The sequence below is a fragment of the Heterodontus francisci genome, chromosome 10 (assembly GCF_036365525.1).
Source record: "Heterodontus francisci isolate sHetFra1 chromosome 10, sHetFra1.hap1, whole genome shotgun sequence".
Taxonomy (NCBI): domain Eukaryota; kingdom Metazoa; phylum Chordata; class Chondrichthyes; order Heterodontiformes; family Heterodontidae; genus Heterodontus; species Heterodontus francisci.
In genome coordinates this window covers 76172531-76660117 of record NC_090380.1, presented here as the reverse complement: position 1 = coordinate 76660117, position 487587 = coordinate 76172531, and the positions used below count along the sequence as shown (strand labels likewise).

The window sequence follows — 487587 nt, the reverse complement described above, 5'->3', positions numbered from 1 at the left end:
TGGCAGGACTGATTTGACAGTGTGTTGCTCGCACCGCAATCAGAATCGTATATTTTGATTGGGGGCTTTGTGTTGAGCGGTCAGTCGTAACCTTCATTCGAAAACAGAGCAACAGGGCATCAAACCATAAAATAAGCAAGTGAAGGAACTTTTACACTTAGATGATTGTTATCAAATGGAATAAATTAGCTTTCTATAGGCAGTTCCACTCCCGGCAAGGGAGATCTGCTGCCAAGAAACTATGGAACTCAGTGATTACTTGGTTCTGCCTCAATGGAAAGTTCACCATCCTGAAAGGTGTCATTATGTTCTATAGTATAAATATGGGAAACAATGAAAATTATGAACAAAAGCTTGGAAGCTACTAAAAGGGCCATTGTTAGTGTGCTATGTGTTGAGTGCTCTGTGATGAGCATTCCTATGTCAGACTAATAACGTTATGGAGGTATCAGATTATAATTTGCTGTAGCAGGTCATTTAACAACATCTGCTGTTAGTTAGACTTGCTCTTCTACATTTAGATTTCAAAACCTTTCTCATGGCCAGCTGCTGAAAGTGCAAGCTGATAATGTTGCAGCAAAGAAAAACGAATATCTGAGACATGAATGAACAGGGCAAGCAAAAGTGTCTCTCCTTAACCAATCAGATTGAAGGCTTGTGAAAATAACAGCGTGCAAATGAGAAGGAAGTATAAATTACAGTAGGTGAAGCAATCCCAAATCAGGTACAGAAATAAAAATAAAGAGTGGGAAGGAAAGATTGAATTGAGAGAGGAAAAAAGAGATAAAAAGAAAAAGGAAAAAATAAATTTAAACTGTTATATTTTTAAAATCTCCAACAACAATTAATACCTGAAGGAATGAGGCCGAACACTTGTAATAATACATTTTCAGTGCCAGAGAGGTTGTTTGGAAGTAATAACACTATCACATTTTTTAAAAAAGGTACTTAGACTGAAAGAGAAAAGACTTAACTTTCTATGGTGAGTTTAGTTTGCTTCGCTGCACCAGAATAGCAACTTCACACGTTCAATGCATGTCAATGGTGAGACAGATAGCAAGATGCTGTTTCTGTGACGGTGGAGCAGCACAACTTGGATAGAAACTTATCGATATTTAAGTTAATAATGCATCTGCCCCTTTGGCCTTTAGCCTCACCATTACTTTGACAGCAAATTATGATCTACTAGCTTCTAGTTCTAATCATTAAATCTTCTATCCAAAATTCAGTCAAGATTTATAGACTAAAATCTGAATTAAAGCTAATTTAATGGTTTAACTTCAAAGGTTTCACTGAATCAGTATAATATTTTGCATTTTCATCATACAGTAAAATAACTAGATAGCTATGGTTGATGATAGAATCCAAATAACAGTACTACTCATCTTCCATGAGAGTGCTGATGTGCTTCAATTCTTTTGAATGAAATGATTAACTTGTCTGATGAGATGCTTATACAGACTCTTCACTTTCTAGTACACCATACATTAGGCATCTGGCAATTTAGTGTCGACCAGATTTTATGACAAGCATCATTCTAACAATCGTGTAATAAAGAATAAAACCTTGAAAAACCTGGGTCATTAGGACATTCGCTAAGATCGACACAGCCTGGTATATAATCCAATGCCAATAATTATTTCCCTAGTTTATATGTCAAATTAATATAGCAGAGATATAAATTATGCTAAAAAATTAAATTTCAAAAAACATCAATAAATCAATTACTTCTGAAATCACAGAATTCACTTCTGAGTTAGAAACAAACAACTACAATCCAATAGTCCATACATCGTCATGTAACATGTTATTTAGAAACTCCAAACAAGAAACATAGTTGCTGCAATTCCCCATTGGGCAAAAACACTTCTGCCATGAATCATCCCACACAGTCAACTCCAGAATTTAATAAACTATTTTACTGAAAATATTAATGGCAGGTGGGCATTGCCATTTTTGAACTTTCTTCCACCTACATGGATTCAGTATATACCCAGAGCCTCTTGTCACTTAGAATGGTACATATTATTTACTTTGAGTGGAAGTGGATGAAATATATCTTGATTTGCCCATTTAGTTAATTAAGAGCTAGTTCACAATGGAATCTTGCAAAATCAAGTTATCTTTTAATATTCTCTAGCAAAACTATGCTTTGCCATATTGAAATATCTGGCCATTGATCATGTCATGTTTAAAGTGCACTTTATTTGCTCATAGTTATTCATGGTGACTGCTTTGTACATTGTGCAATTATGCCATTCTAATTATTGATGGAGGCCTGTTGTCTTTGAGCTTCAATGTCCACTTCCTCTGTTCTGTGGAGGCTGCTTTACATTTTTCCATTAATGTATCGAGTTTGAATGTGCACTTATTCTCTACATTTTTACTCATGGAAATAACAGTCATACAGGGAAGAGTGCACTTCAGAGCCACGTGGGCGTGGTCGATAGGCCTCTAAGGAAGCCAGCGAGACTGTAGCATTAAATGACTCTCTCTCTCTGCTTTGCCATAGTTGATGAATTCAGATGCCCTTCAGAAAAAGGCACCTGTCACTTGGTGAATACAGACACTTACAGGTTGCTGGCTACTTTATATAGATTACATAGAAATGCTGCACCACATGGCTGTTTAAAAAGAACTGGAGATATAAAAATTTAGGACTGTTGTGCCCTCCATTTGTACAGATAACGTAGTGTGGGCAGTTGACTGTGCCTTGGGGACGTCTTCCAAAATGTCTTACAGGCAGCCCATGGCTTTCTTGGAGAAACAACTTCTTCTAACATAAAGTTCCTCAGAAATGTCATAGTACGATCTGTGATCCATGTATGCTGTCTAGGAGGTTTTGGGGTGGGGTGGGGTCGGGGGGGGTCAAAGGCAAACCCACCCCAGTCAACCCTACAAAATCCTCCTCACTAACATCCGGTGATTTGTGCCAAAATTGGGAGAACTGTCCCACGGGGTAGTCAAGCATACTCACAGAATCATACTTTTCGGCCAATGTCCCAGACTCCTCCATCACCGTCCCCGAGTATGTCCTGTGTCACTGGCAGGACAGATCCACCTGCAGTGGTGGCACAGTGGTATACGGGTGGGAGGGAGTGGCCTCAACATTGATCCCATATCCCGTGATGTCTCACAACATCAGGTTAAACATGGGCGACGAAACCTCCTGCTGATCACTACCTACCACCTCCCCTCAGCTGATGAATCAATACGCTTCCATATTGAACACCACTTGGAAGAAATACTGAAGGTAGCAAGGGCACAGAATGTACTCTGGGTGGGGGACTTCAATGTCCATCATCAAGAATGGCTCGGCAGCACCACTACTGACTAGCTGGTCAAGTCCTGAAAGACATAGCTGCCAGACTGGGCCTGCAGCAAGTGGTGAGAGAACCAGCCCAAAGGAAAAAACCTACTTGATCTCATCCTCACCAGTCTACCTGTTGCAGATGCATTTGTCCATGACAGTATTGGTAAGAGTGGACAATCCTTATGGAAACTGATTCCTGTATTCACACGGAGGACACCCTCCATTGTGTTGTATAGCACTACCACTATGCTAAATGGATAGATTCAGAACAGATCTAGCAACTCAAAACTGGGCATCCATGAAACACTGTGGGCCATCAGGAGCAGCAGCAGAATTGTATACCTCCACAATCTGTAACCTCATGGCTCTGCATATCCCACACTCTACCATTACCATCAAGACAGGGCATCAATCCTGCTTCAATGAGAAGTGTAGAAGAGCATGCCAAGAGCAGCACCAGGCATACCTAAAAATGAAGTGCCTAGCAGCATGCTATAGAGCTAAGCGATGCCACAAACAATGGAACAGATCAAAGCCCTGCAATACTGACACACCCTGTTGTGAATGATAGTGGACAACTACACAACTAACAGGAGAAGGGTTTCATGAAATCCCCATCCTCAATAATGATAGGACCCAGCCCGAGTGCAATAGACATGGCATTTGCAACAACCTTCAGCCAGAGGTACCGAGTGGATGATTCATCTAGGCATCCTCCTGAAGTCCCCACCATCACAGAAGCCAATCTTCAGCCAATTTGATTTATTCCAAATGATATCAAGAAATGGCTGAGGGCACTGGATACAGCGAAGGCTATGGGCCCTGATAACATCCCAGCTGTAGTGCTGAAGGATTGTGCTCCAGCACTAGGTGTGCCTCTAGTCAAACTGTTCCAGTACAGCTACAACACTGGCAACTACCGACCAATGTGCGAAATTGCCCAGGTATAAACTGTCCACAAAAAGCAGGCAAATCCAATCCACTAACATTGCAACAGTGATTACACTTCAAAAGTACTGCATTAGCTGTAAAGTGCTTTGTGACGTCCTGAGGTCATGAAAACTGCAATATAAATGCATGTCTTTTTATTTTCATCAGTCTACTCTCCATTATCAGCAAAGTGATGGAAGGGGTCATTGACAGTGCTATCAAGTGACACTTACTCACCAAATACCCTGCTCACTGATGCTCTGTTTGGGTTCTGCCAGGACCACTTGGCTCCAAACCTCCTTAAAGCCTTGGCACAAACATGGTCAAAAGAGCTGAATTCCAGAACACAAACTTCTTTCATCTCTAATTCTTAATTCTCCTGTTTCTTCTTCCAACTTATGGTTACCATCTCACTTTATTTCTACTGTTTCCAGCTAGTTTAATTCAAATGCATTCAGTATTCCACTATCCTTACATGCACATTGTACCAGTCCTTATCAAGATGCTCTTGGCTACCTAAGCATTTACCTCTATCAGATGGCTTGTAGTCCCAAAAATACTGGTGCTTAGGGTTAGTAAAGCATATTATTATCGCTAGTTATAGATTACGTAGTCTCAAGGCATCCTGAAACACAGACAGAGTTAGGCCTAAATGTAAATATGTGTAGCCTGACCTAGAAAAGCACAATGCTTCTGACCTCGCTACAGACATGCACTGTCAACTACGTTTGCAGGCTTTTAATTTTAGGCTTTTAACTAGAAAGCTTTAACAGTATAAAATTGTTTTGTTTAATAGCTCTTGATCTTGATCTGTAACATTGCCTCTGCTTCTCTGCTTCCTCCTTCTATACAATAAAGCACAGAGGGGTGTCCATTGGGTAGCCAATATCTGCAGCTCATTCACTCATATGTGGAGCTGATGGGTCAGGATTACAAAAAATCTCCGGTGCAGTGAGACTGAGCTCTTAATAGACTGCTGGTCTTATTCAGAAAAAGTAAAACAAAATTGCTAGGCAAGTTGCAAACAAATTGCAAAAATTGAGCAAAATAATTTCCAGTTGCAATAGATTGTCTAATAAGAGGCAGCCAGGGACCAGTTTGAACCTCCACTTCCAAGGTTCTTCAGTGATCAATCTCCTCAGCTGCATCAAAATCAGGTGATGAGACTATGCTGCGTCTTCTCTATCTGGGGGTAAATCTATGTTACTGCATTGTGAGGGTAGCCCCACTGAGCTGGACAATGGAGGAAAGGCATTGGAGGAGAATGGTAGGCAGCTGTACCAAGTGCTGCAGAGAGGTCGAAGGCGAGGACAGATAGTACACCATCCTCACAGAGGATTTAATTTGTGACTTTGATTAAAGCTATTTCTGTGCAGATTGGAGAGATTCGGCAAGTTGAAGGGAAGATGATCATGTTTTGTGACAAAATCAAGGAGCTTGTTGAGGATGGTATAGTAGAACACAAAGAAAGTTGGGTTTAGGGTGGGTTTTTGAGAAGAGTGAGGATGACAATTCTGAAGGGATGAGGGGAAGACAGCACCTGAGAAAAGGGAATGATTTAGAATGTCATCTTACAATGGGGGTCAGGAAGGGAAGTTGGGTGGTTAGCATTCTAATGGTCAAGGAAGCACAAGGTTAACCTCATGGACTAGATGAGCTTGGAGTGGTCATGAGGAGATGTATGAGAGAAACATGAGAAAGACTGGTTGAGGGCTAGGGAACTGGTGGCCTTGGGGAGGTTTGGTAGGATGAAAGGAGGGATGCAGCAGAGGCAGCTAAACAGATGGTCGCAATCTTGGCGACAAATCTAGCCTTGAGCTCCTCATACTTGTTGGAGGTGAGGATGGAGAGCACATTGGAGATGGGTTGAAGGAAGCAGTTTCAGAGTGGAGAAAATATTGGGGTTATTTTGTTCTCCAGAATGATCCTAGAGTAGTGGGTGTTTTTGGCAGAAGACAGTGAGGTCCAATGCTGTTGAAACGTAGTCCAGCCAGATTTGATAATAGACTTGGGGCGGCACAGTGGCGCAGTGGTTAGCACTGCAGCCTCACAGCTCCAGGGACCCGGGTTCGATTCTGGGTACTGCCTGTGTGGAGTTTGCAAGTTCTCCCTGTGTCTGCGTGGGTTTTCTCCGGGTGCTCCGGTTTCCTCCCACAAGCCAAAAGACTTGCAGGTTGATAGGTAAATTGGCCATTATAAATTGTCACTAGTATAGGTAAGTGGTAGGGAAATATAGGGACAGGTGGGGATGTTTGGTAGGAATATGGGATTAGTGTAGGATTAGTATAAATGGGTGGTTGATGGTCGGCACAGACTCGGTGGGCCGAAGGGCCTGTTTCAGTGCTGTATCTCTAATCTAAAAAACACTTAAGGGACGGAAGATGGAAACCATACCAGGGAACAAACAGAGTGGGAAACAGTAAAGGTTTTACTGTGGACAAGGGTATCAAAGATGGAGGAGAGACACAGGTTGAGCAGATTGACAGCCGTATAAGTACCATGGTGATTGGAGGTTGAAAGTTAGGGAGTTGGGATTTTGACAGCGCAGTTGCAAGTGACTTGGGACGAGTTTTTTCCAGAGCAGATACAGAAGAAAGTTGGGTAGGAAAGGAGTGGGGAAATGCAAGTGGTGAGGGATACATGGAAATAGTCAGAAATGGCCATGTCTGTGACCGTGGAAGGAGAAAGCAGGGCAGGTGAGTTGAGATAGAGATTGAAATTGCTGAGGGTTAGGAGATGCTCAGTGAAGAGGCTGAGGGAAGAAAGGAGGGAAGATAACCCGGGTAGTAACAATAGGTTAGAAGACATATCCTGACCATATGAGAGTCCAAAGTTAAATTTCAAGGTTCGATGGTGGGATGAAGTTGATATGTAAATAGGATGGGGTCTGCTTGGATCATCAACAAATCTAGGTCCAGATTTGGAGATCATTATGGAGAGGGAGTAAATAAAGGGCAGTTAGAGGAGCAGGTGATGCAGTGCTGGAGGTTCTTCAGTAGAAAACTGAGGGGGGTTTGCAGAGGAGTGGGAAGTCAACTACGAGCCAGCAGAGATTAATACAGGACTTCAGTAGAGGAGCCTTCTGTGCACCAGCAGACCCAGTATACCAGCAGAAGAGAGTGAGGAACAGTGAACGTAAAATCAAAGGACTGAGAGATGCGAAACCCAGGTTGCTAGGAGACCCCAAAAGGTAAATTCATGGGAGTAGTGCAGATAAGGTAGTTGATCTAAGGAACCGCTGTAAGGAAGTGAGGAACACACGTGATTGGGAGCAGCAGTAGGCATGGTCCAACTTAGTCTAATAAGGGGTGACTGAGTTCTGAAGGATGAATGTACTCATCGGAAGCAAACGGAAAGCATCAAGAGAGTACGGCCAGAGCTAGCTCGGTGTAGATTGAAAAATTAGCAGTGACGGGCAGAAAACTGAGGCCACAGAAGCCAACAAGGCACATGAATAAATGCAGTCCAGTGGAGTATATAGTCTCAGTAGCTAGTGGCAGCACAGGTGGAAGTCACAGTAAAGTGCAGAAGCCAGCACAGGAATGGACTTTAGCACAGGTACAAATGAATTTCTGTCACAGACCCAACATAGCAGCAAAGTAATGCAGTGAAGCCAGCAGTGTACTGAGGTACAGTACCGTGTACTGAAGCAGAATGGCTATCGTAGGCTGGAACACATTACTTTAAAATTTGAAGCAGCTATGTGGCAAAACAAGTCACAAAAGTCAAGTCTTAGCGTAGCCCAGTGGAGCAGTGCAGACATGATGGCAGGAGTTCAGGAAATCAAATGTGAGCACGGTTTCAGCCATTGAAGAGCAGAGTAAAAACTCAGAACAGGAAGTGGATGACTATGAATGAAAGAGCTCAGTAAAGAGCTGCCAACCCAAGAGCCATCTTTCTTAAACTCTAATTCAAAATTAGACAAACACCTCATTTCTATCACACCACTTTGATGTCCATTTCCCTATTTTCATCTACTTCCCTTAATTGGCACTAATTTTTCATGCCTTTTTTCTTAGTTGTCATTCATTTCCTTCTTCAGTCAGCTGCTTTTATCTGAATACCATTGCTAATCAAGGTTCTCAGTTACTATATCATGTAAACTGGAATTCCTGAGCTCCCAAGAATTTGCAGAGGCACTATTAGCAGGTGGTCCCAGGCATTTGTGACACTGAGCAGGAGGACCCTGGTGGGCTGGACTACTGGTCTACGTTGATGAGTCAGCAAATGTCAACAAGGTCCCAAAATGCAGTAAAAGCATGACGTGCTGCTGCTTGGCATGTACGTTTCCTTAAGTAACTGTTCAATACTTTATTGATTTAGTTTTGATCATCTCTTGTGGCAAAGCCTCTTGTAGTCTCCCGTATTTTCCTGACAGTTTAATAATTCTCCTGATATAGTATCATCAGAAAACATTGGCACTCACCCCTTTCTGTCCAAGTCTACATTAATTATATACATGAAGAACAAAAGTAGGCTCAGTTCCAGCAACACCTGCCAGTATAATACATCCATTTACTGCAACCCTTTACAGTTTGTCTTTTAACTGTCACTCTATCCATCCAGTCACTTTACCTTTCATGCCTTGGACCCTAATTTTCTCAATCAATTTCTTATGGACCATTATCGAATGTTTATACTTTGTTATTCTTTCAAAAATGATCAGTTTAGTCACCAATCCTTGACAAATCCACATGAACCACCTCTGATCAGCCCATGCCCTTCTATGTATTCATTTGTTTTAACTTCAATTATAGTTTCTAGCAATTGTTACAACTGACATAAGGCCAACCAATTGATAGTTGCTTTGCTTACTCTATTCCCCCTATCTGAAGAGGTTTAATGTGCCGTCCTTCAATCTTTTGGCATAGCTCCTATCTCGAATGTATTTGAAAAATCATGACTAGTCTCTCTGCTACTTCCTTACTAACCTCCTTCCGTTCTTGAGCTGCACATCATTTGGTCCTCATATCAATTTTCCACCCCTTATTAGTTTCCTTGTTAATGCATTTATTAGTTGACCTCCTACTTCCTCATCCACAAGCCTCTGAAGATTTCTTCTTCTCTTCACTGTTAATATTGAGTCAAAGTAGTATTAAAACAACTCTGTTACCTCCTTATCTCCAATATTAATCTCACTATTCATTTTAAGAGGTCCACTCCCTTTTTAAATGATTCTTTTACCTAACCTGTTTCTACAAACATTTACTAATTCCCGTTGCTTTGGTTGTAAGGTCTTTTTTCCCCTGCTATGCCCTCCAAACCTCTATTTCTATTTGTACATGATTATGGAATTGCCGAACTCTCTTCTGTGTTACTTGGTAACTGTTAAAATTCAGCAAAGCAAGACAGGTGAAATGAGGTTATATCCAAAATAATTAGCGACACAATTAACTTAACTGCAAAGCTTTTATTTCCAAATATAAGCAAATAAAATTGATTGAATAAAAAGCACTATAAGTAAAAGACACTGGTTGTGGTTTTGTTTCTAAAAGAATATTCTTTTCAAAGAGCACAATTTTAATTCTAATTGTGGATAATTTACCACTTTTGTGAAAGCTTATTGTTAAGCTGAACAAAGTTTGAATTTATTAATGTTTTTGGACACAAGTGAAGTTAGGATGTAATCTCTTTATCCAGATCATTTTCAAATAAGTTCCTTACTTTATTTCCTGCTTGAGAACTTGTAAACTAAAGCACAATCATTTTAGAGTACATATATCCTCTCCCCCATAACTTAGTACAGTTGCAATGTTTTTGTATATAGAAGAATCATATCAGAACAAATCTTGTGGGCTATGCTCAAAGAGGAAATCAAGATATCTGAAAGTCCAAGTCATTTTTTGCACTGTTGGATGTAAGTATCTATGATGGTAAATCATGCTTATGCATATGAGATTAAGGACAACTGAAATTGATTCACCTTCTCTCTGTAATGATGTACTTGAGAAAAATAGTGAAGGCATATTTAAAAGAGTGATGAAACGTCAGTAAGTTGAAAAGTTAACTCTGTTTCTCTCTCCGCAGATGCTACCTGACCAGCTGAGTATTTCCAACATTTTCAAGTTTTTATTTGAGAGAGTGAGAATGTTTGTTCCTTGGTGTGGGCTGAATGTTATAGAAATTGTACTTTTGCAATTTATCAGCAAGGAAGAAGTGAGAAACCTTCCCTCACCACCTTAAAACCAGCTGGTTATATTTTATTCATTTGGTAGTACTGTACAAAATAAATTGCTATAATTGGTCATTGTACACTGCATGCAACAGATTAGGGCCAATTTTTATTGCAATGAAATCAAGTTATTCATTTTGGTTGCATAAGAAAAGTGAAAATATCTTTCAATTGGTCATTTGTGATGTATAGTTAACTCGTGCAAAATCCATTATTGCAGTACAGTATAGGAATGAGCAGTAATATACATCATTGCAGTACTTGTTTTTACCACTGAATGCTGCTAGTAAGTTATCTAAATACTCCAGTAGACTCAAATGGGGAAATTAATTGCCACACATTGTAGTACAACAAACATTTTCCAGTGGCCCAACAGACTTTATAGATTTCTGCCTGGTCAAAAATATCGATTGGAGACATCCATCAGTGAATTGAGCAATCTTCTTAATCTGCAGTTTTTAATAAAATTAAATGGAGTGTTTATTCCCTTTGGGCATTAAGGATGATTTTCCTGTCCACGGTATGACAATAAAATAGTGCCAATGGACTCTAGTACTTTTCTCTGGTACTTTTTCCACACTAGCGAAAGAACATTAGAAAAATGATCTTGGAAGTGATTTATTCCATGGGTGTCTGCAGCGGAAATCTAATCCTAACAAGTCATTTTCATGCTAAAGAATGAATAATTCAGTAATATTGAATTAAATATACATAACTGACACAACAAAGTGGTTATTTAGTGCTAGAGGAATTGAATCGTTAAGATAATTTGACTTAAGCAACTGTTGAATTAAGAAGAGTCGACTGAATATTGCCCTCCAGATCTGATATTTAACAGTATGGAAATGGAAAAAAAACATCTATCTGCAATTCACTGTAACTGTAAGACACCCGTGGAATAAATAGTGCATGACTAACAGTACAATACAGTGGCTCCTTCATGCATGGAAAGAGCAATATATAGTTCATTACACAGGTGTGATCTTTTATAAGATCAGAACAGAGCATTTCCTTGCAACAACCACAGAGTTTCTTAAACTTGTTGCAATGACATCAATGCCCTTTTATGACCATCATGTATTATGAGCTACAGAACACGACGTAATGTCACATAGCAATTAAACTGTTAAAATGATAAAAAAGATAGACACCAGGGAGTGAATTTGAAGGCTTATTTCCAAGATTCAGGTTACATTGCTACTCCAGGATTACTCTCAGTCTAGTTGTAACCTGCACCTTCTGAATTAGATTACAGCATTGTGTTCATAGGGCAGATAAACAATATAATAAAAATATACTTCATGAGACAATACTCTTTATGATGCACCAACTCCTCTGCTGTTAGAAAAGCTTTAACCATTTTCAAGCTTAATGAAATAGTTCTGACTTGGCAAACTCATCCTCTAGTTTTCTATTGTGTATATTTCCTTCATCCTGTGTTTCACTCAAACCTCTGTATAACATTGTACAACTGGAAAGGTTAAGAGTTGATGAGACATTCCTTTCACTTTTAATAGGCTGCAACATGTTAATTTGACCCCATAACCAAATTGTAGTCACCCGTTATCTGTCTTTTATTCAAAAAGATTACACAGTAGGATCGTGGAAGTGGCTATGGGTTATAATGAGTTATGAAAGGACTTAATGTTACATTCAGCCTGATATAGGTGAAAGCATGAGGGAATACACACAAACGAAGGTGAAGCTGTAGATGTTCCTTCTTGTCACAGATTGATTAGAATAGCTCAAACAAAAGTAAAATACTGCAGCTGTTGGAAATCTGAAATAAACATAGCAAAAACTGGAAACACTCAAATCAGTCAGACATCAGCAGAGACAGAAACAGAGCTAATGTTTTAGAACTGATGAAAGGTCATTAACTTGAAACGTTGACTGTTTCTCTCTCCACAGCCGCTACCTGACCTGCTGAGTGTTTCCAGCATTTTCTGTTTAGATTAGAATAGAGTACGGCATTGAAACCTGACCATGTTAAAACTATTAAAAATAATTAACTTCACATTAATATTCTGCTGCATGGATACTAAGAACAATAAAACTTGACTGAACCATTTCAAAACCTCAGCTGTTGTTTTACAGATGGAGCTTAAGGTGCCAAATCACATATGAAGACCACTCACACACACAGTCTGTATATTTAAGCTTTGCGTCTGATGTTTATAACAGAGTCACTATGGTTTGGCACTTGTCCAGCTCATTTTAAAACTGCACTGCTTTATAATGATTACATTTAAAGTATTTTCATTTCAGATAAAAGCTATTTATTTTGTTTAAATTTAAATAAAATCATGTGATCAATTCTTTTCTGTGAAATTCTCCCCCCTCCCTTCCTGAAGGTATTGACTCCCCACTGAGGTACAATTGCAGGGTAGCAGTCATCTACTGGTACCTCATGCAAGCATCCACACCTCGACACTGAACACTAGCAACTGTCTGACCAGAGGACATTACAACTGATCCTAATCTTCACCTGTTGTCTAGACATATGCACTTTCAGTAGGAACATCTGACTAGCGACCAGAAGCAGGAATCCTAGCTGAATTTAATTTAACTAAGCTGGGGCTCTGCAGCTAATTAAGCATCATAGCTACTGTTCCAGCTAAGATCAGCTAAGTCAACACAGACCAATTCAACCTGGAACATTTCAGATCTGTATGGCTGAGAGGTGGGGAATTGTACTGCTGAACCATGGGAGCAATTGAATTAATCAATTTTTAAGAAATATTTTAATGAGCACAATCAGTACATGGTTTGCCCTACAAAAGTCAGGATAAATGGACATATTAGTGAAACAACAAACTGACTGTTCCCCTACAGCATCACTGCTCATCCAGTTTTTACAACCCTTGCTCTCAGTCATGCTTATTCCAAATGCTAAAACAAACCACTTTTCTCTAAAAAGAACCAGACACAAATGTTGTACCAACAGACAAATATTCTGTGCTGGATAGCCTGGTAGTTCAAATGAATAAGCAACTGATTCCTAACCAGCAGGTTTCGAGCTTGAATCACATGGCTGCTCATCACTTAAAATTTGCTTGTTGGCACAGATGGGCATGTTTTATCAGTGACTATTTACACAGCTTGATGGAGCACAAAAGGGAAATGTCTCCACCTGGCAGGAGCCATCCACTATCCAGCAAAACGTTTCTTAATGGCTAAAGAAGTATAATTGCCTCATTCAATTATCTTAGCTCAAAGGGTTTCATGAATTTAAGTGTCACCTAGAGGAAAGAAATACATAATAAAAACAAGAATACCTCTGAAATACATAGTTTTAAAGTTAAAGGGCACTGCAGCTTTTTTGCCTCTTAAAAATAATACTTTTGTCTTGAAATACTTTTAAAATCCAGCCTGTAACTTTGTTGAGAAAGGAATGCTGTCTCTTAACATTTTGGCAGACACAATTAAAATTGTGGAAACACTGACTAATAAAACTATAGGAAATATATAATCAGGACTTTAAAAACATTCTTGTGTTGTGGCAATAGTCAGTCATACATCTCCCGGAACATTCTTTGTCCCATGTCAATATATGCTTCCTTCTCTTCAGCTGTCATCTGTGCCACTAGCTCTAAACACTGGCTGACCTGGTTATATGAATATGGCTGTCCTGCTACCAACACAGTTGGCTCATCCTCCACCTCTTCAAACTCTTCATCCTCTTCTGCTGCTGCCACTGGGAATGATGCTGCAGGTGCCTGTGGTCGAGGTGATTCATCCTCTGATTCACTAGTATCACTCTCTGAATCACTAGCATTTGAAGTTGGGATTGCAGCAGCAGCAGCAGCCACAGTCGCAGATGTACTTTTCTTTTCATGGATGAGCAATGTTTGCATGACTTCTTCATTTGCTTCCACTGGATTTCCTTTTCCCTCACGATCATGGTATGAGTCAACATCCATATCACCTATAATGTGCACAGCAGAGGGGAAATGGTAAAAAAAAATTGGATTTAAAAAAAAACTTCCACACATTTAATGTATTCCTATAGCAACAGACTGAATACAAACAGAATGATTAAGGTTAATGATAAACTTTAAAGATCAGCACAAGGCAAATATGCTGTGATTTCACCACCCCGCCTCCTGACAGTTCTGGATTAGCCTTTCCCGGCTGGTTCAGAGTGCTGCTCTATTAAAGTCAATGAGCCGCTCCAGGCTAATCAATATGCTCTCTTATCACAGCAGTGAGATAATGGAGACGAGACCAGCCATGTTAGTCTCAACGTTAAAATTAAAATTGACAAAAATTAATAGAAGATACTCCAGTCTACCCAAGCGTTGCATTCTCCTCTGCAATCTTAACGACTGCAACCTGCTTCCAGGCCTCCAGCTATTTTTAATTCTTAGCTAACCCACCAAGATAATTCTTCGCTAACCTATCAAGATAATTCTTCTTTGTCACTACATGTTTGCTTTAGGGCACTATAAAGTGTGCACGGTATAGGGCACAACAATGGATGCAGATGCCATTGATTGAAAGGGTGAGTGGGGGACCAATTAGTTTTGGCCTATCTGAATAATTCTTGTGAGCTGCAGACACCTGTTGGGCCTCGAGGCAGCTCTCTGATGTCCTCTGGACAAATGTGGGCCATCTGCGATGCTGGTGGAATCTCTCAGGTAGATCTGGGGGTTGGGGGGGGGGGGGGGGTGGGGGTGGCGGCGGAGGCAAACAGGAGGGGGAAAGCATAAGCCAACAGTAGCCCACTGTAAGGGTATTGAACCAGAAGGACAACTCCTCCTCTTCCTGGCTGCAAATTAAAAATATTTGCCATAATGTTGGCAGCTTTCAGTGGTCCCTTTCAATTTAAACTCCAGAAGGAACCGAAAAACCTGCACAGCACAACCAGCGCATGCTCCGCTCATTTTCTGACCAATTTTGGAGAGGGGTCTTTAAACTGGCATTCGACCCCACAACAGCACATGCAAGATGTGTACTGCCTGCTTAAGACATCCTCAGGGGTGTTTAGATATCATGTAAGCCAATATGGCAATTGACCTATTTCAAATGCCCTTAGAGTGCAGGACAGATCCCTACAGAATTGAAAAATTACCTCAATTTTGCACCCAAGGAAAAGGCTGAAACTAGGTCTAACTTCACTCTCGAACGCTTATTTTAGCTGAGACTTTTTATGTGGCTTACATTACTAATGCTATCCACTAAATAAAGGAGCAAAGAAGTGTAACATAGAATGTGCCTGAAATACAGCAGCTGAGAGCATCTATAACTTTGGGCAAGAGATCAAGTTCAGCAAAGGGAAAAGATTTGAAATTTCAAATCTTATGATGCAAGCTAATATTGATCTACTTAATTCGTTCATTGGTGCAGATGGGGTAAGCCATTAACTGCACCAGCTCTGAAGTCCCTAATTGATCATTATACTTGTGCTGTATTCAAGTTACTTTTTCAGGAAAGTTTGGAGTACATTCGCAACAGGAAAATTGAAAGGAAAGCTTGCATTTATTCAATGCCTTTCATAACCTCAATGTGAGCCATGGCTCAGTTGTCAGCAGTCTTGCCTCTGAGTCAGAAGGTTGTGGGTTCAAGTCCTGCTCCAAAGACTCAAGCACAAAAATCAGGTCGACACTCCAGTGCAGTACTGAAGGAGTGCCGCACTATCAGAGATCCGTCTCTCAGATGAGATGTTAGTCAGAGGCCCCGTTTGCTCTCGTAGGTGGATTCAAAGGGCAGGGGAGTTATTCTCAGTGTCCTGCCCAATATTTATCCCTCAATTGATATAACTAGAACAGTTCATCTGGTCATTATCACATTGCTGTTTGTGGGAGCTTGCTGTGTGCAAACTGGCTACTACATTTCCTACATTACTACAGTGACTGCACTTCAAATGTACTTCATTGGCTGTAAAGCATTTGGGGACATCCCGAGGTTGTGAATGGCACTATATAAATGCAAGTTTTTCTTTTTTGCATGATGCTCCAAATGCACTAAAAGTGTAATCATTGTTGTAATGTACAGCCATTTAGTGCAAAGTGCACTCCCATAAACAGCAGTGTGATAATGACCAGATAATTTTTGTATGATGTTGGTTGAGAGATAAATATTGACCAGGACACCAGGAAAACTCTCCTGCTGTTTACAATAGTGCCACAAGATCTTTTACACCCACGGAGAGGGCAAATGGGACCTCAGTTTAATGTTTTACCTGAAAGACAACACCTCTGATAGGGCAGTTCACTCTCAGTACTGCACTGGAGTGTCAGCCTAGATTATGTGCTCAGGTCCTAGAGTGGGACTTGAACTCTCAACCTCTGACTCAGAGGTAAGAGGGCTATACCACTGAGCCATGGCTGACATTGGGGCACAAAACACTATAATTAATGGCATACATCATTTTCTGGGTCATTATGCTTTATCATTCTAATGGTTATAATTATAAGCAAAGCAGCTGGATTCTTGTTTTTCATCCACTCTTTTGTCACACAGCACTGAAGACCCTTAGCTTCAAGTAATTTGTATTCCTTTTTGAAAAGCACCTCTAAAAACCAGCACAGAAACTTAAAAGAATTAGGTAACAGAGATTATAGTCTTTACACAGAATAGGTGAAATGAACAAGCTGAATTCTATATGTCAGTACAGTCAGTATTTAGTTTGACGAACTTGGAAATAAATAAGAAACAGACAAAAGCAAGCTGATATCTCACCTTCCTGGACTTCTTCCAAGTCTGTAAAGCCTCCTTGGACAGTGCTCTCCCTCATCCAGATTGGTCTCTCCTTAGTTGGCTTCCCATCAGATACAACTTTGTGCTGAGCATCATGGTCTTCCATATTGATAATGACATTTTGAGTGTAGAGATCTTCATATGTAGGCCCTTTGTTAGCCCACGATTCTTTTTGAAGATGCATATTTCCACTGCCAGCGCCAAGTGCCCGGTGACTGTCAAAAATATCAGTAAATATCACCATGAGTCATAAATACAACAAACGGGTCCAAGATCATGGATTTTGTTTAGTATCATAAACTGGAGATGAAAAAACTGGTTGAAAAAAATTTATTGCTGTGTCATAGTCTGTGTCTACATTCATTATCGTGTCACATTCATTACTGGGCCATATTGAAGAAATTGAAAACCTCCCATTCCAGATTGCCTCACCAGAGGAAACATCCTCTCTACGTCTACTTTGTCAATCCCCTTAATCATCTTATATACCTCAAATAGATCTCCTCTCATTCTGCCAAACTCCAGAGAGTAAAGGCCGAAACTGTTCAATCTCTCTTCAGAAGACAAACCCCTCATCTCTGGAATCAATCTAGTGAACCTCCTTTGAACTGCCTCCAATGCAACCACATCCTTCCTCAAGTAAGGGGACCAAAACTGTACGCAATACTCCAGCTGCGGTCTCACTAATGCCTTGTACAGTTGCAGCAACACTTCCCTACTTTTATACTCTGTTCCTTTAGCAATAAATGCCAAAATTCCATTTGCCTTCCTTATTACCAGCTGTACCTGCATACTAGTTTTCTGTGATTCATGCACGAGGAAACTCGGATCCCTCTGCACTGAAGCATTCTGAAGTTTCTCTCCATTTAGATAATAATTTGCCTTTCTATTCTTCCGACCAAAATGGATAACCTCACACTTATCCACGTTAAACTCCATCTGCCAAATGTTGGCCCATTAATCCAACCTATCCATATCCATTTGTAAATTTATTTATTTATGGCAACTTACAATTCCACCTATTTTAATGTCATCAGCAAGTTTGGCTACAGTACCTTCTATCCCTGCATCCAAGTCATTAATATAGATTGTAAGTAGTTAGGGCTCAAGGACTGAACCCTGTGGCACCCCACTAGTTACATCTTGGCAACCAGAAAAAGACCCATTTATCCCGACTCTCTGTTTTCTGTTGGTTAGCCAATCCACTATCCAAGCTAATAAATTGCCCTTAATCCCATGTGATCTTACCTTGTGCATTAAACTTTTGTGCGGCACCTTAGCAAATGCCTTCTGGAAGTCCAGATATACTACATCGACAGGATTCCCATTATCCACTTTGCTTGTTACATCTTTGAAGAACTCTAGCAAATTAGTCAAACACCATTTACCCTTCATAAAACCATGCTGACTCTGATGGATTGCGTTTTGACTTTCTAAATGTCTTGTTATTACTTCCTTAATAATTGATTCTAACAATTTCCCAAGGACAGATGTTAAACTAACTGGTCTATAGTTTCCTACTTTCTGCCTCTCTCCCTTTTTGAATAACGCCGTCATATTAGCATTTTTCCAATCCACTGGAACCTTTCCCGCATCCAGGGAATTTTGGAATATTATAACCAATGGATCCACTATCTCCACTGCCACTTCCTTTAAGACCCTAGGATGTAGGCCATCAGGCCCTGGGGACTTGTCTGCCCTCAATCCCAATAGTTTGATCAGTACTTTTTCCCTTGTGATGATGATTGTTCTAAGTTCCTCCCTTTCTATCAACTCTGCATTACCTGTTACTATTGGGATGGTACTAATGTCCTCTACCGTGAAAACTGAGGCAAAATACTGATTTAGTGCCTCTGCCATTTCTGTGTTCCCCTCTAATAACTCCCCAATCTCATCCTCCATGGGACCAACATTCACTTTAGCAACTCTCTTCCCTTTTATATACTAATAGAAGCTTTTGCTATCCGTTTTTATATTTTGCGCTAGTTTTCTTTCATCATTTACCTTTGCTCTTTTTATTACTTTTTAGTAACCCTTTGCTGATCTTTAAAAGTTTCCCAATCTTCCAGCCTGCCACTGGCAACATGCACACAACTTTTCCAACCCAGATACTAAAAATCTGATGAAACCTGGAGAAAAAAAAATTTGGCCCGCTTTTCCACTTGGTTAAGATGTTGCCATGGATTCTTACATTTATCTGAACAACTTGGGAGAAAAGTTCCCACAGTACTTTATAGAAGGGTAAAAAGTGTCATTCTAGATTACATGTTCAAACCTTGGAATGAAATATGAACCTTCAGCTTTATGACTCAGAGTTAAGAGTGCTACCAACTGACCAAACTGACACTTGAGAGGCATACAGAAGAGAAATGGGGGAAACTTATAGAAGCAAGGAAACGTCAGTGAGATGCAAAGTTGATGAAGGGAGAAAGCATGTCAGAAGCTTACAGAGCAGAAGATAATGAGAAGGACATACAAAGTATTGGGGATGAAGAATTGTGCAGAGATAGAGTTTGAGCATTCTGAAAATCTAAAACAGCCATTCTGAAAAGGTAAAAGCGGATGCTGGCAATCTGAAATAAAAACAGAAAGTGCTGGAAAAACTCAGCAGGTCTGGCAGCATCTGTGGAGAGAGAAGCAGAGTAAACGTTTCAGGTCAGTGACCCTTCTTCAGAACTTCTGAAAAGGTCTTGGACAAAATTTAGTGGCTGACTGTATAACCAAGATTAAATTGGACTTAACTTTATTAGACTCTTAATTAGAAAATTAGACTCTTACCTACCCTGTAACGTTCCAAATTCTATGAAATCCATAGCAGAGGGAAGGGAAAGTGTGAGAAGAAAAACACAGCCATGTTTTTCTATGGATCTTGCTCATAAGCCAGAGGGGAGAGAGAACCAAAGGAGTTGGAATTAACTCAAAGATCACTGCTACCATTTAGTAACTGGGCACTTAAGAAAATGGCATTTAACATTGAGAAATGCAACGTAATACACAGACCTACACTAAAATTAGAAAACAGAGTTACAAACTGAAGGCATATCAAGATACATCATATCATACACTCGGAAAATATGTGGCTTTACTGGTTTACAAATTAAACAGAATTTACGATGTATGAGCAGATCATCAGAATGCAAGATTGTACAGAATTCCCATAAAGCTTTGGTGAGATCACACTTGGAGAACAAGACACCTTCTTACAGTGAGAAGGAGATGCTGGAAAGGTTAAAGAAATCAAACAAGACTTTTTTTCCCCCAAATCTTAAGTCAAAAAACTATAAAGGAAGCCAATGCAGTGATTGATGAAAACAGACAAACAGAAAGATGATTAAATGTTTTAAAACATGAAGGAAATCAGTGAGCTAAATGTTCTTTGTGCTCAACCAGGAGGAATAAAATGTGACTGCTAGCAAAAGAAATATCAAGCAAAATAGAACTCAAAGAAAACATTTTTCATATTTAGCTGTTAAATTATAAAATTGAGTACTGTAATACTTCAAGCTTCTCCAGATGCTTTTTCTCATGTCCAACACAAAAGCCTACTCTGATAGGCATGTCTGCATAACCTGTGAACTGAAGTAAAATTCTGTATGCGAAGTATGCAATGTCCAGCATGGACTCGATGGGCCGAATGGCCTCCTTCTGTGCCATAATGACGCAATGTAATGACTCCAATCGGAGACAGTGCACTCTGGGTGAATAGTGAATCATTCTCTCTGGGTTAACATGTAGGATTTCCATTACCTACACCCAAGTCACTTTAGAAGGCAACTAATGTTAGTCATGATTGGCAGCATTTATTTGCAAAATCATTAATAGCAGCAAGCAAGTCGGCCTAAATACAACAGTTTGAACCAGTTTGAAAGGATTAAGCATATAAACCCTTCAGTTCTACCTATGGAGCCATATGTGGTCTCCAAGTCTGCTGCAGGTAGGTAAAATTATAATTGGTACATCAATTCCTGTTAGAGTATTGTCTTTGGGACAGAAGTAAATTTTTCAAACAGAGGAAGGACCTTAATCTCCTTCATACTATTACACAAGAATGCCACTGGTCATGTGTGGTATTTGACAAATGCTGTTGATTTTAGCACTCTCTTAACTAGACTATGTCATCAGTTAATAGCACAGTTATACAGGTTAAGTGTTTATAGTACTTGGCCAAACTGCTTCTCCTCTCACTTGCTAATAAAACTTCGATTTCACACAATGCCCATATTTCTTCATTTATAATGGGTGACAGAGAAGAACAAGAACTCAAAGACACCAATTTACATAACTATGTGCCATGGAATGGGTTGACACAACTAGCCAGCCTGTACTCAATCAGAAAAGTAACCAGATTAAAGTGATTAGACACAAGCTCCCATAAAAAAAAATAAAGATTTTAGGAAATAAAAAAAATTCTACCTAGTACTATGAACATACTGAAACATTCAAATAAGAAATAAATAAATTACTTATTCAAAAAGGAATACCAAAGCAGGAAGATGATGATAATGGTCAAAGTAAGTCTTTAATACAAAACTATTTAAGCTGAAATTTTTTCTCCCCATTTCTATCTTACGGTTTCCATGTGCTGTACTAAGAGTAGGATTAAGGCTTATAGTGGAGATTCTGGTTATACAGTAAGTTCTCAATTGGAAATATAAGCTCAAAGTACATCCTTCCTAAGCAAAGAAAAAGCTGCCTGAAGTTCACCTTTTATAAGCTTACAAGACCAATGACACAGCCAAGTTTTGCAGGTCTTTTCTACTTGGTAGGATAAAAATATAAACAAAAAAATTTAGATCAAAAGCTAACCTTGCCCTAAGCGATGGAATTTCTGTTGGTTCTGGCTCCAGGATTTCATAGGCCAGATTAACATCTTCAGTTTCTCGTAATAGAGCATAGATTGGTTCAATCTGTTCATTGAATCTTGCCAACAGTGTTCTGGCATCTTTCTTTGGTAACGCAGATTCATCCTCTTCCACCTCAGTGTGACAGAAGGTGCATCGGAATGTTCCTGTAAGGTTAAAAAAGCATTTTCTATTAGCATTTACCACAGTATGAACGCCATTTTAAAGAGTTCTTTCAAGGGATGTGAGTGTCGCTGGCAACGCCAGCATTTATTGCCCATCCCTAACTGCCCTTGAGAACTGAGTGTCTTGCTAGACCATTTCACATGGCAGTTAAGAGTCACATGCAGGCCAGACCAGGTAAGGACAGCAAATTTCCTTCCCTAAAAGGACATTAGTGAACCAGATGTATTTTTGCACCATTATGCATCATTACTGAGACTAGCTTTCAATTCCAGATTTTTATTAATTAACTGAATTTTATAAATGATAAATTCTCTCTCTTTGGCCTGCTGGCCTCAAGAGACAATGGGTAAGCGCCTAGAGGTGGTCAGTAGTTTGTGGAGCAGCGCCTGGAGTGGCTATAAAGGCTAATTCTAGAGTGACAGACTCTTCCACAGGCGCTGCAGATAAAATTGGTTGTCGGGGCTGTTACACAGTTGGCTCGCTCCTTGCACTTCTGTCTTTTTTCCTGCCAACTGCTAAGTCTCTTCGACTCGCCACTCTTTACCCCCGCCTTTATGGCTGTCCGTCAGCTCTGGCAGTCACTGGCAACTGACTCCCACGAAATGTGGTCAATGTCACAGGACTTCATGTCGCGTTTGCAGACGTCGTTAAAGCGGAGACATGGTCTGATACCAGTGACGAGCTCGCTGTACAATGCGTCCTTGGAGATCCTGCCATCTTTCAGGCGGCTCACATGGCCAAGCCATCTCAAGCCCCGCTGGCTCAGTAGGGTGTATATGCTGGGGATGTTGGCCGCCTCGATGACTTCTGCGTTGGAGATATGGTCCTGCCACCTGATGCCAAGTATTCTCCAGAGGCAGCGAAGATGGAATGAGTTGAGACGTCGCTCTTGGCTGACATACGTTGTCCAGACCTCGCTGCCGTACAGCAAGATACTGAGGACACAGGCTTGAAACACTTTTGTGTTTCATGTCAGTGTGCCATTTTCCCCACACCCTCTAAATTAATTGTATTTAAATTCCACCAGCTGTCACAGTGGAATGTGAACCCATATCCCCGGGGCATTAGTGTAGGCCTCTGGATTACTAGTTCACAAATTTTACCCCAGGATTTCTGTACCAGCTTATTTTTCCCTTGTGATAGACTAAAGTTCATCAATGGAAAACAGAGGATCTTAGTGGCACTGCTCACAGATCAAAATGATTGTGAGAACATGAGAATGTAAGTAAATGGGGAGAGGCAGGACCCAGATCAGAACACCAAGACAGCCGCCTGGGGAGGGGCCAAGTGAGGGGTTATGGGGAGCTGCATGAGTGGCTCTTTTTGAAATCAACATGGTACAGATAGCTCTTTATTCAAAAAAATTTCCTGTGCTTTCCTTGTCTTTTATACCACTTTTATTCCTTACTTTCCCCTTGCTTAATTTTCTGCTTCTGTTGGTCTGCAGCTCTTAAGTTTTTAATTTGGTTTTCTTTATTTTCATAATTCCATTATTTTCATAACATTCTGAATGATAATTTCAAAATATCAGGATAAATAGTATCGAGCAAAATTGAAGTCCTTGCACCTGACACAGTATAGGCCTCTGCCTCTCATCACCAAGCCAATTTTGTATCCAATTTGCTAGCTCACCCTGGATCCCATGTGTTTGAACTTTCTGGACCAGCCTACCATGTGGGACCTTGTCAAAGGCCTTGCCAAAGTCCATGTAGACAACGTCCATCGCCCTGCCCTCGTCAATCCCCTTGGTCACCTCCTCGAAAAACTCAAATCAAATTTGAGAGACATGATTTCTCAAGCACAAAGCCATGCTGACGATCCCTAATCAGATCATGCCTTTCCAGATGTATATAAATCCTGTCTCTCAGAATCCCTTCCAATAACTTTCCCACCACTGATGTAAGATTCACCGGCCTGTAGTTCCCTGGCTTATCCCTGCTGCCCTTCTTAAATAAAGGCACAACATTAGCTATCCTCCAGTCTTCCGGTACCTCACCCGTGGCTAACGATGATATAAAAATCTCTGCCAGGGCCCCAGCAATCTCCTCCCTTGCTTCCCATAGCATCCTAGGATACACCTGGTCAGGTCCTGGGGATTTATCCACCTTAATGCGCTTGAAAACCTCCAACACCTCCTCCTTTGTAATGTTGATATGCTCCAGGATATCGGTGTTCCCTCCCTTGAACTCACTAACTTCCATGACCTTCTCCATGGTAAATACGGATGAGAAATATTCATTTAAGACCTCGCCCATTTCCCGTGGCTCCACACATAGATTGCCACACTGATCCTTAAGGGGACCTACTCTCTCCCTAGCTATCCTTTTACTCTTAATATACTTATAGAAACTCTTAGGATTCTCCTTTATCTTATCTGCCAGGGAAATCTCATGGCCCCTTTTCGCCCTCCTAATTTCCTTCTTAAGTGTAGTCCTACATCCCCTATACTCCTCGAGGGACTCGCTTGATCCCAGCTGCCTATACCTGACAAATGCTTCCTTCTTTGTCCTGACCAGACCCTCATTATCCCTCGTCAACCAAGGTTCCCTAAACTTGCCAGCCTTGCCCTTCCATCTAACAGGAACATGCCAGCCCTGAACTCTTCCTATCTCACTTTTAAAAGCCTCCCACTTGCCAGACGTCCCTTTACATGTAAACAGCCTCTCCCATTCAACTTTTGAGAGTTCCTGTCTGATGCCATCGCAATTAGCCTTCCCCCAATTTAGGACTTCAACCTGAGGACCAGTCCTATTCTTTTCCATAACTATCTTGAAGCTAAGAGAGTTATGGTCACTGGTCCCACTGACACATCAACCACCTGCCCAGCCTCATTTCCTAAGAGGAGGTCAAGTGTAGCCCCTTCTCTCGTAGGGCCATCCACATACTGCTTCAGAAAACTATCCTGGACACACAAATTCTTCCCCATCTGATCCCTTAGCACTAAGGCAGTCCCAGTCAATATTAGGGAAGTTAAAATCACCTACTATTACAACCCTATAATCCCTACACCTATCTGTGATTTCCCTACATATATGCTCCTCCACTTCTGACTATTGGGGGGCCTATAGTATAATCCAATCAAAGTGATCACCCCTTTCTTATTTCTAAGTTCTACCCATATGGCCTCGCTGGACATTCCCCCCGGGATATCCTCTCTAAGTACTGCCATGATGTCCTCCCTAATCAATAGTGCAACTCCCCCTCCTCTCTTACCTCCACTTCTGTCACACCGGAAGGATCGGTACCCCGGAACATTGAGTTGCCAGTCCTGCCCATCCCTCAACTATGTTTCCGTAATAGCTATAATATCACAATCCCATGTACCGATCCATGCTCTGAGTTCATGTGCCTTATCTGTCAGGCTTCTTGCATTAAAGTAAATGCAGTTTAGCCTACCAGTCCTTCCACGCTCCCTGTCCTGCCCCTGCCCGGCCTGCCTACTGGACTTGCTTGCTTTAACCTTTACATTTGCCTCAACTATCTCATCTGAGAGACTACTACTTTGGGTCCCACCCCTCTGCAAGATTAGTTTAAACCCTCCCAAGTAGTACTAGCAAACCTCCCCGCAAGGATATTGGTCTCCCTCCAGTTTAGATGCAACCCGTCCTTCTTGTACAGGTCACCTCTGCACCAGAAGAGATCCCAATGATCCAAGTAGCTGAAGCCCTCCCGCCTACACCAGCTCTTCAGCCACGCATTCATTTTCCTAATCCTCCTATTCCTACCCTCACTAGCACGTGGCACAGGGAGTAATCCTGAGATTACAACCCTAGAGGTCCTGCTTTTTAACCTTCTGCCTAACTCCCTATATTCACTTTGCAGGACCTCATCTCTCTTCCTATGTCATTAGTACCAGTATGGACCACGACCTCTGGCTGCTCACCCTCCCCTTTCAGAATGTCCTGCAGCCGCTCAGAGACATCCTTGGCCCTAGCACTAGGGAGGCAACATACCATCCTGGAGTCTCGTTTGTGGCCACAGAAACGCCTATCTGCACCCCTTATGATAGAATCCCCTATCACCATAGCTCTTCCAACCCTTTTCCTCCCCTGCTGTGCAGCAGAGCCCTCCGTGGTGCCACGAACTTGGCTGCTGCTGCATTCCCCTGGGAGGTCATTCCCCCCCAACAGTATCCAAAGCGGTATATCTGTTTGAGAGGGGGATGGCCACAGGGGACTCCTGCACTACCTGCCTGCACCTACTACTCCGTCTGGTGGTCACCCATCTCTTTTCTGCCTGTGCAGCCATTACCTGCAGTATGACCACCTCATTAAACGTGCTATCCACGACGTCCTCAGCATCGCGGATGCTCCACAGTGAATCCACCCGCAGCTCCAGCTCCATAATGCGGGTAGCCAGTAGCTGCAGCTGGATACACTTCCTGCACACATGGTCATCAGGGACACTAGGAGCGTCCCTGATTTCCCACATAGCGCATGAGGAGCATATTACAGGGCTGAGCTCGCCTGTCATGACTTACCCTTAAGTTAATTAGTTACTCCCTTAATTAAAAAATACTAATTATACTAGGGGCCTTGTTCTACCCACTTCAATCCAAAGTCCTTAAAAACAAAACACTTTAGTAGTACTCACCTTATCACCAGAGATTTTTTTTCCAACAAAAAATCAACTTTCCCCTTATTTTTTTTAAGGTATTCTAACAGCTGCTACTCACCAACCAATCACCTTGCAGCTCTCCTCTGATGTCACTGTTTGCCTTTTTTGCCAAAACTCCGGTGCGCTGGAAGAGCTCCTCTCCGCTCCTGGAAGGTAAGAGACTGGGCCTCGATCCTCGGGGTCGATTTTTAGGCTCCGCTCCCAGCATTCTCCCCACATGGGCGGCACAGTGGCGCAGTGGTTAGCACCGCAGCCTCACAGCTCCAGCGAGCCGGGTTCAATTCTGGGTACTGCCTGTGTGGAGTTTGCAAGTTCTCCCTGTGTCTGCGTGGGTTTCCTCCGGGTGCTCCGGTTTCCTCCCACATGCCAAAGACTTGCAGGTTGATAGGTTAATTGGCCATTAGAAATTGCCCCTAGTATAGGTAGGTGGTAGGGAAATATAGGGACAGGTAGGAATGTGGGATTAGTGTAGGATTAGTATAAATGGGTGGTTGATGGTCGGCACAGACTCGGTGGGCTGAAGGGCCTGTTTCAGTGCTGTATCACTAAACTAAACTAAGGTCCGCTCCACTCCCCTCTCCTCATTGGACAACACTCTCATCCCAGGAATCAACCTAGTGAACCTTTGTTGCACCCCCTCCGAGACAAGTATATTGTTCAGAAGTAAGAAGAACAAAACTGCACACAGTATTCCAGGTATGGTCCAGTTGCCTTGAAATAAAGGGTAACATACCATCTGCCTTCCTAATTGCCTGCTGTGCCTCCATATTAACTTTCTGTGCTTCATGTAAAGGACACCCAAATCCCTCTGAATACCAATATTCACTCTCACCTTCTTTGGAAAAAAATCTGCTTTTCTATTCTTCCTACCCAAATGGATAATATTGCATTTCCCACATTATACTCCATCTTCTTGTCCACTCACTTAACCTGTCTAGATTCCTTTTTGTGTCCTCCACACAGGTTACTTTCCCACCTAGCTTTGTATTATCAGCAAACTTAGATACGTTACACTCGGTCCTCTCAGATAAGTCACTTATTGATTGTAAATAGCTGAGGACCAAGCACTGATGCTTGCAGCACACCACTACTTACAATCTTCCAACTTGTTTATTCCTATTCTCTGTTTTATGTCCATTAACCAATCCAATGAGCCCTAATCTTATGTAACAACCTGTGTGTGGCACATTATCGAATGCCCTTTGAAAATCCAAATTATAACACCCTTGTCCTCGTTAAACAATGTATCCTCTAACTTATTGGGTTGAATTTTATGTAGCTGTCTGGTAGGCCCGACGCCGGGCCTAAAAGGCGAGGGGAACCCCAGCTTGGCCCCTTGGAGACTCACCGTTCTGGCTCTATTCAACGGGCAATTAACTGCCTGGTGCTGTGGTCTCCATCCCTTTAAGGACAGGGATCCTGTCTCCCAGAGCTGCTGGCTAATCAGTTGTATCGACAGTACCACTGGGAACGGTGGCCACTCTCGGTACTAGATTTAGATTTTATTTAGATTTAGATTTAGAGATACAGCACTGAAACAGGCCCTTCGGCCCACCGAGTCTGTGCCGACCATTAACCACCCATTTATACTAATCCTACACTAATCCCATATTCCTACCACATCCTCACCTGTCCCTATATTCCCCTACCACCTACCTATACTAGGGGCAATTTATAATGGCCAATTTACCTATCAACCTGCAAGTCTTTTGGCTGTGGAAACTGGAGCACCCGGAGGAAACCCACGCAGACACAGGGAGAACTTGCAAACTCCACACAGGCAGTACCCAGAATTGAACCCGGGTCACTGGAGCTGTGTGGCTGCGGTGCTAACCACTGCGCCACAGTGCCGCCCCAGTGACCTGGGACCAGGCTCATCGTTGGGAGCCCCCGACCCCAGGTAAGCGTGGCGCGGTCGCCGGGGCCAGTCCAGCAGGACCTGGTGAGATTGGGGGTGGGGGGGGGGGGGGTGTGGGGAGGGTGGTGGCAGGTGTTCATGGAGGTGCAGCCTTTTCTACTGGGGGCCCTCCATGGGTCACAGATTGCCCAAGGAGGGGGGCCCTCCCCCAGAGAGGCCTCCTTGTTTTACTAGGTGATTCCCCACATGGCAGAGACCTCTCCCCACCACCACCACCGAGCGGTGGCTGAAAGTGGCTAATAATTGCCCACTTAAGGGCCATAATTGGCCTCTGGATGGGAAGGCCGTCCGGCCTTTCCCGCCTCCGACAAAATCGCATGGCAAAAGGCACTCCGCCCCAGCCTTCCGTAGCTATTTTCTGGGCTCCCCCATCTCCCAGGGGCCCATAAAATTCCAGCCATTGAGTGCAACACTATGGTATGTCTCTGTGTAATGTCCTTGAGGAAGGTGGCACTGTTAGGAGGTTCTCCACAGCATAACCCATCTCAGGCCAACTAACATGAGGGCTGCCATTCAATGGTTCCTCACCCCCCCCCATTACATTTTGTCACCTTCCTTACTGCCCAAATTTGAACCCCAAATTTTTGAGATGGGCTTACTGTTACGTGTTGCTACTCCCTGACCTGACTCCTACCACCCTGTAATGCACCTGAACAGGGGAAACAACTTATATTTATAGGGCACCTTTAATGTAATAAAACATTCCAAGGCACTTCACAGGAGCATTATCAAGCAAAATTAGGCACCAAACCACAAAAGACAATATTAGGGCAGAAGGCCAAAAGCTTGATCAAAGAGGTAGATTTTAAGGAAAGTCTTAAAGGAAGAGAGAGAGGTAGAGAGTAGGAGAGGTTTAGGGAGGGATTCCAGAGTTAAGGGCCTACACAGTTGAAGCCATGGTCATCAATGGTGGAGCAATTAAAACTAGAGATGCCCAGGTGGTCAGAATTAGCTGAATGCAGATATCTCGGTGGGTTGTGGAGCTGGAGATTACAGAGGTAGGGAGAGGTGAGGCCGCGGACAGATTTGAAAACAAAGATGATAATTTTAAAATCAAGACATTTCTTGACCAGAAGCCAATGTAGGTCAGCGAGCATGGCGATGAGAGGGTGAACGGTGTGAGTAAGGCACGGGCAGCAGAGTTTCGCATGGCCTCAAGTTTATGGGAGGGTAGAATGTGGGAGGCCAGCCAGGAGTGTGTGGAATAGTCAAATCTAGAGATAACAAGGGTATGAATAAGGGTTTTAACAGCAGATGAGCAAAGGCAGGGGTGAAGTTGGGCGATGTTACGCAAGTGGAAATAGGTGGTCGTAGTGATGGCATGGAAATGTGGTCCGAAGCTCATTTCAAGGTCAAATATGACACCGTGGTTGCAAACAGTCTGGTTTAGGCTCAGACTGTTGCCAGGGAGAGGGGTGGAGTCGGTAGCAAGGGAACGGAGTTTGAAGCAGGGACCAAAGATAATGGCTTCAGTTTTCCCAATATTTAATTGAAGGAAATTTCTGCTCACCCAGTACTGGATGTCGAATTAACAATCTGATAATTTAGCAAGAGAGGAGTCGTCGAGGACGAGGAACAAACTTCAAGTTCTTCATAGAACTTCAGCACTTTTAATATTCTAAAAGCACAGAAAATGCTTAAGCAATCTTAAAGCCAATTCCTGGTTAGGGGTGAGTTGAGATTATCAAACTCCTTTTTACTGAATCCCTTCTTTTGGAGATTCATATCCCATGTGTGTCCTCTCTTTCTACCTGCCAAGTGCACCTCAAACCAGCAATTTTGGAGTGTGTGGACGACTTTGGGTGGGCAAGACAAGAAATTGGTCCCCATTGTGCTAATTTTTTTGAGCATGAAATTCCCATAAAGGGAACCAATTTCTTAGCGAGGTCATCCCCACTTAGGGTTGTCAGCTCAGGTTTGATGTATTGCTGGAGATTTGATCATGTGACATTTGTTCTCATGACATTCAATAATGTGGCATTGGTCACGTGATGATTAATCACATGACATTTGATCACATAACAATTGTCGCTGTATGCAAATATTACTGAATTTAACTTAGTCGAGTGTCTAGGTATCATCAAGCCCCAAATAAAATATTTGACTTTTTGTTGAATAGTGAGACGAAAAACAGTTTACAAATCAGAGTGTGAACACAAAAGAATAGAAAGACTTAAGGATAAGTAACGTTTAAATAAAAACTACTTCTGCGACGTTTCCACAGTATCAAACACAATGAGAAGTAAATTCCATTGACTCAAAAAAATCAGTATTAGTAACTTTTAGCTAAAGTTTTCATACAATGTTATGATTTTTATAACACACAGCAAATTATAATAATACATGAAATCAAAATTAAAACATTGCAGGGGCAGCAAACATTGGTAGGCGTTGTTTATAGGCCACCAAACAGTAGTGATAGTGGGGGGCATGGCATTAATCAGGAGATTAGAGAAGCATGTAGCATGGGTAATACAGTAATCATGGGTGACCTCAATCTGCATATAGAGTGGGTAAACTTAATGAGCACAAATGCTGTGGAGGATGAGTTTCTGGAGCGTGTCAGGGATGGTTTTCCAGAGCAGTATGTTGAGGAACGACTAGAAAACAGGCTATTTTAGATCTAATATTATGTAATGAGAAAGGACTAATTAATAATCTTGCTGTAAAAGAACCTTTAGGGATGAGTGCCCGTAATATGATAGAATTTTACATTATGTTTGAAAGTGAGTAGTTCAATTTGAAGCCAGGGTGTTAAATTTGAACAAAGGAAATTATGAAGTTATGAAGGGCAAATTGGCTGCGGTGGATTGGGAAAATACATTAAAAGGTATGACAGTACATAGGCAATGGATAGTCTTTAAAGAAACTATACATTCCTTCAAGGCACAAAAACCCCAAACGTAAAGGCAGTCAACTGTGGATAACAAAGGAAGTTAAGGATTGTATAAGATTAAAAGAAAAGGCCTATAAAGTTGCCAGAAATAGTAATAAACCGGAGTACTGGGAGGATTTCAGAATACAGCAAAGGAGGACGAAGAAACTGATAAAGGAAGAATAGAATATGAATGTAAGCTAGCAAAAAATATTAAAACAGACTGTAAAAGCTTCTATCGGTACGTAAAAAGGAAACGTTTGGCTAAGACAAATGTGGGTCCATTATAGGCAGAGTCGGGAGAATTTATAAAGGGGAATTGAGAAATGGCAGAGAAACTAAATGATTACTTTGTATCTGTCTTCACTGAGGAAGATACAATAAATCTCCCAGAATTAGAGATCCCAGGAATTAGGGGGAAATGAGGAATTGAAGGAAATTAGTATTAGTAAGAAGGTTGTATTGGAAAAATTAATGGGGCTGAAGGTTGATAAGTCCCCTGGACCTGATATTCTACATCCAAGAGTGTTGAAAGAGGTAGCTATGGAGATAGTGGATGCATTGGTGATCATCTTCCAAAATTCTATAGAGTCTGGAGCGGTTCCTGCAGATTGTAAGGTGGCAAATGTCACCCCACTATTTAAGGGAGGGGGGGGAGGGAGAAAACATGGAATTACCAAGCTGTTAGCCTAACATCAGTCGTTGGGAAAATGCTAGAATCTATTCTAAAGGATGTGATAAATGGATACTTGGATAATAATGATCTGATTGGGCATAGTCAATATGGATTTATGAATGGGAAATCATGTTTGACGAACCTGTTGGGAGTTTTGTTTGAGGATGCTACTAACAGAATTGATAAAGGGGAGTCGGTGGACATGGTATACTTGGATTTTCAAAAGGCCTTTATTAAAGTTCCTCACAGGAGGTTGGTGAGCAAAATTAAAGTGCATGGGATAGGTGGTAATATACTGGCATGGATTAAGGATTGGTTAACAGGCAGAAAACAGAGTAGGAATAAACTGCTCATTCTTGCGTTGGCAGGCTGTGACTAGTGGGGTACCGCAGCAATCAGGGCTTGGGCCCCAGCTGTTCACAATATGTATCAATGATTTGGATGTGGGGACCAAATGCAGTATTTCCAAATTTGCAGATGACACAAAACTAGGTGGGAATGTCTGCTGTGAGGAAGATGCAAAGCAGCTTCAAGAGGATTTGGAAAGACTTAGTGAGTGGGCAAGAACGTGGCAGATGGAATATTTATTTTATTTATTTATTTATTTTTATTTAAAACCTCACATTTTTCCACCTTATATTCTTATTTATTTATTTAATTTTATTTAAAATAAATCAAATAAATAAATAAGAATATAAGGTGGAAAAATGTGAGGAATAGATGTGCAGAGTATTTCTTAAATGGTAAGAGATTAGAAAGTGTAGATGTACAAAGGGACCTGGGTGTCCTTGTCAATGAGTCACTGAAAGCTAACATGCAGGTGCAGCAAGCAATTAAGAAGGCTAATGGTATGTTAGCCTTTATTGCAAGAGGATTTGAGCACAGGAGTAGTGAAGTCTTGCTTCAGTTGTATAGAACCTTGGTTAGACCGCACCTGGAATACTTGTGTGCAGTTTTGGTCCCTTTACCTTAAGGAGGATATTATTGCCATAGAGGGAGTGCAACAAAGGTTCACCAGACTTGTTCTAGGGATGGAGGGACTGTCCTATGTAGAGCGATTGGGGAAACTGGGCCTGTATTCTCTCGAGTTTCAAAGAATGAGAGGTGATCTCATTGAAACCTACAAAATATTTAAAGGGATAGACAGGGTAGATGCAGCTAAGATGTTTCCCCTGGTTGGGGAGTCTAGAACCAGGGGATACAATTTCAAAACAAGGGGGAAGCCACTTAGGAAAGAGATGAGGAGAAATTTCTTTACTCAGACGGTTGTTAATCTTTGGAATTCTCTGCCCCAGAGGGCTGTGGAAGCCCAGTCATTGAATATGTTTAAAGCAGAGATTGACAGATTTCTAAATACAAATGACATAAGGGAATATGAGGATAGCGTGGGAAAAAGGGCATTGAAGTGAATGATCAGCCATGATTGTATTGAATGGCAGAGCAGGCTCAATGGGCTGAATAGCCTATTCCTGCTCCTATGTTCCTAAAGCGAATTCCATTCACTGACTCCCCCACCCAACCACTAAAGCACAGCTTCAAGGAGATGAGGCTCAGTGCTGAGGAAGCAGCACCAAAGCTGCCTGATCCTGGAATAACACATTATACAACAGCGCACATCATAGGTTAGCATGGACATTCCCTCGCTCCAGCTTCTTTTGCTTTCACTCTCTTTTTCTCCTCTCCCTCTCGCAACTGTTTCTTACTCCCCCTAGTTTCTCTCCCTGCCCATTTTGTGTTGGTTAACTCTCTCCCTCCCTCCCTTCCCAGTTGCTCTCTCAGGACTCAGTGGTTTCAGATCATTTTCGTTGGTGCCGATACCATAATGTTCACAACCAGCAATGGAAAAGTGTGTTCAGAATAACAGGGAGAGCAGCAGGGCTCAGACAATGCAGTATGTTTGCAAGCCACAACAGCCAAGGTACTGTGCATATGCAGTAAAATCTGGGCAGACCATGGTCATTCTCCCCACAGTTTTTCAGGGTCTACTGTGGCCTAACCAGTGGTCTTAAAAGGGACTGCTGGAGGCCACAGAAGGATGGGTAGGTTTGTGCTTTTGCACTTCCATAATCTGGAGTAATACTGTGGTCCACTGTTGAACCATTTGCCCTCGTCCCATTCTTTCACAATTTATTTGGAGTGCCTACAGTTATCAAGAAACAATGCATTTACTTAAACATATTGAGTTGTGGCTCCTGGGCTATAAGCTCCCTAGGAAGCTCCCTTGCTGTGCAACTCTATCCATAGCCATCTGCTCCCATTCTTAGAGCTTTCTCCCCCAATCTACCCTCTTAAACTGTTTAAATTCCCCTGGCTCTTTAAGCAGTTCATTTTAGCCCTAACTACAAGCTAACAGCTAGTTTATGTTACCTGGGTCCACTGCCCTCCCCCAGCCATACCTGCTCTTTGTTTTCCTCATTGAGCACTAAATGGAATTGAATGTAATCCGGATGAAATTGCAAAGTACAGCTGGTGATACTTTGATCTTCGATCCTACTGTCTACACCGCCCAGAGTGTCCGCGGCCACTGCGTGCGGTAAGTCCATTGAAGAGAAGAAGGGGCAGCGGGACTCTAGGAAAATAAGACTATCACAGAGGGGAAGCCTTGAGAAAAAGGTGCCCCGAACACGTAAAAAGCCACGAACGGCTCCTCGGCCACAACTTCGAAGCGCCCGCGGGAGATGGCTCGGAGAGCATCTGCAGCGCAATGTCGGCGAATTCTTGCTGGTACCGGTGCCCGAGGCTGTCTCTCACCTCCTGGAGGACGCGGTTGAGCTTTCCCGGTGTCGATGGTGGGAACTGATGAAATGGTTTATTATCTGCACCCCCTTTCCCCCCGCCCTTCCCCTTCCCAGCTCCACTCTCCCAGCTCACCACCCCCCCGCATCCCCCTCGCAACTCCTTCCCAGCTCCCACCTCGCTCCATCTTCCTCCTGCACCCCCTTCCCCTGCAACCCCCCCTACCCCCTTACGGCCCCCTTCCCAGCTCCCCCTCGCACCCCCTTCCCTCCACCCCTCCCCCTCGCACCCCCTCCTCCCACCAGCATCCTCCTACCCCTGTGTAGGGGTCCTAACAACACCACTGCCTTGTGGACGTCTCGGGAGAGACCAAGACTAAGGGAGTAAACCCTAACAGAAAATCTGGAGCGGAACCCCGTAGGCGGTCAGGTGTCACCTTTGGCATGTTTCCGGCAGTTCCTGCAGCCATACCGGTGCCAAACGTCGTGCTCTGCACTCGTTTGGACCCCACCAGAAAGACCAAGAGGGGGGTTTTGACGCTTGGGCAACTCGCAACCTCCATACATTCGCCCAGGCATGCGCCATGGAGAAGTCACTCCACAGTCGCCTCACAGCGACCGAAACAACACGGAAGGCAGCAGTTACGGGTTATAAGTCCAGCTCAACTGGCGTAGAGATTGTGCGCCACGGGTTGCCTTTGTCGGTGGGAGAGGTCATCGCACCTCACTGGACAGCTACCGCCCACCTCAAACCGGGCAGCCCCCGGTCAATAAGGTTCTGTCCCGCCACAGTCCACCTGCTTCAAAGGGTACTTGGAGCTCAGGGTCATTGCCCGCAAAGTGGACTGCAACACCACACCAAACAGCACGAAAAAAGGAAAGGTGCCAGCCCTTCGTTTTGCAAGCTGGAACGTCAGAACTATGTGTCCTGGCCTGTCGGAAGACCTTACACAAATCAACGATTCTCGGAAGACCGCCATCATTAACAACGAGCTCAGTAGACTCAATGAAGACATTGCAACACTTCAGACGACACGCCTCCCTGCGAGTGGATCTCTAACAGAGCAAGACGACACCTTCTTCTGGCAGGGTAGGGATCCTGAAGAACCAAGACAGCATGGAGTGGGCTTCGCCATCAGAAACTCCTTGCTCAGCATGATAGAGCCTCCCTCAAATGGCTCGGAACGCATACGGTCCATCCGACTGCTCACCGCCTCTGGTCCAGTACAGCTACTCAGCATCTATGCTCCAACACTCTGCTCCCCACTTGAAGCTAAAGACCAGTTCTGCAAGGAACTCCATAATATTAGTAGCATCCCCAACACCAAACACCTGTTCCTGCTGGGGGACTTTAATGCCAGGGTTGGGGCTGACCATGACTCATAGCCCTCCTGCCTTGGACGCTATGGCGTTGGAAGGATGAATGAGAATGGACACAGAATGCTTGAGTTGTGTACCTATCACAACCTCTGTATCACCAACTCGTTCTTTCACACTAAACCCTGTCACCAGGTTTCATGGAGGCACCCAAGATCACGTCGTTGGCACCAGCTGGACCTCATCGTCACAAGGCGAACCTCCTTAAACAGTGTTCAAATCACACGCAGCTTCCACAGTGCGGACTGCGACACCGACCACTCCCTGGTGTGCAGCAAGGTTAGACTCAAACCAAAGAAGCTGCATCACTCCAAGCAGAAGGGCCACCCGCGCATCAACACGAGCAGAATTTCTCATCCACAGCTGTTACAAAAATTTCTAAATTCACTTGTAAAAGCCCTTCAAAACACTCCCACAGGGGATGCTGAGACCAAGTGGGCCCACATCAGAGACGCCATCTATGGGTCAGCTTTGACTACCTATGGCAAACGTGCGAAGAGGAATGCAGACTGGTTTCAATCTCATTTTGAAGAGCTGGAACCTGTCATAGCCGCTAAGCGCATTGCATTGTTGAACTACAAGAAAGCCCCCAGCGAGTTAACATCCGTAGCACTTAAAGCAGCCAGAAGCACTGCACAAAGAACAGCCAGGCGCTGCGCAAATGACTACTGGCAACACCTATGCAGTCATATTCAGCTGGCCTCAGACACCGGAAACATCAGGGGAATGTATGATGGCATTAAGAGAGCTTTTGGGCCAACCATCAAGAAGATCGCCCCCCTCAAATCTAAATCAGGGTACACAATCACTGACCAACGCAAGCAAATGGACTGCTGGGTTGAGCACTACCTAGAACTGTACTCCAGGGAGAATGTTGTCATTGAGACTGCGCTCAATGCAGCCCAGCCTCTACCAGTCATGGATGAGCTGGACGTACAGCCAACAAAATCGGAACTCAGTGATGCCATTGATTCTCTAGCCAGCGGAAAAGCCCCTGGGAAGGACAGCATTACCCCTGAAATAATCAAGAGTGCCAAGCCTGCTGTACTCTCAGCACTACATGAACTGTTTTGCCTGTGTTGGGACGAGGGAGCAGTACCTCAGGACATGCGCGATGCCAATATCATCACCCTCTATAAAAACAAAGGTGACCGCGGTGACTGCAACAACTACCGTGGAATCTCCCTGCTCAGCATAGTGGGTAAAGTCTTTGCTCGAGTTGCTTTAAACAGGCTCCAGAAGCTGGCCGAGCGCGTCTACCCTGAGGCACAGTGTGGCTTTCGTGCAGAGAGATCGACCATTGACATGCTGTTCTCCCTTCGTCAGATACAGGAGAAATGCCGCGAACAACAGATGCCCCTCTATATTGCTTTCATTGATCTCACCAAAGCCTTTGACCTCGTCAGCATACGTGGTCTCTTCAGACTACTAGAAAAGATCGGATGTCCACCAAAGCTACTAAGTATCATCACCTCATTCCATAACAATATGAAAGGCACAATTCAGCATAGCGGCACCTCATCAGACCCCTTTCCTATCCTGAGTGGCGTGAAACAGGGCTGTGTTCTTGCAACCACCATGTTTGGGATTTTCTTCTCCCTGCTGCTCTCACATGCGTTCAAGTCTTCAGAAGAAGGAATTTTCCTCCACACAAGATCAGGGGGCAGGTTGTTCAACCTTGCCCGTCTAAGAGCGAAGACCAAAGTACGGAAAGTCCTCATCAGGGAACTCCTCTTTGCTGACGATACTGCTTTAACATCTCACACTGAAGAGTGTCTGCAGAGTCTCATTGACAAGTTTGCGGCTGCCTGCAACGAATTTGGCCTAACCATCAGCCTCAAGAAAACGAACATCATGGGACAGGACGTCAGAAATGCATCCATCCATCAATATCGGCGACCACGCTCTGGAAGTGATTCAAGAGTTCACCTATCTAGGCTCAACTATCACCAGTAACCTGTCTCTAGATGCAGAAATCACCAAGCGCATGGGAAAGGCTTCCACTGCTATGTCCAGACTGGCCAAGAGAGTGTGGGAAAATGGCGCCCTGACACGGAACACAAAAGTCCGAGTGTATCAAGCCTGTGTCCTCAGTACCTTGCTCTATGGCAGCGAGGCCTGGACAACGTATGTCAGCCAAGAGCGACATCTCAATTCATTCCATCTTCGCTGCCTCCGGAGAATACTTGGCATCAGGTGGCAGGACCGTATCTCCAACACAGAAGTCCTCGAGGCGGCCAACATCCCCAGCTTATACACACTACTGAGTCAGCAGCGCTTGAGATGGCTTGGCCATGTGAGCCGCATGTAAGATGGCAGGATCCCCAAGGACACATTGTACAGTGAACTCGCCACTGGTATCAGACCCACTGGCCGTCCATGTCTCCGCTTTAAAGACGTCTGCAAACGCGACATGAAGTCCTGTGACATTGATCACAAGTTGTGGGAGTCAGTTGCCAGCGATCGCCAGAGCTGGCGGGCAGCCATAAAGGCGGGGCTAAAGTGTGGTGAGTCGAAGAGACTTAGCAGTTGGCAGGAAAAAAGACAGAAGCGCAAGGGGAGAGCCAACTGTGTAACAGCTCTGACAAACAAATTTTTCTGCAGCACCTGTGGAAGAGTCTGTCACTCTAGAATTGGCCTTTATAGCCACTCCAGGCGCTGCTCCACAAACCACTGACCACCTCCAGGCGCTTACCCATTGTCTCTCGAGACAAGGAGGCCAAAGAAAAAAAAAGAAAAAATTGAGTTGTCATTATTATACTGCTTGGTTGTTGGCAATAAATACAAGTTTTTGAGTCATGTTGATCTGATCAGCATTTGAAGTAAACAATTTTAGCACACTCTAAATTTATTAGCAAATTATTGGAGAACCTAAAAATATATAAAGTAAAAAACAGAACAGAACAAAACACTAGCTTCTTGTACAATGACACAAAGTGGAGTGAAATTGGACAGAAACAATAAATACACTGTGAAAGCTTAAAATGGCTTTTCGTTAAGTGGGTAAAATAGAATATTTTTCTCCATCAACCTTTCAAAGCTCTTAGGATACATAACACCATGCCTACTTAAGACCAGCAGTTAACAGGTCACGTTATTCCGTCAGGATATGAATTATACACTTTGCCATCTGTCTTTAGTTTATTTTTGGACAGAGCCAGGATTTGTCAAACGAAGACACTGCACGTACTAGAGCTCCCCTTGATGCTGCTCTCCGCAGGAATGAAAGCATCGGTCCCTCTCATGTGCATAACAAAGTGAGAGGGACGGAAAACAGATGGTACCAACCCCAAGACATGCAACCCAGACTGCTGAGGATCCTGCATCTTTCCCATCTGGACAGTCTCAGCAGAAAGAATAAAGCTGTGTTAAGCTGTAAATTTAACAGTATTTCTGTCCACAATGGGAATCTGTGCAAGATGATAGATATTTCACAATGAAACACTATTATACACTCATGATTTATCCAATAATTTGGTGCAATCAGTACAACACTAAATCACCAGTAATTTTGATTTAGGAACATACAGGACTTGGATTTCACAATACCCAATAACAGTATTTTTAGTGTATTTATTTAGCAGCACTCAAAGGGTTACTGCCACAGTGCCCTACATCGGTCTATAATCTCACATGTACAAATTGAATTTTATAAAGTGTTCTAGTTCTACAAATATTATATATAAAAACAAAATTAATTTCAGAGAAGAATGACTGAACTCCAATATTCCATGCCAATTAATGTGGGTAAAGTGCCTTAAAAATGGCCACCTATGCACTTAAGTAAAGTTTCCAGCATTCCCAAACTCTGGAAAAATGGAAAGAGTAATACTATAAACCATGGATACTTCAAGATATCCCTGCCCATTGTGTTGAAAAGAATCTCAGTTTGCTGCTTCCAATTATTGACTGGAATTAAAAACACCCAGCCTAGTTAAGGGTGAATGAAGGATTAGAGCGAATATCCACTATTTTGTCCTGTCTCTCCTGTTGTGATTTTTTGGCCAAAGTGAAAGAAGCTCATGCATTGAATAGCTCTGAAAACCTATGGCAAGAAATTCAGCACCATAGCGCCACTGGAGCCAGCGCTACAGAAACCAGAGGACCTCTGAGTGGGGCGCGCAGTGCTTCCAAATTGGCGCCCCGTGCTGGGAAGTGCACTCATGTGAGTGTGCAGTGCATGCGATGGAAGGTTCCAAGTGGCCAGACAGTCATTCTGGCTGATCTGACACACAAATTCAAAACTTGGACCGCACAGATCCACAGAATGCATTCGCTTGCCACTCACCAAAGAACACATGTTCAGTTGCAAGAAGGAATCCTGTCTCGTGTTAATTAAAGGGCTAGGCACCCAACTTGCCGGTAAGGTGATTTAGAGTAACTTCAGCGATTGGAAAGTTTGTGGAAGTACTGTGGAGTGTTTTTACGGGAGTTGTGGTGAGCTCCTGGATTTGGCAGGGAGTGTTGGCTGCATCCATACATTTCATGACCAACCCACACAAAGGCTGCAACAAGTATTGGGGCTGCAGTTGCAATGCCTCTGGGTCTGCAACATGAGAAGGAGATGGAGCAGAGGCTGCAGAAAGGAGAATCTTTCTGCAATGCCGTCTGCCAAGTTGGAGCTGGAGTCCTGCATGCTCCTCGAGAATAAGAGGAGGTTGTCTGGCAGGCCTGACAATGCACGCAGCATCTCTGTGTACATCCTCATCAGCGTTCTCCTGTATGCTGCCCTATCGAAGTCCTCATCCGAGTTCCCATAGCAGAAATTGCATGCGACCTCACTATCAAGTGAGCTAATACACAAACCATCCCTTCCCCCTGGTCTGGTTGCAATCCATTCATGCCCAGTCACTCACCATGTGCAGACCCTGACTCTATACTAGCTTCTAAGTTATGTGTCGTGCCAGTATCTGAGCTAATGTGTCAGATCAAGCAACATGGCCTCTTCATCAGTGCTGTGCTGCTGCTGCTCTCTCTCTCTTCCTCCTGGGGTTGCTTGTGGCTGGGCAGGAAGCAATTCTTGGGTGTCTGAATTTTTGCTTTCAGAAAGGAGAAGGTTGGGGTGAGGGAAGAGGGTGGGTTGGAAAGCAAAAGGTCATGGTCACACAATTAGCAGCCTGCTCATTATGCCAAATAGCAGAATGAGGTGAGCTGGGAGTTGAGAAGAGGCATAAGGCATCCTCAATGTTATGAACGACACAGGATCCCATGGACTCTGTTGTAACCGGCCCCATGATGCGAAGCACCCTCTCCTCTGTAGGGCGCCCTTGTCTCCCACTGCTTTGCTCTCAGCAGTTCTGGCACACCTTGTCCTGCCAGAGAGAGGGAAAAATGCCACTGATTGTGTAGCACTGTGATTGGGTGGTGTGCCTAACACAGCTAAATAGCTGGAGGTATGTAGATACAACGGGAGCTTGTTGAGAGGCTGGCACCATTGGAATCTGTGTGGGGGTGAGGTAGAGTATCTGGATGTTAGGCCTGAATCCTGAGTGGTAGTGATGTTGATAGGTGAGTGATGGGGCTGTTGTCCATTGAGCAGTCTGAGAGGTTTGTGGTGCGGTGGGTAGCTGTCCTTTGAAGATGCATTCACTGACCTTGACCACCTGTGTGAGGTCAGGGAAATTCTCAGAGCACTGTTGCCAGATCCTCATGGTTAGAGTCCAGGCACTGAACTCCCTGGCCAACTGCTCCCATTCCCTTCTCAGGCGCGCCTTCAGGGCCTCCTGCACCCGCACCCTCTCACCCCCACCCCCACCAACTTACTTTGCTGAATGATAATTTTGTTTAATCCACTGATTGGAGATCTGAATTTATATTTTATGTAGAAATTTTAAAAAAAGAACAGTAAAAAAATAATGACTTTGCTGGCAGCTTAGGATGGCCACCTAATTTGCAACACTGTATCCCACAATGCAAGGCCTGTCAGCAGAGAGACAAAATATCTGTTTATTCGCCAGCAAGAACCAAGACCCAGAAAGCTTAAGGGAACTGTTTGTTCTTTTTCTTTAAGCAAGAAGAAATATTGCTAACTACAATGCTTGAATGACTGAGTGACTGTCATGTGACAAGTCCCTCCCCATCTGTGATTTTAAGTGGGTGTTGTCTCTGCAGCAGCAAGAAGTTGTTTCTGGACTCTGACACATGCAGACCCAAGTGGGGGTCCTCTCTCCTTCTCTCCATTTCAGCTTACAAGCTATTAACTCTGCCTGTTGCCTGATACCTTTGCATACTTCAGCTACAATCAGAAACCCCGTTGGAGGAAATCATCTGCATTGCTGTCTCCAAGAGACCCACTGAACCAGTCATGTACCTCTTCAAACTAAAAGCATCAGGTCCACCAAATTTAGCTAGAAGCCAGCCGAATCACCAAATGCCACAGACTGTATAGCCCTTTTTTCTATGGACTCTATCCACTCTACCTTTCCACACTCTGTACCTATTTGTGCGTGTGTAAACCTCTAGCGTGTGTGGCCTAACCATCAGCCTCAAGAAAACGAACATCATGGGACAGGACGTCAGAAATGCATCCATCCATCAATATCGGCGACCACGCTCTGGAAGTGGTTCAAGAATTCACCTATCTAGGCTCAACCATCACCAGTAACCTGTCTCTCGATGCAGAAATCAACAAGCGCGTGGGAAAGGCTTCCACTGCTATGTCCAGACTGGCCAAGAGAGTGTGGGAAAATGGCGCACTGTCATGGAACACAAAAGTCAGAGTGTATCAAGCCTGTGTCCTCAGTACCTTGCTCTATGGCAGCGAGGCCTGGACAACGTATGTCAGCCAAGAGCGACATCTCAATTCATTCCATCTTCGCTGCCTCCGGAGAATACTTGGCATCAGGTGGCAGGACCGTATCTCCAACACAGAAGTCCTCGAGGCGGCCAACATCCCCAGCTTATACACACTACTGAGTCAGCGGCACTTGAGATGGCTTGGCCATGTGAGCCGCATGGAAGATGGCAGGATCCCCAAGGACACATTGTACAGCGAGCTCGCCACTGGTATCAGACCCACTGGCCGTCCATGTCTCCGCTTTAAAGACGTCTGCAAACGCGACATGAAGTCCTGTGACATTGATCACAAGTCGTAGGGGTCAGTTGCCAGCGATCGCCAGAGCTGGCGGGCAGCCATAAAGGCGGGGCTAAAGTGTGGTGAGTCGAAGAGACTTAGCAGTTGGCAGGAAAAAAGACAGAAGCGCAAGGGGAGAGCCAACTGTGTAACAGCCCTGACAAACAAATTTTTCTGCAGCACCTGTGGAAGAGTCTGTCACTCTAGAATTGGCCTTTATAGCCACTCCAGGCGCTGCTCCACAAACCACTGACCACCTCCAGGCGCTTACCCATTGTCTCTCGAGACAAGGAGGCCAAAGAAGAGAAGAAACCTCGAGTGTGCATGTGTAAACTTCTAGTATGTGTGTGAGTGAAAGTCGACACATAGTTTCATTACTTTCGGTTTAGATACAATAAAGTTAACCTCTTTCTTTGTTAAACTCAAGAAAACCTGTCCGATTGGTTCTTGATATGATCATAGCATAAGTAATCAAACACCTACTGAATTGGCCAGTACATCCACTTTAAGGAAGAATTAAACCGGTTGTGGTCAACAAGGAGAGGGAAAAGAGGGGAGCACTTCAACCCCTCCTCACTTGACTGTAATACTCTAATTTACTATCTACCTTGTCTAATTACAGGTATTTACAGCCCAGCAAAATAAATAGTGCTTGACATGTGCCAATTCTGAGTATAATCGCCAAATAAGGGAATATAACAAGTGCATCACAGAGATTGGCTGAAATGGTACTAAAAGAAAAGATCACAACACTTGGGTAGAAAGACAAGATCGGGAAAGAGGAGTGAGAGGCAGAAGTAGTAACAAAAAGATGTAGAGGTTACAGAAGTTTAGAGAAGTTTAAGAACTCCATCAGTCAAGAAGCATGCAGCTACTTGACAGTTTGTTCCAACTAAGTAGATTAGGGAGGTCCAGGGTCACAATTAGCGGCATAGTGGCGCAGTGGTTAGCACCGCAGCCTCATAGCTCCAGCGACCCGGGTTCGGTTCTGGGTACTGCCTGTGCAGAGTTTGCAAGTTCTCCCTGTGACCGCGTGGGTTTCTGCTGGGTGCTCCGGTTTCCTCCCACAGCCAAAGACTTGCAGGTTGATAGGTAAATTGGCCATTGTAAATTGCCCCTAGTGTAGGTTGGTGGTAGGAGAATGGTGGAGATGTAGTAGGGAATAATAGGATTAATATAGGATTAGTATTAATGGGTGGTTGTTGGTCGGCACAGACTCGGTGGGCCGAAAGGCCTGTTTCAGTGCTGTATCTCTAAATAAATAAATTTTAAATTGTATAGGTGCATCACTTGTCTATAAGAGTTATCAGGAACTAAGTTAGATATAGTGATAGCAGGTAGACACTGGATGGAGGCAAAACTATAAATACAAATTGAGATTCATTGTCCCTACATACCAGCAAAAAGTCTAACATCCCAGATGAACACTGCTGTGTCGTGTGAAGGGCAAGCTCATAAAAGTTCTTGAATACTTTGCTAAAGCTGTAAGCTAAACTTTTAATATATTCAATAGACAGAGTTTTCAAAGCTGTTAGCTTGTAACTGTACACAAGAGTCTAATGTGTACTAACCTTGCTGGCTTTGCATCAATCCTGGACATTGGGTACAATATCAAATTATACTAAGTAGATCCAGTTGATGCTGAGTTCTACTGATACATCTGTACTGTCCTGAAGTAGTCAACATGATGGTGGATGAGGTGGCCCAGAAGACATTGTCTACTTAACTTCCAAAAAGCTTTTGATTAAGGTACCGCACAAGAGCCTTCTCTACAAGATTAAAGCCTCTGCTATTAGTGGTAATATATTAAGTTGGACTGAGAACTGGCTGGAAGGACAAAGGCAAAAAGCACTTATAGATGGATTTGGATCTGTTTGAAGACCGGGCGCCAGTCAGGTCCCACAGGAATCGGTTTGGGACCATTGCTCTTCTTAATGATCTAGATGTAGATGATGGGGGCATGATCTGCAAGAGTGTTGGGACTGTACACGATGCTAGACAGCTTCAGATTGATCTTGATGTGTTGGGAGATTGGGGTCATAACTGGCAAATGATGCTTAATCTGGAAAAGTGCAGCATCATGCATCTAGGCAGGATGAATGCTGAACATACATAGATCCTTCAGGGAAAGGCATTAAAGAAGGTGGACGTTGTCTCCATGGATTTTATGAAAGCGTTTGATAAAGTACCACATAAAAGGCTGGCTAAAAAAATTGAGGCTCATAGAATAGGAAGGTCAGTGTCCAACTGGATAAAAAATTGGCTTACGGGCAGAAAACAGCAAGTTGTGATAAATGGTTATTTTTCAGACTGCAAGATGGTAGACAATGTGTTCCCCAAGGGTCAGTGCTAGGACCACTGCTTATTTGCTATATATAATGACTTGGGATCTTGGGTACAGAGTAGAATTTCAAAATTTGCTAATGATACCAAACTTGGAGGAGTGGCAGGATAATAGAAACACCTGCAACAGGCTTGCAGAATGGGCAGACAAGTGGCACATGGAATTTAATAGACAAGTGCGAGGTGATGCATTTTGGCAGAAAGGATAGGGTGAAGCAATATAGATTTAATGGCGCAATTCTAAGGAGTGTGCAGGAACAGAGGAACCTGGGGGTGCACGTGCATTGATATTTGAAGGTGGCAGGACATGTTGAGGGAGTGGTTAGCAAAGCATATGGGATCTTGTATTTCATAAAGAGAAGCATAGAGTACAAAAGCAGGGAAGTTAAGCAGAACCTTTATAAAGGTCTGGTTAGGCCCCAAATAGAGTACTGCGTCCAGTTCTGGTCACCACACTTTAGGAAGAATGTGAGGGTCCTTCAGAGGGTGCAGATGAGATTTACCAGAATGGTCCCAGGGATGGGGGATTTTAGTTACAAAGTTAATTTGGAAAGTTGGGATTGTTCTCTCTGGAGCAAAGGAGATTGAGGAGAGTTTTGATAGATGTACAAGATTATGACTGGTTTAGGTAAGTTGGACAAGGAAAAACTATTCCCATTAACTGACGGTACAAGGACTAGGGGACGCAGATTGAAGGTTTTGGGCAAGAGATGTGGGGGGGGAATTGTGAAGAAAAACTTCTTTACGCAGCAAATGGTATTGACCTGGAACTCGCTACCCAAGAGGGTGGTGGAAGTGGAGACAATTAATGATTTCAAAAGGAAATTGGATGGGCACTTGAAGGAAATAAACATGCAGGGCTTCGGGGATCAAGCGGGGGAGTGGAACGGACTGCTCTGCGGAGAGCAGGCATGGACTCAGGCTGTAAATGGCCTCCTTCTATGCTGTAAAATGAAAGTAAAAGATCTGGGCATTCTAATGCATACATCTCTAAAGGTACATGATCAATGCTGTGAAGCGCTAGCGAAAGTGAATAAGGTTGCATTCATAGGTCAACCAATTATAAGACAAGGACATTTTGTCCTTGAACAGTCAAGCCTCACTTGGAGTACGATGTCCAGTTTTGGTCTCTTTAGATGCTGGGTGATATTAAGGCTCTGGAAAGGGTGCAGAGGAGGACCAGGATACTCATTTCCAATGTAAAGCATCTCGGGGAGGCAGTGGCATAGTGGTATTGTCACTGGACTAGTAACCCAGAGACCCAGGGTATTGCTCTGGCGACAAGGGTACAAATCCCACCATGGCAGAACGTGGAATCTGAATTCAATTAAAAAATCTGTGATTAAAAGCTAGTCTAATGATGGCCATGAAACCATTGTCAATTGTCGTAAAAATCCATCTAGTTCACAAATGTCCTTTAGGGAAGGAAATCCGCTGTTCTTACCTGGTCTGACGTACATGTGACTCCAGACCCAGAGCAATGTGGTTGACTTTTAAATGCCCTCTGAAATGGCCTAGAAAGCCACAGCTGTATCAAACCGCTACAAAGTCGATAAGGAATGAAAATCGGACGGACCACTCATCATCAACTTGAGCACCGGAAACGACAACGGCGAACTCAGCCCTGTCGACCCTGCAAAGTCCTCCTTACTAACATCTGGGGGCTTGTGCCAAAGTTGGGAGAGCTGTCCCACAGACTAGTCAAGCAGCAGCCTGACATAGTCATACTCACCGAATCAAACCTTACAGACAATGTCCCAGACACCGCCATCACCATCCCTGGGTATGTCCTGTCCCATCGGCAGGACAGACCCAGCAGAGGTGGCGGCACAGTGGTATACAGTTGGGAGGGAGTAGCCCTGGGAGCCCTTAACATTGACTCCGGTCCCCATGAAGTCTCATGGCACCAGGTCAAACATGGGCACAGGAACATAGGAAGACAGGAACAGGAGTAGGCCATTCAGCCCCTCGAGCCTGTCCTGCCATTCAATGAGATCATGGCTGATCCGCGACCTAACTCCATATACCTTTGGCCCATATCCCTTAACATCTTTGCTTAACAAAAATCTATCTATCTCAGATTTAAAATTAACAACTGTTCTAGCTTCAACTGCTGTTTGTGGGAGAGAGTTCCAAACCTCTACCACCCTTTGCATGAAGAAGTGCTTCCTAACATCTCTCCTGAACAGTCTGGTCCTAATTTTTAGACTATGCCCCCTAGTTTTAGAATCTCCAACCAGTGGAAATAGTTTATCTTTATCTAGCCTGTCTTTTCCTGTTAATATCTTGAAGACTTCAATCAGATCACCCCTTAACCTTCTAAATTCTAGCAAAAACAGACCTAATTTGTGTAATCTCTCCTCGTAACTTAACCCCTGTAGTCCAGGTATCATTCTTGTAAACCTACATTGCACTCCCTCCAAGGCCAATATACCCTTCCTAAGGTGTGGTGCCCAGAACTGCTCACAGTACTCTCAAGTGGGGTCTAATCAGGGTTTTCTACAGGGTTTTGTAGCATAACCTCTGTGTCTTTATACTCCAATCCTCTAGATATAAAGGCTAGCATTCCATTAGCCTTTTTGATTATTTTCTGCACTTGCTCGTGGCATTTTAAAGATCTATGCACCTGATGTCCAAGTCTCTTTGGATATCCACTGTACTTAACCTCTTCCCATTTAGAAAGTACCCTGCTCTATCCTTTTTTGGTCCAAAATGGATAACCTCACACTTGCCCGCATTGAAATCCATCTGCCACAGTTTTGCCCACTCACCTAGTCTGTCAATATCTCTTTGCAATTTTATGCTACCATCTAGACTGTCTACAGTCTCTTATGTGGGACTTTATCAAATACCTTCTGGAAGTCCATATTAATTCAATGAGATTTGTCAAGCATGACCTTCCAGTCATGAATCCATGCTGGCTGTCCCTGATTAACTGAAAATTTTCGAGGTGTTCAGTCACCCTATCTTTGATTATAGACTCCAGCAACTTGCCCATCACAGATGTCAGGCTAACTGGTCTGTAATTTCCTTGGTTCCCCCTTTCACCCTTCTTAAAAAGTGGAGTGACATGTGCAACTTTCCAATCCAGAGGGACGACTCCTGAATCTAGGGAACTCAGAAAGACTATAGTTAAGGCATCTACAATGTGCTCCCCTACTTCCTTTAACACCCTCGGATAGAAACTGTGGTCAGGTCCTGGGGATTTCTCACTCTCTAGTTCCATTAATTTCCTTGTACTGATGATTTACTTACGTTAATTGTATTAAGTCCCTGTCCCCTATCGGCTATTAATTTTTTAGGGACTTCCGGCAAGTTATCCTCCTTTTCAACTGTAAATACTGAGGCAAAGTAATTGTTCAACATGTCTGCCAATTCCCCATTATCAATGACAATATCTCCAGTTTCAGCTTTTAGTGGGCCTAAATTGCTCTTGACCACCCGTTTTCCCTTTATGTAACTATAAAATTTCTTATTGATTTTGATGTCCCTTGCAAGTTTCCTTTCATAATCTCTTTTAGTAGCTCTTATAAGCTGCTTTGTGACCCTTTGCTGGTCTTTGTATTGATCCCGTTCGGCTGGATCTGTGCTGCGTTTTGCATTTTTGTAAGCCATTTTTTTTTGTTTTATGCTATCCCTAATCTCTTTAGTTGCCCATGGCTGTTTTTTTTGTGAAGTGGAGCTTTTTCCTCTCAGGGGTAAATACTCGCTCTGTATTTTGTTAAATGTTTCTTTAAATATTCTCTCTCCACTGTTCTTCAGTTGTTTGACCCATTAACAGAACTACCCAGTTTAACGTGGACAGTCTCTGTCTCATCCCGGTAAAGTCAGCCTTACCCAAGTAGTTGATTCATGCTTTTCACTTTCAAATGCTACCTTGAATTCGATCATGTTGTGACCACTATTTGATAAATGTTCACGCACAGTTAGGCTACTAATTAAGTTTGGCTCATTACTCATAACTAAATCTAATATTGCCTGTCCCCTTGTTACATCTAGGACATATTGTTGTAGGAAACTATCCCCGACACATTCCAGAAATTCACTACGTTTCTGGCAGGTGCTAGTCTGCTTCTCCCAATCTGTGTGCAAGTTAAAATCCCCCATTAATACTACTCTGCCTTTGTTACACACTTGCCTAATTTGTGCATTTATACAATCTAACACCTCAGAACTGCTACTGGGGGGGGTCTATACACAACACCCATTACAGTTTTAGATCCTTTTCTGTTCCTCAATTCCACCCATAAGATCTCCACTGGATGCTTTCCCCTCATTATATCCTTCCTCACTAATGAGGTGATATTATTTCTAATCAGGCAAGGAAACCTCCTGCTGATTACCACCTACTGCGCCCCCTCAGCTGATGAATCAGTACTCCTCCATGTTGAACACCACTTGGAGGAAGCACTGAGGGTGGCAAGGGCGCAAAATGTACTCTAGGTGGGGGGCTTCAATGTCCATCATAAAGAGTAGCTCTGTAGCACCATTACTGACAGAGCTGGCCAAGTCCTCAAGAACATAAACACTAAACTGGGTCTGTGGCAAGTGGTGAGGGAACCAACAAGAGGGAAAAACATACTTGACTTCATCCTCACCAATCTGCCTGTCGCAGATGCATCTGTCCACGACAGGATTGGTGGGAGTGACCACCGCTAGCGGAGATGAAGGCCCGTCTTCATATTGAGGACACCCTCCATCGTGTTTTGTGGCACTACCACTGTGTTAAATGGGACAGATTTCGATCACATCTAGCAACACAAAATTGGGTATCCATGAGGCACTGTGAGCCATTAACAACAACAGAATTGTACTCAACCACAATCTGTAACCTCATGGCCTGACATATCCCCCAGTCTACCATGACCATCAAGCCAGGTGATCAGTCCTGGTTCAATGAAGAGTGCAGGAGGGCATGCCAGGAGCAGCACCAGGCATACCTCAAAGTGAGGTGTCAATCTGGTGAAGCTACAACCCAGGACTACTTGCGCGCCAAACAGCGTAAGCAGCATGCAATAGACAGAGATAAGGAATCCCACAAACAACAGATCCGATCTAACCTCTGCAGTCCTGCCACATCCAGTCGTGAATGGTGATGGACAATTAAACAAATGACTGGAAGAGGTGGCTCCACAAATATCCCTATCCTCAATGATGCGAGAGCCCAGCACATCAGTGCAAAAGATAAGGCTGAAGCATTTGCAACAATCTTCAGCCAGAAATGCCGAGTTGATGATCCATTTCGGCCTCCTCCTGAAGTCCTCAGCATCACAGATGCCAGTCTTCAGCCAATTCGATTCAAATGATACCAAGAAACGACTGAAGGCACTGGATACTGCAAAGACTATGGGCCCAGCCAAAATTCCGGCAATAGTACTGAAGACCTGTGCTCCAGAACTTGACGCACCCCTAGCCAAGCGGTTCTAGTACTGCTACAACACTGACATCGACCCAGCAATGTGGAAAATTGCCCAGGTATGTCCACGTCCTGCAAATAAAAGTCCAACCCAGCCAATTTCCACCCCATCAGTCTACTCTCGATCATCAGTAAAGTGATGGAAGGTGTCGTCGACAGTGCTATCAAGCGGCACTTGCTTAGCAATAACCTGCTCAGTGACGCTCAGTTTAGGTTCCGCCATGGCCACTCAGCTCCTGACCTCATTACAGCCTTGGTTTAAACATGGACAAAAGAGCTGAACTCAAGAGGGGAGGTGAGAGTGACTGCCCTTGACATCAAGTTAGCATTTGACTGAGTATGGCATCAAGGAGCCCTAGCAAAACTGGAGTCAATGGGAAACAGCTGGAAAACTCTCTGCTGTTTGGAGTATACCTAGCGCAAAGGAAGATGGTTGTGGTTGCTGGAGGTCAATCATCTCAGCTCCAGGATATCACTGCAGGAGTTCCTCAACATAGCATCCTAGACCCAACCATCTTCAGCTGCTTCATCAATGACCTGCCTTCAATCATAAGGTCAGAAAGTGGGAATGTTTGTTGATAATTGCACAATGTTAAGCACCATTCGCAACTACTCAGCTGCTGAAGCAGTCCGTGTAGAAATGCAGCAAGACCTGGACAATATCCAGACTTGGGCTGATAAGTGGTTAGCAACATTCGCACCACACAAGTGCCAGGCAATGACCATCTCCAACAAGAGAGAATCTAACCATCTCCCCTTGACATTCAACGGCATTACAATTGCTGAATCCCCCACTATCAACATCCTGGGGACTGCCATTGACCAGAAACTGAACTGGAGTAGCCATATAAACAATGAGGCTACAAGAGCAGGTCAGAAGCTGGGGATTCTGCAGCAAGTAACTCACCTCCTGACTCCCCAAGCCTGTCCACCATCTACAAGGCACAAGTCAGGCGTGTGATGGAATACTCTCCATTTGCCTGGCTGGGTGCAGTTCCAACAACACTCAAGAAGCTCGACGCCACCCAGGACAAAGCAGCCCGCTTGATTGGCACCCTAGTCACAAACATTCACTCCCTCCACCACCGACGCACAGTGGCAGCAGTGTGTACCATCTACAAGACGCACTGCAGCAACGCACCAAGGCTCCTTCGAAAGCATCTTCCAAACCTGCGACCTCTACCATCTAGAAGGACAAGGGCAGCAGATGCATGGCAATGTCACCACCTGCAAGTTCCTGTCCAAGCCACACACCATCCTGACATGGAACTATATCACCATTCCTTCACTGTCGCTGGGTCAAAATCCTGGAACTCCCTTCCTGTCAGCACTGTGGGTGTACCTACCCCACATGGACTGCAGTGGTTCAAGAAGGTGGCTCACCACCACCTTTTCAAAGGCAGTTAGGATGGGCAATAAATGCTGTCTTAGCCAATGATGTCCAATTCCCAATTAGAGACACAGACTGATTATTTTATGAACCTTAATCAGATCAATCAAGATTGTGTTCTAGTTGACAGTTTGCTCAAATTCAGATTAGCGAGGACCAGGCATCACAGTTTTAAATTGTATAAGGCCAGACCTAGAATAGATGTCAGGAGGTGGTTCTTTTCCCGGAGAATAGAGGACCTCTAAAACAGGTTGCCGTCTCTAGTTTTGATCACCTAGATGGGCCAGCAAGTAATTTCCAGATGTTCCCCCAAATTTGTCTGGTTTTTAATCTAGTTTTTGCCTTCCCCAAGAGATCACATAGTTTTGGGTTGGGTGGAGAGTCCATATATTGTGATACATATGGTATCACAATGGTACGAGACAAGCTGGATGGACCAGAGGGTTGTTACCTGTCTGCCTTTATATCTAATCTCAGAAATTAATTCATTCAGTTACTAATAACTACTTGAGTACCTTTTGTACTCCTGCTGTTTAGCATTAAGAAGCTGCTGACTGTACTATCCTCAGGGTGTAAATAAAAGAAATGTTAGTTCATGATTTCATGATCTGATTTCCTCTTTGGTACTTTGACAAGAGGGGGTTGACTCATTCAATCAGTAGATTAAGCATATTCTAATAGGGAATTGATAGTATTAGCCTGTGAAAATGCTAACCTAACCTGAACCGATTAATGGAAACTGACTGCACCAATTTACATTTTAATAGTGTCTCTAATATAGAGAAACATTCCAAAGTATTCACAGAAATGTAATCAGACAAAAATGAATGACAAGACAAGACAGAGATATCCTGAGACATTGAGAAGAGGTTTCTACTTGTGAGGGAGTCTAAAACTAGAGGCTTTTAGTTCAAGATAGTCACTAATAAATCCAACAAGTAATTCACGAGTAAGTTCTTTACTCAAAGTGAGATGAAATAAATAGTGGGGGGGGGGGGGGGGGGGGGGGGGAGGGGGGGGAGGGGGGGGAGGGGGGAGTCAGGAGAGGCTTGTGTGGAGCATAAACACAGGCATAGAGCAGTTGAGTTAATGGCCTGTTTCTGTACCATTAAGTTCTATATAATTTTATGCAATGTTGCAACGGAGCCGTACAGGCTGATTTCTGTTAACAGAGTGCCCTATCAACAACAACTACTTGCATTTATGCAGCACCTTTAATATAGTCAATCATCCCAAGTTGCTTCACAGTAGCATTATCAGCTAGCATTTGACATTTTCGCATACAGAGATATTAGGGCAGGTGACCAAAAGCTTGGTCAAAGAGGTTGATTTTAAGTACTATCTTAAAGGAGGAGAGAGGTGTAGAGAAACAGAGAGGCTTCGGAAGGGAATTCCAGTGTGTGGAGCCTTGATAGCTGAAGGTGGGGTGAGGAAATCAGGAATGCACAAAAGGCCAGAATTAGAGGAATGCAGATTTCTCGGTGGGTTGTAGGGCTTTAGGAGGTTACAGACACAGGGTCATGGCACCAGAGGGATTTGAATACAAGGATGAAAATATTAAATTTTCTGGACCAAGAGCCAATGTAGGTCAGCAAGCACTGGAGTATGGGAGAACAGAACTTGGTACGAGTTAGGATATGGGCAGCACAATTTGAATGAACTCAGGTTTACCAAGGCAGGAAAATGGCAGGCCAGCCAGGGCAGCATTGGAATAGTCGAGTCCAGAAGTAACAAAAGCGTGGATAAGGGTTCAGCAGCAGATGGACTAAAGCACGGGCGGAGGCAGGCAACATTACGGAAGTGAATGTAGGATCTTGGTGATGGAAAGGATATATGGTCAGCACAGCTCAGGGTCAAATACAATGTCAAGGCTGTGAACATCTGATTCAATCAGAAGTACTACCACTGATATCTATCCTTTATTTTCTATGATATAGCTGACATATTATTGAATTTACAATACCCTCCATTATCCCAAGTGCCATGTGCCAACTCATTCCTTAATGGCTCAATAATTTTCAAGAGCAAACAGTAGAGCTCCACACAGGCAAATCCAATACAGCTTTACCATCAAATCTGGTCTCCAAACATGCTCAATGCATCTGAAATTCTCTATCAGGTTGCATCACAACAGCAGCAGCAACAATTTGTATTTATATAGTGCTTTTAACATAGCAAACTGCTCCAAGGCATTATCAAACCAAATTTGATGCTGCGTTGGATAAGGTGCTATTGGTCAAAGAAGTAGCTTTTAAGGAGCATCTTAAACTAGGGAAAAGAGGAAGAGAGGTGGAAAGGTTCAAGGAGGGAATTCCAGGGTGAGTGATCAAAATTGGGTATCCTCAAGAGGCCAGAATTAGAGGAACACAGAGGGTTGTAGGGCTGGAGGTAGGGAGGGACAAGGTCCCAGACAGACTTGCAAACAAAGATGTGAATTTTAAAATCCAGACACAGTTTAACTGAGGTCAGTGAGCACAGGGGCAATAGGTGAATGGGACCTGGTGCAAGTAAGGACACGGGCAGCAGAATTTTGGATGACCTCAAGTTTACAGACATTGGAACATGGGAGACCGGCCAGGAGAGTGCTGGAAAAGTCAAGATGCAACAATGGCATGGATGAGGGCTTCAGAAGCAGATAAGCTGAGGCGGGACAGAGTCGGGCCAAGTTATGGAAGTGGAAATTTGTCTTAGTGATGGTCAGATGCTCGTCTCAGGGTAAAATATCACATCAAGGATGCAAATAATCTGTTTCAGCCTTAGACAGTTGCCAGGGAGAGGGATGGAGTCAGTGGCTAGGCACCAAAAAACAATGGTTTCTCCTTTGTGGATAGTTTCCTAGAGTGATCTAAAAGGTGTGTCCATACTTCCAGGAACATGTTAAGGTCCAAATGGAGAGAATATATAATCCTGTCCACATGGATATATTCTGAAAGTTTTTTATTTTAGCAGATGATGATAATGAAGCTACAGCTGACATACAAGTAGTTTCATTACTGTGATATTCAGGTTTGTCTGAGCACCACACAGTAAGAAATAAAAAAGCCAGCCCACTGAGCCTGCAATTTCTTGGAACTGCCAGTGTAACGGGTTACTAGCTAAACATCTTATTTCATGATCCTAGCTTCTTGTTTGGCTTGCTTAAAACCGTTCCTCATCATGATTTCAGCTCTACTAAAATGAAAGGAGAAAGCCTTTGGATGGAGGAAATTTGCTATTGCTAGGATTTCTTTGCAATGGAATAGTCTGTATACCTCAATTAATAATTAACTTCCTTGTGAGCAATCTGAATGAAACAGAAGACTCAAAAAAATCTATTTAAAAACTCACGGCTCTAAAGATTTAAATCCATGCTTTCTTGTTTGAGGTGAACTGCAGCACAGCAAGATGTAAATGTAATTTGATATAGCATAGCATATGTGCCAATTCAGTGATAAAATAAAGTGCAAACATTACAGAAACTGAATTTAGACTAGTTCTATCTAACCTGAATGGAGCTCCAGTATGACTAAATAACGTACAGATAATTGTCATTTTTTTTGTGTGCAACAATGTATTCACCATTTGGCAAAGGGGGGGGGGGCGAGGAAACAAAACAAAAAATATTCAATGCTTGTATGTTATGTTTTAGATGGGCTGTCATGTTTAATTACAAATAGGGATTTTTTGGCACAAGCAATTTAAGGACTGCTCCACAACATTTAATGCAACATAATGGAAAATTTTAATGAACAATAATTAAACAAAATGATTCAAATATACTGTACAACAAAGCAAAATAACACGATTCCTTCAATAAATTCTAGATTTCATGCTTATTTACACAGGGGTGTCCATCCTTACGTATTTCAGCTTAGCTCTGCTGTGTTTTCAAAGACTTGTGAATGGTAAGAAAATTTTACTGCAATCAATGACATCAGCTCACAGAGAATTAGATTTTACTGGCCTGTTGTTACTGCGGAGCAAGAGCAAAAAAGCAATTTCTAAGTGCAGAATGTCACATCTGCAACAGGGGAATAATGTTTTATCACCTGCTAAATTTATTTACTCTATAGCAAAGACAGAGTAAGTAACAAATTATCTAATATTGGCCTATCATATGTCTCTGGATAGAAAGAGAAACCCTAATTTTTCAGTGCAGCTTTAAAAAATGTGATTATTTGGCAGCTTGTTGGCACCCAGAGTCAAGCAGCTGCCGACCAATTAGAAGCAAGGGTTCAATTCTGAGGCTGTCATTTGTTTCCATCTGCAACCATAGAGAATGATATTTGTCTATTTTCAGCATGACTAATAGAATAAATTCCATGGTGATTTTACAATGGCGGGAGAGAAGCAAACAATTAACTCTTTCTTGCACTAAGCATGCCTTTTAGCATTTTTTTTTTGTGAATAGAAGGTCAAGAGGAAAATTGAAAGATTACTCAGTGTTAAATGCATCCCCTGATGGCAGCATAGACGGGCTGTGATAAGCCTCTTCGCAGAATGAGTGATGACCAGCTTCTACTGAGGGGTTTTAGGAAGGAAAGATAAACCTACCACAATTTTAGTTATATTTAACAGTAGGAGAATGAAATCAAATTTATGTTACAGTTTTACTGCTGTCACCATTAAGTTTACTCATCTAAGAGATCTGAACTACAGATCTTTGAGGACAGGAACAAATCTCTGCTGTTTGCATACTATATATGCTTCAAGTTGATATTGGATTCAAAGTTCTGTAATTGCAATATACAATCTGGTTTCTCCAGTAACCTTTAGCAACATTTACATTAAACTCACTGCAGCTAATTTTTCACTTCTGTACAGTAGAATCTAAGACATATAACACAATATCACTTATGCAAATTGATGTTATTTATTATAAAGGTGTGGTGCACCTCAAAATATATGTCTCGAAATTTGCAATCAAGTGTATAGTGTTACCTAATATATCCACTAATCTATGCAATACTACACTTGCATATCACTGGAGGGTGGGACAGAGTGTCTTAGTAGGCAGAGTTGATTCAATGTTGTTTTATATTAATCCTTTGTGGTCGAAAATGAAAAGAGTTTATCAGTCTAATTGTACAGTACTAGTTTGCTACTGCTGATTGTAAGTTATTTTATTAGCTTGAGACTGCACAATGCATTAAAACAATATTGGGGACAAAATCCAATTCATTTTAGTTAGGCAGTAATTTCTAAAGCTGGGATTGTTTTCCTTAGAGAAAGTTAAAGGGAGATTTAATACAGGGTTTTGGTAGGATTTTGATAGTTTCATCTTTGATAGTTTCCACTGGCTGAAGGGCAACAATCAGAGGACACAGATTTAAGGCAAAAACTAGAGGTGAGAGGAGAAATTTTGTTAGTGTGAGTTATTATGATCTAGAATGCATTGCCTGAAAGGGTAGTGGAAGCAAATTCAATAGTAACATTCAAAAGGGAACTGGATACTTAAATGGGGAGAAAATTGCTGGGCTATGGAAAAATAGGGGAATGAAACTAGTTCAATAGCTCTTTTAAAAAGAGTTGGTACAGGCACAATGGGTCGCGTTGTCTCTTTCTGTGCTGCAAAATTCTATAAGGTTGGCATATTTACCTGGATATCTTAGCCACACTCAGCTAAGACTCTATTTTAATACCCTTCAGTATGGCAAGAGTTGGCTTTTAGAATAATGCGCACAATCACAATGATCAAAATAACTCACCCTGCTGTACAGATGCAGAAGACATCTTGTATCAACATGGAGGATTAATAAATATATATTCAAGTGGTTCTTTTTTTTTTTTTGCGATAGTTTATTACTCAGTACACATTTTTCCAACATGGTTGTGCCTGCACATAATAGCATTTTTGCAACTGGCACTGGGTAGGGCATTCTCCATATGGATAACAAACTGTCAGGATTTCCAGGACAAGAATTGAACTGAACATTCCAGACACAGTTAACTGTTTTATGCAATGGGGAAAATAGCCATGAAGCAGGTGGTTAGCACCGCAGCCTCACAGCTCCAGCGACCCGGGTTCAGCTCTGGGTACTGCCTGTGTGGAGTTTGCAAGTTCTCCCTGTGACTGCATGGGTTTCTGCCAGGTGCTCCGGTTTCCTCCCACAGCTGAAGACTTGCAGGTTGATAGGTAAATTGGCCATTATAAATTGCCCCTAGTGTATGTAGGTGGTAGGAGAATTGTGGGGATGTGATAGGGAATATGGGATTAATGTAGGATTAGTATAAATGGGTGGTTGATGGTCAGCACAGACTCGGTGGGCCGAAAGGGCCTTTTTCAGTGCTGTATCTCTCTATGACTCTATTCTCTTGTACACAAACTAGATTTGAAAGTCTTGCCTGAAGTAGGCAAAGACACAGGCAAAAATTAGATGAATGCTTGTAGAAAAGCAATACACACGTAACTGTGGTCAATCTCTGTACAAAGAGGCAGGCTGTTCAACTGAATGAATATCTACATAATTACATTTACTTCAATTCCAACTGTGCCATAAGTAATTTCTATTCAAAAATATTCTTTTGGGCCTCCTTATCTCGAGAGACAATGGATACGCGCCTGGAGGTGGTCAAAAATATTGTAAAAGATTAATAGTGTTACTCAAAGATTAGTATCACTATGTGGAACAGATCAATTTAATCAAAGAGTTAACTATGACGTCCCTCTTTTCAGATTTACAGGACTAGTTTCTGGTCTTTCTGTTTATGAATTGCTACAAAGGAGGTGAAGATTATTTACAGCCACAGGTGAAGCAGATGTTGGCCCCACTCTGCAAATCTTTTCAGATATCTCTAAAGGGCTCAGCAGGGCTATATCCCAGGCCAATGTGAAAGGAGTTGCTCAGAGCCCAAATGTGTCCTGCCCAACTGCATAATGTTGTGCATGGCCAAATGCATATGATTACTGTCAAATCATACACTGCCAAAGACATAAATCAATGGCCTGCTTCAGCAGGTGTATAATATTTTCCGGGAAAAATCCCCTGAAGGTTTCAGGCAGACACAATGGAGATTCTGGAAACAGATGGATCCTCCAACTATTTGGCAGCAAAGTATGCACTTTGCTCCTTTAGTGGACAACTTTTCCATGGCTGTAAATAAGAGTGCCTCTTTGCAAATGGAATCTAGCTCCCAGTGCCCCTTCAGTGCCCTCAGAAACAGAAATAGCTTTTGTAGCAGAGTGCAGATGGAAGATGACAAATTTGAGTAGGCAAAAAAAAATAGCTTAATACAAATGCACATTGGAACTGAAAACAGACAGCTGAAGAGTCATTTTGAAAAAAGATTTACAAAAGCAGGTGTAGTGGATCATTATACACAGAACTATCTGCATATCACATACAAAAATCTTCAAATGCAAATTCTGGCATTCCACATACTTTAAATTTAAAAACGATGCTTTTCATTCTACCTTTACTGTATAGTGTACTCCTATTAATTTCAAGTGTTTTTTCTGTGCTAACAAATTCAAATTATCCAGAATTAAACAATTAAAATAACAGCACTGAAGACTTCTTTCATGCAAAAAAGATCATATTCAAGTAATTTTGACTTGAGAAGTAGACTGTATTGGGAAATTGCAGGCTGGAAGGACAGTAATATGAATTTACCAGAGATATGGGATTAGGAGATATTTTGACCTTAGGTAGAGTGCTTAATTTTCAAAACTGTTCTCCCAGTGAACATCCTTCAACTGCCTGGAATTCCCTCCCTCTTCATGGAAAGGGGTGGGGGGGGCTGGGGAAGAGACGGAGAAGTGGGGGCGAGAGGGAAACAGATGGAAAAGTGGGGGAATAGAGGTAGAAAAGTAAAGAAAGAATTGCATTTATATGGCCTTTCATGACCTCAGTACGTTCCAAATGCTCTACAGCCAATCAAGTACTTTTGAAGTCTAGTCACTGTTGTAAAGTAGGAAACATGGCAGCCAATTTGCACACAGCAAGCTCTCACAAATAGCAATGTGATAATGACTAGATAATCTGTTTTTGTGATACTGATTGAGGCACAAATATTGGCCAGGACATGAGGGATGTTTTACGATCACCTGAGGGGGCAGAGCAGGCCTCAGTTTAATGTTTCATCAAAAAGACGGTACCTTCAACAAATCCTGAAATGGAGCTTGAACCCACAACCTTCTGACTCAGAGCAGAGAGTGCTACCAACTGAGCTGGAAAGTGGGGGGGGGGGGGGGAAAGAGAGAAGGAAAGGGGGGGGGGAAAGAGAGAAGGAAAGGGGGGGGGGAAAGAGAGAAGGAAAGGGGGGGGGGGAAAGAGAGAAGGAAAGGGGGGGGGGAAAGAGAGAAGGAAAGGGGGGGGGGAAAGAGAGAAGGAAAGGGGGGGGGGAAAGAGAGAAGGAAAGGGGGGGGGGAAAGAGAGAAGGAAAGGGGGGGGGGAAAGAGAGAAGGAAAGGGGGGGGGGAAAGAGAGAAGGAAAGGGGGGGGGGAAAGAGAGAAGGAAAGGGGGGGGGAAAGAGAGAAGGAAAGGGGGGGGGAAAGAGAGAAGGAAAGGGGGGGGGAAAGAGAGAAGGAAAGGGGGGGAAGAGAGAAGGAAAGGGGGGGAAGAGAGAAGGAAAGGGGGGGAAGAGAGAAGGAAAGGGGGGGAAGAGAGAAGGAAAGGGGGGGAAGAGAGAAGGAAAGGGGGGGAAGAGAGAAGGAAAGGGGGGGAAGAGAGAAGGAAAGGGGGGGAAGAGAGAAGGAAAGGGGGGGAAGAGAGAAGGAAAGGGGGGGAAGAGAGAAGGAAAGGGGGGGAAGAGAGAAGGAAAGGGGGGGAAGAGAGAAGGAAAGGGGGGGAAGAGAGAAGGAAAGGGGGGGAAGAGAGAAGGAAAGGGGGGAAGAGAGAAGGAAAGGGGGGGAAGAGAGAAGGAAAGGGGGGGAAGAGAGAAGGAAAGGGGGGGAAGAGAGAAGGAAAGGGGGGGAAGAGAGAAGGAAAGGGGGGGAAGAGAGAAGGAAAGGGGGGGGAAGAGAGAAGGAAAGGGGGGGAAGAGAGAAGGAAAGGGGGGGAAGAGAGAAGGAAAGGGGGGGGAAGAGAGAAGGAAAGGGGGGGGAAGAGAGAAGGAAAGGGGGGGAAGAGAGAAGGAAAGGGGGGGGAGAGAAGGAAAGGGGGGGAAGAGAGAAGGAAAGGGGGGGAAGAGAGAAGGAAAGGGGGGAAGAGAGAAGGAAAGGGGGGAAGAGAGAAGGAAAGGGGGGAAGAGAGAAGGAAAGGGGGGGAAGAGAGAAGGAAAGGGGGGGAAGAGAGAAGGAAAGGGGGGGAAGAGAGAAGGAAAGGGGGGGAAGAGAGAAGGAAAGGGGGGGAAGAGAGAAGGAAAGGGGGGAAGAGAGAAGGAATGGGGGGGGAAGAGAGAAGGAAAGGGGGGGAAAGAGAGAAGGAAAGGGGGGGAAAGAGAGAAGGAAAGGGGGAAAGAGAGAAGGAAAGGGGGGGAAAGAGAGAAGGAAAGGGGGGGAAAGAGAGAAGGAAAGGGGGGGAAAGAGAGAAGGAAAGGGGGGGAAAGAGAGAAGGAAAGGGGGGGAAAGAGAGAAGGAAAGGGGGGGAAAGAGAGAAGGAAAGGGGGGGAAAGAGAGAAGGAAAGGGGGGGAAAGAGAGAAGGAAAGGGGGAAGAGAGAAGGGGGAAAAAGGAGGAGGAAAAGGGGGAAGTGGAGGAAATGGGGACAGAGGAAAATTAGCTCTTCTCAAATGGGACACGAATAGGGAAGTTACAATTCGACAAAGTGCAACAATAATTTGTATTTATACCTTTAACGTAGTAATACATCACAAAGTGCTTAAGAAAGAGGGTTACAAATTTATCACCGAGCCACGTAAGGAGATATTAGGACCAATGACCAAAAACTTGGCCTCAGAGGTAGGTTTTAAGGAACATCTTAAAGGAGGAAAGAAAAGTAAAGAGGTGGAGAAGATCAAGGAGGAAATTCCATAGCTTAGGGCCGAGACAGCTGAAAGCATGCTTGAAGTGGCTAGAATTGGAGGAGTGCGGTTATCTTGGAGGGCTGGAAGAGATTATTGAGGTAGGGAGGACAAGGCCATGTAGCGATTGGAAAATATGGATGAGTATTTTAAAATCAAGGAACTGCTTTACCGGGAACCACTGTAGGTCAGCCAGCAGACTGCAGACTTGGTGCAAATTCGGGCATGGGACAGCAGAGTTTTGGATGACCTAAAGTTTACAGAGGGTAGAAAAATGGGAGGCAGGCCAGGAACATGTCAGAAGAGTCAAGTCAGAGGTAATAAAGGCATGGATGTGGGTTTCAGTGGCAGGTAAGCTGAGGCATTTGTACAGTCAGGAAAAGTTATGGAAGTGGAAACATATGGTCTTAATATGCTAGGTTAAGGAGTGAAAAGAAAACAAATCTACCAAGATTCCTGCTTCTGACCTCTTCTGCAAGTGTAAGTAGATGGGCATCAGGTAGGAAGCCAACAAAGTTACTTTTGATGGGCTTGCAGTCAAATTACCCTGCAGTATTCACCATTAAGGCTGACACATGAATAATGGCTATCATGCAAAAGTTCCCCACCAGTTAATGTTTTCAAGAAAGAAAGAATGAAACAAATGGCAGAGAAAATTCTGAAAAGAAAGGAAAATTAAAAATGCAGTTATTGCTTATCTCTTAAAATCTGATTAAACCAAAAGTCACTGAGGTACAGATGCTTGAAGGAACCTGTCAGAACTAATTCTACTGCTCTGTCTCTGTGCCATCATATATGGTTTCTCCCAACTCATGTGGCAGATGGATATGACTTTTAAATTTACCATGCAGGAGTGTAAACTTGTAGTGTTTTAAGCTAATTCCTGTTTAGTTAAAATGTGCTAAGTGGCAGCTAATTATATAAAAATGTTAAGATTACCTACTGTGTTTTCATCTTCCTTATTCTTTTGAAATTTAGTTCAAAGAAAGATACAGATGGTTATCATCCAAATAAGGTGGCAGGGGGAAACTATTAGGACACTTATTTTAAGAGGTTGCCAATATATGGGATCGTCTCAGGTCAACAATCACAATCCTGTGCAAAGGTCCAGCTCTGGAACCATATCTCAATTTTTAAAGAAAATCACAGAACAGGGTTAAGTAAATAAGTTTAAAAAAAAGAAAAACTTACATTTACATATTTCAGAAATGACTTAAAATACTTTATATACAAAAATTGAATTTTGTAACAATGTCAAAGTCAGCCCATAATACACCAGTGCCAAAGTTTCTGCCATCTTTTGCTGGCAGCTAACAATAGAAATATTTAGCAAAACATGAACTTGCAAATACTATAAAGAGAAACACTTGGCACTTTTCCCCTTGATATAGTTACGTCACAATTAGAATGAGATCTAACCTTTTCTTGTGGTTCCTGGCCAGCTAAGGATTAACAAAGTACAAATGGGAATATGGGAAAGCGTCAATGGGAATCAGGAGGAAAACTCTCCGCTGTTGGAGCCATACCTCGCACAAAGGAAGATGGTTGTGGTTGTTGGAGGTCAATCATCTCAGCTCCAGGTGTTCCTCAAGGTAGTGTCCTAGTACCAACCACCTTCAGCTACTTCATCAATGACCTTCCTTCAATCAAAGGGTCAGAAGTGGGGATGTTCGATGATGATTGCACAATGTTCAGCACCATTCATGACTCCTCAGATACTGAAGCAGTCCATGTATATATAGATAGATTGGAGAGTTGGGCAGAGAAATGGCAGATGGAGTTCAATCAGGGCAAATGCGAGGTGATGCATTTTGGAAGATCCAATTCAAGAGTGAACTATACAGTAAATGGAAAAGTCCTGGGGAAAATTGATGTCCAGAGAGATTTGGGTGTTCAGGTCCACTGTTCCCTGAAGGTGGCAACGCAGGTAAATAGAGTGGTCAAGAAGGCATACGGCATGCTTTCCTTCATCAGACGGGGCATTGAGTACAAGAGTTGGCAGGTCATGTTACAGTTGTATAGGACTTTGGTTCGGCCACATTTGGAATACTGCGTACAGTTCTGGTCGCCACATTATCAAAAGGATGTGGATGCTTTGGAGAGGGTGCAGAGGAGGTTCACCAGGATGTTGCCTGGTATGGAGGGCGCTAGCTATGAAGAGAGGTTGAGCAGATGAGGATTATTTTCATTAGAAAGACGGAGGTTGAGGGGGGACCTGATTGAGGTGTACAAAATCATGAGAGGTATAGACAGGGTGGATAGCAAGAGGCTTTTTCCCAGAGTGGGGGTTTCAATTACTAGAGGACACGAGTTCAAAGTGAAAGGGGAAAAGTTTAGGGGGGATATGCGTGGAAAGTTCTTTACGCAGAGGGTGGTGGGCACCTGGAACGCATTGCCAGCGGAGGTGGTAGATGCGGGCACGATGGAGTCTTTTAAGATGTATCTAGACAGATACATGAATGGGCAGGAAGAAAAGAGATACAGAACCTTAGAAAATAGGCGATATGTTTAGATAGAGGATCTGGATCGGCGCAGGCTTGGAGGGCCGAAGGGCCTGTTCCTGTGCTGTAATTATCTTTGTTCTTTCTTTGTATGTAGAAATGCAGCAAGACCTGGACAATATCCAGGCTTGGGCTGATAAGTGGCAAGTAACATTCGCGCAACACAAGTGCCAGGCAATGACCATCTCCAACAAGAGAAGCTAACCATCTCCCCTTGACATTCAATGGCATTACCATCACTGAAACCCCCACTAACAACATCCTGGGGATTACCATTGACCAGAAACTGAACTGGAGCAGCCATAGCTACAAGAGCAGGTCAGAGGCTAGGAATCCTGTGGCGAGTAACTCATATCCTGACTCCCCAATGACTGTCCACCATCTACAAGGCACAAGTCAGGAGTATGATGGAATGCTCTCCACTTGCCTAGATGGGTGCAGCTCCAACACTCAAGAAGCTCCACACCACCCAGGACAAAGCAGCCCGCTTGACTGGCACCCCCTCCACCAACATTCACTCCCTCCACCATCAACGCACAGTGGCAGCAGTGTGTACCATCTACAAGATGCACTGCAGCATCGCACCAAGGCTCCTTAGACAGTACCTTCCAAACCTGCGACCTCTACCATCTAGAAGGACAAGAGCAGCAGATGCATGGCAACACCACCATCTCCAAGCCACACACCATCCTGACTTGGAACTATAATCGCCGTTCCATCACTGTTTCTGGGTCAAAATCCGGGAATTCCCTTTCTAACAACACTGTAGGTGTAGCTACCCCACATGGACTGCAGCGATTCAAGAAGGGAGCTCACCACTACCTTCTCAAGGACAATTATAGATGGGCAATAAATGTTGTCCTAGCTAGTAATGCCCACATCCCTGGAACGAATAAAAAAAAAAATACGTTGTACAGACCATTCATCTAAACACGATTAAGTAATGATTTCCCAAGATTTTATTCCTGAGTAAAACTACCTAGCTAGTTAACTGTCAAATGTCCTCGGTTTTAGCTTTGTAAAATACAATGACCCCAATATTGACTGGGGCGAGTTCCTTGAGCAGGGAGAAGTTTGTTTGGGAAACCCAGAGCTCCAAGTTTCTCCACATGCTGTGAAACTTCACAGTGTGACTTTTTTTGTTCCAGCAGATGCCTCACCTGGAAGCTAATCTGATTGACAGATTTGTCTACCTGTTGGCTGGGGAGCACTCTAGAAAAGGACACAGCCCTAGGAGCAGGTAGAGAGCCTGTAGCTGCATTCGTGGGAGCGTGGGGGTTTAGGACACAGGGTGGAAGGTCCAATCATCGATTCCAGGGGATCCGATCGTTTGGGGGGTGAGGGGGGGTGGGGCGGAGTCCCATGGTAGGCAGGGAAGGCAAGCTTGATGAACTGGGAGGAGGCACTCCTGCTACACAGCAGTACTGTAAAGACACTTACCTTTCCCAGAAAGCAGTTCTCACCTTTGTTTACCTGCTGGGAAACCCACGTGGCCAGGAAGACAGGTTAAATGAAACACGCAGCTTCATATAATATTAACTGGCTAATCCACTACCTGGGAACAGGTAGGTTGCCCGCCTCCCCTAATCCCCTATGTCTCTAGATTCTCCTCCATTGCAACTGGAAGCGGACAAGTTGATAGAGATGTAGAGGCACTGGACAAAGTACAAAAAAGATTTACAAGTGTGACACCAGAACTGAGAGGTTATATCTATTAGGAAAGATTGAACAGGCCAGAGGTAACCTGATAAAAGTCCTTAAATTTATGAAAAGGATAAGGTAGTGAAGATGTTTTCACTTGTTGGGGAGACCAAAACTAGGGGCCTGGGATGAAGGGGTTGTCTTATGAGGAAAGGTTGAGCAGGTTGTGCCCATACTGATTGGAGTTTAGAAGAACGAGAGGTGATCTTATTGAAATATGTACGATTCTGAGGGGGCTTGACATGGTGGATGCTGAGGGGAGGAATTTCTTCTCTGAGAGTTGTTAATCTTTAGAATTCTCTTCCCCAGAGAGCAGTGGAAGCTGGGTCATTGAATATATTCAAGGCTGAGTTAGACAGATTTTTGATCTACAAGGGAGTCAAGGGTTATGGGGGGCAGGCAGGAAAGTGGAGTTAAGGCCACAATCAGGTCAGCCATGATCTTATTGAAAAGTGGAGCAGGCTCAAGGGCCAAATGGCCTACTCCTGCTCCTATTTATTATGTAAGATAGTCACTAACAAATGTAATAGGAAATTCAGGAGAAATTTCTTTACCCAAAAAGTGGTTAGGATACAAAACTCACTACCACAAGGAATAGTTGAGGTGATTAGCATAAATGCATTTAAGGGGAGGCCAGATAAATACTTGAGGGAGAAAATAGAAGGATAATATGAAGAGGTTGGGAGGAGGCTCTTGGGGAACAGCAGGGGTCAACTTCTGTGCTGTACGTTCGACGTAGTTGCATGTAGGTTGCACAGTTTGATCCACATAGAGTTTATGCAATCCTGATATAAAGAAATTACGGAAACTGCTGCGAAATCTGCACTTTGTAGAAATGGCCCAATACACTGGAAAACCTCTGGGTAAAAAGAAAAAATCCTCCCACCTTGTTCCCAACTCACTCTTCACAGCTTCTACCTGATACCACTGAAATGGGAAAGACTTGCCCCATGAACTGGGCTAGGGATGGAGAAGGAGTAGAACAGCACCATGTGATATTCCACAGAAGGAGAAAAAGAAGTGTGCCAGAATGAAGTGGGGGAGAAACATTGCCACTGTAAACTGGCGTAGAGTATGGAAGAGGCGGACAACTTGAATTAGGAGGGAGGAAATAGTGTCAGAGTGAACTGGGAAGAGAAGAAGGGTACCAGCATGAACAGGAGAAAGGGGAAGTGTAGCTCCATGAACTGAAAGGAAGGGGATTAAGAAACAATTTAACTATCAGATAACCACAATAGCCCACAGTCCCTCCACAAAAAAAATGAAAAAAATAATTCCTGCAACTTTTGCCACAACCTTATGTAATTTTCCAGTAGCCCAGGTAATTGCTCATGTTCTGTCATACACATTCGTATCTGTCTTATTTATTATTTAGACAATAATTTGGAACTAAACAATAGTGATTACCTCATTGCTTTGATTACATCATAGCACAATTAATCATAACATAAGCATGCATTCTGGAATTACTTTTCTAATGAGCTTAAGCTGAACTGTCAATATAGATAATCCGTGCAACAACCTGCATTGATATAACACGCTGACAAAAGCAAAGCATTTTGTCCAGATTCTATTACAAGGTATCGGCTTCTTTATGCCAGTACTGCCAGATCCCATGCTCCCTTAATTATTGCTCCCATGCTAATAAATGAGTGTTCCTGATAATAAGACTTGGCATAACATCATTGTGAACATCTTCACAGAAGTCTGTCAGTACACAGAATCATACAGCACAGAAGAAAACCATTTGGCCAATTGCGTCTGTGTTGGCTCTTTGAAAGAGCTATCCAATTAGTCCCATTGCCCTGTTCTTTGCCCATAGCCCTGCAAATTCTCCTTTTCAAGTTAAATTGCAAGAACATAGATGAGTGATTCAATGAGTTAAATGTTATATATATTTAGCTGAGTAGCTGCGTAATATAACACAGCAATGTCATTATATTAATGTAGATTCTGACAATGGATTTCAGATTTCTTTCTAACCATTGGTGTTTTATTGCCCTCTATTGACAAATCAATGTAACAATGATATTTCTGGACTAATAAAGGACTTCTGTAGAAACAGGAAAGTTCTTGAGGGAATAGGAGGATAAGAAGATAAATTGTATAGCAAAACAAAAGTCTCACACAGGATAACAAATGTACAATATGGTGGTTTTGAAATCTGTTTGGTGGGAGGGGGCAGGGACAAAGAATAATGGAAATTATTTTACACTTGTAACACCTAAATTGCACTTCAGAACTACATCATTCTAAGAGGTTTCCAGTGTGAACCAGAAAAAAACAAAGTTACACCATTCCAAAAAACCTCCTAGCAGTTAGATTGGAGCAATGTGGCACACGGAGACTCGAAAAACAGTGGGAAAGGAAACTCAAAAGAAAATCAAACCATAAAAGAAAAATGCACCACAGTGGGGAGTGACTGAAAGGTGTGGAAATTTCAGTCAGTCTTAATTCCCCATTTCAGTTTTCTTTTTAGGCTTATTTCTCTTTAATTCTCTGCTCACATTCTGACCTCCATTTAGATTAATTTTTAATTTGAGGCTTTTTATTTAATCAAATTTTTCTCTTTTTTTGCCACTATTTCCAATCAATTTCCTTCATAAATGATAGCTGATGACAAAGCCAAATAATTACCTATTTGAGGCAGCTTAAAAATATGCTGGAGTGCACTTAGATCTATAGTTGTCAAGGATACAAAATAATGTGAATCAGTATCCATTACTCAATACAAACTGCATCATTTCAACTGTAGTTTGCAGCAAAGATTATTAGATTATAAATTGAGAAGTCAATAAACAAATAAATAGACACTGGACTAAGTACAATGCTTCTGGGCAACTGTAAGCTACCTAACCCAGTGGCAACAAAATTTTGAACATTAATTTTTTTCCCTGCGATGAGAATATATATGTATACTAAATAAGTCATGAACAAATCTGAGGAGGGAACCATACAATGTTTTAGGTGAGGTTTTTTGTATTCCTGGATTTAGCACAGTTCTTTATTTTCTATATAACCTCAAAAGGGAAGGCTGGAGTTTCCTCACACAGTTGTTTCTAATATACTGTATTGAAAACCACATTTTCTTTGAAAATGCTGTTTCAAAGAACTCTCAGCATTTAAAGAATGGTCACTAATAGCAGCTATATTGCTACAATTGCTGAAAGTCATGCATAATCAGGAGTCTAATGATACCAATGCACAATGCTTGTGATACATCTGATAGTTATTCTCAGTCATCTCCTGCAGATATTAAATACAAATCATAAACAATGTCTTTTGTAACCACAGTATGCATATACTGCATGGATAAAATGTCATTAGTCAGTCGATTTGGTTTAGAACAATACAAAAATATTGTTATCGACACAAATAGGTATTGAATCAATATGTTGCTACAGTGTAGTACTAAGAAGGTGCTGCATTGTTGAACATGCAGACAAAGGAGTTAATAAAGTGAGGGAAATCCTAAAAAGGTATCAATCACCTCTCAATTACAAAGAGGACGAGTGATTTAACAAAAATTGGGATTTGATTTGAAACATTTTAAGGCATATCCTTTCACATGCATCAGATAGGATTGGGATATACTATTTCCCATTTTCAATGAGATGAACAAATGAAAATTCTATCATCTCCAACAGGATTGTGCTACACGGGTTTACAGAAATGTGAAGGCAGCGATAATGTAGTAAATCAAACTACATTTGCTGGTTCACGTGGATGCAATAGATCAGTGACACTAACTGAAGAGGGAGTTTTCACAAAGCTCTAGCCATATTTATTCCTCAACTGACATCACCAAAGCAGATTAACTGATAAATTACTTGATTGTTGTTTGTGGGACCTTGCTATGCACATATTGGTTGCCAGATTTGTCTACAAAACTGTAATTACACTTCAAATTAATTCACTGTTGTGAAGTGCTTTGGAACATCCTGAGCATATTGAAAGTGCTACTTAAATGCAAGTTTGTTCTTTCTTTATAATCTGTTTTGCCCAAAATGTCTTCAAATTACTACCAGTTACATGGTGTTGCGCACTAGATATTAATCCTTAGTTACAAGTTGATAAAACATTCAATATTGGTTACTGAATAATAATGTTAATTCTGTAAAAAGGTGTGCAATTTGTAATGGTCCAGACTGAGAATATTGGAACTTTATTGCACTTTCCATACACAAGAAAGCGAGAGTGGTCCTAAAGGAAGAGTGCTAAATTGGGGGAAGGCCAACTATACCAAAATTCGGCAGGAGCTGGGGAATGTAGATTGGGAGCAGCTGTTTGAAGGTAAATCCACATTTGATATGTGGGAGGCTTTTAAAGAGAGGTTGATTAGCGTGCAGGAGAGACATGTTCCTGTGAAAATGAGGGATAGAAATGGCAAGATTAGGGAACCATGGATGACAGGTGAAATTGTGAAACTAGCTAAGAGGAAAAAGGAAGCATACATAAGGTCTAGGAGGCTGAAGAAAGACGAAGCTTTGAAAGAATATCGGGAATGTAGGACCAATCTGAAACGAAGAATTAAGAGGGCTAAAAGGGGTCATGAAATATCTTTAGCAAACAGGGTTAAGGAAAATCCCAAAGCCTTTTATTCATATATAAGGAGCAAGAGGGTAACTAGAGAAAGGATTGGCCCACTCAAGGACAAAGGAGGAAAGTTATGCGTGGAGTCAGAGAAAATGGGTGAGATTCTAAACGAGTACTTTGCATCGGTATTCACCGAGGAGAGGGACATGACGGATGTTGAGGTTAGGGACAGATGTTTGATTACTCTACGTCAAGTCGGCATAAGGAGGGAGGAAGTGTTGGGTATTCTAAAAGGCATTAAGGTGGACAAGTCCCCAGGTCCGGATAGGATCTATCCCAGGTTACTGAGGGAAGCGAGAGAGGAAATAGCTGGGGCCATAACAGATATCTTTGCAGCATCCTTAAACACGGGTGAGGTCCCGGAGGACTGGAGAATTGCTAATGTTGTCCCCTTGTTTAAGAAGGGTAGCAGGGATAATCCAGGTAATTATAGACCGGTGAGCCTGACGTCAGTGGTAGGGAAGCTGCTGGAGAAGATAACTGAGGGATAGGATCTATTCCTATTTGGAAGAAAATGGGCTTATCAGTGATAGGCAACATGGTTTTGTGCAGGGAAGGTCATGTCTTACCAACTTAATAGAATTCTTTGAGGAAGTGACAAAGTTGATTGATGAGGGAAAGGCTGTAGATGTCATATACATGGACTTCAGTAAGGCGTTTGATAAGGTTCCCCATGGTAGGCTGATGGAGAAAGTGAAGTCGCATGGGGTCCAGGGTGTACTAGCTAGATGGATAAAGAACTGGCTGGGCAACTGGAGACAGAGAGTAGCAGTGGAAGGGAGTTTCTCAAAATGGAGACGTGTGACCAGTGGTGTTCCACAGGGATCCGTGCTGGGACCACTGTTGTTTGTGATATACATAAATGATTTGGAGGAAAGTATAGGTGGTCTGATTAGCAAGTTTGCAGACGACACTAAGATTGGTGGAGTAGCAGATAGTGAAGGGGACTGTCAGAGAATACAGCAGAATATAGATAGATTGGAGAGTTGGGCAGAGAAATGGCAGATGGAGTTCAATCAGGGCAAATGCGAGGTGATGCATTTTGGAAGATCCAATTCAAGAGTGAACTATACAGTAAATGGAAAAGTCCTGGGGAAAATTGATGTACAGAGAGATTTGGGTGTTCAGGTCCAATGTTTCCTGAAGGTGGCAACGCAGGTCAATAGAGTGGTCAAGAAGGCATACGGCAGGCTTTCCTTCATCGGACGGGGTATTGAGTACAAGGGTTGGCAGGTCATGTTACAGTTGTATAAGACTTTGGTTCGGCCACATTTGGAATACTGCGTGCAGTTCTGGTCGCCACATTACCAAAAGGATGTAGATGCTTTGGAGAGGGTGCAGAGGAGGTTCACCAGGATGTTGCCTGGTATGGAGGGCGCTAGCTATGAAGAGAGGTTGAGTAGATTAGGATTATTTTCATTAGAAAGACAGAGGTTGAGGGAGGACCTGATTGAGGTGTACAAAATCATGAGAGGTATAGACAGGGTGGATAGCAAGAAGCTTTTTCCCCCAGAGTGGGGGATTCAATTACTAGGGATCACGAGTTCAAAGTGAGAGGGGAAAAGTTTAGGGGGGATATGCGTGGAAAGTTCTTTACGCAGAGGGTGGTGGGTGCCTGGAACGCGTTGCCAGCGGAGGTGGTAGACGCGGGCACGATAGCGTCTTTTAAGATGTATCTAGACAGATACATGAATGGGCAGGAAGCAAAGAGATACAGACCCTTAGAAAATAGGCGACATGTTTAGATAGAGGATCTGGATCGGCGCAGGCTTGGAGGGCCGAAGGGCCTGTTCCTGTGCTGTAATTTTCTTTGGTCTTCGTTCATTAACTCTGATGTTTTGTAGGTTGTATTGAAATTACAAATTCCATTCACAATTTAAAATACATATGATTTATACATAGCTACTTAATAGATTTAGAACCACAAAGGTATATTTTCATGCACTGCCAATTATGCATGATGTACTTGCCAGGTGTGGGTTATGTGCAACTGTTAGTGTACTGTAGGAAGGACTGTAAATTGCACTTCTATTGGTGTGGCAATATGCCATGTAGTTGGTTAGTTAAAAGAAGAAGAATTTTCCATTCTCCATCTTGCACTTAAGGGAGTACAAAATTTACATTGGTAAAATATAGCTGAGAGTTAGAATCAACCTAGTTTGCTTTCAGTTCGCTTATTTTCGGCAGATTTCTCAGCACTTTAACTGTTATAAGCATTACTTGGAACCATTTAATATTGGGCATCGGTATAAATTCAAAATGCCACTAAGCATATACCAAATACCACTTGCTAATGAGAATACAACTGAGACCAAGGATATAATAAATCTGCTATTCTTGGTAGAATTGCACTGGTTCCTGCAGTAATAATTTTATGTTACTACATATTTCTGGTACTTCAGGATAGCTCGCCTGAGCAAAGTTGCCAATTCAGTGTCTATTCTGTCATGATATGCTGGAATATGATGCTTTAGTCATGGTTACTATCAATTTGTGTTCAGAATAGACAGATCACTATTTTCACACCGTTCACTTAGTGGCTCCCAAATCAACATTTCTGACAGTAGCTGATAGTGGCTCCAGAATACAGCGATTTGCCTGTTCACCGCATTAGGCAGAAGGTGGTCAGCAAGGTATTATACGGCCAACTCCACCAGTCCCAAAATCAGCTGATTTCATCAACTGGACTGGAGACTGGTTGGAATTGTAAACATTTTTCATTGGAATGTTATGAAAATGAGTGATGGGAAATCAAAAAAAGGCCCTAAGACAGAACTAGGGAACTCCATTAGTATCAAGACGCTGCCAGGAAGGGGTTAAGTTAAAATACTGTGGCCTGGATATTAAAAAGGGGCAGGTTAATAACTTCAGACTTGGTCTGATAAGTGGCAAGTAATATTCACATCACGCAAGTGCCAGGCAATAACAATCTCCAACATGAGAGAATCTCACCATCTCCCCTTAACATTCAATGGCATTACCATCACTGAATCCCCCACTATCAACATCCTGGTGGTTACCATTAACCAGAAAGTGAACTAGAGCAGCCACATAAATACTGTGGCTACAAGAGCAGATCAGAAGCTGGGAATTCTACAGTGAGTAACCCACCTTCTGACTCCCCAAAGCCTATGCACCATCTACAAGGCACAAGTCAGGAGGGTGATGGAATACTCTCCACTTGCCTGGATGAGTGCAGCTCCAACACCACTCAGAAGGCTCGACACCATCCAGGACAAAGCAGCCCACTTGACTGCCGCCCCATCCACCACCTTAAACATTCAATCCCTCCACCACCGCACACAGTGGTAGCAGTGTGTACCATATACAGGATGCACTGCAGCAACTCACCTCACCCCCTTCGACGGCACCTTCCAAACCCACGACCTCATCTAACTAGAAGGACAAGGACAGCAGACACACGGAAACACCACCATCTGCAAGTTCCCCTCCAAGGCACATACCATCCTGTCTTGGAAATATATTGCTGTTCCTTCACTGTCACTAGATCAAAATCCTGGAACTCCCTCCTTAACAGCACTGAGAGGGTATCCATGCCAGATGGACTGCAGCATTTCAAGAAGGCAGCTCACCACCATCTTCTCTAGGGCAATTAGGGATTGGCAACAAATGCTGGTTTTGCGGGTGATGCCCACATCCCATGAAACAAATAAAGAAAATGTAGGCAAGTGGGAGAGAATGGTGTTTTGGACATGAAACCAGAAGTGCAAGTTTCCCTGCATGCTGCAGAGTTTTTTTTTATTTTAGAGATACAGCACTGAAACAGGCCCTTCGGCCCACCGAGTCTGTGCTGACCATCAACCACCCATTTATACTAATCCTACATTAATCCCATATTCCTACCACATCCCCACCTTCCCACAATGTCCCTACCACCTACCTACACTAGGGGCAATTTACAATGGCCAATTTACCTATCAACCTTCAAGTCTTTGGCTGTGGGAGGAAACCGGAGCACCTGGTGAAAACCCACGCGGTCACAGGGAGAACTTTGTGACAGGTTCCAACTGGGAGGTCAGCCTGATTGATAGGCTTGACTTCCAGTGGAGCGTGGAGCAGTGCAGGTCATAGGAGCAGGTAGGTCTGATCTCCAACCAGTGAAGGTGGGGAGGTTGGTGGGGGGAAGAAGGGCATCCTGGTATAGGGAGGGCTTTGTATGACAGGTGAGGCATGGGAAAGGCCAGGGGAACCACTCTTGCTTCTCCTGGCTCACAAGCAGTGCTGTGAAGACACTTACCTTCCCCCACACTCGCCCCCACCCGAAGCCATCCACGCCTCACTTCAGTTGCTGAGTTTCCCACCCACTGTAAAACCTGAAAAGCAGGTTAAATCAGAGGCTGCAAACCTCACTAAAACATTTAAATTGGAAATCCACTCCCTGGGAATGGGTTGGCTGACCACCCCATGATCTGCCTCCGTAACTCAGCAACTCACCAAGGCTCCTTCAACAGCACCTTCCAAACTCTGCCATCTAGGAGGACAAGGGCAGCAGATGCAAGGAACACAACCATCTGTAAGTTCCCCTCCAAGCCACACACCATCCTGACTTGGAACTATATCGCCATTCCTTTGCTGTCGCTAGATCAAAACGCTGGAACTCCCTACACCACATGGACTGCAGCAATTCAAGAAGGTGGCTCACCATCAACTTCTCAAGGGCAAATAGGGATTGACAATAAATGCTGGTCTAGCCAGTCATGCCCACATCCTGTGAAAGAATTACAAAAAACAGAAGTGGTGGGTTGGAAGTGAGGTTCAGATTTTTAAAATTTTCACCCCTGCTCCCAACTGACCTGTTTTTGTGTGCTAAGATTCCACCACTCATCCCCACCCAAGTGTCAGAATTATTAAAATGAAGGAAAGACTACTGTGATTCCTTTAAACACAAGAGAGGGAATAGGGAACAATTCTTGCAAAAGATAATCTGTCTGAATAGGCCAAAGCAACACTGGTTAGGTATTTACTGCCCAGGGCAAGTTTATGGAAATTATTTCAGGGAAATTTTCTTCATTCATCTGTCTGCCTACAGTATCCCAATCCATCCATACATCCGCCCACCACTAGGTAATTTGAAACCACCAGTTTATAACTATTGACAAGGTCAAAGGATACCGACAAGGAAGACTATTCAGGCCATACTAGTTTATCCCTCCCTTATCCAACAGTTTCTTAAATGATTCCAGTTTTTTGCATCTACTAACCTATCCAGAAAGCCACTCCATATCATTCTAAATTTGCTTTTCAGCAGTTTGGCTCAGTGTTCTCTTTTTGCATGTACTGTGTCAGTTTAACTGCAAACAACAATTTGGATTTAGAGTAGGAAAAAGTCAGTTAAAACCAGAAGATTTGAGGTACCCAAAGGTATATCCAGAATAGGGACAAGTCCCAGATATCTTGGGCGCTAAAGAGCCTCTGAAGTAGCCAAGTTGGAGTCTTAAGCTGAAATACCAGTTTAGCCTGCTCTTAGCTCATGACACCATCTTAGTAAAGGCATTAAAGCTTGGATTCGGAGGATCATTAAGGGGCTGATTGTCACTTAAATTGCCTGTTAGCATTCATTAAGGAGGCTGCACAGCATTTTGGTGGCTAACACTTGAACTATTGCCTTTTCTGAACAGTGACCAGCTGATGGGGAGTAAACAAGTCATTGCAGAGGATTAAGTGCTAAAGGTGATAAAAGGTATATCATCTTTTACCACTCCCTTGCTGAAGGTTTGAAGAGGACTTCTGAAATGCAACAGGAGACTTTCTGGGATATATTGTTAAGACTTCACTAACACTCTCAAGATTTATTCCTGAAGGACTTCACCCAAGAGCAAATGCTGTGCTACTATACCTTATAGGAGTCACCAGGAAAAAGGGAGTGCTTGGTCATGAGCATCTTGCTAGGGGTCTCCCTCTGTAGGAGGAATAAGAGGAGGACATGAGGCCAGGCAGAGGAGCACCAGCTGCTTCAGGAGATGGGGACAGGAGTGCAAGGTGGACTGCTTCCATCAGGATCTCCAGGCCAAGTCAGAGAACCTGTGTGCCCTCTCACTCGGTCCCTGAACCATCCTGAAACATGTCAGAACATTCCACACCTTCAGTGGAAGTGGGTGCATGGAGCCCACATACTGCTCCATGAAAATTGCACCTAATGCTTGAGTGCTAAACCTGCACATGTTTGCTTTAACACCTCCAGGCAAGTTAAAATTAGGGCAATCAGCAATTAGGTTCAAAATTGAGTGCTAAAGCCAGACTTCCAAACAAACATGTCTCATTACCACAGCACCCATTTAGTGCTTGTTTTCAACCTTCTACTAAAGTAACACCCAGGATGTCCCAATAACACTCACTTCCACTTCATCCAGATTCGAGTTCTAAAATATAACTAACAATGTTGTTTCTGTATTGAAAAGACGTGTGCTTTCAGCTTGTGTTTGTGCTGGATTTTTACATAATGTCATAGCTTTCTTAAAATGCACTGTACATATCAGCATAATTGCAAATATACTTCAGATCACAGCATAGAGCAAACCCTGTTTCTAGTAGCTTTTGGGGTCCACACAAGTGCTGTAGACACATCACAACTATCAGCATTTCTACAATGACGTTTAAGTGTTAGCGTTATTACATCCAGCGCTTTAGGCTAAGAATCGTCCCAGAATGCCCCTAAAAGTGTTTAGGTGCAATCGTGGGGTTTCACTGATAGCAAAAATGAGAGTGCATGGAGGTGGCCTTTTCTCTTGGGTTGGAAATTGGTTGGGAGATAGTAGTGAGAGGGGTTAAAGAGTGGGTACACTGGTAGGATGTGACAAGTGGTGTTCCCCAGGGATCTATTCTGGGGCCTAAAATTTCCACCCATATGTGTTAATGGCTTGGATGAAGGAATAGTGAGTTGTATATTCAAGTTTGAAAATGACAAGTTAAGAGAGACAGCAAGTATTGCAGATGGGACCAGCAAATTGCAAGGAACATAGATTAAGTGAGTCAGCAAGACTATGGCAAATGGAATGCAATATGAGCAAATGTGAGGTCATCCACTTTTGACCCAAGAAAAACAATTCAGAGTTTTTTCTAAACGGTGAAAAACCAGGAAATAGAATCATAGAATGGTTACAGCACAAAAGTATGCTATTTGTACAGGTGAGTTCGTTCTAGCTCTCTGCAAGAGCAACTTAGCTTTTTTTTAAAAATTTGTTCATGGGATGTAAGCGCCAGTGGCAAGGCCAGCATTTGTTGCCCACCCTTAATTGCGTTGGAGAAGGCGGTGGTGAGCCACATTCTTGAACCGCTGCAGTACATGTAATGTAGGTACACCTACAGCACTGTTAGGGAGGGAGTTCCATGATTTTGACCCAGTGACAATGAAGGAGCAGCGATATAGTTCCAAGTCAGGATGGTGTGTGACTTGGAGGGGAACTTGCTGGTGGTGGTGTTCCTTACGTCTGCCGACTTGTCCTTCTTGGTGGTAGAGGTGGCGGGTTTGGAAGGTGCTGACTGAGGGGCCTTGGTGCGTTGCTGCAGTGCATCTTGTAGATGGTACACACTGCTGCCACTGTGCATCGGTGGTGGAGGGAGTGCCAATCAAGCAGGCTGCTTTGTCCTGGATGGTGTGGAGCTTCTTGTGTGTTGTTGGAACTGCACCCATCCAGACAAGTAGAGAGTATTCCATCACACTCCTGACTTGTGTCTTGTCGGTCATGGACAGGCTTTGGGGAGTCAGAAGGTGTGTTACTCGTCGCAGGATTCGTAGCCTCTGACCTGCTCTTGTAGCCATGGTATTTGTATGGCTACTCCAGTTCAGTTTCTGGTCAATGATAACACCCAAGAAGTTGATAGTGGGGGATTCAGCGATGGTAATGCCATTGAATATCAAGGGGAGATGGTTAGATTCTCTCTTGTTGGAGATGGTCATTGCCTGGCACTTGTGTGGCGTGAATGTTACTGTAGGGTATGATTCGGTGAGTATGTCAGGCTGATGCTTAACTAGTCTGTGGGACAGTTCTCCCATTTTTGGCACGTCTCCAAATGTTAGTGAGGATGACACTGCAGGGTTGACTTGGCAGGGTTTACTCCTGAGTTTCCTGTGCCTAGGTCAATGCCAGGTGGTCTGTCCGGCTTTGCTCTTATTCGACTTTTCTGTACTGGTTTTGATACAACTGAGTGGCTTGCTAGTCCATTTCATAGGGCAGTTGAGAGTCAACCACATTGCTGTGGGTCTGGAGTCACATATAGGCCAGGTAAAGGACAGCAGATTTCCTTCCCTCAAGGACGTGAGTGAACCAGATAGGTTTTTACGACAATCGGATCATAATGGTTTCATGGTCACCATTAGTGAGACCAGTTTTTTATTCCAGATTTATTGATTAACTGAATTTAAATTCCACCAGCTGCTGTGTGGGATTTGAACGTGTATCTCCAAAGCATTAGTCCTGACCTCTGGACTACTAGTCCTGTAACATTACCACTATGCTACCATCCCCATAGCTACTCCCTGCTCTTTCCCAGAAGCCCTTCAAATTTTTTCCTTTCAGCTGCTTCTCCAATTGCTTTTCGAAAGCCACAATTGAATCTGTCTCCACCACACACTCAGACAGTGCATTCCAGATTGTAACCACTCACTGCGCAAAAAAGGTTTTCCTCACATCACCTTTGTTTTTTTTAAGCAATCACCTTAAACTGGTGTCCTCTGGTTCTCGACCCTTCTGCCAATGGGAACAGTTTCTATCTGCTCTGTCTAGACCCCTCATAACTTTGAACAGCTACATCAAATCTCCTCTCATTCTTCTCTTCCCTAAGGAGAACAACCCCAGCATCTCCAATCTATCAACATAACTGAAGTCCCTCATCCCTGGCACCATTCTCGAAAGTCTTTTCTGCACCCTCTCTAAAGCCTTCACATCCTTCCTAAAGTGCAGTGCCTAGAATTGAACACAATACTCCAGTTGAAGCTAAACCAGCGTTTTATACAGGTTCATCATAACTTTCTTGCTTTCGTAGTCTATGCCTCTACTTATAAAGCCCAGGATCCCATATGCCTTATTAAAACGCTCTCTCAACCTGCCCTGCCACCTTCAACGATTTGCGCACATATACCCTCACGTCTCTCTGCTCCTGCAACCCCTTTAGAATTGCACCCTTTAGGCTGTATTGCCTCTCCTCGTTCATGCAACCAAACTGTATCATTTCACACTTCTCTGCATTAAATTTAATTTGCCACATTTCTGCCCATTCCACCAGCCTATATTCTCTTGAAATCTATCATTATTCTCCACACAGTTCACAATATTTCCAAGTTTTGTGTCATCTGCAAATTTTGAAATTGTGCCCTGTACACCCAAGTCATTAATATAGATCAAGAAAAGCAGTGGTCCTAGTACTGACCCCTGGGGAACCCCACTATATACTTTCCTCCAGTCCAAAAAAACCTTTCACCACTACGTTGTTTCTTTTTACTCAGCCAACTTCATATCAATGCTGCCTCAGTGCCTTTTATTCCATGCGCTTCAACTATGCTGAGAAGCTTATTATGTAGCACTTTATCAAATGCCTTTTGGAAGTTCACACACAACATATCAACTGCATAATCCTCATCAACCCTCTTTATTACCTCATCAAAAAAATGTAAAGGAACAAAGAGATTTGAGAGTCCAACTGCAAAAATCAATAAATTCCTATAAAAAGTAGTCGATATGTACAAAAAGCAATCAAAAAGTGTAATGGAATGCTGCCCTTTATCTCAAGTGGGCAGGACTACAATGGGGAGGAAATTATACTTTGGTTGTATACAACCTCGGTCACACTCCATGTGGAGTACTGCATTTAGCTCTGGACACTACACCTCAGCTCGGATATAGTGGCCTCGGAAGGGATGCAGTGCAGGTTCTCCAAAATAATACCAAGGTTTAGGGGATTAAATTATGAGGACAGGTTGCATAAATGTGGCATTTATTCCCTTGAGTTTAGAAGATTGTGGTGATTTAATCTAGGTATATAAAATGATTAGAGAATTCAATAATATATATACAAAGAAGCTACTTCCTCAGGTGGAGAGTCGTGAACAAAAAGACATAATTTTCAAATTAGAATTACGCCATTTAGGAATGAAATCTGGAAGCTCTTTTTGAGAGCGATAGATTTTTGTTAGGTGTGCGAAATAAGGGAGATGGACAAAAGGGGAATAAATGGAGTTGAGGTGCAGACCAGCTCTGGTCTAACTGAATGGGGGAATAGGCTTGAGGAGCTCAAAAGCCTACTCCTGCTACTAAATGGGCTTATTAAAATAAAATAAAATCAAGATTGGCAACTCATCAAAAGAATAGAAACATTCATTTGAAGTCCAAATATCTTCTGGTCTAATAACTAAATTTTCAAAATTTAAGGCAACAACAAAATCAATAGCAAATACATTTTATCAGGATTGATCTCTTTCCTTCCTTCATTTCTCACCATTTTTCCCCTTCCTCCTTTCCAAAAGGTTTATTGGGCCCTTCCACAAGTGACCATTCTTCATGCATGAGTTGCGATGATGTGCTCTTTGGTTTTAAAGAATTTCAAAGCCCAACCTAATCCTGTCCACAGATGTATATTTCCACCAGAGGTTCCTGGAGTCCCAGTAGATTTTCCCTCCACAACCCAAGATATTCATGCCAATTGTAGTACCCTGACCACTAACTTGACCGAGTTCAGCTAACTCAACGTAGAATGGGAATTAAGATTGGAACAGTGGCACAGTGGTTAGCACCGCAGCCTCACAGCTCCAGCGACCCGGGTTCAATTCTGGGTACTGCCTGTGTGGAGTTTGCAAGTTCTCCCTGTGTCTGCGTGGGTTTCCTCCGGGTGCTCCGGTTTCCTCCCACATGCCAAAGACTTGCAGGTTGATAGGTAAATTGGCCATTATAAATTGCCCCTAGTATAGGTAGGTGGTAGGGAAATACAGGGACAGGTGGGGATGTGGTAGGAATATGGAATTAGTGTAGGATTAGTATAAATGGGTGGTTGATGGTCGGCACAGACTCGGTGGGCCGAAGGGCCTGTTTCAGTGCTGTATCTCTAAATCTAAATTCCTTGTTCGCATAAGTCAGATATTTATTAACGTGGCAACTGGATAAACTACTTAGTTAAAAAATGATGGAATACTGAACAATTAGTACAAAACACTTTCTGTACCTGTCATTGGGTCAAAAAGTTGGTTTGCTTCCAGGTCTGTGAATGTGTTGAAACAGGTGGGACATTTAAAAGAGGCTCTGTTGGTGGAATCACGTTCATCTGTCTCAATCCTTCGCCTCATGTGGTCAAGTTTGTACTTCACCACATTCACCAGAAGGCGGTAGTTTATGAAGTAATAATTGTGCCTTGTAGTTTTACCATCTGGAGCAGTTTCAACTCGCATTCTACTTTTAATAAATTTGTCATTTTTCAGTGTATTCAAGACTGCTCGCAGTTGTTTGCGGTCAAATTTCAGTAGCTCCAACATGTCCTCCTCTTTGACACAAGGGTTTCTAATGAGAATATCCAAGGCCAGTGCATGTTCCAGCCCATAAAATCCTCTCACAACATATTTGGCAAGACGTTTCAAAGCTGCAGGCACCTCAGTCACAACATCTGGATCAGTCATCTTTAACCTTTGGGTTTACAAAAAGAAAATTTATTCAGAATTAGGAACTTACACATGGGAATTACAGACACAAACATACTCTCTGGTAGCCTTGTCTGACCAAGCTATACTGTCAGATAATTAATTTTAAAAATTCAATTTGGTTTTGTTGACAGTAAGTGTACTGACAACTACAAGACTGTAAGTGGTTCCTGTGAAGAAGGGTGTGCACCATTAATAGCAGAAACAAGTAACTAAGGAAATGTATTATCCTATAAAAAAAATTGGATATCACTGCTAATTTTCAATGTTGGTTTGGTCTCCAACTGATGGTACAAATTTTATAGAGATCTGTCTTGGGATGCCTCAACCATGTTTCAGTTGAGACCATCACAACTGTTAGGAGATTCAATCCAAATTTCAATGTGCTAACCAATACTCGAGGTTGACAAACTGTTTACCTCCCTCCCAAACTAGCTCTTTTCTCTTCCTCTCCTAAAGGTGGTGACTCATGCTGGGCACTGTTCAAAGTGTGGCAACGCAACCCATCAGTACCTCTCCCAAGTGACCAGTTTCACAAATGTTGAACAGGGTATGTATTTTTTTTACTGAGGCTGAAATAGAATGGGTCATCTGATTTTGAGTAAAGAAGAAATCAAAGGATAACAGATAAGGACTACTTCCTGTTCCAATCCATATGGCGCATAGTTGGCTGATCTTGCTTCAGATTCTCAAGTAATGGTCTTTATAACCTTCTTTACAATTAGCGAATTTTATGTAGTCGAATACTTCACAGATATGGCATACACATTTTTAATGTGAACCTACACCACAGTTTTAAACATATTGTATAATGCTAGTCCCCTTAAAAACAATGCCATGGGCAGACATGAAATGCAACACATCTGTGCTAGCTAGACCGATCAAATACATAAGTTTACTGAGTGGTGATGAATATTTATGAAGCATCAGTGCTTTCATTTTACAGTACTTCTGGTAATGAATTTAAGTGTGGTCCCTGCCACTTACACCATCCACGCATATCACACGCAATCACCTATACCAGGCAAAGATGCCACTGAAGTCAATCACAAAAGCACTGCCTACAATCCATTAAGTGCAGCAACTATTTTGGAGAATTCAATAAGCTCTTTGCACCTCATTAACATTTGTATTTAAATCACTCCATAGGTCATTCTATGTCTGTTTTAGTTTTATTCTGGTCTCAGCCGGTTTTAAATTATTTCCTACATTACAATAATGACGGCACTTTAAACATACTTCATTGGTTGTAAAGCACTTTGGGACATCCTTAGGTCATGAAAACAACTACATAAATGCAATCATTTTTCTTTTAGATTTGGTGGTTGTCAGTGTTGTAGAGTTCACATCAGCCAGTAAATGTAGGGGTCGGTATTTTGCCTGATGTTAGAGATGAAAAAAGTCATTGGTTCAGGAAGGATATAGTCAAACACAGGCACCACATGCTCATTTTGGAGAATACGAAGAACTGCGTGTGGTGAAACACAGGTGTGAAGCATATTCTCCTCATTGGAGTTACTATGAGCAGAGTTTAAACTTGGCAGTATCGACTAAAATGGTGTTTGGCTGCAAGAGCGAGCGTGCACCCTCAATCTTCCATGGATGGTTAAAAATCACATTAGGGGAACAATAGTTTAGCGGTAATTTTACTGGACTAGTAATCCAGAGCCCAGACTAAAGCTCTGGAGACATGAGTTCAGATCCCACCATAGCAGCTGGGGAAATTTAAATTCAATTAATTAAATATATCTGGAATAATAAGCTAGTCTCAATAGTGGTGGCCATGAAACAACCAGATTGTTGTAAAAACCCATCTGGTTCACCACTGCCCTTTAAGGAAGGAAATCTGCCAACCTTACCCGGTCAGAGACATTAATGGCACAGAAGGAGGCCATTTGGCCCATCGAGTCTATGTCGGCTTTCCACAGAGCTATTCAGTCATTCCCACTCTCCCGTTCGATTCCCATAGCCCTACAAGTATATTTCCTTCAAGTGGCCATCCAATTTTCTCTTGAAGTCATTGCTTGTCTCTGCTTCCACCACCCTGTGGGCAGCAAGTTCCAGGTCACTATCATGTGCTGCATATTCCCCCTGCATCTCTTGCCCAAAATCTTCAATCTGGGTCCCCTTGTCCTTGTACCATTAGTTACTGGGAACAGTTTTTCCTTGTCTAACTTATCTAAGCCTGTCATAATCTTTTACATTTTTATTAAATCTCCCCTCAATCTCCTTTGTTCCAAAGAGAACAGTTTTTCCCAAAAGTTTTTCCAACCTAAATCTGTAACTAAAATCCCCATGCCTGGAACTAATCTGGTAAATCTCCTCTGCACAGGTCTGGTCTACATGTGACTTCAGACCCATAGCAGTGTGGTTGACTCTAACTGACCTCTGAAATGGTCTAGCAAGCAACTGAGTATCAAACTGTGACAGAAAGATTAAAGAATAAAACAGGGCAGACCACCCGACATTGACCTAGGCATCAGATATGACAAAGGCACACCCAACCTAGTTATCCCTGCAAAGTCCTTCTCACCAACATCTGAAGACTTGTGCCAATACTGGGAGAGCTGTCCCACGAGCTAGTCAATCAACAGCCTAACATAGTCATACTCACAGAATCATACCTTTCAGCCGATGTCCCAGATTCTTCCAGGACCAGCCCAGGGTTTGTCCTGTTTCACCGGCAGGACAGACCCACCAGAGATGATGGCACAGTGATATACAGTCGGTAGGGAGTAGTCCTGGGAGTCCTGGACATTGACTTTGGACCTGATGAAGTCTCATGGCATCAAGTCAAAATGGTCAAGGAAACCTTCTGCTGACTACCACCTACTCCTCCCCCCCACCCCACCCTTGGCTGATGGAGCACTGCTTCTCCATGTTGAACACCACTTGGAAGAGGCACTCAGGGTAGCAAGGGCACAGAATGGACTCTGGGTGGGGGAACTTCAATGTCTATCACCAAGAGTGGCTTGGTAGCACCACTAATCACTGAGCTGGTTGAGTATTGAAAGACATATCTGCCAGACTGGGCCTGCAGCAGGTGGTGAGAGAACCAACGTGAGGAAAAAACCTACTTGACCACGTCCTTACCAATCTGCCTGTCGCAGATGCATCTGTCCATGACGGTATTGGTAGGAGCGAACACCACATAGTCCTCAGAGATTAAGTCTCAACTTCACAGTGAGGACTCCATCGTGTTGTGTGGCACTACCATTATGCTAAATAGGATTGATTTTGAACAGATGTAGCAGTTCAAAACTGAGCATCCATCAGGTGCTGTGGGCCACCAACAATAGAACGGTTCTCCACCACAATCTGTAACCTCATGGCGTAGCATGTCCTTCACTCTACCATTACCATCAAGCCAAAGGACCAACCCTGGTTCAATGAGGAGTGTAGAAGAGGAACAGCAGTAATCATAACTAAAATGAGGTATCAACCTAGTGAAGCTACAACACAGGACTACAAACATGCTAAACAGCAGATGCAGCATGCTATAGACGGAACTAAGTGATCCCACAACCAGATCAAAGCTCTGCAGTCCTGCCACATTCAGTCATGAGCGGTGGTGGACAATTAAATAAATAACAGGATTAGGAGGCTCCACAAACATCCCCATCCTCAATGATGGCAGAGCCCAGCACATCAGTGCAAAAGATAAGGCTGAAACATTTACAACTATCAGCCAGACGTGCCATGGATGTTTCTTCGAGGGCTCCTCCTGTCACTGTTCTCCTGATTACCTGAATACACCCTTCTTGTCCTCTTCCTGAGGTCCCCAGCATCACAGATGCCAGTTTTCAGCCAATTCAATTCACTCCACGTGATAGATAAACAGCTAAGCACACTGGCTACAGCAAAGGCTATCGGCACTAGTAATATCTCGGCTGTAGCACTAAAGACTTGTGCTAATGAACTTGCTGTGCACCTAGCCAAGCCATAGCAGTACAGCTGCAACACTGGCATTTAACCAACGACCTGGAAAACTGCCCAGGTATGTCCTATCCACAAAAAGCAGGACAAGTCCAATCTGACCAATTACCATCCCATCAGTCTACTCTCGATCATCAGCAAAGTGACAGAAGGTGTCACTGACAGTGCTGTCAAGCAGCACTTACTCAGCGATAACCTGCTCACCAATGCTTACTTTGGGTTCCGCCAGGATCAATTGGCTCCAGACTTCATTACAGCCTTGGCCCAAACATAGACAAAGGAGCTGAATTCCAAAGTGAGGCGAGAGTGACTGCCCTTGATATCAAGGCAGCATTTAACGGAGGGTGGCATCAATGTGCCCTAATATCAGCAGAGCACTCTCCACTGCTTGGAGTCATACCTAGCACAAAGGAGGATGACTGCGGCTGTTGGAGGTCAATCATCCTCAGCCCAGGATATTGCTGAAGTTCATCAAGGCAATGTCCTTGGCCCAACCATCTACAACTACTTCATCAATAACCTTCCCTCCCTCATCAGGTCAGAAATTAGGACGTTTACTTATGATTGCAGTGTTCAGTCCAATTCATAACTCCACAGTTAATGAAGCAGTCCATGCTTGCATGCAGCAAGACCTGGACAACATTCAGACTTGGGCAAGTAACATTCATGCCACGGAAGTGCCAGACAATGGTCATCTTCACAAGAGAGAATGTAACCATCGCCCTTGCACTGTCAATGGCATTACCATTGCTGAATCCCCAATTATCAACATCGTGGGGGGTTACTGTTGACCAGAAACTTAACTACAGCAACCACATAAATTCTGTGGCTACAAAAGCAGGTCATAGGCTAGAAATTCTATGGCAAGTAATTCACCTCCTGATGCCCCAAAGCCTGTCCACTATCTACAAGGCACAAGTCAGGAGCATGATAGAATACTCCCCACTTGCCTGGATGAGTGCAGCTCCAACAATGCTCAAAAAGCTTGAAACCATCCATGGCAAAGCTGCCCACTTGATTGGCACTCATCCATCACCTTAAACATTCACTCCCTCCACCATTAGCGCACAGTATCAGCAATGTGTACCATCTACAAGATGCACAGCAGAAACTCACCAGATTCCTTCAACAGACCTTCCAAAGCTGCGACCTCTACCATCTAGAAGAACAAGGGCAACAGGCACATGGGAATACCACCACCTGAAATGTCCCCTCCAAGTCACACAATATTCTGGCTTGGAAATATGTTGTCGTTCCTTCACTGTCACCGGATCAAAATCCTGGAACTCCCTACCTTACAGTACGGTGGTGTACCTACACTGCAAGGACAGCAGCAGTTCAAGAAAGCAGCTTACCACCACCCTATCAAGAGCAATTAGGGATGGGCAATAAATGCTGTCCTTGCCAGCGATGCCCACATCTCATGAACAAATAAAAAAAATTCAACACACGACAGCAATGATGACTCTGTCCATAATGACAGTCATTTCAATCCCAGCATCGAACATTTCCTGTTTTTGTTCTCTAAAAGACAATACACCATCCAACACTTATAGTGGACTCATTCCATCAACACCAGCTGTAAAGGTGGAGACTGTATTTTTGTAAACCAAGAAAATCAGTTGTTTTGTGATGTCATATGAGATCACAGTCTCCTTCTGATAAATCAAGTTGTTTTTGCATTAATTATCCAATAATTCAAATTAAACTGTGATTAACACAGTAACATGCTCTGTATTCAAAAAAATTAATTAGCAGGTAATTCATATTATGCAATTTCAAATTAAGAGTGGCATTCATATTGAATGGAATTTTCCTGGACCAGACTAATAAACTCTATGACCCACTATTTATTGAAGGTCTATATGCTGCACATAGAAGTGTCAGCTGTAGAATTAAATTTGGGACAAGCCATTGAAACCTTAATAGTTGTTTGAATCTTGAGGTTCTATTAGCTGAAGCAAATCTAGTTTACTGTGTTGTATGGAGAAGAGGGCAACATCCAGTTATCAGTTGAGACAGCAAAACTTGTTTAAAAGCGCTAACAGTCTCTGCCATTTTCAGGTACTCCTGCAGCTGTCTGTGCTATACCTTCCCTAGTGCTGAAGCTGGGTGCCTGAAATGGAGAGACTATTCCCCAACAGAAATCATAATCCATTGTTTTTGTGTAGATTGATTTAAACATGGAGCCAGTGGCTTCAGGGCCACAGAATTGATACTTCCAAGCAGGATTGGCCTATGCAAATTGCTTTAAAATGAAATAAGAAATTTTATTTTTAAAATAGAAAAATGAAAACTAACTAAATCAGGATGATGACATCATTAGGAAAAAAAAACCAAAATTTTTATTTAGTGTCTTGAAGGCTAACACAAAAGAACATGCAGCCACCGTTTGGGCACTCAGCTACTTTGAGCATGAAAATAATTAAGATAAAAATGCCTTACTTCTCACTAATCCTCTCTCCAACTACATTATATAGCATAGTTATCAAAAATATTATTTTCAGGAAAGCCATGCGGCAAATGCCAGTCCAGGAATTAAAGTTAGGAAAGTCAGGTAGCAAATAGGGTTGTAAACATTTTATGCAGATCCATTCAAGCCACAAATTTTTTAAATGATATAGTCCACCAGTACTTTCGCCACACTCAAACTATAGCTTCTTACCAAAAGAATTAAGCTAAACTATGAAAGCAAATTTTAGCATGTGGCAAAATTAATATAAAATTACTTTGTATACCATATAGATGGATTAAGATGTATTATGCAGCCCAAAAAGTTCTTCTACAAGTCTATGGTGTATTATAAGCAACAAACTTTCACTACATCATATCTAAATGGACATACATAAAAATTGCAAATGGTACAAAGTCAAGCAGTCCGCCAGAGTCCACATGAAGGTGAACGGCAATATATTGAAGGGCTGGTATGTGTACCATGTGGTTGGTTACTGCAGATGCTATCGGCTTGTGCAGCGCATCTCAGAGAAGATTCTCTGAAGGTTTCAGCAACAGATGAAGGGTCTTCTCATTATTCAACATCAGCACATAAGACTTGGGGTGAAAGAAGATTTCCTGTTTCCTATTTGTAGCAAACAGATAATTTTGTATTTAATGAATGCTACAAATGACAAAAAGAAATTTCCCTTCAACCCAGCCCAGTTTCTGGGTTGTGCCACTTCCAGAAGCAGATTTAAATCTTCAGGCACAGGATTGAATCAGGGATGGATCCAGCAGACCAACATGATGATAAATCACCTATGGAGATGAGGAAAACATTGTTTCTTTAAATACTTTAAAAAGCAAAGTACTAGAAATGTTGAAATAATGCTGCAGATGTAGAAGCACAAAATGCATCATTAAAGAGTTGCAAATTACCATGGACGCAAGACCACCTTAATTGGATTTTAAGGCTTTAGAATCCAATATTATGTAGTATATTAAGGAAGGTGTTTTGAAGTTCTTTCAAACTACTAGACAGGACAATTGAAAAAAAAGCGACACTTACCAGACTGATCAGATTTCGAGAAGATACCATCTCTCTTTCTCAAGTAAAAAAAACATTTGCCAGTATTGCACTAGAATCAGTTACCTTTATTTTTGTGGGGCTTTTGAGATTATTTTTATTGCAAAGTAGACTACCATTTATGAATAGCTATGATCTGATAGGAGATGCAATCTGTGGACTTCTGAAGTGCTGTAGTACATCTATTCTTGCAAACGTCTGTGCTTTTTGTGCTAAAAATTTGAATTTGAGAAGCTTGAGTGAAGTCACATTAATTTGCATAGGTCAAGTTACTTATCAAGTTTACGACCCACCTCAGTGAAGTAAGAACATTTTGTAATAGTTTTCCTTTTCCTGTAATCTTGTGTTAAAAATACAAAAATATCCTCTTCCTTTGCCAGGGACCCTTCCCAATCATTATAATGGGGCTCTTTCTTACTTTCACATTTGCCCTTTCCTGCCATTTATTAGAGGCTCTCCATTCTTTTTAAGTGTTCAGCTCTCCTGCTCGTTTTAAATGTCTCTTTCAACTGTTTGAAACTTATATAAGCAACTGGTCTTCTCATCATTCAACGTCACTTTGAAATGATTGAAATAAAAAAATGAAATTGTACAATTGTAAAAAGACTTTAACCTTTCAGAAACAAATTGTAACTTGTACATAAAAGTTGTTGAAAATGCAGTGTGGATTCACTCGGATGTTAGTAGGAATGAAAGGTTATAGTTGAGACTTCAGTGGAGAAGATTAGGGGCAACCATGGAGAGATTATGAATTATGCAAGTCATTAACCAGGATGGATAAATTTAAGATAAATCATAAAAAGAAAGCCAAGGTTAGAATTTTTAAAAGTTCCATTAAAAGAGAATTAGATAATTGCTTTGAAAAGAGGAATTTTGAAGGCTACAAGGAGTAAGCAGAAGAATGTGGTTAGGCTGTTGGTGGAAATAATGTCTAAACTTGATGGACCAAATAGCTTACTTTCATGCTGTAACATCCTATCATTCAAATCGAACCCTGCAATTCATTACATTCAAACCAGTAGTAATGGACAATTAGAGCTTGTGGAAATATTATTGCTTTTGGATTCTTTTGGTCAAACGACAGATACCAAGACTAACAAAAATGGAAGGCTTCGACAATCTGAAGTGCATCATGTAATTTCGACAAAAGAGGCAAGAAAACATTGATAAAAGTCTTAAAGGATCAGGAGCAAGTGAGTAATCCACTTTATATTAAGCCTCAAGTTTAAAAGCCTGAAGAATATTGCTGACAGTGACAGTCTTCACCGAGGTTATAAACAACCTGATCAAGGTAGAACAACTACATTTAATTCTGGACTATCTCACAAATTTACATATGCTTACAGTCTAACATCTGTAGAATAGCCATTTTTCTTTTTAATTCATTTTCATCCTGCAAAGATTATGGCCAGTATTTATTGCTCATTTCTAGTTGTCCATGAGGTAGTGATGGGCCTTTGTGAACTGCTGCATTCCATATGATAATGATGCTCCCATAATGCTGTTAGATAGAGTTACAGGATTTTGGCACAGCAAAAATGTACATTCAATGCTTTGCTTAACCTAAACCAAGCAGCTTGCATTAGCATCTTTGACCTCAGATGATAGATGCTTAAATTGCTTGGAACTTTCTGATAAAGACTGAGACAAGCAGGGAGTGTAGAAAGGTCATGAAATGCAAGTGAAGTAATATAGATAGAAATATAAGGGGCAAAACTGTAACACAAAGTTGGAAGAGGAAACAGAAGGAAGCGATCAAACATTAAGTTTAATTACTATAATGTTCAAACTTCTATAACAAAACATCACCAGGTGTAAATGTTTAACTCCTACATCTCATTTCTGGTTCATAGAAAAGGATTACAGCCATCTATTCTTACGAGGAAAAAAACCATTCACAATTTCTAAAGCATTACATGTGTCAGATCACAGTTTCACTTCACTGAGCTAGTTCCCAATACAGCAAAGACAAATAAGGGTACAGTTCTACTACCCCTTTCACATTGATGCAAAACAACATTTTTGTCATCAGGTACCATATTAATTTAACTACTAAGTACAATAAAACAAATTGTGCAAGATATTCTCACACCAGACTCAATAAGACTCCAGCCCAGCATAAAGCCACATTTTAAAAACTATGTTTGATTGTTAATAGCAAGGAAACACGCCAACCAATTCTTTCCCAGCATTAAAGGTTTGACACATTCAGAACATATTGTTGTATGTGCATGGAGGCCCACAAACATTGGTTCACAAATACTGGTTACTACAGTAGGGGCATTAGAGTTTACTTCAGGTTACAGGAGAATAGCACTCAAGGTTCATTCAAATACTGTGTAATCAACTGGGAATTTGCTCTGATTGTTTAGGAGATCATCCAACCCCCCCGAGTGTTTTAACCTTTAAATAATTTACTCCCCATATAATTAAACCACAGCTATCTCATACAACAATCTTACAAATTACACCTCACTCGAAACTACTCAATGTGAATACCGAAACTTAAATACTATTTCATATTACAGAATCAAACAACATACTCTAACGTGAGGTATTTAAAAATATAAATCAATAAATGCAAAATAACTCAACAAATCCTGAATGACCTAAACTGCAGGTCCATACTAAAGACACAACAATACTAATTAATACTAAGGGCCACCCAATAGCACAAGTAAAGCGAGACGATTTTAAAGAGACGCAATAAACATTAAATAGGTTATTTATAGTAACTAGTAGAATTATTTCAACATTTAAATAAATACTCACCACCGGCTATAACTACAACCTCTCAAGGGGCATAACACGCACCAACATCATGTTACCCGGCTGACACTGCGCGATGGTTTACGTCGCTGCGGAGGGAGGAGGCAGGAAGTGTACGTCACCGCGCAGTGCGATGGGTGGAGGTCTACGTCACCGTGCTGGCGGCTGCCCGTGACTTGCCTGCTGATTGAGCAGGGCTGAACCGTTGTGGTAACGGACAGGTTGTCAGCCACTCATACAGCGAGGTTTGATCGATTCTGGTCTCTGTGCTCGAGAACTATACAATCAGACGTTTGTTTAAAATCTCACACGGCAGCCCAGCGGTTGGGTTGGGGAGAAGGTGAATGTATTCGTGACATGGCGTCTTTGGAGCGAGTGAAGGTGTTGGTGTTGGGGGATTCAGGTAAAGAGCAGTTTACCTTTGAACAGAGGCCTGTGTATGCTTGCAGAGTGCCCATGACATTTGCTTGGAAAGAGCACTAAATGTGTGAAGTTCCAGATTACTATGAACTAATTACTCAGTGATGTTTTCAGTATATTGAAAATAAAGTTTTTATCCATTTTTAAGCCCTTGGTGCTATTGCTGGAATGTTGATATTAGTGAGTGATATCCCATTTACAAGTCTTTCAAATTTCACACATCAAGAGCCAAGCTCATTCGTTTTGTTTTAGAAATGTAACCGATTCTGCTTGATAAATTCAACTTCGTATACTTAAATGGATTTCTAACCCTGCCCGGCTGTTTGTGATCCTTAACCTGGTTGGTAATATTTTTCCTACGTTGGCAACTTTCTACATTAGATTCACCAGTAATTTAGGCTTCGTTTTGACACTGGATCAATTAACTGCAGTCTTGTTTAGGATATGGAAATGTGATGCAGTGTTAGGTACTCATACTGCGTTGTCAGTTGTGAATTATTGATGGAATCATCCAAGTTGGTTAAATGCAATGGAAACTGATCTTTACTGAGCTAATTTAATCAGAACCAAAGAAAATGACAGTTTTATTTATATAGTGCTTTTCATGACCACAAGACATCCCAAAAGCTTTTCAGCCAAAGTTGTAATGTAGAGGACATGTTAGCCAGTTTGTGCACAGCAAGCTCCCAAAACCAGCAATGTATGAATGACTAGATAATCTGTTATCAAAAAATTGAATGATTTGTAAGGTCTTCCTAATGAATAGCATAAATCCAACTATGCATCTCTTACTTAACACTAATATTCTGTGGACTTAAATTCTCTCCCTTTTTTAACAAAAGCAAAATGACTGCACCAAATGTCAGTTTGACCTAGTCCTGGCATTTTCATCTGTGAGTCAGAAGGTCAAGGGTTCAAGTCCCACTTCAGAGACTTGAATATAAAATCAGAGTTGAAGGAGTGGTGGTGGAACCAGAGTTTTTCGGATGAGATGTTAGGCCCTGTCTGCCCCTGCAGGTGAATGTAAAAGATCCCATGGGACTCTTCAGAGAAGAGTTGGGAACTTATCTTGGTGTCCTGGTCAAAATTTATCATTCAATCAACACCACCAAAAACATTATTTGGTCAATATTGTATTGCTGTTTGTAGGACCTTGCTTTCTGCAAATTGACTGGTGTTTCCCCTCAAATACAACAATGACTTTATTTTAAATGTGCTCAAATTGCCTGTGAAGTTCCTTTGGATATCCTGAGGCATGAAAGGTTCTATATAAATGCAAGTTTTTCTATTTTTTTTCCTCTTCACAACATTGGTGTTCTGAATATTGATATTTGAATTTCCCTATTTTTAAAAAAACCCTGTATTCAGTTACTTTTGATACAAACCGTGTCTGTTCTACAGCTGGTTGCTAGTTAATCCTTTAATATCACTAGAATGCTGCATATGCGAGTGAAATTTTTGCATCTATATAATTTTATTTATTGGTGTGTCTATATATAAAAACATTGCTGTTAAGATAGTGCTGACAATCATAGATTAAATCATTTTATTCCACTTCTGTTTTCAGTCTTAATTCTGTTTATTTTCCAGGAGTTGGGAAATCATCTCTTGTCCACTTGTTATGCCACAACCAGGTGTTGGGAAATCCATCATGGACTGTTGGATGCTCTGTTGATGTCAGGGTAAGTGCAAGAGGGGACAAAATTTGTTTGTAAATATGAAAGTTGCTAATTTTTTTTTCCAAGTCTCCTCTGTCGTCTTTGTTTTTGTATAACATGATTTTTGCGCTGCACATGTTCTGTGGAATGGATCCTGTCCTTTCTGTGGGCCAGTATATGCTACCATGACGCTAAGTAGCCACAGCAGCTTGACAACAGGTGCCAATAACACCGATAACTGCCACATTTGTGGCAAAACCTATTTCTCTTGGATTGGTCTCTTCGGCAATCAGCAAAAGTGCACCATGTGAAACTATCCCATCGCCAATGCATTTGCTTCACATCCATCATCTCATGTAGATGGAAGGCTGCTCTTGATGAGAATATTTGGTTCACTGGGTGCAGTGCCTTGCTTTAAGAGGAAAAACAGTCTTGATTCACATGTCCTAAATGTAACTCTACATTCTTACTGTCACTGAGTCATTGGAAACAGCTAGTAATAGGAGTGTTTATGGCTTTAACTAGTTTGCCATCGTGGCGTTAAGGAGTGGATGAATGCTGGAAATTTTTCCTAACACTATTAATTCTCAATTTGCATTCAGAAATTGGTTTAGAGGTCACAATGAAAAATGATAGCAGAAGGGGGAGCATTTTTTTCCTTCAACATGACCCAATAATCAATTTCTGATTTTATTTTTCTTACCCTAATAAAACTGCTTGCATTTGGTTTTCTAGAAAGCAATGGGTGAAATGCTAAATTTCAGTTACAGAACTTTATTTTAAAAAAAAAAAAGATGAATAAGCAGATTGTTTAAAAATGGTGAAAGCAATTAAATGTGTTTGGGCAGTGCACAGGATGAATGCATTTGTACTAATTGTTAACAAGTTGTTAACATGCCAGCAGCAGTTTGCTGCACTTGAAACTGGCTTAGTGCATCTCACAGTCCATTGGCTGGGGAGAATGTTTAAGGCTAGAACTGATGTATGGTTGAGCTGTAACAAGCAGGGAATAACTAGGAGAACACCACTGAAAGAAGAAAGTGAGATAGAAAATGTAGGAATAGGAGCCTTCTAGAGCTAAAACAAGATTGACTTATTTCCCAATGTGGGATGATAGGGAGTTCATTGAGGATGAATCTGTGAAAGTTGTTTCTAAAGGAAGTAAGACTTGCTATGCTCACTTCTCCCCTGGATAATACCAGCCCCGTGGAGCATAGAAGGACATGAGTGTTGTGGGTATGACTTGAAGTCCAGGATGGCATATTGTCTCAATGTGAAGACAGGTTTTTGGCAGTGTTGGGTGAGCAGCCAGTGATTTAGTCCATGTGCAATCTAACAAGGGTAGATTTGAGGACAGGTTATTATGTAAGGGATATGAGAAATGAAGGAAATTAAAAAGCAAAACATCAAAGCCAATATGTTCATGAATACTACCTGTGGCAACTGCTAAACCAGACAAGTAGGAAATGATTAGGCAGCTGAATCTGTAGTTTAAAGAAGTTTGTGGGGACTTGGGTCCAGTTTTAGAATTTCCTGTATGGGATGAATAACTTCACCTAAACAAAACTGGCACCAAATAAATAGAACTGAGTTTAAAATGAATAACCGCTTCAGTGGAATGGAGACCTGCAATAGGGCTTATTGGGGAGGAGTTAATAAGTATGATTTAAAGAGTATAAAATAGAAGGCTGGATGTGGAGAGAAAGATAGCGATGGAGTAAGAGGGAAAGGGATACAGAGAAGTAAAGTCAGTCAAGGTTGCAATGTTTATAGCAATTTTGTAAATTATCAATTAAGTCTTGAACTAGTGGTACGAATTAGATTAGAAGGATGTGATGTTGATTGACACCAGGTTTCGGATGAAGTGAGACGAGAACTAAATATTTCCAAATTAAAATGTTTTGAAATGAAGTGGAGGGATGAGTTTTTAAATTATAGTTACGATCTGTTATCATCTTGGAAGTACACCACAGACTGCTGAATAGTGGAAAAGGGATCCAGAATGAGAGACATAGGTAATTTAGTAAGGTTTGCAATAATTACAGTTGTAATTATTATAACAAACTTTTGTCTTATTAGTCTTAAGTTAGTTAGTGGTCAACAAGGGGTTCTTAGAATTCTTTCAATGCTGTTCTCCCTTGTCAGTATGTTGCACCTTTAAATAAAGAATGATGCACTGCTAGTCTGATTCTGGCAAGACAAGTAAACCATCTGAAGGTAAAATACCTGAGCAATTAAATTCATAATATATTTAAAATAGTCAAAGTTAAAGGTGTTGGACTGGAAATTGGGTAATATCAATGGTGGGAATGAGGACATAGCACAGACTAATTGGTTTGAAAAAATAGCAGATGAAACTATGGATCAGCAATAAGAAATATTTAAATTTGAGATGGATAAAGTAAAGTAGGTGTGTCAGACTGGGATGCGTGGATAAATAGAAGTTGTAGTATCTGAGAACAGATAAAGAGGATAATGCTGAAGAAATACAGGAAGGAAACTCAATATGAAATTAGTTCAGTGGTCAGCATAAAGGAAAGTGACTCCAGTTTTCATGTGCCTATAAGAGGATAATTACATAAGGGATGATACTATTTGGAGATGATGGGGAAAACTTGCATTGAGTTGGATTGGTAGAGTTGTTTAACAAATATTTTACCTTTTTTTTTTATACATAGGAAGGTGAACATGGGACTTCAGGAATACCTAAAGTGGATGTGAGAGTGACACTATAGGAGATGAATATTAAAAAGGAAACATTTTATTAATTAGAAATGAATCAGCCTAAAAGTAGAAAACTCAAAACTTTCAGCCTCTCCAAGTAAATAGCAAAATATTGTTTACAGTGGCTGACAAATTGGTAAAGGGGTTCAGATTTGAGCTGATCACTAGAAGCCATTGGAAACCGAGTAAATAAAGAGAAACTATCTAAATCCTTCATAATTTTAAACATCTCTAAATCTCCTCTTACTTAGCCCTCTTTGCTCTAAAGAGAACAACCCCAACTTTTCCAATCTATCCACATAACTGTAATCCCTCATCCCTGAAACCATTCTTGTAAATCTCTTCTGTACCCTTTTCAAAGCCTTCACATCCTTCTTAAAGTTTTGTGCCCAGAATTGAACACTACATGCCAGCTGGGCTGAACTAGTGTTTTATACAGGTTTAGCATAACTTCCTGACTTTTTTTGTATTCTATGCCTCCATTTATAAAGCCCACATTTCTATATGCTTTATTAACTCCCTTGTTAACCTTTCCTGCACCTTCAAAGATGTGTGCACAAACATCCCAAGTCTCTCTCCTTTTTATCCCTTTAAAATTGTACCATTTAGCATGTACTGCCTCTCCTTATTCTTCCTACCAAATGTATCGCCTCACACTTTTGTGTTGAATTTCATCTGCCATGTATGCTCCCATTCCATCAGCCTGTGTGCTCCCTTTGAAGTCCTTCATTATTTACTATTGTTACGACCGAGGCGGGAGGAGTGCACTGTCTTTTCTAGTTGCACTTTCCACAGGTCACCGCATCTGTTAAAACGTTTACCCGGTTACCGATGCAGCCAGTCATATCCTCACTTTTTTTTTAATTGCAGAATAAAATACACCAACCAGGTTTCTTTAATAAACAACAAAGTTATCAGTTTAATATAAAAAACAGGAATGAAGCAAAGCATTAACACACTGATTAGAATATGAAAGTTCCTTTTTTTAAAAATTCCCCAATTATACACACTAAGGAAAAAATCCAGAAATTCACTCTGCAGCAGTCTGTTACAAAAATAAAAGACAGAAAAAAAAAAACTACTTTAGCCAAATACTTGCTAATTCTTGACTAAAAAAGAAAGATGATATGGAAGGAAGTCAGTTGTCCCTTTTTTGGTCTGGCATCTGGGTATACGGGTTCGTTTCAGAAGCAGTCCATTCTGGAGATGTCTAGTATTATTCTAGTAGGCTTTCTGGGAGAAATGTGGCGTAAAGGTTTTTCTGCCAGCGCACACTTGAATGGCAGGATTTCTTTTCAGTTCTTCAGGAGCTATATGGCACCAGGGATTTTTTTTGTTCATCCACACGGAACCTTGGCAGGATTTCTTCAAAAAGGTAGAGAAGGAGGTGAGCTGGGTGATTTCTTTTTCCTTGTCAGGAAAATTCCAGCTGTCTTCAAACAGCAGAACCCTCAACACAACTAGCTGAAAACAATGTCCAAACCCCAAACAGAGTTGACCTCCTGACTTCCATAAACTTTGACGTGTGGCTTCTCTGTAACCATTTTTCCCCAAGTCACCAAGGGTTCTGCTATTTTCTGAGCCCAAATCACAGGTGGCCTGCAGCGCAGATGGCTTTCAAACAACATCTTGTCCTGTTGGTGAACTTGGTTTTAAAAAAAAACATCCATGGAATCTTTTCATTTAACACAAGTCCTCAAAAAATAAATAAATAAAATAAAAATAATGGAAATGATAACACTGCAACCAAGTCTTGTCATCTGTACCATCCATGGACTTCAGTTTTGCTAACCAGCCTAATAAGTGGTACGTTATCGAACGTCTTTTGAATGTCCATGTACACTATCTACTGCACTGCCCTCATCCACACTTTGTGACCTCATCAAAGATCTTAATGAAGTTAATCAAACATGCCCTTAACAAATCTGTGCTGGATCACCTTAGTCCATGCTTCTCCAAGTAGCATTAATTTTCTCTCGGATTACTGTTTTTAAAAGCTTCCCTGCCACTGAGGTTAAACTGACAGGCCAGTAATTACCAGGTTTATCCTTCCCTTTTTTTGAACAAGCGTAACATTTGCAATCTCCAGTCCTTTGGCACCACTCCTGTATCTAAGGAGGATTGAAAGATTGTGACCAACACCAGTGTGATTTATGATGCCCTTATTTCTGTCAGCAACCTAGGATACATCCCATCCAGACTGGGTAACTTATCCACTTTAAGAACTTTTCTAGTACCTGTTTATCAATTTTTACCTTATCAAGTATCCCAGCAACCTCCTCATTCAACATAGTTTGGGCAGAGTTTTCCTTGGTAAACACCAATGCAACGTACTCATTTAGTACCTCAGCCATGCCTTCTGTCTCCATCAATAGATCTCCATTTTGATCCCTTATCCGCTCTGACAGCTTTCTTCTATGCTGTAATTTCTATGATACTAAGAAGATTTCATAGACAAGATTCTTGTAACCAATAAATTTGGGGGGAGGGAACTTGCTCCGTTGAAAATATTAAAATGCTTAATTTGAGAATTAAACTGAAGCCATGGTTAATAAAAATGGTGCTTGAAGTACTCAGCATGTCAGGCAGCATCTATGGAGAGAGAAAGTCATCGACCTGAAGTGCTAACTGTTTCTTTCTCCACAGATGCCACCTGAGCTGCTGAGTACTTCCAGCACTTTGTTTTTTATTTCTGATTTCCAGCATCTGCAGTATTTTGCTTTTATTTACCTGAAGCCATGGTTCTTGCATTATGGTTTAAAAGTAAATATGTATTACTGTATAATCTATAAGACTAGTAAATAACTAATTCTGCAGTGTGCAGTACCTAATGAGCTCAAAATACTTCATTCCAACCGACAGCACACTGAAGTGTGCTCTTTCTGTTTCAGTTAGTTCTATCAGATGAGGAGCCTCCAACAATGGGACAATAACACTCATCTTTTAGTCACAGAAAACGTCACTTAGCCTTTTCAAAAACATCAATCTCTGCCACTTTATATAGGAAGAAAAATAGTATGGGGTACCATAATGATGGTTGCATAATGGACGTAACTCTTAAAATGCTTTTTAATGGTGGGTGGGGGAAGAAAGTATGTAAAAAGACAGAAGGTTTGTTAAGGTACCACAAAAGGCTGGTTAACAAAAGTGAAACTCAAGGAATAGGAGGGTCCAGTTGCATTAATTAAAAATTGGCTCAAGGACCGAAAACAGCAAGTCATGGTAAACAGTTGTTTTTCAGATTAGAGGATGGTAGATGGTATTCCCCAAAGGTCAGTGCGAGGACCACTGCTTTTTTTTTTCTATACATAAATTACTTGGATCTTGGAAAACAGAATAGAATTTCAAAATTTGCTGATACCAAACTTGGAGTGGCAATCAGTGAGGATGATACAAACTGCCTGCAACAGGGGATATAGACTAGCAGAATGGGCAAACAAGTAGCAAATGGATTTAATACAACCAAGTACAAGGTGATGCATTTTGGCAGAAGGGATAGGGAGAGGAAATATAGATTTAATAATGCAATTCTAAAGAGTGTGCAGGAACAGATCTTTGAAGGTGGCAGGACATAGTGAGAGATTGGTTAGCAAAGCGTATGGGCTTCATAAATAGGGGCATAGAGTATAAAAGTAGGAAAGTTATGCTGAACCTTTTATAAAGCTCTAGTTAGTCCCCAACTAGAGTATTGGGTCCAGTTCTGGTCACCACCCTTTAGGAAGGATGTGAGGGTCCTTGAGAGGGTGCAGACAAGATTTACCAGAATGGTTCCAGTGCTGGGGGATTTTAGTTACAAGGTTAGGTTTGAAAAGCTGCAATTGGAGCAAAAATTTGATAAAGGTGTACAAGATTATGACAGACTTCGATAAATTAGACCAGGAAAAACTGCCAATTAACTTGTGGTACAAGGACTAGAAGACAGATTGACAGTTTTGGGCAAGTGATGCAGGGGGACTGTGAGGAAGAACCTTTTTACGCAGTGAGTGGTAATGACCTGGAACTTGCTGCCCATGAGGGTGGTGGAAGCAGAGACAATCAATGATTTCAAAAGGAAATTGGATGGGTGCTTAAAGGAAGTAAACTTGCAGGGCTACTGGGATCGAGCAGGGTAGTGGGACTGACTGGATTGCTCTGTGGAGAGCTGGCATCAACTCGATGGGCTGAATGGCCTCCTTTGCCATAAATGACTGAGATTGCTACTATATCAAATTATAAGTAAGCTGTTGTGCTTTGGATTGCGTAAAGACCGATTTGAACTTTTATATATATTTTCATTCTGATATCTTGCTAGACAATTAAAGATTTAGAAGTTAAAGCCTGGCAATTTTCATCCCTACATAAGGACTGTATTTAGTTTTTGAAAACAATTTCCAAATGGAGTACAGCTGTAGCAGTAATTTATAATTGAGTGACTTAGTGATACATTTTGTAATGCTATTAGTACAAAGAAACAATGTGATTCACAGTGGGAGTCAGTTGCCAGCGTTTGCCAGAGCTGGCGGGCAGCCATAAAGACGGGGCTAAAATGTGGCGAGTCGAAGAGACTTAGTAGTTGGCAGGAAAAAAGACAGGCGCAAGGGGAGAGCCAACTGCAACAGCCCCGACAAACAAATTTCTCTGCAGCACCTGTGGAAGAACCTGTCACTCTAGAATTGGCCTTTATAGCCACTCCAGGCGCTGCTTCACAAACCACTGACCACCTCCAGGCGCGTATCCATTGTCTCGATCAGGAGGCCCAAAAGAAGAAAGATAGTGAGTGGGGAGGAGAAGCGTAGAGGATTAGGAAGGGGCAAATGCACAGTCAAAGAAAAGATCCTTGAGGTTTTTGAAAGTAAGGAGGTAGATGACAAGCAGTGATACTAAGGAAAGGAGTTTCAGTGAATGGGAATAAAGTGGCTAAAGCAACAGCTGTTAGAGTGGAAAATAAACAAGCCAGTGCTGAAGGATTGGAAAGCACATAAAGGAACATTGGGCTGGAGATGATTAGAAATAAAGAAGGGCAAAGCTATGGAGTGATTTGAAGGTGAACAAAAATTTCAAAGTAAATGCTCTGGACCATAGAAAGCCAGTGGAATTTGACAAAGACAAGTGATGTGGTTATGAACTTGGGGCAGTTGAGGATATTAATTGCAACATTATGGATGACTTGTAATTTATTGATGGTGGAAAAGGGAAGCAGTTTTTTTTTGAGCAGGGGATTGATGATCCCAAGTTTAAAAGCTGTACAGAGAGCTGGATGTTGGGGACAGATTCATGCCAGTAAGAAGGGGGAGCTGGGATAGAAAAGAGTCAGGAGCAAGTAGTGGCTTTATTGATTAGATATGTTTAGAGATGGCAAGGGGAAATGGATGGGTGATTATGGATTAAGGAATTTGGGAGTTGAGCGGGAGAATTGGAGAAGGTTGAAGCAGCAAAGTGAATGCCCTTGGGATGTCTGAAATAAGATTGGAGCGTGTGATGTAAGGAAACCGTTTCTTGTGGAGAAGTAGTTTTTGGAATTGTTCTGATCGCCAGAATGATCTCTCTCTCAATAAACAAAAGTCATGCACAGTCAATACTGGAACAAATTCCAGCTTTTCCAAATTATATTTTCGCTCAACAATAACTGTACCAACACTTTAAACTGAAACAAATATGGTGTTTGTGTGTGTGTATCATATATAGGCTGTCTCCCTGCTTCTCCGCTTGCACGCTCTCCTGCATTATGCGATGATGTCATCCACGCATGTGCCAACTGGTCCTGGCAATGCGGAACGCAGCGCATGTGCAGAGAGCAGGAGCCCATTTGCGAAGGTTGACACAGTTGGATGACTTCTTTGCTGGCTGCGTTATCAAGAATCACTTTGTTAAATAAAAAATAAAATTAATTTTTTATGATTAAGGCTGATCCATAAAGCTGGGGCTGCATTTTAAGAGCCTGCCGCCGAAGTAGGCGGTGGACGTAAAGAAAATGTGCCCTGCCCACACGCACTGCATCACAGAGCGGCCGCAATTTCAAACATGACGGCTCATTTGTATGGCCGCACTGCCCTCCCCTTGCAATAACGAGGGGGTGGGAGAACTGTCGGATGGCAACTGTGTCCAGTGCCAATGTGCGGGCACCATTTTTAAAGGGATTACTGCCCTAAAAGTGAAAGGGCCAGGTAAGTTACATTGCAACAGAACAAAATTACATGATCTTTGTATGTGTTTTCACCCCCCAACTCCCATGGCATTTTGGGCCATTCGTGCATGACCCCCCCCCCCGGACTGAGAATTTGCCCTTTTTTCCCCTCCAGAGTTCAGCAACTTTGCCCTTTACCCCTTTTCCATCACACCCCCAACCAATCTGCATCGTTTTAACCTTTATCCCCACCTGCTGCGCAGAGAAAAAATACTCCTACCCCATCCCCACAGGTGTCACGCGCCATGTTTCCCCGAACGGGGATTTGAAGGTGCGGCATTGTCAGATGCCCAACTGAAGATCGTTGCAGAAATTTAGGAGGCGACGGGACCCTCTAAGTCAGGTATATAAGTTCGTTTACATATTTAAATGGGGGTCCCTTCGCCGAGCGGTGGTGCCGCTGCCAAGATCGGCACAGGGCCTGTTGCCGTCAGGGTCGGTAGCGGGCCTCCACCACACCGAGCTTCATTGCCCTACCCCGCCACCGTTCCCGATGGTGAAGGGGATTTAAAATCCAGCCCATGGTGTCCAAGGTCTGATCTATGAAAAAATATTGAATAGACCTGGGGCTTTCATCCTGGAAAGGAGGTGCCATAAAGGTAAACCCATAGGGGTATATAAAGTAGTGCGAGGAATGGAAAAGGTAAATCCAGATTTAAAGTGAGAGTAGGAAAAGGAGACACGGATTCAAACTAGTAAAAGATAAATATTGGACTGATGTCAGAAACTACTTTTCGACAGTGTCGACAACACTTGAAATGGATCTCTGGAGAGATTAGAGGTAAAACTCCTGGAATCACTTGTGGAACAATTGGACCCAGCAATGGGGAGACTTTCGTGTTCTTGATGAATAAACTATGATGGATGGAATGACCTCCTCTGTAAAATATTTTGTGCTGTAAAATTAATCAAGATTATATGATCTAAGGTGATATACTGAACATGCTCGGTCGTGTAATTTACAATATTGAAGCTGTGACTTTTTAGTTTTATGAAAAATGCGAAGTGGAACAAAATCAGTTTCAGTAAAATACAAAAAATTGGTTAAATAATTTACCAACATTTTCTAAATCCACCAAATTTTTGCATAATTATTTTACTGAAGTTAACTATAAATTGTTTGCTAAAGAAATGTCTAATGGTTACATGCTACTAAATATTGTACCTGTTTTTCATAGAATTTTCATTAAAAAAAATTATTTTGTGGTTATGATGATGCTGGTCATACTGGCTGATTTTAGTGAATTGTTGTCTGTAACTGCAGAAATTGGTGGCTTTTGTAGAACTTTTGTATGCATTTTGTTTCTCACTTTTAACTCAGGTTCATGACTATAAAGAAGGCACACCAGCTGAGAAAACCTACTATATTGAACTGTGGGATGTTGGTGGATCTGTGGGCAATGCCAGCAGTATTAAAAGCACTAGAGCTGTATTTTACAACTCTGTGAATGGTATGGAAGCTACTTTTGTTGTTCAATTGTGTAAACCTAGTCCTTTTTTTAAAATCTGCATTATCTGTCATAAACGGTTTTAAGTCTTAAAATCATAGAATGGTACAGCAAGGAAACAGGTAATACAGCCCGTCAAGTCTGTGCTAGGGATTTTCTAAAGTGAGGGCGCTCTGCTTCTTGAAACAAGAATCTATATCCCTTTTTAAATAACCTTTGGACTCCGCTTCACCAACCTGTAACTTCTACAGGCGTCAGCTTGGCCGAAAGTTGCCTTCAATACCAAACAGAAAATACTATTTGTTTACATTTCAGTACTTTTTTTCAAATCATATAGGTGATGCAACTATTATTTTAGAATTGATTATACTATGTATTTTGGATTTTTATCTGTTTTTCACATGTTAGTTCAAGTCAAAATAGTTTCCTTTGTCCTATTGTGCATTATGGACCATTCACTCACTTATGTAAATATTTTGAGATGCCTTCATCGCACTCAAGTCTCAAACTTTGTTTGGCATAAAAATTTCCATATGAATCTTTATTTTATTTTTATTTAGAGATACAACACTGAAACAGGCCCTTCAGCCCACCGAGTCTCTGCCAACCATCAACCACCCATTTATACTAATCCCATATTCCTACCACATCCCCACCTGTCCCTATATTCCCTTAGCACCTACCTATACTAAGGTAAATTGGCCATTGTAAATTGCCCCATCAACCTGCAATTCTTTGGTGGGAGGAAACCGGAGTACCCGGCGAAAACCCACGCAGACACTGAGAACTTGCAAACTCCACACAGGCAGTACCCAGAATTGAACCCCGGGTCACTGGAGCTGTGAGGCTGCGGTGCTAATCACTGCGCCACTGTGCTGTCTTTAGAAGAAATTTAAAGAGAAAGAATGCAAGCAATTTCCTGCTGGTTTCTTCTAAACCTTAATTGATTTAAGGATTTCTTTAAGTAAAGAAAGACCATTTATATTTATTTAACACATTATCATGTCCTTGGGGTGTCAAATGTTCGCATCCATAAGTTACTTTTGATATGCCGTGACTGTAATTAGCCTCCAGTTTACTTTGGAACAGGATAGTAATTAAACCCAGTGTTAAAAGGACACACCAGTTTGCACATGTTGCACTTGAACAACAGAACAATGTATTGTGCATTTCCTGGCATGCCTTTTACGAAACATTGTATCCTCCAACTGAATGTGATCAATTCCACACGAGTTCTACTTGTTTAAGTATTTTCTACAGGTTTGTTCATATTTGGATTTTTTTTTTTTAATGCACATCTTCACCCCCCCACCCCCCCCCCCCCCCCCCCGGGTTATCAGTTGATATTCTTTCACCAAAAAAAAGCTTGATTGGATTTGTGTAAACAATCTCTAATAGACCACTTATTGTTATAATTTACTCAGTTTGAGTATATTAGAGCACTATATATAGACAAAAGTATGTATGAAGTTTGTAATACAACATATATTTAGAGATGTAGATATGCAGCTGGGAGTTGGTGGTTTTGACATTTTGGCTTTGAAAGCACTGGCAATTTAGTTCAATTAGTAGCACTCTCTTATTTCTAAATCAGCAGGTTGCGAGTTCAAGCCCCACTCCAGAATCAGAGAGTGCAATCTAGGCTGACACTGAGCATTTTATTCTTGGAGATGCAGTACTTTAAGTGAGATATTAAACTTGCCCTGATCTATTGAAACAAAATATCAATGCAAAGACGTAGAAGACAAGGCCAGACTGGTAATTTCCAGAGTTCCTATTGTAAAGTCCCATCCATCGAAATGTTTTAGTTCAAAAATAGTATTATAACTATGGCAGCACCAGTCAAAGATTTTATTTTTATAAATATGAAATTGTTCTCTTCTGTTTATCTTTTGTTTGCTTGTTTTCAAAGGTATAATATTAGTGCATGACTGTACTAACAAAAAGTCATCCCAGAATCTCTATCGGTGGTCATTAGAAGCTTTAAATAAGGACTCCTCTCCTACTGGAGTCATAGTGACGAATGGGTAAGTTGAGCTTCCAAAATAATTTCTTACATTCTGCGAGCAGTAGCAGTACTCCTACTGGAATACTCCTTTTGAAAAGTTGAGTTTATGTATGAGCTGTGCTACATTGAACTGAAATTTGATAATGAATACACAGGCAAAAGCTGTTAATAACTACATGGGTAGTCATGATTAAATTGAATTTTTCAGCTCCGTAGAGTTCGAGAGGAAATTGGAGCCTGTCTGAGAAGGGAGGGGGAGGCAGATAGAGTGGGAATGAAGTGGAATTGGGGGAGTGGGGACAAGGTGGTGGGGGGAAGTAGAAGGAAGGATAGAGGCAGAGGTAGGCAAGAGTGAAGAGCGGGACACTGTAGAGGGTGATGTTCAGTGGACTGTATCCTGGGAAATCCTCTCATTGCAAGGGGCTGGGGTTGGCAATGATAAGAAAATTCAGACAGCGAGGTGAATGATAACAAAAGTGAATTCTGATTATCCGGTGTATGGGGATTGAGGCATGGAAGCCATTCATTTTGGGGAGGAGAATACTAGTGAGTGGAGAGGAGGGAAGAGTTGGGGGTGGGTGGTTACTGTTGTAAAGGGAAATGATGCAGGTTATGAGGCCTTTGAGGAGCTCCCTGGTGAAAGGTCACTGACCTGAAATGTTAACTTTGCTTCTCTCTCCACAAATTCTGCCTGACCTGCTGAGTAGTTTCCAGCGCTTTTTGTTTTTATTTCAGATTTCCAGCATACGCTGTACTTTGCTTTTGTTATTGTACCAGTGGGGGATGTGGGAAGGGTTGAGTGCAATCCATGACTTGTTTCACAATTCCTACTCTGCCTCAAATCAGCATTTGATTTTTTTGTAATTGCAAGTGTACATGGGCCATGTAGAAGTCAAAAGTCAACCTTTTTTTTCCCAAAGGGACTATGATCGTGAGCAGTTTGCAGATAACCAGATACCATTGTTGGTCATTGGTACTAAGTTGGACCAAATTCATGAAACTAAAAGAAATGAGGTTTTGACGAGGACTGCATTCTTGGCAGAGGATTTCAATGCTGAAGAAATTAATCTGGTACGTGCTTTTTGTACCTCTGATTCAAATTTATAAAAGCAAAATTTACTTCTACTGGAGCAGAACGTCTTATAGGAGTGCAGATAGATTAGAAAATTATTCTAGTATATCAAGTTTACATTCAATAATTCTATGTTTAATCAAATCAGTGCAATTAATATACCATAATGGATGGACTGGGCCAGATTAGATCTCTAGCATTCTGTCCAAGAAGACAGTAATGGTTTGGTTTGGTTTGATCTCCAGTTAAGAAATTGGAATGGATAGTGAAGATCGGGGTTAATTTTGGTTTCTTAATAACTGCTTCCATTACATGAAAAAAAGTCTTAAGTTTAAATTTTAAACTTATCACAAAGAAAGATGGTTATGGTTTTTGGAGGTCAATCATCTCGGTCCCAGGACATCACTGAAGGAGTTCCTCAAGGTAGCGTCCTAGGCCCAACCATCTTCAGCTGCTTCATCAATGACCTTCCTTCCATTATAAGGTCAGAAGTAGGGATGTTTTGCTGATTGCACAATGTTCAGTATATTTGCGGCTCCGCAGATACTGAAGCAGTCCATGTCCATATGCAGCAAGACCTGGACAACATCCAGGCTTGGACTGATAAGTGACAAATTACATTTGTGCCAGACAATGACCATCTTCCCTTGACATTCAATGGCATTACTATTACTGAATCTCCCTCTAATCCTTCTACCAATCACTTTAAGTCTATTCCCCCCAGTCATTGACTCCTCTGCTAAGGTAAATAGGCCCTTTACATCAACTCTATCCAGACCCCTCACAATTTTGTCCATCTCAATCAAATCGCCCTTCAGCCTTCTCTGTTCCAAGGAGAACAACCCCAGCCTATTCAATCTTTCCTCATAGCTGCAACATCCTCGTAAAACTCCTCTGTACCCTCTCTAGTGCAATTACATCCTTTGTGTAATGAGGTGACCTGAACTGCACACAGAACTCAAGTTGTGGCCTAACCAATGATTTATACAGTTCCAGCATAATCTCCCTGCTCTTCCACACCTCGGCTAATGAAGGAAAGGATTCCATATGCCGCCTTAACCACCTTTATCAACCTGTCCTACCTTCGTGGATCTGTGGACGTTTACTCCAAGGTCCCTCACTTCCTCTACACTTAGTATTTTCCCATTAATCTTGTATTCCTTTGCCTTGTTTGACCTCCTCAAATGCATCACCTCACTTCTCCAGGTTGAATTCCATTTGCCACTTTTCTGCCCATCTAACCAGACCATCAATATCTTACTGCAGCCTACAGCTATCCTCCTCGCTATCTACCACACGGCTAATCTTTGTGTTGTCTGCAAACTTCTTGATCATGCCCCCCACATTTACGTCAAATCGTTAATACATACCACAAAAAGCAGGGGACCCAGTACTGAGCCCTGCGGAATGCCACTGGAAACAGCCCTCCAGTCGCTAAAACAGCTGTCAACAATTACCATTCGTTTCCTGCCAATTTTGTATCCACCTTGCTGCGTTTCCCTGGATCTCCTGGGCTTTTATTTTTTTTTAACCAGTTTGCCTTGCTAAAATCCATGTAGACCACATCAACTGCACTACCATCATCTATCATTCCTCCTTCAAAAAAATATGATCAAGTTGGTCAGACAAGGTCTTCTCTTAACAAATCCATGCTGACTATCCTTGATTAAGCTGTGCCTTTCTAAGTGACAGCTTATCATGTCTCTCAGAATAGATTCCAATAATTTACCCACCACTGAGGTTAGACTGGCTGTAATTTTTCGGTCTATCCCTCGCTCCCTTTTTAAACAGAGGTACAACGTTAGCAGCCCTCCAGTCCTCTGGCACCACACCTGTATCCAGTGAGGACTGGAAAATGATGGTCACACCTTCCGCTATTTCCTCTCTCGCTGCTTTTAACAGCCTGGCGTACATTTCATCCGGCCTTGGTTATTTATCTACTTTCAAAGACATTAATCCCATTAATACTTCCTCTCCCTATGTTTTTCACATCCAATACTTCACACCCCTCTTCCTTAACTACAATACCTGCATTGCCCCCTCCTTTGTGAAAACAGATGCAAAGTATTCATTAAGAACAATACCAACATCTTCTGCCCTACACATAGGTTACCTTTTTGGTCTTTTATGGGCCCCACTCTTTCCTTGGTTATCTATCCTCTTACTCTTAACGTGATAAAACATCTTTGAGTGCACCTTGATTTTGGTTGCCAATATTCTGTCATGCTCTCTTAGATTGGGGGCGGCTGTTTGAGGGTAAATCAACATCTGACATGTGGGAGTCTTTCAAACGTCAGCTGATTAGAATCCAGGACCAGTATGTTCCTGTGAGGAAGAAAGTCAAGTTTGGCAAGTTTCGGGAAGCTTGGATAACACGGGGATATTGTGAGCCTAGTCAAAAAGAAAAAGGAAGCAAATGTAAGGGCTGGAAGGCTAGGAACAGATGAAGCACTTGAATATAAAAACAGTAGGAAGGAACTTGAGCAAGGAGTTAGGAGGGCTAAAAGGGGTCATGAAAAGTCATTGGCAAACAGGATTAAGGAAAATCCCAAGGCTTTTTATACGTATATAAAGAGCAAGAGGGTAACCAGGGAAAGGGTTGGCCCACTCGAGGACAGAGATGGGAATCTGTGCGTGGAGCCAGAAGAAATGGGTGAAGTGCTAAATGAGTACTTTGCATCAGTATTCACCAAGGAGAAGGACTTGGTGGATGATGAGCCTAGGGAAGGGAGTGCAGATAGTCTCCGTCATCTCATTATCAAAAAGGAGGAGGTGTTGGGTGTCTTGCAAAGCATTAAGGTAGATAAGTCCCCAGGGCCTGATGGTATCTACCCTAGAATACTGAGGGAGGCAAGGGAAGAAATTGCTGGGGCCTTGACAGAAATCTTTGCATCCTCATTGGCTACAGGTGAGGTCCCAGAGGACTGGAGAATAGCCAATGTTGTTCCTTTGTTTAAGAAGGGTGGTAAGGATAATGCAGGAAATAATAGGCCGGTGAGCCTTGCGTCAGTGGTAGGGAAACTATTAGAGAGGATTCTTCGGGACAGGATTTACTCCCATTTGGAAACAAACGAACTTATTAGCAAGAGACAGCATGGTTTTGTGAAGGGGAGGTCGTGTCTTACTAATTTGATTGAGTTTTTTGAGGAAGTGACGAAGATGATTGATGAGGGAAAGGTGGTGGATGTTGTCTATATGGACTTTAGTAAAGCCTTTGACAAGGTCCCGCATGGCAGACTGGTGCAAAAGGTGAAGTCACACGGGATCAGAGGTGAGCTGGCAAGATGGATACAGAACTGGCTCAGTCACAGAAGACAGAGGGTAGCAGTGCATGGGTGTTTTTCTGAAAGGAGGGATGTGACTAGTGGTGTTCCACTGGGATCAGTGCTGGGACCTTTGCTGTTTTGTAGTATATATAAATGATTTGGAGGAAAATGTAGCTGGTCTGATTAGTAAGTTTGCGGATGACACAAAGGTTGATGGAGTTGCGGACAGTGATGAGGATTGTCAGAGGATACAGCAGGATATAGATCGGTTGGAGACTTGGGCGGAGAAATGGCCGATGGAGTTTAATCCGGGCAAATGTGAGGTAATGCATTTTGGAAGGTCTAATGTAGGTGGGAGGTATACAGTAAATGGCAGAACCCTTGGGAATATTGACAGGCAGAGAGATCTGGGCGTACAGGTCCACAGGTCACTGAAAGTGGCAACGCAGGTGGATAAGGTAGTCAAGAAGGCATACGGCATGCTTGCCTTCATCGGTCGGGGCATACAGTATAAAAATTGGCAAGTCATGTTGCAGCTGTACAGAACCTTAGTTAGGCCACACTTAGAATATTGCGTGCAATTCTGGTCGCCACACCACCAGAAGGACGTGGAGGATTTGGAGAGGGTACAGAGGAGGTTTACCAGGATGTTGCCTGGTCTGGAGGGCATTAGTTATGAGGAGAGGTTGGAAAAACTCAGATTGTTTTCACTGCAACGACGGAGGTGGAGGGGCGACATGATAGAGGTTTACAAAGTTATGAGCGGCATGGACAGAGTGGATAGTCAGAAGCTTTTTCCCAGGGTGGAAGAGTCAGTTACTAGGGGACATAGGTTTAAGGTGCGAGGGGCAAAGTTTAGAGGGGATGTGCGAGGCAAGTTCTTTACACAGAGGGTGGTGAGTGCCTGGAACTTGCTGCCAGGGGAGGTGGTGGAAGCAGATACGATAGTGACGTTTAAGAGACATCTCGACAAATATATGAATAGGAAGGGAATAGAGGGATATGGGGCCCCGGAAGTGCAGAAGGTTTTAGGTTAGGCAGGCATCAAGATCGGCGCAGGCTTGGAGGGCCGAATGGCCTGTTCCTGTGCTGTACTGTTCTTTGTTCTTTCCTAATTTCCTTTTTGATTTCACCCCTCCACTTTCTATACTCGTCTCTGCTTTCAGTAGGTGTTGAGTTCTCTGTGTCGGGCATAAGCTTTTCTTTTCTGCCTTGTCATACTCTGTTGGCTCCTTGACCGCCATGGGGCTCTAGATTTGGCCGTCCCACCCTTTTTCTTCGTGGGAATGTGTTTACTCTGAAGTCTTGAATCTCCCCTTTGAATGCCTCCCACTGCTCTGACATTGATTTACCTTCAAGTAGCTGTTTCCAGTCCACTTTCGCTAAATCACACCACCGCTGAGTAAAATTGGTTCAAGACGTGGCTCACCACCACCTTCTCAAGGGCAATTAGGCATGGGCAATAAATGCTGGCCTAGCCAGCGATGCCCACATCCCATGAAAGAATAATTTTTAAAAAATTAAAAAGCATTCCAATGTTTTTATTCATATTTTTCACTCAGCCAAGACCAGTCGTGTCCATATCTGCATATTTCCCAGCAGGGTGGTCACTGGATACTATTTTGGACTAGGGACTCTTTGATTTTTAGCCTTTCACAGCTCTAGGACACGGAAGGCCAACCTCAGCCTCCCCTGCTGTCAGAGTTGAGATCGGCTAAATCACCCAGACCATGAGGTGGTCATTCATGATCTGCATAAGTCGGTACTACATCATTAGGTGCATCAGGACAGCCGGAACTGCCAGCAGTTTTGTAGAAAGATGGATTTGTACATCTGTTGTATTAATAGATATATTAGAAATGCAGTTATATCCTTTTTTGAAGTATGTCTCAAATAGCAAAGAACTATAACTAGTCCTCTAGGTGATCCCAAAGAAATTCAATGTTAGCAAATTGAGAAGGGTCAATGCTGGGATCACTGCTTTTTTTTTGCTCTATATAAATGACTTTGATCTTGGAATACAGAGTAGAATCTCAAAATTTGCTGATGACACCAAACTTGGAGGTGCGGCAAACAGTGAGGATGATATGAACTACCTGCAACAGGACATAGGCTGCGGGAGTGGGCAGGCAGGTAGTAGATGTAATTTGATACTAACAAGTGTGAGGTGATGCATTTTGACAGAAGAAATAGAGAGAGGCAATACAGACTTAATGGCACCGTTCTAAAGAGTGTGCAGGAACAGAGGGACCTGGGGGTGCATGTGCATAGATCTTTGAAGGTGGCAGGAGATATTGAGAGAGTGGTTAGTAAAACATATGGGATCTTGGGCTTCATAAATAGAGGCATTGAGTACAAAAGCTGGAAAGTTATGCTGAACTTTTTATAAAGCTCTGGTTAGGCCCCAGCAGGAGTATTTCATCCAGTTCTGGTCACCACACTTCAGGAAAGATGCGAGAGTCCCCGAGAGGGTGCAGAGGAGATTTACCAGAATGGCTCCAGGGATGAAGTATTGTTGGGTTGGAAAAGCTGGTTTTGTTCTCCTTAGAATGAAGGAGATTGATGGGAGATTTAATAGAAATGTACAAGATTATGACCGGTTTAGATAAGTTAGACAAGAAAAAACTGTTCCCATTAACAAATTGCACAAGGACTAGGGCACACAGACACAGTTTTGGGCAAAAGATGCAGGGGAATATGAAGAAACACCATTTTACACAGCGGGTGGTAATGATCTGGAACTCACTGCCCACAAGGCTAGTAGAAGCGGAGACAATCAGTGACTTCAAGAGGAAGTTGGTTGGCCACCTGAGAGAAATAGACTTGCAGGGCTGCGGGGATTGAGCCAGGGAGTGGGACAGACCGCATAGCTCCATGGCGAACTGGCATGGGCTCGATGGGCCGAATGGCCTCATTCTGTGCTGTAAATGACTCTGATTCTAATTGGAAAAATGATGTAAACCAAGTTACATAAAGTTAAATAATTACTGGCAGTATCTGTGGAGAGAGAATAGAGTTGACGTTTCACGTCAATGGCCTTTCATGAGAACCTTGAAGGGTCACTGACCTGAAACACTCACCCTGTTTCACGCTCCACAGATGCTGCCTGACCTGCTGAGTAAATTCCAGCATTTTCTGTTTCTATTTCAGATTTCCAGCATCTGCAGTATTTTGCTTTTTGTTTAAATAATTACTGTTGGATTGCTCTTTATTGATCCATTTTTCTTCTACTTGTCCTAGGATTGTACCAATCCACGTTACTTGGCTGCAGGATCTTCCAATGCTGTGAAACTGAGCCGTTTTTTTGATAAAGTAGGTTTTTTAAAGTTTTTGTGCTGCACCTAATTTTGTAACACCTCTGTACTACATGAATAACCAGTGAATTGGAATTCTCAATGAGCAGTTATCATTTGCAATATGTCCCCAAAAAAATTTACATACCTCCTTGAAGTTTCAATCTTGAATCTCATTTATTCAAATAACATGATGGGTAATTAATATTTTTACCATTTTTTTTTTAATGGTGATGTATGGACTATGTTACAACTACAGAAAATATCAGGAAGATTGAAGCCATTGTCTTCAGTCCCTGCTACAAACTTTGTTCCTTAACCTAACTCCATCCCTCTCTCTGGCAACAGTCTGAGGTTGGCGAGGGCTTCTCTGGATCTACTCTGCTGGTACTGTTTTAAAAAAAACAATATTAGAAAATCTGTGCACACTCTGTTATAGTGATGACAAAGATCCAGTTGTCATTAACAAGTGCCATCTAGTGACCGCTCTTGCTTCTTTCCCTTTTAACAGTACTTGGAGGATTTTACTAATGTTTTGAGGTTTGTTGAGGACAAGGCTACAAAAATTAAGAATTCCAAAGCCTGTTATAAATGGAGTTGGCAAGGTTGCCACTTATCCATCACTGAAAGCCTTTTTTGAACTTGATTTGTTTTGGAATTGGGGGTGAGTGTGAAAACCCAAGGGCTAGTCCTGTATCTGTACTTGTTCATATTGAAATGTAAAACTGTACAGTGGGTCTGGGTATTTAGATTGAGTCAAGTTTTGATTGGATCTGTAGCAAGGAAATAATATCCATGGCCGGAAAAGATGGCGGGGTGCACATGTGGGATTCGCTCCACAGAACTGCCGCGATATTTAGCGCGGCAGCTCATTTACATGGAGGGGGCAGAACGCTCCACGTTATCTTGGAAGGCGCTGCACCCCGGCAACAGCGTCCGGCGTCACCATGCAGGCACAGCGCCACTTTTAAAGAGCTTCCAGCCCTTCAGTTTGATTTTACATTTTTAAAGTTGTCGGACATGAAAAATTAAATTAACAACTTTATTAACAGTTTCAATCCCCTCTCTTTTCGCTCTCGCTCTCGCTCTCGCTCTCGCTCTCGCTCTCGCTCTCTTCCCCCCCCCCCCCCCCCCCAATGAGTAAAAACTTTATTAGACGCCCTCTTCCATGGCCCCCCCCCCCCACACACACAAAAACTGACGTTTCGATCCTGACCTTCCGCCACCCCCCCCCCCCAAACTTTAGTCACTTTCACCTTTTAACCCCTTCCCACCATCCCCTCCACCAATTGCAAGAGTTTTCCCCACTTTGCCACCCTCTCCCCACCAGTGTTCCGCTTCAGTTCTCTGAACGGAAATCCGAAGGCACGGGAGTTCCGGCAACCAGCTGGAATATCGGAGCGGGGTGGCCATCACAACGAGATAAGTATTCATTTATTTTCATTTTTAAATGGGGTTCCCGTCGCCAAGTGGCAGGAGGGCCAACAGGAGGCCCCACCGCTGATAATATGGGGCCTCTCCAGAGGTATTTTCTGAGCCCCCCCCGCCATGACTCCTGACGTTAGGGGGCTTGTAAAATCCAGCCCCATGTTATTGTCAGAGAATATTAAGAGTCTAATTGAGTTCTTACAAAAAGTGTGAATAAAATGTGATCTTTATTTTAAACTTTACACATTTTTAGAATGTTGTGGTGGATTCACTCTGTACTGGTAGAATGCAGCTTGCTCTTATTTGCAAAGCTGCCGTACCTCCAATCCTAATTTCTATATTGGCCTGGATTTTGCAGTCAGCAGCAAAGAAAGGGCGTTTGCCACTGACCTCAAAGAAAGTTGCGAACCAAGATCTGGCGAACTCTGATGTAGTTTTCTCCTTTCCTGATGGCATTTTAAGGTGGATGTCTTGGTGTGCAGCAACTGTGTCAGCAATCCTTTAAGGAGCCAATCACATTGCAGTATTCACAAGCCAGGAAGTTAAAAGCATTTTATTAGTTATTAGTTAAAAGCATTTGATGGCCTTCATTTTTAAATTTACAAACAGTGAAAGAAATGATTTTGATTGGATTAAGATAGAAGCTAAAATAAAAGTAAACTTTTTTTAAAAAGTTGTTTTTTAAAAGTGTGTGGAATTTTTTCATTATGGACAAATTTGATATTCCACAAATATAAAAATGCTCCATTTTGTATTAATATACTAGGTTTTGATCATTACGGCAAGTGATTTTGATCTTGTCTGCTCAGAAGCTAGCACTTTTCACTGCTTTTGTGACTGACCGTTAAAATGCAATTGTAAACATTTGTGGGATTAACATACCATAATTTTGCTGTAATGTTAAATATTTTCTGCCTGGGAGAGACAGTATGATGAGGATGAGTGTTTGTACGAGTAGTGAATAACTAACTTAATTACACATTACAATCATCTGAAACTCTTGCATGATGCTGCATCTTTTTTTCTCTCCAGTGGTTGCAGCACATTATTTGCTCCTTTCCGTATCTCTCTGTCTCCGAGATGATGCGTGTATTAATAATTGTTCTTCTTTGTATTTTCAGGTAATAGAAAAGAGGTATTTTTCACGTGATGGTAATCAGGTTTGTACAGATTAACTTTTTTCCCCAAACCATTTGTTTTGTTTGTCCCCAGTTTACTGGTTCAGATAAGTGAATAATTCAAGCAATTGGGCGGCACAGTGGTTAGCACTGCAGCCTCACAGCTCCAGCGACCTGGGTTCAGTTCTGGGTACTGCCTGTGCGGAGTTTGCAAGTTCTCTGTGAACGCGTGGGTTTCCGATGGGTTCTCCGGTTTCCTCCCACAGCCAAAGACTTTCAGGTTGATAGGTAAATTGGCCATTGTAATTTGCCCCTAGTGCAGGTAGGTGGTAGGAGAATTGAGGGAAGGTGGGGATGTGGTAGGGAATATGGGATTAAATGTAGGATTCATATAAATGGGTGGTTGTTGGTCAGCACAGACTCGGTGGGCCGAAGGGCCTGTTTCAGTGCTGTATCTCTGACTCTAATTGAAATACGTGAATTTGAAAATCAATGAGCACCAACCTCTGGATCAAACCAATCTCTGCTCAGACACAGCATGGTTTTTTTTCAAAGCACAGCTCCAGCCATGTACCTCCTCTTCAGAATAACATCCCCTGCTAGGTCACATTCCCTGCTTTGGCTCACTTGGCAGCACATTTGCCTATGTATCAGAAGGTTGTGAGCTGAAGGCACACTCCAGAACTTGAGCACATAGGATTTTTTTGCTTTTCAAGTGGCAGGGTGCACACTCAGGATTTGCCCCGCTGAGATGCTGTGATATTTAGTGAGGGGGCAGAGCTACTGCCCCTGATGACTTGAAGGGGGTGGGTGCTCTGTCCCTGACCATGGCATCCGGCACCATTTTTAAAGGTCTTCAAGCCCTTCAGGTCAATTTAAATGTTTAATGGTACAGGTCGGAATAAAAAATTAAAACTTTTTTTTTTATGGTCCGTTTCAATCCCCTCTCCCACCACCCAATGAGCAATCAATCTATAAATAGCCCTCTTTTTTTTTTCACCCCCCCCCGCCCAAAAAAATTAAAATCTCGATCCCAACCTCCCCCCACCCCCGCCCGCCGCACCCCCCTGAACTTCCTCCACTTTAACCGTGAACCCCTTCCCACTATCTCCTCTACCAATCACATTAGTTCTCTTTCTCTCTTTTCCCCCCCCCCCCCTCCCCACTGCCCTGAAAACTTTAGTCCTCCCCCCTCCTCATCAGTGTTCCAGTGTTCCACCTCGGATCTCTGAATGGAGATCAGAAGGTGCAGGACTTCCGGCAATTGGCCAGAATATCGGAGCAGAACAGCCAGTGGGACCAAATCAGTGACTAATTCCTTTATTATATTTTAATTAGGTCCCCATCACCACATGGCAGGGAGGCCGAACCGCTGCTGGTAATATGGGGCGGGGCCTTGGCATCAAGGACTGTGGCGGGCCTCTCCCAGAGGTATTTTCCGGGCCTCCCCACAACGATCCCAACATCAGGGAGCTGGTAAAATTCAACCCATAATCTTGGCTTACTCGTCAGTGCAGTATTCAGAGTTGTATTATTGGAGGTACCTTCCTTCAGATGAAGCATGAATCCAAATCTGCCTGTTCAGGTGAATTTAAAGATCCTGTGGCAGTCTTCAAAGAAAATCAATTCTTCACATACACTGGCCATTTTTTTTTTACCCAGCACCAAAATACATTAACTGGTTATTCTTCTCATTTGTTGCTTGTGAGATCTTATGTGCAGATTGTCAGCTGTCTTTGCCTCCATAAAAATACTTGTAACGTAATTCTTAGGATGTCCGACAAATGCATCACATCTAAACTAAGATAAGATGCTAAACAAATGCAAGTTCCATCTATCCTTCCCAGTGAGATTTTTCCATTTTCTTCACCAGCTCTTCTGTAACTTAATTGATTTGAGATGACCAATAGTTTTGCCTGTTCCCACTGGAAACTGGATTGATATCCAATTTATTTCACTTGGGGCCCTTGCAAATACATATTTTCAGTCTGGCTGGATATGAATTAAGGTCCCAAAGGTCAAGGACCAGAATGCAGTACATTGTGCAATATACTTTACATGCAAATAAAAACAGTCCACTTTAGTTGCTGATTCTTGTTTTAAAGACTACTATAGAGTACCATTCTTTCCCTATCATTCTTTTTCCTTTCTGTTCCTACTTTTCATCCATTACAAAAATGCTTTGTGGAACAACAATTTCTAAAATATATAATTCAAATTGGGGTGCTCATTAAACTACAAAATGTCAGTGCTAGGGACCTGCACACAGTGCCAACATCAGGCACTCCCAGGTCAGATGCAATGGAGACCAGAGGAACGGTAAAGTTCCTGGAACTGTGCCCCAACAGTATCCCTACTTACACTAGTGATTTTTTTTTTTCCACTTTACACAGTAGCTTTCTTAATTGTAGTGAAACTTGTCGCTAGATTATGAACATTGAGATGTTTACATTGAAAGTTCACTTACTGAGACTAGTAATCTCTCAATATAAAATTAAGCAATACCACAGGAAATCCACTAGTGCTAATTCTTCAGTGAATAGTGTTCCTGCTACCTCACCAGCATCACCAATATGTTACCTAAGTAGATGTTTGGTGATGCTGGTGCTTTAAAAATTCCCAACCTTTTAACATTGCTGCTTTTAATTTTTATTCTTCTACTTTCTAAGGCTCGCTTGCTTTCTGTATCTTGGCCTCTTTCATTCAACAAGGAAGGGGGCCTGTTCACTTATTTTATTGTATATGATTTTGTTGATATCCTACTTGGAAGGACAAATAATATGATGTAGGGCATCCTGTCCTTGCTTGCAAGGTGCCCAGCATGCCCAAATACAAGTGGCCACAGCTGAGGGTACTGGGAACTTGCATAGAAGCTAGAGGCAAGACTCACCAGGCCTCAGGAAAGTACTTAAATTGAGTGCTTCCTTATGTGATTCGTAAAACATATTTTCCTTGGGTTTTGTAACATTGACCACTCCTGTGAATCGAAGTAGATTCCCTATGAACCAGGATGTGCCTTCACCTGCCCAATAGCTAGTTAACGGTAGCAAGCTCTAGGGGTTGATCAGAAAACCCTTGACCTGTTGCTCTGTCTTACTGAATACAGTACTGGCTACAGAAGAATTTAGAAACCTTTATCAGATGAAAGCTCAAGCTTTAAACTACATAAGGAAAGTTTGAACATAAATCAAGTGAAAGAGCAATGCTACATACTTCATTTACTGTAATTTCTGTATTTCCTGATAATGAACTGAAACAGCTGAGCTCAAGGAAAAACCCTATTTCCTTTTCTAGTGCTATAGTGATGGTCTTCCTTAAGAGCACAGGAGTTCTGTCTGGTGTTCTGGCCATTATATATAACATCATTTTTTTTTTTTAAATTATCGGCGCATCATATTGCTGTTTGAGTGCTTGCTGTGCACAAATTGACTGCCATGTCTCCTACATTACAACATTGACTATATTTCACTGTAAAGTGCAATGCGACATCCTGAGATTGTAAAAGGTGCTATATAAATATAAGTCTTTATTTTCTTCCCTCTCCTGTTCTGCTCTTTTCCACCTTCCTACCCCTTCCCCAGGAGGCAAAACTGCCATCGCTCAACAGTAAGCCTTTCCTGGTATTTCAATACCCATCCCACTGGTGTATCCAGTTTGTCCTGAGCAATGTGCCTGAACAGTGAAAATGCTACACACCAGGGCTGAATTATTGGCCCGAAAGTTAATTTTAAAAAAGGAAAATCTTTCTTTGCCAAAATATGTGATTGTATGAAGCAGAAGCTTTTGCATCACAATGTTTCCATTTACAACCCCAACACATCTTCATGATCATGTCAGAGTAAGCCATGTTTTGATGATTGGGACTAGGAACTGAGTTTGAAGTGCACAGATACAGGGAGAATGCTGCAACTGTAATTTGTTATGTTTAAAAATGTATATTTTTGCAGATTCCTGGTTTTGCTGACCGAAAGCGATTTGGAGCAGCAGGCACATTGAAGATTCTTCATTGTGATTAACAGAATTGTCAATGGTTTGTGCAGTGTTGCAGTAAAAGGCTTCTGCTCAGCTCCCAACATCACACACTGAAAAGTTAAATATTTTGAGAGAATTTCTTTTAAGGAACCGTTTACTACTTTTTGCTTTCTATAAAAGAAAGTAAAAATTGAGCAGTATGAGGATATTTGAAACCTTTTATCTTTAAAGATAAATGACCTATCTTGCATTATCAGAATTCTTGGTTACATTGCTCAAAAGATACATGTTTTAAATACCCTTCAATCTGTAAATTTACACTTCATGAAACAATGTATATTTTCTGTAATGGTGAGAACTTTTCAACAACCAAATGAACAGCAGTATGAAATAATCAGTTTAGAACTTGTATTCAAATTTGTCAAATAAGATTGAGCTGGAAAGCTTTTATGTAGTTATGCAAATCTGAAGATGCACACAAATTAAACTTTTCTTCAGTAATTGTTCTAATCCCTTTCATGAGTAACTGTTTCCAAACATTAATGTGCATCTAAAGTATCTGCCTGAGCCTGTTGCTGTATTTATCCAGAATTCCCCAGAGATCTCTTCAGTCATGATTCCCAGGGACCAGTGACACTCAAAATATATGTACCTCAGGTGTTTGTAGGCTGAAAAAGTGGATAAACATTTATTAGAGATGTCTAATAAGCAGCCAAAGCTTTTTAGAGTGCTGGATTCAACACTATTTGAAGCATGCTGTATGTAAACATGTGCATAAATATAGTTTTAAATCTTGCCTTGGGCAATAGACAATCACTCAATCAGCTAACTACTCTTTTGGAAACAGAGCACAGCATCATCTGAAGTAATTGCTCTTCCTGAGAAGCAGAGGCGCTTCAAAATTATGTTTGCCACGTGCCAATGTTTTAAAAGGCCAGTTGGTTAGCACCTGTTGGGCATCATTTTGTATTTTAAGTTTCAGCAGCAAAAGGCAAAACCACAAATCTAATGGGTTTATTTTACCCTTGAGTTTCTTGTATTTTCAACTATTGTACCCAATCACCATTCTTCCATTCTTGCCTGAAGGTATTTGGATTATGGGTACTGTCAAAGCTATATTGAGTATGGTACTATTGAAGAGCAAGACTGGTCCTTACAATATTTTTTTTTTTTGTTTCTTTCCCAATACCACCTCCAGCTGTTAAGCACTCCATCTATCCCTGTGACTAAAACTCATGGAAAGATAGATTTGACCATAGAATGATTGTAGCACAGACGGAGACCATTTGGCCTGTCATGACCATGTCTCTCTTTCTTTGGTGTTTTATGTTAATCATTGGATAATTAAAGTTACTGGAACTCCGTAACAGCTTGTAATGGTTCCTTGAGTATAGGAGTAATATTTAGGCACTCATGCTTTGAAGCCTTCTACCAGTAATTCAAATTGTGCATTTAATGGAGAGCCTCTGTCTGCCATAGTTACATAAACTGCATCATGCAGTTTTGATTGTTGACTTCATACAATTTCTAAATTTTCTCCTAATAGGTTTTTCTTGTAAAACCAGGCAGAAATGTATATCATAAATCTGTTTGTAATACCTGTAGAAATTGCTTTGAATGCGCAGGGTGAAGAAGTGAGACCTATTCCATTTCAAAAGCTGGAGTATGATTTTTGGATTCGTGATTTACAAAAAAGGAAATTAAAACTGGATGCTTCTTTTGGTAACCGTTCATTGTAAGAAAATTGTTTAAATATTTGGCAATGCACATTTTTGTAGTTCTATATTTAAACTTACTGAAAGTTCTAGATACTGACTTGAAATTCAATATTTTGAATGTTGCAAAAGATATTCAGTTGAAGCAAAGTAAGTTTATTGGAAGAATGAATAGCTAAACAACGTAGAATTATTTTTTGTGTGTGTGTGTGTATATACACACTGGGGAATGGAACATTTTCCATTTCAGATACCCAGTATTAGTGTCAAACTTTCCTAGGTCAGGCACAGGACATAAAGATGCAGCCCCGTTCAGCTTTGACTGCTCCTCTGTAGAAATGTAAAAAAAAATCTGATACCCCCATGTTTCTCCTCCACTGTTGCACTTCCCCCAACCACACAGCCTTTTTAGTGACCACCTGGGATGATGTTTAATCATGTCCACATTAATGGTTGAAAGAGCATTGTTAACAGAAGCATGAAATGACTGCTTTGTTCTTACAGCATCATATTTTTGTTGAACTTGGTATTCTCAGAGGAATTAGAACAAAACAGCTGCAAAACACTGGTTCCTCTGTTTCTGAAACATCATGAAAGTCAAATTTATGAAACCAGTCTATTAACCACATAGTAAAATTCAAGTGACTATCTCTAATGCACTAGATGCAAATCATTATTGAGAAATTGGTCAGGCACTTTTCTGAAATCAGTTTTGGCAGAAATTAATTGAAAACCATATATGAAGTCTACTGGAGATTGATTTGGGCTATAAAATTAGTCTGAATAAGTCCTAGGAAATTAGATCTTGCTAGAATCAGGTAGCTCTATGATTCCCAAGCCACTGTATAAGTAGATCATAATTACAACTGCAAAGAGGCCAAGAACGTTTGAGGTAACTTTAGAATTATCTAAAGGATGATGATTGTTGAGATTTCATTTGGGAGTAACTATCTGCACCTATTTAAGGAAGAGAGCTATCTTCACCTCTGGGGGAAATGAAGTAAATAAATAATTTGGGTGGCGCAGTGGTTAGCACTGCAGCCTCACAGCTCCAGGGACCCGGGTTCGATTCTGGGTACTGCCTGTGTGGAGTTTGCAAGTTCTCCCTGTGTCTGCGTGGGTTTTCTCCGGGTGCTCCGGTTTCCTCCCACAAGCCAAAAGACTTGCAGGTTGATAGGTAAATTGGCCATTATAAATTGTCACTAGTATAGGTAGGTGGTAGGGAAATATAGGGACAGGTGGGGATGTTTGGTAGGAATATGGGATTAGTGTAGGATTAGTATAAATGGGTGGTTGATGGTCGTCACAGACTCGGTGGGCTGAAGGGCCTGTTTCAGTGCTGTATCTCTAATCTAATCTAATCTAAAACTATTTAAAAGTCAGTAATGCAAAATAATGTATGGGAATGGGCTTGAAACAAACCAAATAAAATGAATACATACAATCTCCATAAAATGTGCTAGGAAACTATCCATTCAGCCCTTCCTAAAGATCACCAAGCCTAGGTTTCTCCCCTCTCCTACCTATGAATGCACATCTTTCTATGATTTTTTTTTTTCCCCCCATCTCCCCTTATGCCCTCTTTGATCTCATCTTGTCCATGAGATGCATTTCCTGCTCTCACCCCTATTACCACTAAGCTGCTGACCATTCAAATTCCATTCCTGGTGCTGCTGGTACCTTTATTGTAAACAGTTCCCTCTCCTCTGTCTGCCTCTTTTTTAATTTTGCTATCATCACCCACCCTTGACTCCTCTATCCTAAAGTTTCATCTCCAACCTCCCTTTTTGTCCTTTGTTGCTTCTCAAATACAATGTCATCTTCTGTGCTACAACACTGGCATCTACCCTGCAATGTGGAAAATTGCCCAGATATGTCCTGTACACAAAAATTAGGATAAGTCCAACCCGGCCAATTACCGCCCCATCAGCCTACTCTCAATCAGCAGTAGATGGAAGGCGTCATCAACAGTGGCATCAAGTGCCACTTGCTTAGCAATAACCTGCTCAGTGATGCTCGGTTTGGGTTTCGCCAGGGCCACTCAGCTCCTGACCTCATTACAGCCTTGGTTCAAACATGGACAAAAGAGCTGAACGTGAGAGGTGAGGTGAGGGTGACTGCCCTTGACTTCAAGGCAGCATTTGACTGAGTATGGTATCAAGGAGCCCTAGCAAAACTGGAATCAATGGGAATCGGGGAGAAAACTCTCCACTGGTTAGAGTCATACCTAGCGCAAAGGAAGATGGTTGTGGTTGTTGGAGGTCAATCATCTGAGTTCCAAGACATCACTGCAGGAGTTCCTCAGGGTAGGGTCCTAGGCCCAACCATCTTCAGCTGCTTCATCAATGACCTTCCTTCAATCATAAGGTCAGAAATGGGGATGTTCGATGATGATTGCACAATGTTCAGCACCATGCGTGACTCCTCAGATACTGAGGCAGTCCATGTAGAAGTGCAGCAACAACTGGACAATATCCAGGCTTGGACTGATAAGTGGCAAGTAACATTCGCGCCACACAAGTGCCAGGCAATGATCATCTCCAACAAGAGAGAATCTAACCATCTCCCCTTGACATTCAATGGCATTACGATTGCTGAATCCCCCACTATCAACATCCTTGGGGCTACCATTGACCAGAAACTGAACTGGAGTAGCCATATAAATACCGTGGCTACTAGAGCAGGTCAGAGGCTAGGAATCCTGAGGCGAGCAGCAAATGCATAGAAACACCGCCACCTACAAGTTCCCCTCCAAGTCACACACCATCCTGACTTGGAACTATATTGTCATTCCTTCACTGTCGCTGGGTCAAAATCCTGGAACTATCCCACATGGACTGCAGCGGTTCAAGAAGGCAGCTCACCATCACCTTCTCAAGGGCAATTAGGGATGGGCAATAAATGTTAGCCTGGCCAGCAATGCCCACATCCCATGAATGAATTTTTAAAAACTGTGACCCTGGTGCACTTTTGCCCCTCCTCCTCAACTTGTCTTCAACCTTTGATGCAGTTGACCACACCATTATTGAACACCTACTCCCTTATCTAGCTGACTGAGACTGTTGTCACCTGGTGAACTATCCAGTCATAGCCAAAGAAGCTCCTGCAATGGGTTCTTTTCCTGCCCCCACACTATTGCCTCTGGAGTCCCCCAAGGATCTATGCCTGGCCTCTCCTATTGTTTATTTACATGCTGCCTGTTGTCATCATCATCCAAAGACCACCCTTTTAGTCACCGACCTAATATCTTAATTTTTTTGGCTTGCTGTCAATCCCACTGATGAAATTGCAGAAGAAACTATCTTGAAGATTATGGGAAATTTTGATTTTTCTTAACTTTGTAAGTTCCAATATGCTTTTAAGATGCCAACGTATGAAGACTAAGCTAGCCTAAACAACATGTGCTCATTTTATGTGGCCATGCTACACTGTGCGTGGGGGAAAGGTTTGTTAAAATTGGTAAAATTTGACATGGGAGCAGCCTGAATAAAATTAGTCCCCACAAGTCAGCAGTCTGACCTCCAATAGATGTAAACATATATTTGCCACAAAATGTAGCATGCTGCTAGTCAGATGCACTGACATCAGCAACTAATTTTGCAATAGGCATTTCCAGTCACAAAGGATCAATGCTGCAAGCCTCACAAAACTTACCTCTTGTGTTTCAATGACCCCAAATGGCATAGAGGGAAATGGAATTCCAATTTAATAGGATTTCAATATCCTGCTAATAGAGAATTATTATTAAGTTTTTCTTCTAATGCAAAAGAAATCATGGATTTATTTTCACATTCTACTCTGAGGGGTAGAGCGCTGGGACCAGCTGTGAGAGTAAGCTAACCAAGGTCAGGATCAAGGAGAGCTGAGACCAATCACAGGAGAGCAACTGTGGAAGAATGGAAAGTGTCCAAAGCAGCAACAAGAATGAAAGTGCTACAGGGAAATCTGCTGCTGTTGCAGTGAAGAACACAGTTTACAGAGATACTGAAATATTATGTTATCCCCTCAGAATAACAGCATCCAGGAACATTTAAAAAATTTTCCCTGTCTACTGTAAATATTGGGCTGGATTTTACTGATCCCCTGATGTCTGGTTGGTTGGGGGGGGTGTGCAGAAAATGCCTCCAGGAGAGGGCCGCCAGGCACCCTGACAGTGGGAGGGCCCGGACTAATATTACTGGCGGCAGCAAGGCAACGGGACTGCAATTTGAATATTTAAATAAATTAAAATGATTGCTTTAATTAAGCCTATGTCACCGCCCGATGTCCCGCTGCGATCTTTGGCCTGGCGACTGGCACTCCCGCACCTTCGGAGTCCCGTCCATGGAAATGAGGCGCATCATTGGTGGGATGGGGGAAACAGGGTCAAATTGACATCTTGAGTGTAGGTTGGAAAGGTCGTAGTTGAAAGTTTGTGGCGGGGGGAGGTCAGATGGTAATAGGTAAGTGTTTTGGGGGGGAAAGGGCAAATAATTAATTCAATTGTTATTGGGGGGTGGGACGGTGCAAAAGAGATGTATTTATTTTAATTCAATTTACCTTTAAAAATTTAAATTAGCCAGTAGGGCTGACAGCCCTTTAAAAATAGCGTCAGCGCTTGCACACAGGCAGCTGATGCATTACTGGTGACAGACAGCCCACCCCCTCCACGTGATCAGGGGGTGGGAGCGACCTGCCCCGGGGATGCAAATGAGATGCCGCATGGAAGTTTGCAGTGGGCCGCTGCGGCGAGATTATAAAATCCAGCCCATTAAGTTTGGGCAATAGCAATAGGTCTGTATTTGATTTTCTGATATTCCAGGAGACAGGTTTGTACAGTATCTACAATTAGCACAAAGCAATTTTTGCTTTCCAATAACAACTGTTATCTATATAGTACCTCTAATGTATAAAAAAAATCCCAAAATGCTTCACTGAGGTGTAATTCAAAAAATGGATGCGGAGCGTAAGAGGAGATATTGTGACCAAAAGCTTCATCAAAGTAGAAGATTTTAAGGAGGGTCTTAAAGGAAGTGGAGGTGAAAGAATTTGGAGAGGGAATTCCAGAGTGTGGAGCCTAGACAGTTGAAGGCACATGGGATAATGGTGTGCAAGGTGAGGAGATGCACAAGAGCCCACAGCCAGAGGAACACAGAGTTTGATAAGAGGGGTTGTAGTGAAGAGACTACAGATTTAAAACGAGGATGAGAATTTACAATTTGAGAATTGGAGAACCTGGAACCAATGTTTTTTTGATTCATTCATGGGATGTGGGTTTCACTGGCTAGGCCAGCATTTATCACCCATCCCTAATTGCCCTTGAGAAGGTAGGCCAGTGAGCGCAAGGGTAATATGTGGGATAGGCCCCCAGGTTGAGGAATTTCTGCCAAATGGTGGATTTCTGACAGGGTTTTGGAAAGCTGCCGTTGGCTTCTTCCGGCCTGCCAAAGCTTTCAAACTGGTCCTGTCTGTGACTGAAAGCAAGCTGCTGGGTGTGTTGAGAATTGACTGGCAGTGCAAGCACGCTAGGATCAGCCACCCCTGCAGTTTTCAGGTGGTTCGGCAGTAAGCGGGAATGGTTGCTGCAGAGGGAGAGGCAGAGGTCAAGGGGACAGGAAGGAGCAGGCTAGCACACAGCCAGAGGCGCGGGCAGAGCGGTGCTGAGGGAGTACACAGAGAGAGTTAGGCAGTCCTTTAAACCAGCATCGGCCTGGGGAGCAGAGGGGGGGCACAGAAAGGGAGAGAATTAAGAGGGGGACAGAGAAGCACAGAGAGAGGGTGAGAGAGAGACCGAAACAGAGAGGGGAGAGAGAGCGATCAAGATCACTCCTGACAAATGGACATCTATCCAGAATAGTCTGCATCACTACATCAAATGCGTGGGCAGACATCGACTACTTGTGCAAGCAAAAACAATACCAGGTATTTCACTAAATCAGTGCTCAACATTGTGATGAGAAAGCAACTTAATAAATTAGTCTTCTTATTTAAAGCATGTTCACAAAAATGCACATTTTTTGTTTTGATTACATTTCTAATGCCTTTATCTTTTTGAAATTTGCTCACCGAACCCCTATGTAGGACAAAAATTGTAATGTGGACCCTCACGCGAAAAGGTTGGACACCCCTGCAGTTTCGGGCCTTCAGACCCATAAGACTGGCTTTTTAAAAAATCGGAACTGTCAGTTTGACTGACAGCTGCCGCGAGTAGGTACTGCTGCTTTCGACCTTCGGGGCAGCTTTGTGGTTTTCCGGGAAGCTTTTAAAAAAAGATTGGAACTGACAGTTCTGGTGTTAAAATTTGCTTCATCCTTCATAATTACATGATGTACTAACTATTGAATGCTGCAATGTTGGAATGTTGAGGTCACTTTGGTGATTTTATACAAATGCATTGGTCCACTATCTTGGTAATCAAAAGTAAACAAAGGAAAAACTAATGTTTCTACACATTTGAAGTGGCCTGGAAGCATTTGCATGTATTACAGATCATTAACAGTGTTATAATTACATGATACCTTGTCAAAAAAAAATTCAGACTTTTTTGTCTTCAGCCACTAATTTTCAGACCCTTTTGGTCTTTAACCACTCAACAAACTTCAGCTCATCCACATTATATACAGCAGAGGTTTGGATGAGCTGAAGTTTGCTGGGAGTGACGGATGGAAGTCCAGCCTATACAGCAATGAAATAGTCATGTCTGGATGTGACAAAGGCATGGATAAAGATCTCAGCAGCAGATGGACGGAAGTAGGATCGGACGTGCATGATTTACAGAGGTTGAAGTAGGCAGTCTTTGTAATGGACAACATATGGATCAGAAGCTCAGTGTGGGTTCAAGCAGAATACTGAAGTAGTGAACAGTCTGGTTTAGTCTGAAACTGTGGCCAGGGAGAGGGATGATATTAGTGCTAAGGATATGGAGTGTGGATGGATGCTGAAGACGATAGTTTTGGTATTCCCGAAGTGTCACTGGAAGAAATTGCTGCACATCCAAAACTGAGTGTCAGACATGCAGTCTGACAACACCAAGAAAGTAGAGTGTGAAAACAGTACTGCTGAGAGTGTCATCTGTGTGAAAGTAGAAGCTGTTTCTGTGTCTGTGGATGATGTTCCCAAGGGGTTGCATGTAGATAGGAAGGGAGGCATCCAAAGATAGATTGTTTGGGACTCTGGAAGTAAAACTTTGTGAGATGGAAAGGCGGGAAGGGAAGAGAGCTGTGGCTATCATAGATAGATAAGAGTAGAACAAAGTGAGAGAAATCCCCAGAGGAGAGTTATTGGAGGAGAATGGTGTGGCTAACCATTTCAAAGACTAATGAGATTAAGGATGACAAGGAGGGACAGTGCACAATAGTTAGAATCAACTGTGACTTTAGTTAGGGCGATTTTAGTGCTGTGCCAGGGGCAGAAACCTGAAAAAGAGATTCAGAGATGGAGTTATAGGAAAAATTGCCACGGATTTGGAAAGTAACAATACATTTGTAGAGGAAATGGAGGTTGGAGATGAGGTGGTAATTTGCAAGGACAGAGGGGCCAAGGGTGAATTTTATGAGGAGCAGTAGATAACGGTAGGTTTGAAAGGGAAGGTGACAGTATCTGAGGGGAGGGAACCATTGATCATGTCAACTAGCAAGGAGGTCAAAAAAGAATGTTGAGTGGCCAACTGCTTAGTTAGAATGGAGTCAAGGTAACAGTGAAATAAAGTCAGGAGTTATCTTGGTTATGCAGCAATATTCCCGAGTAGTCTTGGCAGAGGAGAACAAAGTCCAATATTGCTTGCTATGGTTTGGAATAGTCTCTGAACCTGAGGCTAATACTAAAACTGCAATAGGTTAATAGAAGGATGGCTATTTAATAATTAAACTCTCTCTCTCAAGTCTAGTTTCTTTCTCTTTCTCCACTACTTTTCCTTTTTGAATTATTTTTCACACTTAATTTTTCTTAGTTATTTGATGTTTTCACTTTTTATTCTCATTTTCCTTTTCTCTCTCCACTTCTCATTCTGTGACGTTGCTTATTTTTTTTATCAAATGTGTTGCATCAGTTCTGGAGCATGCCTAATGCAATCACTGCTGTATAAAGTTCCCTGCCCTGGTGCTGCAAGTTTCTCTCTCTGGGAGCTACCTTTAGTTCAATCACTTCTGTCCAGTTATAATTTGGACTTTCTGTGCATTTTTTGAACAAAAGAAGTAGCATCAAAATGGCATCACTCAAGGTAAGAACTAAGAATTTATCAATTTTAGACCTGCATATGTTTTATTTATCATAGGAATCAAATTTCATAAACATTATGTGGCGCAGTGGCTAGCACTGCAGCCTCACAGCTCCAGTGACCCAGGTTCAGTTCTGGGTACTGCCTGTGTGGTGTTTGCAAGTTCTCCCTGTGACGGTGTGGGTTTCCTCTGGGCGCTTTGGTTTCCTCCCATATGCCAAAGACTTGCAGGTTGATAGGTAAATTGGCCATTGTAAAAAAAATTGCCCCTAGTGTGGGTAAGTGGTAGGAGAATTATGGGGATGTGAGAGGGAAAATTGGATTAATGTAGGATTAGTATAAATGGATGGTTGATGGTCAGTGTGGACTCGGTGGGCCGAAGGGCCTGTTTCAGTGCTGTATCCATCTATTATCATTTTTCGTTCACTAATGTTGCTATGATCCCTTATATTTATAGACATAATCCTTGGTTTCAAAACCTAATTCAAAATATATTCCATTTTCTATTCTCTCCCAATTAATTTTATGTGCATTTATAACTTACCTTGACTGTTTATTTTGCTGTGAAAGTACTTTCTTTCCAACCAATGTTCACATATTATGGATTTATTTAGTGTAGTAGTGCCCAAGGACCAATCCTCTGCTCATTTCCCCAGGTCTCACGGTCCTGCGCTTTCCTACTCAGTTGCTAATATGAGCCTCCCACTCTTTAACTTCCATGAGAAATGAGCAATATGACTAGGGAAAAAGTACATGGGGTGATTTCCTGTTGCCTTCCTCATGTGTGCTTTAAAGGAAACACAAGTCCTCTTCCCAAAGGATCCTCCGTTATCCCTCGAAGTTCTAGTTCTTCTGCTATCACCACTGAAAATTCGCTAGTTCTGCCATTGGCCATGGCTCGAAACCCTGAGCATGGAACCTTTACCTGGGCCTGAGACGGCTCACAAAAAAGCAGGACAACCACCCCAAGGTCTCAAACGACCCTGCTACCCTACTATTTAGTGTACCCGATGTAAGTTATCATCACTTGTTAGTTTTATTGTTGAAATTCTACTGCTATTGTTTTCTTTTAAATACACAGTTTTCTCCAATATCTCCGTCAGAGAACTTATTGTTTTCAGCAGCTGAAAGTTGGTCATTTTGGGGCAAAATATATTGTGTGTTTTTGATTAAAGTTCAGTAAAACGTTGTCTGTGACTGTACACTGTCCAGCTTTCAGACTTTGATCACAAACATGTATTTCGAAACTTAGCCATCCCATTAGCAACAGCCAATAAGCAGGAGGCTGAGGTATCTGCCTACAGACAGGAGGTCACAGTTATAGTTGGAACCTGTGTCTCCTCATTATTATGGGGTACAATTGTAAGCATGTTAAGTAATATTGCTGCCTCTTTCAAATTTCATGATTTTAAACATATCCTATGTGATTACACAACTGCTTTTGTGATAATTCAGTCTTAATTTCCCTATAAATATTTGGGAGAGGAGGAAAATTCACCAAAAGAATTGAGGAGGTGAATAGATGACTGCAGCATGGCATAAGCACAATCTTCCTATATTCATAAATAACTGGGAATCGTTCCAGAAAAAAATACAGGCACAGGAGAGGTGTGCTGTACCTAATGATGTAATTAACCAAAAGACTTGTAAGGAACATCAAGGCAGCAGTAGCAAATCATTTAAACTAGACACATGGGGGAGTGGGGTGTAAAGGCAGGGAGGAAACAGATCCCAGATTAAATAGATTATAGGACAGAAGGTAGTTATCTACTCACATGAACTGAATACCAGGAATAGGTAGATGCTGTGGGTTGTGGGAAGAGGGAGAACTATAAGAGGTATATAAATGAATGCTAGAAGCATTAGAAATGCTGGAACTGGTGGCTGTTGTAGAAATATCAAAAAAATGATTAATGAGGATAGAAATGATTATAACATTCAAGAGCGTAGCGTGTTAGAGAAACCAAAGCGGATTAAAAAAAATTAGCCCCGTATGTCAGGACACCTGGGAGTTAAAAATAATTTGGTCCTGTGGGAAGTAGAAAGCTATAGAATGAATTACTCTGGTTAGTCATCAGTACGGTAGCAGAGTGTTATGTTACTAGACTGATAATCCTGAGGCTTGGACTAATAATTAAGACAACACACTTTCAAATACCACCAAGGCAGTTTCAGAATTTGAATTCAGTTTTTTTTTAAATCTGGAATTAAAAAACTTGTATCAGTAAAAATGACCATGAAGTTGTCAGATTGTCATAAAAACCCAATTGGTTCCTAATGTCCTTACCCAGTCTGGACTACAATCCCACACCAACATGGTTGACTCTTAACTGCCCTCTGAAGTGGACCAGTAAACCACTCAGTTGTAACAAATCACCACAAAGAAACAGTGCAGTGATTCTAGAAGAAGGCCACCACTACCTTCTCAGGGCAACTAAGGATGGATAATAAATGATGCCCACATCCAAGAATAAATAAAATAAGATGCCAAATGATACAAGCTAAAACTAGGGATAACCTAAAGACCACAGGGTCAGCATAAGAAGGCGAACAGCTGCTCTATGAAGGAATCAAAAGGCTATATAAGAACAGAAAAGATATTTTAATGGGAGACTTCAGTTATCTTTAAATAAATTGAAAAAAATCAAGTGATGCAAAGGTAGATGTAGTGCACAACTGCTTCTTGACTGAATGCAGCAAGGAAGCCACGAGATCTGGTATCTGTTAATGACCCTGTAAATGTAGAATAAATAGTACTCACAACATCCCTGAGGAAACAGTGAACTGAACATATAACTTTAAAAAGGCTAAATAAAAACAGAAAATGCTGGAAATACTCAGCAGGTCTGGCAGCTTCTAAATCATAAATTATTGAATGGTATAGCACAGAAGGAGGCCAATCGGCCCATCGAATATGTGCCAGTTCTTTCAAAGACGATGCAGTTAGCCTCACTCCCACTCTCTTTCCCCATATCCCTGCAACATTTTCTCCAAGTATTTATTCAATTCCCTTTTGAATCTGTATCCACCACCCTATCAGGTAGTGCATTCCAAATCCTAACCATTTATTGCATAAAAAAGCTTTTCCTCATGTGGCCTCCGATTCTTGTGCCAATCACCTTAAATCTATGCCCTTTAGTTATCAACCTTACAGCCATTGAAAGCAGTTTCTCTACTAACTCTATCTAAACATGATTTTAAATACCTCTATCAAATCTCCCCTTATCATTCTCTGCTCTTAACAGAATACCAGCTTCTCCAGTCTATCATTGTAGCTGTAATCCTTTATTCCTGGAACCATTCTAACATATCTCTTTTGTACCGTCTCCAGAGCCATCATTATTTTCCTGAAGTGCTCAGAATTGGATCCAATACTCCAGCTAAATCGCTAAACCTATTTTAAATATGCTGGCTTTTTTGGACATAAGGCACCTCAGTCTGTTAGCTTACCTCACTTAACAGTACTTTTAACTTTCACTCACAAGGTCCTGGGTTTGAGTCCAACACCAGGATTTCAGTACATGATCCAGACGTGCAACTGCATGGCAAACTGGATCATTGGAGAAATTATCCCAGCATGCCAGGCGGAAAGAAATGAAACCCACCCACAGCGGTTAGAATATGGACTTGCTGCCAGAAGGAGTAGCTCAGGTGATAGCATAGATGCATTTAAGGGGAAGCTAGATAAACACTAAGGGGGGAGGGGGAGGTGGCGGTCACTGCTGAGGCAACACTCCAGGGGCTCTGGATTGCCCCCAAAGAAGGGAATGCCCTGACCCTGGATCTTCCCATGGAGGTGGGCCCCTCTGCCTTCAATTAAATTGAGGTAGCGGCAGGAAGAGGCCCTTAAGTCATCATCTTCTGGAGGTAATTTCTGCTATTTCCCTCATTCTTCCATTTAGCTCACTGCCGACCATTTCCACATTTTTAATCTTTGTGTTCAGCAACCTTTGATCACACGTTTCAGTGTTTTATTGCTACTGACATTTTTGTTGTTTTAAGAATCACAACGTTGTCTCAAAATGTTACTTTGCAAGAAAACAAAATTCAACACGGGGACCAAGCTGAACAAAAGGCCATCTTTTATCTATCAGTCGGTTTTAGTTCTTATTTTCCCAAAGTTCAGCTCTTATTATTTATAGATATATATATTTTTTAATCCTGCTTTCAAGCTTGTTCTTTTATATAGGCCTCCACTGATGAATCACTGGTTAAATGCACTAACCCAATGTGAGACAAACATAGAATGTCCTGGTTGGATCCCTGGGCTGTGCTCAGTTAGCCATCCTAAGTTAAACAGTAATAATAGTGCCTCCAACGTCTGTTGGAAGTGTAAAATAAAGTCAGCCAGGATTCCCACGCCTGATTGCCATCCAGTGACCCCGTGCTGTAAAGCACATTTGTGCGGACATCATGTGAAGTTGGATCATTTTGGCACTGGTGCAACTGAATACAGCACTGCTTCTCCTGCAGCACGGGAGGTGTTGGTCTCATTTAGTACAACCTACTTATGCAAAGCTGGATTTTCAGTAACTACATCAAAGAGAACAAAATGCTGAGCCAGGGTGAACATTGACTATATGTGCGTGTGCTTGTCAAAGATACCTCCATGACTTGACAGAATTGTTGCTCAACACCAGGAACAAGTTTCACATTAAGTAAAACAAAAATAATAATATATGTGTTTATATGGCCCAGACCAATGCCCTGGGACATACCATGGCAGCTGGTGGAATTTAAATTCAATTAATTATTAAGTTCAATTAATTAATTTTTAAAAATCTGGAATTGATAGCTAATCTCAGTAATGGTGCCATGAAACTATCATCGATTGTTGTAAAAACCCATCTAGTTCACTAATGTCCTTTAGGGAAGGAAATCTTTACCTGGTCTGGCCTGCATGTGACTCCAGACCCACAGCAATGTGGTTGACTCTTAACTGCCCTCTGAAATGGCCGAGCAAACCATTCAGTTGTCAATGGAAATTAGGGATGGGCAACAAATGCTGGCCTTGCCAGAGATGCCCATATCCTGTGAAAGAATTTTTAAAAATTATATAACTAATTTTTATACAGAAAAATAGACTTGCGCTACAATGGATGTGTGGAATTTTTATAGCACGGGAGGAGGGGGCTCAGAGAGCAGGAGGTCTTATGGACAAGAAGAGCTCAGAGAGTGTATCAAGGGAGATAAGAGAAATAGAATGATGCGAATTCAGAGCAAGGGCATGGGGAATCTTTAGAGCAAATTTGGCCCAGTGGGCTTGGGTAAGGGAGGAAGTAGCAGAGGCAGCTGATTAATGGCCTTAATCTTAGTGGCAAAGAGGGTCCATGAGCTCTTCACAGATGTTGTTGGAGGTGAGGGCGGAGGGGACAGGGAAGAGGGGTTTAAGAAGACAGTTTGCAATACAGAAAAGAAGCCAAGGGTTACTTTTGCATTCCAGGGTGATCCTGGAATAGTGAACAGTTTTATCAAACGAAAGCAGTGGACCCAATAATATAAAAGCAAAATGCTGCAGATGCTGGAAATCTGAAATAAAAACAAGAAATGCTGGAAATACTCAGCAGGTCTCGGATCCCATAGTTCTTTATGTGGTCCAATCAGATCTGGTGGTGAATGGCTAAATCAGTTGTCCGCCATATCCTTTCAAATCTGCATCCCTTAGACTTAAGGAAGCAGAGATGAGAGCTGTACCAGGAGGAACAGCCACAGTGAGAGAGAATAATCATTTTCGTGGGGACTAGGGCATCAAGGGTGGAGATGAGAGTGCAGTTAAGCAAATCAGTAGCTGCAGAAATAATGTGGTAAGCGGAGGGCCAAAGGCTAGACAGTGGGGATTTTGAAAGGGCAGTTGTAAGTGAATTGCGGGATAGTTTTTTCCAGAGGAGGACACAGAAGGAAGTTGGGTTGGTGAATGGGGAGGTAGGTGGAGAATGGCACAAGGAAGTGATCAGAGATGACATTATCTGTAATTGATATGATGGAAGTAGCAAGACCACATGAGTTGGCAAGGTCAAGGGGGTGGTCGTAAATATAGTTAGAGAAGTTTAAATGGAGGGAGAGATTAAGGGAGGACAAAAGAGCAGTGAGTTCAGGAAAGAGTGCATGATAAGCTGAAATGGAGATTGAGATCACTGGGATGAGAAGTCACTCGGTGCAGTGGCTGAAGGAGGAAAGCAGTGAAGATATCTTGCTGAGAAAATTTTTATGGTAGTTGGGTGGGCAGTAGAGAACAAGGATTTTAAATGAGAGGTGAGGGGGTGGAACAAGGTGAGATGTTCAAAGGAGGAGAAAGTGTCAGAGTAGTAGGGAGACAGACTAAGCTGTGATTTGGTGAAAAGAGCCACCCCGCACCACAACAGTCTGGACAGGGAAAGTAGTGGAAGGACTAGCCAAGGGGGGAGACTTCATTTGGGGGAAGGTGTCATCATCCCTCAGCCAAGTTTCCGTCAAGGCCATGATGTTGATGCTATCACCCACAATGAGGTCATGGATGGCAAGGGCCTTGTACAGAAGTGAACAGGCATTCTGGAAGGAGATGCATAGAGGGGTGGCAAGATCTGATCCACTGAGTGCACAGGGTCAGCAGTGGGGGCGGTGGTGGAATGGTAAATTGGATGAAAAGGAGATTGGCAAGATTAGCACTGGGCAGGAAGTTTGGTGAAAGTGTAGTATGGGACAGTTGGGCTTGCTGCTGCTGATGAGGCAGCATTGAGTGCCTTGATGGGCCCTTTGGAGGATGCCAAGAGAGGCACTGAGTGAAGCTGTAGGCTTATCTAAGGGGAAGTCAAGCCTGGCATGCCAGTAGGAAAGCAGGAAGGACGAGGAGTACTGATGGGTTGGGGAGGGATTTGGGAGGGAAGAGTACCTGAGCAGGGATAAATGAATTGGAGGCATGATGTTTGGAGAGAGGGATCTAGGAGGGATAGAAAGAAAATAAGTAAAACAAGAGCGTAAGCGAGAAACTTGGCATTTCTAAGTGCAGCTGCTTTATTGATACGGAGGTCATCAGCGATACCAACAGGATTACATGAGGTAATTAACACCAGAAGAGTAGATCGCTTCTCAATAGAATCAATAGAACTGAAGAAGTTTCTAAGAAAATTGAGGATATTCAAGATTGTGTTTTTGAACTAAAATTCACTTTTCAGTTTTCAATCCCTGTCTTTATCTTAGTTTAGTTCTAGTTCTATTGCTAGTTCTAATAACAGTCTTGATAGTACTCTTATGTCGTTCCTAGTTATTCATGAGAATGAGAAAAGACCTTCAAGCAGCCCAACTCTGATACACAGAATTACCTAACATAGAGTCTACAGCACAGAAACAGGTCTTCAGCCCAACTGGTCCAAGCTGGTATTCATGCTCCACATGAGCCTCCTCCTACCTGACTTCACCTAACACCATCAGCATAACCTATTCTTTTCACCCTTATGTGTTTATTGAGTTTCGCCTTCAATGCATTTATGCTACTCCACATTCTAAACATTCTCTGGGGAAGAAGTTTCTTCTGAATGCCTTATTGGATTTATTAGTGACTATCATATTTATGGCTTCTAGTTTTGGATTCCCCCACAAGTGAAAACAGCTTCTCTACATCTACCCTATAAAACCCTGTCCATAATTTTAAAGACCTCTGTTAGATTACTCCTGAATCTTTTTTTTAGAGAATAGATTTCCAGCCTGTTCAAACTTTCTTAATTGTTATAACCTCTCAATTCTGGTATAATCATTGTACATTTTTTTAACGGATAGAAAAGATGAGATACATATGTTGAGACAAGCCTGATGAAACTGACCTTACTCAAGTAGGACAATAAGTAGAACCTGTTGAAAAATAAATTTTAAATTACTATAATAGTAAGCCTGTTGAGGAAGTTCTGGAAATGACTGGAGAAAAGAGGAAATTAGTGTATAACATCAAAGAGAGAAAGATATATTTCAGTCACATCATTAGAGCAGAAGGGAGACAGAGACAATTATTGGAAGGAAAGATCGACAGAAGCAGAGGAGAAAATGGATGACATGTAATGGGCTGGATGCAGTTGTGGAATGTGTAAGAGCAGCACAGGACAGACAGATGGAGATCCATGGCAATCAACCTTCTGGGAAGATGATGCCAACGAATGAATGAAGTAAGCTGGTATTTATGGATACATAAACACATCTCGTATATATATTTTTGTTGGAATATTTAAGGCATTATTCTGAAATTTAAAAAAAATATTTGAAGTTATTGAGCTGTTGAATCAGATGTTTGTATAGACACCATTCCAAGAAGAAAACCAAGACATCTTTTACTCTGTCGCAGTATTATTTGGTGCAAATCAGCCATTTTCTTGTTTTACAAGAATACCAAAATGACACATTACTGACTGTTTACTGTCTATCCTTTTCCAGTACATGTCAGGATTTGGCAATGAATTTTCTTCAGAAGATCCATGCTGTCCTGGGTCCTTACCAAAGGGTCAGGTACTGTACAATTCTCCCACCTGTTTGTCGCCTGCAGTAAGCTTAGAGTCATAGAGTCATAGAGTTTTACAGCACAGAAACAGGCCCTTCGGCCTGACATGCCTGCACCGACCATCAAGCACCCGTCCTAACTAATCCCATTTCCCCGGACTTGGCCCGTAGCCTTGTATGTTATGGCGTTTCAAGTGCTCATCTAGATATTTCTTGAATGTCATGAGTATTCCTGCCTCTACCACCCCTTCAGGCAGTGCGTTCAAGATTCCAACCACCCTCTCGATGAAACAATTCCTCAACTCCCCTCTAAACCTCCTGCCCCTTACCTTAAATCTATGCCCACTAGTTATTGACCTCTCCACTAAAGGGAAAAGTTTCTTCCAAGCTATCCTATCAATGCCCTTTATAATTTTGTATACCTCAATCAGGTCCTCCCTCAGTCTTCTCCACTCCAAGGAAAACAACCCCAGCCTATCTAGTCTGTCTTCATAACTGAAATGCTCCATCCCAGGCAACATCCTGGTGAATCTCCTCTGCATCCTCTCCATTGTAATCACATCCTTCCTGTAGTGTGGTGACCAGAACTGTACACAGTACTCCAACTGTGGCCCAACCAGCGTTTTATACAGCTCCACCATAACCTCCCTGATTTTATATTCTATGCCTCGGCTAATAAGGGCAAGTATCGCATATGCCTTCCTAACCACCTTATCTACCTGTGCTGCTGCCTTCAGTGATCTATGGACAAGCACCCCAAGGTCCCTCTGACCCTCTGTACTCCCTAGAGTCCTACCATCCATTGTATATTCCATTGCCTTGTTAGACCTCCCAAAATGCATCACCTCACACTTATCAGGATTAAATTCCATTTGCCACTGCTCTGCCCATCTATATCGTCCTGTAATCTAAGGCTTTCCTCCTCGCTATTTACGATACCACCAATTTTCGTGTCATCTGCGACCTTACTGATCATACCTCCTATATTCATGTCTAAATCATTAATGTACACTACAAACAGTAAGGGTCCCAGCACCGATCTCTGTGGTACGCCACTGGTCACAGGCTTCCACTCGCAAAAACAACCCTCGACCATCACCCTCTGCCTCCTTCCACTAAGCCAATTTTGAATCCAATTTGCCAAATTACCCTGGTTTCCATGGGCCTTTACTTTCTTAACCAATCTCCCATGCGGGACCTTATCAAAAGCCTTACTGAAGTCCATGTAGACTACATCAACTACTTTACCCTCATCTACACATCTATTCACCTCCTCGAAAAATTCAGTCAAATTTGTTAGACACGATCTCCCCTTGACAAAGCCATGCTGACTATCCCTGATTAATCCCTGCCTTTCCAAGTGGAGATTAATCCTGTCTCTCAGAATTTTTCCAATAATTTCCCTACCACTGATGTTAGACTCACCAGCCTGTAATTACCTGGTTTATCCCTGCTACCCTTCTTAAATAATGGTACCACATTTGCTGTCCTCCAATCCTCTGGTACCTGTCCTGTGGCCAGAGAGGATCTGAAAATTTGTGTCAGAGCCCCTGCAATCTCCTCCCTTGCCTCACATAGCAGCCTGGGATACATCTCATCTGGGTCTGGGGATTTATCCGCCTTCAAGTCCGCTAATACAGCGAATACTTCCTCCTTTTCAATGCTAATTTGATCAAGTATATCACAATCCCCTTCCCTGATCCCTACACCTACATCGTCCCTCTCCATAGTGAACACAAATGAAAAATAATCGTTCAAAACCTCACCTATGTCCTCCGGCTCCACACACAGATTGCCTCTTTGATCCCTAATGGGCCCCACTTTTTCCCTGGTTATCCTCTTGCCCCTAACATACTTATAAAACACCTTGGGATTTTCCTTTATCTTTTCTACCAGTAATTTTTCATGCCCTCTCTTCGCTCTCCTAATTAGTTTTTTAAGTACTCCCCTACACTTTCTATATTCCTCTAGGGCGTTCGCTGTTTTCAGCACTCTGAATCTGTCATACGCCTCCTTTTTTTTCCTTATCCAATCCTCTATATCCCTTGACATCCAGGGTCCTTTGAGTTGTTAGTCCTACTTCACTTTTACAAGAACATGCTGCACCTGAACCCTCATAATTTCCCTTCTAAATGACTCCCACTGGTCTGATGTAGACTTTCCTATAAGAAGCTGTTCCCAGTTCACTTTGGCCAGATCCTGTTTTATCATATTGAAATCTGTCTTCCCCCAATTCAGTACTCTTATTTCCGGACCCTCTAAGTCCTTTTCCGTAACAATCTTAAATCTTACAGCGTTATGGTCACTATCCCCAAAATGCTCCCCCACTGCCACTTCTACCACTTGTCTGGCTTCATTCCCGAGGATTAAGTCTAGTACCGCTCCTCCTCTTGTAGGACTCTCTACGTGCTGGTTCAAAAAGCTCTCCTGAATGCACTTGAAGAATTCCGCCCCTTTTAAGCTTTTTGCACTAATACTATCCCCTCTAATATAGGAGAAGTTGAAATCCCCTACTATTATTACCCTATTATTTTTGCACCTTTCTGAGATTTGCTTACATATCTGCTCCTCTATCTCTCCCTGACTGTTTGAAGGCCTGTAGTACACTCCCAGCCAAGTGATAGCCCCCTTTTTGTTTTTAAATTCTATCCATATGGACTCATTAGAGGAACCTTCTAAGATATCATCCCTCCCTACTGAAGTAATTGACTCTTTAATCAACAGTGCAATGCCACCTCCTCTTTTACCCCCCTCCCCTATCACGTCTGAAGATTCTATACCCTGGGATATTAAGCTGCCAGTCCTGCCTTTCCCTCAACCATGTCTCAGTAATAGCAATAATATCATTCCCATGTGTTAATCAATGCCCTCAATTCATCTGCCTTACTAATCAGACTCCTTGCATTAAAATCCAGCCTTGCATTATTTGCCTGAGCCTTAGCAGATCTACATTTATTCTGTCCTCTGGACTGACTTAGCTTCACATTTATATTTGATTGTACATCACCCCCTACTGTGCTTCCGCTCTGTATCCCATCCCCCTGCCAAATTAGTTTAAACCCCCCCCCCCCCCCCCCAACCCCACAACATCAGTAGCAAACCTCCCAGCAAGGATGCTGGTCCCGTTCTGGTTCAGGTACAACCTGTCCATCTTATACAGATCCCATCTTCACCAGAAACAGGCCCAGTGATCCAAGAATCTAAAGCCCTCCCTCCTGCACCATCTCCCCAACCATGCATTCATCTGCTCTAACCTCCTATTCATATACTCACTAGCCCGTGGCACTGGAAGAAACCCAGAGATTACAACCTTTGAGGTCCTACTTTTTAATCTACTGCCTAGCTCCCTAAATTCTTTTTGCAGGACCTATGTCATTGGTACCAACGTGGACCACGACCTTCGGCTGTGCACCCTCACCCTCCAGAATACTTTGTAGCCGCTCAGTGATATCCAAGACCCTTACACCAGGAAGGCAACATACCATCCTGGAATCATGTCTGCGACCACAGAAACGCCATCTGTTCCTCTAACCATAGAATCCCCTACCACTATTGCCCTTTTGTCCCTTTTTCTCCATCCCAGCACAGCTGAGTCAGCCATGACATTCCGGTCATGACACTCGATGCATTCACCAGAGGAACCCTCTCCCCCATTGGTACTCAGAACTGAATACCAGTTAGAAAGTGGGTTATCCTCTGGGGACTCCTGCACTACCTGCCCTGACTTCTTCGCCCACCCGGCATCCACCAAGTCACCCCCCGACTGTGCTCGCCTAGGCACCGGCTTGACTACCTCCTGAAACATGCCATCCACGTAGTCCTCCACCTCACGGATGCGCCATAGTGACTTCAGCCGCGGCTCGAGCTCCAAAACCCGAAGCTCAAGCTTCTGCAACCGGAGACACTTTCTGCAGACATGTTCACCAAGGTCCCATGGCACTTCCATGACTTCCCACATTGCACAGGAGGTACATTCCGTTTGGCCAAGATGCCCCGCCATTACTTACTGTTACAATGAGAAAAAAAACTTGTTAGTGTAATAATTTACCAGCTATTTACAATCAACTTTTATCCCCTGTACCTTTGAGGCTGAGAAAGAAAAAGAGCAAAGAGCACCTACCACCGCCCCCAGCCAACAAAAATACCCACACTTAACTTACAGCCTCACTCCATGCAAACATGCAAACTAGTATTTTTCATTTGGTTCTGATGGTTACCTGCTGAAATCTACACAGCCAGTTTGATGACTCAAGCCCTACCTGTAGGCTTGATCATTAAAAATGAACACTGAGACATCAATCTTTATGTCAGTGCAAGAAATTATCTCCACGGTGCTACAAGTATGCATGCATGAAACGTGTCTTTTCGCTTTAAGATGCTCACTGATCTGTTGTGTATTTCAAACATTTTCTGCTTTTATTTTAGGGGCTGATTTTTTGGGTCCCCCAAGGGGTGTGAAAGGAGGCTGGAAGGGGTCAAAAATATCGGAGCTGGCTAGCATGCCAGTTTCCCAACGCTGTTCCCAGCGCCAGCCATTTTCATCAGGACTGGGGAAAGGCAGCCCTGTAAACATGGAAACATAGAAAATAGGAGCAGGAGTATACCATTTGGCCCTTCGAGCCTGCTCTGCCATTCATTATGATCACGGCTGATCATCCAACTCAGTAACCGCTTTCGCCCCATACCCTTTGATCCCTTTAGACCCAAGAGCTATATCTAACTCCTTTTTGAAAACATTCAATGTTTTGGACTCAACTGCTTTCTGTGGTAGCGAATTCCACAGGCTCACTACTCTCTGGGTGAAGAAATTTCTCCTCATCTCAGTCCTGAGAGGTTTACCCCGTATCCTTAGACTATGACCCCCAACATCGGGAACATCCTTCCTGCATCTACCCTGTCAAGTCCTGTTCGAATTTTATAGGTTTCTATGAGATTCCCCCCCTCACTCTTCTGAACTCCAGCGAATATAATCCTAACCGACTCAATCTGTCCTCATATGACAGTCCTGCCATCCCAGGAATTAGTCTGGTAAACCTTCGCTGCACTCCCTCTATAGCAAGAACATCTTTCCTCATATAACTTTCCTCATATAACTAAAACTCACACAATATTCCAGGTGTGGCCTCACCAAGGCCCTGTATAATTGCAGCAAGACATCCCTGCTTCTGTACTGGAACCCTCTCGCTATGAAGGCCAACATACTATTTGCCTTTTTTACCGCCTGTTGCACCTGCATGCTTACCTTCAGCGACTGGTGTACGAGAACACCCAGGTCTCGCTGCATATTCCCCTCTCTCAGTTTGTAGCCATTCAGATAATAATCTGTCTTCCTGTTTTTGCTACCAAAGTGGATAACCTCACATTTATCCACATTATACTGCATCTGCCATGTATTTGCCCACTCACTCAACTTGTCCAAATCACCCTGAAGCCTCTCTGCATCCTCCTCACAACTCACCCTCCCACCCAGTTTTGTGTCATCTGCAAATTTGGAGATATTACATTTAGTTCCTTCATCTAAATCATTAATGTATATTGTGAATAGCTGGGGTCCTAGCACTGATCCCTGCGGTACCCCACTAGTCACTGCCTGCCATTCGGAAAAAGACCCATTTATCCCTACTCTTTGTTCCCTGTCCGCCAACCAATTTTCTATCCATCGCAATACACTACCCCCAATCCCATGCGCTTTAATTTTACACGCTAATCTTTTATGTGGGACTTTGTCGAAGGCCTTCTGAAAGTCCAAATAAACCACATCCACTGGCTCCCCCTCATCAACTCTACTAGTTACATCCTCGAAGAATTCTAGTAGATTTGTCAAGCATGATTTCACTTTTGTAAACTCATTCTGACTCTGTCTGATTCTACCACCGTTCTCCAAGTGCTCTGCTATAAAATCTTTGATAATGGACTATAGAATGTTCCCCACTACCGACGCCAGGCTGACTGGTCTTTAATTCCCTGCTTTCTCTCTACCTCCCTTTTTGATCCTGCCCACTCCATGATTAAGGCCAATTAAGCTGGTTGAGCTTGTTGTGATTTTCATTGGGTGGACGGGCTGCACACACTGTCTGGGGCAGATCAGCTGAATGAATGCAGACACACATTGGGTAGCCAGTCATGACCACCCCAGTGAATTAGTTGGGCCCCATAAAAGGTGAATGGTGCAGAGGGGGACTCGCCCATTTGGAGATAAGTGACATTGAGTCAGTACTGGTGGTCAATTGAATAAGCAGTAAGAGCTCCAGCGCAAGGAGAGAGCCAACTGCGTAACAGCCCTGTCACCCAATTTTATCTGCAGCACCTGTGGAAAAGTCTGCCACTCTAGAATTGGCCTTTATAGCCACTCCAGGCGCTGCTTCACAAACCACTGACCACCTCCAGGCGCTTACCCATTGTCTCGAGACAAGGAGGCCAAAGAAAGAAAGAAAGAGCTCCAGCAGTGCAGGAGGTCATCATCCTCCTGACATCGTGGGGGCATAAGAGCAGGGACAAGGCTTCCAAGCACAATTGGAGGCCCACCTGAGCACAAGGAAGGCTGCAGCTGTCAATGGGGGTATGACTTACTGATTTTGGGCCCAGTGGCAATGAGGAGCATATCTTGTCACTGCATAACCTAGCCTTTTGAATCATGTGTTAGCCAAACCAGAAGTGGGGCAGTAATGCAAAAGTAAAATACTGCGAATGCTGGAAATCTGAAAAAAAACAGAAAATGCTGGCAATACTCAGCCCTGCAGTCCTGCCACATCCAGTCGTGAATGGTGGTGGACAATTAAACAACTAACTGGAGGTGGTGGCTCCACAAATATCCCCACCCTCAATGATGGGGGAGCCCAGCAAATCGATGCAAAATTAAGGCTGAAGCATTTGCAACAATCTTCAGCCAGAAGTGCCGGGTTGATGATCCATCTCGACCTCGTCCTGATGTCCCCAGCGTCACAGATGCCAGTCTTCAGCCAATCCGATTCAATCCACGTGATATCAAGAAATGACTGAAGGCACTGGATACTGCAAAGGCTTTGGGCCCTGACAACATTCCGGCAATAGTACTGAAGACCTGTGCTCCAGAACTGGCCGGGCCCCTAGCCAAGCTGTTACAGTACAGTTACAACACTGGCATCTACCTGGCAATGTGGAAAATTGCCCAGGTATGACCTGTACACAAAAAGCAGGACAAGTCCAACTCGACCATTACCGCCCATCAGTCTACTCTCAATCATCAGCAAAGTGATGCAAGGTGTCGTCGACATTGCTATCTAGCGGCGCTTGCTTAGCAATAACCTACTCACTGACGCTCAGTTTGGGTTTCGCCAGGGCCACTCAGTTCCTGACCTCATTACAGCCTTTGTTCAAACATGGGCAAAAGAGCTGAACTCAAGGGGTGAGGTGAAAGTGACTGTCCTTGACATCAAGGCAGCACTTGACCGAAAATGGCATCAAGGAGCCCTAGCAAAACTGGAGTCAGTGGGAATCAGGGGGAAAACTCTCCACTGGTTGGAGTCATACCTAGCACAAAGGAGAATGGTTGTGGTTGTTGGAGGTCAATCATCTCAGCTCCAGGACATCACTGCAGGAGTTCCTCAGGGTAGTGTCCTAGGCCCAACCATCTTCAGCTGTTTCATCAATGACCTGCCTTGAACCATAAGGTCAGAAGTGGGGATGTTCGCTGATGATTGCACAATGTTCAGTACCATTCGCGACTCCTCAGATACTGAAGCATTTTGTGTCCAAATGCAGCAAGACCTGGACAGTATTCAGGCTTGGACTGATAAGTGGCAAGTAACATTCACGCCACACAAATGCCAGGCAATGACCATCTCCAACAAGAGAGAATCTGACCATCTCCCCTTGACGTTCAATGGCATTACCATCGTTGAATCTCCCACTATCAACATCCTGGGGGTTATCATTGACCAGAAACTGAACTGGAGTAGCCATATAAATACTGTGTCTACAAGGGCAGGTTAGAGGCTAGGAATCCCACGGCAAGTAACTCACCTCCTGACTACCCAAAGCCTGTCCACCATCTACAAGGCACAAGTCAGGAGTGTGATGGAATACTCTCCACTTGCCTGGACGGGTGCAGCTCCAACAACACTCAAGAAGCTCGACACCATCCAGGACAAACAGCCCGCTTGATTGGCACCCCATCTACAAACATTCACTCCCTCCACCACTGACGCACAGTGGCAGCAGTTTGTACCATCTACTGCAGCAATGCACCAAGGCTCCTTAAACAGCACCTTCCAAACCTGTGACCTCTACCACCTAGAAGAACAAGGGCAGCCGATGTATGGGAACACCACCACCTGCAAGTTCCCCTCCAAGCCACACATCATCCTGACTTGGAACTATAACACTGTTCTTCCACTGTCGCTGGGTCAAAATCCTGGAACTCCCTTCCTAACAGCACTGGACTTGGACTGGACATGGACCCCACATGGACTGCAGCGGTTCAAGGAGGCAGCTCACCACCACCTTCTCAAGGGCAATTAGGGATAAGCAATAAATGCTGGCCTACCCAGCATCTGTGGAGAGAGAAACCGAGTTAAGGGGTTGAATTTTCCCAGGCTCACAGAGGTGGCTTTGGAGGTGGGGGCATAAGAAAATTTGAAAAGATGCGCATCAGATGGCTCCCTGATGTGTTCCGCCAATGTGCGCTTTTCCCAGAGATGGATGAATGGGTTTAAGAGCAACCCACCCGTCAGCAGCAGGAATCCATTTGAAGATGGTAACAAGTCATATATGTTCAATTTTGAAGGCTGCAAGAGATCTTCCCGATGGTGCACCCAAAAATGGATCAGAGGCAGCTTCGCAGCGGGAGCTCTGGGCTGCGATACATTTGAGGGTTTTAATTTATTTGCCAGCAGTAATTCACAAAAGAGATCTATCCCCAGGCAGCAGGAATGCCTTTACAGCCACTTCATGGAGACTGATGTCTGCGCTAATGCTTGCCCTAATGCAATGTCAACTACTTCCTTCCCATTGAAGGAGTCTCTATAGCATTGCTGATGCTCCTGCTGATGGCCAGGCATCACCCACACTGCAAGGACGGCTGGCAGCCCTATCCACAGGCTCTGCTGATTGGACCTTCTAAAGCTGAAACTCAGCCACTATCCTTAATTGGACAAGGCTCCTGGAGGCAGCCAGTTAAGAATCTGCCTCTGGGAGATTGTGTACACCTCCCTCCACGGCCTCTTCCAGCTCCAGATCATTGCTTCTCCGAAGCATATGAGAAAACGAGTCTTTCACTAAACACTTGGAAGACGAAGGCTCTGTTCCAAACAGCTTCCACAGCACAACATCGCCCCCTGTCAATCAAAATCAATGGCGAGATCCTGGAAAATATGGACCATTTTCCATATCTTGGGAGTCACCTCTCGGTGAAGGCCGGCATAGACAATGAGGTTCATCATAACCTCTAATGTGCCGCTCAGCCTTCGGTTGACTGAGGAAGGGAGTATTTGAGGATCAGGATCTCAAACCTGAGATTAAGATCATGATTTACCAGGCAGAAGTGATCCCTCTGCTTCTATATGCTTCGGAGATTTGGACAACCTACAGCAGGCACCTCAAAGCACTGGAGAGGTACCACCAGAGGTGCCTCCGCAAGATCCTCCAAATCCAGTGGCAAGAAAGGCAGTCCAACAGCAGCGTCCTCTCCAACCTGCCCAACATCAGAGTGCTAATCACCTAAAACCAGCTCCACTGGGCAGAACATGCCATTCAAATGCCTGACACCAGACTCATGAAACACCTGTTCTACTCAGAACTTGGCCATGGCTGGAGGCTCCCAGGAGGACAGCAGAAATGCTTTAGAGATGTCCTCAAAGCATTCCTGAAGAGATCAAACATCCCTATCAACTCATGGGAGTCCCTGGTTCGTGACTGCCCTAAATGGAGAAAGCTCATTCAGGAAGGCATCGTACACCTCGAGAGACTTCATCAGGAACATGCGGATGCGGAGGCAAAGTCGAGGCATCGGAGGGAGCGCACAAAACCTCCAAACTACTCATCTACCTGACCCTTCAAGCACCACCTGCCCCTCATGTGGCAGAGTCTGCAGATCACGCATTAGACTTATCAGCCTTCTCAGAACTCATCGAACCGGAGTGGAAGCCAGTCATCCTCAATCCTGAAGGTCTGCCTAAGAAGAAGGCTTTCCAGCTTCCTGACCTGGATTCATCCCGATATCGAGATTGAGACCCACCTGGGAAATTTCAGTCCAATGTTTCAGGTCTGTGACTTTTCATCAGAACTTCTGATGAAGAATTCTGAAGTTTTCTCTCCACAGTTGCTACCAGACCTGTTGAGTATTTCCAGCATTTTCTGTTTTATTTCAGAAGTGGGGCAGTATGGGTCTAGTGCCCTCCCAACACCAATGGTGCACTGACCTCATGCCTATTTCCATGGTCATCCTCATTTTAATATTGTGTATGATCTCCAGCCACGTTAACTGCTTATGATTTCAAGCTCACACTTTGGTGTGCAGAAAACCATATGGAGGATTTACAATCCAGCTGCAGATCAAAGGAAATTCCATAGATATCAAGGTGACATTATTGGAACACCATTTGAATATTCAAATGAAGCTCCAACATGTTTTATGCAACCAATAATTGCCCCACTGGAAATGTGCGTGATGTGTAAAATGAGTGGAGATAGATCTGTGCTAATTTTCTAGTTGGTAATGTCCACTCTACCCTTATTTTTCAAACGACTGTAATAAGTATTGGCCTCTAAATAACATTTTCATTTGCTAAACATTTACTAAAACACAACTACACTGTTCGATCAAACTCAAATGCTTCATCATTTAACAGAAACAAACAAAATTAATATATATTTTTTAAAATTCAGAATAATCTGGAGTGTGCTGGGGAGGAGACGGATGAAATAGGGAGTTACAGGTCCATATCAGTGGTTTGACAATGAGTTGTTGTATATGAAAGGGCTACTCTTGATTGGTCAAGAATGATGCAATGATTTCCAATTGTTAATAGCAGCGGCAAAGGGAAGAATCCTGTCAAGGAAACAATGAAATAATAATATTTCAGCATTTTTTATATTTCAGAATAATCCACAGGTTTGTCCGTATGGGTTGTATGCTGAACAGCTCTCTGGTTCAGCCTTCACTTGCCCAAGAAACAACAATAAGAGGAGGTAACATTGATTTTATAGTAAAATTAAGAATGTTACTTACTCCATGTATTGTGACATGTAACCAATTAGGATCTATTAATTTTCTTAGGTAATCATTATGAAACTATGATAATTATAAAAACTTCTTAATGGCTACATCCCAATATCCTGATTATTCAAATGGTGAAAACACCATTGGTCATGAAATAATACATCAATTTAATGAGGCTTCCAAAGCAATGCTAGATGCTTACAAGAGGTCTTTAAGAATTGAATGAAATATTTATGAATGAATAATTCTGAGCCACAGTAATTACAACATTGTACTTGTGCAGTGTTAGGTTTGGAACACTTCAGTCACATCCTCGCTGCTGAGCTAATGGATGGGAATATAGTAGTCGGCTCAGGAGGCACAGCCAAAATAATGTGGAAAAATGTTTTTTAAAAATGTTTTCTAACTTAATATTTAATTCGTTAAAACATGTTGCTGAATTTTATCCAGAAGGAATTAATCATGTAAAGGAATAAAATAGAGTTTTGACAAAGGGCTGATGGTTGGCCTGGAGTAAAACTCTTTGATGTGTTAATGCTTCTGTTAAAATAACAGATTTTCTACATTTTGAAAAGAGGAGAAACACTGGGGCGATGGCTCTTGCAAGAGCAGAATTAACCTCTGTGTCGATGACTGATGACCCCACTGAAAAACCTCTTAATAGCAGAGAAAAGCTTCAGGCTTAGGCCTGAACAGCTGTGATATTCCATGTCCACCACCTCCAGTAGATGAAAAGTATACTATCCAGTTTAAGCACAATGAAAGATCTCTGTTGATCTGTATATGATACTTGCAACGGTACCTCATAAAAGGTGCAGGAGCTTTCAACTTAGGTTTGTGTCAAGCTTGATGAGTTTGACAAGAAATGTGTGTAATGGGGGGCAGCACATTTAATTTCACCTGCTTCTTCATACCAGCAAATATCTTACTTATTTGAAGTCATGTGTAAGGAGCCCTGATCACTGCATTGACTCAGACACAGGTACGTGATACAGTACCACACAACAGACTTGTGAGCAAACTTGTAGTTCATGGAATAAAAGGGATGGTAGCAACATGGATACGAATTGGCTGAGTGACAGGAAACAAAGAGTAGTGGTTAATGGACGTTTTTTGGGCTGGAGGAGGGTTTGTAGTGGAGTTCCCCAGGGATTAGTGTTGGTACCCTTGCTTTTCCTGATATATATTAAAATGACCTAGACCTTGGTGTACAGGGCACAATTTCAAAGTTTGCAGATGATACAAACTTGGAAGCATTGTCAACTGTGGGGAGGATAGTGTTGAACTTCAAAAGGACATAGACAAGTTGGTGGAATGGGCAGACAGGTGGCAGATGAAGTTCAATGCAGAGAAATGTGAAGTGATTCATTTTGGTAGGAAAAACATGGATAGACAATATAAAATAAAGGGTACAATTCTAAAGGGGGTGCAGGAGCAGAGGGACCTAGGTGTATATGTGCATAAGTCATTGAAGGTGGCAGGATAGCTTGAGAGAGCGATTAATAAAGTATACAGTATCCTGGGCTTTATTAATAGGGGCATCGAGTACAAGAGCAAGGAGGTTATGTTGAACTTGCATAAGACACTAGTTTGGCCTCAGCTGGAGCATTGTGTCCAATTCTGGGTGCCGCACTTGAGGAAAGACGTGAGGGCATTGGAGAGAGTGCAGAAAAAATTCACGAGAATGGTTCCGAAGATGAGGAATTTCAGTTATGAAGATAGATTGGAGAAGTTAGAACTGTTTTCCTTGGAGAAGAGAAGGCTGAGAGGTGGTTTGATAGAGATATTCAAAATCATGTGGGGTCTGGACAGAGTAGATAGAGAGAAACTGATCCCACTCATGAAAGGATCGAGAACGGGAGGGCACAGATTTAAAGTATTTGGTAAGAGAAGCAAAAGTGACATGAGGAAAAACTTTTTCACGTAGCGAGTAGTTAAGGTCTAGAATGCGCTGCCTGAAAATGTGGTGGAGGCAGGTTCAATTGAAGCATTGAAAAGGGAATTAGACAGTTATATGAAAAGGAAGAATGTTCAGGGATACGGGGAGAAGGCAGGGGAATGGAGGGAGTTTCTCTTTCAGGGAGCCACCGGTGCAGACGTGATGGGCCAAATGGCCTCCTTCTGCGCTGTAACAATTCTGTGATTCTGTGACCTCCCTCCCTTCAGCTTGCAATTGTGTTTTTACTGGAGCCAAGCTTTCAGCCCCAAATAGGGCTGCACTCCTTTGGTATACTGCCTGTGGTAGGACCTCCAATTTTTCAGCATGAAATTGCCCGCACATTAAGGGCAATTAATCTGTGTTTCTTCCACCAGCACATCTTGCTCTTTAATGGGTCGGACAGCCCTCTAAAGACTGCTACCTCATTGGAGTTTAGATTCTCCTGTGTAGTGTGCGAGAGGTCAAGCTTTCTCAACATGCTTTCATGTGCTATTCATCTATTCAAAATGGAGGGATTGAGTCCCTTTGCAGAATTTGGCATGATCCACTCCCTAAGCTGCCAGTACAGGTCAGCTTATCCATAGGCCTGACCAACTACATATTTACCATTCTTGCAATTTGGGGCCTCATATGTCTATGCATTTTACTTCAATTTTAATGAGTTTCTTCCTACCCTTTTCTTTCCAGTTGGCTTTATCGTATTTTGCCTTCAGTTCTTCACAAGCCCTTCACTTCCATTCCCCAGGGAAACCTGTCCTACAATTGGGATGAAATCAGCCCTGATCCCAACCAGGTAACAAAATGTCTTCAAAGAGTTGCAATGATCTACTTCTAAAAATATGTGGGCTACATTTTTAAAAGATTTCTACTCTTTCAACATAAGGCACAATCTAACTTATAAAACAAAAAGTCTTGCATGTTGTACACTGTGCCAAAATGTTATCAATGATGTATGTTCAGTCTTTTTGACATAGATTAAAATCAGATTTGCTAGAATAAATCACCCAGTCTAGGAGCTGAACGTTTCATTATGCCAATGTATCAATGCAGAGTGACAAATTAGCTGGGGAAAGACTAATGGTTTTTGTATGTTAACAATGGATAATTGCAATGTCGTTTGGGTTAATATCACCAGAACTAGTTGCTGTTGCAGCTTGCTTTGTTCTTTGAATGGTTCAATAAGACAACAGGAGGTGATATATAGATTCGATAGATGGAAGCCGCTGACACTTCCTGAACTCTAGAGGTTTCTTGTACCCTTAGAATTGGAAAAAAATTTTGATTTTGAAAAACACATTTTTGATTCTTTTGTTCTTGGCAGAACATCAAAGTGTTCCAAGAGTATGTCTCAAAGAGCATGCTCCCAGTTCACCATGGTCTGCTAAGGCCAACAAGGAAAAGCTCAGAGGCCCCATGGAGAATAGAAAAGGAACCTCAAGTAAAGCTATTATAAAGGATGCTATCTCAGCTCTGTACTACTAGGAGAATTAGTGAAGGGTCACATGATTTTTTTATTTTGGAGGACCAAGGAGGACTAAATATGTCCCGTGAATTATTATAACCTATTGCATTGTATATCGTGACCATTTATCTGTTATTTTTTAACAAACCTGTTCCATAGTTAATAGTCTAAGCTACAGTCTAATAAAATGTTGACTCTACCACTTTACAAAATCTAGGATGTCCCAAGAGGATGTCTGATATATTCAATAAGTTAAATACACTACAAAGACTTCTTATTAACCCTGGGCTTACTACCTTTTTGGATATTGGACATTTTAAAGGTGCATTTTGTGTCACAGGGAGCAGGGTCTGCCTTACGTGAGTGGTCTTTGGTATTCAGCCTGTCAGTTGTAGAACCTGCCCAATTTTCATTTTTGTCGATGGTATGAAAATCCATGTGGATTCTACAATGGGCAGATGAATCATTCCACTAGATAATCGCCCAGGTGATGAGGGTGAAAATTACCCTTGGAGGCAAGACCATGTAGTCTTCAAGTGAAGCTGGGTTAGAGGGCATGAGATAATTGGGCAAGATATAATTCAGACCCCATTTTTAATGTCATATATTCTGTTGACAGGAAGTTCTCGCAGATATATGTTTTCTTAATATATTCTATAGATATATTACTGCAAAATAATGTACATAAGTTTCACATTCATGCAGGTCTTTATAACTTCCAAATATGGAGTTTCAATTCATTGCCCAAAAGACAGTGCAAGTCTTGACAAGTCAGTTGTAATGCATGAATGGTTCAATAAGACAATAGGAGGTGATATATAGATTGGACAGATGGAAGCTGCTGACACTTCCTGTACTCTAGAGGTTTCTTGTATCCTTAATTAGACTAAGAATTGGAAAATCTTTTTGATTTTGAAAAACATATTTTTGATTCTTTTGTTCTTGTCTCATACAAATTATTTTATTTTGCTTCTAGCTCAGATGGCTGCCATTTAAAATTCACAAAATATCAGAGAAGATGGTTGACTTTGTAACAGTAAGCTCGAGTTTATTTTACTTTTGTCTGCCTTTCCATCTGCAAATTTGCATAATGTCGTACCAATGAAGTTTAGGATAGAAATATACTTAATGAGGTAGAAACTGGATAACACTGGTCTGCCGACATGAACTGGGTGCAGTGAACAATCCTTGCACTGGAACAGGTAGGCCTGAATGCCGGTTGGTATTGGACCTTGGCCTCATTTAATCTAGACTAGCAAGCTGCAAATGCCTGACATGCAACCTCAGACGGATTGCCAACAAGACGAACATCATTTTGGACTGCTGCAACAACAGCGGCTGTCAGATAGGTGCTTGAGAGTGGGCCAAGCAGATATAAGATTTTTAATATATTATGTAAATTGTTACAACCAAGTGTGAAAGTTGTCTAGGGGTCCCTCTCAGCCTTTGCCTGGTCTTACCGTAACAGGGTTTAATTTTAAAGGCTGCGTTTACTGACAGTGCTACCACTAGGTGGTGCAGTACGTGCACATGCGCAAATGCAGGCTCTTCAACTGGAATGTCAACATCTGCGACGTTCAGGCGGTTGCCAGGATTAAAGATGGCGCTGCTCAATTTATCACAGGAAATGCTTATGGCTAGATTGTTCTAGCAAACTTACCCTTACATTAAGTTGGATGGAAGCCCAGTAATATGCTACAATGTAGTTATAGGATACTAACTGTAATCCTCAGATCCATGTAATATTCCACTAATCCTATGAAATACAAAAGGAATTTTATGATTGAACTTCCATTGGAAGATAGTGAATTGGTACCCTGATCGATGGAAAAGAAAATTGGGCAGAGTATAAAATGGGCTGCCAATTCTTTATCCTGACTGACCAGGACTGATTTCACCCGAACACAGCTACTGGCTCCCGCCCCACTGGCCGATTTCCCCCCTTGGTAACTCTCTTTCTCCCCCTCCTCCCCACCGACTGCTTCCCCCCCTCAGCCACTCGCTCCAGACCTCGCTGCTCCCCCCTCACTTCCCTGGCCGATTGTTCCCGGTTCACGCCACTCCACTCTTCGGCCGTTCGCTCCCCCTTTCTCTGCATCCCCCTCCAGCCGCTAGCACTAGGCCATGCCGCTTTCCACCTCTCGGCCTAAGAAGCAAGGCGGGCCGCAAGGGGCGACATAGGAGAGAGTGGCTGAGAGGAGGGAAGCGGCGCGGCCTAGACCTAGCAGCTGGGGGAGGGGGGATGCGGGGAAGCGGGGTGGCGCACGGATTTGCGATGATGTAATCCCATGCATGTGCCACTTAGTCCTGGCAAGATTTAGCTGTGCATGCGCACAGCTTGGCGCACTCTGATGATGTCAGCGTGTCACTGCATTGTCAGCAATCACTTTGAATTTTAAACACACCGTGTTTTTAGCTCCCCCATGCTGAATCCTTGTTCACCACTTTCCAATTATAAGGGAAAGAAACCTGCACAAACAGGCTTTCTTAGGTTTAAAGAAGAAAAGTTGAAATTTATTGGACTTAAACTCTAATTCGGTTAACGCCTATGGATACACGACGCACCCACGCTAGCAAGCATACATGATATACACTTGCAAATAGAGACAGAAAAGAGCAGAAGAAAAATAAAGTTGGAAGGTTTGAAGCAATATCTGGAGAGTTTTTGTTATGGTTCCTCGATTTCACTGTAGAGTGCTTGATTGTAGGTAGATCTTGCTTTTCATGGGGGCCCAGTTTTCTTCTTAAACCTTGTTCGCTGTACGTGACTTTTCTCTCTTGGGGTTCATGTGTCTTCACTGGATTCAGAAGCTTGTGAGAAAGAGATGGGAGCAGACAGGAGAGATCTTCTCAGTCCAGGAGCAAACAGACTCTCTCAGTTCAAACTGTGTGTGCAATTCAGAAAAACCCAGGATGCCAAGCAGGTTAGTCATGTGATTACCTGGTCTGCCCATGTCTTGGATTGTATCACCTTAGCAGTCTCTGGAATACTCCTCTTACACACAATACCTGGTGACCAAGCTCCATTGTGGGTTGAATGTGTCAGGGAATGGTCCTTTGTCCTTCCAATCACTGTCTGTTAATATGCAAATGTATTTTCCAGCCACAGCTGTTCTGTTTAACAAGTCCTTTTTTCACTCCAGTAACAGTTTAAAATCAATGTTCATGACAAAATTAATGTGCCTCATTCTTGGCAGGTGTGGGCCTAACATGACAAAATAGATGAATGCAAAATATTGTACATTCATGCATTCCTTCTCTCTCACTTTATTAAAGACAATGCACTTTATTTCCAGGAATTATGTGATCATAGTTCTTGATTTTATTTTTTTGAAGTAGAATGAAGTATAAGTATAATGGGAAACTATCAGTTGTTGAGTTTATTTCAGCATAAGACCTCCACAATGTACTTATCATTTAGTCAGTTATGGGTCTTCCTTACCATCTGCAATAAACTGCCAATCCCAGCATAATTACCTTCAGGAGCGGAGAGCAGTCGGACCTGTGTGGAAACAACCAGAACCGAGAGCGGATAAATCCAGCACGGGGCTCGGGGCCTTCACTTACCTTCAGGAGCAGAGAGCAGTTGGACCTGTGTGGAAACAACCAGAACCGGGAGCGGATAAATCCAGCACAGGGCTCGGGGCCTTCACTTACCTTAAGGAGCGGAGAGCAGTTGGACCTGTGTGGAAACAACCAGAACCGGGAGCAGATAAATCCAGCACGGGGCTCGGGGCCTTCACTTACCTTCAGGAGTAGAGAGCAGTCGGACCACTTCCAGTGACGTCACAGGAAAGCTGCAAGGTGATTGGTTGGTGAGTCACTGCTGTTAGGGAATAGCTCTAAATAGTTGGGTAAGTATCTAAGGTAAGAAAGGTTTACAGTTTATTTTCATATATAGTAAGTAGTGTTTTTTAGGGAGTTCTGTAGTAACGAGGACCAGGGAAGAAGGGCCCTAGAGTAATTGATATTATTTGATATTAAGCATCTTCCAAAAGGTTTAATTTAAAGGGTGAAGTCATGGCAAAAGAGCTCAAAGCCGTGGTGTGCTCCTCGTGCTCTATGTGGGAAGCCGGGAACAATTCCAATGCCCGGGACCAGCATGTGGGCAGGAAGTGTCTCCAGCTGCAGCTCCTGGAAGCCTGGGTTTCAGAGCTGGAGCGGCAGCTGGGGACACTGTGGAGCATCCACGAGGCGGAGAGCATCGTGGATAGCACGTAAAGAGAGGTGGTCACACCGCAGGCTCAGACCCCACAGGCAGGAACGGAATGGGTGACCACCAGGCAGAGCAAGAGGACTAGGCAGGCAGTGCAGGAATCTCCTGTGGCTATTCCCCTGCAAAACAGATATACTGCGTTGGATACTGTTGGGGGAATGGCCTCTCAGGGGAAAGCAGCCCAATTCGTTGCACCACGGTTGGCTCTGCTGAACAGGGGAGGAGTAAAAAGTGTGGGAATGCAATAGTTATAGGGGTTTCAATTGTAAGGGGAACAGATAAGCGTTTCAGTGGCTGCAAAAGAGACTCCAGGATGGTATGTTGCCTCCCTGGTGCTAGGGTCAAGGATGTCTCACACATTCTGAAGGGGGAGGGTGAACAGCCAGTGGTCGTGGTACACATTGGTACAAATGACATAGGTAAAAAAAAAGGATGGGGTCCTAAAAGCAGAATATAGGGAGTTAGGAAGTAAGTTGAAAAGTAGGACGTCAAGGGTAGTGATCTCAGGATTACTACCAGTGCCACATGCTAGTCAGAGTAGAAATAGCAGGATATATCAGATGAATATGTTGCTGAAGAGATGGTGTGAGGGGGAGGGTTTTAGATTCCTGGAACATTGGGACCGGTTCTGGGGGAGGTGGGACCAGTACAAACTGGACGGGTTACACCTCTGCAGGACCGGGACTGATGTCCTAGGGGGAGTATTTGCTAGAGTGGTTGGAGAAGGTTTAAACTAAAATGGCAGGGGGATGGGAACCTTTGCAAGGAGTCAGAGGAGGGGGGATCAAAGACAAGAACAAAAGACAGTAAGGGGAATAAGAAAAGTGAGAGGCAGAGAAATCAAGGGCCAGAATCAAACAGGGCCACAGTGAAAAATAGTGGGAAGGGGCCAAGTAATGTTAAAAAGACAAGACTTGAGGCTCTGTGCCTTAACGCATGGAGCATTCGCAATAAAGTGGATGAATTAATCGCGCAAATAGATGTAAACGTGTATGATATAGTTGGGATTACGGAGACATGGCTGCAAGGTGACCAGGGATGGGAAATGAACATCCAGGGGTATTCAGTATTTAGGAAGGACAGACAAAAAGCAAAAGGTGGTGGAGTTGCATTGCTGGTTAAAGAGGAAATTAACGCAATACTGAGGAAAGATATTAGCTCTGACGATGTGGAATTTGTATGGGTAGAGCTGAGAAACACTAAGGGGCAAAAAACATTAGTGGGGGTTGTATATAGACCCCCAAACTGTAGTGGTGATGTTGGGAATGGCATTAAACAGGAAATTAGAGACGCATGCGATAAAGGAACATCTGTAATTATGGATGACGTTAGTCTGCATATAGATTGGGCAAATCAAATTAGTCACAATACCATAGAGGAGGAATTCTTGGAGTGTATACGGGATGGTTTTCTGGATTAATACGTTGAGGAACCGACTAGAGAACAGGCCATCCTAGACTAGGTATTGTGTAATGAGAGAGGAATAATTGACAATCTAGTTGTGCAAGACCCCTTGGGGATGAGCGACCATAATATGATAGAATTCTTCATCAAGCTGGAGAGTGACACAGTTGATTCTGAGAGTAGGGTCCTGAATTTTAGTAAAGGAAACTATGAAGATATGAGGTGCGAGTTGGCTATGATGGATTGGGAAACGTTACTTAAAGGGACGACAGTGGAAAGGCAATGGCAAACATTCAAAGAGCACATGGACGAACTGCAACAATTGTTTATTCCTGTCTGGCACAAAAGTAAAACGGGAAAGGTAGCCAAACCATGGCTTACAAGGAAAACTAGAGATGGCATTAGATCCGAGGAAGAGGCATATAAATTTGCCAGGAAAAACAACAGACCTGAGGATTGGGAGCAGGTTAGAATTCAGCAAAGGAGGACCAAGGGATTGATTAAGAAGGGGAAAATAGAGTATGAGAGCAAGCTCGCGGGGAACATAAAAACTGACAGTAAAAGTGAAGAGAAAAAGATTAGTGAAGACAAATGTAGGTCCCTTACAGTCAGAAACAGGGCAATTTATTTTGGGGGACAAAGAAATGGCTGACCAACTAAATGCATACTTTGGTTCTGTCTTCACAAAGGAGGACACAAATATCATACCAGAAATGTTGGGGAACACAGGGTTTAGTGAGAGAGATGAACTGAAGGAAATCAGTATTAGTAGAGAAATGGTGTTGGGGAAATTGATGGGATTAAAGGCCGATAAATCCCCAGGGCCTGGTGGTCTGCATCTCAGAGTACTTAAGGAAGTGGCCCTAGAAATAGTGGATGCATTGGTGTTCATCTTCGAAGATTCTATAGACTCTGGAACAGTTCCGACAGATTGGAGGGTAGCTAATGTAACCCCATTATTTAAAAAGGGAGGTAGAGAGAAAGCAGGGAATTATGGACCAGTCAGCCTGACGCGGTAGTGGGGAAAATTCTAGTGTCCATTATCAAAGATTTTATAGCAGAGTACTTGAAGAACAGTGGTAGAATTGGACAGAGTCAACATGGATTTACGAAAGGGAAATCAAGCTTGACAAATCTACTAGAATTCTTCGAGGCTGTAACTAGTAGAGTTGATGAGGGGGAGCCAGTGGATGTGGTTTATTTGGACTTTCAGAAGACTTTTGACAAAATCCCACATAAGAGATTGGCGTGTAAAATTAAAGCGCATGGGATTAGGGGTAGTGTATTGCAATGGATAGAAAATTGGTTGGCAGACAGGAAACAAAGAGTAGGGATAAATGGGTCTTTTTCCAAATGGCAGGCAGTTGACTCATGGGGTACCGCGGGGATCGGTGCTAGGACCCCAGCTATTCACAATATATATGAATGATTTAGATGAGGGAACTAAATGTAATATCTCCAAATTTGCAGATGACACAAAACTGGGTGGGAGGGTGAGTTGTGAGGAGGCTGCAGAGAGGCTTCAGGGTGATTTGGACAAGTTGAGTGAGTGGGCAAATGCATGGCAGATGCAGTATAATGTGGATAAATGTGAGGTTATCCACTTTGATAGCAAAAACAGGAAGGCAGATTATTATCTGAACGGCTATAAACTGAGAGAGGGGAATATGCAACGAGACCTGGGTGTTCCCGTACACCAGTCGCTGAAGGTAAGCATATAGGTCCAACAGGCGGTAAAAAAGGCAAATGGTATGTTGGCCTTCATAGCGAGAGGATTCGAGTACAGGAGCAGGGATGTCTTGCTGCAATTATACAGGGCCTTGATAAGGCCACACCTGGAATATTGTGTGCAGTTTTGGTCTCCTTATCTGAGGAAGGATGTTCTTGCTATAGAAGGAGTGCAGCGAAGGTTTGCCAGACTGATTCCTGGGATGGTGGACTGATGTATAAGGGGAGATTGAGTCAGTTAGGATTATATTCGCTGGAGTTCAGAAGAATGAGGGGGATCTCTAAAATTCTAACAGTACTTGACAGGGTAGATGCAGGAAGGATGTTCCCGATGTTGGGGGAGTCCAGAACCAGGGGTCATAGTCTAAGGATACGGGGTAAACTATTCAGGACTGAGATGAGGAGAAATTTCTTCACCCAGAGAGTGGTGAACCTGTGGAATTGCTACCACAGAAAGCAATTGAGGCCAAAACATTGTATGTTTTCAAGAAGGAGTTAGATATAGCTCTTGGGTTTAAAGGGATCAAAGGATATGGGGCGAAAGCGGGAACAGGTTACTGAGTTGGATGATCAGCCATGATCATAATGAATGGCGGAGCAGGCTCGAAGGGCCGAATGGCCAACTCCTGCTCCTATTTTCTATGTTTCTATGTTTCTATACCTTCTATTTTCTTTGGCAGCACAGCTATTGAATGCTACTCTTTTCCAACAGGGTTTACACACATTATGTGGAGCTGGAGACATCAGGTCCCGAAGTGGCTTGGCTATTCACATCTATGCCTGCAACACCTCAATGGAGAATAAGTATGTGACAACCTTTAAGAACATTTTCTGTTGTATACTGTTTTCCATTTCTACCTTTTTCTGACAATAGCCCTCGTTTTTGTTATTTTACTTTTTGATTTTTTTTGCTATTCATACTATCTTTGTTGCATTGAAGACCAAGGCCCCAGCCTTGGCATAAGTACAGAGATGTACCTGCACACAGCTGCCACTGTTGACCTTAGCAAAGTTTGCAGAGTCAGAGCTACAAAAAGTATGATTTGGGCACATCCCCTAGCCTGAAGATTACAGCATCGGTGGGCAGCCAAGGCGAGGGTTCCAAACTCATATTAAAATGAGGGAGCCTGGGATAGCCAGGTTACTTTTTGACAGTTCTGACAATCTCCTGCCAATTTATGGGCAAAGGCTCACAGAATTCCAAGGAATTTCAGCCCCTGAATGTTTGAGTGCTTATCATCTCTGGGCCATGGGTTCCAATCTAGGTCAGAAAGGATAAGGGTAATAGGAATTGAGTAGCAGAGTGGTTCCAATGCAAGATCTGGATCAGATGCATTTCAAACAATAATCCTCAAGTACCTGCGCAAGCCGTGCACAGGTCGGCTCCTTAGCAGTGCAAAAAATTTTAAAGGGGCCATGCACTCCAAGAAAATATTAAAGGGAACATTGCTCACAGCTGTAAAGATTTACATTAAATTAGTCTCAGCAAACCCAACCAGGTCAGTGGGTTTGAGTCAACAGCACAAATATACCCTATAAGCAACACAGATTGGTATCGGAAAAAAGTATCAACAATATAATTATTTTAAAGTGCATTTGACATCACCATTAATCTTATGTTATCTGGCACTAGTGTGTGTTACATATGAACATACGATTTAGGAGCAGTAGCTCACTCAGCCCCTCGAGCCAGCTCCACCATTCAACAAGATCATGGCTGATCTGATTGTAACCTCAACTCCACATTCCCGCCTACCCCTAATAACCTTTCACCCCCTTGCTTATCAAGAATCTATCTACCTCTGCCTTAAAAATATTCAAAAACTCTGCTTCCACTGCCTTTTGAGGAAGAGAGTTCCAAAGACTCATGACCCTCAAAGAGAAAAATAATTCTCCTCATCTGTCTTAAATGGGTGACCCCTTATTTTTAAATGATGATCCTCTAGTTCTGGATTCTCCCACAAGAGGAAACATCCTTTCCACATTCACCCTGTCAAGACCCCTCAGGATCTTATATGTTTCAATCAAGTCGCCTCTTACTCTTCTAAACTCCAGCAGATACAAGCCTAGCCTGTTCAATCTTTCCTCATAAGACAACCTGCCTATTCCAGGTATTAGTCTAGTAAACCTTCTCTGAACTGCTTCCAACACATTTACATCCTTCCTTAAATAAGGAGATCAGTACTGTACACAGTACTCCAGATGTGGTCTCACCAATGCCCTGTATAAGAACATAAGAGCATAATAAATAGGAGCAGAAGTCGGCCATTCGGCCACTCAAGCCTGCCCCACCATTCAATAAGATCATGGCTGATTTGCCCCAAACTTCAACTCCTCTTTCATGCCAGCTCCTCAAAGCCCTCAACTCCCCGATATTTCACAAATCTATCTACCTCCTGTTTAAATATTTTCAGTGATCTAGCCTCCAAACTCTCTGGGGTAGAGAATTCCAGACATTCACTACCCTCTGAGAGATTTTTAAATGAGTGTCCCCTTATTCTGTAACTATGGCCCCTAGTTCAAGATTCCCCCACTATTGGAAACATCTTCTCAACATCTACCCTGTCAAGCCCCCTCAGAATCTTGTATGTTTCAATAAGATCACCCCTCATTCTTCTAAACTCTAATGAATAAAGGCCTAACTTGTTTAGCCGTTCTTGATAAGTCAACCCCTTCATCCCAGGGATCAGTCTAGTGAATCTCTTTTGAACTGCCTCCAATGCCAGTATATCCTTTCTTAAATATGGGGACCAAAACTGTACACAGTACTCCAGGTGCGGCCTTACCAACACCCTGTAGTACCAAGACTTCCCTATTTTTAAACTCCAATCCCCTAGCAATAATCGCCAAAATTCCATTTGCCTTCTTAATTGCTTGCTGCACCTGCATGCTAACTTTTTGTGTTTCATGCACAAGAACACCCAGATCCCTCTGTTCTGCACTTTTTTCGAGTCTCTTTCCATTTAAATAATAGTCTGCCTTTTGATTCTTCCTACCAAAGTGCATGACCTCACACTTTCCTACATTAAACTCCATCTGCCAAGATTTTGCCCACCCACTCAACCTATCTATATCGCCTTGCAGATTCCTTATTGTCCTCATCACAACATGCCCTCCCACCTATTTTTGTATCGTCAGCAAATTTCAATATATTACATTCTGCCCCCTCCTCCATTAATATAGATAGTAAATAATTGAGGCTCTAGGACTGATCCTTGTGGCACTCCACTAGTTACATCTTTCCAACCTGATAAAGACCCATTAATCCCGACTCTCTGTCGTCTGTGAGTTAACCAATCCTCAATCCATGCTAATACGTTACCCCCAATACTGTGAGCTCCTATCTTGTGTAATGATCTTTTATATGGCACCTTATCGAATACATTCTGGAAATCCAAAGACACTACATCTACCGGTTCCCCTTTATCAACTCTGCTGAGTTATAACCTCCTTACTTTTGTATTCAATTCCCTTCGCATTAAACAATAACATTCTATTAGCTAGCCTAATTATTTGTTGAACCTGCATACTAACCTTTTATGATTCATACACCAGGACACACAGCTCTCTCTGCATCTCAGACCCAGGGTTTACCACCAAAATACCAGTTTAAAGAACATTGTTTCATTGGTCCAGCCGCTAATACAATTCTTTTATCCTAACCTCATTTTAAATGATCATGGACCAATAATTAATAATAACCAATAGGGAAAAAGTACTGAGCAAACTATTGGGGTTGAAGGCAGACAAGTCCCCAGGGCCTGATGGCCTACATCCTAGGGTCTTAAAGGAAGTGGCAGTGAAGATAGTGGATCCATTGGTTATAATATTCCAAAATTCTCTGGATACGGGAAAGGTTCCAGTGGATTGGAAAAAAGCTAATATAACGTCCTTATTCAAAAAGGAGGAAGGCAGAAAGTAGGAAACTACAGACCAGTTAGTTTAACATCAGTCATTGGGAAATTGTTAGAATACATTATTAAGGAAGTAATAACAGGACATTTAGAAAGACAAAACGCAATCCATCAGAGTCAGCATGGTTTTATGAAGGGTAAATCGTGTTTGACTAATGTTCTAGAGTTCTTCGAAGCTGTAACAATCAAATTCCATAAGGCATTTGATTAGGTGCCGCACAAAAGGTTAATACACAAAGTAAGTTCACATGGGGTTGGGGACAATTTATTAGCTTAGATAGAGGATTGGCTAACCAACAGAAAACAGAGTCGGGATAAACGGGTCTTTTTCTGGTTGGCAAGATGTAACTAGTGGGGTGCCACAGGGTTCGGTCCTCGGGCCCCAACTATTTACAATCTATATTAATGACTTGGATGCAGGGATAGAAGGTACTATAACCAAATTTGCAGATGACACTAAAATAGGTGGGACAGTTAGTTGCAATAAAGAAATAAAAAATCTACAAATGGATACGGATAGATTAGATAAATGGGCCAAAATTTGGCAGATGGAGTTTAACGTGGATAAGTGTGAGGTTATCCATTTTGGTTGGAAGAATAGAAAGGTAAATTATTATCTAAATGGAGAGAAACTTCAGAGTGCTTTGGTGCAGAGGGATCTGGGTGTCCTCGTGCATGAATCGTAGAAAACTAGTTTGCAGGTACAGCAGGTGATAAGGAAGGCAAATTGAATTTTGGCATTTATTGCTAAAGGAATAGAGTATAAAAGTAGGGAAGTGTTGCTGCAACTGTACAAGGCATTAGTGAGACCGCAGCTGGAGTATTGCGTACAGTTTTGGTCCCCTTACATGAGAAAGGATGTAGTTGCAATGGAGGCAGTTCAGAGGAGGTTCACTAGATTGATTCCAGAGATGGGGGGTTTGTCTTATGAAAAGAGATTGAGCAGTTTAGGCCTTTACTCTCTGGAGTTTAGAAGAATGAGAGGAGATCTAATTGAGGTATATAAGATGATTAAGGGGATTGACAAAGTAGACAGAGAGAGGATGTTTCCTCTGGTGAGACAATCTAGAATGAGAGGTCATAGTTTTAAGATAAGGGGTAGCAGATTTGAAACAGAGATGAGGAGAAATTACTTCTCTCAAAGGGTCGTGAGTCTGTGGAATTCACTACCCCAGAGTGCGGTGGATGCCGGGACATTGAGTAAATTTAAGGAGGAGATAGACAGATTTTTAATTAGAAATGGGTTGAAGGGTTATGGAGAATGGCAGGTAAGTGGAGTTGAGGCCGAGATGAGATCAGCCATGATCGTATTGAATGGTGGAGCAGGCTCGAGGGGCTGAATTGCTTTCTCCTGCTCCTAGTTCTTAAATTCTTATGTTCTAATTGAATATAACTTTCTACTTATAATAATAAAATCCAAGGATACTAAAATACTTTTGTATTTCAGGAGTTTTTATAATTCAGATGGGGATTTCCTTATAGGTAAGTAAAACCCTTTGAAAAGTTAGTTCGCACAGTCTACCAGATTATCATAATTTGAATGACATGTGTCACCCATGTAATTCAGTAACTAAATTGACAAAATCATAGAATCATAGAATGCTTACAGCACAGAAGAAGACCATTTGGCCTGTCGTGTCTGTGCTGGCTCTCTGCAAGAGGAACTTACCTCGTCCCACTCCCCATAGCCCTGCAATTTTTTCTCTTCAGATAATTATCCAGTTCTCTTTTGAAGGCCTTGATTGAATCTGCTTCCACCTCACTCTCAGACAGTGCATTCCAGATCCTAACCACTCGCTGCATAAAAAATGTTTTCCTCATGTTGCTGTTGCTTTTGCCAATCACTTTAAATCAGTGTCCTCTGGTTCTAGATCCTTCGGCCAATAACAAGTTTCTCCCTATCTACTCTGTTCAGACCCCTCATGATTTTGAACACCTCTATCAAATTTCCTCTTAATCTTCTCTTCTCCAAGGAGAACTCCATGAAGAGCTGACATGGACTCGATGGGCTAAACTGCAATGAGAAACTTAGATATGTTGTCTGATGCGACATAAAATGAGATGCGTGGAGTCCAGTTTGTTGAAGATCTCATACAGCTTTATTAAACAGCTAACAACTATATACAGTACAGAGCTAACTATTTACAGACTTTCCTCTTGGTGTAACAGTAGCAGAGTGAGACTGGCACATAGTCACATGACTACATACTGGTACTTGACTCATTAGCATACTAAGATCTTAAAGGTACATTTCTCTTAAAGGCAATCACACAACACAAATGGTTTTCTTCTATGCTGTATATGACACTATGACTCTATAACAGCCCCAGCTTCTCCAACCTATCTATGTAACTGAAGATCCTCATCCCTGGAACCATTCTTGTGAATCTTTACTGCACTCTCTCCAATGCCTTACTGTTCTTTCAAAAGTGTAACACCCAGAACTGGACACAATACTCTAATGAGGCCAAACCAGTGTTTTATACAAGTTTGTCATAACTTCCTTGTTTTTGTTCTATATGTTCCTATTGATAAAGCCTAGGATCCCATACGCTTTATTAACTACTTTCTCAACTTGCCCTGCAACTTTCAATGATTTGTGCACATATGCCCCCAGGTCCCTCTGCTCTAGCACCCTCTTTAGAATTCTACCCTTTAATTTATATTGCCTCTCCTCATTCTTCCTGCCAAAATGAATCACTTCACACTTCTCTGCATTAAATTTCATGTGCCACTTGTTTGCCCATTCCACCAGCCTGTCAATGCTCGCTTGAATTTTATCACTATTCTCCTCACAGTTCACAATACTTCCAAATTTTGTGCCATCTGCAAATTTTGAAATTGTGCCCTGTGCACCCAAGTCTATATATCAAGAAAAGCAGGGGTCTCAACACCAACCCCTGGGGAACCCCACTATATACCTTCCTCCAGTCCAAAAAACAACCGTTCACAACTAACAAAGAACAAAGAACAGTACAGCACAGGAACAGGCCATTCGGCCCTCCAAGCCTGCGCCGATCTTGATGCCTGCCTAAACTAAAACCTTCTGCACTTCCGGGGACCGTATTCCTCTATTCCCATCCTATTTATGTATTTGTCAAGATGCCTCTTAAACGTCGCTATCGTACCTGCTTCCACCACCTCCTCCGGCAACAAGTTACAGGCACTCACCACCCTCTGTGTAAAGAACTTGCCTCTCACATCCCCAACTACTCTCTGGGCTGAATTTTATAAGCCCACCGCTACTATTCCAAGCGTGGCGGCTCACTTAAATAGCTGGGGCAGGCCCCGCCCCCCCGATCATGTGGAGGGGGTGCGCTGTCCATCCCTGGCAATGGTGCAGGCGCTGATGCCATTTTTAAAGGGCTGACAGCCCGACCAGGAAATTTAAATATTTAAAGTTGAATGGAATTATAACAAATAAACACATCTCTTCTGCCCCTCTCCCACCCCTCAATAGCAATTAAATTCATTATTTTCCCTTCCCCCCAAAACACTTACCTTTGCCAGCTGGCCTACCCCTCCCAAACTGCACAAACATTCACCTACAACCCTTCCCACCATCTTCTATGCCCATGATGCAAATTTGACTCCGTTTCCCCCCCTCGCTCTGATAAACTTACTTCCCCGCCCCCCTACAAGTGTTCTGCCTCGATTCCCCAGATGGGGATTTGAAGGCACGATAGTGCTGGCCGCCGGGATGAAGATTGCGGCAGGCCATCAGAAGGCAACGTGAAATTAATTACTTCAGGTATTTTAATTTATTTAAATATTTAAATAGCGGTCCCATTGCCAAATGGCAGGGAGGCCGTCACAAGGCCTCGTCGCCGCTGGTAATATCGGGCCAGTCCCTGCCGGCGTTGGAGTCCGTGGTGGGCCATCTTCGGGCCCTCCCCGCCATGGATCCGAACATCAAGGGCTCCTTAAAATCCAGCGCTCTGTTTCCTGTCACTTAGCCAATTTTGTATCCATGCTGCTACTGTCCTATTTATTCCATGGGCTCTAACTTTGCTGACAAGCCTGTTATGTGGCACTTTATCAAATGCCTTTTAGAGTTCACATATATTACATCAACTGCATTACCCTCATCAAAAAACTCAAGCAAGTTAGTTAAACATTTAGCAAATCTGTGCTGGCTTTCCTTAATTTGTCCACGTGACTATTAATTTTGTTCCGAATTATAATTTCCAAAAGCTTTCCCACCACCGAGGTTAAACTGACTGGCCTCTAGTTGCTGGGCTTGTCCTTACACCCTTTTTTGAACAAAGGTGTAACATTTGCAGTTCTCCAGTCTTCTAGCATCACACATGTATCTGAGGAGGATTGGAAGATTAAGGCTAGTGCCTCTGCAATTTCTACCCTTACTTCCCTATCTTCCTAGGAACTTAATATTAAAGCAACTGGACAGAAAATAGTGCCAGTCCTGCATTCCATGAATTTAAACCTTCTGCAGGTGGAACTATGGAACGACATCAAAGTTAGAAGACAGTGTTGCTCCTGACTGCAGGAAATGGAGTGAAATGGCTGTTTTCCAGTTTATATGTAGCAGAACATGAATCTAAGAAATAAGCCAGACAAGGCATGCATATCCCATTTCATTAAGAACTGTGTAACTAAATGCAGACTCCAAGATCAATCCTTGATTCTCTGCGGGCACTCCTTGGAACTGCCCTTTCACCATTAGGACTGGATTCATGTTTAGCCAACAAGGGAAAGGCAAACAAAAACAAGAAATGCTGGAATCACTCAGCAGGTCTGGCAGCATCTGTGGAAAGAGAAGCAGAGTTAACGTTTCGGGTCAGTGACCCTTCTTCGGAACTGACAAATATTAGAAAAGTCACAGATTATAAGCAAGTGAGGTGGGGGTGGGGCAAGAGATAACAAAGGAGAAGGTGCAGATTGGACCAGGCCACATAGCTGACCAAAAGGTCACGGAGCAAAGGCAAACAATATGTTAATGGTGTGTTGAAAGACAAAGCATTAGTACAGATTAGGTGTGAATACACTGAATATTGAACAGCAGCAAGTGCAAAGCTGAAAAAAAACCTGAAAAAAACAGTGGGTAAGCAAACTGAACAAACTAAGATGAAATGAAATAAATGCAAAAAAAGATTGTAAAAGATGTAAAAAAGAATGTAAAAAAAGGAAGAAAAAATAACTAAAAATGAGAGTAAAATGGGGGGCTGTCATGCTCTGAAGTTATTGAACTCAATGTTCAGTCCGGCAGGCTGTAGTGTGCCTAATCGGTAGATGAGATGCTGTTCCTCGAGCTTGCGTTGATGTTCACTGGAACACTGCAGCAATCCCAGGACAGAGATGTGAGCATGAGAGCAGGGGGGAGTGTTGAAATGGCAAGCAACCGGAAGCTCAGGGTCCTGCTTGCGGACTGAGCGGAGATGTTCCGCAAAGCGGTCACCCAGTCTGCGCTTGGTCTCCCCAATGTAGAGGAGACCACACTGTGAGCAGCGAATACAGTACACTACATTGAAAGAAGTACAAGTAAATCGCTCTTCACCTGAAAGGAGTGTTTGGGGCCTGGGATAGTGAGGAGAGAGGAGGTAAATGGGCAGGTATTACACCTCCTGCGATTGCAGGGGAAGGTGCCCTGGGACGGGGACGAGGTGGTGGGGGTAATGGAGGAGTGGACCAGGGTGTCGCGGAGGGAACGATCCCTTCGGAATGCTGACAGGGGAAGGGAGGGGAAGATGCGACTGGTAGTGGCATCACGCTGGAGGTGGCGAAAATGGCGGAGGATGATCCTTTGGATATGGAGGCTGGTGGGATGAAAAGTGAGGACAAGGGGAACCCTGTCACGGTTCTGGGAGGGAGGGGAAGGGGTGAGGGTAGAGGTGCGGGGAATGGGTCGGACACGGTTGAGGGCCCTGTCAACCACAGTGGGGGGAAATCCTCGGTTGAGGAAAAAGGTCATATCAGAAGCACTGTCATGGAAGGTAGCATCATCAGAGCAGATGCGTCGGAGACGGAGAAACTGGGGGAATGGAATGGAGTCCTTACAGGAGGTAGGGTGTGAAGAAGTGTAGTCGAGGTAGCTGTGGGAGTCGGTGGGCTTATAATGGATATTGGTAGACAACCTATCCCCAGAGATGGAGACAGAGAAGTCGAAGAAGGGAAGGGAAGTGTCAGAGATGGACCATGTAAAGGTGAGAGAAGGGTGGAAATTGGAAGCAAAGTTGATAAAGTTTTCTAGTTCGGGGCGGGAGCAGGAAACGGCACCGATACAGTCATCAATGTACCGGAAAAAGAGTTGGGGGAGGGGGCCTGAGTAGGACTGGAACAAAGAATGCTCGACATATCCCACAAAAAGACAGGCATAACTAGGACCCATGTGGGTACCCATAGCGACACCTTTTACTTGAAGGAAGTGCATGGAGTTGAAGGAGAAGTTGTTCAATGTGAGAACAAGTTCAGCCAGGCGGAGGAGGGTGGTGGTGGATGGGGACTGGTTGGGCCTCTGTTCCAGGAAGAAGCGGAGAGCCCTCAAACCATCCTGGTGGGGGATGGAGGTGTAGAGCGATTGGACGTCCATAGTGAAGAGGAGGCGGTTGGGACCAGGAAACTGGAAAAACTGGAAAAGGGAAAGGCAAATCCTTAGTGACGATAAAAGAGGGTGGAACGTTTCAGAACATTCTCCCTTCAATTTTGAAATCTGATCTTAAATCTAATCTGTTGGATCGATTAAAATCTTTGCTGTGCCAGAGAATAAGAATGAGAATACTTTACCAAACAAAATGGAGCAGAAAACAATATAAAAGGATAATATAAGGTGACCACTGCTCACATTCTTTTGAACTGCATCACCTGAATAGAACCTTACAAACATATCTAGGAGTATTTACCCCCAAAATGTAATTACTGTCAATGCATTATTTTGGTTTAGATAAAGGCATGACATGAATGTCAATTATGGGGTAATATGCAGGCCTGACCATTCCATCTTTCTGATTTAAGGGAAAGTGTTGTGGTGAAAATGGGAAAAAATGGGGAGGAGGTAAAATGAAAGTTCTCCAAAACTGACGTACACATTTTTAAAAGTTTTTTTTATTGTATACCTGTTTGATTGCAGTGCCCCAAAAAGGGAACCTGTTGATTACAACAGAATTTGGCAAGATGCTGGTCGAACCCAATGAGATTTGTGTCATTCAGGTAAGCTGAAGGAAAGGCATGTTTTTGAAATATCATTAATTGCTAATTCTGTTTGTTAACATCCAGATTCATATTAATGGATACATTTTCCCTCTTCACTTTGCTTAGAGGTTTGCCAGTTTAACAACACAATATAATGAAAACGTCTTAGATTGTTTTGCAAGGCAGAGAAGAGTAGTAAAGATTAACAGAAAAACTATGTTTGCAAAGTTATCTTTTTCAGAAAGTTTTGAAGGCAGTGAAAGAGGTTGCAAGGCAAAGTGGTTTAGGAAGAGTACCAAAGAGTAGAGATATGGGCTAGACTTTGTGGTCAGCGTGAAGCAACTGCACCAAATATCTAATGATCTCTGTGGTGTGGTTTCCCCTTTCCTGGTGGCAGTTCAAATCTGGCACTAAGTCACGGGGATCTCCTAGCGTGCAGCAGCAGTGATGTCAGCAAGCAGGTTAAGCAGCCAATCATATTGAATTATTCCCACAGACAACTAACTAGGAATTTAAAAGCACTTTACGCTTCACTTTTCATTTCATTTAAAATTTTCAGCTAGCAAAATAAATGATTGTGATTGGATTTATAATAGATAGAAGCTAAGAAATAAATATAAATAAACTTTAAAAAGGAATTATTTTTAAAATATGTGGAATTTCTTTATTATAACAGAGAAATTTAACATTCCATAAATATGAAATTAGCTTTTCAGGTCTAGTCAAGGTGTTCACCATTAAAAATCCAGTTACACCACATTCAACAAGATGTAACTTTTTCAAGCATTTTTACAGCAAGGCTAACAGAGTAAAAGTGGAAGTTTTCATCAGTCCATTGATTGCTTAGGGATTACATTCTGGGGGACCTTAATAGGGCACCCTATGTAGAACCACTGGCAGCAACTTCTGGATTTCCACTTAATTTTGCATATGTATGAACGCCCAAAGTTGCTGTCAGTTTGAGAGTGAACCTGGCAGTTTTCCAATCATTGCCCCTGCAAGATCTGAGTTATTGTGAAGGATGTTGTGATTGAGGATTCAGCTCTAATGCTATAGCAGAGGGAATGGAGAACAAGAAGAAAACTATAGTGTGAGGAGTAGAGTTTGATCCCAAAGAGGATCCATCATATAAAAAGGGGAAAAACTATGGAAGGATTTGAAAATGAGAATGGTGATCTTAAACTCAATGCAATAAGGAGACGGGCGGCACAGTGGCGCAGTGGTTAGCACCGCAGCCTCACAGCTCCAGCGACCCGGGTTCAGTTCTGGGTACTGCCTGTGTGGAGTTTGCAAGTTCTCCCTGTGTCTGCGTGGGTTTTCGCCAGGTACTCCGGTTTCCTCCCACCACCAAAAGACTTGCAGGTTGATAGGTAAATTGGCCATTATAAATTGCCCCTAGTATAGGTAGGTGGTAGGAGAATATGGGATTAGTGTAGGATTAGTATAAATGGGTGGTTGATGGTCGGCACAGACCCGGTGGGCCGAAGGGGTGGTTTCAGTGCTGTATCTCTAAAAAAAAAATGTACAAAACAATCTCCTTTTGTAGCCTTTCTCTTTTCACAAGAGTTACTTATGAACTAAAAAAAATTCGAACTAGCTGTTTATCTGCATGAAATTCATATCTCAGCTTGTTGTACCCAATTAACTCCTTCTTGAAAATATAACTAATGAAACCTAGAATATATAGTAATATCATCTTGATTTTCCTTTCAGCAAGGGATGCATTTCAATGTGCAGGTTTTTGAAGAAACCAGAGGTTACATCCTGGAGGTCTTTGGAGGCCATTTTGAGTTGCCTGATCTTGGACCCATTGGTAAAGATTTTACATTACGATATATTTAGTCCTAGGCTTTAACAAAACCCGTTTTCAGCAACATTGTGGCACATATATATGGGGCTGGAGAGGATTTCTTTTAACAAACAAGCACAGCAAGGTTTTAGAAAGAACTTGGAAATGCTGGAAATACTCAGCAGGTGGGCACCTGAAATGTTAACTCTGTTTCTCTCTCCAAAGATGTTGGCAGATCTGTTGAGTATTTCCAACATTTTCTGATTTTATTTCAGATTTCCAGCATCCCGTTTTGCTTTTGGTTAGATAGAACTGATTTGTTTCAGTGACTGATTTTAAAATTCTTTAAAAATTGATTTTTACAGATTTCTGCTGATATAATCCTGGTTTTTTCTATGTTGGTGGATTGGTTAAAATCAATTTCTGACTATTTCGTATCTTCCCGCTGCCAGATTTTTCCCTGCCCTTAGTGAATCCTGAGATATACAAATGTTGCACTAATGACATCATCACCATCACAACAAAATCAACATTTCTGAATTTAATCTGCTAGAAGTACATCCTTCACCAATTACAGTGGGAGCTCACAGTGCACGTGCCCCCGTTCATTTGTTTAGCTGAAGTAAACAAAATGTGAAATAAATATTTGAGGAAATAGAATTTTTTTTTAAAGTCGAAGATAATTAGCACTCCATTTCAAATAAGTATTTTCTCCTATATTCTCAAAGATCTATGATGTTAACCCTAGAATCTTATTTGATTTGCTTCACTAGGAGCCAATGGCCTTGCCAATCCCAGGGATTTCAAGGTTCCAGTTGCATGGTATGAGAACCGACCAGTTCCAGCTGGGTTCACTGTCATCAGCAAGTTCCAGGGCAAGCTATTTGCTGCTCAGCAAGTAAATCGATATCTTATTCTCAGTGTCAAATACTAAATGTGTCATGAGGGTACAAAGATATAGATCAAACTAAACTTTTAGTGCGGAGGTTCATTAATAAGTTGCTCTGAAAGTGCTCTACCAAGTGTAATGCTGAACCATATGGACCAGGAAAAGCCTATGTTCAATCCCTGATCTATGCTGAATGAACCCATCTCTGCTGGGACAGCAATAAGAAGTGCTTCAATTAGCCAAAGCACCCCTGAACTAGGGAGAGGAAAATTCAGCCAAGGTTCCTGTTTCTGATCACTATCCAGTGACTTGAGCTGAAGAGCTAGACCTGGTGTAATGCCCCACTCCACTTCCCATAGTCTGCAGACACTTGTCATCAAGGTTTATATATGGCAGTTTGGGAAAGGTGCTGGAGGTTTGAAGGCGTCTATGGAAAACCACGTCAGCAAGAGTCAACACGTTCAGGGTGGAAGGGAGAAAACTGGGTAAAGTCAGTTTCTGCTGGGCTTCAACATAACATTTCCCTCAGCTTGTACTAAAAACTTGAGCAAAATTTCTTACCCACCCTGATATGTCATTTTGAATTTAGTAGGTCCCTTGACAAACTCGCAACCTCCGTCCTCCAGGACTCCCTGTCGATGCCACTCACTCCATAAGAGACTGCAGGTTTCTGAAACCCTCTTGCATGCCTGCACAGATGATGGAGCTGATCTTATGCAAAGTTTCTATCATAATGCAGGGAGTCCTCAAGATTCTCAAAGGATTGCATGAGGTGCTTTTGAACAGTTCCTCTCTGTTTAAGTTCCCCTCTGTATGCAGCCTGCGAGGTACTGATCCAGGGACCCTGTAGCAGAGAAAAATCTATCTTAAGCCCCACCCTTAACTTTTGGCTATTTCTCTGCTGCCCCTCCATGTGCTCCCCCTCTAGAGTTGGGCACGTCACCAGGTACTTCCTCCAGCCTTTCTCAATTTGATGCAGCTTAGGTGGATATTTTTGTATTGGTACCTGTGCACCGAGTAGTGCTTTGTGTGATGGGCCTGCTAGTCCCTAATGCAAGCTATAACATCTTGGAATGCACCTACACAAAGAGAAAGGTAACATGTTTTAGCATGGGAATGTGTCATTGTACTGTTCACATAACAGAAAGGCAAATAGAGTGTCATACTGCTGGTGGGCACATGGACCTGCATGCTACTAAATGAGTTTAAAGGACCAGCAGGAAGATAAAGTTGAAGAGAACACTTGCCTTGTTGGGCTGCCACTGTTACCAAACTGTCCCACACCCCCTATGACTTGAAATCTCGTGATATCTAGAGCTCCCTCTTCATGGTAGGTTGGCAGGCCACCACCAGTGGGCAGTTTTCAGTTTTGAAACCAGACAAAACGTACACATTTGGGTGTGCATGAGATGCATCCCAATGGCCAACTTACTTGTTTGGTGGCACAACATGCAACAGTTATGCATGGTTCTTTAGCAACACAAAATATGAAATAAAGCATTATATACTCAAAGGTTGCGTGTGAAGGGTTATGCCATACTCTCCATGCTCCATTGCAACCACTGCACATGTTGGCAACACAATGCTTGTATACTATGGCATAGATTTAAGTTCAGTTCGCAAGCAATAGGCAATCTTACCTGGTACCCTTCCTAATCTCTTATGATTTTAAACACCTCAATTAGATCACCCCTCAACCTTATAAATTCAAAAGACCATGAGTCAAGTTTATGCCTCTTCTCATAATTTAAGGGCTGGTATCATTCTGGTGAATCTGTGCTATACCCACTCCAAAGTTAATATATCTTTTCTGAAACTCAGTAGCCAAGGTTGAACGCAGTACTCCCGATAGGATCTGACCAAGGCTCTGTGCAACTGAAGCATCACTTTTTCACTTTTATATTCTCAGCCCTTTGAGGTAAAGACAAACGTACTTTAATTATTTTGTATTACTTTACACTTATAGAGCAGCCAATCCTGGGGCCAATTTGCCCAGAATTTCAAATATTCTGATACTGAAACAGATTAAGTAATTCAATTTGATTCTTTTCAGGACCTCTCTCCATTTAATGTTGTGGCCTGGCATGGAAACTATACACCCTACAAGTACAATCTGGAGGATTTCATGGTCATTAATTCTGTTTCATTTGATCATGCAGTAAGTATTTTTCTTCATGTGTCTCTGTTTTAGAGTCATAGAGTTATACAGCACAAAAACAGGCCCTTCAGCCCATCATGTCCATGCCGGCCATCAAGCACCTATCTATTCTAATCCCATTTTCCAGCACTTGGCCCATAGTCTTGTATGCTATGGCGTTTCAAGTGGTCATCTAGATACTTCTTAAATGTTGTGAGGGTTCCTGCCTCTACCACCCCTTCAGGCAGTGTGTTCCAGATTCCAACCACCCTCTAGGTGAAAACTAGTTTCCTCAAATCCCCTCTAAACCTCCTGCCCCTTACCTTAAATCTATGCCTCCTGGTTATTGAACCTTCCACTAAGGGAAAAAGTTTCTTCCTATCTACCCTATCTACCCCCCTCATAATTTTGTATACCTCAATCAGGTCCCCCCTCAGCCTTCTCTGCTCTAAGGAAAACAACCCTAGCCTATCCAGTCTCTCTTCATAGCTGAAATCCTCCAGCCCAGGCAACGGTGCAGACTCGGCTGAAGGGCCTCTTCTGCACTGTATTTTTCTGTGATTCTGTGAACACCCTGGTGAATCTCCTCTGCACCCTCTCCAGTGCAATCACATCCTTCCTATAATGTGGCAATCAGAACTGTACACAGTACTCCAGCTGTGGCCTAACTAGCGTTTTATACAGCTCCATCATAACCTCCCTGTTCTTATATTCTATGCTTTGGCTAATAAAGGCAGATATCCCGTATGCCTTCCTAACCACCTTATCTACCTGTGCTGCTGCCTTCAGTGATCTATGGACAAGTACACCAAGGTCCCTCTGACGCTCTATACTTCCTAGGGTCCTATCATCCATTGTATAATCCCTTGCCTTGTTAGTCCTCCCAAAATGCATTACCTCACACTTCTCAGGATTAAATCCCATTTCCCACTGCTCCGCCCATCTTACGAGCCCATCTATATCATCCTGTAATCAAAGCTTTCCTCCTCACTATTTATGACACCACCAATTTTCGTGTCATCTGCGAACTTACTGATCATACCTCCTATATTCACATCTAAATCATTAATGCACACTACAAACAGCAAGGGTCCCAGCACCGATGGCTGTGGTACATCACTGGTCACAAGCTTCCACTTGCAAAAACAACCCTCGACCATCACCCTCTGCCTCCTGCCACTAAGCCAATTTTGCCAAATTGCCCAGGATCCCATGGGCTCTTACCTTCTTAACCAATCTCCCATGCGGGACCTTATCAAAAGCCTTACTGAAGTCCATGTAGTCTACATCAACTGCTTTACCCTCATACACATCTATTCACCTCCTCGAAAAACTCAATTATATTTGTTAGACATGATCTCCCCCTGACAAAGCCATGCTGACTATCCTTGATTAATCCCTACCTCTCCGAGTGGAGACTAATGCTGTCCCTCAGAATTTTTTCCAATAGTTTCCCTACCACTGATGTTAGACTCACTGGCCTGTAATTACCTGGTTTATCCCTGCTACCCTTCTTGAATAATGGTAGCACATTTGCTGTCCTCCAGTCCTCTGGCACCTCTTGTGTAGCCAGAGAGGAATTGAAAACTTGTGTCAGAGCCCCTGTTATCTCCCCCCTTGTCTCACATAACAGCCTGGGATACATCTCATCTGGGCCTGGGGATTTATTCACTTTTAAGCCTGCTAAAACCGTTAATACCTCCTCCCTTTCAATGCTAATTTGTTTGAGTATATCACAATCCCCCTCCCTGATCTCTACAACAGCATTGTCCTTCTCCATAGTGAACACAGATGAAAAGTAATCATTTAAAACCTCACCTACGTCCTCTGGCTCCACACACAGATTTCCACTTTGGCCCCTAATGGGCCCTACTCTTTCCCTGGTTACCCTCTTGCCCTTAATATACTTATAAAAGGCCTTGGGATTTTCCATGATCTTGCCCGCCAGTGTTTTTTCATGCCCCCTCTTTGCTCTCCTAATTACTTTTTTAAGTACCCCCTACACTTTCTATACTCCTCTCGGGCCTCCGCTGTTTTCAGCGCTCTGAATCTGTCATAAGCCTCCTTTTTTTTCCTTATCCAATCCTCTATATCCCTTGACATCCAGCGTTCTCTGGACTTGTTGGTCCTACCCTTCACCTTTACGGGAACATGTTGGCCCTGAACGCTCACTAGTTCATTTTTGAATGACTCCCACTGGTCTGATGTAGACTTTCCTACAAGTAGCTGCTCCCAGTCAACTTTGGCCAGCTGCTGTTTTATCATATTGACAACTTTTGTTGGTACTGTCATGCCAACGTGTATTGTTGAATGATAATTTTCTTTAATCCACTGACTGGAGATCTGAATTTATATTTTTTAAAGACATTTAAAAAGGAACAGATAAAAGATTACTTTGCTAGCTGCTTAAGATTGCCACTCTAATTTGCAACACTGTATCCTCCATTGCAAGGCCTGTGAGGTGGAGATGAAATGACAGCTCATTCCAGCAAGAACCAAGACCCAGGAAGTTTAAGGGAACTGCCTGTTCTTTTTAGCAAGAAGGAATACACTGTAAACTACCATGCTTGAATCACTGGGTGACTGTCATGAGACCACCCCCCTCCCCGCCATGGTTTTAAGCTGGTGTTTCTCTGCAGCAGCATCTGGACTCTAACAGGCACAGAACCAAGTGGGAGTCCAAATGCTGCTGCAGAGAAACACCAGCCTGCCTGCTGACTGACCACCTCTGCATACTCCAGTTACAATCAGAAACCCCTTTGGAGGAAATCATCCACATCGCTGTCTCCAAGAGACCCACTGAATCAGTCATCTACCTATTCAAACTAAAAGCCTCAAGACCACCATATTCAGCTAGAAGCCAGCCGAATCACCAAACTCAAAAGACTGTATACCCTTATTTTCTATGGACTCTAACTCGACCAATCTACCCTTCTTCACTCTGTCACCTATTTGTGTGTGTGTGAGCCTCTAGGGATGGATTTTACCAGCCCCTCAACACCGTGGGCCACGGCAGGGAGGCCCGTAAAATGCTAGTGGGAGTGGCCCGCCACGACCCACGATGCCGAAAAGGCCCTGCCGATATTAGTGGCAGCAGCGAGGCCTTGGTGCAGCATTCCTCACCTGCTGCTTGGCAGCGGGGCCTTCATTAAAATATTCATATGAGGGTAATTAAAATGCAAATGAACCTACCTGCCACCGCCCGATGTCCCACGCCGATTTTATGGCCAACTGGTTGAAACTCATGCGCCTTTGGAACTTCATACAGAGTTACGGGTGAGACGCTGGTGGGGGTGGGGGAAGGAATAAAATTATCAGGGTGGGGTGGGGGAAGAAGCATGGGTGGCGCAGTGGTTAGCACCGCAGCCTCACAGTTCCAGGGAACCGGGTCCAATTCTGGGTACTGCCTGTGCCTGCTTTCTCCCTGTGACCACGTGGGTTTTCGCCGGGTGCTCCAGTTTCCTCCCACCACCAAAGGTTTTCAGGTGATAGGTAAATTGGCCATTGTAAATAGCTCCTAGTGTAGGTAGGTGGTAGGGAATATGGGATGACTGTAGGGTTAGTATAAATGGGTGGTTCTTGGTCGGCACAGATTCGGTGGGCCAAAGGGCTTGTTTCAGTGCTGTATCTAAATAAAACCCTTTTTCTTTGCCTGTGGGGATGTTGGGAAGGGGTTTAGGGTCAAAGGCAATAAAGTTCAGGGGGGAAAGGTTGGAGTGAGAACTCATTTTTTTGGGGGGGATATAGAAAAAAACTGACTGCTTATTCATTGGGAGGGGGGTAGGAGAGGAAATTGTAGGTGTCAACAGACCTTTATTTGAAAGCATTAACAAACTGGTCCCTTTAAACACTGAAATTTCATCTAAGGGCTTGAAGCCTTTAAAAACTGGCGCTGGCGTCTGCGTGGTGGTGCCCAATGACGTAGAGGGGTGGCTGCTCAGCCCCCTCCATTGGCACATAGTGTATTATTTTAATTAGTTTGGTTTAAGCACAATAAAGTTAACCTCTTTCTTTGTTAAACTCAAGAAAGCCTACCTGATTGGTTCTTGTTATGATCATAGCAAGTAAGTAATCAAACACCTACTGAATTGGCCAGTACATCCACTTTAAAAAAGAATTAAACCTGTTGTGGTCAAAGAAGGAGAGGAAAAAGAGGGAAGCCCTTTGACCCCTCCTCACCTGAATCTAACAGTACATAAAGCACAGGCACTATTTGGGAAGTCAGATATGTTGCAATGACATGGTGCTAAGCTGGAAGTCTTTCTGTTTTATTCCAAAGAATTGAAGGCACTTTGATTTGGAACCAAACTAAAATCAGTTTCAGAAGTGGGAGCTTCTGCTGAAAGGCATGTTTTGCCATCTGATGTTTTGTCTCAAGGAGAGAGTCAGGGAGGAACAACCGACAGAGGTTCCCTTAGTGTATCAATCAATTGATGGTATCTATGGAGATGTCCACAGCTGAAAGATAAGAAGACTATAAAAGGGGAGAAAACATTCCAAAGAACAGAGAAAATATTACAAAATTACAGATTCACATGAGCTTGACTACAACAAAACTACAGGAGCCATTTGTGGAACTCTAAGCATTTTCACATTCTGCTTTTTGACATAGGTGGACTGAACCACACTAAAGCCTTGGGAGAAGCAATCATGAAAAAAATGACTCCTCTTCAGGGGACAGGCATTTCACCTTGTATTTTGGTCTAATTTTAAATATATAAATAAGGAAAAAAGGTATTATATGAGCACTAAAGTATCAAGGCATTGGAGATGTATTTTAAGAATCCTGCTTTTCCACTCTCTGTTTTCTTTAAATATCCAAACTGCCCAGTTAAACTTTAAAGCTGTCATACAATAGATTCCTGTGCAAGGGGGAAACAGACTACAGGAAATCAAATACAGATAACATAGATATGCATAGTATTAACACTTTTGAGATATAGGACACCACCCTAACAATAACCATATGTGTTTACAGGATCCTTCGATTTTTACAGTGCTAACTGCTAAATCGACCCGTCCAGGTGTGGCTATCGCAGACTTTGTGATCTTTCCACCACGCTGGGGAGTGGCTGACCACACATTCAGACCCCCTTACTACCATCGTAAGACATGACAAATCCATTGCGTCTTTCATTAACAATACAGTAATAGAAACTGATATTATATACAAGAGGGCAAGTAAGCCAGTGCAGTGAATTATGTCTAGTCTTTAGAAATGATTTTAAAAGAACTTAGACAGGTGGTCTAAGACAGATTCAAAGTTGAATGTATAATAAATCTTCAGCTGAAATCTGGGCGGTATACTTTAACGTTACATGATTATTTTTGAATTGGACCAAGTATTTAAATTTCATCTTATTTCTGTAGTGCAGAACATGGGAGTATTTAGGTCATTGCTCATGTATGAACATGCAATTGCATGACCTCCAACAATATTATAGCCACTTGTAGTAAAACATTCCATGACCTAATAATCCTCTGTGTGAAAACACTATTTTAGCACTAACCCTCAATCTATGCTTCTTGTTACCAATTCAACAACCAGAAGAAACAAATATCCTTTACCCTCTTAAAACCTTTCACAATTTTAAAAGCCTTTCTTTGTAATTATAACTATAACCTTCAACTCCCAACATCATACAAATAAATCTCTGGGCCAGAATTTTACCAGCCCTCTGGAGATGGGCTTTGAGGCAAGACGGCTGGTATAATGACCGCAGAAGATGTTGGGAGGGAAGGCCAATGTTTTCCCGCTGCCAAGGGATACTCCCAGAAGCGGAAATGGCAGTAGAACCATAGAAAAATTACAGCACAGAAGGAGGCCATTCAGACCATCATCTCTGTGCCAGCTGAAAAAATACTAGCCGCCCAATCTAATTCCACCTTCCAGCACCTTGTCCATAGCTTTGCAGGTTACAGCACTTCGGGTACATATCCAGGTATCTTCTGAAACAATTGTGGGTTTCTGCCTCCAACACCATTCCTGACGATGAATTCCAGACACCCACCACCCTCAGGGTGAAAAAGTTTCTCCTCATGTCCCCTCTAATCCATCTATCAATCACTTAAACCTGTGCACCCTGGTAATTGACCTCTCCGCTAGGGGAAACAGGTCCTTCCTGTCTACTCTATCTAGGCCCCTCATAATTTTGTACACCTCAATTAAGTCACCCCTCAGCCTCCTCTGTTCTAAGGAAAACAACCCTAGCCTATCCAATCTTTCTTCATAGCTGCAACTTTCAAGCCCTGGCAACATTTTTGTAAATCTCCTCTGCACTCTGTCCAGAGCAACTATGTCTTTCCTATAATGTGGCGACCAGAACTGTATGCAATACTCCAACTGTGGCCGAACCAGGTGGCGCAGCTGCCTACTGACCGGAAGTGGGCGGCCAATTATATCGACTAAATGGCCAATTACCGGCCACTTTCTGCCCCCACCAGCATCAGGACGGGCCTCCTCCACGTGGGAAGACCACCAGGCAAATCATGGCAGCCTCCCAGCGGGTTCCTGGGAAAGGGCCTTCCTTTCTGGATGCTCCATTGCCCACAGGGACAATGATCTCCCCCGTGGCACTGACACCTGCCTGCCTGGCCCGACACAAGAAGAAAGATCTTTACCTGCCCTTCGAGGGTGACTCAATATTGAGGTGGCCTAACCTTCTTCCCTACAGCCTCAGCAGTAGCCACCTCCATCAGTGGCGCTGCCGAGCTGCCAGCCCTCTGATGGAGTCACAGCTCTGAGAGACATTCCTCCATCCTTAATTGGACGGCGATACCAGTGGCAGCCTCTTAATTGGCAGCCACCGGTAAAATTGCTGCTGGGGTCCCGCTGACAACCCACTTTTGGTCTGGCAGCAGGACTTCCTAACTTCTGGTAAAATCCAGCCCCTGGTGTGCCCTCCCATTATTCTAAAATCCAATCTAATATCACATTTTATTGCTATTATTAAGTAATCTGTATACACTTGAAGAGATGGAACCAGTCATAGCCGCCAAGCGCATTGCACTGCTGAGCTACAAGAAAGCTACCAGTGAGTTAACATCCTTCGCACTTAAAGCCACCAGAAGCACCGCGCAAAGAACAGCCAGGCACTGTGTAAATGACTACTGACAACACCTATGCAGTCGTATTTAGCTGGCCTCCGACTTTGGAAACATCAGAGGAATGTATGACGGCATTAAGAGGGCTTTTGGGCCAATCAAGAAGATCGGCCCCCTCAAGTCTAAATCAGGGGAAACGATCACTGACCAACGCAAGCAAATGGACTGCTGTGTGGAGCAATACCTAGAACAGGGAGTCCAGGGAAAATGATGTCACCGATACCGCCCTCAATGCAGCCCAGTCTATGCCAGTCATGGATGAGCTGGACGAACAGCCAACCTAATCGGAACTCAGTAATGCCATCGATTCTCTAGCCAGTGGAAAAGCCCCTGGAAAGGACGGCATTACCCCTGAAAGAGTGCCAAGCCTGCTATACTCTCAGCACTCCATGAACTGCTTTGCCTGTGTTGGGATGAGGGAGCAGTACCACAGGACATGCGCGATGCCCATATCATCACCCTCCATAAGAACAAGGGTGTCCGCGGTGACTGCAACAACTACTGTGGAATCTCCCTGCTCAGCATAGTGGGGAAAGCCTTCGCTCTCGTTTTAATCAGACTCCAGAAGCTGGCTGAGCATGTCTACCCTGAGGCACAGTGCGGCTTTCGAGCAGAGAGACCCACATTTGACTGCTGTTCTCCCTTCACCAGCTACAGGAGAAATGCCACAAACAACAGATGCCCCTTTATGTTGCCTTCATAGACCTCACAAAAGCCTTTGACCTCGTCAGCAGACGTGGTCTCTTCAGACTACTAGCAAAGATCGGATGTCCACCAAAGCTACTAAGTATCATCACCTCATTCCATGACAATATGAAAGGCACAATTCAGCATAGCGGTGCCTCATCAGACCCCTTTCCTATCCTGAGTGGCATGAAACAGGGTTGTGTTCTTGCACCTGCACTATTTGGGATCTTCTTCTCACTGCTGTTCTCACATGCGTTTAAGTCTTCAGAAGGAATTTTCCTCCACACAAGATCAGGGGGCAGGTTATTCAACCTTGCCCATCTTTCAGCGAAGACCAAAGTACGGAAAGTCCTCATCAAGGAACTCCTCTTTGCTGACGATGCTGCATTAACATCTCACACAGAAGAGTGTCTGCAGAGACTCTGACAGAATTGCAGCTGCCTGCAACGAATTTGGCCTAACCATCAGCCTCAAGAAAACGAACATCATGAGACAGGACGTCAGAAATGCTCCAACCATCAATATCGGCAACCACGCTCTGGAAGTGGCTCAAGAGTTCACCTATCTAGGCTCAACTATCACCAGTAACCTGTCTCTCGATGCAGAAATCAACAAACGCGTGGGAAAGGCGTCTGCTGCTATGTCCAAACTGGCCAGGAGAGTGTGGGAAAATGGCGCACTGACACAGAACACAAAAGTCCAAGTGTATCAGGCCTGTGTCCTCAGTACCTTGCTCTACGTCAGCGAGGCCTGGACAACGTATGTCAGCCAAGAGCGACGTCTCAACACATTCCAACTTTGCTGTCTCCGGAGAATCCTTGGCATCAGGTGGCAGGACCGTATCTCCAACACAGAAGTCCTCGAGGTGGCCAACATCCCCAGCATATATGCCCTATTGAGCCAGCGGCACTTGAGATGGCTTGGCCATGTGAGCCGCATGGAAGATGGCAGGATCCCCAAGGGCGCATTGTACAGCGAGCTCATCACTGGTATCAGACCCACCGACCGTCCATTTCTCCGCTTTAAAGATGTCTGCACATGCGATATGAAGTCCTGCAACATTGACCACAAGTCGTAGGAGTCAGTTGCCAGCGATTGCCAGAGCTGGCGGACAGCTATAAAGGCGGGGCTAAAGAGAGGCGAGTCGAAGAGACTTAGCAGTTGGCAGGAAAAGAGACAGAAGCGCAAGGGGAGAGCCAACTGTGTAACAGCCCCGACAACCAATTTTATCTGCAGTGCCTGTGGAAGTGTCTGTCACTCTAGAATTGACCTTACAGCTGCTCCATTCACTGCTCCACAAACTATTGACCACCTCTAGGCACTAACCCATTGTCTCTCGAGACAAGGAGGCCAAAGAAAGTAATCTGTATACAGCTGAAGGCCAAAACTTTGTGGCCTGTCTGACTGGTGGGAATAGAGTGGACTCAGAATTCCCACAGGTTTCCGCGGAGTCCCAAAGAAGGGGGTCAGACAGCATATGGGTGGGGAAAGGGACTTCTGGGTTCGGTGTTTCCTGAACCTAGCCTGACGAATCAACAGCAGGCTGGAAGAGAGTGAGAAAAGATGTACCAACCTACCCACTGAAATATATTAATTCCACTTGAGGGCCCAGGCCCATAATCTTTAACACAGTTTTCATTCCACCATAGGAGTAAATATGCATTTCCCAAGTTTTCAACCATTTTACCAAAAGGAAGGTGAATAATAAACTGTTATGAAAGGAGACTTAATTATACTTTTTTAAGAACTGAGCATTATTGTTTTAAAATCCCAGCATGGCTCCACTTAAAAGGTTAAATAGTAAACAGAAAATCGAAAGGTTGTAGAAAATAGCATCAGTAGTTTGTAAATGAAAGGGTTTTAATGCTTTGCTTCTTTCCTCACCAGGCAACTGTATGAGTGAATTTATGGGGCTGATTAAAGGTCATTATGAGGCAAAAGAGGAGGGTTTTCAGCCTGGTGGAGGTAGTCTGCATAGTATTATGACTCCACATGGGCCAGATGCAGAATGCTTTGAGAAAGCAAGCAAGGCACAACTGGAACCAGAACGAGTAGCTGACAGAACTATGGTAAGTGACAGAGGAACTCAAAGACTGTGAGCTGTACTTTCTATACAATAGAAAAAGTGTTCTCAATCATCAGCTACCCATCTTAAGTAACCCCTTATTCCCAAAAGCAGTTTCCCATTGAAATTGGAATAATTTGTTAATAAGGTGATAGAAAAATGACAAACAGAATAGTAATCAGAAAGTGGAATCTGGGTTATGCAGGCATTCATCATCAGTCTTGATCACACCCTATACTTCATTAGTGTTGCAGCCGTAAACTGCCTCATTCATACTCCCTGTTGGCAGGGAGAAAAATACGGCCACTGCCAGCTCCTTCCTATGCTAAAATAGTACGATAACTAATTCTGGCAAATGAAGAGCTTAAGAAAATGCTACTGCATTTTGTATATTAATATTTTGTCCTGCTTCTTTTTTGAATTCCACTACAATGTGAATATGGTCCATTAAAATTATATTAGGTGCAGCTGGAATAGCAACCAGTAGGTGGAAGACGGGAGTCCCGGTCACAGTCTTGTTAACTGAAAGAATTGTGTTTATATAGCATTTTCGACAACCTCAGGACATTGCACAGTGCTTTACAGCCTCTGAAGTACTTTTAAAGTGTAGTCACTGTTGTAATACAGAGAAATGTGGAAATCAATTTCGACACAGAAAAGTCCCAGAAATGAGGGAATGGTCAGATAATCTGTTTTTTAGTAATCTTAGTCGAGGGATAAATAAGAGCTCACCTGGACGTCATTGAGTAGTGGCGTGGGATTTTTTGCATCCACCTGAGAGGTAGTCAGGGCCTCAGTTTAATGTCTCATCCAAAAGACGGCACCTCGGATAATGCAGCACTCCGTCAGTACTGTAATGGAGTGACAGCATCGACTATGTGCTCAAGTCTTTGAAGTGAGGCTTGAACCCACAACCTTCTGACTCAGAGGTGAGAGTGCAACTACTAAGCCAAGGTTGACACATAATTCACCAACATCTCCAACTCTTAAAATTCAGAATAAATCACGCCTACCAAGAAGTTGTATAAGTCACACTGTGCAAAACATTTTCTCCCCTGGTAAGTTTGGGGTAGTGACTTATACATCTGACATCATCATTTCATACGAATATATGAACTACCAGCAGGAGTAGGCTATTCAGCCCCTTGAGCCTGCTCCGCCATGCTATAAGATCATGGCTGATCTGTCTGTGGACACAATCCACTTTCCTGCCTACCCCCGATACCCTTTGACTCCCTTATTTGTCAAGAATCTGTCTCCCTCTGACTTAAAAACATTCAATGACCCTGCCTCCACCGCTCTCTGGGGAAGCGAGTTCCATAGACTCAGGACTCTAGAGAGAAAAAATTTCTCCTCATCTCTGTCCTAAATGGGAGACCCCTTATTTTTAAACTGTGCTGCCCAGTTTTAGTCTCTCCCACAAGAAGAAACATCCTTTCCACATCCACCCTGTCAAGTCCCCTCAAGATCTTATGTTTCAATAACATCACCTCTCATCCTTCTAAACTCCAACGACTACAGACCCAACCTGTCCAAACTTTCCTCATAAGATAACTCTCTCATCCCAGGAATCAGTCGAGTGAACCTTCTCTGAACTGCTTCCAATGCAATTATAATCTTTTTTAAGTAAGGAGTCCAAACTCCGCCCATAAAATTACATTAGGATCTTGCTCCTGGGCTGGAAGCTCCCTTGCTGTTCAACTCTATCCATGGCCATCTGCTTCCATCCCTAACGTTTTCTCCCCCAATCTGCCCTCTTAAACTGTTTAAATTCCCCTGGCTCTTTAAATCAGTTCATTTTAGCCCTATCTAAAAGTTAACAGTTAGTTTAGTGTATGTTACCTGGGCCCACTGCCCTCCCTCAGCCACACCTGCTCTTTGTTTTCTCAATGAAATTGATCCGGATGAAACTGACGAGAACAGCTGCCGATACTTTAATCTCCGATCCTGCTGTCTTCACAGTCCAGAGTGTCTGCAGCCACGGCATGCGGTAAGTCCATTGAGGTGAAGAAGGAGCTGCGGGACCCGAGAGAAGTCCTGTGAAAAGGTGCCCCGAACACCCAAAACATCCACGAACGGCCCCCCCGGCCGCAACTTCGAAGCGCCCGCGGGAGATGGCTCGGAGAGCATCTGCAGCGCACTGTCGGCAATGCTGCATGCCTTTATTTAAACCACTGCAAAAAAAAACCCTTAGCAAATGTAATCACCTCTAAGTCTGCCAAATGATGCTTCACCTCCCGAAGGACGTGGATGAGCTTTCCGGACGTCGATGGTGGGCACTGAGGAAATGGCTTATTACCTGCACCAGATTCCACCCCCCCTCCCCCCCCCTTTACCCCCCTTCCACCCCCCCCCACCCCCGTCCCCTTCCCTGCTCCACCCTCTCAGCTCACCCCCTCACAACCCCGTCCCAGCCCACCCCCCCCTCGCACCATCTTCACCCCGCACCCCCTTCCCCTGCACCCCCCCCCACCCCCTCCCTCTACCCCTCCCCCTTGCATCCCCTCCTCCCACCGGCACCATCCTACACCTGTGTAGGGGCCCCAACAACCCCACTGCCTTGTGGGCGTCTCGGGAGAGACCAAGGCTAAGGGAGTAAACCCTAACAGAAAATCCGGAGCGGAACCCCGTAGGCGGTCATGTGTCACCTTTGGCATGTTTCCGGCAGTTCCTGCAGCCATACTGGTGCCAAACGTCGTGTCCTGCACTCCTTTGGACCCCACCAGAAAGGCCGAGAGGGGGGTTTTGACGACTGGGCAACTCTCAACCTCCATAAATTTGCCCAGGCATGCGCCATGGAGAGGTCACTCCATAGTTGCCTCACAGCGACTGAAACAACACGGAAGGCAGCAGTTACGGGTTATAAGTCCAGATAAATTGGCGTAGAAACTGGGCGCCACGGGTTGCCTTTGTCGGTGGGAGAGGTCATTGCACCTCACTGGACAGCTACCGCCCGCCTCAAACCGGGCAGCCCCCGGTCAATAAGGTTCTGTCCCGCCACAGTCTGCCTGCTTCAATGGGTGCTTGGAGCTCAGGGTCATTGCCCGAAAGGTGGACTGACACACCGCACCAAACAACATGAAAAAAGGAAAGAAGGTACCAGCCCTTCGCTTTGCAAGCTGGAACGTCAGAACTATGTGTCCTGGCCTGTCGGAAGACCTTACACAAATCAACGATTCTCGGAAGACCGCCATCATTAACAACGAGCTCAGTAGACTCAATGTGGACATTGCAGCACTTCAGGAGACTCGCCTCCCCGCGAGTGGCTCTCTAGCAGAGCAAGACTACACCTTCTTCTGGCAGGGCAGGGATCCTGAAGAACCAAGACAGCATGGAGTGGGCTTCGCCATCAGAAACTCCTTGCTCAGCATGATAGAGCCTCCCTCAAATGGCTCGGAACGCATACTGTCCATCCGACTGCTCACCACCTCTGGTCCAGTACACCTACTCAGCATCTATGCTCCAACACTCTGTTCCGCACCTGAAGCTAAAGACCAGTTCTATGAACAACTCCATAACATCATTAGCAGCATCCCCAACACCGAACACCTATTCCTGCTGGGGGACTTTAATGCCAGGGTTGGGGCCGACCATGACTCATGGCCCTCCTGCCTTGGGCGCTATGGCGTTGGAAGGATGAATGAGAACGGGCAGAGACTGCTTGAGTTGTGTACCTATCATAACCTCTGCATCACCAACTCGTTCTTTCACACTAAACCCTGTCACCAGGTTTCATGGAGGCACCCAAGATCACGTCGTTGGCACCAGCTAGACCTCATTGTCACAAGGCGAGCCGCCTTAAACAGTGTTCAAATCACACGCAGCTTCCACAGTGCGGACTGCGACACCGACCACTCCCTGGTGTGCAGCAAGGTTAGACTCAGACCAAAGAAGTTGCATCATTCCAAGCAGAAGGGCCACCCGCGCATCAACACGAGCAGAATTTCTCACCCACAGCTGTTACAAAAATTTCTAAATTCACTTGTAACAGCCCTTCAAAACACTCCCACAGGGGATGCTGAGACCAAGTGGGCCCACATCAGAGACGCCATCTATGAGTCAGCTTTGACCACCTACGGCAAAAGTGCGAAGAGAAATGCAGACTGGTTTCAATCTCATAATGAAGAGCTGGAACCTGTCATAGCCGCTAAGCGCATTGCACTTTTGAACTACAAGAAAGCCCCCAGCGATTTAACATCCGCAGCACTTAAAGCAGCCAGAAGTACTGCACAAAGAACAGCTAGGCGTTGCGCAAACGACTACTGGCAACACCTATGCAGTCATATTCAGCTGGCCTCAGACACCGGAAACATCAGAGGAATGTATGATGGCATGAAGAGAGCTCTTGGGCCAACCATCAAGAAGATCACCCCCCTCAAATCTAAATCGGGGGACATAATCACTGACCAACGCAAACAGATGGACCGCTGGGTTGAGCACTACCTAGAACTGTACTCCAGGGAGAATGCTGTCACTGAGACTGCCCTCAATGCAGCCCAGCCTCTACCAGTCATGGATGAGCTGGACATACAGCCAACCAAATCGGAACTCAGTGATGCCATTGATTCCCTAGCCAGCGGAAAAGCCCCTGGGAAGGACAGCATTACCCCTGAAATAATCAAGAGTGCCAAGCCTGCTATACTCTCAGCACTACATGAACTGCTATGCCTGTGCTGGGACGAGGGAGCAGTACCCCAGGACATGCGTGATGCCAACATCATCACCCTCTATAAAAACAAAGGTGACCGCGGTGACTGCAACAACTACCGTGGAATCTCCCTGCTCAGCATAGTGGGGAAAGTCTTTGCTCGAGTCGCTCTGAACAGGCTCCAGAAGCTGGCCGAGCGCGTCTACCCTGAGGCACAGTGTGGCTTTCGTGCAGAGAGATCGACTATTGACATGCTGTTCTCCCTTCGTCAGATACAGGAGAAATGCCGTGAACAACAGATGCCCCTCTACATTGCTTTCATTGATCTCACCAAAGCCTTTGACCTCGTCAGCAGACGTGGTCTCTTCAGACTACTAGAAAAGATCGGATGTCCACCAAAGCTACTAAGTATCATCACCTCATTCCATGACAATATGAAAGGCACAATTCAACATGGTGGCTCCTCATCAGAGCCCTTTCCTATCCTGAGTGGTGTGAAACAGGGCTGTGTTCTCGCACCCACACTTTTTGGGATTTTCTTCTCCCTGCTGCTTTCACATGCGTTCAAATCCTCTGAAGAAGGAATTTTCCTCCACACAAGATCAGGGGGCAGGTTGTTCAACCTTGCCCGTCTAAGAGCGAAGTCCAAAGTACGGAAAGTCCTCATCAGAGAACTCCTCTTTGCTGACGATGCTGCTTTAACATCTCACACTGAAGAATGCCTGCAGAGTCTCATCGACAGGTTTGCGTCTGCCTGCAATGAATTTGGCCTAACCATCAGCCTCAAGAAAACGAACATCATGGGGCAGGATGTCAGAAATGCTCCATCCATCAATATTGGCGACCACGCTCTGGAAGTGGTTCAAGAGTTCACCTACCTAGGCTCAACTATCACCAGTAACCTGTCTCTAGATGCAGAAATCAACAAGCGCATGGGTAAGGCTTCCACTGCTATGTCCAGACTGGCCAAGAGAGTGTGGGAAAATGGCGCACTGACACGGAACACAAAAGTCCGAGTGTATCAGGCCTGTGTCCTCAGTACCTTGCTCTACGGCAGCGAGGCCTGGACAACGTATGCCAGCCAAGAGCGACGTCTCAATTCATTCCATCTTCGCTGCCTTCGGAGAATACTTGGCATCAGGTGGCAGGACTATATCTCCAACACAGAAGTCCTTGAAGCGGCCAACATCCCCAGCTTATACACACTACTGAGTCAGCGGCGCTTGAGATGGCTTGGCCATGTGAGCCGCATGGAAGATGGCAGGATCCCCAAAGACACATTGTACAGCGAGCTCGCCACTGGTATCAGACCCACCGGCCGTCCATGTCTCCGTTATAAAGACGTCTGCAAACGCGACATGAAATCCTGTGACATTGATCACAAGTCGTGGGAGTCAGTTGCCAGCATTCGCCAGAGCTGGCGGGCAGCCATAAAGACAGGGCTAAATTGTGGCGAGTCGAAGAGACTTAGTAGTTGGCAGGAAAAAAGACAGAGGCGCAAGGGGAGAGCCAACTGTGCAACAGCCCCAACAAACAAATTCCTCTGCAGCACCTGTGGAAGAGCCTGTCACTCCAGAATTGGCCTTTATAGCCACTCCAGGCGCTGCTTCACAAACCACTGACCACCTCCAGGCGCGTATCCATTGTCTCTCGAGATAAGGAGGCCCAAAAGAAAGTCCAAAACTGTATGCTATACTCTAGATATGGTCTCACCAATGCCCTGTACAACTGTAGCAAAACATCTCTACTTTTATATTCCATTCCCCTTGCAATAAATGACAACATTGCATTTGCCTTCTTAATCATTTGCTGTACCTGCATACTAAGTTTTTGTGTTTCGTGTACGAGGACACCCAGATCCCTCTGCATCTCAGAGCTCTGCAGTCTCTCCATTTAGATAATATGCTGCTTTGCTATTTTTCCAGCCAAAGTGGACAACTTCACACTTTCCCACTCACTTAACCTATCTATATCCCTTTGCAGACTCCTTATGGCCTCTTCACAACTTACTCTCCTACTTGTCTTTGTGTCATCAGCAAATTTCGCAACCATACATTCTGTCCCTTCATCCAAGTCATTGATATAGATTGTAAATAGTTGAGGCCCCAGCACTAATCCCTGTGGCACTCCACAAGTTACAGCTTGCCAACCTGAAAACGACCCATTTATGCCTACTCTCTGTTTCCTGTTAGCTAACCAATCCTCTATCCATGCTAATATGTTACCCGCTATACCATGAGCTCTTATTTTGTTTAATCACCTTTGATGTGGCACCTTGTCAAATACCTTCTGGAAATCCAAGTACACCACATCCATAGGTTCCCCTTTATCCACGTTGCTTGTTACTCCCTCAAAGAACTCTAATAAATGAGGCAAACACAAACAAAACCATGTTGACTCTGCCTGATTACCCTGAGATTTTCTAAATGACCTGCTATAACCTCCTTAATAATACATTCCAGCATTTTCCCTAAGACAGGTGTTAAGCTAACTGACCTGTAGTTTCCTGGTTTCTTTCTTCTTCCTTTCTTGAATAGTGGAGTTGCATTTGCTATTTTCCAATCTGATGGGACCTTTCCAGAGTCTAAGGCGGGCTTTTTTTTTTATTCATTCATGGGATGTGGGCGACGCTGGCTAGGCCAGCATTTATTGCCCATCCCTAATTTCCCTTGAGAAGGTGGTGGTGAGCTGCTTTCTTGAACCGCTGCAGTCCATTTGGAGTAGGTATACCCACAGTGCTGTTAGGAAGGGAGTTCCAGGATTTTGACCCAGCGACAGTGAAGGAACGGCGATATAGTTCCAAGTCAGGATGGTGTGTGACTTGGAGGGGAACTTTCAGGTGGTGGTGTTCCCATGTATTTGCTGCCCTTGTCCTTCTAGTTGGTACAGTTTGCAGGTTTGGAAGGTGCTGTCTAAGGTGCCTTGGTGCATTGCTGCAGTGCATCTTGTAGATGGTACACACTGCTGTCACTGTGCGTCAGTGGTGGAGGGAGTCTGTAAGGTATGATTCCGTGAGTATGACTATGTCAGGCTGTTGCTTGACTAGTCTGTGGGACAGCTCTCCCAATTTTGGCACAAGCCCCCAGATGTTAATAAGGAGGACTTTGCAGGGTCGACAGGGCTGGGTTTGCTGTTGTCGTTTCCGGTGCCGAGGTCGATGCCGGGTGGTCCGTCCGGTTTCATTCCTTTTTCCTAACTTCGTAGCAGTTAGGTACAACTGAGTGGCTTGCTAGGCCATTTCAGAGGGCATGTAAGAGTTAACCACATTGCTGTGGGTCTGGAGTCACATGTAGGCCAGACCAGGTAGGGACAGCAGATTTTCTTCCCTAAAGGACATTAGTGAACCAGATGGGTTTTTACAACAATCGACAATGGTGACATGGCCATCATTAGACTAGCTTTTAATTCCAGATTTATTAATTAAATTCAAATTCCACCTTCTGCTGTGGTGGGATTCAAACCCATGTCCCCAGAGAAATACCCTGGGTCTCTGGGTTACTAGTCCAGTGATAATACCACTACGCCACCGCCTACCCCAAAAAAGTCGGAACCTGCCGGAAAACCCCGAAACTATCTAAAGTTGGGAAACTGCTGTTCACACTCTCAGCACCTGTCAGCTGTGAAACTGACAGTGATTTTTTTTAAAGACTGTCTGCAAAAAAAGCCAGTGGAAAATTTCTTATTTCTAGTCACGGCGAGGATGAGGAACGACCCTGGTACAGTTTACAGCCGTGGGCTGGATGGAAACCTTTGGTGGGTCGGATCCTGGCCCACAGGCCATATGTTGGACAACCCTACTGTACAGACCTTTTTTTTTATTCATTCATGGGATGTGGGCGTCGCTGGCCAGGCCAGCATTTATTGCTCATCCCTAATTGCCCTAACTGAGTGGCTTGCTAGGCCATTTCAGAGGGCATGTAAGAGTTAAATCACATTGCTGTGGGTCTGGAGTCACATGTAGGCCAGACCAGGTAAGGACAGCAGATTTCCTTCCCTAAAGGACATTAGTGAACCAGATGGGTTTTTATAACAATCGACAATGGTTTCATGGCCATCATTAGACTAGCTTTTTAATTCCAGATTTATTAATTGAATTCAAATTCCACCTTCTGCTGTGGTGGGATTTGAACCCATGTCCCCAGAGCAATACCCTAGGTCTCTGGGTTACTAGTCCAGTGACAATACCACTACGCCACCACCTCTTACTATCCGTTTTTATATTTCTAGCTAGCTTTCTCTTGTACTTTAATTTCTCTGTCCTTATTATTCTTTTAGTAATTCTTTGCTGTTTTTTATATTCTGTCCCATCTTCTGACCTGCCACTTCTTTTTGCTGAATTGTATGCTTTTTCTTTTAATTTGAGACTATCTTTAACTTCCTTCATTAGCCACAGATGGTGCATCCATCCCCTGGAGTGTTTCTTTCTCACTGGAATGTATCTTTGCTGAGTGTTATGAAATATCTCCTTAAATGTCTGCCATTGTATCTCGACTGACCTATTCCTTGACCTAATTTCCCAGTTTACTTTAGCCATCTCTGTCCTCAAACCCTCATAATTACTCTTATTTAAGTTTAAAATACTAATCTTAGATCCAGTCTTCTCGCCCTCAAACTGAATGTGAAATTCAAGCATGTTGTGATCACTATTACCTAGGGGCACCTTTACTATGAGACTATTAATTAATCCTGTCTTGTTACACATTACCAGATCTAGAGTAGCCTGCTCTCTGGTTGACACGAGAACAGGTTGCTCTAAGAAACTGTCCCTAAGACACACCGGGAATTCATCTTCCAGGCTACCTTTGCCAATTTGATTTGTTCAATCTATCTGTAGATTAAAATCACCCATGATTATCGCTGTACCTTTCTCACAAGACCCCCTTATTTCTTCCTGTATACCATGTCCTACAGTGTGGTTACTTCAGTTTAATTCATATGAATCCAGTAATTGTACCTTATCTGAATTGAACAGATCTTTCTCAAAATGTTGTAAAGTTGCCTTGCATGAAGAAACTGTTAGGGGGCCTATAAACTACTCCCACAAGTGACTTCCTACCTTTAATATTTCTTATCTCTACCCAAACTGATTCTACATCTTTATTTTTAGAACTAAGGTCACCTCCCTCTGTTGTACTAAAGTCATCCTTAATTAACAGAGCTACTCCTCCACCTTTTCCAAGTTTCCTGTCCTTCCAAAATATCATGTACCCTTGAATATTCATGTCCCAGCCTTTTCATCTTGCAGCCATGTCTCTATAATGGCTATCAGATCATACATATTTATTTCTATTTGAGCTATCAATTCATTTGTTTTGTTAGGAATGCTACGCACATTCAAATACTGAGCATTTAGTTTTTACTATATACTATTTATGCAATCTCTAGCCTTAGCTGCTTATACACTCCTAATTTTGTACATTCTGTCCGTTCCTGCCACGCTTTGATTATTATTTCCCTTATTGCTACTTTGATGTCTTGCCTTGCCCTCTCTCTTTAATTTATCATATCTTCTCTCACTTGATCCCTCGCCCCTACTATTTAGTTTCATTTGGCTAGTTCAGCATGATCAGTTCAATTAATTTCAATCCAGTAATTGTACCTTATTTGAACTGAACAGACCTTTCTCAAAATGTTGTAAAGTTGCCTTGCATGAAGAAACAAAATAAAACATTGAAAAATACTAGAGCAGAACTAAGCTAACGAAAAGAGCATTTCTCATTAAAAGGATCAAAGGTTACCAAGTGGGAAGGGTAAGTAAAGTGGAGACAGTCCTGCTTAAAATAAAAAAAAAACAAGCAGTGTTCTCATGCACCAATTATAAGTGACCACAACTAAAGAGAATCCTGCTGATGTACAGGAAGAATGAGCGTGAAGCCAAACCTGAACAAGTCTTATACATTCACATTCATATTGAGTTGATAAACACATTAAGTAGATAAGTGCTGTGACCAACAATAAGTGAAAGTACTAAATTACAAAGGACATTAAGGGACTAATCATGTAATGGTTAAGCATCTGCCATGTATCATTAGGCATGGAGGCCTGAGATCTACTATCCACTTGATGTGCTCATCGAATCCCAGTGCAAGCTGTTCTGCTTGTACTGGAAGGCTGACTAAGGTCACACATTTTAAGTAAATTAGGGGGCCTATCAGTAACGTGCATGCAGTATCAGAGTGGAACTCGGGACACTAAGCACCCACCTGGGAGAGTACTCCAAGAACAGCCCGTAAGTGGAATGAATGTTGCTATTGGATGTCTCCCTCCCTATTATAGAGCTGCCTTTCCTTGCCACTATTATTGTTTTCACTCTTCAGCAGCCGAATTGTACAACAGGACAAAGCCTCAGCGGCAGACCAATACAAAAAAAGGTAGCACTGGATGAGTAGCCTCCAGGCTTTCACTGGCTCCTAGCCCACCACATTCTGGTCCCCAACTCCTGTGGTGCTCCCAATGCAATGTGCTGTAAGCCATTATGGGATTAGGTTCACTCTCTCAGGCAGAGGCATAGCCAATCCTCAGAAATAGATATGATGGCAAAGCAGCCAAGATCAGATTACCAACCCCTTATTTTTTCTGTATTGTGACAATTGTGCACACAATTTTCTAAAGATTCTAAACATCCTATTAGCTTGTCAAGTTAACAAATAGTTTTCCACTTGATAAACATTTGCAGAAAAAAAATTACAAATCATTGATAGGTATTTTTTGTATGGGTGATCAGAGGAGTGAGTATTAAAGAGTTGATAATTCAAAGTCTTATGTGAGATCAGTGCATCAATGCCAGAGACTGTTCCTGTTTCTGGAAGGTCTAAAAAATCTTTTGCATAATTTTATTCAGTAGAAACACTATATTAAGACTACTGGAAATCAAACATCTCCCAAACATAAAGTTCCTCAACCACCAATAACAGACTAAATTAAAATGGGTGAAAATAATAACTTTTCAAAATTTGATTGAGAATTTGGGATTGCCATGTAGGTATATGCAGCAATACTTCAAATTTGTTACTGATACGTGAGCAGTCTGCATCACAAACAGGAACTTCAACATTGTAGATTGCTTTCTAAGACATGTTTGCTCATGGCGCAGGATGCTGCTGGAGAACATGCATCATCTGATTGAATAGCATTGCCAAGTTTGTACAGACTGGGAAATGTGCCATTCCTAGAGGAGCAAATACTCATTTTACATTAAGTATCCCAGTTTGATTCAATGTTCATTGGTCCCTGTCCAAGACTGCATAATACTCTATTCATTGTTAAGCTGAACCACACATTGTTTCATTTTCTATTTCATTTGACAGGCATTTATGTTCGAGTCCTCATTTAACATGACTGTCACCAAATGGGGCCTAGAGACCTGCAACTGCCTGGACAAAAACTACTCAAACTGTTGGCAGCCACTGAAAAGTCATTTCAATCCCAACTGGAAGCCAAATGACAAATGAACCTGGGATACAAGATGCCTGTCACTACAGGGTGAGATAGTCCAGTAAACCCAATCAATTGAGGTGTTAAAAGGGAAATAGATACCTGGAAAGTAAGGGTATTAAAGGGATATGAAAAGATGCAGGAAACTGGGATTAAAGGCATAAGAGCTACAACTGAACCAACAGTTTAAACGGCCCCCCGCTCCTGTTTCTTTGATTGTCCTTTTTATTACGCAATAAAATTGGTGTCTTCACCATGCATTTCCTTGGTCACCCCAGTACACATATAGGTAAACCAAACAGTACAGAAATACTTGCACCGGGGCAGGGAGATAAAGACAAGCTAAGGTCTGAACAATGTTTGCATTAGAACTTCCTCAGCCTCCAGAGATGTAGGTTTTTTATAGTGGCAGACCCCTGGAGTCAGCCGAAACATTTCATTAAGGATTCACACTAGCATGAAATTGCTGCTGTAAATAGAGAACGTGCTCAGACTCATTAATTGGGCAAAGGTGTTAAGAGGGCTTTCATGAACTAATGTGGAACTTTAAAGATCATTAATTGATAATTTCTTAGACCAGTGAATTGTGAGCTCAAGCATCACTTAAACCTTGAGTTTATAGCCAATACTGACCATCCCTATGGAATGTGAAGAGACTTTTACACAATAGAAACACAGCTCACAACGGATATATTGTTTCCACTCCATCAGTGCATTCTTAAATGTGAGCCAGCTGCGAGTCTGAGAACCGATTACATTGTAGATCGATACCTGCCACCATCCTCCCCAAGGGTCAGCCATCAAATAGTGGAATTCCTGATCACCTAAGTTTGGTGGATGCCAAGATGTACCCAAATGGTGTAGGTGTCTGCCCATGGCACGGAAATGGAGACCTATCCCAGACCCCATGGACTTTGGCAGGCTCAGTGACAGACATCCCAGGCAGATGCAATCTGAGCACATTTATCAGCATTATACATTTTCAGGCCAATGACTCAAATCTAATGTTAAAAGTTGTGACTTTTTCACTTTCTATACCAGAAATCCTTATGACATCTGAATGGATTACTAATTCTGAATTAGGAATAGTTTAATTCATGGTAAAAGTCATTATGTCTGATTTTGTAAGTCCAGTCATAGATGCAGGTCAAAAAATCAAATTATGAAGCTCTGCTGCTATCACATGTTTACTGCATTCACAATTATTTTTCGATACTCCTTCCAGAGTCATATTTAGATTTATATTTCCAATTGATGTGTTTTTAGTTGACTTATATTTACTTTTTGTAATTTCAGATCAGACCGTGTCCACTGGAAAGACATCGTAACAATTTTTCCATTTTATTTTCCATATATACCAGATGGACGGATCAGCAGGTCACCAGTGAAATGTAATGTTCACTTCCACTGAAGTAGGATTAATGGCAGTAATTTTTTAAAAGTGTGTAACGTTTTCATTTACCTAAATGATTACATTTAACCATGAGTTTAGTCAAGTAACAGGAAGTTAAATGATTGATATTTAGACTCACGGTCCTGTTTATCTGAAACAATAAAGAACATGAAGGTTCACAAAGTGGTCATCAAAACTGTATTTATACGCAGTTGCTAACCCTTGTACATTCTGTCCTATTTGGAAGGCTAAATCCAGATTTATGTAACTAATCTAGCGAAATTCTTTGTAAACAAAATATCCTCAGTTATCCATCACTCAAGAGTCTTGGGTATTTTGGTTTACTGAACACCATTTTGTCAGTCTCTGAAGGGAAGGTATATCCAAGAAGCAAACATTATTAAAGACAACGTGAGAACAAGAATAAATTATTGGTCCTGAATTTGCTAGGTAAATAATGGAAAGTTTAAAGCATTCGCCACTATTAGTGTGTAAATAACCCAACAAATTATGCCAAGGAATAGATAGTCCATGAGTTGCAAATTGCCATAAATTGTTGGACAATTTGACCCACTCCAACGTTAGCCTTGCAAAAACACATGCCGCCCCATGAGTTTCAAGGTATTGCTGCATTTGCAGTGATAAAACAAATTAGACTTACTGCAAAAATTTAGGGCTGTTATTTAACAATGCATGGACCCTTTAAATGAGATTAGCATTCCTGCAATGCCACTCAACAACCTTGAAGGCCCAGAAAGGGAACAATTGAAACTGTGGTATCTAATTCCTGCAGATAGTAAATTGTTCTGAGAGACTTATAAAATTTAAAATTTTTAAAAATTCTTACTTTTCATTTGTTATCATTTTTCTCTCAACCAATCTCTCTTTCGCTCTATTTTATTCTGTATTTAATTTGATTCTCATTTCCCCTATTTCCTTCTTCATCATTCCTGTTTCTTTCTCGATCCTTAAATCTCATTGATTAAGGAGATCAACTGTTAGTCCCATTGTTCATCAAGGTCCCAGAAATCCCATTGACTGTTACCAACTTGCACTTCCAGCTATTTGCAGCACAAACATTTATCAAGCTGAAGTGTGAGGAAGAGTCCAACTGACAGGGCATACCATGAGATGTCCCACTCTGGCAAATTCTGGCCCATTCTTCTAACCTAGCTATGTGGACCCTGCAGTTTTGATCTAAAAGATTCAGAAATAGAAGTTCCAAAATATTATAATGTGATGTGTATTGTTACGACCAGGTGAGAAGGGATATAGGCGTTCCCTCTGAGCCTTTGCCTGATTTAACTGTAACAGGGTTTAATTTTAAAACACCGTGTTTTTAGTTCCCCCTCAATTAATCCTTGTTCACTGCTTTCCAATTGTAAGGCAAAGAAATCAAATCGGACAGGTTTTCTTAGATTTAAACAAGAAAGAAGAAAGTTTATTAGTCTTAAACTCTAATCCGGTTAACAACTACAAATATGCATCGCAACCACACGAGCATCCATACGCGATAAACACACACGCAGATAAAGACAGATAAAGTAGAAGGAATAAAGGGGAAATGTTTGAGGCAATATCTGGTAGTTACAGTCCTTTGAGGTCAATATGGAGTCCTCGGTTGCCAGTAAGCCTTGCAATTCGTCGAGGCCCAGTTCACGTTTCAACTTGTTCCGACGTATGAGTCTTTTCTCTCGAGGTTTGCGTGTCTTCCGTGGGTCCAGTGGCTTGGGGAGAAAGCAAGAGAAAGAGAGAGGCTTCCTTGTTCCAGCTTCAGTTTCAACTGCCTTCTGCCTTTCTCTGTGGCACAATTCAAAAATCCCCAGGTTGCCCAGCAAGTTAGTCATGTGACTAGCTGGTTTGACCACTTCTGATTGTGGATTCTGCTTTCTTAGCAGTCATCCTGGAATATGAACTTCCTCATCTTCAATGTCTGGTGATCACAGTCCATTTTGGGTGAAGTGGACCAGGGAATAGTCCTTTGTCTCTCCAAACACTGTCTGTTAGTATGCAAATATTTTCCCAGCCAAGGGTCTGGTGATGTTTTTAACAAGTCCTTTCTTCACTCCAGCATCAGTTTAAAATCAATGTTCATATGACAAAATTAATATGCCTCATTCTTGGCAGGTGGGAGTCTACATGACATGATTATCATAGCTTTCTTCAATCATGCCAACATAAGTCTGGAACACCCAAAAAAAAATTTTGGAAATCAGAAACAATGTAGTACACAATTGCTTTTTGGCACAATGCATGAACAATCCAACTAGAGATAACTTGCATGTAGTTCTAGGAAGCAATTATTAAAATAGTTTTATTTTAGAGTTATTGCAACTATTGGGAATTACTACAGGTGCACATCTCAATTCAGGAAAAAAGGAATACACCTTAAATCAATGTCAAACATACAAGATAATCAAATGCCTTAGAGAAATAAATGTAAGCCAAAGAAAGAAATGCCCAAAATGAATGATTAAAGCCATTAAAATGCAAATGCTGTTGGATCAGTATGGAAATTACCTTCTAAAAAAGAATGAATAAGTTTAGAATCACATACTAGATAAAGTTCCTTGGTCCGGATGGCTTGCATCCCATGTTGCTAAAGGAAGTGAGAGTGGAGATAGCAAAAGGGCTTGCCATAATCTTCCAATCTTCTCTAGATACGAGGGAGGTGCCAGAGGATTGGAGAGTGGCAAATGTGACACCCTTATTCAAAAAGGATGTAAGGACAGTTCTAGCAACCACAGGCCTGTTAGTTTAACATCAGTGGTGGATAAGGTTTTAGAAACAATAATCAGAGAAAAAAATCAACAAGCACTTGGAGAGGTTTGAGTTAATTAAGGATAGCCAGCATGGATTGACTAATCTAATTGAACTTTTTGATGAAGTATCAGAGAAGGTTGATGAAGGAATTTGGTGGATGGTGTCGATATGGATGTTAAAAAAGCATTTGATAAAGTGCTACATAAAAGGCTCATTAACAAAACTGAGCTCATGTAATAGGAGGGTCAGTGTCCAATTGGATAAAATTTGGCTTAAGGACAGAAAACAGTGAGTTGGGTTAAATGGTTGTTTTGTCAGACTGGAGGATGGTAGACAGTTGTGTTCCCCAAGGTCAGTGCTAGGACCCCTGCTTTGTTGGTTATATTTAAATGACTTGGATCTTGGAAAACAGAGTAGAATTTCAAAATTTGTTGATGATACCAAACTTGGAGGAGTGGCAAACAGTAAGGATGATACAAACCACCTGCAACAGGATGCTCAGTTTGGGTTCCGCCAGGGCCACTCAACTTCTGACCTCATTACAGCCTTGGTTCAAACATGGACAAAAGAGCTGAACTCAAAAGGTGAGGTGAGAGTGACTGCCCTTGACATCAAGGCAGCATTTGATCGAGTATGGCATCAAGGAGCCCTAGCAAAACTGAGGTCAATGGGAATCAGGGGGAAAACCCTCCGCTGGCTGGAGTCATACCTAGCACAAAGGAAGCTGGTTGTGGTTGTTGGAGGACAATCTTCTGAGCTCCAGGACATCACTGCAGGAGTTCCTCAGGGTGGTGTCCTAGGCCCAACCATCTTCAGCTGCTTCATCAATGACCTTCCTTCAATCATAAGGTCAGAAGTGGGGATGTTCGCTGATGATTGCACAATGTTCAGCACTATTCGTGACACCTCAGATACTGAAGCAGTCCGTGTAGAAATGCAGCAAGACCTGGACAATATCCAGGCTTGGGCTGATAAGTGGCAAATAACATTCCCACCACACAAGTGCCAGGCAATGACCATCTCCAACAAGAGAGAATCTAACCATCTCCCCTTGATATTCAGCGGCATTACCATCGCTGAATCCCCCGCTATCAACATCCTAGGGGCTACCATTGACCAGAAACTGAACTGGAGTAGCCATATAAATACCGTGGCTACAAGAGCAGGTCAGAGGCTAGGAATCCTGAGGCGAGTAACTCACCTCCTGACTCCCCAAAGCCTGTCCACCATCTACAAGGCACAAGTCAGGAGTGTGATGGAATACTCTCCACTTGCCTGGATGGGTGCAGCTCCAACAACACTCAAGAAGCTCGATATCATCCAGCACAAAGCAGCCCGCTTGATTGGCACCCCATCTACAAACATTCACTCCCTCCACCACCGACGCACACTGGCAGCAGTGTGTACCATCTACAAGATGCACTGCAGCAATGCACCAAGGCTCCTTAGACAGCACCTTCCAAACCCGCGACCTTTACCAACTAGAAGGACAGGGGAAGCAAATACATGGGAACACCACCACCTGAAAGTTCCCCTCCAAGTCACACACCATCCTGACTTGGAACTATATCACTGTTCCTTCACTGTCGCTGGGTCAAAATCCTGGAACTCCCTTCCTAACAGCACTGTGGGTATACCTACCCCAAATGGACTGCAGCGGTTCAAGAAGGCAGCTCACCACCACCTCCTCAAGGGCAATTAGGGATGGGCAATAAATGCTGGTCTGGCCAGTGACACCTACATCCCATGAATGAATTTTTAAAAAAATGGACAGACAAGTGTCAGATTTAAGTTAATACAGACAAGTATGAGGTGATGCACTTTGACAGAAAGGATAGGGTAAGACAATATAGACTTAATGGTGCAGTTCTAAAGAGTGTGCAGGAACAGAAGGACCTGGGGGGTGCAGGGGAGGCAGTGGCATAGTGGTAAAGTCATAAGACTAGTAATCCAGAGGCCCAGGCTAATGCTCTGGGGACATGGGTTCAAATCCCACCACAACAGATGATGAAATTTGGAATTAAAAACTAGTCCAATGGTGACCATGAAGACATTGGCGATTGTTGTAAAAAAAACCCAACTGGTTCACTAATGTTCTTTCCTGGTCTGACCTACATGGGAGTCCAGACCCACAGCAATGTAGGCTCTCTAAAATGGCCGAGCAAGCCACTCAGTTGTATCAAACCTCTACAAAGTGTAAGAAAAGGATTGAAACTGGACAGACCACCCAGCATCCACCGAGGCACTGGAAACGACAACGGCAAACCCGGCCCTATCAACCCTGCAAAGTCCTCCTTTACCAACAGCGGGGGTGGGGGGGGGGGGGGGGGGTGGTGGTAGGGGGCTTGTACCAAAATTGGGAGAGCTATCCCACAGCCTGACAGTCATACTCACGGAATCATACCTTACAGACAATGTCCCAGACACTGCCATCACCATCCCTCTGTATGTTCTGTCCCACGGGCAGGACAGACCCAGCAGAAGTGGTGGGACAGTGGTGTAGTCGGGAGGGAGTTGCCCTGTGAGTCCTCAACATTGACACCAGAACCCATGAAGTGTCATGGCATTGGGTCAAATAATGGCAAGGAAACTTCCTGCTGATTACCACCTACCGCCCCCTCCCCCCACAGCTGATGAATCAGTTCTCCTGCATGTTGAACACCAATTAGAAGAAGCACTGAGCCAGCAAGGGCACAGAATGTACTCTGGGTGGGGGACTTCAATGTCCAGCATCAAGAGGGGCTCAGTAGCACCAATACTGACCAAGCTGCCTGAGTCCTAAAGGACAAAGCTGCTAGATTGGGTCTGTGGCAGGTGGTGAGGGAACCAAGGGGGAAATGCCTACTTGACCTCATCCTCACCAAAACACCTGTCACAGATGCATCTGTCATGACAATATTGGTAGGAGTGATTACCACACAGTCCTTGTGGAGCTATCAACATCCTAGGGGCTACCATTGACCAGAAACTGAACTGGAGTAGCCATATAAATACCGTGGCTACAAGAGCAGGTCAGAGGCTAGGAATCCTGAGGCGAGTAACTCACCTCCTGACTCCCCAAAGCCTGTCCACCATCTACAAGGCACAAGTCAGGAGTGTGATGGAATACTCTCCACTTGCCTGGATGGGTGCAGCTCCAACAACACTCAAGAAGCTCGATATCATCCAGCACAAAGCAGCCCGCTTGATTGGCACCCCATCTACAAACATTCACTCCCTCCACCACCGACGCACACTGGCAGCAGTGTGTACCATCCGTCTTCACACTGAAGATACCGACCATCGTGTTGTGTGGCACAGCCACTGTGCTAAATGGGGTAGATTTGGAACAGATCGAGTAACTCAAAACTGGGCATCTATGAGGCGCTGTGGGCCATCAGCAGCAGAATTGTATTCATCCACAATCTGTAACCTCATGGCCTGGCATCTACCGCACCCTACCATTACCATCAAGCTGGGGGACCGACCCTGGTTCAATGAAGAGTGCAGGATGGCATGCCAGGAGCAGCACCAGACATACCTAAAATGAGGTGAAGCTACAACACAGGACGACTTGCATGCCAAACAGCGGAAGCAGTATGCGATAGCCAGAGCTCAGCTCTGCAGTCTTGCCACATCCAGTCGTGAATGGTGGTGGACAATTAAACAACTAATAGGATAAGGAGGCTCCACAAATATCCCCATCCTCAACGATGGATGAGACCAGCACATCAGTGCAAAAGACAAGGCTGAAGCATTTGCAACAGTTTTCAGCCAGAAGTGTCAAGTGGATGATCCATCTCGGCCTCCACCTGAGGTCCCCAGCATCACAGATGCCAGTCTTCAGTCAATCCGATTCACTCCATGGGATATCAAGAAATGGCTGAAGCCACTGGATACTGCAAAGGCTATGAACCCTGACGACAGTCTGGCAATAGTACTGAAGACTTGTGCTCCAGAACTAGCTGCACCCTAGCAAAGCTGTTCCTAAACAGCTACAATACTGACATCTACCTGGCAATGTGGAAAATTGCCCAAGTATGTCCTGTACACAAAAAGCAGGACAAATCCAACCTGGCCAGTTACCGCCCCATCATTCTACTCTTGATCATCAGCAAAGTGATGGAAGGTGTCGTCGACAGTGCTATCAAGTGACACTTGCTTAGCAATAACCTGCTCACTGATGCTCTGTTTGGGTTCCGTCAGGGCCACTCAGCTCCTGGCCTCATTACAGCCTTGGTCCAAACATGACCAAAAGAGCTGAACTCCAGAGGTGAGGTGAGAGTGACTGTCTTTGTTATCAAGGCAGCATTGGACTGAGTATGGCATCCAGGAGCCCTACTAAAACTGAAGTCAATGGGAATCGGGGGAAAACTCTCCACTGGCTGCAGTCATACTTGGCACAAAGGAAGATGGTTGTGGCTGTTGGAGGTCAATCATCTCAATCCTAGGACATCACTGCAGGAGTTCCTCAGGGTATGTCCTAGGCCCAACCATCTTCAGCTGTTTCATCAATGACCTCCCTTCCATCACACGGTCAGAAGTGGGCATGTTCACTGATGACTGCACAATGTTCAGTACCATTCGCGACTCCTCAAGATACTGAAGCAGCCCATGTCCAGATGCAGCAAGACCTGGAAAACATTCAGGCTTGGACTAATAAGTGGCAAGTAACATTCGTGCCGCACAAGTGCCAGGCAATGACCATCTCAACCAAGAGAGAATCTAACCAGCTCCCCTTGATGTTCAATGGCATTACCATTTCTGAATCCCCCACTCAACATCCTGGGGGTTACCATTGACCAGAACCTGGACTGGACCAGCCACATAAATACTGCGGCTACAAGCGCTGGTCAGAAGGCTGGGAATTCTGTGGAAAGTAACTCACCTCCTGACTCCCCAAAGCCTGTCCACCATCTACAAGGCACAAGTCAGGAGTATGATGGAATACTCTTCACTTGCCTGGATGAGTGCAGCTCCAACAACACTCAAGAAGCTCGACACCATCCAGGACAAAGCAGCACGCTTGATTGGCATCCCATCCACCACCTTCAACATTCACTCCCTCCACCACAAACGCACAGTGGCAGCAGCGTATACCATCTACAAGATGCACTGCAAGAACTCACCAAGGCTCCTTCGACAGCACCTTCCAAACCCACAACCTCTACCATCTAGAAGGACAAAGGCAGTAAGTGCATGGGAACACCACCTGCAAGTTCCCCGCCAAGCCACACACCATCCTGACTTGAAACTAAACAAAGTCACAACATTCTCTGATCATGGTATTTTATTTCCGCTGCCCGTCTTCTCTGTAGGCATTTATTGGACTTCTTTCTTGTTCTAATTCAGTTCATTACTTTAAACAGACATCAGTTGTAACAACTGTTGAATCAGGTCTTTAATGAGACATCACACTACACGAGCCAATATTTATACGAGTGTTTATTGAGCTCACAATTCACTGAGAACAGAGGCATATCACACTCCACAATTCAGTATGACAACATATTACCAATATATTACATCAAAAGACACACAAAAGTGACCTAAAAAAATAACAATATTGAGCCAAGAAGATGCATTGAGCATACCTCAATCTCTGATCATTCTGTTACCATGGTGTTATGGTCCATTTAAGCTCTTCCAATCACTTTATCATCATAAACACAGTGAATAGACCAACACTGCCCAGACCATGTCTGAATGACCTTCATATATTTCTTCAATTCCTCATCCTTGCCTAAAGCCTGCTTCACAATGCATCCCTGTTCAGCAGAAAGCTGTTTAACACATTATGTGCTGATTCCACAAACAGCCCAGGACATTAAATGATGCAGTGTGTGTGAACCCACATTCCCACAGGATTGACCTGGTTAATCACACCATCCTCATTCAACACCTGCTCTGTTGTCACTTTATTAGGCTTCCTCCTGTACATTCTTCCCCTTGGCAACATCATCTGCAGACACATAATGCTGATGATACCCAGTTTTATCTATTTACCTGCTCTTGACTCCTGTACTGCTTCTGCAGTCAGACTGCTTGTCTGGCATTCAGTCTTGGATGAACCGGTTTTGTAGGTCTACAATGTCATCAGCAACCAAAACCCAAGCTCATTTACATTTAATAATGCCATTCATTGATGGAGCAAGAACTATGTCTGTTGCAAGCTACACTCCTAGGGTAGAATTTAATAGGCCCCCGAGAGATGGACTAGTAGGCAAGGGGCCCATAGAATTGTGACAGAAAGTGGGAGGACACATCGTCTTCCCATCACACTACAATTAAGTCAGGGGCGGGGAAGGCCAAAGACGGCCTTCCCGCCCAGAAGCCAATTGAGGCCCTTACATGGCCAGTCGCCACTTAAGGGCCTCCCCGCCGCCTCTAAAATTAGAGGTGGGGCCTCTGCCACACGGAGAGGTCGCCCGGTGAAACAAGGCGGCCTCCTTGTGAGCTTTGTGGGGGGGGGGGGGGGCCTCCTCCATGGACAATGTGGCCGTTGGAGTACACCCATTGGCAAAGGGCACACCCCCCACTGCCCTCAACACCCCCCGCCCTCCACCCCACCACACACACCTCCCCTCACCAGAGCCTGCTAGACTGGCCCCAGTGACCCTGCCTCACTTACATTTGGTCCAGGCTCCATCGCTGGACTCCACCAAGCCTGGTGTAGTACCAGCAGTGGCCAGGGCTCCCAGTGGCACTGCCAACCCTCTGATTGGTTGGCAACTCTAAGAGGCAGGATCCCCATCCTTAAAGGGATAGGGACCATGGTACCGGCTGTCCATTGCACCCGCAAACTGCTGAATTGCACTGGGGGGGCGGGGGGGGGGGGGGTGCAAAGGGCCAAGGCAGGGTTCCCTTCGCCTTTTCAGCCTAGCGTCGGGACCCCTTGTGGCTCAACTAAATTCAGCCCCAATTATGTGAGTGTCGTAACATTTCACTTGGATGTTTAGTATTGGCTATTAATTTCAGTTTAAGTGGCGCTTGAACTCACAATGCCCTGGTCTAGATATATTAATTGATAATATTAGAGCAGTGCACGTCAGCTCTTTTCCACAGTTAATTAAGTCTAAACACTGCTGGCAATGCACTGAAATGGTTCTAACCAACTTTCTCTGGGTGATCAGTGTACACTGTTCCTCCTTGTTTTTGCAGCCTTTGACCTGATTGATTTCACCCTCTTACTCCAACACCTTTTCTGTTATCAGCTTGTTGGATGTGATGTGTAGATTCTCCCTGACTAATTTAGCTGAATTTTTCTGAGGTCACTAACATGGTGGATTACAAGTGCATTGAATTGGAGGCAACCTTGTGACATGGGTTGGGAGGTAGTGGAGTCAGCATAAAGGCAACATTTGCTGATTGGTGGGACGTGGCAAGGGAATGTATAGTGAATTCATAGTTTAACCGACTTTTGCTACATTCAATTATACGCGTTGAACCAGAAACACTTTAGACCCAATACTCTGGTCACGTGAGGAAATTTAACAGCATTATTTGCCAAGATGCTTGGACAAACAGCAATGCCAGTTTTTAAATCCCAAAATAAATCCATTCCTAGTCTTATGTATAGTGCTTTATACCCCTTTCTACTCTTAGCGACCCACTTCCTTCTGTGCCTGCCCCTGGAGAAAAATTCTCTTCCAGGTTAATTGCAACTGCACTTTCAATATCCCAACGGTCTAGCCTTTGGCCTTCCATTCACATTTCTGCAGCTAGTGATCTGCTCAATTATCTCACACCCTCAACTCCACCTTTGACTCCCGCGTCCCCATTAAAACCATTACTCTCTCACTGGGCCGTTCCCCCAGAATGGCTCTCATCTCAGTTTGCTCAAGTCCAAGGGATGCAGACTTGAAAGGATATGGCAGACAAATGGTTTAGCCATTCACTGCTATATCTGGCTGGACCATATAAAGCACTATCATATCCAGCTCTTTGCCAAAACTTCTCACTATCCCAGGATCATCTTGGAGTGCAAAGATAACCCAGTTTCTTTTCTCTACTGCAAACCGTCTTGTTAAACCCCTCTCCTGTCTCAGATACACCTCCAGCAAGTGCGAGATCAGGGACTTGTTTGTCATAAAGACTAAGACCATCTGATCATCTGTGTCTGCTACTTTCATCCCTTCCCTGAGCTCATTTCCTTGAACTTTTCCTCTGCCCTAGCCTTCAACTTGCATCTTTCTCCAGTTTTTCTCCTTTCTCACCTCATGCTCTCTCTGAGCACAACTTGTAAAAGCGACACACCTGCTGCCTCATCCCTATTCCCACTAAACTGCTAACCACCCAAATTCCTTTCCTGACTCCCACATTAGCTGATATTGTTAACAGTTCTCTCCCCACAGGTACTGTTCCAGTCTCCTTCAAATCACCGTCTTCACGCCACTACTCAAAAAACACCCTTGACCCCTTACATCCTTACAAACTACTGCTCCATCTTCTACCTCCCTTTCCTCTCCAAAGTCTTTGAACGTGTTGTCACCTCCCAAATCCATGCCCATCTTTCTCAGAACTCCGTGTCCGAATCACTCTAATCAGGTTTCTGCACTGCCATAGTACCAAAACAGCTCTTATCAAAGTCTCAAATGAAAGTGACAAAGGCAAACTATCCCTCCTCTTCCTTCTTGACCTGCTTGCAGCTTTTGACACAGGTGATCACACCATTCTCCTTCAATGTCTGTCGTCCAGCTGGGTGAGACTGCACTCACCTGGTTCCATTCTCATCTAACTAATCATAGCCAGAGAATCACCTGCAATGGCTTCTCTTCCTACTCCCTCACCATTACTTCTGGTCTCAATGATCTATCCTCGACCTCCTATTTCTCACCTACATGCTGCCCATCGATATCATCTGAAAACACAGCATTACTTTCCACATGTACGCCAAGGCCGCCCAGCTGTACCGCACCACCATCTGTGGGACTGACTGCATAACTCCGTGGAGTGCAGTCATGGACTCGGGTCAAATAGCCTCCTTCTGTGCTGTAAATGACTCCTTTCTCAACCCCTCCACTATCTCAATTGTTAAGCTGCTTGTCTGACATCCGGTAATGGATGAACAAATTCTTCCTCCAACTAAATATGGGAAAACCAAAGCCATTGTCTTTGCTCCCACGACAAACTCTGTCCCTCTCCCGGGCAACTGTCTGAGGCTGTATCAGACTGTTCGCAACCTCGATGCCATATTTGACCGAGATGAACTTCCACCCACATATCTGTGCCATCACAAAGACCACCTATTTCCACTTCCATAATATTGCCCGACTCAGCTCAACTGCTGCTGAAACCCTCATCGATGCCTTTGCTACTTTTATACTTGACTATTCCAATGCACTCTTGGCTGGCCTCCCACATTCTACCCTCCATAAACTTGAGGTCATCCAAAACTCTGCTGCCTGCATTCTAACTCGCACCCATCTGCCATGTTCACTCACCTATATTGTTTCCAGTTAAGTAATGCCTCATTTTTAAAATTTTCATCCTAGTTTTCAGATCCCTTCATGCCCTCGCCCTTTCCTATGTTGATAATCTCCTCTAGCCCACAACCCTCTGCGATCCTCTAATTCTGATTTCGTGAGCATCCGATTTTAAATTGATTCAATATTGGTGGCCGTGGGCTGTCTTTCCCCATTTAAGATACTCTTTAAAATCTACCTCTGACTAAGCTTTCGGTCATTTGGCCTATATCACAAATAGATGCAAACCCCCTGTAAATTGTTCTGTGCATGAGTATTCATGTCAACCGCCATTTTATACAGCATGTTTCAAGTTTTACCTTTATGTTCTGATTGTCAAAATGGAGATGATCATGTGGTACAGCTTGTCCATCAGCCACACAGCCGCACTACCCAACCTGCCTGAATTTGAAACGGTCACAGGTGAAGGTACAGCTTGTTCATTTACACAGTTGCCATGTGCTGCCTGGACACACTTCTCCCCAAGACCTCCCTGCAAGAAGCAGAACTGCCTTGGGCTGCCTGAAGCCACACTTTGACAAATCCAACAAGAAAAAAAATCAAAAAGACAAGCTGCAAAAACAGCAGGAAAATCTGATTTCTACCAGTTTCCCCTCCATCTAAAAGAAGGTGACCCTAGCAATTTAAGCTGCCTCCACTTATATCCGAGAGTGCCAGAAGAAGAAATTTGTAAGAGAAGAGATATTTCCAGCAGCAACTCCCAATTTGGCATTTCCAATTGGTGATCTCCAATTTTTGGACTCTTTTTGATAATTTAAATAGACACTAGTTTTAACTGAAATCTATATTAGCTAGTAGTTAAGAGAATTTTCTATTTAGTAAATGTCCTTGCCTTTTTTACGCCTTTAAGCTTTCCCTGAATGTTTGTAAGCAACTGTGGCGAAGTTAAACCCCTTCCCAAGTTTGAGTGTGTTAATAAACCCTACTTCTTTGTTTTAACTTTAAAAACAGAGTTGTTGATGTCGTCATTTATTAGGGTTTAAGGGAGGGAAAGAAACTCAATCACAAATCTATTTACAGACAGGTGGCTGGAAAAACTGGGAAATTGATTCAGAGAAAAAAAAAAATTACCTGTTCATAACACCTTCTATCTCCTTAAAAGGCTCAGTGTCAGTTTTTTTTTCGATAACGCTCATCAAGCACCTTGGGATGTTTCATTACATTAAAGCCACAATATAAATCCAAGTTGTTGAGATATTCAGCATCCTTCTACAAAATATTTGAGAACACAAGACACACGAAATAGGAACAGAAGTAGACATATGACCCATCGAGCCTGCTCCGCCATTCAGTATGATCATGGTTGATCTTGAACAGAGTAAAACCAAAAGCACCCATGAATTGCTACAAGTTGAGAAAAAAAAAAATAGCTGCTCTACCCACTTCCCTTTTTAATTTACATAATGGGATTTTGCAAAGACCAAGGAAACTGGAATAAGTTAATCAACATTTATTAAAGCATAAAGACATTTAATAATTTCTACACAATATACTGTACAATTACTAGTCATGACTGTCGTCTCTGCTTCAAGCATTCATGATGATAGACTAAATGGTCGCTCCATTCCCTCCTTGATAAGTTTTTCGTTACGATCCTTGAAAGAAAACAGAAGCCACATTTAGATTATATTTCAAATATACTCAACTGTATCACAAAATGATTATTTACACAGCTTAAAAAGAATTACATTGAGTGTAAAGCACAGAAAAGGTAATTTGGCCCAACTTGTGTATGCTCCACACAAGCCTCTTCCCATCCCTATTCATTTAGCCCTAGCAGCGTATCCTTCTATTTCTTTCTCCTTCAAATGCTTATTTAGCCTCCCCTTTAGCATCTTGTGACAGCGCACTCCACATTCTTACCACTCTTTGGGTAGATGTTTCTACTGAATTTCCTATTGGATTTTTTTTCCTAAAGAGTCATAACGTCACAGAAAGAGGCCATTCAGACCATACAGTATATGCTGCCTCTCTGTGGAGCAATGCAGTCAGTCCCATTCTCTCACTGTATCTCAGTCACCCTGCAAGTTTTTTTTTTCTTCCATGAGATGTGAGAGTCGCTGGCAAGGCCAACATTTGTTGCCCATCCCCAATTCCTCGAGAAGGCTGCATTCCATCTAGTGTAGGTACACCCACAATGCGGTAGGAAGGGAGTTCCAGGTTTTTGACCCAGTGACAGTGAGGCAACGGCGATACAGACCCAAGTCAGGTTGATGTGTGACTTGGAGGGGAACTTGCATGTGGTGGTGTTCCAATGCATGTTGCACTTGTCCTTCTAGGTGGCAGAGGTTGCAGGTTTGGAAGGTGCTGTTGAAGGAGGCTTGACAAGTTGCTGCAGTGCATCTTGTATATGGTACACACTGCTGCCACTGTGCACCAGTGGTGGATGGAGTGAATGCTTAAGGTGGTGGATGGGATACCGATCAAGCGGGCTCCTTTGTCCTGGATGGTGTTGAACTTCAAGCATTATTGGAGCTGCATTCATCCAGGGAAGTGGAGAATATTCCATCACATGGCTGACTTGTGCATTGTAGATGGTGGACAGGCTTTGGGAAGTCAGGAAGTGAGTTACTCACTGCAGAATTCCCAGCCTCTGACCTGCTCTTGTGGCCAAACTATTTATATAGCTGCTCCAGTTAAGTTTATGGTCAATGTTAACCCCCAAGATGTTGATGGTGGAGGAATTCAGCGTTGGTAATGCCATTGAATGTCAAGGGGAGATGGTTAGATTTTCTTTTGTTTGAGATGTTCTTTGCCTGGCACTTGTGTGCTGCAAATGTTATTTCCTTCAAGTGCCTATCCAATTTCCTTTTGAAATCATTCATCGTCTCCGCTTCCACCGCTCTCCTAGCGGCGAGTTCCAGGTCATTATTGTATGCTGCGTAAAAAAGTTCTTCCTCTCATGCCCCCAGCATCTCTTGCCCAAAACCTTAAATCTGCACCCCAAGTCCCATCAACTAATGGGAACAGCTTTTCTCTTGTCTACCTTATCTAAAATATTGCACACCTCTATCAGATCTCTCCTCAATCTCCTGTACTTCAAGGAGAACAACTGCAGCTTCTCCAACCTAACCTTGTAGCTAAAATCCCTCATCCCTGGAACCATTCTGGTAAATCTCCTCTGCACCCTCTCAAGGACCCTCACATCATTCTTAAAGTGTAGTGATCAGAATTGGACATAATACTCCAGTTGTGACCTAACCAGAGCTTTATCCCTGATTTCGTACTCAATATTTTTCTATTTCTAAAGCCAAGATCCCACATGCTTTGCTAATTACTCTCTAAATATGTGCTACCATCTTCAAAAAGTTATGTACATTAAACCCCAGATACTTCTGTCCCTGCACACCCTTTAGAACTGTGCCATTAAGTTTATATTGCCTCTCCCTATCCCTTCTGCCAAAATCCATTACCTCACACTTCCCTGTATCAAATTCCACCTGCCACCTGTCTGCCCATTCTGCTAGCCTATGTCCTGTTGCAGTCAATTTATTAGTGACCAACATATTTACACCCTCTAGTTTTGAACACAAGTGGAAACATCTCTATGTCTATCCTATCAAACCCTTTCATTATCTTAAAGGCCGTCAGATCACCCTTAAGTCTTCTCTTTTCTAAAAGAGCTCCATGCCTGTTGTAGCCATTCTGATGAAGTATATCCTCAGTTCTGGTATCAACCTTGTGAATCTTTTTTTTGCAGCTTCTCCAATGCCTTTTATAATATGGAGACCAGGACTGTGCAGAGTACCCCAGGTGTAGTCTAACCAAGGTTTCATACAAGTTGAACACAACTTCTCTGCTCTTCAATTCTATCTTTTTAGAAATTAACTCAAGTGCTTTGTTCACTTTATGGCCTTCCTAGTCTGTGTCTCTACTTTGTGATTTGTGAAACTGTGCCCCTAGATCCCTTTCTTTCTCTTGTCATGAAGGCCCCCACCTGCCAAGAATGAGGCATATTAATTTTGTCATATAAACATCTTAAATTGTTATTGGAGTGAAGAAATGACTTGTTTTACAAGAGATCACCAGACACTTGGCTGGAGGACATTTGCATACGAAGAGACAGTGCTTGGAGAAGACAAAAAAATTGCTCACTGATTCAATTAAGAGAGAGATTGGGCTGCGCAATGGTGATCCACATCTTGTCGTGGTGGGAGACAGCACTACAACGCCCCCCCACCCCACCCGAGAGCTTTGGAATCCACAAAAAATGCAGGAGGGTTTGTTGAAAAAAAACTTAGTCGCATGACTAACCTGCTGGCCAACTTGGAGGTTTGAATTGTGCTCACAGGTCAGTTTGAATTCAGAATGCAGTTTGCAACTAAACCTGGAACAAGACAGTCTCTCTCCTGGCTGGCTCTCTCTCGCTTTCTCGCAAGCCTCTGGACCCACTGAAGTCACATAATCCTCAATAGAGAAAAGACTCCTACACTGAAACAAGTTAAAGCGTGCACTGGGCCCCAACGAACAACAAGACTTACCGGCAACCAAAGACTTCACCATCAAACTCAAAGGACTGTAACTACCAGATATTGCCTCAAACTTTTCCCCTTTATTCCTTCTACTTTTTCTGTCACTATCTGCGTGTGTGTTTATCGCGTATGCATGTTAGCATGGCCGCGTTGCGTACTCTTAGTCATTAACCAAATTAGAGTTTAATAGATTTAAACAAGAAAGGTGGAAGTTTAAGAAAACCTGTCTGATTTCTTTGCCTTACAATTGGAAAGTGGTGAACAAGGATTCACTGGGGGGGGGGGGGGGGGGGGGGGAAGCTAAAGCAGTGTTTTTAAAATTAAACCCTGTTACGGTTATACCAGGCAAAGGCTGAGAGGGAACCCCTAGACCCGTCTCACCTGGTTCTAACACTTCATTTAGACTCATACCATCCAAGCAGTATGCGGCCTACTTATTCTTCCTGCCAAAACCACGCTTATCTACACTGAAATTCATTTGCCAATTACATGCCCATTCTGCAAGTTTATTAATGCCTTCCTGTGTTTTTCTGCATTCTTGTATTAACTATACCTCCCAATTTAGTGGCCCACTAACATTTTTGAAATTGTAATTCTTATTCCAGACTCCAAATTATTAATGTAAATTTTGAAGTGGTCCCAGCACCGATCACAATGGAACACCAATTCCCACCTTTTGCCAGTCTGAGTAGCCGCCTGACCCCACATACTCTGACCTTAGCCACGAGTTGACTATCTGGTACTTAATCGAAGGCCTTTTGAAAATCCAAATATATTACATTCACTGCATTACCATGGTCTACTCAGTTATTTCTTCGACAAATTCAATAAAATTCAATGACTTTATTGTCCATGTACTTAGTGTATTCCTTTTTCCTTAGTTTCAATTTTACCCATATCTCTCCCCATTCATGGTATTTCATGATTGGCTAGTTTCTTCTGTCTTTTTTTTTTACTGGAATATTTTCCTCTGAACTCTAATGACCGCAATTCTAAATAATTCCCACTGCTGTTCTATCTTTTGTCTATCAATTTTTTTTCCAGTTTATCTTTAGATTCATTCTCATTTCTTCAAAATTAACTTTTTCCCCAATTTATTAACTTGGTCTTTTTCTTATTTGTGTCTTTGTCAAACATTATTTCAAACCTTATGTTATGATCGCTACTGCCTAGATGTTCCCCTACACTGGGTAGCTTTTACTACAATTAGCTAATAGCACCCCCCCCCCCACCTCCCCACGAACTGCCAAAGAGAAAACGCTATTCAATTTAAAGGCATCTAACAAAGAACCAGCAAAATGAAATAATACTAATTATGAAGACCTCATTCTTAATTTAAATACAAAATTTCAAGTTCAGTCACTTCCAATACACAGGACGTCTGATCCCAACAGAATATGGTCAATTACTCAGCAGTCTGAAGCCTTGTTTTCATCTGTTTAGCTGCCAGTTTGTGTGTGCACCTAGACCAGGCAATGGAGTAAAATCAGACATTAATGTCCAATGCCAAATTTCTATTCCAAAATAGACCTGAAAGATTTTACTCTGCCCCAATCACTACCAGCAGGTCTGAATACCTGGTGCAGTCAGAGTCATAACGGCACAGGAGGCGGACATTCGGCCAATTGAGTTTGTCCTGGCTCTCTGTGGAGCAATCCAATTTGTGTGGACTGCTTGTAGTGTCACAGGTGCTCACTGTTAAAGGACACAGGGAAAATTTTCAGAAAAGTCTACCAACTTTTTAAAAAAAAAGTTTTTGACCAATTTTTGTCAACTCCCTAAATTTTGATAGATTTTTCAAAAGTTCCTTTAGGTGTATTTAAAGCATTTTACATTAAATATTTTTAAAAGTTTACTCTTGCACCTCTGACATTACAAGCAGGCCACACAAATTGGATTGCTCTACACAGAGCCAGCACAAACTCTATGGGCCGAATGTCCGCCTCCTGTGCTGTTATGACTCTGACTGCACCAGGTATTCGCACCTGCTGATAGTGATTGGGGCAGAGTTAAATCTTTCAGGTCTATTTTGGAATAGAAATTTGGCATTGGGCATTAATGTCTGATTTTACTCCATTGCCTGGTCCAGGTGCACACACTTGCATGTTCTCCATACCTCTGCTTTGAATATCAGAAAGACTACCACAGAGATACCAGACTGAACAAGCACTGTAGGAAGCCTTTGGCCCCTACCTGATGGTAACTACATTGTGACATTTATAGGAAATAGGAGCAGGAGTAGGCCATGCGGCCCCTTGAGCTTGCTCCATCATTCAACAAGATTACGGCTGACCTTCTACCTCAACGCCATTTTCCTGCAATATTCCCATATCCCTCTTTAATATCATGAAATCTATCGATTTCTGTCTTGAACTCAATGACTGAGCCTCCAAAGCCTTCTGGGGTACAGAATTCCAAAGATTCACGATCCTCAGTGAAGAAGTTACTCATCTCAGTCCTAAATGGCCAACCTCTTATTCTGAGACTGTGTCCCTTGGTTCTAGTGCCCCCAGTCAGAGGAAACATCTTTTCTGCACCCACCCTGGCGAGCCCTGTAAGAATTTTGTATGCTTCAACGAGATCACCCCTCATTCCTCTAACCTCTAGAGAATATAGACCCAGTCTCCTCAATCTCTCCTCACAGGACAATCCCACCATCCCAAGGCTCAGTCTGGTGACTCTTCATTGTACTCCCTCTGTGGCAAGTATATCCTTCCTTAGGTAAGGAGACCAAAACTGTACATAATACTCCAGGTGCAGTCTCACCAAGGCTCTATACAATTGCAGCAAGACATCTTTACTCTTGTACTCAAATCCTTTTGCAATAAAAGCCAACATACCATTTGTCTTCCTAATTCTTGCTGTAGCTGCACGTTAGCTTTCAGTGACTCGTGAACAAGGACACCCAGGTCCCTTTGGATATCAATACTTCCAATCGCTCATCATTTGTTGCGGTTGTTTTCCTTGGAGTGGAGAAGACTGAGGGGGTATCTGATTGAGGTGTACAAAATTATGAGGGGCATTGATAGGATAGATAGGAAGAAACTTTTTCCCTTAGCGGCGGGGTCAATAACCAGGGGGCATAAATTTAAGGTAAGGAGCAGGAGGTTTAGAGGCAAAAATTTTTCACCCAGAGGGTGGTTGGAATCTGGAACTTACTGCCTGAAGGGGTGGTAGAGGCAGGAACCCTCAATATTTAAGAAGTATTTTGATGAGCACTTGAAACGCCACAGCATACAAGAATACAGGGCCAAGTGCGGGAAAATGGGATTAGATTGGATCGGTGCTTGTTGGTCGGCGCAGACGCGCTGGACCGAAGGGCCTGCTTCTGTGCTGTATAACTCTATGACTCTATTTAAGAAATACTCTGCATTTCCACATTATATTCTATCTGCCATGTTCTTGCCCTCTTGCTTAGCCTGTCTAAATCCCCTTGAAGCTTCTTTGCAACCTCTTCACAATTCACACTCCCACCGAGTTTTGTGTCATCAGCAAACTTGGAAATATTACATTTGATCCCCACATCCAAATAATTTATATAGATTGTGAATAGCGGGGGCCCAAGCACTGATCCTTGCAGTACCCGACGAGTCACAGCCTGCCAACCTGAGAACGATCCATTTATTCTTACTGTTTTCTGTCTGTTAACCAATTTTCAATCCATGCCAGTACATTACTCCCAATCCCACCCGCTCTAAATTTTACTTACTAACCTCTTATGTAGGACCTTATCGAATGCCTTCTGAAAATCCAAATACACCACATCCACTGGGTCCCTCATATCCATTCTGCTAGTTACATCCTCAAAAAACTCCAACAGGTTTGTCAAACATGATTTCCCTTTCATAAATCCATGCTGACTTTGCCCAATTCTACCAATTATTTTCTAAGTGGCCAGTTATCACATTCTTTATAATAGATTCTACTATATTCCCAATTACTGATGTCAGGCGAGCAGGCCTGTAGTACCCAGTTTTCTCTCTCCCTCCTTTCTTAAATAGTGGGGTTACATTTGCTACCTTCCAATCTGCAGAAACCGTCCCAGAATGTATAGATTTTTGGAAGATGACCACCAACGCATCCACTATCTCTACAGCCACCTCTTTCAAAACTCTGGGATGTAGATCATCAGGTCCAGGGGATGTATCAACTTTCAGTCCCTTTAATTTCTCCACTACTACTTTTTTTTTTTAAACTGATACTAATTTCTTTCAGTTCCTCCACAAGTCCCTTGGTTCTCTAGTATTCCTGGGAGGTTTTTTGTATCATCCTCCATAAGACAGACACAAAGTGCTTGTTAAGTTTCTCTGCCATTTCCTTATTCCCCATCATAAATTCTCCTGTCTGTGTCTGTAGTGGACCCACATTTGTCTTTGCTAATCTTTCCCTTTTTACATACCCACAGAAGCCTTTAAAGTCCACTAGTTTACTTTCATATTCTATTTTCTCTTCATCAGTTTCTCGGTCCTCCTTTGCTGAATTCTAAAATCCTCCCAATCCTCGGACTTACTACTTTATAAGCCACTTCCTTTGATTTAATACAATCTTTAACTTCTCTTGTTAACCATGGTTGGATCACCTTTCCGGTTGGGTTTTTGTGCCTCAAAAGGAATGTAAATTGATTGTAAACCATGTATTAATTATTTTTAAGTGCTAGCCATTGCCATCTATCGTCATACTTTTTAATGTAGTTTCTCAATCCAACATAGCCAATTTGTCCCTCAGTTTCGTTTGTTTAGATTTAGGACACGAGTTTCGAATTGAGCTACATCACGTTCAAACTTAATGTAAAATTCTATCATATTCTGGTCACTCTTCCCTAGAGGTTCCTTTACAATATTATTAATTAGCCCTTTCTCATTGCACAACACTAGATCTAAAATAACCCATTCTCGAGTTGATTCATCAGCAATACTGTTCTGGAAAACCATCCTGTATACATACATTTGAGGAATTCATCCTCCACAGCCTTAGTGTTAATTAGGTTTACCCAGTCTATATGTAAATTGAAATCACCCATGTTTACTGCATTACCCTTGTTACATAGGCCTCTAATTTCTTGATTTATACCAAGTCCTACATTACCACTACTGTTTGGTGGCCTACAAACAATTCTTACCAATGTTTGCTACCCCTTGCTGTTTCTTAGCTCCACCCAAACTGATTCTACATCTTGATCTTCCAATCGAAGATCCTCTCTCACTATACTGATCTCATCTTTTATTAACAGCGCTACCCCACCTCCTTTTCCTTTTTGCCTATCCTTCCTAAATGTTGAATACCCTTGGACATTCAGTTCCCAGCCTTGGTCTCCATGCAGTCACATCTCCGTAATGGCAATTAGATCATACCTGTTTACTTACATCTGTGCCGTCAATTCATCTACCTTGTTGCAAATGTTGTGTGCATTCAGATAGAGTGCCATTAATTGTGTCATATTTTTGCAACCTCTAGCCTTATCTGTTGGCACACTCTTAAGTTTGTACGCTCTGTCCCTTCCTGCCACCCTCCGATTATCATTACCCTTATTGCTATCTTGCCTTCTCCTCTCTCTTTAACTTATCACATCTTCCCTCACCCCCACTATTGAGTTTAAAGCCCTCTCTACTGCTTTAGTTATACAACTCACCAAAAAACTGGTTCCAGCCCAGCTCAGGTGAAGACTGTCCCAATGGTATACCTCCCACTTTCCCCAGTACTGGTGCAATGCCCCATGAATCAAAACCCCTTTCTCCCACGCCAATGTTTAAGCCATGCACTTAACTCTGTCGGGCAAGCCCCCCACCTGCCAAGAATAAGGAAAATTAATTTTGACATATGAACATTGATTTTAAACTATTGTTGAAGAAAGGACTTATTTAAAGAACAATTGGAGCCCCTGACTGGAAAGACATTTGCATAGTAACAGACAGTGTTAGAACAAGGGGCCCAGTCCTTGCTTCCCCAATACACAGAAGTAGTGGTCAGACCAGTTTGGTCACATGAATAACTGACTGCTGGAGTTTTTTGAATTTGAATTCCAACAAGGAATTTAAAATCAGAAAACTGTTTTCTCCTGGACTGAAAACATCTCTCTCCTGTCTGCTCTCATCTCTCTCTCACCAGCTTCGGAAACCATTGAAGACAAGTGAACCCCAAGAGAGAAAAGTCTCCTACAGTGAACAAGGTTTAAGAATACTGGGCCAACTAAAAGCAAAACTACTTACAAAAAGGACTACAGTGAGCTCGAAGCACAGTAAACAAGTAACTCTTCAGATATTGGCTCAAACCTCTCCATTTTATTTTTCTTCCCTTTTCTGTCTCGATTTGCATGTGTGTATCGCGTGTGCATGCTAGCGTGTCATATATCCGTAGGCATTAACCATATTGCAGTTTAAGTTTAAGGTTTAATAAATTTCACGTTTCTTCTTTAAACCTAAGAAAGCCTGTTTGTGCTCATTTCTGCCTTATAATTAGAAAGTGGTGAACAAGGATTCACAAAGGGGGAGCTCAAAACAGTGTGTTTAAAAAAAACCCTGTTACAATAAGATCTGGTGAAGACAGTAAAAGACCCATAAACACCTTTCTCACCTGATCATAACAACTCTCTAATCTTATTTACCCTACTGCAATTTGCTCGTGGCTCAGGTAACAACCCAGAGATTATTACTTTTGAGATTCTGCTTTTTAATTTAGCCCCTTGCTGCTCATACTCTCTCAGCAGAACACGTTTCCTAGTCCTATCTGTTGTTGGTACCCACATGGAACCGAACCCTGGCACCAGACAGGCAACACAGTTCTCTTGGCTGCAGAGAACGGTGTCTATCTCCCTGACTATACTATCTCCTGCTACCACCACATTCCTATTTACTCCCCTCACTTGAATGGTTTCCTGTACCACTGTGCCATGGTCAGTTTGCTCATCCACCCAGCAGCCCTTGCTCTCATCCATACAAGCTGAAAGAACCACAAACCTGTGGACAATTGCAAGGGCTGAGGCTCCTCCACTTCTGCCTTCTCAATCCACCTCCCAACCCCCACCCCCCCGTCACTGACCAAATAAGACGCCATCCTATGGGGTGTGACTGCCTTCTGAAACAAAAAGTGTCCAGGTAGCTTTCCCTCTCCCTGATGCATCACAGTGTCTGTAGCTGGGCCTCCAACTCAACTACTCTGCGCCGAAACTCCTCGAGCTGCAGATACTTACTGCAGATATGGTTGCCATGGATCACATTGGTGTCCACAAGTTCCCACATACTGCAGCTCCTTATTGTGTTTTAACTGATTTTCTTAACTGATTTTTTAAATTAATGCTGGCCCTCACCAGCACTTACTGTACTAATTTAAATCTCAGTAATGCAATAAACTTTACCGCTTAAAAATAAAGACCAGCTTACTTCCCTTCTGCTTGCGTATCTTAATTATAAGGTAGTTACTCAAAATTTGTTTTAATTTTATGTTTTTCTAATTTCCAGTTATTAACACATGCACCCTAACAGCAGTGTACTAACCTAGCTATATACAAATACTCTCTAGCAGCAGTTACTCACCAACTAATCACCTTACAGCTTTTCTATGATGTCACTGTCGGATTCTTTTTTCAAACTCAGTCAGCGCTCGCCGACTCCGGAAGCTCCCTTGCAGATCCGGGTCCTCTCTGCTTCCTGAAGGTAGGTGAATGCCCCGAGCCTTGCACTGTATTCATCCTCTCCTGATGTTAGGTGCTCCCACACAGGTCCTGTTCCTCTCTGTTCCCTGAAGGTAGGTGAAGCTACTGCACCATCTCTACTTAGAATTGCTTTAGATGGCTTCACAAAGCAGTAACTTACAGACAGCTGCATGCTGGCTAAGATTCAAGCCCATTGCCAAACAAGTGCTACCATCAGTCCCCTTTTGGCAACAAACAATTTAGTCACCTCCCAACATGTATCCCTCCTCACAACTCCCAAGGTTCCTACTTGAAGATCATTCCGCTACCCCTTTACACAGACATTGCTCTGTCGTGGACCAAATCATTGCGCAGATATCCCATCAGCGACAAAAACACTGCACTGAAAACAAATCTGACAACCTTCCTACTATCTGAAGTCACCATGGCGCCTAGTGCACTTTTCAATTGTAGCCACCTAATTCTCCTACATTAGCAGGAGCTTGAGCATGCTGCTGAAATTTCAGCAACAGCTTTTGGGATTGAAGTGATACTTACTTGTCTTTAGTTATGGGCCACATCCTCTTCAAAAAGAAAGTAAAAAGGATAAAAGCATTTTGCATGCCATCATATGGAACTTAATGTCTCAGAAAGCATTTCTTAATGAGGGTGAGGTGCCACTCCTTCCTTAGGCCCAGATCATGCCCTTCACGGGCTCCTTTTCCATAATACAGACCTCAACAGGAGAATCATTAAATCCGTGAGCTCGGTCCACTGAAGATACACCAGCCTCACTGAGCCACATTGTTACATCACTGTAACTGCTGACACAAATTGGAAGTTTTATTTGCGCATGTGTACAGTTTGCGCATGCGCAAAGATAATGATATCAAAACAGCATCAGCTACATAGTGTAAAGTAGGTAGAAGAGTTAAAAATATTACAACTAGCGTTTGATCTATTATCCATCCCTATTATTTCCAAATTTCACCCATCTAACAGAATAGGCTGCATTTGCTGACATCGCAACCACTAGGTGGTGCAGTACTGGCAAATGCACAAATGCAACTTCATTGATTGAAGCACAAGTCTGTGCCGTTTCAGGCAGCTGCTAGTAATAAAGATGGCACTGCACAATTTGACACAGAAAAGCGAATTGAAACCAAACCCTCACCTCTCGATGGCTGCAATCGTCACCTCCATCCCCCTCAACAGTGCCCTGCTCCCTCCCACGATCGCCGCCTCAACCGCTGCATTGTTTCCTGCTCCCTCCCGCGATCGCAGCTTTTCTTTGTCGCTCCCTCCCAGGCTAGTCTGCTCGCTGCACCATCCCACCGTTCTCTCCCATGTCCATCTGCTTTCCGTTTCCACCCCCCACCCCCCCCTTGCTATTGCTCCCCGCCTGGAGGAGTAGCGAGGTGGGGAGTGAGCGGCGAGGGGGGAAAAGGCGAGGCAGGGTGTGAGCAGCAAGCAGTAAGTAGCGGTGAGCATACGGGCATGGGAGAGAATGGCAGGATGGAATGGGGTGGAAGCAGCAATCGCAGCCATCGAGGGGTGAGGAAAAGCTCTGTCGTCATTACATGGCGATGTCAGCACATGCATGCCTGGATTCATACTGGAAAGCTGGCAAATATTCCTACACACTGATGACGTCGGCGATCAGTCTGTGTATGCTCTGCATTGTCAGGAGACACTCTGAATATAATAGGAACAATTACTGTGTTGTCTGATCTCTGAACTTCACTGTACCAGAGTGGGAACATTTACTGGCCGTAAACGAGAACTGCAACAGAGCAGCAGAAATTCACATTTATTGTCAGTGTTACAGAAATAGGGCAGTGTGTAATGTGAGGAAATAGTTCCTGTCTGTAAATTCTGCTCTCACATTGTTTCACATTTTTATGGTGAAAAAATAAAAAAATCAAGTTACAATAAAGGCTTCTCTTTACTCATTGGATAGCTGCAAATTTTCCAGGTTAACTTTTACTAGACTTTAAGCAGCATCTCTGTCTGATTTTTCACAACACTATTTATGTCAGTCTCTGTGATGATCGGCTCTGTCTTTGGTGAAGGCAGGAGATCACTGATACTGCATCTGCACATATGTGGGAAGTACTTCCCCCTAGTGCTGCAGGGTCAATAGATGTAGCCTTGTTACATACACAAAACTACTGCCTTGGCCCTTTCAGCTGCTACTGCAACATTGGATATTCTTTTCCCCCTCTCCTCACCAAGGCGCGCTACCTATAGAGCTCCAACACTGCCTGAAGCCCACCACAAAACATATAATGAAGGTACACATAGGAACATTGGGCCAGGTCTCTGCAGTATAACACTGGCAGGTGGAAGCACAGTTCTAATGCATTTCTGGTGACAAGTTTGTCAATTAGGAAATCCAGCCCTGAATAGCATCACGTTCCCCACTTTTTCCACCAACTTTCATCTAATTATTGCCCAATTCTGCTTCATTTCTCATTATTCTTACCCGATCAGTTTTGAAGACATAGTACCAGAAAAATAGAGGCACTACGCCACAGACAAATCCCATAAGTGACGTCTTAGGACTTGGACGAAAGTTGGGATAGATGTGGTTCAGATTGCGAGCATATACCCAACGAGTAAGGGCTGGGTCTTCCTGTAAAATGCAAAGAAATTGCAGCAAATTATTTGTTGAACAGGACTATAAGTATTAAAAATTACAGCAAGTCAAAATATGAAAGAGATTATGGTGATTTTTAAGCAATCAATTGGCACAGACGTACGCAGGTTTCACAGTGACGCGCATTCAACACCATTAGTTTCCATGTTACCCTGAAGAAGCATGGCAGTTTGGGTTCCGCCAGGGCCACTCAGCTCCTGACCTCATTACAGCCTTGGTTCAAACATGGACAAGAGAGCTGAACTCAAGAGGTGAGGGGAGAGTGACAGCCCTTGACATCAAGGTAGCATTTGACCAAGTATGGCATCGAGGCACCCTAGAAAAACTGGAGTCAATAGGAATCGGGGGAAAACTCTCCACTGGTTGGAGTCGTACCTAGCGCAAAGGAAGATGGTTATGGTTGTGGGAGGTAAATCATCTGAGCTCCAGGACATCACTGTAGGAGTTCCTCAGGGCAGTGTCCTAGGCCCAAACATCTTCAACTGCTTTATCAAAGACCTTCCTTCAATCATAAGATCAGAAGTGGGGATATTCGTTGATGATTGCACAATGTTTAGCACCATTCGCGACTCCTCAAAATACTGAGGCCATCCATGTAGAAATGCAGCAAGACCTGGACAATATCCAGGCTTGGGATGACATTCATGCCACACAAGTGTCGGGCAATGACCATCTCAAACGAGAGAGAAATTTAACCATCTCACCTTGACATTCAATGGCATCACCATTGGTGAATCCCCCACTATCAAGATCCTGGGGGTTACCATTGATCAGAAACTGAACTGGAGTAGCCATATATGTACTGCGGCTACACAGCAGGTCAGCGACTAGGCATCCTGCGGCAAGTAAGTCACCTCCGGACACCCCAAAGCCTGTCCACCATCTACAAGGCACATCAGGAGTGTGATGGAATACTCTCCACTTGCCTGGATGGTGCAGCTCCAACAACACTCAAGAAGCTCGACACCATCCAGGACAAAGCAGCCCGCTTGATTGGCACCCCATCGACAAACATTCACTCCCTCCACCACCGATGCACAGTGGCAGCAGTGTGTACCATCTACAAGATGCACTGCAGCAACGCGCCAAGGCTCCTTCAACAGTACTTTTCAAACCTGCGACGTCTACCATCTAGAAGGAAAAGGGCAGCAGTTGCATGGGAACACCACCACCTGCAAGTTCCACTACAAGCCACACACCATCCCGACTTGGAACAATTTCACCATTCCTTCACTGTTGCTGGGACAAAATCCTGGAACTCCCTTCCTAACAGCACTGTGGGTGTATCTACCCAACATGGACTGCAGCAGTTCAAGAAGGCAGCTCACCACCACCTTCTCATTGGGCAATTAGGGATGGGCAATAAATGCTGGCCTTGTCAGCGACGTCCATATCCCATGAATGAATTTTAAAAAAAGTTCCGTGTTCAAACTTTCATGCCTGCCCTTCAGCTTTGTTTGTAATAGTCTAGAAAAAGATAATATAATATGGTGGCAGTGAGTCGACAGTATTGATGAGCAGCTGAGAATGACAACTCAAATCACAAGCCCTACCTGAAGCACTGCGACTGGATCACAGCTCTTACACCGGGAAAGCAATGGTGTTAGTGGAGATTTGAAGGCGATCTGAGCGCTCTCTGTTTTGCCCCTAGCCAGCAAGACAAAACTTTACTGTAGTTTCAGCCATAGAGATCAGTTCAGAGTAGTGTTTTGACGCTGATCCCTTCCAGACGTCGCTGTACTTGCACACCATTAGCCCACCCCAATGCCGTGGTCCTCCTGTCTACAAGCTCGCAAGTCCAGGCTGCAGCTCCTACTCAGCTCTACAGGCATCTCAGCTTGCTGCAACTTTTAAAGCAAGGTTTGCTCCTCGGGGGAGAAAAGAGTAGAAGGCTTAGGTAATGGCAGCCAGATTTCCAAAAATGGACTGAAAAGCATCGGATGTCTCAGGCAAATTCAAACTGTTTAAGCAGAGGATTGATCTTTGCTTCCTAGCCCACAGAGGTTGTGGATGCGAAGAAGCAGGCTATAAAAATCTGGATTGCCATAGGAAATGAAGGTCTGCACAGAAACAACACTTCTGATTTATCTGATGTTGCAGCATGCAGGCTTAGAGGGTACTGGGCCAAACTTTGCAGAAGGTCCAGCAGCAGGAACACAGGGAGAAGCCAGAGCAGGCTGCGCTCAAACTGCAGAAGTACACCACCCAGAGGCCAAGGGAGGCGAGACACTTCTCGGCATCACCAAAAGCAAAGACCCATCCACGAAATGGGGGTATGCCTGACCAAAGCTATCGGCAACATTAGAAAGTCAACTCAGGATAATAGTTAATTTCAGAGTACACCACCTGAAACTCACACGGCATAGACAGAAAGCCAACGACAGCCTGGATGAATTTGTTAACCAATGCAGACAGAAACCAAAAGAATGTGACTTTTCTGATGCTGAACTCCCTGAACAAAATTATGGAGTTGGATTATCACCTCCACTCCTACTGAGACATTCCAGAAAGGGTCCATAACGCCTGTCAGTACAATATCCAATGCACCCAGGCAGAACAAGGTATGCAGTAACTGCAGGCTTTCACATCAATTGCGTAGATACCCAGCATACACAGACATATGCAAGGCATGCGGACTTAGAGGGCACTAGGCCAAACTTTGCAGAAGGTCCAGCGGCAGGAACGTAGAGAGAAGCCAGAGAGGCAGCGCTCACGCTGCAGAAGTACACTACCCAGAGGTTAAGGGAGAAGAGACACTTCTAGGCATCACCAAAAGCATAGACCCATCCATGAAATGGAGGAACGCCTGACCAAAACGGATGAGGTGGATCGAGAGGAAGGCAGGACAGGTGAACAGCTATTTCACATGACCACCTTAGCAGAACAGGTCCACTGCATTAACAAAACAGAGGCTTCCGCAACACTCCAGATTGTCTGCCCCAATAAGGCTGGACAGCACTGATTGAGAGTGAAGACTTATACAGATGCAAGTGCCAACATTCTACCTTTCCACATTCTCAAGGACACGTCTCACGAGGCACGGAAATCTGTACCAACACTAGAAGAGTTAAACCCAATGTTTTCTGGAGTGAAATACTTTTCCAAATTAGACTAAAAAAATGGATATTATTCCGTACACTTGTCAAGAGGGTTGCAAGAACTAAATGTTCAAAACTCCCTTTGGCAGGTTTCCTCTGTTTACCATTTGGGCTGTTGGTCAGCCAGGAACAGCACATGGACCGGATAACAGAAGTCATCCCTGGTTGTGTGTGTATTGTGGATGATTTCACTGTAGTAGGACATACGGAAGAACAACATGACAGAAACCTACACTTTATTAATGGAGACCATCAGACATTAAGGTTTCAATGGCAAAAAGTGCTCGATTAAGGCTGATCACAAATTTCTTCAGCGCCATTTACTCAAGTTCAGGTATCCACTCGGATTCTGGGAAGATTGAAGACATCCAGTCAATGTCAACACAGCAGAACGAGGGAGGACCTCCAAAGATGTCTAGGTCTATTCAACTTCCTTGCCGCATACCGAGCTTCTCAGAGAAGGCACCTCCACAAAGAGAATTGCTGAATAAAGACAAACCATTCCTATGGCGTGTCTATCACCAACATGGATTCAGTGCATTGAAACAAGCATTGTCAGTGCAGTCATGTCTTCAATACTATGTCCCTCAGAAGGCAACATTAGAAGTGGTCGCATCGCAGAAAAGTCTCTGTGCATACCATCAAGATGGCAAGCCTATCGCATTTGCTTCAAAAGGTCTGTCACCAGCTCAAGCAAATTACTCTAATATTGAACGAGAAACTCGTCTTCAGGATCACCAGGTTCCACACATACTTATTTTGGAAGAGAGTTCAGTCGAGACTGATCATAAGCCACTGGAGATAATAGGGAGAAAACTGCTCACATGTGCATCATCTCAACTCCAGGAGGTTATTCATCAAGATTCAGATACATCCCCAGTAGTCAGATGATTCTATCGGACAACCTAAGTAGACCGCCCCACCCTGGGAAAGTGCGAGAAATGTCATTCAACCTTCAGGTGGACAAAGTCTGTGCAAGCTTGGAGGATGTCTACAATGTAGATCTCATGTGTTACAGTCAAAACAAGAGAGAGGGGAACTCCAAACAGAGACTTCTCAAGATCCCAAACTCTATGGCAAATCGTTACATAAAGGATTGGCCTGAGACCATTCAGGAAATCCCTATGGATCTAAGAACATATTAGCCATATACAGATGAAATCGGTATATCCAATGGAGTACTATTTAAAGGACGCCAAAGTACTCATCACAGTGACACTTCAGTCCGACATCTTGGACAGCTCCACCAAGGATACATGGGAATAGAAAGGACGAGAAGACTTGCCCACGAGTCAGTGTTGTGGCCCGGCATCAGCAAGGACATTGAACAGATGGTGAGATCTTGTGATGAGTGTCAGGAACACTAAGCTAGTAACCATAAGACATACCATCATCATCATGGATCGAGATAGGCACCAATCTGTGCTCTGTGGGCAGAGAAGACTATGTGCTAGTGACTGACCACCACTGCAAATTTCTTATTGTGCAGAATCTTCGAGATATGTGAAGCACAGCAGTGCTAACACTGTTAGTGCCATCTTTAGTCTTTCTGGTGCCCCAGTAGAAGTGATGTCCAACAACGGCCCACAATACATGGGAAAACCGTTCCAGGATGTGTGTGAATGATGGTCCATAAACTATGTCACATCATTGCCCAGATATCCTTGTTTGAATGGGATGGCTGAACGTATGGTCAGGACAGTCAAATCACTGATCAAAGTGTTCAGAAACCGGGCAAGATATCAAAGTTGCGTTTCTGCATCTTCGTGCAACACCATTAGACTCCGGGTTGCCTTCACCTGCTGAGATTACATTTGGTTGACTGGTGAGAACCACATTACCAAGTTATTACCTCACCAAGTTGTCCTTGATCACTGACTGGTTACATCAGAAACAAGACAAGATGAAAGACGCACATGATGTGCATGAGGGTGCAGAATTACCGCCAGTACACGTTGACCAGAAGGAGAGGATCCTTCACCCTCAAGAACAGATATGGATCCCAGAAGTGTCCAAAGTGTGCGAAGAACCACATTCATATGAGGTGACACATGTTCCAATACTGCGAAGGAACTGATCTCACCTCAGAGGTTTCTCTCTGCTAGCTGTGTACAATGCGACCAACCAGCATTGCCTATGCGTACCCGCGTAGGTTTTGAAGACAAAGAGACAACAAGCCAACACAATGACAACTGAAAACAATCCTTCCAAACACAATCTTCCGGAGAGGCCTGACAGATAGAGAACACACCCATGCCATTGTCACAAGGTCTGGTCGAGTCAGCCAACAAACAGCACAGTTCCAAACGTAGATAAGAAGTTGAAGAGGAGTATTCCAAATGTTCTTGCTTCTGTTGAATGTAAATAGTGTTACAGTTGCCAAATTTCTTAAATCTTGTTCACATACATGAGGCGGTACAGTGGTTAGCACCGCAGCCTCACAGCTCCAGCAACCTGGGTTCGGTTCTCGGTACTGCCTGTGTGGAGTTTGCAAGTTCTCCCTGTGACCGCGTGGGTTTCCGCCGGGTGCTCCAGTTTCCTCCCACAGCCAAAGACTTGCAGGTTGATAGGTAAATTGGCTATCGGAAATTGCCCCCACTGTAGGTAGGTGGTAGGAGAATGGTGGGGATGCGGTAGGGAATATGAGATTAATGTAGGATTAGTATAAATGGGTGGTTGTTGGTTGGCACAGACTCGGTGGGCCGACGGGCCTGTTTCAGTGCTATATGACTCTATGACATATTAATGTTATACTATATCGGGTCGTCATCTAAGGGAAGGGGAATATTGTGATTGTCTGCTAAATATAATAAATTAAATATATGTTTATGCTAATATGTATACCACAGGAAGTGTGAATCACACAATTCAGTCCTCCTACACAGTTAGCATGTGTAAGCTGAAGAAACAAGTCTCCATTAAAGCTCTGCATTCAAACCTTTATGCCAGCCCTTCACCTTTGTTTGTATTTGGGTAGAGAGATAATACAACACTGTCCTCCCCCAACTCCCTCACCCTCCCCTCACTCCCTCTCATAAAATAAGCAGTCTCCCTTTTAAATTGGAGATGAGGAGGAATTGATTCTCTGAGGGTCGTTATTCTTTGGAATTATCTTCCCCAGAGAGCAGTGGAGGCTGGGTCATTGGGAGTCAAGGGTTATTTGGGGGCAGGGGGCAGTCAGAGAAGTGGAGTTAAGGCCACAATCAGATCAGCCATTATTTTATTGAATGGTGGTGCAAGCTCGAGGGACCGAATAGCCTACTCCTGCTATTGCTTATGTTTTCTCACACATGCCTTTCTCCCCTCCCTCCTCACACAACCCCTCTCGCCCTATTCCCACACCCAACCCCCTCCCCCACGACCTCTCGCCCTATTCCCCCACGCAACCCCCTCCCCCATACCCCACCTCCATAACCCCCACCCCATCGCCCCCACACTCCCAAACCCCTTATCGTCCCCCCACACTCCCCACCCCCCCCATCGTCCCCCCACACTCCCCACCCTACATCGCCCCCCATACTCCCCACCCCCCATCGATGCCCCCATTCTCCCCACCCCCCATCGACCCCCACACTCTCACCCTCCATACTCTCACCCCCATCGACCCCCCCATACTCCCCACCCTCCATCGCTCCCAACCCCCCATCGCTCCCCCATACTCCCAACCCCCCATCGCCCCCCATACTCCCAACCCTCCATCGCCCCCCATACTCCCCACCCTCCATCGCCCCCCATACTCCCCACCCTCCATCGCCCTCCCATACTCCCCACCCTCCATCGCCCTCCCATACTCCCCACCCTCCATCGCCCTCCCATACTCCCCACCCTCCATCGCCCTCCCATACTCCCCACCCCATATCGACCCCCACACTCTCACCCCCATCGACCCCTCCATCGCTCCCCCATACTCCCAACCCCCCATCGACCCCCACACTCTCACCCTCCATCGCCCCCCCATACTCCCAGCCCCCCATCGCCCCCCCATACTCCCAGCCCCCCATACTCCCACTCTTCTTCGCCCCCCCATACTCCCCACCCTCCATCGGCCCCATATACTCCCACCCTCAATCGCTCTCCCATATTTTCGCCCCCCATCCTCCATCTCCCCCCATATTCCCAATCCCCCATCGCCCCCCCATACTCCCCACGCTCCATCGCCCTCCCAGACTCCCCACCCTCCCAACCCCCCATCGACCCCCATACCCCCCCCATACTCCCAACCCCCCATGACCCCCCCATACTCCCAACCCCCCATGACCCCCCCATACTCCCAACCCCCCATACTCCCAACCCCCCATGACCCCCCCATACTCCCAACCCCCCATGACACCCCCCCATACTCCCAACCCCCCATACTCCCAACCCCCCATGACCCCCCCATACTCCCAACCCCCCATGACCCCCCCCCCATACTCCCAACCCCCCATACTCCCAACCCCCCATGACCCCCCCACACTCCCAACCCTCCATCGCCCCCCCCCCACACTCCCAACCCCCCATGACCCCCCCCCCCATACTCCCAACCCCCCACACTCCCAACCCTCCATCGCCCCCCCCCCCACACTCCCCACCCTCCATCGCCCCCCCCCCCACACTCCCCACCCTCCATCGCCCCACACTCCCCACCCTCCATCGCCCCCCCCCCACACTCCCCACCCTCCATCGCCCCCCCCCCCACCCTCCATCGCCCCCCCCCCCACACTCCCCACCCTCCATCGCCCCCCCCCCCACACTCCCCACCCTCCATCGCCCCCCCCCCCACACTCCCCACCCTCCATCGCCCCCCCCCCCACACTCCCCACCCTCCATCGCCCCCCCCCCACACTCCCCACCCTCCATCGCCCCCCCCCCCACACTCCCCACCCTCCATCGCCCCCCCCCCACACTCCCCACCCTCCATCGCCCCCCCCCCCACACTCCCCACCCTCCATCGCCCCCCCCCCACACTCCCCACCCTCCATCGCCCCCCCCCCACACTCCACACCCTCCATCGCCCCCCCCCCCACACTCCCCACCCTCCATCGCCCCCCCCCACACTCCCCACCCTCCATCGCCCCCCCCCACACTCCCCACCCTCCATCGCCCCCCCCCCCACACTCCCCACCCTCCATCGCCCCCCCCCCCACACTCCCCACCCTCCATCGCCCCCCCCCCCACACTCCCCACCCTCCATCGCCCCCCCCCCCACACTCCCCACCCTCCATCGCCCCCCCCCCCACACTCCCCACCCTCCATCGCCCCCCCCCCCACACTCCCCACCCTCCATCGCCCCCCCCCCCACACTCCCCACCCTCCATCGCCCCCCCCCCCACACTCCCCACCCTCCATCGCCCCCCCCCCCACACTCCCCACCCTCCATCGCCCCCCCCCCCACACTCCCCACCCTCCATCGCCCCCCCCCCCACACTCCCCACCCTCCATCGCCCCCCCCCACACTCCCCACCCTCCATCGCCCCCCCCCACACTCCCCACCCTCCATCGCCCCCCCCCCCACACTCCCCACCCTCCATCGCCCCCCCCCCCACACTCCCCACCCTCCATCGCCCCCCCCCCACCCTCCCCACCCTCCATCGCCCCCCCCCCACCCTCCATCGCCCCCCCCCACACTCCCCACCCTCCATCGCCCCCCCCCCACCCTCCATCGCCCCCCCCACACTCCCCACCCTCCATCGCCCCCCCCCACCCTCCATCGCCCCCCCCCACACTCCCCACCCTCCATCGCCCCCCCCCCACCCTCCATCGCCCCCCCCCCACACTCCCCACCCTCCATCGCCCCCCCCCCCACACTCCCCACCCTCCATCGCCCCCCCCCCACACTCCCCACCCTCCATCCCCCCCCCCCACCCTCCCCACCCTCCCCCTCCCCACCCTCCATCCCCCCCCCCCCACCCTCCCCACCCTCCCCCTCCCCACCCTCCATCCCCCCCCCCCCACCCTCCCCACCCTCCCCCTCCCCACCCTCCATCGCCCCCCCCCCCACACTCCCCACCCTCCATCGCCCCCCCCCCACCCTCCCCACCCTCCATCGCCCCCCCCCCACCCTCCCCACCCTCCATCGCCCCCCCCCACCCTCCATCGCCCCCCCCCACACTCCCCACCCTCCATCGCCCCCCCCCCACCCTCCATCGCCCCCCCCACACTCCCCACCCTCCATCGCCCCCCCCCACACTCCCCACCCTCCATCGCCCCCCCCCCACCCTCCATCGCCCCCCCCCCACACTCCCCACCCTCCATCGCCCCCCCCCCCACACTCCCCACCCTCCATCGCCCCCCCCCCCACACTCCCCACCCTCCATCCCCCCCCCCCACCCTCCCCACCCTCCCCCTCCCCACCCTCCATCCCCCCCCCCCCACCCTCCCCACCCTCCCCCTCCCCACCCTCCCCCTCCCCACCCTCCCCACCCTCCCCCTCCCCACCCTCCCCCTCCCCACCCTCCATCGCCCCCCCCACCCTCCCCACCCTCCATCGCCCCCCCCCCACACTCCCCACCCTCCATCGCCCCCCCCCCACACTCCCCACCCTCCATCGCCCCCCCCCCACACTCCCCACCCTCCATCGCCCCCCCCCACACTCCCCACCCTCCATCGCCCCCCCCCACACTCCCCACCCTCCATCGCCACCCCCCCCACACTCCCCACCCTCCATCGCCCCCCCCCCCCACACTCCCCACCATCCATCGCCCCCCCCCCCCACACTCCCCACCATCCATCGCCCCCCCCCCCCACACTCCCCACCATCCATCGCCCACCCCCCCACACTCCCCACCCTCCATCGCCCACCCCCCCACACTCCCCACCCTCCATCGCCCCCCCCCCCACACTCCCCACCCTCCATCGCCCACCCCCCCACACTCCCCACCCTCCATCGCCCCCCCCCCCACACTCCCCACCCTCCATCGCCCCCCCCCCCACACTCCCCACCCTCCATCGCCCCCCCCCCACCCTCCATCGCCCCCCCCCACACTCCCCACCCTCCATCGCCCCCCCCCCACCCTCCATCGCCCCCCCCCACACTCCCCACCCTCCATCGCCCCCCCCCCCACCCTCCATCGCCCCCCCCCCACACTCCCCACCCTCCATCGCCCCCCCCCCCCACACTCCCCACCCTCCATCGCCCCCCCCCCCACACTCCCCACCCTCCATCGCCCCCCCCCCCACACTCCCCACCCTCCATCGCCCCCCCCCCACACTCCCCACCCTCCATCCCCCCCCCCACCCTCCCCACCCTCCCCCTCCCCACCCTCCATCCCCCCCCCCACCCTCCCCACCCTCCCCCTCCCCACCCTCCCCACCCTCCATCGCCCCCCCCCACCCTCCCCACCCTCCCCCTCACTCCCCACACTCCATCACCCTCCCCCACACTCCATCACCCTCCCCCACACTCCATCACCCTCCCCCACACTCCATCACCCTCCCCCACACTCCATCACCCTCCCCCACACTCCATCACCCTCCCCCACACTCCATCACCCTCCCCCACACTCCATCACCCTCCCCCACACTCCATCACCCTCCCCCACACTCCATCACCCTCCCCCACACTCCATCACCCTCCATCGCCCCCCCCACCCTCCATCGCCCCCCCCACCCTCCATCACCCTCCATCGCCCCCCCCACACTCCCCACCCTCCATCGCCCCCCCCCCACACTCCCCACCCTCCATCGCCCCCCCCCCACACTCCCCACCCTCCATCGCCCCCCCCCCACACTCCCCACCCTCCATCGCCCCCCCCCCACACTCCCCACCCTCCATCGCCCCCCCCCCACACTCCCCACCCTCCATCGCCCCCCCCCCACACTCCCCACCCTCCATCGCCCCCCCCCACACTCCCCACCCTCCATCGCCCCCCCCCACACTCCCCACCCTCCATCGCCCCCCCCCCACACTCCCCACCCTCCATCGCCCCCCCCCCACACTCCCCACCCTCCATCGCCCCCCCCCACACTCCATCGCCCCCCCCCACACTCCCCACCCTCCATCGCCCCCCCCCCACACTCCCCACCCTCCATCGCCCCCCCCCACACTCCATCGCCCCCCCCCACACTCCCCACCCTCCATCGCCCCCCCCCACACTCCCCACCCTCCCCACCCTCCCCCGCCCCCCCCACCCTCCCCCTCACTCCCCACCCTCCCCCGCCCCCCCCACCCTCCCCCTCACTCCCCACCCTCCATCGCCCCCCCCACACTCCCCCACCCTCCATCGCCCTCCCCCACCCTCCATCGCCCCCCCCACCCTCCCCCGCCCTCCATCGCCCTCCCCCGCCCTCCCCCACCCTCCATCGCCCTCCCCCACCCTCCATCGCCCTCCCCCACCCTCCCCACCCTCCATCGCCCTCCCCCACCCTCCCCACCCTCCATCGCCCCCCCCCACCCTCCCCACCCTCCCCCTCACTCCCCACCCTCCATCGCCCCCCCCACACTCCCCGCCCTCCCCCACACTCCATCACCCTCCCCCACACTCCATCGCACCCCCCCCACCCTCCCCACCCTCCCCCTCACTCCCCACCCTCCATCGCCCTCCCCCACACTCCATCGCCCTCCCCCACACTCCATCGCCCTCCCCCACACTCCATCGCCCTCCCCCACACTCCATCGCCCTCCCCCACACTCCATCGCCCTCCCCCACACTCCATCGCCCTCCCCCACACTCCATCGCCCTCCCCCACACTCCATCGCCCTCCCCCACACTCCATCGCCCTCCCCACCCTCCATCGCACCCCCCCACACTCCATCACCCTCCCCCACACTCCATCACCCTCCATCGCCCCCCCCACCCTCCATCGCCCCCCCCCCACACTCCCCACCCTCCATCGCCCCGCCCCCACACTCCCCACCCTCCATCGCCCCCCCCCACACTCCCCACCCTCCATCGCCCCCCCCCCACACTCCATCGCCCCCCCCCACACTCCCCACCCTCCATCGCCCCCCCCCCACACTCCATCGCCCCCCCCCCCACACTCCCCACCCTCCATCGCCCCCCCCCACACTCCATCGCCCCCCCCCCCACACTCCCCACACTCCATCGCCCCCCCCCACACTCCCCACCCTCCATCGCCCCCCCCCACACTCCCCACCCTCCATCGCCCCCCCCCCCACACACCCCACCCTCCATCGCCCCCCCCCCACACACTCCCCACCCTCCATCGCCCCCCCCACACACTCCCCACCCTCCATCGCCCCCCCCACACACTCCCCACCCTCCATCGCCCCCCCCCCCACACACTCCCCACCCTCCATCGCCCCCCCCCCCCACACACTCCCCACCCTCCATCGCCCCCCCCCCCACACACTCCCCACCCTCCATCGCCCCCCCCCCCCACACACTCCCCACCCTCCATCGCCCCCCCCCCACACTCCCCACCCTCCATCGCCCCCCCCCCACACTCCCCACCCTCCATCGCCCCCCCCCACACTCCCCACCCTCCATCGCCCCCCCCCCACACTCCCCACCCTCCATCGCCCCCCCCCCACACTCCCCACCCTCCATCGCCCCCCCCACCCTCCCCACCCTCCCCCGCCCCTCCCCACCCTCCCCCTCACTCCCCACCCTCCCCCTCACTCCCCACCCTCCATCGCCCCCCCCACACTCCCCGCCCTCCCCCACACTCCATCACCCTCCCCCACACTCCATCACCCTCCCCCACACTCCATCACCCTCCCCCACACTCCATCACCCTCCCCCACACTCCATCACCCTCCCCCACACTCCATCACCCCCCCCCCACCCTCCCCACCCTCCCCCTCACTCCCCACCCTCCATCGCCCCCCCCACACTCCCCGCCCTCCCCCACACTCCATCACCCTCCCCCACACTCCATCACCCTCCCCCACACTCCATCACCCTCCATCACCCTCCCCCACACTCCATCACCCTCCCCCACACTCCATCACCCTCCCCCACACTCCATCACCCTCCCCCACACTCCATCACCCTCCCCCACACTCCATCACCCTCCCCCACACTCCATCACCCTCCCCCACACTCCATCACCCTCCCCACCCTCCATCGCACCCCCCCACACTCCATCACCCTCCATCGCCCCCCCCACCCTCCATCGCCCCCCCACACTCCCCACCCTCCATCGCCCCCCCCCCCACACTCCCCACCCTCCATCGCCCCCCCCCCACACTCCCCACCCTCCATCGCCCCCCCCACCCTCCATCGCCCCCCCCCCACACTCCCCACCCTCCATCGCCCCCCCCACCCTCCATCGCCCCCCCCCACACTCCCCACCCTCCATCGCCCCCCCCCACACTCCCCCCCCCCCACACTCCCCCCCCCCACACTCCCCACCCTCCATCGCCCCCCCCCACACTCCCCCCCCCCCACCCTCCCCCCCCCCACACTCCCCCCCCCCCACCCTCCCACCCCCCCCCACACTCCCCCCCCCCCACCCTCCCACCCCCCCCCACACTCCCCACCCCCCACCCTCCCACCCCCCCCCACACTCCCCACCCTCCAACCCCCCCCCACACTCCCCACCCTCCATCGCCCCCCCCCACACTCCCCCCCCCCACCCCCCACACTCCCCCCCCCCACACTCCCCCCCCCCACCCTCCCACCCCCCCCCCACACTCCCCCCCCCCACACTCCCCACCCTCCCACACACTCCCCCCCCCCCCACACTCCCCACCCTCCCACCCTCCCGCCCCCCCCCCACACTCCCCCCCCCCCACACTCCCCACCCTCCATCGCCCCCCCCCCACACTCCCCACCCTCCATCGCCCCCCCCCCACACTCCCCACCCTCCATCGCCCCCCCCCCACACTCCCCACCCTCCATCGCCCCCCCCCCACACTCCCCACCCTCCATCGCCCCCCCCCCACACTCCCCACCCTCCATCGCCCCCCCCCACACTCCCCACCCTCCATCGCCCCCCCCCCACACTCCCCACCCTCCATCGCCCCCCCCCCACACTCCCCACCCTCCATCGCCCCCCCCCACACTCCCCACCCTCCATCGCCCCCCCCCACACTCCCCACCCTCCATCGCCCCCCCCCACACTCCCCACCCTCCATCGCCCCCCCCCCACACTCCCCACCCTCCATCGCCCCCCCCCCACACTCCCCACCCTCCATCGCCCCCCCCCACACTCCCCACCCTCCATCGCCCCCCCCCACACTCCCCACCCTCCATCGCCCCCCCCCACACTCCCCACCCTCCATCGCCCCCCCCCCCACACTCCCCACCCTCCATCGCCCCCCCCCCACACTCCCCACCCTCCATCGCCCCCCCCCCACACTCCCCACCCTCCATCGCCCCCCCCCCACACTCCCCACCCTCCATCGCCCCCCCCCACACTCCCCACCCTCCATCGCCCCCCCCCCACACTCCCCACCCTCCATCGCCCCCCCCCACACTCCCCACCCTCCATCGCCCCCCCCCACACTCCCCACCCTCCATCGCCCCCCCCCCACACTCCCCACCCTCCATCGCCCCCCCCCCCACACTCCCCACCCTCCATCGCCCCCCCCCCCACCCTCCATCGCCCCCCCCCACACTCCCCACCCTCCATCGCCCCCCCCCCCACACTCCCCACCCTCCATCGCCCCCCCCCACACTCCCCACCCTCCATCGCCCCCCCCCACACTCCCCACCCTCCATCGCCCCCCCCCCACACTCCCCACCCTCCATCGCCCCCCCCCACACTCCCCACCCTCCATCGCCCCCCCCACACTCTCACCCTCCATCGCCCCAATACTTCCACTTTCCATACTCGCAACTCCCCGCCCCATCTCCCCATCGCCGCCATACTTCCCACCCGCCATCCTCCCCACCCCTCCACTCCCTCCAATACCCCGGCACTCACAATCAGCTCGGTCCGCTTGGGGTTGTTGAGCTGGTTGAGATACTGCAATTTGAGGCGGGCACGGATGGCGAGTCTCTCCTCTTGGGCCCGGCGCTCCTCCGGGCTCTGCTCCAGGTACTCACGGGGATCGAGGGTCCCAGGCCGTGAGGCAAGCGGCGCCTCGCGGTAATCCGCCATAGCCTCAATAAATACCTTACCCACACTCGCCAAACGGACAAAGCGTCCTTCAAACACAACTTTCAAACACAACTTTATTGACAGGCGGTGTCGCCAGCATCCCGCTGAGCATGCGCACTCGTCCTTGCGCCCTCTGCCCAGAGCGCCCCCAGCGGCAGGTTGTGAAACGGGAAAAGGAAGTTCGCAACATCGTCAGAGAAACGCAACAACTGAAAGAAAACTGCTTGTAATCCTTCACAAACTGACATAAAATATCAGACTTGCAAAAGCCTGCTTGGCTTGTCACGCCCGAGTAAGATCAAAACCACTGCTCCCATTTTTCAGACCGCAGGTCCTGGTAAGAAATAAAAACAATAAAGACAGTGCTGGAAAAATCAGCAGTTCTGGCAGCATCTGTGGAGAGAGACGGCGGGTTTGGAGGCGGGCAGAGCATAAAATCGGGTGTGGGATGGTGGCAGAGCAGCAGGGGGGTGGGGTTGCCACCACCATACCGCCTCTGCTGAAATTTAGTCCAGGGCGGGAAGGTCTGTAAACAGCCTTCCCGCCTCGCTGCCAATTGAGGCCTTTAACTGGGTAATTAACCCTCAATTAAGAGCCACTTCCTGCAGCAGCCGCAATTACCCATGCGGCGGGCAGCGCTGTCGCCGTACCGGAAGCACGGCACGAAAAACCATGCGGCCTGCTTCCTGACTCCTGGGGGAGCGGGCGGTCCCTTGTTCAAATGCACTTCGTACCTGAACAAGGGATCCAGCATCAGGAGGAGGAGGAGGAGGAGGAGGAGGAGGAGGGGGTCCCACAGAGGGACACCCCCCCCCATCCTGCTGTTGACCCCCCTCCCCTCTGCAGCACCCACCCCATGAGACCCCTCCCTCCCTGATCTACCCGAGGCCTCCACTATGGTCACCTTCAGCAGCAGCCACCTCCGCAGTGGCACTGCACCTGCCGGCCTCCGATTGGCTGGCAGCTGTCCAAGGGCAGGACTTCCAGTGATGGGGTCCTAAATCTGCTGTCCACTTAAGTGCCTGATTGGCACTAAATTTTCAGAAGGCCTTCCAGAGAAGAGGTGACGTGGGGATCTTGGTGTCAGTTTCCCCTAACGTCAAGACCCCCGCCACCAGCATAAAGTTCTCCCCAGCATTAACGTTTTTGGTCAATGACCTTTCACTGTCATTTACACCTCCTCTAGACCCATCTTTCATTTCTCTATTTGTCATTACTACCATTACTTTGTCTTGCACTATCAATCCTTTTGTCATTTAATCACTCCTGCTTTCCACCCTATCACAGGTCTTCCCTTTGTTCTTTCCGTCATTTCACTAGGGGCACAGATCAACCACGTTCTCATTACATGACAGTGTGTGGGGTTGAATGGCCTACTTCTCCTATGATCCTGTCCCCCTACCAAGCTCACCTTTCCCAACCTCTGTACTTGCTTCAAAACTGTTATATCCTTAACCTTTTCCACTTCTGACAAGAGGTCATCAACCTGAAACGTTAAATTCAAAGCAAAATACTGCGGAGGCTGGAAATTTGAAATAAAAACAAGAAATGGTGGAAACACTCAGCAGGTCTGGCAGCATCTGTGGATAGAGAAGCAGAGTTAACGTTTCAGGTCAGTGACCTTTCATCAGAACAGAATAGAATAGTTGGCCCTTCCCCAACCGCCCCCAATGGTCATTTCATTGCCTGAGATAACCAAAACTTGCCTTTTTCCCTACCTGAATTTTACCGCGCAACCTTCAAACTTTTGCCCTTCAACCCCTTCCCACCATCCCCACATCCAATCAAAATTGTTTTCTCTGCTCCCCCACCCCTCCCACCCTGAAAACTTTATTCCTCCCCCTCCACACCAGGTTCCTGCCTTGGTATGACATTCCAAAGGCACGCGAGGGACAATTGGCGGCCGTAAAATCAGTGTTGGACAGCCGCCGCCAGCAGGTAAGCGAATTTGCATCTAATTTAGTATAATTTGAATATGTATATGAAGGCCGCTTGGTGGGAACGGGGCTGCACTGAGGTCCCCCCGCCGCCGGTAATATGCGGCGGGCCCTTCTTGACGCGTGAATGAGGTGGGCCCCCTCCACCGCAACCCATGGCGTCGAGGGGCTCGTAAAATTCAGCCCAGTGTTTTAATCCCTGAGTGTTTAAGGGTCAAACAAACATACAACAGGTTTTCTTGTAGGTTTAAAAAGATAACTATTTATTACAATACCCAAAAATGTTCTCAACCTCACCCACTCACACACTGAGTGTCAGTGGGGCCGCTATGAGGCCTCGCTGCCGCCGGTAATATCAGGCCGGGCCCTGCTGGCATCAAGGTCAATGATGGGCTTCACCCGGGGCTGTCTGCAGGACCCCCTGCCCATGGATCCCAACGTTGAGGGCTCCTTAAAATCCAGCCCACTGATTCAGTCCTTATTCAACCCATAACAAGTCCTGAGAAGCGTCAATGGGACAGCGACCATCTACAAGGAGTCTCCACTCTTTTCCCCTCTGCATTGCGCCCTGGAAATAGGCATGCAGAGGAAAATGAGCCCACTAGAGACTGGTGAAATTGGTGTACAATTTGAAAGGCATGAATTTATCAAGGACTGTCAGCATAGCGTTGTAAAGGGCAGATTCTACTCAAGTTATTTCACTGATTTTTTGCAAAAATTACAAGCAGTATAATGAATGTTGATTATATGTATTTTCGGAAGAAATTTTATATGGTGCACATAAAATATTTATTATGGAAATTAAAGCACATGGTATTAAAAGTAATTATAGGCACATTGATAGAGGGATGGTTGGGGGAAAAAATTAAAGAGTAGAAATCAGAAAGGATTCGTGGGACGTAGGCAGTGATATGTTCCAGAGCTCTCTCCATTTTCTATGTGTATGAAAGATTTGGACACAGACACAAGAGAAATGACCATGTTTACTGGTGATAGATACAAAATTACGAACACAGTTAATTGACGTCATAGCTTCCAGCTCCATTCCAGGACTTGGGCACTTAATCTATGCTATCAGCTCAGTGAAGAACAGAGGGAGCCTTACGTTGTTGGAGGTACTGCTTTTCAGGTGGCACTGAGACCCTGTTTTGTCCAATGGAACTTTTTTTAAATAAAAAGGGCAAGGGGTTTTGTTAGTTTCCAGGTTAACATTCATCCCTCCCCTCCCCAAACAAATTCATCTCACTGCTGCCTGTGGAACCACACCATGTGGTAACTGGCTGTCACATTTGCCTACAAAGCAGTGACAACATTTCAAAAATAATGCATTGCCTGTGACATGCTTTAGGACATCCCAAGGTCATGAAACACATGGAGGGTAAAATTCAACTTCAATAGAGTTTCCCCTGAAGTCAACAGAAAAGACAATTGCGTGAAGTGTCTAACGGGCAGGTGACCTGCTATCACCAAATCTGTGGCTTTAGCAAAGTTGAATTTCACCCTAGGTGTCTAAATGCAAATTCACGCTTTATCATAAAGAGTAAGATGCTTAAGAGATTGGAGGAAGAGAAACCTTGGAGTGAAAATACAATGGTCGTTAAGAAAGAGAAAGTGCTAGTTGAAGAGGCCATAAAATTATTTTATACATAGAAATATCAAATAGAAAAGCAAGGAAATTATACTGAATTTGTACCAGACACAGTTGGTATATGGACCACAGCCAAATCCAAAATGCCACCTCTTTTACCTTAACAATGATCAATTGTGAAGTATAATAAATGTTCAATTATTAATATACAAATTTAAATTCATCCCAGGATGTGTGTACAGATCCTCCTAGAAATATACTACCTGTGGATCATGCTTTAGGGATGGGTGGGTGGGAAGAGACAGGGTAGAATTTAATGTATACAATTCTAACAGGATGCTTAGTAAAAGTTGACAAGTGCTTACTATAATGTTGTAAATGCTTTTCCTCAATAGAGACACATATCTACAGCTCAAAAAAACATAGATCAGCTTTGCAATTTTGGTAGACATTAATAAGGTACCAATATAGTTGCACAGTAATTTAGTGAAACCCTGTCATGATCATTGTGGTTAAACTGTATGCTTTTATTTTACTTCTCAATCAAATGCTAATCATATAATGCTTTAAAAAAACAAAATGTATAGATGTTTTATAAACAGTTTTGCCAAAAAGCTTCAGTTCTGATAGTGAAAAGGTCTTTTATTTAAATGAAAATATTTCAGTTACAGATGCTGAACATATACCTGAAAAGCTGATAGGGCGCCATCACACTCATCTGAAATACTCAATTAGATGGTTTATTCAGTCGAACAGATTCATGTGAGCAGCACAGTTAAATGGTTGGTCAGTCATGCCACAACAGTATAACAGCAATAGTTAAAAACACAAAACATCAACAAGTGTTACAGGTGCAATATAGAATTTTCTATTTAATCAAAGATGTTATAACATTGTTCTTATCTAAATTGTTGAATAACATTCACTGGAGCATTCAATTTCAGCTTGAGTGTAGAATAATCGATATCTGATTGATCACCCGTTGGATACCCCGCCTGATTTTCCTTTTTATTGAAGTTAACGAAAGGGAAAATTGGGGATCAGTCTGAAATGCCCCTTCTACACCCCTGCCAAACCTGAAAGTTTGTAGCAATGTTCCTCAAATCATCTTAGCAATTCAAATGAAAGAATGAGTTATACAACCACAATTTAAGGAAAACATGAACAGTTTCTATTCATAATGTTTTATCAATTATGCTGAAATGGTGATTCATAGCTTGCCAGAAAGCTTTGATGTTGGGAGCAGAATTCAATTCAAGTTGAAGTGTCTGTAATGCTTATTCAAGTCATTACGAGCATAAAACTCCAGAGACAGAACTCCTTTGGGGATGGGACACCCTGATGGTCTCTCCCCACTGGCAAACAGCAGTCAAACTCTGTGGCTTAGTAGCATCAGGCTAACAAAATTATTAGACAAGTTAGTGTGTTTCAACAATTAGCAGCCAGGTTACTTAAGATTAATACGTAATGCAAACAACAAATGTCTTTACAGTCTCTCTACAAGATGGCAATTAGCTAAATTACATTTGTTTTTGACAAAGTAATAAGAATTTACAACAAATTACAAAACTGATTTTTGTTTACAGTCCTAAAAACTCCATGTCATTTCTAAGCTATCTTCATCTGGTAGCAAAGTTAAGTTTCATGTTTAAGTTGCAGACCCTCCTGCAGCCAAAACTTAAACTTGTGTGTTTTCTCAGATGCTGACTGGCCTGCTGTGTGTTTGTAGCATTTTGTGTTTTTGTTTCAAATTTTCAGCATTTTGTTTTTTATATTAAGTTTCATCTTTGGGATAATCATAACTTAAGACAGTACAATTTATCCATCATCAGGATCTAGATTATGGATTTCAATGTGTTTCATATTCTAATACATACGAAAAGAATTACCAGGCAAGGCTTCAAGAATGAATACAGTTGCTTAACATGATGTTACAAGCCACAGGTATTTCTGTGTGACTCCCAGATTTAATGATTAAATTGCTCAACGACTAGCATCAAAAATGGCATTAGCAGGCACAGAAGTTCACTATGTTGGCCTTCAATTAGAATCAGAGAGGGGTTTTGATAAGTGCCTTCTCATTTAGAATTAGACTCATACTTAAAATCATTTATTTAAACTGCACTTACTGTCAGTTCCTATAAAATGATACTACACTCCATGATTTGTATGAGAACATTTATTGTATGTATGTAAATAACCATCTTAATCTTACATCCTTCTCAATAGCAGCCTACAGGTAATCTGTAAAAGGAAAGGGAAATAAAAGGAAAGTCGTGTCTGCAACCAACCAATTTGGCCCCCCAGCAGGAGAGCTGACAAGCAGTATGACAAAGAAAATGTACAGGGATGAATAAGCAGTAGGGCAGCCCAGAATCACTTAATAAATTCTTTGAAAAAAGAGGCAGCTTCAAATTTCAAGTTATTATACACAAAAGTTGAATGCTTCCTCTAAATACACGAGCAATAGGAATATTGGCTTCAGTTTGTAAAACCACAAGAAGTCACCTTGTGAGGGCCTGAATGTTTCATTGCAGAAGATCATAATAAATCTGAGGTTTCTTTGTTTCAGCACGGAACTGTTCCACCTTTATTCCAACTCGGAACAGAATTGCTTCATCCCACCATTTACCCATAATCTGGGAGGAAGAATCAGAATTATTAATGTAACTGCTTTTTTTAATACAAGGGCAGACAATGTGATTTCAATGCAATGGTATTACAGAAGGCCAGCTGACTTCAGTGCTCCCAGAACTTAACGGACAAGAGCCGAGGAAAACAAAGATGCAGAGCTGTGCATTCTATTCTGATCCAGCTACTGGTAACAATTAAATGGGTGCAACCACATGGGGAGATAAACAAACAACCCTACAGTAGAAAGAAGCCAATTGTTTGATTTTCGCATTGTTTTAGGTAGTTTATGATTTGGCATATGCAAATCTATCCCAACTCAAGCTGACTGATCTCCAATACACCATATTCATCTAGATGCCTGAATCTTTCCTGTATGCTGCATTTCACATTTTCTCATATGGAGTCTTCCACAAAATAAAAATGACTAGCTTTTCCTCAACCACAGACAATGTAATAATTTACCATAAGCACCTGAAAATGAAAAGGCAAAGTATTGAAAGGGTTAATGAATACTCTGGCAGGATTATATTTTGCTTTTTGTTCTAATGGGAGCTACCTGCTCAGTATGGCACAGCTACTACCTAGTTCAACTAGCTAAGTCATTAGGAGAGCCTCAGGATTACATTTAATTCATTAGTATATGCTTGCTGTTCAACCTCATCAAGCATCACAGGAAAACTGAATTCTGTCCCTACCCAAAATCCACACATGTGCATTTCCAATATAGATTACTGAACAGCAATAAGGAGCAAAAGCCTGACTGATTTTTCACTCCCTTACCCAAGGGCATTTAAAGCAATTGTAGAGCTCCTACAGCCACATCAGAAAACAAATGGGGTTTGCACTTGGGACCTTTATCTGCTCATTGCCTTAAATCAGATCTAAAGAAGAATTTTTGCATCGTTTGCTCATAATGACTTTTGCATTGAGTATTGAGAGAACGTGACCTTACCTGAAGGTTTATGGGTAGACCGGAGGAGCTATACCCAACAGGAACCACGAGAGAGGGAATTCCTGTCAAATTCGCAAGCTGCATATATCTGAGATGATAAAATATATTAGCCAGTAAAATTAAGAATTTCCACAGCTAACTAATGCTAATTTTATTATGGACTTTTTTTGTATTATCTATTCATGGTGTGTACGGTGTACTCTTAATTATTTTTCTTCTTATTTGTTCAATTACAAATTCAAGGCCTGGTATAGGTGCAATGCAAGCTATAGCTCACTGTACACTATCAGAATACTGTATATTGCTGACTTCAGTTAATGTCTGATTTGCACTCATATCATTCTGACTAAATGTCACTGCAAGCTGACCAGGGATAAGTAAAAGAAGGAAGTTAAACATTTATAACCAATTATCCACAGGGTACTTGGACCAGCTGAGATACATCCAATTTTCAATGGTCACACTCTGGTTAATATTTGCGTGTACCCAAGGGTTGCCTTTTTCCATTCATCATCCCTTTTAATGTCATCATAAAGTGAGTAACAATCTGCCCTATCCTATTCTTCCTGCCCAAAGTGCTGACTGGGGGCTGATATTGCTAATCTCCTCCCTCTCCAACTCACCCTTCCCAATGCTGATCCCTTGGACTCTGCCAGTGGTCCAGCTATCAATGCCTCTCTCCCCATCTCCCTCCATAATGTCCGTTCACTCGCAAACAAAGCCCTTGCAATCCATGAGCTTCTTGTGAGTGATTGTATCAACATCATGGTATTGATGGAAACCTGGCTGGGGGTGATGACACCTTCCTCCTAACTGAAGGTTCCCCACCTATACCTTTTACCATTTGCTTCGCCCAGACTGTCATGATGGTGGTGGTGTGGTTACTGTAACTAAATATCACCTTAATCTGTCCCCCTATTCCTCTGGCACTTTTTAATCCTTTCAGCATCTCACCTTGTTCCAACCCCTCAACTCCAATTTAACATCCTGGATCTCTACTGACCACCCGAGTCAACAATCTTCTCAACAAGCCATCTTCACTGCTTTCCTCCCTCAGCCTGTGCACTGAGTGTCTTCTCATCCTCGGTGATTTTAACCTCCATCTCCTTAGTGCAAATAGTTTGGATGGAGCAGTTTTTGTCAGGTGTGTCCAGGAAGGTTTCCTGACTCAATATGTAGATAGGCCGACTAGAGGGGAGGCTATGTTGGATTTGGTGCTTGGCAACGAACCAGGCCAGGTGGCAGATCTCTTGGTGGGCGAGCATTTCGATGATAGTGATCACAACTCCCTGACCTTTACTATAGTCATGGAGAGGGACAGGAGCAGACGAGATGGGAAAATATTTAATTAGGGGAGGGGAAATTACAATGCTATTAGGCAGGAACTGGGGAGCATAAATTGGGAACAGATGTTCTCAGGGAAATGCACGACAGAAATGTGGAGGTTGTTTAGGGAGCACTTGCTGCGACTGCTGGATAGGTTTGTCCCGATGAGGCAAGGAAGGGATGGTAGGGTGAAGGAACCTTGGATGACAAGAGATGTGGAACAGCTAGTCAAGAGGAAGAAGGAAGCTTACTTAAGGTTGAGGAAGCAAGGATCAGACAGGGCTCTAGAGGGTTACAAGGTAGTCAGGAAGGAACTGAAGAATGGACTTAGGAGAGCTAGAAGGGGATATGAAAAAGTCTTGGCAGGTAGGATTAAGGAAAATCCCAAGGCGTTCCACACTTATGTGAGGAACAAGAGGATGGCCAGAGTGAGGGTAGGGCCGATCAGGGATAGTGGAGGGAACTTGTGCCTGGAGTCGGAGGAGGTAGGGGAGGTCCTAAATTAATACTTTGCTTCAGTATTCACTAGTGAGAGGGACCTGGTCGTTTGTGAGGACAGCGTGAAACAGGCTGATATGCTCGAACAGGTTGATGTTAAGAGGGAGGATGTGCTGGAAATTTTGAAAGACATGAGGACAGATAAGTCCCCGGGGCCAGACGGGATATACCCAAGGATATTATGGGAAGCGAGGGAAGAGATTGCCGCGCCTTTGGCGATGATCTTTGCGTCCTCACTGTCCACTGGAGTTGTACCAGATGATTGGAGGGTGGCAAATGTTATTCCCTTGTTCAAGAAAGGGAATAGGGATAACCCTGGGAATTATAGACCAGTCAGTCTTATGTTGGTAGTGGGCAAATTATTGGAGAGGATTCTGAGAGACAGGATTTATGATTATTTGGAAAAGCATAGTTTGATTAGAGACAGTCAGCATGGCTTTGTGAGGGGCAGGTCATGCCACACAAGCCTTATTGAATTCTTTGAAGATGTGACAAAACACGTTGATGAAGGAAGAGCAGTGGATGTGGTGTATATGGATTTTAGCAAGGCGTTTGATAAGGTTCCCCATGTTAGACTGATTCAGAAAGTAAGGAGGCATGGGATACAGGGAAAATTGGCTGTCTGGATACAGAATTGGCTGGCCCATAGAAGACAGAGGGTGGTAGTAGATGGAAAGTATTCAGCCTGGAGCTCGGTGACCAGTGGTGTTCCGCAGGGATCTGTTCTGGGACCTCTGCTCTTTGTGATTTTTATAAATGACTTGGATGAGGAAGTGGAAGGCTGGGTTAGCAAGTTTGCCGATGACATGAAGGTTGCTGGAGTTGTGGATAGTGTGGAAGGCTGTTGTAGGTTGCAACGGGACATTGACAGGATGCAGAGCTGGGCTGAGAAGTGGCAGATGGAGTTCAACCTGGAAAAATGTGAAATGATTCATTTTGGAAAGTCGAATTTGAATGCAGAATACAGGCTTAAAGACAGGATTCTTGGTAGTGTGGAGGAACAGAGGGATCTTGGGGTCCACGTTCATAGATTGCTCAAAGTTGCCACCCAAGTTGATAGGGTTGTTAAGAAAGTGTATGGTGTGTTGGCTTTCATTAACAGGGGGATTGAGTTTAAGAGCCGCGAGGTTATGCTGCAGCTCTATAAAGTCCTGGTTAGACCACACTTGGAATATTGTGTTCAGTTCTGGTCGCCTCATTATAGGAAGGATGTGGAAGCTTTAGAGAGGGTGCAGAGGAGATTTACCAGGATGCTGCCTGGACTGGAGGGCATGTCTTATGAAGAAAGGTTGAGGGAGCTAGGGCTATTCTCATTGGAGAGAGGTGACTTGATAGAGGGGTACAAGATGATGAGAGGCATAGAGTGGATAGCCAGAGACTTTTTCCCAGGGCGGAAAGGGCTATCACCAGGGGGCATAATTTTAAGGTGATTGGAGGAAGGTTTCGGGGAGATGTCAGAGGTAGGTTCTTTACACAGAGAGTGGTGGGTGCGTGGAATGCACTGCCAGCGGTGGTAGTAGAAGCAGATACATTAGGGACATTTAAGCGACTCTTGGATAGGTACATGGATGATAGTAGTATGAAGGGTATGTAGGTAGTTTGATCCTGAGTAGGTTAAAGGTTCGGCACAACATCGTGGGCCGAAGGGCCTGTACTATGCTGTACTATTCTATGTTCTATCTCAATTTAGCATGTTGTCTCTCCTTTGAGTTCACAGGCCTCCCATCATCCCTTAATCTCACCCTCCATGTAACCTCCTCAATTCACTTTCATGACCACCCGCTTGACCTTGCCATCTCATGTGGCCTCACCACCCCCATAGTATCAATCACATATAAGGCCATCTCTGATCACCTCTGTGAATCACTCTCCACCCACATCCCGCTTCCCCCTCCAAACCCTACTTCCTTCTGTAGCCACCCCTGGAAAAAAACTCTCCCCCAATTCATTTAGAACCGCACTCTCAAGTTCCCAACTGTCAACTTTTGGCCCTCCATTCACCACGACATTTCTGCAGCTACCAATCTGCTCAACCGCACTCTCACCACCATAGTCCCTATTAAAAGCATCACTCTCTCGCAACCTGACTATTCTCCCGGTACGGCCTTCATCTTCACTCCCTTAAGTCTAAAGGACATAGTTTGAATGAATATGGCGGACAACTCATTTAGCCATCCACCGCTAGATCTGACTGTACCACTACTGGGTCCTGTTCTTGTCTGCTATAACTGCTTACTATTCTAGAATCAACCTGGGAATGCCAAGGTAACCCCAGCTTCTTTTCTCGACTGCAAACCATCTTCTTAAACTCCTTTCTCCTGTCTCCTTCACCCTCACCTCTAATGACAAGTGCGAAGAGTTCATGGATTTCTCTGTCTCCAAGGTTGAGACCAGCTGATCAGCAACCTCTGCCACTTCTCTCCCTACCCCTAGCCCCCGGGCCCAATTTTCTCTAAGGTTCACCCCTGCCCTAGCCCTGAACTTATCTTCTCCTCTAGTTCCTCTCCATATGTCCGTTTTGAGCTCATCTTGTCCACGAGACCTACCTCCTCTCTCTCGACTCTAATCCCACTAAACTACTGACCACTCAACTTCCCTTTCTGGCTCCCATGTTAGCTGACATTGTTGGCTCTCCTCAGGTTCTGTCCCTCACTCTTTCAAATCCACCTCACTAAAAAAAAAAACAACCCTTGCCCCCACTATCCTGCAAACTACCACCCCATCTCCAACGTCCTTTCCTCTCCAAAGTCCTTGAACGTGTTGTCACCTCCCAAATCCATAACCATCCTTCCCGGAATTCCACCTTTGAATCCCTACAATCAGATTTCTGGCCTTGCCACAGTACTGAAATGGCTCTTATCAAAGTCACAGATGACATCCTATGTGACTGTGACGAAGGAAAACTATCCTCGTCCTTCTCAACCTGTTGCAGCCTTTGACACAGTTGACCACACCATTCTCCTCCAATGCCTCTCCACTGTCATCCAGCTGGATGGGACTGCACACGTCTGTCTTATCCATTCTTATCTATTTAATCATAGCCAGAGAATCACCATCTATGGCTTTTCTTCCCATTCCCACACAGTTACCTCTGGTGTCCCCCAAGGATTCATCGTTGGCCTCCTCCTATTTCTCATTCACATGCTGCCTCTCAGTGATATCATCCAAAAACACATGGGTTTCCACAGGTATGCTGACGACAAACAGCTTTATCTCACCATCCGGTTTCCTCCCACAAGCCAAAAGACTTGCAGGTTGGTAGGTAAATTGGCCATTATAAATTGCCACTAGTATAGGTAGGTGGTAGGGAAATATAGGGACAGGTGGGGATGTTTGGTAGGAATATGGGATTAGTGTAGGATTAGTATAAATGGGTGGTTGATGGTCGGCACAGACTCGGTGGGCCGAAGGGCCTGTTTCAGTGCTGTATCTCTAAACTAAACTAAACCACCTCTTGACTGCTCCACTGTCTCTAAATTGTCAGACCTCTCATCTGACACCCAGTACTGGATCAGCAGGAATTTCTTCCAATTAAATATTGAGAAGACAGAAGCCATTGTCTTCGGTCCCAGCCACAAACTCTGCTCCCTTGCCACCGATTCCATCGCTCTCCTTCGCAACTGCCTGGGGCTGAACCAGAATGTTCACAACCTTGGTGTCATATTTGGCCCCAAGATGAGTTTTCAACCAAATATCTACACCTTCACTAAGACTGCCTATTTCCACCTCCGTAACATCCCACCCATCTGTGCCCCTGTTTCAGTTCATCTGCTGCTGAAACCCTCATTCACGCCTTTGTTATCTCCAGATGACCAATCTGTCATGATCATGTTTTTTTTTGGGAAATATGCGGTGTGCCTTTAAGGCTGTAAAAAGATCAGTACTGCTTTAAGGCAACAAGCTCCAGGGACTGACAGCCAAAGTGCATTCTGTTTACCGGGAACAACTATTCAGAGACAGAAAACAGGATATACAATGTTGCCGTTCAACTTTGAAACTAGCTGGAAAAAAAAACTGGCTTTGCAGAGACACACAGGGGGCTGGATTTTACCTTAGGCAGATGGGAATTCGCCACCAACGTAAAAGTCAGCGGTGAACCTGCTTCCGCCTAGCCCGGGGATCCATCCTGCATTTTACGGTCCCGAGGTGGTACTTCCACCCTCTTGAGGGAGGAGATCCCGCCTCAGTGAGCTGCCGGCCAATCAGCGGGCCGCTACTAGGAGCAGTGGCCACTGCTGGGACTGCAGCCCAGCTGACGACATGGAACCAGGAGGTAAGGTAAGTTGGGCATGCCTCACCAGGGAGATTGGTCTTGCCCTGGTGAGGCTAGGGTGGTCTTTTGGGAGGGGGGGGGTGGCGTCCCACAATCAGGCACAGCCATGGCACCCCCCCCCCCCCCCGCGCGTGGAAAGACCGGCAGCTATCGCTGAGCGGCCTTTCACGTCACCAGCACACCCGCTTGCCATGGGTAAAATACCCGTGGAGGCGGGCGAGGGCTTTTACGTGGCCATTAAGTAGCCACTTAAGGGCTTTGATTTGCCTTGTGATGGCGGACGTTTCCCTGCCCGACTGCTATAAAGTAGACTGGAGGCGGGAGCGGGGTGTGTAGGCTTCCCGGAGCCTCCCGTTCAATTTTACGCTGCCCCCACGCCACCATCCTACCCACTGGGGTGGCGTAAAATTCTGCCCATAGTTAACAGACTGTTCTGTCACGTGAAGGAAATAGGAGAGCTCTCTCCTCAGTCTATTTAAACCCTATTTGTTATTCTCTCTCAGAATTCTGAAAAGTCAAGCCAGATTAATTCTTTTTCATAAATAGCTATTTGTCAATTTACTGTGTTCATCGCTAGAGAAGAGCAACACTTTAACTGCTGAACTAGACTACTGTTGAAGAACCTTTTTTTCCCCATCTGACAACTGCGAAGACTTCAAGCAACATTGGACTGTTGCACATTGGAAGATTTCACTTCAGCAGGAACGTAAATCAACAAAGACTTTATTGTTATTTCTATGTTTCGGGCAGCTAATTAAACACCAAAAGAGCGCTAGTTTGGGTATATGTATGTTAATACAGGGGTTAGATTCTTTAAATAAGTCATAAGGTCTTTAGATATTGGTTTATCTTAGTAGTGCTTAAGATTTATTTTTAGTTTTTCTAGTAAACATTTAATTTGTTAATATCTAAAGATACCTAGTTTGGTTCACCTCATTCGGGGGTTACTAGATTATTCAGCTCAGCTGCGGCTTTCTTTGAGTTGGGAAAGCTTAAAGTGATATGTGACCTGTGGAGTGACGGGACTGAATTGACAGTGTGTTGCTCCCACTGCAATCAGAATCATATATTTTGATTGGGGTCTTTGTCTTGAGCGGTCGTGCCATAACAATTCTAACACATACCTGCCCAGCTTCCCATATTCTACCCTCCATAAAATTGAGGTCATCCAAAACATTGCTGCCTATGTCCTAACTCACACCAAATTCTGTTCACCCATCGCGCCTGTGCTTGCTGACGTACATTGGCTCCCAGTTAAACAATGCCTCGATTTTAAAATTATCATCCTCGTTTTCAAATCCCTCCATGGCCTGGCCCCTCCCTATGGGCTGGATTTTACCAAGCTCATGACGTCGGGCTCCATGGCAGTGGGGGGCCGGAAGATGGTTGCGGCAGAGGCCTGCCACAGAGCTTCACGCTGTGAGGGCCCAGCCCGATCTTCCCAGCGCAGCCAGGCTCCATGGCAGCCCTCTCCCTGCTGGACGACGGGACCTGCAGCTACATATTTAAATCAATTAAATGAATAAGTTCAAATGAACTTACCCGCAATCTTCCAGGCCCGCTGCGATCTTCAGTGCAGCGGCCGGCACGCCCGTGCCTTCAATTCCCCGTCTGGGGAAAGCCGGCATGATAAAGCCTAGCTCCAGTGTAAAATTAAAACCCGACCTGAGCCTGAGCCTTATCATTATATTTTTCTCGCCCGACCCAACCCGACACGAATCTCCTTCATCTGTTCCGGTAGCAGGCTATTCCTGCAGATGGAATTGTGGGGAATCATGGGTAAGCCTGATTCCATGACTTCCCGGAAGCAGCACTGTCTAGCCCGACCCGACCCGAGCCTGAATGCTGGACTTGGAATATAGACCCAACCCGACCCGAACCCGACACATGTAGTCGGGTCTAGTCAGGTTTGTGTCAGGTAGCCAAGCTTTACGGCATGACACTGGTGAGGAGGGGGGAGGAGTTAGGATTTCCAGTGCAGTGTGGGGGTGGGGGCGGGGGGGGGGGAAACAGGGTCAAATAAATGTAATGAGTGTAGGAGATGGTGGGAAGCAATGAATTTTAAACTTTGTGCAGTCTGGGGGAGGGGACGAAGGTCAGATTTAAAAGGTAAGTGTTTTGGGGGGGGGGGGGGAAGGGAAAATACTTAATGTAATGGTTATTGTGGGGTGGGAAAGGGGCTTTAGAATTTTATTAGATAAATTTTGGCGGGGGTGTATCTTTAAAAATTTAAATTAACCGGTAAGGCTGCTGCCCTTTAAAAAATGGCGCCAGCGCCTGCGCATAGGCAGCTGACGCCATTGCTGGTGTCAGACAGCCCTCTCCCTCCACATGTTTGGGGGGAGGGGGTGATGGCGGGCTGCCCTGGCTAATTAAATGAGCTGCTGCGCAGGAGATCACAGTGGCTCTTTGGGACTGCCATTTTTTTTTAGCTCTCCAGCTCTTTATCTTCCTTTGAGACACTCCTTAAAACCAACCTCTTGGACCAAGCTTTTAGTCACCTGACCTAATATCTGCTTATATGGCTCAGTGTCATATTTTGTTTTGTACTACCTCTGTGAAGTGCCTTGGGATTTTTTATTACTTTAAAAGCACTATAGAAATAGGAGTTGTTGTTGTGAGAGACAATGAAGGTTCTGCTGTGAATAAGGGCTTCAAAGGTGGGGGAATTATTGAAGATCAATATTGAAGAGGTACCACAGTGAATGGAGCTCCAAAGGCTAGGAAGTAGGAGCTTGAAAATGCAGTGGTTGATGATTTGTAGGAAGAATTTTTTCCCCCCAGGAGGCAGGTGCAGAAGGGAGTGCAGTTGAAAAAGGATAGAAGCATGTGGGTAATGCGAAATAAAGGAAATCAGGGATTGCTGGGTTGTAGTGGGTGGTGGGGGGGGGGGGCTGGTGGGGGGTAATGCGGTATAGGAGTGGTTTGTTATGGTAGGAGAGTTCATATGGAGGGTGAGGTTTAGGGGAGGGCAATACATTCAGAGAACAGAGTACAAGGGGAATGGATTTGGAGATTGAGGTTACTGGATGAGGAGTTACTCAGTGCACAGGCTGAGGGAGCAAATCTTAGGGAGAAATTCAGAGCGAGGTGGTAGACAATAAGGATTTTATAAAGAGAGAGGCTGGAACAAGGTGAAGTGCAGAAAAGAGGAATCTGTCAGGGGAGTAGGGAAGAGATAATGCATGATTACATACCACTTAATTCAGTAAGGAAAACTCCATATTTTCCGTTTTTATTTAGGTATAGCCAGCACTCTACTTAATTGCAGAATTGGTTGAATTATTGACAGATCAGTTGATGTTATTATCAGTTATTGTTTGCTATTCTTGATCCAAAAATCCCTTATGTTTACCTTATTGTGCTGAACAAGGCACGAAAATCACTACAACCTGTGCTGAAGTCAGAGGGTTCAGAAGGTAGAGCTGTGCAGGGTATAGCTAGGAACATAAATAAAAACAATATAAATATAAAACATAATTAACAAATCTGCCTATAGGTTAACCAAATGAAGACCTGATGCTGTAATATCAGTGGCAAATTTGCTAATACCGCTTAATTAGCACTATTTTTAACAAACCCCCAGCTGTGACAGATTTATGTGTCCTAAATTGCATGTAATGTTATTTTATGGTGGCATCAACTCACCTAAATAGATTAACTACTTACCTGAGAGTGGCATTACCAGCAATTCACAACACTGTCTAAATGAAATCCCATACCTTAGATGTAATGCTGAAGTTCAGCCACCATTTTACACCTAAACAACCCCAACAGTAAACATTAAATATTACAGTTGCAATTGATGCTTGTGATGTCTTTCTCATCAGACACAACACCCCCTCATTTCCTTAAATAAGAATCACTAAAGATGTTGAGATCAGTCTCAAGTTACAGCATTCTTGCAAACTTTGAGGTTGCAAAAATTGTAGCCTTCACTCTACAGAACACAATGACAGTTCCTGAAATATTAAAGGAAGTTTATTTGAAATACAAGGGCAATTTTGAGTTTGGCAGATTGCTTTGCGTGGACAGAATTTGGGTGAGAGGGGACTAATAAGTTGGCCAACACTTCTGTTTTTTTTTTAAGCCCTTTTATTCATTCTTGCTCCAAATTATTTCAACTCTCTGTTTACATCAGTTTCATGGCCAAGTCCCAGTGCTCCATTACTAGGAAAGGGTCTATCCCAAACTTAAAATCTTGGTTATTTTGCACATATTTCTGCAATCTTCTGAACAGCCAAATCCTGCCTGGCATTTTTAAGTTTCTTGTATTAATATTATGCCTTTGAACTATCTCACTCCAGTCATTGAAAGTGGCAAGATATCACGTCAAACCTCATTTTAGATTAAAATATTACTTGAATTTATGAAACAATGAAAATTAACAGTTAATTAACAGGCATATATTTGCAGTAGAATTCCTTTCACCTAGAGAAAAATAATAAAAGGATTGCAACTCTAAGTAATAATCTAAGCCTTTATAAATAACTTGGAATATCTTTCTTTTCTTATTTGTCTTACGACAGTGAATGTCTTCCCTAACCTAAGCCATCTCTTGGAAGCTTCAAACCAATTTCCTCCCAGGAGTTTCAAATTGAATGGTTCCTTTTCACAAGCTGTCTCCTGAAGCCAGTAATATAACATTTGCCTCTTTCTCATCATTATAGATGGAACAGTTGCCTTCCAGACATTTTCAAATTGACTTGAGTTCAAGAAGAATAGTTTCTTAAATATCTCAGGCAAGGTTACTATAGAAAAATCTAGATCCAGCATCTATAAATTCTGCCTACTGACATTTTCTGAATTCAGTGGAAAACGTGGCAAATACGTGAGAATCGTCCCAAACATTTCAGACTCATTTCAGTCTCTTTTTTAAAAAAAATCAGGATAGAAATCCTCCAATTTGCTCTTTATATCTATTGCAATGCACAATGTGCATTAGCAATGCAAATTAGCACTTATAAATTCCCATGATAGGTCAAAGTATTTTCAGGGAACCATAGCATGTCAGACCCTAGACTAAGAGACATAGGTGATAAAATGCTTACCAATGTGATATAGTATTGGTTATTACAGGTTCTGTCCAATTAATAACTGGTGAACATTTTTAAATATATTAAATAAAATATTTTCATGCTGTCTGATTGGAAAGGACAGCTCTTAATGCTGTTAGCTCATTGGTTCATAAATCCAAAGTCAGAACACCAAGATCTGTTAGTATCCACACCTTTAGGCATATGTAAATTAACAGGAACATTGATTTAAACTTTACTTGTGGTCCCTGCAGCTTCAATGCTAGGTTTCTAAGTGGCCCATGAAGACAAAAAGCTTGGACGATCTTGGATAAGGGAATCTATATTAAAATGATCTGAGCATACCTTATTTAATCTATTATTTAGTTTGACACTACATTAGACAAAAGTACAGCCTTACCTGGTGTGATGATGCATTGCACATCATTGAAGATTTCTTTCATGAACTGCATAGTCCGTGATCGCTGCCGATTAGCCTGTGAGGAAGTGCAAGATACAAGAAGAAACTGGCAGTTTAAGAGCCTGTCTTTTACTAAAGGTGAAGATGCACATTTGAGATCAGAATGCTTCAGAGCAAAACAAATAGAATAGGTGTAGAGTGATATAAACAGACAGCACTCCTAGTTATCCTTGCCCCAAATCTCAAATCCATCCTGAAAAGCAGTACTTACTTCCATTTATACTATTCTCTAGTGTTATAGCCACTGTGAGAGATTTCCAAATGGATGCCAGGTTGTGAGCATTATTAAATATGAAGTTACATCACCCAGGATCAGGACAGAGATTGGTTAAGTGCTTTTTATTTAATAGCCAGAAAGAGAAAAATGTACCTTCTTTGCTGCAAATGTACCAAACAACTGGCACTAACAGCAAAAATGAGACAGTGTACATTTACAACTACCTAGGTAATGGAAACTGCTCCGAGAAGAAATATTGTGGTGGGGGTGGGGAGGGGGCACGAGGGTGGATGGGAGGTGGTGGAAAACAAGAGGCAGAATTATGGATTGAAAGATAAAGCACTCTTTTTGTATGTGAAATTTATAACTATAAATAGTTACATACCTGTATGTAATCAAGTACTGTGAACTTAGAAGCAAGAGCTAAAGTTGTTCGAGTATCTAGATTCTGTAAAAGAAAATATAAATGGTATAGTTTAAGAAAAAACATTCTTTGCTTTGCAGCGAGCTCCAAAGTAAGGTGAAATGGGTACTGGAGCTACGACAGCCACATGTGGGTAAGCAATGAAGAAGGAGCTGTAATGCCTTCCAAGTGTTAACAACAGAGCCAGATGGGCCAAGACAATTGTGACAATGTCTAATATGTAATGCCAAGCACCAAAGCGACCAGGAGGAAACAGAAAAATACTCGCAGGCAGAGAATAAAGTTTAAAAAAATAAAGTTATCATTTGTCATTTAAACTGTTAGTTATCCTACTTTGAACAGTTTTATCTCCTTTAGTTTTGTAACCAATAGAAACATCGTTAAAGGCAACCAGATCTTTGTAACCTCACATTGACAACACATACAAGGACGTTTCTGCCATGCTTTAGGACCAAGACGTGTCAGGCAATTAATTCTGATATAAAACAAACTATCAAGAGGTACTATAAAAGTCCTCAGACTAGCTATCTGTTTTTAAAGTAACCACATTTGTTCATTTTTTAAGAGAAACATTAAAGATCGAATATATTGGCCTGGACTTTGTGGTCAGTGGCAAGAGAGCTACCCACAAAGATCTAGCAATCTCTGTAGCATGGACTTCCCCTTTCCCAGTGGCAGTTTACATCTGATACCAAGTCAAAGGAATCTCCAGGCATCCCGCAGCAGTGATGTCAGCAAGCAGGGTAAGCAGCCAATTGCAATGAAGTATTCTTATAGACAACAAACCAGGAAGTCAAAAGCATTGATTCCCTTTACTCTTAATCTAGAATTTCAGATAGTGAAATAAGTGATTTTGATTGGGATTAAGATAGAAACTAAAATAAAGATAAACAAACTTTAAAAAATATTAAAAGTGGATTTTAAAAAATCATAATGGAGTAATTTGACATTCTGCAATACAAAAGTAGCTTTTCAAGGCCAGTGAAGGTGCTTATTAGTAATAATTATTAGTAATGATGTACTTGGGCAAAATATAGGAAAACAATCCCAGTTGAAATACAATACAGACAAGTGTAAGGTACTGCACATAGGAAGGGAAAATGGGCAGTTTACATATTCCATGAACGATGCTGGACTAACCAAGGTGAAGTTAAAAAGCAAGAAGGAATCTTGGTAGACTCGATGCTCAACATGTCCAGTCATTACAGAGCAGCAACAAAGGCAACAGAATGCTGAACCACAGAACCAAAACAGTAGATTAAAGCTTAGAGAAGTCATAATCAAACTGTACCATGCTCTGATCAGAACAAAACCTTGAGTACTGTATCCAGTTCTGTTCACTGAGACTCAGGGATTCATTTAAACATTGGAGGCAATTCAAAGAATCATAAAATTGTTCCATAATTTTACATCTCTAAACCTCACAAAAAGACTGGAGACACTCGGGCTTTGCACCCTCGACAGCAGGTGCCACGGAGCTGATCAAATAGATGTATAAGATTGTAAGTAGTATGGAAAAGGTAACTAGAAAATTATTTTAAATTGTGAGTAGGGACTACAGGTTCGAACGTATAATCTAGGAGCAGGAGTAGGCCATTCGGCCCCTTGAGCCTGCACCACTATTCCATAACATCATGGCTGATCTGTTTGTGGACTCAATTCCACTTTCCTGTCTACCCCCGTTACCCTTTGACTCCCTGTTTTGTCAAGAATCTGCCTTAAAACATTCAATGACTCTGCCTCCACTGCTCCCTGTGGAAGAGAGTTCCACAGACTCACAACCCTCAGAAAAAAAATTCTCCTCATCTCTGTCCTAAATAAGAAACCCCTTATTTTTAAACTGTGCTCCTAATTTTAGTCTCTCCCACAAGGGGAAACATCCTTTCCACATCCACACTGTCAAGTTCTTTCAGGATCTTGTATGTCTCAGTCAGATCACCTCTCATCCTTCTAAGATCCAATGAATACAGACACAACCTGTCCAACCTTTCCGCATAAGATAACCCTCTCATCCCAGGAATCAGTCAAGTGAACCTTCTCTGAACTACTTCCAATGCAATTATATCCATTCTTAAGTAGGGAGACCGAAACTGCACACAATGCACTCGATGTGGTCTCACCAATGTCCTGTACAACTGTAGCAAAACATCTCTACTTTTACATTCCATTTCCACTTGGAATAAACGACAATATTGCGTTTTCCTTCTTAATCATTTGTTGTATCTACATACTGAGTTTTTTGTGTTTCGTGCAGTAGGACACCCAGATCTCATCTCATCTCCGAGTTCTGCAATCTCTCTCCATTTAATATATTGCTTTTCTATTCTTCTGGCCCAAGTGGACAAGATCACACTTTCCCACATTATACTCCATCTGCCAAATCTTTGCCCACTCACTTAACCAATCTATATCCCTTTGCAGACTCCTTATGTCCTTTTCACAACTTTTCTTGGTGTCATCAGAAAATTTAACAACCATATATTCTGTCCCTTTATCCAAGTCATCGATATAGATTGTAAATAATTCAGGCCCCAGCACTGATCCCTGTGGCACTCCATTAGTTACAGCTTGCCAATGCAAAAAAGATCCATTTATGCTTACTCTGTTTCCTGTTAGCTAACCAATCCTACTTCCATGCTAATATGTTATCCCCTATACCATGGGCTCTTATTTTGTTTAGTAGCCTTTGATGTGACACCTTGTCAAATGCCTTCTAGAAATCCAAGTACATCACATCCATAGGTTCCCCTTTATCCACGTTGCTTGTTACTTCCTCAAAGAACTCTAATAAATTAGTCAAACACGATTTCCCTTTCACAAACCCATAATGACTCTGCCTGATTGCATTCAGATTTTCCAAATGACCTACTTAATAATAGATTCCATCAATTTCCCGAAGACAGACGTTAAGCTAGCTGGCCTGCAGTTTCCTGCTTTCTGTCTTCCTCCTTTCTTGAATAGTGGAGTTACATTCACTATTTTCCAAATTGATGGGACTTTTCTAGAATCTAGGGAATTTTGGAAAGTTAAAACCAATGCATCCACTATCCCAGCAGCCACTTCTTTTAAGACCCCTGGATGAAGTCCATCAGGACCTGGGGATCTGTCAGCTTTTAGTTCTAATAATTTTTTCAGTTCCTTTTCCCTGGTAATGGTAACTGTTTTAAGTTCCTCCCTCCCTTTCAACTCTTGAATCACCATTATTTCTGGGATGTTATTTGTATCCTCTACAGGGAGGACAGATACAAACTAGAAATTATAAATTTAGGGCTGTAATTAGGACATTTTTCTACATGCAAAAAAAAATTAATGGAATGAACTACTGGATAGAGCAATGGAGACAACAACACTGGTAGCACTAAAATAAAACTATTTAATGCTGTAATGGAGGATGTAGGAACTAAAATGTGCCAAATAGGCTTCATCATCTGTAATTGAGATCTTCAAATGTCGATTTACTAAGCTACATACTCTCATAATATTTCATTTTAATTGCAAGCATCATCCCTTCTCTGGAAAGCAATTAATGGATGATACTGGATAAATGAAAAATATCAACTTTTATCATGTAAATGAAATTATTAAAAATATTAAAATCAGCAGAGCAATTACTCCTAGTTGGGAATGATAAAACAAATTCTGATAAAATGTTTACAATCTTACTTCATTAAGTAAGCATTGCAGGAAGTTTTTTTTAAACCCTGAAGGGGCCAATATTACAATCCTACAAATATAGCAAAACTAAAGAGTTATAAACTGGCACTAGTAATCAATGACGACTTATTGATAAAGGAGAATGGTAGACTCCAAACAAATATTTACGTTAAAAAGCTTTATAAAAGAAACATACAAAAATGTCTTGCCAAAGTTCAAGATGGACATCAAAACACAGGAAGTCTCCCTTTTGTGTTAAAGCATCAAATCATGATTAAATCAAGTGAATTAATCAGTAGCATCTAGCTTGGTGTTTCAACTGAATCCAATTATTTTCTTACCATCTGGTTGTATTGATTATTAAAATCCATGTGTAAGGACTGCCATATCTCACTCAGAATGCAGACAAGATGAGAAATTTGTGCCTCCTCCAGCTCTGGGATATGCAGGTCTACCAGTGTGGCGCCAAAACTTGTTAGGTACTGCACCGCTACACACAAGAGTAATAAAATTAACAATACTGATTCTGAAAGCACTGAAATAATTAAATTTGCATTTTCTGCTTTTGCTCCCTTTTTAAAACATCAGTTTTAATTTCTGTGCAAGACAATTGCATGGTGTGAGACCTCTTATACGAAACATGAAAGTTAAGGGGCAATGGTACAGTCATAAAAAGAAGGCAATGCCAGTGTTTACATCCCCCTTCCCCCGTACATGGATGCAGCATTGCTGGAAAGTAGCAACAGCAGCCCAGCTGACATGTCAAAAAAGATCACAACTTAGGCTAGGGTTACTGGGATTATTTATAAAAATATTACTATATTGTTACTTGGTGTAATAAACTATTTATTCAAACAGGCAATTTTTACTGCTCTCATAATTTAGATTAGATTAGAGATACAGCACTGAAACAGGCCCTTCGGCCCACCGAGTCTGTGCCGACCATCAACCACCCATTTATACTAATCCTACATTAATCCCATATTCCTACCAAACATCCCCACCTGTCCCTGTATTTCCCTACCACCTACCTATACTAGTGACAATTTATAATGGCCAATTTACCTACCAACCTGCAAGTCTTTTGGCTTGTGGGAGGAAACCGGAGCACCCGGAGAAAACCCACGCAGACACAGGGAGAACTTGCAAACTCCACACAGGCAGTACCCAGAATTGAACCCGGGTCCCTGGAGCTGTGAGGCTGTGGTGCTAACCACTGTGCCGCCCTAATTCTTCCTCTTCAATTTATTTTCTTTTCTCACAAGTTTCCAGAAGACCCGACATCAATCTCTGCCAAGAGAATCTGAGCAAGCTGTTAAGTGGTATACTGGAGGAATGCTGTTCCTTTCCTCCCTCTAGCTGGGGCATGAATGGCTGAGACTGAAAATTTACCAAGTAGGAAGACATTGGTGCATGACTGTAATACCAACACACTGATATTGGACTTCGGTTTATATTTACACAGCTATCAAACTCAGTTGGGGTTATCTTACAGTTAACTAAGATCAGACTCTGAAGTGGCTCCTATATTAGCAGGTAAATTCTCCACTGCTCTGCTCCTCGCATTCAGTCTTGCTTTTCAGGAAATCTCAGATAGAGGTTGTAATTTTCTTTCCATTAAACTGAATTAATAAAAGCTGTGGGCTGTGCCTAGAATTCCCAGTTATCCACTCCCAGGAAGTGAGGTTCTGTGCTGGGAGCACGAACAGAAAATTTATCCTCAGATCTAGCTTTTCTCCTGCTGAGTTTCAGATCCTCAGTTTACTTTTGCCCAGATTTGTGCCACACTTCAACTGAAGATTCATAATCCAAGCTCAGTTGCCTAAATCTACCTCCTTACCAGCTCTACTTGCTACTGTTTCTAACTTTATATAGTTTCCCCATTTTACCTCAGGTTAAAAAAGTGTCCTAGATCACAAAAACAGATCAATCTAAAAATTGTGTGGAGAGCATCTCCCTTGAAGGGTCAGAATGTGTCTGCTTAAGGCTGATCCAGCTGAAGTTTGCAGGGTTGGGTAATGAGAAGGGAGCCTTTGGTGGATTAGGGACATTTCTACAGTGACCCATGCCAAAGAGGCCAGAAATGACAGCTGAAGTTTGCCAGCTTTTGTGTGGGTGGGTTGGTGTGTGTTGGGTGGGGGTGGGAGGGAGCTGGATGCAGTGCTAACTTCTCTTCTTCCCCTCCCCATCTCACCTTGTGTTATAACCTCAAATTCTTCCAATGTATGGTGGGGGAGGGGGAGGGGGGTTCCTGGATGGCCTGATAGATAAAGTAGAGGCTCTGCTGCGGATTTTCAGTCCCACCGTACAGAATAATAAATTTAGAAAGGAAATTTTCAGGTATCCATGTATCCGTACCTTTGTGACAAATATCCAAAATTTCAGTATCACAATCCTGTTAAAATTCAAGACAAAGAGGAAATTTAGAACAGAATAGAATTTAAAGATGCAAAACCACTAACAATAATCATAGGAAAACAGGAATCTGGATACAGCGATGCTGCAAACATTAAAGCCCCAAGAATTGCAGCTTGATTCTGGCCAGCGTGGCAGAGCTGCACATTGTGGCAGAATCCTGACGCGCTAGATTTGTGCCTTGTGTGCCTTTCCTTTGATATCGATTTTCGAGGGAGAAGGGAGACACTTCATCTGAGTAGACGTGTCTGGGACACTCCTGGGAACTCTGCTCAGATGACTATCCCATAGGCCTAGCAATACCTAAACTAGCTGAAAGTAGGCATAGGTTCCAGTCTGTGCCTTCAAGACACAAAAAATGTAGCAATGAAAGCTGAATGATCAAGAATTGAAAACCATTAAATGACTACATGCCTACCCTTCCCCCACCCCATTTCACAATTGTAAAAATTGCAAGGACCTTTTCCCACAATTACTTAAAGGGAACTGCTCTGATCTCCACCACTTTTATCAGGTTGAGTGTATCTGCTGCACACGGGCCGGGAAAACATTCACAGGTATTAATACGGCCACATCCGCCAAATTTGGGAGGGGGATGACCTGCAGGCTAAAGGTGTAGGCCACACTACCGCGGCACCCATGCTTGTACATAAGTATACATTTCCATACAACTTAATTCCTCCACAGCCGAATAGGCTGGACTTTACCATGAAGAACTTCCAATCTATTCCAATTTTTATGTTCTTCAGATCAGGATTTCCAATATTGTCAAAGTTCAATGGAGGTTGATGCAGACCTGAAAGAAGAGCAAAATAACATCAACCTAAATTAGACATGCTCTGAGGGGGCTTGGCCATGAAGCGGACTAATAAACTGTTATTACTCATTTGAAAGTTGCATTTACATCCAGAGCAGGCAGGTGAAGAATTATGAGAGTTATGAAGCATTATAAGAACACAGGACCTTATTTTTAAAATTGTTACTTCCTTTCAAATAGAATTAGGCAACTTTTATAAGTTGCAAGTGTGTAATTATTTTGGGAAACTTAACAATGTCACTGTCACTTTTACATGTGGGAAATCATCTACAAGACTTTTCCCACAGATCATTCCCAAAGATCTGAGCATTCTTTTGCACTGCCAGTGATTTTCAAAACATTAAACTTCCACATCTTGTAAAATAGTAGTACCATTATTTATAATGTTTTTAAAGCTAAATTCACATGCTGGATAAAAAGCAATAAAATCTAAAACAAACATTCAGTAAAAAGGAAAATATATTCAGGCACAAAGGTGGCTCCACTCAAGACAGAGTGTTGATTGAGACCGGGAAAGGAAGGTGGAGGACATAGATTTCATTTATAATTTTCTTGCAGGTTTGAGTTCCTTTATTTTTGAGGGAGGAGGGAGATAACTCATCCATGATGCGCCACCTAGGCCAAGGAGGATGCCTTGTAAAACAAACCCTGCGAGTTTGGTGGGGTCCGTCATCGGTGGGGAATTTGTGGCCCATGGAGGACCCCCACTGGGAACAGCTTCACCCCCCAGGACCCTCCTCCCCCTGGACTGAATGACCATCCTCCCACACCCCTCACCAGGGCCTTCTGGACTGGCCCCAGTGACCCCACCTCACCTACCTGTGTTCAAGAGTTCCACCGCTGGGCCTGGGTCCGAGGCCTCTGTAGTATCAGCAGTGGCCACCGTTCCCAGTAGCGCTGCTGATTTTGCTGAGCTGTTGGCCCTGTGATTGGCCGGCAGCTCTTGGAGGCGGGATCCCTGTCGCTTTAAAGTCTTTAAAAGGACGGGGATCCCACCTCCTAAAACCTTGACACAAAAAGACCAGAGGATCACTCTGGGGGAGGGGGAAAAATGCAGAGATGGGGTTCCCCCCGCCTTTTTGGCCTGGCGGCAGAAGCCCCACCTCCAGCACAAAATTCAGTCCTACGTGTGCCAGCAATTCATTCCAGAGGTTGGCAACCTTTTAACATCTAATCTAGTTTTTACATCCCCAAGTTATACCTGTGTTCCCTGGGTCCTCCCTAGTTTGCTTAGCTTGAATAGCCACCCAGACAATCATTTCATTAGTTTAAAAACTTAAATTTCTGCAAAGCTGAAGTATAAAACATCAAGTCTCTAAGCCTATCATGTTAACAAAGGGCTTTTTAAACGACAGATCAATCAGCAGGGCTTCCTGTGGATCTTTTCCAGGGCTTTTATCAGCCACCAAACTTGGGGTGGTGGTGTCAGCGCAGGTTGGGACGCTACTCAAATGACCTCCAATATACAGGCACAAATCCAGGCAGATATAATGATCAACTCTTCTATAACAGGTCGGATATCTACACAATACAGAGAAAAACAACGCTGTGATGTTTCCCACTGAGAAATTGTGGGTGCTTTTCCTCATTATGATGGCATCAGCTACATTTTTCACTTAGTTAGAAAACAATTTCATTTTCTGTTAATCTAATAATAATTATTGGCATTGAGAATTATTCAGCACCTAAATATACATAAAATGTTTTCAGTAAATTACAAAAAACTTACCATATGGGTAATAGGGGTCTGGGCCAGCCAGAATTGCATAGGATATAGCTGCATCTTTTACAGAGGTACAAATTGGACCTGTAAATGCAAACAAATTATTCAGAGTTTTCAGCCTTGCCCAACAAAACAGATAATTAGACACCTCTTTTCTTAACGCTTTGGAGACAAAGGAATAATTTTGATTAAGGAGAGAATGGAGAATGCAGCTACTTTGTGATTTCTTTTATTGCATCATAATAATACATCCAGGAGCAGAAAAGATCACCACATTCCTTTTGGAAAACAAAGTTAAATAAACTGAAAAACAATTCAATTAAATATTGTAGTTCTACACGGTAGTTCTTCTGATCTTCAGAGTATTGTATTAGAGCAATATGTCGTAGGCAAGATACAGCCGTAATATCACTTTTGCATTGTATTGGAATGGGAATTTGGATTAATTCATCCAGTATAAATGCATGAAGATGCACAAGGCCACTTAGTTTTCTTTAAAAGATTTTGAATTGAAATAGCATTTAAAATATTAAAACTCGGCAAGCTATAATCAGTCTTTGTAAAACGTTTTGAAATATTTTAATAAATTCAGCCTGTTACACACAGCATGTATATTCCTTGCAGATTCATAAAATTGGACAAAACATTATGTATGTAATTTAACGGAGTGCAGCAAAGTCCTGTCTTACCCAAACTGACAGTAGAGTAGGAAAGAGGATAGGACCCAATGGTGCTGATTCGACCAAAAGTAACTAAAAGAAACAAAAATAAAAATGTTAACAGACTTCTTGTTAGCAATAATTTTACCAACAAATATTCACACCACATGTCAGCAGATGTTCCAGAGACATAAAGTCCAAATATTTCAAGATGTCACAGAAGAAGTGTAAACTTAGCTACATAAACAGAATATCTTGGAACTCATTTTAATATTTTGTCTTCCTACAGAGAAATGTATTTTGTCAGTTTAAAAGATAGCCTTAGTAATCACAGACAGAAGTGCACCAGATGTTCTGGGGGGAATTTTATGCTCTCCCTTGCGGTGGGTTTCAAGGCAGGGAGAGCATAAAACTGGTTGGTGGGGGTGGGCTCCTGTCACCAACCCAACTCTGCCAAAATTTAGTCCGGGGCAGAAAGGCATGTGAACAGCCTTCCTGCCCCGCCAATTGAGGGCCTTAACTGGACAATTAACCTCCAATTAAGGACCTCTCCCGCCGCAGCTACAATTAACCATGTAGCGGAGCGGCCCCGTCACTGTATGAGTAGCGCAGCATGGAAAACCTTGCAGGCTGCTTTCTGGGTTCATGGAGGGGGGGGCTCCCTTATTAAAAGGCACTTACTGTCTGAACGAGGGACCCGGCATCAGGAAAGGGGGTGGCCTGCTGATGGTCACCCTCCTGCCCTGCTACCGACCCACACCTGCCCTCCCCTGCTACCCCGACCCCGTGAGACCACCCTGCTCTGGACTACAACAGGCCTGGTTCCAGTGACTTTCCTTGGCCTCCGGTAGGTGCAGCAGCAGCCACTGCCTCCGCGGTGGCGCTGCAGCTGCTGGCCTCTGATTTGCTGACAGCTCTGCAAGGCAGGACTTCCGGCGAACGGGTACTGGATCCATGGAAGGCCTGCCGTTGTCAACCTAAGTGCCTGATTGGTGTAGTATAAGGGTCTGAAGGGGTTCATCTTGAGTGTGTAAAGAATACCTCCTACCATGATGATGTAAGAGATCACACGTGAGAGAGACTTGAAGTTAGATACAGTGTGGCTTTTGGTAGAGTCACACAGACTAGTGTGAAGATGTATATAGTTCTAACATAAATATCAGTGTCCTAACTAACCCTGACTGAAGTATTTCAATCAGCTAGACTAAGGAAGGTGGCAGCATACCAAACCAACATACAAAAATTGCACTAAATTCGGCGGGCCTTCCATAGACATGGCAACACAGGGATCTCGGTGTTGGGTTCTCTGGACGTCAAGACCCCTGCCGCTAGAATAAAATTCCCCCCTCTATTTCTAGCCAGATTACTTTTAAGATAAAGGCCCAGTGTCTGATAAGCACTTACCTCTAAAATAAAATTTTGTAATGATAACAGGTTGCAAAGGTTTTTAAGAAATAGAAACATAGAAAAATTGGAGCAGGAGTAGGACATTCGGCCCTTCGAGCCTGCTCCTCCATTCAATACGATCATGGCTGATCATCCAAACTCAGTAACCTGTTCCCACTTTCTCCCCATATCCCTTGATCCCTTTAGCCCTAAGAACTATATCTAACTCTTTCTTGAATATATTTAATGATTTGGCCTCAACTGCTTTCCGTGGTAGAGAATACCACAGGTTCACCACTCTCTGGGTGAAGTAATCTCTCCTCATCTCAGTCCTAAATGGCTTAACCCTTATCCTTAGACTGTGACCCCACCATCGTTCCTGCATCAAGTCTGTCCAGTCCTGTTAGAATTTTGTCGGTTTCTATGAGATCCCCTCTCATTCTTCTAAACCCTAGTGAATACAAGCCTAATCGACCCAATCTCTCGTCATACGTCAGTCTTGCCATCCCAGGAATCAGTCTGGTGAACCTTCGCTGCACTCCCTCCATAGCAAGAACATCCTTCCTCAGATAAGGAGACCAAACTGCACACAATACTCCAGATGTTGTCTCACCAAGGCCTTGTATAATTGCAGCAAGACATCCTTACTCCTATACTCGAATCCTCTCGCTATGAAGGCCAACATACTATTTTCCTTCTTAACTGCCTGCTGCACCTGCATGCTTATTTTCAGCGACTGGTGCACAAGGACACCCAGGTCTCACAGCACCTCCCCTTTCCCAATCTATCACCGTTCAGATAATAATCTGCCTTTCTGTTTTTGCCAACAAAGTGGATAACCTCACATTTATGTTTCTCTACACCTGCCATCTGTTCACTCAGATGCTTCATTCTCCAGCTGAAATAGTCCATTTTGTAGAATTTTGTGCGGTTACCTTCAATGTCATTTTGTAAATTGCAGATTCCCAGCAGATTTTTTGACAATGCGTTTTTTGTCCCCAAGCTGTGTTTTTAATTTTCTTTTTCTATGTTTTTATTTTACTCATGCACTGTTTGTGCAGCCTGGTGGTACAGAAATGCCAGTTCATTTACACTAAATACATTTATTTCTGTTGGTACTCTATCCCATGGGCTGGATAAGTACTCATGAAAATCATCTAATTTAGGTAATTAGGTAAAATGTGGTAATTTCCAGATTCCACCCTCCCAGCAGGAAGTCTCACCCACAGCAGTGCATAATAGAAATACTGGTGAACGTGATTTTCTGACCAATAATATATGCAGCACATGCCCAAATTAACATTATGCAAGGGTCCTCATGATGAGGGCAACATCAGAAAAGTATCTCTTTGGAGTCCATTAATACAGCTGTAAAGTTAATGGCCTGGATTTTAGCCTGGAGGCGAGTTCTATGCGGTGGGGGAGGGGGGTTGGCGGGTGGGGGCTGTTGAGAGGTTAAGAAACCCAGAAGAACAGGCTTCCTAAATGTCCTGAAGAATTTAACTGCAGGACTACTTTAAATGGGTTCCCGTCCACAGCAAGCCTGATTGACAGGCTGGAGGCTTGTCAGGCAGGAAGCCTGCTTCACAGGGCTGACGACTATGAGACCAGGTAAGTGGGGAGTGACTGAGATAGCGGAGGGTTGTCAGGGGACAAGAAGCAGACAGATCTCTAGGGGAGGGGAGTTCCGGGTAGCTTGTTGGGACTGGAGAAAGCGCTCCTGCTCCTCCTGACTCAAAGGCGCTTAGCTCATGGATTCAGCCCCTCTCATCCTTTAAGCTGCTGCATTTATCGAAACCCAGCTGCCTGTGGTTAAAAACAGAACGATGGTTAAAACGAAGGCACAGACTCATCATAATGCTTCAATGACCAACCTGCTTCCCGCAAGTCACCCGCTCCTCATCACACCTCAATTTATACCAGAAGTGGGCTTGGTTTGAGGTGGGTTGGTTCCTGTACCAGATAGTTTGCATTTTAACCTCTCACATGACTCCAACCCACTTGTTTTTGGGAGTTAAGATTCAGCCCAATGTGAAGTGGCTTCACCTGACCTGATTCTAGTGCAAAGTAGACAGAATTTCCCGATGCATCAATGCCAAACTTGCAGGGTGACTGCAGTCTTACCGACATACAGCAAGTGGACCCTAATTTGCAATGTGGAAGTCAATTATCTGAGTCACCACAGTAAAGGATTTGCAATTTAAGTTGGCAAGCAAATGCACAAAGACCTACAAATAGACAGATGTTAGACTAGACACAAATTCCCAAATATTAAACAGCTGCTCTTTGCAAGTGCATTTTACAATCACATTGAAACAAAAATACCTTTCAATCCCACCACACCGCAAAACGATGCTGGAATTCTTACCGAACCTCCTCCATCACTCCCAATAGACAATGCGCAAAGGCCTTTAAAGAAAATGTTACAAGTTAAATCTACAGCGAGAGACGGCAACTTCTAGGCTTATTTGTCACTGCTGTTGTTCTGTTGTAACTTCATGTTTTCAAAATAAAATGCAGATTTAACATAATCTCTTTCTTTCGGTAATATATTTTAATTAAGGATATTGTGTCAGTTTCTTCTGATGGGTCAGCAAATTTATATGATCAGTAGCTAAGCCACACAGATCAGAAAAGTTTCAGGTTTTCCTGTCAGTGGTGAATTAGTTGCTCTAGATGGTGATGGAACTGTACAATTGATTGTAGTACTTGTTAATTAGAGAGGTGAAAATTCAGCCTCGGTTCCTGCTCCTAATTACCAGCAAACAACAAATGCTAGAAGCGTACCCAGGTTATTAGTTGAGTGCGGGTCTGGGCTTGCTCTGCCACCTACTAGTTCCATCAAGTTCAAACACAAATTGTAGCCACTTGGAGCAATTAGCATCTCTGGAAACGTGTTCTAGTCGTACTCAAAAACTACATGAAGCCAGGCAAGAAGGAACAAAAGACATTTTACTTTCAAGTATGGAAGGGCCAAATGGCCTACTCCTGCTCCTATTTTCTATGTTTCTATGTTAAGTAGTCAGAAAATTAGTTTCTTTACTAATGAGAGTGCCTATGCAGTATCAGGATTTACTCATCTTCTTGAAACTGTGAAATAGCATCCTTATTATGAGTCTGAGTCTTTCTGATCTTGGCACTAGCCAGGATTGCTAAAGCAATCCACAAAAGTTCCGGGAGTTACACATTTGTTATAGACAGACAATCACTTTGGCCTGGATTTTGCAATCACTGGTAAAGCAAGGGTGCTTACCACTGATCTTGAAGAAAGTTGCGCTGAGAGATCTAGCAATCTCTGTAGTGAACTTTAACTCTCTCGATGTGGAATCAATTGTAGTGTAGTTTCATCGGGATTCCTAGTGTGGAGCTGCAGTGATGTCATCAAGCTGTCTAAGCAGCCAATCACATTAAAGAATTCTCACAGACAGCCCACCAGGAAATGAAAAGCACTATTAATCAAATCATTTTTCAATTTTTCTTTTAAAACAGAGAGCAAAATAAATATTGGGACATACATATGGGGTTAAGAAGCTGAAATATCTTGAATAAACTATTTGTAAAATTATTGAAAAAGTCTAGTTTAAAAATAACCTTGTAATTAATCATAATGGAGACATTTAACAACGTTCCACAAATATAGAACTATCTTTTCAGGGCCGGACAGGTTGTTCAGCAGTAGTTATTACTCAGATCCCCATTAAAGACACAGTTACTCCTCAGTGAACAAGGCTCAACATTTTAAAAGGAGTTTCTAACAGCGATACGAGATCAGAAAAGGGGAGAGTTCTCACCAGATCAATTGATTTCGCTGATTGGTGGCTCAGGGTTGGCAAGGGGAGTTGTCCAAAGCACAACCTGTGGTGGAACAGTGAGTGACAGACCGCAACTTCAGGATATCTGCGTTAATGTGTGCTTGCGCTAAATCCTGAAGTTGCGATCAGTCTCAGAAGGGGAATGACAGTAAACGCTGACAGTTCACCAAAAAGCCCACAAATTCCGAGCCACTGTATCAAATGAGTTCCCTTCAGATGCAGATTTAATCAGCTCCTTATGTAAGCTACTAGATATGCAAGGTCTGCCTTCAAGATGCACAACAGATGTCGCTACCAGAAAACCTGAATACATTATTTCTACATTCTTCACTAAAACAGATGGTTTAAAAGAAAAATCATTTTAAAAATAGATGCCAGACACTGCCACATTCTTCAAGGATTTCTTACCTGCTGCAACGGCTGCCCCTGAGCCGCTGGAGCTCCCTCCAGTAAAATGATGAGGGCTGTAAGGGTTTCTGGGAACACCATGATACCTGAAGTGACAGGAGAGTTTGTAAAGTATGCTTCACAGCAGCAGACATTTTCAAATGTACATTTCCACTGCCTCGAGAATACACACTTCTTCCTCTTTGTTAGGTCTCTTGCTGTGTTCTTCCACTATACCTCTTCCAACCTCATCTATGCCAATCTGCAGGTACAGATTTACTGGAGAGTGTGTGGGGGGAATCGGGGAGTGGGGTGGGGGGGGGGTTGCTGGGTGGCTGGTGTGGTGGGTTGAGGGCAAGGGGTGGAATCAGTTATAGCAGCCCTAAACACCCAAGACCTGTCAAAAGACAGACTTGCCAGGTCACCCTTCAGAAACGATGAAAGCCCATTTCAATTCATAAACATGAACAATTTTGATGTACCTCACTTAGTAAATATAGCTCTATAGCCTTTCATAGCTATAGGAAGAACCATGTTGGTGTCAGTAAATTAGCCCGCAGCAATGGCATACCGCTGGAGTGAACTGTAGGCACTGAAGATGGTAGCTAGGTAGCAGATTAAAAAGCAGGACCTCAAAGGTTGTAATCTCTGGATTACTCCCGGTGCCATGTGCTAGTGAGTATAGGAATAGGAGGATACAGCAGATGAATGCATGGCTGAAGAGATGGTGCAGGAGGGAGGGCTTTAGTTTCCAGATCACTGGGTCTGTTTCTGGCAAAGGTGGGACCTGTACAAGTCCGACAGGTTGCACCTAAACTGGAACGGGACCAACATCCTTGCTGGAAGAGTTTGCTAGTGCTGTTTTGGGTGGCGGGGGGGGGGGGGCGATTTAAACTAATTTGGCAGGGGGATGGATACAGACTGGAGGTACAGTAGCAGGTGATGCACACAGTCAAATATAGAAGAGAAACTAAGTCAGTCTGGAAGGCAGAGCAAATATAGACCTGTTAAGGCACAAGCGAATAATGCAAGGCTAGATTGCATCTATTTTAACGCAAGGTGTCTTACTAGTAAAGGCAGATGAATTGAGTAATAATAGTAGGGGATTTCAACTTCCCCAATATCAGCTGGGATAGTCTTAGTGCAAAAGGCTTAAAGGGGACGGAATTCTTAAAGTGCATACAGGAGAGCTTTTTGAGCCAGCATGTAGAAAGTCCGACAAGAGAAGGGGCGGTACTGGACCTAATCCTAGGGAATGAAGCCACGCAAGTGGTATAAGTGTCAATGGGGTAGCATTTCGGGGATAGTGAAAATAACTTTAAGAGTTAAGGTAGTTATGGAAAACGACAAATAGGGACCAGATACTGAATTGGGGGAAGGCCGATTTCAATATGATAAAACATGATCTGGCCAAAGTGGACTGGGAGCAGATACTTGTAGGAAAGTCTACTTCAGACCAGTGGGAGTCATTCAAAAAGGAAATAGTGAGAGTTCAGGGCAAACATGTTCCTGTAAAGGTGAAGGTAGGACCAACAAGTCCAGGGAACCCTGGATGTCAAGGGATATACAGAATTAGATAAGGAAGAAAAAGGAGGCTTATGGCAGATTCAGAGCGCTGAAAACAGCGAAGGCAATAGAGGAGTATAGAAAGTGTGGCCGGGGGGGGGGGTGGGGGGGTACTTAAAAAAGTAATTAGGAGAGCAAAGAGGGGGCATTAAAAAACACTGGCGGGCAAGATAAAGGAAAATCCCAAGGCATTTTATAAGTATATTAAGGGCAAGAGGATAACCAGGGAAAGAGTAGGGCCCATTAGGGACCAAAATAGCAATGTGTGTGTGGAGCCAGAGGACATAGGCGAGGTTTTAAATGATTACTTTTCATCTTGTTCACTATGAAGAAGAACGATGAAGGTGTAGAGATCAGGGAGGAGGGTTGTGATATACTTGAACATATTAGCATTGAAAGGGAAGTAGTATTAGCAATTTTAGTGGGCTTAAAAGTGGATAAATCCCCAAGCCCAGATGAGATGTATCCCAGGCTGTTATGTGAGGCAAGGGAGGAGATAGCAGGGGCTCTGACACAAATTTGCAAATCCTCTCTGTCCACAGGAGAGGTGCCAGAGGACTGGAGGACAGCGAATGTGCTACCATTATTCAAGAAGGGTAGCAGGGATAAACCAGGTAATTACAAGCAAGTGAGACTAACATCAGTGGTAGGGAAACTATTGGAAAAAATTCTGAGGGACAGGATTAATCTCCACTTGGAGAGGCAGGGATAGTCAGCATGGCTTTGTCAGGGGGAGAATGTGTCAAATAAACTTGTTTGAATTTTTCGAGGTGGTGACTAGATGTGTAGATGAGAGTAAAGCAGTTGATGTAGTCTTCTTGGACTTCAGTAAGGCTTTTGAAAAGGTCCCGCATGCGAGATTGGTTAAGAAGGTAAGAGCCCATGGGATCCAGGGCAATTTGGCAAACTGGATCCAAAATTGGCTTAGCGGCAGGAGGCAGAGGGTGATGGTCGAGGGTTTTTTTTAACAAGTGGAAGACTGTGACCAGTAGTGTACCGCAGGGATCGGTGCTGGGACCCTTGCAGTTTGTAGTGTACATTAATGATTTAGATGCGAATATAGGAGGTATGATCAGTAAGTTCGCAGATGACACGAAAATTGGTGGTGTCGTAAATAGTGAGGAGGAAAGCCTTAGATTACAGGGAGGTATAGATGGGCTGGTAAGATGGGCAGAGCAGTAGGAAATGGAACTTAATCTTGAGAACTGTGAGGTGATGCATTTTGGGAGGACTAACAAGGCAAGGGAATATACAATGGATGGTAGAACCCTAGGAAGTACAGAGGGTCAGAGGGACCTTGCTGTACTTGTCCATAGATCACTGAAGGCAGCAGCACAGGTAGATAAGGTGGTTAGGAAGGCATATGGGATACTTTATTAGCCGAGGAATAGAATATAAGAGCAGAGAGGTTATGATGGAGCTGTATAAAACACTATTTAGGTCGCAGCTGGAGTACTGTGTACAGTTCTGGTCGCCACACTATAGGAAGGATGTGGTTGCACTGGAGAGGGTGCAGAGGAGATTCACCAGGATGTTGCTTGGGCTGGAGCATTTCAGCTATGAAGAGAGACTGGATAGGCTAGGGTTGTTTTCCTTAGAGCAGAGAAGGCTGAGGGGGAACCTGATTGAGGTATACAAAATTATGAGGGGCATTGATAGGGTAGATAGGAAGAAACCTTTTTCCCTTAGCAGAGGGGTCAATAACCAGGGGACATAGATTTAAGGTAAGGGGTAGGAGATTTAGAGGGGATTTGAGGAAAAACTTTTTCACCCAGAGGGTGGTTGGAATCTGGAACACACTGCCTGAAGGGGTGGTAGAGGCAGGAACCCTCACAACATTTAAGAAGTATTTAGATGAGCACTTGAAATGCCATAGCATACAAGGCTATGGGCCAAGTGCTGGAAAATGGGATTAGATTGGAGGTGCTTGATGGCCGGCACGGACACAATAGGTCGAAGGGCCTGTTTCTGTGCAGTATAACTCTATGGGTACCCTTTAACATACCTAGGTAGGAATAGTGCACTCTGCAATTATGGGAAGCAAGCATACTGCCTGAAGTATCACTGGATCTGGAGATGCTGTGTCTTCTAGAATTGTTCCTCTCAATTTACAAAGCACTATGGCAACACCCAAAGTGTTTTTCATCCTCCTTAGTTTTTTGTTTCTGCAACAGCAGTTATTACCTAAATAGCAAGGAAATCTGGCTTTGCCAAATGTAGCCTTCCAGAAATACTGTAGAAGGAAAACGATCTGTGCAGAATACACAAGTATGGATATGTTCATAGTTGAGAAACCAGACTTCAAGTCTCCAAATAACAGCAACTTCCTCAGCTCAGTGTCAAATTTTGTTTCATTATGCTCCTGTGAAGCACCTTGGGACATTTTATTACCTATAGGCATTATATGAATACAAGTTGCCATTGTAGAAACAGATGAGCACATTAAGGACAGCAAACAAGCAACTTATATTAGATAAATTTGACAGAATTTTTGAAGGAAATAAAGGTGTTTATTGATAAAGGACTACTGTTAATATTGTGTATATGGGTTTTCAAAAAGGCATTTGATAACATGCCATGTAGAGGTTTGTTGTTCAAATAAAAGCACTGCATATTGGAAAGGAATTTGGCAGAATGGATAGGAAGTTGTCTAAAGGACAGAGAGCAGTGTTTGAAGAGGTTTTTTTGGACTGGAGGGATGAACACTGTATTACCACCAGGGGCCAGATTGGGACCATTTAGTTGGAGCTGAACCTTGCCCACCTGATTTGCATTGCATTGAATTCTGCATGAAGTGATTTTGGGATTAGCAAAATTGTGCTGTGCTCAACATTCAACTAAATCTAAAACCAAAAGAATGAAGGGAAAGATTACAAGAATTTATTCATGCAGAGGGTTGTTAAGACAGAAACAGTGGTGGAAATATAATCCAGAATAGCTTTTAAATATGAAGTGGATAAATATTTGATAATAAAGAAAAATTCAAAAGGCTATATGGACAGGACAGGGAAATGCCACTAACTCAAATTAGATAGGATTGGAAGAGAAGCAGAAGGATCAGGTGATGAGGCATCAGCACAATATTAATCTACAGCACAGCAAGACCGCACCTGGAGCACCTCAAGAATGCTGTAACCTCTACTAAGATAGTCCAAATATTATACTTTATGTACAGAATTCTCATTAATGGATCATGTACTAATGTAATTCAAATAAGCCACATCACTTACAACAATGTTATTTTCTATCAAGAATGTAGAATCATTTCCAAAAGGCATTCGATAAGGTGCCGCACAAAAGGTTAATTGGCAAGAAAAGGGCTCATGGAGTTGGGGGTAATATATTAGCATGGGTAGAGGATTTGTTAACGGATAGGAAGCAAAGAGTGGGCAGAAACAGGGCATTTTCAAGTTGGCAGGCAGTGAATAGTGGAGTGCCGCAAGGAGCAGTGCTGGGGCCTCAGCTATTTAAAATCTATATTAATGACTTGGATGAAGAAAGAGAGAGTAATGTAGCTAATTTTGTTGATGATACAAAGGTAGGTGTGGGAAGGACACAGAGAGGCTACAAAGAGATATAGACAGGTTTAAGTGAGTGGGCAACAAGACAGCAGATGGGAGTATAATGTATGGAAGTGTGAAGTTATTCTTTGGTTGTAAGAATAGAAAAGCAGATTTTTTTAAAAGGTGTGAAACTTGCAAGTGTTGATGTTCAAAGAGACTTGGATGTGCTTGTACAAGGAAAACAGAAAGTAAGCATGCAGGTACAGCAAGCAATTAGGAAGGCAAATGGCATGTTGGCCTTTATTGCAAGGGGACTGGAGTACAGGAATAAGGAAAACATGCTGCAATTGTGCACGGTTTTGGTGAGACCACATCTGGAGTACTGTGTGCAACTTTGGTCTCCACATTTAAGAAAAGGATATACTTACATTGAAGGTTCACTAGATTGGTCCATGGGATGAGAGGGTTGCCCTATGATGAGATGCTGAGTAAACTGGGACTATATTCTCTGGAGTTTAGAAGAATGAGAGGTAATCTCATTGAAACATACAAGATTCTGAAGGGGCTGGATAGGATAGACGCTAAGAGATTGTTTCCACTGATCGAGGAACCTAAAACACAAATCTCACAAACCTAAATCTCCGGATAAGGGGCTTATCATTTAGGACTGAGATGAGGAGAAACTCCTTCACTCATAGGGTTATGAATCTTTGGAATTCTCTACCCCAGAGGGTTGTGGATGCTCCATTGTTAAATATATTTAAGGCTGGGATAGACAGATTTTTTGGTCTCTCAGGGAATCAAGGGATATGGCGAGCAGGCAAAAAAGTGGAGTTGAAGCCTAAGATCAGCCAGGATCGTATTGAATGGTGGAGCAGGTTCGATAGGCCATATGGTCTATTTCTTGTGTTCTTGTGAAATTCAGTAGCCACCATTTTAGAATACTGGCACACAACACATCCTTTTACTGTAGCCAGTACATGAAATTGTTAAGGCTGTCTCAGTAATGTAAAAACTAGAAAAAATTATGCATTATACTTTCTGGCTACATATATTACAGAATAAAACATGAGTGAATGAATTACTCATTGATCATTGGTGGCTGTGATTGCCTCCCTCTCTGCTTCTTTACCTCTTTAAGATGCGCCTTAAAACCTATCTTTTGGTCATCTGTCCTAATATCTCCTTATATGGTTCAGTGACAAATTTTGTTTGATAATATTTCTGTAAAGCACCTTGGGACATTTTAGTAAGTTAAATATATATATATATATATATATATATATATATATATATGCGCAAGTGGTTGTTGTTTTGTTGATTCCACAGATATTATAATACTTGCTCCATGAGAAACAGAATTATAGAATAATCTGGCTTTTGGTTGTGGAGTTGAAACAGCAAAAGCCCAAGTTACAAGTTAGGGAAAATCGCGGCCTCACCTGTTAACGTTGCAGCCAGTTATGCCTAACCCAAGCTCATGCATGTTGGATACACCAATGATAACTGCTCCAGCCTCTCGTAATTTTCTTGTGATTGTTGCATCTTCAGTTTCATGCTCCTCGCCAAGATAAACAGTTCCCACCCGATGATAATATGGAACCTATACAAATGTAAACAATCTTAGCAAAGAAATCTCTTAAGCAGTAAGTGCAACTTACGTTATCCAACTGTGGCAGATACATTAATGCAATGATTATACTGGGGCTTTGAGTATGATAGTCGACTTGTCGGGATGAGCATCTGAAATCTCACTTGAAATTTATGAGCAAAATTATGATCTTAACTTCAATAATTCTCAACTGGTTTCATTTTTCAAAAAGGTGAAACATTTGCATTTCATCACTTGAACCAAATCTGTAATCAAAGTCTTGAAGCTCCACCTACTATCAATTATGGTTTACTCACAAACCTTTGATTGTACATCAATTGAACTGATTACCAAGCAAAAAATACCCATTGCACAATTGGGTTTTGTTTAAAAACTATATTCCGGTATAACATTTTGATCATTCAATAGGGCCCTCATAGGGCAGTCAGCCCACATGCAACAAGACTTAAGCTTAGTATTTTGGCCTGCCAACTCTGATTTATAATAAATTAAAATAACCTTGGATCATCACTGAATGGGTAGAGTCAGAATAATAACAATAACTTGCATTTCTATAGAACCTTTAACATAGAAAAATGACCCAAGAAGCAAAATCTGACAAAAATGGACACTGACCCAAAGAAGATGGTGTGAGGAGGGGTGACTAAAAGCTTGGTCAAAGAGGTAAGTTTTAAGCAATTTCTTAAAGAAGGAGGAAGATGAAAAGATGGACAGGTTTAGAGAAGGAGAGGGAACACCAAAGTTCAGGGCTTAGATGGTGGAGCAAAGAGAACAGGGGACACGAAAGAGGCCAGAGTTGGAGGAAGGTAGATTTATCAGATGGCTTAGGTCTGGAGGTGGTTATGGCGCAGATTTGGGGTGGGTTAGGACATGAGCAGAAGAGTTTAGGAACATAGGAAGATAGGAGTAGGCCATTCAGCCAATCGAGCCTGCCCCACCATTCAATATGATCATGGCTGATCATCCACTTTAATGTCTTTTTCCCACACTATCCTCATATCCCCTTATGTCATTTGTATTTGCACATCGGTCAATCTCTGCTTTAAACAGACTCAATGACTGAGTTTCCACAGCCCTCTGGGGTAGAGAATTCCAAAGGTTCACAACCCTCTGAGTAAAGAAATTTCTCCTCATCTCTGTCCTAAGTGGCTTCCCCCTTATTTTGAAATTGGGTCCCTTGGTTCTAGACACCCCAACCAGCGGAAACGGCTTAGCTATATCTACCCTGTCTATCCCTTTAAGTATTTTGTAGGTTTTAATGAGATTACCTCTCATTCTTTGAAACTCTAGAGAATACAGGCCCAGTTTCCCCACTCTCTCTTCACAGGACAGTCCCACCATCCCAGGAACAAGACTTGTGAACCTTCGTTGCAATCCCTCTATGGCAATAATATCCCTCCTAAGGTAAGGGGACCAAAATGGCACACAGTACTCCAAGTGCAGTCCAACCAAGGTTCTATACAACTGAAGCAAGACTTCACTACTCCTGTACTCAAATCCTCTTGCGATAAAGGCGAACATACCATCAGTCTTCCTAATTGCTTGCTGCACCTGCATGTTGGCTTTCAGTGACTTATTGACAAGAACACCCAGGTCCCCTCGTACATCTACACTTTCTAATCTATCATTTAAGAAATACTCTGCCCATCTATTCCTCCTACCAAAGTGGATAACCTCACATTTTTCCACATTATATTCGATCTGCCACGTTCTTGCCCACTCATTAAGTCTCTCCAAATCCCCTTGAAGCCGCTTTGCATCTTCTTCACAGCACACATACCCACCTAGTTTTGTGTCATCCGCGAACTTGGAAATAGTACATTTGGTCCAAGCACTGGGGCCTAAGCACTGATCCTTGCGGTACCCCACTAGTCACAGCCTGCCAACACGAGAATGACCTGTTTATTCTTACTCTCTGCTTTCTGCCTGTTAACTAGTCCTTAATCCATGCCAGTATATTACCTCGTATCCCATGTGCTTTAATTTTGCTAACCAACCTCATGTGGGGGACTTTATCAAAAGCCTTCTGAAAATCCAAGTATACCACGTCCACCGACGCCCTTTTATCAATTCTGTTCGTAACATCCTCAAAAAACTCCAACAGGTTCATCAAACATGATTTCCCATTCATAAATCCATGTTGACTATGCCCAATTAAATCATTATTATCCAAGTGTCCATTTATCACATCCTTTAGAATAGATTCTAACATTTTCCCAACGATTGATGTAAAGCTAACAGGTCTGTAATACCCGGTTTTATCTCTCCCTCTCTTCTGAAATAGTTGGGTGACATTTGCTACCTCCAATCAGCAGGAACCATTCCAGAATCTATAGAATTTTGGAAGATGATCACCAATGCATCCACTATCTCCAAAGCTACCTCTTTCAACAAACACTCTGGGATGTAGAATATCAGGTCCCAATATCAACCTTCAGTCCCAATAATTTCTCCAACACAACCTTCTTACTAATACTAATTTCCTACAATTCCTCATTCTCCCTAATCCCTTAGATCACTAATTCTGGGACATTTCTTGTATCTTCCTCAGTGAAGACAGACACAAATTAATTATTTAGCTTCTCTGCCATTTCTCTATTTGCCATTATACATTCTCCTGACTCTGCCTGTAATGAACCCACATTTGTCGTAACCAAACGTTTCCTTTTTACGTATCTGTAGAAGCTTTTACATTCTGTTTCTATATTTTTTGCTAGCTTGCATTCATATTCTATTCTTCCTTTCTTTATCAATTTCTTCGTACTCCTTTGCTGTATTCTAAATCCTCAGGTTTACTACTATTTCTGGCAACTTTATAGGACTTTTCTTTTAATCTTATACATTCCTTAACTTCCTTTGTTATCCACAGTTTACTGCCTTTACCTTTGGGCTTTTTGTGCCTTGAAGGAATGTATCATTGCTGTAAACTATGTAATATTTATTTAAAGACTATCCATTGCCTATGCACTGTCATACCTTTTAATGTATTTTCCCAATCCACCTCAGCCAATTTGCCCTTCATACCTTCAAAATTTCCTTTGTTCAAACATAACACCCTGGCTTCAGATTGAACTAACTCCCTGTCAAACATAATGTAAAATTCTATCATATAATGGTCACTCATCCCTAAAGGTTCTTTTACAGCAAGATTATTAATTAGCCGTTTCTCATTAATAGAGTTAATAGAAAATAGAAAATTTACAGCACAGAAAGAGGCCACTTGGCCCATCGTGTCTGTGCTGGCCGAGAAACGAGCCACCCAGCCTAATCCCACCTTCCAGCATTTGGTGTAGCCCTGCAGGTTACAGCACTTGAGGTGCATATCCAAACACCTTTTCAATGAGTTGAGGGTTTCTGCCTCAACTACCATCGTGGACAGTGAGTTCCAGACCCCCACCACCCTCTGGGTGAAAAAATATTTCCTCATCTCCCTTCTAATCTTTCTACCAATCACTTTAAATCTATGCCCCTAGTCACTGACCTCTCTGCTAAGGTAAATATGCCCTTCACATCCACTCTATCCAGACCCCTCACAATTTCATACAAGTCAATCAAATCTCCCCTCAGCCTTCTCTATTCCAAGGAGAACAACCCCAGCCTATCCAATCTTTCCTCATAGCTGCATTTCTCCAGTGCCAACAACATCCTCGTAAATCTCCTCTGTACCCTCGCTAATGCAATTACACCCTTTCTGTATTGAGGTGACCAGAACTGCACACAGTACTCAAGTTGTGGCCTAACCAATGATTTATACAGTTCCAGCATAACCTCCCTGCTCTTATATTCTATATCCCGGCTAATAAAGGAAAGGATTCCCATATGCCTTCTTAACCACCTGTCCTGCTACCTTCAAAGATCTGTGGATATTCACGCCAAGGTTCCTCACTTCCTCTACACCTCCTAGTATTTTCCCATTAATCTTGTGTTCCTTTGCCTTGTTGACCTCCCCAAATGCATCACCTCACACTTCTCCAGGTTGAATTCCATTTGCCACTTTTCTGCCCACCTGACCAGTCCATCTTCCTGCAGCCTACAGCTATCCTCCTCGCTATCGACCACACGGCTAATCTTTGTGTCGTCTGCAAGCTTCTTGATCATGCCCTCTACATTTACGTCCAAATCGTTAATATATACCACAAAAAGGAGAGGACCCAGTACTGAGCCCTGTGGAACGTCATTGAAAGCAGCCCTCCAGTCGCAAAAACACCCGTCAACAATTACCCTCTGTCTCCTGCCACTGAGGCAATTTTGTAACAACCTTGCTACATCTCCCTGGATCCCATGGGCTTTTATTTTTTTAACCAGTCCGCCATGTGGAATCTTGTCAAAAGCCTTGCTGAAATCCATGTAGACCACATCAACTACACTACCCACATCAATCTTCCTTGTTCCTTCTTCAAAAAATTCGATCAAGTTAGGCAGACAAGATCTTCCCTTAACAAATCCATGCTGACTATCCTTGATTAATCTGTGCCCTTCTAAGTGACAGTTTATCCTGTCTCTCAGAATTGATTCCAATAATTTGCCCACTATGAAGGTGAGACTGACTGGCCTGTAATTATTTGGTCTATACCGCACTCCTTTTTTAAAGAAGTACAACGTTAGCAGTCTTCCAATTCTTCGGCACCACAACTGTATCCAATGAGGACTGGAAAATGATGGACAGACCTTTTGCTATTTCCTCTCTGGCTTCTTTTAACAGCCTGAGGTACATTTCATCCAGCCCTGGTGATTTATCAACTTTCAAGGATGCTAATCCCATTAATACTTCCTCTCTCCCTATGTTTATCACATCAAATACTTCACATCCCTCTTCCTTAACTGCAATATGATATCGTTGCTATAACGGAAACTTGGCTTAAAGAGGGGCAAGAATGGCAGCTCAATATCCCTGGATATAGAGTTTTCAGGCAGGATAGAGAGGGGGACAAAAAAGGTGGCAGTGTGGCATTATTGGTTAAGGAATCAATAACAACTGTGAGGAGGGATGATATGCTAAATGAATCATCAAATGAGGCCATATGGGTGGAGCGCAGAAATAAAAAAAGGGGCAGCCACACTACTAGGAGTGTACTATAGACGCCCAAATAGAGAGAGGGAGATAGAAGAATATCTGAGTGCAAAAACTATAGGGCACTAATTGTTGGGAATTTCAACTACCCAAATATCAACTGGATACAAACAGTGTGAAGAGCACAGAGGGCACAAAATTCTTGAACTGCATTCAAGAGAACATTTTTAGCCAGCACATAACAAGCCCAATGACAGGGGGTGCAATTCTAGGTTTAGTCTTTGGTAATGAAGCTGGACAAGTGGATGAACTAGTAATGGGTGACCACTTTGGAGATAGTGACCATAATACAGATAGTTTTAGCAGAATCATGGAAAAGGACAAAGATAAAACAGGAGTAAAAGTTCTAAATTGGGGGAAGGTAAATTTTACGAAACTGAGAGGTGATCTGGCGAAAGTAGACTGGATACAGTTACTTGAAGGAAAATCAGTGACAAACCAGTAGGAGGCATTCAAAAGTGAGATTCTACAGGCACAGTGAAGGCATGTCGCCAGAAAGATAAAGGGTGGTACAGCCAAATCTAGAGCCCCCTGGTTATCCAGAAGCTTACATGGTAAGTTAAAGCAGAAGAAAGCAAGCTTATGATGATCACAAAAACTTAATACTTTAGAAAGCCTAGAGGAGTATAGAAAGTGCAGGTGTGAACTAAAAAAGGAAATTAGATAAGCAAAGAGAGGGCATGAAAAGTTATTGGCAGATAAAAGCAAGGAAAACCCAAAGATGTTTTATCAGTACATTAAGAGAAAGAGGATAACTAAGGAAAGGGTAGAGCCTATCAGAGATGTACAAGGGAACTTACGCATGGACGCAGAAGATATGGGCAGGGTTCTGAATGAGTTTTATGTCTCTGTCTTCACAAAGCAGAGGGATCTTGCAGACATTGTAGTAAAAGAGGAGCATACGATCAACATAATGAGAGAGAAAGTACTAGAGGGTCTGATATCCTTGAAAGTGGATAAATTGCCAGGGCCGGATGGATTGCATCCCAGGTTGTTAAAAGGAAGCCAGGGAGGAAATAGCGGATGCGCTGAGGATCATCTTCAAATCCTCACTGGATACAGGAGAGGTGCCATATGATTGGAGGTCTGCGAATGTTATACCATTGTTTAAAAAGGGTGCGAGGGACAGGTCAAATAATTACAGGCCGGTCAGTCTGACCTCGGTGGTGGGTAAATTATTAGAATCAATTCTGAGGGACAGGATAAATTGCCACTTAGAAAGGCACGGATTAATTAGGGATAGTCAGCATGGATTTGTTAAGGGAAAGGTCATGTCTTACTAATTTGAGTTTTTTGAGGAAGTAACAAGGAGGATTGATGAGGGTAGTGCAGTTGATGTGGTCTACATGGATTTTAGTAAGGCATTTGACAAGGCCCCGCATGGTAGACTGGTCAGTAAGATGAAAGGCCATGGGATACAGGGGAATGTGTTGGGTTGGATCCAAAATTGGCTCAGTGACGGGAAACAAATGGTAGTAGTCGACGGATGTTTTTGCGAATGGAAAGGGGTTTCCAGTGGTGTTCCACAGTGTTGGGTCACTTGCTGTTTGTGGTATATATTAATGATTTGAACTTAAATGTGGGAGGTATGATTGGAAAACTTGCTGATGACACAAAAATTGGCTGTGTAGTTGATAATGAAGAAGATGGCTGTAGACTCCAGAATGATATCAATGGTTTGGCTGAGTGGGTGGAAAAGTGGCAAATGGAATTCAATCCGGAGAAGTGTGAGGTAATGCATTTGGGGAGGACAAACAAAGCAAGGGAATACACAATAAGAAGGAGGATATCGAGAGGTGTAGAAGAAGAAGTGAGGGACCTTGGAGTGCACGTCCACAAGTCCCTAAAGGTGGCAGGACAGGTAGATAGAGTGAAGAAAGCATATGGATTGCTTTCCTTTATTGGCCGAGGTATAAAATACAAAAGCAGGGATGTGATACTGGAACTGTATAAAATGCTGCTTAGACCACAGCTGGAATATTGCATACAGTTCCGGTCACCACATTACAGGAAGGACATAATTGCTCTGGAGAAAGTACAGAGGAGATTTACAAGAATGTTGCCAGGGCTTAAAAGTTACAGCTATGAGGAAAGATTGGATAGGCTGGGGTTATTTTCCTTAGAACAGAGGAGGCTGAGGGGTGACTTAATTGAGGTGTACAAAATTATGAGGGGCCTAGATAGAATAGACAGGAAGTACCAGTTTCCCCGAGCGGAGAGGTCAATTACCAGGGTGCACAGTTTTAAGGTGATTGGTAGAAGGATTAGAGGGAACATGAGGAAAAGCTTTTTCACACAGAGGGCAGTGGGTGTATGGAATTCACTGCCTGGATTGGTGGTGGAGGAAGAAACCCTCAACTCATTTAAAAGGTACCTGGACATGTATCTGAAGTGCTGTAACCCACAAGGCTACGGACCAGGTGCTGGAAGATGGGATAGATTTGGGCGGCTAGATTTTACGGCCAGCGCAGACACGATGAGCTGAATGGCCTCCTTCTGTGCTATAATTTTTCTATGGTTCTATTTTTCTCTCTGCATTGTCACCTTCTTCTGTGAAGACAGATGCAAAATATTAATCAAGAACAATACCAACATCTTCTTCCCCTACACATCCGTTAGCTTTTTGGTCTCTTATGGCCCTACTCTTTCCTTTGTTATCCTCTTAATGTTTTGATAAAACATCTTTGGTTCACCTTGATTTTGCTTGCCAATATTGTTTTATGCCCTCTCTTTGCTTTCCTAATTTCATTTTTGATTTCACCCCTCCACTTTTTATACTCCTCTTGGCTTTCTGTAGTATTGAGTTCTCCGTGTTGGACATAAGCTTTCCTTCTCCGCCTTATCTTACCGTGTAAGTTCCTGAACATCCATGGGGCTATAGATTTGGCCGTCTCACCCTTTTTCTTTGTGGAAACATGTTTACTCTGAACCCCTTGAATCTCCCCTTTGAATGCCTCCCACTGCTCTGACACGGATTTACCTTCAAGTAGCTGTTTCCAGTCCACTTTCGCTAAATCACTCCTCAGTTTAGTAAAATTGGCCTTACCCCAATTGAGAACTCTACCTCCTGTTCTATCCTTGTCCTTTTCCATAATTATGTTAAAACTGATTGAATTATATTCTGGATGATGGAGAGTAAGAGAATGGGAGGCTGGCATGGAGGGCGTTGGAAGTGACTAAGCACAGACGCAGGCTTGAGTAGCAGATGGACTGGAGAATTGCAAACGTTACACCCTTGTTCAAAAAAGGGTGTAAAGATAAGCCCAGCAACTACGGGCCAGTCAGTTTAACTTCGATGGTGGGAAAATTTCCAAAAAAAATAATTAGGGACAAAATCACTAGTCACATGGACAAATGCGAGTTATTTATGGAAAGCCAGCATGGATTTCTTAAGGGAAAATTATGTTTAACTAACTTGCTGGAGTTTTTTGAGGAGGTAACAGAGAGGATTGATGAGGGCAATGCGTTGATGTGGTGTACATGGACTTTCAAAAGGCATTTGACACAGTGCCACACAACAGACTTGTGAGCAAACTTGTAGCTCCTGGAATAAAAGGAACGGTAGCAACATGGATACGAAATTGGCTGAGTGACAGGAAACAAAGAGCAGTGGCTAATGGATGTTTTTCAGGCTGGAGCAAGGTTTATAGTTGAATTCCCCAGGGTCAGTGCTGGGACCCTTGCTTTTCCTGATATATATTAATGACCTAGACCCCAGTGTACAGGGCACAATTTCAAAGTTTGCAGATGATACGAAACTTGGAAGCATTGTCAACTGTGAGAAGAATAGTGTAGAACTTCAAAAGGATATGGACAAGTTGGTGGAATGGGCAGACAGGTGGCAGATGAGGTTCAATGCAGAGAAATGTGAAGTGATTCATTTTGGTAGGAAGAACATGGAGAGACAATATAGAATAAAAGGTACAGTTCTAAAGCAGGTGCAGGAGCAGAGGGACCTAGATGTATATGTGCACAAGTCATTGAAGGTGGCAGGACAGGTTGAGAGAGTGGTTAATAAAGCATACAGTATCCTGGGCATTATTATCGGGGCATCGAATACAAGAGCAAGGAACTTATGTTGAACTGGTATAAGACACTACTTCAGCCTCAGCTGGAGTATTGCGTCCAGTACTGGGTGCCACACTTGAGGAAAGACGTGAGGGCATTGGAGAGAGTACAGAAAAGATTCACAAGAATGGTTCCAGGAATGAGGAATTTCAGTTACGAAGATAGATTGGAGAAGTTAGGACTGTTTTCCTTGAAGAGAAGGCTGAAAGGTGATTTGATGGAGGCATTCAAAATCATGAGGGGTCTGGACAGAGTAGGTAGAGAAACTGTTCCCACTCATGAAAGGATTAAGAATGAGAGGACACAGATTTAAAGTATTTGGTAACAGAAACAAAAGTGACATGAGGAAAAACGTTTCATGTAGCGAGTGGTCTGGATTGCGCTGCCTGAGAATGTAGTGGAAGCAGGTCCATTGGAGTATTCAAAAGAGAATTAGACAGTTATATGAAAAGGAAGAATGTGCAGTGTTATTGCGAGAAGGCAGGGGAATGGAACTGAGGGAATCGCTCTTTCAGAGAGTCAGTGCGGACACAATGGGCTGAATGGCCTCCTTCTGCACTGTAACAATTTTGTGATTATTTAGTTTGCACCACAATATACTTTCAGTCCTTTTGTTGATTTACAGTTTAATATTCCTGTAAAGAGCAATTTTGTTAGCAGGGAAAAGGCAAGGATCACCATCCCTCCAAATTGCACACAATATGGTGCTTTTTGTAGTGTAAGGGTCTGAAAGGGTTAATGTTTGAGACAGTGAGAGTAACCCCTCCCACTATAGCGATGATGATGCAATAGTTACATGGGTATTAGGCTTAGAAGAAGCTAGAAGCATCATGAGAGGTGCTCGCTGGACATGCTTAATGAGAGTGTAAATAGTTATGTATACAAAATGAACGAGTTACTATTTAGCTTTACTAAGACTTCAAGACATCTGTAAAACAATGCTTGAACCACACTAACAACAATATACAACACTTTTTGCCTGCCAAAATATCTTCTTCAATCTGATACATAGCCTCTAATCTTCACATTCCCTCCAATAAAAATCGGCTAAAATTCTGAATTAAAAAAGGAAAAAAATCCAAATTTTTGGACCTATCAAGATGACTATCTCTAAATGTGAACCATTTAAATAGGAACCTGTTTGGTATCTGGGAATCTCTGGTTCCCATGTCAAAAGCTTTTGATGGCAACATCACTTTAAGACAGGAATGTAGCCTGATACAGTTGTCACGTGAGACAGTTGACATTCCAGTTATTTAAATTTTTTTTTAAAGATAAGAGGTACAAATGCAAACACTGACAGAAGAGGAATTATTTACTATTGACTTGAAGTTTTGCAATAACACGTGAAGTTCCTGCTGTTTCATAAGCTCTCAAAGTCGACCTCAGAGACCTCAACATTTCTGCATTAAAGCAGCCATCTAACGTACTTTTGGTTGCAAGATGTGAAATACGTTTTGGAAGACAGTGTTGCCAGGAGCAATTCCACCCCTCCCCACCATCCACACTCCCCCTCCTCTTAAACAGCAGGATGTATTTTCCCACGGGTCATCTCACTCATGTGGAGCAAGATATTAACATTTCCATCAAACATAAATTGACTTCTAGATACCCAGTTCTTTGAAAAAACCCCTCCACCCCAACATCAATTGAAGATGTTATAGTTCTGCTTTTTTTCCCTCCCTGCCCACCTGAACGCTGCCAATTTTCTTGTGGATTGGGAAGATTGAGCTATGAAAATCTACAAGTTTCTTATATTCGTTCAGGTAATGTGGGCGTCACTGGCTAGGCCAGCATTTATTGCCCATCTCTAATTGCTCGAGAAGGTGGTGGTGAGCTGCCTTCTTGAACCGCTGCACAGCTTGGGGTGTAGGTACACCAACAGTGCTATTAGGGAGTTCCAGGATTTTGACCCAAGGACAGTGAAGGAACGGTGATATAGTTCCAAGTCAGGTTGGTGTGTGGCTTGGAGGGGAACTTGCAGGTGGTGGTGTTCCTATGTATCTACTGCCCTTGTCCTTCTAGGTGGTAGAGGTTGCGGGTTTGGAAGGTGCTGTCAAAGAGGCCTTGGTGCGTTGCTGCAGTGCATCTTGTAGATGGTACACACTGCTGCCAATGTACGTCTGTGGTAAAGTGGGTGAATGTTGAAGGTGGTGGATGGGGTGCCAACCAAACAGGCTGCTTTGTCCTGGATGGTGTCGAGCTTCTTGCATGTTGTTGGAGCTGCACCCATCCAGGCAAGTGGAGAGTATTCCATCACACTCCTGACTTGTGCCTTGTGGATGGAGTGCAGGCTTTGGGGAGACAGGAAATTAGTTACTCGTCGCAGAATTCCTAGCCTGTAGCCTGCTGTTGTAGCCATAGCATTTATGTGGTTGGTCCAGTTCAGTTTCTGGTCAATGGTGACCTCCAGGATGTTGATAGTGGGGGATTCAGCGATGGTAATGCCACTGAACATCAAGGGGAGACGTTTAGATTCTCTTTTGTTTGAGATGGTCATTGCCTGGCAGTTGTGTGGTGTGAATGTTACTTGCCACTTATTAACCCTAGCCTGGATGTTGTCCACATCTTGCTGTATATGGAAATGGACTGCTTCAGTATCTGAGGAGTCACGAATGGTGCTGAACACTGTGCAATCATCAGTGAACATCCCCACTTCTGACCTTATGATGGAGGTAAGGTCATTGATGAAGCAGCTGAAGATGGTTGGGCCTAGGACACTATCCTGAGGAACTCCTGCAGAGATGTCCTGGGACTGAGATGATTGACCATCAACAACCACAACCATCTTCCTTTGTGCTAGATATGACTCCAACCAGCAGTTTTCCCCCCGATTCCCATTGACTAAAGTTTTGCTAGGGCTCCTTAAACCCTACTCGGTCAAATGCTGCCTTGATGTGAAGGGCAGTCACTCTCACCTCACCTCTGGAGTTCAGCTCTTTAGTCCATGTTTGGACCAAGGCGGTCAGGAGGTCAGGAGCTGAGTAGTCCTTGCGGAACCCAAACTGAGCATCACTGAGCAGATTATTGCTGAGCAAGTGCTGATTGATAGCACTGTTGACAACCCCTTCCATCACTTTGCTGATGATTAGTAGACTGATGGGGCGGTAATTGGCTGGGTTGGATTTGTCCTGCTTTTTGTGCACAGGACATACCTGGGCAATTTTCCACATTGCCGGGTAGATGTCAGTGTTGGAACTGTACTGGAACAGCTTTGCTAGGGTGTGGCTAGTTCTGGAGCACAAGTCTTCAGTACTATTGCCGGAATGTTATCAGGGCCCATAAGCCTTTGCAGTATCCAGTGCTTTCAGCCGTTTCTTGATATCACATGGAGTGAATTGGATTGGGTGAAGTCTGGCATCTGTAATGCTATGGACCTCAGGAGGAGGCCGAGATGAATTATCCACTCAGCACTTCTGGCTGAAGATGGATGCAAATGCTTCAGCCTTGTCTTTTGCACTGATGTGTTGGCCACCCCCATCATAGAGGATGGGGATAAAAACAAGAAATGCTGGAATCACTCAGCAGGTCTGGCAGCATCTGTGGAAAGAGAAGCAGAGTTAACGTTTCAGGTCAGTGACCCTTCTTCGGAACTAGCAAATATTAGAAATGTCAAAGGTTACAAGCAAGTGAGGATGGGGATGTTTTGCGGAGCCACCTCCTCCTGTTAGTTGTTTGGTTGTCCACCACCATTCATGACTGGATGTGACAGGACTGCAGAGCTTAGATCTGATCCGTTGGTTGTGGGTTCATTTAGCCCTGTCTATCACATGCTGCTTCTGCTGTTTGGCACGCAAGGAGTCCTGCGTTGAAGATTAACCAGGCTGACACCTCATTTTTAGGTATGCCTGGCACTGTTCCTGGCATGCCCTCCTGCACTCTTCATTGATCCAGGTTTGGTCACTCTGCTTGATGGTAATGGTGGAGTACCATGGAAGCAGCATCAGCACAATGACCATTGACGCTTAAGGAGAAGGCCTGTCACCATCATTTTACAGCAATTAGAGATGGGCAATTAATGCGGTATTAACAGCATCTCCCACATCCCAGGAACAAATAATAAAAACAAATCCTGAACTTTTAAAAATTGGCAGAAGAACAACACATTGCCAAAATAAGTAACTCAGGCCTTCACTAAAAAAAAAATTAGCACAATTTAAAGTTTTCTAAACAATAAAAAAAGAATCAATCAATGGATTGACTAAGAATACAAATACTTAATTTTTTGATATTTTTTGACTTATAGAACAATTTTAAGTAAAAAATTGTCTCAAAATTGTCTATGAAGGTGACAATTCTGAACTGGAAGCCCCAAGACAGAGTTAATATGTACTTAGACTTGAGACGTCAAAATCAGCTGGCAGAGACTGATGAGAACCAAACAGAGGGCAGTGGGCTCAGTGTTTGGGACATGTCTAGTTTAAGCTAAGCAATAACATTTCAAAACCGCTCCCTGGGATCAGACATAATAAAGCAGAGTTTTCATAGAATGACAGAAATTAAAGCACAGAAGGAGGCCATTCAGCACCCAGTGCCTGTGCTGGTGTTGACGCTCTGTCCTGTGACCTCATTCCCAAGATCCATTTATATTCCTCCTTTTCAAATACTTACCCCAGAGAGAAAAAAAGAGAGAGAAGGAGGAGGAGGAGGAGGAGGAGAAGGGTGGAGGAGGAGGAGGAGGAGAAGGGTGGAGGAGGAGGAGGAGGAGAAGGGTGGAGGAGGAGGAGGGTGGAGAAGGAGGAGGAGGAGGAGGGTGGAGAAGGAGGAAGGAGGAGGAGGGTGGAGAAGGAGGAAGGAGGAGGGTGGAGAAGGAGGAAGGAGGAGGGTGGAGAAGGAGGAAGGAGGAGGGTGGAGAAGGAGGAAGGAGGAGGGTGGAGAAGGAGGAAGGAGGAGGGTGGAGAAGGAGGAAGGAGGAGGGTGGAGAAGGAGGAAGGAGGAGGGTGGAGAAGGAGGAAGGAGGAGGGTGGAGAAGGAGGAAGGAGGAGGGTGGAGAAGGAGGAAGGAGGAGGGTGGAGAAGGAGGAAGGAGGAGGGTGGAGAAGGAGGAAGGAGGAGGGTGGAGAAGGAGGAAGGAGGAGGGTGGAGAAGGAGGAAGGAGGAGGGTGGAGAAGGAGGAAGGAGGAGGGTGGAGAAGGAGGAAGGAGGAGGGTGGAGAAGGAGGAAGGAGGAGGGTGGAGAAGGAGGAAGGAGGAGGGTGGAGAAGGAGGAAGGAGGAGGGTGGAGAAGGAGGAAGGAGGAGGGTGGAGAAGGAGGAAGGAGGAGGGTGGAGAAGGAGGAAGGAGGAGGGTGGAGAAGGAGGAAGGAGGAGGGTGGAGAAGGAGGAAGGAGGAGGGTGGAGAAGGAGGAAGGAGGAGGGTGGAGAAGGAGGAAGGAGGAGGGTGGAGAAGGAGGAAGGAGGAGGGTGGAGGAGGAGGAGGAGGGTGGAGGAGGAGGAGGGTGGAGGAGGAGGAGGGTGGAGGAGGGTGGAGAAGGAGGACAAGGAGGCCGAGGAGGGTGGAGAAGGAGGCCGAGGAGGGTGGAGAAGGAGGCAGAGGAGGGTGGAGGAGGAGGGGGGTGGAGGAGGAGGAGGGTGGTGGGGGAGGAGGAGGGTGGTGGGGGAGGAGGAGGGTGGTGGGGGAGGAGGAGGGTGGAGGACCAAGAGCAGGGGGTGGAGGAAGAGCGGGGGTGGGGGGAGGAAGAGCGGGGGTGGGGGGAGGAAGAGCGGGGGTGGGGGGAGGAAGAGCGGGGGTGGGGGGAGGAAGAGCGGGGGTGGGGGGAGGAAGAGCGGGGGGGAGGAAGAGCGGGGGGGAGGAAGAGGAGGAGTAAGGGGAGGAGGAGCAAAGGGGAGGTGGAAGAGGTACAGCCGGGAAGTTCTCCCCAATGTCCTGGCCAATATTGATCCCTCAATCAAAATATGGTAACCTGTTTATCTGGCCATTATCACACTGCTGTGTGTGGGAGAACCACATTTCTTATCTTACAACAGTGACTTCACTTCAAAAGTACTTAATTGGTTGTAAAGCACTTTAAGGCATTCTATCGTCGTGAAAGGCGCTGTATAAATGCAAGTCCTTCTCGTTCGTCACAACTTAAGCATGTGGGTCAGTTATTGGTATTTATCACAATCAGCACTTTATTCCCAAATTTTGTCGAAATCTGGACACCACACTTTAGGAAGGATGTGAAGGCATTAGAGAGGGAGCAGAAAAGATTTACCAAACTGGTTACAGGGATGAGGGAATTCAGTTACATTCGATTGGAGAAGCTGGAGCTGTTCTCCTTAGAGAAGAGAAGGTTGAGAGGAAATTTGATAGAGGTGTTCAAAATCGTGAGGGGTCTGGACAGACTAGATACAGAGAAACTGTTCCCATTGGTTGAAGGGTTGAAAACTAGAGGACACCGATTTAAGGTGAATGGCAAAAGAACCAAAGGCAACATGAGATGAAACATTTTTATGCGGCGAGTGGTTAGGATCTGGAATGCACTGCCTGAGAGTGTGGTGGAGGCAGATTCAATCATGGCTTTCAAAAGGGAATTGGAAAATTAGCTGAGAACAAATGTGCAGGACTACAGTTAAAGGATGGAGAAGTGGGACTGGATGAGTTGCTTTTGCAGAGAACCAGCAAAGACATGAAGGGCCAAATGGTCTCCTTCTGTGTTGTAACTATTCTATGATTCTATTCAAAAACAGTATACTTACAACTTTTATTTCTTCCTTCACACAGACAGGAATTCCATCCAGTGGGGAAAGAGGTGCATTGGCTTGATATCGAGCAGTGGAGGCTTCTGCCATCTATACATAAGAAGAGAATGTCACAGTGTTGAAAAGGAACAGAATAATAGTGCTGACACATAATTTTATCTAATTCTGTTTTGAAGATTTTTTCTGCAGCTGCCAGGCATTTCCATCATGTATCAGTACAAAAGATTGCTGAAAAACATCAGTGTAGACATTAATAACTTTATCGTCTATATATGTCTTTACAATTTTCTACAGCAAAAATATACTCACTGAGGCACACAGATAAACAGTAACATGGAAGACATGAAGGACAGAGTGGAAATTCAATGGGACGGGACACAGATAGAGAAGAATGCTGCACAAAGTTGGATAAGTACAGAGCCAGCAGATTACAGGAAGTGTACAGGGCGGCACAGTGGCGCAGTGGTTAGCACTACAGCCTCACAGCTCCAGCGACCCGGGTTCAATTCTGGGTACTGCCTGTGCGGAGTTTGAAAGCTCTCCCTGTGACCGCGTGGGTTTTCACCGGGTGCTCTGGTTTCCTCCCACAGCCGAAGATTCCAACATGCAGTTAACTCCTTCCCAAAATCCACATACGGGACTGTCCTGGCGGACCCATTGTATCAGCCTGCTCCTGCCCCACTGAACTTATTTCTTCCTATCTAGACTCTATCTTTTCTCCGCTGGTCCAGTCTCTTCCCACCTACATCCATGACTCTTCTGACGCCCTACGTCATTTTGACAATTTCCAGTTTCCTGGTCCCAACCGCCTCCTCTTCACAATGGACGTCCAATCGCTCTACACCTCCATCACCCACCAGGATGGTTTGAGGGCTCTCCGCTTCTTCCTGGAACAGAAACCCAACCAGTCCCAATCCACCACCACCCTCCTCCGCCTGGCTGAACTTGTTCTCACATTGAACAACTTCTCCTTCAACTCCACACACTTCCTTCAAGTAAAAGGTGTTGCTATGGGTACCCACATGGGTCCTAGTTATGCCTGTCTTTTTGTGGGATATGTCGAGCATTCTTTGTTCCAGTCCTACTCAGGCCCCCTCCCCCAACTCTTTTTCCAGTACATTGATGACTGTATTGGTGCCGTTTCCTGCTCCCGCCCCGAACTGGAAAACTTTATCAACGTTGCTTCCAATTTCCACCCTTCTCTCACCTTTACATGGTCCATCTCTGACACTTCCCTTCCCTTCCTCGACTTCTCTGTCTCCATCTCTGGGGATAGGCTGTCTACTAATATCCATTATAAGCCCACCAACTCCCACAGCTACCTCGACTACACTTCTTCACACCCTACCTCCTGCAAGGACTCCATTCCATTCTCCCAGTTTCTCCATCTCCGACGCATCTGCTCTGATGATGCTACCTTCCATAACGGTGCTTCTGATATGACCTCCTTTTTCCTCAACCGAGGATTTCCCCCACTGTGGTTGACAGGGCCCTCAACGTGTCCGGCCCAATCCCCGCACCTCTACCCTCACCCCTTCCCCTCCCTCCCAGAACCGTGACAGGGTTCCCCTTGTCCTCACTTTTCACCCCACCAGCCTCCATATCCAAAGGATCATCCTCCGCCATTTCCGCCACCTCCAGCGTGATGCCACTACCAGTCGCATCTTCCCCTCCCTTCCCCTGTCAGCATTCCAAAGGGATCGTTCCCTCCGCGACACCCTGGTCCATTCCTCCATTACCCCCACCACCTCATCCCCGTCCCATGGCACCTTCCCCTGCAATCGCAGGAGGTGTAATACCTGCCCATTTACCTCCTCTCTCCTCACTATCCCAGGCCCCAAACACTCCTTTCAGGTGAAGAGCGATTTACTTGTACTTCTTTCAATGTAGTATACTGTATTCGCTGTTCACAGTGTGGACTCCTCTACATTGGGGAGACCAAGCGCAGATTGGGTGACCGCTTTGCGGAACATCTCCGCTCAGTCCGCAAGCAGGACCCTGAGCTTCCGGTTGCTTGCCATTTCAACACTCCCCCCTGCTCTCATGCTCACATCTCTGTCCTGGGATTGCTGCAATGTTCCAGTGAACATCAACGCAAGCTCGAGGAACAGCATCTCATCTATCGATTAGGCACACTACAGCCTGCCGGACTGAACATTGAGTTCAATAATTTCAGAGCATGACAGCCCCCCATTTTACTTTCATTTTTAGTTATTTTTTTCTTCCTTTTTTTAACATTCTTTTTTACATTTTTTACAATCTTTTTTTTGCATTTATTTCATTTCATCTTAGTTTGTTCAGTTTACTTACCCACTGTTTTTTTCAGGTTTGCACTTGCTGCTGTTCAATATTCAGTGTATTAACATCTAATGTGTACTAATGCTTTGTCTTTCAACACACCATTAACATATTGTTCGCCTTTGCTCCGTGACCTTTTGGTCAGCTATGTGGCCTGGTCCAATCTACACCTCCTTTGTTATCTCTTGCCCCACCCCCACCTCACTTGCTTATAACCTGTGACTTTTCTAATATTTGTCAGTTCCGATGAAGGGTCACTGACCCGAAACATTAACTCTGCTTCTCTTTCCACAGATGCTGCCAGACGTGCTGAGTGGTTCCAGCATTTCTTGTTTTTATTTAACTGCATGTGGTTGGTTTATAAGTTTCTTCACTTTGACTGCTCAATTGGCTTCTGATATTTATACTAACATCCATTTGCTGAATATGTAGTACTTCAGCAGAGGAGAGGAAATTGACCTGCAGTACATTTTGAATCGGCTTTTAATTAACATCTCAGGCAATTATTGCTTTCAATACTGCCACTTGAAAGTACTGCAGGTATTCATTCTCAGGAATGTGAACTAGAACAAAGTATTTATCCTTGCAGAGAAGTTTGGATTTTCTTTACAGTACGTGAGAAGAGTTAGCACTCTCCTGGATCTTGAATGGGACATCACTTCACAATGGCTTTTGGCTGGTTTACAAATATCATGTTGGAAGAAAGGTCCATAGTATTAAGCAAATTCCTGGCAACATGCTGATAAATTAGAATTGCTATCAAATTTGTTACTAATCTTGTTCCTTTCATAGTCAGTAAACAGATGGAACTCTTCTGCCTGCCTGACCTATCACTAATCATAGGGTTCCAAAGTAACTGTTTGTGAAGGTCACGTTAAATGAACATTGTACATGTTCATTCCCCACTCCCCCACCCAGCTTGTTCTGCCAAGTATACAACGTGTACACTTTAGTTTTGCAGTCCACAAAATCAAATTCAGATCTAAAGTGCAGATCTTTGCTTTTCCCACCACTTCCAAAATACAAAATGTTAATCTGTAAACAATGACAATTCCGTAACTCAGTGGGGAATGACATCTGCAGCAAGCACACAATCGTAAACATTGGGCATGCAGCCCATGATTATCCAACCGTTCATTTTAATGAGTGGAAAAACAAAAGATTTGCACCTGTAATTTCCTGAACTACGTTCCCTGTTTGGGGCACCAGATCACAGAATTACCCCCACTCACCCCTCTCTTTTGCCCTTCCTCTTCTAAAAACACTAGGAAAATAAAACCAAGATATTTAATAAAGTGTATAGTAAAAGAATAAAGCAGCAGGAAAGTGGGTGTATGTGGAGGGGAGGAGGGCTGATTAATTAATGTACAGCTTCTCCAATGGCCTAGTTGCTTAAAGCAAAACATAATGGAAGTACCAGGTTGAATCCCTAATCTGTGTTATATTAGTGGATCTGCTACAATCAGCACCCCTGTGTTAGGCAAAGTAAAATCAAATATGATTCCTAATCCAGATAACTATCATGCTGGAAAGAGCAGTTGTGTAGACATGATCAGGCTTGGCTGTGTCATTTCACCAGTGTCAATCAATTATCTTTCCATCAACCAATGTTTGGGGCCATGAGAAAAACTTAAAATGAGGAATTGCAAGCTTCTCAGCACCTATGAAAACTTTCCCAGCTGGAACCACGTAAAAGGGGTGAAAACTATAGAGATATGGGGAGAGAAGTTTTGAACACAGAGAAAAAACATGAGAATAAAGAGAAATCCAGATGTGCAGTGATAGGGCTGGATTTTACGATCTCACGCGCGGCGGCTCATTTAAATAGCCGGGCCGGCCCTCACCGCCCCCACTGCATCATGTAGAGGGGGTAGGCTGTCTGTCCCCAACAATGGCATCAGCTGCCTGTGCGCAGGCACCATTTTTAAAGGGCAGCCAGCCCTGCCGGCACATTTGAATATTTAAAGATACACTCTCCAAAATGTATTAAATAAATTTCTAACAACCCTTTCCCATCCCTCAATTATAATTACATTAACTATTTGCCCTTCACCCCCACCAAAACACTTACCTTTCAAATCTGACTATTCCCCCCCAAGACTGCACAAAATTTAAAGTTCACCCCTTCTCACCATCCCTACACCCATCATGTTTATTTGACCCTGTCCCCTCCCCCGCACTGAAAATCTTAGCTCCCTCCCCTCTCCCCACCAGTGTCATGCCAGCTTTCCCCGGACAGGGAATTGAGGGCGCGGGACTGCAGGCCACCACGCCGAAGATCGCAGCGGGCCTGGAAGATTGAAGGCAAGTCTATTTAAATTTATGCATGTAACTAATTTAAATATGGAAGTCCAGGTCCCGTCGCCCAGTGGCCGGGATCCGCCACAGCGTCTTGCCGCTGCCGGGAGGTTTGGGCTCCGCGGCCCCAACCGCCATGGAGCCTGACGTCGAGGGCTTGGTAAAATCCAGCCCACTGTGTAAGAATATCACAGACACACAGGGACAGAGATTCATTTTGATCCTTTATTTGTGGCGACTGAGCCGCCTACAAAGGCATGCTTAAGAAAACATGAAAAGAAAATCATTTTGCAACATATTTTCAGGATTTTGCTTCAACAACATTGGTTGTGCGATCTGTGATACAATCATTGGAGTGGATTCTATGGGCCATCCCCCCCCCACAAAGCCTGAGGCAGGGTTGTAGGCGAGGGTGCCCAAGAGAATCACGATGGGAGCCGGAGGGCAGAGGGCCCATCGTCACCCCACCGCCAATCAATTTTGCCAGGGGTGGGATAGACCAACTATGGCCTTCACGCCCAGAAGCCAATTGAGGCCCTTAAGTGGCCTCTTCCCACCACTGCTGGGATCTAACCAGCGGCGGGAGGTGCATCCACCATGTGGGGAGGGTGCCTTGTAAAATGAGATACCATCCCTGCAGGCTTCTGATGGGGAGAGGGGGGGGGGGGGGTGGTGTGGTGGCTCTTTTCCTGGGCAATTTGTGGCCCATGAAGGACCCTAGCCAGCAAAACCTACAACGCCATGGCCCCACTGTCCCCCGGACGTTACGTCAACCCTCCCACTCCCCCTCACTGGGGCCTTCCTGACTGGCCCCAGGTGACCCCGCCTCACCCGAGGTCTAAGGTTCTAGTGCTGGGCCTGGGTCCAAGACCTCTGCAGTACCGACAGTGGCCACCGCTGGCGGTGGTGCAGCCGATACTGCTGAGCTGCTGGCCTTGTGATTGGCCTGCCGATCTTGGAGGCAGGATCCCTGTCTTTAAAGGGACGGGGATCCTGGCGCGGGAGACTTAGGCAGCAAAACAACGGAGGATCGCTCCAGGGAGCTGGGAAGTTGCGGGGCACGAAAAGGTTGAGGTGGGGATCCGCCTGCCTTTTCAGCCCAGTGCCAGGAGTCCCACCTCCTCAACAAAATCCAGCCCACTAAGTATAATGTTAAGCCAATATACTGCCTTGTCACCCCACTGGATTGAACAAAATTTCATCACACATTTTAGCCATCAAAATCTCCCTATTGAACCTTATAGGTGTCACAGTCCAAGAAGGATTACTATCATTTTTGAGAAATCAAAATGATTACCAACCTTCATTACCAGATCACCCTCATATTGCACAATAGCACGCAATGGTGCAACTGCTTGATCAGCATCTTCTAGAGCATTGATCACATTCTTAGCAACCTGGGTTGGAGTGATCTTCCCTGACCTGTACAAGTATAAAATTAGACGGGTTAGAACGATTCTTGCTTTGATTTCTTTTAATATATTGGTAATGATTAGACCAATTGATTAACCAAGAAGAATATATTAAACATTAGGGACTCTTTGTCCACTTCTTCCACCGATATGTTTACCTAGAAAAAACATCCAGATGTAGATTTTAACCTGTTGTTAATGGAGAGTAAATTTGGGTGGGGTGTAAAACAGAGATCTATTTTATTTAAAAAATGCATTTCAGCATGACAGGACAAGGTTTTTAGGAATCTAAACAAAAGTGTAGAACTGGGAGAGGGGGAATATATTTTCATCTTCCCTGCATAGATGGCAATGGAATGAAAGCTAGGCTATCTATTCTGCTAGTTTACTGTCCACGTGAAGGTGAAAATGTACCAGAGTGTTGTTTGTGGTTTATTCATTTTGCTGAACTAGAAATGATACATCCAAATATCCAGATTAGCCATAACATGCAAGTCTCATTTTCAGATTATAATAAAATACAGAGCATGAAAAGGTTGCACAGCCCATTGAGCCTATTTCATGCAATGTTCTCCCACACCATTTGTTAATCCTATACTTTCCCCAGAAAGGAAAACTAAAGATTAAATATTGCTTAACGCTCAATCCTGCTTCTCAGCAGATATCAATGGAATTTCTTTTCAAACTGACCCTGAATCAACTCCCTTTTCTAAGAATTGTTCCGGAAATCTACGAGCCTGTGGGAGCAAAGAAATTATATTTCTGAACCATAACCTCGTTCCAGACTTGTAAATCTTTTCCATTATTGCCTAATATAACAAATTTCAATCAACATCAGAAACTTATGCAGCTTCTGCTCAGGATATTTGAATATAGTAGCTGGCAGTCTTAAACCACTTTTGTCAATAGCTGACAGCATTTCATAATAACTTCATTGTTATTTATATATAACTAAATTCCACCAGCACCTGCATGGATCACTCTGCAATGTAAACGGCAAATGAAAAGTCTCATTTATCCCCTGTTGGTACTTATTCCAACCAAAAATTTAGGTCTGAGCATTCAAACTGCACAACTATTTATTCATGAAACTATTCCATTCACTGCATGAATAGTTTCACAAATAAAGAGACAAAAACCATTGCCTCAGTGGCCAAAGGTACCCTGGACTCCCTCAACGTCATGGTTTTTCTCAGCAATCATTGCTCCTTATTATATCAAAAAAAACACTGCTGAAAAATGAGATGGCCATCATAGGATGACAGGTGCTTGGGTGGCGGCAAACATGGTAACCTTTTAACCAATGGAGCCTCACAGCATTTAATGTCAGAAAGTCACAATTATTACATTTGCTTTCATTTGGTACCTTCGTCAACTATATTGTCATTAATTTGCGATATCTACATCTGCAAATAGAAACCAAAGTATATTTTTATTCCTCAGAATTTGTTCCCAAGGTACTGGACACACTACTCTTATCAGTGTGGTTGTCAAATCCTTTCTGAAGTAAGGCATTACGTTTAGACTGCTCTATGATGGGTTAGCATCTATAGCTTCCATTATTGATCATAAATAATATTTTATGGCAAACACAGAATATTCTTTTCTTTCAACACTTTCAACAGCTTTTAATTACATAAGAGTAGAAATTTGGATCGGGGGAGGGGCGCGAGGAAGTCAAAATGGCGCGTGGAGAGCATTCTAAGCTATCACTGATCTTTTCAGAACCATTGAACTGCTCGACATTTCAAAAAAGTCTTGGCAGGGGCAGAGAAAGGAGTATTAAAGAAATAATTAACTGACATTTTACATTTACATACATACTTGTATCCTTCCAGGAAATCAGAGATGCTTTTGAAGTTAAACCCAGGCCTCTCTTCAGTAACACTGCAAATTATATATAAAATTATGTCACTCTTAGAAATTAGAACCATTTATACCAAGATGAAAACGCAGCCCAAAAGTTAAACATGTCAATGTGTCATTTCTTAAGTGGAAGATTGAACACCATAAATATCCATAAAAAAAGATTTCTCTTTGTAGTTTTTCCATACTGTCATACCACCGGCCATTTTCTTCTCAAAAGGTGTTATCAGTGTTCCCTTAATGAATGCAGGGTCCATAAAGGAGTATAAAAGGTCACAAATTAATTATCGATGAGGAAGGCAATCAACCCATCTAAACTTGTCCATCCAAAAAAATCTTCCATTTTCTCCACTGCAGCATTCAACTGTTGCTTAAATGCTTCAGGATTTTCACATCTACTACTCTACCTGGCAGTTTATTCCATATATTGAACAATACATTAAAGAATTTCTTAATTTCTAAATTTACCTTTTAGTCGCTTGAACCAGTGTGTCCTTGGTCTATTCTTGCAACTTCATTTTAAGTAATATGTGAGTGAGGTTATTCAACTTTGGTAGTAGTAATAGAAAAGCAGAATTTTTTTTAAAAAGGCATGAAATTTGTAAATGTCGATGTTCAGAGAGACTTGGGTGCACTCGTACAAAGAACACAGAAGGTTAGCATGCAGCTACAGCAAGTAATTAGGAAGGCAAATAGCATGTTGGCCTTTATTGCAAGGGGATTGGAGTCCTTGAATAAGGAAATCTTGCTACAATTGTACAGGCATTTGGTGAGACCACCTGGAATACTGTGTACAGTTTTGGTCTCCATTTCTAAGGAAGGATCTACTTGCATTGGAGGCGATACAGTGAAGGTTCACTAGATTGGTTCCTGGGATGAGAGCATTGTCCTATGATGAGAGGGCTGAATAAATTGGGCCTATACTCTCTGACGTTTAGAGGAATGAGAGGTGATCTCATTGAAACATACAAGATTCTGAAGGGGCTAGATAGGGTAGACACTCAGAGGTTATTTCCCCTGGCTGGAGAATCTAGAACATGGAAGCACATTCTCAAGATAAGGGGTCAATCATTTAGCACTGAGATGAGCAGAAATATCTTCATTCTAAGGGCTGTGAATCTTTAGAATTCTCTACCCCGGAGGGTTGTGGACGCTCCATCATTGTGTATATTTAAGGCTGAGATAGAGACAGATTTTTGGTCTCTCAGGGAATCAAGGAATTTGGGGAACGGGCAGGAAAGTGGAGCTCAGAGAGAAAATCAGCCATGATCAGGTTAATGGCACAGCAGGCTTGAAGGGCTGTATGATCTACTCCTGCTCCTATTTCTTAAGTTCTGTTCTTAATATTCCAAATTTACTTCTTCCATTTCCTTAACTATGTTTTTCCATGCCTTTAACCAGGTTATATATCTCTACAAGGTCACCTCATAAATACCTAATTTCCAAGCTGCAAAGCTCAAGTCCCAAGTATTTACCATGATATTGAAGGCTAGGGATCAGCCTTGTGGGTCTTCTCTGCACTGCCTCCAGTGCTTGAATGGTGTTTTTATATCTCAGGGACGAGAAAAGATTGTAGTATTAAAGGCATGTTATATATTAGGAACATCGGAGCAGGAGTAGGCCATTTAGCCCATCAAGCCTGCTCTGCCATTCAATACGATCATGGCTGATCACCCACTTCAATGCCTTTTTCCCACACTATCCTCATATCCCCTTATGTCATTGGTAATTGGTATTTAGAAATCTGTCAATCTCTTAATTCTTTAGACATACTCAATGTTTGAGCTTCCACAGCCCTCTGGGGTAGAGAATTCCAAAGATTCACAACCCTCTGAGTAAAGAAATTTCTCCTCATCTCAGTCCTAAGTGGCTTTCCCCTTATTTTGAAATGGTGTCCCCTGGTTCTAGACTCCCCAACCAGGGGAAACATCTTAGCTGCATATACCCTGTCTATTCCTTTAAGTATTTTGTAGGTTTCAATGAGATCACCTCTCATTCTTTGAAACTCTAGAGAATACAGGCCTAGTTTCTCCAATCTCTCTTTATTGGACTGTCCCGCCATCCCTGGAACAAGTCTGGTGAACCTTCATTGCACTCCCTTTATGGCAATAATATCCTTCCTAAGGCAAGGGGACCAAAACTGCACACAGTACTCCAGATGCGGTCTAACTAAGCTTCTATACAACTGAAGCAAGACTTCACTACTCCTGTACTCAAATCCTCCTGCAGTAAAGGTGAACATACCATTAGCCTTCTTAATTGCTTGCTGCACCTGCATTTAGCTTTCAGTGACTTTTTGATAACTACACCCAGATCCCTTTGTACATCTACACTTTCTAATCTCTTACCATAAGAAATACTCTGGACATCTATTACTCCTACCAAAGTGGATAACCTCACATTTTTCCACATTATATTCCATCTGCCATGTTCTTGCCCACTCACTGTCTGTCCAAATTTCCCTAAAGCCGCTTTGCATCTTCCTCACAATACATATTCCCACTTAGTTTTGTGTCATTCGCGAACTTGGATATTTAAAAAAAGAAAATTGGTCTCAGAATTTGGAGTCACTGGCAACGCAAGTATTTACTTCCGATTCTTGATAAGATGGATGTGGGTCTGACTAGAGTGCTGTACAGTTTTAGTACAATTTCCTCTGAATCATACTCTACTGTTCTGGCTATGTAGTTCAACATACTGTCGGATCGGCTAATTGCTGTGTTGCATTGGTTGGACATGTATAAAGGCAACAAAATGTTAGCTTCAGAGATCTACAGAAACTCTCTGAACAAATTGATGGATGACAGCAATCAAATGGATATAGTTTGGTTGGAATTTCATAAAGATTTGAGTGTTTTATCCACAAGTCTTTCAGAAAAGATTAATGTTCATGAAATTAAGACAAAATTAGCTACGTTGTTTGAGAGCTGTTTGGCAATGCAGGGCAGAAAGCGATGAGCAGAAAGAGAAATAAAAAAGGTTACATCTGCATGAAGAAGGAATCTGTTCTCTGCTCCCTGCTGTTTACACTAGACATATTACAGATGCTGAAAGTTGCACTTACATGACTTGCAAAGGGGAAATCAACAGCATTTAAAGGAAGATAAACAAAATAAGCCAATGACTGCAAAAAAGAATAAATGTTAAGGTAGTCTACTTGGGAATATAAAACATGGGTACACAATGAATGGGTTCTATTTGCATAAATGGGAAGGAACAGAGATGTTGCCTTAGACATATATTCAATCTGTTTCGGACACAGTTGTAATCCCTGTTGAACAGCAAAAGACTGCCCGAGACGGATACTGTAACAGTGTGGCAAGCAATCTCCTGCTGTCTTCTTATATCCCAAGATGCTGAATGCACCCTACCAGAATTTGAATCAAGAACCTTTTACCAACTAGCTGTGGTACCCAACATTAATTTCTGCAAGAAGAAAGCTTGTGAGTTTTTGATATGGAGTGGATTATTTTAGTAATAACTTTTACTTCATCCAGTGGGGGCTAAAATTAAGCAATTTGCAAAAAGAACTAAAAGGAGAGGCTTGGATATTCTTAACTTTGAAAATCAAACTTTTTAATTTTTACCAGGTTTATGAACCAAGCATTAAAGGGTTACCTTCTTAGCAGTATATTGTATGATTATATAACTTCTTTATTTTATCTAATTAACTTACTATTAAACAAGTTACATTTAGAAGAAATTTCATTTTAAAGCATGCAGCAGATTGTACAATGCTCATGCTAGTACCTTCCTGATAAGTTTCCTACCAGGATTATTCACTTAATAAGCAATTTGCAATTCACGTCATTAGAATTGACTGGTCTGGCAATGCTTCAGAATCAAAGCAAGCGATCAACGTTAATGATACCTCCACTGGTTTTAGGTTTGTACATATATTCCTAACTTCTGGAAACAAAAGCATCTATTGAAAAAATCTCTGATAAAACCTTATCCAACACTTATTGCCCACCTCAGCTGTAGGACTTCATTCAGAATGCTGTCAATGGTCCTATCTCTTGGTGGTTCAATGCTGCTCTCAGGGACGACAACAGGTATGAATATTGGGTCTTCTGGAATAACTAGATGTCGCAGCAAGGTAAGGTTGGTAATCCTAGAAACAGGAGCACATTTATTCTTAAATTGAGGACAACGCTGTTCAATTATTATTATTAATTTTCTCTCTTTTTCTCTGCTATCCAACAAGGGCCATTACCAACCAAGATGTTGAGCAGGGGCTGTCAAGACACGACTACTCATTCTGTCCAGTACATTATCATTTTCAACTTTCTTCCTCAGATTTAGTTGTTCCTCCTAGTTTTGTATTATCTAAAAATATGGCCAATTTGCATCATGTTTCTGAATCTATGTTGCAAATGTAAATTAGGTTGTTTTCACCCTCCACAAGTTTAATGTTGGTGCAAAGTCTAAATTGAGCACCAGGGCCTAAATGGATTGCCAACTCCAGGGAGTTTCACTCAACTTCTTTATGTCAGGTCAAGCTAAGGTGCTGGAATCAGGCTGTTTCTACATTATGACTACAGCATCAATGTGAAATCCAAACTACTTCACACCAAAGTGAGTGTGAATGCACTATTAAAAACAGTGGGGGAAGGGGATTCCAATACAGATCCCACGGACACCACATTCAAGGCAGCTGAACAGACATTCAGTCTCAATCTTAATGTCATAGTATGCTATAAGGTCCTTGCACTTCTAGTTGTAAGCATGGGTGAAGGTGGCAGGAAAGGAAGTGCATGCAGTACTTACCAGGCTAGCATAGGTAAGATTGCTTATTGGTCTGGATTTTGTGATCAGCAGCAAAGCGATGGTGCTCGTCATTGACCTTGAGGAAAGCTGCCCGCAAAGATCTAGCAATCTCTGTGGCACGGATTTCACCTTTCCCAACATTAATTTTATTCTGGCGCCTGCTATAGGGATATCTAGCACCCAGCAACAGTGATGTCATCAAGCAGGTAAAACAGCCAATCCCATTGAAGAATTCTCACAGACAAGAAACCAGGAAGTAAAAAGCACTGATTATCCTTCACTTTTTAATCATTCTACAGAGAGTGAAATGAAGGTTGAGATATGCACATGGGATTAAGGTAGAAGCTGACCTATCATAAACTTAAAAAAAAATTAGAAAAATCTATAGAATTATCACAATGGGGAAATTTGACATTCCACAAAGATAAAATTAGTTTTCAGGGCTAGAGAGGTCTTTCAGCAGTAATTATAACTTAGTACACCGTTAAGAACCCAGTTACTCCTCATTCAACAAGGTGTAACTTTTTCAACAGTTATTACAACAAAGCTAATAGCATAAAAACTAGAGGTTCATGTTAAATCAAGTGATTTCTAAGATTTCCATGTGTGGGGACTTTAACAGCGCACCATGTTGCAAAGAATAGAATCACTGACAGCAGCTTCTGGATTTCCATGTTATTCTGTGCATGAATGGATGCCAGACGTCGCTGTTAGTTTCACGATGACCGCTGACAGTTGAGCAGCCATTACAACTACAAAATCTGGGCTGTTATCTCACTTGTGCTAGCCACATTACACCGTCTGCTGCTGATCACTGCCATACTTGAATCACCTCAGCTTCACTTTGAATGGGTTGCTGTGGAGGTGGGCTAAATAAAGTTAATCTCCCCATTATGATTTTCATAGCACATTTAGGGGAGAATATGCTTAGACGATGATGATCTCATAATAACTGAACATTTTATGCAGCTAAATAGCTATTGCTTTTCAGGACAAACAGAATAGAAGGAACCAATGAACATACTGGGTGGAGATCTAGGATAACCATACAGATCATACAGGTGACCTGAATAGAAATAGGAAAAGAAATTTGAATTAGAGTTACTAGACACAAATATTGAGAAGAGATTGAGGAGACTGGGCCTATGTTCTCTAGAGTTTAGACGAATGAGAGGTGATCTCATTGAAGCATACAAAATTCTTACAGAGCTTGACAGGGTGGATGCAGGAAGGATGTTTCCCCTGGCTGGGGGGGGGGATCTAGAACCAAGGGACACAGTCTCAGAATAAGAGGTAGGCCATTTAGGACTGAGAAAAGGAAGAATTTCTTCACTCAAAGGGTGGTAAATATTTGGAATTCTCTACCCCAGAGGGCTGTGGAGGCTCAGTCACTGAGGATATTCAAGACAGAGATCAATAGGCTTCTAGATATTAAAGATATCAAGGGATATGGGGATAGTGCGTGAAAATGGCGTTGAGGTAGAAGGTCAGGCAGAATCCAGCTGAATGGCGGAACAGGCTCGAGAGGCCGAATGGCCTACTCCTGCTCCTATTTCCTATGTTCCTATTGGATGGTCACCGAGAATAACTGGTCAAGATCCCTAAATTTGAAGACACTATACTTGAGGGTGGGGGGGAATTCAAACAATAGGGAAAAGCAAACCAAGTAATCCAAGGCAGCTGATGAATCACAAAAGCCATTTAGTATGAACAAATGCAGATAGCATGAAAAATGTTTGAGGACAAGTGGATACATATTTAGGAGATGATTGAAAGAGATTACATTTTGTGACCAGCTAAATGGTCTGCATTGTTTTTCTGGTCCTCGAGTCTCCTATGTTTCAGTCACAATTTTAGAGAGAAATTGGAAAAAACTGAATGAGCAACTTCTAACAGAGAGCTATTTGATTTCATCCCCATTAGAAATCACCTCCTTTACAATTTGTTTTGAAGGGCAGAATGCTCAATAGGCTGCAGGAATGTTTCGGCAGAGGGTGGGATATGGGGAGTTGGCATCTCAGCAGAATAATCATTCTGCTCAGGTTTACATAGAATTACATATATACTCCACACAAGCTTCCTCCCACCAGACACTATCAGTACAACCCTCTATTACTTTTGCCTTTATGTTCTTATCCAACTTCACCTTAAATGCATCTATGCTATTCCACATTCTAACCATTCTCTGGGTAAATAAGTTTCTCCTGAATTCCTTATTAGATTTATTAGTGACTATCTTATGTTTATGGCCTCTAGTTTTAGACTCCCCCAGAAGGGGAAACATCATCTCTACAGTTACCCTATCAAACCCCCTCCAAAATTTTAAAGACTTTATTAGGTCACCCCTCAGCCTTCTCTTTTTTACAGAAAAAAAAGTCCCAGTCTGTTCAATCTTTCCTGATAGATATTGTTACAACTAGCTGAGAAAGAGGTCTAAGGTTCCCTCTAAGCCTTCACCTGGTCTTAATGTAACAGGGTTTAATTTTAAACACACCATGATTTTAGCTCCTCCTTGTTCACCACTTTCCAATTATAAGGCAAAGAAACCAGCACAAACAGGTTTAAAGAAGAAAAGTTGAAATTTATTAAACTTAAACTCGAATTCCGTTAACGCCTATGGATACACGACGCACCCACACTAGCATGCATATGCGATACACACATGCAAATAGAGACAGAAAAGAGAAGAAAAAATAAAGTGGAAAAGTTTGAGGCAGCATCTGAAGAGTTTTTGTTACGGTCTTCGAGCTCACTGTAGAGCCCCTGATTGTAGGTAGATCTTGCTTTTCCTTGGGGCCCAGTATTCTTCTTAAACCTTGTTCATTGTAGGAGACTTTTCTCTCTTGGGGTTCATGTATCTTCAGTGGATTCAGAGGCTTGTGAGAAAGAAATGGGAGCAGACAGGAGAGATCTTCTCAGTCCAGGAGCAAACAGTCTTTCTGACTTCAAACTCTCCGTGGCTAGTTCAAAAAACCCTGGAACAGCCAGTTAGTCATGTGACCAGCGTGTCCAACCAAGCCTGACTCCTGTGGATTGCATCACCCCAGCAGGCCCTGGAATTCACTTGCCCACCCCCTCACTGTCCGGTGATTAACATCCATTGTGGGTTGAATGTGTCAGGGAACGATCCTTTGTCTGCACAAGCACTGTCTGTTTTATGTAAATATTTTTTCCAGCCACGGCTGATCTGACATCAAATCATTTCCTCACTCCAGCAACGGTTCAAAATTAATGTTCATACGACAAAAGCAATGTGTCTCATTCGTGGCAGGTGGGGGCCTGCATGACAGATATAAACTCTCAGTTCTGGTATCATCATTATCAGTGAAAAGATTTACAGAGGAGTTCCATATTTTAATAGTAGCCTGATGAAACTTCTGGCCCAGCGAGTAAAATAAGTAGAATCCACTGCAAAATAGATTTGAATGACCATGGGGCAGGGGTGGGTGGGGGGGGGGGGGGGGGGGTGGGAGGTGGTAAATCTGCATTAATGGCTACATATACACTTCTTCCAGTATACTCACTTATGGTCAGAATATTTAAAGAATCATTATAAAATGTAAACAAAACTTTTAAGTTATTGATCTGTTGAATCAGATGTTTGTATAGAATGCACTCCAAGAACAAAAACAAATTCCTAATTTAGGTCATAATTACCTGTAGGCATAAAAAGTCTGTAATTATAGACCAGTAAGAAGAAATAACTGAGGATTGTGATAAATCAAAGATCGGTTCACCCTGGCAGTGATTTAACATTAACATTTATACTTTACATAAAAATTCTTCTTTTGGGCCTCCTTATCTCGAGAGACAATGGATATGCGCCTGGAGGTGGTCAGTGGTTTGTGAAGCAGCGCCTGGAGTGGCTATAAAGGCCAATTCTGGAGTGACAGGCTCTTCCACAGGTGCTGCAGAGAAATTTGTTTGTTGGGGCTGTTGCACAGTTGGCTCTCCCCTTGCGCCTCTGTCTTTTTTCCTGCCAACTACTAAGTCTCTTCGACTCGCCACAATTTAGCCCTGTCTTTATGGCTGCCCGCCAGCTCTGGCGAATGCTGGCAACTGACTCCCACGACTTGTGATCAATGTCACACGATTTCATGTCGCGTTTGCAGACGTCTTTATAGCGGAGACATGGACAGCCGGTGGGTCTGATACCAGTGGCGAGCTCGCTGTACAATGTGTCTTTGGGGATCCCGCCATCTTCCATGCGGCTCACATGGCCAAGCCACATAAAAATAGTTATCCATAATACATAAAGCAGACAACAGAATGAAAAGTTACAGTAAGCAAGTTGATTGAGCCCCATTAACTAATCAGGTAAATTGAAATATCTCATTCCTGTTGCAGAATAAACAGTTCATATCAGAGAGATCCTATAGCATCATTATGCTTTCTTTTAAACTGTGCTATGTTTCAGCAATGTTGATGCAGTTTCAGTGTTATGAGTTTTCCTTATCATGTATGAAAAGTTTTATGAATAAAATGTTTAGAGACATTCCACTGAAGTCCCTTTTTGATGTAGTTGATGGGACATTTTATTGTCTCCCATGCCTGGAAATCTGAAATAAAAACAGAAAGTGCTGGAAATATTCAACCGGTCTGGCAGCATCTGTGCAGTGAGAAATAGAGTTAACGTTTCAGGTCAATGACCTCTCATCAGAACTGGTAGTTCTGATCAAAGGTTATGGGCCTGATTTTACTGTCCAAATAACGATGAGACAAATAAAGCTCAGTTATTCAAGTTAATCAGCATTGCATCTGGTCAATAATATAGCAGAAGTTGTCATTCCATCTTATTAAACATGGAGTTGAAGATCTGCTAATTTGTTTTCTCAGGAACTTCAGTTAAGGGTAGATGCCTAGTTAAGTGCAAAAATGAAAAAGTTGTTATCTGTGATGTGTCACTCCACCATTTGCTTCCCAAAACAACATCTCACTGTCTGACTCACTATTCAAATACATTGAAAGGCATGAAGTTCCCGCACTTGCAGGGTAGAACCAAATTAAACTCGCACAGAAAGTTAGGGCTTATCCAGTTCAGTTTAAGTACTCTTTTGAATGGCATAAGAAGTCTTAATTACTGCAAACAAATTCTCTGGTATTGAAAAGTAACTTTTACAAACGTGGAGTCACACTCCTTCAGCTTTTAATTATTATGGAAGATTCTAAAAAAAAAATCTTTCAGAAGAGAGGCTTTTACTTCCTATGCTTTTCTTTCTCTCTCTCAATCTTTTTTTTATTCTTTCATGGGACGTGGGCGTCACTGGCAAGGCCAGCATTTGTTGCCCCTTCCCCAATTGCCCTGGATACCTGAGTGGCTTGCTAGGCCATTTCAGAGGGCAGTTAAGAGTCAGCCACATTGCTGTGGGCCTGAAGTCACATGCAGGCCAGACCAGGTAAGGACAGCAGATTTCCTTCCCTCCAAGGCATTTAGTGAACCAGATGGGTTTTTACAGCAATCAATGATGGTTTCATGGCACTATTACAGGCACTAGCTTTCAATTCCAGATTTTTATAAATGAATTGAATTTATTAATTAAACTGAAATTCCATCAGCTGACCCTGTCCCCGGGGCATTTGTCTGGACCTCTGGATTACTAGTTCAGTGACATACCACTACGCCACTGTCTCCCCTAATCTTGCTTTCCCTCTGTCTATTTCACTTTCTGTTCCTGATTTGACACTTCCTGTTCAGTCTCTGCATTGTTCATTTAACAATTCTCCACTCCAATTTGCTGAGGAGACACAGTTGCTTACGCTGTTCACACAGGTCCTAAATGCCCTGTAGAGTACACAGCACTACTTGGCTCTCTCACTTACAGCAACTTGACAGTGAAAATATCAATTAAATAGGAAATTAAATGGGCAGGGGTAAGTCTAGTGAATGGCAAGTACCATTTGTTTGCTGGGTACAATTAATTTTGGCCCATTGTCATAATGACCTGCGTGGCCACACAGTCCGTACAATTGACATATGATGTCATCCAAACTGAAGGATTACAACATGTGCAAATACTGTACCTCATGATCAGTGGAATTAAAATCAGCTGTCCAAAGATCTGAAAAATAACCACAATGACATAAAAAATTATAAAACTGATACAGAGAATCATTAACAAAAGACTGAAAATTTTTAAGATACCTAACATAAAACAAGCACTCTTAGGTGAGGCACCCCATGAATAAGATGCAATGCAGACACTACAGATTTGCGCTATAACGCACTGTGACAATCACTACATACAGTTTGTGGGGACACGATTACAGTGCTGCCTGAATGAAGCTACTATTTTTTAAGGAACAGTAGCAAACTGAATCCCAACAAATCTTCACCTGAAAGTCATTTCACATTTGGCAAATGTGGAAAAAAAATGTTTATTACCTTGTAGTGCCCCCACGGCTATGCTAATACTTAGAAATAGTTGCCTGATGCAAAACAGGACATGGTTGAAGAAAAATCTATTACCAGACATCTACTAACAATAGAAACAAGCTTTCTTTTTTTTTTTAAAAAGTTGTTTTAAAAGTTTAAAATTTTATTAAATAGAAAATGAGAAAAATCACACTGCAGATTTCCTAGGTTGCCAGTAAGAAAAACTGTAACTGATATGCTGTTATTGCAGTACTCAACAGATTTGCCCTAAAGATAGACTGGAAAGAACAGGAATAGATTTAACCAGCTGACGATCTGGGGGCAGTTACAGCAGGATAATAGAAACCTATCTAATGACCCATGTCTCTCAAATAGGTTAGTTAAATACAAGAGCTGAAGATATATTGCAAAAAGCACAGTCAAAACCAAAGCTGATAATCCACCGAAATGTATATGGCTGGAATCATTTCTATTGTATGTGAGACGGTAGAATTCAATTGTGGCATTTAATAGCTTTCCTGTTGTCAGAGCAGGAGCAGATGTCAAGGATCTAGAAGATGGGCCTGTTTCCTTTCTCTAGGCCATCCAGTGGGAATGACAAATACAAAAATATATTAATTTGAAGAAAAAATTGTGTTTGGGTTTGGAACAGCTGCTTGTTCTGTCTAATTAAAAGTGGAAATTGCTCTTTGAGAAAGACTCAGGTCATAAAAGTAAAGGCAATAGGGAGAAAATTTGTTTTTTTTAAAGAAGAAAACAGACCTTTTAACTCTAAATCTGGCTTCAAATGTACTCCAGACAGGAGAGATGAAGGCAATTTCTTTTCAGTTGAGCTCATACATCAAAGTGCCCACAGTCCAAAATCTGTCCTTAAACAGAGGCATTAATTCAATGATTATGTGCTATACAGCTGTTACGGTCAAGTGAGGAGAGGTTGAAGGGCGTCACTCTTTTCCCTCTCCGTGTTAGACAAAGGTTTCATTCTTTCTTAAAGTGGATGTACTGGCCAATTCAGTAGGTGTTTGATTACTTACTTGCTATGATCATAAAAACGAATCTGACAGGTTTTCTTGAGTTAACAAAGAAAGAGATTAACTTTATTGTACCTAAACTGAACTAATAATAAGCAATACGCCAACTTTCACTCTCACACACACTCTGGAGGTTTACACACACACACACAAATAGGTTACAGAGTGGGGAAAGGTAGATTGGTTGAGTTAGAGTCCATAAAAAAGGTATACAGTCTGTGAAGTTTGGTAATTCGGCTGACTTCTAGCTGAATTCAGTGGTCCTGAGGCTTTTAGATTGAAGAGTTAGGCAACTGGTTTGGTGAGTCTCTTGGAGATAGCGATGTGGATGATTTCCTCTGGCGGGTTTCTGATTGCAGCCGCAGTATGGAAACGTGGTCTGTCAACAAACCGGACTTGAAAGCTTTCAAGCTGGAATGGAGAGACAGAGATAGAGAGAGACCTTCACTTAGGGTCTGCTCATTTCAGAGTCTGGTTGCTTCTCCTTTGCTACACAGAAAAGCAGCAGCTTAAAACCACAGATGGGGAGAGGCTTGCCACATGACAGTCACTCAGTGATTCAAACATAGCAGTTAGCAGTATTTCTCTGCTTGCTGAGAGAACGAGAGAACAGGTAGTTGGGTCTTGGTTCTTCCTGGGGACTGAGCAGACATTTCGTCTCCCTCCTCAGTCCTTTGCAATGTAGGATACAGTGTAGCAAACTAGGTGATCATCTTAAGTTGGCAGCAGTCATCCTGTTTTAAATGTCTTTTTAAAAATGTCTTTAAAAATATATATAAGTTCAGATCTCCAGTCAGTGGATTAAAGAAAATTATCATTCAACAAAACACACTGGCGTAACAACAACCTGTAAAGGATTCATACAAGGAAAACTTGAGCTCCCCATTGCATTTAGGGACACACGATTTTCTTATGGGATACAAGGTGGGAAACATTCTCCCATTTAGTCCAAACTACCCCCCCCCCCCCCCACCCCTCTTCAAAACAGCAAAAGAGGGGTAATTTTATTACTTCACAATCCAGCAGGGAACCTCAGCCACCAAGAGCAGACATCAGACATTCAAGCACATACTGCACATTATTTGCCAATCATTAATTTAAACAAAGTTTCAATGTGCACTTCCAGTGGATATGGCTCCCTTCCAGGAGTATAGTCAGAATGGAAAGTTACCCCTAATTACAGTTCACAAAACTCCATCTGTTAAGTAAATTTAAGCTTTTTTAGATTTGAGAGATACAGTCTACATTTACAGATTTGTCAAGATACTGTAGTATTTTATATCAAGGAGTTTCTCACCTGTTCACTCCATGCTGCATATACGTGCATGGAAAACAATTTATATTCCCTTACAGTAGTAAATTATAAAGGTAGAGGAATAAAGTCTTGCATTTATACAGCTCTTTTCATGACCACAGGACATCCCAAAAGGGTCAATCAGGAAGATGTAGTCTACATGGATTTTTGCAAGGCTTTTGACAAGGCCCCACATGGCAGACTAGTCAGAAAAGTAAAAGCCCATTGTGATCCAAGGAAAAGTGGAAAATTGGACCCAAAATTGGTTTAGGGGCAAAAGGCAAAGGACAATGGCCAATGGATGTTTTTATGACTGGGAGGATGTTTCCAGTCAGGTTCCACAGGGCTTAGTACTCGATCCCTTATCTTGTGTGGAACAGATCAATGATTTAGACTTAAATGTAGAGGGAATGATTAAGGGAAGATGTCAATAGACTGGTGAAGTGGACAGAAAAGTGGCAAATGGAATTGAATCTGAAGAAGTGTGAGGTAATGCATTTGGGAAGCGTAAACAAGGCAAGGGAATACACAATAAATGGTAGGATACTGAGAAGTGCAGAGGAACAGAGACTATATATTCACAGATTACTGAAAGTAGCAGGACAGGTAGATAATGGGTTAAGAAGATATATGGGATACTTTCCTTCATTAGCTGAGGCATAGAATGTAACAGCAGACAGATGATGCCAGAACTGTATAAACACTAGTTAGGCCACAGCTAGAGTACTGCATTCAGTTCTGTCACCACATTACAGAAAGGGTGTGATTGCACTGGAGTTGGTATAGAGGAAATTTACAAAGATGTTGTCAGGAATGGAGAATTTTAGCTCTGAGGAAAGATTAGATAGCTTGGGATTTTTTCTTTGGAACACAGGAAGCTGAAGGGAGGGCTAATTGAACTGTATAAAAATATGAGGTGCCTAGGTAGAGCACATAGGAAGGACCTATTTCCCTTAGTAGACAGGTAATAACCAGGGGGAATCAATATAAATTAATAGGATTAGAGGGGAGCTGGGCAAAAAATTTTCTCATCCAGAGGGTGGTGTGGGTTTGGAATTCACTGCCTGAAAGGCAGGTAGAGGTAGAAGTCCTCATCGCATTTAAAAAGTACTTGGATATGCATTTGAAGTGCTGTAACAGACCAGGCTACAGGCCAAGAATGGGAAAGTAGAATTAGGCTGGATAGTTCTTTTTCAACTGATGCAGACATGAGGGACTGAACAGCCTCCTTCTGTGCCGTAAATATCTATGATTCAAAGCACTTACAGCTAATGAAGCACTTTTTGAAATATAGTCACTGTTGTAATGTAGGAAACAGAGATAACAACTGTGAAAACACTAATTAAAAATGAGAGAGAGGTCAGGAAGGTCCTTAATTTATATAGTAGCTTTTATATAACAAAATGCTCCAAAGTGCTTTATGGAAAGTTTTAAACTCTAGGCAGAAAGTTGGGTAAAAACTTGAGTGATGAACAAAAGCATGGACAAAGAGTGGACTTCTGAAGGCACACAGCGAGTTATCAGGCAAAAAGGATTCCACTTTCTGAAGTAAAGTGGGAGTTTTATTAGAGCCATCTCATCAGCAATTTTTTGCCACTACAGCTGGTAGGTTTTGAAGCCTACGCCGATAAATTTTCATATTCATCAGAAACAGGAATGCTAATGAAGTAGATCAATTTTCTACTTCTGCCACTCATCGTCATCATCAAGCATTTGAGGTCAAGTATAGTCCAGTCAGATGCAGAGTAAAGCTGCCTCTATTTATAACCTAACAATATGCCTTACCACCTCAGAAGACCACCGTCTATTAATGATTTCCTTTTGCAACACAAGCTTCTTGTGACCTCTCAAATTGAGACTACCATTTTATCAGCAGCTTTGTGCTGTGAGCATAGCCCTTTAAGAAATGCAAACATCATAATGTGAAAAGCAAAAATAGTACAGGTTCTGGTGAACGGAAGAGATACAAAGAACAGCAAAAAGTGACAAAACAGATAGTAATAGCTACAAAAAAGGGAGTATGAAAAGAAGCTTGCAAGAAATATCCAAAGCAAGGTAAAAAAAAATTCACAATTACATGTTAAAAAAAAAAGGGTGGTCGGAGTAACATGGGCCCCTTGAAACTGATTAACGGCAATACTGTCAATGAAAATGGCGGACATGCTAAATAATTACTTCGATTAATATTTACTGTAGAGAAAGAGGTCAGCATGCCAGACATCCCAAGGAAACTAATACTGAATCAGGGATGGGACTCATCAAAATTAACACAAGTAAAACAACAGTAATTAAGAAAATAATGGCACTAAAAAGTGACAAAACTGCAGGACCTGATGATTTCTATCGGAGAGATTTAAAGGAAGTAGGTGAGAACATTGCAGATGTCCTATCTGTAATCTTCCAAAGTTCTCTCGATTCAGGAATCATTCCCTTACATTGGAAAATTGTGCATGCTACATCGCTATTTAAGAAAGGCAAGAGGGAATGATAGAAAAGTTAGCCTAACATCTGTTGTCGGTAAATTACTAGCATCTACAATTAACAATACAATGACTGAACGCATCGAAAATTTTCAGCTAATCAGAGGCAGCCAACATAGATTTATAAAGTAGCTTCTATTTATAACCTAACAATGCATCTTACTACAACCTCAGAAGACCACCTCCTATTAATGATTTCCTTTTGCAACACAACCTTCTTGTGACCTCTCAAACTGAGATTACCATTTTGTCAGCAGCTTTGTGCTGTGAGTTTATCTTTTTAAGAACTGCAAATATCATAATGCAAAATATAAAAAAACACAGATCCTGGTGAATGGAGAGATACAAAGAGCAGTAAAGGATAACAAAACAGATAACTATAAAAAGCCTGACAAGCATGACTGAATTATTTGAAAAGGTGACTAAAGTAGTGGACAGGGGAATGTCTATAGATGTTGTTTATATGAACTTGCAGAGGCATTTGATAAAGACCCTCATAAGAGAATGTTGAGTAAGCTGAATCTCATATGAAGGCAAATTATTGACCTGGTTAGGAAGTTCGCTACGCAGCAGTAGACAGAGAGTAGGGACAATACTCTAATTGGCTGGATGCAATTAGTGATATCCCGCAAGGAACTGCAATGGGGCTTCAACGAGTCGCGATATTTATTAACTTAAGATAATGGGATAAAAAGCCACATATTCAAATTCGACAATGACACAAAGATAAGTAGTTTTGTAAGTCGTGTAGATGGAAACATCAAAATGACAAAGAGATATTGATAGATTAAGTGAATGGGCACAATTGTAACAAATGAATTTCAATGTAGGCAAATGTGAGGTCATCCAATTTGGATCTAAAAAATGGACAGAACAAGAGTACTTTCTAAATGCTGAAAAGCTAGAAACAGTGGAGATCCAAGGAGACGTGGGAGTCCAAGTTACATAGCTTGTTAAAATGCCATGAACAGATACAGAAAATAATCAAAAAGGCTAAAGGAATGCTGGCCTTTATATCCAGAGGACTGGAATACAAGGGGGTCGAAGTCATGCTTCAGCTATACAAAACGCTGGTTCGACCACACCTGGCATACTGTGGGCAGTTCTGGGCACCACACCTTAGGAGGGATACCCTGGCCTTGGAGGGAGTGTAGCATAGATTTATGAGAATTATAACTGTACTCCAAAGGTTAAATTATAAGGAGAGATTGTACAAACTTGGGTTATATTCCCTGGAATGTCAAAGGTTAAGGGATGATTTGATCAAAGCTTTCAAGATATTATGTGGGAACAGATAGGTTAGAAAGAGAGAAATTAGTTCAGCTGGTTGGGGAGTCTAGGACTAGGGCGCATAGTCTAAAATTAGAACCAGACCTTTGTCAAGTGAAATTAGGAAACACTTCTCCACATGAAGGGTGTTAGGAATTTGGAACTCTCTTCCACAAATGGCAATTGATGCTAGATCAATTGTAATTTTAAATCTGAGATTGATAACCAAAGGTATTAAGTGATATGGGGAAAAGGCAGGTATATGGAGTTAGGTCACAGATCAGCCGTGATCTCATTAAATGGCAGAACAGGCTCAAGGGGCTAAATGGCCTACTCCTGCTCCTATGTTATGGGATAAGGCTGCCCAAACACATTATAAACTGAAGACAAGAGACTTCAACTCATTTGTTTGGGTTGGTAGCAAACCTATATTTATAAATGGTAGGGGTAATGGGCTGTACCATTCAGGCCCAAACCAAGATATACATTAACATTTCATAAGCCCCACAGACCAGGCCACATTTGAGCCATTTTAACTCTTCAATGGACATACTAAATGTATTTGGATCTTTCTTTTTTAAAAAGGACACCTGATACAATTGGGCAGTTTAGAGTTGGAGTGCTTCTTTTGTTAGTGTTTGATAAAGAAAAATTTAGAATCGTATTTTTTTTACACCATCTCTGCAGCATCATTTGTCCAGAATATTTGATGATACATTCACAAGACCTGTATGGGCAGAGAGAGGCTTAAACAAATGCCTTCCATACGATGTTTTTATTTAAACAACCGCTTTTGGAGGCAAACTTTTACAAGCTTCAATTTGTGACAATTTCCATCAATATCTTCATGTTTTAAGTTTAACTGCATCACGCCATCCCCTGATGCAAAGGGTTTAGAAGTGCTCTGTTAAAACACTTCTATAAACAAGCTGTAGGAAGTAGGCATAGGCATTGCAGAGTGTTTTCCTACATGTTTCATTAGGGAACTGCATCACTGCTGTGGTTAATAGCAAGAATTCTCTGGGTGACAATGGGAAGACTGCTCTGTGACAAGGTGCATCAGCACAACGTGCAACTAAAACTATTGTAGTCTCACGCCCTAGGTCCTCATTGACAGTTATCCACAGCTGGACCATGCAAGCTTGTCTGTTGCTGTATTGCACTATAAATTCAAGGAAACAAGAACATTTTAATTTCTCCTAAACAAAAGAAAAGATAAACTTTTTTTTAAAATCAATAATTCTTTCAACAGCAAATACTATTTGTTCCATAATGATCACAATACCAGAAAAATAAAGCTACAAGATTCATCTTGAATAATCACTTCTTTCAGGTCAACTTCAATATATTCACTTACTGTGTTTGATAGATGTGTGGCTATTTTCAATGCAAGGCCAGACAGACGTATTGCTGGCTGAAACAAAGTACAAAAAATGACCAGTTAAGAGTTTTATAATATTGTTTTCTTCCATTTAATTATCAAGATATGATCAAGTAGCCAAGACAGTAATAATCCAATGAGTGACGGTTGTATCACAACCAGTATTTAGGAAAAATCAAATTCCAATCAATTATATCTATGAGCAAATTTGTTTCCTGTATCTGGGATTTGTATCTGGGATTTTGAGTTAGCCTGTTGGATTTGTATTAGAGTGAATATTGCCTCTAACAGAACTGTTTGATCACTCATTTTTGTTCTGTTTTCGTCCGTCTGGCACATATCCACTTGGCAATCAGTTGGGACAAGTTTGTTTCCATCACAGAATTAACCATATAGCTTGTCAACTTGCAAGCAACTTGTTTTGGACCTCGTCTGCCTTTCCTGTTCCATCTAATTCTATATAACGTGGCTACAGGGTGACCAAGACTGGGAATTGAATATTCAAGGATATTCGACAATTAGGAAGGACAGGCAAAAAAGAAAAGGAGGTGGTGTTGCGCTGATAATATGGGATGGGATCAGTACATTAGTCAGGGAGGATCTCAGATCGGAAGAACAAAATGTGGAATCTGTTGGGTGGAGCTAAGAAACAGCAAGGGGCAGAAAACATTGGTAGGAGTTGTTTATAGGCCAAACAGTAGTGGTAGTGTGGGGCATAGTATTAATCAGTAGATTACAGAAGCATGAAGCATGGCTAATACAGTAATAATGGGTGATTTCATTCTGCATATAGACTGGGTAAACCTGAGCACTAATGCTGTGGAGGATGAGTTTCTGGAGTGTTTTAGGGATAGTTTCCTAGAGCAGTATGTTGAGAAACCAACTAGAGGACAGGCTATTTTAGATCTAGTATTATGTAATGAGAAAAGGCTAATTAATAATCTCGTTGTAAAAGAACCTTTAGAGATGAGTGACCATAATATGATAGAATTTTACATGATGTTTGAAAGTGAGGTAGTAAAATCTGAAGCCAGGGTGTTAAAACTGAACCAAGGAAACTATGAGAATTGCTGAAAATAGAGACCTGTTGTCAAAGCTTTTCATCTTGCACTCATCAGGACAACATGTAAGAATAACCAATTTAAGGGAAAACAACAACTTATACTGCATGGAAAGAGACTGCTGATTGGTTGGTAAGTGAACTCTGATTGGTAGAGGCGTTGCCATGGAGAATGCACCAGTTTATGGTGACTGAATGTCAAATATCCTTGACTCTCCCTTTGCAGACACTTTGTATCCTCCTCACAACTTGCTTTGCTATCTATCTTCATACCAACAGCAAATATGGCTACAATATGGTCGGTCCCTTCATCCAAGTCATTAATATAGATTGTAAGTTGTTGGGGCCACATTACTAATCCCTGTGGCACTCCATTAATTACAGTTTTCCATCCTGAAAATGATCCATGTATCCCAACTCTCTGTTTCCTGTTAGTTAGCCAGTCCTCTATCCATATTAATATATCAATGCATCCACTATCTCTGCAGCCACTTCTTTTAAGACCCTAGGATGCAGGCCGTCAGGTCCAAGGGACTTGTCAACCTTTAGTCCCATTACTTTTTCTGTAGTGATAGTGATTGTTTTAAGTTCCTCCCTCCCTTTTTCCTCCTGATGTTCTACCATTCTTGGGATTGTTTTTGTCTTCTACTGTGAAGACAGATAGAAAGTACTTGTTCAAAGCCACTGCCATTTCCTTATTTCCCATTATTATTTCCCCAGTCTCACCCTCTTAGGGACCTATGCTCACTTTTGCTACTCTCTTACTTTATATATGTTTGTAAAAGCTTTTACTGTCTGTTTTTATATTTCTTGATAGTTTTCTCTCATACTCCAATTTCTCCCGCTTGATTTTTAAAAGTCATCTTCTGCTGGTTTCTAAAATTCTCGCAATCTTCTGGTCTACCACTAATCTTCACAGCAATGTACACCTTTTCTTTCAATTTGATACCACTCTTAACTTCCTTAGTTAGCCTCGGATGGTGCATCCTTCTGGTCGAGTCTTTCTTCCTCAATTGAGAGTTATGAAATATCACCTTAAATGTCTGCCGCCCCTTCTCTACTGTCTTATTTTTTAAACTTATTTTCCCAGTCCACTTTAATCAACTCTGTCTTCATACCCTTGTAATTGCCTTTATTCAAGTTTAAGTCACTAGTTATGGACCCTGTCATGGTCCTGTAGTTTTTTTTTCGGAATATGCAGTTTGCCTTTAAGGCTTGCAAAGGATCAGTATTGCTTTAAGAACCAGCAAGCCTCAGGAGTTATAGGAAGGTGCATTTTCGTTGCCTTAGAAACAGCCATTTGGAGACTGTGATTCCAGGATTCAAAGGGTGCACGCTCGATACCATGGAAACAGCCACTGGGGGTGAGTTTCATGCGATACTTTTGTTACAATTCAGTTTTGAACTGGTTGTTAGTGGAAGACAGTTTGTTCTAACAGACACACAGACGCCGTGATGTGCACACCTGAAAATGAGCTCTCAACCATTTAAACTGAAGGAAGAGGATTTCAGTCTGTTTATTATCTCTCAAAATTCTTTTAAAAAAAAGTCAAGCCAAAACAGGGATCTCTGGTAATTTAAATTGAAGAAAGGGAAGTTAGACTGTGACGATCTTTTATCCCTCAAAAACTCTAAAGTCAGATTGATTCTATTGAAAGTGCAAGTTGTTAATTGTTGAAATTCGCTGGAGAAGGAAAGCAACATCCTGAGAGGGCTTCGAGCAACATCGGACAGTAAATTTTCAAGGACTCTGATTTTTTCTATTTTAAATGTTGTTGATATCTTCATAGTGGTTAAGAATTTAGTTTGTCTAATTAAAGAGTTAATTTGTTGATTTAAAGACACCTGGTATGGTTAGCCTCATTTGGGGGTTGATAGTACAATTTGGCTGGGTCTTTCTTTAATTTGGAAAGTTTTAAATGATATGTTAGGCGATCTGTGGTGCAATTGGATCAGTGTGTCTCTCCGACCCCAATAAAAATCATATATTTTGATTGGTGGCTTTGACAGGAGTGGTTGGTCGTAACATATTTATTGGGGGCTCGTCTGGGATTTGAATAACTTATTAACTGGGGGCTCACTCATGATTTGAATCACATATTAATTGGGATCCTGGATTTGAATCATATCTTAATTGGGGGCTCGCTCGCAGTTGGGATCAGAATCAGACAAATCTGGAGGGCTCACATTTGGAATCATAGGTTATCCCAGAGACGAGTAATTACTATTTAAATTAGGGTCTTGTGTTTGGCATCAGATTAATTGCACTCAAGTCTGGGATCTTATCAATTGGAAACTTTATTGTTGGGATCTAAATCTGACACCAATTACAAAGAAATTAAAAGAACCAGGTCTCCTGTATAATAAGGAACAGTCTATACCATTATTATGGCGTTGGTGGTTGTAGCAGAGTTTTTGGGAAAGCAGAATGTTTCCCTGAGTGACTTGATAACTTTAACTAAGAACAAATTAAAAGAATTGCAACGAAATTGGGGTTGGAATTGACATCAGGTGCCAAAAAAGCAGGGATAATTGGATTAATAGTTGAACATCTGGAATTAGTAGAAGATGATGATGATGAGGGTAATACAGATGAAGGGCAATACAAGGAACATGAAAGATATGAAGGCAGTAGGTCCGAGAGTGATACAGTGGTATTGGCTAGGATTCAGTTAGAAACAAAAAAATTTGAGGTAGAAAAAGAATTAAGAAAACTTGAATTGCAGGAAAGGGAGAAAGAGAGAGCAGTTCAGACAGAAAGTGAAAGAGAAGGAATGTAGGTTAAAAGAGATGTAACTAAGACAAAGGGGTAATCTTAAATCCAGGGAAAATTTGGGTCAGGAAGAATCTGAATTTAGATCAGAACCCAGCGAGAAGTTGTTTAAATTTATACAGGCTCTTCCTAAGTTCGAGGAAAGGGACGTAGAGCCATTTTTCGTATCTTTTGAAAAAATGGCCAAACAGATGAAATGGCCGAAAGCTGGACATTGCTCATGCAGGGTAGGCTGGTAAGCAGAGGTCATAAAGCTTATGCCATGCTTTCTGAGGAGGCTTCTGCAGATTATGAGATGGCAAAAAAGGCTATTTTCACTGCTTATGAGTTAGTCCCTGAAGTTTACCGTCAGAAGCTTAGGAACTTACAGAGATTGACTGGGCAGACATATTTAGAATTTGAGAGGGTGAAGCGAATGACTTTTCACCATTGGATACAGGCATTAAAGATAGAAACCACGTATGAGAACCTTCGAGAATTAATTCTCTTAGAAGAGTTTAGAAACTTCATTCCTTCAGTAGTGAGAACATATTTAGACAACCTGAAAGTTTTGAAAGCTAGGCAAGCAGCAGAGATTGCTGATGATTTTGAGTTTGTGAATAAGCCAACCTATTTTGTCCATCACCCCCATAAACGCGAGAAGGGTAGAAAGTGGGAGATTGAAAGGAAGGCAAGTAGCCAGGGACAAGAAGGAACAGCTGGGAATGCCCCAGGATCACCTCCTCAGGTCAGAAAGGAAGGTGCTGAGGGTAGAAATGAGGTTTGCAAGCCAAAGTGTTATCATTGCAACAAAACAGGTCATCTTCGTTCAGAGTGCTGGAAATTGCGAGGTAAACCCATAGGACTTGTTGGGGTACGCAAAGCTAGTGCAGAGGAAAAGACTCTGACTAAGAGTATAGCAGACCAGGCTATAGCTTTAACGTCAGCTGTGAATGTGAAACCAGATACTAAAACTAAGAGGAGTGTAGAGGTTAAGAATAAAATACCTGAGTGTTATAATGACTTTTTGTCAAAGGGGAGAGTAACTCCGTATCCTGTAAGTGAGGCAGGAAAACCTATCATTATACTCAGAGCAACCCAAACACCCTTGCTGGGGAAAGATATGAGGTTTACACCAGAGATCACCTTGAACGCTAAAGTTTTAGTAAATGGAATTGGCGGGGTGTGTATACCCGTACCTTTGTATAAAGTATGCCTAGAGAGTGCCTTAATAACTGGGGTAGTAACTGTAGGTGTTGTCCACAGTTTACCAGTAAAGGGAATTGATCTATTCCTAGGGAATGATTTGACTGGATCAAAAATATCAGTTTCTCCTATGGTTACAGAGGAACAAGTGAAATTAAGGAAATGGAGAAACTACAGGAGCAAGTTCCGAGAATATTTCCTGCATGTGTAGTTACCCGAGCAATGGCTAAACAGAATCCATTGTCGGAGGTAAAAGGAGCACCCCAAGTAGATAATCAGGCATCTGAAACCTTATTTGGGGATTTAGATAATCCAAATGAGATGTTTAACAGATCGTCTATCATTGTAGCACAGCAAGCTGATCCAGAGATCTACCAAATAGCACAGACGGCTCTGTCAGAAGCTGAGGTGAAAGGAGTTCCGGAAGGCTATTATATGGCAAACGGGGTTTTGAGGAGGAAATGGAGACCGCCTCATAGACCTGCCAATGAGGACTGGACTGTTGTGGAACAGATTGTGGTACAACCTAAATATCGACAGGGATTATTAAGGTCAGCACACGACATTCCTTTTTTAGAACATAGGGGAATTCGGAAGACCAAATCACGCATAAACAAACATTATTACTGGCTAGGTCTTACAAAGGATGTGAGACAATTGTGTAGGGCATGTCACACCTGTCAAATGGTGGGAAAACCACCACCTACTATAAAACCAGGGGATGAAGTATTAGTGTTGTTACCATCACAGGGAGAACCACTGAAAGCACAGTTCAGTGGCCCATATAGAGTAATCAAAAGAGTGGGTAAGGTAGATTACTTGATTGACACCCCTGATCGACGGATGAAGAACCAGTTATGTCACGTTAATTTGCTCAAACCATATTACCGCAGGGAGGAGGATAGGCCAGTACGGGTACGTCAGGTAATCGGGACTGTGGAGAAGGAAAAGGATAGTGAGGATAAGGCCTAGGAAATTCCCAGATTGAACCTCCAACTATCCAATCAACGAATGCAGAATGGCTAGGAAAATTAAACAATAGGCTTTTACACTTAGAGGCAAAACAGTGTGAAGTCCTAACCAGGGTTTTCACAATGTTTCAAAAAGTTTGTAGGGATAAGCCGGGATGTACAACCTTAGCCACAGATGATGTGGATATAGGGGGAACCATTCCTTTAAAACGACATCCTTGTTGCTTAGGTCCAGACAGACAGGCCCAAGTGGGAGCAGAGGTACAATACATGCAAAAAAGCAGCTTAGATGAACCTAGTCAGGACAGCTGGAATTCGCAGATGGTCTTGGTGACTAAACCTGGTGGGACAGCTCAAAATTGCATAGACTCTAGAAAAGTCACTGTGGTAAAGAAGGCAGACTCCTACTCAAATTCTCATTTAAAGGACTGTATGGACAGAGTGGGCAACACAATATGTCTCAAAGAGACAGATATGTTGGAAGGCTACTGTCAAATTCCTTTGACACCCCAGGGTAAGAAAAAATCAGCTTCTGTTACCCTGGATAGGGTTTTCCAGTGTCAACTGATGCCACATAGGTTCAGGGGTACTCGAGAAACTTCTCAAAGAAAAGTGAACCCAGTAGTGGTCAGTGTTCGTAGCTGTGCAACTCACCTGGCTGAGGTGATGGACAATAGGGTCACTTGGAAGGAAAACACGAAAAAATTGGAAGACTATGCTTGTAAATTTGAAATGGGTTAATTGGAACAACCTTTTGAAAATTTAAAGCCGAAATGTTCTGTTGAAACTTGTTGCTGTAGTCTAAACATTTTTTTTTAAAAAGGTGTATATCTGTAAATGCGTGAAAAAAAGAGTTCGCGTTTTTTCAGTTTGAATTTTTTTTTTACCCATTGTAATGAAACGCAATTCAGGAATGACGTTTCATTCCGCTAGGGGCGGAGGTGTCATGGTCCTGTAGTTTTTTTCGGAATATGCAGTTTGCCTTTAAGGCTTGCAAGGGATCAGTATTGCCTTAAGAACCAGCAAGCCTTAGGAGTTATAGAAAGGTGCATTTTCATTGCCTTACAAACAGCCATTTGGAGACTGTGATTCAAAGGGTGCATTCTTGATACCATGGAAATAGCCACTGGGGGTGAGTTTCATGCGATACATTTGTTACAATTCAGTTTTGAACTGGCTCTTAGTGGAAGACAGTTTGTTCTAACAGACACAGACAGCTGTGATCAGCACACCTAAAAATGAGCTCTCAACCATTTAAACTGAAGGAAGAGAATTTTAGTCTGTTTATTATTATCTCTCAAAATTCTTAAAAAAAAAGTCAAGCCAAAACAGAGATCTCTGGTAATTTAAATTGAAGAAAGGGAAGTTAGACTCTGACAATCTTTTATCCCTCAAAAACTCTAAAGTCAGATTGATTCCACTGAAAGTATTTGCAAGTCGGTAATTGTTCAAATTCGCTGCAGAACGAAAGCAACATCCTGTGAGGACTTCGAGCAATATCCTGTGAGGACTTCGAGCAACACTGGACTGTAATTTTCAAGGACTCTAATTTTTTCTATTTTAAATATTGTTTATATCTTCATAGTGTTTAAGAATTTAGTTTTTCTAATTAAACAGCTAATTTGTTGATCTAAAGACACCTGGTTTGGATAGCCTCATTCGGGGGTTAACAGATGGTACAATTTGGCTGGGTCTTTCTTTAATTTGGAAAGTTTTGAACAATATGTTAGGCGATCTGTGGAGCGACGGGATTGAATTATCAGTGCGTCTCTTCCACCCCAATCAGAATTGTATATTTTGATTGGGGGCTTTGACAGGAGTGGGCGGTCGTAATAACCCACATTTCTCTCCTTCAAACTGAATGTGATATTCTATCTTGTTATGATCACTCTTGCCTGGAGGATCCTTTATTATGGAAGTCTTTAATTAATCCTGTCTCATTGCATATTACCAGGTCCAAAATGGCCTGGTCCCTGCTAGGTTCTAGAATAGTATTCTAAGGAATAGTCCAGAATACATTCAATGAACTCATCCTTCAGGCTACCTTTGCCAGTCTGATTAGTCTAATCTATACTTTATTTACCTTTTTATTTTTATTTTTTTTTAATTTACAGATACAGCACTGAAACAGGCCCTTCGGCCCACCGAGTCTGTGCCAACCAACAACCACCCATTTATACTAACCCTACAGTAATCCCATATTCCCTACCACCTACCTCCACTAGGGGCAATTTACAACAGCCAATTTACCTATCACCTGCAAGTCTTTGGCTGTGGGAGGAAACCGGAGCACCTGGCGAAAACCCTGGAGAACTTGCAAACTCCGCAGAGGCAGTACCCAGAATTGAACCCGGGTCCCTAGAGCTGTGAGGCTGCGGTGCTAACCACTGCGCCACTGTGCCGCCCATTAAAATTGCCCACGATTATTGCAGTAATTTCCTACAAGCCCCCATTATTTCTTGATTTATATTCTGTACTACAGTGTAACTACTCTTAGGGGGCCTATAAACTACTCCACCCAAACTGATCTCTATCTTGATCTTCCGAGCCAAGATCATTTCTCACTACTGCACTGATCTCATCCTTTATTAACAGAGCTACCCCACATTTTCCTTTCTTCCTATACTTCTGAAATGTTAAATACACTTGAATATTTAATTCCCAGCCTTGGTCACCTTGCAACCAGATCTCTGTAATGGCTATTGAGTCATACCTATTTATTTCTATTTGTGCTATTAATTCAGCTGTCTCGTTACAAATGCTGCGAGCATTCAGATAACTTTAATTCTGTCTTCTGCCTTATGTTGCCTTCTCTGACCTCATTTGCTGCTGCACTCTTATATTTGTACGCTCGGTCCCTTCTTGTCACACTCTGGTTCTCATTACCTGTATCATTACCCTGCACTATTTCCTTGTCCTTTCTCTTTGACTTTCCAAATCTCCCACCTACTATTTAGTTTAAAGTCCTCTCTACTGCCCTAGATATGCAATTCACCAGGACACTGGTCCCAGCCTGGTTCAGGTAAAGGCCGTCCCAACAGCACAGCTCCCTCTTTCCCCAGTACTGGTGCCAGCGCCCCATGAATCAAAACCCATTTCTCCCACAGCCACACATTCAACTCTCTGATCTTATTTACCCTATGCCAATTTGCTCATGGCTCAGGTAGTAATCCAAAGATCCAAACCTTTGTGGTTCTGCTTTTTTACTTTATCCCTAGGTGCTCATACTCCCTCAGCAGAACCTCATAGTCCTATCTATGTCACTGTTAATCATGTGGACCATGACAACTGGATCTTTCCCCTCCTACTCCAAGTTCCTCTCCAGCTCCCAGGAGATATCCTTAACCCTGGCACCGGGCATGCAACACTGCTCTCGGCTGCAGAGGAGGGCAACAGAATTAAAGATAGACATAATTAATGAAATTATTGAAATGATGAAAGGCAAAGTAGGAAAAGCTAAACGGAGAAAAATGCAAACATACAAAAAGTTAAAAGGAGCTGAAAGAAGAGAGTGCCCAATCTCACTTGCTTGTGGCTCTTATCCCGGCCCTGGCTCACTTACCTTGTCCTTCAAGCCATAACGAAGCGAGCCATCCGCTTTCCCCTTCTCCCGGAGCACCGGTTTTGTCCAAGCCCCGGTAGAGCGGTAAAAGAAGCAAAAATAAAAGGCTATCGCCAGGAGCACCAAGCAAATCAACTCCATGACTGCACAAGAGAAACAAAAGAAAGCAGGTCGTCAACGCTGTCCGTGCCGTGCCGAGCCGAACCGAACCGGGAAGTTCAAGTTCTGATGGGTTCGCAGCCCAAAAGAGAACGAACGCTCAGCTCCAGCGACACAGCTAATCCGCTCCAGGTTTTTTCCGCTTCGGCACAGTTCCGGCAACTGCAGTGACAAGTGCCATTAAAGGGGAGGGTCACACATACATATATAGCCATCTAAAAATCAATACATGAAAAGCAAGCGAGACAGTGAGAAATGTATACAGGGAAGGTGCAATATAAGTTTCCTTTTTAACATTTGTGTTTTACATAAGAACATAAGAAATAGGAGTAGGCTATTCAGCCCCTCGAGACTGTTCCACCATTCAATAAGGTAATGACTGATCAGATTGTGGCCTTAACTTTCCTGCCTGCCCCCTGCCCTCCTCTCATAACCCTTGACTCCCTTGTATAAAAAATCTGTCTAACTCAGCTTTGAATATATTCAATGACCCAGCTTCCATTGCTCTTTGGAAAAGAGAATTCCAAAGATTAACTACTCTCTGAGAGAAGAAATTCCTTCTCATTTTGTCTTAAACAGGATACCCCTAATTCTGAAACTGGGTCCCCTAGTTCTAGATTCCCTCCCGAGGGAAAACATCCTATAAGCATCTAGCTTGTCAAGCCCCCTTAGAATCTTATTTGTTTCAAAAAGATCATCTCTCATTCTTATAAACACCAATGGTTATAGGCTCAACCTGCTTAAACTTTCCTCATAAAATAACCCCTTCATCCTAGGAATCAACCTAGTGAACCTTCTCTGAACTGCCTCCAATGCAAGTATATCCCTCCTGGTCTCACCAGTGCCTTGTACAGTTGTAGCACGACTTCCCTACTTTTAATCACTGGGTTATTACCTGAGCAATGAGCAAATTGGTGTAGGGCAAATAAGATTAGAGAGTTAAATGTGTGGCTGATAGATCAGTGTGGGAGAAATGGGTTCCGATTCATGGGGCACTGGCACCAGTACTGGGGAAAGTGGGAGCTATACCGTTGGGACGGTTTTCAACTGAACCGTGCTGGGACCAGTGTTCTGCTGAGTCATATAACTAGGGCGGTAGAGAGGGGTTTAAACTAAATAGTGGGAGTGAGGGAAGATGTGATCATTTAAAGAGAGAGGAGAAGGCAAGATAGCAATAAGGGTAATGATAATCAGAGTGCGGCAGGAAGGGACAGAGCGTACAAACTCAAGGGCGCTCCAGCAGTTAAGACTAGAGGTTGTGGACTAACAGAATGGGGGCAGGGGTCGGGAGAAGGGAGATTTAGAAATCCAAAGAGAAAGGCCAAGGCATTGGAACATTATTGCATTGTGAGTAAAGACAAGCGGAATGGGACAGGAAAGGACAAGGTTTATGAAAAATTGTACATGAGCGAATAAAGTCATTGAAGGGAATAGAAGCAAAAAAATGAAATTAAAGGTTCTTTATCTGAATGCCCGATGCATCTGCAATAAGATAGATGAACTAGTGGCTCAAATAGAGGCACATGATTTAGATTTAATCACCATTACAAAGACATGGTTACATGGTGATCAAGGTTGGGAAATAAATATTCCATGGTACACAATATTTCAGAAAGACAGACAGAATAGCAAAGGAGGAGGGGTAGCCCTGAAGGTAAAGGATGACATAATGGCATTGTGGAAAGATCTGGCCTCAGAAGATCATGAAGTAGAATCTGTATGGTGGAAATTAGGAATAGCAAAAATCAGAAAACACTGGTGCGAGTAGTTTATAGTAGTTATACTGTTGAACTGAACATTAAACAATAAATTATTGGAGCTTATAACAAAGGCAATGTAATAATTGTGGGGGACCTTAATCTTCATATAGACTGGGACAATGAAATTGGCAAGAGTGGTCTAGAAGATGAGTTTGTAGAGTGTTTTCGGGACAGTGTCTTGGAGCAATACATTGTCGAACTGACTAGGGATGAATCTCTCTTAGATCTAGTATTGTGTAATGAAGCAGGGTTAATTAATGATGTCATAGTAAAAGATCCACTGGGAAATAGTGATCATAATACCATTGAATTCCATATTAAGTTTGAAAGTGACATACTCCAATCGCAAACAAGAATCTTAAGCTTAAACAAAGACAATTACATAAGTATGAGTAGAGAACTTGCTAAGGTTAATTGGGTAAATAGACTAAAAGATATGGTGGTAAATGAACAGTGGGAAACCTTTAAAGAAGCAATTCAAAATGTTCAACAAAAATACATTCCATTGAAAAACAAAAACTCAGCAAGTAAGACCCATCTGTGGCTCACTCAGGAAGTTAAGGATGGTATTAGATTAAAAGAAGCTTACAATGTTGTAAAACAAAAGAGTAGCAAGTCTCAGGATTGGGAGTGTTTTAGAAACCAGCAAAGGGCCACCAAAAAGTTGATAAAATAGAATGAGAGCAAACTAGCCAGTAATATAAAAACAGATTATAAGAGCTTTTATAGGTAGATATAAAAGAAGATAATAGCCAAAGTAAATGTTGGTCCCTTAGAAGTAGAGACAGGAGAAATTATCATGGGGAATGAGGAAATGGCAGAGGCATTGAACAAATATTTTGTCTGTCTTCGGAGTAGAAGGCACAAGTTTCGTACCGGAAATAGACAGTAACCCAGGGACTAAAAAGAGTGAAGAAATTAAGGAAAGTAATATTAGCAGAGAAAAGTATTGGAGAGACTTAAGGGACTAAAATCCAACAATCCAATCCAGGACCTAATGGCCTGTACCCTAGGGTTCTAAAAGAGATAGCTGCAGAGATAGTGGATGTGCTGGCTATGATTTTCCAAAATTCCTTAGATTCGGGAGCAGTATAGGAACTAAAGGGTTAACCTCTGCCATGTTTTATCTGTTGGATGAATCTATGTATGTTATGGTCTGATATAACTCACATGAGATTCCATGTTTTAGATTAGAATGATTTTAAGTGGTGTTGCAGTTATACTCGGGAATGGTTATACTTTGTATATATATCAATGTATTAGATTAGAACTAAGTTATGGACTTTGTGTTTGGAATCATGTTGTTAAATGTGAAATGTATATTTGTATACTGTAGTGGGGAGATGGTGGGAGATGGTGTTTACTGTAACAACAATAGCAGAAAGAGCTTTGCTGTGAGACCAGATGTCTTGATAACTGCCCATTCTGCATTTCAGTTGAGACAAACTCTAGAGTCACAATAAGGGATAGATTTGTCGGCCCCATGAGATGGTAATGCAAATAAAGATATTCAGAGACCATTCATGACTGGAATATTGATGGGGACAGCAAATATTCCCCATTGTATGACAATGACTGAGGCCATCAAGCTGTCTGCAGAGACAATGTACAATGAGAAAATGAGGGTGGGGTCATATCTGCTGTAATCTGATTATTATAAACTAATCAAGAAGAGACAATGTACAGAAGGTGAGGTCACACCTGACCAATCAAAGGATTAAGGTGTACTGCAACCTAATATGAAAGGAAGGAACCCTGGGAGGGGGGCATAAATGGCAGGTGCTGGGACAACTCAGGGCGTATCATTCAAGAAGAAACCAACCTACAGTCAACAGAACACCTCAAGAAAGAAGAAGAAACCACAGCAGCTCGGAAGGCAAGAATCGAGGACATCCTATATCCTGCTGTATAACTACTGCTGTTGATTAAGTATTACTTGTATATTCTTGCTGTACTTAATAAACTCTCTATCTTGAATAAGGAGCCAGAGTTTGCACCTTGTGGGTCAAAAGCTAGTCAACATCTCAGCTAAACACATGAAAATCTTACAACAGTCCCATCAAATTGGAAGTTGCCAAATGTTACACCACTTTTCAAGAAAAGAGGGAGAGAGAAAACAAGGAACTACAGGCCAATTCGCCTAATATCAGTTGTTGGGAAAATGCTCGAATCTATTATAAAGGAATCTTGATAATGCACTTAGAAAAGCACAGAATGATTAAAACAAATCAACATAGTTTTACTGCAGGGAATTCCTATTTGACAGATTTATTAGAGTTTTTCGAAGGTGTAACTGGTAGGGTAGATGTAGTATATCTGGATTTCCAAAAGGCATTCAATAAGGTGCTGCACAAAAGGCAAATAGGCCAGATAAGGGCACATGGAGCTGGGGGTAATATATTATCATGGATAGATGATTTAGTTAACGGATAGGAAGCAAAGAGTGGCCGTAAACAGGGCATTTTCAAATTGGTAGGCAGTAAATCGTGGAGTGCCACAAGGATCAGTGCTGGGGCCTCAGCTATTTACAATCTATATTAATGACTTAGATGAAGAGACAGAGAGTAATGTATCTAAGTTTGCTGATGGTACAAAGGTAAGTGGAACAGTATGCTGTGAGGAGGACACAGAGGGGCTTCAAAGACATATAGACAGGTTAAATGAGTGGGTAGCAAGATGGTGGATGGAGTATAATGTGGGGAAGTGTGAAGTTATTCACTTTGGTCATAAGAATAGAAGAGCAAAATATTTTTTAGAAGGTGTGAAACTTGTAAGTATTGATGTTCAAAGAGATTAGGGTGTGCTTGTACAAAGAACACAGAAGGTTAGCATGCAGGTACAGCAATCAATTAGGAAGGCAAATGGCATGTTGGCCTTTATTGCAAGGAGATTGGAGCACAGAAGTAAAGAAATCTTGCTACTGTTGTACAGGGTTTTGGTGAGACCACATCTGGAGTACTATGTACAGTTTTGGTCTCCACATTTAAGAAAGGATATACTTGCATTAGAGGCAGTACAGCAAAGGTTCACTAAATTGGTCCCTGGGATGAGGGGGTTGCCCTATGATGAGAGGCTGAGTAAATTGGTACTATATTCTCTGGAGTTTAACGAATGAGAGGTGATTGCATTGAAACATATAAGATTCTGAAGGGGCTAGATATGGTAGACACAGATTTTTTCTGTTGGTTGAGGAATCTAAAACACGGCGGCACAATCTAAGGATAGGGAGCCGATCATTTAAGACTGAAATGAGGAGAAATTACTTCACTCAAAAGGTTGTGAATCTTTGGAATTCTCTACCCCAGAGGGTTGTGGATGTCCCATTGTTGAATGCATTTAAGGCTGGGATAGTGAGATTTTTGGTCTCTCAGGGAATGAAGGGATAATGGCGAGCGGTGGGAAAGTGGAGTTGAAGCCTAAGATCAGCCATGATCGTATTGAATGGCAGAGCAGGCTCGATGGGCCATATGGTCTACTCGTGCTCCCATTTCTTGGGTTCTTGTACACCCTAACCTCCTTTCAAAAAAAGCCAAGGTTCCAGTTGCCTTCTTAATTATGTGCTCTACCTGCATGCTAACTTTTTGTGATTCATGTACGAGGATACCCTTTGTACCATAGTATTCTGTAGTCTCCATTGAAATAATACTTTGCTTTTCAATTCTTCCTACCAAACTGGATAACCTCACATTTGCCCACATTATACTCCAACTGACAAATTTTTGCCCACTCACTTAACCTATCTATATCTCTTTGCAGACTGTCTGGCCAGGATTTCACATTTAGCAGATGGGAGCCAGCCGCCAACTGAAAAGTCGGTGGCGAACCCACATCCGCCTCGCCTGGGGATCCAACCCACATTTTACGGGTCCCCAGGCTTTAACTGTTCCGAGGCGGGACTTCCACCCGCTTGAGGGAGGAAGTCCCGCCTTATTGAGCTGCTGGCCAATCAGCAGGCTGGCAGCTCTTAGTCCCAGCAGCGCCACCGGGAGTGGTGGCCACTGCTAGGACTGCAGCCCAGCTGACTGCAGAGGAAGACATGGAGCCGGGAGTCCAGGTAAGTTTTGATTGCCTTGTCGGGGGTAATCGATCGGGCCCCGGTGGGCAAGGGTGGTTGTTTGGGGGGAAGGGGGGCGTGTTAGGTCTTGGGGGTGGTTGGGGTAGCTTTTCCTGACTCCAGGACGCCCGCTTGCCACACATAAAATCTGCATGGAGGCGGACAAAGGCCCTTAAGTGGCCATTTAAGGGCCTTGATTGGCCAGGGCGGGTGGGCCATTTTTTGCCCTCCCCACCGTATGTAAAGGGGGGGGCGGAGGCGGAAACAGATCGGGAAAGCCTCCTGGAACCTCCTGCTCCATTTTATGCCACTCTCCACCACGATCCGGCTAGTTGGGGTGGAGTAAAATTCCAGCCCTGTGTCTTCCTCACAACTTGTTTTCCCATCTATCTTTATATTGTCAGCAAATTTAGCTACAATACTCTTTGCCCCTTCATCCAAATCATTAATATAGATTGTAAATTGTTGGAGCCCAGTACTGATCCCTGTGGCATTCCACTAGTTACAGTTTGCCATGCTGAAAATTACCCATTTATCACGACTCTCTGTTTCCTGTTAGTTAACCAGTCCTCTATCCATTGTTAATATATTACCCCCTACAACATGAGCTCTTATCTCCTGTAGTAACCTTTTGCGTGGCACCTTATCAAATGTCTTTTGGAAATCCAAATACACTATGTCTACTTTATCCACCTTGCTCGTTACATCTTCAAAGAACTCTAATAAACTTTTCCCTTTCACTGAACCATGTTGACTCTGTTTGATTGTATTACGATTTTCTAAATGTCCCTAATGATGGATTCCAGCATTTTTCCAATGTCAGATGTTGGCTAACTGGCCTATAGTTTCCTGCTTTCTGTCTCCTTCCTTTCTTGAATAGAGGTGTTACATTTACAGTTTTCTAATCCGCTGGGACCTTTCCAAAATCTAGGGAATTTTGGACAAATAGAACCAATGCATCCACTATCTCTGCAACCACTTCTTTTAAGACCCTAGAATACAGACCATCAGGTCCTGGGGACTTGTCAACCTTTAGTCCATTAGTTTTCCTAGTACTTTTTCTCCAGTGATGCTGATTGTTTTAAGTTCCTCCCTTCCTTTATCCCTCTGATTTTCTACTATTCTTGGGATGCTTTTAATTTCTTCTACTGTGAAGGCAGACACAAAATATTTGTTCAAAGTCTCTGCCATTCCTTGTTTCCCATTATTAATTCCCCAGTCTCATTCTTTAAGGGACCAATGTTTACTTTAGCTACTCTCTTTTTTATATATTTGTAGAAGCATTACTGTCTGTTTTTACATTTCTTGCTAGTTAACGCTCATATTCAATTTTCTCCCTCTTTTTAGTCATCCTTTGCTGGTTTCTAAAGTTTTACCAGATCTTCTGCCTACCAATCTTCACAGAATTGTACACCTTTTCTTTCAATTTGATACCATCCTTCTGATGCTGTAAAAAGTGGGCACTTTGGTTAGGTTGCTTGGTTGATGACATTGGGGCATCCCAGTGTCTCCTTAAGGGTTTCAACGAAAAGTGTAGAAGGCCCAACCAGACTATGTTGGAATTTACAAAACAGCAAATTGTCCTAATCACATTTACCCACCTCGTTCTTATATTTGATAGCATGGCCTTGATCCACCCCCATTACATCCTAGCTCCCAACTCCTCCTCTGATTCCCCTTGCACCCTGCCCTGCACACCCCCCCACCCCCCCCCCCCCCCCCCCCACCCAATCGGCCTCCAATCCTCCTCCCCCCAGCATTATATCTCCCCTCTCTCTGGCCTCCTATCTTCCAACCTGACCCTCTGATTCTTCCAAATCCAGCCTCCTACATCCCCCTGGCCTCCTAATTCCCCCCACCAACCCCACTCCCCCACCCCCAACCCTCCTATTTCCTTACTTCAGTCTCCAATCTTCCCAATCCTGGCCACTTATCTCCTTCTGGCTTCCTAGAGTTCAACCCAATTGCCAGCTTCACTTACCTAAGGGCTGCTGCAATGCTAATAATGGCCCAACTTTGGTACCCTCATCACCAGCTGGCTGTTCACGCCATACATGCTCCATTGAAAAGAGGCCCAAGGCCAATATCAGGGCATACTTTGACCCTCACCATTCAAGCATGGAGAATGTATCCTATGCCTCCTGCACACACAAAGAACCTGGATTTCTACCCTATAGATTGCCCACAACATCGGGGAGTTCTCCCCTGTTCTTCAAGTCATACCAGGAGATCTTTTATGTCACCTGAATAGAACAGCGAGGGCCTCGGTTTAATGTCTCATCCGAAAGAAGGAACCACCTGCAGCACAGCACTTAGTAGTGCACTGAAGTGTCAGTGTAGATTACGTGCTCAACTCTCTGGAGTGGGGCTCAAATGTTCAACCTTTGGATACAGAGGTAAGAGAGTGTTGTGGAACAAAAGCACAAGGAGTCTGGAGTAAGCTGAAGTCAGAAAGTCTTTATTACAAGCATCATGCAGGAAAGAGCCTTCAATGAACAGAAGTCTCTTGAAATTTTTCAGTTACAGCAGATTAATTTATACAGCAGTTTCAGGAGGCAGTGCCCCCTTGTTTGATCACATTTTATGTTTTTTTCCTATAATCACATTTGTGTCCCGTTACTTGATCAGATTTGTGTCTTTTTCCTATAATCATGTTTGTGTCCCTTGTATAATCACATTTGTGCTGTACACACAGATAACCCATCCAGAGAGAGAAAAACAATTTTAACACTGAAATCTGGTAACCCTTTACTTCCCACAACAGTTCCTCCTGTTGGCCCCTGGACAGATTGTATCTGATCCAGGTGGGCACAACCTACTAGTAGAATTCTCAGCTGCAGGATCATCCAGGGATCCTACTGGATCCTTAATAATTTGCAATTCTCTTACAGCTTTGGTGGTCATCCTAGTGATGTCTGGCTAGCCTCAGAATATGGTGAAACAAATTATATACTATAAATGTCGTCTTGGTTCCCCTTCTTTGGAGGTAGTTTCGGGAAGGCTGATACAGGGTATATCCCCGACTGGACATTATTACCATCTGCACAGCTTGGGAAATCATTAATTTTTGATAACAACTTACTGATGATCAGAAAAAGTACCAAAGTGGCAGTGGCAGCCATTCTGCCTATTTCCCACCAAGGTATTGCAATGTATGGCTGGCTGCGGCACTCATGCTGGCCGGGTTCCCCAATACCTTTGGTTAAGTTCACCTGCACCCTTCCCTGTGTGATGGCCTGCCGACTCCGATCAACATGATCTATGACTGTAGCCAAAGCCCTTTTGACTGCTTCTCGAGCCACCTTTCCAGGTACATTATCTACATTCAGCTTATCATTCCACCAAGGGCTGAGGACCATACCTGTGGGGGTCCTTCCTATCAGGTGAAAGCCTCCCAAGTCTGCAACTTGGAGACAGAATGTATGATTATTTGCACAATACAATTGTTCACAAAGGTAACGCTTCTCGTCGGTCAGGTGATATCAGTAGGTTGGGGACACCTGAACCGCCTTGAGATCTCCCTGTATGGGCTCAACCGTAACCACTACCGCAGAAGGTCTTAAAGTGTTACACGTGCATACTAGGTAATGTTGTGATTCGGTACAGCACTTATCTGTGTTCATGAACAAGGTGCCATCAGTTCCATTCACCACATATCCATGTGATCCTACTCTATATACCCATTCATCTTGGACCATCCCCAGAGATTCAGCTTTATACCCTCCCGAATATGTGTCATTCTTAGTGCCTTGTGGCATTATCAATAAAATTTGAGTGTAACATTCTCCCCACTGCTAGTTGGCTGAGTCACCAATAGTTCCCTCCTTCCTGGTTCCAGACTAATCAAACTCAGGCCACTAACCTTCCTGTGTGTATGTCTGCGCACGGTTCCGAATCAAATATTCTCACTATCCAGTTCTATGTTGTCAATTAGGTCTTGAGCCAGTACATAGAATTAACCCTTTTACTAGCCCCGCTCCTTGAAAATCTATGGTTGTGAGTGCACATTCTGTCCCTTGGGCTACAAATTGCAAGTCCTTAGCGTTTTCTCGCACCACCCATGTAGCAAAACCGTTTATACTCAAGATTTGCCATGAATTTAGGACCAAATTAGTGCGACAGAAACATACTCTGTTTCTTTCTGTTCTTAGGGCTCCTTACTCCAGGAGCTATAAAACTCCTATAGTCACCAATTAGCTGAAGCAATTCGTAGTCTGCCCAGCCAGTTGACTCAGGATAGTTACTGCAGTTGACCTTTAACTATTTAAATTATAGGTCACTCCTAATGTATTCATGGTAACATATTTGGGTTCCCTATGCTGTCTTCAGTAGGCAACACTGCAGTGAGGCACTGTGACCGCTTCCAATAACCACAGATTGTTAGATTAAAGCACCTTATATCAGTACACCCTAACCAGTTAATAATATCAATACACAATTCTTGACAGTATTGTCCTTCAAATCCCAGTTCCCAAACAAATGGAGGTAAATTGGTCCATCCTGGTGCAATCCTAACCATTCCTACAACATCCCTCATACCACTTGCGGCCTTTAGCAGTTGTCTCCTTTCCCTCCTTTGGGCAGTTGTAAGTATTGCCCAGGATGCAGACAGGTGCTCTTGCTGCTTTGCATGGAGGGCATCTCTCATGCTGCCGCAGTTACCAGGAAGGTGATCACCTTTACTGCTACCCACCAGGTGGCCAATGCTCTAGTGATTTATCTGAAACAAAATAATTAAGCGATTTGCTGCTGGCCCTCCTGTTGGCAGAAACAGAATGTGAGTCATGTAGTTTGACCTGAGACCATTGGGAGTGGTGTCACCCCGTGCGGCATTCCTGGAAAATAAAGTACCAATCCCACCACTTTAAGATTTTTCCTTTTACGATCTATCTGTACAGGATATACCTGTACCAAACCTCTGAGGTGACACACAGTGATGTTGTTTTCATATTTAGTCCAATATTTACTGTTTCCAAACAGAAACCACCGAGACTGTGTGTAGTTTTACTGTTTTCCTAGAATCTCTTAACTTCAATCCATTGTAGATATCTGATCAAATTCTTGAAGCTGTCAGCAATCTTGTTGCACTTGCAATTAACTATAAATAAAAAGCACAAAGATCCATTCTGCTCGAGGCACAATGGGTTACTGTGTCCAGAGATATGACAATTCACAAACCCAAAAGTTCTTATAATGCCCAATATAAATGCACTTTTAAAGTTGTATGATCAGCTTAAACTGCTAACAGAAAGGGTTAATTTTCTGCTAGCCTGAAAGGGGGTGGGCGAACGTTCTCAGACCTCTTGCTACGAAAACAGAACAAAGCATGTGCTATGGAGTAGTCTAAACAGGTACTTTTCAAGCAAATGAGAAACTTGTATTTCAGAATGCTTTCCCCTGACTATGTTTCAAAATTCCAAGCTTTTTTTTTAGATCCTTTTGTCAAATTCTCTTCCTTTTAACAATTTGAACTTAAAACACATTGATTGGAGGGAGAAGGAAAGGATGGTCGAGTTTTTCACCCACAGGAACAATCGAATTGACAATGACAAGAGTCATTACTCATCGTCCTCCTTAAAGGAACCCTTCTTTGTTTTCCCTTGCCTAAGCAAAGCAAGTACTTTTTTTTAATACTTTCAATGGGATGTGGGCGTCGCAGGCCAGGCCAGCATTTGTTGCCCATCCCTAATTGCCCTTGAACTGAGTGGCTTGCTAGGCCATTTCAAGGGCATGTAAGAGTTAACCACATTGCTGTGGATCTGGAGTCACATGTAGGCCAGACCAGGTAAGGACAGCAGATTTCCTTCCCTAAAGGACATTTTAACATAAAAAAAAAACAGGAAATGCTGGAAATACTCAGCAGGTCTGGCAGCATCTGTGGAGAGAGAAGCAGAGTTAACGTTTCAGGTCAGTGACCCTTCTTCAGAACTGGCAAATATTAGAAATGTGAAAAATCATAAGCAAGTAAAGCGGGGGTGAGGCAAGAGATAACAAAGGAGAAAGTCTAGATAGGACAAGGTCACAGAATAGCTGACCAGAAGATTTATCAAACACCAGGAGGGAAATAGAAAGCAATGAAGGTGAACAAGGTAAAAGAGACAAACGAAAGTCCTGTTGGAGAGAAGAGCAGAACTTCTTCAAGGTAGGTATTCCTGGAAGAGAAGTGGCAGTGAATTAAACACTAAAATAAAAGCAAAATACTGCAGATGCTGGAAATCTGAAATAAAAACAAGAAATGCTGGAAATGCTCAGCAGGTCTGGCAGCATCTGTGGCGAGAGAAGCAGAGTTCACTGACCTGAAACATTAACTCTTGTTTTTATTTCAGATTTCCAGCATCCACAGTATTTTGCTTTTATTCAAGTACTGTAACAGCTTCTCATCCATTTTATACAGCTAACAAAGCTTTAAAACATCATGCAGGACCAGGCCACTGAGGGTTAATAAATCTTTAGCTCAGTGACACAGACAGAACTAACATAGACAGACAAGGATATCACAGGACACTAATATAATACATAAACAGAAACTTATGCACACACAATCTTTCCTCCTTTTTAAAAATCTTTTCCAACAGCATCTTAATTTACTGTGGTGCTTCCAACTTAATTCCTCCTAATCCTTCTCTGACTCCTGGCTACGTCTGTTCAGTACAGTTCCCTAAAGTGGTAAAACAACCCCAAATTATTTGATGACATTGGCACAAGATAATTATTCCCTTTTCCTCCTTTCCTTTCGTCTATCTTTCCTACCATTCTTTATACTTGTCCAGGGTCCGCAAAGGATCCCATCCTTCCTTAGTCATTTTACTTAAATCCTCCTGTTTTTATTCACTAGAAATTTGGTAAGCGACCCCTTGGGTCCCCACTCTGAATCCTGTCTGCCATGGCTAGTATTTTAGTCTGACTCTCGTCACTTTCCTGTGGAAAACGAACCTCTCCCATTTTACCCTATGATCGTTCTTATTCCCTGTGGGAAATGGACTTCCCCTGTTTCCCCTACGATCGTTCTTTCCCTGTGGGAAACAGGCCTCTCTCGTTTTACCCTACAATCGTTCTTATTCCCTGTGGGAAACAGACCTCTCCCATTTTACCCTACAATCGTTCTTATTCCCCTTGGGAAATGGACCTCTCCCGTTTTACTCAATGATTGTTCTTAGTCTGACACTCATCACTTTCCTGTGGGAAACGGACCTCTCTCATTTTATCCTACGATCTTATTCCCTGTGGAAACGGACATCTCCTGTTATGTCCTTTGATCATTCTTTAATTCTCTCAGTCAAGTCCACCTGACCCTGACTATTTGGACATCCTTCTTCTCCCTACTGTATGCTCAGTGGTCCTTACGTATTTACCCAAGGAACAGCACCCACCTCCGTTTACCACAGGAACACCCATTTCTTTCCTCCTTCTGTCAGTCCAACTCTGTGCTCCCTGATCCCTGAGGGTCCGAGGAGGCTCTAGTGGTCAGTCGGACCTAACTAAATGTGGAGTGGGTATAAAACAAAATGTACTCACCCTCTGGTATCCGTTGTCTGCAGGGTCTCTCCTTCAGCCGGGACCGTCAGTGGATCCTGCCGACTATGCCAAGATGTTGTGGGACAAAAGCACAAGGAGTCTGGAGTAAGCTGAAGTCAGAAAGTCTTTATTACAAGCGTCATGCAGGAAAGAGCCTTCAATGAACAGAAGTCTCTTGAAATTTTTCAGTTACAGCAGATTAATTTATACAGCAGTTTCAGGAGGCAGTTCCCCCTTGTTTGATCACATTGGTGACTTTTTCCTACAATCACATTTGTGTTCCTTGTATAATCATATTTGTGCCATACACACAGATAACCCATCTAGAAAGAGAAAAACAACTTTAACACTATGAACTCTGGTAACTCTTTACTTCCCACATCAAGAGCTAACATGGAGTCAAGGCTTCCTAGTTCAGTCAACTATTAGAATCATAGAGTAATTTACGGCCCATCAAGTCCATGCTGGCTCTCCACAGAGCAATCCAGTCAGTCCCACTCCCCTGCTCGGTCCCAGTAGCCCTGCAAGTTTATTTCCTTCAAGCGCCCTCCAATTTCCTTTTGAAATCATTGATTGTTTCAACTTCCACCATACTTGTGGGCAGCGTGTTCCAGGTCATTACCACTCGCTGTGTAAAAAGGTTCTTCCTCACATTCCCTCTGCATTTCTTGCCCAAAACCTTCAATCTGTCTCCCCTAGTCCTTGTACCATCAGTTAATGGGAACAGTTTTTCCTTGTCTAACTTATCTAAACCTGTCATAATCTTGTACACCTCTATTAAATCTCCCCTCAGTCTCCTTTCCTCCAAGGAAAACAACCCCAGCTTTTCCAACCTAACCTTATAATTAAAATGCCTTATCCCTGGAACCACTCTGGGAAATCTCCTCTACATCCTCTCAAGGATTTCCTTTATCAAGATTTTTAAAAATTATTCTCCGAATGTGGGTAAAGTTGGCAAGGAAGCATTTATTGTCCATTTGTGGTTGTCCTGAGGTAAATAGCACATTCACTCTACTACACTGTTAATTTTGATTTTTAAAAAATATATATTTGCTTCATGTTATATATAAAATCATTAAAAAATAGTATTATACAGTAATAAGACTCTGGGCAGTCATTTCTCATAAATAAACTGCTTGAGGAAGGATTCTATCTGAAACATTAACTTATATTTTCTCTCCACAGATGTCAGAGTGAGACCAGTGGTGTAGCAGCTGTGAGTTTCCTGTTTATGAATTGCTAATGCACTCTGGGCAACTCAGTGTGATTTATGAGGTGCAGCAGCGAGGGTCAGCTGATACAGGAGGAAGTGAGGGGTTTCTGTTGCAAAAGGATCTGAAGATTTTGTGTACAGATTTCTGAAGATGCTTTTAAAGGAATGACTTTTTTTTGCAGTTCTACCTTCATGCTGTTGTAGTTGCTTCTAACTGCTTCTGATAAGGTCAAGCCACTGGCAGGTTTTCAGACCCCCTCCCCTTTCCACCCCCTTATCAGTAGTTAGGCCTTCTCAGGAGTCGCAATGGCATTCCCAATAGGCATATTCCAGGGAGCCATTACCATGGAGGAGTAGGAGCACCACAAGTTGGAGCAAAGGAGACTCAGGCAGCATTTGATATCACTGAAGTCTGTGGAACAAAGTCTACCTTTGAGACTAACCTCTTTCTCTCCCACTTTTAAATAAAGGGATGCTCCCTCAAACCACAATCTGTCCAACTCTATGCCAGTATTCAGCACCTGAGTGAATAAGTCAGCACCAAATCAGTGCTCCCTTTCCTGTATGACTGTAAGCTTCATGAATAAAAAAGTGACATTTTAGTGCACAGTTTAATGTAATATTTGCAATGTGCAAGCAATTAGCCCATTCTTCTCTAACTTACCCTGGGTGCCTACACATGCCTTTCTATCATCTATTCTAGTATACCTTCTAAGTTTTACTTGAACACCAGAAGCATGGGAAGTGATTGTACGGAAGTGTCATGGCACTGAACATTTCATGGCACTTTTCATGTCATTTTTCTTTAGGCAGCTTGGTGTTGTCTTCAAGTCCACTGCATTATTTCTCTTGGGTTGTGGTGTGGGTGGGTGGGGGGTGGCGGGGGAGGTGGCAGTGCGCAGGGCCAAGGCCTGGTATGTGCTGCTATTTTGAGAGACAGCAGTATTATGCAGCTGTGACACCATGTATGTCTTTTGTTCTTCATCAACCTTTTACTCCTCCTGTGCCGCCCTTTGCTGTGGTGGATCTGCAGGACAGGAGGGCTGAAACTAGGCATGGTGAGTATTACTGCTTGGGATTAAGGACGACAGAAGCAGGTAGAAGGTTATGTCTGTGTGGAGCTTCACAGCGATGCTGCGACAACAGTAAAGGTGCTCAATCAGTAACCTGACTCTGGCAAGATGCCATTGACCTTCCCATCTCCCAGGACAAGAGCAGAGTTCCTTTCCATGAGCCTTATGGCCTTTGCCTTGAACGGCAAGATACTTAAGGTCGGGAAGGGCCCCTCTGGTTCTCTGCTTGATGGAAGAATTTTGTGTAAATTTACCATGCAAGAAAATAGAGTAAATGAAGATAAGTTTCGCAGTTGTGGAGTGTGTGCCAATTGACAGGGGAATGTTGAAGTAAGAGATGTTGGGATATAAGACTGCTAAAGTGGAGGAAGGGGTTTCAGGGTCATAAATGTATGTACTGGATGCCTATAAATTCAAGATGCTGAATTAGATTCATCAGAGAGAATTGTGAAGGGTTGCTTGTGGAAATGTTGCTTTAAGAGGGTAAGGAACTCAGGGTGGGCAAGGAAGAAAAGTTGGTTTGCTAAGGCAGAAATTGTAATGTTGGTTTTAAAAGCAGGAGCAACTAATTTGTTTCTCTACTCCAGTGTCCTTTGTATGTCCTCCAACATTTGCTTGTCTGATGTCCACTCGTGGTGAGATTATGCTGCATGTCATCTATGACCTAAACTTGTGCTCCTTTTAAATGATAATTCAGTAGGAGGAGTAAGAAAAGCAGCAACTTCTGCTTAACTATGGGGACTGGACATGGGTGTGGCTATAGTACTCTCACAATGAATAAAAGAAAGAAAGGAAGACTTGCATTTGTTCAGCACTTTTCATGACCATCGGCGTCTCAAGGCACATTGCAGCCAATGAAATATTTTTGAAGTGTAATCATTGTTTTAATCTAGGAAATGCGGCAGACAATTTGCGCACAGCAAACTTCCACAAACAGCAACGTTATAATGCCCAGATAATCTGTTTTGTGAAGTTGATTGAGGGATAAATATTGGCCAGAACACCGTGTTCTTTGAAATAGTGCAATGGGATCTTTTACAATAAGCACCCGAGCAGGCAGATGCGGCCTCAGTTTAACGTCTCATCTGAAAGAATGCAAAGTCCATGTTAATTGGAGAACTAAAAAGTGAAATGACTTACACAGATCATATTTAGGTTTAATTTCTGGTCTTAGGAAATACCAGAGACTACAATGGAACTCACAAATATAATTTTGGCTTGTTTTACTTAAAAACCTCCTTTAAATAAGAGAGAATTAGAGGCAGGTTCATGTACACACAGACAGATAAGCGCATTGCAATAGAGATTCCAAAATGAATATCATTTATGCTTGAGTCTACAAAACACCTGATCAAAGAATACACAGGTGAACAGTGTACAAAAAAATTCTCCAAGCACAACAAGATGTTTTGATTCTTAAGAACAACTATTTATCAAGAAATATGTATTTAATATATAGATAATTACCAATTTTACACATCTGATGTTTAAAATACAATTTGCATTTAACATAATGTTAACATTTTTTTGTTACAAAGCCATTACATGTTCTTATTACATGTCCTTGAAGTCGCAGTTTCAAAAATAAATGCGAGGAAACAGTTTCATCATCTCAGCTGTCAATCTTGGTTACAGCTTCATGTGGCTCTAAATTCTCAATTTTATTTGCTTTTCCCTAGCTAACTTGATAGCATAAAAACCACAATTTCACTATCTGATTGCATATTTCAAATGCATGACATCCAATCAGATAGGATAAATGAAATTCAGTTCTGGCTGTATATTTTATATTCCAACTCAGCTCACCTAATTGTGGTATCCATTTTGTCATTTACTCTGTTACACAGTACAGATCAGAAAATGTCAATCTTAAGAAACATTTAAAAAAATTGAACAGACATTGCATGCAATATAAATGCTAACTGATAAGTGATGGAATAATTTTAATTTGATTGTATTTTCTACTACCGCCTCACCAACCTTACAAAAGTCACACTATTCCATTAACATTGTCTCACTGATGTTATACCCTTCCAATACTAATGCTTCATTTATGTTAAACTGCTCTATTGCCGTTGTCTCATCGATCTCACATTATACCATTATCATTGTTCAAAAGAGGTATACCATTATCATTGTCACACTAATGTCACTCTGCTTCATTATCGGACTCGCATTGAAGCAATACCACTATTATCTCTGTAATGTTATGCCACTCAATCACCACTGTCATTAACTGCTGTTCTGTTTCACCTTCTGTTTTGTCTAGTTCCATTCTCACTGAATCACCTTTGTTATCACCACTGCTTCACCAATAATACATTAGACTGCTACCAAGCTATGATTTATTATTGTCTCATCAGTCATATATTTCTATTGCACATAAGTCACCCGTGTCATGATATTTCATTTCTAGGTTCTCTTTATGGTTTATTCTTTTTCATTTTCTCTCCTCCTTTCCTGAAGTCACTGGCTGTTGATTATAGATTTATTAATGTGAAGCTATTCTATTTTATCATCAGTATTAAATTGCAGCATTACCATTTTCTTACAAATTCTATACCTTTCTATTATCAATGTTCCATCAATTTGTGACATAATGCCCTATTTCCACTGTTATCCTTTGATACCACTATCCATATAATCATATCATCAAATGCCTACCAGAGTATCACATTACTGTCTTAGCACCAGTAAGTTTAAAGACAGTAATGGTCTTAATATTGGATAATTTGCTACATGTAGCAGTATAGCTTTCATCTTACCAAACTACAGTAATAATGCACTACACTTAGATGAAGCAAATGACCATCAACTCCAGGGAACTTCTTCTTTTTGAAACATCAGTGTCATCTGTCAGTATGTGCCTCAGTCCCTTCTCTCTCCAGAAACACATCTGATTGTCTCTTGAACCAATTTATATTGTCCACCTGAATGGCCTTCCTTGGTAACTTATTCTATTACCTTGAAGGTGAAAAAGTTCTTCCTTCTTATTCCTATCTTCCTAATTCTTTAAGTTGTGCAAACCCTTCACCACTTCTCATCACAATTTTGAAGACTTCAATCTGATCTTATAAAATCTCCTTTTTACAAAGAAAACAAGTCCATCTTCTGACTTCTCATAACTTAAATTTGTGATACCCAAATCATCTTTGTTGCTTTGTACTCTTTCAACAATACTATCCTTACTGTAATATTAAACTGCAATGTAATTAAATTTGTGTAACACTATGATAATAACCATGGAGATGCAATGTGATAATATGCTACCACTAGTGACACTGTTTTGCCTTCTGAACCATATTTCTACTTAATATACTGGACCTCATTTCTGGAAAAATTTAACAACTGCCACAGTGTTTCCACATAATTGGCATAACTGTCATATTAATGCAAAATAAACAACCTGTGTTTACAGCAGTGCTATTGCATAAGAGTAACTTATTTTTGTAACAGCGTGAATTTCCTTGAAGAATACCGAAAGGTTCTTTGTGCTGTCAGCAAAATTTTCAACACAGTTATAGACAGTTCATCGCTCCTTCTCTAATTACTTGGATATGTTTAAATATATTGACCCCAGTTATCATCTTGAAAATATACAGAAGTTTACACAATCACAACTTTAATGACCTTTCAAGTACATAGGGATCTTTAGTTTTTGTTATTTGGCAACTGTTGAAAGAATAAAGCTGTTAAATTGTGGATCCATAGGCCATTCTGTTTTAAGCTTTGGTTTTCTTTCTGATTTTCTTAGCATAACTTATGCCTTTCTAGGCTTGCATTCTTATTTTCTAGTAATGTGTATCTCATTATTACAGAAAATCCAGAAACTGGCCTTCCATGATAAGAACTATGCTCCAAATGTACCTCTGAGTTTCGGCAGTACCTCAATGTTCTGAATTGGCACTTGGGTAGTTGTCTAGGCATAATGTTGAGTTTTAATTTTTGATACAGACTGCAACAGCATAATTTACATTTTGAACCAACAGCAGTTCAGAAAGATGCTGCTACTATCTGAAAATACTGCACTGTTAAGAATTTATGGCATTATCTACAATGGTGCCATCAACAAGGTTTCTCGAATTTATTGAAGTGTTGGAGGACATTTCTTCAGTGTTTTTGGCATGTTCTTTGCTACCATCCAATGACTCAAGAGTACCTGATCCATTGTTTTCCATTATCTTGCACCGTGTGTCATTTCCTGTATCACAATTCTGGAGAGGGATCAAAGCATTGTGTTTCATCAAAAAGTCTTCACTATATTTGGCTTCCATTGAATTTCTCCTCCTCATGTTCCTGCTAACAGTTGCATACCTTCCAGTTTCCTCGAAACTTAGTGATAAGGTGACAGTTCCACTGCCAAAACTGACTTTCTGCTTGCTGCATCTCTGCATCTCCATGGTGATTGGTTCATCATGGGCACTTCTGCTGCAGATTGAAGATGATGGAGAGGAGACAGTTGAACCACCTATACTATTGGACCTCTTACGAGACAAGGTGCTGCGCCGCAAAGTTGCCCTGGCTGCCACTTTAAAAGCATGGGCAGCTGTACTGCATCTCACTTCTTCAATGGTATTTCTTGATGGTTTAAACAAAATGATATAGCATTTGTTAAAATAAATGCATCCTAGCAACCCAAAACTTGATGCAAGAATGGCAATGACTTCTACAGCTGAAACAAATTTCCCGTAAGTGCTGACATAAGCAGGAATGAATGAGATCCAGACTATGAAAAATATCAGCATGCTGAAGGTAATAAATTTGGCCTCGTTGAAGTTTTCTGGGAGTTTGCGAGACTTAAAGGCAAAAAAGAAGCAAATGGCAGCAAGGAGACATGTATAACCAATGAGAAAACCAAGTGCCATTAAGGAACCTTCATCACATGTAATAAAAATGATTTCATCTTCTAGTTCATGGTTTCTGTAGCTTGAAGGGGGTGCTGTATAAAGCCATATGACACAAGTAACAATTTGCACAAGAATACAAAGGAAAACCAGTAAGAATTGTAAATTGAGGCCCACCCACTTTCGATGGAGGCTAGTTGGGATCTTGGCCTCGAAGACTAATAGTACATGATTAGTTTTCACCAGAATGCAAGAAATGCACAGCACAAAGCTGATTCCAAATGCAGGTTGACGCAATCTACAGGTCCAATCTTTGGGTTCTCCAATAAAGATCAATGAGCTCGAGAAACAGCAGATTAAGGAGAAGAGGAGGAGATAGGAGAGTTCTCTGTTAGTGGCTTTCACAATTGGAGTATTTCTGAACTTAATGAATACTCCCAAAACAAAGGAAGTCATCAGTATTCCTAGAACAGCAAATATTGTCAGAGCAATTCCAAAAGGTTCAGTCCATGACAGGTATTCAATCTCCTTGGCTATGCATGATGTATGATTCTCATTTGACCAAAAATCATTGGGACACTTTGTACATGCACTTGCATCTAAAGGAGAAAAAAAATAGCAAACAATGAATCAAGTACAATTTGTTATTTCTTAGATACAATTAGGCCTTCAAAACATTAACTCTTTACTGAATGAAAGTGGGTAATGATTCCATCTTGCCTTACTTTCAGTCCAAGACGTAAAGACATGATTGCCATCTTAGCCTATTTGTTAGCACTGGGAGTAATTTTTTTTTTACCTCTTGGCTGGATCTTAAGATTGGTTATTATTTTATTGTGAAATTTTCCATGTCTGATGTTGTTGGTTCCCTAACCACCTTTTTGCATCTCAGTAGTATCAATCACCTCCTCTACACCACTCACATTCTAACCCATAAGAAGTTCTGCTTAGCTATCATACCTGTCCTCACCAATCTCCAATGACTCTGTATCCCAGTGCACTTATTACTAATTGGTCATCTTTTCTTACAAATCCTTGCAAGGCATCCCATGGCCCTACCTTTGCGACTTCCACCAGCTTTATGTCCCAGCCTGTATCCTTTGCCCTTCTGGTCACCTGTGCGTTCTACCATCCCTATACTTCAACATTACTGACAGAGCTTTTAGCTATCATGCTGTATTCTGAAATTCATTCTTCAAACTCCTCCATCTTACTGCATCTTTCCCCATCTTCAAATAACTTGTTTAGGCTCCAAATTTATATATTTATGCAGCGCTACATCTGTTTCAGACTAGCCCATCTATAGCCCTGCCTTAATATGACATTAGGTGGGCCTTGGGCATTAATGGGCCAACCAAAGTGTCCCTGCCCAATCTGCAGCTGCTGGCTGCCCATTTTTCGGCGCAGCTGAGCTGAATTTCTCCCCCCTATTTATGTAGGTATTTCTTTTAAACAGAAATAACTTTGTTAATCTCCTTCAAATGTACCTGGTTATCTTTGCAGTGATGTAAGTGTATGCCAATTATAATATTTTCATTTTAGTTTACATGTTTCTGGAGTCAGAATTCTCTGAGATTTGAACTTATAAGTTCTAAATCGGTCTCAGTTAAAGACACGTAAAACAAAACAGGCAGTTTGCTTACCACTTTCATCACTAAATTCTCCTTCTGCACATCCTACACACTCAAAGCAACAGGTGGGCTCCCCCTCAATTATCCCCTTCCTGGTGCCAGGCACACAATCACGACTGCAGTTGGAAAAAGGGACCTAGAAATGTAAATACAGAAAGGAAATTTTTGAAACTTTAATTGAGCAGTTTAGTTAAAATCATTGGGGTTGAATTTATATTTATTGAATGAGAGAACCCCCAATGTAAATTCACTCCCATGTTTTTCGCTGTTATGAGAACAAAAGGCAGACAAGATGAGCTTGGAGAGGGCAAGAGGAAGATAGGAGAGAAACTTGAGAAATATACAAGTTCAGGGCTACGACAGGAGGGGGCCTCAAAGGAAGTTTGGCTCAGTGTGCTAGAGGAAGTGGGGGGGAAGTGGCAGAGGCAGCAGATTGGATGGTCTCGATCATGGTGGTGCGGAAGTCCAGAAAGTCCTCGCACTTACTAAAGATGAGGGTGGAGGAAATAGAGGAGGGGGGTTTAAGAAGATGATTTGCCATTGAGAAAAGAAGCTGCAGGTTATCTTTGCATTCCAAGATGATCCTGGAATAATGAGCAGTTTTCACAGATGAGAGCAGTACCTGAAGGTGCTTTATGTGGTCCTGTCAGATCTAGCGGTAAATGGCTAAACCAGTTGTCCACCATAAATAATAGCTAATACAAAGCACAAACAATACATTACAGATCATTGTTCATCTGAATATTATCCCAGTCTGTGCTATATCCCTATGTGGAAGCAGCTTGAAATTAAGTTCCAACATTGTTTGGGGAAACTATAATAGTAGTAAATAGTATTTGAAAAATTATCATTCGTAACAAAATACTTAATTATATTTTGACAGGTAGTAAATAAGTGCAACTATCTATAAAAATATATACAGATATATTTTTCTCTGTATAAAATCAAAGAAAAATCTCTTTACTAATCTATCAGAAACTCATAATAGTTTAGTAAAATAATTTTTCTTTACCTTGCACTGTCAATGAAAATCATGGAATTTTAAATCTGGCTAATGGTATATTGAATAAAATAAAATGAGTGATTAAAAATTAATCACATACCACTTTTGAGAACCCACTCCACAAGATTTTCTTTTCATTTATGTTGAGTCTGTCACTTGGTTTAGCGTATGCATTGTAGTTGCCAACTTCTTGAAACACTACAGATTCATCTTCGGGGGACAATTGCCAGTTGATAATGGTATAATTTCCTTTGAGGTCACCTTGCTCATCAAAATCGACCTGCTCGCCCATGCTGTTTGTAAACTTCAAATGCAACAGGTGATTGAGAACCTAGGTAGAAATTTGAAAGTCTTTGTAACAAACCTTGCATATTTAATTTATTCAAGCACCCAAGTGTATCTCCTATGGTGTTGCTCTGTAGAAATTTTAAAAAGTGTGTGTATTATATTATCATGGGAATGCTCAAAACAAAACAAAGAAAAACAGATGGATAACAAAAAAACTACCATTTGTCTCTCTCCTTATCTAATTGTCTCCACTTATCCTCTTTCAAATTATTTGCCCCCTTTGTTTAAGTCTTTCTATTTGTCTCCATTCTTCCTTTGTTATACTTCTCTCCCTCTCTCTCAGAGGTACTAAAAAGAGAGAATGCAATCAACTTGAGCAGACTTCTGAGAGACTGAGTTAAAATTCTGATTATTTAATCAATAAAATGAAACATAAAAAGAAAGCAATTATACAATGGAATAAAAGCAAAATACTGCGGATGCTGGAAATGTGAAATAAAAACAAGAAATGCTGGAAATACTCAGCAGGTCTGGAAGCATAGAATTGGAACCCTTGTTTCATTGTAAAAATGTCACAGGATATTTAAATAGAAAATACATTTACCAATTTGACAAATAGACTTATAGTGCATAAAAACAGGCCGCAGAAGAAATGCAGCAAAACTTTTCCTAATTTAAGCAGGAAAAAGGTAATAGCTTCTGGCAGAGGCTGGTATCAATGAATAAGATACATAACAAACCTTCCAAAATCAAACTAGGAAAAAAATAACAAGCAAGGAAAGATGGAAGAAAATCACGAGATGGGCATCAGATATAATTTGAAAATAATTGTGTGAGTTATTTGATTGGACTGTTTTGGCTGGTGTTGCTGCAGTTATTATTCCTCAAAGTTAATGGTATTTATTTATACTGAAACAGGCCCTTCGGCCCACTGAGTCTGTGTCAACCAATAACCACCCATTTATACTAACCCTACAGTAATCCCATTTTCCCTAACACCGACCTACACTAGGGGCAATTTACAAGGGCCAATTTACCTATAACCTGCAAGTCTTTGGCTGTGGGAGGAAACCGGAGCACCCAGCGAAAACCACACGGTCACAGGGAGAACTTGCAAACTCCACACAGGCAGTACCCAGAATTGAACCCGGGTCCCTGGAGCGGTGAGGCTGTGGTGCTAACTATTGCGCCACTGAAATGCAATTCTAGATATTTGATAATTTAGTATTGTTGGTTGGCATCCTCCCATCTACGAAAGATGATGGACATGCAGAAAACAATCCATTTAGGTGGCGTGTCTTCTCTTGGTGCATCTTTGTTGATGGCTGTGATGGCCAATCCTTGAGAGGCAGGTTCTGCCACAGGTGCTGCATTTGAAGCTGCCAAGTGACGCTGTGAGTTGTTGTTTTTGACACTGGCGCCTGTTGACAAGCTGCTGTAGCCACTGGTCGTCATGGTAGTACACACCAGTCCACAGGATGTGTTGCCATTTACCTCTTTTGTCAGCTAGTGACTCCCATGTGTGATAGTTGACATTTAGGGCCTTCATGTCATGCTTGCAGGCATCCTTGAAGCGAAGCTTTGAGTGCCCCATTGGCCGTCTCGCCCTAGCTACCTCACCATACAGAAGCTCCTTGGGTGTGCGACCATCTTCCATCCTGCGAACGTGTCCAATCCACTGAAGCCACTGTTTGATTAGTGCCAACACATTTGGGAGCTCTGCCTTTGAGAGGACTGTATTTGTGATTTTGTCCTGCCAGGATATACCCCTAATGCGCTGCATTTTATATTTAGTATGGTTAGTTAACATATGGTGGTTACTTAAACCCAACTGCTACAGAGGTGTGTCTCCCCGGGTATTGTATACACATTTATGGTGTGATACAGAGGTTTCACAATGATCACAAAGAACAATTGAGAGAATTAATTCACTACATCTGGCTCATCCTTTCCAAGAAACTAATGATCCTCCATCATACCGTTGATCACTTCTTAAATAATACCAGAGTTTTTGCCTCTATTATCTTACCCAGAGACCATTCTATTGGAGCATAACAAGATAGGAACAGGAATAGACCATTCAGCCCCTCAAGCACCTTCCATCAATCAAATAGATAATGGCTGCTCTCAACATCATTTACCTCACCATTTATATCAACACCTTCCAGGTACTGATCACTCCTAGTGTGAAGAAGTATTTGCTGACATCAGTCTTAAGCTTGCCTTTTACTAGTTTGTACTTGTGTTGCTTTGCCCTGCTGTCATGGTTTAACTTAAAACACTGCTCTATTCCACTTTGTATTTTATATGTTTCTGTGAGGACGCTTTCATTCACCTCCTTTCAAAGCTGAAGGTTTCTTTTTTTTTTTGGTATTGTAGGTCAAACATGTTTGGTAGATGTAAAGCTAATACTCTGTGGCACAATGTTGTGTTAATTTTAATGTAGTCTAACTAGTTTGACAACCCTTCCTATTGACATCCAAGACTTGAAGTGAATGCAGGAAATGAGGTGCAGCCTGACCAGTGCAATATACAGTTTCAGTATGTCAGCCTCAGAAATTAAATATGACATACAGATTCAATTTATGGCAAACACATTTAGGGTGTGGGACACACTAGTGCGCTAGGCCTTTCATTAGATGATGGGCTGAATTTTATCAGTGCGCTGCACTCCGCTGTGAAAGCAGCAGCCTTCCGACACAGAAGTGCCAGCGCAAAGCCCCCGCAATATTACACGCGGGGGCTGATTTAAATGGAGGGGGCGGAGCAGCAGCCCCCGATGACATAGAGGAGCGGCTGCTGCGTCCCCGGCAATGGCGTCAGGCGCCACTGCATAGGCGCCTGCGCCATTTTTAAAGGGCTTCAAGTCTTTAGCAAATATTTACATTTTTAAAGGGATATTCGATTTCACTTGCTTTTAGTAAATAATTAGAAGATGGAGGCCCTTTCCCAAACCCCCACCAATGGTCTTTTCATTGCCCTATATTCAGAAAACTTATTTCATTCCCGACCCGAGCTTTCCCAAGCAATTTTAGAACATTACAGCGCAGTACAGGCCCTTCGGCCCTCGAAGTTGCGCCGACCTGTGAAACCATCTGACCTACACTATTCCATTTTCATCCATATGTCTATCCAATGACCACTTAAATGCCCTTAAAGTTGGCGTGTCTACTACTGTTGCAGGCAGGGCGTTCCACGCCCCTACTACTCTCTGAGTAAAGAAACTACCTCTGACATCTGTCCTATATCTATCACCCCTCAACTTAAAGCTATGTCCCCTCGTGTTTGCCATCACCATCCGAGGAAAAAGACTCTCACTATCCACCCTATCTAACCCTCTGATTATCTTATATGTCTCTATTAAGTCACCTCTCCTCCTCCTTCTCCTTCTCTCCAATGAAAACAACCTCAAGTCCCTCAGCCTTTCCTCGTAAGACCTTCCCTCCATACCAGGCAACATCCTAGTAAATCTCCTCTGCACCCTTTCCAAAGCTTCCACATCCTTCCTATAATGCGGTGACCAGAACTGCACGTAATACTCCAGGTGCAGTCTCACCAGAGATCGTGATAGGGGTGATAGATATAGGACAGATGTCAGAGGTAGTTTCTTTACTCAGAGAGTAGTAGGGGCATGGAACGCCCTGCCTGCAACAGTAGTAGACTCGCCAACTTTAAGGGCATTTAAGTGGTCATTGGATAGACATATGGATGAAAATGGAATAGTGTAGGTCAGATGGTTTCACAGGTCGGCGCAACTTCGAGGGCCGAAGGGCCTGTACTGCGCTGTAATGTTCTAAAATTGCTTGGGAAAGTTCGGGTCGGGAATGAAATAAGTTTTCTGAATATAGGGCAATGAAAAGACCATTGGTGGGGGTTTGGGAAAGGGCCTCCATCTTCTAATTATTTACTAAAAGCAAATGAAATCGAATATCCCTTTAAAAATGTAAATATTTGCTAAAGACTTGAAGCCCTTTAAAAATGGCGCAGGCGCCTACGCAGTGGCGCCTGACGCCATTGCTGGGGACGCAGCAGCCGCTCCTCTACGTCATCGGGGGCTGCTGCTCCGCCCCCTCCATTTAAATCAGCCCCCGCGTGTAATATTGCAGGGGCTTTGCGCTGGCACTTCTGTGTCGGAAGGCTGCTGCCTTCACAGTGGAGTGCAGCGCGCTGATAAAATTCAGCCCATTATCTAATGAAAGGCCTAGCGCACTGGTGTGTCCCACACCCTAAATGTGTTTGCCATAAATTGAATCTGTATGTCATATTTAATCTTCAATCTTCTCACATTTGCCCTTCAACCCCTTCCTACCATCCCCATAGCCAATAAAAAGTGTTTTGCTCGCTCCCCCATTCCTCCCACCTGATTATTTCATTCCTCCCCCCTCCCTACCAGTGTCTTGCCTGGAAGGCGCGTGAGTCGTGGCTGATTGGCCATAAAATCGATGTGGGACAGCTGCCGTCGGCAGGTAAGTTAATTTGAATATTATTAACGCTCATTTAAATATTTTAATGAAGGTCCCGCCGACAAGCAGCGGGGGGTCCGCACCGAGGCCTCGCCGCCACCGCTAATATCCGGCAGGGCCTTCTCAGCGTCATGGGTCAGGGCAGGCCACTCCCACTAGCATTTTGCGTGCCTCCCCATCATAATCCATGGCGACGAGGGGCTGGTAAAATTCAGTCCAATGTGTCATGTGTTTTTATGTTTCATTGGTCCTGTAATACATAGCTGTTAATTTTCTAAAATAATAAATAGGGAAAAAAATATGGAGGCTCTCCCTTGCACTTTATATCCTATTTATGCTCCTGATAAAACACTTTTGAAAGAATGTTTTTGTATGGAGATATGAAGAGGTGAGCTGCAATCTTCACTGCCCCATGGGTACCTATAGTTTAGGAAAAGGCTCGATGACCTCACAAGGCTATCTAAAGTAAATATAGGCACTGGTGCCAATGCACTTTTACCACTTGTATTGCCTGCACTCACCTCCTTACACATCACCTTCTAGCAGTTTTCAAGAAATGAATATATCCAGATAAAACAGTCTAGATAAGTATAAAAAATAAGCATGTCTAATATTTATAGCAGCATTAATCAATTCAGTAATCTTGTTGTAATTTCTTTACAATATCAATCTTGCATAGAGCAAGGTGTCACGCATCAACTGTAAGAGGCATTTTGCTGTTAATGTCAGGCTGAAAACTGCAGTTAATCTTATGAGAAGACTAAACCAGTTGTACAGGTTACATAACACGTCAAGAGACCTACCTCAATGCTAATAGTTAATGCATGCTTACATTATTGATATCATTGGAAGTGCAGTTCAGCTAAATACGTGATTCTGTTACGTATATGTTATTTCTGGTCTACACGTTCATTCCCGCTGTTGTTGGTAAGTAGTATTATTGGCCCTGTATTTAGATGGGCTATTATTCTGTTAGTTACTCCAGGATCATGACTGCTAGACCCTTCCAGCACTGACCCTGTCAGAGTGTGCTGGGTTTGTGGGAGGGATCCTCATTTACATGGGCTGGCTTGCACCCACACACTACAGCTGCCAACCATATGATGCTGGAAACTACAGCTATCTAGGAGGCAGGTGGGCCTGGTTCACCCCTTCCTGAGAAACCATTTACTGGCTCCCTTTAGAACATAGAACATAGAACATTACAGCGCAGTACAGGCCCTTCGGCCCTCGATGTTGCGCCGACCTGTGAAACCATCTGACCTACACTATTCCATTTTCATCCATATGTCCATCCAATGACCACTGAAATGCCCTTAAAGTTGGCGAGTCTACTACTGTTGCAGGCAGGGCGTTCCACGCCCCTACTACTCTCTGAGTAAAGAAACTACCTCTGACATCTGTCCTATATCTATCACCCCTCAACTTAAAGCTATGTCCCCTCATGTTTGCCATCACCATCCGAGGAAAAAGACTCTCACTATCCACCCTATCTAACCCTCTGATTATCTTATACGTCTCTATTAAGTCACCTCTCCTCCTCCTTCTCTCTAACGAAAACAACCTCAAGTCCCCCAGCCTTTCCTCGTAAGACCTTCCCTCCATACCAGGCAACATCCGAGTAAATCTCCTCTGCACCCTTTCCAAAGCTTCCACATCCTTCCTATAATGCGGTGACCAGAACTGCACGCAATACTCCAATGCGGCCGCACCAGAGTTTTGTACAGCTGCAGCATGACCTCGTGGCTCCGAAACTCGATCCCCCTACTAATAAAAGCTAACACACCATATGCCTTCTTAACAGCCCTATTAACCTGGGTAGCAACTTTCAGGGATTTATGTACCTGGACACCAAGATCTCTCTGCTCATCTACACTACCAAGAATCTTCCCATTAGCCTAGTATTCTGCAATCCTGTTACTCCTTCCAAAGTGAATCACCTCACACTTTTCCGCATTAAACTCCATTTGCCATCTCTCAGCCCAGCTCTGCAGCCTATCTATGTCCCTCTGTAACCTACAACATCCTTCGGCACTATCCACAACTCCACCGACCTTCGTGTCATCCGCAAATTTACTAACCCACCCTTCTACACCCTCATCCAGGTCATTTATAAAAATGACAAACAGCAGTGGCCTCAAAACAGATCCTTGCGGTACACCACTAGTATCTAAACTCCAGGATGAACATTTGCCATCAACCACCACCCTCTGTCTTCTTTCAGCTAGCCAATTTCTGATCCAAAGCACTAAATCACCTTCAATCCCATACTTCGTATTTTCTGCAATAGCCTACCGTGGGGAACCTTATCAAATGCCTTACTGAAATCCATATAGACCACATCCACGGCTTTACCCTCATCCACCTGTTTGGTCACCTTCTCAAAAAACTCAATAAGGTTTGTGAGGCACGACCTACCCTTCACAAAACCGTGCTGACTATCGCTAATGAACTTATTCTTTTCAAGATGATTATAAATCCTGTCTCTTATAACCTTTTCCAACATTTTACCCACAACCGAAGTAAAGCTCACAGGTCTATAATTACCAGGGCTGTCTCTACTCCCCTTCTTGAACAAGGGGACAACATTTGCTATCCTCCAGTCTTCCGGCACTATTCCTGTCGACAATGACGACATAAAGATCAAGGACAAAGGCTCTGCAATCTCCTCCCTGGCTTCCCAGAGAATCCTAGGATAAATCCCATCTGGCCCAGGGGACTTATCTATTTTCACACTTTCCAAAATTGCTAACACCTCCTCCTTGTGAACCTCAATCCCATCTAGCCTAGTAGTCTGTATCTCAGTATTCTCCTCGACAACATTTTCTTTCTCTACTGTAAATACTGACGAAAAATATTCATTTAACGCTTCCCCTATCTCCTCTGATTCCACACACAACTTCCCACTACTATCCTTGATTGGCCCTAATCTAACTCTAGTCATTCTTTTATTCCTGATATACCTATAGAAAGCCTTCAGGTTTTCCCTGATCCTATCCGCCAATGACTTCTCGTGTCCTCTCCTCGCTCTTCTTAGCTCTCCCTTTAGATCCTTCCTGGCTAGCTTGTAACTCTCAAGCGCCCTAACTGAGCCTTCACGTCTCATCCTAACATAAGCCTTCTTCTTCCTCTTGGCAAGCGCTTCAACTTCTTTAGTAAACCACGGCTCCCTCGCTCGACAACTTCCTCCCTGCCTGACAGGTACATACTTATCAAGGACACGCAGTAGCTGCTCCTTGAATAAGCTCCACATTTCGATTGTGCCCATCCCCTGCAGTTTCCTTCCCCATCCTACGCATCCTAAATCTTGCCTAATCGCATCATAATTTCCTTTCCCCCAGCTATAATTCTTGCCCTGCGGTATATACCTGTCCCTGCCCATCGCTAAGGTAAACCTAACCGAATTGTGATCACTATCACCGAAGTGCTCACCTACATCTAAATCTAACACCTGGCCGGGTTCATTACCCAGTACCAAATCCAATGTGGCATCGCCCCTGGTTGGCCTGTCTACATACTGTGTCAGAAAACCCTCCTGCACACACTGGACAAAAACTGACCCATCCAAAGTACTCGAACTATAGTATTTCCAGTCGATATTTGGAAAGTTAAAGTCCCCCATAACAACTACCCTGTTACTCTCGCTCTTGTCGAGAATCATCTTCGCTATCCTTTCCTCTACATCTCTGGAACTATTCGGAGGTCTATAGAAAACTCCCAACAGGGTGACCTCTCCTCTCCTGTTTCTAACCTCGGCCCATACTCCCACAGTAGACGAGTCCTCAAACGTCCTTTCTGCCGCTGTAATACTCTCCTTGATTAACAATGCCACCCCCCTCTTTTACCATCTTCTCTGTTCTTACTGAAACATCTAAATTCCGGAACCTGCAACATCCATTCCTGTCCCTGCTCTACCCATGTCTCCGAAATGGCCACAACATCGAGATCCCAGGTACCAACACATGCCGCAAGCTCACCCACCTTATTCCGGATGCTCCTGGCGTTGAAGTAGACACACTTTAAACCAAGTTCTTGCTTGCCAGTGCCCTCTTGCGTCCTTGTAACCTTATCCCTGACCTCACTACTCTCAACATCCTGTACACTGGAACTACAATTTAGGTTCCCATCCCCCTGCTGAATTAGTTTAAACCCCCCCCGAAGAGCACTAGCAAATCTCCCCCCCAGGATATTGGTACCCCTCTGGTTCAGGTGAAGACCATCCTGTTTGTAGAGGTCCCACCTACCCCAGAAAGAGCCCCAATTATCCAGGAAACCAAAACCCTCCCTCCTACACCATCCCTGCAGCCACGTGTTCAACTCCTCTCTCTCCCTATTCCTCGCTTCGCTAGCACATGGCACAGGCAACAACCCAGAGATAACAACTCTGTTCTCGCTCTAAGCTTCCACCCTAGCTCCCTGAATTTCTGCCTTAAATTCCCATCTCTCTTCCTACCTATGTCGTTGGTGCCTATGTGGACCACGACTTGGGGCTGCTCCCCCTCCCCCTTAAGGATCCCAAAAACATGATCCGAGACATCACGAACCCTGGCACCTGGGAGGCAACACACCAACCGTGAGTCTCTCTCGTTCCCACAGAACCTCCGATCTGTTCCCATAACTGTGGAGTCCCCAATGACTAATGCTCTGCTCCTCTTCCCCCTTCCCTTCTGAGCAACAGGGACAGACTCTGTGCCAGAGACCTGTACCCCATTGCTTCCCCCTGGTAAGTCGTCCCCCCCAACAGTATCCAAAACGGTATACCTGTTGTTGAGGGAAACGGCCACAGGGGATCCCTGCACTGCCTGCTGGTTCCCTCTCCTTCCCCTGATGGTAACCCATCTACCTACTTCTTTTACCTGAGGTGTGACTACCTCCCTATAACTCCTCTCAATAACCCCCTCCGCCTCCCGAATGATCCGAAGTTCATCCAGCTCCAGCTCCAGTTCCCTACCGCGGTTCTCGAGGAGCTGGAGTTGGGTGCACTTCCCGCAGATGCAGTCAGCAGGGACACTCTTGGCGACCCTTACCTCCCACATTCTGCAGGAGGAACATTCAACTGCCTTAACCTCCATTCCCACTATTCTAAATTCCCAACAAATCTACTGAAAAACCCCCCAAAAAAGTCAAAACTTGTTAGCTTAGCAATCTGACCGACAGAACTTTTTTTTTGGTTAGAGGAGGAGGATGGGTGGGAGACACTACCCGAGTAGTGTTTCGGGTAAAGCAACCGCCCAAATATGTAACCTCACTTATCCAGCAGTCCCGCGTGCACTCCGCCTATCCACGAGAAATGGCTTCCGATTTCTTGGCACGCTTTTCAAAGCTCTGCTCCCGCTGTTCTCTCTCTCTCTCTCTCTCTGTGGCTTCCGATTTCTTGGCGCGCTTTTCAAAGCTCTGCTCCCACTGTTCTCTCTCTCTCTCTCTCTCTCTGTGGCTTCCGATTTCTTGGCGCGCTTTTCAAAGCTCTGCTCCCGCTGTTCTCTCTCTCTCTCTCTCTCTCTGTGACTTCCGATTTCTTGGCGCGCTTTTCAAAGCTCTGCTCCTGCTGTTCTCTCTCTCTCTCTCTCTCTCTCTCTGTGGCTTCCGATTTCTTGGCGTGCTTTTCAAAGCTCTGCTCCCGCTGTTCTCTCTCTCTCTCTCTCTCTGTGGCTTCCGATTTCTTGGCGCGCTTTTCAAAGCTCTGCTCCTGCTGTTCTCTCTCTCTCTCTCTCTCTCTCTCTGTGGCTTCCGATTTCTTGGCGCGCTTTTCAAAGCTCTGCTCCCACTGTTCTCTCTCTCTCTCTCTCTCTCTGTGGCTTCCGATTTCTTGGCGCGCTTTTCAAAGCTCTGCTCCCGCTGTTCTCTCTCTCTCTCTCTCTCTGTGGCTTCCGATTTCTTGGCGCGCTTTTCAAAGCTCTGCTCCTGCTGTTCTCTCTCTCTCTCTGTGGCTTCCGATTTCTTCCCTTTGTAAGGGAACCAATACTAAAATATTCTTTAATAATCATATCTATTCTTTGACGGACCCGATTGCTTTCCTAGACTAGATACAACCTCACTGATGCCCACACACCCTCTGGAGACCAGTATACCTCATCTAAATGGGTATATTAGCTTCCAACCTCACACTAGGCCCCACAGACGTTAGGGAAGTGGGAATCTCCATTGTACGAAACCCTATCCCTCTGTTCTACCCCCTTTGCATATCTGGTCAGAGCTTCTACCTCTTACAAGGTTGAGCAGGAGCTCCAAGCATAGGTATGGACCCAGTTTACCTCGGCAATGGTCTATTTCCAGAGTCTTAGCGCATATTCCCTGTGAAGTTGTGGTGGAAGTATACCAGAAATACTGAGGGACTTTGGCTCCATCATGCTCCTCATGTGTATTGCTGATTACTATTTAAATATTATTAAAATTAGTGTGTCCTGTCATCTTCACATTCTAAAGCCCTTTGCAGATTGGTCCTATGGAACTTCTGATGTTAAGTGTGTCCATACCTAGCTGTTATGTTAGTAACTGCCTGTGATGCCTGTCGATGGTGCTGTAATTAGCCTTTTCAGTTTAGTAAATTTATGTGGACCCAGAATTTGCTGTAACTGGTGAATGAATGGTGCCCGCCATTACTTAGACTTGCATTTGCTTGCTTAATTTCCATGATATTTTGCATTGCAAATTGCTGGACATGTGAACTGGAAATGATGTGGAGCCCTCTACAGGACCCCATCGATCTAACAGGACAAGCAACTGTGTATCTCCTTAACCAATCAGATTGAAGTTTAATGAAATAAACTGTGTAAGGACTGAGAGGAAAGTTTAAGTTAGAATGGGGAATTCAATGTCAAGTCAGGTATAGAAGGCGAAATAAAGAAAGATAGAACAAAGAGACAGAAAGAAAAATTTTAAAAATTAAAAATTTTAAATCCAGAACAATAATTAAAACCTGAAAGAATCTCCAACAGCAACTTTTTGATTTCTGTGTTTAATCATCCTCTTGCCCTCAACTGAAGTAGTTGTGGCATTTGAATGTATGTAGCTATTAGCCCACCTCTATTTTGACAGCAATTTCTTTCCTGGTCCGAATGCCTATTAAGTTAACAAACAGTAAAATATTGCTGATGATATAAATCTGAAACGAAAATAGAAAATGCTGGAAACACTCAGCAGGTCAGGCTCTGGAAATACTGTAATGGGAGTTGTGTTGGTTGAATGCTAACAAGATTGCAGTCTTTATGGTGGAGAGGATATGGGACTGGAAGCTCAGCTTGGGTTTGAGTGGGACACAGAGGTTGAGAATAGTCTGATTCCACCTGAGACGTTGTTTGTGAGGGGGTGTAATCCCACTCTGCCTATATAGGCATGTCCCATTCTCAGTGGGTGCAGAACGTAATAATCAAGGCTTTAGTCTTGGAATATACAGCATGAATATTTTTTGAAAAAGGCAGATTTTTGCAGCATTTTCATTGTACAAAAGATCGAGAGTGGCATCAAGTGACAAAAATTTCAGCTTGTGGTCTAACCCAACTGTCACAATCTATGTAGGTGAGAATGGGTTATGTTTTACACAAGTGGCACCAATACTCAGAGACTCATCTACCTACAACTCACAGTATGAGAAAGCGGTAATGACAAGAATTGAAGCATAAGTAAGCAGCTATAGAATCCCAGTTTCACAGAAACGACAGTTTCCTGGTAAAAGCAACAGAAATCCAAATGAATAATGCAATGACAGGATTGATTAAAAGCAAAATCTCAAGATCAATGATTAACAATAAATTTTGCCAATCATTTTAAATAATGAGACCATTAGTAAAACAAATGTTGAGTATATGCTTTTACCAGTCAACAGCCACAGCTCTCAGCCAGTACCTCTGTTGGTAAGTGTAGTATTTAGTGAGGAAATGAGCAATACAGATCAGGAAGAACAGAAGATCAATCCACGGCCTGTGCTGAGTTCAATGAACTCAGTTAAGATGGTACAAATGTGTCCAAGAGGTACAGAGGGGAAACATCAGCCACACATACTGATCCAGAGCAGAACGTATACTGTCATGTTGGTCATCATCATGCAAGTTTTCAAACATATTTTCATATAAAGTTAATGTTTTTTTTAACAGTTAAAATGAGTGTGCATGCCATTCTGATGGAGTATTCTGCATGAATACTGATGAGATTTGCCGTAAGGTGCTTGCTGCAATACGCTTCGTAAAATCTCATGTGTACACACATGAAATGGGATTAAAAGACTGATGTGGAAAGAGAAAAGACTACACAATAGACACAAGTGAGAAATATAAATATTATTTACTTCAAAATGTGTGCATAATGAAGGAGCTTTATTTTACAGAAACTAATGTTTTTTGGATTAACTAGGAGGACATCATTAATATTCAAGAAAAGAGAATCTGGCAAAATTAATTTTAAGATACATTTAAAATTAACTTAAATTTCAATAAATTGTGATGTAAAAGTATTATGCTTTACCAGCTATTTGAATTGGACTGTGAACACTCGAGAAAGAATAAAGACTTGCATTTATATAGTGCCTTTCACAGCCTCAGGATATCCTAAAGCGCTTTCCAGCTAATGAAGTACTTTTTAAGTGTAGTCACTGTTGTAATGCAGGAAATGCCATATCCAGTTGTGAATGGTGGTGGACAATTAAACAATTAACTAGAGAAGGTGGCTCCACAATTATCCCCATCCTCAATGATGGGGGAGCCCAGCACATCAGTGCAAAAGATGAGGCTGAATCATTTGCAACTATCTTCAGCCTGAAGTGCCAAGTTGATGATTCATCTCAGCCTCCTCCTGAAGTCCCCAGCCTGTCCACGATCTACAGGGCACAAGTCAGGGGCGTGATGGAATACTCTCTGCTTGCCTGGATGGGTGCAGCTCCAACAACACTCAAGAAGCTCGACACCATCCACGACAAAGCAGCCCGCTTGATTAGCACCCCATCCACAAATATTCACTCCCTCCACCATCAACGCATGGTGGCAGCAGTGTGTACCATCTACAAGATTCACTGCAGCAACGCACCAAGAATCCTTAGACAGCACCTTCCAAACTTGTGAGCTCTGCCACCTAGAAGGACAAGGGCAGCAATGGGAACACAACCACCTGCAAGTTACCCTCCAAGCCACACACCATCCTGACTTGGAACTATATCACCGTTCCTTCACTGTCGCTGGGTCAAAATCCTGGAACTCCCTTCCTAACAGCACTGTGGGTGTACCTACCCCACATGGACTGCAGCGGTTCAAGAAGGCAGCTCACCACCACCTTCTCAAAGGCAAGTAGGGATGGGCAATAAATGCTGGCCTGGCCACGACACCCACATCCTATGAATGAAGTTTAAAAAAATGCAGCAGCCAATTTATGTTCAGCAAGCTCCCACAAACAGCAATGTGATAATGTAAATTAATTTGTTTTTGTGCTGTTGGTTCAGGGATAAATAGTGGCCAGGACAATTTTGATAACCCTGCTGCTCTTCTTCGAAATAGTGCCATGGAATCTTTTATGCCCACCCGAGAAGGCAGTAGTGGCCTCAAGTTAATGTCTCGTTGGAATGATGACACCTCTGACAGTTCAGCACTGCCTCAGCCTAGCTTTTGTGTTCAAGTCTCTGGTGTGGGACTTGAATCTACAGCCTTTTGACTCAGAGGCAAAAGTGCTACCAACTGACCAGTATAGAGGACAGAGCTCTAAAATTAATGGCTGTGAAATTCAACTTCATAGTGCCACTGGTGCTGGCACTACGGAACTCTGACACTCTAAAATTGTTGGCCAGATTGCTACCAGTCACTTCCGGCATGGTCCGTGCAGTGCACTGACTGTAAGGGCGTTATTACGGGCATGCCATGCCTGTACAGGAAGCATGCAGAGTGGGTGGAACATGATGTCAAACAATGGCTAACACTAGCTCTGAAGAAGGGTCACTGACCTGAAACGTTAACTCTGCTTCTCTCTCCACAGATGCTGCCAGACCTGCTGAGTATTTCCAGCATTTCTTGTTTTTATTTTAAATGGCGAACACTGATTTAACACACGAGCTGCCATCTCAGACCACGCAGATCCCATTAATGCTCTTGTTTAATCTCTCCAGCTAATCATGCATTCAGCTGCATGAGGAACACTCCGCACTAGCACTATTGAAAGGGATCACCATGGGACTTCCAGGTGAGGTGCTTTTGACTTTCTTTTGCTGCTGCAGAGTTGGTGGAAGTACTGTGTTGAATGTTATTGGGGAATTTTGAAAACTCTTTTGGATTTACAAGGGAGTGGTGCTGGTCTTTGACAAGGAGGTCAGGAGGAGTTGGTTGGCCTATCTGGAGAAAGCCTGCTTTTAGTAATGGAGTCTATAGTTGTAGTTTCTCTTGGGCTGCAGCATAAATTGAAAATGGAGCACAGGCAGGAGAGCGGGGAAGCTGTGTATAGAGGGAGGAGGAGGAAGGTTCTCAACAGAAGACCCTAACCACCAAGATAGCACTTCTACCTCCACATAAACCAGGAGCGGTGTCTGAGGTGCCTACATTTCACCAAGGAGGTAACACCTACTACAACCAGACCTGCAGCCAAACAGCAGGGCATAGACAGCGCTGTCAGCAGCTGTAAAGATCAACATGGTCCTAAATCTATACGCCAGTGGATCCTTCCAGGCAGCAGCAGGTGACATTAGCAATATTTCACAGTTCACCATTCATTGCTGCAACAGGAAGGTGACAGAGGCCCTGTACAGCAGTAACAGGGACGTCATTGTCTTCTCACGTACCAGTGAGAAGCAGGAGGAGTGAACACATGGCTTTCCCAGGTCACTGGGATTCCCAATGGTGCAGGATGCCATTGGCTGAATGCACATGACTCTCAGAGCCCCACATATTAAAAGGGAGGTGTATTGCAACCACAAGTCCTTGAACATGCAGTTGGTGCGGGGCCATGCCCAGGAGATCCTATCGGTGAACGCCCACTATTCTATTCTGGCAGCAGCCATGATGCTTTCGTCTTGTGGCAGTCTGCCAAACCTGCTATCTTTGTGCTATCACAAAGAACCAGAGGCTGGCTGCTTGGTGACGAGGGATGCCTTTACTCCTGGCTCATGACTCCCTTTCAGCACCTGACCACGCATGGATAGCGCCCCTACAATGAGAGCCATGCAGCCACCCAGAAACATCAAGGAGCAAATCACTGGCATCTTGAAACAACAGTTCTACTGCCTGGACTGCTTGGGGGGAGCCCTCCAATACTTGTCCGTTGTGTCTCCAAGTTTGTGGTGGTTTCTGCATCCTCCACAATATTGTTCTCACGAGGACGCAGCCATTGGTACAAAGCATCCAGAGGCCACCTCGGGAGGAGGAGGAAGAAAAGAAGAGACGTCTGAGACCCCTTCACTCTGAACGGGCTGTCCATGAGCGGGACTCAGACTAAGGTTCCCCTCAGCTATCATCACCACTCACTGTTGCTCCACAGTTCCCCACCTTTCAATCCATCACAGCTTCCATTTGACCAAAATCTTGAAATAAAAACCACAATCAAAAAACCGTTCCATAACAACTTTATCCAACAAAACTTCCAATAATATATACAAAACTGAACTATCGCCCTTGTGCATTCCCTTAATGCCTCTTTGGCAGGTGCCTTTTTCTGGCTCAGTGCTACCCCAGTGACTGCAGCATGGCTGCTGGAAGGCTGCTGACTTGCAGTGGGGGAGACTGCATTGGCCTTGCAATGACAACCTCAAGGGCCGCGAGGGCCTGGATTCAGGCTGCACCACCTTGGCATGGGCGGTAGCAATCTGCACTGGTTGAGAGGCAGCAGCAAGGGCACTGGCAGAGTAGCAGTGGTGGGCGCATGAATGCTGTCATCCTGAGAGAGGACAACAGGATCATGCGCCATGGAGCGACTGCCAGTCCCCAGGGCAGCATCTCAGCAATCCTAGTTGTGCCTTTTGGAGCATTGGTATCTGCAGCGATGATGGCAGCAATCTGAGCCTGCAAGGCGCCAAGCTGGGCTTTCATGTCACCAAGCATCAATCTTATGACCTCAATCTGAGTTTCCACTGCAGCACTCAGATGTTGGGTGGCTTCTGCCTGTGCTGCAATGGAAGCTGAGATATTGGCATCAGATGCTGCATCACAGCTGGGTCCACAAGTGTTGTCGTGAAGTTGGCCACCATTTCTACGCTGGAAAGAATGGGCTCCTAGCTCTGTGCGAAGTCCTGTGCCAAGTTGGAACCGCACTCCTCCAAGCTCCTTGACAGTGACAAGAGGCTCTGTGGAAGGCCTACCAAAGCACCAGGCATCTCGGTGTGCATGCCCATCAGCATTTTCCTGTGCACCGCCTCATCTGAGTCCTCTGCAGCAGAACTTGTCTGCAACCTCACCCCCTGGTGAGCTGGCACACAAACTATCTTTTCCCCTGGCCTGGCTGCAGCCCACTCATGCCCAATGACGCACCAGGCTGAATTTAGTCAGGTTGGTGGGGCCCCAATGACAGGCCTTAAAACAGGGGAAACCCTACCCTGGCTGTTTGTGGGACCCCTGGCCGCACTTTTGGCCAATCCAGCAACTAGTTAGTTGCCATCGGGACTCCCGTCCCTTTTAAAGGGTGAGAGTCCAGGTCCAAGAGCTGCCAGCCAATTGGAGGACTAGCAGCTCTTCAGGCTCAGCAGCACCACCCAGAGAGATGGCCACTGCTGGGACTGCACCCAGCTGAGAGGACTCAGTGATGAACGCTGCCCTCGCAACAAGGTGAGTGGGATCTAGGGTCTTCGGGGCCAATCAGGCAGGTTCCTGTGAGGGGTGGCTGTGGTGGTGAGAGTAGTGGAATGTTGCCACAGGGGAGGTCATGGCCACTGGGGCAGCCATTGCCGCCAGGGTGCCCCTTCGTGGGCCACAAGTGCATGATTAGGAGGCCCCCTCCCACCCGCCACCGAGGCTGCAGCTCTGCCTCTGGATGGGAGGGCCGTCCTCCACCTTCCTCACCCCCGGTATAATGCCATGGCAGTGGGAAGGTGATGGGCATTCCACCCCTGCCTTCCCTCGCCATTTTAGGGTCCCCCTGCCTCCGAGTCCATTCCTTGACGCCTGATAAAATCTGTATTACCCTCTAAGTGCATGCAGTGCCAGTATCTGAGCTGGTGGCTGCAATTGTCAGGTCAATGATGTTGTTTCTTTATCAGAAAACTGGCGTAGCTCTCGCCTTCATGATAAGGCAGCACCGGCTGGACAGGTGGCAGTTCAGGATATCTGAAAACTAAAATGCAGAAGTGGAGAGTTGGGCTGAGGGAAGGAGGTTGAGTGAAAAGCAAGAGATTCAATGTCAGCCATTTGCAGCTTGCACTTCATGCCAGACAACAGAATGAGGGTGAAGTGGGATTTGAAAAGGGGAATAAGGCAGGAATAAACTGTCATCCTGAATGTCCTCGGTGATGTCAGATGCAATGGCTTCAGTCACTGCCACCCCCATGATGCACAGCACAGTCTCCCACAAATGGCTCAGAAGATGCAGGTGTGCCTGTCCCATGCTGGGTTCTCTGCTGCTCCCTGCAGTTATATGCCACCTTCTCCTGCCAGAGAAAGGGAAGTATGTTAGTGAGTGTGTTGTAGTGTGTTGGGGATGTGCCTGCCATAGCTGAATTGCTGGAGCTATCTGGAAGCTGCAAGAGGTGGGTATGACACTGGCAGCATTGGTCAATGTATGAGAGTGAGGTGGAGTATCTGAATGTTAAGCATGAGTCCTGACTGCTGATGAGCAATAGTTAGAACTGTGGTGTGTTGGACAGTGTGAGAAGTTGGTGGTGTGGTGGGAAGGAGATGTTCCTTGAAGATGCATTCACTGATCTTGACGACCCGTGTGAGGTCATTGAATGTTTTCCAGCATTGCAGCCAGGTTTTTGGGGCCCGACTGCAAGAATGCAATCCCCTTCCCTCCCACATCCCCCTCCCATCCAGCCACTCCCATCCCCTTCACAGGGCGTACCTTGAGACCCTTCCTGCCCCCTCTGGAAATACGGTGTCTCTCCTCTTTTTGGCCTCCATCACTAAGGTCTCCAGTGCTCATCTGAAGATCTGGGAGCCCTCTCTCTGGCCTGCTGCTCCCGACTGCTTTCTTCTACCTTCCACCAAAGCCTTCCTGAGACTGTTCAAGCAGCTCCTGTAGCACGCATGCACCTCCCCTTTGAGAGGGGCAGACTTCCTTGAAGAAGCGCAGGCCAGCTGTGCACGGTGCTAGCTAGTCACGTACCTGGGCCTCCTGCTGAGCGTGCAGCCTGACAGCAGCACATTTCACATCAGGTTCCATGTTGCAATCACATAAATGAGCAGCCAGCATGAGGTTTGCGTGTTGCCTGCTTCAATGGGACCGGGCGTGGGGTAATGGCACATAGCGATCCCCATGCCTGATATCAGGCCTCATCAGATTTTTCCCCCAATACGCCTCAGGTAACATAAAGTATTCAAAGAAATTCTCTGCAGACTTCCTACCCTCCACAGAGTAGTGGATGGATGGAAAAGACTCGCAGGAAAAGCGACTGCGTCAAATAACTAATTAAGTATTTGGGGATATGGAAGTAAAGATTATAGGCATAGATTGAGGTGATGAAATAATCAGATGGACTCCGGAAACACAGAAGAGAGCTGTGGTCTGTGGATATCATAGATCAGGATTGAATAATGGATGTGTAGAAAGATAAAATAGGTACAATGAACCAGTGCTACAGTAAATTATTTGTAGTTGAGGAAGGAGCAAGTATAGTAGACTGATCAGATGTTTTCCATTCTATTCCTCTTCGTCAAAGGTTTTGATCCTATCATGCAGGTTAATATTATTCACAGCATAATAATTATTTTATTGAACTATCCCTTTAACTATTATTGCTGAAAAAAGCTTTTTGTTTATAATGCATCAGGACAGATGCAAGGTTGCCAAATTTCAACGGCAGCAACAATTTATACTGCATGTGAAAAGGGTGCTGATTGGTTGGAAAGTGAACTCTGATTGGTCGAGGCATTGCCGTGGAGAATGCACCAGGGGAACTGTTGTTCCCCCATGCTTTTGTTTACTTCAAAAACGGCACAAAGCTTTTCCCTTTTCTCATGCAGTATAAATTGTTGCTCCCTTTGAAATTTGGCATTCTTGCATCTGTCATGATGAGTGCAAGACTAAAAGCTTCAACAGCGTGTCTCTTTTTTCAGCAATACTCAAGTTCTGTACTACCAAGCGACCATTTAACTATTCTTACACTAGACAGCTCTGGAATGGAATTTCTATTAAGTTCATGCTTGCAATAATTAATTTTTTTTACCTGCCATGCCTCAACTTTCCTTATATCGGCACATGATCCATTCGCAAAAATGCCCTTCCCAGGTGTGCAGGCATAGATGTCCTGCAGAGCGTGAGCAATCGAATACACTGCCACATATACATTATATGAAATACGGAGATGAGTATAATCCAGATAAGGAGTCTCTACACTTGTGATATTCTCTTCCCCAGTACATGGAGGTCGTACCCTTGTCTTTGTGGAATGTTCCACTTTAGCACTGTCATCGTTGATTGCTAATCCATGGATTGGTGCTTTGGAATTCTTTAGTTGTGTTAGGGATTCTTCAGTGAAATAACAATTAAATGTTTCTTCCCAAAATTCCTTGACAAATCCATTGTCAGAGGACCTGCTGGGATGGACCTTTTTTAAAAACTCGTGGAATCCTGGGATGCGTCCTGCTCTTAATGCAAAACCAATGGTTCCACCAACAACATGGAAGTATTCTGGTTTGGCTATCAGTGAGGAACTAGCCCATGCTTCACTTGCTAGCCATATTCTACCAGTTATGTTTCGCCGAACTATCTCTTGTATGAGTGGTTCCAAGTCAGGGCCATTTGAAAAGACAACAATCACTTTGGCTGAGGAATTCTGAATAATGTCTGCAAGAAATTCCAACTCTTTTTGTGTATAGTACTGAGAAATCATCTCATTGAAATCTATGCAGATATCCCGCTCTTCAGCTTCTTCTCGAAACTTATCTATCCCTGGACGGCCATAATCATCATCAGCTGCTAGAGTTCCCACCCAGTTCCACTGGAAATGCTCAATAATCTCAGCCATTGCTGTGGCCTGTTGCTCATCATTGGGGATTGTGCGAAGGAAAGCCTTGTATTCATTCTTGTTGCTCAAGAGCCTGCTTGAAGAGGCGTAACTGACCTTCAATAGAAATAAAATATGTTAGCAAAGGCCACTTGTGTAATAGCTAAACAGTTATTAACCTGAAATTCTAAACATACATAAACTAAAAATGTGCTTTCTGCGTACACAATGACCAAGAAAACAGCTTCAAAAAAGCTGACACAGCCCCAGGTAAAGGCTGAGAACTCAAAAATTGCCTTGACTATAAGTTTATGCTGTGAAAACAATAAATTATACTTGCAGGACACAGACCGTAACTGAAACTGTAGGAACATCCAACATTCCTTAACCCATATCAGAGGAAGTAAACCATTAGTAGATGAAAGACTCCCTGCATCCATTTAAATTTCCATTTCTCACCACTTTCCTCTCCAGATTTATTTTCTAGGTGGGGTCTGGAGGTTATACATTCCCCGAATAGTTTACACAATTTAATTGGTGCATTTTCTTGCATTCTGAAACCTACAATAAAAATTCACATCCATTTTTTTAGAAGAGAAAATTTTTTTTCTGAATTTTGTTGAAAAGTACTTTCTCGTTGTCTTATTTCGATGATATTTACCTTTAAAAAAATTCAGTCAAGACTTTGAACACCAAACGTAGAACTATACACATTCATTCCAAACTACCTCACCCTCTTTGTGGCAAGTTTTGGAACTGGGAAATCTATTTAAATTTATTTAAAATGCTGCATTCCGGTTAACCTAGACACTTGTTACTTCCCGTAAGGGAGGGTCCCTGATCTTGCAATTTCAGCAAGCAGACTTGCTCATTGAGAGAGCTGGTTGTGAAATTGTGGATCTGCAAACTTTGATTATCCATCCATTTATGTTAATGGACTGAAAATCAGAAGTTGCAGACCTGCAATTTCCGAAGCAGTGCCTGCATGCTACTAACTGGCACGAACACCCAACCATGGTCCTAACTTTTTTTTTTATTTCCAAAATATACTTTATTCATAAAAATCTTTAAAAATTACATTGCCAAACAGTTTCCAAACAGCACCAAAAAATACAAACATTGCAAGGGAGATCAGTTTCCTTCAATACTGTCATGAGTTTCTTCCCAACCCTCCCGTTTCACAATTGTCATGTCAATTACAGCAATTGAGAATATTAACGATACAGTTCGAGGGGTTTCCCATGGATCCAGCCCCTCAGTCCAGCTTGGTGGGGGAACCTTACACTGTGGTCTTTCCCCATTGAGCCTTTGCTGCGGCTGCCCCAAGCTTTAGTGCATCCCTCAGCACGTAGTCCTGGACCTTGGAATGTGCCAGTCTGCAACATTCGGTGGTGGACAACTCTTTGCGCTGGAAGACCAGCAAGTTTCGGGCAGACCAAAGGGCGTCTTTCACCGAATTGATAGTCCTCCAGCAGCAGTTGATGTTTGTCTCAGTGTGCGTCCCTGGGAACAACCCGTAGAGCACAGACTCCTGTGTTACAGAGCTGCTTGGGATGAACCTCGACAAAAACCACTGCATCTCTTTCCACACCTGCTTTGCAAAGACACATTCCAGGAGGAGGTGGGCGACCGTCTCTTCCCCACCACAGCCAACGCGGGAGCACTGTGCGGAGGGGGCGAGACTTCGGGTGTGCATGAAGGATCTGACGGGGAGGGCCCTTCTCACCACCAGCCAAGCTACGTCTTGGTACTTGTTTGAAAGTTCTGGTGATGAGGCATTCCGCCAAATGACTTTGACGGTCTGCTCGGGGAACCATCCGACAGGATCCACTGTCTCCTTTTCCCGTAGGGCCTTGAGGACATTCCGTGCAGACCACTGCCTGATGGACCGGTGGTCAAAGGTGTTTTCCTGCAGAAACTGCTCCACGAAGGATAGGTGGTACGGCACGGCCCAACTGCATGGAGCGTTCCGCGGCAATGTGCCCAGGCCCATCCTTCGCAACACCAGGGACAGATAGAACCTCAGCACGTAGTGACACTTGGAGTTTGCGTACTGGAGATCTACACACAGCTTGATGCAGCCGCACACGAAGGTGGTCATCAGGATGAGGGCCATGTTGGGTACATTTTTCCCGCCCTTGTCCAGAGATTTGAACATCGTGTCCCTCCGGACCCGGTCCATTTTAGATCCCCAGACGAAGCGGAAAATGGCTCGGGTGACTGCCACGGCGCAGGAGTGGGGTATGGGCCAGACCTGCGCCACGTAGAGCAACAACGTGAGCGCCTCGCACCTGATGACCAGGTTCTTACCCACAATGGAGAGAGATCGCTGCCCCCACATGCCCAACTTTTGTCGTACCTTGACTACTCGCTCCTCCCATGTTTTGGTGCACGCCCCGGCCCTTCCGAACCATATCCCCAGCACCTTCAGGTAATCTGACCTGACGGTGAAGGGGACAAAGGATCAGTCAGCCCAGTTCCCAAAGAACATGGCCTCGCTCTTGCCGTGGTTAACTTTGGCTCCCGAGGCCAGTTCGAACTGGTCGCAGATGCTCATCAGTCTGCGCACGGACAGCGGATCCGAGCAGAAGACGGCGACGTCATCCATGTACACCAACCATGGTACTAACTAGCACTCCACCCGCCCCACCTGGTTCTAACTAGCACTGCTCCTCCACACCCTGGTACTAGCTAGCACAGCCCCACCCCCTCACCATGGTACTAACCAGCACTCCCCCCACATTGTTTTAAGTTGACATTGTATCTCCTCCAGTCCTTTCTGCCCCATCCCACCCAGGTCAAGCTGATGTTCTTTTACTTCCCCAGTCAAAGCTGCCACTCTTCTCCCTGCATCCATTTAAATTTCCATTTCTCACCACTTTCCTCTCCAGTTCAAGCTGACATTCTTTTCATTGCCACCACCTGCACCCATCCCCCTTCCCCCTCCCCCACCACCACCTCCCCAGGAGCAGCATTAAGTAAAAGAGGTATTGGCTTTCATTTGTTAATGCATATAGGTGGACATGACCTGACAGTGTGAATTCTGTCTGTGTAAGACATATAGGGGGAACTGTAAGCTGAAAAACGGGTTTGTCAGCATGCGGCTGGTTAAAAGCGCTGAAATTGACAGCGCATTGGGAAGCTAGCAGTGACCTGCCGACTTCTGCAGCAGCAGCAACAGCAACAGGAGCAGCTGCACGAGAAGCAGCAGCCTTTTTTGAATCATAGAATCATAGCAAGTTTAAGGCACGGAAAGAGGCCACTTGGCCCATCGTGTCTGTGCTGGCCGAAAAACGATCCACCTATTCTAATCCCACCTTCCAGCATTTGGTCCGTAGCCCTGAAGATTATGGCACTTGAGGTGCATATCCAGACTCCTTTTGACTGAGTTGAGGGTTTCTGCCTTAACTACCCTTTCAGGCAGTGAGTTCCAGAGCCCCACCACCCTCTGGGTGAAAAAGTTTCACCTCAACCACCTACCGTCCTACAGGAGAGTGGGGGACCACACAGAGCTGCATCTCGCAGGAGACAATACCCCCAACACAGAGGTTATAGGCAGAGGATCAGCTGCCTGGACAAGTCTGAACACCAGTGTCTCAGGAGGCTCGGCGTATGGTGTCAGGTGGTCGCTGATATTTGCAGAAGACTTCCTGCCAAATAGATCTGGTGGACAAGCATTACCAGTGGCTGTAAAAGTCACCACTGCCCTTTATTTCTTTGCCTCTGGCTCCTTCTGTGGATCTGCAAGAGATATTTGCAGAATCTCGCAATCTACTGCCCACAAATCCAACTCACAGGTGACTGATGCTACGTTTATCAGGCTGAGGAATTATGTGGACTTTGTAACTGATGAGGCCAGTCAGAATGAGCAGATACTCAGTTTTGTGGCTCTGGCTGGCTTCCCACTGGTCCAAGGAGTCATCAACTGCACATATGTGGCAATCAAAGTGTCTCCAGATCATCCTGGAGTCTTTGTCAACCACAAGGACTTCCACTCCAACAATGTGAAACTCGTGTGCAATCACCAAGAGATCATCATGCATGTTTATCCAACATTCTCAGGAAGCTGCCATGGCACTTTCATCCTGCACCAGTCAAGCCTCCCTGAGCTCTTCACATTTTGAAGCAGAGTTAGCAACAGTTTCCTTGGAGACAAGGGCTACCCTCTGAAGACTTGGCTGCTTACACCCATTAAGGGCCCACACAACGATGCCCAGAAGAGATATAATCAAAGTCATCCGACCACGAGAGTTGCATCGGGCAAGCAATTGGAATGATGAAGATGCGATTTAGGTGCCTGGACAGATCTGGGGATGTCCTTCAGTATGCCCCAGCCTGGGTATCCAGAATGTTTGTGGTGTGCTGCATCTTGCACAACATAGTACAGCAGCAAGGACTGGAGCTCCAGGAAGAAGACATTGCTGAGCGCACTGCTGCTTCAGAGGAGGAGGGGCAACATCAGCAGTAGAGGAAGGGGGACTTGCTGTGGTGAGGACACCAGCAGTGGCACACATAGCTGCCTGGGATGCCTGTGATTGCCTGATTCTGGCACAGTTCAGTTAGACTGAAGCAGTGAATCCATCTGGCAGCCAAATTCTGAACCGACTTGGAATCCCAACACAAACCAATCCTACAATCACCAAAGTATTCCTGTTACAGACACCCATTTTTCGTCTTTAACTCTTGTCTTACCATCCATCACAAGTGAGAGCTCCATTTGCCAGGCAGCAGGCAAAAATGGGTAATAAGATAAAATGGTGCAAACAAATAATGTTAATCTTACAGAAGAATTAAGCAGAAACTTAACAATATGATACTGTGTTAAACACCCATGTGCAAACCATTGTGCAACTACAATTCTTTACTCTTCCTTTTTCTACTATTCCTACATGGTGCAACTCCCGTTGCTTCAGCAGAGCTAGAGGCAGGCTGCTCAGATCATTCCTCTGACTGGTGAGATGCTCTTGGTCAACGTCATCTGGATTTTGGAGCCCATGAGTGCCCTGCCAAAAACTGCCCTACCTGCACCTGTGAAGGGGCAGACTTGGCCATCAGAACAGGAGGCAGCATGTGAGGCTTCAACTGAGGTAGGGTTGGGGGAGGGGGGAGGCAAACGGTGAGATATGTGCAGAATTCCCACTTCCATGTCCCCTTTCTTCATCTTCTCTCATGGCCCACATGCACTTCCCTGCTAGCAATAAGCTGGAGAGCACTTTGCTGCACATCAGTGAGACACCAAATGGCTGAGTCTAGGTTTTCATCAATCCTGTGTAAGCTGGCATTCAGAGTGTGCATGCCATTGAAGAGGGCCAGCACGCACTCGGTTGCCTGCCGTGACTGATGTTCCATGCAGGTGGCCACTCTTCCATGGATGTAAACATTATCACAAAGGCCTGAGACATTGCGACACTCGTGTTTGAGACAGACTCCTCCAATCTTTCTCCAGTTATGCACAGTGTGGCTGGAAAGGCTGAGAGCCTCACGCATTTTCTGTGTCTGCTCCAGAATTATCCTCTTTGTCGACAACTCCCAAATCTTAGCTCCTGTATCCAGTTGAGCAGAGCTTGCAAAGTCCTGCACCCTCCAAAGGGGACTGTTGTACCTGCCCTTGCTCACTTGTGATGTGAGCTTCACCATGACAGAACCTGCCTTGGTGTGTATCAGGCCAGTTAACACTGTTTCTCCACAGATGCTGCCAGACCTGCTGAATATTTCCAGCACTTTCTTTTTTATTTCAAACACTCAAGGAGCTCTGATTCACTTAGACTTTCAATTGCTTCCTGCCTGCCTTTGTGAAATGGTCTGCTTGCTTTAGGAGATGTCTGAAATTTGATTAGCTATGTTTTCAGCTAAATAGTAACACTTGGAGGCTACTTTCTTAATGCACTATTGAGAATGGATATCTAGGACGGAGTTACAATCAAAAGGTTTGGAAAAAACTTATGCACCAAAAAAGTGGAGTCTTACTTATAAATGCCACCCCACCATGAGATAACCTCCTTCTCACTTATCTGTTAAACAGCTTCAAATGATTCAGTGTACTTGCAAGAAACTGAATGTTAGAATATTATCCTATAAATCAATATCTCAGTATAAGATTCAGTATTACTAACCTTTTTTTAAAAAGAGAGTAGTAAGAATCACCTAAAAAGTAACTGCTTCTAGAAGTTAAGTGTAAGCTGTCATGACTAGTGAACAATAGTGACCTCACTCTGAGGTCAGCAGAGTTAGTGCACCATTAAAAATAAAACTGCTGCAGTCAATCATCAACATATGTGAAATGACCTTCAATCAAAACAACCATCTTCTCACACTCCACCTTACAGCTACTTTGCCACTAATGCAACTGAATTTAGGTAATTGTGTAGCAATCTGAATGCTATTATAACCATCAATTTTAATATTACTATTAGATATTAAAATTTGTTTGATATGATCAAATGAAGATAATAAACTACTTGTGCATTAAGGCTTTATTAGCATTCATCCTGTATCTCAGAAGAATGAGCTGTTGAATCCCCAGCCTGTACAGGTTGTGCCCTGGGATTACTGAGGATCATTTTAACTTTGGACAATGGTATAAAACGTGTGATATCAAATTAGCCGTCCATTATATACCACAATGTTATTTAGGCTTGCTTGCCTGTTTCATATGATTCGATAAAGGAGTATTGTGTGGCAACAAGGCCACCAGCTAAGGAGGGAGCATCTCAGAGTTATAGGAAGTTGGCATTTAAATCAACATTTTTAATTTCATTTCATTTTAGCCTATGCAGATAACTGAACTGCATTTCTCACTAAAGGAAATCACCAAATAGCTGCATCCAGCTGCTGCACCACATCTACAATTTCAAAAATGCATGAAAAGTCAGGCATGAAATAAGATCATTTAAGCATAGGCTTAAATGAAATGAAATTAAAAATTTTGATTTAAATGCCAACTTCCTGTAACTCTGAGATGCTCCCTCCTTAGCTGGTGGCCTTGTTGCCACACAATACTCCTTTATCGAATCATATGAAACAGGCAAGCAAGCCTAAATAACATTGTGGTATATAATGGACGGCTAATTTGATATCACACGTTTTATACCATTGTCCAAAGTTAAAATGATCCTCAGTTATCCCAGGGCACAACCTGTACAGGCTGGGGATTCAACTGCTCAGTCATTTCAAAGGCCTTTCCTGATTATTTATTCCACAACCCTGCAGATCTATAAGCAGAAAGAAACTTAGGTCCAGCATGTACTTTCTTAAAAAAAAACAGAATAGATGAGATAAAGGCGTAAAAATCACTGTTCCTGCTGCAATTGATAAAATCACAATGTCAGGCTGCCGATATTAATGTAAAAATTCCTCCAATATGTATTTTTTTTACACGTTGAACAGAAAGGATGTGATGAACTTAAACTTAACTAGAAAGCTCCAAGTTGTTAAAACATGGTATTCACAAGGAGATGGTTGCTTGTGTGCAGCTACATGCAGCCTCCTTCACAAACACACACAGATACGTGCTGCAATACACAGATATACGGAAACATTTGTTCTCCACAATGCATACACATGTAGAATCTTGTTCATTGATGCTAAGTGCACTGACCTGTGGAATGTAAAACAACCCCAGCAGATTTGCTACAGCAGTTGAAATTCCAGATCCTGTTGCTCCCACAACTGCAATGGTTGATGGAATGTGATCAGAGCAGTTACAGAACTCATCCAAGTTCAGTGAGTCTATTTTATTCTGGGCTACAAAGCTCAATGTTGCTTCTAGACCTTTGGACACTGTGTTGCATGTATCAAATATCCTGTATCCGAGGGTGATATTTGGCAGAAATTTCATGCTGTTGTTGATCTCCTCAATCGCAAATATCATTGCCTGCAACCACCGGAATCCTCTAAAATTGTACCTGTTAACAAAAATTTAAACTTGTTTATTACATTCTCAACTATCTTTTTAGCCAGTCTCACTGAAGCATTTCTGTTGATCAGTCTGTATCTGAGATAGATACAAGGAAAGGTGCCTCACCCACATCAATGCATACCACGCCATTGCAAAAATAAGCAGCCATATTGCTTTAATTTAGAATTATTTACAGCTTAGTTGTTAGCATTCTGATTTTTAAGGAAAAGAAGAAGAAAGACTGGCATTTATATAGCGCCTTTCACAACCTCAGGACATCCCAAAGTGTTTTACAGCCAATTAAGTACTTTTGAAGTGTCGTCACTGTTGTAATTTAGGAAGCACAGGAGCCAATTTGCACACTGCATGACCCCACAAACAGCAATGTGATAATGTCCTGATAACCTGCTATCTTTAGTGACGTTGGGAGAACTCCTGTGCTGCTCTCCAAAATAGTGCCATGAAATCTTTTACCTTCACATGAGAGGGCTAATGGGACCTTAGAATTTAGAACATTACAGCGCAGTACAGGCCCTTCGGCCCTCGATGTTGCGCCGACCTGTGAAACCATCTGACCTACACTATTCCATTTTCATCCATGTGTCTATCCAATGTCCACTTAAATGCCCTAAAGTTTAAAGTCTCAACCAAAAGATGGTATCTCCAACAGTGCAGCACTCCATACTTAGTACTGATTGGAGTATCACCCTAAATGTTATTTGTTCAAGTTTCTGGAACCCAGAAGTTTCTGACTCAGAAACAACTTGCAACCACTGAGCCATGGCAAGCAACTTACACATGTAAGTTTTGTTTCTCATTAATACAAAGTACACTTACATACCCAACTAAGGCTGCCATTATGCTGTAATGTAACATTAAGAATGAATACTGTGCCTTGGAACTATGATTGCAAAAAAAGGAACATTTTATCATTAAAAAATGTTTGATGACAGCTGAATTATTTTGGTTGCAACAGGAAACACTTACATTCCTTGTGTCCATTAACGAAAATATTCCCTTTCTTCCTCCCACTCCAGCCCAACTTCAGCAGATGGCTACAGCTGTTGCAAGGAATTGCCACCTCCACCCAAAGGAATGAACTGTTATCGCAGTCCACTCCCCCTCTTATTCTCTGAGGTGTCACTTGCAGAAAAACATTCTCCATCTGAATTGTTAGTGACATGGACTTCACATATTTCAATCTAAATGAGATGGAAGTTTTGGACAGGCTAACGGGGATTTCAACATACAAAGCTGTGGCGATAGATAATATTTAGGCAGTGGCTGCTGCCAAAATGACACCCATTCGTGATTGCAGAGCAACCCAGGCCAGAGGTAAGTGATGGCGGGAGGGATTTCACAGTTTTGGGGTCATGGGGGAGGGGTTGTAGGGGTGTTGGCAGCAAGGGCAGAGGGGTGGCTCAGTGGGCCCCCCGCCCAGGGCAGGGAGGTGGCTTTCAGCAGGCCCCCCCCCCCCCTCCTGATGCCAGGTCTTGATCAGGCACTGCTTTTGAATGAGGGATGCCCCCCAGGAGACCACAAGCAATCCTGCACGGGTTTGCATGTTATGCTGCCCGCATGAGAACAGGCCTGCCAGCCACTGTGTTAATACCAGCGACGGCGGGGAGACCTTTAATTGGGCATTAATTGTCCCTTAAAGGCCTCAATGGCTGCAGGGTGGGAAGGCTGTCATGGGCCTTCCTGCCACTGACTTAATCGAGGTGGAGGTGGGATGGTAGCGGGGTGCCCACCCGCCACCATCCCACCCAATTAAATGCCCTCCCTGCCTCCAAACCTGCCACAGAAGAGAGCATAAAATACTGCCCAATTATGTCAGTTAATCATAATATAATTAACTCATGCCGAGCCTTTGCTGCTGGTATCATAGCTTGCACCAATTTCCATTCACCCATCACCCCTGTGCTCACTGACCTACATTGGCTCCCAGTCCAGCAACATCTCAATTTTAAAATTATATCCTTACTTTTAAAACCCTCCATGGCCTCATCCCTTCCTATTTCTGTAACCTGCTCTACCCACCAAGATCTTGGCACTCCTCTGATTCTGGGCTCTAGTACACCCCCACTTTTTATCACTCCACCATTGGCAGCTATGCTTTCAGCTGTTTAGGCTGTAAACTCTGGAATTCCCTCCATAAACCTCCCCATTTTTCGACCTCTCTCTCCTCCTTGAAGATGCTCCTTAAAACCTACCTCTTTGACTAACTATTGGTCACCTGTCCTCATGCGTGGCTCGGTATCAAATTTTGTATGTTGACGGTCCTGTGAAGCACTTTGGGACATGTTACTATGTTAAAGGTGCCATATAAAGGCATGTTTTAAAAAAAATTCATTTATGGGATGTGGGCATCGCTGGCTAGGCCAGCATTTATTGCCCTTGAGAATGTGGCGATGAGCTGTCCTCTTGAACCATTCCAGTCCATGTGAGGTAGGTGCACCCTCAGTGCTGTTAGGAAGAGAGTTCCAGGATTTTGACCCAGTGACAGTGAAGGAACGGTGATATAGTTCCAAGTCAAGATGGTGTGAGATTTGGAGGGGAACTTGCAGGTGGTGGTGTTCCCTTGTCCTTCTAGTTGGTAGAGGTCGCGGGTTTGGAAGGTGCTGTCTAAGGATCCTTGGTGTGTTGCTGCAGTGCACCCTGTAGATGGTACACACTGCTGCCACTATGCATTGGTGGTGGAGGGAGTGAATGTTTGTGAATGGGGTGCCAATCAAGCGGGCTGCTTTGTCCTGGATGGTGGCGAGCTTCTTGAGTGTTGTTGGAGCTGCACCCATCCAGACAAGTGGAGAGTATTCCATCACACTTCTGACTTGTGCCTTGTAGATGATGGACAGGCTTTGGGGAGTCAGAAGGTGAGTTGCTCACTGCAGGATTCCTAGCCTATAACCTGCTCTTGTAGCCACGGTATTTATATGGCTACTCCAGTTCAGTTTCTGGTCAATGGTAACCCCTAGGATATTGGGGGATTCAGCAATGGTAACTGCCATTGAATGTCAAGGGGAGATGGTCAGATTCTCTCTTGTTGGAGATAGTCATTGCCTGGCACTTGTGTGGCACGAATGTTACTTGCCACTTATCAGCCCAAGCCTGGATATTGTCCAGGTCTTGCTGCGTTTCAAAATGGACTGCTTCAGTATCTGAGGAGTTGCGAATAGTGCTGAACATTGTGCAACCATCAGCAAACATCCCCACTTCAGACCTTATGATTGAAGGAAGGTCATTGATGAAGCAGCTGACGATGGTCGGGCCTAGGACACTACCCCCGAGGAACTCCTGCAGTGATGTCCTGGAGCTGAGATGATTAACCTCCAACAACCACAACCATCTTCCTTTGTGCTAGGTATGACTCCAACTAGCAGACAGTTTACCCCTGATTCCCATTGACTTCAGTTTTACTCGGGCTCCTTGATGTTGTTATATGGACCGTGAGGCCATCTCTGTAAACTGCAATTATATCTTAGAAATTGTGAGGCTCAGTCAGGCCTTTGTTCCAGTTCAGTAAATATCAGCAAAACACAGCCACATCTCAATAAACCAAATTAATCAGGGAGATGGTAATTGTATATTACCTGCTTACTTGACTTGACAAAATCTCAATGCAGTTTATTGATTTTGTTACATTGTAATAAATTACAGTATGGTATTTTTATTCTTGTCTTAGACAGAGCCTGTCACTCCAGAATTGGCCTTTATAGCCACTCCAGGCGCTGCTTCACAAACCACTGACCACCTCCAGGCGCGTATCCATTGTCTCTCGAGATAAGGAGGCCCAAAAGAAAGTCAAAGCATATGGCGCTAATAAATATGGTGACACAGAGAAGTTACATCTTAATATACCACAACAATGTTCAATGAGATCTCTCATAGTGAGATCTTACTAAAACATTATAATATAATTAGGGCAAATGATTTGTTGAACTCCCCCAAAAAATATTATTTGGCCATCTAACTCTGCTGTTTTATAGACTGTGCTGTGTGCAACTTTGCTGCCACTTTTGCCTACAGTACAATAAAAGGATTATACTTCAAAATATTTCATTGGTTGTGAAAGACTTTGGGACATCTTGAGAACATGAAAGCCACAATGTAATTCAATAAATCACATTGCTCAATACATCAAAATGTCACTTAACAAGAGCACAATGAAAACTCAATAATATATAGTGTGACACAATGAAATGTTATGTAACTCAACATGAGCAAATAGATTCACAGTAAATCAATGAAAATTCATATTACATGTTTAAGGAAGAGCTATGAAATATGATTTTTATCCCACAAATGTATTGGGTTGAGAACACTTGAGTGACAAAATCATGAGTATGATATGATTGGTTGACTGGGATATAAATAAAACATTCCAGTAGAGAAAGAAAGATACATTTTTGCAAAGCGGAGTGAAACTTAGCTACATCTCAGTAAATCCCAACATAAATGAGAAATCTCACTTACGTCCCACTGAGTCTTGCAGTAATTAATTAAGATCCAGATGAGGCTTCAGTTCATCATTGTATGCTTTAGTGAGATCAATGTTCTATCTCAGAAATTACTGTGGGGACCAGTGAGATTTCAGTAAAACCACAATATAAGTATATAGTGATAATATCTTATAGCTGAGAACATTACAATGAGTGTCAAGCCATATTTCAGAGGGCTAAGTGAGATCCAAACACTGCCTTTGTAAATCACAATAGGCCTCAGTGAGATCTCAGTTAAATCTCATTAAGTCACTATTTAACTGAATGAGATCCCAGTTACACTTCAATTACTGTCTCATGGTGAGTTACACAGTATGACAAGACACTGATTCAGTTATATCTCAGCAAATCATAATGTGACAATCATATATATATATATATATATATATATATATATAGCAATATCTCATTAAATCATAGTAAGATTCAGTGAAATCAGTACATATCATAAACCAGTGTATAATCACAATTTTTTCAATAAACTAATATCACTCAATTAAATCACAGTAAAAGTTGCATATTTGAAAATTATAGTGTGATTCAGTGGTATATATTCAATGAAAATTCAATTATACCAGTATCTCAAGAAATCATGGTCTAACTCAATAAAGCAATTCAGATTTTCACTGTGGTTCATCTGTGCAAAACTAATAAAGGTTATTTCAGAATTGCAGCCTTGGAAGTTGAATGGCCCAAATTGACAGGAAGAAAAATTGACATTTTTCATATTTCCCCCTTATAAATATTGAACAGATGATTAAGATGAGAAAGTCTATGGGGCCATTTTCCAAAGCAATAGGATGAATGAAAATCTGAAGATGGACATATACACTTTTTAAAAAATGCATATAACCTAATTTTGTTTCAAAGGTTGTTGTACTTAAGGTCCTACCTAATACATTTAGTTGCCTCTGGTCTGGATTTTAAGTCTTGATCCTTTGCAACTACTCCGAAGTGTATTGGGAAAAGACCTCCCAGTATAATGTCTCCCTTTTTCTGTGCCCTTTGGTTTGGACCATATCCCAAGACACTGTAAGACTGAAGAAGAGTGAATCCCAAGAATAAAAGATGATAATAATAATGCCCCATTGTACAGTCCTCTTTTCCCAATCTCTTCACCAAATCAGACGGCTCCACTCCGACAAATATCCGCTTAGAGAAGAATTGCTGAGACTTTTTGCTTATCTTTGTAATGATGAGGGATGAAGCTGTTGTAGAATTTTTTAAAGATGAAAACTGATTTCCCCTTGAAGTCTTCCATCTTGTAAAAAGGTGGTCATACAGTCCTATAGCTGGTGAACAAATTGTTCAGCTTTGTTCCATTTTGACAGATTCCTTGGAGACATAAAATACATAAGTTAAGCAACTCAGAATCACAGAATCACAGAATATTACAGTGCAGAAGAGGCCCTTTGGCCCATCGAGTCTGCACCGATGCATTAAAACACCTGACATGTCTACCTAATCCCATTTGCCAGCACTTGGCCCATAGCCTTGAATGTTATAACGTGCCAAGTGCTCATCCAGGTACTTCTTAAAGGATGTGAGGCAACCTGCCTCTACCACCCTCCCAGGCAGGGCATTCCAGACCGTCACCACCCTCTGGGTAAAAAAGTTCTTCCTCAAATCCCCCTTAAACCTCCCGCCCCTCACCTTAAACTTGTGACCCCTCGTAACTGACCCTTCAATGAAGGGGAACAGCTGCTCCCTATCCACCCTGTCCATGCCCCTCATAATCTTGTACACCTCGATCAGGTCACCCCTCAGTCTTCTCTGCTCCAGTGAAAACAACCCAAGCCTATCCAACCTCTCTTCATAGCTTAAATGTTCCATCCCAGGCAACATCCTGCTGAATCGATTCTGCACCCCCTCCAATGCAATCACATCCTTCCTATAATGTGGTGACCAGAATTGCACACAGTACTCCAGCTGTGGCCTTACCAAAGTTCTATACAACTCCAACATGACCTCCCTGCTTTTGTAATCTATGCCTCGTTTGATAAAGGCAAGTGTCCCACATTCCTTTTTCACCACCCTATTAACCTGCCCTTCTGCCTTCAGAGATCTATGGACAAACACGCCAAGGTCCCTTTGTTCCTCGGAACTTCCCAGTGTCGGGCCATTCATTGAATACTTCCATGTCACATTACTCCTTCCAAAGTGTATCACCTCACACTTTTCAGTGTTAAATTCCATCTGCCACTTTTCTGCCCATTTGACCATCCCGCCTATATCTTCCTGTAACCTAAGACACTCCACCTCACTGTTAACCACTCGGCCAATCTTTGTGTCATCCGCGAACTTACTGATACTACCCCCCCCCCCCCCCCACATAGTCATCTATGTCGTTTATATAAATGACAAACAATAGGGGACCCAGCACAGATCCCTGTGGTACACCACTGGACACTGGCTTCCAGTCACTAAAACAGCCGTCTGTCATCATTCTCTGTCTCCTACAGCTAAGCCAATTTTGAATCCACCTTATCAAGTTACCTTGTATCCCATGTGCATTTGCTTTCTTGATAAGTCTCCCATGTGGGACTTTGTCAAAGGCTTTGCTGAAATCCATGTAAACTACATCAACTGCACTACCCTCATCTACACACCTGGTCACATGCTCAAAAAATTCAATCAAATTTGTTAGGCATGACCTCCCTCTGACAAAGCCATGCTGACTATTCCTAATCAAATTTTGCCTCTCCAAGTGGAGATAGATTCTCTCCTTCAGAATTTTCTCCAATCGTTTCCCTACCTTGTACTTTGAAATTGCAAAACATAGGTTTTCGCTTGCTTTCTGCTCTTCCTTATTTCTTCCTATGAAGCCCAGTCACTTCGACTTGGCCTTGATTTATGGAAAAGTTATGGTGGAGAAGACTGTGGGCTGAATTTAGTGGTGGCAGTGGGGGACCCGCCAATGGGCCCAAAAGCAGGGAGCAACCCCACTTTGGCAGTCAGCGGCAGCCTATTAAGGACAGCCCCCGCCTGCCCCCAAAAGCTGTTGGCCAATCAGAGGACTGGCAGCTCAGCTGCACAGTTGGGAGCAGTGGCCACTGCTGGGACTGCACCTGGAGAAGAAGCAGGGTGCATCGATGGACGCACTCCCACAAACAGGTAAGTGGGGTCTGGGGTTCCGGGGCCAGTCAGGCAGGCCCCAGCGAGATGGGTGTGTGGGGTTTGGTGAGGGCAGGTGCCACCATTGCCAGGGAGACGACTATTATTGTGCTGGGCTGCCCTCTGTAGGCCAAATGAAAAGGAAGATTCACACCCCTCCCCCCAGAGCCTACCAAGAGGCTGCCAGGGTTTACCTGGCAGTCTCCAGACGCTAGTGGAGGTGGGAAGAGGCCCGTAATTGGCCATGTAAGTGGCCCAATTAGATTCTGAGTGAGAGGGTTGTCCATTGACAAGATGCATACTGGCAGGAAGATGACGGGCATGCCACCCCCTGCCTTCCTGCTCCATTTTACAGGCCCCCCAACTTCCAGCCCATCCCAGAGTGCTGGTAAAATCCAGCCCTATGAGTTTCCCATGACTCCTGCTAATATCTTTCAAAAATTGGCTGAAAGGAAACAGGTGAAACAGGCTTGTAGCAGAAAAACATAGCTATGGCAGGTAAGCAACAATTTGCCATTAAAGGAGATTCTCAAGGAAACCTTCATAGAAAGTAAAAAATTTGAGACTTTCAGCACTATCTTGTAAGTTTTTTGTTACAAATCTGAAAGTTTTACTTGCCTATCTTTTAAAACATGCTTTCATTTTTCTTCACCCTCAGCATTGCCTGAAATTTGTAGGCCTTGAAGACAACCTGCATTGAGGCATTTCACTGGTCGCCATAACTTGCCTGAATTCTGAGGGTGAGAATAGTTTGGCCCTCCCTGTGTGCCGCAGGAATCTCAGCCAATTTGGGACACTAATGAATTTAAGCATCAATGTTTTTGGAAACCTTTACTGATTCTAAAGACAGAATTTATGGAAATGTGGTAAAACAGGAGAACCTGACATGAGAGAACAGTTTAATTGTATATGTTGTAGAACATGCTTTTTTAAATCAATGTTATTGCTATTCTGGTTTGCTGTGCATCTTAATACTAATAGCCTATAGTCAAACATGAAAGTGATTCTTTCTAATGCTACAATGAGACATGAAAACCCTGAGGTTATGCTCCAGAGCTCTCTACTTCAATTTATAAGGAAATATATAAGATCACCTGGGAGATGGTGTGAGTTGAAAAACCTGTGGCTCATTTAGCCAGGGTAATAGGGTAATTGCTTTGGAAAATGCAAAAGCGTGTGCGTGACAGAATGAGACAGAGAATAAATTTAGATCCTGTGTGCCTAATTATTATACTGTGCTGTTGAGATGCTGAAAAGATGGAAATGCAGTTCTATTTATATAAAATTTCAAAGCTTCCTGACAAGAGATTTCTCTTGCAGTAGAGACCTCATGGTGTGATCACACTTGGGAACAGTGATTTAAAAACACACCACAGACTTGTGAGCAGAGTTATAGCTCACAAGGATACGAAATTGGCTGAGTGACAGGAAACAGAGAGTAGTGGTTAATGGATGCTTTTTTGGGCTAGAGGAAGGTTTGTAGTGCAGTTCCCCAGGGGTCAGTGTTGGAACCCTTGCTGTTCCTGACATATATTAATGACTTAGACCTTGGTGTACAGGGTACAATTTCAAAATTTGCAGATGATACGAAACTTGGAAGCATTTTGAACTGTGAGGAGGATAATATAGAAATGCGAAAGGACATAGACAGGTTGGTGGAATGGACAGACAGGCGGTAGATGAAGTTCAATGCGGAGAATGTGAAATGATTCATTTTGATAGGAAGAACATGGAGAGACAATATAAAATAAAGGGTACAATTCTGAAGTGGGTGCAGGAGCAGAGGGACCTGGGTGTACATGCGAGTGTACATACAAGTTATTGAAGGTGGCAGGACAGGTTGAGAGAGTGGTCAATAAAGCATACAGTATCCCGGGCTTTATTAATAAGGGCATAGAGTACAAGAGCAAGGAGGTTATGTTGAACTTGTATAAGACACTAGCTTAGCCTCAGCTGGAGTATTACATCCAGTTCTAGGCACCGCATTTTAAGGAAACTTGTGAAGGCATTGGAGAGAGTGCAGAAAAAATTCACAAGAATGATTCCAGGGATGAGGAACTTCATTTACAAAGATAGATTGGTGATGTTGGGACTATTTTCCTTGGAGAGGAAAGGGCTGAGAGGTGATTTGATAGAGGTATTCAAAACCATGAGGGGTCTGGATAGAGTAGATAGAGAGAAACTGTTCCCACTCGTGAAAGGATCAAGAACGAGAGGACACAGATTTAAAGTAGTTGGCAAAAGAAACAATGGCGACATGAGGAAAAACGTTTTCATGCAGCGAGTGGTTAGGATCTGGAATACACTGCCAGAGAGTGCAGTGGAGGCAGGTTCAATAGAGGCATTCAAAAGGGAATTAAGATAGTTAGCTGAAAAGGAAGAATGTATGGGGTTATGGAGGGAAGGCGGGGGAATGACACTAAGTGAATTGCTTACTGGGAGATCCGGTGAAGACACGATGGGCCAAATGATCTCCTTCAGTGTTGTAACAATTCTGTGATTCTGTGAAAAAGGGTGAAAAAAATCTGCCAATGCTCAATCTACCAGTTAGATACTGCAATGTTCTGAACTCTGTGCATTAGGAGACAAAAATAAGTATGATCAATATTAGGAAAAGCCCCTGGAAATTTGTCCCCAACTCCATAAAGGCAATCAAACAAGTTCCTGAAGATTGTGGTTATCCATGATGCATCACTAATCATACTCAACTAACTCCTTTAACTCATATGTGCTAATGACCTTAGAAACATTGGATTGTACGTGAACAAAAAGATTATTTCCAACCATTGGGCCAATTCCACACAGAGTTTCTCAGAAGTGTGTCCATCAGCCTCTTGAAATTGAGAATATCTTCTACTTGAACTGCTTAGACTGTTCCTAATATCCCATGTCTTTGCTCATAGCACAAATGTCCATTCCTATTTATCAACTTAGTTGCTCTTCTTTCTAATTCTTCAAAGTCAGGATGCCTACATTGTGGAATGGTGTCCAAAACAGTGTGTAATACTCAGGATGGAGGCTTGATGCAAACTAATTATTATTTCTTGGAGACTTGTGCTCGATTTTTTGAACTATACACCCAAAATCTCTGTTTGTCTTTTTCACTTCTGCTGCAAATAGTTTGATGTTTTAATGATGTTTACCCCTAAAACCACCAGATCCCACTCAGGTATTGGTTCATGTAAACTCTTCCCATTTAGTTTGTACTCTGACTTTCTCTCCTCAATTTCATTCTACAGACCAAGGGAATTATTTGTGAAAAAAGGTCGATTGGTATTACTGACTAGAAATATTGTAATAAACAAATGAAGACAAAGTGGTAATTCTCACCTTCAACCCTTGGGCAGCAAGCAGGCCAAGCAGGTCACCCGCCTGTTATAGCACCCATCTGATCAGGTGGGTTCTACAATGAGCAGATAATCTGCTCCACCAACTCACTGCCAAGTGCTGAAGGTGAAAATCAAAGGTACTGGATTGATTGACCAGTTTTATTGGCAGTATGGCCGAAAAGGACCAAAAAAGCCAAATTTTAAATTACTTTTATGGGAGCTGCTGTCCCAATTTCCTACAGCCACCCCTCCTCCTATGATTACACATCCCCTCGCAGGACTTACATCCTGGCGACCCGATATTGTGCCGGCCTGACCTGGTGGGCTGCATCGAGATCACTGTTTGGAGCATACACTAGCTGGTTCCAGTTAAATGAGGCACTGACATGAAAATGACTGCAGCCCCTTTGCATCCGGCATGGGCGGTCAGCTAAAAGGATAAAAGCTCCCCCAGTTGGGAGGAACGGCACCCTGCACACATCATCCAGTATTGCCTGGCAGTTCAGCCAAAGAGGAACCTGATATAAGTACTTGTTTATTTTTGTGGGGCCAGGGGAGCAGATGGTCTCCTATGGCCTCCATTAAGATAACCTGCCCCCACCACACCTGGCTCTCCACCACACCTGGCCCTCCACCACACCTAGCCTTCCACCACACCTGCCCCCCCCCCACACCTGGCCCCCACCCACACCTGGCCTCCACCAAACCTGTCCCTCCACCACACCTGGCCCCCACCACACCTGGCCCCCACCCACACCTGGCCTCCACCATACCTGGTCCTCCACCACACCTGGCCCCCACCACACCTGGCCCTCCACCACACCTAGCCTTCCACCACACCTGCACAACCCCCCCCCCCACCTACACCTGCCCCCCCCCCCCACACCTGTGCTCCACCATACCTGGTCCTCCACCACACCTGGCCCCCACCACACTTGGCCCTCCACTACACCTAGCCTTCCACCACACCTGCACCCACCCCCCACCCCCCCCACACCTGCCCTCCCCCACACCTATGCACAACCATTCCTGGTCCTCCACCACACCTGGCCCCCAACACACTTGGCCCTCCACCACACCTGGCCTCCAGCACACCTGGCCTTGCACCACACATGGCTTTCTGCAACTCCTGGCCCCCAACACACCTGGACCCCCGCTATGCCTGGTCTTCCCACCACACCTGATACCCCCATTCTCAACCTAACATTCCCCAAGCCCAGAAACCAGGAGAACTAGCCAAATTGTGTCAGTGCAGAGCCAGTGGGCTGCCCAGGTTGTTCATTTTCTACCAGTAAAATTGCCATCCAGCCATCCAAAAACCACATGGATGTAAGATCTACCCGATGGTGTTTCGCATAACAGTTAACTTTTGATTTAAGTATTAATCAAAAGAATAAAGTTACAAAAAGAAATAATTAGCTCATGTTTCCTTTGGTCAGCAAATAGCCTGAATATGATCACGCAGAAAAAGTACACAAGGAGACCTTGAAGGCCTTGCATTTTACACAAGAGAAAAATGCTGTGAAATTAAATGAGCAAAAGTTAAAAAAGTACTTCAACCAGAAGAAATATTATCATTCAGATGTTGTTTGCAAGTCATGGTCTTATGGATAATTCTGCCATCTGAAATCTTGAATAAAGTTGTAGTCTTATAACTCCTTCCCTTGTATGTGTTGTGCTCTATGTAATCGGTTCCAAGGCTGAGAAAACAGAAGCGTTACCATTTCTAAGTCAGCTAGAACAACTCCAGGGCATTATGTTCGAAGCAGTGGAGTGTGGCAACCTCAGTAACAGAGATGGTAACTATAGTACCAGCAGAGGTCAACTACGGTAGGTGCAACAGCTCCTAAATACTCTTATTGAAATGAGGAAATTAGTGTAGACGGGAAGAACACAGAAACCTGCATCATTGGACACAAGCATTGTGAGCAATACTGAGCAAGAAAGGATGGCTTTCTTTAGGAATGAATATAAAATTCACAATTCAACTCCTAAAATCTGCCAATACTGTGGCATACAAAATATCTGATTAGTAATAAAGGACCCCAAACATTTTGGTACTAGCTTCAACACAATGACTGAAAGTACAAAGGCATCTGCTTCCAACCTGTCTGGTGTCCGCTCATGTGGCATCAGTAATCTGCAGTCTATCTTAGAGAATGTGGATACCATCAATGACGCTGTAGTTGGGCCCTCACAGAAGGAATCACTGCAGACCCAGTGGAAGCTCAAATGGTTGCCATGCATGCTCTGGGTTTGGGCTCCACATAGGAGGGACAGGTGACCACCTTGAATAGATTGGTGTACTGAATAGATAGAGACTTTCAAGGAATCACCCATCTTCTACAGTGTGCTCTCCTGCAGTTCAGTGGAAGTAATGAGCCACTGCCCCATGGGAGTGGCAGTGGTGTTATGGAAGCAGTACATGTTTCCTTGCTCAGGATGACAGCTCCTCTGCTCCTTCATCACCCCCTCAACCAATACCTGCCAGGAAGTCAATAACAGCAGCAGCAGTGGTGTATCAGTCTGCAACCAGGTCCTTGCAGGTTTCAACACTCAGAAATTTCAGGCCACGAGCATCCCCAGGGTCTGCGCATGAACAACAGCAGCCTTCCACTACTTTTACTGAGGCCATGAGGGGAGCATCTTGTAGGAGTAGAATTAGGAAACCTTCTTACAAAAAAGGTACTGTGGGTTGACAGTTGAGTGAGAAGTGAATTCAAGACAATTCTTTTTATTTATTCATGGGATGTGAGCGTCACTGGCAAGGCCAGCATTTATTGCCCACCCCTAATCGCCCTTGAGAAGGTGGTGGTGAGCTGCCTTCTTGAACCACTGCAGTCCATGTGATGTAGGTACACCCACAGTGCTGTTAGGAAGGGAGTTCCAGGATTTTGACCTCGTGTCAATTATTGTGCTGGGAACTAAATTCATCAGTGTTATATTTGGCACTTTGGGCCATAGCCTGATTTAATAGTAACTTCTGAGTCTGCATTGTCAGTAGGTCATTGATTTAGAAGTTGGCTGAATGGTTTCAATAGCTGAGAAATTTGGTCATTGCTGGGAATTGGTATGCAACTGGTAATGCATGTAGAAAATGGGGAAATTAACAGTGGGGCTGGTGGGAAGGGTGAGTGTAGGCCAGCAGTGGTCTGCAGTATTAATATAGAGGCAGGAAGAGCATTACTGCTCCCTCTGGGTCCAAATTAAGTTAATTGAGAAAAAGACTTACCTCTTCAGTGGCTTCCAGATTTCCCTTTAAGGACCACTGGTTAAGCCACTGTAGACCCAGTAAACTGAGGAGAGCAGTATGACCCATGTTCTACCCAACTTTGGCCGAATTTGGCATCCAGGCCTGAAATAGGCATAAAGCCCCTGATTAGCAAAGGACTAACACCAGTTTTAGATGGGCCCCCGAGCACTCAGAAGTCGCCAATTGCCAAATTAGCAGCCTAGGGGTCATCTAGCGTGGGAAATTTGTCCTCTCAAATTGCATTTCATGCCCAAATAACTGGGTGTGACAGGAAATAATTGCTCCCCCAATGTTCTTCAATGTAGGATTAAGGGAGTGGTGGAGGCTATAATAAGTCATAGAGTCATAAAGACACAAAAGGAGGCCATTCAGCCCATCAAGACCTTGCTGGCTCTCTGCAGAGCAATCCAATCAGTCCCACTCCCCTGCTCCATCCCTATAGCTCTGTAAGTTTATTTTCCTCAAGTGCCCGTCCAATTTCCATTTGAAATCATTGATTGTCTCTGCTTCCACCATGCTCAGAGGCAACGAGCTCCAGGTCATCACGACTTGCTGCATAAAAAAGTTCTTCCTCACATCCCATGAATCACAAAAAGTCAGCATGCAGGTACAGCAAGTAATTAGGGAGGCAAATGGAAAGTTGGCCTTTATTGCAAGGAGGATGGAGTATAAAAGTAGGGAAGTCTTGCTGCAACTGTACAGGGCATAGGTGAGACTGCACCTAGAGTACTGTGTACAGTTTTGGTCTCCTTATTTAAGGAGCGACATACTTGCATTGGAAGCAGTTCAGAGAATATTCATGAGGCTGATTCCTGGGATGATGGGTTTGTCTTATGAGGAAAGGTTGAGCAGGTTGGGTCCATACTCATTGGAGTTTAGAAGGATGAAAGGTAATCTTTTTGAATCATATAAGGTTCCGAGGGGGATTGACAGGTTAGAGGATGAGAGGATGTTTCTCGTCATGGGGGAATCTAAAACTAGGGGGCACAGTTTCAAATTAAGGGGTCTCTCAGTTAAAACAGAGATGAGGAGGAATTTCTTCTCCGAGGGTTGTTAGTGTTTGGAATTCTCTTCCCCAGAGAGCAGTGGAGGCTGGGTCATTGAATATATTCAAGGCTGAGTTAGACAGATTTTTGATTGATAAGGGAGTCAAAGGATATGGGAGGCAGGCAGAAAAGTGGAATTAAAGGCCACAATCAGATCAGCCATGATCTTATTGAATGGCAGGGCAAGCTCGAGGGCAGAATGGGCTATTTCAGCTCCTATTTCTTATGTTCTTATGATCTTATCCCCTCTGCACCTCTTGCCCAAAACCTTAAATCTGTATCCCCTAGTCCTTCTACCATCAGCTAATGGGAACAGTTTTTCTTTGTCTACCATATCTAAACCTGTCATAATCTTGTACACCTCTATCAAATCTCCCCTCAATCTCCTTTGCTCCAGGAGGAACAACCCCAGCTTCTCTAACCTATCCTTGTAGCTAAAATTCCTCATCCCTGGAACCAGTCTATTAAATTTCCTTTGCACCCTCTCAAGGATCCTCACATCCTTCCTAAAGTGTGGTGACCAGAACTGGATGTAATACTCTAGTTGGGGCCTAACCAGAGATTTATAAAGTTTCAGCATAACTTCTCTGCTTTTCTACTTAGTACCTCTATTTATGAAGCCCAAGATCCCATATGCTTTGCTAACTACTCTCTCAATATGTCCTGCCAACTTCAAAGATTGATGTACATGAACCACCAGGTCCCTCTGTCCCTGTACACTTTTAGAAATGTACCATTTCATCTATATTATCTCTCCCTATACCTTTTGCCAAAATGCATCACCTCATGTTTCTCCGTATTAAATTCCATCTGCCACTTGTCTGCCCATTCTGCTATCCTATCTATGTCCTGTTGCAATTTATTAGTATCATCCTCACTGTCTGCCACACCTCCTAGTTTGGTATCATCGTCAAATTTTGAAATTTCACTCTGTATTCCAATATCCAAGTCATTTACGTATATCAAAAAAAACAGTGGTTCCAGCACTGACCCTTGGAGAACACTGTGGTCTACCATCCTCTAGTCTGAAAAACAACTCGCTTTTTTTGTACTTAAACCAATTTTTTATCCAATTGGACACTGACCCTCTTATTCCATGAGCCTCAATTTTGGTAACCAGACTTTAATGTGGTACTTTGTCAAAGGCTTTCTTAAAATCCATTGCTTTCCCTTCATCAACCTTCTCTGTTAATTCATTTAAAAAAATCAATTAGATTAGTCAAGCATGATCTGCCGTTAATGTGGAGGACTTGTGTGTAAATTTTCAGAGTAGGGGAATGAACAGGTCACCAGAGTTGCTGAGCAATTAGCCCCATCTTTCACATCTCTTGCTGCAAGGTATTGAGGCGGCCCTCCTTCTTCTGCTGCTTCCTCACTTTCACTCTGGTCTTCCTTGTGTTTGCAGAGCAACAAAAACTAGCAATGATGAACTTTCACATTAAAGGAATTTGGAATTTGCTGTTGTCTCCCATCAGAGAAGTCACTTTGGAATTGAGGACCCACAGTTATATGGGATTCATTTCTGCTGGAGTTTGCACTGCATCACTGAGTTCTGGAAAAAGTATTTTATTTAAAGATACCCGAAATGGTCATGTTGGGTGAGGTGAAATTTGGTGGAAGATATCGTACCTTGGAGGTTGTTTAATCTTGTGACAACTCGAGGTATATTTTCAACTTGTCGCTTGGGCATAAATCTGGCACTATGGGCTGGTTTGCCTGTTATAGAAACTCTGATTTTCTTTTCCATTATTCCCTCATGTCAAGTTATAGCAATGGTGCCTGTGAAGATGGGAGCACATCACCCCTCCCCCCACCCCAGACACTAGGCAACTTAAACCAAATTTCAGAGTCTCAGAAAAGTTGGACTGCTTAGCTGCATTCATAGGAACATAGGAACCCATGAACAGGAGTAGACCAATCAGCCCCTCGAGCTTGTTCAATTAGATTATAGCTGATTAATCCCTCTTACCTGCCTTTGCTGCTTCGCTTCCCTATCTCCTGTGCACGTGACCAACAAACCAACCTGATTCTGTAACGTAGAAACTAATGTACCAGTATTGTAAGTACAGCCAACAGGCCTATTGTGCTAATTTATGCTCCTGTAAATGCCATGTGAATAAGTTACATTACAGCTGCACCAAAGATTCTGGGAGAAAAATGAAATTTGAAAACCACCCTAAAATATAACTGTTTCTCCTACAGTTTCTTCTCTTCAGGTCTTCAATTTCTAATCTCTCCTCATCTTCTAAAGGTACTATGTTAGCCTCTGGACTCGACCACAACTGCCCTCTGTCTCACTCCATGTTCAGCTAGCATTATTGGATTTACCCATTCATTTCCCCTTGTCCGAGATAGAGCATTTCGTTGGTGCAGACTGCGCCATCTATTGGCCATGTTACAAAATTGGCACAGATACCAAATAAAAAGGAGAAATTTCACCTTCGTAGTGAGGTGATAGGTACTCAAAGTATATCATGGCTGAAATGAGCAAATGGGAAGGAATCAGAAATGTCTACATTACCTCACAGTTAGACTAAACAAAACTGCATACAATTGATCATCAATGCTTCAGTATTTCCCTTGTTGAATATTAGATAGAACATAGAACATAGAACTTTACAGCGCAGTACAGGCCCTTCAGCCCTCGATGTTGCGCCGACCTGTGAAACCATCTGACCTACACTATTCCATTTTCATCCATATGTCTATCCAATGACCACTTAAATGCCCTTAAAGTTGGCGAGTCTACTACTGTTGCAGGCAGGGCGTTCCACGCCCCTACTACTCTCTGTGTAAAGAAACTACCTCTGACATCTGTCCTATATCTATCACCCCTCAACTTAAAGCTATGTCCCCTCGTGTTTGCCATCACCATCTGAGGAAAAAGACGCTCACTATCCACCCTATCTAACCCTCTGATTATCTTATATGTCTCTATTAAGTCACCTCTTCTCCTCCTTCTCTCTAACGAAAACAACCTCAAGTCCCTCAGCCTTTCCTCGTAAGACCTTCCCTCCATACCAGGCAACATCCTAGTAAATCTCCTCTGCACCCTTTCCAAAGCTTCCACATCCTTCCTATAATGCGGTGACCAGAACTGCACGCAATACTCCAGGTGCGGCCGCACCAGAGTTCTGTACAGCTGCAGCATGACCTCGTGGCTCCTAAACTCGATCCCCCTACTAATAAAAGCTAACACACCATATGCCTTCTTAACAGCTCTATTAACCTGGGTGGCAACTTTCAGGGATTTATGTACCTGGACACCAAGATCTCTCTGCTCATCTACACTACCAAGAATCTTCCCATTAGCCCAGTATTCTGCAATCCTGTTACTCCTTCCAAAGTGAATCACCTCACACTTTTCCGCATTAAACTCCATTTGCCATCTCTCAGCCCAGCTCTGCAGCCTATCTATGTCCCTCTGTAACCTACAACATCCTTCGGCACTATCCACAACTCCACCGACCTTCGTGTCATCCGCAAATTTACTAACCCACCCTTCTACACCCTCATCCAGGTCATTTATAAAAATGACAAACAGCAGTGGCCCCAAAACAGATCCTTGCGGTACACCACTAGAAACTATACTCCAGGATGAACATTTACCATCAACCACCACCCTCTGTCTTCTTTCAGCTAGCCAATTTCTGATCCAAAGCACTAATTCACCTTCAATCCCATACTTCTGTATTTTCTGCAATAGCCTACCGTGGGGAACTTTATCAAACGCCTTACTGAAATCCATATAGACCACATCCACAGCTTTACCCTCATCCACCTGTTTGGTCACCTTGTCAAAAAACTCAATAAGGTTTGTGAGGCACGACCTACCCTTCACAAAACCGTGCTGACTATCTCTAATGAACTTATTCTTTTCAAGATGATTATAAATCCTATCTCTTATAACCTTTTCCAACATTTTACCCACAACCGAAGTAAAGCTCACAGGTCTATAATTACCAGGGCTGTCTCTACTCCCCTTCTTGAACAAGGGGACAACATTTGCTATCCTCCAGTCTTCCGGCACTATTCCTGTCGACAATGACGACATAAAGATCAAGGACAAAGGCTCTGCAATCTCCTCCCTGGCTTCCCAGAGAATCCTAGGATAAATCCCATCTGGCCCAGGGGACTTATCTATTTTCACACTTTCCAAAATTGCTAACACCTCCTCCTTGTGAACCTCAATCCCATCTAGCCTAGTAGTCTGTATCTCAGTATTCTCCTCGACAACATTTTCTTTCTCCACTGTAAATACTGACGAAAAATATTCATTTAACACTTCCCCTATCTCCTCCGATTCCACACACAACTTCCCACTACTATCCTTGATTGGCCCTAACCTACCTCTAGTCATTCTTTTATTCCTGATAAACCTATAGAAAGCCTTAGGGTTTTCTTTGATCCTATCCGCCAATGACTTCTCGTGTCCTCTCCTTGCTCTTCTTATCTCTCCCTTTAGATCCTTCCTGGCTAGCTTGTAACTCTCAAGCGCCCTAACTGAGCCTTCACGTCTCATCCTAACATAAGCCTTCTTCTTCCTCTTGACAAGCTCTTCAACTTCTTTAGTAAACCACAGCTCCCTCGCTCGACAACTTCCTCCCTGCCTGACAGGTACATACTTATCAAGGACACGCAGTAGCTGCTCCTTGAATAAGCTCCACATTTCGATTGTGCCCATCCCCTGCAGTTTCCTTCCCCATCCTACGCATCCTAAATCTTGCCTAATCGCATCATAATTTCCTTTCCCCCAGCTATAATTCTTGCCCTGCTGTATATGCCTGTCCCTGCCCATCGCTAAGGTAAACCTAACCGAATTGTGATCACTATCACCAAAGTGCTCACCAACTTCTAAATCTAACACCTGGCCGGGTTCATTACCCAGTACCAAATCCAATGTGGCATCGCCCCTGGTTGGCCTGTCTACATACTGTGTCAGAAAACCCTCCTGCACACACTGGACAAAAACAGACCCAGCTAAAGTACTCGAACTATAGTATTTCCAGTCAATATTTGGAAAGTTAAAGTCCCCCATAACCACTACCCTGTTACTCTCGCTCCTGTCAAGAATCATCTTTGCTATCCTTTCCTCTACATCTCTGGAACTATTTGGAGGTCTATAGAAAACTCCCAACAGGGTGACCTCTCCTCTCCTGTTTCTAACCTCGGCCCAGACTACCTCAGTAGACGAGTCCTCAAACGTCCTTTCTGCCGCTGTAATACTTTCCTTGATTAACAATGCCACACCCACCCCCCCCCCCCTCTTTTACCATCTTCTCTGTTCTTAGTGAAACATCTAAATTCCGGAACCCGCAACATCCATTCCTGTCCCTGCTCTACCCATGTCTCTGAAATGGCCACAACATCGAAATCCCAGGTACCAACCCATGCTGCAAGCTCACCCACCTTATTCCGGATGCTCCTGGCGTTGAAGTAGACACATTTTAAACCAAGCTCTTGCTTGCCAGTGCCCTCTTGTGTCCTTATAACCTTATCCCTGACCTCACTACTCTCAACATCCTGCACACTGGAACTACAATTTAGGTTCCCATCCCCCTGCTGAATTAGTTTAAACCCCCCCGAAGAGCACTAGCAAATCTCCCCCCCAGGATATTGGTACCTCTCTGGTTCAGGTGAAGACCATCCTGTTTGTAGAGGTCCCACCTACCCCAGAAAGAGCCCCAATTATCCAGGAAACCAAAACCCTCCCTCCTACACCATCCCTGCAGCCACGTGTTCAACTCCTCTCTCTCCCTATTCCTCACTTCGCTAGCACGTGGCACGGGCAACAACCCAGAGATAACAACTCTGTTTGTTCTCGCTCTAAGCTTCCACCCTAGCTCCCTGAATTTCTGCCTTAAATCCCCATCTGTCTTCCTACCTATGTCATTGGTGCCTATGTGTACCACGACTTGGGGCTGCTCCCCCTCCCCCTTGAGGATCCCAAAAACACGATCCGAGACATCACATACCCTGGCACCTGGGAGGCAACACACCAACCGTGAGTCTCTCTCGTTCCCACAAAACCTCCTATCTGTTCCCCTAACTATGGAGTCCCCAATGACTAATGCTCTGCTCCTCTTACCCCTTCCCTTCTGAGCAACAGGGACAGACTCTGCGCCAGAGACCTGTATCCCATTGCCTACCCCTGGTAAGTCGTCTCCCCCAACAGTATCCAAAACGGTATACCTGTTGTTGAGGGAAACGGCCACAGGGGATCCCTGCACTGCCTGCTGGTTCCCTCTCCTTCCCCTGACGGTAACCCATCTAGTGCTTTAATCTGTGTTTAGCAGTCTAGCCATCCTAGGCAGGTTTATGTTTATACTAAATAATGATACTTGGATGTTTGTTTGAAATAGAAATCTATGTGGACAAGGGCATGTGAGCAGTTCTTAAATAAGAATATCAGGCGCTGTATAAATGCAGTGTGTGTATGTAAACAGTGTGCAGGTACAGGGTGTGAATATAGAGAATATAGAGAGGTGCAGAGTGTATATGTACATAGTATACATGTACAATATCTATATATACATAAAAAACAGGGTGTTGATATACAGAGTATGAATTCACAGTATGTGCATGTACAGGGAGTGTAGGTGCAGAATGTGCATGCAAGTGAGTCGTCATTTTTTTTTCATGATGACAACTTGAGTTGGGAGGAATTGGGGAACAGAAGATAAAGATATTTCAGAGTTGATATGTAGAGATTTCAGCTGGATGCAGGGCTAACATATATTTGGGTTATTTGTTTCTGTTATATATATGGTTCTTTAAGCTGCCACCGTATAGAGTCTAGCCAGAAAGGTTCTTAGACTGTATTGTTTAAACATTAATCTTTATTTCATAGTAACTATATACACTCCACATTAGCCTATGTGTCTCCTTCAAAAGACACGCTGTAACTGTTCTCGCGTTTCTCCCACATGATCTCTTACCTCATCATGGTGGGCGATAATCTTTACATTCTCTCAAGATTAACCCTTTGATACCCTTATACTACATCTCCAAATCTTTATCACAATATATATTTATTTACATTCACTTTTTTATTTACATTGTTACGACCAGGTGAGAAATGTGTCTAGGGGTCTTTTGCTGTCTTTACCTGGTGTTATTGTAATAGGGTTTTATATTTAAACACACTGTGTTTTAAGCTCCCTGTTTTGTGAACCCTTGTTCACAGCTTTCCAATTATAAGACAAAGAAACCAATTCACACAGGCTTTCTGAGGTTTAAAGAAGAAAGATGAAATTTTATTAAAACTTAAACTTAAACTCTAACACGGTTAATACCTATGGATATATGATGCGCCCACGCTAGCATGCACATGCGATATACACATGCAGATAGGGACAGAAAAGAGAAGAAAAGATAAAGTGGAAAAGTTTGAGGCAATATTTTGTTACTGTTTTTTGAGCTGTAGTCCTTGATTAAAGATATGGTCTGGTGTTTCGTTGGGGACCAGTATTCTTCTTAAACCTTGTTCCCATAGAAAACTTTTCTCTCTTTGAGTTTACATGTCTTCAATGGTTTCTGAAGCTGGTGAGAGCGAGATGAGGGCAGAAAGGAGAGGAGGTAATTCTTGCTTCAGTTCCAGGAGCACACGGCGTTCTGAGTTCAAATTCTGTTTTCCAGCTTAAAACTCCCCTAGTTGGCCAGCAGGTGGTCATGTGACCGACTGGTTTGCCCAGGTCTCTTCTGTGTATTGGGGTGGGGACTGGTTCCTTTGTTTCAACACTGTCTGGTACTATCTAAATGTCCTTGCAGCCAGGGGCTGGAAGTTTTAATGTTTTAATGTTCATGTGGCAAAATCATGTGTGCCTCAGTCTTGGTAGTTGGGGGGTTTGCCTGACAGCATGCTACCCCATCTCCCCCCCCAAAGTCTCCGACTTCATAGATTCAACCTATCAGGAGGCTTCACAACTCTCCCTGATCTTGTTGTCATCAGATGTGGAAGATTGGTAGTCTTTCTCTAATCCCTTGTTTCTTGACTTGGACGGCCTTCGTTGAGGTTTGTAGCATTTGGTGCTTTTTGAATTTTTGGTTCATTATCTGAGTTGTCTAAATGTATGACCAATTGACATCTTTGATGTAAAGGAATAAGATTCCTTCTATTTCTCCATATAGAACCTTCTTGAGTCCGTACTAGATAAGATCGCTGTTGATTCTCATCTTTTTAGAGAATTACCCCTTCTTTATTTTGGTCTCGTACCCATACCTTTTGCCCTTCTGGTAACTTTGGTAGATTTCCTTTAAGGTATCTTCTGTTATAATAATGGGTCTGTTTGTTTCAATATGACTTTTCTCTGTCTTGTGCTTTCTGATAATCCTTGCTTTGCAATCCTGGAAGCAATTTCTTGTGTAGAATTGGAAGTTGTGTTTGAAGCTTTCTTCCCATTAAGAGTTCTGATGGTGCTAATCTGCACAATAATGGAATAGTTCTGTCTGTCAGTAGTGCTAATTGGAAATCTTGATTTTCCATCAACATAGTTTCAATGGTTCTGATTGCTCGCTCAGCTTCTCCATTTGATTGTGGATACTTAGGAGAGCTTGTTAGGTGAACAAACCCACATTCTTCTGCAAAGTGCATGAAGTAATCGTTTGTAAATTGTGCTCATTATCAGATACTATCTGATCAGGTATACCATGTGTTGCGAAAACTTCTTGTAAAACTCTGATGACTGCTCCAGGTGTTTTTGTGTGCACCCGCTTAACTTCGATCCATCTTGAGAAGTAATCAACAATAATTAGATAGGGTCTTCCCTCAAAGAAGAATAAATCTATCGCCAACCGTTCCCATGGTATAGTTGGGAATTGGGGCAAAATTAGAGGTTCTCTTCGATCTTGTCTGTGTACCTGACAAATTTGTTGGACTTGCTTCTTCCCAAGTTCACTGTCTGTGTAACACTCCTGTAGGAATTTGCTGCACTTCTCTTTCTCGCTCTGGTAATCTTTGAGCGGCATGGCGGTCTGTGCTGTGTTGTGTGGGTTCTCTTTGCATTGTGCGGGTTCTCTGGTGGAATCCGGACTCTCTGCAGTGCTCAGGTCAGATTGGGGAACTCTCCATCTGTCCTGGCTTCTGGATTCTTCATGTTTAACTTCTTCAACTTTCTTTATAATATGAAGATAAAGACAAGCTCTTCTACTTAAGAGTGAGAACTCCTGATTTCTTAGGACATATAATGTCTGGTTTCCCCTAAATTGAAGTGTCTCTTGTAACTTCCCCTTTACTACAAGTACAATACCTCCTGGGCCATGTAACTGAGTTTCTGTTGGTTGCAGAACGTGTGTGGATAGCCAGGGCTCTTTATCTGACAGGACTGTCACACTTTCTCTGGTGTTGAGTTTGAAATTAGTGATATGCCCATTGACATAAACGTCTGTTGACCAAAATGCTTGTTTCGAATCATTGTTTTCACTCAGAAAATATTTCGATTGGTATACTGCAGGAGGTTGCGCAACTTCATTTACCTGTCTTTTCCTTTAGGCTTGAGGTAGTCAAGATTTTATTTCAACACATCTTACTGAAATGCCCTATTTTTCTGTAATGAAAGCATTCTGCTCTATTGGCGGGACATTGCTCACACTTGTGGAAAGTTTTTGCACCACATTGCTGGCAGGGTTTAAAGGTGTCTTTCGCTCTCCCCCCAGTAGTGTACCTTTTTTCCTGATGCTTCTTGTTCAGCCCTCTGGCGAAGGAACTGAACTGTAACAGGAGGTTTCCTGAGCCAAGATCTTTTCTCTCCTCACAGGAATGGTCTGTTATTGCTGCCCAAATTGAAGTAGGAATCGCTAGCATTTAAGACTTCATCAAATTTGGCTGATGTTTCATCAATACTTTGTCTTGCTATTATATTATTAGCTACAGCACCAATTAAATATAATAATGTATTCACATGCACTGTTTCGGATTTATTGACCAATTTTGAAACAATTTTGTATCTGAGGAACCTTTTCCTCCATTGTACCCAGTTTTAAATCTGATTGGATCCCTTGTGACTTTGAAACACTCATACACTCCCAAATTTTGATCCATTTTTAAAGATTTTATAGACTCTTTAGGAGTGTTCCCCTTTAAGAAACTCTTTTTTTCAGGCTAGATTGCTTTGATGGAGTGTAGCAGGTTCTTGGGAGCGGTCCCTGTTTGATTCTTTTATCGGTTCTCTGGGGTTTCCCTTTGCTTAAGTAGTTCACTGAAATGTTTACATAGCTGCCTATTAGAATTGACAGAGTTTTTCAATAGACAGTTCAAGGGGTTTCCCCTTTGCTTTTTGAGGGCAAGAGATTATTTATTTACATTCAAGCTTGACTGCTTTAATTATTTTTTTTCCTTCAGCTTTGCTGCATTAATGGAGACTCTGCTGTGTTCAGGGGTTTCTTGTGCTTTTTTCACCATTGGACTTTTGTTCAGTTTGTGCGCTTTTCAGGGTTTTCCCGCTTTTCGCCCTTGCGTTCAGCCCAAGTGAGGGATTGGGTTTTCCCTTTTTTCCTTTCTCGCTCACACGGAACCTTTAGAAAATTAAGTTTTTAAGCTCTTCAAAGGCTTTTTTTTACTGGGATTTCTCGATCGTCGACACAATGACTCACCCGATCGTTTTGATTTTCAGCCATGCTTCCGTTCTATGGAGCTTTTCTCCGCCTTCTATGGTATGTAGTTTGTTTTTTCTTTTCAGCTACTTGTTTTAAAGTTTCTTCTCTACTGGCTGAAGGATGATTGTTGCTTCAAGTTTTCTCTTCTGGGTATAGGAGTTCAATCCCAGAGTTGTTCACCATTGTTATATATTCGGTTCTTTATACTGCCACTGTATAGAGTCTATCCAGAGAGGTTCTTAGAACCGTATTGTTTAAACATTAATTTTTATTGTACAGTAACTATATACACTCCACACTAGCCTGCGTGTCTCCTTCAAAAGCTGTAACTGTTCTTGAGTCTCTCCCACATGAAATCTTACCCCATCTTGGTAGGTGGTAATCTTTACATTCTCTCAAGATTAAGCCTTTGATACCCTTATACTACAGTTTCTATACATTCAAATCAGTGCCCAGTACAGGACCTGCTTCTAAGCTCCACATGATTCATCATTAGTCAGCTAGGCATTAAACTCTGTCAGTAAAAATAAGCTCTGATACAACATTCACAGAAGTTTGTGATTTCCCAAGTAAATTCATAGTTATTCGCTGAGTTACTAGGGCACGAACAGTGATTTTTAGAACAATATTAAATGGTTCTGTACAGGTCAGAAGGTTAAATACTTGACCCATTAATAAAATGGCCCTGACTTGTGGTTGCTGAATTAGAGTCCATTCTCCTTAATACATATGGCATGTGTTACTTTGTCATCATGTCAATATGGTATCATCATCCCAAACATGTAAATGTCCAATACCTGAGTCCTTGAATGGTTGAACATTCAACTGGAAAGTTCATCAGTGCAGTGAAGGGGTTCACTTCAGCTCAGTTGCACTGAGGATGGAAAGAAAAAGCGAATTTGAATTGTATAGAATTCTGCCTGCGATAACAGATAACAAGAAAACTTAAATACAAACAGGAACTCCTGGTCAGTCAGGATCTGAAAGAGAAAGATAGATTAAGATTTTTCTTTGCGTGACCTTCTGGCCAATTTTGCTGAAAGGTCACACCCAAAACATTAACCCATCATTATGGAATGTTAAAGTCTGGTGTTGACTTTCAGAGCAAAAGAAATGGAGAATATAGAATTTTTTTATTAGCTCAAGTGATTAATTTTTATTTTACTTTAACCCATGACTCAAACTGTATAGTGCTGTTGTTTTCTTTATGAATGAAATGGAAAGAATCTATTTGTCTGATTTGTTTGTACTGTGCCTCACAAATGTTTCAGCATCTCAAACATTGCTTTTGTAGAAATGTTCCAAATAAAAAAAGATTTTTTAACAATTTTCTCTGAATTTATCAATACTTTTAAGTCTGTCCATTCTCTCCTGTTTTATTTTGATGCTAAAAATAGAACTCAAGAAAACATTGGTTCATTGGTTTTTAAATCTCCAATAAAAACCCTCTTTAATGATCCTCACTTATCCTTGTCCTTTAGCTACTAATAGACCTGCTGTACATTTCTACAATTTTCTGTTTTTCTTCATATTTCCAGAAAGCCCATCATTTTTCTTTTCTTCCTGATGAAAATAAGATAGCCTAATAGCACCCCTATGATTACAGTCAACAGATATGTATTCTACATTGTTATTTGCAGTTAGTGTAAAAGTTAATAGTAACTCACTGACAAACCCTCTACAGCATAGTAACAGACAGTTAGGTCTCCGAAATTCCACTGTACTGTCTCACTCAAAAGCAAAGAGAAACCTACAAAAGGGTACACTAAACATACAGATTGCTGAATTAAAATAGGTTAAAATGAGACCAAATAAAAAGGTTAGAAGCAGGTAACTTTGTTTCCTGTCTCACCACTGAAAAGCAAAAGCACAGAGATAGACTTGTCCATAGTGATATGAACATAGGAATGGGAGTAGGCCATTTAGCCCCTCCAACCTGTTCTGCCGTTCAATTACATCCTAGCTGATCTGCAACCTAACTCCATATACTCATTTTTTTCCCCATATCCCTTAATACTTTTGAGTAACAAAAATCTAACAATCTCAGATATAAAATTAACAATTGATCTATCAATAATTGCCATTTTCAGAAGAGATTTCCAAACGTCGAGATGCAGGGAGGATGTTCCCGATGGCTGGGGAGTCCAGAACCAGGGGTCACAGTCTCAGGATACGGAGTATGCCATTTAGAATCGAGATGAGGAGAAATTTCTTCAACTCAGAGGGTGGTGAACCTGTGGAATTTTCTACCGCAGAAGGCAGTGGAGGCCAAGTCATTAAATATATTCAAGAAGGAGATAGATATATTTTTTAATGCCAAAGGGATCAAGGGATATGGGGAAAAAGTAGGAACAGGGTACTGAATTAGACGATCAGCCATGATCTTTTTTGAATGGCGGAGCAGGCCCAAAGGGCTGAATGGCCTACTCCTGCTCTTATTTTCTATGCTTCTATGTCTAATACCCATTGTGTGTAGATTTAGTTTAGTTTAGTTTAGAGATACAGCACTGAAACAGGCCCTTCGGCCCACCAAGTCTGTGCCGACCATCAACCACCCATTTATACTAATCCTACACTAATTCCATATTCCTACCACATCCTCACCTGTCCCTATATTTCCCTACCACCTACCTATACTAGGGGCAATTTATAAAGGCCAATTAACCTATCAACCAGCAAGTCTTTGGCATGTGGGAGGAAACCGGAGCACCCGGAGGAAACCGACGCAGACACAGGGAGAACTTGCAAACTCCACACAGGCAGTACCCAGAATTGAACCCGGGTCGCTGGAGCTGTGAGGCTGCGGTGCTAACCACTGCGCCACTGTGCCGCCCATTAGATATGTTTCCTAATTTCATTCCTGAAAGGTCTGGCTCTAATTTTTAGACTATGGCCTCTAATTCTGGACTCCCCAAGCAGCAGAAATAGTTTCACTCCATCTACACTGTTTGTTCCCCTTAATATCTTGAAAACCTTGATCAAATCAGCACCTAACCTTCTAAATTCCAGTGACTATGACCCAAGTTTGTGTAATTTTGCCTTGTAATTTAACCCTTGGAGTCCAGGTATCATTCTGGTAAATTTACACTGTTCTCCCTCAAAGGCCAGTATATCCTTCCTAAGGTGTGGTGCTCAGAACTGCTCACAGTACTCCAGGTGTAGTCTAACCAGGGCTTTGTATAGCTGAAGCATGACTACTACCCCCTTGTATTCTAGTCCTCTAGATACAAAGTCTTTTTGATTATTTTCTGTACCTCTTCATGACATTTTAATAATCTGTGTACCTGGACTGCCAAGTTTCTTTGGTTCTCCACTGTTTTCTAGTTTTTCACCATTTAGAAAATACACTGTTCTGTCATTTTTAGTTCCAAAGTGAATGACCTCACAGTTGTCTACATTGAAATCCATATGCCACAGTTTGCCCATTCACTTAACCTATCAACATCTCTTTGTAATGCTATGCTTCCATCTATACTGCTTACAAAGTTGCCTATCATCAGCAAATGTGGATATGTGGCTTTCTATCCCATTATTTAAGTCATTAATGAACACAGTGTGAGTAGCTGAGGCTCCTTGCAGAACGCCACTTAATACATTCTGTAATTACCTGCCCATTATCCCTACTCTCTGCCTCTTGCCGCTGGATTTCTTAAGGGAAATTCATGTTTAACTAACTTGAAGGAGTTTTTTGAAGAGGTAACAGAGAGGATTGATGAGGGCAATGCTGTTGATGGGTGTACATGGACTTTAAAAAGGCATTTGATACAGTGCCACAGAACAGACTAGTGAGCAAACTTGTAGTTCATGGAATAAAAGGGATGGTAGCAACATGGATATGGAATTGGTTGAGTGACAGGAAACAAAGAGTAGTGGTTCATGGATGTTTTTTGGGCTGGAGGAAGGTTTGTAGTGGAGCTCCCCAGGGATCAGTGTTGGGACCCTTGCTTTTCCTGATATATATTAATGACCTAGACCCCAGTGTACAGGGCACAATTTCAAAGTTTCTAGATGATATGAAACTTGGAAGCATTGTGAATTATGAGGAGGATAGTGTAGAAATTCAAAAGGACATAGACAAGTTGGTGGAATGGGCAGACAGGTAGCAGATGAATTTCAATGCAGAGAAATGTGAGGTGATTCATTTTGGTAAGAAGAACGTGGAGAGACAATATAAAATAAAGGGTACAATTCTAAAGGGGGTGCAGGAGCAGAAGGACCTGGGTGTATATGTGCATAAGTCATTGAAGGTGGCAGGATAGGTTGAGAGAGTGGTTAATAAAGCATACAGTATCCTGGGCTTTATTAATAGGGGCATAGAGTACAACAGCAAGGAAGTTATGTTGAACTTGTATAAGACACTAGCTCGGCCTCAGCTGGAGTATTGCGTCCAATTCTGGACTCGACACTTAAGGAAAGATGTGCGGGCATTGGAGAGAGTACAGAAAACATTCATGAGAATGGTTCCAGGAATGAGGAATTTCAGTTATGAAGATAGATTGGAGAAGTTAGGACTCTTTTCCTTAGAGAAGAGAAGGCTGAGAGGTGATTTGATAGAAGTATTTAAAATCATGAGAGGTCTGGACAGAGTAGATAGAAAGAAACTGTTCCCACTCGTAGTTCCCACACTATAGGAAGGATATGATTGCACTGGAGAGGGTGCAGAGGAGATTTGCCTGGGCTGGAGCATTTCAGTTATGATGAGAGACTGAAAAGGCTAGGGTTGTTTTCCTTAGAGCAGAGAAGGCTGAGGGGGGACATGATTGAGGTATACAAAATTATGATGGGCATAGATAGGGTAGATAGGAAGAAACTTTTTCCCTTAGTGAAGGTGTCAATAACCAGGGGGCATTGACTTAAGGTAAGGGGCAGGAGGTTTAAAGGGGATTTGAGGAAAAATATTTTCACCCAGAGGGTGGTTGGAATCTGGAACACACTGCCTGAAAGGGTGGTAGAGGCAAGAACCCTCACAACATTTAAGAAGTATTTAGATGAGCACTTGAAACGCCATAGCATACAAGACTATGGGCCAAGTGCTGGAAAATGGGATTAGAATAGATAGGTGCTTGATGGCCGGCACAGACACGATGGGCCGAACTCTATGACTCTAACGAGAGGGCACAGATTTAAAGTATTTGGCAAGAGAAGCAAAAGTGATGTGAGGAATAACTTTTTCACGCAGTGAGTGGTTAAGGTCTGGAATGCACTGCCTGAGAAAGTGGTGGAGACAGATTCAACTGAAGCATTCTAAAGGGAATTAGCCAGTTATTTGAAAAGGAAGAATGTGCAGGGTTACGGGGAGAAGGCAGGGGAATGGAACTGAGGGAATTGCTCTTTCAGAGAGCCAGTGTGGACATGATAGGCCAAATGGCCTCCTTCTGCGCTGTAACAATTCTGTGATTCTGTGAGTCTGTGAGGTTGGGTCTGTATCCATTGGAGTTTAGAAGAATAAGAGGTGATCTAATTGAAACATATAGGCCGGAATTTTATGGTGGATGGACGGGAGCCGGACTCTGACGTGAAAGTCGGTGGTGAACCCGCTTCTGCCTAGCCTGGGGATCCGACCCGTATCTTACAGGTCCCCAGGCTTTAATTGTCCCGAGGCGGGACTTACACCCACTTGAGGGAGGAGGTCCCGCCTCAGTGAGCTGCTGGCCAATCAGCGCCACTGGGAGTGGTGGCCACTGCTGGGACTGCAGCCCAGCCGATGCCAAGGATCGAGGAGGGAAGGTAAGTCGGGGCATGCCTCACCAGGGGGATTGGTCCTTCCCTGGTGAGGTTGGAGTGGTTGTTTGGGAGGAAGGGGGTGTCTTGGCTCCCGGGGGTGGGTTGGGAGGTGGGGGCGGCCCTCAATCGGACACCTTGTGCCTGACTGCCATGCCACCCCCCCTCACCGGGGCGTGGAAAGGCTGGCAGCTATCGCTGGGCGGCCTGTCACGTCTCCAGCACACCCGTGGAGGTGGGCGAGGGCCCTTAAGTGGCTGTTAAGTGGCCACTTAAGGGCCTTGATTGGCCTCGGGCGGGCGGGCCGTTTCCCACGCCGTAAACTTGTCTGGAGGCGGAAGCAGGGCGGGTAGGCCTCCCAGAGCCTGCCGTTCAATTTTACACCGCCCCCACGCCACCAGCCGACCTGCTTGGGCGGCGTAAAATTCCGGCCATAAGATCCTGAGGGACTTGATAGTAAAGGTCAGCTCAGATCTGCAAACTAAAACCCAACCTGAGCCTGACAGAACCACATCTGACCCGAGTCTGACCCGGCCCGAGTCCTTCCATTTTATCCCGTGCCCGACCCTACCCGACCATCAGTTAACTTACCTTCCGTTTTTCACTTTCTTGCTGATCTGCACAAGCTTAAAATAACTGTAACAAAACCACCTTTCTAGGCTAAAAATTAAATTAACAGTGGAGCCACTTACCTGTGATAGAGCGTGTCCGACCCAACCTGACCCGAGCCTGAATGCCGGATCCGGAAGTGCAACCCAACCCGACACCCAACACCAGGGAGCCTTGGTTGAGCATGTGGGATGGTGCTCCTGTGTCCTCCACTGCACAAACATGGATCTACACACCAGGCGATTTGGGAGGCACATGTTTGGAAGGGCAAAACCCATTAATCTATCAGTTCTCTCCTGCAGCTCAGCCACAAGAACAGAGAGCTGTCATGTCCGGGGCACAGCCTTCCACCCCTGAGGAGGAGGAGGGAACCTCATCGAGTGCACTGTCACATTATTCCCCTGCACTCTCCACCAGCGCAAATACTCTCATGTCAGTGGATATCAGTTCACGCTTAGGTTCAGGGTCACAACCTGATGAGAGTACCACAAACGTGACTGAGCAGCTGTTGGAGGCTGTGACAGGCGAGGCCACTGACCCTCAGAGGAGTGAGGGAGGCCAGGCTGAAGCTAAGACGAAGGCTGATGGCATCCGGTGGCAGATGCTGGACGTACAGCATGAGGTGCATGAAGATCTGGTGGAGATACCAGAGGGTATGCGCACCCGGCTCGGACAATGGAAAAGTCTATCCAAGGCATGAGTGCTGTCATTTCCCTCTCCTCTGCACATGTGGCCTCCTCTATCAAAAAATTGGTGACTCTCCTGGACAGTCCAGCAGGCCAGCCAGTGGATGCCAGAGGTGCATGTAAACCTGCATGCTATTGTCTTGTCCATGCCCTCTATGCAGCAGTGACAAAGCAAGAGGGGGAAACGAGGCATCTGGAGTCTCCACCAGGCTCTTGTTCTATTCAGGTGAGCAGGGAGGTACAAGACTGCCTTGTGAAGGAGGAGGAGCGGCTGCCTTCCACATCTGGTGGGCTCCTCTCAGGGCGCTCCGAGTGCGGACAGCGGCTCCTCAGCCTCTCTGCCAGTGATACCACAACCTCAAGTTGCTGCGACATCTGAGGAGGCTCCTGCACCTGTACATGAGACCTTGAGCATGCCAGGACCCTCCAGGCCTCAGGTGACCAGAGGACGGCCACCAAGATCATCCCAAGCCACGGGCCAGCTGGGTCAGCAACCTGCCTCCACCTCAGCTGACAACGTAGGGGGAGCACAACCTAGGAGCACTTGTAGGAGAATTAAGAAAATCCACAAGATGTACTTGGGGTTTACAAGTGAATACATTCTTAAGGAGTTACTGCTTGTAATAAAAAACAAAATTGCTAGAAATACTCAGCAGGTCTGGCAGAGATCTGTGGAGACAGAAGCAGAGTTAACGTTTCAGGTCAGTGACCTTTCAACATAAGGTCTTCCGTTCTGGGCTTCTGAGGTAAACAGCAACACTGCAGGATGAAGGCAGACCATTATTTGATTTGAATGATGATGTAGCAAGGGTCATCTGAAACATCTATGTACAAGAGCCTCCGAGCCTCCCCAGCACCTATGTCATTGCACCTTCCATGCGCTCCCTGGTGTCTTACAGGATGCAGAGGCTGCTCATCACCTTCTTCATCATCATCCTCATCTGAGGATGTATTGCATTCCACTACATCCTCATTGGTCAGGGCCTTCCCACACCGCAGTGCCAAGTTGTGCAGCAGTCCACCTGATACGTGAGACCCTTGCTGGGGCATATTGAAGGGCATCACTGGATCAATCCAGAAACCTGAATCTCAGCTTCAGAAGACCAATAGCCTGTTCGATGGTGGCTTGGGTTGCCACGTGGCGTGTTGTATTTCTCCTCTGCTTTTGTGTTTGGGTTCCTCACTGGAGGCAGTAACCGTCTCTTTAGCATTTGTCACTAAGGATCCAACCCGGAAGGCAGGCGAGGGGAATGAAAAGCTCTGGCACCTGGGAATACCTGACTTTGCAGATGTTGTGGCTTCTTCCAAGGTTCTTAGCACACACCTGCAGGATCCATAGGTGGTGGTCACAGATGACCAGTTGGGCATTGATGGAATGGAAGCCATTTCTGCTAATGAAGGCCACTGGCTGGCCTATGGGAGCCTTGATTGCCGCATGCAGGCAGTCTATCACACATTGTACCTGGGGCAATTCAGCGATGGCCGAAAAGCCCATGGCTCTCTCAGACTGGCTGTCCAGATCAGTGTAATAATGGATGTATTGAGGGCCCTCCTGAAGAAGGCATCGGTCACCACCTTGGTGTAATGATGTGCTGCTGATTGGGAGATGATCTCCAGTGGGTCCCTGGAATGGACCAGAGGCATAGAGGTTAAGGGCTATGGTGACCTTCACTGTCACTTGCATAGTGTGACCACCAACACCACTGGGACTCAGCTCATCTCTCATCATGGCACAAAGATCTGTGATGGCCTCTCTGGAGGGATGCAGTCTTTGGTGACACTGCTGCTTTGACATTTGGGTTTAGCTCATCTGCTGTCTGTAGACCCTTATTACAGGGTACCTTACATACAAAGATACGAACATACGAATTAGGAGCAGGAGCAGGCCACTCAGCCCCTCTAGCCTGCTCTGCCATTCAACAAGATCATGGCTGATCTGATTGTAACCTCAACTCCACATTCCCACCTACCCCAAAACCTTTCACCCCCTTGCTTATCATGAATCTATCTACCTCTGCCTTAAAAATACTTAAACACTGCTTCCACCGTCTTTTGAGGATGAGAATTCCAAAGACTCATGACCTTCTGAGAGAAAACATTTCTCCTCAGCTCTGTCTTAAATGGGCGACTCCTTACTTTTAAACAGTGACCCCAGTTCTAGATTCTCCCACAAGGGGAAATATCCTTTCCACATCCATCCTGTCAAGCCCCCTCAGGATTCTATATGTTTCAATCAAGTCACCTCTTACTCTTCTGAACTCCAGTGGATACAAGCCTAGCTTGTCCAACCTTTCCTCATAAGACAACCTGCCCATTCCAGGTATTAGTCTAGTAAACCTTCTCTGAACTGCTTCCAAAGCATTTACATGCTTCCTTAAATAAGGAGACCAATACTGTATACAGTACTCCAGATATGGTTTCACTAATGCCTTGTATAACTGAAGCATAACCTCCCTACTTTTGTATTCAATTCCCCTCGCAATAAACAATAACATTCCATTAGCTTTCCCAATTACGTGCTGTACCTGTATACCAACCTTTTGCGATTCATGCACCAGGACACCCAAATCCCTCTGCATCTCAGAGCTCTGCAATCTCTCACCATTTAGATAATATGCTTCTTTTTTATTCTTCCTGCCAAAATGAACAATTTCACATTTTCCCACATTATACTCCATTTACCAGATTTACTTAACCTTATCTATATCCCTTTGTAGCCTCCTTATGTCCTCTTTACAACTAACTTTCCTACCTATCATTGTGTCATCAGCAAATTTAGCAACCATACCTTCTTCGCACTGCAGCCGGCTTGTGATTCCTTCTGAGGCCTTCTCCCACTTCCCCACCCTGAGGCTGCCTCTGCAGATGGCCATGAGGTTGCTGCTGTCAAGTGCCTGTGGCTGCAGCTCTCTCCCTCTCATGTTCTCTTCCTCACTAGAGGACCTGCCTCCTGAGTGCATGATGCCCATGGCCGGTGGGCACTCCTGGGGCTGAATTTTATTCAGGCACTGCGCTGCAATGCCCTTTAATCTCAGCGGGGTGCCCACCTTTAGCAGCCACCACAGAGCCCCCGCAATATTACGCGCGGAGGCTCATTAGCATCACGGCGCTGAGCCGCCCTCCCCATATCATGTGGGTAGAGGCAGGATATTCGGCACAGTGAGAGACCTTTTGACAGCTGTGCAGCAGGTGCTGGGGCCCTATTTTAAACGCTCCAGCACCTGCTTCCTGACAGCTGTCAAAGAATACTCACCTCACTGCTGAAGAATGGGGCTGCTGTCAATCTGGCAGCAAAGCAGAAAGTGCTGTAGAAATCCAGCAGGTCAGGCAGCATCTGTGGAGAGAGAAGCAGAGTTAACTTGACCAAGTTCACAGACCTGAAAGTTAACTCTGCTTCACAGATGCTGCCTGACCTACTGAGCGATCCCAGCACTTTCCGCTTTGCTGCCACATACTTACCTTGCTGTGTCCCAGTGTCCTATGAAGTGGCGATCCTCTTCTCCCACTCAAGTGTAACATTCCTTCTTGTAGGTGTGCTGCACCTGGGTGAATAATCTTAAATTTGCACATTCCAGGACATGAGACTTAAATACACCTTAAAAGGTATTACAGAGGTTTACAGAGAACACACTGATACAAATGGGAATGCACAGGTGTCACAGCAATACGTCTTTCACTAAATGTTCCTCACCAACATGTGTATCCTTTTCTCTGTGTGAATGATGTGTGCTAGCATGTAGTACCAAAGTCACATCCCTTTGCACCATTGGGCCTTCAGGAGAGCCAACGTATGCAATAACGTCATTGCCATGCCACCATTACTCATGAGCGTCTCCACGGATGCAGTGACATGGACATTGGCTCAGTCAGCTGCTGCCTCTAATAGTTTACACAGGGATGTTGCAGATGTGGACTGGAGCACAGCAGGTGAGCAAGGATGATGTGTGGCTTGCAGAGCTCATGTCGGTTCCTATGGTGCAGACAGCCTTTGTCTGATAAGCCACTGCCGTACATCCCTAGCTCACTGCTAGCCCTGCGTGCAGAGCCTGGGTGCCATCTACCCTCCCATGCGTCTTTCATGTTGTAGGTCCTCAGCGTCCTCATAGTCCAAGGAGGAATCCTGTTGACGTCTCTCCTCATCGTGCCAGGCACGGTCCCTATTGGGTGCGTAGTTGTGCAAAGCAGCAAAGAAAGGAGCTGGCCTTTTCGGCCCATAGTACAGGGCATCACCCTATCCATCCAGGCATTGGAAGCGCTCTTTCAGCATGCCGATCTCCTGCTCAGTGGTGACTCTTGTAGCTCACGTCTTCAACAGTGGTGGGGTCTCTCACTGGTGTCGGGAGCCATGTCTGCAAGGGATAGCCCTTATCTCCAAGAAGCCACCCCTCCATCTGAGCCAGTTCAGTGAACAGCGGTGGCAGCTGGGACTGGCGCAGGTCCCAGGTGTCATGACAGCTGCCTGAGAAGCGGTCACGATTTGCAGAAAGCATCTGCGGTGATCACATACCAGCTTCACCTAAATTGAGACGATTCCTTTCATGGTGATGTCTGCAGGTGGTAGCCTGGTGGGAGGCCCGATGGCCACATGAGTGCAGTCTATGAACATTACAAGCTATGGATCTCTGACAATGGTACCAAAACCGATGGCCCTCTGGGCCTGGCTGTGAAAGTCTGTCCTTAAGCGGACATCCTCACTGGTCCTCTGGTGCAGGGCATTGGTGTCCTCCCTAAAGCAGCGGTGCACTGCTGACTGTATGACCCCACAAAGGTCTCTGTTGGGCCCCTGAAAATCTGCACAGGCGTCAGGCTTGAGAACCGCTGCCACAATGAGGACCAAAGGCATAGGAGGTCCACTGAAGCCCATGGGCTGCAAGTCATCTTTGAGCAGGGCACAGAGATGTATCACCACCCTCTCTACAGGCGCAATCGCCTCTGAAATCCGATGGCATGTCATATGGGGCCTGTAGATGCACGGCAAATGTAATGGCGAGCTCCCTTTGGGGGCTGCTGCTCATGACCGGGGGCCTCTACGTGGATCGCACCTGCCTTTTGATTTTGCCTCTGGCGCATACAGATCCTCAGGAGCAGAGGATCACACAATGTAGGACGAGCCATACCTATTTCCATGTGATAAATGAAGTTGAACCCTTCATGTATTCGAAGGTTCCTAACAGGGCAGGGATTGGTGTTGACGGGTTCATCAGCTGCTTTCATGGATCAACTATGTGGCGTGCCATGGCATTGCCCATCTTGGCCAACATTCTGAGTGGCACAGCATGACCACATCAAGATCCTACCAGCTGAATCAATTGCCACCACCATCCATATAACCTTAATGCTCCTACCCTTTCTGGCACCTTCCCCACACACAGGGTGACTAGAGTGACATTGCTCCTTCACAAACACAAATACATGCAGAGCATACACTGTTTATGGAGAGAAGGTGCACAGTACCTCCCTTCATGCCTGCAGAGCTTTCCCTCCAGTAATCCCAGACCCCTCCTTCCTCCCTTTAAGAATGCAGAGTGAGACCCCTAAAAAGGAACTTACCTTTTGCCGCGAAACCTTCTGCCTCTGAGGACCCGCTGGCTTTTCCAATTGTGAACAGGATGGCACGTGACGGCCGCCCGTTCAGCAAAAAATCCGGAGGTGTCCATGGAGAGAGGGCGGGCTGCATAATCTGTGGAGGTAAGTACCGTTTAACTTATTGTAATTGGGATGCCGCCGCCGTGCAGTGGGGAGGGGCCACACAGAGGTCCCCCCACTGCCGGTAATTTACAGCGGGCCCTTCTCGACGTTGCGGGTCAAGGCGGGTCTCTCCCCGCAGAATTCTACCGGCTCCCGCGCCGTGATTCGCAGCGTCAAGGGGCCAGTAAAATTCAGCCCCTGGTCTCAAGGGCCTCTCTCCCAGATGCTTCCTCCATCCACCCCAACCTCACCCCTCTCACTCCCCTTTCAATCCACCCAAGTGCCAGTTGCCAGATGGCACTCTGGTGGCACGCCCCAAAACCCTGGCACCTGAACCACCCCTCCTTGCAACAAAATGCAACAGCTACGCTGCACTATCCTTCCAGTTAAAGCATGCTGCCTCAACCAAGGACTGCTGCATGAAGCCTTTATCTGCCACTTCATTGCCATCTTCCTATACCTGCCGGGACTCTGAAGCCCTGTGGCTCCCTGCACTTTGCGCTAAATTGAAACAGACCTGTAAAATCTGGATCTATTCGCACCTTACATGCCTTAATTACTTTATTGTCGGATCTGCATGCTCTTTCATCCCGTCATGCCGTCTGCCCCTCGTAAAATTCAGTACTGACGTCATGGCATTGGAACTCCATTCTGACACCACCCCACGTAGTATTACACCGCCACTCCCCCCCCCACCCCACCCCACTCCCCGCCGCCTCTGGGAGGCCATCCTCAAAGGGCCTGGAAAATCCCAGTCATAGACTGTAGCAATTTCCCAACAACAGATCTTTGGCTAACTGGTCTGTAATTCCCTGGTTTCCCTTTCTCACCTTTCTTAAATAATGGAGTGACGTGCAATGTTTCAATCTAAAGGAACGGTTCCTTGAATTGAGACAGCTTTGAAAGATTATAGTTGGGGCATCTGAAATTTTCTCACCTACTTCCTTTAAAACCCTGGGATGAAAATCATCTGGTCCAGGGGATCTATCATTATTTAGTGCCATTATTCTCTTAATTACTGTTATTTTGCTTACGTTAATTTTGATGAGTCCCTGACCCTGATGCAATACTAATTTCTTGGGATGTCTGGCATGCTGACCTCTTCCTCTGCTGTAAATGCTGATGCAAAATAATTATTCACCATATCCACAATTTCCTTATTTTCATTGACAATATTATCGTTATCAGTTTTTAAGGAGCCCACATTACTGCCGACCATTGTCTTTTTCCTACTTTAATGGTAAATATTTTTGTGTTGATTTTGGTCTTACACTCTTTGCTGTTCTTTGTATTTTTCTCATTTGCCAGGATCTGTGGTTTCTTTGCATTTTTAAATGTCTTTTCTTTTAGTTTAATGTTGTCTCTTACCTCTTTAGCTGCCCATGACTGTTTTTTCTGGTGAGTAGAACTCTTGCCTCTTAAGGGGTATAAACTGGTTCTGTATCACATTAAATTCTTTTTTGAACACCTCCCTCTGATCTTCTGTCATTTTATCAATTAACAGAATTACCCAGTTTACTGTGACCGTGTCTCTGTGTCATCCCATTGAAGTCAGCCCCTGACCTAACTCGAGAATATTAGAAGCTGTTTCACAATTCTCCCTTTCAAACATTATGTTGAACTCGATCATATTATGATTGTTATTAGATAAACATTCATGCACCTTTCGACTGTTAACTAAATCTGGCTCATTACACATTACTAAATCTAATATGGCATGCTCCTTGTTGGCTCTAGGGCATATTGCTGCTTAAAACTATGCCGCAAAAGCTCAAGAAATTCACAACCATTCTGACAAGTACTAGACTGCTTATCCCAATCTATATGAAAGCTAAACCCTCCATTAAAACTACTTTGCCTTTGCTACATGCTTGTCTAATTCCTGCATTTATACATCTACCATTTCATACCTGGTACCAGTGGCCTATACACAACCACCTTTTTGTTTCCAAAATATACTTTATTCATAAAAATCTGTAAAAATTACATTGCCAAACAGTTTCAAACAGCACCAAAAAATACAAACATTGCAAGGGAGATCAGTTTCCTTCAATACTATCATGAGTTTCTTCACAACCCTTCCGTTTCACAATTGTCATGCCAATTACAGTTTTACATTTACAGCAAATGAAAATATTAACGATACAGTTCGAGGGGTTTCCCATGGATCCAGCCCCTCAGTTCAGCTTGGTGGGGGGACCTTACACTGTGGTCTTTCCCCATTGAGCCTTTGCTGCGGCTGCCCCAAGCTTTAGTGCGTCCCTCAGCACGTAGTCCTGGACCTTGGAATGTGCCAGTCTGCAACATTCGGTGGTGGACAACTCTTTGCACTGGAAGACCAGCAAGTTTCGGGCAGACCAAAGGGCGTCTTTCACCGAATTGATAGTACTCCAGCAGCAGTTGATGTTTGTCTCGGTGTGCGTCCCTGGGAACAGCCCGTAGAGCACAGACTCCTGTGTTACAGAGCTGCTTGGGAGGAACCTCGACAAAAACCACTGCATCTCTTTCCACACCTGCTTTGCGAAGACACATTCCAGGAGGAGGTGGGCGACTGTCTCTTCCCCACCACAGCCACCGCGGGGGCATTGTGCGGAGGGGGCGAGACTTCGGGTGCGCATGAAGGATCTGACGGGGAGGGCCCTTCTCACCACCAGCCAAGCTACGTCTTGGTGCTTGTTTGAAAGTTCTGGTGATGAGGCATTCCGCCAAATGACTTTGACGGTCTGCTCAGGGAACCATCCGACAGGATCCACCGTCTCCTTTTCCCGTAGGGCCTTGAGGACATTCCGTGCAGACCACTGCCTGATGGACCGGTGGTCAAAGGTGTTTTCCCGCAGAAACTGCTCCACGAAGGATAGGTGGTACGGCACGGCCCAACTGCATGGAGCGTTCCGCGGCAATGTGACCAGGCCCATCCTTCGCAACACCGGGGACAGATAGAACCTCAGCATGTAGTGACACTTGGAGTTTGCGTACTGGAGATCTACACACAGCTTGATGCAACCGCACACGAAGGTGGTCATCAGGATGAGGGCCACGTTGGGTACATTTTTCCCGCCCTTGTCCAGAGGTTTGAACATCGTGTCCCTCCGGACCCGGTCCATTTTAGATCCCCAGATGAAGCGGAAAATGGCTCGGGTGACTGCCACAGCGCAGGAGTGGGGTATGGGCCAGACCTGCGCCACGTACAGCAACAACGTGAGCGCCTCGCACCTGATGACCAGGTTCTTACCCACAATGGAGAGAGATTGCTGCCCCCACATGCCCAACTTTTGTCATACTTTGGCTACTCGCTCCTCCCAGGTTTTGGTGCACGCTCCGGCCCTTCCGAACCATATCCCCAGAACCTTCAGGTAATCTGACCTGACGGTGAAGGGGACAAAGGATCGGTCAGCCCAGTTCCCAAAGAACATGGCCTCGCTCTTGCCGTGGTTAACTTTGGCTCCCGAGGCCAATTCGAACTGGTCGCAGATGCTCATCAGTCTGCGCACGGACAGCGGATCCGAGCAGAAGACGGCAACGTCATCCATGTACAGGGAGGTTTTAACCTGAGTGCCTCCGCTGCCTGGGATTGTCACCCCTCTTATGCTCGCATCCTTCCTAATAGACTCAGCAAAGGGTTCAATACAGCAAACAAACAAGACCGGGGAGAGAGGACAGCCTTGTCTGACTCCAGATTTGATCGGGAAACTTTCCGATTCCCACCCGTTGATTGAGACTGTGCTACTGATGTTTGTGCAGAGCAGTTGGATCCAATTGCAGATTCCCTCCCCAAACCCCATTTTGGAAAGCACGTCCATCATGTAGATGTGCGATATCCTGTCAAAAGCCTTCTCCTGGTCCAGGCTGATGAGGCAGGTGTCCACCGTCCTGTTCCGTACGTAGGCGATCGTATCCCTGAGTAGCGTGAGACTATCAGAGATCTTCCTGCCGGGTACAGTACAGGTCTGATCGGGGTGGATCACCAACTCCAGAGCAGACTTGACTCGACTGGCTATGACTTTGGACAGAATCTTGTAGTCAACATTAAGCAGTGAGATGGGCCGCCAATTTCTGATTTCTGCCCTCTCCCCCTTCCGCTTGTAGATGAGGGTGATGATGCCTTTTCTCATGGATTCTGACATGCTGCCGGCCAGGAACATACTCTCGTATACTTCCAGCAGGTCCGGGCCGACCCAGTCCCACAGGGCCGACTACAACTCGACCGGGAAGCCGTCGCTTCCGGAAGTTTTACTCGTCTCGAAGGACTCGACGGCCTTTGTCAGCTCATCCAGAGTTAGCGGCTTGACCAGTCTCTCCCTCCTGCTGTCATCTAAGACCTCTGTGATAGATGACAGGAAGGACTGGGAGGCTCTGCTGTCTGTGGGCTTCGCGTCATACAGCCCAGCATAAAAGGATTTGCTGATCCTTAGTATGTCGGACTGCGAAGACGTTACCGAGCCATCTTCTTCCTTCAGGCTGCTGATAACAGAGCTCTCTCTGTGTACCTTTTGGAAGAAGTAACGCGAGCACGTCTCATCCTGCTCGATGGAGCGGACTCTGGACCGGAAGATGATCTTGGAGGCCTCCTTGGCAAAGAGCGAAGCCTGCTGGCTCTTCACCTCTTGGAGGTCCTCCTTGACCTCAACCCCCATTGACTGCAACCGGAGCAGATTTTGCATACTTTTCTGGAGTCGGGACATTTCCCTCTGTCTCACTCTCGCCCTCTGAACACCTTTGTGGATGAAGAACCTCTTGATGTTCTCCTTAATCGCTTCCCACCAGTGAACTGGAGACTCAAAGAGGGGTTTCATGGTCCTCCAACCTTTGTAATCCCTTTTGAGTTCCTCAACGTTCTCTGGGGTCAGCAGTGTAGCATTGAGCTTCCACGTCCCTCTGCCAACCCACTGGTCGTCCTGTAAGTGACAGTCGGCCAGTAAGAGGCAGTGGTCGGAGAAGAACACCGGCTTGACGTCGGTGGATCCGACCGTGACGGCACGGGACACAAACAGGAAGTCAATCCTGGAACGGGCAGACCCGTCCGATCTTGACCATGTGTATCTGCGCTGCGCTCCGTCTGCAAGTTTGCTGAAGACATCGTGCAGTTTGGCATCTTTAACTGTTTCTATTAGGAATCTGGACGAAGCGTCCAGTTTGCTGTCGTCACTTCCAGATCGTCCAGCCGCATTGATGATGCAGTTGAAGTAACCGCCTAGGATGACTGGCCTGGACGTCGCCAGCAGCAGTGGGAGCTGCTGGAAGACGGTCAGCCGCTCGCTGCGTTGTACCGGGGCGTACACGTTGATCAACCGGAGTGGAGCGTCGTTGTACATTACGTCTGCGACGAGGAGGCGACCGCCCACCACCTCCTTAACTTCGGAGATGGTGAAGTTACCTCCCCGCAGCAGAATACCCAGGCCGGAGGAACGGCAATCATTACCCCCCGACCAGATCGATGGTCCGTGGGACCACCATCGCAACCACTGCCTGTAGGTGCTGAGGTGTGGTATTCCACACTCCTGCAGAAACAGTAGGTCAGCTTTGACCTTGGGGAGGTAATCCAAGGTTGAAACACATCGCGTAGTAGATTTAATGCTACGCACATTAATGGAAGCAATCTTTACACCCATTTTTTTAAAGTTAGTTGTTGCTTCCCATACCATTTGTTCTTACTAGTCCCAGTCCTTCGGGATGTTCCTGCATACCCATCGTGTGAGCAAGCTGTTTCACAATAGTTGGGCTCAGAAACCCCTCCTGGTTTTTCATGCAGGGGTTTTTCCGCTGGGGTGACATCGGGGGGGTCTTGTAGGCAGAGAGGATTGGGTTGTCCTCTGCTGCTTCCATCTGTTCCTCCTCGAAAACATCACTGCTCCCGGCTTCCCGGAGCTGAGGTGCGCCAGACGCGTCTTTGTTCCCAGTGTCCCGGAGCTGGGACGCGCTGGCCACGTCATTACGTGTGGCGCTTTGGGGCTGGGGCACGCCGCGCCCATCACAGCTTCCAGTGCCCGGGGGCTGGGATGCTTTATCTTCCATCTCCTTGGAGTTCTGCCGCCTCTTTTGAAGGGGCTGTCGTTCCAGCATTCCCCCGTCCAGTGAAGAGGAGCTGTTGCAGTCTGATTCAGAAGGTAGCCTCCTCTTGACACTGGTTTGGGTGGTGGCCTGTTCCGCTTTTGGATGTTTTTTCTTTGTGGTTTTCCTCTGGACCACTTGCCACTGACCTGATTGTCCATCTGCTGCCTCCTCCTCCATTGATTCTGTCTGTGGAGGAGGAGTTTCCAAGCGCAGGGTAGGTGCTGGGTCGCTGCTTTCAGCTGCCTCCCCTTCCTTCTCCTTCTCAGGTTGAAGTTCCTCACTGCGGAGAAGGTTGCTTGTCTCCTTTCCAGCGCCGGACGCCTTCGTCGAACCTTCTCCCGGCCTTTCCTTGGACCTTGCCGCCTGAGCATAACTGAGGCAGCGTTTGGGGCAGGTTTTGTAGAGATGGCCTGCCGCACCGCACAAGTTGCAACATTTAGTCTGCTTACAGTCCTTGGTCTGATGGCCTTCCTCCTTGCAGTTCTTGCAAACAACCGTGCTGCAGTTGGCCGCCACGTGACCAGTCTTGCCACAGGTGTGGCAAACTCTGGGCTGTCCAGCGTAGCCCAAGAAGCCTCGACTTCCCCCGATAGCGAAGCTGGAGGGAGGGTGGATGATGGCTCCACTGGGATCGACCTTCAAGGTCACCTTGACCTGCCGCTTGCTGGTCCAAATCCCAAAGGGGTCCTTGACATCAGTGCTGCTGCCGGCCACCTCGACGTACCTGGCGAGAAAGGTGAGTACATCCACCACCGGAACATGGGGGTTGTCGATGTGAATCGTCACCACCCGGTCCCGTTGTGACGGAAGCGTGAAGAGCGGCTCCGCTGTGAGGATCGACAATGGCGCCTGGTCCCCTTTCTCCTTGAACGCCTTCAGGAACTTGATGCATCCCGCCACGTTCCGGAACGTCACGTCGAAGTATCCACTGCTGGGGAAATCCTGCAGGCAGAAAACGTCCGTCGCTTGAAATCCGCAGCAATCAAAGAGAATTTTCTTGATGAAGAAGGTGCGATCGACCAGTACATCTCCTTCCTTGTCCTTCACGACCACCCGAACGGTGTTGCGCACTCCCTGACCTGAAGCTCGAAGATTGGTTATAGCCATTTTACTCAAAGCTTCCCCAGGATCAAACGGCAATGATCATGGTCTCTTCTCAACCAAGTAAGCACTGATAAGAACAGATACTACACTTGATCTTAGCCAAAAGGCCTATACACAACCCCCACTACAGTCTTAAATCCTTTTCTATTTCTTAATTCTACCATAAAGTCTCCACTGCCTGCTTACCTCTCGTTATATCTTCTCTTATCATCAAAGTGATTTAATCTTTAATTACTGAGGCTACTTCTCCCACTCTACCATTTTCTCTATCTTTCCTGTAGACCTCATAACCTGGTATATTTAGTTCTCAGTCCGGACTGTTTTGCAGCCATGTCTCAGTAATAGCTCCCATGTCAAACCCTCTAGGTTGAATTTGCATCTGCAATTCATTCAATTTGTTCGTTACACTCCGTGCATTTTTATAAAAAACATTCATTTGGGCCACGCACCCTAACCCAGGGGCCGCCAACCCTTTCCTTCGTGAGAACCACTTCTGATAAAGGAAAAATATCACGAGCTACCATCCCCACCCGCTCGCTCTGCCACCCCACTCGCTCAACACCCTCACTTTCCCCCCTCTTTGCTGCTCGTTCTCCCCCCTCTTCACTCCTTGCTCCCTGCTCTGCTTGCTCTCGCCTCTGCTTGCTCCCCCCTCCTCGTCACTCATTCACCCCCTCCTCACCCCTTGCTCTCCACTCCGCTCGGTCCCCCTTCTCACCACTCGCTCTTCCCATTGCAACATCAGTGCATGGTGATGTCAGCGCGCGGTGACATCAGGATGCGCATGCGCGAATTAATGCTGGGAGGATGATGTGGACAATTGGACTATATTTTCAGGAGCTCTATGTGAGCTACTCAAAGGCTGACGTGAGTTCCCACTAGCTCGCGATCGACGTGTTGGCGACCCCTGCCATAATCTGTTCTTCTACTCTAATCTTTTAGTCACTGTCCTGATTTAATTATTTTACATCTTTAATTTAACCTTTACCTCTAGTGCCTAAAGTACAATTTCTGACTGTTACTCCACTCTCTTCTCTTTGCTTTATTTTCAAACTATTATTTATACTACCATTTCCACCTGAGCCCTCTTCCCCCCATTTACTAGTTTAAATTCCATGTGATTGTGCTGTTTATCCTTTCTGCTCGGACCCTGGTTCCAGCCTAGTTCAGGTGGAGCCCATCCCACTGGTACAGTTCCTTCCTGTCCCAATACTGGTGCCATTTTCCCATGAAACAGAACCCCTCTGTCCCACACCACTCCTTCAGCCAGGTGTTCACCTCCCTAATCTGTTTATCCCTACACTAATTTGCATGTGGCTCGGGTAATAATCCAGAGATTATAACCCTTAAGGTCCTGCTCTTTAATTTAGCTCCTACTTCCTGGTAGTCTGCAAACAGGATCTCTTTGCCTACTCTTCCCAATGTTGTTGGTCCCAACGACCGGATCCTCTCTCTTCCTCTCCAATCTCCCTTTTAGCCAGTTTGAGATGTCCCTCACCCTGGCAGCAAATAGGCAACATACCATGTGTGACTCTCAATCCTGCTTACAAAGGATGCTATCCCCCCCCCACACTCTTAATTATTGCATCCCTACAATTACCACATTATACTTCTCCTCCTCCTCCCCAATTTGGACAGCCTCCTGCTCCAAGGTACCATGGCCCGCATTTTGGCTGTCCTTCCTCTTTATCCTTATCCTCACAGGTAGCAACTACATTGTACCTGTGGATAGGATCAATTTCTGATGATCCTAGTTTTCTAACTCAACTGGATTCCCCTTACTCTGTGCACTATCGGTCACACCACCTCTGTTCTGAACCTGCACCTCTCTGTGAAATGTGACCGATGTCTGGAGCAAACTGTCCAGATGCTTGCCTTATGTGCCTGAGTGTCTTCAACTCGCACTTCAGCTCAATGACTCTGAGCCAGAGAGATTTGAGACGGAGACATCTCTGCAGATCTGTTTGCTCAGGACAGTCTCGATGTTCACAAACTCCCACATCCTAAAGTCCAGACACACATATTATATATTAGTCTAGATTATTTATATATATTACTTACATCTACTTTAACTTTGTTGTTAATTCCAGACTTTTGCACTTTATTTTTGCTACACACTTTCATGATCGCAATGTGCAACCACTCTGCATTTTGGCAGATACTGCTTACTCTTCAAAATATAATAGCAACGACACTAATACAGAATGTATCCATTTATAGTTCAATGTATATTAGGCAAAAATGGAAAATTATGAAAGCTGATATTGCTGGGTGGGTGAAGAGTAAAAGATCTCCAAACAAGTACAAATCATCAGAAATACTACAAAAAAAAGTTGAATATAAGAGCACCAGAAGAATAGAACCAGTTGAAACAGCCAGTAGCTCATGGGTCTCCTCAGGTTATAGAAAATACAAGTTGGATAAATTAACTTACCTTTTTGACTCTCATTCCACAAGGGCTTCACCTCATAATGGTAGATCAGGCACACAAACCACTAGTTCAAAGTCGTGGGTAGTAAGTAGATCCAACTTGCACCTTTATCTTTTGGTTTTTGAACATTTACTGGTCAAGAAATCATTGTAATGTCAGGGAGACAGTTTGGACAGAGTGGAGAATTTACTGTATAGGAATATCACATAAGTGGATACCCACAAGTTGTAATAGCGATACTGAAACATACAGCTTGACCATGATTTGGGAAAAAAACAGGTTTATCTTGCACTAAGCCAGACTATGAGTCAGTGTGGAAAACCACCTCACTGTATTTCAATTCTTTTGAAGGAGGCGGAGAGTAGACTGCGTCAAACATTTCCAAATTTCTTTGTATTTCTTTCTGCTGCCAGTTGGACTATGAAGCAACTCAACAAGCTGGAATGTGTGGCTTTTATTTGTGGTTTAATAGTCAAAAGTTATTTAACTGTCTCTGGGCATTGTGAGGAGAAATACTTTGACCCGTCAGTTCCTACAATTCCTTGTTCAAATCAAGTTCAAAACATAAGATAACACTTGGCACTAAATGTTCTTGCAGAACTGTATTTCCCTGTCATTGACCATTGCAACACTTTCTGGTTAAACGCTAACAGCTGTGCTTCCTTCATTTTGTTGCTACAGTAAATCACATGCTACAATAAAGTGTAACCTAAACAAACATTTCCTCAGCCACCAATGACCAACAGTCTTAAATCCATTCATTTTCGATCATTAAAATCTCCATGTTATATTTTTAATGCATTTTTAATGAGTCCAATGTCTTTTTTTATTGATTCCCTAGCAATCTTCAATTGTCTTAACAGCATGTTAAGCAAAATGTAAAGGGAGATTTGAGCAAATCTATGTCTCTGGTTAGAATGTAGGTGTTGACCTCTGTTTATGTAAGTTGCTTAGCTGATACAGCATGTACACAAGCCATTTTCAGTATTAACCATTCCACAAGGGAAAAGCTCTCACCCATTGTGGAAATGTTGCTTTGTTTTGCAGGTATTGAAAATTGAATCAGGAACTCTCTCAGACAGCCCTGTGCCTTTGAGCCCTACTTTGATAGTTTTGACTAACTGCGAAATCTACCTTCCTGATCTTCCTTTGTAACAGCTTGGTATCTAAGGGAAAGAGAATGATATAATCCAGTGTAGTAGCATCATTTAGCTTCCCACTTGCTGATCTACTATAGGAGCAAAGGCAACAAAGAAATCCATGGAGTTCATTTGTCACATAAAAGCTTTTCATCAAGGACAGGTGATCCAAGTACCTTAAGGCACTGCAGGAAACTGCTGGAGTTGACTTTTATTGTTCTGGAATGTGAGTTGCTTGATATATTGTCATCTAACTATAACCTGCTGTTTATTTTAGTCTTCGTTTTAATTTTACTTCTTAGTTAACATGATTTGTTGTTTTTAGCCAAACACTTATAGTTTGTTAGTCTGACATTTTTCATCAGATAGAGAAACTGGGAGAGTATGCTGGAATCCTGTACCAGTTCTAGCACATAACATCACTGCAAAAAAGATTCAGCGTTCACCCTATGAGTCTGATTACGCTCATGTGAAGTGCCTTGGGACATTTTGCTATGTTAAAGGTGCTATATAAATGCAAGTTCTTGTTGTTTGGCGCACACAGATTTGACATATGTATTTCCTCAAAAAGTAAGTTTGTTAGTGATAATGGAAAAATATTGACCAATCATTGACATTTCTGTAATAATGATTCTTTTAAACTTCTCAAGCAGCAAATGATTCACCTAAACTGATATAAAGGTATCAAACTGTGTTCATCCAGCTGTGGGGTGTGCAAAATTTGTATGAAATGGTTCAACAGCAGGTTTGGAAACATTGGGTAGAATTTTAACTGCTAAAGGGAAGAGGTGCAGGTGGGGAGTTAAATCCCCTAAAAGTAGGTCAGATCAGGATCCCAACATCATTCGGGAAACCCCTTTCGAGCTATCGGGAAATTAATTAGATAATGCAAACAGGCAATTAAGTGTGTCTTTAACTTTGCATTCTGGCTTTAACAGCCAGGAGACCTATGTCCCGAGTTGTCAGCAATTCTCTAGGGTCAATCAGGCGAGTGCACAGTGGGGAGTGTTTCTTCATTGAAACTGACAGGCTGGAAAGACTTTGATCAGTGAAACTGAAATGCTGGAGAGACAGGATGCCCTGGAGGGGTCAAAGACAAAATCTATTTGGTTAGAGTTAAGAAACAATACTACTAGGTGTATCCTACAGGCCACCAACTAATAGGAAAGATATAGAGGAGCAAATTTGAGGGGAAATTACAGGGAAGTGCAAAAACTATAGAATTGTGATAATGGGGACTCTTGCCTTGGGTGCTATGGTGTTGGAAGGATGAATGAGAATGGGCAGAGACTGCTTGAGTTGTGTACCTATCATAACCTCTGCATCCTTTTTGCAGCGGTGACAGGTAGAGCGAGGTGGCAGCTGGGTAAGTAAGTCCTATATATTTGGGCAGCGGCTGAACCCGAGACACTACACCTGTAGTGTCTCCCACCCGCCCTCCTCCTCTAACCAAAAAAAAAAGGACTTGGTGGTGTGCAGATAAGGTAAGGCTTCTTCTATTTTTTTTTTTCGTGTGATTGGTAAAAACTTTTCGTTCCTTTTTCATTTATCTAAGTTAAGACTAAGTTAAGCTTAAGATTAAAAATGGCAGGAGATCTCAGACCCGTGTTATGCTCCTCTTGCTCAATGTGGGAGCTCAGGGACACGGCTGAGGAAAAAGGAAGCATACATAAGGTCTAGGAGGCTGAAGAAAGGCGAAGCTTTGAAAGAATATCGGGAATGTAGGACCAATCTGAAACGAGGAATTAAGAGGGCTAAAAGGGGTCATGAAATATCTTTAGCAAACAGGGTTAAGGAAAATCCCAAAGCCTTTTATTCATATATAAGGAGCAAGAGGGTAACTAGAGAAAGGATTGGCCCACTCAAGGACAAAGGAGGAAAGCTATGCGTGGAGTCAGAGAAAATGGGTGAGATTCTAAACGAGTACTTTGCATCGGTATTCACCGAGGAGAGGGACATGACGGATGTTGAGGTTAGGGACAGATGTTTGATTACTCTAGGTCAAGTCGGCATAAGGAGGGAGGAAGTGCTGGGTATTCTAAAAGGCATTAAGGTGGACAAGTCCCCAGGTCCGGATGGGATCTATCCCAGGTTACTGAGGGAAGCGAGAGAGGAAATAGCTGGGGCCTTAACAGATATCTTTGCAGCATCCTTAAACACGGGTGAGGTCCCGGAGGATTGGAGAATTGCAAATGTTGTCCCCTTGTTTAAGAAGGGTAGCAGGGATAATCCAGGTAATTATAGACCGGTGAGCCTGACGTCAGTGGTAGGGAAGCTGCTGGAGAAGATACTGAGGGATAGGATCTATTCCCATTTGGAAGAAAATGGGCTTATCAGTGATAGGCAACATGGTTTTGTGCAGGGAAGGTCATGTCTTACCAACTTAATAGAATTCTTTGAGGAAGTGACAAAGTTGATTGATGAGGGAAGGGCTGTAGATGTCATATACATGGACTTCAGTAAGGCGTTTGATAAGGTTCCCCATGGTAGGCTGATGGAGAAAGTGAAGTCGCATGGGGTCCAAGGTGTACTAGCTAGATGGATAAAGAACTGGCTGGGCAACAGGAGACAGAGAGTAGCAGTGGAAGGGAGTTTCTCAAAATGGAGACGTGTGACCAGTGGTGTTCCACAGGGATCCGTGCTGGGACCACTGTTGTTTGTGATATACATAAATGATTTGGAGGAAAGTGTAGGTGGTCTGATTAGCAAGTTTGCAGACGACACTAAGATTGGTGGAGTAGCAGATAGTGAAGGGGACTGTCAGAGAATACAGCAGAATATAGATAGATTGGAGAGTTGGGCAGAGAAATGGCAGATGGAGTTCAATCAGGGCAAATGCGAGGTGATGCATTTTGGAAGATCCAATTCAAGAGTGAACTATATAGTAAATGGAAAAGTCCTGGGGAAAATTGATGTACAGAGAGATTTGGGTGTTCAGGTCCATTGTTCCCTGAAGGTGGCAACGCAGGTCAATAGAGTGGTCAAGAAGGCATACGGCATGCTTTCCTTCATCGGACGGGGTATTGAGTACAAGGGTTGGCAGGTCATGTTACAGTTGTATAAGACTTTGGTTCGGCCACATTTGGAATACTGCATGCAGTTCTGGTCGCCACATTACCAAAAGGATGTGGATGCTTTGGAGAGGGTGCAGAGGAGGTTCACCAGGATGTTGCCTGGTATGGAGGGCGCTAGCTATGAAGAGAGGTTGAGTAGATTAGGATTATTTTCATTAGAAAGACGGAGGTTGAGGGGGGACCTGACATCAAAGCAGTATTTGACCAGGTATAGCAAGAAAGAGCCTAGCAACACTGAGATCAATGGGAAAAACCTTCAGTGGTTGGAGCCATACTTGAAATGCAGGAAGGTAGTCATTGTTATTGCAGGCCAATCATTGCAGCCCCAGGCCATCACTGCTGGAGTTCCTTAGGACAGTGTCTTTGGCCTCACTATTTTCAGCTGTTTTATCAATGACTTTCCCTGTGTCATGAGTGTGAAATTCAGTTACATACTGTTGCTTCTATTGTGGCTATAAAGGCCTACCTGAGGTTTTCATGTGCACAATGTTTTTGGTCTTCTGCTGCGTCCTCCACAACCTCACGATTCTGAGGGCCTAGTCACTACCTCATGGGATCTGGAGGCCATCTTGGGAGGAAGAGGAGGAGGAGGGGAGGAGGGAGAAGAGGAGAAAGAGGAAGAGAAGGAGACCATATCCATCATGTGCATCTGGATGGAGTGAGAGGGACTGTATTGTGAGGCTTTGCTTCACTTAAAATGAAGTTCCCACCCCAACCCCCAACATAGACTCACCATTCCTTAATAGTACATCCATATCAGACACTTCATTGCAAAGTCCCCTTGGTCAATATCATTCAATAAAGACCAGCAGCAAAAGTTGTTCACTCAACAACTTTATCCATCAATTCATCAATAATACAAAAAAAAACAAGAACTATTCACCCTTGTGTATCTCTTTAGTACCTGTCTTGTGGGTGCATTTACCTGTTCTAGAGCTCCTATGCAGTGTTACTCCAGTGGCTGTAGCATGGCTGGTGGAAGTTTGCTAATTTTCACTGGGGGAGACTGCAAACGGCCTTGCAGGATGACCTCAAGCAGCTCTGGACTGTGAGGGTCTGGCTTCAGACTGCACCACCTTAGAATGGGCAGCAGCAGCCTGGGCTCACTGGCTGACAGGCAACAGCAAGGACACTGATTGAGTGGCAGTGGTGGGAGGTGGGGGTGTAAGGTTCTCAGGGGTAGGTGGAAATGTGGAGTAGCAATTACAATCAGATCAGCCATGATCTTATTGAATAGCGGAGCAGGCTTGAGGGGCTGAGTGGCCTACTCCTGCTCCTAATTTGTGTGTTCGTATGTTCAGACTTATCCATGATTTGAGGGTCTGGGACATGTTGATTGGTCACTTGATAGTAATAAAGTGATTAAAGAGCTTAGGTGGTAACAGAATCATTGGGAGAGACTGATGACATGAATGTATCTTCTTGCCTCCATGTTACCTGAAGTCTGCTTTGTGTGTTGTTTAATGTCTTGTAGTTTAGTGATAGTATGCATGGAATACACAGATCAAAGGTAGAATTGTTGTGTGTTTTGAGCAAACCACTGTTACCTGTAGTCAGGTTGAAATGATAAAGCATGGTACATGAGTTTTTATAGTGAATTGTGAACTTAATAATAAAGAATCAAATAATTATATGGAATTGTATTGTATGATTTGATTGAGTACTCATGTTGGATTGTGTAACATGAGCTCATTAAAGACAAAGATCTGATTTTGTGGTTGTTACAACTGATCTCTGTGTTTAAAGTAATGAAAGAAAATAGAACAGGAAAGCAGTCCAATATATTGTTGACCCCAATGTGATTGAGGTTTTTTTTGGAGTTTGTTATGTTGCAGTTGGCTCAAGGAAGTCTTTTCCAACATTTGGTGGGCTGACGTGATACTTTTGAAGTCCCCCCTGTTGGAATTGTTTCAAGGGAGTCTTTCCCAGACATCAGTTTGAGAGGTGAGTATTCTCTTTGGTGTAGCAACCTAGCAACCAGTCAACAATGGAAGGATCAGGGAATATTCCAGATGAAACCCAGTCATTTCTTAATAAATAGATTGAATCTAAAGGTGGGGGTGCTTATTAGATAGGGCAGAAAACAATGACATAAGGATGGAGAGAGACATGGAAGTCCTTAATGGAGATTTTCCAGTTAAAAAGTAAGGGATTAGCGTTCAAAAGTGAAAAGAAGAAGAAGGCAGTGTTAGTGTCTAATGCTAGGGATTCAGAAGTGTGGAGAAGAGGCTGAGGCCAGGAATAATGAAATTGCAGAACTTACAGAGCAGCTCGTGGCAGCCGGGAGGGAGATAGAGAGCAGGAGGTTTCTGGCACTTGGAGCCAGGACCGTTCTGACACTGGATCAGCATCTTGCAGGTGGACAGTTCAGGAATCACAATCTAGAACAAGGAATATCTAAATCACAGCATGCGAAGCTGGTGGAGACTCGGATAGGCATAGTAGTTAGAGGGGCTCCTACCACCCTGCGTCCTGAGAAGGGGAGGATAGGGCAAATGGTGATTAGTTTGCCCAGCGGAGACAGAAATTAATGAAGGCTGGTGGTGTTCGGGTGATCCCTCAGCTCCAAAAGTTGAAAAGGTGACTTTGCAACATAGTGTGAGGCCACTGTTCCCTTCCACACCCCCTTTATCTTCAACTTCAGAGGCCTGAACATGCATGGATCGAGTGGCAATATTAGGTACGGAGGAGGATTAGTTAGATGCCTCTTCGGCTCCTCAGATACTAGTTACCCCACAACAGTATGCTCGACCTTGTAAGATGGAGACTGGGAGAACACGTTAGTTTGGATATAGCAAGGGCCTGACAGCGACTCTTTCATTCCCTATGGAAGTTGTGAAGGTAACACTACCTTGAGTGGTTTTGGGGATTCCGGGTATGAGAGAGGAGGACTAATGGTAGCGGACATGACAGGAAAAAAAGAGATTACGCAGGAGGATGTGGAGTTACAGCATTCAAATGTTGGAAAAGAGTTGCATTAATAAAAAACCTGGGTCAGAAAGTTAAAAGTTAAAACAGCTGTGAGCAAGTATAGGTGGCATATTCTGTTTTTAAGGGGGAAAAAACTGCATTTTATTTCAATTTCTGTGGGGAAGACTTCCTGATTTTCAAATTAAATACTGTCTTAAAAGAGTCTGTGTTATGTTTGTTTTCAGCATGAGCATCATTCACTGCTCTGTTTAACCCTATGTAGTTACTGGCATATGCTGTTTTAAGCTTGTTGATTGTTTGTCCTATGTATACATTAGTGTACTGTTTTTGGGAAACTTTGGGAGACTTGAATCATGTTTTTGCTTTTGAACTGGGTGAGGTTGTGTGTCCTTTGGGCTCGAGACCTGGCAATTTGAGTTCACAACCCATTACAGTGATCAATATTTCTAAGTTGCATGTAAGTATGAAGATTGAGATGTGACTGCTGAGTGTGCTCATTTCAATTTAAATTGTGAGCACCTAGTTGGGGGAAATTTAATTTAAATAAGTTGGTGTAGATGTTTCAGAAACCACAAGCTGTGGGAAGCTCTGCCCTCTTTAACTCTTCTTGTGTTAGAATATTGAAGCCTTTATTTTGCTGTGAAAGCTAACCTTTTGTTCAGTTCTATTCCACTATTTTAACAGTGATTTGGAAAGCCACCTGAATAAAGGAAAGAAAAAGATGAAGTAATTTACTCCTTTTGTAAGTATGTGTGACTGTTTCTGTGTCACTGGCTGTGGATTCACCTTTTTCAAGCTGAATTGTGTTTGGTTTAAGTTATTGGTCAGAATTAAATTGGAATCACTGAGGTTGATTAACCAATAAATTGTGAAAAACTGACTTGCATTGTAGCCAAGGAAATTGGTAGCATAGTGGTAAGGTTACTGGACTAATAATCCAGAAGCCTGAACTAATATAAAAACAAAAAGTGCTGGAAATATTCAGCAGGTCAGGTAGCCTCTGTGGAGAGAGAAGCAGAATTAATGTTTCAGGTCAGTGACCTTTCATCAGAACTGGTGCCTGAGCTAATGCTCTGGAGACATGAGTTCAAATTCCAATATGGCAGCTGGGGAAATTAAAATTCAGTTAATTAAATAAATCTGGAATAATAAGATAATCTCATTAATGACAATCATAATAAAAACCCATCTGGTTCACTGATATCCTTCAGGGAAGGAAATTTGCTGTCCTTACCCAGTCTGGCCTACGTGTGACACCAGACCCACAGCAACGTGATTCATTTTTAACTGCCACCTGAAAGCCACTCAGTTGTATCAAACTGCTATGGAAAAGTTGAATAAGAATAAAACCAGGCAGGCCACCTGAATTGACCTAGGCACTGGAAACGACAAAGACACACCCTGCCCAGTTGATCCTGCAATGTCCTCCTCGTGGACAGCTGGGGTCTTGTGCCAAAATTGGGAGACCTGTCCCACAGACTAGTCAGCCTGAATCACCAAATCATACCCTACAGCCAATGTCCTGAATTCCTCCATCACCAAGAGTGGCTCGGTAGCACCACAACTGACCAAGCTGGCTGAGTCCTGAGGACCACACCTGCCAGAGTGGGACTGTAGAATGTGTGAGAGAACCAACAAGAAGAAAAGCCTACTTTGAGCTTGTCCTCACCTATCTATCTGTTGTGACAATATTGGTCGGAATGGCCACGGCACAGTCCTTGTAGAGACAAAGTTCTGTTTTCACATTGAAGTTACCCTCCATTATGCTGTGTGGCACCAGCATCATTATACATGGGATAGACCCAGACATCCATGAAGTGTTGTAGGCCATCGGCAGCAGCAGAGTTGTATTAAACCACAAACTGTAACTTCATGGGCCAGCATATCCTCCACTCTACCATTACCATCAAGCCGGGGGACCAACTCTGGCTCAATGAAGAGTACAGGAGGGCATGTCAGGAGCAGCACCAGGCATACCTCAAAATGAGGTGTCAACCTGGTGAAACAACAACAATGTTGAAACAACAACCTCAAGCATGCTCAACAGTGGAAGCAGCGTGTGATAGACAAAGCTAAGTGATCCCACAACCAATGGACCAGAGCTCTGCAGTCCTGCCATGTCAAGTCATGAATGGTGGTGGACAATTAAATAACTAACTGGAGGAGGAGCCTCCAAAAACATCCCCATTGTCAATGAAGGGGGAGCCCACGTGTCCGTGAAAAAGAGGAGGCTGAAACATTTGCAATAATCTTCAGCCAGAGGTGCCGAGTGGATGATTCATCTCAGACTCCTCTTGAGGACCCCACCATCATAGATGCCAGTCTTCAAACAATTCTATTCACTCCACGTGCTATCAAGAAATGGCTGAAGGCACGGGATACAGCAAAGGCGATGGGCCCTGACAACATCCCAGTGCAGTACCGAAGACATGTGCTCCAGAACTTGCCGCACCCCAAGCCAAGCTGGCCTAGTACAGCTACAACATTGGCCCCTACCCGACAAAGTGGAAAATTGCCCAGGTATGTCCTGTACACAAAAAGCAGGACAAATCCATTCCGGCCAATTACCATATGACCAGTCTACTCTCAATCATCAGCAAAGTGATGGAAGGTGTCGTCAACAGTTCTATCAAGCGGCATTTGTTCAGCAACAACCTGCTCACCGATACTCAGTTTGGGTTCTGCCAGGGCCACTCAGCTCCAGACCTCATTACAGCCCTGGTTCAAACATGGAGAAAAGAGCTGAATTCCAGAGGTGCGGTGGGAGTGACTGCCCTTGACATTAAGGCAGCATTTGGCTGAGTATGGCATCAAGGAGCACCAGCAAAATTGAAGTCAATGGGAATCAGGGGGAAAACTCTCCACAGCTTGGAGTCATACCTAGCACAAAGGAAGATGCTTGTGATTGCTGGAAGCCACTCATCTCAGCCTCAGGACATCACTGCAGAAGTTCCTCAGGGTAGTGTCTTAGGCCCAAACATCTTCAACTGCTTCATCAATGACTTTCCTTCCAACATAAGGTCAGAAGTGGAGATTTTGCTGATGATTGCACAGTGTACAGTACCATTCGCAAATTCCTCTGATACTGAAGCAGTCTGTGCCTGCATGCAGCAAGACCTGGACAACAATCAGGTTTGGGCTGTTAAGTGGCAAGTAACATTTACACCATGCAAGTGCCAGGCAATGACCATCTCTAACAATAAAGAATCTTACCATCTCCCTTTGACATTCAATGGCATTACCATCGCTGAATCCCCCACCATCAACATTCTGGGGGTTACCAGAAACTTAAGAAACTTAACTGGACCAGTCACGTAAATACTGCGGCAACATGAGCAGGTCAGAGGCTGGGAATTCTGCAGCGGGAAACTCATCTGTTGACTTCTCAAAGCCTGTCCATCATCTACAAGGCACAAGTCATGAGTGTGATGGAATACTCTCCACTTGCCCGGATGGGTGCAGCTTCAAGGGTACTCAAGAATCTTGACACCATCCAGGACAAAGCAGCCCACTTGATCGGCTCTGCTTCTGCCACCTTAAACATCACTCCCTCCATCACCACAAGTTGCACTGCAGCACCTCACATAGGCTCCTTTGACAGCACCTCCAAACCTGCGACTTCGACCACCTAAAGAACAAGGTCAGCAGGTGCATGGGAATACCACCACCTGCAAGTTCACACACACACCATCCTTGGAACTATATTGCTGTTCCTTCTCTGTTGCTGGCTCAAAATCTTGAAACTCCCTCCCGACTAGTACTGTACATTACATGGACTGCAGCAGTTCAAGAAGGCAGTTCACCACTACCTTCTCAAAGGCAATTAGGGATGGGCAATAAATGCTGGCCTTGACAGCGATGCTCGCATCCCAAGAACGAATGATTTTTTTAAAAAGCCTGTTTTCATTTAAATTTTTGTGTGCAGTTTAAGCTCATGTAAATAACGAACATTGATCATGAAACATAACTAGTCCTCATTACACTGAGTTAGAGCACTGAGAATTCTCAGGTCAAACATTATAGGAGTGAAATGCAGTGTAGAAATCAGTCTGTACCACTGTCATATTCATTTTGATTTGTGTTAGTGTCACCTGTCAAACTTTTCACATAACATTTACCACTGCTGTTCAATAATAGTTAAAACATTGTCAATAATATACTTTCAACATTTTGGGCAAAGATGCCAGTGCTTTAAATTGGGGACACAGGAGATTTACTAGAATGGTACCAGGGACGAAGGACTTCAGTTACTTGGAGAGACTAGGGAACTGGAATAATTCTCCTTGGAACAGGGAAAGATTCTCTCTTGTTGGAGATGGTCATTGCCTGGAACTTGTGTGGTGTGAATGTTACTTACCACTTATCAGCCGAAGCCTGAATATTGTCCAGGTCTTGCTGCATGCAGGCACAGACTGTATCTGAGGAGTCACGAGTGGTTCTGAACACTGTGCAATCATCAGTGAACATCCCCACTTCTGACCTTAAGTTGGAGGGAAGGTCATTGATGAAGCAGCTGAAGATGGTTGGGCCTAGGACACTATCCTGAAAAACTCCTGCAGTGATGTCCTGGGGCTGAGATGACTGGCCTCCAATAACCACAACCATCTTCTTTTGTGTTAGGGATGACTCCAACCAGTGGAGAACTTTCCCCTCGAATCCTATTGACTTCAATTTTGATGGCACGCTCAGTTAAATGCTGCCTTGATGTCAAGGGCAATCACTCTCACCTCACCTATGGAGTTCAGCTCTTTTGTCCATGTTTGGACAAAGGTTGTAATGAGATCAGGAGCTGACTGGCCCTGGTGGAAGCCAAACTGAGCATCGGTGAGCAGGTTGTTGCTGAGTAAGTGCTGTGTGATAGCACTGTCAATGATACTTTCCATCCCTTTACTGATGATTGAGAGTAGACTGATGGACGGTTATTGGCTAGATTGGATTTGTCCTGCTTTTTGTGGGCAGGACATTCTTGGGCAATTTTCCACATTGTTGGGTAGTTATCAGTTTTGTAGCTATACTGTAACAGCTTGTATTGTCCATTGTCTAGGAGAAGAGGGGAGACAAAATACACATTTTAAAAGGGGAACATAAAACTGCTTTTTAAATGTAAATATTTTAAAAGACTGAGATGAAAAGTTATTTTTTCATTTACTTTACTCCTGCCCTTAGGATGTTGACTCTGTGGGGGAAGGTTAGGGTTAGTTCAAATCTGCACTGGTCACTGGTCTCTCTCTGGTAGCTCACTGAAGTGGCCGCTGTCCACCTGTGAACTTTGCCCATGTCTGTCAGCAGGTTATCTTATAGAAACTTTTGTTAAATAAACATCTACTACTGATAGTCAGACAATCTAGCATTGAAGCTAGTAAACAGCTAGAGCCAAGTTATTTCTGATAATAGTGAGCCCCCACGGCAACTTTATTTATACTAATTATAGTAAGATGCCTTTCGTGTGAATTTTGGCCCACTATGGCACTTTGAGTGCTAAAACCTAAAGACCAACTCAGTTCATAATTCTTTTGGGCCTCCTTATCTCGAGAGACAATGGATACGCGCCTGGAGGTGGTCAGTGGTTTGTGAAGCAGCGCCTGGAGTGGCTATAAAGGCCAATTCTGGAGTGACAGGCTCTTCCACAGGTGCTGCAGAGAAATTTGTTTGTTGGGGCTGTTGCACAGTTGGCTCTCCCCTTGCGCCTCTGTCTTTTTTCCTGCCAACTACTAAGTCTCTTCGACTCGCCACAATTTAGCCCTGTCTTTATGGCTGCCCGCCAGCTCTGGCGAATGCTGGCAACTGACTCCCACGACTTGTGATCAATGTCACACGATTTCATGTCGCGTTTGCAGACGTCTTTATAACGGAGACATGGACGGCCGGTGGGTCTGATACCAGTGGCGAGCTCGCTGTACAATGTGTCTTTGGGGATCCTGCCATCTTCCATGCGGCTCACATGGCCAAGCCATCTCAAGCGCCGCTGACTCAGTAGTGTGTATAAGCTGGGGATGTTGGCCGCTTCAAGGACTTCTGTGTTGGAGATATAGTCCTGCCACCTGATGCCAAGTATTCTCCGAAGGCAGCGAAGATGGAATGAATTGAGACGTCGCTCTTGGCTGGCATACGTTGTCCAGGCCTCGCTGCCGTAGAGCAAGGTACTGAGGACACAGGCCTGATACACTCGGACTTTTGTGTTCCGTGTCAGTGCGCCATTTTCCCACACTCTCTTGGCCAGTCTGAACATAGCAGTGGAAGCCTTACCCATGCGCTTGTTGATTTCTGCATCTAGAGACAGGTTACTGGTGATAGTTGAGCCTAGGTAGGTGAACTCTTGAACCACTTCCAGAGCGTGGTCGCCAATATTGATGGATGGAGCATTTCTGACATCCTGCCCCATGATGTTCGTTTTCTTGAGGCTGATGGTTAGGCCAAATTCATTGCAGGCAGACGCAAACCTGTCGATGAGACTCTGCAGGCATTCTTCAGTGTGAGATGTTAAAGCAGCATCGTCAGCAAAGAGGAGTTCTCTGATGAGGACTTTCCGTACTTTGGACTTCGCTCTTAGACGGGCAAGGTTGAACAACCTGCCCCCTGATCTTGTGTGGAGGAAAATTCCTTCTTCAGAGGATTTGAACGCATGTGAAAGCAGCAGGGAGAAGAAAATCCCAAAAAGTGTGGGTGCGAGAACACAGCCCTGTTTCACACCACTCAGGATAGGAAAGGGCTCTGATGAGGAGCCACCATGTTGAATTGTGCCTTTCATATTGTCATGGAATGAGGTGATGATACTTAGTAGCTTTGGTGGACATCCGATCTTTTCTAGTAGTCTGAAGAGACCACGTCTGCTGACGAGGTCAAAGGCTTTGGTGAGATCAATGAAAGCAATGTAGAGGGGCATCTGTTGTTCACGGCATTTCTCCTGTATCTGACGAAGAGAGAACAGCATGTCAATAGTCGATCTCTCTGCACGAAAGCCACACTGTGCCTCAGGGTAGACGCGCTCGGCCAGCTTCTGGAGCCTGTTCAGAGCGACTCGAGCAAAGACTTTCCCCACTATGCTGAGCAGGGAGATTCCACGGTAGTTGTTGCAGTCACCGCGGTCACCTTTGTTTTTATAGAGGGTGATGATGTTGGCATCGCGCATGTCCTGGGGTACTGCTCCCTCGTCCCAGCACAGGCATAGCAGTTCATGTAGTGCTGAGAGTATAGCAGGCTTGGCACTCTTGATTATTTCAGGGGTAATGCTGTCCTTCCCAGGGGCTTTTCCGCTGGCTAGGGAATCAATGGCATCACTGAGTTCCGATTTGGTTGGCTGTATGTCCAGCTCATCCATGACTGGTAGAGGCTGGGCTGCATTGAGGGCAGTCTCAGTGACAGCATTCTCCCTGGAGTACAGTTCTAGGTAGTGCTCAACCCAGCGGTCCATCTGTTTGCGTTGGTCAGTGATTATGTCCCCCGATTTAGATTTGAGGGGGGTGATCTTCTTGATGGTTGGCCCAAGAGCTCTCTTCATGCCATCATACATTCCTCTGATGTTTCCGGTGTCTGAGGCCAGCTGAATATGGCTGCATAGGTGTTGCCAGTAGTCGTTTGCGCAACGCCTAGCTGTTCTTTGTGCAGTACTTCTGGCTGCTTTAAGTGCTGCGGATGTTAAATCGCTGGGGGCTTTCTTGTAGTTCAAAAGTGCAATGCGCTTAGCGGCTATGACAGGTTCCAGCTCTTCATTATGAGATTGAAACCAGTCTGCATTTCTCTTCGCACTTTTGCCGTAGGTGGTCAAAGCTGACTCATAGATGGCGTCTCTGATGTGGGCCCACTTGGTCTCAGCATCCCCTGTGGGAGTGTTTTGAAGGGCTGTTACAAGTGAATTTAGAAATTTTTGTAACAGCTGTGGGTGAGAAATTCTGCTCGTGTTGATGCGCGGGTGGCCCTTCTGCTTGGAATGATGCAACTTCTTTGGTCTGAGTCTAACCTTGCTGCACACCAGGGAGTGGTCGGTGTCGCAGTCCGCACTGTGGAAGCTGCGTGTGATTTGAACACTGTTTAAGGCGGCTCGCCTTGTGACAATGAGGTCTAGCTGGTGCCAACGACGTGATCTTGGGTGCCTCCATGAAACCTGGTGACAGGGTTTAGTGTGAAAGAACGAGTTGGTGATGCAGAGGTTATGATAGGTACACAACTCAAGCAGTCTCTGCCCGTTCTCATTCATCCTTCCAACGCCATAGCGCCCAAGGCAGGAGGGCCATGAGTCATGGTCGGCCCCAACCCTGGCATTAAAGTCCCCCAGCAGGAATAGGTGTTCGGTGTTGGGGATGCTGCTAATGATGTTATGGAGTTGTTCATAGAACTGGTCTTTAGCTTCAGGTGCGGAACAGAGTGTTGGAGCATAGATGCTGAGTAGGTGTACTGGACCAGAGGTGGTGAGCAGTCGGATGGACAGTATGCGTTCCGAGCCATTTGAGGGAGGCTCTATCATGCTGAGCAAGGAGTTTCTGATGGCGAAGCCCACTCCATGCTGTCTTGGTTCTTCAGGATCCCTGCCCTGCCAGAAGAAGGTGTAGTCTTGCTCTGCTAGAGAGCCACTCGCGGGGAGGCGAGTCTCCTGAAGTGCTGCAATGTCCACATTGAGTCTACTGAGCTCGTTGTTAATTATGGCGGTCTTCCGAGAATCGTTGATTTGTGTAAGGTCTTCCGACAGGCCAGGACACATAGTTCTGACGTTCCAGCTTGCAAAGCGAAGGGCTGGTACCTTCTTTCCTTTTTTCATGTTGTTTGGTGCGGTGTATCAGTCCACCTTTCGGGCAATGACCCTGAGCTCCAAGCACCCATTGAAGCAGGCAGACTGTGGCGGGACAGAACCTTATTGACCGGGGGCTGCCCGGTTTGAGGCGGGCGGTAGCTGTCCAGTGAGGTGCAATGACCTCTCCCACCGACAAAGGCAACCCGTGGCGCCCAGTTTCTACGCCAATTTATCTGGACTTATAACCCGTAACTGCTGCCTTCCGTGTTGTTTCAGTCGCTGTGAGGCAACTATGGAGTGACCTCTCCATGGCGCATGCCTGGGCAAATTTATGGAGGTTGAGAGTTGCCCAGTCGTCAAAACCCCCCTCTCGGCCTTTCTGGTGGGGTCCAAAGGAGTGCAGGACACGACGTTTGGCACCAGTATGGCTGCAGGAACTGCCGGAAACATGCCAAAGGTGACACATGACCGCCTACGGGGTTCCGCTCCGGATTTTCTGTTAGGGTTTACTCCCTTAGCCTTGGTCTCTCCCGAGACGCCCACAAAGCAGTGGGGTTGTTGGGGCCCCTACACAGGTGTAGGATGGTGCCGGTGGGAGGAGGGGATGCAAGGGGGAGGGGTAGAGGGAGGGGGTGGGGGGGGTGCAGGGGAAGGGGGTGCGGGGTGAAGATGGTGCTGTGTTCCCTATTTAAAAATAGATTTTGTTGCTGTGTGTGATCCTTATAATTCATGAAAGGATTAAATGCTTTGAGATCGAATAAAACTACACCGCTTTCATTTGTTTCATAAAAGACAAGCAATCGGAACTATCCTTTATGTCTAATTTCATAATTTAAGTATTAAATGACACTAAAGACCATTAGTTACATTTGCATTGGCCTGTATTTTACAGTCAGCAGTGAAGTGATGGCCCTCACTGCTGACCTCAAAGAAAACTGTCCACAAAGATCTAGCAATCTCTGTGCTGTGAATTTCACCTTTCCTGATGTTAATTTGATTCTGGTGCCAACTATAGAGAATCTTGGGCATCCAGCAACACTGATGTCATCAAGCAGGTTAAGCAGTCAATCACGTTGAAGAATTCTCAGACAGCAAACCAGGAAATAAAATGCACTGGTTATCTTTCACTTTTTAATTATTTTAATAGAGAGTGAAATAATGATTGGGACATATATATAGGATTAAGGTAAAAGCTGTAATACCGTAAAGAAACATTCTACAAATACAAAAATAATTTTCAGGGCCAGTGAGGTTGTTAAGCAGTAATTATGAATTTAATTGCTGTTATAAATCCAGCTGCACCTCATTCAACAAGGCGTAACTTCTTCGGGGATTTTTAAACCAAGACTAATAGCATAAAAGCCCAACTGCTGCGAAATGAAGAGGCGCCTCAAGGAGGCAGGATTGCAGAAGTGTGTTCCCTAAGCACCTTTCCAACCCAACCCAGCCCTGGAAGGTCAAACAATCAGTAAGGCTGGGTAGAAAGTTGTCGTCTGTACCTTGAAAAGGAATTCTTGTATGTCTGATTTTTCAGAAGAAGGAGTTTCTAAGAGTTAGGGCTCTAAAGTATTAGGAGAGACTCAAAGAATCAAATTGAATTTAATTGCAAAAACAATTGAGAAAGGACTGGATTTGGGTCTATAAATTGATGAGAGGAATGGATAATGGTAATATAATCAGGTTACTTATTTTACATTGCAACCATAGAATTAAGTGCCATGAAATAAACTGGATAAGCCTCAAGTAAAACTAGAGACTGTGGGCCATTTTTTGAGTCAATTATGCCTTGTATGGACCAGTTCAGTATGTGAGATATAATTAAACTGGATCATGAAAGTTGTCAGTGGTCTATCACTTGTAATGGACCAGATAAAGAGGTAACCCCTGTACTGTCAGGTATTCAAGCCACTTGAACATTACCTACATTTCCATTGGGCCTGGTGATAGAAGATTCACAATATTCAAATAAGGTGGAAGTAACATTATAATGGCGCTCTCATCTTTGCCCTTTATAATGGTTCGATGCCACTTCCAAATCTCATCTGCATATAATGATTGCCAGTGCAGAACTCACTTAAATGGCAAAGTAAGAAGATTAAAGGATTAATGTTAAGTTAATTTCTGCACCTTTCCCTTGCTTCTTTCATCTTGTCAGTAGATACCCTGTTCAATTTAATTCAATTAACATGTGTAGCTATACAATATATATGAGGAAATATAAGAGTTCACTTTTCATTCTTTTATTTGGTTTCATATTCATATATAAGATTCTAAACTTATTTCCCCTTCCAAGTGTAGGACAGAAAAATCTAACTAAACCACTCAAAAGTTCAAGATAAAGGGGAAAAGTGTCAGTTTCATAAACAAATTGACTCTTGGTATTTTTAACAAAGTTTTGAGACTCACTTCCTCAGGTAAAGAAAGAAAAGAGAAATGCTGCAGATTTTTTGTGGTGCATTATTACAAAAAAAGGCATTTTTAATGTATTCTTTTGTCTTATCATGATAGTTAGAAAATGTATCTTCTCATTCAGGGTACCCTTGGGTTTTCTCCTGCCCTGTTAAACTGTGAATCAACAGCAGAGTGCTTCTATGATGTATAGGAAGGCTACTGGGCCCCGCAATGTATGTGAAAATGGAAGTATACTTCCACATCCAAAAGTGTTAGTAATCACGAACTAACTTGAGTAAGGGGGAGTTTTGCAAGAGTCAATGAGTTAACTATTTATACACACTGTTAAAATATTTAAACTATTGATTTTTGAAACATTTACCCTTACCCAAGTTGGTTGTTCCTGCTGGCTGTTTATTGTTGGGTTATTGAGTATAATCTTGTGCACACAAGTATCTCTCCTGATTGACCAGGTGAAGAATTCCAATTAGAATAGTTAATAACTGGTCAGTCAAACAAGCCCAAACATGCACATGTATTTCTTTAAAGGAACTGACTTCTAAGCTAAAACTTAAACATTCAAACATTTAGATATCGGTGATATTTTTGCTAAAGTATTAAGTATAAGGTACACTGATTATATCTTGTGGCATAAGAACACTGTAGTAGTTGAGCTTTTGTAATGGGAAACTCTGATTTGGAGTGTTATTTAAGCAGCTCTTGCCATCATTGATCCTTTGAAAAAGGCCGAGAGCTGATTTAAACCCTGCCCATGAGGCAGAAACTAAGCAAGTGGGCAGTAAAAATGGCCCATATGATTTATCTGCACTGATGCTGACTTCTTGTGCAAACTCCACTCCCTTGACCCTACCATTGGTGGCTGTACCTTCAACTATCTGGGCCCTAACCTCTGGTATTTAATTCCTAAACCTTACCCCTTGCTGGCTCTTTCTTCTCTTTTAAGTCCTCCTATTTCTTTGATCAAGCTTTTAGTCATCCCTCCTAATATCCATTTCATGGGTTTGGCACCAATTTTTGTCTGACTATGCACCTGTGAAGCAATTTGACATATTTTCTGATGTTATTGACCCACATAAGTGCAAGTTGTTGTTGAATTAAATATTTGGAAATTCTGTAATTATTTTAGTCCATGCCCATTTTCATGAAATTAATATGTATGACCCAGATAACAGATGTTGTATTCACAGCCCAAGCTCCAGAGCAGTCTACCATAAACAGACAAGTGCCTATAATATTCTGAAATAATTTGCATTTCCTAATAGTCAAAGGATATTACTTCACAATTTAATGAAAATTCTTTTGAAGTTCCAGTCAGTATTTGTGGTAAATAAAATTCTTAAGCAAAAAATCTTTCACAATGTTGAGAATTGTTATGCAAAGTAATATTTGTGCAAGTGATTTCTTTAGATAATCAATCTCTGGTACAGAAAAATATGAAGCAGTTGGCTTTTGTTCACTGTGTGATATAAATCTTCTACATATAACATCATTTTGAAGAAGAAAGAAAAGTAGAATAAAGTACGTTGTTCTGTTTGAAAATCTGGTTTCTGATAATAGATATTCAAAAAATTCACTTTTAGTGTAGCTGACCAGAAAGGAACCATTTTAGCTGCATTTTAAAAACTTTTAACTGGATTAGATTAATTAAATCTTTATATTAATACATAGAGGTAGAATTTTCAACTTGCTGCTTGAATCTGACATTCCAAATTGGCCGTCTGTTAGAGAAACTGCTCAATATTCCTTTCCTTTGAAATCAATGAAAGGGAAAATTGAGTGGCTGATCCATGATAGCAATTTTACACCAGGGCAGAGAGTTGAAAAATTACTCCAGAAAAGTCTTCTAGTGAGAAGTCAACTTTTTAACTTTAGTCTTCACCCAACACACATAGCTACTGGAATTACCAGATTAATATATCTTACAAGTTGAATGTCAAGATAAAACAGTCATCATTTTTCCAGCAAGATCCTTTTAACTTTTTACTCAGCCCCTGCATACCTTTTTTCCACAAATGTTACTATTACAAAATTTGTTTTTCAATATCTGGGATTGAAGTAATAATTTGACGTTAAGATGGGGGTCAGTGCTTCATACACCAGCCCTCATGAGGACAGGTAATTACATATTGGTTATTTCCTTATCTTTGACTTTCATTGAAACAACATTAATTTTTGATAGACATTGTTCCCACATTTTAAGCTCTGTTATTACTTATTCCATTCATTTTTTTGCTCCTGGAAGTTATTTATTATCACTGCAATCTGCTTATTATCCTGTTGAGTCTCATCTTAAGTCCACAGAGAATTAATATTAGTTAATATTGAAATTGCAAACTCTACCAAAACAAGTATAAATAAGCAACTGAACAGCAATGGGAGCGAAACAAATTCTTACCTTTGGTACACTGGTCAGTTATTCATGCAATGACAATGGGATACTTGCAGAATTGTTTCCTTAGCTGAGGGCATTCTTACAGAAATATTTTAATAACCTTCTGATAGCTGGAAATATTTCATTAACACAGATGTATGTTCCTGTAATGGCGACCAGCAGTACTCGTTTTGCAGTTGGGGGAAGTTCAGTTAACAATATTTTCCTTGGGGTTAATTCAATGTAATTTAGTCTTTTGCACATTAATGCAATGCACGCTAGGCTCTAAGAAAGGTCAAAGCTATATAACCTTGGTTAATGATTGATCTTGATCGTCCTACTGTTAGAGAAGTTGTTAAATCTTGTGTTTCAAAACAGTGGAGGTAAATTCTAACATTGTTACAAAGAATCACATTCAAGAAAATATAAGCTGCAGTTCAATCATTCCAAGTCCAAAGGAATTTGTCGAGATCTTGTTTAAAATAAAGGAATCTCAAGATAGCACGCATCATCACCAATAGCAAGGTCTTTTTTTAGATACATGAATTCTAAACCGGAGCTGCACATAAAATCAAAGCTCAACCCTGCAGTCTAACAATCAAGCCTCCCTGGACCAATGGTCTTTTATACCTCCTGCACCCGACCCAATAGTAAAAGAGTTCCCTCAGAACTTAATTTGCCAGAGAACATGGATGTAAACCCACCTGTAGAATTCTAAGGAATCATATATAAATCAGTAGTAGATAAAGACCTACAGTTAAGGCCTACAAAATGGAATTGGCCAAAATATGTAATTGTGCGTCCTCACGAGGGCTGGCATATGAAGTATTCACCACAATATAAACTTCAAAACATCATTTGACTCCCAGATATTGAAATTTTAATAGTAGCATTTGTGGAAATAGGATATGCATATTACAAAAGAATAAATAGTGGAAATCTTCTTTTCATCTTTTGGTCCAATTACTTACAGCAAAACATGGCTAGTACTTGGATCAGTTGGTCAGATGATGTTGTGCTTATGACGAGCCATACTTTTCTTGCAAAAAGGATGAAGAGGCCTGAAACAAAACATCCACTATTAGTGCGAAGCCAGATGTTTGCAACTGAACCCCAAATGGCTCCATTCCGATTATTTCTTCTTATGAATGTGATCAGCATTCATTATGTATTATATATTAAAACTGTTGAACAGGCCACTACATCCCATTTGAAACTAGATGCAAAACCCTGCCCTATTGGATTTTACCATTTTAAAAATGATCATATTACATGCATTATTCCGCATGCAGGCGGCACTGAGATAGACCGTTACAATAGTCAGGTAACGTTTGATCTAAAAAGCAGTAGTAGCGAATGTATATTGATATTATGAGACACCATCCAATTCTACCCAGAATCCACTCTTGGCTCACCACCATTCAGTTAAATGAAATATCAGTAAGTGATGACGAGCAAGATCTTTTTGAAAAAAAAAATTAGAGGTAAGTTAAAGAGCCTAAATAATGCAATTAGTAAAATAGCTCATTTGACTGTAATTTAAATTGATATAACTGAGCATTTATGTGAGCATTGATAAATTCTGGCCTCCCCATACTCCTCTACTAGATCTGTGTTCAAGGGAACTAATCCCTTCCTACATTGCCTAAGAACTTGGTGCCATATTGACAAATGTTGAATAAGCCCAATATCCAACAACTGAAGAACAATGGCACTCACAACCGAAGATTGACTAACTCTGCACAACCCAGTCCTTAACCCAATTGTTTTCCCCTCCCCCAATCTGTATTCTTCACTGTGTCCCTTCCAAGTTGCCCCACGTTAGTCTATCCCCCAAAAACCCTAGGAACCCTACCATGCAAGTATTTCATGGCCCATGCCTCCTGTGTTGAGGATATTTCTCAGCTCATCAATTTGCCCTCTAACTGTTTTGGCAGCCATCCTTTTCCACTCCCTCCCCCTCCCCCAGTGAAAGTCTTTGTCCTTGTGTCCAGTCCCACTGAGGGCCAGGCTATAGAAGAATGCTCATGGATGTATATAACCAAAATGCTTGGTCTACAGGAAAGCCTGCCAGAAAGGCTGCACTCACTGTCAAGGAGCATGAAGGAATCCAGCACCAATTTGACACAGGAATTTGTGCAAACCTCGGAGCCCATCCTTTCCAACATGGAGTGAGTGGTCACCTGTGGAACTCACCATGATACAGCATCTGATGACCTACATCACAGCTTCCATTGCTGCATGAACCGCTTCCATCAGAGATCTGAGTGTTGTCGTGGACCTCAAACTGCTGTCTTGCAATGTCAGACTGCTGCCATTGTGGCTCTGGATACCAGTGTTCAGAGGGGCTCTTGGGGATCACAGCAGACCATCAATCTACTCTCCGAAAGATTACTAGGATTGCTGAGGTGCTACCCTGGATGAATGGCAGTGGCTCCGTGGAGCACAAAGTTACCATCCTCTCTCAGGATGACAGCAATCGTCCTGCCTACTGCCACTTCCTCCAGTGCACTTGCTGTTGCCTGTCAACCAGCCAGTCCAGATCACTGCTGCCCAAGCTGAGATGGTGCAGTCCCAGAGCTGCTCAAAGTAGCCTTCTAAGGCCATCTATAGTCTCCTCAATTAGAGGTCAGCAGCCTTCCAACAGCCATGCTGCAGCCATTGGGAAAGCATCTCATAAGAGAACTAGGAGAGGTATAGGCACTTGGAAGGCAGGCACTTGAAAGGCACAAAGATGATTAGTTTCTTTGTGTATGCATTATGTCACAATTGAATTTATAAATTTTGATTGCAATGCACATTTTCTGGTTGTTTTTATATTTTGTTGTTGGAAGGAGGACAAAATGATGGTCAGTGACAGAGGAAAGGTAAGGAGTGTGGGAACCACACCTCCTTCGACATCATCTTCCAAACCCATGACCTCTTCCACCTAGAAGGACAAGAGCAGCAGACACATGGGAACACCACCATCTGAAAGATCCCCTCCAAGCCACACACCATCCAGATTTGGAAATATATCACTGTTCCTTCACTGTCGCTGGGTCAAAATCCTGGAACTCCCTCCCTAACAGCAGTGTGGGTGTACCCGCACTTGATGGACTGCAGCTGCTCAAGAAGGTAGCTCACTGTACTATCTTGTCAATGTGCTATTCATATTGAATGAGAAAAGTAGACTCTGGGTCAAAGTAACTGGAGTTTATTTACAGGGATCTTCTCACTAGGGTATCTACATGAACACTGAGTAGCACAAGGTACAGACTCATGATATCACATCCTGTGATGATGCTTAAGGTCTATATACATAATCTACCCAGCAACAACTTATGTACATTATACTACACTCACCACCACCTTTTCAAGAGCAATTAAGGATGGACAACAAATGCTGGCCTTGCCTTGCCTTCATCCCATGAAATGAATTTTTAAAAAATGTTGGTAAATGGGGAGATGTGGGGTAGGATTTTCGGACCCTGCTGAGGTCGGGAACAGAGGCAGATGGGACCGAAAATACCGGCGCTGGCCGGTGTGTCGGTTTCTTGGCACTGTTCCCAATGTTGACCACTTTGGTTGAGACGGGTTTGGGACAGTCAGGGCTGTCTGCTCCCATAAGGTGGACAACCAATTAGGCTTGTTAAAGTAAGTTAAAGAGGTTGACTAGGATTTTCCTGATGCAACGGGGTCAGATCAACTGCTTGAAGCAGGCACCCAGTGCCAGGCCATGGTGCCAGCACTCCAGGCAGGCCTACAAGCCTTCTCTGTCTGCGTGGATGTGGGTGCAGCCAAAGGCTGCCCTGCAGAGGGATTCCTCCCCTCCCCCACCCACAGTGGTGGTCTGGCTGCTTTCTCTATTTTTTAATGATTTTTTAAAAAGTTGCTGAGAGGGTTGCCTTTCTGTTGAAGCGCCCTCTCAGTTACTTACCACTCATTGCAACTCGATGCTCTTCTGAAGCTGTAAAGCCTCTGAATGACCCTCCTGCTACGAGAGCCTGCCTGCTACTCTTACTCGACCACGGAACCTGTCTCCATGTTCATTTAAGGGAACACTCCGGTCAAAATCCCAATGAGTGACTGTATCTCCCTTGGTTGTGGGTTTAGGACACAGCTCCTGTTTCCTGCCCCCAAAGTGAAAATACAGCCCATGTTTGTGGTTACCCATATCACTCATTAATTATGATTCTGATGAAAGGTCACTGACCTGAAAAGTTAACTCTGCTTCTCTGTCCATAGATGCTGCCAGATCTGCTGAGTATTTCCAGCACTTTTTGTTTTTATTTCACTCATTAATTACTTCATCACATGGAGCCCAGGCAGGAAGGACTGTCTAAGTTGCAGCCTTCCTTCCTCTACCCGTAACTCCACTTCCTGTTGCACTTCCACTGTCTCCTTCATTCTTTCCTCCTCTTCTTCTTCCTCATGCTCCTGCTCCTCAGCTTCACGCCTGACAGGTGGTGGCCAGTAGAGCTACCCAACCCAAACCCAACAGGACCCGACGACATATGTTGGGTTCGGGTCGGGTTGGGCCTCTCTTCTGGGTCTGGCTTTCGGGCTCGGGTCGGGTCGGGTCGGGCCGGACACACATGGTAAGTGCTGTGCTGGTAAGTATTGAAATTAAAAAACTTACCTGAGCTGGGAGTCCGGGTTGAAACTGAGTCATCGCTGTGAGCAAGTGGCGTCACTGTGATGTCATCACGCATGCGCTGCAACTTCTTGTAGGTTCAGTGTCAGGAAGGTAAGTAAAGGGATGGTTGGGCTTGGGTCAGGTCGAGTCGAGTCAGGGCAGGTTTGGGTCAGGTCGGGCTCGGGGCAAAATCGGAGGGTCTCGGGCCGGGTTGGGCTCAGGGTCCGCGGTGGTTTGGTCGGGTTCGGGTCGGGTTCTTTTATCCCGACCTGAGCAGGCGTTTAGTGGCCAGGTCGTTGCACCATGCAGAAAACTACCACAAATCTTATACCTATTCAGCTCAGTACTGCAGGGCTCCTCCGAAGATATCCAGTCAATGGAAGCATTGCTTGACGATGCCGATGGTGTGCTCTATAATGTTCCTTGTGGCAGCATGGCTGTCATTGTAGGACTGCTGTGCACGGACTGCTGTGCATGTGTGCGTGGGTTCCAGATCGGAGTCAGGAACCATGTCATAAGTGGATAACCCTTGTCTCCCAGTTTGACTAGCCGTGATGTTTCCAATACAGGTGGCACAGAGGACTGCTGCAGAATCTAGGCCCAGAGTTGTGCGAGGTCATCCTGCCAGACCATCTGCAGTCTCTTCCACTGAAAGTCAGCAGCCTTCCACCAGCCATGCTGCAGCCACCAGGGCAACAAGTAGAAACACTAGGACAGGCATGGAAGACAGGCACTAAGGGAATGTGCAAGGGTGATTAGTTGACTATTGCATGTATTATGGCATGATTTCATTAATAAATTTGGTTTGGAATGTTTATTTTGTGGTGGCTTTTATTTTTGCATTGTGGTCAGGTAGACACTTATGATCAGTGACCAAGGGAAGGCAAGGCATGAGACTGTTGGTGAATGGGGAATTTGCAGCATGCAGCAGACCACCATGAAATCTTAACAGCCACGATGCTAGATACTGCGGGGCTCCTCTTGAGCATTCCAGGCAGTGGAAGCATTTCAGCATGTCAATTGTCTTCTCTATCACATTTTGTCTGACAGCATAGCTTTCATTGTATGCATGCTGTGCATGTGTGAGTGGATTGCATACGGGAGTCATCAGCCATGCTGTCGGCGGATAGCCCTTGTTGGCCAGTTGCCACCCTTTGGTTTGCTGTTGTGCTTCAACTGCAGCTGGTACAGCAGACTGTCACAGAATGAAGGCATCATGACTTTTAGAAGGATACTGAGCATTAACCTGCATGAAGTGCTGGTCAAACACCAGCTGAATGTTGAGGGAGTGGAATCTCTTTTGATTCTGTTATCAGGCAGAGTTGACATGCAATGCTCGCAAAGTGATGTGTGGGAATCAATGGCACATGGAGAAGCCTGCAATCATAGCACAGCCATGTGCTCACTCTGACTGCTGCTCTCTAGCAAGAGAGAATAAAATATGGTTAGCTGTCATTACATAGAGAGCCTTGGTGCCCTCCCTTAGGTAAGGGTGGATGGCAAACTGCGAGATGTTGCAAATAGTTTTCGCTGATCCCTTTAAATAGCACTGGTGGAGATCCTTCCTGCAGGTGAATGCATGTTCAGCTGTGCAAGGTAAGAGAGGGCATTATCTAAACTATCAGCTCAATGTCAGTGGATATTTCACACTGATTGACATCATGATCTGCCTTCCCTGCTTATATCTGGTGGACAGTCACTGTGTGCATGCTCACACCCTTACCATAGGATCATCGGAAATAAGAGCAGGAGTAGGCTATTCGGCCTGTTGAGCCTGCTCCGCCATTCAGACAGATCACAGCTGATCATCTACCTCTACGCCATTTTTACCCACTATCCCCATATCCCTTGATGTCATTAATATCCAGAAAGTTATATGCCGTCCGGTGAGATTCACCCCAGAAGTTTATGTGTGTCATGGGTGCCATTTTAGAACTGTAAGGGTATTGGTAGCGCCCAAAAAACAGGCACTAACAATCCCAATTTCTTGCCCTTAAAGCTGAAGAACAAATGCTAAAATTTCTTTAGCTGGAATCTTGGGAAGTACAGTCTAAATTAAGCTATGGAATTTGAGAACTGTTAGATGATTATTTGTTGTGTCCTTTGCCTCAAGGGTGTTAAAGGTTATGGGAGTGAGCAGCAGATTGGGATTACACTAGTCTGCTGCTGGAGAAAAATATCAGCATGAACTTTATGGGCCAAATTTCCTAATACTGTGCAGTAACATACTATAATTCTAGGTTATGAGAGGGTAATGTGTAACTGGACAGAGATATGCAATAGAAAAGATAACAGACATACACTGCTTTTTCCAAAGCTGTGAACATTGTTTTTCCCTTTCTGTACTTTCTTCCTCATTTATGGCATTCTTATTTTAACTCTATAAGATGAAAATTGTCTTGGCAACATTTAAAGTCAGCAAATGCTGAGAATCTTCAGGTCAGTCAGCATCTGAAAGAGAAATCTTTATCAACACTTCAGCTGGTACCCTCCATTCAAACTGGCAACAATCCTTTATAAGATTGATCAAAATTGAGAGGGAGGAGAACAACAGGTAAAAGTCCATAGGCCAAATATGCTAACTATTTGCACAAAGAGGCAGCTAATAGGCACTTGGCATATTTAAACTATGGATCTCTACCTGTGCTTTCCCCTCCCTCCTCCCTTTATTCCATCCTATAAAAGGCGTTCTCATCTGACTGTGGCAGTTCTGATGAAAAGCCCCCTTGAAATGCTATTTCATATGCTGATATACTATTTTCATTTTTCATGTTTTTATTTCAGATTTCCAGCATTCACAGTTTTTCTGTTTCTCTACTACTGTTATTAAACATATGATTTGTTATACTATTTTTAAACTTTCTACATTAAATTGAATGTTTCAAATTAAATTCAAATCAAGTTCTGGTGGTACGGAGCTGTTCCAGGAACCAGAGCTATGATGAACTGAAGTAATCGGAATGGAGAAATCATCTTGGCATTTAGAAGCATAGTGGATCACATAAAAACTGTCTGGAATCTGCAAGCTCTTTAAATAGATGAGATCAGATTTGGTTTATTATAACTAGCAATATTTTAATCACTCAATAAAGTTTACTTTGACATGTTGCTGCTTTTCTTTAAATTCACCAGCAAATTACTGCTTTAAGTTGCCTTTTGCCAATAAGTCGCCTCGGGCCTCTGGTAAACCTTTGACACACTGTTAACAAAGAAAAGCAGCACAAACAGCATGTAACTGGTTTGAGTCATTATTCCCCAAGTACTATAACATTAACACATACACAGCACATTACATTTGTCCCAAGGGGACTGTTTCTTTTAATTCATTCCCATCTTGCTGTTTTACAAAATGGTCTCCAAGGTTCTCCATATCATAATCCTTCTTATGAAAGATCATTATGACACAAACCTTACCTTTCCCAATATATCAAGTAAATAAAAATGTCTCAGATTATAGCATAACAATAACAGTACCCCATCTGTACTTCACAATTGTGTAAAGCTGAAGTGAAAATGAGCCTGTAGAGTGCAGTTGAGTAGACTGTATACTGGAATCAGGGACAGAAAGGCAATTAAAGCACTAGGCAATTGCCATGTACAGCAATACATAACATAGACTGCACAGTGATACTCTAGTGTATGATTAAGTACTTAGTAGGTTATTCACTGGAATGTGTAGCAGACAGGTGATTAAAACACTCAGTAATTGTATTTTCCTTTCATCAACCCTTATTCAAAGATGGAGCCTCATGTATCAAACAAGATAACATCAAAGACATTGTAAATGATTTTAAAGTTTAGTTTGATTAAACAGCTTTATTTGGCATTTAGTTGTAAAACATGTGTCAGTGAGTACAATTGCTAAGTTTCTGCTGTGTAGCCATTAAAATAACAGATTTTTCTCACCAATAGGCCCTTCTCATTAAAGAAAAACTATTCCAAGCTCAATGGAGCGGATATTTGGGGTTGGATTTTACCGATTCCTGGGTGGGAGGGGAACTGAGTGGGGGAGGGGCCGGTAAAATAGTGGAGAGCTGCATTGGGACAGCTCCCCATTGCCGTCCTGCTGCTGGTGAACTTTCCCAGCAGCAGGCTACGAGGCAGGTCAGCTGCCCCCTCCACAGAGATTTGCATAATTAAGGGCCCAATTACGGGCAGTTTTATGGGACTACCAGCATTTTGCTGAAGGCAGAGGAGCCCACCCCCGCACCCCCCACCCCCACCACCTCCCCACATGGGGAGGCTGCCAGCTTCATGAAGACAGCTTCTCTGCGACAGCTGGAGGCTCCATGTCCCAAAGTGGGGGCTGCAGCCACAGATAACAGCCTCCATGGCCCCAACAATCCCCCAGAGAGGTTTCTTCTCCATCCTGCAGGGCCGATTGCCCTTGGCCATCCTAAATTTTAATTTTCAAATACCTGTCTGAGGGCACTTACGTTTTGAGGCACTCTGAGGTCTCCGACCAGCCTCAGCAGCGCTCATCTCTCCGGTCCACTCATTTTCCAGGTGTCACTCAAACTACTAAATCATCAATATGGTGGGCAGCAAGTATACGCACATTTCCAGCTGGAAGTGCACCACTTGCCATGTTGTGTAAGGACAAACAAGAGGCATCCTCTACCCAAGCCTGAAACAGGTGTTAGGTCCTTTTCCAATGCAAATAAGGGGTCTACCGCCTATCTGATGTCCCTCCTTCAAGACTGGATTGGCCAAAGCTGCCAGCATCATCACTCACTGCACTCAGGGAAACCAAGCCCAGGCATCGTTTGGAACTGACAACTTAAGTGACTTATCTGAATGTGAAATCAGGAGAAGCAGGAGTGCTCCTCTCCACCCCACAGTAAAGGAACTGATCACTGCTTCTGCTGCAATCCTCAATCACTAGCCTATGATCTCCCCTCTGCTCCCAAACCCCATGATCCTAGTCCCAATCCTCACAATTCTAGCCCTGACCCCTGTGATCCTTGACACCCACTCCCTGAGGGTCACTGTGACATTAGCGGGCTGATTTTTCACAATTCTTCATCGGTGGGCAGTTATGCTGCACAGATTCATTATAATGAGGCCTAAGGCCCAATATCTGGGAAACATCAGGCTTCACCATTCTGATGCATTCTGATTCTTTTTTTATATCTTTGCTGGTATCAACTCAATTCGCTCCAACTCTCTGTCCATTGAACTTATTTACATGTGCAAATAGTTTCTTGCCGTCAGATCATCTGTTCACCTCGCCTAGCTCCATTACTTTCCCCTGTCACTAACAAAAGACTGAACTCTTGCTGGGATTGACAGAATCCTTTGGATATACAGGCCAAGAATGTATCAGAAAGGTGAAGCTTGAGGTTCCCCAGATATCGGGCCACAGGCCTCATTATAATAGAGTCAGTGTTGGGGATCACGGGGGTTAGGGCTGGGATTGTGGGGATTGGGACTCGGATCATGGCAGCTTCACTTCCTGCCCACCATATTGATGCCTTAGTAGTCTGGGTAACACCTGAAAAATGGGCGGACCAATTTCTAGGCCACGGCTTTTTTTTTAAATTCTGCTTTTCACAGTTTACTTTTGAGATGTTGACAACACTAGCAACACAGCATTTATTGTCCTTAAATGCTTTTTACATACTTATGGAAGTCAACAACCATCTAATCTAGCGAAAGGGGCTACCTCACCCATGATCTTGGCTTGTAGGAGTGAGCCAACGTAGATAAACATTTTGATAACCAAGAAATTCTGGAAATAGGTCAGATACTTTTAAGGTTCCTTAGCTTTGAAAACAAGCCTCCCAAATCAGATCCAGAATGAAAATGGTTTAGTTTCAGCAGTGGGAAATTAGCCTTCTGTCAGTACATTACTGCAACAGAGTATTTCTTATTATAATTTCTTCTCCAGAATCAGCAATTTTGATTTACTTGCCCTTTTAATTTAATTAGAAATTCATTTGTGTGCACCTATGATAGCCTTACCCAGTTATAGCTGACGTCAATTGACAGGATTAATGAATATACCATACATTCCAATCTAAAAATTAAGAAAAGCTGATGAAAGAAGCTGAAATGTTAAAGACATAAAATACAATATACATTAAAAAAAACCCTGAATGAAGGGGCAATGACAAAGACCACCGTTTCAAAACAACCAATGACTTAAACTATTTTCTATTACGCTAGAGCTCAGGATTTTATTAGAGTTTTGAGATCACATTCTGCAATCCAGTTTGTTTCTCTGGGAAAAATGAAACCTAATGGCCTTACGTTTGACGTATGAAATGTCGTTAGACTAGACGGTGCGGTGAGACATGAACTTCCCATGTAAATGTTGTGAATAAACTGTGTTTGAATATAAATAAACCCTAATCCACTGAAGTATCTTTAAAAAATGTAAGCCCAACAAATAAGCAAATGCTGGCTGAAATTGCAGGTGTCTGAACAGATTTCAGAGAAAGCATTGAAGGGTCGATTTTAACCTGACTTCCCAGCAAAAACTGAATGTAGCGTTCAGTTAAAACAATGCAGGTTAGTCAAGCACCCCAAATTTGACCCTTTCCCACCAACTGCGATCTAAACTTGCAGGTTCTATAAAGGCAACTAAGGATGCACAATAGGTGCCAGCCTTGCTGTCAACACATGGCACTTGCTCATACTTTTTGATGTCAAAGATAATCTAACTAATAAAAAATTATTAAGCTTCAATTGGTTAACCTCTGTTACCTGTAATAATGTCAAAGGAAATTACATCACAGGTTCAAGTCATTGTGTTATGCATCATTATTATTAACCTTCATGTTGACTAACTTTCTTTGGTACTCAGCCACCCCACTCATCATTTTCATCAGTGCAATCTTCTCTCTGAAATTTTGATACTTTACCACTGAAAAGTATTCTGCATCAGCAACAGGCATAATATTGTACAGGGTGGCATTCAATGCATGGTGAGGCAGACAACAAGCTAAAGGCACAGCAGTGCAACTCAGACAGCAACTTTTGGATACTGATATTTAACTGTGCATTTGCTCCTTGACTGAAGTTGCTGTAGCATTTACGCATAAATAACAGTTGGTATGTGTCAGCTTTTTCCACAGTGCAGGAGGCCATTACACTAAACAATTTCACCAGGAATATGGCTCTATTTTTGCTAGTCGGTGTATCAATGTTTAGTAAAGGAGAATCCTTTAAATCTAATGGCCCAGTTTTTCTGCAGCAGAGCATCGAACGTCATCTGCCGTTAGTTAGATTTTTTGTGCAAATACTGCAACTTTGTGGCATTCAATGCATGGTGAGGCAGACAACAAGCTAAAGGCATAGCAGTCCAACTCAGACAGCAACTTTTGGATACTGATATTTAACTGTGCATTTGCTCCTTGACTGAAGTTGCTGTAGCATTTACGCATAAATAACAGCAATCGCCATTTGCTTCACCATTATTCTGGCAGTAAAATCTGGCTCATTATATGTTGAAAATGGCAAGTGGTCTTAAGGTCACAATAATATTGCACCTGCAGGTGGTGCTATGAGCATAACATTATGCCACCTAATACTGTGTAACTGTCAGGCAATCGATTGAACTCAAACCCTTTATGTCAATTAAAGCTGCAGTACTTAACATTCACCATAGACTGGCAGTACGGCAGTTCATTTCTTAGAGAATGCCAGACACCTTATTAAAGGTGAGTAACGGCAAGACCATTGTACTTGTATGGTTTTGTGGTCCCCCACTCCTGTTCTTGATAAGTAGCCTGCTTTCCACTCCCGGGGCCACTCCACTTGCCAACCCCTTCTGTTTAATGGCAATATTTCCACTGCTGCTGTGCCTATCATCTCCAAGCAGTAATAAATGGCTGCTTTGGCCATTGGTTATCCTGTGTGCCACTGCTTAACTACCCGAGCTTGCTGGCCCCCTGTTCATATCACTGGTCTTGTAGTGCTACAGCCCTCTTGCTCACTGCTGCTGCCTCCGGTAGCCCTGTGGTAATCAGAGGGAATTGCCATTTGTCAATGCTGCTTCTCTATGTCCCCATTGATTAGCCTCTTGATGGTCTTGAATTTAATTTTCCCCACAGAAATCCTGCTCTTTATTTAATTAATTTTCCCCACTGAGTTTACATTTTTAAAATTAATTTTGTTGACTGGAGTCCAGGTCGTTATTTCACAAGGATCTTTTCAATTTATTAACCCCACATCTTTATTCAGTTAATATCGTCAACTTTCTCCACAACGTATTTAATTCATTTTATTCCAACTATTACTAATTTCCTTTAATTTTATTTTTGGTGCATTTCTCCCTATTCTGTGTAAAGCTGCTTTAAATTCATAATTGACCCATTTTCATTTGATTCATTTTTTCAGTTCCATTTTTATTTTCAGCTGTCCTGTCCTCTATATCCTTTCTCCCTAATCTCTCTGCCAGACCTCTTCCCCTTCTCTCCCACCTCCTTTGACCTCTTTCCCCTTCCCCCGACTTCTTCCACCTCTCCATCCTCTTTCCTCTCTTCTCAATCTTCTTTCCGCTCCTCCACATCCTTTTCCCCCGATACCCTTTCCCCCCATCCTCTTCCTCCTTCTCCGATTTCTCTCCCTCTCTCATCCTTTTCTCTTGCCCAATCTCTTCCCCCCCCCCGATCTTTCTACATCCCCATCCTCTTCCCATTTCCCATCTTCTCCTCTTCAGCTCCTCTTCACCACCCTATTCTCTCCCCCTTTCCCCACCCGCTACACCATCTCCTTCCTGAGGGCACAAGTGAAAAAGATAGTATGACTAATAGTTCAAACACAAAGGAAAAGGAAGAGAGTAGAGTGACAGTCAGAAATTATGCTTTAGGCAATACAGGTAAAGTAAAAACTAAAATACCACAGAATCATTACAGTGCAGAAGGAGGCCATTCGGCCCATCGTGTTTGTACTGGCTCTCCAAAAGAACAATTCCCTCAGTTCCATTCCCCTGCCTTCTCCCCATAACACTGCACATTCTTCCTTTTCATATAACTGTCTAATTCCCTTTTGAATACTTCAATTGAACCTGCCTCCACCACGTTTTCAGGCAGCGCATTCCAGACCTTAACCACCTGCTCCGTGAAAAAGTTTTTCCTCATGTCACTTTTGCTTCTGTCACCAAATACCTTAAATCTGTGCCCTCTCGTTCTCGATCCTTTCACTAGTGGGAGCAATTTCTCTCCATCCACTCTGTCCAGACCCCTCATGACTTTGAATACCTCTGTCAAATCACCTCTCAGCCTTCTCTTCTCTAAGGAAAACAGTCCTAACTTCTCCAATCTATCTTCAGAACTGAAATTCCTCATCCCTGGAACCATTCTTGTGAATCTTTTCTGCATTCTCTCCAATGCCCTCATGTCTTTCCTAAAGTGCGGAGCCCAGAATTTGATGCAATACTCCAGCTGAGGCCGAACTAGTGTCTTATGCAAGTTCAACATAACTTCCTTGCTCTTGTACTCTATGCCCCTATTAATAAAGCCCAGGATATTGTTTGCTTTATTGACTACTCTCTCAACCTGTCCTGCCACCTACAATGACTTATGCACATATACATCCAGGTCCCTCTGCTCCTGCACCCCCTTTAGAATTGTACTCTTTATTCAATATTGTAAATATGTAAAGTGATTAAACCAGGAGAGAGAAATAAGAAATATGGGAGTAAAACATTAGAGCTGAAGAACAGTTTGGAAGTGTGGCCCAAAGAAGCGTTCTTTATATAAATGCACGGAGTGCAAGGAACAAATTGAATGAATTACAGATGCAAATTCAACTTGGAGGGTATAACATGGTAGGCACCATTGCAAGATGATCAGAACAAGGAACTAAATATATCAGGTTATAAGGTCTAAAGGAAAGATAAGGAAAATGGCAGAGGGGGAGAAGTAGTCTTGGTGATTAAGGATGAAATCACTTTAATGATAAGAGAGGACATTACTGGAGTTAAGCAGGCAGTGGAGGTTTTATGGGGAGAATTAAGAAATAGAAAAGGATTTAAGACTGTAGTGGGATTTGTGTATAGGACCCCCAGGTAGCAGTTGTGAACTGGTAGATTGCATAAACAGAGATTAGACAAGCATATCACAAAGACAGAGTGGTTTTAATGGGGGATTTTAACTTTCATGTGGATTGGGACAAGCAGACCACTATGTCAGAAAGCTAGTCAATTTCTTGAGTGTGTCTAGGATAGTTTTCTGCAGCAATACATCCTAGATCTGCAAGGGGGCATGCCATATTAGATTTAGTAATGAGCAATGAGCCAGATTTAGTTGACAGCCTAATAGTGCTTGAACATTTATTGAATAGCGATCATAATATGAGCGAATTCAACAAAGTGTTCGAAAGGGAGAAACACGAAACAGCTACTAAGATTCTAGATTTAGGTAAGGCTGACTTTAATGGGATGAGACAGAGACTGTCCACAGTAAACTGGGCAAATTTGATAATGGGTAAAACAACAAAAGATCAGTTGGAGGTGTTCAAAAAATAATGGTCCATCAGGCAGTGGTCTGCACGGAATGTCCTCAAGGCCCTACAGGAAAAGGAAACGGTGGATCCTGTCGGATGGTTCCCCGAGCAGACCGTCAAAGTCATTTGGCGGAATGCCTCATCACCAGAACTTTCAAACAAGCACCAAGATGTAGCTTGGCTGGTGGTGAGAAGGGCCCTCCCCGTCAGATCCTTCATGCACACCCGAAGTCTCGCCCCCTCCGCACAGTGCCCCCGCGTTGGCTGTGGTGGGGAAGAGACGGTCGCCCACCTCCTCCTGGAATGTGCCTTTGCAAAGCAGGTGTGGAAAGAGATGCAGTGGTTTTTGTCAAGGTTCATCCCAAGCAGCTCTGTAACACAGGAGTCTGTGCTCTACGGGATGTTCCCAGGGACGCACACCGAGACAAACATCAACTGCTGCTGGAGGACTATCAATTCGGTGAAAGACGCCCTTTGGTCTGCCCGAAACTTGCTGGTCTTCCAGCGCAAAGAGTTGTCCACCACCGAATGTTGCAGACTGGCACATTCCAAGGTCCAGGACTACGTGCTGAGGGACGCACTAAAGCTTGGGGCAGCCGCAGCAAAGGCTCAATGGGGAAAGACCACAGTGTAAGGTTCCCCCACCAAGCTGGACTGAGGGGCTGGATCCATGGGAAACCCCTCGAACTGTATCGTTAATATTCTGAATTGCTGTAAATGTAAAACTGTAATTGACATGACAATTGTGAAACAGAAGGGTTGGGAAGAAACTCATGACAGTATTGAAGGAAACTGATCTCCCTTGCAATGTTTGTATTTTTTGGTGCTGTTTGGAAACTGTTTGGCAATGTAATTTTTACAGATTTTTATGAATAAAGTATATTTTGGAAAAAAAAATGTAATGTGATACAGAACGCTAAGGGACAAGAACTCTACTTGCCAAAAAACAGCCGTGGATAACTAAGGAAGTATGAGACAACATAACACTATATGAAAAAACATGCAAACAAGCAAAAAGTAACACAGATCCTGGCAAATGTGAAAGATACAAAGAACAACAAAGGGGGACAAAACAAATAGTAAGAACTACAAAAATAAAGTACGAAAAGAAACTTGCAAGGCTAAGCAAAATAAAATTCAAATATCAAAATCAACAAAATTGTTTACAATTATATTCGGAAAAAGAGGGTGGTCAGGTGCAACATGAGCCCTTTGACAACTGATAACGGCAATATTTTCAATGAAAATAAGGAAATCATGGACATGTTGAATAATACTTTGCGTCACTATTTCCAGTAAGAGGTCAGCATGCTGGAAATCACAAGGAAATTAAATTGTAGCAGGGACAAGGACTCACCAAAATTAGCATAAGCAAAATAACAGTAATGAAGCAAATAAGGCACTAAAGAGTGACAAATCCCCAAGACAAGATGTTTCCATCCCAGAGTTTTAAAGGAAGGAGAAGATGGCATTGCAAATGCCCAGTGACAGTGAAGGAACAGCGATATAGTTCCAAGTGAGGATGGTGTGTGGCTTGGAGGGGAACTTGCAGGTGGTGGTATTTCCATGCATCTGCTGCCCTTGTCCTTTAGGTGGTAACGGTCTCAGTTTTGGAAGGTGCTGTTGAAGGAGGCTTGGTGAGTTGCTGCAGTGCATCTTGTGTATGGTACACACTGCTGCCATTGTGCGTCAGTGGTGGAGGGAGTAAATGTTGAAGGTGATGGATGGGGTGCCAATCAAGCATGTTGTTTTGTCCAGGATGGTGTCGAGCTTCTTGAGTGTTGTTGGAGCTGCACCCATCCAGGCAAATGGGGAGTATTCCAACACACTCCTGACTTGTGCCATATGGAAGGTGGACAGACTTTGGGGAGACAGCAGGTGAGTTACTCGCTGCAGAATTCCCAACCTCTGACCTGCTCTTGTAGCCATAGCATTTATGTGGCTGGTCCAGTTCAGTTTCTGATTCAGCGATCGTAATACCATTTAACATCAAGAGGAGATGGTTAGATTCTCTCTTGTTTGACATGGTCATTGCCTGGCACTTGTGTGGTGTGAATGTTACTTTCCACCTATCAGCCCAAGCCTGGATATTGTCCAGGTCTTGCTGCATCTTAACACGGGCTGCTTCAGTATCTGAGGAGTCGCGAACAGTGCTGAACATTGTGCAATCATCAGCGAACATCCCCACTTCTGACTTTACGATGGAGGGAAGGTCATTGATAAAGCAGCTGAAGATGGTTGGGCCTAGGACACTACCCTGAGGAACTCCTGCAGTGATGTCCTAGGACCGAGATGATTGACCTCCAACAACCACGCTAGGTATGACTCCAAGTAGTGGAGCGTTTTCTCCCTGATTCCGATTGACTCCAGTTTTGCTAGGGCACCTTGATGGCATATTCGGTCAAATGCTGCCTTGATGTCAAGGGCAATCACTCTCACCTCACCTCTGGAGTTCAGCTTTTTTCTCCGTGTTTGGTCCAAGGCTGTAATGAGGTCAGGAGCTAAGTGGCCCTGGCAGAACCCAAACTGAGCCTCAGTGAGCAGGTTATTGCTGAGTAAGTGCCGCTTGATAGCACAGTTGACAAAACCTTCCATCACTTTGCTGAAGATCGAGAGTAGAATGATGGGGCAGTAATTGGCCGGGTTGGACTTGTCCTGCCTTTTGTGCACAGGACATACCTAGGCAATTTTCTATATTGCCAGTTCGATGCCAGAATTGTAGCTGTACTGGTACAGCTTGGCTAGGGGCGCAGCTAGTTCTGGAGCACAAGTCTACAGTACTACTGCCAGAATGTTGTCAGCGTCCATAGCCTTTGCAGTATCCAGTGCCTTCAGCCGTTTCTTGATATCACATGGAGTGAATCGGGTTGGCTGAAGACTGGCATCGATGATGCTGGTGACCTCAGGAGAAGGCCAAGATGATCATCCACTCGGCATTTCTGGCTGAAGATGGATGCACATGCTTCAGCTTTGTCTTTTGTACTGCTGCGCTGGGCACCCCCATCATTGAGAATGGTTGTGGAGCCTCCTCCTCCTGTCAGTTGTTTAATTGACCACCACCATTCATGATTGGATATGGCAGGACTGCAGAGCTTAGATCCAATCCGTTGGTTGTGGGATCACTTAGCCCTGTCTATTGCAAGCTGCTTAAGATGTTTGGCACGCAAGTAGTCCTGAGTTGTAGCTGCACCAGGCTGACACCTCATTTTTAGCTATGTCTGGTTCTGCTCCTGGCATGCCCTCTGCACTCTTCATTGAACCAGGGTTGGTACCCCGGCTTGATGGTAATGGTAGAGTGGGGGATATGCCAGGCTATGATGTTACAGATTGTGTTTGAATACAATTCTGCTGCTGCTGATGGCCCACAATGCAGTTTTGAATTGCTAGATCTGTTTGAAATCTATCCCACTTAGCACGGTCATAGTGCCACACAACATGATGGTGGGTACCCTCAATGTGAAGACGGGACTTCATCTCTACAAGGACTGTGCGGTGGTCACTCCTATCAATATTGTCATGGACAAATGCATCTGTGACAGGTAGATTGGTGAGTATGAGGCCAAGTAAGTTTTTCCCTCTTGTTGGTTCCCTCAGCACCTGCTGCAGACCCAGTCTAGCAGCTATGTCCTTTAGGACATGGCCAGTACGGTCAGTAGTGGTGCTACTGAGCCCCTCTTGATGATGGGCATTGGCGTTCCCCATCCAGAATATATTTTGTGCCCTTGATACCCTCAGTGCTTCTTCCAAGTGGTGTTCAACACAGAGAAGCACTGATTCATCAGCCGAGTGGGGTCGGTAGGTAGTAATCAGCAGGAAGTTTCCTTGCCCATGTTTGACCTGATGCCATGAGACATCATGTTGAGGACTCCCAGGGCAACTCTCTCCCGACTGTATACCACTGTGCCGCTACCTCTGGTGGGTCTGTCCTGCCAGTGGGACAGGACATACCGAGTGATGATGATGGTGGTATCTGGGACATTGTCTGCAAGGTATGATTCCATGAGTATGACTATGTCAGGCTGTTGCTTCACTAGTCTGTTGGACATCTGTCCCAATTTTGTCACACCTAAGTAAACAATAAGCTTATAAAGTATATATGAATATAGGCATAATTGTGCACTCATTTCATAAAATATATGTATGAATGTACATAGTCATACAGCAATGAAACCGGCCTTTCGGCCCACCAAGTCTGTGCTGACCAACAACTAATCCTATATTAATCCCATATTCCCTACCATGTCCCCACTATTCTCCTACCACCTACCTACACTAGCAGCAATTTACAATGGCCAATTTACCTATCAAATGGCAACTCTTTGGCTGTGGGCGGAAACCCATCCGGTCACAGGGAAAACTTGCAAACTCCACACAGGCAGTACCCAGAATCAAACCCGGGTCGCTGGAGCTGTGAGGCTGCGGTGCTAACCACTGCACCACTCATATGTATAACGGCTTTGCAAAATGTGAATATACTTTCTGGAGAAACTAATGCAAGTTATTTAATAAAAACTAAAATGACTGAATATTTAAAGAACAAGTATGGGCATGATCAACTTTTTACAGAGGCCTACAGTTGCAGTCAAATGAACTGCTCTGTGTGGAATGTAACTGGTCAGGATTTCATTGATGTGCTAGATTCTTGAACTCGTTGAGCATTTTAGCCTGTGACTGAATCTAGGAGTTATGTTATCTTTTCCCACCTTTCAATGTAATGTTGCAGAAGTTATAGATTGTTCTGTTCTTGGATGTTTTACCTAAAGATATTCTTAAAGGAGTGAATACATTGGCAGGGTCTATGATAAAAGTTAATTGTCAATGGTCTGTTGGAAAAAGCTGTTTTAAATATTCTAAGGTGTTATATTCCAGAAAGCCAGTTGGTGAAAGACAGAACTGGAGCCAACCTATACACATGTTTATATTTATTTACAGAGTTAGACATTACAAGCCGACACCTTCGTAATCCGACAACCACAGTTTCAGTCTGTGTCTATTTATCAGGATTCAAGTGAATAACCAGTTACTGCTCACAACCTGCATACAATTAAACACAATTAATATACAATTAACAACATAATGGACTTTCAATGTTCCATAATTTTTTAACTTCTAAGGATCCCATAGTAGTGAATAGCAAAACATTTAAAGGAGAATATTTGCATGGAGGAGACATTTTAATGCAAAGCTCTCAGTCCCAACTAAAGCACCGGTTTCTTTATTATTCCAGAGAGACAATATCAGACCTAAGCCATCAGATATGTTCTCAGTGGGGATCACACAGCAGCATCCAGCTAGTATTGACTTTTTTTCTGTTAAGGCAACAGCATTCAGAATTGAGCCAATCACAAATTTCCTTGTTACTTTATGGAGCTCATACATCTGTAAATTGTGATCAAAACAAACCCTGGTGCAGAAGATACAAATAGCAGGTATCAATGGCAGGGAAATTCATTAAAAAGATGATTATTTTCTACAAGAAAATTAAATATTGATGTGACAGCAATTTGCTCTCAAGCTTTCTTCTCCTTGAAACTGTGATTCAAGCATCTGCATCTATTTCCCTATCCCTACAATGCAGAAGAGTAGGAAAGTTAATGCCTCAAAAATATTTCCACTCAGTTCTAAATGTATTTACTAAATTTCCAGACTTTTCCTACTTCCAGAAGACGTCCTGACCTAAGACTACTTTGTTGCTCCTGAGTTATTCAGTCAAGCCACTGGTCATTGGTAGGTTAAGACTCTGTTCTCTAATACCCAGAATATATTTTTTATATTTTTCCATGGGATGTGAGCAGTGCTGGCAAGGGTAGCATTTGTTGCCCATCCCTATTTGCCCTTGAGAAGGTGGTGGTGAGCCACCTTCTTGAACTGCTGCAGCCCATCTGGTGTAGGTACACCACAGTGCTGTTAGGAAGGGAGTTCCAGGTTTTTCACCCAGTGATAGAGAAGCAGCAGCTGTGTGACTCAGAGGGGAACTTGCAGGTGGTGATGTTCCCCTACACCTGCTGCCCTGTCCTTTAGGTGGTACAGGTTGCAGGTTTGGAAGGTGCTGTTGAAGGAGGCTTGGTTAGTTGCCGCAGTGCACCTTGTATATGGTACATTGCTGCCACTAAGCGTCAGTAGTGAAGGGAGTGAATGTTATAGGTGGTAGATGGGGTGCTGATCAAACGGTTTCCTTTGTCCTGGATGGTGTTGAGCTTCTTGAGTGTTGTTGGAGCTTCACTCATCCAGGCAAGTGGAGAGTATTCTTCCACACTCCTGACTTGTGACTTGTAGATGGTGGACAGACTTTGGGGAGACAGGAGGTTGAATTACTTGCCACAGAATCCCCAGCCTCTGACCTGCTCTTGTAGCCACAGTATTTATGTTGCTGGTCCAATTCACTTTCTGATCAATGGTGACCCCCAGGATGTTGATAGTGGGGGATTCAGCGATGGTAATGCCGTTGAATGTCAAGGGGCAATGGTTAGATTCTCTCTTGTTGGAGATGGTTATTGCCTGACACTTGTGTGATGCGAATATTACATGCCACTTATCAGCCCAAGCCTGAATGTTGTCCAGGTTTTGCTGCCTGTGGACACGGACTGCTTCAGTATCTGAGGAGTCGCGAATGGTACTGAACATTGTGCAATCATCAGCAAACATTCCCACTTCTGACCTTATGATGGAGGGAAGGTCATTGATGAAGCAGCTGAAGATGGTTGGGCCTAGGACACTACCCTGAAGAACTCCTGCAGTGATGTCCTGGGGCTTAAATGATTGGCCTCCAACAACCAAAACCATCTTTCTTTGTACTAGGTATGACTCCAACCAGTGGAGAGTTTTACCCCTGATTCCCATTGACTTCAATTTTGTTCGAGCTTCTTATAGTCACATTCCTGAATAAAGGGATTTCAATACATCTACTGGCCTCTGCTGGTGATTCTTGTTACTATACCTAGCTTCATATGTTGAAAGTAACTGAGGTATCTTATTTGTAAATATTGACCAAGTACTGTATCTTCAAATCTTTTCTCCAAGATTGTGTGCATGTTAAGCACTATTGCTGAATCTTGATGTAATATAATCTCATACTTCTTTTTTTCTTTTGGGCCTCCTTATCTCGAGAGACAATGGATAAGCGCCTGGAGGTGGTCAGTGGTTTGTGAAGCAGCGCCTGGAGTGGCTATAAAGGCCAATTCTGGAGTGACAGGCTCTTCCACAGGTGCTGTAGAGAAATTTGTTTGTCGGGGCTGTTGCACAGTTGGCTCTCCCCTTGCGCCTCTGTCTTTTTTCCTGCCAACTACTAAGTCTCTTCGACTCGCCACAATTTAGCCCTGTCTTTATGGCTGCCCGCCAGCTCTGGCGAACGCTGGCAACTGACTCCCACGACTTGTGATCAATGTCACACGATTTCATGTCGCGTTTGCAGACGTCTTTATAGCGGAGACATGGACGGCCGGTGGGTCTGATACCAGTGGCGAGCTCGCTGTACAATGTGTCTTTGGGGATCCTGCCATCTTCCATGTGGCTCACATGGCCAAGCATACTATCTTTTGGTATATTATATGAAGACTACATCATTTTCCATCACTCCAGATATACAATCAAAACTTCACAAAATCCATACCAACATTATAGTGACAGGGCTCGAAATTGGGCTTTGTAGCAGATACCACAAGGCAAGAAAATGGCATTGCCCATACTTGCGACTGCTTCTGGCATTGCCCATGCTGCGGCCCTGCTGCCATTCCAGTTGATTTGATGTTAGTTTCAGGAACTTTGTGTATGGCCAAACAGCACTAGTACTGATCAGGCATTCAACAGCACGAGGGCCTCCCAAAAGTGCTATTTAAAGGGCAGGTGAGATGCTTTTGATATACATCTGTTAAGGCTGAGTATGTAGAAGCAATGGGCTGTATTTTTGGAACCTTTTTGGAGAGCTGGTGCTTGAAATCAGACAGGACACAGGATTTGGTGACTGAGGTATGAGGGCTATGGTTGCCGTGCCTCTCGGTGTACAACATATGACCTTCTAATCCCCAGCTATCAACATCCTGGGAGTTACCATTGACTGAACTAAACTAGCAGCCACATAAATACTGTGGTTACAAGAGCAGGTCAGAGGCTGGGAATTCTGCAGAGAGTTCCTGACTCCCCAATGCCTGTCCACCATCTACAAGGCACACGTCAGGAGTGTGATGGAATACACTCCACTTCCCTGGCTGGGTGTGGCACCAACAACACTCAAGACGTTTAACACCATCCAGGACAAAGCAACCTGCTTGATTGGCACCCCATCCACCATCTTCAACATTCACTCCCTCCACCACTTGACACACAGTGGCAGCAGTGTGCACTATCTACAAGATGCACTGCAGCAACACATCATGCCTCCTTCGACAGCAGCTTCCAAACCCACGAACACTTCCACCTAGAAAAACAAGGGCAGAAGATGCATGGCAACACCACCATCTGCAAGTTCCCCTCTAAGCCACATACCATCCTGAACTATATCACCATTCCTTCACTGTCGCTGGATCAAAATTCTGGAACACCCTCCCTAACAGCATTGTGGGTGTACCCACACCAGAAGGACTGCAACGGTTCAAAAAGGCAGCTCACCACCACCTTCTCAAGGGCGATTAGGGATGGATAACACATGCTGGCCTTGCGAGCGATGCTCACATCCCATGAAAACGAATTAAATAAAAATCTGCCTGCTCAAGCAATGGTTCCACTGTCTTGACTGCTCTGGGAGAGTGCTGCACTACACACCATAGTGGATTTGGACATTCGTGGAGATCTACTGCATCCTCCATAACATTTCCACTGTGATGGTGCAGCCACTACCTGGGGAAGGCCAGAGGCCACCTTGGAAGGAGGAAAAGGAAGAGGAGGGACAGGAGAAAGAAGAGAAGGAGGCAAGGATATGCATCCTGGACCCCTTCAATTTGGACAGGCTCCGGAGGGAATTTCCAGACTATATTTTCAATGACAAGAAATGCTGGAAATACTCAGCAAGTCTGGTAGCATCTGTGGAGAGAGAAGCAGAGTTAATGTTTCAGGTCAGTGACCCTTCATCAGAACTGACCTGAAATGTTAACTCTGCTTCTCTCTCCACAGATGCTGCCAGACCTGTTGAGCATTTCCAGCATTTCTTGTTTGTGTTTCAGATTTCCAGCATCTGCTGTATTTTGTTTTTATGTTTTCAATGAAACTGCTTCCCCCTTACTGCCATGGACCCACCATTCCCCACTGTCACATCCATCAGTGATGCCCCATCACAACGTCCCTTGGCCACTATCAAACAAGAACAGCCACCACAAAAACCTTCTCATTAACATCTTTATCTAACAACATCCAATTAGACAAAGAGAAATGAACTATTCACTCTTGTGCAATTACTAAGTGACTGCCTTGCAGCTGCCTTTGCCTGCCCTAGTGCTCCTATGCAGTGCTACCCCAATGGCTGCAGCATGGCTGGTGGAAGGCTGTTGTCTTTCACTGGGGAAGACTGTAGCTGGCCTGGTAGGACAATCTCGAGCAGCTCTGGACCTTGAGGGCCTGGCTTCAGACTGCATCACCATGGGCAACAGAAGTCTGGGCTGGCTGGCTGAAAAGCACCAGCAAGGGCACTGGCTGAGTGGCAGTGGTGGAAGTATGAATGCTGTCATTTCGAGAGAGGACAGCAGATTCATGCTCCACAGGGCCATTGCCACTCCCATGGGGTGGCACTCAGCAATCCTAGTAATCTGTTGGAGGACAGATTGCTGGACAACTGTAAGAGCCTACATGCCTCTTTGAGTACTAATATCTGCATCCATGATGGCAGCAGTCTGAGCCTGCATGGCAGCAACCATGGATCTCATGACCTCAGTCTGAGCTTCCACTGCAGCACTCAGACGTTAGGTGGTTTCGCCTGTGCTGCAGTGAAAGCGGTCACCAGATGCTCCATCACAGCTGGGTCTGCTTGTGCTGTCGTAGAGTTGGCTACCACTTCCAGGGTGGAACAGCTGCAAGCTCTGTGCTCTGCCCTGTGCCATGTTGGAACCTGACTCCTCCATGAGCCTTGACAGTGACAACAGACTGTCTGGCAGGCCTGCCAATGCACCAAGTATCTCGGTGTGCATGTTCATCAGCGTTCTCCTATAAGTTGCCCCATCAAACTCCTTCTCTAAGTCCCCTATAGCACAACTTGTCTATGGTGGCACATGGACCAAGAATGGTAAAAAGACAGAATTAAAGTCTCTGTATCTGAATGCACGCAGCATTCGTAACAAAACAGATGAACTGATAGCACAAATAGAAATACATATGTATGGCCTAATAACCATTTCAGAGATGTGGTTGCAAGGTGACCAAGACTGGGACCTAAATATTCAAGGGTATGTGACATTTCAGAAAGACAGGAAGCTAGGAAAAGTGTTGGGGTAGCTCTGTTAATTAAGGATGACATTAATACAGTAATGAGAGATAACTTTAGTTCAGAAGATCACGATATAGAATGGGTCCTAGTTATGCCTTTTTGTGTGATATGTTGAACATTCCTTGCACCAGTCCTACTCAGGCCCCCTCCCCCAACACTTTTTCTGGTACATTGATGACTGTATCGGTGCCGTTTCCTGCTCTCGCCCCGAACTGGAAAACTTTATCAACTTTGCTTCCAATTTCCACCCTTCTCTCACCTTTACATGATCTGTCTCTGACACTTCCCTTTCCTTCCTCGACTTCTCTGTCTCCATCTTTGGGTATAGGCTGTCCACTAATATTCATTATAAGCCCATCGACTCCCACAGCTGCCTCGACTACACTTCTTCACACCCTGCCTCCTGCAAGGACTCTATTCCATTCTCCCAGTTTCTCCATCTCTGATGCATCTGCTCTGATCATCATCAACCTTTCACAACAGCGCTTCTGATATTGTCTTCTCTGGACTAATGCTTTGTCTTTTACCACAAGCATTAACACACTCTTTGCCTTTGTGCCAGGACAGCTTTGTTATTTAATCACCCTCTGCCCTATCGAACACCTTCCCCTTTGTTCTTTCCCCCACTCCCCTCCTCTTCACTTACTTAAAACCTAATTCTTTTCTAACGTTTGCCAGTCCTGATGAAAGGTCACAGACCTGAAACGTTAACTTTGCTTCTCTCTCCACAGATACTGCCAGACCTGCTGAGTATTTCCAGCACTTTATGTTTTAATTTCAGATTTCCCGCATCTGCAGTATTTTGCTTTTATTATGATGTAGAATCAGTTGGGTAGAGATAAGAAATAACAAAGCTAAGATGTCACTTGTGGGAGTAATTTATAGGTCCGCTAACAGTATCTATACTATAGGACAAAGTATACAGAAAAAAATAACGGGGGCTTATAAGAAAGGTACTTTTAATAATCATGGATGTTTTTAATCTTTATATAGATTGGACTAATCAAACTGGCAAAGGTAGCCTGAAGGATAGTTCATAGCGTGCATTTGAGACAATTTCTTAGAGATTTCTAGTGCCAACCAGCAGGCTATTTTAGACCTGGTAATATGTAAAGAGACTGGATTAATTAATGACCTCATAGTAAAGGAGCCTCTAGGCAACAGTGATCATAAAATGATACAACTTCACATTCAGTTTGAGGGTGAGAAGTATGGGTCTAAGATTAGTGTCTTAAACTTAATTAAAGGCAATTACAAGAATATGAAGACAGAGTTGGCTAAAGTGAACTGGGAAAATAGATTAAAAAGAGGGATGGTAGAGAAGCAGTGGCAGACATTTAAGGAGATATTTTATATCTTTCAGCAAAGATATATTCCATTGAGAAAGAAAGACTATGAGAAGGATGCACCATCCGTGGCTAAATAATGAAGTTAAGGATAGTATCAAATTAAAAGAAAAAGTGTACAATACTGCGAAGATTAGTGGTAGGTCAGAAGATTGGACAATTTTAGAAACCAGCAAAAAATGACTAAAAAAAATAGGAAGGAGAAATTAGAGTATGAGGGAAAGTGAGCTAGAAATATAAAAACAGATAGTGAGAGTTTCTACAAGTATTTAAAAAGGAAAAGAGTAACTATAGTGAGTATTGGTCCCTTAGAGAGTGAGACTGGGGAATTAATAATGAGAAACAAGGAAATGGCAGAGGCGTTGAACAGGTATTTTGTGTCTGTCTTCACTGTTGAAGCCACAAACAACAACGCAAGAGTACCTCAAAATCAAGAGGTAAAAGGGAGGGAGGAACTTAAAACAATCACAATCAGAGGGAAAAGGTACTCAGAAAACTAGTAGAACTAAAGACTGACAAGTTCCCTGGACTGCCGAGTTAGTAGATGCATTGGTTGTGAGCTTCCAAAATTCCCTAGATTCTGGAAAGGTCCCAGAAGATTAGAAAATCACAAATCTAACACCTCTATTGAAGAAAGGAGGCAGACAGCAAGCAGGAAACTATAGGCTAGTTAGCCTAACATCTGTCAGTGGGAAAATGCTAGAATCCATTATTAAAGAGGTAATAGCAGGACATTTAGAAAATCATAATGCAATCAGGTACAGCCAACACAGTTTTGTGAAAGGTAAATCATGTTTGACTAATTTGTTAGAGATCTTTGAGGATGTAACAAGCAGGGTGGATAAAAGGGAACCAGTAGATATGGTGTACTTGAATTTCCAAAAGGCATTTCATAAGGTGCCACATCAAAGGTTACTATAACAAATATGAGCTCATGGTGTAGGGGGTAACATATTAGCATGGATAGAGAATTGGTTAGCTAACAGGGAGCAGAGAGTAGGGATAAATGGGTCTTTTTTGGGTTGGCAAGACATGACCAGTGGACTGCCACGCGGATCAGTGCTGGAGCCTCAACTATTTACAATCTATATCTGTGACTTGGATGAAGGGACTGAATGTATGGTAGCTAAATTTGGTAGCTGATGACACAAAGATATGTTAGAAAGTAAGCTGTCAACAGGACATAAAAAGTCTACAAAGGGATTTAGATAACTTAAGTTAGTGGGCAAAAACTTGGCAAATGGAGTATAATGTGGGGAAAATGTGAACTTGTCTACTTTGGCAGGAAGAATAGAAAAGCAATATATTATTTAAATGAGGAGAGACTGCAGACCTCCATGGTTCAGAGGGACCTAGGTGTCCTGGTACATGAAACACAAAAGGTTGATAAGGTACAGTAAGTGATTCAGAAGACAAATGGAATGTGGGCCTTTATTGCAAGGGGAATCAAGTATAAAAGTAGGTAAGTGTTGCTACAGCTGTACAGGGTCTTAGTTAGACTGCATCTGGAATACTGTGTACAGTTTTGGTCTCCTTACTTAAGATAGGATATAATTGCATTAAAAGCAGTTCAGAGAAGGTTTGCTCGACTGATTCCTGGAATGAAAGGGTTATCTTATGAGGAAAGGTTGAGCAGGTTTGACCTATACCCATTGAAGTTTGGAAGAATAAGAGGTGATATTATTGAAACATATAAGATTCTGAGGGGACTTGACAGGGTGGATGCTGAGAGGATGTTTCCTCTTGTGAGGGAGTTTGGAACTAGAGGACACAGTTTTAAAATTAGGGCTCTCCCATTAAAGGCAGAGATGAAGACAAATTTTTTGTCTCAGAGGGTCATTAGTTTTTGGCATTGTCTTCCCCAGAGAGCAGTGGAGGCGGGGTCATTGAATATATTCAAGGCTGAGTTAGACAGATTTTTGATCAACAAGGGAGTTGAGGGTTATGGGGTACAGACAGGAAAGTGGATTTGAAGCCACAATCAGATCAGCTATGATCTTACTGAATGACAGAGCAGGCTCAAGGGGCCGAATGACCTATTCCTCATTCTTGTGTTCTTGTTTTTGTTGTGTTCTTTCCTCCTGACCTGGCAGCAGTCCACTTGTGCCTGGTGATTCACCACATGCTGATCCTGACTCTATACTACCCTTTAAGATACTCGCAGTGTCGGTAACTGCTGTGAATGTCAGATCAAGTGATGGTACTTCCTCATTACTGTTGTGAGGTTTCTGTCTCTCTCTCCCTCCTGACTGTACTGTGGTTGGCCAGGTGGCAAGTCTTGGATATCTGAAAGCAGAAGAGCAGAAGGGAAGGGTTAGAATGAGGGAAGAAAGGGGTGAGGGTGGGGTAAAGCAAGAGGTCCATGGTCACACCATCTGCATCTTTCACTTGATGCCAGATAGCAGGTTGAGGGTGAGGATGGAGTTGAGAAGGGGCATAAGGTAGTAACATACCATCATCTTCCCCATAGCACCTGCACTCTCCTTTTTCTTCTTGGAAACTTGCTATTTTCAGTTTCAGTTCAGTCCCATGACTATTGTGCGTGAGACAATTCCCTTGGAATTTTATTTCACTACAGAGATGTTGCTTGCTTAATATTTTGATTTCAGGCTTGCTTTACTGCCTTTTGCAATACTTTGTGTTGCACCCATCATACCATGATGAGATCAAGTTTCATTATATTTGGAGCCCATTTGAAACTTATTACAAGTGGCTGAATATGGATTTATAAATCTGAACATGAAGGATAATTGCTCAACAGGAATGTTTGACCGGGTTTGTGTTATCCCAAACTATTCTGGGAAGCCTAGGAAATCCACAGGATCCCGATCTGTTTTCTTTTATGTGGAAAAGGGTGAGGTGGGGGAAAGGAAGACAAAGGCCAGAGAAAAGAATTATTGGAGAATTTATATGTGGAAATGGTAACAGGAAATAATTTTCTATACTTCTGAGTAAATTAACACGCTTGAGGTTCGTAAATCCGCAAATGTATAAAAATGAGAAAGAAGAACATAAACTTCTGGAAATACATAGAGGTCAGTCAGCATTTGTAAAGTGAAAAGACTGGTTATAATGTTTTGGGTATGTACCTTTCATTTTTAAAACAATTCAATTTTGTTTTATCCTTTTTATATATGAACAGTTATTTTGTAATTTGAAACAATGCCAATTTTGCAAGCAGAGATGTCTCTAACTCAGCATTCTTTTGCCAACAAACCTTTCAGGCTAATCATGCAATCCAGATGCTGTGCATTTGCGTCATTTGAATCTTTTACAGAATCACATGTCAGGAAGCAAGCAGAACAAAAGCGCTGATCACTAATAGAAAGAGCCATAATTTTCTGTCATATGAGAATAACTAATGTAGATGAAAAAAAATACACTTTCAACACATTTGGCAGACTGCCAATGCTTGCTGTTTTGTTAAAATTAAGGTTCTCAACAGTTTAAAGCAATTTTGTAGTGAAAACAGCTGTGTAGCTCAAATAAACAGCTTATAAATTAGACAAGAACAATTAGTCAAAAGTTGTGAATTCAACATTGAGCAACTGCCTAAACATGTGGCATTTGTGGTGTAGTTTAGTCAGTTAGATCAGCCTGACATAATACTTTGTTACTTCTTTCCACATATATTGACTTGGATTAATTTTTAAAGATAAACTCAAGAATACCCAAACTTTGACCAATTTCAATGATTTTGCATTACAATTTTCTGCTACCAATTCCCAATATTTCTGCAGTTCTTTCTCCTAATTCATGCTTTTCTATTTACTTTTGTTAGTCTTCTTCCTTTCTGAGCTGGATTTTGTGGCAAGGCCGCAGGTCCCGGCAGCAGGAGCAGAGGCGGGTGCCATCTCTGTTCAGGCGGCCAGCCAATTAACTCTGGGGAGGCACGGGGGCCGTCGAATTGAACTGCAGAGGTGGGAAGCGAGGTGGCAAAGGTGGCATCAGGTGACACTGTGGCAGATGCTGGTGCTATATTTAGAGGGCATTCACTGCTCCCTGCTTTCAAACAGCCTCTGCCTGCCTGCTGCC

General features: G+C 43.7%; 6 protein-coding genes and 2 long non-coding RNA genes across 20 annotated transcripts; 4 read left to right on the top strand and 4 right to left on the bottom strand.

Annotated features, from left to right (window-relative positions):
* Nucleotides 1–10422: 10422 nt before the first annotated feature.
* On the bottom strand, nucleotides 10423–93198 carry gtf2e1 (general transcription factor IIE, polypeptide 1, alpha). 2 transcript variants are annotated; one of them, XM_068040832.1, is made up of 6 exons: nucleotides 93115–93178; nucleotides 89754–90074; nucleotides 82415–82869; nucleotides 21924–22125; nucleotides 17100–17332; nucleotides 10423–14343 (listed from the first exon to the last, which is right to left on the bottom strand). In XM_068040832.1, the coding sequence occupies exons 3-6, from the start codon at nucleotides 82860–82862 to the stop codon at nucleotides 13925–13927; spliced, it is 1302 nt and encodes a 433-aa protein (XP_067896933.1). In that variant the 5' UTR covers nucleotides 82863–82869; nucleotides 89754–90074; nucleotides 93115–93178; the 3' UTR covers nucleotides 10423–13924. The 2 variants fall into 2 exon arrangements, with proteins under 2 accessions (XP_067896933.1, XP_067896931.1); XM_068040830.1 differs by lacking the exon at nucleotides 89754–90074 and having other exon boundaries at nucleotides 93115–93198.
* Nucleotides 93199–93252: 54 nt separating this feature from the next.
* On the top strand, nucleotides 93253–122191 carry rabl3 (RAB, member of RAS oncogene family-like 3). 4 transcript variants are annotated; one of them, XM_068040826.1, is made up of 10 exons: nucleotides 93253–93514; nucleotides 95122–95213; nucleotides 97868–97906; nucleotides 105398–105527; nucleotides 107437–107551; nucleotides 108453–108603; nucleotides 115111–115182; nucleotides 117713–117751; nucleotides 119048–119185; nucleotides 121657–122191. In XM_068040826.1, the coding sequence occupies exons 1-10, from the start codon at nucleotides 93469–93471 to the stop codon at nucleotides 121723–121725; spliced, it is 891 nt and encodes a 296-aa protein (XP_067896927.1). In that variant the 5' UTR covers nucleotides 93253–93468; the 3' UTR covers nucleotides 121726–122191. The 4 variants fall into 4 exon arrangements, with proteins under 4 accessions (XP_067896927.1, XP_067896929.1, XP_067896928.1 ...); XM_068040828.1 differs by lacking the exon at nucleotides 119048–119185 and having other exon boundaries at nucleotides 93255–93514; XM_068040827.1 differs by lacking the exon at nucleotides 97868–97906 and having other exon boundaries at nucleotides 93256–93514.
* Nucleotides 122192–131384: 9193 nt separating this feature from the next.
* hgd (homogentisate 1,2-dioxygenase) lies at nucleotides 131385–201385 on the top strand. 2 transcript variants are annotated; one of them, XM_068040824.1, is made up of 15 exons: nucleotides 131385–131593; nucleotides 139988–140059; nucleotides 151128–151216; nucleotides 153874–153979; nucleotides 155625–155684; nucleotides 162709–162800; nucleotides 167358–167392; nucleotides 172995–173074; nucleotides 174770–174869; nucleotides 175619–175743; nucleotides 177788–177892; nucleotides 182850–182976; nucleotides 187550–187731; nucleotides 199683–199857; nucleotides 201106–201385. In XM_068040824.1, exons 1-14 carry the CDS (start codon nucleotides 131579–131581, stop codon nucleotides 199824–199826), a joined length of 1332 nt encoding a protein of 443 aa, XP_067896925.1. In that variant the 5' UTR covers nucleotides 131385–131578; the 3' UTR covers nucleotides 199827–199857; nucleotides 201106–201385. The 2 variants fall into 2 exon arrangements, with proteins under 2 accessions (XP_067896925.1, XP_067896926.1); XM_068040825.1 differs by lacking the exon at nucleotides 139988–140059.
* A 13479-nt stretch (nucleotides 201386–214864) lies between these two features.
* On the bottom strand, nucleotides 214865–243409 carry ndufb4 (NADH:ubiquinone oxidoreductase subunit B4). Its single transcript, XM_068040822.1, has 3 exons — nucleotides 243097–243409; nucleotides 228014–228163; nucleotides 214865–215024 (listed from the first exon to the last, which is right to left on the bottom strand). Exons 1-3 carry the CDS (start codon nucleotides 243271–243273, stop codon nucleotides 214965–214967), a joined length of 387 nt encoding a protein of 128 aa, XP_067896923.1. The 5' UTR covers nucleotides 243274–243409; the 3' UTR covers nucleotides 214865–214964.
* An 8-nt stretch (nucleotides 243410–243417) lies between these two features.
* Nucleotides 243418–262888, top strand: LOC137374551 (uncharacterized). The gene is made up of 3 exons (XR_010975846.1): nucleotides 243418–243610; nucleotides 245127–245211; nucleotides 262699–262888. It is a non-coding gene; the product is annotated as an uncharacterized lncRNA (long non-coding RNA).
* On the bottom strand, nucleotides 247420–336516 carry LOC137374549 (uncharacterized). The gene is made up of 20 exons (XM_068040821.1): nucleotides 335996–336516; nucleotides 326421–326477; nucleotides 318638–318675; nucleotides 311820–311960; nucleotides 307805–307867; nucleotides 305870–305990; nucleotides 299970–300062; nucleotides 283983–284143; nucleotides 277493–277578; nucleotides 275598–275681; nucleotides 271917–271979; nucleotides 271234–271311; nucleotides 269395–269483; nucleotides 268631–268667; nucleotides 266614–266762; nucleotides 262580–262642; nucleotides 261918–261993; nucleotides 259837–259921; nucleotides 250385–250472; nucleotides 247420–249437 (listed from the first exon to the last, which is right to left on the bottom strand). The coding sequence occupies exons 1-20, from the start codon at nucleotides 336134–336136 to the stop codon at nucleotides 249327–249329; spliced, it is 1824 nt and encodes a 607-aa protein (XP_067896922.1). The 5' UTR covers nucleotides 336137–336516; the 3' UTR covers nucleotides 247420–249326.
* A 5405-nt stretch (nucleotides 336517–341921) lies between these two features.
* LOC137374548 (uncharacterized) lies at nucleotides 341922–351547 on the top strand. The gene is made up of 3 exons (XR_010975845.1): nucleotides 341922–341968; nucleotides 349507–349588; nucleotides 350669–351547. It is a non-coding gene; the product is annotated as an uncharacterized lncRNA (long non-coding RNA).
* Nucleotides 351548–352914: 1367 nt separating this feature from the next.
* Nucleotides 352915–456957, bottom strand: casr (calcium-sensing receptor). Of its 8 annotated transcripts, XM_068040810.1 has the most exons (9): nucleotides 436080–436479; nucleotides 426353–426482; nucleotides 414584–414660; nucleotides 393344–393786; nucleotides 387653–387959; nucleotides 379276–380172; nucleotides 359348–359578; nucleotides 358257–358380; nucleotides 352915–357212 (listed from the first exon to the last, which is right to left on the bottom strand). In XM_068040810.1, the coding sequence occupies exons 4-9, from the start codon at nucleotides 393538–393540 to the stop codon at nucleotides 355801–355803; spliced, it is 3168 nt and encodes a 1055-aa protein (XP_067896911.1). In that variant the 5' UTR covers nucleotides 393541–393786; nucleotides 414584–414660; nucleotides 426353–426482; nucleotides 436080–436479; the 3' UTR covers nucleotides 352915–355800. The 8 variants fall into 8 exon arrangements, with proteins under 8 accessions (XP_067896911.1, XP_067896909.1, XP_067896910.1 ...); XM_068040808.1 differs by lacking the exons at nucleotides 426353–426482; nucleotides 436080–436479 and adding an exon at nucleotides 456753–456957; XM_068040809.1 differs by lacking the exon at nucleotides 426353–426482.
* Nucleotides 456958–487587: the final 30630 nt, after the last annotated feature.

Coding starts and splice junctions, on each gene's coding strand:
- rabl3 (XM_068040826.1), top strand. CDS start 93,469: ATGGCGTCTTTGGAGCGAGTGAAGGTGTTGGTGTTGGGGGATTCAG. Junction 93,515..95,121: donor GTTGGTGTTGGGGGATTCAG/GTAAAGAGCAGT, acceptor TTTATTTTCCAG/GAGTTGGGAAATCATCTCTT. Junction 107,552..108,452: donor GGAGTCATAGTGACGAATGG/GTAAGTTGAGCT, acceptor TTTTTCCCAAAG/GGACTATGATCGTGAGCAGT.
- ndufb4 (XM_068040822.1), bottom strand. CDS start 243,273: ATGGCGGATTACCGCGAGGCGCCGCTTGCCTCACGGCCTGGGACCCTC. Junction 228,164..243,096: donor CCAAGCGGACCGAGCTGATT/GTGAGTGCCGGG, acceptor TGCATTTTACAG/GAAGACCCAGCCCTTACTCG. Junction 215,025..228,013: donor ATGTCTTCAAAACTGATCGG/GTAAGAATAATG, acceptor TTTTCTTTCAAG/GATCGTAACGAAAAACTTAT.
- casr (XM_068040808.1), bottom strand. CDS start 393,540: ATGGGGCATTATTATTATCATCTTTTATTCTTGGGATTCACTCTTCTT. Junction 387,960..393,343: donor GAGGCAACTAAATGTATTAG/GTAGGACCTTAA, acceptor TTTTGTTAACAG/GTACAATTTTAGAGGATTCC. Junction 359,579..379,275: donor GGAAAGTTGAGGCATGGCAG/GTAAAAAAAATT, acceptor ATTTCTACCTAG/GTTCTCAATCACCTGTTGCA.
- hgd (XM_068040824.1), top strand. Junction 173,075..174,769: donor ATGAGATTTGTGTCATTCAG/GTAAGCTGAAGG, acceptor TTTTCCTTTCAG/CAAGGGATGCATTTCAATGT. Junction 174,870..175,618: donor GCCTGATCTTGGACCCATTG/GTAAAGATTTTA, acceptor TTGCTTCACTAG/GAGCCAATGGCCTTGCCAAT.
- gtf2e1 (XM_068040830.1), bottom strand. CDS start 82,862: ATGACTGATCCAGATGTTGTGACTGAGGTGCCTGCAGCTTTGAAACGT. Junction 22,126..82,414: donor ACTTTTTGACCCAATGACAG/GTACAGAAAGTG, acceptor TTAACCTTACAG/GAACATTCCGATGCACCTTC. Junction 14,344..17,099: donor CTTGGAAGAAGTCCAGGAAG/GTGAGATATCAG, acceptor TGCACATTATAG/GTGATATGGATGTTGACTCA.
- LOC137374549 (XM_068040821.1), bottom strand. CDS start 336,136: ATGGAGTTGATTTGCTTGGTGCTCCTGGCGATAGCCTTTTATTTTTGC. Junction 307,868..311,819: donor AATGAAGTCCTACAGCTGAG/GTGGGCAATAAG, acceptor TATAATTTGCAG/TGTTACTGAAGAGAGGCCTG. Junction 300,063..305,869: donor AGGGTGATCTGGTAATGAAG/GTTGGTAATCAT, acceptor TCTTATGTATAG/ATGGCAGAAGCCTCCACTGC.